At 42.8% G+C, this 576,716-nt stretch overlaps 7 protein-coding genes and 3 long non-coding RNA genes across 32 annotated transcripts in view; 4 read left to right on the forward strand and 6 right to left on the reverse strand.

The window, feature by feature from the left end:
- Positions 1–4,759: 4,759 nt before the first annotated feature.
- Positions 4,760–14,492, reverse strand: ZIC5 (Zic family member 5; the record flags this gene model as incomplete). Its single annotated transcript, XM_081908214.1, has 2 exons — positions 4,760–8,239; positions 13,073–14,492. The coding sequence occupies 2 exons, from the start codon at positions 14,490–14,492 to the stop codon at positions 7,788–7,790; spliced, it is 1,872 nt and encodes a 623-aa protein (XP_081764340.1). The 3' UTR covers positions 4,760–7,787.
- A 13,222-nt stretch (positions 14,493–27,714) lies between these two features.
- Positions 27,715–33,676, forward strand: ZIC2 (Zic family member 2). The gene is made up of 3 exons (XM_081907952.1): positions 27,715–28,930; positions 31,340–31,503; positions 31,934–33,676. Exons 1-3 carry the CDS (start codon positions 27,838–27,840, stop codon positions 32,282–32,284), a joined length of 1,608 nt encoding a protein of 535 aa, XP_081764078.1. The 5' UTR covers positions 27,715–27,837; the 3' UTR covers positions 32,285–33,676.
- A 34,058-nt stretch (positions 33,677–67,734) lies between these two features.
- PCCA (propionyl-CoA carboxylase subunit alpha) lies at positions 67,735–318,942 on the forward strand. 2 transcript variants are annotated; one of them, XM_081908204.1, is made up of 24 exons: positions 67,735–67,755; positions 93,410–93,493; positions 94,984–95,031; positions 95,131–95,199; positions 115,202–115,315; positions 117,571–117,624; positions 143,879–144,010; positions 149,392–149,428; positions 152,964–153,042; positions 160,447–160,549; positions 163,494–163,588; positions 168,060–168,210; positions 176,900–177,043; positions 178,389–178,463; positions 184,895–184,963; positions 186,479–186,554; positions 197,063–197,173; positions 204,556–204,658; positions 230,600–230,702; positions 249,447–249,545; positions 257,944–257,997; positions 298,723–298,863; positions 313,410–313,487; positions 318,573–318,942. In XM_081908204.1, exons 1-24 carry the CDS (start codon positions 67,750–67,752, stop codon positions 318,639–318,641), a joined length of 2,094 nt encoding a protein of 697 aa, XP_081764330.1. In that variant the 5' UTR covers positions 67,735–67,749; the 3' UTR covers positions 318,642–318,942. The 2 variants fall into 2 exon arrangements, with proteins under 2 accessions (XP_081764330.1, XP_081764329.1); XM_081908203.1 differs by lacking the exon at positions 67,735–67,755 and adding an exon at positions 83,517–83,679.
- On the reverse strand, positions 284,629–340,718 carry GGACT (gamma-glutamylamine cyclotransferase). Of its 9 annotated transcripts, none has more exons than XR_014167688.1 (4): positions 340,590–340,718; positions 321,306–321,805; positions 319,915–319,987; positions 284,629–284,987 (listed from the first exon to the last, which is right to left on the reverse strand). XR_014167688.1 is itself a non-coding variant. In XM_081908314.1 (3 exons), exon 2 carries the CDS (start codon positions 321,786–321,788, stop codon positions 321,315–321,317), a length of 474 nt encoding a protein of 157 aa, XP_081764440.1. In that variant the 5' UTR covers positions 321,789–321,805; positions 340,590–340,718; the 3' UTR covers positions 319,565–319,987; positions 321,306–321,314. The 9 variants fall into 9 exon arrangements, 5 of the variants coding, with proteins under 5 accessions (XP_081764440.1, XP_081764438.1, XP_081764442.1 ...); XR_014167689.1 differs by having other exon boundaries at positions 284,635–284,987; positions 319,915–320,043; XR_014167690.1 differs by lacking the exon at positions 284,629–284,987 and adding an exon at positions 306,977–308,050.
- Positions 340,719–342,713: 1,995 nt separating this feature from the next.
- TMTC4 (transmembrane O-mannosyltransferase targeting cadherins 4) lies at positions 342,714–395,774 on the reverse strand. 2 transcript variants are annotated; one of them, XM_081908199.1, is made up of 19 exons: positions 395,637–395,774; positions 394,964–395,031; positions 388,572–388,787; positions 379,009–379,124; positions 376,891–377,107; positions 374,530–374,617; positions 367,366–367,463; positions 365,036–365,128; positions 361,118–361,279; positions 358,715–358,917; positions 355,445–355,616; positions 355,220–355,351; positions 351,469–351,548; positions 349,845–349,952; positions 349,602–349,743; positions 348,859–348,973; positions 348,618–348,730; positions 346,927–346,996; positions 342,714–346,411 (listed from the first exon to the last, which is right to left on the reverse strand). In XM_081908199.1, the coding sequence occupies exons 2-19, from the start codon at positions 394,985–394,987 to the stop codon at positions 346,260–346,262; spliced, it is 2,301 nt and encodes a 766-aa protein (XP_081764325.1). In that variant the 5' UTR covers positions 394,988–395,031; positions 395,637–395,774; the 3' UTR covers positions 342,714–346,259. The 2 variants fall into 2 exon arrangements, with proteins under 2 accessions (XP_081764325.1, XP_081764326.1); XM_081908200.1 differs by lacking the exons at positions 394,964–395,031; positions 395,637–395,774 and adding an exon at positions 391,545–391,693.
- A 2,298-nt stretch (positions 395,775–398,072) lies between these two features.
- On the reverse strand, positions 398,073–416,432 carry LOC309368354. Of its 3 annotated transcripts, XR_014167721.1 has the most exons (6): positions 415,309–416,432; positions 411,659–411,866; positions 408,676–408,738; positions 406,008–406,212; positions 401,637–401,790; positions 398,073–398,499 (listed from the first exon to the last, which is right to left on the reverse strand). It is a non-coding gene; the product is annotated as an uncharacterized lncRNA (long non-coding RNA). The 3 variants fall into 3 exon arrangements; XR_014167722.1 differs by lacking the exons at positions 411,659–411,866; positions 415,309–416,432 and having other exon boundaries at positions 398,073–398,148; positions 398,288–398,499; positions 408,676–409,184; XR_014167723.1 differs by lacking the exons at positions 411,659–411,866; positions 415,309–416,432 and having other exon boundaries at positions 408,676–409,184.
- An 11,213-nt stretch (positions 416,433–427,645) lies between these two features.
- Positions 427,646–453,647, reverse strand: LOC309368509 (maestro heat-like repeat-containing protein family member 6). Of its 4 annotated transcripts, none has more exons than XM_081908617.1 (16): positions 453,528–453,647; positions 451,882–452,233; positions 449,130–449,282; positions 446,397–446,551; positions 444,609–444,774; positions 442,796–442,965; positions 441,866–442,000; positions 441,664–441,778; positions 439,657–439,800; positions 437,860–438,033; positions 436,649–436,804; positions 434,087–434,179; positions 433,292–433,394; positions 432,037–432,102; positions 430,409–430,520; positions 427,646–427,713 (listed from the first exon to the last, which is right to left on the reverse strand). In XM_081908617.1, exons 2-16 carry the CDS (start codon positions 452,224–452,226, stop codon positions 427,701–427,703), a joined length of 2,100 nt encoding a protein of 699 aa, XP_081764743.1. In that variant the 5' UTR covers positions 452,227–452,233; positions 453,528–453,647; the 3' UTR covers positions 427,646–427,700. The 4 variants fall into 4 exon arrangements, with proteins under 4 accessions (XP_081764743.1, XP_081764741.1, XP_081764742.1 ...); XM_081908615.1 differs by having other exon boundaries at positions 437,860–438,036; positions 453,528–453,646; XM_081908616.1 differs by having other exon boundaries at positions 437,860–438,036; positions 453,442–453,567.
- A 52-nt stretch (positions 453,648–453,699) lies between these two features.
- LOC309368510 lies at positions 453,700–454,748 on the forward strand. The gene is made up of 2 exons (XR_014167804.1): positions 453,700–453,894; positions 454,055–454,748. It is a non-coding gene; the product is annotated as an uncharacterized lncRNA (long non-coding RNA).
- A 23,081-nt stretch (positions 454,749–477,829) lies between these two features.
- Positions 477,830–484,066, forward strand: LOC309368366. Its single transcript, XR_014167738.1, has 4 exons — positions 477,830–477,962; positions 480,918–481,007; positions 481,773–481,974; positions 483,383–484,066. It is a non-coding gene; the product is annotated as an uncharacterized lncRNA (long non-coding RNA).
- A 24,548-nt stretch (positions 484,067–508,614) lies between these two features.
- The window catches only part of NALCN (sodium leak channel, non-selective), a 197,577-nt gene continuing 129,475 nt past the window's right edge, over positions 508,615–576,716 (reverse strand). For 5 of the 8 annotated variants that reach the window (XM_081908122.1, XM_081908123.1, XM_081908128.1 and 2 more), the window contains 31 exons: positions 575,101–575,175; positions 550,523–550,659; positions 549,266–549,407; positions 547,971–548,057; positions 545,317–545,390; positions 539,682–539,783; positions 539,228–539,297; positions 538,670–538,761; positions 537,594–537,716; positions 536,281–536,337; positions 535,896–536,016; positions 535,673–535,804; positions 532,530–532,697; positions 531,184–531,288; positions 529,910–530,016; positions 528,073–528,193; positions 527,876–527,974; positions 526,299–526,392; positions 525,870–525,976; positions 524,934–525,008; positions 524,419–524,538; positions 523,631–523,699; positions 522,378–522,526; positions 521,840–521,933; positions 520,252–520,384; positions 518,902–519,017; positions 517,816–517,973; positions 516,602–516,752; positions 514,638–514,787; positions 513,899–514,016; positions 508,615–512,494 (listed from right to left, as the gene is read on the reverse strand). In XM_081908122.1, coding sequence (XP_081764248.1) covers positions 512,301–512,494; positions 513,899–514,016; positions 514,638–514,787; positions 516,602–516,752; positions 517,816–517,973; positions 518,902–519,017; positions 520,252–520,384; positions 521,840–521,933; positions 522,378–522,526; positions 523,631–523,699; positions 524,419–524,538; positions 524,934–525,008; positions 525,870–525,976; positions 526,299–526,392; positions 527,876–527,974; positions 528,073–528,193; positions 529,910–530,016; positions 531,184–531,288; positions 532,530–532,697; positions 535,673–535,804; positions 535,896–536,016; positions 536,281–536,337; positions 537,594–537,716; positions 538,670–538,761; positions 539,228–539,297; positions 539,682–539,783; positions 545,317–545,390; positions 547,971–548,057; positions 549,266–549,407; positions 550,523–550,659; positions 575,101–575,175 — 3,540 coding nt within the window. In that variant the 3' untranslated portion in view covers positions 508,615–512,300. Of the gene's footprint in view, positions 512,495–513,898; positions 514,017–514,637; positions 514,788–516,601; positions 516,753–517,815; positions 517,974–518,900; positions 519,018–520,251; positions 520,385–521,839; positions 521,934–522,377; positions 522,527–523,630; positions 523,700–524,418; positions 524,539–524,933; positions 525,009–525,869; positions 525,977–526,298; positions 526,393–527,875; positions 527,975–528,072; positions 528,194–529,909; positions 530,017–531,183; positions 531,289–532,529; positions 532,698–535,672; positions 535,805–535,895; positions 536,017–536,280; positions 536,338–537,593; positions 537,717–538,669; positions 538,762–539,227; positions 539,298–539,681; positions 539,784–545,316; positions 545,391–547,970; positions 548,058–549,265; positions 549,408–550,522; positions 550,660–575,100; positions 575,176–576,716 lie in introns of those variants that run through there. The other 3 variants (XM_081908125.1, XM_081908124.1, XM_081908129.1) reach the window with 2 other exon arrangements.

The following is a 576,716-nucleotide window of genomic DNA, read 5'->3' on the forward strand; positions in this document are numbered from 1 at the left end:
ATAAACAAAGGACAATCGCTCGCCAATAAAAGTGCCAAGGTTGGTGGAGTGGGGTGGGGGGTGGGAAATGGTGGAGGGGTGGGCGCGGAGAGAGATCGGGGAAGAGGGGTGTTTTGGAAAGTGGCAGTGGATCCTCTCTTATTTTCGTTATTCTTTTTTATTCGGGGGAAGAAGGGGTGTTTTAGGGGGTATCCAAAAGAGTAGGAGAAGGCGCACTGGAGATCGACGAGTCCCCTTATTTTTCTTGATGATTCCCCCCCCCCATATATATATCCCAGATATATAAGTTTGGGAAAGTGCCCCCCCCCGTTCCCTCTGGGCGCGCCCCCTCGGCGAGCTTGTGACGAAGCGCCAATTGACGTAGCTAACAGGCCATGAAACGCGAGGTCAGCGCAACTGTATCTTAATGGGGTGTCGCGAATCGGCGCTTCGTCGGAGCGCGGCGAGCGCTTTCCACGCCGGACGAGCCTGCCTTTGAACTTCCCCCGGCCGCCAGAGGCTCCGGCACCCGAGGCGGAGGCGGAGGCGACGCGGGCAGAAGAGAAGGAGGAGGGTACTTCGCGCGCGGGAAGGATCGCGGTGCGCACAGTCGAGAGTCGCCTGGGGGTCCACAGCGGGGAAGCATCAGCAGGGGAATCGCTGCTCTGGCCGAGGGAGACGCAGAGGCTGCTGGAGTCCTATTGCGGGGTGTGTGTGTATGTGTAAGTAAATAAGTAAGTGTAAGTGGTGGAAAAGAATCAGGGCCCCTGAACAGGATGGATGATTAAGTTAGTAAGTAAGTATACCGCCCTATACCCGCAGGTGTCAGGGAGGTTGTTGCCACATAAAATCACAATATAAAAACACAAAATATATAACAAAAATCAAAAAATAACAACCCAATAACCTACCCACCCCACTCCCCAACACATTTTTAAAGCGCCTTGGATGTTGCAGAAGGATATACACAGGTTTCCAGAAAGACAGGAGCACTCTGCGACAATCTGTGTCACCTCCGTGCGCCTAGAATGGATGGATCGATGGATGGATGGACGACACGCGCAAATTTGCACAGATGCGTCGGTCCAGCAAGCTGGAGATCCGCCGCTCTGTGCTTGCAGCATAGTGACACAGAAACGGGAGCAAGCGAGCGCGCAGACACAACGTTAAAGTGCAGGAGCCATCACGCACACCTCTCATCCCGGGGCAACAGGTCTATATTGCCCCATGTCTGAATCCTTTTCTCCATCCAAGTCCCTTAAGTGTGACTGTAATTCTGAACATACCTACTGGCAGATTTGTTTCGAATTGCAGTGGAGTAGATTCAGTTTGGTACCGTCAAGAGCCGGATTAGGGGGCAGATGTTCGGGGCCCCACTCAAGAGAATGGATAGGATGGTCCCCCAACGCAACAGTGCTGGCTTATTAAATAATAGGCACCGCCATCTCAAGATCCACCACCACCATTAAACCAGAGTCTACAATGATCTAATTCAGGGTTTCCCAAACTTGGGTCTCCAACTGTTTTTGGACTACATTTCGCATCTTCCCTAGCTAGCAGGACCGGTGGTCAGGGATGATGGGAGTTGTAGTCCCAAAACAGCCGGAGACCCAAGTTTGGGAAACCCTGATCTAACTAAACCACTGGGTGGAGGTAGGAGCGCAGAGAGAGAAAGCGTTTTCCCTGTCTCCTCTTTAACACACACACACGTTATTCCTGCTTGTTTGCAATAGCCTTTGTTCCTTGTAAGGTTGTGTGCACGCTGCACATCTTTTATATTTAATGACCAGGACATCGTGGTCAATGCAGGCCAGTGCCTGGCCAGGAGACACCCAGAAGCGCAGAGAAAACTCACCCTATATTCGATCGCTCAAATGCCATGCCTGGGTAGACACGTGTGAACACCGTACACGTGGCAGAGGGACTCCCTGTTATTTCGTGCATGAGCTAGTGCATTGTGCCCGTAAAACTATATAGCTCCTCGTTTGCTCTTGGGGATTCCCTCGCACGTATACAGTTCAATATATCAACCCTCGTCCCATTTTTCAGTCAAATGTACACCTCTAGCTGTCTGTACACTCCAAGTCTATTGTTCTCCCCTTCTTCTGTAGCGTGTGTGTCACCTCTTTTCTTTTGAGTTCATCGCCTGGACAACAGCGAGACACTGTGATGTAAGCCCAGGGATGGGCAGAGTTCAGGTTTGTCAGATCTACTTTGCTCCCCCCCCCCCCACTTCTTATAGGAGCCCAAGATCTACCAATGCAGAGTCACAGACTATAAGGAAAGTGAGCATATTCTGAGCCCAGGGATTTGTTTTCGGTCCCAAGATCTCAGCTCACGGTTCTTTCACACAAAAGCCCCCTCCTGGTTCCTTCATTTCCGCAACCTACTTTCAGGTAGGAAAAGCCGTTTTGTTCTTGCTGTTGTTGAGCAATCGGGAGTTAAAAGCCTTCGCCCAAATACTGCAAATCACCGAGAGATCGACCAGCCGACGCTGGTGTACCTCCTCCTACCGACCCCTGAGGCAGGCATTCAGAGTAAATAATTCTTAAAAGGAAACAAACCCACAGGTAGAGGTTTCATATTACCTACATCACAATTATTTGCCGTGGAGTCCCTTCAGACATTCAGCGGTCAGTCAACAAGTATGGAGAAATAGCGTTGTGAACCTGTCCTCCCTAATACCTAGGTGCGTAAAGTGTCTCTGATGTGGACGTGGAAAAGGTTACCTAAATTCAGGGCTGCTTCCTGAAGGATGAGTTTTTCTGCATCCGAAAGAACACACTCGGTTTAAAAACATTGCATGCCGGTAGGTAGGAAATTAATGTGGTGGTAAAACTGCGACAGAGTGTTCACACGTGCAAGGCTGTTGTTGCTGCAGTTACCCTGCGGTAAAAATGAACGTGTGAAGCTGGGCAGCTAAATGTCAGTCGGCTTCACTGACAAATTCTGCCTTGAAGGTGCTGTAAGACGCGACGGCTCTTTCTCTCACGCTGTATCTTTTCATGGCCCCCTTCACACGTGCAAGTAATCAAGCAAGCAACCAGCTCGTGTCAAGAAACCCTTCATCTGAATGGCACAAGTCTACACGTGTGCATCTTTATTCGCCTGCCTTATAGCCATATTGAGAAATCACAAATCCCATAGAAGTCAATGGGATTCATTTCAAGTAAAAGAGCTTAGCCGAGTTGGGGCGTTACTTGGAAGTAAGCGAGATCAATGGAGCTTAAGTAAATAAACGCGCTCAAGTCAGCGTGGGTGAAATGCAAAACCGCCAATTTACTCCAGCTCCAATAACTTTTTTCCTCCTATGGGCGTGGTTTGTCGGTCGTTGCTACTTTAAAAATAAAATTTGGCAAGAAGATGAAGAATGAGCTGGGGGTTTAAAAAAAAAGCCCAAAACAAATCAACTCAAAATGAATTCAGACTCCGGAGATCATAACCTTCGAGCGCGATGCTTCCCTCCCCCTTTCCACCCCCACCGGTAACTAAGACAAAAGTGGATCACGGCTGATTTAAAGCCTTGTTTGTGTGAGAGCACATTTTCCCCCTGCTTAGAAGAGATGAAGTCTTTGAAGATGGCCAACTTCGTGTCAATAAGTGCCTTTTCTTTGAGCCATATTCAGATGGGAAAAGTCTTGCTTGCCAATTGCCATAGAAATCTTAACGCACCATGAAGATTGCCCAAGCGCCGAGCCTTCCGTTCTGGCGCAAATTACTTTGAAGTGGCGCAAGACGTGCAGTGGTCAATTTCAGCTCTATAGACCGAGGGGAGAGGGAGAGATGGGGCGTTGGAAGGCAGAAAACAAGAAGGGGAAAACTTGTTTTAGGCTCCTCATTGTCAGATATCTTTTATCTCTGATATATTTCCCATGAATGATTCATGCCTTGGAGTAGGGTGCGGGGTGGGCTTTGTGTGCTTTTCACCAGAAACTCAGTTAGTCCACCCTTTCCCCAATCCGAAAGGTCCTCATTCTTCATGGAGTCTAAGCAACTCTTTGCAACCGGTTGCACCTTCGCCACCTGAGGCCAAAATCAACCATGTTGGCTGTGGGAAATCGTATTGAGGAACTCAACACGTGAACAGTAATGTGGACACGGTTAAGATACAAACTTAAAGGATAGTTGTATTAAGGTTCAGCAGAACTTCATTCCTGTTCACTCCTTGTCTAGCATTTTGCAGCTCCCACATGCTATCTTGTCCCATCTACATTACTTTGATTTCATCAGCACTATCTCCAATTGGTTTTGATAGCACTTTTGTTGAGAGTGGCACACTGTCCACTGTTTGAACGTTTAGATTTAAGGTAAGTACGTAGGCCACATTGACGAAGTGTCCACAGTGCTTAAGAGACACCTCAGTAATACTAACTTCCCTCTTCTATTGTGTGTCAATATTTAAGACAGAAGCCTGTTCTCCATCCACCCAAACTGTTATGATCTCTATTAAAATCCAAAGCTTTCCCCCCCCCAACTTCCTGCACCTCTTAGGTGGACGCCATTTTCATTCTAAAAGAACAAGGGTTCATGGCAAGTCCCAGCACCATTTTTTCTAGAACAAGAGCACTGTTTAAATCCATATACAAATATATCAATTCACATGAATGAACTTTGCCACATCCTCATGTATGTGGTTTAACCATGTCCTTTAATTTATCAATGAGATTGGCCTTCAGATTCTGGTGGATTTCTTTAGACTGCTTACAAACAAGACCAACTTCCACTAAACATGATTTGGATGAGCCAAACCATTTGTACCAAATTTCTCATGGCAATGTATAAGCACACCTATAAAATAAGTGAGAAGGTTGTTTTGTACTTAATGATTTCCCTTGCAATTATTTTTCTTTCAAGGATGGGACAATCACTGAATTCCTAACTTGAGTACTCTGTAAGCCACTCTGTTATCATAATTTGTCCCCCAACAATAAAGCACAAGTAAAAAATAAGATTTTTTTTAAAATTTTACTTTTAACCATTCTTGCTTTCTTATGACCAGGTTTACAGATATGAAGGAGGTATTGCATGTTTTAAAAATATGAGGAAAAGCAGTGGCACAGCAGACAAACAGTATGTTGCTCCTGGTACCCCCAAATGAAAATCCCATTTACATGGAAGTAAGTCTATTGAAACCAAATACTTACTTCCCAGCAAATGTATTTCCGTGAAGGCATTAATTTCACATTAAACAAAACACGAAGGTGTAGTAATGGATAGTGCAATCTATTTGGTAGGAGGGAAACAAAGTGTATAAATTAAACATTTTTTTTAATTCAGGAAATTTTCTAAAAAAGCTCACCAAAACATAAATTATCCTTTAAAAGTCCATGTCTTACTTCATGATAGTTTTTCCTTATTATTCAAATGGGTTTTGAAGGAGAAAAGGAATGCAATTCAAATAAACAATTTTAAGAAGTGGTTTGTATTCAAGTTCTCATTTATATATTTATAGATATAGATATTAAAATGAATGTCCTTTTTCTGTTCATGTAACAATATGATCAGGACATTTAAAGGCTTCCAGATGGACAGCACCATGCACTGTACTAAGAAACAAATATCTCTATAAACTATATTGAATCACCAACACACTGCACAGGAGACATGCAGGAAGGACCTGTTTTCACATTACATTGTTCATTCAAGTAACTTGAAAAATATAAGGACTTTCCCCCGCCCCCCAGAAAAACAACCACAGAATCATAGACAACCTATCACCAAAATTAATAATATTCTTCTTTGGTGTGCTCTGTACTCTTTAAAAAGAAATAAGAAAGAAGTTGATATCTAAAAATAAAAAAATAAATTAATTCCGCTGTACAAAATAGATCACTTCCACATACAAGTTATAACAATGACAAGACTACGTATCACAGCACACAAGACACAAAAAAATCCCCACACATTTCTACAAGCCCTGGTAATGGGTTGGTGACTGGTTACTTATTCAGTGGTCTCAGAGGATAAATTAGTGCTCTTTAGATTATCTGTAGGGTGTTTATGATGAACCAGCATTTTACACGTGAAATATGTCGTACCAACTGCATCAGAATTTGTCAGCATTCCATGACCTCACTCTATAATAGCTTGGCAGCTAGGCCAAAGGTAATCTACTCAGCATCCCCCTCCCTCCATTTTTACATTTATGACAGTTTGCTTTCCCCAGTGCACTTTGGTCAATGGCACACCGCAAAAGAAACAGGATCGCAGATGCTGAAAAAAATAGAGCTAGAAGTAATTTATGAAACCTTTTGTGCATGCAAGGGTGTTAAGCTGGATCAGTAAAATATAGTATCTTCCAGAAAGTCATGTGTCACTCTTAGCATCATAACTCTTTCAACAGGGAGACTTTGACATAGTAACAGCTGTGAAGTTCACAGCACTTTTGACCTAACATTATAGGCTGGGCTTCATTCCCAAATATGCTTACTCATAAATCCAATTTACTCTGATTCAATGTGACTGGCTTGCAAGGAAGCGTGTTTAGACTCATGGCCTCTGCTATATCACATATAAAGATAGATCTCATTTAGCGACACTCCCATGACAAGGAAAAACCATTAAGCAGTCCTGCTAAGACACGTACTAATGAGTAACACTGAAACCAGTGGGACAAATGTCTTTAGAGCACAATTCGTTGAATGTGTTAAACAACAATAATCATAGCAACTGATTTAATTCCCTCCCCTTTCAGGGTTAGAGCTTAGAAAGACATTAAAAAAAAAGGAAAGGAAAGGAAAGGAAAATTAAAATAACTGAGACATTAACAGTGCAATCATGTGGAGGTCTACTCAGAAGTAAGTCCTATTGAATTCAATGGGACTTACAGTCACACCAGTGTGTATAAGGTACTGCCTAACAGTACTGTTCTTAAGTATTCTTATTGGAAGTAAGCCCCTTCAGTGCAACTTTCTTCCGAGTAAGCATGTTTAGGATCAGATGGCTAAAGAAATAAAATGAAACAAAACCCAACCCCCCCTTGCTCAATAGCGTTTGTGAAATCCTACACAACTAGGATTGTGACTGCTCTCCCTCCCTCCCACCCAGCATATTTACTTGGAAGCGAGTTCCATTTAAAACAATGGACTGATCTTCCATATAAGCAAATTTAGCACTGTTCTATAAAGGTGCCACCTTGAATCTTGTGGTGGTGAATTTCAACATTGGTTTTAGTGCGATGCAAACTGCAACCCAAGGTCTACGTTTCAGCATTCCGTTTTGAGATTTTGAGGACTTAAGATTTCAGAGGCAGTGAACTGTACCTATACATTATCGTACACGTACATATACAGTACTTGGATGCAAGAAACCAGTTGGCAGTTTCACAGGTGATGGCTGTGGGATAGAGGCCTAGATGGAAGAACGTGCCTTTTCAAAAATAGGTGGACAAGCTTAAGGAATCCACTCCTAGCACAGAGAAAGCCCATTAGCTTCCCAGTTACATTCATAAGCCACATTCCTCCTGCTTTTATTTTGGGAAAACTATCACACCGAATTGTCAACCTGGCAGTGCACACACTGAAGTTCAAGCAACACAAAGGTGAACTCCTCTGACGTCTTCCATAAACATAGGGTAGGGTAGGGAAGATGCACAATGGATTACTGTTACAGTCCGGCTTGGTGGTTTGCTTTTTAAAAAAAGATTATTCTTTTTAATTAGAAAAGAGAGAGACACACAAGTCCAATGTCTTAATTAAATTAGTTACATGTTACAAACACCATAGGGTTTCATAATACTGAATAAATAGCCCAAATTAACCAAGATGGCATGATCGTGCCATCTTCAAAGTTCTGCCTCCCTCCCAGTTCTAATGAATAGTTCTTGTCTCAGAGTTCCTATAAATTTCTTCCTCGTTCTCTTCCTCCTCAGAAGATGTGGCATTACTGGATGGCGTATGGAGGTGGTTCGGGGCCCCAGTGGCTTGGCACACATACCATTCATTGAGATTGGTGACCTGAGGAGAAAGGTTGACAGGGCGGCCCCTGCCAGAGTCCTGGAGAGGGGACAGAGGGGCACCCAGTGGTGTCCCCGTGGGTTGGTAGCCATGAGATCCTGGGGTAGGAGAAGGCGGCGGGGATTTGCAATGGATCTTCATGTGCTTGCGCAAGGAGCTCGGATGTGTGTAAGACTTGTCACAGCCTCTGACTTTGCAGAAATATGGCTTGTCACTGGTGTGGACATGAGAGTGTTTCTTTCTGTCACTGCTATTGGCAAACTTCCTGTCGCAGCCATCAAATTCACATTTAAAAGGCTTCTCTCCTGAAAGAGAAAAACATCCATAATGGACCTCTTTGTGAAAGGAAAGAAAGAAATCCCCAAACTTTGAATTTACATGTCAAACCAAACACAGGAACAGGGGAGACAGAGACTAGAGAGGATTGCAAAACAAAGAATCAGCAGATAAAATTGACTCCAGTCTTTACCATCCCTCCAATAGCTTAACTTTTCAATCATTATTATTATTATTATTATTATTACTACACAGAGAGAGTGAGCAGGTTTACATTTGCTCAAAAATGTAGTCCACAATGTTAAAGAATATTTTCTAAACTGTGATCATGACATTCAGATAAACATATCCAGGACAATGGGAATGTCTCTCCTTATTCCATGCCCATATTTCTCTTGTAAATGAAAAATTTAAATGATGGATTAAAGTAGGGGCTTACACATCCATACACGGATATGGCTTTATCTCCAGACAAACCCATATTGTCCTAATCCCTTCCCTTGTGGTTTGCAAGAGGAGATTCTCCTTTTTCTAAAATAAAAGTAGCACCTGTTTAAACACATTGCTCTCCCTCTTTTCCTTTTTTTTAAACCATTGTCAACAGATCAGGCTCTCAAAGAGGGGCACCCTCTCTTCCCCTCCCTTCTCTGACATTCTTAGCTTTTTACAGCTTGCTCATTATTGAGAAAGCTACCCACTCCATGAGCAGTGAGCTGGCCAAGATCTCTTTACCTAGGACTAGTTTATGCTTCGAAATAAGATGGTGAATCTGTTTAAATAGGTTTAATGTGCACCTTGAGGGTGATTGTGAAAGCCACCCTCAGGGCCTTTACTTCTGGCATCTCACTGGCTCCAAGGTGCAATGCAATTCTACAATTATTTTCCAAGGTTCTGGAAGCAAAAAGGCAGGAATAATTTCTGCTGCCACAAGTGGACATGGGTTTAGCATTACTTTATTTCAAAAAGGGATTTTTTAAAAAAATTAATCCCATCCATACATGGAGGCAAAAATATGGTAAAATATGAATTTTATTTATAGACACCCAAATAAGACATCAGGATTGCACCCCAATATTAATACACGTTTCCTAGTCAACAAGGTAATTCAGTATTTTCATCCAACTCAATCTTGAGCATGTTTACTCAGAAATATTACATAGTTCCACTTGGCTTCCAGGAAAGCACATGTAGGATTGCGACCTTTGTTGTTTTACTGGTGAAAACAGCATCTATCTACTCCTTTTTGGGAAAGGCAGAAGGTTTAATTTATGGCATTCCTTTTCCTGTGTAAATACAGGCAGATCCCAACTTACCAATTCTACTTCAATCACAAATGCATTATTTCAACCAGAAAACGTCTCCTGGTGATATGTGGCAATTGAACAGAAATTATACAGCCTTTCAGAAGTCTCAAAAGTATTTCCAACGAAATGTCGTTGCTATAAAATGGGATAAAGATTCTACATGAAAAAGTTAAAAGATCCAAACCTCAGCGCCAAGCCTATTCACTTGGCAGCAAGTAAGGCCACTGAGCTCAGTTACTTCCAAGTAACTGTGTTTCGGATCATTCTGGTCAACATAGCCTAGTGTTGTCCTTTCAGCTGAAATATCCTGAGACAGAAGGTTGGTGTTTTGCTATTTATTTAAGGAAAGCATTTTAGGGTTACTATATGTCCTTTTTTTCCAGGACACATTCTCTTTCTAAAAATGATAGTGGCCATAGGTGTCCATAGTTAAATGTAGAAGCCAAAAAATGTGTCTTATTTCTTGCTCTTCAAAATATGGCATAATTGGGTTTACATGTGCGTTTGTCTGTCTAGAACCTGTTTCAGCAATCGCTAATCAGATTTGTCTGCTTTTAACTTCGGTCAACTCTATTTTTTAATATATATATTTAATTAAGGCCAGCAGCACTAGGTTTTGGGAAGAGGACCGACTTTCAAGGGATGCCCTGGTTGCTATGCTCATACATCCCGAAGCGAGATGCCCATGCCATCCTGATGTTTATTTTGGTCTTGTCTCTGACGAAAGGTTCACGTCAGAGTTTAACCATTTGCAGATTATCTCGGTTTTAAGGCGAGAGATGCGCAGTCGAAAAGCAACGGTTCTCGCTGAGGAAAAGGCTGCTCGCTCCCTTTTGCGCGCCGAGAAAGGAAACTTCACCGCCTACTAATTCGAAGCGAGGTCGGAGGCCCGTTTCCACAAACCGCGCGAGCGGTTCAGGGCTCAGGGAGGCAACAACTAGCGGCATCGATCAAGAGACAAGCCGCCGGCTATCTTTAAAAACAAAACCAACCACACGAAAGCCAAGCGCAGGGCGATTTCCCCCCACCACCATTGGGAGCTCAACTCGTTCTCAACCAAACAGAACAAAAAAAAAAGGGGGGGGGAGGAAAACTCATTTGCTGCTTAAACCCAAACATACGATCCTTGATCTTGAAACTCAAATTTCTTACGTTAACACGAACCTATTCTGGTCTTAGGGGAGAAGCCTGTAGGAGAGCGAGAAGAAACCAAGAAGGGCGCGAAATTGCAAAATTACGCACAGAAATGCCGAGGTTGCTCCGGACAATCTTACAACTCCCGTTTGGCTGCGTCAAATGAAGCGGGAGGCGGAGCATTTTGACTCCCGGGCCTGGGAATCAGGGACCCCTCGGTTGGGCAGGAGGAACCTCCTGGAGAGAAGGGGAAAGGGCGCCTGAAGCCGCTCTCCTCGGCTTCCGGGGAGTCGTTTTGCCCTCGCCCGCAAGAGGAGAAAGTGGAGCTGTTAACGGGCAATAGAGCTGCTTATGCTACAGTCAACTCGAGCTCCCTGGCCAGGGCTTCCGTGCCAGCACGTGGCCGTGGAAAGAGTTCCCTGCCAGCACCGGATCTTGCAAACCGTGCAGAAGCGTTTTGCAACCGTGTGCCCCTGCAACACTGTTGCAGAAAAAACACCGAGCAGCTTTCTGCGGCGCTCCTCGGCCCCTCCGGATCTTCAGTCGTGGGTCTTTTGTCTGCAACAGGCGGTGGGGATCGGGCCGGCTTCGGATCCCCACCCAACCCTACCCGACCGATGGGCACCGGTCAGGAGGAGCGGCGGGGCTCCAGCTATTCCCCCACCTGCAGGAGCCTCGGCCCGAAGGAACCAGACTCGGATCTTCTTCCCAGCGGCAGTAGCAAGGGCACTGTGTGGGCAGCCTCAAGCGGGCGAGGGCGAGATGAGCCGAACATCGGAGTTCTCCAGCTGGAAAAGGAGCTGTGTGAATGGAAGGACGAGCTGGAAAGCCCTCGCGAGGCTTTCCTCCTGCCCCTCCTCCCAGAGCACCAGCAGGGTTTTCCCCGGGCGAGAGCCCTACGATTACTGCGCAGAAACCAGCCCTTGCAAGTTGCAAGCATCTTCTTTAGGAGAGTCTGCAAAACTCCCAGTAAGGCCCTTCCGGAGCAGACTCGGCCTCCAAGGCCTAAAGGCACCGCGCTCCTCTTCGCTTGCAGGACAGATCCACACCCCCCCACTCCCCGCTCCATGGGGCTGCGTGGGAGGGGGGTCTCAGGGCTCGCACAGATGGGCTCAACCCTGCGGATTCACCATCTAAAAATCGATAGCTTTTGCCGCCAGGGGCTATTTGCATGGGAGTTTGAACAGCGCGTTGCACCTTGTCCGCCTCGCCACCCCCCTTTCCTTTTCCTTTTTTTTTTTTTTTTGCAACAACACACAATAAATCATGAAAACAATTAGGTGGAGCCCCCTCCGGCCTTTGCCCCCCCTTCCCTATAAGCAGCCTCCGGTGGATAATATCTGTCTACACGCAACTATAAATCCCAACCGCCTTTTAAGTGAAGCCAAAAGGCCAGGGGCAAATCAAAACCAAGCTGTAAAAGATACAGCGCCATAAACGGAACTTCATTGAAATGGCTAGTCTGGCGGAGACACGCACAAAGGCACACCCGCGTCGCCTTCCCTTCCCATTTGTTCTCAAAAGCACTATTCCGAATCGCTATAGCAGCGCTCCCTCCATTGAAACACACCTTTAAACCAACAACATATCTTTTAAAAGCCCCTGCCTATCACTTCCCCAAAAACAACTAAGGGAGAAAAACTCCCCCCGGGAAAGTAAAATATTGGTGGTCTCATTTGAAAAGTACCCCCTCTTGAGAGGCAACATGATCAAATCCCCTGACTCTCTCCTTCATATATAAAAAAGAAAACAAAACCCAAACAAATAAAAGCATAGGAGAAACTTTTTGAAAAGTGAATTGACCAGAATAAAGTTTGGGGTTTGCCCTTTCTTTCCACTATCTAAGAGGAGTACTGGACACCATAGGTGCCGGCTCCCTGGGCCCCTGGTGCCCGAGGACCCACAAAATTCACCATGAAGGGACCTGGCCTGGCACCCACAAATTTCGTCGCCAGGACCATGTACGCTGCATAGCACCCACAGCCCCGGGCACCCACGGTCGCGGGGCCAAACAGGCACTCCTGCTGGGCACACCGCAGGCCTTCGTGGGACTCCTCCGTTCTTCCCACTTTCGTGGGAGCTCCTAGCTATCCACAGCGCTCTTAGTTTGCCTGCTGAGGAATTCTGTGGCGCCGGGAAGCCTTCCTCGCTCTCACCAAAACCGCAGCGGGCACAACGCAGAAGACCCGCGAGCCATTCCCAAACCACGCATACACAGACAACGCAGACATATCAAGGAAGACTCACTCTCCCACTGCAGCCCCAAAGAGCTGGTGAAATTACTTATTCATGACAAACGTCACACGTCTGAGGGTACGTAGGAGATAGAGGAAGGAGGGAGGAGGGGGTAGAGAAAAGAAGCCAGCACCGCGCGCCGGAGAGACGCGGCCGGAGAAAGGCGCGCGCTCCGGTCGTGCCACCCACCTGTGTGCGTCCTTTTGTGGATCTTGAGGTTCTCGGAGCGCGCGAAGACCTTCCCGCAGCCGGGGAAGGGGCACGGGAAGGGCTTCTCGCCCGTGTGCACGCGGATGTGGTTGATGAGCTTGTACTTGGCCTTGAAGGGCTTCCCTTCGCGGGGACACTCCTCCCAGAAGCACACGTGGCTGCTCTGCTCGGGCCCGCCGACGTGCTCCACCGTGACGTGATTGACCAGCTCGTGCATGGTGCTGTAGGTCTGCGAGCAGGGCGGCGCGGCCGCCTCGGCCTCGATCCACTTGCAGATCAGCTCTTGCTTGATGGGCTGCCGCATGTAGCGCAGGAAGGCGGCGGCGGCGGCAGCGGAGGAGGCGCCCGCAGGGTGGTGATGGTGTGGAGGCGCGTGGTGCGCATGTGCGGGAGGCGCTGGCGCCTGTTGCAGGACGGCCGCCGCCAAGTTGACCGGGTAGCCTTGCGGCGCGGCGCCGTAGGACGCTTCGGAGGCGGCGGCGGCGGCCGCCACGGACGACGGGCGGAAGGGCTCCACGCGCCCGTAAAACTCGGCAGCCGCCGCGGCAGCCGCAGCCACGGCCAGCCCCAGCCGCATCTGCCCGTTGAGCGGGTGGTGGCCTCCGGACGGGCCCGCCGGGTGGTCGTGCAGCCCCGGGAAGGCGGCGGCGTGAGGCTGCTCGCCGCCGGCGCCGTAGGTGCCCGCCGACGAGATGAACATGGGCGAGCTGGCCGGGTGTTGCTGCAGAGGCCGCTCGGCCCGCCGCGGCGCCGCGTACGAGGGGCTGCCGGCCGCGCCGTTGGCGCCCGCCTGCGACGACGAGGCGAAGGCGGCCTCGGCGCCGGCCGGGCTCAACTTGAGCGCCCCCGACGCCACGTGCTCCGGCCCGAAGGGGGCCGCGGCAGCCGGGTCCGAGGAGCCCAGGTCCCCCGGGTGCAAGGGCTGGAAGCCGCCACCGCTGGTGGCGCTGCTGCCTCCTCCGACGCCGACGCCATGCAATGCGGCCAGGTCGGCCAAGCGCAGGCTGGGGCTCCTCTTGCAACTCAGCGCGGGCTCCATGGCGCCGCAGCCCCGGGGCCCATCCAGGCGCGAGGGGGTCGCCTGGGCCGGCCCCGAGGGGGCGGTGGCCTTCCTCCCCCTGCCTGCCGCCGCCGCCGAGGCTGTTGCTGCCGCCGTGGCCAGCGCCGCCGCCTTGCCAAACATGGAGCGATTAAGCGGCTCTTTAACTTCTTTTGTCTGCTCCGTTTCCCAACTCGGCTGCTGCTGCCATCCTCTCCCCGCTCTGGCCTCCAGCGATTGGCAGAGCGCTCGGCACATTTGAGCGGCGCGGTTGGGAACCAGAGTTTGGAAATGTGCGCGGGTGGGATTGGAGGGAGGCCGGTGATTGGCAGAGGCCAGGCCAGCGCGATTGGCTCCCATTCAGGCCGGGCGCTCAGCGGGGAACCGCCCTCGCGCTCTTGTCTGCTTTCGCGCTCTCGCTCGCTCTCCCCACCCCCCGACGCCCCTTTTCTCGCTCTCGCGCGCGTTTCTCCCTCCCCCCCCCAAAAAAAGTTGCACTTGCTGAAAGGAAGGAAGAAGGGGAAAAAGTTAGCGCCCGGCCGCAGAGGGAGTGCCAAGCGAGCGGCGTGCCAGGGGGAAACACGCGGCGGCACGCTTGCTTGGAAACTGTCAGGGAAGGCAGCCCGGATCTCTCTCCAGGCGCGCAAAGGAGAGTTGCTGCTTCCCAGTTACCTGGGATAGAATTGTAGAGTTGGGAGGGACCCCCAGGGTCATGTAGTCCAACCCCCCTGAAACGCAGGAATCTTTCGCCCAGCGTGGGAATCGAACTCACGACCCTGATATGAGCTGTTCAGTGAGGAGCCGCCGCAACTTTTTGCCCAGCCTGAAACCACTGCCTACTGCGACTCGGCATAATGTTCTTGCGGGCACATCAGCTGCAAGTTTTAAAGAGTGTTTGTGCCCGAACTTAAAAACACACCGGGAGGGCATTTGCTCGTGTGAAAAAGGATCCTTGGTACAACAACCCATGATAATTGGTAATGACATACTTTACACCTTGGTGAGAACGACATAAGGCACTTGGGAGGGTTTGAAGCAGAGGTTGGATGACCATCTGCCATGTATAATGGAGTTGACATTCCTGTGTTGCCAAGGGTTGGGCTAGATGACCCTGGGGTTCCTTCCAACGGTATGATTCTATGTGTCTATTTTTAGGACTTGGAGCCTAGGGCTGCGATGGCACCCACCAGACTGTAAGCTTCTTTGTAACTATTTATAGGTAGACTCAGTATGCAAGGCGAGCGTCCTAAACGCCCTAAAATAAATGCGCCCTAAATGAATTGTATGGATGTAAATCGCACAAATAAATACAAACTCAACAAGTGGATGGGGAGCTGTGTAATTCATATACAAGCGCATATGAAAGTCCCGTTGCTTTCATTGACTTCCTCTCCAGCACATGTGCTTAGGACCGAAGCGTCGATTGGAAGGAGATATTTTGGTGCAGTTACAATTATTACTGGCTTCAGAATAGAAGTGAATATAAGCTGTTGCCTTAAACGCCGAGACACGACTGCGGTAGTCAAGATACGCAACAAATGCTTCATGAGAGTTTCTTCGTGACTGTGTGGAAAGAACTACAACGATTCATTTCCCTAAGTAATGGAAATAACTGCTCCCATAAGCTGGTGTAAAAAGAATTAGTTCTTAGGGCGGGGTAGGGGGGTTCATCTCAAACGGCTGAGTCTCGCAGGAGACGTCAGATCCGCTTCTCCATCTCAATGAAGCCTAAAAATAGATCAGTCAGGTCTTGCTCTTTTTAAAAAACGTGGCTGATAGAATGAATCGTCAGGATGCGCCATCCTTACTTTTGTACGATTCTTCTCTCTCCTTCCAACACTCCCGCCTCCACCGTTTCCCTGAAATTTCCGTCCTGTTTACACAGGAAAACCCTAAATCCCCGTGTACGCTCCTGCACGCCAGCGCTCTGGGAGGAAAGCCTGCCTTTGAGCTGCTGGGACTTATTTGAGGAACAGGTGTACAGTCCTCGGGGGAAATTTCGCGTGGACGTTTCCTGCGAGGATGCTGGTGGGGTCCGTAGGATGCTGAGAAATGTACGCCTGCGGATCGAACCGGAGCAGGGGTAGAGGTTGGCGCCCCGATCCGAATCCGTGCGTTTTCCCCACCCCTCCTCATTTGGTACAAGTCCATTAATTTAAATAGATGTGTGGATTCTGTTGGAAACTTGGGAGACCTATTACAAATTAACTGAATTTACGAATGGAGCGGCAAACACCTGCACATTTCCTTAAAAAAAAATTCAAATGCACCAGAAAAGTGGGGTGTGGGTGGGACTGAGCTTTCAGCTCTGAAAATAAAGGAGGAGGGACGTCGCCTTCCTTCTTTTCGCGACCGGCAAAGCTGAACAAAACTTAGTCGCCGCAGCGGGAGCAAGTCCTGGAACAGAAATAGGCAGTAGTATTTCCATAATGCAAAGTAGCAGCGCCTGAAATAGCACCGAAAAGCTCTTGGGGCGGCGCTAGCACTTGGTTCAACACGCCGCACTGCATGGTAAAGGCTGACTTTTTGGCAACACGTCTTTCCAGTAGTTCTGCGCCTAATTTGAAACAGGCGGAGACGAGGTGAGCCAATTTCAGTCCTCGGAGTACATGCAGTCAGACGCATTCCCCATTTTTAAGTTAAAAGAGAGAGAGATGGAGAATATGAGAGAGGGAGAAAATCTTTCTGTTAGGGACCACGTGAAAATCGCCAACAGCTCTCCAACTAGCCCTTAGGTCGCCGAGCTAGCGCATCGCGCAGGCGGCCAGGCGTTTGATACATTCATTTCAGGGGTTTCCATAAAGAGATCTTGCAACCCAACTATTAACATGCGGGCTTCACGTCCTCTTTTCGCCTTGTGCAACCTCGCGCCTGTTTTCTCTGAAGTAAGACCCACTGCCTCCAATGGGTCTTATTCCCTAGTGTGTTTAGGATTGCAGCTTTACAGACACCGTACAAAGTTAAAAGACACACACATAAGCATACCGGTGTGATGAAACTCACTATTATTATTATTATTTTGCCCCCAAAGCCGGCTCCGCAGGGCATCAACGTGTTTCCAAATTCATTTTGAAGCTTGATTGCTGATCAATTTTGATTTTTTTTTGGGGGGGAGTCTACAGTATGGGGGTCTTTTAAAAAAGAGGGGGCTGGGTTGCCTGATAGATAGTTTTCGAATGAAATGAAAGCTTCTTTCGAAACAGGAATTTCTTGTTTTTTTAAGTATGAAAAATATATTGAGTTATACTTGAATTTCCGATATGTAATGGTTTAAACGGGGCGCGGGGAGGGGGAGTTCCAAACCTGAATAATAGTTTGGAAGTTATGTCCTGGCCTCCGTGTACAACTCTTGTTAAACGCAGCGTGATATGGATCTGTCATCGATTTAGTGCGTCTTAATTCAAATATATGTCGCTGATCAATTCCCTTGTTTGTGGGGACTATAAACAGCGGAGAGATGGCTGGGTGGACAGACAAACATGGATGGCAGGTAGCGAATAAGGCTTTTTAATCGTGAAAGTTGTAGTGGACTTGCAGGCAGATTAATTCAAACCTATGATTTTCCCCAGCTGCTATCAGTGAAAGGGTTATCTTTGCGATAAGACAACTTTTGAAGAAGCATGCTGTTTCTTGCATTAAATTTGCATACTGTCAGCTGCACTGCGAGGGCACGCACGGGAGAAACCGTGCACGTTACAAACAAGAGGCACGGTCCAGCAAAACTCAAGCACTTTGTTCAGCAATCTTCCCATTGAAGCCAATGGGGCTTATGAGCAATTCGCGCTGGCTGGGTGGTGCCGCAAATGTTCCATACAGATAGAAAGGGCACTGTGGACCATTCTAGCCTCTGAATAAGGGACACGGCCTTATACCGAGCCAGGCCATTGGTCTATCTATCTCAGTATTGCCTACACTGACTGGCAGGCTCTCCAGGATTTCAGACAGGGGTCTCTCCTGGCCCTTCCTGGAGATGCCAGGGATTTTAAGATTGCTGTAAGTCTCTTCCTGGTCAAGGCAGAGATGTGCACCGTAATTCCGAAATGTATGTTATTCCAAGTAAGCGAACAAACACACTATTTGATTCTAAACCGTCAATCTATTAAATATGGAATCTCTTCTCCTCCTCACGTTTTTTTGCTGTCCCCCCTTCCTCCCCCGCTTCTTTACTTCCCCTCTTTTCTTTTCTTTTCTTTTCTTTTCTTTTCTTTTCTTTTCTTTTCTTTTCTTTTCTTTCTTTATTAATTTCAGTCCACGGCACGTTTAGCAAATCAGCTCTCCAGAGTTCGTGTTTTTGTTTGCTTGCTGCTTACGGCATTTGTTTGACGGCGGCATTATGCAAATATATGCTAATGATCACGAAGCCCATTTGCAAGTAGTTGTCTTTAGTGCACACATGTTATTGATATTTAGCGGGAGGGGGGGACGATATTCCAGAAGAGAGAAAATGCCTTCTGGGGAACAATTAAAACGAGAGAGCAATTAACAGCTCTTCTCAAGAAGATCTTTTTTAAAAAAAAAAAAAGAAAATGAAAAAACAGCCGTGCAGGCAGTAGAGGCACGGGATTCTTCAGGCAGACAAAACAAACAGACACACACACCCTTGAAAAATCCTGCGCGCACACTTGCACGGGAGTAAGTCCTGTTGTATAGCTTTGGACTTAACTTCCGCGCAAACCTGCTAAGCTGTTCTGATGAAGGCGCGGATTCTCCTCGGGACGCGCGCCTTGGATTCCTACCCACGAGACGACGCAGAGGTCAGCTCTGCGTTGTACTTACTTAGACGTAGCGTTCACGGAAGCCAGCACAGCTTTGTTTAGGAAAGGCAGGTCTCGTCGAGGGTAGCTGGAGGGGAGGGCGCCACCCATTTTCCTCCCCCGCCAGCACCCTCGGAGTCTGCTGGCTGCGCTTGGATCCTCTCTCGTCTTATCCGCCACCCCCCGCCCCGTCCTTGATGGTGCTGCGCGTAAAGGAAAAGCTGGACACCCCTCGCCCCAACCAGCTACCCAACATCCCTAAATGAAACCAGTAATACACTCAGGGAGCTGAGTCACGGACTCTTCGTGGCTTGTCTAACCACTCTGGTTGTTCGGTTCTTCTGTTCCCCTGAACGCAGGCTCCCTCTCTCTCTCCCTCTCTCCACCTCTGCCACTTAACATGACCCGACCTGTCAGGTGAGCCTGGTGGCTGCCAAGCTGGCTTTCGGCGACAGGCCCAAGCACTTGCACAAAGCGCTCTGGAGAAGGGCAGCAGGAGGAGGTGGAATAGAGCGCACCATTGGAGAGGAGGCAGGAACGGGTTAAAAGTGTTCCTTCTTCCGTAGGGCTCTTGCCTCGTCAAGGGACTAGTTCAAGGCTTCCTACAGGGCCCGCGGGCCCTTCTGCCTTGCTCAGAAGTGGGGTCTCGGGGGGCGCAGCCTGAGACGCGAGTGGGTTTTTCTCAGAAGTGATTTCCACGGGAAAGTGGGTAATAAGCAACTTGCCAAGGGAATGCGTTTTTCCATATGAAAATTTACTGGCGCACGGAAGCAAAACTGCCCAAATATGTTGTTTAATTCCTAGATCGATTAAACTACCTTGGAAACAAATCCTTTTTAAAGGGTGGGGGAGAGCGGTTTCCTTTCAATGAACCCTCTCTCTCCTGTGACATATTAAGGGGTTTGCTTACAACACCCACACACCCCTTCACCCCCTCCACACATACACAATTGCTGTCTGTGCCTCTTACCATTGCATATTTGTGCCTAGCCTGGCAAAACATAGCTGGTTGTTTCAGTGCCAGAGGTGACTTGTTCTGCCTTGCTAAAGAGGGGCTCCACAGGTCCAGTGGCACTCCTCTTCCTTCGCCAGTGCACAGATCCACACCAAACAAATGACTCTAACTCATGTCTTTTATCGACAATTTTAATGTTCCTTTTTATTTTTGGAAACCGCTTAGAGGTCCTGTTACAACCAAGCGGTGTGAATTTTGTTAAATAAAAACAAAGCAACATCACCAGCAAGAGTGCAAGCCTGTACATGTCCACAACTCTGCTCAGAAGGACGTGCTATTCCGTTCAATGGGGCTTACTCCCAGGTAAGTGGGTGTAGGATTGCATACTAAAATGACCCATGTATGTTGTGGGGAATGTCCTGCTTTAGTCTGGCGGGCATACGCAGCCAAGTTTCAAGATCAAGGCTGCAATCCTGCATGCACTTACTTAGAAGTAAGCCCCATTTAAACCCGCGAGACTTCCAAGTAAACATGCATAGGCTTGTGATCTTCCATACATACTTGGGAAGTGGGATGACATAAAGGAGGGCATATAATAAGTATTTCTGATGGTTGGTATAGGTATATATAAAATGTCCTATGACAGATATCAACCATCTGGATGATTTACCCGTGGGGAACGTCATCCCGCTCCTTTCCTTTTGTCCCCCAACATTGCCTCCGAATGCTGACGTGGAACCAGAGATCTGAGGACATTTTATGGAGTATAGAAATGCGAAGGCTTTTAGAGAAATCACAAGCGCACCAACTTAAACAGAAGAAGTTGCCTTACACAGGGTCAGATAATCGGTTCATGTAACTCGATATTGCCTAAAACACGAACCAGCAGGTGCTCTCCAGGGTTTCAGATAGGGAGTCTTTCGGAGCCCTGTCATGGCGAGATGTTGGAGGCTGGACTATGGACTTTTGGCCCTTCCTGCAGGTCCCGAGTACTTTAGTGGTTTTCTGTTTCTATGTTATTTGATTAATAACGATTTTTCCTTTGGCTGGGGAAATTACAACACTGAGACTGCAAACGTTTGTAAACATACCATAACTTCCACTGAACCCGATGGAATTTAATTCTGTGTAAATGTGCCTGGAAGCTTGCTCGGTTTGGAAACTATTTTAGAAGATCCTCGGGCAGCTCAACTCCTATGCACGTTTGCCTGGAAGTAAGTTGCACTGGCATGGTGGACTTACCCAGTTAACAGTCCTACACAGCCTCTACTCACGACGGGTGGAATGGAGTTCAACGGGGCTTACTCTCAGGTAAAGGGAGATAAAGTGGGAGACTAAAAGCTGAGATTCCTTAAACTGCATCTTCCAAAATTAGCAGCCAAACTGCAGTGCCATCATTCTCAGCTACTGGAAGGAACTGCGCCATATTGATCAGCTTTTAATCACTTTTTTTTAAAAGTGCATTATAAAGCTGATGCGATCATAGAGCAACAACTGCTTGATCTACTACTTCACGTTTACTGAGAAATAATTCCCCCTCTATTCAGTGGGTCTTGCTCATCATCGGCAAGTGTCTAAAGGACTGCAGCCTTAGAGAACCGAAACAAAGCTGTCACGCTCAAGGGGGTACAGGAGGGCCATTGATGAGTTGATAATGCTATTTCTGATAGTCTCGCTATCCCATAATTCCTCCCCCCCTTTTAAAATAATGCGTAGTGTGCACATCTACTTTCAGGAGGGAAAACGAGGGAGAAATTCAATGCGTGTGTGCGGATACACATGTGTATCTATAAGCCTATATAGGCGCATCCTTCCGGTTCCCTCTATTTTCCCCCCCACGGTCAACGATTGGAAGAAGCTGTTCCGATAAATCAAACGGTGACACTTTGACGGCTGGCCTTGTATAAGCAATATGGTTCCCATATGGCCCCGTTATTTATGAATGACAGCAGAAAGTGTATTACATATTCGCTCGAGAGCGGGAAAGGAGAGCGCTTTACTTACGGACAACTTGCCCTGCTTCCCCTAACCCGCAGCGGCAGCCTCCCATTGAAAGGGAGAGGAGCCGAAAAAGGATAGGGCAAGGTAAATGGAGCAAAGTCCTCAGGGAAGCGTCCTTTTTAAAAAAATGAAAATAATAAATCCAAAACTAGCGACCAAAAGACAAGCAAACAAAAACAAGCAAACCAAAAACAAAGAACTCCCTAAGATCGATTTTGCAAAAATGGAGCATTCATTCCACATGTCTTCTATTTCAAAGGCGGAGTTCAGCACTGATTCAACTCTCTCCCATTGAAATGAATGGTTCCTTTTGCCGGGATCGTGGCCCGCGGTTAAAACACACACGCACCAGGCAGAGAGGTTTGTCTTGCGGATTATGCGCGTCTTAGCAAAACCAACACAAAGCAGGCCTTATCTTCCTTGAGACTCCTCTCTCCCCAAAACCCACCGCTGCTGCATAACACTGAAACCGCTGGCCAAGGCGGAGAATAATAAATTTTAATAGTGGGAGGGCATTTCGCTGTATTTCTCTGTGGACACCCTAGGCGTTGTAGTGAGCCTGGCCTTTTTTAAAAAAAAAAACCAAAACCAAAAAAAACTCAGGCATTTAAAAGTTACAACTTTGGCTGAGACTTTCATTGACTTCCCACTTTGCTTGTATATTTGGCTTCTTGTAGACTAAAACCTGACAAAGCGTTTACAAAAAAAGAAAAGAAAAAAGAAAACTTATTCCAACATGTCCTTTTACAGAAGGAGGCTCTCTGCCCCCTGCTCTTCCCGCTCCAGCAGCACATGCCGTCTTCAGAGGTCAGAGGTCGAATGGCCTAGAAGTGGCTGAGCGAGGGGATATCAAAGGTGACCTGCAACTTAATATCCTGTTGATGAGCCTGTTGAATTTACAAGTGTCTGTGATACAGACAACAATCGTGGGCAAGTGAGGAGCCACTGAAGAGAGCTTGTCCACCTCCCAGTCTTTTCGGGTGAAGCAGAGGAGGCTGGGCCTCGACAGGATTTCTCAAATCAGGATTTGGATTTTACAGGAGAAATCAGACACCTCTTCTGCACACATTTCTGTCTTGTACAATTTAACAACAACAGCAACAACAACACCAGAAGCCAGCACCATATTTGCTAGGAAACAAATCTAATTGATTTCAGTAAGAAGTAAAGGAAGCATAGAAACCTAACAACCTATTGGATCAGATCCAGCCAAAGTTTGATTTCAATAGGGGTGAAAAACCATTCATAGCTTGAAATCAAGGGACGGAACAACCTGACCCTATGCATACTTACTCGGGAGTAAGATGCTAAATCACTTGCATATTAACTCCTAAGTCAGGGTGCATGCAGTTTCAGAACTCATTGCGCTTGGCTGGCTTCTGCCTGTTTGCTTGGGAGTAAATCCCATTGACTTCGCGCGAAAGTATTTTCGACTCAGGCTGAATCAGAGGTGCATAATTTTGCCAGTAAATTTGATTGAGCACAGTGGGACCTCTGAAATAAACGTGCATAGGATCGGGCTACACGGGGAGGCTGGATTCCAGACGCTTTTTGGGTGGGGGAGCTGAAGTCAATGGGATTTGTTTGGAAGCAAGCTTTCCTTTGCAAATATAATTCTTATACAGTCACCTACACAGAGACAGCCCTGTCCTCGGGTCAAAGGAAAGCCAAGCCACAGCTAAATAAGCTCCATCACGGGGACCCAGCAAAGGCGCAGCCCTAGAGATAAACGGATACCGTTGAGTTCCCCACCCCACACACCCCCAGATGCCAGTTGCAGGGGAACGGTAGCTCAGAAGCGGCAGATCATTGCAAAATAACGAAGACAGCGAGAGACACTGAGCGAAGCTGCCTTTCCTTCGTTCTAGCCTTGGAGAAAGCAAAAAGCAAAAAGCAGAAGCGTGGAAGGAAACTTACAGACCAGGGGGGGCATGTTTCCCCAAGAGCTGGTGGCGATGGTGACAGACCGGTCACGTATCTAGCAGGCTGTAGGCCGGGCCCCCCAAGAAAGCTACTCTGGCTGAGGAGGAATCCGATCCCTTCTCTCCTTCCCTTCGCCCTGCTAACCCACTTCCCGAAGGGATTTTGACTGCTGGCCGCTTTCTTCCCTCGCAAAGAATGAGCTTTAAAGGCTGTACTCCGGCCAATGGCCCATGAAAGGGACGGCAGGTTTCTTTCTTGGCTCCTCTTCTCCCCCCACTCCCTTCCTTTCCTTCTCACCCCCGTGACATTGGTTGGGGGGGGGAGAAAAAGGAGGTGTTTTTTTTTTGGCTGTTTGGAGAGAAATAAAGCACTTCTGGGGAGGGGGTGGAAGGACGGCGATCTAGCTTTGAACTTGGATCAGCTCCTCTGTTTCCTACCGGGAGGGGAGAAATGGGAAAGTTTGAAAGAAAAGCGGCGTCCAGCCTGCGGGGGACTCCGGCCGGAATTTACGAATTTACCTCCCAAAAGTGTCCTGAACAAGCCGCCGAGGCCGTTAGACAGCGGGGGAGGGATCTGAGAGAAAGGAAAGGAGAGAGAAAGAAACGTGTGGGTGGGTGGATGTGTGAATGAGACTTGAGGCTACATTCAAAAACTGTTTTAGCCATGGATTTTGTGTGTGTGTGTGTGTGTGTGTGTGTGTGTGTGAGAGAGAGAGAGAGAGAGAGAGAGAGAGAGAGAGAGAGAGAGAGAGAGAGAGAGAGATTTCCCCCTTCTGTCGAAAAATATTCTAGGAGCCTTGTCACAGTTCCTTGAAAGTGTTCCACTATAAAGCGGATGGGATTTACCTACAGGCGGACGCGCCTTAGACCAGGGCCTAAAGGAACTGCGCGCAAGGCTCCGTGGTGTTTGTCTTGCTCCTCCAAGGTCTCTGGATGTCGGAAGGTGCGGGGGGACCTTTTTAGCTCTGCTTCTCTTTGCCAGCGCTCAAACCCTGGAGAGAAATAGGTAGGTGGGTGTGTGGGTGTGTTGGGAAGTCAGGCCCAGATAAACGCAGGCTGGTTGGGTCCATAGAAGGGCGGGGGGGGGGGGGAGAGAGAAGCGCCCCACCACCTCCATCCTGCAAGCTGGCAAGGGGCACTGAGGGAGCTGGCCGAGGGCTGCGGACAAGGAAGGGATGGAGGCAGTTTGCGATTTGGAGGAAGGAAGAGCCACGCGGCCGTGAGGTGTGCAAGGCTCACGCTCGTTCTGAGAACAGCGAAAAACGGCTCTTTCAGCGCCTAGATCCACGCCTAAAGCTATACCAGGCAGCTGGAAAGAACAGAGTCCGTTCATGCAGCGTTTCCAATGGACTAAAATGCATCTTCGTGCCCAAATAAAAATGTAATTTAATCAAGGAAGGAAATCATGGATGATGTACTATTTATATGTGCGCATTATGTATGTGCGTGGTACATCTAAATAGCTCTCTCTACCTGTATCTCCTTCCTTCTCCCTACAAGGACTCAAAATCGGTTTGGAAATGGGCCTGTGCAGGTGCAAAAGAATACAGCAGAAAGCGTAAAAAGGTTTTGTCTTATGCTAATATGGCCTAAGGGGGGGGAATAGAACACCCCCCCAACCCAGGAGCAACCCCATTTCCTTTTCTAGTTTCCATTCTCATAAGACCACAGAGCTCATTTGTATTCCTAAATGGGAAAAAGAAAGGCCGCCGTTATTTTTCCTAAAAAGACGGGGAAATATTTCTGGATACTGCCCTTTTTATTTCCTCAGCAAATTTGCTTTGGATTGCAGGTTTGGGTGGTTTTTTAATTTTTTTAATCTAAACAAGCTCATTCAGGAAACAGATCTGTCCTGGCAGGAGTGTGTAATGTGTATTTTCAGTTAGCAATCTTAGAATCTAGTTTGCAAATTTCCGTTCGTGAGGCTTTGCGATGTGATTTGTTACAAACACACACAAACGCAGCGGCAAAAGGTTGCAATCACGGGTTGTGGCTTTTTTCAACACCCCTTCCCCGCTATGCAGCTCGCTCCCATGCCGCCTCCTGACAACCGCCCACTAACCCGCTCTTTTCTTTTACACTACTCCGAGACATCTCTATTTACACCCGTGTCAGCAGCCTCCCAGCGAAGTCCATATCCTGTTGGAATCGATGGGAGGGAAACTCCCGTCGGTTTTTAGCGGATCTGAATGGCACCTTCGCTCGGAATCTTTCACAAAACGCACACGCAGATATTCTCCATCCCAGATATTCTCATCTGCTGTGGTTCCCTCTCCTTTGACACCCCCTCGCCCAATCTCTCTCTTAAAAAACAAAACAAAAAAACATGCCTTGCTCTCTCTCTCTCGCCACCCCAAAGGGTCCTTTTGGTCCGGTTTCCCCGCGAGAAACGCACCCGAGAGGTAAACTGGATCTCGTTGGGAACCGATCCCGCCCCCCTCCCCACCGCGCCCCCCTCCCCCAACCCACCCTCTGGCTGCCCTATGATCCGAGCGCTGCCCCTCTCTCGCCTCTGCCCGGGGCGGGAGCGGAGGGGAGGGGGAGCGGAGGGGAGGCGGGTCGGACCAGGGGACGCGCGAGTGGCTATTAGCCCGCCTTGGGGGGAAGGCTTGGATTGATGGGGCCGGGCCGACCAATGAGACGGCGCCAGGAGATCGGCCTGGCTGCTGTTAAAGGGGGCGGTGGGAGAGGAGCTGCCAGTCCAGCCTAGGAACTAGCGGGAGAGGCTGGGAGGAGGAGGAGGAGGAGAAGGGGGTGGCGAGGAGGGGGGGATAAAAAGCAGCCACAGCAGCGGCGCCCACCGCAACCAGCAGACGGAGGCGAGAGGCGAGCAGAGGGAGAAGCCGGCCAGCGCCCCGGGAGGAGGACCGACCCGCCCCCCCCCCCCGCCAAAAAAGAGGAGGAGGAGGAAGGACCGCATCTCACGGCTGGAGCATCTCCATGGCGGGCGCTGGCGGCGGTGCCTGAGTGGGACCCGCGCCCGGGCTGAGGGACGGACCTTGGGCGCTCCACTCCCCCCTCCGCCCCTCCGCCTGTGTTATTGTTCTGGGCTGCCTCTCTCTCTTTTTTTCTTTTACAAATCCGCATCTCTCCCCCTCCCCTCCCCCCCCTCAATCTCGTCCCCTCCTCCTCCTCCTCCTCCCCAACTTAAAGCGAGCGAGGTTGTGGCGAGGGAAGAGGCGCCCGATTCCTCCCTCTCGTGAGGAGAACAGCGGCGGCGGCGGCGGCGGCGGCAACTTTGGAGCCCGTGAGGCGGAACCGAATGGCGGGCAGAGCGGGAGGCGGAGGAGGTGGCGGCAGCGGCAGCGGAGGAGAAGAAGAAGAACGGGAATAATATATCTATATACACACACATATGTGTGATATATATATATATATAAAAAACAACAAGGGGTGGTTAGAAGAGTGGGTGGGGGACCCGAATATTTCAGAGGAGGGGCTGGAGAAGGCGGGGAGGGGGGCACCGGGGCGGGGTAGCAGCGCAGCGGAGAACCGTGTGTTTGTTTTCTGAGCGGAGAGTGTGCGTAGCGCGCGAGCGGAGAGCCGGCCACTCGCGCGCGCCCCGGCGTGTGCGTGAGCGCGCGCGCGCGAGGGAGTGTGCCTATATATCTCCTCGCCTGTTTGTGTGAGAGAGAGAGGGGCTGTCGGTGTGGCTGTGGCGGTGTGACATCTCTTCGCCAGAGGGCTTGTGTGTGTGGTACTGTTGTTGTTGTTGTTGTTGTGGGTAGCTCTTTCCCCCCATTTCTCCCCCCTCCTTCTCAGGGAAAGGCGAGTCCCCTCTGCGTCCCTCCCTCTCCCCCCACCGCCCCTCTCCTCTTCCCTCCCTCCTCGGCTCCCTCTCTCTCCCTCCCCTCCGCCCGCTCCCCTCTCTGTGCCTTCTTCCCTCAGAGCTGCCCGCCCGCCCTCGCCTCAGCTGCTTTAATACCCTTCGGCTGGCCGCCTGCGCCTGAACTCTCGTCGTCGGCGCGCGGCTCTTTCTCCCGCTCGCGCAGCAGAAGAAGAAGAGGAGGAAGAAGAAGAAGAGGAAGACAGAGAGCCCCTCGCTCGGACCCTCGCCGGGGCTCCTGGGCGGCATGCTTCTGGATGCGGGGCCGCAGTTCCCGGCGCTGGGCGTGGGCTCGTTCGCCCGGCACCCTCCTCCTCCGTCGGCGGCCGAGATGCAGGAGCGCGAGCTGAGCCTGCAGAACAGCTTCGTGGACTCGGCGGCGGCGGCGGCGGCGGCGCACCTGGGCGCCTTCAAGCTCAACGCGGCGGCGGCGGCGGCGGCGGCGGCGCACGAGCTGTCTCCGGGCCAGGGCTCGGCCTTCAGCTCGCAGGCGCCCGCTTACCCGCACGCGGCGCATGTGGGCTCCTACTCCGCGCCGCCCTTCAACTCCCCCAGGGACTTCTTGTTTCGGAGCCGGGGCTTCGGCGACGCGGCGGCGGCGGCCGGCGGCGGCCAGCACGGGCTCTTCGGGGCCGCGGCGGCGGCGGCGGCGGCCACGGGCAGCCTGCACCACCCGCACGCCGAGGCGCAGAGCCACCTGCTGTTCCCGGGCATCGGCGAGCAGCACGGCGCGCCCGGCTCGCCCAACGTGCTCAACGGGCAGATGCGGCTGGGCTTGCCCGGGGAAGTCTTCGGCCGCTCGGACCAGTACCGCCAGGTGTCCAGCCCGCGCGCGGACCCTTACTCGGCGGCGCAGCTGCACGGCCAGTACGGGCCCATGAACATGAACATGGGCATGAACATGGCGGCGCACCACGCGCACCACCCGCACCATGCCCACCCGCACCATGCCCACCCGCACCACCACCATCACCACCACCACCCGGGGGCCTTCTTCCGCTACATGCGCCAGCAGTGCATCAAGCAGGAGCTCATCTGCAAGTGGATCGACCCCGAGCAGCTGAGCAGCCCCAAGAAGAGCTGCAACAAAACTTTCAGCACCATGCACGAGCTGGTCACTCACGTCTCCGTGGAGCACGTCGGCGGGCCCGAGCAGAGCAATCACATCTGCTTCTGGGAGGAGTGTCCCCGCGAAGGGAAGCCCTTCAAGGCCAAGTACAAGCTGGTCAACCACATCCGCGTGCACACGGGCGAGAAGCCCTTCCCGTGCCCCTTCCCCGGCTGCGGGAAGGTCTTCGCGCGCTCCGAGAACCTCAAGATCCACAAAAGGACGCACACAGGTCAGTCCACGAGGGATTTCACGCTCTTTGCCGGGTCGGAAAGGGTGGTTGGTGGGTGTGAGACTGTGGGGAAGGGAAGGGGGCATTGCGACACAAATGCACAGCAGGAGAATCCTTTTCCCCTAAACCTCCCCGTGCATGCTCCCGCACATGAATCTGCTTACTCGGAAAGGTGTTTAATTTTGTCCAAACCCTTTAAAGGAAGTGATGCTTTATTTGATCGTAAAAAATAAACACGTAAGAAGTAAAATAAAATTGCTTCCAAATGTCTTCCTTCTCTTAAGGCTGCCTGAACTGGGCCGGGCTCCTCGGGATACTTAGGGGAGATGCAGTGGGATCAGATACTTAGGGAAAAGTAAGATACACTGGCATCAGTCAGTTGCCAAGGGAGTCTCTCCTTCAGAGTGGGACGGCTCCCTTCAAAGAAGCAAAAACCGCCCGAGCAGATAACTGGAAATATACGAAGGGACCTTACAGGTTAATTCTGTAGAGAAGCGAGTGTTGTTCCTGTCGGTATGGTCTACTTTTAAGGAAATCCGTAAAGCTGAGCAGCTGACTAGGAAATCTCTTCCTTTGAAATCCACCGGCTTCATTTCCAAATATATTCAGCTCAGAGGTGTTCCTGCAATGAACGCCGCGTTTCCAGAAAATGGGTAAATAAGTGGGTAGTTTAAAAAGGCATAGTTGTGCCGTTTTATAAATGTGATGGTAGGAATCTAAAACAGAGCTGAATTTTACATTTTGTATTTTAGACCTATATTCTAGAAAAACTACCCTTAAGAGGGAGGGGGGAGCTCTTTTCCTTTCTCCGCCCCCCTGGTCATTTCACCGCGCTTTTCAGGGACTGCTTTCCATTAAATTGAAATGGAGTGAGGCGGGACCATAAAATTTTCTCATTTGCAAAAGTGTTTTGAAAGTCTGACTTGGGGCGCCGGAAGGCGGTTTTCCACTAATTTATTATTTTTGTTAAAGCAACATGTAATAAACAACAGAGGATTTAAGGTTGATAAACTTCCGGGGGTAGGATTCCACCCCTTCCTAACGCTGCCACCCCAAAATGAGGACTAATGGGTGAGAAAGGAGGCCGCGTTTCTGGGTGATAGAAATCGTGTGAGTCCAGGTAGTGGAATCAAACAACTGCGTTTCCCAGGCTCCTAGATAATTCTTACTTCAGCCGGCCAGATTTCTACTGGAGCATTTTTATTTTTATTTTTGGGGTCCGCACCCTACCCCGCCCCGGGGGAAAAAGAAGACCAGCAAATATTTGAGCAATTTCCGGGCATCAGTGTTGACTGAGAGAAAGGAGCAAAAACTCTGTGAGCCTTTCTGGTTGTGTTGCTGAAGTGCTAAGAACGGGTTTAGGTGCGAGACGGGCTTTAACAAGGTTTAGCAAATCCGAGACGTTGATTTGCATGGAGATGGCCGCGTTTTGCGGGGGGGGGGGGCGGCGGCTCTGAGCGGATGTCTTTAAGGAACAATTTAGGTGCTAATGGAATTTCGCGTTAAATTGCGCGTCTCTCCCACCTCCGGTTTCAAGGGCGGGGGAAGGATCCGGCGGTGGCTGTGTTTGAGTTCTCACACCTACAAATTGCTCGGAAATCTGGCGAAGGGGCGAAGAAGCTCTAGGAAAATTCCAAGGGAGGGTTGTGCATGTGTTTTTTGCTTCGGTTTCTCTCGCCCTCTTCGCCCCCCATCATCCCCAGCGGATATTTTGAGAACTGACTTCCAATGTCCTTGCATGAAAGGGGTGAAAAATACTGCAGCAGCCTGCTCAGATCTGGAGTCGTTTGCGGCTTGACGCGGTTTAAACAGGGGGTGGGGGTTGGTTCTGGTCCGGTGGCTGTTTTTAAATGCACGAACTGGGAAAGGCTCCTTGGCCTGGCTTTTAAATGCAACACCAGTTGGAATGAAAACAAAAGAAATACGTATCCCGAAAGAGACACGCAAATCTCTTTATTGGGTTCCTTGGGGAATCGCGCTTTTAAAAACAATGACCACAGACCTGAGGACTTTCTTGAATTCCCCCGTTTTCCTTGTATTAGCTGGGACCCTGGCCCGGTATTTCTTTCCGAAGCTGCATAATCCCCTGCACAACTCACCCAACTCATTTCCCTCACATCCTAAATTCGACTGAGCTCCTGCGGAATTCTCAGACGAACATTTAAAGATCAGATGCCAATGAAAAGAGGCACATACGAAAAGGAGGTCGTTTTCCTTTAGCTGACCAAAAAAAACCCCGAGGATGTTCAAGTTTCTTCCAAGATCTCACAGCCACTAAATGTTTGTTTTATGGTTCTTGGTAAAAGATCGCTTTTTAGCTGCTAAGTGGATTGGAACAGAAGCCAGCCGGGCGACTCGTTCGCACGCGCTTACGCCGAATTGGCCTTTCCCCCTTCTCCTCCTTTGCAGGCGAGAAGCCGTTCCAGTGCGAATTCGAGGGCTGCGACCGACGCTTCGCCAACAGCAGCGACCGAAAGAAGCACATGCACGTCCACACTTCGGACAAGCCCTATCTCTGCAAGATGTGCGACAAATCCTACACCCACCCCAGCTCCCTGCGGAAACACATGAAGGTAAGCCGGAGAAGCGCGACAGGGCCTGGGAAGGGGGTGCCGAGGACGGGGCCACACACGGGACGGCGGGGGAGGGTTTCACTGCTCCTGTAGCCCAAGGCTGCGGAGTTATTGGGAAGCAAGTCCCGCTCAAACCGGAGTGGTTTCCCAATAAACCTGCTTCAAACCAAATTCCAAAGAAAATGTTGTGTATAGCCGGAAGAGAGGGACCTTTTGGGCTCCAACCCAGCTTCCTGATCTGTTACTAACTCAGGGGGATTTATGCAACCTTACTAAATGTAGGATTTCAGCACTGGGGAAGGGTCGGCGGCGGTGCTGAGCCTATTGAGCGTCTTGAAGCAAAGGAAAGGGGTGGGAGAGATCTGGGAGCCTTTTCTGTGTCCTTTCAACGCAAGTTGCTTAGTTTGCTTTCTCGCTGTTGGCCTGGCAGGTCCACGAATCCTCCCCGCAAGGCTCCGAGTCGTCGCCCGCGGCCAGCTCCGGCTACGAGTCGTCCACTCCGCCGGGCTTGGTGTCCCCCAGCGCAGAGACCCAAAGCACAGCCGCCAGCAACCTGTCCTCTGCAGCGGCCGCCGCGGCTGCTGCTGCTGCCGCCGCCGCTGCGGCCGCAGTCTCGGCGGTGCACCGGAGCAGCAACGGCGGAGCGGGAGGAGGCGGCGGCGGCGGGGGGAGCTCGGGCGGCGGCGGAGGGGGCAGCGGCGGCGGCGGAGGAGCGGGCAGCGGCGGAGCCAGCGCCAGCCACGGCGGCCTCACGTCCAACTTCAACGAGTGGTACGTCTGAAGAGGCCTCCTGGCCCTGCCGCCGCCGCCGCCGCCGCTCCAGCCAGATGCTTCGAAAATGAAGGAAGGAAAGCAGGAAGGAAGGAAGGAAGCCGCCGTCGAAGTCGCTCTCCGCCTTCCCTCTCTCTCTTTCTCCACCCCGCCGCCCCCTTTTGTTTGGACTGGGACATCTTGAAGCAGCAGAAGGGAGAGAAAGAGAGAGAGAAAATAAAATCTTTAGAAAGAAAGAAAGAAAGAAAGAAAGAAAGAAAGAAAGAAAGAAAGAAAGAAAGAAAGAAAGAAAGAAAGAAAGAAAAGGAAGGATTAAAAGCAGCCCATGCGGTTCTACCCGCCACGGGACACCCGCTGCCTCCTGAGCCTTGCGGACATTCAGTTCTGCCGGCGAGGGGGGCCCCTGCCGCCCCTCCTGCCTCCAGCGCCTTGGGAACAAAAGATCAGACACAAGGAGGGAGGACCCGTCGGTCCTGGGACCAGCCGGCCCCCAACCACCGCCTCCATCCCCCTCGGACTCTCTGTGTACATAGAGAAGTCTTCGCTCCTTCCGCCAAGGAGGTGGTAATCATAAAGTTTTCTCGGTGTATAGAAATTGGTCCACTTTGTGAACTATGGATTTGGTTCTTCCCTCCCGCCCCGCGCTTTCTCTCTCTCTCTCCCAGAAGTGATGCTCTCTCTCATTCTCTGCCTCCTGTCCTCTCTCTCTTGTTAGCTCCCCCCACCTTCTCTTTCTCTTTCCTTCTCTCTTTTTTTAAATTCACCCATTTTTAAAGGGAAAGGGGGGGAAGTAAAGTGGAAGCAAAATGGTTTCTTTTGTAATTGTGGTATTGAATATTGTGTTCCTTTTTTTAAAAAAAAAGAGGCAACTTTGATTGTAAACTTCATTCAGCTATAGACTGGAAAGATTTTAAAACAAACAAACAAAAAAACACACGTGCCAAAGTCTCCATGCCGTTCTTCGAAACAAACCCAGATTGATTCCTCCTCCTCTTCCAATGCTTGTGAATGTATTTTCTGTTAGCTGGATTTACATGTGATGTTTTAGTGCATTTTGCAAGTTCTATTTGTTAGTTCCTGTTTGGAAGTTTGTGGGGAGGGGGAAATAAACGTAGTGCCGTTAGGGATTTTTTTCCGTAATAACACCCTTCCTTGTGTAAATAGCTGTTGCCATATTTATCCATTTGTAATTAAATTATGGTATTAACTTGCTACAGAGGAAACAGTATTTATAAAGAATGTTTCTTAACTATAAATATGTACAATTGTGAGCATAAACTGTTTCAGAATTTTTTTATTTGAAGGTTCATGTGGTTTCATCATTTCTTGTGATATGTTTTTTTTTTTTTGAGAGTAATGCATACAGAAATATAATAAAATGTGTTGAAACTGCAGTGACTGACATTCCCCTCCCTCTTTCTTTCCTTTCCTTTCTTTCTTGGTATGTCAAAGGTTTTCTTATGTTGATTAGAGTGTGCCTTAAAGAAAGGCCAAATTTGCTATACGCTGCAAAATGTTTTAGATATGTGATTGAAATCACATGAGGGCACAACTTATACAAAAACTAAGTTTTATTAGTTTAACTAAGTATTTAAAACAAATCTACATCCTGTCTTAATATACTGGATTTACGAAGCCAATATCATACCAAGAATGATACTCCTAGGCTGCACTCCTGTGCATTTTTACCTTGGAGTAAATTTAATTGAAGACATTACTGGGTAAATATGTGTGGAATTTAACTACACAGGGCTTTGCAACTCTAGTGCTGGATCTAGTCAAAGATTAGTAGTTTTAAGGGCCATTTCAGTGGAAGAATTAAGCATGTGTTTCACCTTTTTCCCTGTGAAAATCAAAAGTCTTCCAAGTTCTGCCAGTCTCCTATATTTCAAGTCAATTTTATACCCTTATAGACTGTCAGAACCTTTATTGCTTGTAGTTTGCCCTTATCTCCTTTTTTACTTTTATGAAAGGTCCCATTTTTAATCTGGATTTTTTTGTACTCATGTTAAGTTTATTTTTTAAGCACTGTTCACATGCTTTACAATTTATTTGTTTTTAAATCTAGGAGTAGATCCCAAATCCTTCTCCATAAAATCTGGATTCCTTAAAAGTTGGAAACACTTCTTCCCTTGTTTAGAATAGTTCTTATGCTTTTTATTTTGCACATTTATCTGTACTAATATATTTTCCCTCCACCAAAGATGAGGAAAAAAGAGATGAATTAGATAGGCTTTAAAAAAGCAGTACCCCCCCCCCTTTTCTTTGTAGTGCTGGGGAACAGTACAACCATGACTTTGGTGTGACAGTATGTGTTAAAGATGCAATGGCTAAGAAAACAAAAATTTTAGGGGCTGTGTAATTTGGTGGATATGGCTTTAACAAAATTATTCTCCCCACCACAAATTTACCAGTGTGTGTGTGTGTTTGTTTGTTTGTGTATGTGTGTATAATTTAAAATAATATTCTACATGAGTAAATAGGTATATAATTAAGAATGATGACCTAAATTAACTTTTGCTTGTCTGCAAGATTGTAGATTCTCCTCTATCCTCTTGACTTCAACCCAGAATCAGTGCTTTGGACATGCTTTGATTTTATGAGCCACTTTCTAGTAACCAGGACGTGGAATTGAACTGTGAAGCCTTCAAAAAAACCTTCGAAAGCCTGGCATTTGCCCAAAATCCAGTGCCAGCCACCTGGGCACCCAAAAGAGGCACGCATCCTTCCCCCCTTTTTCCAAGCCCTGTGCAAGTGTGCTCCTGGCACTCCTCTCACAAAACTCCGCAGCGCCAGCCAAAAACCGCTCAAACGATACATTTGCCTCTCCAGCCCAGTCGCTTGTTTTCATTGCATTCCATCCAAACCCCCCACCCTGTTTGGAATTTATGTTAGCAACACTATCCCTCTTTGGCAGGGAAGAGAAGAGCCTTGGACTGTAGTCCTAGGCCCACCTCCTCGAGAGCAAGTCCCGCTAAGCACAGTAGGACCTATTTCCGAGTAAAATTTCATTTTGGGGGCAAGCTTTCCGCCTGATGTTTGGTGCGGGGGAAACAGGGGCGATAGATTCGCGCTTGGGCCTGGAAGAGGATGCCCTTGAGGGAGCAATTTAAAAAAAAAATTTTTTTTTTTGCTGCGGTCCAAAAAACACAACCTGGCACGCTTCCTTTACTCCCCAACTTGGAGCGGTCTCTTCCTTCGTAGTCATTCATTCATTCAGTCATTCTCCGCTGCATAATGTAAAAGCCCCGAAGTAATCAAATGGCTGTTAAAATCTCATTTTCCTCCCTTAATAATATTAGGCGAGAGAGAGAGAGAGAGAAACCCAACCCAATTTTATTAAAGGAATTAGCATATGGCGCTGATCTCTGGGAGAGAGAGAGATCTCGCTGGCTGGGAAACTACAGCAGGGCACCGTCGGAAGAATGGCAAGAGAGGCCCCAAAAAGCGTTGGATTGAAATTGGCTCTGTGTGTGTGTGTGTGTGTGTGTGAGAGAGAGAGAGAGAGAGAGAGAGAGAGAGGAATCCGTTGTTCAGCGTCCGCTCCCTCCCGCCATTCAATGGCCTCCACCAGATTAAGTCTGATTTAAAGTTGAACGCAGGGGAAAGACTGGGAACGTCTCTGCTCTCTCCTTTTCTGTTTCTGACCACGGCTTTGTTCCTGGTTTTTTGTGTCTCCCAGAACCTGGAGGAAGGGGGACTCCTGGATCCCCGGCTGAAGGGTCAGCGAGAAAGATCCCTTCGATCCCTCCGGAAGAGGCTCGGGCGAGAGACGGCGGTGCTGCTGGCCTTGGGCTTGTGGGTTCCTCGGCTCTCCTTTCGCCAGAGGAAGCAAGCGCCGTCCGTCCGAGTCGCCCTCCATTACGGCCAGCCCACACCAACAAATGACACGCCGCAGCTTTGTGGTCCTCGCTCGTTCCCCAGCCTCCCCGATGTCCCTCGGGTCCCACCGCGGCACCCACCCACACCTGCAGGCGATGCTGGGTTGAAAAAACAGAGAAGCCTCGGGCGCGCCCGGGCACTGAGCTCTCCACCAAGTGGTCCGGGTCCCTGCCTGACATCAGCAGCCTTCTCTTCCTTTCAGGCCCCTGGGCAGGGCAGGGAGAGGGACTCTTCTCTACCCACCCCCACCCCTTCCCCTAGGCTAGCCTTGAACTTGAACTTGAGCTGGCCTTGGCTGCCACCATCGCCCTAGTCTTGCCAGCCAGCACCCACAAAGACTCGGCATCTTGGACGGGGAGGGAATCCAGGCAGCTTTAGAAACGGATGGCGAGGCGAAATAGAGACCTGCCCAGGAGATGGAGGTTTACAGATACAGATACATGGCGAACGCCCGTCTGAATCAGAAGAAAGTGGGCTCCAATACTCATCTCTCCTGTATAATGCATGAGAGAACATACGTCTAGGATGTATGTAATAGAACGCACTATAAATAATACAAAGCAGCTGCGTAAAAAAGCTGGTGGAGGGAGAGAGGCAGCCCCCACTCCACCGTGTCCGGCTCGAAACCCCGAAAGTTGCTCATCCCTTCAGACTCTGCGAACTGGTCTCCTTGGATTCAACGAGACTTACTTTCGAGTATACATCGGTAGAGATCAGGGCTAAAGCCTTGCAAAAATTGCAGACCCAGAGTAGTCAAACGGATATGCATATCCAGAAATGACTAAAAAACTAGAATACGCTATTATTATTATTATTATTATTATTATTATTATTATTATTATTATTATTATTATTATTACATTTTCCCCTTTTCCCCTTCTGTTCCAGCTCTCCCCAATCGCTCAGGTTTGAGTCTGTCTTTCAGCTTTGATTCTGCAAATATTTCCCCCGCCTTTGGTTTCGTTTATGTTTCCTAATTATGATTTGTGATGATTGCAGCAACATTTAACTAGACTAGCAGCCGCCGTGTTCTATTACCGAGCAGTGCTATAACTAGTACGATGTGCTCTTGGGTGCTAGGAGTAAATATGCGGCAGTGTCAAACTGCGTAAGTTGTAAGTATGCAATACCAACTTAAGTAGTTGAATGGGGACTAGTAGTGGCACTTTGCGCTCTCATCTGTAAAAGGGAACCTGAAGAACCGACGCGCGCGTTACCGATGCAGTGGCAACCGGTTGCTAAACCACAGCAGCCCCAAAGAACTGTGTGTGGAAAGGTAGCTCGATTAAAAACAGTGAGGGGTGTGTGGTTTGTGTGTGTGAACTTCCCAGGAAGGTACGAAGGACAGAGGACTTTACCCACCCTGCCAGACCTGAACTGGCGAGCAGGCACAGTGATAACTTGAACTGGCGAGCAGGCACAGTGATAACTTAAACCGATTTGGGGAATCCCAGTTTTAAATGGCCTGATCTGAAACAATCTAGTTTAACATTTTCTCTTCCAGCGCAATCCCGCGTGCGTTTCCCCGGGAGAGAGTGTTTTTGTGTCCATCGGGGACCGTTCCCTCACCAGCAAGTGTGTAGAGGGTGGCAAGCTTCGAAAATCTTAAAGACAAACTCGTCGAAGGGGGTCCAAGCCAGCCTCCTTTTCAATAAGGCGGAAGGAGAATTTATCAGTTGCGGGAAATCCATTTCTGCTATTGAGTACACTGACTTGGGAAGGTGGATTTCGGTGGGACCGAGTTCCACCAAAGAAGCACCCTCGACCTCTCTCCTTTCAAGCCAGTCGAAGAAAACCTCCTCTTGCTTTTTGGAGGCGAAATGCTGTTTGTGACTGCTCGCTTGGGCGTTCCTGGGCTGTCCTGCTCAGCTGCGCTGCCGACACAGAAGCTTTCCCTCTCGAAGTTGGGCACGATCCAGCCGAAAATCGGGACACTTTGCAACACGCGCCTCACTGTTACCAATGGGACTTGAAAGTGCTTAGCTTTGTATGAACGGGGCCCAGCTGGGGACACCTTACTTAATGGTCGGTTCCCCGCTGATGCTCGGGACGGAGGTTGCCCCCAGCCCAGCCACGGAGAGGCGAAGGATAAATGGAGGTCAAGGTCAGCCAGAGTAGACAGCAACCCTATCCTCAGCACTGAAAGGGGTCGGTTCCCAAGTAAGTGGACGTCGGCGAACAGCTTTAACGCAGCTTCTCTCTTAAGGCTTCCTTCGCTCGGTTAAAGACTGCAATCGTCGGCACGCCTACCTGCGAGCAAATCCCACTGATATTAAACACTGAAGGAGATAGGGTGCATAGGATCGGGCTGTTACTCGGTGGTTCTTTGGAGGAAAGTGCTTTCCTTCCTACTACAACGTCAAGGCACGAAAACCCGCTCCAGCCACTTTTCCCAGCGGGACTTGCTTCCGAGGAGACGCGCCTCGAATCGCGCTGCCCAGGCATTGCTCCAGAGAGCGAACCCTGCAGGACGTTCTCCTCCGCAAGCCCCTCTGGAAAGACTCGCAAGGGCTTGCGCACAAGACGGTCGGAGAGGAGGCTGAACTGGAAGATAGTTGCCAAGGGATTTCCAAAAACTCCGCTTCATTAAAAGTATACTTCAGCCTGCAACCTGAGACTTAACTGGAAAGAAAACTCCCCTGGAAACCAGAGGGGCTTTTTAGCAAGTGGGTTGCAAAGGAACCGCCCCCCCCCCCAGGTATGGAGGGAGGGAGGGAGCTTAGCCATGGTGCTGCACAAACGGAAGATGCGACAAATCTGGTGGGCAGGGGAGAGGGGACTTTGGCTTTGCAAGGCTGGGCCAGTGGGATATGGAGGGCCAGTGGGAGAGGGAAGACAGTGGAGCAACTTGCTCCGTTTCGATTCTAGGGCGGCAGTTCTACCCGCACTTGGGAGTCGGTCTTCTTTAAAATAATAGCATTTGCTTCTCAGTAAATATGCTTTTAACGCTTCATACGCAAGCCGAAGGCTATATCCCAAAAGACAGGGTCGGTTTCCCCCGCCCACAGCAGGAAAGGGCTGGAGAAGGAAGACAGGGGTGTGTGTGTGTGTGTGTGTGTGTGTGTGTGTTTGTGTGTGTGTGTGTGTGTGAGAGAGAGAGAGAGAGAGAGAGAGAGTCACTTCAAAGGCCTCACAAGTCTAGAGAGGAAAAGCCAAAACAAAACGCCTTGGCCCCGTTTACTTCCTTTGGAGGTGCTCCTGCCTGGGAACCGGGCCGACTCCGATTCTCTCTGCCACCACTACTCCAAGCAGAAAACTTGTGACTGGCGAGACCTTTCTCCATCACCGACTGAGTGCATTGGTAGCATTGGTAGCAATGACAATTTATGGCTCTCAGAAGCGACAAGGAATCGGTCTCATGCGCACACATGAGCACACAGGAGATAAGTAAATAATAATTTTATAAACTATATAGGGTGATCTGTTCATCCGTCTACAGTGAGATAAGATAAGAATACTGTATATAGTTTCCTGGGTTGAAGATTAGGGGAGGTGTCTTTCGGTTACCAGGGTACGGTGGGCATATTTAAAATGTGCAGTGTTTGATCAGGGAGTCGAATTTCAATCCGCCACCCATGGTAAGACACCGGGGTCCATTACCAACCCGATCCTAAACACGCGACCTCCTATAAGCCAAGACATTGAGGTTGGCGCTGTCCCCGCTTCGACGACGTCTTGCAAAATGGTCTATAATTATAAACTCCATAATTAAATGGAGCTGGGTGTTCCAAGGCAGCAAAACGCCGATAGATGTGAGGGAACAGGAGTCGAGGCAGCTCGAAGTCGTGTGTTCAAAGTAAGCTGTTTCGGTACGTATACAAGATTCTACCCTCCCCCCAAGTAAGTCAGGACAGCGTACAGTAGGAGTGCCCCCCCCCCACAACAACCCTGTGAGGAACTACTGGCTTATGAGGTCATCCAAAGAACAACCGCCAACTCGGCTAGGATAGCCCCCTGCATTTTTCAGAGCGCTACAACTATAATTCAGCAACATAATTCTCTCTCTCTCCATGGCTCCTCTTCCCACAAGGAATCTCCTCCGCTTTCTCCTGCCGGCTCTTGGGGGAAAGCCGCCTCCCTCCAACCCAGACATCTTGTCCTGGGGTGCAAAACTCCACCTGCCCCGTGGGAAATGGGGGTTTCCAGCAGCACCCAGGGCACCCTGGCAAGAGAAGCAAGGGCCTTGGGGAGGTGGCTTGCCTTGTGGGCCTAGGCGGTTCCCTTTCAGATCCCAAGGGAATTCGCCCCTTCGGAGCGCACGTGCTCGGGATCTGGGCGTGCCAGATGGCTGCTGCGTGCGGGGTGGTTTGTGGGCGCTCTGGCAAGGATGACACCTGCTCAGAGCTGTTCTTCCTTTGCACCTCCTTCCTCTCTCGCTTGATTTTGTTGCCCATTCCCTTCTCCACCCAAGAAGTCGTGGGGCTGAAGCGGGGTTGTGGCGGTGGTGGGGAGATGAGGACCCCAGAGGAGATGGCACTGGGGCCAGCTGGGCGACAGGAGGGCGAGAGGGAAAGGTCACCCCCAGGCGACACCCCCCCATTTATGCTGCGGGGGTATTGATCCGCCCAGAAAGATCAACGTGAAAGCCGGTGTGTCATGCATACTAATCAGAGCCGTTTGCAGAATTTAATTAGCCTTGACTTTCCTCCACTTCGTTCTCCTTCTCCTCCTCTCGGCGATATTTTACGCGTCTTGCCCAGGCGAGACTGCCTGCTGGCCGCGTGGCGACGCCTCCTGCCAAAGAGGATCGGCCTGACTTGCTACTACTCCGGGCCAGGAGCGGACGAGCACCAAGGAAACAGGCGTCCTTCCAGGCCCCGCCCTCTTCTGAAAACAAATAAATAGGGTCGAGGGTTCGAGTCCCACGTTGGGCAAAAGAGTCAGGAGGTTGGACTAGATGACCCTAGGGATCCCTTCCAACTCTACCGTTCTATGATCATACGAAACAACAAACCTTTCCTTGGACAATAGATGCCTTCCGCATTTCGACTTTTAGGCCCAAATTGCAGTCAGAGAGGAAAGGAGTACCAGTGGGAGGCTTCACGGCTTACTTCCGTTGTTTACTTCGGAGTAAGCCCGCTTCGGGTTCAGGTACACAAGCCCGCAGTGGTGATAAGCAGTTTGCTTGCCCCGATCCAAAGAAAGAAAAGCGAAGCCCGCTTACTCATAAACTGCGCTGCAAGCAATAGGCTTTACTTCTAGTGGGGACTTCCGCATCTGTTATTTACGGCAGGAGATCTCACTTGCTCAGGGCGGCTTATTCCCCAGATAAAGGAAGCACGAGATCGCAGCTTTCCCTAGAAGTCTGTCTACATCTGAGCTTAAATGGGTCTACTCGAAATTAAGGCCCGTGAATAGAACTTTATTTCAGGTAAGTGCGACTGGACTCGCAGCCTCTGGAGAACCCGATCCTCCAGACACGGTATTAAGGCTGTAATCCTGTGCATTGTCCCCTGGGGGAAAAGCCCCATCGACTAGAGTGGCACTTCCTCCTCAGTAAACATGCTCTTGTAAAGCTACCATCTTCAATCCCATTCAACTAATCCAGATTTACTCCTAAATAAACATTTAGTAGACTGCCAGCTTAATTGATTTAGCCGCTACACTCACTTCCATCTACACGCGTCTAGGCTCGCTCTGGATCCTCAAAGTATTCACAGCGCCCATTGCAGCGACGGAAAAAAAAAATTTACTCAAGGGAGAAGCCCCCACTGGCACGTGATTAACTTCTGGGGTTGCAGCAGCTAAACTGTCCCAAGACACCTTCCTTCCAAGTACGCATTGCCACTCTCCCAGCCGCCAGCTGTTCCGTTTCCTTGCCTCTGGTCCACGGAGCTCTTTACGCGTTTAGGTTGCAGGGTTGCTCTGTGGAGGGTGGAGAGGAAGGGTGGTACCATGGGGCAGAATTTGATGGACGGATGTTCAGGGGCCCCTCTTAGGGCTCCTCGATGCAGCAGGGCGCGCTTACCATGTATTGGAGTAAGTGTGGCAATTCACACGGCCATCATTCTAAACGGCGGGGGTGGGTGAGTGGGGAGTAATAAAACCATTGTCCCGGGTCTAAAATTACCATAGTGCACCACTGGGGGTCGGGGGGGTAGAAGAAAACGAAAGTAAGTCCTCGCCTGCCTTTTTCTCCCTCTGCCCATTTCTGCCTGGCATAGATGGGAGCGAGCGGGGAGGCGAGCCAGGACTTTCCCATTCTCCCAGCTGCTGTCGCCTAGCCTCGTGCAGCGACGCACCATTCTCGCTCCAAACCCATTTCCAACAACTTCTTTGTTAATCCGGAATCCTCGAGAAAGGCGATGGCTGGGAGAGGGAGGGGGGAGCCGTCTGGGAGTAGAAAACACACACACACACACACACACACACACACACACAGAAACTCCACATCCACGTGGTTCTCAGCAGGTCTCCAGCCCCGAGTCTTTGCGCTCGCTCGCCATTTGCGCACTGATTTATGATGGAAGTAATTTAAACGGGGAGAGTTTACGGCTGGAGTTATTAGACGGAACACCTCCGCCTGACACCGCCGCTCTTCCTTCTCTCTCTCTCTCTCCCCACCGCGCAACCCGTTTCCCAAGCCTGCAGCTGCGAGGCACGGCTAGCGCCAAGTTCAGGCCGAGCCGCCGCCGCCGCCGCCGCCGCACATTCCTCCACCGCGCGCGCTTCCTTCTCCTCCGGGATCAAAGGCGCAGCGAGGAAGCGCGACGGATTTGAGAAGGCGGGGACGTGTCCACTCATACTAGACCTTGAAAGGAGGGGGGGAGGGAGGGAGGGAGCACAACACCCCAAACAAACACGGAACCTAACCCAACGAAGCTGTCGCTTCGTGCCCCCCTCATCTCCAGCCATTAAACAAAAATTAACCCGGCACTTTTGGGGCGTCTCCAGTAAACAAAATTGAAATAACCAGCTATGATGGCGGCAAAATGACCGACTATGATGGCGGCGGCAAAATCAGAGACTGTTTAGTCTGGCATCTCTTCTCCCAAGCCGACTCCCTGGAAACTGAAGTCAGGCATGGGGGAGGGCGAGGGAGATCTTTTTTAAAAAACGGAAGGGGGGAGAGAAAAGAAATGTTCAGGGAAGTGTGTGAGAGAGACAGAGAGAGAAAGAATCCTGTACAATTAAATAGAATACAGCGTGTGAACTGTGAAAGGAGACACACACGCAGAGAGAGAGTATATACATTAGGCTAGAAAATGCACAAAGTGTTTGATGGAATGAAACAGCTTAGGATATATACCATAAAACAACTGGCACAACAGGTTCGATCCAGGGCAAGTGAAGCACGTTTGTAGAGTTTATGTCCTTGCGAAAGAGGGCAACAGCAGATTTCAGCGGGAAGCTGTGTCCGGGCGGTGCCCAATGTAATAAAAAAACAGGGAAACTGGGAGGCAGGCCGCAAAAAAATAAAGAACGAAAGGAAGAAAGTATGTTATTTTAAGTCGGGCTCATTACAGAAATAAGGAACAAGAATGCATCTCTAGAAGGCCCCTACAGGACTCTTTTCAATAGAGAGGTCTCAGCAGGTGAGATGTTTTGTTCCTTGCTGGTGCCAGAGCCTATTCCATAGGTGAAACCCCTTCAGGTCCTCAGTGGATCAAACCTTTTGGAATATCAAGGGCTGTTGAGGAATATCCAAGGTGTTGACCACACTTTCAGCTCTTAATCCCGCAAAGTTTTGCGGTATCAAAACACTAACACATCACTTTTACCAGGGAGGCAAAGTAACTGTCCCGCAATTTCAGGAGAAACCAGGAGTTCTGGTTTCAATAAAAGTATGAATCCACGCGGGTCCCTCCGTCGCAACCCCACCCTGATTTCATATGCCCTGAAGTGCTTCATTCCCCTTTCCACCCATTCTTATTCGATCGTAGCTTTATAGAAGCATGATACTTAAGTAATCCGGAACAGAACAGTTCTTTAACTTATTAACCTTTTCTGCCCCTTCAAGTTGAAGAGGAAGGCGAGAAGGGGGGGAGGGGAGGAGGAGATAAATTCCCTTAGAAAGAGGTTTCAAATATTTGAGTTCTGGGGAGCAGAGCAGTCACCGAACTGGGAACTGGAGCGAGCTGAATACAACTTAATTTTAGAACACCATTCCAGGGTTTTTATTTCTCTAGATAAATGCTGGGGAGGGTTTATGGTCTTGTAAACTGGATACCCGGAGTTGCTATAAATGGCTGACTGTAGACTCCTGCGATCCGTATTTGGAAAAATTGAACTAATTTTTTTCATTCCAAAGACCAGCTTCTAAGGACTCTTTCCCTGTCTTATTCGTTGTTGAGAATTCTACTATCAAGTGCGTATATTTGGGGTATATGAAGGCTCCCAGACCAGTCTGCCTTTTGGAACGGTTTCGAATTCCCCCTAAACCTCCCCCCAAAAACCATAGCGAGGCGTGGATTTCTATTTATGACAGGTGGGTCCGCCTTAAGAATTCGTGGTTATTCTGGCAGGTTTGACGTCCTTAAATACAAACAGTTAGATTTCCAGGCAATCCATTTCCAAGCAACTAAATGTGTTTACCTGCTAGTAAGTCCCTCTTTTTAAAGGGACTGTATCTCAGTCAACCAGGGGCCTCGTCTGGCTTCTAGCATTTTGTGTTGCCAAGGAGGCCTGAAGACATGAACCAGAGCGGAGTTGCCAGAACGGAAATACAGGAAGTCGAAGATGCTTACTTAATTGTGCCAAGAATTAACAACACACAGTGAAACTATATAAAATTGCAAACACGTATCTAGTCCTTATCAGTTATTCCTTTTCACTCATTGTCTAAAATACCGGAAGGCTAGAAATGTACCTCTGACCAACGAGGTACAATACTGTCTACAGACTTCCCTTACATCCCCGCAAGAAAAAGGGATAGAGAACTAAAAAAAACAAAAGTAAAGAGTGGGGAGGAGATCTTAAAGAAAGGAGAAATAAAGCACAGCTCTGAACTCAGGGAAGCAGGAGATCGGCCTTGCTGATTCCAGACAACACGCGATTATTCCTGAGAAGCACCTAAGTCTCTCCAGCCAACTAACTGACCGAACTACATATTATTATAAAAACTTGAAATGAATGTATGCCTTGAAGACACATTTGCTTGATAAAGGATGACAATTTAGCCTGTGTGTTCGTTTTTAATTCCATGTTATGGTTATTATGAGGCATAAAAAACGATCACAGCAAAAGACCGAGGCGCTGTTTGTGAGTATTGGAACAATTAGACAGATTCGTACAATTACATGCAAATAGATGCAGTACACGCGTGTTCTCAGTTAGTGCTTATGCCGGTGGTATGTCTATCGCTGTCTGTCCATCTCTAAATTCATTTCACTGACCTTTTCATTTCCTTTATTTTAATTCTGAAGTGAAATGAAAAGTTTTGCAGTAATCCTTGCTGGCCGCTGCTGACCTGCCCTTTGCCCATTCCCATCTTTGCTGACATCTCAAAGGGTGCTTTCTGGTCATTCCCTCCAAATAATATACACATTGATACATATTGAAACTCTCTCTCTCCTTCCCCGCCCACAAATTATTTCCAAAGCCCTCCATTTCCTACTTGATAAAGAAGATTTGGAATGGAAAACTGGGGTTTAACGAAAGTGACGCCTCAGATTCCTGGTGGAATGCGCCTAGGCAGTTTTCCTTAGATGTAGAGAAATATTCAGTGTTTCCTTCTCTTAGTGTCACTACACTGAACGTGACCTACGCACCCAGTAAGGTTGCAGCCCTATTCCCACTTATCTGGGAGGACAAGGCCCATTTCATTCAATGGGACTTACTTCTGAGTAGACTTGTATAGGATGGCGCTGTAAGTGTGCTTAGGGCTGCAACCGTAGAGACAAGTCGAGAGATGTCCCTTTCTAGGCAACATAGAATCACCGTTTATTTGACCCGAGCGCCGCTTTCCCACGTTTTAAAAGCAGGTCAGTGCAGGGTTAGGGCTTATTATAGTTCGCCCTGCTGTGTCTCTTTCCTCCCTCCCGGCTTTGACTCAGGATCGAGGCTCTGTGCGGCTGAAATCGACGTTACACTCCACTTGCTCCAGACGCTTATCCTTGGAAGTGGGTAGTCGAATTGACTCAGGATCAAAAAGTGGGCACGTGGTAAAAATTACGACCTCGACGTCTGGCACACGTTAAAGAGGCGTCAAGAAACTTTAGACAAAGTGCATTCATCATACTTCGGGAGGAAAAGCGATACCCTGAACTCAACGAGAAAGTAAATACGCTTCCAAGTCAAGGGAGCTGGTTTACTCACGCCTAAACGCCTCATTTGGAAGCGATCGTCGCTGAAACTAATAGCGCTGGCTTGCAAGTACATAGATTTCAGACCCCTGTGGCAATGTGCTTATTTTCTGCCTATGGTATGGCCCTCCATCCTTCACATGGGAGTATAGATAGACCCCATATTCTAGTGATTTTTATCTGGAGGTATGTCTCCGTTTCTTTCAGTGGCGTTTACTTCCAGGTTAAGCGTGTCACTTCGAAATAGTACGAACGCCGCAGATCGTCGGCTTTTGTCCTGCGAAACATCAACACCTGCCGATTGTTATATTTTATTTTTCAGCCCGCCTTCTCAGGCCAGATAATGCCACCCGGATCATCAACTCGGAGGTGAACTGAAGCTCATCTGAGATCAAGCTGCAAATGATCCCGTTTAGGACTGGAGCGGAGAGGCGAGACTTTAAAGCACGCCTGTTTGGAAGTCGAGACCACTCAAAGTAATGGTGAAACAGACCACTTCCGAGCAAGAAGAAAGATCTAGGCAGAGAGAGACCCACTGTCCTCAGCAGGCCCAACAAGCATTCACAAGAGGACTTGGCATCATCCGTTTAGCCCACAAGCTGCAATGCTACCCGGGTTGTGTAAAAACCCGGTGATGCACTTCGAAGTAAGCATCTAGGGGGTCGCAGTCTCACACCAGCAGAGAACTGCTCACCTGGAGCAGGGCTTGTTTCACTTTTAGGTGAAACAACCCTGTGCAAACTTTCCCACGAGCAAGCCTTCTTGTAGACAGAGGGCCTTGCTTCCCAGTACCTGTAATGGGATCGCGCCAAGACTCTTTTAGTTGAATTCAGTGACCATACGCTGTAAAGTCTAGATCCGGAGCGACGGTGGAGAAATGTACTTAAGTAATTTACAGCACCATTCCACACGAAAAGACCCTTCTTATGGATTATAGAAACGCCCTCCCATCAGATGTCAAGGAGATAAGTAACTATACAACCTTTAGAAGACATCTGAAGGCAGAAGTATTTGATGTTTTGTTGCATTTTTTATATGTTGGAAGTGGCTGGGGCAGCCCAGTCAGATGGGCGACACACTACCATCATCATCATCATCATCATCCACTAAGTTCCACTCAGAGTTGACCCACTGAATTGGGTTTATTAACTGCAATGGGTCTACTCTGAGCAGGACTAGCATTGGCTATGTCTGCTAAACATACGTCTCGACTCAAAAAATAAAAGGAAGAAAGTCGCTTGGCATCAGTGAGACATCTTGCCATGTGGATTGTGTTGAGGGCAAACGCGAAAAGCCGGGGCTGGTACTAATAATGCTTCGATGAGAGGCAGAAACGGTTTCCACTGGCTGCGATTTGGACGGCTCAGAGTCCGGTTAAGTTGGCCAGTATCCTTCCATCATTTTTTTTTTTTAATTATTGACAGAGGTTTCCTGGCAGAAATATTCTTCTAGCGTTCCGCCCCACCTACAGAGAGACGTTTCTTTTCCTTTTAAAATTTTGTGCAACTGACCTGACTCCAGCCAAAAGGGGATGTGGCCACCGGGAGTGAGGCAACGCGGGCAATAAATTAGCCTTCTCTCGGTAGCTCTGAGGTCTCTCCAAGGGTCCCTGGACTGTTGATCTAATTCATTCAAGCGGCGGCCTCTTGGCCGCGCTTTCCATTCCGATCCTAAACCATTGTCCTCTTACTGACTCCAAGGGCGCGGCGGCTTCTAGCTAAACGCAGTTAGGATCGCGTGTTGCTCGGGAGAGAATCCTGTGGAAATCTAGGTATAGATAGTACCCTCCCCGTAAAAAAAAATACCCGGCAGAGATAGCGGTGCTACCTGGGACCTTTGTGGCGAGTTCGAATCCGTCTGTTAGTGTTGGATATCCACGTATGTACGTGTGTGTGTGTGTGTGTAGGGGTGGAATGGGTGGAAAAGGCAAAGCGATATTCGAGGCATGGAATTTGGACATCATCTTTTCCAAGGGAAAGTACAGAGAACGGAACTCAAGCAAGACCAAACCCGGGAAAGATTTAACTGCGTAAAATGAGCGGCGCCTTCAGAAACCGGATTCCAGCGCTGCATCGGAGGCTTTTCGATTTAACTGGGGAAGCAAGCAGCGCATGCAAATATTTGCACTTCTGGTGCCGCACTCCCGGCCCGTTTTCCTCTCCTGCCTTAAATTTCTTTCTAAAACTTATATTCTCCAGAAGTTAAGATTCAGATTAAAAAACAACAGGAACCACGGTCACCTCCCGCTTTCGTTTGTCCCCATTAACAACATTCACATGTGAAGGCGCGCATCTCATAGTCACTTGTGAAAACCGCCCCTATATTGGTTTATCAAATGCGACCCGCGCCTCGATCCTACATGGCCAGGAAAGGTCACTTTTTCCCGGATCTTGTACGATTTTCTTCTCTAGTTAGAAATGAAGTTTATGATATTGTATGGTGTTTTTCGCGATTAATACTATCAATAACATGAATTATTAGGACGATAGTGCCATTTATGCTTTTTGTACCTCATTTGAGAAACATCCTCGCTGAAATTAAGACCCGGCGTTTAAATTTATTACCTAGGAAGTTACACGACTTGGAACTTATTTTCAGAGAAGCTGTCCCCCTTTTCACCCCGCAGCCCTATACATTTTTACTAGGACGCAAGTTCTATAGCGTTCAGTAAGGCTTACTCCCAATAAAACGCCCCCAGGTTGCACCCAAACAGATCTCTGTGTCTATATGCCTATTCAGAAGCCAGCCCCATTAAGTTTATCGCATCTGTGGAAGTGGAAAGCTTATTTCGTAATAAATGCAGCACGCCACGGAGAGCTGGAAAGGCTCATTGAGTTTTGGCACTTTCTGCTTGGGATCGAGGTGCGTCTAAGGCGTGGGGCCAGGATCCAAAGCTTCACTTTACTTGGCAGGGCTTTTTCCAGGGGACTCCTTTGCGGAGGAAGCGCGCTGGAGAGCTGCCGCCTCCCTTGGAAGTCAGTTCCCCCTGGAAAACAAAGAAACTTCCTCCCCAAGTTTCTGGGCTTGGGAGGCTGCGCGCGGGTCGCTCCATCTCGGAGGATGGCGAAGGACGTCCCCTCTCCCCTCGCAGCCCGCCTCTCCTCTTTCCCCTGCAGCGCCTTTGGCCACGGGCCCCACGGCTCCCTCGGCCGCCCTGCGCTCGGCTTGTTTCCTTTCCAAGGTGCCTTCATTGTCCCGACAGGTCTATTAAGGCTGCGTGGAGCTATTTCTCGGGCCGCTCTTGAACAGTCCGTTGCTCAAACACAACAGCCAACAAGCGCCAGCTGCCAGGACAACTAAAAAAAAAGAACAAGAAGAAGAGAGAGGGAGAGAGAACCAAACCTATTATGGGGATATTTTCTGAGCAGAAAAGGGGGAGAGCTGTGTTTAATTAAAAACATTCAGGATCCCCCGAAACAATGGAGTCTCAAGTTCAAGTGGTGTCCCGTTGAAGGAAGACTTTGGCGAGGGGAGGAGAGAGAGGCGACTCCGTGTAGCCCCCCACCCTATCTGGAGGGAGGAGGGGGCTTAATTAGCTAAAGGAAAAGCTGTTTTGATTAGGAAATGCACCCCCTCCCTCTCTCCGTTTTAGCCGCTGGGTTTTTCTTCGCCTGCAGAAGCCTCTTGCGGCAAGTTGCAAAGGGAACTTGCATGGCTGCTTTTTAAAAGGCTTTGTTGCCTTGTCAAGGCAAGTTAGTGGGGGCGCATGCCCGGAATACTAAAGGGCCTTTTCACACGTGACGCCCCGAAGCGTCTTTGACCCACTGTCTCGCGTTCTTTTTTTGTACACGCGTGTGAATCCTGTCCGCGAGGCCAGGGTGGGGGAGAGAAATATTTGAAAATGGAATGCGCATCCGGGACAATGGGCATTTTATTCGCGCCCTCATTAGGACCCCCTGAAGCAAGAAACCGCATTCAGCTGCACGTGTGAAAGCGCGCCGCTGATTTTCCAAAGAAGGCGACTCCGGAGTCGTTTCCAAGCTGCACGTCGATCTAAAAACCATTTTGTTCGAAAGAATCTTGAACGACGATTGGAATGGGAAGTGGTTACACTTACAAAAAAAAACCATTCTTCCAGTCCTAGAAGCTAACGGGGAAAAGTGAATGGTGTGTCGTGAGAACGCTCCCGCCACAACTTGAACTGGTTTAATACCTCGGTTTGGAGGGATTGTCAGTTTACAACCCGATTCCAAGCACCTTTACGCGGAAGGTTCGCCACATTAATTTAAAAAGAATCTTATTTCGAAGGAATACATGTTAGCTTGCCAAAAATAAATATCATATTAACGGACACGTGGACACGGGCAATTTAAGTTCGCAAGTCTTGTCTCAAGCCTGAACGTGTTTAGGAGACGGGGGTGACAGTGGGCTCTAATCTAAAGATTCAGGTTTAACAGGCTTGTGGACCGAGCAGTTGAAAAGGCTTGGGGTAGTTCTGTACTAATACATTTTTAAAGCCCGGCACTCCGATCCTAAGCAGTTTGGGAGCAATTCAGACCCACTTCGGATCAGGAATATTTCCGCCCTTCGAACTTAAAGGGGTCTAAATGCCCCTCCCCGCCGTATTTAAAACTGCCCCGCTGAAATTCAAACCTTCTATGGACAGGGGGACGCGAAATAAGCGCGTTGCGTCCAGAACACATTTTTTGTTCGTTTATTCTCTTGCAAGCAGCAAATTATTATTATTATTTTTAATCAGCACAACCAGTTTAGAAGCATAGCTGGAGCAGCGCGCGAGTATGCGCGGGCGCGGAGTTAAGGACAGTTTGCAGAAAGCTCGCTGCCTCCCAGGTTTGGGATTTGCCGTTGGCCTTCTTAGGGGAAAGTGTGTTCTTTGCGCCTTACCTTGGAAAGACGCCAATAAGCCAGGAAAGACTTTATTCACAAGCATCGGAAAGGATATAGAACGAGCAGCCACTCACCCTGTGATCACTTTCTGGGCTCTGGGCTCTACAGGTGCTAGAGTCTTAGGTCCCTCCCCCCCCATGGTCATGGGATGTGGGGTGGCATGGAAGTAGAGCCAAAATAATTATTTTTTACCTTGCCCCCACCCCATGGTAGTTTGGCACACATAGTGCCCTTTTGTGCCCTTAGGAAAGGATATCCCTAGTTCCTCCCAGGTTGCATCGTTCCTGCCACCAACCAGCATGTATGCACCTTGACTGTGCGAGGCACAGTTCCATTTGTCTTCAGAAATGCACACTCTCATCATGTGCTCCGTTTAAAAATGCCAATTTCAGATTATATTTTCAAATAATTTGCTCATTTAGTGGAGAGAGACAATTGACTTCACCGACAGAGAAGGTTCAATTAGTGGGACTGGGGATTAAGGGTGCAGGTTTATTTTTCCTAATTATGGGGTGTTATTGTAATAGAGGCACATTTCCACAAAAGCAGTGATTGGCAGCTTTTGTTGAATTACATTGTGAGTTGCCTTACACAACTGTCTCAGAAAGGCATATATGTGTTGAGGTTTTGGTATTGTGCAAATCAGCATTTATGTATTAATGAACTGATAATCTATAACAGGAGCAATTTTATGCGCAAGAAGCAAGCCAGTGTTGTTAAGCTGGTGTAAAGTCACACCAGATCCAAACTCTGTTCAGGAGTGGGGCTTCTGAGCCAGGCTAAGCCTGGCAGAGGGAAAACAAGCCACTGAAATAGTGTTTGAGTTACACCATCCTTTTTTGCTGGCTTAATTTATACCAGGTTAGGATCCAGTCTGTCTCCCCTCTCTGATCCTGCCCCAACCACAAACAGGAATGTCCCCTTGATCATCCCTTTTTCAGGGTTTACACCATTTTACACCAACTGGGCTTGGTGGAGATATGCTACTGTAGCTCGGGTTGAGCTGAGGAGGAGGAAGTTAACCTACTGGATCAGCTGGAGATCCACTAGATCCTAACCTACTCATCCCAGCAGATTTTACTGGAGGGTTGTTCCCTAAGGATGCCATCCTGTATCTACTTTCCTAGGAGTACACAATGTGCACATAATTCTGAGTAGACACTTGCATAAAATTGCAGTACACGAAGGAAACAATCAATAAAACATCCATTGACAACCCTAGTTATTTTGTTTTCCTGTCCATTTCCTTTTCTTTGGATTATATTGTTTAAGCTGTAGGTAAACATTAATGAATTAACCAATAAATAGTAGGGATATATATCCAGCTTCTCATATATTCTTGTAACTTCACATCCATGTTCCTAAAAACCACATTGAACTACTACTACTAACATTAGTAGGGCATGTCCGTGAGAAGGGGAGAGTTCATTCATGTGACATCCCCTTCAATAAGTAGGAATCACCTTATGGCTGGGTACACACTACTGTATACGTAAATTGGGTTCCCCAAAAGAATCCTGAGAACTGTAGTTTGTTAAGGGTATTGGGGATTGTAGCTCTGTAAGAGTAAACGATAGGGGACACGGGTGGTGCTGTGGGTTAAACCACAGAGCCTAAGGCTTGCCAATCAGAAGGTCGGCAGTTCGAATCCCCGCAACGGGGTGAGCTCCCATTGCTTGGTCCCTGCTCCTGCCAACCTAGCACATCAAAGTGCAAGTAGATAAATAGGTACCGCTCTGGCAGGAAGTTAAACGGCGTCCGTGCGCTGCTCTTGTTCGCCAGAAATGGCTTAGTCATGCTGGCCACATGACCTGGAAGCTGTACGCTGGCTCCCTTGGCCAATAAAGCGAGATGAGCGCTACAACCCCAGGGTCGTCCGCAACTGGACCTAATGGTCAGGGGTCCCTTTACCTTTAAGAGTAAATGATAGCTCCCAGGACTCTTGGTGGGTGAATGTGCTTTAAAGGTATGGTGTGTGTGCAGCCTAAGTCAGACCATAATAATTTGGTGAAAGGTGTGTTATAAATACCATAGAGATAGATATAGATAGATAGATAGATAGATAGATAGATAGATAGATGATAGATAGATATAGATAGATAGATACGAACTTAATAACAGGCTGCTATATCAGACCAAATGTGAGCAGATAATTCTGTTTTCAGATTAATGCCTGTGGGAAACCCTTAAACAGAGCCACAACCCTCCCCGAGTACCTCCTGCATTTTATGTTAACTCTCCATTGGTCCCACTGCCTTAAGATCAGAGCAGCCTGAGGAATCAACCCCAGAAAGACAAGTGCTATTTACAAATCATAGTTGATGCAGAACTCAAGCTACATAATTCAGAATGTTTCCAATGGTTCCAAGTCACTGGCATTGTTTTGGAGCATGCGGCTTTGCAGCTACATTCTGTCCCACCAGACCTAAACCCAATAGCTATACTCAGGTCCACATGACTAACTGGTCATACCAGCTTCAATGTTCTTTGCTGCTAGGACTGAAAAGGGGAAATATCACTTGTGAAACAAATGGATCCAAAGTTTAAACTTGGGAGTGCCCAGATGCACTGTGGAGATTCTTAACCTCCAAGAGGGACATGTGAGAAAATATTGCAGCATAGAGTGATTTTGTTCAGGGTTCCAGTCAGCTCTCCCTATTCCAAACAGCTCTGCCAATTCCAAACTACTCAGTTTCATTCCCCTTCCTCAATAGGCAGTCAGCATTATGTGGCTACACAGCATGCTGAGTCCTCCTCATGGGGGTATTTTGGGTTCTCTTCTCTTTAGGCTTCCCCCCTCCAAATATCTGTTGTACTTCTGCAAACCTTGTCCCCAATCCTGATGATGAGCACCTTTTCTGTAGGGTGGCCACATGTCCTGATTTACAGAGGACATTCCTCATTCCTCTGTTTGAAGGGCTATTTTATGTCTGGTTTATACATAAAGAGCCATCACCAGAAGCAAGAATGGGGGCCTTGAAGTTGCCCATTTAAACAGTAAGTACCTGGACAGGAGAATAAGCAGGCACACAGATTACTTTGATCTCAGGTCTTCCCCAGTATGGTGTAAAGTACTGTATTTCTAATTAAATTTATAGAATAGTCTTAAATTTGCATCATATGTATAAATTAGCACATGCAAATATCACACAAATCTGTGTATCCCCCTGCTTTTGGATGTGATGCTTCCATTTTGACTCCAGAAGGATCCCCACTCAGAGAACGAGTTCACTAGGAACTGTCATTTGAATTCTTTTCATGCTTTTTCTCTTTGAGCATCACAATGATTTCTGTGCTTCCTTTTCAGGAAAGCTGTCTCACTAAACTTTGCTGTGGTACTGGAGGAATAAGAGGATGCCAAATGCTGAGGTGATGGCCAAGCACAGGGGAGGGACACCACTTTCACACCCTGCTTCTAAGCTGCCAGTGACACCTGGGTGGCTGCTGCTGGATACCAAATGCTGGACCAGATGGGCCTTAAGAGTGATCTAGCAAGGCTATTATTGGGTTTGGACCTCCTGGATGTTAAATAATGGAGGAGGGTGGGGAAGAAGTCTCAACATCTCCTGGTGTACTCAAACCAATGCAGAACAATGACTTAATGTCAGGACTGACTCAAGACATTTTCCTGTGTGAGTAATGGATAAGTTGGTGGCCTCCACTCCATTACACATAAAGAATCTGATTTGACTGGCACTATCAAGAAGATGGAAATGGATCATGGAAAGTAGCTGTGGGGAATGGCTGCATCTCCAGCAGCTGCCTCATTCTGCCTAATGGTAGGGTCAGACCTGCTTGATTGGTGGTCAGATAAAAAACAATACAGGGCTTCTGCACCTTGAATAGCTGTGCGGAAAAGGTCACCCAGGCTCTAATATGCATACATCTTGTTTTGCTTATTCACTTGTTTTTATCCTGTATTTTATTCTGTGAACCGCCCTGAGGTCTTATGATGAAGGGCAGTATAGAAATCTGATAAACAAACAAACAAACAAAATAAAGATTCTTATATGGCTGTCAGGGACAGGAACAGCCACTGGTTTTGCTGCATTGTGCTTACGGCACAACAAAGGAAGCTGCCTTAAACAAGTATTTGTCCATCTAAGGCTGCATACGGACTATACTTTAAAACACATTCTATGCTCATTTCCCTCCTCGGTACTGTAATTTGTAAAGGGTTGCTGGGAATGGTAACTTTTAAGAAGCAGAGAAATAATGTGTTTCCAATGTGCTTTAAAGGTATAGTGTCTATAGTGTATATGCCAACTAGGCTACTGTTTGCTCTGGCAAGGGATCTCCAGGGCTTCAGACAGAGGTCTATCCCACCACCTAGTCTGGGAGTGGGGAATTCTAGCCCTTACCCTTGGCCCTCCAGATGTTGCTGAACTACAGCTCCCATTATCCCTGGCCACTGGCCATGCTTGCCGGGGCTGATGGGAATTGTAGTTCAGCAACATCTGGAGGACCAAAGTTTTCCCATGCCTGGTTTATGGCTTCAGCTTCCACCGCATATGCCTTATTCTATGCACTACCGGGCCTGCACAGCAGATCCTGGAATCAGATCATTAGTCCCATTGACTTAAGCAATATTATACTGGTTTGTACTCTATTACATAGTATGACTGGTTTGTAGATCAAGCTGGTTGTTAGTTCCCATGGGAACTTCCCATTTTCCACTTGCAAGTTGATTTTGTTTCAATGACTGGGAAAGTTGGCCTTGATTTGACAAAAAAAGAAAAGGGGGGAAAACAAGAAAAGGTAAACAAGCAAATAATAGTAGTATCCTTGTTCCAATGTTTATGTTCAACCTCCAGGGCTTAGTAATATTAAGGAGTCCTCATACTTCAATTTTCTTTAATTTTTGTTTACCCGGATTATGTTTTCTAAGGCACTGGGAAAACTCCCACACAGGAAACAGCCCTTAGAAGAGTAAATATCTCTGCTGAGTGTTCCACAAAGACGCTGTTGTATAGTCTCTCTGCGAAGCCAATGATACTAACAACAGTAATAAAAACATTCTTTTTCAAAGAATTGGCGTCCAGTACACCCAGCTATGCATGTACTAAAATATTGTATTTGAACCAATACCTGTGGAAGGATTAAGCTTGCTGGCTAAATACCTGTGTAGAATGAAGTATAATATCACCAAAGGGGTAGCTATGTGAGTCTGCTGCTGCAAAAACAACACTTCTTGTGGCGAAGAGACTAACAGACTGATTTATTATAGCAAGAACATTTGAGCGACTTCATCAGATCCATGAAACATTATTCTCACTCGGCAGATACCTATGAAGCCTATCACCCCAGGCCAAGTTGTAGATCAGCAACATCTGAGGTGGCGGTTGGGGTGGGGTAGGATGTGGAGAATGGTTCTCGACTCTTGATAAATATGTATATGTACTTATTCACACAGGCATTTGATTCCCTGACAATAAGAAATACGTGAAGAGACTGGGAAGAATACATGGGCCAACCCCATTCTCAGCTGCCAATGCATATATCAAGCATGTTCCCCAATCACTGTATGTTCAGTATCAGTTTGTAGAGAGATGCATGCACATGTATAAGCTTTCCTCCATGGGGATGGAAACCCTGATTGAGCAGGATTCCCATTCTCACGGAAGAAGCCCTATGCATGTGAACACATGGCTACCTTTAAACTGACGTTGAACACAGGTTTTCATTAACCCCTTCATGTGTTTGGTGCCCACAGATATTGGACACCTGAACAGAGCTACATACACCTGGTACAGAGACAGTTCTACCTATGGACCAACTGCTCAATTCTGCTTGGAAAGATTCCAAAACTCTGATTAAATCTGAATTAATCAACCAGCAATGCCAACACGATTTCCTGGGCCCAATATACTGATGGATTGAGCCCTCTACATAGACCCACCCACAATCTATTGGCAAGATCTAGCTTTACCTCAGGAAAGGCTGAACCTAGGAACCTGGTGCAATTTTCATACTTGTTTCTGGTAGTTAAATAAAGTTATCCTAGCCTACCTCACAGGGCTGTTGCAAATATAAAAGGGGGAGGGGCATTTAAGATGCACAATTTTGAGCTCCTGGATGGCAGGATACAAATCTACTATATCACAAATCACGTGAAGAAAAATAGACATGCAAAAGCCAGAAAAGCAGCTCCACCTTGCTTTTATCGCAATGTTTCATAGTCAAATTTACTACAAAATACCCCCCCCCCAAGTCTGTCAACTCTGATGAACAAGCAAGCAAACAAACAAAACTCTAAGTATGTGCACATTTACAACTTTGGCATCAGAAATACCAACGATCAGCCTAGTCTACATCACTGGGCTGTTGTGAAGATAAAAAGCAGGAAGGGGAAGGCAACATACACAGCTTTGAGATTTTGCGGAGCGGGGGCAGCAAAATATAATTATACAACAACAGGTGATAAATACCAATGATAGCAAAACACCTTAGCAAAACACAAACGCACAACCAGTGGCGTAGCGTGGGTTGTCAGCACCCGGGGCAAGGCAAGTAATTTGCACCCCCTAACCCGTGGATTTGCGCCCCCTAACCCTACCCCCCAGATGTTGCGCCCGGTGCGGCTGGCCCCCCCTGCACCCCCACGCTACGCCACTGCGCACAACATTTTGCTCTCTTTGTTGAATAAAAAAGCATCACTGCTTTAAAGTTGGCTTATGGGGCACTTATGGTAACTTGTTGCAGTAGCAAGGTGCTTTTTAATTTTTTTGGCTGTACTTGCTTATTCATTTTGCATTTTATATTTTTGCTTTACTGTATATTAATAAATAACAGCCTGGTGATGACAAGCAAATAAGTAGTGAGGGGGGTGGGACATGGAAAATTGGAGCGGGGCGGCGGCGGCGCGGAACAGGTCATTGAAATGTCACCATTTTTTCTCAGTAGGAAGGAAGCACCATTCATTTCAAGGAAGTTACTTCCAAGTAAAGCATACCAAGCAGCACATTTGGGGAGTGAATGAAATAATGTGGACAAGGTGGAAAGTGCTTAAGCAAACATACCGCAAGGCAGACTCTCCTCCATCCAGCATCATGCTAGCAGCAACAAGATTCTCTGGTTTCTTCCTGCTTCTCTAAGAGGCCTCCCTTCCGAGGGGTGGTCAGCATTCCTTCCTCTGATTGCTTAGCAACACTGATTAAGCATCCTTAGCAACAGCAGCTTCTCCGTATCTGCCATCTTGGAACTGTGCTTCCATGTTTTGTTTTCTAATTTTCTTTAGAAATGCTCGATTTACCTTCATTTTTTTTTTTTAATGAAAGCTCTGAGTCTGGGGGCCCTGCTTGCTTGGGGCCTAGTACTTGTGTACCCCATTGGAATCTCTGCGAATAATTCAAAAATGAATTCTGCTTCAGCCGTTTCACTCTGGAGCTCCTATCTGAAGCCTTTTTTTTATTGAAGGACAATGTCTCTGAGATCATCAGCGGAATATCCTGGGAGACTAAAATGTTCTCCCACTGGCTTCTGAATGTGGTCATTATTGTTAGATTTCTGTCCATTTACTGTCTTGCTTGGAGACTGACCGGTTTCTTGCTTGCAGATGGCAGAAGGTCATTACTGGCCTTCGATGGCAAACAGAATATTTCATGATGAGGAAGTTAATGAGTCCCCAGTGTTATCAAGGCCACAGTCTTTAACCTGGAAATAAGCTCTGTGGAACTCCAAGAGACTACTTTCTGAGCAGACATGCAGAAGACGGTGCTGCCGAGTCCTGTAACAGTGTTGCCGATGGAGATCTAGGAAAATAATGGTTTCATTTTAGGGCCTAGCCCTTGAGTTCGGCCCTCTCCTAGATAAGCCTTTGTAGCTTTGTGAGAGCCATTTTATAAAAAGAAACTGACTGTGAGGATGGGCCTACTGTCCAAGGTGTTTTCAAAGGCCTTGACTTGCCATTTCTGTCTCTCCTTCTGTTCTCTTTCCTCTTGGTTATTAAAATTTTGTAACAATATCGGGTGGTAGAACCTTGGAAAAATCTTCAGTTATTGAAAGCAGACTTAAAACAAACATCCAGGCCTCCTCCAAACTCCTGTGAAGAAGGCCCTCTTCCTCCTCTTCCAGACTGACTTCTGGAATTTTCCTAGAGGCACAGGCTACTGAGCATGTGGTGTTAGTAAGGAAGAGGGGTTCAGTCAAGATGCCTTTGTTTGTTTTGCAATGTATTCTCCTGCTCCTAATAACGCTAACAGCATGGGTTACATACATGTGCAAGCTTAGAATAAACCCTAGGTCTCGTCCATCCATTTTGTAGTTTTAAGAAACACACATTATGGAATTCCTTCCGGTAGGAACCCCCACTCAAGGGAACGGAACAAATGTATTTGCATTGAAAGGCTTTTGGCTGTAAAATATAGATCTCAGATGTATTCTGAGAGGAACCTTGAAGCATGTAGATCAGTGGTTCCCAATGTTTTTTTGGCCATGCCCCACCTAAGCATCTCTAAAATCCTGATGCCCCCCCATGACATACAATTCTTATTATTCAAAAAGTGAACTCCTGTTCACATGGAGGAAGCCTAAAAGGTCATTAACTTGATTTAAACGAGCTTCCAAATTGCCCCCCTTAAAAATCAAAATGTCCCCTGTGGGGCATGTGCCCCATGTTGATAACCATGGGTGTAGATATATGTGACAGTCAGCAGTGCCGAATTCAACCTTGTGGAAGGCCCATGGCAGTTTAAATCTTGGGGAGTGGGGAGAGGCTCGCAAGTTATCTCCTAATAAGTTTTTGTAATTTTCTTTCAAAATCAAATCAATATTATTTTGATCTGTTGATGTGGGGCCCCTAAAGGCTCATAGGCCGATGCCTAGACTATTTGATAAATCCAGTTTCTGGAGTGAAGCGGTGTGAAGTCTGTTGCCCAGCTGTGCCACGTAGATGGCGAGTGAATCTGTTTTGGGGACTGGTCTCGCCTCTGATTGTTGCTGTTTTTAACGTTTTGTTAAAAACGTTTTAATGGGGTTTTCCACAGACCTCCTTTCCTGTGGGTCCTGATGATGACAGTGCAATTTGTGTCTCTCAGATAAAGGGAGGGGGAAGGCTTTAGGTACCAGAACTGCTGAAGCGTTATCTTATCAGTCATGTTCACTGTGGCTTTCCTACACACTGTGAGGCCCTGAAATATATCCCTGGCAAGGCAACTGAGCTGAAGAGTCAATGGGTCTCCAAATCTGCAATAACTGTGGGTGATAAAGGATCCCCGTCCTGACAAAGAAGCCAAAGGTCGGGGGAAAGGCACAAGACCAGCCACTGCTGAGCCTCTTCGGCTTCTACAGCCCAGCAAACCCCAAAGTTGTCCTGGCAATAGTAAGAGCATCTCAGCCAGAAGCAGCTGGGCAGGGATGCAGGGAGGAAAGGCGAAGGGGATACTACAGGCCTTGCTGCCTCATGGAAGTTATGAGGTGGGTGAGGCCTTTGCTGTTTCTGTGAAGAGGCAATTAAACACAGAGCAGGGAAAAGGCTATGAGAGTTGTGTGGTATTTTTCTAGTGCCCATAGAGAATGAGAACTAGTGTGGTATTGCACAGAATTATAGGTAAAGAACCTCCTTTGTCTGAGGTGGAGTGAATACTGGCCAGAGGGGGTGAAGGCCTTGACCTGCTGCCACGTCTATCAGGATGAATTCTTCCTCAGTATCTAGTTAGGTTATTTGGTTTATACTTTACTTTGCCCTGGAAAAGGTAAAGAAGCATCCATTTGATTAGAGTATGGCGACTGTAGTATATTATAATGACTGTCTATCCTGCAGTTATTAAAGTAGTGAATGTATATAGACCAAGAAAATTTTATTAAAAGAATAAGTTAAGACAATTTGGAGTATGCAGGAAAGGACGAAAAGAAATGTACAGAACCGCAGAAAGAGGGGGAAGGGAGTCGAAGTTGAAAATGTTAAAATTATGGTTAAATAATTGTAGATGTAGATAAATGAAATAATAATAATAATAATAATGATGATGATGTAGCTGCCCTCTCCAGTGTATAACTATAAAAATATGTAATGGTTTTAACAAAAGCAAAAGCATGGTCTGATGTGTGGACTGAAAATAATACATAGGAAACTGGTATAGCTTGCAGGCTAAGAGTGTTTTAAGAAGTCCCTAGTTTCTGTACATACTTATTTAGAAGAAGGAAATCCTTGAATTCAGTGGGGCTTTGTTCCATGTGGGTAATTCTGGGATTGCAACCTTTTTAGTCAGACCATTACATCTCGGATTCTACCTCTATCTATAATATAGCTTATTTTACACAGCATTAGTTTGTTAATGTTTGTGAAGTGGCTGGAACATCTGAAGTACATTACTGTATCTAAAATCTGAAAATAAATTCAGTCCATTCTGAAACAGCAAATATGTCACTATTTATTGAATTCTGTATCTTCATGCTGTCAGAGAAATGTAATGCTTTCCAGTTGCATCTACAGTAACAATTGAGACAGCAAAAATTCTCATGCTGCTCATATATAATTGAGGGTGCTTGGTGACACATAAAGTTCAGTCCTGATGTGACACTCCCAGCCACCCCTAAAAAAATCTGTCTGCTTTGGAGCAGGGCAAACAAAATGAACACCCATAATACAAAATGGACACCCATAATACAAAATGGACACCCATAATACAAAATGGACACCCATAATCTAGTTAAGCAGCAGCAAAATTCCAATAGCTCTGTTTTTACTTTTAAAATATAATGTAATCATTTACCGTATTTTTTGTCCCATAGGACGCTCCGTCCCATAGGACGCACCTAGTTTTTTTTGGGGGGGAAATAAAGAAAAAAATGTTTTCCTTTATTTCTCCCCCAAAACCAGGTCGGGGAACAACGGGATGGCAACGCTGCGCGTCCCCGCTGTCCCCCGAGCTTGTAGGGCTGGCCGATGTCTGCCTGACGCGAGGGGCGCTCTGCTTCAGGGTGTGTTGTGCGCCGGGCGGCAGGTTGCTATCCGCAGCGTGGGGAGCCCTGCGGGAACTCCTGCAAGGCTGCCTAGGCTGTGGATGTGTTCCCGAAGCGCCGGGTGCTCTGCTTTCAGGGTGCCCGGCGCTCCAGGAAGCAGGCTGCTATCCGCAGCCTAGACAGCCCTGCGGGAACTGTCTTCCTGAAGCCTGGAGAGCGAAAGGGGTCGGTGCGCACCCAGATTTCCCCTTCATTTTTGGAGGGGAAAAAGTGCGTCCTATGGGGCGAAAAATACGGTATATTAATTTAAGCAACTATGTAAGTATAGTTCTATAGAACGTATGCTCACTTGTGGATCAGTGGTTATGGAAGTGCTAGCAGTGCTAGCAGTGATCCACTTCACCCTTTCAGTACTCAACCCTTTCACACAGCTTCACACATTGCATTTGGGTTACACATAGGCATCTGGTTGGCTACCATGAGAACAGGATGCTGGACTAGATAGGCCAACAGGATCTTGTTACATCTTTCTTGAGATGACCTGCTGTGCTTGCTCATGGCTCAAATCCTTCTTCAGAAAAGAATGGGGGTGCGTAACATCAGTCCCTATGTTTGGCTGGCAGTATGAAGCCTTTGCACTGGCCAACATACTGAAATATTTGCCTTCTGTCCAGGGCCAACCCATGACATTTTGCTGCCTGAGACAAAGTACAAGATGGCGTTCTCCCCTCCCACAGCTCTACCAATGTACAGAAACTGACTGGACTGGCAGCTGAATTTGGTGATGGTAAGGCTGCCCCTGCTTTTCTCTTTGCTTTTTTAATGAAATAGTACATCCCTACTTCAGCCATTTCACTTGGGAGATCCTGTACTAAAGAACATCCCCTCTGTTAAAGACATATGTTTAATATGCATAAAGTATTATGCGTGTACGCATTGAAGTTAAAATGCTATGCAGAGAGGTTTACATTAGGCAAGAGAGGTTTGTCAATGAAAGGCTTGGTGTTTCTGTTTCAGTCTTTAGGTTAATCAATGATTGCAGGGGAAACCTAAGGGATCTCTCACAGCAGGAAGGTGAAACTTGAGAACTTAGCGTTTTAGTTCGTCCTTACAGCCAGCGGCAGTAGAAGCTCAGCTCAGTGATCCTGAGCAAGCAAGATGCTTGGATAGGATCTCTCTCTCTGAGACCAGAGAGAGGACAGTTTTGAGACTGTAATAAGGACTAAAATGAAGTCTGGGCCACATTGCTAGTTTGTTAAATTGCAATGTATTACTTTGTATTTTTGCAATGCTTTATTTTGTAACTAGCCTAAGACAGTTCTGCAGTAAAACTTTTGAAACTCATTCATTTCTACTCTGCATAAGGTACAGAGCAGTCATTCCACTTGCAACAACTTTTAACACCCTTTAAAATAGATTCAGTTATGGTTGCCCTCAATCCCGGAGTGCAAGATTGCAGTTTTGAGGTGGATGGATGGGAAAAACACACTCTGGGTTTTTATGGAGCAAATGTCACTCCCCCCATTTTCATTATACGGCACAAATATTTAATAAGGTATTTGCTCTGATTAAACTTATAAGGCAGAGCACAGCACATTGGTTTCTGATTCCCTTTCCTAATTGTTATTCAAGAGTGTATGGACATATGTCTTGGCTGACCCTTCTTGATTCTGCCTGTAGGCATCCCAGAACGCTGTGTTTCTACATTCTCCAGGGTCATTTCTTTCACTTCTTTGGAACATCATTTCTGGAGCAGATTGGGGAATAGAGATCTATTAAGTTTCTGGCAGTTCTTTCACCTGGTTGGAACAGCCTGCTTGACTACACACTAAAGGATAAAAAGCCTGATGGCCATAAGGTCAAACTTTCAGAGAGAATAAAGCAGGCTTGTGGTATAAGCTGAATATTAATGTCTAGACTGCTGCCTATATTGCAAGCAGAATGCTACAGATACTTAACTAACAGGGGCTGCTTGAAGTCCCACTGCTGAAATTACCCTTGAAAAATGGCAAGGAATATCAGAGTGTAAAGGATTCATTTGCATTCCTTGCCCTACTGTTTTGTTCTTAATATCATTGTTTTTTTGTTTTATACTTAATATTGAATATTGCTGTTTATTTTTATATCACCTTTTAGCTCCAAGGAGCCCCAAGTATTCCTCCAAACAGGTTTTTAAAAAACCTTGCTGAGAATTTCCCTTCCACAACCATACCATCATCTGAAAAGGTACTTCTGATCACAAGCTCTGGGCAGAAGGACCTCCCTTTTCTCTAATTGTGTGACTTTTAAATGGACCAAAACCCAGTTTTCTAGGAAACACCTTTATGCCACAGATAATCACCATAACACAGCATTTTTCAGAGAGGTAGCTGTGTTAATCTGATGCACCAAAAACAAAGAAGAATCTTGTGGTACCAATGTAGACTAACCAATTTTATTACAACATAAGGTTTTGTGGACTAGAGCTCACTTCATTGTATGCCTTTTATTTCAGAACCACCACAGTTCCACAGATGTTGGTGAAAGATGTCATCAATCCCCAGAGCCCTTGTTTTTCTGAAAAAATGATAATAGTAATCTCTCATCCTCTGTAACACAAGAAGTTTAAGGGAAGTGTGAGGACCATAGCAGGAGGCTGCTGTCTCATATTTCTTACCTGTTGCAATACATTTGTTTTTTTCCCCACCAGATTGTGTACCAGCAGACATGAAAATCGATAAGGCTACCATCTGGTGTGCAATGCAATGTAAAACATGCTTACCTGACGAACTTTGACCACCTGCACCCACTAGAAAATATTTCTATTCATTAGTGTTTAATATTTTTCAGTTCTTCACAAATATAGATCAGCGACACTGATGTTTGCAAATCTACAGCAGTCTTTTTAAAGTTTCAGTTCACTTATAGAGCATTTTGTGCTGGTGCTTGCAGAAGTGGGGAACATATTAAGGGGTTGTTGTGTGTGAATGAAGAAAACATGGTACAAAATTGACCTGAAATTCGAGAAAGAACAAACAGGATGTTTTTGATTTGGTCTTTTTATTTATACACATAGTATAATCTGAGTGAAAACGTGTATGCTAGAGTAAGTATATATTTTTTTCTTTGGCAGATTCATAATGCTGCTTTAGTATCCCGCAGAGGGATTTGACTAGCTTTATTAGTTTTTAATTTTTTAAAGCTGAGAAAGAGATTGGAATACTTCAGAGATGCCATGTGGCTTTGTAAAAATCCCACTAAAATTTGAAATGCATGAACCAAGACAGCAGAACATCACACCCTGTTAGTGTAATATTTCTGTTGTAAAGAATATAATTTTGATTTAATTGTAACTCGTGGAACTCCTGAAGCATTGTGAAGGGGGCAGTCATTTGTGAGTTGAATTGCAAGTCTGCATTGCAGACAATAGTGCAAAAAAAAAAAAAAAACCACAACCCAAAATCAGCTCTAGAAGTATATAGCAGACATTCTCTGTGGTGCTATTAAGAGTATATGTGCAATTAGCAATGCACCTATGAAAAGAGATGCATAGCTAGGGGCTAGGGAGGCCAATCAATGCCAGTTGATTGGTGCCTCACCTACTCCTCTTTAATGTCACTTTCGAACCTACTCTTCCTAATAGGGAAGGGGTGGAGGCAGTCCAGTGTATGCCTTAACATCTTTGACTCAGGACAAGTGAACTACATTGGAGGTCTGTTTTCCCCTGTAGTACAATGGAGGTCAGGAAGGAGTCAGGTCATGACCCAGTTTAAAGAGCATCTGTGGCTGAGTGGACAGAGACAAGAGTGCTCCAATGTGAACTTGAGACTGTTTAGACAAGAGTCAGCTATGGTTGGAATAGGAAAATGAAAGAAGGACGCCTTAGTTCCATCCCTATATTTCAGAGCCGTAACCTTTTGCTAGAGTGCCAGTTCTCTAAAACGTCGAGAATACTAATTTAGACAAGTAGCTATATACGCCTGTAAGAACAGAAAACTCAAGTGGCACCGCAGAGGGAAGCAGGTTTATTTGGTTTGAGCTGGAAAATGGCAACATCCTGCTATACAAGATGCTTGGAGTTGAGTGTGATTTGAAAGGGTATGTTCCCAGAGGTGCACTAGACAGGGGATAAGCACAAGTTCAGATACATTTGCTGGAGCGTTATTATTAACAAGAGCTTATAATTAATTAAATAATATTACACAATTAATGTGATTTTTACTAATTAATCAAGCTATAAATTGAGCCATGGGCCTACACAGCTAAGAAGAGGGGGATCTAACAATGTAACTGATTAATTATAACTGATTAATCAACTACAGTTGTACAGTGGTACCTCGGGTTATAGACGCTTCAGGTTGCAGACTCTGCTAACCCAGAAATAGTACCTCGGGTTAAGAACTTTGCTTCAGGATGAGAACAAAAATCGGGTGGTGGCGGCGTGGCAGCAGCTGGAGGCCCCATTAGCTAAAGTGGTACCTCAGGTTAAGAACAGTTTTAGCTTAAGAACGGACCTCCAGAACGAATTAAGTTCTTAATCTGAGGTACCACTGTGGCTGATTAATCTGCCAGTCAAAAGCTGTAACCCTTATGTTTGCAATTACTGAAGCACTAGGTAAAATACAAAAAATGGCAAACACAAGCAATGACAGGAAGGGCAGACAGACATCTTTTATGCCAACAGTTGAACGAAGAAGACTCCTTTTGTGCATTGGGGGAGAATATGTATGTATGGTGTTTCTGTCCTGCCATGTTGTATTTTTATTCTTACTTTTGTCATTGGGTATTACTGTTGTGCCCAACTTTCAAAGTGGATTGAACAGGCTAACCTTTTCAGTTGCTTGTCCCCAGGCAAAACTTTGAGGCCTATGAGATGTGGATGCTCAACAAATAACTTAATTTTGCAGGGCTAGATGTAGCTATCTGTGTGGTAGTTGTTTACATTTAACCACCAGGAGGAATACACACAGAGACATGGTTAAGCTTGGCATTATAATAGCGACCATGGTCACTACTAATCAGTGAAACCCTTATAGCCAGAATTTCAAACCAACGTATGAAGTGTGCATACAAACCCTGGGAAGATGGGGATTTGAATAGTATTAACTATGCTTAGCACCGATACACTTGTGATGGGGGGGGGCGGTCTTACAAGAGAATTTTCATTGAGGGAAAGAGGGAAGGGGAGGTAGCGAATGATTCTGAGTTTGACTTGGAACCAGAATTAAAGTCTACACTGGACTAATGTGCCTGCAAATTTGGTGTTAAAAGTATAGTCACCTATGGAGAATTTAGCTTTTATTGGTATGCTTTCATTATCAGGCTTCTTAATATGCCTGCATCATAATTCTGCCACCTATAACAGGTACCTTTCCTTTCATTCATCTCACACACGTGTTTCAGTCTGGTCCCTAAGGTACTGGGTTTGAGACATGTTTTATTAACATTCTAGAGTTGTTCTCTCCTGACTAACCGACCATTAGCTGGCTCACTGATCCTTAACTGCAGATCACTCTCTTATTTAGGCTACATTTCCCTTAGGTTCCAAAATAATTAGTCTCACGGCTATGGATGGGATTTCCTGTCAAGTGATGTGAATATAGATGGAGTACCTCATTCAATGCTGGTAAGCAACTTTATTCATGTTGTATATTCCTTTTATTTTTAGAATTGCAGACTCCCATAATTCCGATTCAACTTTCATACTTAAAAAACACAAAACAAACCAACCCCCAAAGCAGAGAAGTGGGTTTATATTTGCCTCCCAGCACAATTTCCGGTAAAGTAAAGCAATAATTACATATAGCTAAATGCTTTGAGGAATACTTTCAAAATTAACTGGAATTTGTCTATTGAATATTGCAAAGACAGTTTAAGTTGTTAAAATATTAAATGTTTTTTATTGTTTTGAATTTGAAAATGTGTCATTGTATAAGGCTTTATTATGAATACCGGGCTATGAAAATATGTTTTAGAAGCATAAAAACAGTAATAATAATATCAGATGCTATATCACCCATAATTGTTAACATATTTACTCTCTCTCCCCCCACCTTTGCACACCCTTTTTCCAGCAAGCAAATACAGTGCTGGCCATTGAATCAGGAATTGGTCAACTTTACATTTCCTTGCTTTTTTTTGTTTTTAGTTCCTAACCTACAGCCCTGATATAGTAGACATAAGAATCAATATAATTTATTTGTGGTTTTGATACAATTGGCACATAAGTATACTATAGTTACACTTTGAGGTGTACTCTTCGCACTCTCCAGTACCCCTTTCATAATTCTGATTTCCTTCCTACTTTTTTGCCCTTACCACTTTCATTACTTTTCACTACCAGGAAACCTTCTTTCATGCTGTCCTCTGAATGGTCTGCAAACGACTGCTGATCAGCTATACAATCCCTGTTCACTGCAGAGGATTCTGGGGCAGCTTGGCCTATTGACTCTAGTTACACCTCTCTGCAATCTGTTTTCTACTTCATACTTACATGGCAGAAGCAATTGCTGTGGGTCAGTCATTCCTTGATGCATCTTCCCAAGATACAGGTATGTCATCTAAAACACGTCTTCCATAGGAAGTGATGTTGATGTCTATTCGCTGCTTAGAGTGTGGAGCCAACCCTGAGAACGTCTCTGCCTCTATGAAACACCCAGTGCTTCCAATGAGAGCTCCATGTATGTATGTATGTATTTATTTATGATTACATTTATGTCACCCATTCCTCCCAGGTGGTGCTCCTTGATCCATAACATCCCTGTGAGGTAGGTTACTGAGAGACAATGAGTGGCTCAGGGTCACACTGTGAACTTAATGTCTGAGTGGGGATTTGAACCCTGCTCTTTCAGGCCCTTGTTTGGCACTCTAATGCTGTGCTGGTTCTTATGCCGTAAGAGAAGAGCAAGAAGACTTGCTCTATTGCAGCTCTTACTTCACTTCTATCTTAATGGTTCCTCCACCTCCATGCAAATCTGTAGGAAGTGGGTTCGTACTAGGTTTCCTGGCCAGCTTTACAGATCCCAGTTGGAGCCCCTAACAGTGTATTGGAAGGCAACTCCACCATTTCTTTTAAGGATCTACAGTGGGCCACTTACTAGTTCTTCCTTCTTCCTTTACACATCCCTACTTGGAAAAGCTTTCTCTGCCATTTTTCTCCTTTTTAGTGAGTTTCCACTTGGCTGCATAGAATGTCTGTTTAGCAATTGCAAATGCATTTTTCTGACAACAAGATCAGTTTCAAATTAACCTTTTCATTATACATGGCAGTTAAGTTCTACTGGCAGTAACACTTTCCACAACATTTCTACTTCTCTGTCGCTCTGATAGTCTAGATCAGGGTTTCCCAAACTTGGCTCTCCATCTGTTTTTGGACTCCACATGCAGCTGCTGGGTGACCTTGGGCTAGTCACACTTCTCTCTGAGCCTCACTCACTTCACAGAGTGTTTGTTGTGGAGGAGGAAGGGAAAGGAGATTGTTAGCCGCTTTGGGACTGTTTAGTGGAGTGATAAAGTGGGATATCAAATCCAAACTCCTCCTCCTCTTCTTCTTCTTCAACTCCCATAACCCCTAGCTAGCAGGACCAGTGGTCAGGGGTGATGTCGGGGGGGGGGGAGTTGTAGTCAAAAAACAGATGGAGACCCAAGTTTGGCAAACCCTGGCCTGGATGCTGCAACTGGCACGGGCAACAGAAGCTTTTGGTACTGACTCTGATTAAGGTGGGACGCGGGTGGCCCTGTGGGTTAAACCACAGAGCCTAGGACTTGCCGATCAGAAGGTCGGCGGTTCGAATCCCCGCGACGGGGTGAGCTCCTGTTGTTCGGTCCCGGCTCCTGCCAACCTAGCAGTTCGAAAGCATGCCAAAGTGCAAGTAGATAAATAGGTACCGCTCCGTCGGGAAGGTAAACGCCAGAAGCGACTTAGTCATGCTGGCCCCATGACCCGGAAGCTGTATGCTGGCTCCCTCGGCCAATAAAGCATGATAAGTGCCGCAATCCCAGAGTCGGCCACGACTGGACCTAATGGTCAGGGGTCCCTTTACCTTTACCTGATTAAGGTGTATAGCCAATAAGCCGGGTCTACACTCTTGCCTGCTTCTCCAGTTCTGCACTTTGGACCACTCTGTCTCAGTTAAGTAGACTTCAAACCATTCCCCCAAGGCATGGTTGCCTGCCTATGTATGGCCATGTGCACTGGAGCAAGCAGCTCTTTGCCACCCTTTGAATTTAAATAGTGGCACACTTCCCAAAAAGGTTGGCCACCACTGATCTAAAAAGTGTTCAAACATGGCATTTGCAGGATCCAAAACAAATGCGCCACCTCACTTCTACCACTTAGCAGCATTGTTACTGAACAACACATGCCTTTTCAGCTTCCACCCCTCCCAGATTTTCTTCGGTATGATTGCTTATTTCCTAACATTTGATTTTCAGTTCTTCTTTGATATATAGTACTACAGTCTCTTTAGTTCATCCTACTCCATCTTTTTTGAAGGTTTTTGTATACAGACCTGACAGTATCCTATTGATTTCCATTGTTCCAGCAGGTGTCTGATATGTTTATATCTACATTCTCTTTTAATACTAGGCATTCTAATCCACCCTTCTTGGCTCTAGGCTGCTAGCATTTGCATATAAACACTGTATATCCTGTCACCCTTTGAATGTCCTTTTTGTGTGTGTCTTTCATCTGACACTTTAATTGCTTATATTGCTTTTCACTGGTTTTATGTGTATGTTGTCAGATTCTAGCAAATTCTTGTTTTGAGTGCCTGAGATTTAAAAAAAAAGGGATTGAAGCAGCCTAACTATGCTCAGGATTGCAGCCTTTGTGTTTATGTCATCTTCTGTAATGAACGAATCATCCCAAAGTGGAAGCTCCGTTGAACCAATCAACTTTCCCCCAAATATTTGTTTAAAATACATTTTGCAACCTTTCAAATCTGATGCACATGTAGCTGGGAGCAACTCCCACTGAACTCAGTCAGACATGCACAGGATCAACCTGTTAGTGACTCTATGTGGTGAAGTGGTTATACTAGGACCTGTGAGACTAGGGTGTAAATCCCCACTCAGCCATACATTTGGGTCCATATATTTACAGTGGTACCTCTGGTTACGTACTTAATTCGTTCCGGAGGTCCGTTCTTAACCTGAAACTGTTCTTAACCTGAAGCACCACTTTAGCTAATGGGGCCTCCAGCTGCTGCCGCGCCGCCACTGCGTGCGTGATTTCTGTTCTCATCCTGAAGCAAAGTTCTTAACCCGAGGTACTATTTCTGGGTTAGCGGAGCCTGTAACCTGAAGCGTATGTAACCCGAGGTACCACTGTAATTCCCCACATACTATTGACACCTGAAATAAGTTAGAAAAAGAGCGCACAGATACAATGCATAGAGTGCAGCTAAGTTTATCATGGAGTTTGAGCCTCATTCAGTTGCAAGCAAACAAGTATAGAATAACCGAGCTAAATACATGCATGTGTGAACTTGCTCTGGGTTAAAAAGAAAAGAAGAGACCCAACACTTGGCTGTTTTTTTCCCGTTTGTTTTTTGTGGGACCGGGAATGTTTTCAAGTGCATTTTGATGAAGTTAGTGATATTTTTATGTCCACGATTGTTATTTGGTGGGTGTGTTTGGAGCCTGTTGAAAACGTGTTTCAGTAGTGCTTTTGGGTAGTTTTAGGCTGCAATCGAAGGATTTGGCTGGATGTTTTGTTACCACATGTCTAGAAGCATATTAGATGAAAGAAAACTGCTCTCTTGTCTCTGTCCCTTTCAGGGTACATATCCCCAGCCTAACCACCCTGTTTCTTTTTCTTGGTGTAGAGGGGGAATATGTAGCAAAAAGAGTCTTTTCATCTCTCTAGGTGGGTAGGTGAGGGGAAGCCGAAACCATTTTCATATTTACTTTTTATTAAACTGCATCCACCTTGATAATTTGTTATAAATATGCCAGTTTCAAATATGTGCTTTGATCTGGTTCCTTGGCAATTAAATTGCTTTCCTTTTAAATTTCCCTCATTTAAAATAATCCTTATTAAAAACAATTTTGCCCTTAAACTTCAAATATTGATTTAAAAATTATCTAGTGAGAGGAAAATAATTTACAATTCTGAACATATTTGCTTAAATACAGCCTGGTTATTCCAGGAAATTGATTTTCTTGCCTTTCAAATTAACTGACAGTTTAATGCAGGACTTATTTATTTATTTAGTTTAGAATCCAACATGAATAGATTTAACTTAACATATAGGCTCATTAAATTAATCTGGCCATTCCCAGACATTTCTAATTGTGGGACTTGGCTAAACTGGTTCACTTCATCTTATTCTTACAGTTAAGGCAGGCATCCCCAAACTCTGCCCTCCAGCAGTTTTGGGACTACAGTTCCCATCATCCCTGACCATTGGTCCTGTTAGCTAGGGATGATGGGAGTTGTAGTCCCAAAACAGCTGGAGGGCTGAGTTTGGGGGTGCCTGAGTTAAGGCATACTTGGCAGTTTAGGCTGTACTGGCCTTTGATGGACCACTAGGCTGAGAAGGAATTCTATCATCTATCTATCATCTATCTATCTATCTATCTATCTATCTATCTATCTATCTCACATTTTAACCTCAAGGAGCTCAGAGAGGAGTAGATGATTCTTCTGTCTATCTTACCCTAACAACTTGTGGAGTTTGGAGTTAACATGCAACTTGGAAATTTAACTGAACACTGAATTCTGTGGCTGTATTTAAGCAAATACGTTGGAAGAACACATTTTACTCTGCATACAATCACACTGAGACTCTGAGTTTGGAAAATAAGAAAGCTTAGTTTATTAAAGGAAATATATGCTTGATGGGGAAAAAATCCTCGTTCTATATAAGGGGGAGATATTAAGAGCCATGCATGGTCTTTGTCTTCAACGGGAGGGGCACAAAAATATGTCTCCTCTCTCCCAAGGTACAGATGAAGGAACAAAGTAGGAAAATAAGATCAGGTCCTTCTTATAATAAAAAGGGGGGGTGGAGATCAGGAAACCTGAAGAATCAGCCTAACACTGAAAGAAGATCAATAGGACAACACAAGGAGGACAGTCTAGGAAAGTTGGAGATTCCTGTCCAGTTATGTGAGCCTACAGTGCAAGCTGAGTTGCATCTGAACAACCACCCTGACAGATAGGTTAGGCTGAGAGACTAGCCCAAGATCACTCACTGAAGAATTTGATCTTGGGTCTCTCTGCTCTTAGTCTACCCTCTAATCACCTGATTATTATTGGCTTTATTCAGCTGCCTACTTTGGATGTCATACCAAGCCAAATTGTGGTTTAGTGTGAATGAGCTAGTTTCCAAAGAAATATCATGGCTGCAGTGCTCTTCCCACAGTCCTGCTGTGTTACCAAGGGCTAGGTTATGGTTTGGCTTAGGATAATGTCTAAACTAAGGTTACCAAACATTCCTGTTTCCCGGGGACATTCCCCAGATTTACAAATCAGTCCCCTGACAAAATCCATCCATTCCAACTGAAGTTGAAAAGGGTCCCCGGATTCATTGAAAAAAATCTGGTAACCTTAGTCTAAACCCAGTCTAATGGTTTGTCTTGCTCCAGACAAACCCAAATCTGTAACCAAGGTTGTTCTTGGTTTACAGCTTGTGGTTTGTTTGTAGTGAGACAAACCATGATTCGGAGTTCAGACATTATGCTAAGCCAACCCATAGCTTAGCCCCAGGTAGCAGAGCAGCAGCAGGACTGGGGAAGGAGCACTGCAGCTGCAATCTTTGCTTCAGGAACCCACATGGTTCCTTATTCATGTCTGAACAGAATCAGTGAGTGCAGGGCATTCTATTGGGGCAAGCACCTGCTCTTTCCCAGGACGCTTCACACACTTCTAGTGTCACATTGCTTTTTTCAGATGGTAGCCTGGGAACCTACAGCCCAGGTATGCTCAGAAGCAATTAAGCTTGCCATTTGTGGCTCAGGAATTTCAAATCCAGATGACCCCACAGTACCCAACTTACTTTCAGAAGAGAGTCCAAGCTTAACATTAATGTTGGCTGGAAGCTGCCGTCATAATTTCAGGGGGCTCTCAGTGCAAAATTGCAATTATAGCAGTTCAGATTCAAACAAAAATAGCTACCACAATGTTATGGAACATGCTGATGTTCCATAGAGGTCTTTGGAACTGTTCCATGAACGCAGGAGCACTTTTCATGTTATTTGTTTCCAAACAGAAAACATCCAATTTAGGAAGCTGTGGGATTCCTTTGTGTTTGTCACTATGCTTACGCATACGAAGGACATATGAACATGCTGGGAAGGGCCGTAGCTGTGTGGTAGAGCATCTGCTTTGCATGAAGAAGTTCCCAGTTTCAATCTCTGGCATCTCCAGGTGGGACTGGGAATGTTGTTGCCAGTCAGTGTAGACAATACCAAGCTAGATGGACCAGTGGTCTGACTCTGTTGAAGACAGCCCATTCCTTCACATCAGAGCTGATACGATGTTGTGGAGACCTGCCTTAGTGCAGCAGCTTATTTCAATGTTCAAATCTCAGCTGAGCCAGAAGCTTTGTGGGTGGCCTCAGTCAAGCCAGTCCCTCTCAGCTCCACCCATTAGGGTAGTTCATAACACAGACCACCTTACAGGACTGCTGTCAGAACTAGATGTGTGTTGAATGCATTCTTGCAGGTTAACGTTTTCTACCTGGGGATGATTCCAATAGTACAGAATTTCTAAGTGACTAATGAATTGCGGTAATACACACCATCTATCACAAGAAATGGGGCACTTCAATTTCAGTGTGGGTCTCACTGAAGCCCCTGAGTGAGCCCCACTGAAAATGGGTGCCTATTTCTATGGCAGCTTTGCACAGAGGCTTTTAGGTATAAACTACACTAAAGGAAATAACTGGATGGGATCTGCAGCTGCAAACCTGAAGGCAAAAGCACAGAGAGTAGTAGTAATTTCCTAGTGCAAAAGCTTTGGCATGCAGAAAGCCAAGTAATATCTAAATAATATTTTTCTTAAGTAGAAGTCTTTTATTTGCAGCAAAGCGTGCATATAGCTTGTGCATCTGCATGTCCAACTCCAGTAGTGACGCTCTCTCCACTCCAACCCCCCCCCCGGCTGCCCCACGCCTTTGGCTTGCAGCCCTCTAGATTGTGGTCCAAAGCTCTTTGATGTAATGCAATATAAAGAGCTTTCTGCATTTTATTACACATTACACAACTGACACTTTAAAATGTCAATTCCTGCCTATACTCGTGTACACATTTGCATCTGTGTTAATTGTTTAAATGATGAAGGGTCTTTTTAAGGAAGAAAACCCCCTTACTTTACCATACAATTAAAAAACGACAGATTAACAGGCTTTTTGATGAGATGGAAATATGGAAAATACCATGTTGTTTAAGTGGGATTTTATATTCGTCTACTGAAGTGATGAAGGAGCTTTTGTAAAGAAAGCCTTTCATCTTAAACATGCAGTGCTCCATCACAACATAATTACCCTAATTTGTATTCCGCTGTAGAAATAGGCTTTTTCTGCTTAAACAAATTAAGTAACGATCACTAAGCCTACATGCCCAGCATTTTTTCCAGGTATACTATTATCTGTCTAGTGACAGTCTACTTATTCTTTAAAAACTTGTTTTCCATATTTTTATCTGGTTAGGCTGACTCTGGGAAACAAGATATATAATCAGATATAATTTAATTAATTGCTTTGGATTCTTTGCTCTAAATATTTTTGTATGATGTACATTTTGCCTGCTTCCATAAAAGCATTTACATTCTGCCTTCCATTAAAATGAATGTTCAAAGCAACTTCCAATCTAAACGATGTTAAAATTGACAATAAAATATTTTCTTTTACTTCTAGAGTTAGATTCATCAATGTTTTGATGGCTCTAATGCGGCAAGAACAGACCACGTAGAACAGGGGTAGCCAACATTGTGTCCTCCAGATGATGAACTACAAGTCCCATCATCCCTATCAGCCATGCTGGGTGGAGCTGATGGGAGCTGGAGCCCAATGACATCTGGAGGGTGCCATGTTGCTAGAACAATGCACATTGATTTTCCATGCTCAAACAACATGGGCTTCCACCAGGTTCAGTAGTTCAGCATAGGCCCTCGCAAAGCAGTGCATGGTAAATTTTGCAACTTTTTTGCTAAGTTATCCCACAGGGAAGATTGCTTATTTACTTGTTCTCTTGGCTCCAGAGTATAAACATTCCTATTAGAGCATGACCTTAGCATTTGTTGAGCAAGCAAATAAATGTTTAGAACTGAGCACATTGACTGGGAAATCAGTGCAACCCATGACCTGTGGCACTGTGAGCTGACGCAAGATTTACCATGTTCAGAGACATGGAATGCAATACAACTCTGCTCATAGTTTCTAAAGCCCATAGAAGTCACCATGTCTTTCCAGGTACACAAGCTTTAGAATATGCAATCTGTTGCTGCAGGTGTTCTCGATGTCTTCTCTCAGAACAATGGTTCTGTTTCAGAATGGCGGCCTTTCCAAAGCAATAAAGCAAATACTTTGGCCCATGGCTGGAGCTACATTTCATTCATAAAAACTGTGTGGACTGTGGCTCTTCAAGTCAAGCAGAAACCTATTGGATAGTGTCTGTGTCTTCACTGATAGCATGTAACAAACTTTTCCCTCACTATGCTACCACCATTTTGTGTTCATTTCAGATTTATTGTATTAACTGACAAATATTTAGAAGCTAGATTATTCAAGTCCTTTAGATGAAAGAAAAAGTAGTTAGAGTAAGCGAATATGTATCTTATGTCTGTAGAAATGTCTCATCATTTCAGGTACAATTTTTCTTTCTTTCTTTTTTAAACATTTTAAAGGCTGTGTACTACATTCACCCAGTAAAACAGTATACATCTTCCCTAAATGTAAAAGCAAACAAACATGTTAAAATCCTGGTGAATGTTGATGATATTATACAAACAAAACCCTTGCTGCTTTTGAGATGGCAAATGCTCCCTTGACACTGCCCTAATCATGCCATATAACACAACATTATTTCCTTTGGCTGCAAGCTTCCTTAAATCCTATTGATTTCAATGGCATTTAGGGGCCCGTAACTGGGAACCGGATTGTGCCCTATAGTTGTATGGGAAGGCTGGGGTGTAATATCTTTCCCTCCTTGTCCCTCCAGCCTTAATGAACTCCTTCCATGCGTAAAGTGTCTCTGTTCCTTTGCAAGGAAGGAAACATGAGTTGGGTCAGGCAGTTTCCGTCTGCATCAAGCTCTTTACTCTCCCATCCAGCTGGTTGCAGACATTCTGCTTGCAGCCTTCTCTCTCTGTCTCTGTAATCCTAGTCAGTTTCCCGTGGCTGCAGTGGGGTGCTTCCTTTGATGTCTCCCTGCAGGTGGTTGCCTATGTATGAAATGGGGCCTGCAAACAGAAACCCTTCTGCGGAGCAAATGAAAACACAGCAATAATGCCATTGTGCCTCTGTGTCTTATATACATGGGAAGGACTGACGTCAACGCCTAAGGATTTTGTTGTGTAATGTAATAACCCTGTACAAAGGGGGCAAAGATGTATCATTCGGATGCTATTCTTTCTTCTCTGCCAACAGTTAGGCTATATCAATGTTTAGCAGGAAGTGGAAAGGTTGGAGGCAGAATATGTGTGGGATTCATCAGCTGATTGGTTTTGACGTGAATGAATTACAGTACGAGCTGCCTTTGGAGGATAAATATTTCCTTTGGCTTGAGTTACCCTTACAGGCACAGGCTCCTGCAGTTGGGACATTATTGGGTTCTTTTTTAAAAAAAAAAACTCATGAAATTGAGAAAAAACGTAATTTTCAGCCACGTAAAATAAAAATGGACCACAAAAATATCTGTAGCTGGCCCTTGAAATTTAGGCAGCGAATTAGACTTTGAGGTTTTTCAGACCTCTAAGCCATCATGTCAAGCACTCCCATCTGACTGCATTTACCCACAAACCTAGCATAAATATGCATACACATAGGCAGAGATGAAGGTGCATTGCATGTGTTAGTCAAATTCCTATTACGTTTTACCATAATTATAACCTCGGTGTTGAATATGGATGATTGCCAATCCTTTAAACTTCTTAGTACTTTAAGCTGTCCACTTCACTGAAATACCTAGAAGGTAGACCATATTGTGGCCTTTGCTCCTCTTAAGATCCATTTTAGACTAACCCTGGAATTTATAGGTATATTGGAGAATAGTAGAGGTAGCTTGTCCCTGGTACACACTAATGGTGACAAAGCTCTAAGCAGGATGTGTTCCACATAGCAGGGGGGAAATGTTCATTTTGCTGCCCAGTCTTCTTCCAGCAAGCCATAACCTGGCCCTTAAACAACTCTCAGCACATGATAATATTTCCCATTATGCCAAGAGCCCTGTAAACTATTTAACATCCAGGGCTAGCCATATGGCCTTTTTCAAATGCATCTGCTCAAGCCAAGTGGAACTGCAGTTTAGAGAGAGCATTTGTGACTTTGTGGGAAATGATTGCCTACAGTTGAAACTCATTTATAGTAGGGATTTTGGTCTCTCTGTATTTATTTTAAACCAACTATACCAAGGAAAACCATTTGACATTTTCAAATGCCCTAAATTTCCATTTTTATTTATTTTTATTTTTATTTTAGCAATAGTCGTGCCTCGGATTAACCTCATTGGCCACGATACTGCCACTGCGCAAAGCTTTTTTCTTTCTCTGAATTTCCATTTTAAGGAATTCCAAGTGTGTCCACAAATTACAAAGAGATCTTAAGGTTGTTGTGCTATGCAGAATGCAAAATTAAGGCAAATTAGGACAAATTGTATTTTTATATTTTGTTGGAAGCCGCCCAGAGTGGCTTGGGAAATCCAGCCAAATGGGCGGGGTATAAAATAATAATAATAATAATAATAATAATAATAATAATAATAGTATAATACAGTATACTACATTTATATGCCCCCTTTCCTCCATGATAGAACTTAGGGTAGTACATATAGATTTTCCAGGCTGTAGCCATACCCTCACTTCATGTACCTTCAGATCATATCTGGGGACCAAACCATCCCCCACCCCCAGCAAAATGAACTGAATGACTAGCAATTGCTTTAAAGGATCACAGGGCAGTTTACAGTATAAAAACACAACCATACCATAGTAACAAACTTACCCTCCCACACACTCACAGTTTAATAGGCCATAGATTGTTTAGTTAGCCAAAGGTGTGGGAGTATTTGTATGGCGCCTAAAGATATGCAACGAAGGTGTTAGACAAGGCTTCCTGGGGAGAGCATTCCACAAGTGGGGATCCACTGCAGAAAAGGCCCGTTATTGTTCTGCTGCCCTCTGGCTCTTCTGAGCAGAAGGCACACAAATAAACGCCTCAGATGATGTTCGCAGGGTTCATACAGGAGAGGCTGTCCTTAAGGAGTATAATATAGAATAGTGTAGAATGCTGCTGCAAGATAGTATTCTTGGAGCACCTGCATGAAGTCATATATAACATATTTTGCAGAAACCGTGCTGGCTGCCCATGTGTTACTGGGTCTAGTAGCTACTATGAACTTTTAAAGCTGCCTACAGTCTGGGACCCAGTTCCTTGTCAAAGCACCTTCTTCCACATTAATCACTCTAGACCCTGTGGTCCATAGAGGGGCCTTCTTTGTCCTCCTACTATTGGGCTTGGCATAATGTGCAGTGAGGCAACCGAGATAAAAGTTTCCTTTATTGTTGTGGGCCCCTAACTGCCTTCTCATGAAGGTATGGATGGTAGAAACTGATGAGATCAGTTCCACCACCAAGTGAGAACATTTAAAATATTATCTCTGACATTCAGGATAAATGGGTGATAAGTGCTGATGTTTATATTTTCTTGTGCTGCTGTGTTAGATTTTTTTAAAAAAATGTATATTTCATTTGATTGTAAATTTTGTAATTTATTAGGAAATGCCCTGGAATCACTATCTGAAGGGCTGTCTACAACTTAGATAAATCAAATAAAAATACATCAGTGTTTCTCTATTTCAGTCACTCTATTCTATTCCCCTCGGTCAGGTTGTATAGTTTCCCCCTACTCCAGTATCTCAATATTCTGTGCCATCAAGCTATTATGAGACTGTTTGGGGGGGGTTATTTTCCTAAGTTCCCACCCCCTTTTGTACATGTACATACCTTGGGGTTACCACAAGTCTGCTGGTACTTCTGTCTTGTGCATGGGTGGTGTGGTTTGGCTAAGAACAAGCATAGGAAGACACAAATCTGTATTAATATAGAATTTCTGTTGGCTGAATGATAGCTCAAAGCGTGCCACTTTGACCCAATTGTCCTCATTAGTCACATCTGAAAGGTGAATGAAATCAAGAACATTCTTCTTTTAGATTCTCCCCCCCCTTCAGTCTTTCATCCACCTTCCTATTGGTTTGTCCTTGATTTCCCTGATAGCAGGCGAGCTGGCCTATAGTTACACAGGGACAGTCTGTTTGCCCTTTTAAAAATATTGACACAACATCAGCTCAGGATACCACGTGCTGAGAAAGTGGCTTACCGCTTGAATGCTGTTTGCATGGCAGGCATTAACCTTTAAGGAGTGAGTGAGTCTGAAACCTATTTACTATGGAAAAAGCACTTTGCTTTCACTGTAAATTAAAGATCAGAGCTTGTGCAGACATAAATTATTTTCTTTGTTATTTCTCCTTAGTAGTTGACCCACTGCTTTCCCATTTAGTACACAGATATTCAGATGAAGGCATGACGGTTAAAAAACTAGTCTGGCAGGTGGTGAAATTCCATCAACAGCAACCACAAGTTCTCTAGAAGATCTAGCTTTTCCTTGTGGTTTATTATTATTATCACCATTGGTTTTTAATAGGGCAGCCACTAAATGCATTGCCAGATAAAGAGGCCAAAAGGTGTGTGAATCACAATCAAATAATTTCATTTTGCATTGCAGGTTTTATAATTTTAAGGATGCATAAACAGTTTGACATTCTTTTCCACGCAAGTTTTACTTTGAGACTAAAGATGGTTTGGCCTCCTTCTCCCACCCCACCCTACTGAAATGCATGTTGTCCTTTCTTTCCCCCCAAATATTTTTTTCTGGTGCCATCACTGATATAATGGAAGCCAAGAAAGAGGAAGCAAAGCTGGAAAATACAGGAAGAAAATCAAGTATCTGTAAAATAAGGATTGGTGAGGTATCTATCAACAAGTCATGTCACTATTACATCGGCCAGATATGTTGGTCAGAGTGAACACTCTCCAGTAGAATTTATTTGCAATAATGTCAGAGTTGCAGCTGAGCCATAGTCTTGCATGCAAATTTAGTTCTTAAGACACCTACCATGCAGGGTTGCTCTGAGGATGAAAGAGATATGTGTTGCTAGAAACCTAAATAAATAATATATTGACAGGGTTAGGGTATCTGTAGACTGGCTGCCTCTAGGTTATGCAACGGCTGGTTTTACCAACCAGCAACTGATTCAGATAATAATATGCTTCTCTATTTATGGGTTGGGGTCACAAATGTCAGAGCCAGAGGGCCATCCTCTGCTGAGCACTTCCATTATACGCATTGGGTGGTGGTCAACTAGGTTTTACTTAGAGTAGACACTAAGTTAGGTCCATTAATTTCAATGGATCTGCAATGAATAAAATATAGTTGAATACCATCCATTACCAAAGAGCCCTGTGAGACCAGCCAGCAGTATTGACAAGGACTAGGTAGTCCAGTCTAGATGTCCTGTTGTGTGGTGGAAAAGAAGGGTGGGGAGAGGAACACATAGGCCTTCTCCTCTCTGTCTTCCATGTATGAATGCTGGATACTGTCACTGACTGTATAGCCACTGTTCCAGTGAACTTTTGAAGCAAACAGAAAGCTGGTAAGGAAAACCTACACTGCCACCTTTTAGTATTCTGGCTGAGAACTGCCCTATGACTTTCCCCCTCTGTTCACATTGCAAGTGAGGTGATTGTCCTGCAGGGTTAATCTTTAATTTCTGGGGGATTTCAGAGCAATCTTGGCTGCCAATGCATGTTGGCTGGGAAGGAAAAACCTTATCTGAACTGGAATCATACCGGACAAGAGGTGTTCTCTTTCATTGTTAGATGTTTGGAGGATGCAGGGAACGTCTATGGCTGTAAGCTACCCAAAAGGGCATATTTGTAATGTACTTACTTTTCAATAAGCTTTAGTAGGTCATTTGTGGAAACACTCTGGAGCAGGTGTGAGTAATCTAGATTTCAGATATTCAACCTAAATGTACAGTGGTACCTCAGGTTACATACGCTTCAGGTTACAGACTCCGGTAACCCAAAAATAGTACCTCAGGTTAAGAAATTTGCTTCAGGATGAGAACAGAAATCATGCTCTGGTGGTGCGGCGGCAGCGGGAGGCCATTAGCTAAAGTGGTGCTTCAGGTTAAGAACAGTTTCAGGTTAAGAACAGACCTCCGGAACAAATTAAGTTCATAACCCAAGGTACCACTGTATTGGGCGTAGGGTCATTAGAATCATAAGGTCATCTAGTCCAAACTCCTGCAATGCTTCCTGCTATTTGAACCTCTCTGCATTATAGGAATTATGGGATAGCACTCCTGATGCGTGATACCATAAAAAAAAGAAGTGAGCTACTCTGGTTGAGAACTGCAGGCAAGTTTCTCTGCAATTGGACGTAAGGCTCTGTGATCCTTGACTATGGTATAGCCGGGATGGCAAATAAGGACAGGAGTCATGGGCATAGCCAGGATTTATGGGGGGGGGGAGGGAAGGCAGGACGGACATCCTCCTGTCATCATCCTTTGTCTGTCTCTGCCTAGCAGATTCGGAATGAAATGTGTCAACAACAGCTGCTTTAAATTAACTTTCGTTTGACCCCAGGTGCTCAGAAAAACCTGTCAAAACAATCTCCACTTTTAGTTAAGGATTTTTATTTATTTACTTGATTTAGGGGGAGACAGCTGCGCCCCCATGGGTGTAGCAAATCAATACAAATCAATAAAAATACATAGCTAACCGAGGTTCTGCTCCCCCCCCAACAAAAGGCCCGTTCCCTCAACAAAAATCCTGGCTACGCCCATGGCTTGAGATGGTGGGGGTGCGTTGGCGAAGCGCGAGAAAGCAGATTGCGCGGGCCTGACCACCCAAGTATACAGGTGCTGCTGCTGCTGCTGCGTCCAAACGAGTTCTCCTCTCCAGCTACTGCGCTTATTCGCTCCTCCGTCGCGTTCTGTCTGCGGCGCGGGCCCCGCCCCCCGCCGCCGCGCACCCCTCCCCTCCCTCTCCGCTGGGAAGCGGTCGCCCCGCCTCATTGGAGGAGAGGCGCGCGAGCCGAGGCAGGACGGGAGGAGGCGTGTGCCTTTTCGCTCGCCGGAGCGGCTCCTGATTGGTTGAGACGCGCCGAGGTGAAAGGGCGGCCCGTAGGCCGCTTGAGGTAGAGCTCCGGAGGCTGAGCCGACAGTGATGGCGGCGGCGGTGGCCTCTCTGCGCCGGGTGGGCGCTTGGCAGCAGCGGCAACAGCAGCAGCGCGGAGCTCTGGAGCGGCTGTTCGGGGCGCGAGCGGTGAGGCGCCCGAGCGGGACCCCCTCAGGCGGGCGGTGGGAGGGACGGGCGAGTCCGCAGCTGCAGCCAACCTGAGGGGGCGAGGCGTTCGTCCCCTCGAACCGGCTCCAGCGTCCCTGCCCGAGGAGGGCTCCCCCTGCCCCGGCATGCGCTGGCTGAAGCGCCCACGAACTGGGCCTGGGACGTTTGCGCGCTCGCGGAGGGTTAAGTGCAACGGCGCAGCTCTCCCTCCGGGTTAGCGAGCGTGTCTCTCTCGTCAGCATGGAGGTTGCGGGCGCCGCGCAAGTGCCCGTGTCACGCCTGCCTTGTCATGTTGCAGCTGCGCACTTATTGGCTTGAAATGCGCGGCTGGGTCTCAGGTGCCTGCGGGTAAAGGGGTTTGCAAGCGAGGGCGCTGGACGTCGTCTCCTCCCCACCTACCCGCGTTTGGGAAGCTCCTTCGCTAAGAGCACGGCGAAAGAGGGTCCTTTGTGATGCTCCTGTGTGGTGATGCGTGTCAAACGCGGAGACAATCCTGTGCAAGAGGCAGCGCGTGGAGTAGCATAGGCGTCCTTGTGAATGGTGTCACCTTCCTCCGAGAGGATGTTTGCCTTACCTTATGGCTTGACTGCATATGTTTAAGAGCATATGAACTAATACTTAGGCTGAGGAATGTTATAATATGGTTCCAAAAGTTATTGTAGGTTCCAGTGTCAGGCATCACACCCTTGAAGGCTAATATACTAATTTCTCTTTTGCTCTGGCTAACTGTGTTGTGCAGAGGTAGTGAAGGGCACAGCACATATTGCAGTCAGGTAGGCAGACACTGCAATTTGTGACCTGAATTTTGAATTTGTCATAATCACTTGCACCTTTGGCTACTCTGAAGTCCATATAATCAACAAAGACCTGTATTGTATTGAAGCCCTATCCTAAGGAATTTTTGACTAACATAGGTGGAAAGTGATACTGAAATGAACAAAGTACTATAGCATCATGCTTGCCCTAAATGACTTTTTGTTTGCTCAGAGAAAATTCAAGAGTGAAGGATCCAGAGGCACTTGTTGCACCATCCTATGGAAGGTGGACTTAAAAAAAAAGACAGGATATTCATAATTTAGTATCCCTGTAATTGCTTTTTATAGAGAGAGCACAAAACCCATATTCATCCATACACTGAAAGTTTGTTCTGGCATGACACTTCTTTAGTTCAGGTGTTACATCATACTTTGAGTTTTCATGCTTTCTACAAGTGTTTGTATGTCCCATTCTAACAGTACTATCCAAATACATTTTAATGAGAATTATAAAGCAGGTGCAGGAATAATACTGAGGGCCAATTATTGAAAAATTATTCACATCTTTGTACTTGTATGCACAGAATTTCTCTTAACAATCATTAGTCTGTATTCATGTATACTATAATATGTGTGGTATATACAGTTTTCAGCTGTTCTTTAAAGAGTAAGAACAACCCTCAATCTTTAATGCAGTGTCTGATCTGGAGGAGGAGAATGAGATGGCCATTACTTCTTTTGCTAGTAAGCTTATGCAGTGATGTGATGATGTCACATGGATATGTGGACAATACTGCAACTAGTTTGCCACCATTGCCATTTCAGTATGGCTGAGATATATATGTTTTTGTTGACTAAGTACTTCATAACTTAGCATAGTAATTAGATTCTTAAAATATCCAAGTTGCTATGGAGAGTTAAAAAACAATGACTACCTGACTGTTCTAATAGAAAGGGCAGTCCTCTTTGTCTCTCTCCTCCAAACACAGGTGTGACATGCCTTGTAATTGAGTCTGTTAACTTGTTTGCCTTAAATGGTCTCAAGAAGGTCTGCCACAATAGCTAACATGCTTATGAAGTGTTTTGGAAGCCTGTCTTCTGTTAAAATTAAACCTTAAATTACAGGTTAGGTAGGTAAATGTTTAATTTCAGTTAGAGTTAAAAATTAAAGTTCACATTGAAGCAGTTGAAAGGGTGCATTTATCCCCATAAATCTCAAATTGTCTGCTTTGCATAAATCTGAATTAAACTACCACTGTCACCTAACATAACTAGCTGTAAATGTTTTGTAGTGGAAGTTCACTTAGAGGCTTATCAGAGGCCAGTACAACACTGACTGTACAATATAAAACACAGTAAGCATTAACGACCCATTTAACCTGTAGCAGTTTGGTAGTTGCAAGCAAGTTAAGGCTAGTAACTTTGAAAAGGTAATGTATAAAACTACAGGGATGTGATAGGCCTGCTTAGCCCAGCCCTGTTCTTATAGGTTTGTGCTGCCACACCATACCTGTAGGGGCCAAACTGGACAAGAAGCTGTAAGATCTGTGACTGAATTTTGCTTTGGTCCAAAACAATCATGGGGGTATAAGCCCATACTGAGTGCCCTACCTTGCACCTTTTTCATGGTCTAATGCAGGATTTACCAAACTTGGGTCTCCAGCTGTTTTTGGACTACAATTCCCATTATTCTTAGCTAGCAGAACCAGTGGTCAGGGGTGATGGGAATTGTAGTCTAAAAAACCCCAAGTTTGGTAAACCCTGGTCTAATGGGTTCCACTGTTGCAGTTATTTTTGCTGTGTGGAAAACATACCTTTGTCTGTGTATTTTCCACTGCAGCATCTTGGGAGATCCTCAGTTCTCCTTTCTCAGTCTGATTTGCTGATCTGCCCCTACTTTGGACACTCCCTTAATGAGTTCTGTTATGGCAAAAATCTGGGTGCGAGGCTGCTCTGCCACCCAGCTCATCGGACTAAGTCCGTGGGTCCCTGCGGAGGAAAAATGCTCACTCATGTTGGTCTCATGTACTGTACTTGCCAAGTTAGGAGCTGCTGAGATGCAGTATTATGTTCCTATCACTAGCCTAGTGAGTGGTCTGGGAGCACCCAGTGATTTTGTATTGTTGAAGATGTGATTGGGAGACTATCTAGAGCCTCTGTAAGCTGGTCTAATCTTTACAAGGAAGAATATTACTGTGCAGTGTTTATGGCAAAATGACAGTTCCTGTCCCCAAATCCTAACTACATTGTGTAGCATAATGGTGTCATTGTATGTGCCTGTGGATTGACAAGAAAACAGGTTCTGTATGCTCTGATCATTTAGTTAAGGAACAAGTCATGTACCAAGTCTCTCTGGTAGTTAGCCACTTTTACTTGTGAAAAGCAGCAGGGACGGACTTGGGTAATATGGCTCCCTGAGCAAGGACAAAATTTGGTGCTCCCCCAGATACCCCCTTCGTCTTCTGTCATGCACATGCCTCAAGTACACTCTGTAATAGTTGCAACAACTCAATCGCCCATCTGACCAGGGCCTAACTTTGAGTAGCTACCCGTATAAATATAGGTTTTATATTACTATTACTACTACTAATACCACTATTATCACTACTACTACTATTATTTTTTATGCCCTCAGCTCACTTCCCTGTGCAGGGGAACCGCCCACACCACACTAAATTTGGTGCTGGTTGCAAACTGTGTTTTCTGCAGTTGATGAATGTATAGACATGTTAAGTTTGGAAAAATACAGCTGTTTGTCAATATTATAATGTGTGATGCAGATTGGATTCCTGGGCAAGAAATAAGTAATCTCCATTTTTGATGTTCATGTGAGTGAGCCACACTTAGCTAGCTAATATGGCACCATCCATTCACAATAGAGAGGTTTTGGCAGGTTTGCATAAGTACAGATATTCTGCAGAAATACAAAACAATCTTAGGGAACCTCTCCTCAATTTGTCCCCCTTTCTAAGAGCCCAGTAAATACAGAGTGTGCTTAGCAAGTATGTAATGGTGGTTGACTGTTGTAGTGTGAGGGTGGTGGAATGCAAAACTGGGGGAGAGGAGGAATGGAGTATAATGGACAGTGTTTGAAATTCCCCAGGTATCAGGTCAGTTTTGTGACTGCAAATGGTCCACTTGCAACCAAATGCAGATGTCCTGTCACTGGCTTGGTGACCGACATCACCATCTGACTGGTGTGCAGCAAAGTTTTCTGCTGCTATGCCACCAGTGTGGCAGCAAAATTCATGAGAGGATTACTTTTCACGGTGGTGCATCCCTCCTGGGGTTAGCGCTAACGCTAACTGGCTTTGATAAGACTTTGGGCCTAGGTATGGCTCTGCTGTGATGGCCAATTTTTCTTCTTTTCTGCCAAGGGGAGGGAGTTCAGGTTGAATGCTTAAATCTCAGTGGAATGAGGCCAATGAACCAACTCCAGTTATGAAGTAGCAGCATGAGAAATTAGCCAGGTGCCAAGTGCATTTTGCAACTGGGGATTGTCAGAATGCAAGCACTTTGAGAAGTCTTGTCACCATGTATGGCGACTGAGACTCAGGAATAAAATTTCCGCCACTGGCGTTGAGGGCACGGGAGGAGAAATACTTCCTCCACTGTAGCGCAAGTCCATCAGGCTGGAGCTGAGGGCGCAGGAGGAGAAATGCCTCCCTGCCCATCTCCAAAGTATGATCGCTGCTGTGGAGCGAACTACCGCTTCCCCTACCACAGCATGGCTCATCTTTGTAAAAAGGACAAAATGGCGACCCAACCTTCTGTTTTTGCGCTCATAATCAAGGTTCCATGAGCCAAGTGGCAGATAGTTTTTCTTTCCTAGCACTGGGAAGTAGGATGCAAAATTGCTCACATTTCAAGGGTCCAGACCAGAGCTTTCCAAACTGTGTGTCGCGACACATTAATGTGTTGGCTGCAGTGTGTAGGTATGTCATACAAATGCTCCCTGTGCTCCTCCCAGGACTGGAAAGGGGTTAGTTTAACCTCTGATTTACTAGTAAAACTGAATTACTGTCATGAAATGATGCATGCCTAAAAAGGGTGTCACCAACATGAGAAGTTTGGAAAGCTTTGATCCAGACCCTCATCCACCTTCGCTGTTTCATTGGATGTTTTAATGTGTTGTAAACTGCTTTAAATTTTTTCCCATTAAAATATAAAGTGGTATAGAAAAGAAATTAATAACAGCAGTAGTAGTAGTAATCCACTGGAAAAAAATATGACCAGACAGTCTGTTGAGGTGACAGCAACCTAGGTTTAAGGTACCATTTGGCAATTAGCTTATATATCCGAGTTTCTAGCACTGAAATTCATGGAGGAAGGCAAGGTTGACTGACTAGAACAGTGAATAGGAACACTCCACATTGCAACATTTTGTTGCAAGCACCACTGCTTTAGAAGATTTTTAAAAAGTATTTTTGTTTAATTTCCCCTATGTAAACCAAATGAACTGGAATTTCTTGACACACATAAAAACTAAATCAAGCCAAGGCTGGCATGGGATGTCACATTCACAAGAAGAAGTTGTAAAGCATGTTATCTGGATATTTGCAATAAGATACAGACAGGCAAGTCTGTTGTAAGAAATGAGAGAACATTTATTGAGATGGCTCATCAACTGTTGGGCTTATCTGTATTATCCATTTAGGTAACAATTACAACTTGACTGATGGTAGGTTTGCTAGTGTCTTGAACAAATCAAGCTTAAAAATGCATTATCCCCGTGAGACTACAGTCATATGTGCCAGGAGATTTCTGATAACATGCTGTGAGGTTGCTTTCTGTGTTGGAAATGAACGGTTCATATGTGTACTTGTATTTTTTGGAAATTTGAAGACTGTAGTGAAAATTAATGTACAAATCTATCATTATTCTTTAGTTTCTTACATTGATAGAATAGATACTGCCTTGGTATTTCTTCTTGAAATAAGACCTGGTATATAAATTATTTTAATAATATATACATAAAAAAATCAAGGGGAAGACAAGAGAACCAACATGGGAAACTGGCTGAGAAGATTTTCAGAATTGCTTTGGTAATTTGAGCTGTTTATACTACAGTCCAGAGAAGTCTGTGCAGGGTTATTAGAATGTTAACAAGATTCTTGCACAGACATCCATACTTTCTGGAAGAAAAAGCTGCTCAAATTACCAAATATTAAGCTTTTAAATTTGACCCAGATTCTGCACAGATGTATGTGCCTGCTAATATAAACAACTGCCGTAATTTGAGAATGAAATACTTTTAAATTTTATAAACTAGGGATTGCTAATCTGTGGCTGCCTAAATGTTTTTGTACTGCAAGTCTCTTCATCCTTGACCGTTGGCAGTCCTGGCTGGGGATAATGGGAGTTGGAGTACAGTAACATCTGGAGAGCCACAGGTTAGACACACCTATTATAAGCCAAGCAGCTTGCATCAAGTCCCACATGTATTAAGGTTGCACTTCTCTTCTGATTCTTGAATATATATATATATTTATATTTAGAAAGGGAAGTTGCCATGGGTGAAAAACATCTCTGGAGTCAATTATATATATTTTTTCCTGGAGAAAAAAAAAGCAAGCAAGCAAAGTAAAACTACTTAAAAATGAAACATGTGACTTCTGATATCAATGTAAACTTAACTGTAGATTTGGTACTTTTCCTTTCCTGGTTGTAAGGCCAGAAGGTCATTGTTATACCAATATTATCTTCATAAATCTCTGCATTTGGTTGCCAATATCCATTCATTACGATTCCCCAGGACTGCAGATGTTACAGGAGCAGAAATATTTGTTCAACACTGAGGCTGCTATGACATACACCTTTAAAAATTTTCTCTACAGCAGCTGGTTGGGTTTGAGACAATCTGTGTACCACTTTGGCTCTGCTATTTAATTTCCTCTTTTCCAGTTCCATTCAGGCTGAATGCAAGAATGGAGTCAGATCTGGATCAGAGTTTCCTGGGAAGAAGGTAGTTTCCTGTTAAACAACTCTGGGAATTGGAGCTCTCTGCGGGGAATAGGAGATTCCTAACAACTCTCAGCAGCCTTAAACTAAAGTTCCCAGGATTCTTTGGGGGAAGCAGTGACTGTTTAAAGTGGCATGATGCAGCTTTTAATGTACTGTATAGTGTAGATGGGGGCATGAGGCTGGGTTCATATCCCCACCTGGCCATGAAGCTCACTGGCTTACCTTTGGCCAGTCACTATCTCTCAGCCTAAACTACCTTACAGGTTTGTTAGGATAAAATGGAAGGAGCAGACAGAACAAGACAAATAGTAGGTCCCAGTGGCCCAGTGTCCTGAACCCCGGTATACGCGATGGCAAGTCTTGCTGGTGTAAACAGTCACTCTAAGTGACATCTTGCTTTCACCACATTATTTATCTACTTAATTGATATAGCTGCCCCAAATAGAAATACACTAGGAAGTCAGTGTGGTGTAGTGTTAGAGTGTTAGACTAGGACCTGAAGATCAGAGTTCAAATCCCTGCTCAGTCATGAAGCTCCCTGAATGACCTTGAGCCAATCCCAGCCTCTTAACCTACCTCACAGGGTTGTTGTAAGGATTACCTGAAGAGGGGTGTGAACCATGTATTTCTTGGACAAAAAGGTGGGATATAAATGCAACAAAAAGCTTACCTTCTGTTTACCTGCCTAAGAAAGCTGGAGGGACCAACCAGATGGAGATGTCAGTCGCCTACCTGGCAACCAAAGATCTCTATGTGCTCGCAATTGGATCTTGTACCAGTAGCAAAATATGCCTGGCGCCTAGCTAATTTCTAACACTGGCAAGAATGCAGCAAGAGTCTGCATAATGCAAATTTGAATAGCGGTACTTACAGCCAGGACGATAATGGTTTTAAAATAAAACATTTTCTGTTTAGTTGGTTAGCATTTCATTCTTTAAAACTGATGGGGAACCTAGGGCCCTCTAGGTGTTATTGTAGCTATAGACTACAATCTGCATAATTCCTGATTGTGGCTGCTACTTGCAACTGATGGGAGCAGAGTCCAACAACTGAAGGGCTATAGGTTTCTCACCCCTGCTTAAAAAATAGTTTATCCTGAGGCATGTTGTTCATTCACATTAGTTGCACTGTTTTTTTCAGTGTTGGCTTGAATAATTGCTTTTGTGTTAAAGTCACACACTCTCTGTCTGAATGTTGCCTGGCTGATACTCTGTTATATGAATGTATAAAATGATCTTAACAAATTAGAGAACTGGTATAAACCCAAATATATCACAATAAGAATATGATCAGATTAAGATGATATAAATGGAACAACTGGCTAATCTTTAGACATGGTCTTGGAATGGTGAAAATAATTGGTGGTTTATCATAGTAGTTTTCAACCTGAATAATAAACTTTTTGTCTGCCTTTTTCTGTAACCAAATTAAAATAGGAATTTATACAGCCTCTGTGTCTTGTGCTGCTAGCCCTCATATCTAGTGGAAGAAAGACTTTCCTACAGTGGCTTGTGCTTTAACTTCTGCCATCAAAGAAGCTTATTTCCTTTCATTCTTTCTGCTCTCCTGTGTCTTTCAAAGGATAACACTTTTTTTACCTGTTTGTGTAAACCATCCTTTGGTCTTATTATTTAATCATGTGGTAAATGCATTGTAACCTTTTCTCTGGGAAGGGTATGCAAGCTTCCTCACAGGCCTGGTGAGAAATGGTTTTATATTTTCTCTGAAGAATTTTAGAGTAGGTGAAACATTGGAGTTCGGAAAGAGTGCAAGGGGAATGCCTAATAGGGTTCTCTCTGTGTGTGCCATTTTATCTTTACCCATTGTTCTTGCTGGCTAAGTGACAAAAATGCCGGCCTTTAATTTGTCTTGTTTCTTGGTCTTAAAGTAGCAGAACTGTTAGAAGTGACGTTCGGTAGTTATCTAGGGAAACCATCCCACTAGATGTGTTGCCCTCCGGATGTTGTGGACTAGGGCTACCATCAGCCCCAGCCAGCATATCACTGGTCAGGAATTACAGATGTCATCCACAACATCTGAAAGGCATCACATTGGCTACCCCTGATCTAGAAGGATGGTTTCCCTGACTGCTTGCACAGCAAGAAATTTAGAACCTTGAATTGATAAATGCAGCACAGAACATAGGTTAAAGAGTACAGTGGTACCTCGGTTTAAGAACAGTTCGGTTTACGAACGATTTGGTTTACAAACTCTGCAAAACCGGAAATAGTGTCTTGGTTTGAGAACTTTACTTTGGTCTAAGAATGGAATCCGAACGGTGGAAGGGCACCGGTGGCGGGAGGCCTCATTAGGGAAAGCACGCCTCAGTTTAAGAACAGTTTTGGTTTTAGAATGGACTTCCGGAACGGATTAAGTTCTTAAGCTGAGGTGCCACTGTACTTGACAAGGAACACCATAATAAAGATGCTTGCTGCATTGCTAATACTGTTTCGAAAGCCTTATTGGAACTGCAACTGTTGGCATCTGTCTGTCTGTCTGTGGCACTGAAATGACCTCCCTGGGCAGTGTGTATAGAGCTCCTGGGCCGCCCTGATGATAAAGACCCCTCCTCCTCCTCCTCAACCTCTCTGATGTGGTCCAAAGGAAAGCAGAGAATATATCATTTGTATTTCAGGGCTTCTTTCTCATTACTTTTCTCTTTTGCCAGACCTAGTTTGCTACTGCTATAAATGTGGCTAGTAGCGTTCAGGATGCTTACATGTCAGTGGCCACTATGGCTTAGATCTGGATTTCCATGAATGGAATGGAATTATCCCACTCCTGCAGCCCCTGCGTCCCCCTGGAAAACTACTACTGATGGCTTGAGAAACCTCTGGAATGGCATGGGATTTGGTATGGGAAGCTGCAGTGGGAATTGCTGAAAACCCAAATGGATGCCATGTTGTTGTTTTCTTTCATTGTTGTATTATGCTGGTAATTTGCTTTAAATGTCTTAATCACCTATACTTGTCGTCTTTCTTATTTTACAGTGTATTGCACAACTTTCAAAATGGAGATGGTACCTTATCACTTCTCGTGGGTTGCACTCAGCATCGTATGATCCAAATGAAAAGGTAAGTATTGAAAGTCCTTAGTATCACCTGTAGCAAAGCTTGAGCATGCTTGATTCGACAATATGCCGGTAGTTGTGGATGATACTATTTTGTGCTTTTTCTCCACTGTCATCTTGGGACTAAGCTGTCTTTTGTGTTTGCTACTGGCAAGCTGTCCACTTCCCTCCCCCACCCCCAAAAATGATAGCTTGTACAGTGGGATTATCTCGTATTTTACTGAGTCAGTATCTCCACCTATTTAAAGTGCCTAAAATTCAAAACCTTTTTATGGCTGCAGACTGTGAACTGATGCCTTCCAGCGAACATTATCAACACGGTGGCTTATTTTGAACGTGTGCCTGAAACTCACCAGGTTCTCTCTAGCCATAATTTGTTTGGTGGCAATGAGTCAGGATCATAAATAATAGTTAGGAGTTGATTTGTGATCTGTGCTTGCCGTCATTTTGATTTGCCATTGCACAGGGGTGCCATCTCTGTGGGGCTTTGGGTGCTGAGGACCCCCCCCCCCAATTTTCAATGAAGCAGCTGGGCCCCCTCAATATTCTGTAGGCCATATGGCAGGAGGAGGCCTGACAGGGCCCGTCATTCCCTCCAAAAGGTTGCCAGTTTTACACACAGCTTAATTCCAATATATCAAAATTATTTGCATATACTGAATTACTTGGAGTGAACTTCTTGAGGAATCCATAACATATTTTTGCAGGAAACGAAAAAGCTTAAAAGTGAACACAATTCAGAAGTCAGGTGCTTCGGTTGCTTGTGTTAAGTAGTGTAACTTCAGCCTTCTTCTTTTACAGCTTGATTGTGTGTACACAAATAAAGAGGCAGCAAAGAGCACCAATATAACTTTCAGCAAAGAAAAATGTAGCAAAACTGGCTGGACTGTAGTGCCACTGTTTTACTGCTAGCTGGGAACCAGTGCATGCATAATGAGGCTGAAACCTTGATAGTATTTAAGAGCTCAAAAGAAGATAATGGGATAATGTGCACGTTCTTCCTACCAGCGGTGAATTCCCTATGACAGTTTTACAGTGCAATCCTAGACATGTCTACTCAGAGGTAAACTCCCTTTAGTGCAACAAGCCTTACTCCAAGTAAATGTGTATAGGTTTGTAACTTCGATTGTTGCTAAATGATGCATCTGCAACAACATTCACCTTGGACATTGCTAATTGGGGTTTTAAGATAAATAAGATAAATGTTGGTGCCAGTGTATTTCTTAACTAAGGTTAAGGTAGGAGAGGCTGCTGGAAGGGGACACATGAGCACATAACCTACTCCTAAGTAACAGCTAAGAGATTCGTCCTGTTACATATGCCTAGGCAATTTGAATGTATGTGAAGAAGCAGCAAATCAAATAAAAGCCATTTTAATTTGATTAGCAACTCCATTGTTAAGCACTTCATTTCCTCAAGGGAAGCTAAATGTACAGAATGTGCAAATGCTGATATAGTCATAGGACTTAGCTGTATCTTTTCTCCCTCCTTCAGACATTTGAGAAGCTTCTTATTGCCAACAGAGGAGAAATTGCCTGTAGAGTAAGTATAACTTCCAAAATTGCAATTATTCTATTTTATGACTTTAGTTATCCGTTTAGTTTTAAAACAGCTTTGTCTCTTTCCTCCTCCCATGTCTAGGTAATTAAGACATGCAAGAAGATGGGTATTAAAACGGTTGCTATACACAGTGATGTTGATTCCAGTGCGGTAAGTACTTGTCATGCAAATTATTTTGCTGGATTTCCATTGCTGGCTCCTCAAATGCAAATACCAAAGTAAAAAGGTTTCCACCATTATATTAGGGTACAGTTTAATAACGTGTCACTAAGTGACACCCAAAATGTAACTTGGTGGCACTTTTTAATAAAATCAAATAGCAGTCCCAGGCATTGTGGCCAGTAGTCAGGGGTAGTGGGAACTGTACTGTAGTTCATCGGTGGGCAACCTCCAACCCCTGGTCCCATCCACCTGTCATAATTGGCCTGGCAGATGCTTGGGAGGTAGGTAAGAATCCAGCCTACTGCCTGTATCCAATTCCCCACTCCTCCTGCAGTCCAGTGACATCTGGAAGGCACCACATTGGCTGTTCCTATCATCAAGTGTCCCTGGTCACAGTGCATCCTAAGCACATGCACAATATGCTGTGTTCCTTTTATAAACTAATAACTTGACAACAGGGGTGGTGTATTGGCTGTAAGCTGGAAGTTGTTGCTGGAAGTCTTGTTTCTGTCATAACTTTATTTGGGTGCCTGGGGGGAAAGCTCTCTCAGCTTCATTCTCCATCTGCAAAAATATTACGTTGACCTACCTTATAGCATAGGTCGACGTAATAGATCAACGCGTAGGTCAACGTAATAGGTCAACACATAGGTCAATGTGGGTGGCGCTGTGGGTAAAACCTCAGCGCCTAGGACTTGCCGATCCCATGGTCGGCGGTTCGAATCCCCGCGGCGGGGTGCGCTCCCGTTGTTCGGTCCCAGTTCCTGCCAACCTAGCAGTTTGAAAGCACCCTTAAGTGCAAGTAGATAAATAGGGACCGCTTACCAGCGGGAAGGTAAACGGCGTTCCGTGTGCTGTGCTGGCTCGCCAGATGCATCTTGTCACGCTGGCCACGTGACCTGGAAGTGTCTGCGGACAGCGCTGGCTCCTGGCTTCTAGAGTGAGATGAGTGCACAACCCTAGAGTCTGTCAAGACTGGCCCGTATGGGCAGGGGTACCTTTACCTTTACCTTATAGCATTGTTATAAGAATTGCTGAGATAATATATGTGAAAGATGGAGAGATGGATAAAAATGTTAAGTGTGAGAAGAAGTCGTTAAGGAATGTTAATGTCTTCATTAGCAATGGTTCAAATTCCTTTTTTTTTTGCTATTCTGCAACTGAAGGTTAATTTGACTATAAAAATAAAAGTATTTAAAGCTTCGTAAAGTATTTGTATAGTGCTCTTCATCAGAAAAGATTGCAAGTTGTCATGCTTGAATAATTTAATGTAGGCAATGCATTTTCTGCTTTTTTTGTAGACTGTGGAAGGGTAGGCACTTCAGTCTGAAGTTTTGCGTTCCATTAAAAACAGTGTCTTTGGGATGAAAGTTCTTCCTCTGCCATGAGTATGGTGTTGGTGGTATTACTATGTACAATAGACCTCTAGCATTTCTTTTATGTTTTACATACGTGTAGTTAAATTTTTTATGATACATAAAGAACAGGGTAACACTAATTGGATGGGAAGAAAAGAAGTTATAGCATAAAGCAGTGAATGAGGGATAATTTTATTTGGCATTTTTAACACAGCAGGGACTCCGTATCCTTAAAATGTAATAAACTATAAATGACTTGAAAATCCCATGGGAAAGTAATTACAGGAATTTCGGTTGAGTAAAAGATTATTAGTGTTTACTTCAGTGAAGGTTGATTTTAGCCTCGTAGGTCATCTTAGTGAGGACTTCAGGTACTACAGAATTTTTAAAAATCCAAATACGTTTAGGATTGCAGATTATGTCATCTTGATGAAACAATTATCCCCATCACACAGTAAGATTGTTTAGCCTTTTCTCATTGAAATCTGTGGGACTTAAGGTTTTTAACTTTGGCTGGAAAATAAACACGTGTATGGAGTATTGTGTAAATGGTGAGCAGCAGAATAGATGGAATAGGTCTTCTCCATATCTGGGAGTAGTTGCGTAACTCAATAGAAATCCAGTGCAGAATTGAAAATATGTGTTTTAAATACACATGAAACCAGTTGTCCTCAAATGCAGATAGAAGCATAATCAGATGTGATTATTCCTTCCCCGCTCTCCTTTTATTTTGTGAGTGGGGGTGGGAGAGTAATTGTGTAATTTGGTGTGAGTGTTTGCTTAGGAAAAATTAGGAGTGATCACCTAGAATTAATGGTGTATAGAAGCTTCTGTTTATTAAGTGGAAATGACAGTTGTATCGTTCAGACGTCATCCCAGTAAGTTTGATTTTAAGTAGGGTAGTACCTTCTATATTGTTCCTATGTCTTCATAGGTTCTTTGTTGTTTAAAATAAAAAACAGTCCCCTGTAGACCCCCCCCCCCATAGGTCCTGGGATAATAGGTGCCTGCCATCAATCTTCCTCACCCATGCATAGTAGCATAGCAGCATTCCTTGGATGTTATGCTTGATTTGGAGAAACCCTATTTGACGCCTGTTCAGTCCATTCAATTCATTACCTTTGTTTATTTCCAAGCCCAGGATCCAGGAGAGCAGCTCACAGCTATTTGCTCCTCCCTGGTCCTTCTTATTACCACACTGCATTGAGTGAAGCCAAGTTTTGACTTACGTGTGGTTCAGCTCTTTCCTCTCTAAACACATGGCCAAGGTTTGTTAAGTTTCTTTGAGGATTGGCAAATATGATACTTCATCACTTGCTGTATAGTCCCCAATGAGATGTTTATTGTATTTGCTTCACTGATAGAGAAAAAACTTTTTGAGTCTCTAATCTCTGTTATACAAAGTCATTCTTCTAGTGGTCTTCATTTCAGCCTATTGTGTCAATGAATTAATGGTTCACATGGACCAGCCTGATTTACAGTTCTTGAAGGATCAGGTTGTTCTGTTACCATGTTCTCATTGGAAATATAAAGCTGTGTCATTAATTCCAGGCTTCTCAAAGCAGGTGGTCTTGGCCATGTAGTTTTCCTTTACTTCCTGAACTGGCATATAACTTTTTGGACCTTTTTAATTGTGCACTGGCCATCAGTGTGAACATAATTCAATCTTTTTTGAAAATAACTTCTCTTTTATTGCTTATGATTGATCGCCTTATGAAGGGAAATTCAATATTACTCTTATTGGCTTATGAAGATGATTTATCAGCGTTGAGATGTGAGGTACTGTCTCTGTAGATGCAGTCTTCTCATATTCCACCACCTCTATGACCGCTTCTGCTGTATTTGTCAGATGAGCTACCTAGTTGATGCCTTTCATGTTTCTTGAGCACATCTTGGACATATAAATAAGATGTGAAGTCAGCAGCAACAGAGTGGTCTTAATATGCTTTTCCATCTATTTCCTCCATATGTGTGTCCCCAGACTTTAAATCTCTGCTTTGCCATAAAGCTCACTAGAGGACAGTGGGTCACTCACCATCTCTCGGCCTAATTCTACCACAGAGGATTGTTGTGAAGATAAAACGGGACAAGCTCCATGTACACCATTATCCTCCTTGAAGGAAAAATGTATAAATAAAATCAACTTGGGTTTTCTTCAGTTTAGCAGTGTTTTGGATTATTCATGCTTATCAACTTGTCCTTCATAGCAGCTGCTGGTGGAAACTCTTTTAGTTCCTTCCAAGTCCTATTTGTTGGCTTCTGGTGCAGTTTTAAAAAGGGAAGCTTAAATAGCTAATGTTTTGACAACGAGCTCTGGCAAGAGCTAGAATGTTGAAGTGGAAGCAGAATGTACTGTCTGGACTAGACTGAGGCATGCAATCTTATTTACAAATTTCTCTGAAACGGAGGCCTTTTTTCATCTTCATGTGTCCAGTTTTTATTTATGTCAGGGGAAAGAGAAAATAAATATTTTTTATATATCTGAAATTATCATATCAATATGATGGCAAGCCCCACTTTACCTCTTCATTATATTTTAATATAAAATATTTTTCTATAAAAATACTCTTCTTCTTCACAATATTTTTATTTAAACAGCCATAGTAATTCCTTTTGTAGCACAAATGTATATTCCTTGACAAGCTCTTACTCTAGCTGTAACTCTATCATTAATTTGTCCTAAATAGTGTGACTAGCTGTCATAGACTAGAAGTTTATAGCTCTTAAAATGATCACTAGATAATACAACACTTTGGGCTTATTCAGGTTCTGTTTCTTTTTGCTCACTGGTGTCCTTAGGGAAAGTTAAGGAACTAGCTTGCATTGACTTCTGCATAAGACAATATTATCAGACAGGGTATTTTGCTCTCTAACGCTACCTAAGTTATTCTGATTTTAATCTCTGCCATCTGAGACACCTTGGATTTAACTTTTAATTTCTAGGTTTTGTTAGATACTTGATTTACAATTTGCCATGGAGTGCGGCTTTGAAACCACACAGCTATCATGGAGAAGCCTTTAGTGGTGGTGCTCCAGTTATGGAATGCTCTTCCCAGAGAGGTCCACATAGTGCCTACTTTGTTGTTCTTGTGGCTCCAGGCAAAGGAGGATAAATTTTATCAGTCTTTTAGATAAAATTGTTGTCAAGTTGTTTGATTTTTATATGGCTTTAAAGACCTTGCTGCTTTTATTTATGATTAGCTTTCCTTACGTTTTAAAAAATTCCGTTACCTTGGGATTTTTTGCTGAAGTGGTAGAAAAATATCTTAAAGATTTAATATTTGTCTGTGTCAGGAGCTAGAAATGAAATTCCAACTACTTCTCTTTTTAAAAGGGACAGACTGTATTGAGGTCGGCTCACAAAATGAGTGTGTATATTTTGCCTGTTATTAGTGTTGCGACCCCTGTTGTGTAATGTCAATGTTGAAAATGATTACCATACTTTTCATTTTTGATGGGTAACATGTTTCACTATTGTAGAAGGATATCAGAGCAAACAGTTCAGGAAGCAGTGAAGGTTGCCACTAACTTCTTACATAATATATTAGGATATTTTGAAGAGAGTGTAGTGTTGGGATACTGCCGGGGAGATGGGGGCATCAGACAGGACCCCAGCTGGCTCCAGCCACCGGCCGGCAGCTGGGCGATCACCAGTCTCCCTTGGAACAGCATCAAACAGCGACACGAGCCTCAGATACGTTTAGAGACTCGGCACGCTCTATCAGCAGAGTGAATAAAGAGGCGGACAGAGCCATGTGTAAGCAGTATTTACAGCATTTTATTCAGCATAATTCAGGAACAAAGGAAAACATGTCTGCTTCCCTTTGACTCCAGCAAAAACAGCAGCAAAGCAAAAGCAATATATAAACGGAAGTTCCCAGCAGACTGTGCTGGAAGTAAACAGGCATGTGACACACAACAGTCATGCCTGTACCCTTTTAAGGTGGAATGGAAGGAACTATATCCTAACATCCTCCCCCTTTCCGTGTAACCTGTAGTATCTGTGGTTCAACCCAATTGCAACCTCCGTACATAAACCTTAAGTTGTTCTCTGTTAACAACCTTAGACAACAGAATTTTGCAGGAATTTTGTTTCCTGGCATGTAGGACCCCGGAATGAGTCCTTTCTGAATACACTCTCTTGCACGATGTAACTTAATCTGCAAGTATTTGGTACTTTGCTTGCAACTCTCTGAGTTCAGCAAAGCCAAACAGGATCTATTGTCTTGATACACCTGTATAGGACATTTCACAGAAACCTTGATGTCCTGAAACAGTTGCATCAACCATTCACACTCCATGAGTGAAAATGACAGGGCATTGAGTTCTGCCTCACAGGAACTTAGGCTTACTGTCGTCTGCTTTTTGCACAGCCAGTCAAACAGACAATGATTGTACATGTAGCACACTCCAGAAGTGCTGGAACCATCCCTGGTGTCACTTCTGAAACTAGCATCTGCAAAGATTTCAAGACCTACAGTGACTGGTGAACCTCAGCCTGTAGTGGCAAAGTCCCCTTCAAATAGTGGGCTATGCGCTTCAGCGCTTTCCAATCCTGAACAGTAGGATTGTTGGCATGTCTGCTAAGCAGGTTAGTGCTTACAGCTATGTCAGGTCTTGAACATCTAGCAATGAAATTCAGCTTGCCTGGAATGTATCTGTACAGTGTGGTGTCAGAAAATGCTTCAGCAGTACTATCTACCTGGTAACCTGTTACCATCGGTGTGTCTGCTGGGTTTGCAGAAATGTACCAGAAATGGCAATGAAAGAAGCAATTTTTTTCTTAATTCCCACCAATTTTTGGGGTGTGTGTGCGTTTGTGAGAAAAAGGTACATATGACACATCACCAGCCCAATGACCTGATGCAATTTACCCCTTTCTTGATAATCAGATCTGTCAATTGTTGATGGTTGGCCCACTGTGAAAATGGCTCTCAGACAAAAAAGATTAGCCATCCCTGCTTAGACTGTTGGTTCAGTGAGAATATTTTATGCAACGGCTTGGTTATGGGTCATTTTAACGACGAATTAAAAAATGTTGCAATAAGGCATAACACATTCTTGGCTCAAAGAAGCTAAGGGATACACTCTGTATGGGTTCTACTTTTTAAATCGTGACTTGGGGAATAAATATGGAGTGTAATTATGCAACAACACGGCCTCTGGCTGTTCTCCTCCTTTTAAAAATAGATACCTAACAATCTAGGTCAAGGTCAGTGGCTTTCCAACCGTTCTCCAGGGAACCTTGTCAGGGGTTCCTCAATGGAAAGATGACTAATAATGGGTAGGCATTCATGAAAGACAGCTTGCCCACCTCTATTAATCATCCCCTATAATGTACAGGCACTATAAAGTATCCAGTATGTTCTAAGTCACATTCTTAGTCCATGTGGGCAAGCCAAAAGCTCTGGTGAAGCCCAATGGGCCTCACCAGTGTCGCAAACAAACTGTCCATGCCCCATAACCTGTGTGGGGTTCCTTGGTAGATGAGTTAAGTGGAAATGGTTCTTCAAAGGCAGAAAGTATGGAAACTGTTCAGTTTGTGTCTGTCCTGAGTTTTTATTTTCTGGATGTTCAGGAAGGAGACCTCTAGCTATGACAGCACTAAGTCTTGATGCTTGCCTTTCAAAATTGTATTTTTATTTAAAAAAACGTAAGCTTTGTTGTAATTCGAAGTGATGCTTTTGTACTTCTTTTCTTTTCTTTTTAAAAGAAGAATATTATGTGCATATTTTCCCAAGGAATAATCAGTAGCTTTAACCATGCACTTTCGCCTTTCGTGTCTGCATAGTACTTAGCAGCAGAAGTATTTGACAGTTATGTTAAAACAAAAAGCCAATGGGAATTTATCAACCATCTACTGAGTTGCATCTTATCATGGTGGCCTGCTGTTTGAAATATGACTCCTGGTGTGTATTGTCTTCCTAGCCCTAGGATACAGTAATGAGATTGAGTGGTATCATGTGTGAGCCCTCATGGATGATTGACAAAAGAGGTGATGTGACTCATCATTTATCAAGATATTATCATGGCTACCCTTTATAATTTATCCCTGCTGTCTGGGGAGATGGTGAGGACAGCTCTGACTTTGTGATGTCAAAGTAATTAGTGTTTGTTTTTGGTTTCCAGCTGAACAAACTGGAAGCTAATGATCAGGTAAATTAAGACGGGAATGCATCAGTGTAGACAAAGGTGAGAGGACCTCTGGGAAGAGCTTATCAAAATTTCATCTCCTTAAAAAAATCATTGTGTTTTCTAATTGTTCTCTTTTACTCATTTGCCATTAATAGATAGACTGTAAGGTTAGCTTTGCTATGCACGTTTATTCAGTAAATAGTGAGACCATGTATCATTAGCTACTTTCTGACACTTGTATTTAGCTAAACTGTTAGAACTATCAAATTACAAACACATTCTAAGACTCAAAAATTGTATACTGGTTGCATATGTGGCATATTTATGATTTTAGATAAATGTGTGTGTTACAAGTTGGGTCTCCATATTTGGTTCATGCTGTTTTCAGGAGAAGGGGATAGAATACCTTCCCCGGAAGCATTATGGTGGAAAAATTGTGTCCACCAGGCAACCCTGCTTACATAGCTAACTTTAATTGGGTTATCTAACATTGTTCTTACTTTAAGGTGTGCTTTAACGCCACACTAGCGTATAATTCCATGCAAGTGGGAATGGCAAATAAAACCTTGTGGTGTACCCTTGCCTCCTTATATGAGTGCTCTTGTTTAGGCTTCCTCAAGCAGGTAAGATCCTCTGTTTTCCCCCCTCACTGGCAGTCCTCACTGTTGTGGTTTTTTTGGTTTGTAATTGGATTTGCCCCCTTTGGTTTAAACTTTTCTTTTCTGTACTTCTGGAGACCTCACAGCTCTTGTGAATAATACTGATACCCACTTCTTGTTTCTTAGAGGCTTCCTTTTTGCCCTGGTCCCATGGACACTTGTGATCTGAGTTTGCTAATATAGTAGACAGAATGATATAGATGCCCTTATTTTAGAAAACTATTGCTTATCTTGCCTAGACAGCAAGGGATGTGCAAGGAGCGCCCCCCCATTTTTCAATAGAAAATGACTAAATCCTACTTTGTCTATAGCTCTGGTTAGTGGTTATAGAAGTTTCAGTGTGATAAGTTCTTGAATGTAGAGAATTGAGCATTGGTTAGTGAGTGATTACCTATACTGGATGGATGGATTGGAGGTTGCCCCCATCAGATGGAGTGGGTACACATCTTGGGGGTCCTTTTGGATCCATTGCTGACTCCTGATGCTCATGTAGTTTCAGTGGTTTGGAGTGTCTTCTTCCATCAGCTTCAGCCGTGCCCCTATCTGGCTAGGAATAGCCTGACTTCTGTTGTCCAGGCTTTGGTAACCACTTGGGTAGATGACTGCAACACATTATATATGACACCGTCTCTGAAGATGTTTGGAAACTTCAGCTAGTGCAGAATTCAGTGGCCATGTTGCTAACAGGGGCAAGATAGTTTGGTTATATAGTGCTAGTCCTGGCTTGAAGGCACTGGCTGCCAGTTAATTTCCAGGCCCAATTCAAAGTGCTGGTTTTGACCTATATAAAGCCTTAAATGGCTCAGTACCGCAATACCTCAAGGACCATCCCTCTCCATATGAGCCAACCTGGACCTTGCTCTCATCATCTGAGATGAGATGTGCCTACTCTGCAAGAGGTCTGGAGGGTGGCAACACGAGAATGGGCATTTTCGGTGGGGTCTCCCTTCTTGAGGAATGCTCTCCCTAGGGAGGCTTGCCTGGCGCTTTCACTATATATATATGCTTAGGTGCCAGGAAAAAACATTTACTCTATAACTAGGCCTTTTAACTACCTGTAGCTTTTTAGAAGTTGGTGGGATGTTTTTAATGTGTCCCCCACCTCCATGGTTTTAATGTATATCTGTAGGATTTGTTTGTTTGGTTTTAAGTTGCTTTGGGTTGCCCTGGGCAAGGTAAAGTGATGGGCAAATTTAATAAAATAATAAAATAAATTGGTAATTATAATGTAACTAATTAAAACAATGCTTAGTGGTTGGACTTTGTCATGTTGTCAAAAAACCTTGTTACTTAATGTTTTCTATAAAGAAGGTTAAGAAGTCTGTATGGTCAATGTAGTAAACAGAGAGAACATGTTAAGTGGTTGCTGAATCAGCATTGCTCCAAAATGGTTTACAGTGTAATTCTTTATATGTCTGCTTGGAAATAAGGACCAGATAGTTCAGTGGGACTTACTTCCAAGTAAGTTTGAATAGGATTGCAGCCCTACTTCTGTAGAAGGTTTTGATAATGATGAGGAAAAGAACAAAAAGAAGAGGTGTTCTCTGGCTAGGAGTATACCGGTAGTTACTGTTTTTGCTTGGCCATTGATTTCTTCACTCGGGTTTCTTTTAAAATATGTACTTAAGCCTATCTATCTATCTATCTATCTATCTATCTATCTATCTATCTATCTATCTTTACACCCCCCCCCCCAAGGAAGCACAATAATTAGATTATTTGACTTGGAGGAGGTTTTTTTTGCATGAGATGAATCACTGGAAAAGTGTGTTGTGTTATGAGTCCAGTCATTTTATATCTGCGCTGGTTTAGTGTGCTAAACCAACTAATAGCAATTAAACTTGGTGTTTTTAGTTGATGAGGCTTTATCAACAGCAAATTTATAAATAAACGTGGCAATTTGAACAGAACTTGAAAATTGTTTTTAAGAAGAAGAGAGCTTTATTTCTTCCAATGTCATGTTATCATTATTTAGTATCAGTGCCAAATCCTTATACTGACTTTGATTTTAAATAAACCACCTTATTGTGGTTTTTTTTCTTTTCTTACTGTTACCTTCCATGGTCTCCCCCCCCCTTTCTTGGGGGGTGGTGGGAGTGGAGGCTTTGCTGAAAATAAGTAGAGTAGAATCCTTGGCAGAAATTTGTCTGGACTAATATGGCTAATCAGCGACATTATGTTTAATTGGGAGCCTGAGGTATAGTAGCTGGAGACTGAAGGGAGTTATTTAGCATTAGCAGTAGCTCGTCTGGGAGTTGTGTACTAATCAAGGAGCTTGTGTGCTAGCTGTGGGGATGATGGGAATTATGACGATTATGACATGTTAGTACATGTCTGTGGGAGAAGTGGACAGGCAACGAGTTAATCAAGAAGTATATTAAATAGCTCCCATGCTGGTTTCTTACTACCCTCTGTACTGCCTATCAAGGTTTAAGATTGTAAGGAAAAAATACCTTCCCTATTTCTGAGTGTATCTTTGCAGGTAAAGTACTTAGCCAAAAGGAATGTAATTTTTTTTAGTACGTACATTCTCTGAAAGTACACCATCCAAGGAAAAATGTGACAATTTGAGGCTTGCTTTAAAATCAAGTCTGCCAACTAAACGTAACAAATGGCTGTCTTTCAAATACATGAATTAGTTATTTAAAATAGAAAGTAGTAGTTTGGGTTCTGTTCTTGCGTTTCTGCAAAGCTCTTTAATATTAAACACTTGGCATCTGAAGTCAAGTTGAAGCATTAATCTCATGCACCTTGCAGGAAAAAAAAATTCTTCCCCTCTGTGGTGGAAGGTGGTCTATTTTGTGCACCAGGTAAACCCATTCTGCACCCAGCATGGCAGAATCATACATTTCATATCTGTCACGAAACTTTCTGTTAGAAATGTGCATATTTCTAGGAAGCAGAAGTAATAGTTTACTTTTTAAAAGGAATTGAAGCATTCCATAAATCCACAAGCAGATCGGATTATATCTGTAGGTAAACTTATCTTGGAGTTACTGTACAGATGAGCCACACATTTTTTTTTATTATTGTAAGCGCTGCCAAATTTATTAAAAACTTCCTTCCAAACTGCGACCTTCATGTATTAACTTAATTAAAGCAGTATCATGGATGCTACTCAAAAGTGTTAACCTGTAGGAGGTTGTTATTGAAATCCATTATCTATGGAGTCAGTATTAGTGGTCAGCAGCATCAGAAAGTAAAACTGCAAGTAAGGCCCTCCCATGGGTGCTGTGAGCCCAGCAGGTTAAACTGTCAAAGCTTCTTAAAGGGACTGATAGCTAAACCCCCTGGAGTTGTAGGTAAACCAATCATTTGCCATCAGCAGGGAATATGACTTTATTTAGCAGGCAGGGAAAAAAATTAATTGCTAACAGGAAAGAGGATTTAGCTAGAACCATCATGTGTGCGGTACTAAAAATATGTTCATATCTATAACACACACACATACCTTTCTGTGTTCATACCTTTGTAAGTCTCCCCCTCAGATTTTATGCTTTTTGGAGGGCTTGTTTTCTGGGAAATGAGGTTTCCACAAGGAAGACATGTGCAGTCCCATAAGCATGCTTATGCTTGCATGGGTGACAGCATGTGAATGGGGCAGCCTGATTTGGATGGCAGCAATTTCTGCCAGTGCAGTGGCTGAAAAAGTGTTTCTGTGATTGCAGTAAATGCCTCTTGGATGTACAGTATTCATGATTTTTTTGGGGTCACATTTTTACCCACATGAGCACCATCCAAGAACTATGGGACTACTCACCCTTGAAGGAAACTACTAGTATGAACATGCCCTGAACAAAGAGAGAATGAACTAGAGTAAATTGTTTGCTTTGTAGATGGTATGCCTCTGCACACTTGCTAAGGGGGAATAACTCTGCACATCATATGCGAAACTGCAGTGAAAATGCCATTTTTATTAACCAGCACACAAGTTTCATCAGTCCAAATAAATCATGTCAAAGATGACCCTGCGGCTCTCACTTCTAAATATATGGGAACCTGGCAACTGCAGACAAGGCAACCAAAGGTGACCCATAATATAAAAGTTTCTAAAGGCTTAGAAGACCCAGAACATTTTAATACTGTATGTTGGGACTTTATCATTTATACCAATACAACTACTTCCAGGACTCCTTGGCAGAGCCAGTTCAGGAAATAGGGATATCTTCATGCTTCTACTAACAGGTATTTCCTGACATCTTCTGATGTTGTTAACAAATTACCGTACTTTTCGCTCTATAAGACGGACCAGGCCACAAGACGCACCTAGTTTTTGGAGGAGGAAAACAAGAAAAAAAATATTCTGAATCTCAGAAGCCAGAACAACAAGCGGGATGGCTGTGCAATGAAAGCAGCAATCCCTCTTGCTGTTCTGGCTTCTGGGATAGCTGCACATCCTGCATTCACTCCATAAGACGCACACACATTTCCCCTTACTTTTTAGGAGGGGAAAAGTGAGTCTTATAGAGCCAAAAATACGGTAATATACAGTGGATACATTTGTTGTTTTAATTTGTGCTTATATTCAATAAAAAGGACAAACTTAAAAAGATGACTAAAATATTATATATGTGTACTTACTGGTTTCTATTGGCTACAGTTAAGTTTAAAACTGACACACATCTGACATTGAAATTGAAGAGAACATGACTAATAGGATAGAAACACTTGGCAGGGGAAGATGCAGAAGTACTGAACTTATGCCTGGATTCAGTAATAGACTGGATGAGAGCAATAAAGTGAAGCTTAATCCTGGTAACATGGAGCTCCTGCATGTAGATGGCTCTGTGGTTCAGGGAAATGGTGTTTAGCCAGTTATTGGTCAAGTCCTACTTCCTCTGAAGGAACAGGTTTGCAACTTTGGGGATACTTCTTGATCCAGTCATTTTTTGTCTGTCTCCTGCTGAGGTTCATAATGTCAGACATGAGTATAAGTAGCACCCTATAGGATCAAGCCAAAGGCCTATCTAGTTCAGCATCCTGTACTCAGTGGCGTATGGGAAGCCTATATGTCCTGTACGCATTCACACTCTTAACAATCTGAGAATCCCATCAACTGGTATTCTGTGGCACACTGTTTCTGATAGTAGAGGGTAGAACATAGCTGTTAGGATTGGGCAACAGGCTACATGCTGCTTCAGCTATGGGCACACCTTAAACCCAGTGCTGCCACTCTCTCAGCTGACATATTTGTTTAGGTCACAGTGGCCTAGCTTTTCATGCCAAGTGGGCCGCAAGAGTACTCTGACATGGAAGCCAAGGGCCACAAACTGTCTTGTCACACGTTAAAGTGGGGAGGGGGAAAGCAAGGCCAAAATCTGAGCACCGCCCGCCTCCCCAGACTTTGTGCTGCCTTCCCAAAGATGGTAAGGTAAGGTAATGGGTTTTGGAAAGGAGGCACAAGGCTCTGGCAGGTGTCCTAGATTCCTCCCACCTCATTCCCAAAGCTGGAAGGACTTTAGGGCCCTATCAAAGCCCTCACACCTCCTTCCCAAAGCCCAGGGTCTCTCTTATCAGGCTTTGGGAGGGCTGGGGTGTTTATCAGATGCTGCCAGGGCCGTTCCTTGGACCACCCTGGTCTAGTTATTTTGATTTCAAACTTCTACAGTGCTGTGCACTTTATGCCTAAATATATTTTGATTTCGATCTGTCTGCCTCTGCAAAGCTTGGCAATCATACCTCCTTCCTTGGTTAACAGCTGAAACAGTGGATTCAAAGATAATTTGCATTCAATTGATTTTTAATTCAGGACTTTGTTATGCCTTTGTATGTGAGAGAGTGAGAAGCAACATTACAAAGGATTTACTCATTACCCTCATTTTATGGGACAAGCTAATTGTGGTTTGTCTTGCTGAGACGTATTATGCTGTTTGGGTCAATTGAGTGAATCCACTTTACACTGCAACATCATTCCTTGCTCTGTAATATTGATTTGAGATGGGGGAAAAACCCAGAGGATTACTAGTTTGATGAGGTTTCTTTGTGTAAATTCTTAAAATCCCAGCTAATGTTCAAAACAGGCTGACTGTATAATTCATAAAGCACTGATGCACTTGATTTTTGGAGGGTGAAGGTGCCTTAAGACCTCAAGATACAAAAGGTTGATGTACTCTGCATAACTGGGACAGTGGGTGATCTTAGGCACTCTTGAGGGATTTGTGAGCTGTGTTGTGTGTTTACTTTTAATTAGGCATTTGCATTTAAGTTAGTGGTAACTGCAGAATGGAAAGCATCTTCAGCTGTTTACAGTTATAGAAAGGACTATATGAAAACAGAGCAAGTGGGTGGCTCTGCGAGGGTGAAGAATGCAGCTGATAAGATTTATTTCTTCTGCAGCAAGAAGGTAAGTAGAAGTATGCATGTGAATGCAGGGGTAATAAAAAGGCATACCCAGTTCTGTAAACATGTTGATGCTGACCTGAATTGACAGTCCTGAGTGCCAGTGGTTGTCCTGGTTTCCTTATGCTATGACTAACATAGGATTTGCATGGTTTTGTGGCCTTTCTGGGCACTATGATACTCATGGACTTGCTTATGAGTATCATGTTTTCCCACACATTAAAAGGTAAAGGGACCCCTGACCATTGGGTCCAGTCGTGACCGACTCTGGGGTTGTGACGCTCATCTTTCTTTATTGGCCGAGGGAGCTGACATACAGCTTCCGGGTCATGTGGCCAGCATGACTAAGCCGCTTCTGGTGAACCAGAGCAGCACACGGAAACGCCGTTTACCTTCCCGCTAGAGTGGTACCTATTTATCTACTTGCACTTTGACGTGCTTTCGAACTGCTAGGTTGGCAGGAGCAGGGACCAAGCAACGGGAGCTCACCTGTCGCGGGGATTCAAACCGCTGACCTTCTGATCGGCAAGTCCTAGGCTCTGTGGTTTAACCCACAGCGCCACCCATGTCCCTTCCCACACATTAGGGCAGCCTTAATTGTCTGACTTTCTGGGTTTATTTGCTGTTGCTCTTTGCTGTGTTGGATGAGGGTGGATATTTTTGTGATTAAGAGACAGATGCCAACCACCGCCAAATGACTCTTAATGTACACTCTTTAGCATTTTGATATTGTCTCGGTGGATCTGTGGTACTAAATTGTATTTTAGTGTTCTATCTTTTCTACAAGCTACTTTGGGATTTCCTTTGCTTTAGGAAGCAATGCAAAATCAAATTAACTAAAGTTCACTGGCTACCTTACAGCACCAAAATGCTGCCTGCTCAGAGGGAAGACCATTTCAAGGGAGCTACATGTGAACTGTAGCACACACCACTAGATTGGCCTTGGCTTCTGTTTTGATTTGGCAAGTGTGCCAAATGGGAAAAAGTGCCTTATTCTTTTCACTTTCCTTTTCCAAGCGTAGGTTTTTAAAATTAAGCTCATTACTTGGTTCCATTCCAGTTTGGTTTCTGATCTGACTATGAGACTGAGCCTGCCTTGGTCACTTTGTGCTAGTGGAGGGCGTGTAGATTCCAATTGAAACAATCAGCCATGGTACTTCTGGCCAACTTGTTGGGGATGGATAGTTGAGTGACTGCTTACAGTGGCTCTGATCAGTGGAGAGCAGCTCCTAGAAGGTGGTGCTGGAATTTCCTGATCTGTGACCTTTGACTGATGGGTTCTGAAGAGTCTGCTTTGTCCCCTATATGCTCTTTAATAGCTACATAAAACTGCTGAGTGAGGTTATCTGGATATTTTGGCATATGTTACCAAACTCTGTTTCTCGTTCCCTTCATCGAAACCCAGAAAGGCAGCAGGTAGCTGTTTTGGAATATGCAGCTGTCCCATACAGGTATTGAATCTGCAACCTTGGCATTATCAGCACCACTCTCTAACCAACTGAGCTATCCAGGCTGATTCTTGATATACATGTGACCGGGAGTTCTTTCAACCAACTTCATTTAGTACACTAATTGTATTTTTCTTGGGAGTAGTAGAACCAGTCATTTCTAGATTGGCTTACTGTAATGAGTTCAATGTGGGGCTTCCTTGGAAGATGTTCTGGAAACTTCAGTTGATTCAGAATGCTGTGTCCCCAGCTGTTGTCTGAGTTTACTAAGACAGGGCATAGGTCATATTGTGCCAGTTTCGTACCAGCTCTGCTGGCTGCCAATTTGTTCCTGGGTTCAATTCAAGGTGCTGGTTTTGGACTTTCAGTCCCTAAATGATTTAAAGCTGGAATAGTCCAGGATATGCTTCTTCCCACATGAACTTGCTTGCATATCACTCAGCTTCTTGCTGTACCTCCACCTATAGAAATTCAGTTGGTGGAGATGGGACACAGCTTCTCTTTAAATTACGGCACTCAGATTATAGAATGACTTACAGTCTAGTGTGTCTTACCCCTTCATTGCTTACTTTTAAGTGTGTCCTGGAAGTCAGTTTTATTCAGCGGGCTTTTTAAAAAATGAAATCCATTTGACTGGTTTGTGCTTTTGCTGTTTGTGTTTTACTGCTGCTTTTATTGTTCTTATTAATGGTATCTGATTTTGTCCATATTATAGTGTTAAGTTGTTGTAATTTTCCTTCATTGTATAGAATGATGGAATGTTAACATAAATAAAATAATAAATGAAACTATTTGGTATAAATGCTATTTTGCTTTTTGTCTGATGTATGGAAGGAACAAACTGGCCAAAGATGTTCATACAAATGGAGTAGATGGGAAGAATGCTACTCTGAAAACTGTTGATGAGAGAGAGTTTGGTGGGGAGTCCAAGGCTTATGTTCACACTCCTGCTTACTGTGTACTCACTGTGTTTTCAGTGCTGCATTTTTTATCTCTGTTTTCACAATGTTATCCAAGATGCATAAGTATCCTGTACTTTGTTAATAAAATTCTGCTGTTTGGTGCATTCTTTCTCAAACCAGAAGCTTCAGCTGGTTCCTTTCTAGCCAAGGTGTGAACACCTTTGTACAGGGCAAAAACATTACCACCCATCATTGCCCCCTGGTGTGTATAGAAACAGAATTGAATCTGATGCTAATGAAGCTGTGCTGATGTGAACAGTTGTGTTAGTGGAGGTGGGGAAGAGCTGTGAAACATACCAGGGGAAAAAATTCACTGCACTTTCAAGTTGATAAGTGAACATCTCTTAAGTATTCAGGAAAATCGCCTCAAAACAGTCATGGAAGCAAACAGACATCTGCGGTGTCTGTTAAAAATGTGACTGATATAGCAGAGTTATAGCAAAGTTGACTTAATGTTGATAGTGCTTGCAGGAATCCATCACTGCTTAGTTTGCTTTTACATTTGTACATTGGCTTTTTTGATGACAACATCTTCAGTAGGACTAGTTTATAGAGCTAGTTCATAAGTTATCTTTGTATAATTGAGGAAGTGAAAATAGTATACCTTTTTGGGCTGCTTATGTTTTGCTTAAAACAGTGTACGTATTACCCAAATTCCTCAAATACTACTTCTGCAATTAGCTAACTAGTGGTGGTGGTGGTGTGTGTGTGTGTGTGTGTGTGTGTGTGTGTGTGTGTGAGAGAGAGAGAGAGAGAGAGAGAGAGAGAGAGAGAGATTGAATTGGTTTAGAAGCTATGAATGCAACTTCAGGAGCGTCTTAGTTAAAATGACATTTCAGCACCTTTTGAATTCCAGATGAGAGGGAAATTATAGAAACATCATTTGAATTTAGGTATGCCTCTGGGTGTAAAATAATCATAATATTTACAAAACAAAAAAAATTCCTTCCAGTAGCACCTTAAAGACCAACTAAGTCAGTTCTTGGTATGAGCTTTCGTGTGCATGCACTTCTTCAGCTTTCGTGCATGCACACGAAAGCTCATACCAAGAACTGACTTAGTTGGTCTTTAAGGTGCTACTGGAAGGAATTTTGTTTTGTTTTGACTATGGCAGACCAACATGGCTACCTATCTGTAACATAATATTTACAGTAAGCCTGCAACTTACATGGGGGTTATGTTCCAGGGATTGCACCTAAAGCCCAATTGTGTAAAGTCGGAACACTGGGTTCAGTGATGAGTGGGATTGCCAAAGTCCTTTTCCTCCAGACACCCTCCTGCATTCTGCCCTCTTTTAAAGTTTATTTACTGATTTATTTTAACAAGCACATAAATCTGAATGCGTTTAACTTAAATGTGTGTAAGCTGCAGGCTTACTGTAGATACCCTCAAAGCACATTACCTGCTTAGCTGTCACTCATTTTCAGGGGAGTCAAGAAATATCACCTTGTGGCATGTTTCATGTTCCATGTATCTCCAATTAAAACTGCAACATTGTAATTAATCTTGGTATGCATGTTCAGGACAATGTTCTGCACCTGAGGTTTGGAAATCAGATTGACTTGTACATCCATTTTTTCCTAAACTCCGGAGGCACAATAGATTCTATTGTGGCATCTGAAATGAGGCCTCTTGAACACTGTTCTCGAGTGTATTTGGATTTAATGAGAGTAGTTTGGTATACATGATAATTTTCCAACTAAGCCATGGGGTCAGTTCATTGAAATCAGTGGGCATGGGAAATGCGTCTATTCTGACTAAAATTGATGTACTTCAATGTGTTAGGGTTTTAGAATTGTTTCATATGCACAGTATTTTGAGTGTGCTTAATACATATCTAAAATCAGAATGGATAGATGTATTGCATTCTACCATCTAAATTCTCTGGCTATGTTTCTTCCTAATTTTAAAGGTCTGAGCATATTACTTCAGAAGTATTTAAGTCTTCTGGCCCCCCCTTGAATTCCTTCTTGATCTTTCAGAATTGATCCTATTTCTACCTGAGACTCACAATTATTTTTAGTCTTATCAAAAGAACATGCTGTTAAATGTCATCTTAACTTCTTCATTAGTAGTTTGTTCCTCTAGTCTGTCTCAGAGAACTGCTATAGCTATGATGCAGATGCCTGATTGTATATAACCGTATAAATATTATTAAATACTATGCATTTAATAAAATAAATAGAATACCAGCCCCCCTTTCATTGCTAATAATTAAAAATGGCAGATGCTTCCTGAGCAATTTTTTTGTCCTTTTAAAAGATTAGCTAAGTATCCTTAAACTATGTCAAAGTCTAACTCTTTGAGATACTTCCTCTAGATCATGTACTCTCCAAAAATAATTCTAAATTGTAGGCAAACTTTTTTTGGCCATTAGCTGTCGCCCCCACCTTTTACAGAACATCTGTTTGACAATTGTTCCTGTGAATAAGATAAGAATGAATTAGGGAATCTAAGCCTGCTTAAATAATTCTCAAGATTTTCTGGTTCACGTGTAGTGATATTGAACTCTTTAGTCATAGGCTTTAATTTGTTCATGGTGCTGACCTGATGCTGTGCAGGGACACTCACTGCATCCCTTCATTCAATTCAGTCTAATTATCACCAACTTCCTGGGGAGCCTGCTTAGATGGAACTGGCCGTGAATGTTTGTTGTTAAGTAGTACGATATTAAGCTACCCTGGTTACATTTAACAAAGTAGTTTTAGGCTTTGAATTTACATATAGATTATCAGCGTAGCCACATTCAGGTTTGCATTTCTTTGTATTATTTGTCAAAAGCCAAACCACACTTGGCATAAAATGAAATTTAACTTCATGAGCCCTTGAATGTACCAACGAGCCCTTGTGTTCATTATACAGTATATATCCTCCTTCCCCTCCCTTTTCTCTTTTGTTGTGTGTGTGTGTGTGTGTGTGTGTGTGTGTGTATGTGCCTGTGTTTTATACTGTGTGCGATATATTTGAGCATACCTGTCTGCACGATGTGAATTATCTTTTTCATTTCCTAAAACAATAGCTAAAGGAGGCGGTAGTAAATGTATTTGCTGGCGCATATGTGTTAAAATGTGGACATTTTGTCTTTCCAGGTCCATGTGAAAATGGCGGATGAAGCAGTCTGTGTTGGCCCAGCTCCCACTAGTAAAAGCTACCTCAACATGGATGCTATCATGGAAGCCATTAAAAAAACCCGGGCCCAAGCTGTGAGTCTGAATGAGTCTCTCCTCTGCAGCTGTTTCATATATAGAAAGCAGAGAAGCTAGAGTTTGTATTTAAAGATAAAAAAAAAGAAGCGAGGGGGAGAATGATTGAATATGCTATTCCAGTTTAGTTCATGTCACATGAGTTAAATGTGGCCGAAATCGCTACTGGAAATCAAAGGCTTTTGTAGCATCTGGCAGTGCCGGTTGCTGATCCTGCAGGTGGCTGCTGGATTCAGCTTTCACACCAGGGAGCAGCTTCAGTTCATTTCCAAATTTGCTGGGGGTGGGGGTGGGAATCCCAATTAGTTTAGAGCACTAACCCTTTCTGTGCCATAGCCTCTCTTTCTGGATGTCTTTTTTTTATAAGACAGCAGTAATCTTGTTTAGTTTTATTTTATTATTTGGCCTGTGTGAGAATTTTTATCCACATGGCGAATATGATAAATGGTGCACTAAGTAATTATTTTTCAGTGTTTCATTTTGCTGACAAAACATGATCGACTAGGTGTGCAGCCTGTTTTCTTCTCTTCCCTCTGCCCCTCTGTCCTTCAATAAGGTCAAAGAGTCAAAGTTTAACAAGAATGGTTGGCATTTTAAAAAAATGATGACAATAATACTTTTTCCTTGTTGCATCAGTGAATGCAAATGTGGTCTTCAGAACTGCTGAATGTGAAAGCATCTTTAAATAAAATTTGCTGGATGGGAGTCGGACAACACCAGCAATTACCCTGGAGTGTCTCAATTAGCATTATCATTTCTTTTGAAATGAATGTTTCAGTATGGTGCATTTGGAAAGGGGGAGGGAGGAGAAAAATGGCAAACAACATTAATTAGCTAACAGACACTGCAGATGTTTACATTGTTAGTTAAGAAGATTTAATAGAGATAGAAATAGTTCAGGCTTTCATCTTTAGCCTGCCACCTAGATTTCCTTAGCTACGAATTCACGTAAGATTACAAATTATGAAACTGAAGGTTTTCCCACTTTAATGTGTTCTGAAATTACTCTATGTACCATGTGGTTGCATTATTTTGATACTGAGGCATTTTGTAAAAATTGTTTTTACAACTCATTTGTGTTCTACTGGTTGTTATTTTTTTTTAAAAAATACTATATTCTGTTTGAAGTAGGATTTGTAGCAGAGCTGCTAACATTGAATACTGGCACTGTGGTTAACTTGAAGGCCAGAAAAATGTTTTTGAGAGAAGAGTTTGGAAGGTTAGAGAAATGTGAAAGGGTATGGAGAGAGGCGCTTACACAGAGAGAAATGTAATAAGGAAGAGCTTCTAGAATCATCTGACCGTATCTGTGTTTCTCACCCAGGTTGACGACTGTTAGATACTTTGGAAGGTGGTGCAAATATACCATGTTTTTAGCACTTGCATGTGAAATGTTAGCATGCCAGAAAATTGTGGCCTGGGAGCATATGATACTCGCCCGGTAACATTGCAGCCACCAGTGATCTAGTTTATATGTGATTGTGAACATAGGGAACCCTGAATTGATAAACCATTATTTTTTCTTTGTCTTGTTTAAAGACAAATATGCTGTACATTTAAATTAGGATTGAGAGTTGAGGAGTGCATGAAGTGGCTTATGCTGCTGTTTAGAGTAAGCTATTGATTTCCACAGGGGACACGGGTGGCGCTGTGGGTAAAAGCCTCAGTGCCTAGGACTTGCCAGTCGAAAGGTCGGCGGTTCGAATCCCCGCGGCGGGGTGCGCTCCCGTCGCTCGGTCCCAGCGCCTGCCAACCTAGCAGTTCGAAAGCACCCCCGGGTGCAAGTAGATAAATAGGGACCGCTTACTAGCGGGAAGGTAAACGGCGTTCCATGTGCTGTGCTGGCTCGCCAGATGCAGCTTTGTCATGCTGGCCACGTGACCCGGAAGTGTCTCCGGACAGCGCTGGCTCCCGGCCTCTAGAGTGAGATGAGCGCACAACCCTAGAGTCTGGCAAGACTGGCCCGTACGGGCAGGGGTACCTTTACTTTTACTATTAATTTCTACAGAGTTTGTCATATGATGGAGAATGGACGGAAAGCTTATTCTAGCTCAAAAACTTTATTTCCTCACTAGCAAAACTGGTTCCAACAAAATGACTGCCATAAGGGGTGTTTTCTGCTGTATCTACTCATCTAGTATAAAGTACAAGCAAACTTGCTGCTTTAAATTGTAATTACTGATGAGATGCTGTCAGCATCAAGCTTTTGATTGTCTAGTGCAATGAAACCTACTCTTGGCTTTTATTTTTAAAAGGTCCATCCAGGATATGGATTCCTATCTGAAAACAAAGAATTTTCTGGCCGTCTGGTAAGTTTTTTAATGATGCTTCTCTCTGAGCATGATGTGGTGTATTGCTGTATATTGCTGCAGCCTTTGAAATTATTAATCAGTGTGGTTAATGTATTAAAGTTTTAATCACAGATTAAAATTAAAGCCATCAATGAAAACTCCCTTTCCCCATCTTGAAGACCCTGCTCCTTTGTAGGTTACCATCTCTGCCTTCCATTTTCCTTATTTGAGAGAAAGAAGCTTAGATTTTTTCCTTGCGGTGTATCTGAAACTGTGCTTGGATAACTTGACATTTGGGATTAAACATTTGTAGCATACTCTTTAACAATGAAAACCAATGGAAACATGCATCAGTTAATCCTTTTAACCTTTTCATTCAGTACTCATGGGCTGGTCTTGTTTGTTTATTTGAAGCCACTTTGTCCCTTGTGGGTACTGCATATTTCTGTAAGGCAACTGTTCTGAAATGTAAGCTATGAAATATAGACATCAGTGAATGACATTTATTCATTCACTTTGTTTCCTATTTGAAAAAGTGAAGAGAGTGCTTCCCTTAAAGAGCCCCATGGTAATACCCTCTATGGGCTTCTGGCTTCTGTTGTGTCTTAAATTTTATCACTTGCCTGTGTATTAATTGTGATTTTCAGTTATTCCCATTTGCCTTGAAGAATTTTGTTCAGAAGCAACCCACAAATATTAAATGAATCTTGTACTTTGTACACATTGAATATTGTACACATTGATAGATTACTTAAGAGCCGTAAATGACTTAATTTTTCAGCAGGCAATCCTTTTAGGAACCCGTTTTTTTAAAAAATCATCATCGTTGTGGCATGTATTGTATTAAATCACACTGTAATATCTGCAGATTACCAAAGATGTGTAATGTCTGCAAGTAGATCAAATTATCAAAATCCCACTGGTCTCACTAATTATGCTGAGAATCCAATAGGCCTTTTTTTGGTTTCCCTTCTCACTGTAGCACCTTCTCACCTATCACCTCTTTCCTCAACTGCACTTGAAGGAAGGTCTTGGAGTGGGATTTGATGATCCACTAAGGACCACAGTTGACAAGTTGAGTCCTGTCAGGGGGAAAAAGTGGGATATAAATATATAATAAGAGTAAGTGAAAATTACTACCCCTCACTCCATATGCAGAAGAGTTTTCTGCTTGCATGGAGGAACTATTTGAATTCCAGCTGGTAACTGATGTGTGGAGATGTTGTAACGTGGAAATGGCTGGAAGATACTTGTACCGTGGTACCTCAGGTTTCATATGCTTCAGGTTACAGACTCCGCTAACCTAGAAATAGTGCTTCAGGTTAAGAACTTTGCTTCAGGATGAGAACAGAAATTGTGCTCCGGCAGCGCAGTGGCAGCAGGAGGTCCCATTAGCTAAAGTGGTGCTTCAGGTTAAGAACAGTTTCAGGTTAAGAACTCACCTCCAGAATGAATTAAGTACTTAACCCGAGGTACCACTGTATCCAAATGAAAAGACACATAGCCCATTTTGGAAGCATTGATTTTAAATCAGGTTTCCACTTTCGCAATTCATGCTTTTCTTGTACAAGTGTGCCTACTAGTCAGTTGTTCTAACAAGGAAAGCATATTTGTTTGTAACTAAATAAAGCATTTACAGCATTATTATTTGGGACTGTAATTCAAAACCTCTTGTTGTGAAGCCCACATGCCTTCTGTAGTTTACAGTCGCTTACCCTTGTCTCTAAGGGATAACAGAATAGCAACAACAACAAAATAAGCTAAGCACTGGTAAGTTCATGCACACACCCTCCATGCCCCCGTCACTCATAATTTTTTACTCTAATTCAGTTCATTCAAATGCACATAAAATACACATCGTGTCTGTTGTTAAGCCAGCACAGCCAGATGCTGCACTGGTTGCGGTCCATGGTGGAGACGGTGGGGCTCTCAGGCCTACCGCCAGTGATATGTTCACTGCTGACTCTAGGTAGGCTGCCCAAGTGCCGTTGATGAGGAACTTGCCCATGTCACTCTTGATGATCAAGAGGTCCATTTCCACTTGAGGAAGCCTGAGATCAGCCTGGCCCTCTGGAGTGGCGAGTCGTGACTGCACTTGGTGTAGAGGCCGAGCAGGCGTTCCAGCAGTACCGCCACATGCAGGCCTCTCTCACTGCGGCGGTTCGGCTAAAAGCAGCTGCTCCAGGTTCTTCAACTGCACTTTGGCTGGCATGGTGGCAGAGGAGGACAAGTGGGGTGGCTAGTTGAGTCCACCAGGAAGAAGGGAGAGGCCATGATAAAGATGGTGAGGGAGCAGAATCCCAGCAGGCCTGGATGACTTGGAGCTACACCTCTCGGCATGCAGGCCATTGCCAATGTGTGAAGCATCAGTAGAAAGTCAAATAGAATTTCATTAGGTTCTATAAAGGTAGGTCCAGTCGTGGCTGACTTTGGGGTTGCGGCGCTCATCTCGCTTTATTGGCCAAGGGAGCTGGCGTACAGCTTCCGGGTCATGTGGCCAGCATGACTAAGCCGCTTCTGGCGAACCAGAGCAGCACACGGAAATGCTGTTTACCTTCCCGCCGGAGCGGTACCTATTTACTTGCACTTTGATGTGCTTTCGAACTGCTAGGTTGGCAGGAGCAGGGACCGAGCAACGGGAGCTCACCCCGTTGTGGGGATTCGAACTGCCAACCTCCTGATTGGCAAGTCCTAGGCTCTGTGGTTTAACCCACAGCGCCACCCATGCCCCTATTAGGTTCTATAGGGGCATATATATTATAAATGATAAATTTTTAAAATATCAGTGTCATTTTAACATGCCTGTCATGTTGAAATGGGAGGTGCCATGTACTGAGTATGATTATTTCTTTCTGTGTTGTGGCACTCTCTTAGGCATGTTTCTCTCTCTCTCTCTCTCTCTCTCTCTCTCTCTCTCACACACACACACAGAGAGAGAGAGAGAGAGAGAGAGAGAGAGAGAGAGAAAGAAAGAAAGAAAGAAAGAGAGAGAGACACTTTTGCTGTGTCATGTGACATTCAGTGCAGAGGCATTTTGCAGTAGCTCTGCTTGTACTTGCTGGGAGAATAATTGTTCATTTCCTAGTGACAAAATGCTGTGTTTCTGGTAACTGGGAAAATGCAGTATCTTTACAACAGCAGCACCAGCCTGTGAGAAGGTATCTGAATCCTGTGCAAGACAGAAAGAGAGAACTGCACATCTATTGTGTGGAAAGGATGTAAAATAGATTTTTTAAAAAATGTTGTGCAAAGGTAGCTGTAAAAAAAATGTATGGTTAGACCCAGCTTATGTGTTAGCATGTATGATTAGCTATACTGAGCTGTTACCTGTTGACTTCAGGCTTTTCAGGGCACAGCTGGTGAAGGGTATGACACTAGATGTAGATTTTCCAGCCTAAAAAATCCCCAAAACATTTGTGTGTCTTTATTATCTTTTGTCCTGTCCTGTAGTATTGTACTGTTTTTGCTTTCTTTTCAAAACCTTTCTGTTCCCTTGATCTTACAGTTTTCTTGCCACTTCCCTCTCCTGTCCTAGGTTCCAGTATTTCCCTCCTGTTTTCCTGTTCCACTGATCTCAATATTTATCTCCCATGCTCCACTTCTATTTCTTTCATCTGAGCCTGCCTTGATGTGACTTCATCTTGGGGGCGTTCTTTCCATCTCTTTACAAAGGTTACCTCCAACTCCAGTTTGTGGTTTTGCTCTAATTTCCAAGTTATCCTGCCCATTTCTTTCAGCAAGATGGCTGTGAAAGTTGAGGGGGGAATTCCAGATGGCAGACAAGCTGCTTACCCCACCTATCCCTCACTGAAGAGGACCACAACACTCTGTTGTGGCCTCACTTCATAGTCTTTTGAAAGTCCACGCAATAGTACTTTGCAAATTATGAATAATAAAAAGGTAAAGGTAAAGGACTCCTGGATGATTAAGTCCAGTCAAAGATGACTGGGGTTGCAAAATTTATTGTTGTACGTATGTTTATATCGCTATTGAATTATATTCCCAGTGTGTGTTGTAAAAAAGGAATTAAAAAAATTAAACTGTAAATACACACAGCAATCTAAAAGCCTCTGAATAATAAAAGCAGTCAGCAGAAGTGAAATTTATTTTGGAAACTGGAGAAAATAAAGTATTTGCCTAATATATAAAGGCATGTTTGTCTTTTGAGACAGACGGATGCTAACAACTGAGTAAATTTGGACCCAAGTACCAAGTACCTGTTTATGGAGATCCATCCTGAGTGAAATCTCTCCTAGGTGAACCCCAGCTGTCCCCCACACTACTATAGTGTTGAGGTCCAATCTGATTATTTGCTCAGGATTCTGGCATATAGGGTGTATAATCACTATTATGCTGTTCTGTGTTCACAATGTGGATAGCATGTTAAAAAATGTTTTATGGTTGAATTCATGTTTTACAATGTTAGCTCACCTTCTGGTGGAAAGGCAGGCTATACAGCTATTGAAATAAATGTGCCTATACAACAATAAAGTAGGCATCCAATGAACCTCTTTGAGGAGACCATTCCATAACTGGCTAGCCATGCACCTCACCTCAGATGGTAAGTATGACTTCCAATGAATATGTTAATTTATGGGTGGGTACGGATGGAGCTGGTTGTTCTTTTAAGTTTCCGGATTGTAAGATGTGAAGGGCTTTAATAATGAAAGCCGGCACTTTGTGTTGGGCCCAGAAATGGATTGGAAGCCAGTGCAGTATGCATACTATCATTGCATACTAACTACTGATTTTACTGACTGCAATTTCCAGTCTTCAAAAACATTCCCATGTGTAGTGCATTAGAGGAGCCTAACCTGGAGGTTACTAGAACATGGATGACCTAAGGCAGACTATCTGGAAACATAAATTCACTGTCTCTACCACCCTTTGCTTACACTTCTGGTGTGCATGTGCTCCCAAAATACAGGAGGGTGCATTGTGTCAGAGGCAGAATATTAAGGAATAAAAAACTCTGGTTACCTTGGATATTAGCTGTAAAGTGCTGTTTAAACTGGCACAACTTGGGGCCTGATATGTAAAGGCTTTCATATTGGTACCTGTGATTAGTTTGGGAGGACATTATAGAGAACTTGCAAATCATTAAGAGAGCTTGAATTGCCTTACAGATGCCTAATATTGGACCATCCAGGTGGCTTAAAGATAATTTTGCTGCACATGAGCAGCTGCTTTAGTCTGAAGGCTTCACCTGCCACAGTAATACTTGAGGTTGGGAGAGCAGAGAGTAGACAATATTCTAGTCCAGCAAATGACCATGCTGTGCTGCTTACGTGAGTAGAGGTCCAGTGTACCTCTTAGCAAGGCTAATTTTGTCATGTGATCAGTCCAGCGTAGGGCCTTTGGATCTATGTTTCATAACGTGAAATGGCTAAGAGACTGAAATTGCTATTTAAAAGTAGGCTTTTAAAAGTGAAAATGCTGCAGAAAAATGAGGAAGTAACACGTCAGCACATATTCTTGCACTTAATGTGTTGGTAAATCATGCTCCAGATCACATTTATTGTTTGAAAATGTGTTCCAGGCAAGCTAAAGTTACTTGATAATAGGCTGTGTTTTTCCTTCTCTGCTGGTTTGCTGCATTTGAAAATGGACCATATTTTGGGTTCGTTGTTGGTTCGTTGTTGATATTGTTAGTTATTGAACTTTGTATCACCTGCACCAAAGTTTCTATGTTTTCTTACAGCATACAAAATAGGAAACCCAATTAAAAATCCCTAAGTGCAATTGCATGAGAATGCCAATAGCCTACTCTTCCATTATGCATATGAAAAAAGAAACATACCCATCCAAATTAACAAAAATGAAAACCCCAATAAACAGCTGTTGTCAAGAGGAAGAAGTTAACTCTAAACCTCTAAAAACTATGCCACTGCTAAAATGTACAAAACAAAGCCTGGGAAGAAAGAATATATTTTTCTTTCTGTTGCTGAAAAGATTGCACAAAAGACACCAGGCAAGCTTCCCTCGGGGGGACCGTTTCATAGGCTGGAGGCCAGATATAGTCAGGTTTTGCTGCTTCAAAACATAATTTCAAAATAGATTTCTTTCTTGGGACTTATGTTGGCAAAACAGATATAATGAACATATTTGAAGAAAGAGTGACAATTTCTCAGGGTGCACTTGGTTGGATTCACCTATCTGTTCAGGATTCTGGAAGGTAATGTGCAGAAGTTGTGTACTGGTTTGCTTACCTGTCTTTGTTAGTTCAGCCCTTATTAACTCATCGCTAATGTCAGTTTTTCATTTAAAAAGAAAATTCTGCTTGCTAATGAAATAAGAAAAGTTATTTATGTAGGGTGCAACTTAACCAAATGATAACCTCATTTTAATGGGTCTATCGTTGCATGATGCTGAGTTTTTTTTCTTTCTAAAGTTAGTGGGAAATTGGAAAAGATACACCCAGTTGCCTTTTAGCAGAGTTTGCCATTTGAAAGAATTTTCTGACGATGAAAACAACAACAACAACTTGTTTGACTTACTAGTCACTTACTACAAAAAATATCTTCAGCGACATACAAAAAACAACAACTTGTTTGACTTACTAGTCACTTACTACAAAAAATATCTTCAGCGACATACAAAAAGCTTCCAAGCCCAAATAAGTAAATTAGAATAAAAAAGTGAATCTCCTTTCTTAATGGAAAAAAGGAGGTGTGAAGTTGAATGCTTTGATCTTTAACAGAAGATAGATTTTACTCCCAAGCAAATGGTTTTCCCACTAGGCTGTCCCAGAGCTGGTATTAGCTGGCAATTTCCCTAAATATAAAACAATGAAACAAAAGCATTTGTTCATGTTGTCGTGAAGCTATTATGTTGCGGTTTGGCTGCCAAACTTGGCAATTTTGCAATCATTATTCCACTCTGGGCTCACTTCCTAGCAATCTGGTGGGTTTTCGGGCTTTGGATTACAAGATTGGTGACAATATCCATGGCCAAATTTATTGTAATGCAGACGGGATTAGTTTTATTCTTGGATATTCATTTGTATGTCGTAAGGTGAATATTGTGTCAAGTAACGTTATATGTTAGTAAGATTTTTAATTTCTGTAGGAAAAAATGACAGCTTTCATGTGTTTACTTTTTAGCTTTAAGTATTAGGACTATGTAAGATGAATTTCTTGCATGCAAATCACTTTTCTGTGGGGGCCAAATGTGTAAATTGTATGTCAAGAACACACAAACATGTTTGTTTCCCTGTTTTGTGTATCTAATTGAAACCTAATTTGGAACAGATGCAGAGGGCACAAATGGGAACTCATGTGCCTTTTAAACTGTACATTGGCAAAGTAGATAAGGTCTTATATTTTTAAATGGTGAAGTTCATGCGTGTTGCTTCTTCACTTCCGATTGAAATAACTGTAAAGAATGGTTATATATCACATAGCTGGATTTTCCTTGCTCTTTTTCATTATAATCCTGAACCTTATGTGGCTTTTATGATTCACAACTTTGTCTTATGCATGTGGTTTAGAAGGTGTATTGCTAGATCCAAGAGGAGGGAGCAGAAATAAATAATTCAGAATGTTCTTTACTAATTGATCTCAATAGATGAGCATTGTAAAGTTGAAAGCAAAGCTTAGTTTAATGCAGAGAGGGTAAGTTCATGTGAATGATACACACATAAACATGTCACTTTTTCATTATTAAATGATTCATAGAACAACACATTCTGGAAACAGTTGCTAATTTTACTAATTTTAGTAACCACTAATGTTCTGATCAATTTAAAAATATTGAACTATTGCAGGGCGGAAAATGTCAGTATAGCTGAGCTGGCTGCCCCTCCCCCCAAAACACTTTTCACTCCATTGAAGCTTTGTAAATTAAAGTTTACACCTAAAAAAGTGACTGAAGGCTATGTTGATATATCCAGTGAGGTTTGTCTCGGTTTATCCAGTTATCTCAGAGGACGAAATTGAAATACTTTCCTTTTGTTTGTTTGCTTTCTAACTGGAAATGTGCTTTGGTTCCTTGGTACACAGGAGCACTGAAAAAGGCCTGTGTGTCCTTGGGCTGAACAAGAGATGGGGAGGTGATATGTATTTATTTTCTCTTTCTCTTCAGGAATATTGCCTCTTTTGTACATCATATATCCCCGCCTGACATTTTCAGTGGGCTGTACAGAGAGCCCTTGACAGTTGACACTTTTTAAAACTGACTTTTAAAAATCCCATATTTTTACCTCATGTGGGCTTGTAGTCTTGCCCCTATGCCTCTGGTCTACTTTTCACCCTCAGATCTGCTCAGCTTCTAATCAGTAGCCTTCAACGCTCACACGGCGAAAGCTACAGTGCTTTGGCTACCAATAGGAGCCATCATGACTAGTCATTCACAAACTACTGAAAGTATCACTGTGTTAGCTCTCCTTCTCTGCTTATCTGATACAGAGTCCCGTCCCCCCCAAAAGTTCCAAAATAACAAAATGTTGCTGTTTTCAGGGGGTATCTCTGTTAAGGAAGGAATCCCCGCTCTTTATCTATTTCAGTGGTTCACAAACATTCTTCCCGCCATGGACCACGATTGTCTTGTAGCAGTTGTAATGTGCTGCGCTCGAGGTAGTATGATTTTTTAATTGTATTTTTATTCCTTCTTTTATTCCTTATACTGCATTTTGTTGTTTTATAATCTACATTCCGTAGAATTCAAATTGTATTCCAGTAAAATATCTTATATGAAATAAAAGAAGCAGTAAAAATATAATTTTAAAATGAATATGAATATTTAATGTGGACATGCTTCAGGCCACCTAAATGAAGCTCACATACCGCTGGTGGTCCATAGACCACTGTTTGGGAACCCCTGGGCTATCTGAATTCTTAGTACAGTGGTGCCCCGCTAGACGAATGCCTCGCAAGACGAAAAACCCGCAAGACGAAAGGGTTTTTCGGTTTTTGCGACGCTTCGCTAGACGATTTTCCCTATGGGCTTGCATCGCAAGACGAAAGCCCATAGGGAAATCTCGGGGACCTTTTTTTAAATGCTGGCGGTGGGGAGCAAAGCCTTCCCCCCCCTCCGGACTTCAGAAGAGGTCCAGGAAGGCCGGCGGGGGCGAAAGGCTTTGCTCCCCACCGCCAGCATTTTAAAAGCGGTCCGGGATAGCAGGGAAGCGCTTCCCGCTATCCCGGACGGCTTTTGAAGGCAGTCAGGGGGGGCAAAGACTTTTGCCCCCCCTGCCTGCCTAACCGGGGGCTTTTAAATCGCCCCGGGACTGTCCGGGGCGATTTAAAAGCCCCCGGACGGCTTTTGAAGCCTCCCCCCCCGCCCGGCTTCGGGGCATCATCCCGATGCCGGGCGGTGGGGCAGGAACGCCTCCCCCAGCCGCCCGGCTTCGGGGCATCGTCCCGATGCCGGGCGGTGGGGCAGGAACGCCTCCCCCAGCCGCCCGGCATCGGGGCATCGTCCCGATGCCGGGCGGTGGGGCAGGAACGCCTCCCCCAGCCGCCCGGCTTCGGGGCATCGTCCCGATGCCGGGCGGTGGGGCAGGAAAGCCTCCCCCAGCCGCCCGGCATCGGAACGATGTCCCGAAGCCGGGCGGCCGGGCGGGAAAGCCTCCCCCCCCGCCCGGCTTCGGGGCATCATCCCGATGCCGGGCGGTGGGGCAGGAACGCCTCCCCCAGCCGCCCGGCTTCGGGGCATCGTCCCGATGCCGGGCGGTGGGGCAGGAAAGCCTCCCCCAGCCGCCCGGCATCGGAACGATGTCCCGAAGCCGGGCGGCCGGGCGGGAAAGCCTCCCCCCCCCGCCCGGCTTCGGGGCATCATCCCGATGCCGGGCGGTGGGGCAGGAACGCCTCCCCCAGCCGCCCGGCTTCGGGGCATCGTCCCGATGCCGGGCGGTGGGGCAGGAAAGCCTCCCCCAGCCGCCCGGCATCGGAACGTTGTCCCGAAGCCGGGCGGCCGGGCGGGAAAGCCTCCCCCCCCCGCCCGGCTTCGGGGCATCGTCCCGATGCCGGGCGGTGGGGCAGGAACGCCTCCCCCCCCGCCTGGCTTCGGGGCATCGTCCCGATGCCGGGCGGTGGGGCAGGAACGCCTCCCCCAGCCGCCCGGCTTCGGGGCATCGTCCCATGCCGGGCGGTGGGGCAGGAACGCCTCCCCCAGCCGCCCGGCTTCGGGGCATCGTCCCGATGCCGGGCGGTGGGGCAGGAAAGCCTCCCCCAGCCGCCCGGCATCGGAACGATGTCCCGAAGCCGGGCGGCCGGGCGGGAAAGCCTCCCCCCCCCGCCCGGCTTCGGGGCATCGTCCCGATGCCGGGCGGTGGGGCAGGAAAGCCTCCCCCAGCCGCCCGGCATGGGGCATCGTCCCGATGCCGGGCGGTGGGGCAGGAACGCCTCCCCCAGCCGCCCGGCATCGGGGCATCGTCCCGATGCCGGGCGGTGGGGCAGGAAAGCCTCCCCCAGCCGCCCGGCATCGGAACGATGTCCCGAAGCCGGGCGGCCGGGCGGGAAAGCCTTTGTCCCCCCTGCCTGCCTTCCCAGGGGCTTTTAAATCGCCCCGGACAGCGGAGAAGTCCTCCGCTGTCCCGGGCGATTTTAAAATGCCGCCCGCCAGAAGAGGTCGGGGGAAGGCTTTTTCCATAGGAACGCATTAATTGATTTTCAATGCATTCCTATGGAAAACCGTGCATCGCAAGACGAAAAACTCGCAAGACGAAGAGACTTGCGGAACGAATTAATTTCGTCTTGCGAGGCACCACTGTACTCATTCCTTCTCTTTCTTTCCAGCACTGTAGTGTATGTCACTTTCAAGAAAATATGTGGCTCAATCCAAAGTATAAAATTTTTAAAGCCAGTGCTCCTTCAGCTGAGAAAGCGTAGCTGCCCATGAAGTAAATGCTGTGTCATCAGTTGTTTTGAAACTTCTGTATATTTTCTGAAGTATTTTTCTTTGTAGCATGGAGGAGGGCTCTTAAATTGTTAGCTTTGTTCATTGTGACCTTTGAATAGAAATTTTAAACTAAAAAAAAAAGGTATATGGAAATAAGCACAGAACATACTATAAACTGGACAATGCCGTAAACATTGGGCAAATGTTATTTCAGGTTCTGAGAAGCATTCCTAGGTGTAATAGTCATAGTTTATACAGCCAGGTGATAATCTGGTGCTGCTATTAAATGCTGCTGAGTTGCTCAGCCATCTTAATAACTCCTCTGTTATATTTTACCTGTTTTGGCTTTTTAAAATGTAGACATTTCTATAGAAAAAAATAGTTAAACATAAGATATGGAATTATTAGTTAATGGAGATTAGTGACAGAAACATGAGTACAATGTATTCATTAATATAAATGTCATAAAATCAAGAAGATGTGGCCATATGGCCATAAAACAGATTAGAGGAACGGCTGGATATTTCCATTATTCCTTACTAGTAAAATTCTTTGCTTGCATGTAAAAAAGGGTGTTGTCTATCCTTTATTGAAAGATAGTGTGCTGAGTTAGATGGACAGTTGACATGACCTAGCATGGCTGGTCTTAAATAGAAGCTCTCTTAAAACTTAATTATGTGGTTTAACTGAGAAGTGTCATTGGATCTGAACCTCCACTTTAATCAGTACCCAACAGTTCTCTTATGCTTTTTAGGTTAACCTTGAGCTTGACGAAAAGCTGCTGTGTAGCACTTCTATTATGCAGGCTCTTTGATATGGTGCTGAATTGTGGCTTTCAGTACACACAGGGTTAAGTGAAAAGGTTATAGTAATCTAGTGTGCGCTTTCCCTTTTTTTAAATGTGCTCATTAGCAGTGACAAGTCCAAGTTTTAGCCCATGTCAGTAATTTACATTTCATTGCTAAGTGACTGCTCTTGTTCAAGGGCTCTTTCTAAGGCTGTTGAACATACTTGTATTGGGAATAAACAGAGTAGAAGAATTGAAAGCCAAATATCCTGCCAGGCTTTTCAGTAGGTTCTGAAGTTTCCAGTAGATCACTGATTAGCAGTGCGTGGAGCCATACGAAAATAAAAAGATAATGCCTATAAAAATTATCACAGGTAGGCTGTCATATTTTAAAACTCCTTTTGTTGCTACCTTTACTGTCATCCTCCCTAAATTCCTCTCTCCTGCCAGGCCTTCTCTCAATGTGAAACTACAGCATATTTGAGACAAAGCAAGAGAACAATGCCCTGTGCACCAGGCTCCTTGGTTTCGCTCTCTCTCTTTCTCTTTCTTTCTCTCTCTCATACACCTCCCCAACTATTAAGCAAAGTCTGATTGTTATGAGGACTGAGGAAACAAAGGATTTGATGGGTTTTGCAGTGCTCTGGGATCAAATTATAAAGCTTTGAGATCCTGTGAATTCCTGCCTTGGGACTCATGTTTCAGCTTGTGGCAGCATTCTTAAATTGAAGGGATGCACGCGATGGAGAAGACAAATGGCGGGACTAGAGGGGCAACATGGTGTAGTAATGGTGCTCTGAGCATGTCAGTTGCCAATCTCTATATAGACATTGCCATCTGTGGCAGATATTCACACAGTTTTGTCTGATAAGGGCTGCTGTCAAGCTGAACAACAGAGAAAGTGTGTGTGTGTGTGTGTGTGTGTGTGTGTGTGTGTGTGTGTAAAATTATCATCATTCTAATATAGACATGCCTTTCTCCTCAGTTCAGATATTAATGTAAGCCAGTTAAATTTCCTTTCTTGCAAAAACAGGATCCAGGCTATTGCTACTACAGTGGTACCTCGTGTTAACTACCTATTTCGTTCCGGAGGTCCGTACTTAACCTGAAACCGTTCTTAACCTGAAGCACCACTTTAGCTAATGGGACCTCCTGTTGCCGCCATGCCGCCAGAGCACGATTTCTGTTCTCATCCTGAAGCAAAGTTCTTAGCCTGAAGCACTATTTATGGGTTAGCGGAGTCTGTAACCTGAAACGTATGTAACCTGAAGCGTATGTAACCCGAGGTACCACTGTATAGTATATTGTCTGAACATGGAAAATTTTCAAAGAGGAAAACAAGATTTAAGTGTAAAGAGAGCCAAGCAGGGATACTTCCACATCTTGAAGTTGGGCACCAAAAATGTATGGCAACTTTGTATGGCAAATGTATGGCAAGGAGATTGAGCCTCCTCTTTGGGCAAAATATATACATCAAAAGGTCAGTGAGGTGACAGCAATGAATTGTTTCATTTCAGGTGGTTGTTAAAAGAACCATCACTTTAAGAACTGGTGCATGAACTTACTTTTTTCCTCATCCCTCCCCACTCCTTTTTCCTTCTGTCATGTTTTTAAGATTGTAAATTATCAGGGGCTATCTTACTACTAATCTCTGTAAGCTGGGACCTTTTCAGCTAAAAAACAAGGTGACATACTTTAAACAAACTGATTTGTGTGTGTGTTAATCTAATTAAAAATTATGATCATGATCGTTTTCATTGCATAAATTACAGCATTTGACATAGGTACTAATTTGCTGGCTTATTCCCAATAATAGATAATATACAAAGTAAGGCAGGCAAATTTTTTTGACCCATTTTTTTTGGGGGGGGTAGAAATATTTTAGCTTTCAAGTTGTACAGAGTGTTGCTTCTGCCTAAGGCTGAGTTCAGTTTAGTTTGAATCCAAGTGGTTACTTTACCTGCTTTACTGAAAGTTGCAAATCCTCTTCTGAAATGAGTGGGAACAGGAATGAAAACACTTATTATTAACTTTGTTACTGGCAGCTACACATTCCTCATATGACATTTAGGAACTAAACTTCCTGGCAAGACAGGAATTTGAACTTGGATCTACCAGTTGCAAAACCAGTGTTTTAACCATTTCAAGCACATAAATTAGCAGTTAGAAAGTCTGGTATAAAGTGTTGTTTCAGAAGTTGATATTTATCCTCCTGGCAGCAGATCACCAAGGTCTCAAGACAGAGGTCTTTGCTAGCTGATCTGTTTTAACTGGAGATGCCTGAGACTGAGCCAGGGGGGACCTTCTCCATTCATCCTCCTGCTATTCATGTGGTTAATCTTGCCACTCTCAGACTTCGATTTGGTCTGTCTTCAGAACCATGATCTAGACCATCTTTTGCTAGGAACAAGTAGATGCCTTGTTGAATTCTGAGCGCCATACAGTGGTACCTCAGGTTACATAGGCTTCAGGTTACATAGGCTTCAGGTTACAGACTCCGCTAACCCAAAAATAGTACCTCGGGTTAAGAACTTTGCTTCAGGATGAGAACAGAAATCGTGCTCCGGTGGCGCGGCAGCAGCAGGAGGCCCCATTAGCTAAAGTGGTGCTTCAGGTTAAGAACAGTTTCAGGTTAAGAATGGACCTCCGGAACGAATTAAGTACTTAAGCCGAGGTACCACTGTAATTAGAAGTGTATCCTGAGCACAAGGTAATTCATGTGTATCAAACGGCATGTGAGAATCATATGGATCCTTTCACATGTGAATTGATGCCAAAATAAATTGGATGGTTTTTAAAATAGGAACATAGGAAACTCAGTATTGTCTTTAGTGACTGGAAGTGGTTCACCAGGATTTCAGACAGGGATCTTTCCCAGCCCTACGAAAAGAGGCGGGATTGAATCTTGGGGCCTTTTGAATATAAAGTACACGCTCTCCTACTCAGTTACGGCCTCTTTTCCCATTGTGTTAGCTTTGAAATTGTTAAACTTGAAGCACAAAAAAACTCAAGACTTTCTCTTAGAAAAGGATATTGAGTTTTAAGACATAATAATGTTAACTTTTTACATTCATGAGGATATTTAGTTCGTTATAATCTTTCACCATCGCTTGTGGCTGCAGCTGCAGGTGTGCAACATATTTTAAATTTGCAAACAAAATGTTGTTCAGAACAGGTTCCTTTACTGTGGTAGTACTCTGCTTTCGGCCACTGGCCAGCCACATGCTTTCAGAAGTTCACAAGCTTGGGCATGAAGAAGGTGGCCTCAGAAGGGAGGCATGTCTTTCTCACTCAAAGGACCAAGCCGTAAAACGTGAACCATAGCTAACAGCTGTTAATAGATATGTTGTCTTCTGTTTTTGCCTAGCTGTCATGCACTTTGTAAATGTATGTCTGGCCAATACCACTTCAGACTGCAGCTCATATGACTGAATGATTCTCCAAACAAAAATCTCATACATACAGTATATACAGTGGTACCTCGGGTTAAGTATACAGTATACAGTGGTACCTCGGGTTAAGTACTTAATTCGTTCTGGAGGTCCGTTCTTAACTTGAAACTTTTTTAACCTGAAGCACCACTTTAGCTAATGGGGCCTCCTGCTGCCGCTGCGCCGCCGGAGCACAATTTCTGTTCTCATCCTCGAGCAAAGTTCTTAACCCGAGGTACTATTTCCGGGTTAGCGGAGTCTGTAACCTGAAGCGTATGTAACCTGAAGCGTATGTAACCCAAGATACCACTGTATTTGAAAAGAACAAACTGTTACATGGAGACATCGAATCCTTAGTTAGCCTTCTCCTTTGCATTCTTGTTTGTTATGTCAAGGGCCCCCCCTTTCCCTGTATGGAACAGCATTGTGATGTGAGCCCCACTCACTGGTGGTCTGGAGTGATGCAGCCCAGACACTGCTTTACTTCTTCTGTGAGAACTATATCTTGGTTCAGTCCCCCCTTCTTTTTAAAAACAAGTCAGCGACCGTGACTTATTTTTGAAAAGAACAAGTAATATACAAGTCACACATGTATATTAGGATCCATCTGTATATTGAGGCAAAATCCACCAAGCAATAGATTTACAAATGTTACGTTGCTCTGATTTGAAGAGCAGAAAATAATTTCTTTGAAACTTAACATGGTACAAAGCATGAAGTTGGTTTGGATTTTCCTACCTTCCTCTCTCTTTCCTTCTCCTGCCATTGGCCTTGCCTGACATAAGAAGTTAAATGTTTACCTGGAGTTATTTACCACCACGTTGGTGTCTTTATTTTATATTCCTTTATTTTTAGTATTCTTAATCTGTGGTGCTGTACTTTTTGGTGAGGTGGGAATGTATATAAGCAGCAGTGAAGCAGAAAACTGTTACAGAGGTAGTTACCTACAATGTTGGCAGACAAGGGTGTAATTCAATTGAATAAAGCAGGACCTGCTGCCAAGTAAACATTCATAGGACCAAGGTTGAAAACTCTAAACATAAACTGAGGTAAAATTATGAATTAATTAATTGTGATATGCAGTCAACTTTTGCTATTAATTTAGTGGCATCTCACAGAATATGTTTAGTTATTGTGTTTTGTAAACAGCTGAGCTTTGATAATAGTACACGCAATACCTGCATTAGTAAATGATAATTCCTGATATGAATTGAGGCAAACAAATGTTCTTGGCAACTAGTGAATTGTAGGTTTTACTGAGGCTTACATGCTAAATTTCAAATTCTAGTGTTGAAATTTAGGCAGTTGGTTATGACTGTTCATCTTCAGACTGGCATCATTTTGGCTTTATTTTGTTACTTAGAGCTAGACAAAACACTTCTTAATAGTCATTTCAGTGCTTGATAAACTTCAAGGTTCATTGCTTCTGTACATTTTTCAAATTATTAGCTTCTTAATGCATATGGCTTTAATTTACCCCCTACTGATATTCTTAAATGGGTTTTCAAGAATTTTGAAAGTGGACTACTATAGTTATGCGTCCACTCTTGGCCCTGATTGCTGACACAGAATTTCTTAAGTAGTCTCCACAATTAACAGGATGGAAGTTCAAACAGTTCTACTGCAAAAGCTCAAGATTCCCTTGAAAACAGATTTGTATTTGGTTTCCTGTAGTGTGTTTGCTCCATTTATTTCTAATGAGTTGCCAGAAGCTTCTGAGAGTGCTTCCTCTTCTGCAAAAAGACATTTAAGTGTGATTATCTACTAATGTCACAACATTTCCCCCCTGTTCTTAAAAGATGAATTCTGTATAAAATGTGGGAAATGTGTGTTATTTGAAAGGGGATTTATAGTTTAAAAATCTATTTCTATGATACAAGCAGCACAAGACTTTCTCCCCACCCCCTCCATTGAAAAACAAACAAACCACAGTGCATTTTTAACAATCTTTTGCCAGTGTTTGTCAGAGATATTCCTTGTTTTACATGCCCTGGAAATTTAAAGGAAACCCTTTTCAATTATGAGCAGTTTTGCATATGTAATATGTAGATCCACAGCTGATTGAGCAACTTTATCCAATGAGTGCCCATTAACCTTGAGGGAGGTCCCCAATGAAGTACCACAAGACGGTCTTGCGCCCTCTACTGTTTAGCATCTTTATAAACGTCTTGGATGGAGGAGAGGGGGTGCTTATCAGATGTGCAGATGAAGCTGCAAGGAGTAGCTTACACTATGAAAGGCAGAATGAGGAATGAAAATGAACTTGACTTGTTGGAAATACTGACTTGGCAGTATTGAAACTACAAGACAAAATTCAATTCAGATAAATGTGCAAAATCCTGCATTTAGGTATCCATAACCAAAGGATACCTTCCCGCTCCAGCGGGAAGGTAAACGGCATTTCCGTGCGCTGCTCTGGTTTCACCAGAAGCAGCTTAGTCATGCTGGCCACATGACCCAGAAGAACTGTCTGCGGACAAACACGGGCTCCCTTGGCCAGTAAAGCAAGATGAGCGTCGCAACCCCAGAGTCGTTCACGACTGGACTTAACTGTCAGGGGTCCTTTACCTTTTTTTAACCAAAGGACACAAATGTGGAAGACCAGGTTTGGCAGAAGCACTGAGAATAGGATATATTTGTCTTAGCTGATTATAAGCTGAACATGAGCTAGCAGTCTAATGTTGCTGCTACCCCCCACCCCCCGCAATCCACATTTTAAGGAGAGCAACAGGGGAGATATGTATTCAGGGAGTGGCAACCAGGATGGTGAAAGGTCTGAAAATCACCATGGAAGTCCCATGAATAACAGGGGTGTGTTTAGCTTGGAGAAGAGAGTATTAAAGGAGAGACAGCAAGTGATACTCAAATTTCAGAAGGGGTGTCATATGGAATAGGCTTGTACTTTATTGCTCCAGAAGGCAAAGCCCCAGTGGGTAGAAATCTCAAGGAAGAAGATTTCAGCTAAACATTAGGACAGATGTGCCAATGGTAAGACTTGTTTGATGGTGGAGCAAACAGGTCATAGGAGGTATTTAAGTAGAAATGTTGTAGCTTCGTCATTCATTGCAGATCATGCCCTGAGCATGGGTTGAATGGAATGATCTTAACGGTGCCTCCCAACCCTATAATGTGGTGGCTCTATATTGTGGAAATAACCATTTTTGTGAAAACATCCATTCTAAAAGCCCTGCTGGAACAGGCCAATGGCCCATCTAGTCCAACATCCTGTTCTCACGGTGGCCAACCAGAGGCCTGTGGCAAACCAGCAAGCAGGATTTGAGCACAAGAGCACTCTCTCCCCTCCTGTGGTTTCTAGCAACTGGTACAGTGGTGCCCCGCAAGACGAATGCCTCGCTAAACGAAAAACCCGCAAGACGAAAGGGTTTTCCGATTTTTAGCGGCTTCGCAAGACGAAAGCCCATAGGGAAATCTCCGGGGACAGCGGGGAAGCGCAGCGCGCCTTCTCCTCTGTTCCCGGACCTGTCCTAAGGCTTGCGGTGGGAGGTCCGGGAACAGAGGACAAGGCGCGAAGGCTTCTCCTCTGTTCCCGGGGCTTGCGGTGGGAGGAGGGTTTTTCCTCCCCACCGCCAACATTCAGAACAGCATTCTGAATGTTGGCGGTGGGGAGGAAAGCCCTCCTCCCACTGCAAGCCTTCAGGACAGGTCCGGGAACAGAGGGGAAGGTGCGCCAGCATTTTAAGATCGCCCTGGACAGCGGAGAAGTCCTCTGCTGTCCCGGGGTTTTTAAAATGCTGGCGGGCGGCAGCGAAGGCTTAAGAAGTCTCCGCTGTCCCGGGAAGGCAGGCGGGGGGGAAGCAAAGACTTTCACCCCCCGCCGGCCTTCAGAAGAGGTCGGGGGACAAGACTGCCCCCGGACCTGGTCTGAAGGCGGTTTCCATAGGAACGCATTGATTGATTTTTAATGCATTCCTATGGGAAACCGTGCTTCGCAAGACGAAAAACTCGCAAGACGAAAAGACTTGCGGAACGAATTAATTTCGTCTTGCGAGGCACCACTGTATTCAGAAGCCAATTCCTGAGCCACAAGAGGACCTCTGCTCAGGCTCCAGTCACCTGTCTGTGAACTTTGCGAGAGAATCTCAAGTGTTCAAGTGGTGTTGCTGCTCTAGGGATGCCTTTTCTGGACAGTGACCAATGTGAGAAAGCGCCTGTGATTCCCTCCTGCAGAAAGATGCAAGTGATGCACCAGGGAATGCCAGTTGATTGAACATGGCATCCATCAAGAGTGCCTGTGTACATGTTTTTTCTCCTAGGTTTCCTTGACCTGTTACTTGAACTACTGACCAGCTGTTCACCCACATCTTTTTCACTTACCAGAGGTTCATTGTCTTTAAAACCTTGTCATTTTTCTCTTCTTCTTCTGACATTTTATTAATGATGACCCTTATTAGTAGCTTCTTGTACTGTTTATGCCCCAAAGTATTATTATTATTATTATTATTATTATTATTATTATTACTGAATTAATCAATTGCATTTATTTTCTGCCAAGGAGCTCATTGGAAGTAATCACTTCCAAAATATCACTGAGCAAAATACTAAATCAAATTTCAAATGAAAGTTCTACTTCATAGAGCTAAGGGAACACGTCCCAGAATCACCAGAAAAGTTTTCTTCCTGTACCTCCCATTACACTTTTGATAGAAGCTTAACAGCAAGTTGACAAAGATTTATTTGCAATTTTTTATCTGAAGCATATGGGCGAAGCTTCTGAAGAGGAGATTGCAGGGCAGTCTCCATATATCTTTGCCAGGGCTTTTCTCAAGGTTGACATGTCATCTTCTGATGCTTGAGCTAATGAAGTATTCACTGGGCTGTGTTCTTACAAGCTCATTTTTCTTTCTTTCTAATTATTTTCTCTTGGTTGTCCTTGAGTTGGGTGCCTTCTACTTCACACAATTTAGCTCCCAGACCAGCAGATTAGGTGCTCTCTGCCTCACTGCCACTCTACCCACTGCTTTCACTTTTCGTATGAGATGACTAAGGGTTGCCCTCTGTCACTCCTTGTCCTCTCCTCTCCTCACCCACCTACTTAATGCAACATTGATTTTGCTACTAATCTCTGCCCCTCACTCTGAGGAAAGGGGTTCTTCCTTAGAGTAAGGTTGCCTAGGTACTGCCACTGGTTTGCCACCTCGGTGTGTCATGCATTTTACATATGAGTATTTGTGTATTCCTAGGCTAAGTGTGATAGAAGCCATTTTTGCCTGTGACTCACAGTACAGCTTTTTCCTGAAGATGCAATGGTCAACTTGACTGGGATGCTTTCATTGGACTGTTGGAGTTGTTCTCTCTCTCCTCCCCCAATTAAAAACGGGGGGTTGCTACGTTTTTAAGATAATGCACTTGTTCAATGGAAGAATTGTTGTTATCTGTCTATCTCAAGAGACTATGGAGTGCACCTCTGGGGGTGAAGTCAAACTGCTGCATTAGTAGCACCAAAGTGACCTGCCCAGGGCACAAACCTGGGCAGTGTGTATGGAGGTATTGGGCTGCCCAGATGACAATACCTCTTTCTTGGCCTTGCGGATGTGGTCCAAAAGAAAGCAGAGCAATACATTTGGCACTAGCTTGACTGCAGGAGTTGCCAAAAGGAGGTGTACAAGATGCCATCCAACTCTCTTATGGACTCTACTCCGGATTTGTGTAGGGTTTACTCCTTAGCCTTTTCTCCTCCTGAATATATCCTGCAAGGTAGCAGAGGTTTCAGATCCAAGTTTTTCACCTCTTAGGTGGGCTACCTTCCTTGGTGGACGAGCCCCATCTGCCCCTCACTTCCCTCTACAACACGTGCCTTCTTGACAATTGGACCCACTTTTGGCCTTGTTCGCTCAATCCGCCAGAGCCTGTCTTCACATGCAGGGCAAGCCTTTGAAACCCATCAGCTGCCGCCTTCTGGTTTAGCCAGCCAGTCAAAGCCATTACCAGGGTGTGGCCGCTGTTGCATGCTGATGGGTTTATGGGGTATTATGGGATGGGTAGTACCTCTGGGGGGCATGTGGTGCTCCTTCTGGGGTAGTTTGTCAACCTTTGGTCCCCGCCTTGCGCTTAGCTCTCAGTAGAAGAATAGCTTCTTATGAAATGGGAAAAGCCAGTTGCTCTGCAGAAAAGAATTGTATTTGGCTTAATTATAGCCTTTTTCTTGAGATGTACCAACAAAAATGTTCAGGAAGGGCTATGTCATGGGCACCACCATTGCAGCAGAAAGTAATGATCTGAGCCAGACCTCAGAACTGAATCACTTGAGGTAGCTATATTGTCACAAAATGAAAACTGAATGTAGAGTATCTGGCTTTAGCCATTCATAATGGAATTCCAATGACAAACAGCATAGCAGGACAAAGTCATTAACCAAATGTCACCCCAGTAGTTACTGATGTAGAAGCTGCTTTGTGTGCATTTGTACCTGCTGCTATCTTTGCAGTCAGGATCCAAGTTCCCTGAAGTTTTATGGAACGTACAATTTTTTGTACAAGTATTATAATATCAAACAATATTATCTACCACTGTGAATATTGTAAAAGAAGTCTGATCTAACCTTGCCTTAGTTTTTCACCCACAGAAATGAAAGTTGACTGCTCAAGAATAGAAGGAGAAAAATCTGGAAGATGGCATTGGTTAATATTTCCCATTTCCTTGGCGCATACCTGATTTCTTCTTTTTGTTCCTGTAATCAGGAGCTGTATCCATTTATTGAATACAATAGGACATTATGAAGAAGGAGATCAGAGCAGTTAAGCCTCTGCATTCTTGTCTCTTTCTACTGATCAGTGGCCCTAAAAAGAGATGAGTTAACATAAACCTGAGTGGACTGTTTAACCTTTCTCTTTCTCAACCCCCCTCTTTCTGGAAATGTAGATTCAATAACATTTACAGCTGAAAAGGTTCATTCTCAGTTTCTAATGTTTAAGGATGCAAATGAAGCATTTTGTCTCCTCTGTCGCCTGGAGGTGTTATGCACAGAAAACAGAAAGAGGTTTCTAGGATTAGTTCCACAGATTTCTTTTATCATGTAAAAGCTTTGACTGATTTCAGTGCCAGGAACTGTAAGAAATGGTATATGGAAAACATCTATAGCAAATTCTTTACATGTTTCACTTTGTTTCTACCTAAACCACTAAGAAACCTATCACTTAACGAGTACTTCTGAGGTCTGTAGTTTTTCCATACTAATTTAGAAAGGACTCATGTCTTGCATTTTTAAATCTGTCCTGGGAAAGAACAGTGCTCAGAGTGACGCATGCAACGTACTGTATTTTTTAATCTCTCTTTTTGTTTCATGTTTTCATATCCTTTGTGGCTGCTTGTATATTCCACAGTCTGGAAAACTGCACAGCGGTATTTTTTTACACTGCAAAATATTTACCTGCTGACTCTCGTAACCCAGGAACCTCTCCAGAGTTTCAGACAGTAGTCCTCCCCGGCCCTATCTGCAGCCACCAAGGCTTGAAGCTGGGATCTTTTACTTGTTTGCTTGTTTATTTTATATATTTGCTGTACTCTACCTTTTCGGTTAACTTCTTACAAGGTGGCGTTCAAAAATTTAAAACAAATAGGCAGTACCACTGCTCCTGCTTCGGTTTTATGGTATTCATAGGTGAAGTTGCCCTAGATGTATAAAGGTAAATGGACCCCTAACCATTAGGTCCAGTTGTGGCCGACTCTGGGGTTGTGGCGCTCATCTCACTTTATTGGCTGAGGGAGCCGGCATACAGCTGGTCACGTGGCCAGCATGACTAAGCTGCTTCTGGCGAACCAGAGCAGCGCATGGAAATGCCGTTTACCTTACCGCTTGAGCAGTACCTATTTATCTACTTGCACTTTGACGTGCTTTCGAACTGCTAGGTTGGCAGGAGCAGGGACCGAGCAACGGGAGCTCACCCCATTACGGGGATTTGAACCGCCGACCTTCTGATCGGCAAGTCCTAGGCTCTGTGGTTTAACCCACAGCGCCACCAGACGTCCTTCACCATAGATGTATATTTAAGCATATTCTTTTCTACTAGTGAGGCAAACCTGGTTCCCACCCCTCTTTGGGTATGGAAGCTTTATTATCTGTCTGTACACAGTGTTTATTGGCTGGCAATTGCAGTAATTCCTCCCTCCTTTTTTGCCTAAACAGTTTTACAAATAGATAGTTTTCTCTCTCTGTGTGTTTAATGTCACCTTTATTTTCTATGTTTATCCAGTCACTTGGCATCTTATTTGTTTTAAAATCACTATGTTATAACAGCAGTTTTAGAATGCAGGGGAGGAAAGACTACAGGTTGGCAAAATGTCTGCGTACGTATGTTTGCTGAGAGTTATGAAGCTGCACATATTTGTTGCTGTTGTAGATTTGTATCCAGGAGCTCAAAGCTATGTATATTGTATTCCCCTTTCCTTTATATCTACACAACAGCCCTTGGAGGTAGCATCTTCCCCTCTTTTGGTTCCAAGCAACTAGTACAGTGGAACCTTGGTTCTCAGATGCCTTGGTACTCAAACATTTCGGCTCCCAAACACTGAAAACCTGGAAGTATGTGTTCCAGTCTTCAAACGTTTTTTGGAACTCAAATGTCCGATGTGGTTGTTGGTTATTGTTTCCGGGGCGCTTGGTTTTTGAACGTTTCGGAAGTCAAATGGACTCCCGGAACGGATTACATTCGAGAACCAAGGTTCCGCTGTATTCAGACGCATATTGCCTTCAACTTTGGAGACACAACATAACTATAGTGGTTAGCAGCTGTTGAGAGCCTTATCCTCCAAGATTTTTTTTCTAATTCTCTTTTATAACCATCCAAGTTGGTGGTGGTCATTGCTTCCTGTGGGAGTGTATTTCATAGTTGAACTGTCTGCTGTGTGGCATATATTTGTATCTTGCTTTTCCACAAAGGAGCTCAAAGTTGTGTATGTTTTCCTCTCCTCACCTGCGTTTATATTTGCAGCAGCCCTCTGAGGTAGGCTAGGTTAAGTTGCTATATGTAGCAGGTCTTGTTAACAGATTGGGCGGCGAGGGGTACAGAAGGCCCAATCAACACCCAGTGTACCAGGCCCAGGAAATCGCATTTGCATCCCTGTCCTAAAACATTTCCCAGAAACTTGCCTTGGCGTACATGCTGGTGCAGAAAGCTAGAAGGATTGGAAACATATACTGTATGTAGGATTACGGTTTTGATAGATCTCTATCAAAAGGGGTTTACAATATAAAGACACACAAAGAGACAACTGAGGGTGGTGGAGGAATTGACACCTCGTTAAACAGGGGAAGAATATGTAATTATTAAAGTCACACAAAATTTGGTATTGTTACAGTATAAGGTGGATTCCAAACCAGGGGTGGCATACATTTTGACCATGTGGGTTATATCTTTATCATCCCCCCTACCCTTCAGGCCAACTTTGACAGGTGGGCAGGAGGGGCCACATAGGAAAACCTGCTGGCAAAGCCGCAGACAACAGGATTGAAATCTCTGCTTACCAGCAGATGAGCAGAGAGTTCAATCCTTCTCTTGACACGATTCTCTCTTGTCTCCATCGCCACCATTTGAAAAGATCCCCATTTCTGGATTGGGGTTTTGTGTGCACCTTACATATTTTCATCATTCTTCTACAAGTTCCTTTGTTGTTTAGTCGATTACTCATGTCTGACTCTTTGTGACCCCATGGACCAGAGCACGCCAGGCACTCCTGTCTTCCACTGCCTCCTGGAGTTTCGTCAGATTCATGTTGGTCGCTTCTATAACACCATCTCAACCTCTGTTGTCCCCTTCTCCTTGTGCCATCAATCTTACCCAACATCAGAGTTTTTTCACAAGTTCCTTACCTGTGGCTAGTTCAGCATCCAATATAAGAAACCCATTTCATGTATGTTTTGCCTGCCCTACCCCCACCATCATGGAAGGGGGGCTAAAGTTTTGTATGAACATTCACATTCATTGCTGGATGGAAGGCTTCAGTATCAAGCATATCCCACTTTTCTTTCATCATGGAATCCAGGTGGCTCCCAGGTGGCTCCCAGTTCAGAAACTGACCATACCCAGGCCTGCTTAGCTTCGATGAGTTTGTGGCCTCATGCACTTTTAGACCATACTCTAGAACCTTGTTTTAGATGTGTGAGAATGAGCTATCATTTGAGTGAACCTTATATAACTTCAGATGCAGTGCTTCTCAGCATTTCATTTCACACATTCAGCCCTGAGTAATCAAGTTAAGGGATACAATGAGTTAAGACCAAGGAATATGCATGAATTTGTGAAATGCCCAAAAGTCATGAATGTTGTGACTCCTGGCAGCTTTCATATGCTTGCCTGTGGATGTTCTGTCTGGGACAGAGCAGATCAATAAACAGGATGTTGTTAATGTGGTCAGTGATTTTACTGTCTAACTAGTCAGCTGATTTTTGTTTTTTAAAAAGCTGCACAATTGATAAAAGAGCCTGACTGACATTATCTCACACAAACTATCCAACTCATAAGGTCTTGAATATATATATATATATATTAGCAGTGCTTTTCAAGCACAAACTCATGTTGTCTGGAAGAAGAGAAAAGTGTGTGCTGGAGAGAGACTAAAAACAAATACAACAAAAGAGTGTTATGAGAAATGATAGTTTATAATACTGGGTTAATCTGTACATAAAGAATACCTCACTTTAAGACATTAGGCTGTTCTGAAGTGCAGTCTGTATAAGTACGTTATTGTGATTGCCTAGCCTACAAAGATAATATCCATTTATGGCTTTTATTACACATGCAGTACCTAAATATTTTAAATGTCCATCCTGTGCGTCGTGAACACTTACAAAGAGTAAATTCATTTCCGTTTTGTGTGAGGCTTATGTTTTAAAGAATGCAGAATGAAATCCTGAAGTTAGTATACATTATTGAACATATCTTTGTAAGCCACTTGTGGCTCCTTGACTCATGAGTTAACTGTTTTTTCTTACTCAGGGGATCTTGCAAATGTTCAGGCTGGAATACTTTATGGCTCTCCGCTATTTTTCTTTGGTCTGGCTTTGATTTATGCAAACAGTAATTATAGGAGCTTTGTGCCTGTGTTCCATATAGGCTTAACAAGCTCATACACATTTTAATGTACTGATTCAAGCTAGGTTGCTTACATAAATTTAGGGTTTTCCCTAAACAAAATCTCAGCATAGTAAATATATATATATATGCGAGTAAAAAACCCTTTCCTTTCCTTCTCTCTTCAGGCATCAGAAGGTGTTGCTTTCATTGGACCAGACATGCATGCTATTCAAGCAATGGGGGACAAGATAGAAAGCAAACTCTTAGCCAAGAATGCAAAGGTCAACACTATACCTGGTTTTGATGGGGTGGTCAAGGTAAGAAACATTTCAAAGATGTTTTTCATTTTAAAAGTATGCTTTCTGAGGCTTATTATAAAAGAGCAAAATCACCATCAATATCAGTGATTGCTGGGTGTGCAGTGCCATTTTGGTTCATCATCATCATCATCATCATCATAATTTATTATTTATACCCCGCCCATCTGGCTGGGTTTCTCCAGCCACTCTGGGCGGCTTCCAACAAAACACTAAAATACAATAATGTATTAAACATTAAAAGCTTCCCTAAACAGGGCTGCCTTTAGATGTCTTCTAAAAGTTTGGTAGATATTTTTCTGTTTGACATCTGGTGGGAGGGTGTTCCACAAGGCGGGTGCCACTACCGAGAAGGCCCTCTGCCTGGTTCCCTGTAACTTGGCTTCTCGCAGTGAGGGAACCTCCAGAAGGCCTTCGGCGCTGGACCTCAGTGTCCGGGCAGAACGATGGAGGTGGAGACGCTCCTTCAGATATACTGGACCGAGGCCGTTTAGGGCTTTAAAGGTCAGCACCAACACTTTGAATTGTGCTCGGAAATGTACTTATAGCATTCTTATAGCACCCTGATGTGTTGTTAAGTCACTCAGTCAATGACGGGCAGTTTTTGCCTTTGCCTCAACTCTGTGTCCCTAAGTGTAGTGGTTTGTTTCTCCTTCATGTAAATGGCTGCCATTCCCTAATATAAGAGAAAGTAACAGAGGCAGTCAGAACGCCACTAGGCCAGACTAGAGGAGTTAAAACTTCTCCTTGCCCTTAAGAATTTAGCCTTCCCTATCTGAGTCTCACTGCCTTTGGTTCTGTTTCTTGCTTGGCTAACATGTGGTGGGTTGTTGGAAGACTCATACGCAGGCCTGGCACAGGAGTCTTGTTAGAATAAAGTTATAAACTCAAACTAAAGAGCAGGTGGTCCCTGGCGCCACACCCTTCCCTCAGCCAGTTTAGTCCTCTGAGGCCTGGGGCAAGTGTACACGGCTGCCCACCACTCTGCACGGGCCTGCTCAGATGGACTGCCTGTGCGTTGATCCAGGAATCAAAACGTATTGCCCAGGCTTGTGTAATAATATCCTCTTCACCATAAAGTTGCTCCAAACTGAAAGCCGTCTACCGTTTCCTTCTCAGGAGCTGGATTTTGGCAAAGGAAAAAAAATGTTTCCAAGGCTATCTGTACTATTTTCAAGTATATCATTGCAGTAATGAATAGACCACTGCTGCTGAAGAGGCTTTTTATATTTCTTGGGAGATAATCAAATAGATCATGAGCACCTTTCCTTTTATTTGGTGCAATATTGGTTTTCCATGTTCTGATGACAATATGTGTCTCATTCCCCAATGTCTTGACTCAAAATGCCTTTGGGTATGTTGGGGAATGTGACCTGTTCCTAAGATATGTAGGTGTGATTTTTCTGGCCTTGGGTCTGTCACCGTCTCTCAGCTTAACCCACCTTTATAGAATTGTGAGAATAAAATGAGGTCATTTGTTGGATATGGTCCAGAGCTGCTTTGAAGAATGCAGTAAATATGTGGTTTAAACTGTTGCAAGCAAAGCCTTAATGGCTTTTTGGATCATAGACACATGCTCAAATATAATATAATTTTTTAATTTTACAAAATCAGAACAATGTTTGGTTTTAAGAGTAATATGCTAGTTATTTGTACTTTTCACGCATGAGTACCAGATTTGGTTTACCAAATTATTGAAATGTCAGTGAATACATACTTGGGCTAGGATCCAAAGAGCCACACAACTTTGGGCTTCTTTTTCCTGGAACCACAGTTATCTATGCTGCATATCAAACCAGTCTTTGAATGTGAAGTTTCTTAAACAGCATATACTTAACTACATGGGGGCAGTATTTGAGGAGTGGGGGGCATGGGAAGTTGATCATTCCACTAGTGGAATGCAAGTCTTTGAGTCTGCATCTTGAATCCCAGTTGAAGTTGAATATTTTATGGAAGGTTTATGCTTAATTGTTTTAGCATTCTGAGTAGGTGCTTGAAAACTTTTAAGGGTCAGAAATATACTGGGGGAAATGCAAAGTTTTTTTATTGCTACCTCCCCAATATACACATATTCTGTTTTAATGAATATACGGATAACTTGGAACTAAAATAAACAAAATTGGTGACTTACAGCACAGTCGTGCACATGGTTACTGAGAAGTAAGCCCCACTGACTTCAATGGGACGTACTCACAAGTAATAATAATAATAATTTATTATTTGTACCCTATCCATCTGGCTGGGTTTCCCCAGCCACTCTGGCGGCTTCCACAAAGACCAAAAATACACTAAGATGTCACACATTAAAAACTTCCCAGAACAGGGCTGCCTTAAGATGTCTTCTGAATGTCAGGTAGTTGTTTATCTCTTTGACATCTGATGGGAGGGCATTCCACAGGGTGGGTGCCACTACCGAGAAGGCCCTCTGCCTGGTTCCCTGTAACTTGGCTTCTCGCAATGAGGGAACCACCAGAAGGCCCTCGGCGCTGGACCTCAGTGTCCGGGCAGAACGATGGGGGTGGAGACGCTCCTTCGTGCAAAAGAAAATGTTATGCTCTTTCTACCTGTGCTGCTTTCTCACCCTGGTGGAGTGTGGCTAGTCATTGAAACAGCATCCTAAAAAGACTTCTTATGGTCAAAATAGGCAGTGGTACCGCTTGGTGACATGTGCTTTTGGACAAGGAGAGTTAGAGTATTTGTTACTATTCTATAAAAGTGTGTATGGCCTAAATACAGTGGTACCTCAGGTTACAGACGCTTCAGGTTACATATGCTTCAGGTTACAGACTCTGCTAACCCAGAAATAGTACCTTGGGTTAAGAACTTTGCTTCAGGATGAGAACAGAAATTGTGCTCCAGCGGCATAGCGGCAGCAGGAGGCCCCATTACAAATTAAGTTCTTAACCCGAGGTACCACTGTACAGTAAAAGGGTTTGCTTAGTAGCTCCCCCTTTGCTTTGATGTTTTTGAAGGCAGCAAAATTGTAGGTCCTATGTTCTTTAAAAGTATTGTGACTTGGGAGGTGGGGAAGGAGGGGTTGCATCTAACATAGTTGTGTCAGTTGTCCTGGGATAATTTGCAGATTGCCTTCTTATGGGCCTGTAGCATGTACCAGTTACCCACTTGTTTGCAGGTAACTAAATGGGGGGGAGAAATGACCTGCTTTTGTTACTTTTATTTTAAAATTCTGTTTAGCAAATATGTGCCTGAATTTGCAAGAGAAAAGAAATGTAAAAGTTTCCTCCTTGGCTCTAATCGAGGCACTTCATCAGTCATCACTCTTCTTGCATTTTATTCAAGAGGCTCTAATTGTCTGCATTTGGCAGGTTTAACACTTCCTGACAGAGAGACTATTAAGGGGAAGTATTCTCACATAACTGTCACAGACAGGAACAAAGAACCTTCTGACTCAATGTGTGGAAACCACTAACATTCTTAAATGACCCTTTTCATACATTTTTTTATCCCTCTAAGCTAAAACTTGGAGCGTGTGGAGGTTGCAGGGTTGTGGAAAACAACAAGGTGTAATAAAACACTAAACGTTAATTTTATTCCTTTTTTTTGGTATGTGGACTTATCTTTGGCTTAAAAACAATTGTTTGGAAAATCTCATTAACAGATGTGCCTGCTTGAAGTAAAAAAAAAAAGACTTAAAACTGATGTTGCTTTCAGGGCCGCTTTGAACTTAACAAGCACCGATTTGTGGAGCAGACTAGCTAATGAAAGGAAATTAAATTTTCTGACAACTTCCTGTACCAGCTTCCTTATTCTTCATTGGGCTCTTAGTAGGTACTATGAAGATTTTTGTTTTATTGTTTGGCAAAAAATGAGCCAGGTACGAACCCTCCAAAGCAATTTCTTTCCCCTTTTTGGGAGAGGGAGCTCTTGTCTAGTATTTTTCTTTAAAAAAAGAAAAAGGGGGGGGAGAGGCTTTGAATGCTTTAAAATATCAGTTTTCATTTTAATGTTCAGAGGTTAGCCCCCATGGATTCAGCCTCACACAGCAGCTGGGGGTTTCCAGACATACAATCTACTTAAACCTTTTAAATGTATGTTACAGAGGAGTGCAAATATTAGCAAATTTGAATGGACTTTGAATTCCTGTAACAACTTCCAATGCTTAACATGTCATATAGTAATGCATAATGGAAAGACATTATTTGGGTGATGGGAAAGTTTACCAAATATATGGCATTCATTTTCTGAATGTATTTTCTTTACTTGCTGTTGAGAAACTGAACTGTAACTGAGGATGTTTTTCACTTATCCCTTATCTGGCTGCTTAAAAGAAGATAACATTGCATATCCCAAAGAGTGTGTGTTTGTGTGTATATGCATACACACGCACACACGCTACTGTGGTAGGTAGCGTATCTCTGAGGTCTGAATCAGCGGCTTTTTCTAGCCTTGCTATGTGATTCTTATTTTTTAAACTGGAAATGTCAGGGATTAGGAAGTTCCACATGAAAAATATGTTATGTGTCTATTCAACGAATTAACCAGTGAGTGATTTCAAAGAAATGTGCCATCCCAACAGCATAAGATGCTTTTGCTTATTCCATTTATGTGTTCACATTTATATACCACTATATCATAGATATCGCTGTTTATTCTTCATCATTATTTAGGCCATGCACACTGTTTGTATTGATACATAATACTCACCATCCACATGTCAAAATCCAGTGTTTGAATAATTGTAAAGTATAATTTTAAAGTTAGCAGAAAAAACTTTTGAGTTTCTATCACTTAAAAATGCAAAATTTATTGGCCTCTGTAATGAGGTGATTGTGTGTTTGAAGTGCTCTTCTGGAGTCTTAATATATGTTAAAAAATTCCACTTCTGAAATTTTAAAAAAGTGTGGGAACTCACAAACACCTGTGTATACTGTGCTTTATTTGAATATTTTCGTGAATTTTTAGAAGACTTGTGTTTGACTGTGAAGCTTAGCCAAACAATAGAGAATCAACTCCCCCTGCTGACTGTATCCAGGAAAACATGACACACGTGTACCTGAAAAGACAGGAATAAGCTGACAGATGATATGTTACAATGCTATGATATTGACTTCTCTGTGGAACCACCTAAATTCTATAATTTAAATTCTGGCAACTTGAGAAATCCTTCTGTAGTCCTGCTGACTTTTCCTGTCAGCTGATTCTTCGCTACTTAGAGCCTGAGTATTATGCAGCGATGAGGTAAAATTTACATTCCACTTATGGTATTAATTTTGCATTCCTCTGAATGAAGCGGGTCAGAAGGTTGTAAAATCAAACATTAAATGAATCGGAGGAGACAGTAGTGCAATATACGACTGCCCTAGAGACACAGTGCAGTAGCTGATGGGATTAATGTTGGGTCTAATTTCCTGCTTTTACAGGATGCAGATGAAGCTGTCAGAATTGCAAGGGAAATTGGTAAGTTCTTAAATTGGCTATGGTGAGATTTGTATGCCTTTCAGAAGATGCTGTTGACTAAATTAACTGTGTAATAAGTAGTCCCTGTGGGAAAAAAATGATTTAAGTTTTAAAATTCTCAGTTGCCTTCAGGAATGGAAGAATCTGAGCATTAATGGTCTCTTTAATTCTTAATATTTTTGTGATACAGGCAGCATTTTAGAGGCTTAAATTGCAGACAGGATGCAAGCTTTCGTAATCATAAATCTGATTAAATGAAGGGTAGCATTTTGTGAGTTTATATGAAGGGGAAAGAGTAACTTTGTGCATAAGGTGCTAAGACATGGCTAATCTTTTATCAGGAGACTGATAGAATTGTGTTTATGCAGTTTGTTTTTGTAAATTAGGCTATGACCAGCAACCAATGAACCAGTGAAACATTGTAGTTTCACTCCCCAAACAGTAGAAGACCCCTCTGCCTCATATTATGCCCCTTCCAATCTTATTTGAGAAACTACTTTTGAAACCAGGACATTTTAAAAATGGTGCAGTTATAGGTGCAGCTCTTCAAGAGGAGTGAAATATTTCACTTTGGAGTTCCTGAAGTAGTTCTTTGGATTATAGCCTATAATTTGGGAAATTTAATAACTTACGCACATTTTATTTTGTGAAATTGTAAGGTGGCCTGCGGAGTATGAACCTAATCAAACTTTGTCTTACTCTTGGCCAGTGTTTTGTGTGGTGGACAGTGTGCTGGAAAGTAGACCAGGGAGGTTGGGTGAAAGTGATCTTTCAGTTTGGAAGCTTGTTTGAGCCTTATGTGGTTAAGGATGAATGGTCAGTATTTAAAAGAATGTATTTTTGGACTGGAGTGTAATATAGGCCCGATTCAAACAAGTGACTGTCATGTGAAGGCTTGTTTCAAATAGCAAATAATCCATACCATTCTAGCAAAGAACTACAACACCCTATGCCATTGCATCCCACCCCCTTCGTCTGCTACTATAAGACTCAATATAATGTCCTGAAATTGCTGCAGCCCTTATATGGTTGCATTTCATATAGCCAACCATGTAAGAGATGCAAATCAAGCCAGTGCTTTTTGGAGAAGGAAATAATGTGAGAGTGAATTGAATATAGTGGACTGCTTCCCTTTTTCATATGCAGCAAGTTGTACCTTTCTCCCTTTTGTGTCTAGAAAAATCCATTTCCGAGGGTTGCATTCTGACAAAGGACAAGAGCTTGAAAGTCAGCCAAGTTACCTTTTGTTAAGTTTATTTATATTCCACTTTTCCTGAAACAGCTCACAATCAACTTTAGCATCATCAAAATACATAAGTTTTTAAAAATGTTAAAAATTATATCAATAAAGGCAAATAAGAGAAAGCCAACAATTCAGTAAACATAGGATAAATTCAACATGATAGTTTAATAATCTAGACAGGGTTGTATCAAAAGCTAGACATACTCAGAGTAAGCCCGTTGAAATTAATAGTCTATTAATTGGGTCCATTAATTTTGACGAGTCTAAGTTAAACTTAGCTGGAAGCAACCCTTAAAAATAGAAATTTGATTTACCTCTGTACTTTATAACAGGCAAAACAATAATACCATCACAGGTATTAGTCTTGCTGTACTCCAAGAAGCCACAGCTTAAAAGCAATTGAGAGATGCAAGGTATTCTTAGCAGGCTAGGTTCAAAGATGGCTCCCCCATTTCTCCTTCGGAGGAGACTTAAAGCAGCAGAAAGGAAATCGTAAGTCTTCTTGCCTCCCACCTCCAAGGTGTGCCTCTTCATAGAATCATAGTTACAAGGGACCCCAAGACTCCTCTGTTCCAACCCCCTGCTATGCAGGAATCATCACAGCTTAAGAATCCTTGACAGATGGCTATCTTACCTCTGTTTAGAAACTTTCAAAGAAGTAGAGAGAGACATACCATATATTTGATTGGCATACAACATGGGGGAAATGACCATTGATAGGTATATAAGGTTGTAATCGTAACCAACTGACATGGGAGCATGGGCCTAGCCAGGATTTATGTTTTGAGGGGCAGAATTGAGCTATCTGTGATGCAATTGGTCAGTCAGTTAAGCATTTTTATGTATTTACTGGGGGGGGTAGCTGCCCCCCCGCTACATCCATGCATGGGACTAAGCACCACTGAATTCAAGTAGGACTTACTTATGAGTAGATATGGTTAGGGTTGTGCTGTAGGACATTACCTCTAGAGTCTTATCTCAGGAGTGGGAAGAAGGTAGATGAGTCTCTGGGTGGTTGTGGTAGATCACAAGGATTTATGACTCCCTGTTCTATGAAAAATGGCAGTAACCAAATGACTATCCCCCACTCATGCACACAAGTTATGATGCTGAAAATTAAGATAGCTGGGGAGAGGGTAGCCAAGAGTTAATTTCGTGTGTGGAAGAACTAGTTCAGGTACTCAAAATAAATTCCTATGCAAATAGCACTTTAAGTGTGTATCTTTTGTACCTGGTTCTGGTTGCTGGATCTTGACAGCCAAATAAAAAAATCAAATGGATCCTTCAAGCCTGAAGTACATCCCTCTTCCATTGAATTCCAGTTCGTTTTGGGGCTCCAGTTCAAAGTTCTGGACTCAGTCTCTAAGGCCCTAAAATGTCACTGGAACCACAGTATTTTTAAAGCCTACTTTACAGTACAAAGCTTCCTTCTCCTCTTCCCCATTTTTTAAAAAACCATAATCCTAAATAATTATTAGTAGTATTGTTAAGCTGTCTTCCTGCCACCTTTTTAGGATTACAAAGCATTCCAAGGTGGTTTACAAGTAAAAATAAAATAAAATAAATGAAACCACACTAAAACACTATCAAAACCTAAGCCTACAAGATCTTTCCCACACTGCTGCTGCTGGTCAGCTCTGTGGTTGAAGCAGAGGGGACAGCCGTGCCAAAGCAGGCTCTGAGGTCTTCTGTGTGATCTACTGAGCAACTAAAGTCTCTTTGATCTGTCTTTTCACCATCTGGGCTTTGGATCTTGGGGATTTGGGACAAGACTTTCCTAGGTATAGCTATGGAACATCATTCCCAAGGAGGCCTGCCTGACTAGTTCACCAATTGCTTTTTGACGAGGAGCAAAGGTGTGGCTTTTGGATTAAGTTAGTTGAAACAGTGCTACTGATTCTTTTCTTGGCTAGTTGCCCCTGTCATGTTCAGCTGTTCATTACATTTTTGATTGTTTTGAGATTGTGGGGAAACAAAATCCCCCCCAAATATAGCTTTCTTTAGGGCTTTTTGACTGGAAGGCGACATATCCATACATTAAAGAATGTGTAGTATTACCATTGTAGCTTTGATTTGCTGCTTATATCCACTTTTATTAATTTAATTTGATATACTGAAATTCAGAAGCTAGTTACCGTTAATGATAGTGTACTGGCAGTACCCTTCCCAACTAAGAGCTTTTTAATAAACCTATTGTTTTCTTCCCTGTTATTGGACATGTGGTCAGTTGTCATGTCTGTATGACTTACTGATCAAAGTCTGAACTCCTTTCTAATTGTTCCCCGCTGCTAGGCTACCCCGTCATGATCAAGGCTTCAGCAGGCGGCGGTGGGAAAGGCATGAGAATTGCGTGGGATGATGAAGAGACCAGGTGAGATGCTGTCCAAAATCTAGTTTTGATGAATACTGCTGTTTCTAAAACCCCATTAAACCACTGTGAGCTGACAGTCAAACAGATATCAAACAGCAGATTGAAATGCAACAGTTTCTGCTCTTGTCCCCTGGCATGTCTTAGCAGTTTTTTTAAACATTGGGGTTATACATCATTTTGAATGTAAGTTGAATTAAAATAATGTCTTATAAGAAAAAAAGAGCCCAGTGATTTGTCTGATTTCTGATTGCTAATATTTGAAGCCTGTTCTCTCTCCCACTGTCCCATTCATACCCTGAAAATCTGCTCCAGAGACCTGGGGCCCCTCTGTAGCAGATTTGGGGGAGGGTATGTGGGGAAAGGAATGGGATGTTTGGTTGTGTGAGCAGGATGATGATGATGATGATGATGATGATGATAATAATAATAATAATAATAATAATAATAATAATAATAATAATAATTTTTATTTATACCCCGCTCTCCCCAGCCAAGGCCGGTCTCAGGGCGGCTGACAAGCAATAATAAAAACAAGTTGAATGAATACAACTTAAAAACAAGATTAAAATACAACAACTAAAATATTGAAATATTAAAATATTAAAATGCAGCCTCATCACAGGAGGAGAAAGGAAAAAGAAAGAGGGGAAGGGAATCAAATTGGCTCCAAGCCAAAGGCCAGGCGGAACAACTCTGTCTTACAGGCCCTGCGGAAAGAAATCAGATCTTGCAGGGCCCTGGTCTCATGAGGCAGAGCATTCCACCAGGCCGGAGCCAGTGTTGAAAAGGCCCTGGCTCTGGTTGAAGCTAATCTAACTTCCTTAGGGCCCGGGACCACTAGGGTGTTGCTATTTATGGACGTTGAGGCTCTCCGTGGGGCATACTGGGAGAGGCGGTCCCGTAGGTACGAGGGTCCTAGGCCGTGAAGGGCTTTAAAGGTCAAAACCAGCACCTTAAATCTGACCCTGTACTCCACCGGGAGCCAGTGCAGCTGGAAAAGCACTGAGTGAATATGCTCCCATGGCAGAGACCCCTTGCGGAGCCTCGCTGTGGATCCCCTGGAGTTTCTGGGACAGCTTCAAGGGCAGCCCCGTGTAGAGCGAATTACAGTAGCCAAGCCTGGAGGTGACCATCGCATGGATCACTGTGGCCAGGTTGGGGTGGGAAAAGGTAAGGGTGCTTCTTGTTCAGTGTTGGATATACAACCCTTAGCCTTTAGCAGCTTCAATGTAAAAAAGTGTATTTAACATTTTTTTTAAGAGAAAGGGAGAGACATATAAATAGTGATAATCACATCTTGTGATTGTGAATGCTGTAAATCAGTTATTCATAGGTGTGATGTGATCCAGGTGCTCAGTGGTGCTTCTGAGTCCTGTCCTTCCCAAAGCTTCATGGCCCCCCAAAACAAGATTAGTCTGCAAAGTTTCTTATACAGCACACCAGGATAAACAATACTTTAAAAAGTTCCGTGCACATGTTTGCATGCCCATGCTTGCCGTTGGAGTTGCTGTCTGGCTTGCAAGCATGGCTTTAACATTCATGGGGTAAAGAACTCTAAGTCAGCAGGGCAATATTTAAATACAGTGGTACCTCTGGTTAAGTACTTAATTCGTTCCGGAGGTCTGTTCTTAACCTGAAGCACCACTTTAGCTAATGGGGCCTCCTGCTGCCGCAGCACCACTGGAGCACGATTTCTGTTCTCATCCTGAAGCAAAGTTCTTAACGTGAAGCACTGTTTCTGGGTTAGCGGAGTCTGTAACCTGAAGCATATGTAACCTGAGGTACCACTGTACTTTAGTTACCCATTGTTGAGCATGATCCCCAATAACTTCAGAAGGCTAGAAAAGGCTAATCCTTCATCCTATGGCCTTGCCTGCATGCCACAGTAAACCTTAAGCCATGTTTTATTGTGAATTTACCTCAAATTTGTTGTGGCTTCTTCCCCTGTACAGTGTCAGTGCAGCTGAAACAAACCATAGTGTAGCTTGTTGTGTTGTATGAACCTGAACTGTGGTTTGCTTGTTTGTTTCACCAACCCCTGAGACTGAGATTAACCACTTCACCACATTGACACTTTGTTCTTGGTTTAAGTGCTGGACTGTGACCTGGGAGATGAGAGTTCAAATTCCCAATCAGCCATGAAGCTCACTAGGTGTTGATATGAGTGTAACATACTGGTAATACTTTTACATGACCAAAGTTATTAAGTGGCTTTAAAATGCTGGGGGAAGGGGACAGTGGATTGGGAATTCTCCAAATAAAGAGTACTGTAAACCAGGGTCAACAAATTTTAATTACACATGCTAATTTTCGTTGACTGAAAGGCTCAGACACGCCCAAGATCAACAGCTAGGGATTTTTGCCTTGTTTGTAGAAAGCCCCGGAGTTCCTATTCACTGTTTATCTCTGTTTTGTGCCAGATGTTCATCTCACTGGTGCTTTAGTGGCTTTGCATTTGCATCATTTCCTCACTCGGCAGACCACACAGCACAGTAGGACAGAGCAATTTGGCATCTCAAGAAGGAAAAAGGGAGCCACTTTTAAATTGGTTCCTAAATAATTTAGTGGGATCTCCTCATTTTACGTATTCACAGGTTGTTGTTTTTTTAAAAAATTAATTTTATTTTGACAAAGTAATAATCATAAATAAATAAGAATAAAAATGTGTACCCCACCACCGAGACCATTCCATTGTAACTAATCCAGCCTCCCAAAATTTCAACACCTACCTCTTGTAATGGTTTGACAAATTCTACAAACACCCTCCATATCTCCTCAAAATCATTTCTCCTGCATATTCCCCGTCTTACCTTAATGACACATGTTAATTTAGCATTACTAGCTATATCTCACACCACTTTATACCATTCTTCCATTTTATATTCTGTTGCCCCTTCCAATTCCTAGTTTATAATAATCCAAGCAGCTGTCAATAAATTTGTGAGCAAGTCCTTCATAGCCTGTGAACCTTCCACCCCAATGCTACCTCAGGACTACATATTCATAGTTTTTGATGGTGTGCAGAAGCTTAAGTGTGTGTGTGTTGTGTTTTATCTGCTTGGCTTGTTACCTTTTTAATTACAGTGGTATTCGGGTTACAAACACTTTGGGTTACAGACTCCGCTAACCTGGAAGTAGTACCTCGGGTTAAGAACTTTACCTCAGGATGAGAACAGAAATCGCGTGCCAGCAGCATGGCGGCAGTGGGAGGCCCCATTAGCTAAAGTGGTACCTCAGGTCAAGAATGGTTTCAGGTTAAGAACAGACCTCCGGAACGAATTAAGTTCGTAACCAGAGGTACCACTGTATGTTGTAATGTAAGCCATGTTGGACTTCAAAAACGATGAAGTAAAAATATTTTCAATAAAGGTGTGGGATTTGTGATGGCGAGCTGTGTTCTGACGGAGAGCCCGGCTTTGCCCAAGTGAGTGGAAAAACTTACCACTGGCAGTAGCAAGTAGCAGAAAGCCCCCAAACAGGGATTTTGAGGTGGGGCTAAACAAAATCTGTTTTGGATTAACACTGCCCCTTAACACAGTTTATGCTTGAAGAGTTGCCATATTGGGTGGTTTGCGCAGAGGTGCTGGGGCACATTCGCAGTCCCTGTCCCCAATGTCTTCATGCCTGTGTGTTGGTCTCAGTCATTGGTGCTGGGGTTCTTAAGAAAAGGGTGTTTCTTCATCCTGGTTTTTTTTTTAAATTACCATTTTTATTTTTGCCTGGCTTTAGATAAGATGCCTATCAGTTTCCTCTCAAGATTAGTGTGATTCATAAATTAATTTACTTGGTAGCCACATGGATCTAACAAAAATCAATTTTCATCATTATACAAACATGGCACTGTAACGTAGGCAAGAATACGAGCATTTAGTTGCACATATTTCTATTTTTCAGAGTGTTAATCACATCCATTTAAACCTTTTGAGGAAAACTGCCGTAAGGTGTCAGAGTAGGCATAAGGCAAGCTACTTTCTCAATGCTACTATTCTTACTTGTTGTAGTGCTCTGCCAAAATGGAAAATATTTGTAGATCATTTTTCAGCCATCCATTCTTTTTTGCTTCCCAAGGGCATGGTGCAGTTGTCTCTTAACCTTTTCAAATTATAGGCCTAACTTTAGCACCAACAGGCAACAATAGGATCCATTTATTATTTTTTCTTAACATACGTGCACATCTCTGTCTTTCTTCCTCTCTTCTTCTCCCCCCTCCAAAAAAAAAACTTTTTGGCTTCTGTTCTCTCGTATTTTCATCTTCTCTTAAAATGTAAACAATGAGGAAGGTGGTGATGCAGCTGTTGCAACCCCTATATAGTACAAGACATGACCCTGATTTGGGTCATGCCACACTACTTGTAGACCAGTGCCTTAATGGAAATGTTAAACATCTTGATCCCATTGAGCAGCCATAACTGCCCCTTGCCTTAGCTTACAGAAGCATCCTGTGCTCAGCAAGGCAGATGGAGTCATCTGGTTATTCTATTTGTACTTGCATCCTTCCCTCCACCCCAAAAGCAGAGCTGGGCCAGTTTAAGACTTTCTGAGGACATAGAATGATGGAAAAATCACTGTGGGGCTGTTGCAAGCTGTATTCCCTCCCTTCCCTTGACAAGTGCAGGCCAAGTTTAAAGAGGCAAATGGAGACAAACACAACTGAAAATAAGTATTAAGACTTAGTTTTGGTTAAGCGCATACATCTAGGCTTCAAAGATTTATGGATTATATAATTAAGCATATTGATTTTAACAAAACAACAAACAAAGCACTGTAATCAATAGTTTTAATTAACTCATGCATCAATTAACTAAAGTCAGTTATACATGTTATCTAACAAAATGCTTATATAGAAGAAAGCCAAAGAATTAAACCACTTTCATTCTCACAGTTTAAGTAGCACTGGATCTAATGATGCCAAATGTTTGTAAATAGGTATGATAAAGAGTTTTAACAATTAAGTAACAGATAATTGGGTGATTGCCTCAGATGTTCCTAAATTGAAAATAAACTAAAGTACAAGAATTGCCTCTAACATGCTGATAAATTTTAAAATAAAAAAGTCATCTGAAATGTTGCTTTGTTACATACTTTCTTTTTAAAAAAATCTTTGTTATAGATTGGTAGGTTTCCAAAAACCTTTCTGTCACAGGATGTTGCCTGCGTCACTAAACCATGAGCTACTGCTATGTATATGAACTAGAATGAGCCCAAATGATGCTTTGGGCTTGTATCTTGTTCCCGTTTTCCTACATAGCTGGGAAAAGGACTTTAGCAAAGAGTTTAGTTTCACTTTCCTCTAATGCTGAATTGTCTTTACATACAAACGAGAGATCATGATTTAAAACAATCATGGTTTCTTGTTGTCAAATGAGCCTCCAGAACTCTGGGAATGACCAGTGACAAGCAAACTGAGATATAATGGTTCAGGTGATCTCTGAGGTAGCCTGGAGTGGTAGTATAAGGTTAGTATAAACATGTTGGAGCAAAAGCAGATCAGATCTCTACTCCAGCAAATTCGGATAGGTCTCGTAATCTGGGGAACCGGGTTCGCATCTCCGCTCCTCCACATGCAGCTGCTAGGTGACCTTGGGCTAGTCACACTTCTTTGAAGTCTCTTAGCCTCACTCACCTCACAGAGTGTTTGTTGTGGGGGAGGAAGGGAAAGGAGAATGTTAGCCGCTTTGAGACTCCTGAAGGGGAGTGAAAGGTGGGATATCAAATCCAAACTACTACTACTACTACTTCTTCTTCTTCTTCTTCTTCTTCTTCTTCTTCTTCTTCTTCTTCTTCTTCTTCTTCTTCTTCTTCTTCTATGACCAGAAAGAGATTTGGGGATTGTAGACAAGCTATGCAAAACCAGCTTGGTGTGAAGACAACAGGCTTAGGCAAATTTATGTTATGGGCACATTTGGAAAACAGTTCTAGTTTCCTGGCCTCAAAAAAAGAAAAGAAAAAGAAAAAAGGCGCAGAGCTGAAAAAGGTGCAAAAGAGAGTGCAATTTGATCAAGGGGTTGGTGTGCCTTCCCTCTGAGGAAAGGTTATGAAATTTGTCAGGTTTTGGAAGAAAATGGATGTGCAGAAGATTCAGAATGGACAAAGTGCATCTTCACACAATGCAATTAATTTAATGGAATTGGTTGTCACAGGATGTGGTGATAGCCACTAGTTTAAATTACTTCAAAAGCGAATTCTGTAAGGAAGAGTGAACAATGGCTATTGGGCATGATAGCTAAATGGGCTCTCCATAGATACTTCTGAATACCACCTTCAAAGGCAGAGGGAAAGAGACCCTTATACCCTTCATTTTTGCTTCTGGGAAGCATGTGGCTGCATGTGCCTAGAACAGGACTCTAGAGTAGATGGACCTTTGGTCTTATCTCATAGAACACTAGGCATGCCTACCAGGTATGCCTGTTGAACTTCTAAGACCTCCAGATATACACATATAGGTACAAAATTTGCATAAGATGGTGCAAACATAAGACCAAATTGTACTGTTAGTCATTATTTGGGATATTGATCATGACATGTCATTTTACAAGCATTTAATTGAATGTGTGTACATTCCAACACTATACTCACATTATAACTGTCTGGAGATCTTACAGGTTGGGTAAGCATGGCTGAATGAAAGAACGAAAGCCATTTAGATATTATTTTAGAGAGTGTCTCCAACTGTATGCCTTCTCGGAGTTTTATCTTTGTGAGAGGCCAGACTAACACAAGGAGCACAGCCTTCTCTGTAGTGGCACCTCCACTGTGGTACTTACTATCGGTTTTATTTTTAGTAGCAAGTTAAAAAACCACACTTCTTTTAACTGCCCTTTGAGGGAAGGTCAGGAAATGTTGATTCCGTAAGCTGGCATAGATTCCTTTCCCCCATCCTCCAGTCTGCTGGACCTGTTTTCTTTTTCTGCACCCGTTTTTGTTTTTAAACTGGTATTTATTATGTTATGTTGTTAGTTGCCGTGCATGCTCAGTGGCGCCATATTTGATAGGATACAGATCCTAAAACAAACTGTACAATAACCATTGGTAACCTTGGTACAATATGTCAGAAACTTTCTTCACACCATAAGGGCAAGGAGAAAAGCTAATTACCCACTTCCCTTCAGACACACAAACTGATTTTTGTAATTGGTATTGCACAGGGAGAGATGCAGAAGATAGTGCTGTTCATTTTTCCTGTTTTACTTGCTGTAAATATTTCATGTGCAGCTTCAAATTCTGTGTCAGAGGCTACTGCTATGTTTTCCCTGATTTTGGGTGGGGTGGATACTTGTTGGACAATACAGAAGACTACCTTTGAAAACCTGCTGGATATGCAGTGCTCCTCATGCAGACTAAGCATTTGACTAACAATAAAACGAATAAATTTGTTTTTGTATTTTGTTTTTGTTTGCATTAAAGGGAAGGTTTTAGATTTTCATCCCAAGAAGCTGCTTCAAGTTTTGGTGATGATCGATTGTTAATAGAAAAGTTTATTGATAATCCACGTCACATAGAAATTCAGGTTTGTACCTCCTTTGAATTAAGGTGATTTGAAATTTGTGTTTCCTCTTGTATTTTTCTCTCTTACTAATTCAGTTGACATGATTTTGTATGATAAGAGACAAAGATTTAGCTGAAGAACTAACATTTGGTTTTGTCTCTACAAGCCTCAATATGTGAAACTTAATCTGTGGTCAGTAATGAATTAATCTTCTCTGACGAGAAATCTATAATATGTGCCAATCTCCTAAAAGTTCTGTTTCCCCCCAGTCTAAAATACAGAGTCTGTACAATTTCTGTCATATGAATTTTGTTTTGATGCTTGGAATATAATTTGACAGTAGTTCAATAATTTCAAATAACAAAAAAAACCCACCCTGTAGTATATATTGGCAGCTTAAAATAGATTAGAAACAAATAGGTGAACCCACTCAGTGCTGACAAATACTACCATCGTAAGACAAAACCCAAACGTTATTAGAACTGGGATATTACTGTGTTCTGCTGCTATGCCCAGAATCCAAAGAACTGGGCAACACACAGCTAGTGGGTCTTTCCTTTAATAACAGGTGTTCATGGAACAATTTGTCCAGTTATAAAACAGTGTTCTATAAAACATGAGAAAAAGCTAAATACATTCATAGGAATGGGAAAAATAGAATTTTCATTTTTCTGACCCTTTTCTGAACTAAAATTGTTTTCATTGATTGGTTAGTTTTATTTGGAGGGGTTACGGATGTGTGTTTTAGCAGCCCCTCTCCCCTGATAACTTGACTATATAGGGTTGAAGGACCTCTCAGAGCATGGCATGTGTGTGTCTTTATGTCTGAGAAAGAATAAATAGGTGACTTCTTTCCTTTTGCTTGTGCAGTGGGATATTCTGTAGAAAGGAAAGTGGGTTGCTTGGCTAATTTTGGCTTTTTAAATATATATGTTCAACAACCTTTTTAGGGTGAAAATGCTGGATGTAGCTATAATTTTACTAGCGATGTGAATCTTGCATAACTTTTTCTTGTTAGTAGTCATAGGATGCCCCAAGTGGAACAAGGTTGTAATGTTAGCACACCTTCTTTTAAAAATGTTTTGATCTGTTTGGTCAGAATTGCTCAAAAGTAAATGCGCATTAGATCAGGATACCAGGATAACTGGATTTATATGGTATTTATTACTTCTTTGTACTTTATCTTCAGTGTGGATTTTAAAATATTTTCAAACCAGATTCACCCCCCCCCCCAAATCTTTAGAAACTCCCAATAATTTGTTTTGTTTTGTTTAGTGTTCTGAGTGCTGTGAACCTGATCCAGCAACAATAGGGGTCATTTTCAGACGATATATTTGGGAAATAACTCTTAAATCCAGGATGAGCCCTAGAACGTTGTTTTCATCCGCTCTAATTTTCCTCCAATTTAGAGAAAATGAGTGAACTGGGCTATGCCACATTTCCTTTGACTACCTGGTTGAAATCTCTAGTCTAGTCTTTCTCAAACTTGGGTCTCCAGCCAATGTTGAACCACAACTCCCATCATCCCTTACCACTGGCCCTGCTAGCTAGGGATTCTAACTAGGGATGATGGGAGTTGTAGTCCAAAAAGATCTGGGGACCCAAGTTTGAGAAACACTGCAATCTTTCAGTAGAGAGATCAAGGATGAGCAACACAATGACAGCATTTTCATATAATACTAAATAATAGTTTAGTGCAATGTGCATGAGCTGAAAGGAGTCTGTACAAAGCACAGTGCCGTTCATGTCCCCTTGCCCCACCCTCATCTTTTCCTGTGTTGCTGGGAGGAAGAATAAAGCAGGATTCAGTTTGGCTTTTTGTCTATTTTTGGCTTGTACAACCAGTAATTGTGGTATAACATGTAAACTCTAGTCAGTTGTATCTGCTAAAGTGAAATTGAATTCTGACTTATTCCTTTTCCTGGTCATGAGGATGGTGTGCCTAACACTATACTCTGGCTCACAGAAGCTTGTGCACGTAGCCTCACCGTGTAGTATTATGTGCAAACACACTCAGTGTGTTATGACAAATGCAGTGTGCCCCGATTCCCGTATTTTTCGCACCATAGGACGCACTTTTTCCCCTCGAAAAATGAAGGGGAAATGTGTGTGCGTCCTATGGTGCAAATGCAGGCTTTCGCTGAAGCCTGGAGAGTGAGAGGGGTCGGTGCGCACCAACCCCTCATGCTCTCCAGGCTTCGCACACCTCTCCGCAAGCAGCAGGAGCCCAGCGCTGGGCTCCCGCTGCTTGCGGAGAGGTGCCTGCATGCCGAAGCCTGGGCGCGCTGAGCTCAGCGCGTCCAGGCTTCGCGGACCTCTCCGCAAGCAGCGGGAGCGTTCCCGCTGCTTGCGGAGAGGTGCCTGCATGCCGAAGCCTGGGCGCGCTGAGCTCAGCGCGTCCAGGCTTCGCGGACCTCTCCGCAAGCAGCGGGAGCGTTCCCGCTGCTTGCGGAGAGGTGCCTGCATGCCAAAGCCTGGGCGCGCTGAGCTCAGCGCGTCCAGGCTTCGCGGACCTCTCCGCAAGCAGCGGGAGCGCTCCCGCTGCTTGTGGAGAGCTGCCTGTTTGAGGGCTGGGGTCGGGGGAAGCTCTAGCTTCCCCCGCCCCAGCCCCGCACCTGGGGGGGAAATAATTTTTTCCCCTTTATTTCCCCCCCCAAAAACTGGGTGCGCCCTATGGTCCGGTGCGCCCTATGGTGCGAAAAATACGGTAATTTGCTATGTGGTTTCTGAGGAGCCCAAGGCTTGTACAGATTTCTTCCTGGAACGCAGCAATGGAACAGAGTGTGAGAAGCTCTGAATAATGTGTGTTTATTACTGATCTTTTGTTTAAAACATCTTTTCTATAATTTTATGAGTGCAATGAATTATTTCCATTGATTATTTCCATTGAATTATTTCCATTGGTGGCATTGGGATGGAGAGAGAAAAGCAATGCATTTATTTATTAACAGTGACCTTCTACTAGGTATTGGCTGATAAACATGGCAACGCATTGTGGCTGAATGAAAGAGAGTGTTCTATTCAGAGGAGAAATCAGAAAGTTATTGAAGAAGCTCCAAGGTAAGTGTGCACACTCCTTAGGAGCATAAATTCTTTTATTTAATTCACAGAAGTATTTCTACGTTACCCTGTAGCAGAACATCAGGGTGGTATAGAACAACAACAACAAATTTACAGGAGTACAAAGCAATTATTACAACGACTAGCTACTCAGATAACTGTATAAAATGTCAGCATAAAGAAGTCTTCAAGAGATACCTGGATGTAAAAAGTGAGAATCTCTGCTGGAAGAGTCTTGCACAACATGGACCAGTGACACTAAATGTCTGACCTCTTGTGTAGGCCTCTGTAAGATGCAAGACAACTAGCAATGCTCCTTCAGGTGATCTTGGTGATTGGGCTGTGATAAAAGGACAGCTTAAGGTATCTTGGACCTAAGTTGTCCAGGCTTTGTATACTGACACAAGAACTTGGATATGGGCAGCCAGTGCAAGTGTTTCAACAGAGGTGTCACATGTTGTTAGCTTTCTGCCCCATTCAGCAGTCTAGCAGCGACATTCTGCATCAGCTGGAGCTTCCATACCAGCCCAAAGGGCCATCTCACATAGTGTGTTACAGTAATCCAGTCTTGAAGTTGCCAGTGCGTGGTCTACAGTGGCAAAGTATTCCCATGCCTGGCATACCAATCAAAGCTGATCAAAGACTGCCTTCTAATTACAAAGATGTATCTAGGAGTAGCCTCAAGCTACATACCTTTAGAGGGAGTGTAGCCCCATCCAAAACAGGCAACCAATCTATCTACTAGACACAGGAACCACCTGCCTACAGAGCCTCCGTCTTCCCAAGATTCAAACTCACTTTACTGGCTCTCATCCAGTCCACCACTGCATTTAGACACTGGTTCAGAGCTTGCACAGTCTCTCCTGGCTCAGATGAAGTAGAGCTGTGTGCCATCAGTCTACTGATGGCACTGTGTTCTAAAACACAGTAGCCACACAAGTGGCTTCATATAGATGTTAAAAAGCGTTGGAGACAAAATAGTGACCTGTGGAACCCCATAGCACAGTTCCCAGCGATTTGAAGGGGACTTTTCCCAAAGAGGATACAGTGGTCACTGGCATCAAAAGTCACTGTGAGATTGAATATTACTAGCACGGTTGCACTTACCTGTTCCTTCCAATATGGGTCATCCATCAGGGCTACCAAGACCAGTTCAGCTCCAAAACCAGGCTCGACCTAGATTGAAATGGATCAGTGTTGTACAAGAACACTTACACTTGCTCTGCCAACTTTATGCAGCATTAGTTTTTCATTGTTTAAAATATTGCTTACTGCAGAAGTAGAAGGGAAAAAATATCTGTGTATTAACTACTAGTTTGGGATTCTTTCCTATTTCTCACCACAGAGACTATTAAACAGTAATTTCTAATTTGTTGCAATATTAATTTGGAATGACTCTTCGTTCCATGCAAACTTCTCTGCTGTGATTTCTGAAATCTGTTTCATTCAGATTAAAAGGATTCTGGTGTGGCATTTCAAATTTTGAAATGCTGGTCTGTCTTCAGAAAATTAGAAGAAAGTTAATAGTATGTACAGAATGACTCCAAGCCAATAACAGTACATAATATCTGTGCCATAGCCTTATGCACATTCTGTATTTTGTAAATAAATAAAATTGCTGGTTCAGATTTGATAATTCCCTAGAAATATATGAGAATTCAGATTTCAAGCAGACAGTGAACTGGACGTTCAAGGAGACCCCCCCCTTTCTTAGTGAGCACTTTGTGTCCTAGTTCAAGCATAATTTTGTACTGCTTGGATCCAGAGAAGCAAAAAGTTTATTATCCTCAGCCCTAAACTTTACTTTCCAGCAACCTCAAACATCAGGGGTCCTGTGAGATACAAGGAGGAGCTGATGGACGGCAAAATTGGCTGACCCTTATTGCACGTGCCTCTGTGTAGTGATAGAGAAGGAGATTTGTGCATTAGAGGTCCATTCCATATGTCACCACAAGCCACAGTTATGAGAGCCTAACAAGTTTACTATAAAAGTTTTTTTGTTTTTGATTAGCGAGGGCTTCAGTGGGACAAAGGTATTGTGAAAACTGCAGATCCTCTTAAAATGTGTTCCGCTTCCTTATCCCACTGCTGTCTTCCTCCACTCATTCTCCCTCCACCTTCCCTAGTGTGTCTTATTTTCTTAGATGGTGAATTGGCACGCTGGTTTTATTTATCATTATTCCTGTACAGCACCCAGCTCCTTGTAGGAGCTTAATAATCACAGATTTTCATTACATTTTAAGCACAGGAAATGCCTTCTGTTGCACAGCTCTCTTCTTATTCTCTGGCTCCCTTGCCATTGAGATTATTACATTTCTTTGATTTACCACTCTAATATAAGAAGTATAATAAAATACTTGTGGTGTTTGCTTCAAAGTGGACTGGATGAGAATAGATGAAGGGGAAAAAGTAAGAGATGTTGGCTTGGTAGGAAAACCTTCATTTTGTGCCCAAAAAATGACACCAACAGAAATACACCGGGCGATTTATTTTTTGAGAAGTATTCTTAATATCTGATAAAATAGTTGTTTTTCAGTACTATGTTGATGCTTCTTTTGCTTCTTGGAGATGAGAATGGAGACAGGTTTCAGTTCCTCTAATTACAATTTTCACCACATTTGCAGTTTTTCAAATTAACAATTTTGCCATATTTTACTTTTTCAAAATTCTGTATGCTCTTGTGTGCTTGGATTACTTCACAGAGTGAAGGTGGGAGTAACCTATGTCATGCTTTGATAGGTAAAAGTAGTAAAAGCTAATATAAACTTTTACAGTTGAAATACCTAAACAGTACGAAGAAGCACTGCTAGAATATATATATTTTTCTGAATTGGCAAGCCTCTGGAAGATGATATATTTAGTACCCTGTAGTGAGGAAACTTGCTGGTTGGGGGAACAGTCTTAAGAGGGAATCCCAAGAGGGTTCGACAACTGCACTCGAGGGCAGAAGAAACAGCTGTGTCCACGAAGGGGAGGGAAGAGAGGCCTGCTGTGTGGAACAGATGAATCAAAGTAAGAAAAACAGAAAATTAAAACTTTCAGCTTTAGGGTAAAGTTGAGAGAATAATTTAAGATGCAAGCTGTTACTGTCATTGTATGTCATATTCAGAGTAACAGGCTAAAGTTGAAACGTTAGCACAGTTCAGTTTGGAACGGCAAGGTTCTCATTTCAAGGTTTTCAGTCATCTATCCATCCAGCCCTCTGTCTATTGCCTCAGTTCTCTGAGAAAACACACATGTTGTGAACAAATAGATAACACCACTGCAATTTGGAGATGGTGTAGAATTGCATTAAAAAGTCGAATTCTTGTAATGGTATTGCTTCTCTACACACACACAAAACTTGAGGACCTTAGCAACTGTCCTTGCTGGCAAATCAGGGACTGGAGCTCTTTGTCTGAAATAGAACTGGAAGCAAGCCCCTCATCTATCCAAAAAGTTGGCATTTAGAGTGTGAAAGAATAATTGCTGCCTGGCCTCAAGGGAATGCTCTGCGTGTATCTCCTCTGAGCACCTGAAATTCTCAGCAGTTCAAATCACACCAAATGCAGAGAAATAGCAGAATTAACTGTCCCCAGTGGACATTGACAGGAAGGAGACAAGGCCAGAGCAGTGAATTGTAGAGATGCAGCGGACAGCCCCCCTCTGGGCAGCATGTGGAATGTGGGAATGGCAGTCTGAGAGAGGGCTTTCTCTGTGGCAGCCCCTAAATGGTGGAATTCCCCTGTAGACATGTCTCAACACCACCATTGTATAATTATTTTAATACTGTACTTTTATATTGTTGTAACCTGTCTTTATAATAAAGGATGAGGAAGAAATAATAATAATAATAATAATAATAATAATAATAATAATAATAATAATAATAGTAGTAGTAGTAGTAGTAGTAGTAGTAGAAATGAAGTACTCATGTAAAAGTCCATATTTCTCCTATACAGCATCACATTCTTTGATCTTAAGTTTGGGAACTTTTTGAGCCTCTCTGTATCAGGCCCAGTGAATTATATCTGTGAAGTTATTAGATATAGTCAGTGTCAGGGCTGCAACCATGCATATTGGTTAAGTAGACCAAAAAACCTAATATTTTCGTGATTGGTAGAAGTGTTCCATATTTTCTAAATGACCTTGAGAAATGTGGCTTATGTAAGGGGTATTCTTTCAATATTTCAAAATAAGGGACAGCTGTGATCAGCTAGTGTTTAAATTACATTACCCACTTGGACACAGATTTTGAAATATGTGAACTTAGAATGTTTAATTTTAGCATTAATTTTGTTAGTTGATTATTAAAATTCAGGGTTTTTAAAAACGTAATTCCCAAGCATGTAGTTACCAGTGTTTAATGGTTTGCTTTGGGCGACAGTTACTTCACATTACATTTCCTCTTGATATTTGGGTGTCTTAAAGTATCAAAAATTCCTTTTGCTGAATTTAACCCCTCCAACACATTTTCTCTCTGCTCGTGTAGCACTTTCCTGGATCCTGAGACACGCAGAGCTATGGGAGAACAAGCAGTGGCTCTTGCAAAAGCTGTAAAATACTCATCTGCTGGAACAGTGGAATTCCTTATAGACTCAAAAAAGAATTTCTTCTTCTTGGAAATGAACACTAGACTTCAGGTACTGAGGGAGTGAGAAGGAGGGGAGGTACACTATTTTTAGAATATGGGTGGATGAAAAATTTTACTTCTTTTTTGCTAAAAACTTTTCAAGTTTCTTCAAAACCCCATAGCAGAGCAACACTAAGATAACATTTTATTCCCAGTGCTGATTTCCTCCCTTGAGTTTGTGATTGTGATATGTTGTGCTGGACAGTGGTGATTTTGAGTTAGACCTTAAACAGAGAAGTTTACTTGATCTGGTGAATGTGCACTATAAACTCATCATACTGTTTATAGGGAAACAAGGCATGTAGTTTGACCTTGGCACCCCAGAAAACAAGGGATATATTTCAGCTAAAACCTTAAAACTCTTTGAACACGTAAAATGTGGACCGGAGTGGTGTTGCAGCAGAAATGTTATGTAAGAAGTTACATTGACTGAAGTGATGGTTGGGGGGATCATACACTAGCAAATCTACCCATGAAAATAATTTCCATTGCCTCCAAATATCTGCAGCCTGCATAATGTAGAAACAACATAGCAGCACAGAACTCTACATTGCTTCTGGAAAACATTCAGAATACAGTGGTACCTCGGGTTACAGATGCTTTAGGTTACGTGATTTTGGGTTGCGCACCGCGCTGAGCCCAGAAGTACCAGAACAGATTGCTTCCGGGTTTCGGCGCTTGTGCATGCACATAAGCGCTAAATCGCGCTTTGCGCAGACGCACGAAATCGTGACCCACACAGCGCTGTGGGTTGCAAATACTGCGGGTTGCGAACGTGCCTCCCGCACGGATCACGTTCGCAACCCGAGGTTCCACTGTAATTCTTACAAGATAGTATCAGCTCTTGTGATAAGAGAGCAGGATGCAAGACTGGGCACATGGATGCAGATGCTGGCTCACAGTTGCTCATTCATTCTTTTGTGCCAGGCAGAGTATGGCTCCTATGGAAGACCTTTTTGTGTTGTGCCTTTGGAATTTCTCATCTCTCCCCCCCCCCCCCCGCAGCTAAATGGTCTTAGCGTTTTGTGATCATGAAAACAGTGCAATCAAGGTAGCAAATGAGTAATGGAGAGACGCATAGAATAAAATATTGTCCTCTGAAGAGTGCCATGAGCTGAGCTGCTATTAAATAAAAAACTTTAAGATAGTCTAAAGTAGGTTTTCGAAAGGAGCCTCTAAATGCGGTCAAATACAGCCTTTCAAAACTCAGTTTGGTGGATGCAGATATTTCCAGGTATAGTGCAAAAGCAGCAAATGAATGAGCTGTCTAGCTATCTTAAGCTTCCCAGAACATGGATGTTAGAGAAGGCAGCAGCAGCAGCAGCAGCAGCAGCGTGTCATTTAAAAATGGACTGTAAACACAAACACATCTGCAGATTCTCCTGGCTCTAGAGTTAAATTTGGGGGGGGAAAGGCTTTATGAGAATTACTAAGTTTGGCTCTTAATTAAAAAGGGAGAAAAGCTTAGATGGCTAGTTACAAGTCTGCTAATAGGCATCAAAGTTTGAGGGTTGGGGAAAAGTGACAGATCAATTGGGAAAACTGTAGATGAGGCCAATAAAATTACTACTCACCAGCTTCAAACTGAAACACTAATTAGAGACAATACACAGCCAAGATAGAGGAATTAGAGAAATGCACCTAACAAACATTTTAATTAAAGCTTAGTGCATTTCCGATAAAGTTGGAAAGAACAGATCTGACTGAACAGTGTTTAAACAGGCTTTCTAAAGTTTCCAACGACAGGGTTTCTCCATCTGGAAAGTTTTTGCAGCACCCTCGGTGATTGCACATGAAAAACACAAATTGTAAGCAAGACACTGAGCTGAATATATCAGAGGACTCTGGTTGCATTTGCACAATGCGCTAAGCCAAACATTGGCTTATCAAGACCCGAAGAGGAGCTCTCGGACACTTTACTCTTCCCTGATCTGTTTTCCTTCTGCTCTGCACTGAGCTCTGTATGTAAGACAGGGACACTGCAGTACAGTGGTACCTTGGGTTACATACGCTTCAGGTTACAGACTCCGCTAACCCAGAAATATTACCTCGGGTTAAGAACTTTGCTTCAGGATGAGAACAGAAATTGTTCTCCGGCGACGCGGCAACAGCAGGAGGCCCCATTAGCTAAAGTGGTGCTTCAGGTTAAGAACAGTTTCAGGTTAAGAACGGACCTCCGGAACGAATTAAGTGCTTAACCTGAGGTACCACTGTACAGGACTTTGAGCAGTGGGATTGGTGGGGGCAGGAGGAACACAGTTGAACGTGAACACTATCATCATGAAGTAAATGAAGTAATTTATAGCTTTACATACTCTGAAGAAATGGTTGAAGAGAGTGGTCTTGCATCTCTTGCTTGCATTTCTCTGGCTACCAGGGAGACTTGTTCCACACTTTTGCATTCAGTCATACAATAAATAAAATGTAGAATAGGTCAGCTGTAGAAATAATCATGCTGAATGCAGGAAGAACTTGTTGAACTTCAACTCCAGCATAAATATCGCAATAGATCCAAGCACAATTTCATACTTTGCGTTGCAAGTTTGTGTGTCCTATGTACACCATTATATTCAACCTGATTCCCCACTATTACAAATTTTCAAATACTGAATTTCAGATCTTTTTCTCTAAAGTGCTCCCACATATGCACAAAGCCAACATCATTTAACCAATCTTTCTAAAACTTTCTCTGTTCCTATAAGGATTGAAGGTACAGATTGAGATGCTGTCTCTGGCTTCTTGGGGCTTAAATGGCTAGCCAAAGGGATTGAGATACAGTGGTACCTCGGGTTAAGTACTTAATTTGTTCCGGAGGTCCATTCTTAACCTGAAACTATTCTTAACCTGAAGCACCACTTTAGCTAATGGGGCCTCCTGCTGCCGCTGCGCCGCCGGAGCACAATTTCTGTTCTCATCCTGAAGCAAAGTTCTTAACCTGAGGTAATATTTCTGGGTTAGTGGAGTCTGTAACCTGAAGCGTATGTAACCTGAGGTACCACTGTAGAGCCTAACTAGCTGATTAGAATGCTGTGGTATTTTCCTACCAAAGAATCACAGTAACATGCTCTTATGACATTAGCTTCCACATTCTGACTGTTTTAGGGGACAGAAAATAAAATAGCCCAGTCGGGAAACACAAGAGAGTGCTATGGTGGCTATGTTATACCAGGCTGTGTGTTTGTGTTTCTGGCTCCACCTTCAAATCACAAATAGCCAAGGAAGGAAGGAAAGAGGAGGAGAATGGAGAATGGAAAGAAGGATGTCGAAGTTATACACACAGCCTGAAGTCCAAACATTGTTACTCAGCCAGACAGCCACTTAGTGGGGGGATAGGGAAAAAAGTGATGAAACTGAAATAAAGGAAAATGTGCCAGAAATAAATTGCAGAAAGGGCAACGTAGAATTGTTAATGCTGCCTGCTGCTGGTTAAATTAAAGGGAAATCTCAAACTCTCAACCATCTTCAACATTATTATTATTTATTAGTTGTTTTGCTCATGGAAATGACTTAAAGCAACTTACAGACACAATAGAAATACTAAAACCAGTTAAAATAAATACAGTCAGCAAAAACCTAACGCCTTACCCCCATCTATACAAATAAAAGATAGGTCCTGCAGATTCTGCTCCACTAAAAGAGTCAACAAGTACTTGAAAACCCTTCAAATTAATGGTCAGAAGCCCAGGTAAAAAGGAAAGTATTTGCCTGATGCCTGAAAAAAGGCTGCACCCTCCTAGCAAATGGGAAACCACCACTTAAAAAAGCCTGTTCTCATGTACCCACCCTCTGAATCTTCCATGAAGGAGGCGCTTAGAGAAGGGCCTCAGATGATGATTACAGGCTCTGGGCTGGTTCATGCGGGGAGAGGTGGTCCTTGAGCTCTTGCGGTCTTGAACTACATTAGGCTTTATAGGTCAAAACCCACACTTTGAACTGAGCTCAGAAACTGATTGGTGGCCAGGCCAGTCATGCCAGAAGTGTTGTTATATGTTTAGGCTGTCCTGTCCTGGTCATCAGTCTGGCTGCTAAATTCCGTAACAGCTGCGATTTCTGTACCAACTTCAAAGGCTGTCCTGTGTATAGTGGACACTCGGGTTGCAAACCCGCAGCGTGATTCGCAACCCGCAGCGTTCACAACCCGCCACGCTGCGTCTGAGCATGCGTGGGTCATGATTCGGCGCTTCTGTGCATGCGCAAAGCGCAACTTAGCGCTTCTGCGCATGTGCAAGCACCGAAACCCAGAAGTCACCCTTTCCAGTACTTCCGGGTTTGGCGCGGTGCGCAACCTGAAATTGCACAATCCAAATCATCTGTAACCCGAGTTATGACTGTATAGCATATTGCAATAATCCAACCAAGAGGTTATCAGAAGATAGACAACAGAAGCTAGACACAGATGGGGTGCACCTGAGTCATCAGTTGAAGCTGATAGAAAGCATTTGAAGCAAACCGAGGTCACTTGAGCTTCAAGCGACAGTATTAGATCTAGCAGTACCACCAAGCTACATACCTTGTCTTTCAGAGGGCGTGTAACCTGATCCAGTGCTAGCTCATATCCCATCAATCTGGTCTAGAGAACCACCCACTAACAGTTCTTTAGTCTTGTCTGCATTAAGGTTCAGATTACTGGTTCTCATCAAGCACGCATTACCAAGACAAAACATTGCTCTAGCCCAGGCATCCCCAAACTCGGCCCTCCAGATGTTTTGGGACTACAACTCCCATCATCCCTAGCTAACAGGTCCAGTTGGTCAGGGATGGTGGGAGTTGTAGTCCCAAAACATCTGAGGGCCAAGTTTGGGGATGCCTGCTCTAGCCCATCCAGTGTAGATGTAAATGAGAAGTGGAGCATGTGTTTCATCAGGATACTGTTGACAACGTACTCCAAAACCCTGGACAACCCCATTCAGTGGTTTCATGTAGATGTTGAACAGCATGGGGGATGAAATCGTATCCTGTGGAATCCCACATTGAAGGCTCTACATGGCCAAACTACATTTCCCAAGTACCACTCTCTGAAAAAACCACCCAAGTATGACTGGAACCACCACAGCACTATGCCACCCAACCCCAACTTAGACAGTCGCTCTAGAACAATACCATGGCCAATATTATCAGAAACTGATGAGAAATCAAGGAGAATTAGCAGTGATTCACTCCCTCTGTGTCTTGCCCAACAAAGGTAATCATAAACCTCAACCAAAGCCGTTTTTGTGCCCATACTATGCCTAACTCCAGATTGAAAAGGATCTTGAAAATTGCCCGCTCCTCCTATATGATATATAATTAGATTGCATGCAATTGTTTTGTCATTTACTAAAGAAGGAGGGTCATACTGGTATTGCACGGAGAACACGTTTTGAGAACACTTGATATGTGCAAAGTCAGGAGTTCCATTTTTCATTTTCTGTTAAAAGTCTATGTTTCTATATCTCTACTACGTAAACGTGAATCCTAGCTGAAGTAGGTTGGAGTTCAGTAATTTTCTCCAGTAAAGGTGTTCTGTCAGTATTGTAATAAAAACCGGACACATCAATAGGAACTAGTTGGCAAAGAACTTGAAGTTTGAAAGGCTTGTTTGGATAATAGAGTTTTTAGATTATGCCAACAAAGTAGCAGGGATGGTTCTTCCTAAACATCTGTTGGCATGGAGTTCCACAGAACAGTACCTGCAACATTAAAGGCTCAGTCTCTAGTAATGACCAGCTTAACCACAGGGGCATGTGGGACCACCAAAGGTGACCACCAGAAGGTGACCATCAGAAGACCCAGTGCTTTTTTGTGTGGGGGTACTAAATGGTACACAGTACCAGCACCTCTAGTTTTTTGTTGTTTAAAAGTATGGCAATTACTGTGACAACTTCATGGTAACAGCACCTTTTTTCTAGAAATAAAGTACTGAGACGACCTCAGCAGTCGAGGTAGAGCATCTAACTGCAATTTGCCCCTTTCCACTTGAGTTTCTCGTTGGATTAATGCTATGTTTTAGGTAGGCTTTATCTCCATAATGGACAGAGTTTCCTTGAGCAGGCCTCACATCAGTCACACTTTCAGATATTTTTGAGTGTCTTCTAAGTAGCTGTGGCTTTCTGACAGTTAAAAAGGTAAAGGGACCCCTGACCATTAGGTCCAGTCGTGGCCGACTCTGGGGTTGTGGCGCTCATCTCGCTTTATTAGCCGAGGGAGCTGGCGTACATCTTCCGGGTCGTGTGGCCAGCATGACTAAGCTGCTTCTGGTGAACCAGAGCAGCGCACGGAAACGCCGTTTACCTTCCCGCCGGAGTGGTACCTATTTATCTACTTGCATTTTGACGTGCTTTTGAACTGCTAGGTTGGCAGGAGCAGGGACCGAGCAACGGGAGCTCACCCTGTCGCAGGGATTCGAACCGCCAACCTTCTGATCGGCAAGTCCTAGGCTCTGTGGTTTAACCCACAGTGCCACCAGCATCTGACAGTTAGTCTGTCTTAAAGGACTCCAAACTGCTTCCAACATCCTGTTGAATATAGCAGTACCTTCTCAAATAACTGCTTCTCTTTTGATGTTGCTGCTGTTGCCCAATGACTGCTAATCTGCCAAGGCTACTAACTTTCTCAGCCAGCATCCTTCTGACGGGGCCTGGTTTTCTGTTTGTCATTTCTGCGTATACTTGTTTTTCAAGTAGAGATGTAAAAGAAAAACACATAAAATAAATATATAAATTTGATTACGTTCTTGTAGAACAACAAGAGTGCTTAAATAGTTTCAGCGAAATGAATATGCCCAACTTTTTCCCATTCCCTGTCCCCTTCTCTCCCCTGCCCCCCCAGCTTTGTACAAAGGAAGTATATTGACGCAATAGACAATAATGTTTATAGAGACAAAGATGTCTTTTGAAGAATTGATTAAATAAATGTTTGTAAGTGTTTTGAGAATAAACTACACACATACTTTGCTTTCCGGAGAAGTTCCATCCTAGTTTGATCGTTAACAATGAAGCTTTACAATGGGTCTGTTTCATTTCACATTGGGATGATGATTCAAGGGAAAAGGAAGATAAAATTAAACAGTTAAAATGCCTTTACAAAGAATTCAGTTATTTTCCAAAACATGGTTTTGAGGATGTAGTTATCTCAAAGACACTTTTTAAAAAACCTGAGAAAATAAACTATATCCGCCCCAAAATGTTGATAATTTGTGAAGTTTTAATAGAACATGAATGGCGTCAGTTGAACACTATCGGCAGGGAAGGTACAGAATTCTTTTGGGAGTCTCTTCAAGTACCATTACGTTTGACATACCTGAGGAGTATCACGTGTTTGCCAAAAGTTTTAAGAATCTCAGTGGTAGCTTCCTAAGCTGCACATTCAAATTCCCGTTTCAGTCCAACTTCTCTTCTTTTTTTAAAAAAATATAAGGTACTTATTTCAGTGATGTCATTAAAGTTGTCAGGCTGTCTTAAAATATGGTGCTGTAAACAAACTCAAAATGCACAGAGGACTAATTATGGGTGCCATCTGTTTATTTTACTATCTTTTTTTTTTTTTGCAAGACCCACTGCAAGGATATTACAATAGACAAAATGTTCTCCTTCAATTAATGTACTTGAAGGGGAAATACCTAGTTTGTTCAGTGACCTTTTCCTGTGTCACAAAATACATGTGGTATGACATCTCTGGATAGAGAAACACTTGTAAAATAGGGTGTCTTAAAGATACATGACTTGATCTACAAAAAAGCATTTTACACTAAAAATGGCAGATCAGTTCATCCATCTCTCTCTCAAACCAATGTGGCAAGTGCACTTATTAATTTTATAGAATTTGGCTACCAAGTTACTTAACTTGCTCCCTTTGCATGTGGCTGTTTTATAATTCTTCCATGCCGATTAAGTTACATTTGGTAAGTTAAATACACATGTACGTAAATCCGTCTCAACAACAAGAGCGACTTGTGTACTGGCTCTCCTGCTTGGTTTCACTGTGAATGAGGGGTATTCCCATGACAGCATCATCCTGAGCCGTTAGCAGCTATTTGCTGAGAGCACACAGTGATTCTACTGGTCCAGCTCAGCTATTGTGTATGCTAAGCACTACACAGATAAGTCTGGAGGGGAAAAAAAAAACCTGAAGGATCCATCTGCTCACTTCTGCTACACTGCACTGATGTAAGATTACGCTAATCTGGTTGCTTGTCAGGACAGGTTAGTGAAAGCAGGCGTGTGGGTGAGACTTAGGCTAGTCTGGTTCTATGGAAGATTGTAGGCTGCTCCTGTACATGCCATGTTAAGTGTAGCAGAATGGGTTGATTATCAGCCAGCTACTTTGAGCTTTCAGTCAAAATACTTTGTGTGTTTCTAGATTATTTTTTTTAAAAAAGAGACCAACTTCGAAAGTCCCATCTCTAAATGCTTCAAAAACAACTTCAGTCTTCATCATTAAATATCAAGGTGGTGTGTTTTTTTTTTAAAAAACTATATATATGAAAATTTCCCCCATTGCCTGCAATTTTGTTTTGCTTTGCTTAGCTGTATTGCTCCTGTCTGATTTCTGCAATACATCTTGAATGCAGGGCTTGCTCTCCTGAGTAGCTATATGACAAGAAGAATGGCCGTTATTGTAAATTACCCCCTTTTGAGTTTTCAGTATTTTTTGTTTTATTGGGTGGTGGGGAGAATTTAGTTGTTTTGTTATGTACTGACTGACAGTTCTTGACCTTGCAGGTTGAACATCCCATCACAGAATGCATTACCGGTCTGGACCTAGTCCAAGAAATGATCCGTGTTGCCAAGGGTTACCCTCTGAGGCACAAACAGGCTGATATTCCTATCAACGGCTGGGCGGTTGAATGTCGAGTATATGCTGAGGTAAAATAACTGTTAACGTCTGGGAGGGTGAACGGCTGTGTAAGAAGCTGTTAGTGCCAGGTGTAGCAAACCACCCAAGACTTTGTCTTTCAGCTTGATCCGTTTCATGTGACGTAATTGATTTAAGGTTTTTGAGTAGCGTTTCTTTTTTCTTTTTTTTGCTTTCTTTATGCAAAGATAGGGGGCGGGGGAGGGAATTATATACCACATTTGGAAGAAGAGTATTCTGCAGTCATGCCATGTTTTAGCAGTTTCATACAATATTTCAACACGGGATATTTCAACATGAGCTTTCTTATGAACTCATGCTAGCTTTGCTATTTTTCAAGTGGATCCTCTGGAAAGGTCAAGTGGCTGCCCCACATGTTCAGTATGACTAGATAGTATAGTGGCTGCCAATTACTTTTTTAAAAAACCCCACACAAAAACGATCCTCTTTATTTAGAACTAACCAACCAAACTTTTGCACACCAATCTGCTGAGATTTGAAACCAAGACTTTGCCTGAAATATTCTCAACTTTAGTTTCCTAATATGAATGTGAATGCTTAGGGCAGTTATCTTCACTTTCTATAATGTGTGTGTGTTTTCATTCATTTCTTTACAGCCTTTCCCTTGTTTGAACAGTGTTGTATGTCCCTCCCTGGCATTTAGGGGTGGGGGTGGTTGATTCTTTTTCTTAACGTTCACAACACATTACCTTGTGTGAATCCCAAAGTACAACTTGTTTACAAAGCGGTTAAAAATATTAATATTGAAATAACACAAGGTGATATTAATATTACTAGTGGTTTTGGTACTGCCATTAATTGATTCTGTGTCCAGTCTCTGTGTGTTCATCAAATAAAGACAAGCTGGGATTTTGAACAGAGAATTTAACACGGTAATGGTGGACAGAAACTTTCCAACTCTCACACTGACCACCGCAGAATCATGCATTTATGCACTATGTTGTTCCTATAATATATTAAGTGTTAGTGAATTATTTGGGTTGTGATCCTGAAAACATTGAAGCTTGAATGCTCGTCTGTGTTTTTTTCGGATTTTCTTTTTGTGTTACGTGTTTTTGTTCTCTGTCTGTGCCCCTACTATTGTGCCTTCTCTTAGAAAGATTGCCCTTGGCTTAATAAAGGCACAGCAGGAAGGTTTTTAGCTTTAACAAACCTTCCATGACTTGAATGGAAGAAGCAAATTCATATCCCCCCAAAATAAGTCATTTTGAAAACAAAATATAGTTGGTTGAAAATTAAAGTGGAGGAAACCGTTGGCTTCCCAGTGACTTAACCTTGTTTCCTGTGCTTTGTCTTACAAAGTTAATACCTCCCTGTGTTTGAATTTCATTTTAGGATCCCTACAAATCTTTTGGTCTGCCATCTATTGGTAGATTGTCTCAGTACAAAGAGCCGCTGCATATGCCCAATGTAAGTAATTCTTATGTTTCCTTGTTTCTCATTTTCACAGGCACTAAGAAACCACAGATCTCATTGAATTCACTAGAAGTCGTTCATGTTCAGTGCTGCTTAAAACAAGCTACCTTAAACTCGTTTATTAACTAAGGGAGACGGAGTTAGAGTCTGTTAGCTTGTAGTAATTAGAAATACGATACAGTCAAAAAGAAATAAGATTTGGCTTTTAAAAAGGGAGCTATTCTACCAACCCATTATTTATACTTTTGCGATATCTGTCCTATAATCCTGGTTTTTAGAGCAGCAGTAACTATAACTAGAAGATCAAGCTGCAAAATAAAATGTTCAATTGCCTGTCCCTGCAAAGTGCTAAATGCCCCAAAGAGGAGTGGTCCTATTTGTTTAGCTTTCAAGCTTTAGAGACCAAACGCAATTTACTACAGTTGATGAAAAGTGATTATTACACATTTCAGTGTTGTAGACTGTCTGTTTAGAGTGGTTGTTTAACAACCAGCACAAAAAAGACAAGGGCATCTCTTCTGTTCTGTATAATCAAGGTAGTCAAAGTAATAAGTGTGTATATATGGCATGGTGTCGGCTTTGTGAAATGACAAGCCGATACCATCTGTGAATATGATGATTTACCATGATTACTTGCATGGAAAAAATGGCATAAGATTACAGGCCGGATCCTAAATTTGGTGATGTTATTGGATATAGGATTTATTTCACTTCTTAAATTGTTTTTGCCCATATGCTTCCTAGAGAGGACCTGACCCTTTCTTGGGCTTTAAGGCTCCATGCTGTGTTCAAAGCTTAAAAGGAGAAATACAAATTGTCAAGGTTTAGCAGGCACTATGTGATGTTGAATGGAAGATAAAAAAACCCCCAGCTATTACAGAGGGAATGTATCTTAAGCATATTTAATGAAACCCAAATGAACTAAGAAATAATTTTCAGTAATTACTCTGGGGGCAGGTTGAGGTTTTTCACCATGTTGTAATAGCTAACAGGATGTCAAATATTTTGCCCTTGCAAGTTTTTGCAATTTGCAATTTTCTAAACATGAGACCTGTTGAAAGTACAAGTGATAATGGACAAACTGTACCCCCTACAGTCTTTGTCCCACCAAATCTTTCTTCAATTAATGCTGCAGCAGGAGTTTTATGTAATAACATTTGCACTTGTGAGCCATCCAGAGAAAGAAAAAAAAACAATTAAAATGCCTTAAATGTTCTGCTTACTGCTGTTATTTGCTTGTGCGAATGTTGCATGTCAGCTAAATGGACCACGGAATAGACAAAGTGATTGGGTGCAAGAGAGTGCATACTAAGCTTTGTCTATCATTATTGCTGGGAGCAATCAAATTGATGCCAGCAGGACAGTAGATGCGTTGACAGCTGTAATTATGTATCTCCATGGTGATCACTTTTGGCCTGTCATGGAGGCCCATGAGTCCTCTCCTTTGCAAGCATTTAATCAGATTGGGCTGTCACTTGTCAGGTAGACATGGCGGGTTGGGATTTGTGCTTAGGGGGAGAGGTGAATTGAAAATGAAGGGTGGGAGATGCCTGATAGATTCACGTGGCCCAACGTGGTACTGAGGGAAGAAATTTTAATTATCCTGGAAGCCTAAGAGTAATGGTTTTGAGGATCTCATACAGCGTGGCTGGGCCTTTCCCTTTCTCTTTCTGTGTAGTGCCACCATTTTGTTAAAAACAGAGCAGTGATTCCCCCCCCCCCCCCGTTTGCAAACTGTTTGCTTGTCTTTTTTTATGCTGAAAGAGAACTTTCGAAATGAAGACATTAATCTGACAACTGTGGGAAGCTATTTGATTCAGAAAGTTGAATTATATGGCAAAAGCCATAGCATTTTCTTTCTAATACACAATAATTCACTCTTATTTTTAATGTTCAGAAGTAAGTGTGGATCTTTATGTGACCAAAACGACACCATCCACACACAAGAGGAGGTATCAGCTGGTCTGCGGGAACCTCAAGTGTTACAGAATAATAATTGAAATAAAATAAAATACAAGCCCTGAGTTGGGGATGGCGTCCCCAAAACTCCCCAACTTGAACTGAGTATGCCCTACAGCTATGGAGTGCTGATTGTTTATTGTGGACAGGGATGGCAAGGCTGGCGGGAGGGAATAAGAAAGGAGTAGTGAGGAGGACTGAATGACTGTAACACTGAGCACGCGCTCCATGCGGCAACATTTTATTGTAAGCCCAGCTTCTCAGAGGAAGGTTTTGGGTGCGTGTATTGCTCTGTGAGTTTACCTTTGGCATAGGAGCATTGACTATCTTTGACATGGGATGTTTGTTTATGCTTTAAATTGAAGGTGTAGACTAGTGTTTCCCAAACTTGGGTCTCCGGCTGTTTTTGGACTACAACTCCCATCATCCCTAGCTAGCAGGACCAGTGGTCAGGGATGATGGGAATTGTAGTCCGAAAACACCTGGAGACCCAAGTTTGAGAAACACTGATGTAGACAGTGCATGATGAAAGGAAGGCATGGAATAAGACACTACATTATGCCTTAACGTTGAATTCCATTATTGGCCATTCCTATAAATGATAGCTGTCATAACTTGTGCTCCTAGATATTTTTACTTAAGGAGGGTCTAAAGTAGCTTGTTTACTGCTGGATCTCAGCCCTGGCACACATGAAGTAATAAGAATGGGGAAGCGGAAGAGGGGCGGCATGTACAAATTAGTTGAAATAGTTTTGGCTTACAATTTGACTACCAGCATTTCATTCCTACACATCTGGTATGAAACAGAGAACTTGAGTCCTGATGTGGTGTCATTGCTTGTGTGTGCATGATGCAAAACTCATCTATCTATCCATTTCTGTGGTGGTGTTGTAACCATCTCCATTATGTATATTCCTACCTTGCCTCACACCTCATACTGTAGCTGTGGAGAGGCCAGCCCATCTGCTTTTATTTTAGTCGTATTGTTGATCTTAATGCATTTGTGTTTTAAGTTCCTTGCCCCAAAGCATACAGAAACACACATTCCTTTTATCATTCTAACTTAATAACTTCATAGGCAGTGGCTGCTTTTAGAACTCAAAATAGCCAGATTTACAAGTGCAACAAAAGGAGCTGTTTTTTGTGAATAGAGCATACTACAGTGAACATGTTTGCCTGCAATTTGGACATAATTAATTGCTTTCTGGTGGTGTGCTGATATAACTGTCACCTTGCTCCATCATAAACGTGCATTTGTTTCCCCAATATGATTTTAAGCAGAATGCTCTAGATTTCTATCATCCTAATTGTGGACAGTTCCTGTATTGAACAGACACCTAGGCATCCATATGGGACAGAATGAATTCAGTTTTGGCTTGAGCTACATAAGAGGAATATTCTACACTGAGAATTAGGTAACACAGTGAAACACTGTTGTCAGATTGTGCATGGAGGCTGTGCGCAGTCAGTTTGTTAACTGGCTTATTATTTCTTTTTAGTTATTGTCAGTTTTGACCCTCTCTAACCATTTATTTCCACATCTTGTGGCTAAAGAAAAGAAGCTACTGCTGTTGTGGGTCAGAAGAATTTAGAGGTTTTTAATTTTTTTTCAAGGCTGGGGAGAGATGTCACCAGAAATTTCATCTTGTTCTCTGTATATAAAGAACAACTAAATGACTAAAAGTATGTTGTACTAGTTTGTAACTTGTGTTAGCATAGTAGACAGCATAGATAGCATGGGAACCTAAAAAGATTGTGAATGTACAAACATGATATGCCATATTTGGTGTTTCTGAAGGACTTAACTGACAATCTTGTTTATGAATAATGTATTCATGTTTATGAATAAGTTCTGATATGTTAAGCCTGAACAATAATTTTGCATTTTTGGAGCCCCAAACTCATGTAGATACCGAACTGTGGCCACTATTTTGCTGCAAGGCTTTTGAGTCTTAAATATAATGAGAAGTTAATTCTGTATTTCTTGTGGAATTATGCCTTCTTCTCTCTGCAGTTTCTTGACCTGTTTCTGATAGTTCCTATTGTGGATATTTGAGGGAGAGAAGGTTGATGATTGCAAACATTACATTGCTGGTGATGGAAGGCTGAACTTTTTCCAACCTTAGCTTGTTTTGGTTAGGTTTCTATTTAGGTGATAATTTTTTTAAATTGACGATGATACAAAACATCCCACATAATCAGTTTCCTTCTCTACAACGATGCTCATGACCTTTCAATACTTCCTGTTTTTCTTTTCCTCCATGGCATGGGGATAGCTAAAACCATCATGCTGATTACTGAGTATCTTTGAGATATTTTGAGATTTTTCTGATGAAAGTGCTTGACAACTGCCATTACAGTTCTGCGGCCTGCATTAATGAAGATGTACTCTTACTATGATAAAGGCACTGTTTATCTTTTTTTTTCTACCAGGAAAAAAATGTGATGCAGTTTTCATTGCAGAGAATAAAGCCTATTAGGACATGTCATTTGGATAATAAAGTCATCAGTGTGACCTCATGTGGATACTGTAGACAAGAGGTTCTACATCTGGCCCCTTGATAATTGCCTAAATTAAAATCTAAAAGCCTAACAGCCGTTGGGTTGACCTCTTTCTGCCTTGCTGCAGACAGATGAGCTGCTGTTTTATTACAAGGGTTTCTTCCCCCAGGTGAAGATTGAAGGGAGTTTCTAAGCCCCATTTCCCCCTCCCTGCCAAACCCAAGCAGAGTATTTCATATTAAACCTCTTCCACTCCAGCAAGTCTCATTTGGTGTTTCTTTTTAAGATTACCAGAATTGTCTTGAATTATCCTGTTGGTGTTGTGAGTAGTGTGCTATCCAGATTTCAAAAGCAACAATCTTAACAAATATTTATTCAGGAATTAGTCATTTTGAAACTTTTCTATGGATAACCTCAGTGCCACTCTTGCAGAAATCAAACCAAGAGAAGAAAACAAAGATCAACAGTAATACTGAATTTTGTTGGCTGACTAACAGCTATCAGGTTCTTCAAAGACATATCTTGTCTCTCTGTGTGTGTTTTTTCCCTCCTCCCTCCACAAGAGTTGCAGAATCAGAACTTTAATTGCAGCTGTATCCTTATAAAGCAAAGCCATGGAAAAAGCTGTGTAAACATTAAATCCTCAGGGGAATGCTATCATCAGAAGAAAAATATGCTACAGATGAGAGTGAGGAAGAAAAAGAAAGTGTTGCAGACATGAAAGCTAGAGTATTGGTATTTCTATAGAGCTGATAAGCAGAACTTTAAAGTTTCTGCAGCAGCCCTTCTGGGGTGAGGCCCAGATGACGCATTTACGTAAAGTTTTGATGCAATATATCAGTTACATGGGCATTTTGGTGGGGCACTAGTTAAATTGGACAAGGAAAATTCTAGATCTGAGAATTGCAAAACCCGGTCCTCTGTAAATGTCTTATTTTTAAAGTTGGACTTTGAGGAGAAAGAAGAGTGTCAGCATATAAATACTTCTAGGAAGGTTTGTAAACTGACATAATGTTGACCGATGGACTGCTAACAAAGATAACTTGCCCATGACTGTGGGGTTTTGTGGAACATTCCCCCCCTCACTTCTTCTTTACTTGTTGAATCTGTCTTATACAGCTCTCTCTCCCCATCAGAGCTCTGTCTCCTTGACCCCTACACCACTCTGTTCTTGTCTTTGCTCACACTCTTACGTTCTATAGTCTTCCTCCAATCACTTTATTTATAAACACACACACTTACTACATCCACGTTAAGTCTCCATTTTACCCACTCAATGGGAAGGACACTTAAAGGAGTTCACAGCAGAAACTGTTTTGTACTCCTTTTAGCCCCGTTGATGATTAAAAATCCACAGGAGAGTTATGGCGTTGCTTTTTCCAGAAGTTCCTCCCAGCAGAAATGTGACCTTGCTGTCTCTCAGAGTTCTCTGAAACACACTTCATTTTCCTCTTGGAAGAGATATTTTGGGGCCATCATGATGTTTGGAGGCCAAGCCCTCCCTTTGGCTTCTTGGAGCATGAAGGATTCTTCCAAACTAGGAGATGTATGATTGCATGGACCTCTGGGGGCAGGCATCCATTTCCCCGTTTAAGAGATGCCAAGAAGGAGCTTTGCAGTAATTAACTTGTATTTCAAGGAGTACATTATTGTGCCCCTTTCTCCCAAGGCCCAACAAGAAACAAGATGTTTGCCCTAGAGGCTCAGCAATTGTTACAGGGGCTTTTGAGGCGGTCTCTCATATCTTAGTGGGAGTGTGCTTAGAGGAGGCAGCAGAGTGTGAATTTGTGTGCATACTCTTTGCTGCAACTGGACACCTCTCCCATTGTGAAACAGGAAACTGGACCATCGTCTGAAGTCAGCAGCCAGTCTGTGGGCCCTGAGCTGTTGCCGTACTATGCCGACGCTTGGCACTGGCTCTTCTTTTGCCTGTGGTAATATTCTTTTGTCTCACTCTTTTGTAGGTACGTGTTGATAGTGGCATACAGCAAGGAAGTGAAATCAGCATTTATTATGATCCTATGATTTCAAAAGTGAGTTAACTACTTTTCCCTAGTTAAAAAAAGAAATTATATATAATGTTTGGTGACATTATACTGTTTCAGGCAAAAATATGTGACAGGTGTTTGGGTTAAAATAGCTTCAGGGATTTCAGTAGTAAAAGTGGTTTTAATAACAAAAAAACCTTTTCTCTAATCAAGGTAAACATCCCAAAATGAAAGTGTATCTACCCCCTTAAACAGTTAAAAGATGGAAATTTTTAAATTCTTTGTCAAACTGTGAAATCCAGGGAAAACATTGGCTGTGTCCAGGGGATCATTTCTCCATTTAATAGGGCAAGATATAAACAAGGCAAGATATAAACAAAACTTTCGCCAGTGCATTGAGCCATTGCTTTGAGCCACAATTAAACCAGAAACAAATTAACCATAGTTTCCTGATCCCCGTGTTTCCTGGTTTTTGTAGTGTAGGAGGAGAGCTGAATAAAATTTCACATCCGACAAACAATTCACCCATTGATTTCACATGGGTGGATGAGTAAAAAAGCCTGGGACACAAATTTACACAGCCCTCCAGCAGCTATGGTGGCTCATTTACCAGAAGTAATGTATTTAGTGTTAACTCTGGAAGTGTATACTCAGTCTGACCAAACTAAGCCTATTTGAGCACAATATACAACTAGGAGGCTTAGTTTGGGCAGGGGTTAAGAATACTGGTGGCAGGCTGAAGCCCTTAAAGCCCATATCCATAGGCCACATCAGCTGAAACCAGTTGCAGGAACTAAGACTAGAAGAGGAACTGTACCAATATTGGCATCAAGGTCTGAACCAATAACAATTACTTGGGTTTTAATATCCAAGGGTTGTAGGGTCTTGCTGAAATCTTGTTACCACCTAGAAGGGCTTTGCTGGACAGCTTTTTTTTATGCTAGAGGACGATTTCACTGCCATCACACAAATGGGTTCCTACTTTTGTTTTGTTGTACAGTGGTACCTCAGGTTAAGTACTTAATTTGTTCCGGAGGTCCGTACTTAACCTGAAACTATTCTTAACCTGAAGCACCACTTTAGCTAATGGAGCCTCCTGCTGCTGCCACGCCGCCGGAGCACGATTTCTGTTCTCATCCTGAAGCAAATTTCTTAACCTAAGGTAATATTTCTGGGTTAGCGGAGTCTGTAACCTGAAGCGTATGTAACCTGAAGCGTATGTAACCCGAGGTACCACTGTATACACTTCAACACCTGTGTTCAAGTCAACTCCCTACTGGCTTCATTGTCTGGTGATTTTGTGGCATCTTGCTTACCTTTAAAGAAAGCATTGGATAGTCTCAAGATATTTATTTGCTAAATTTATATGTTGGCCTTCTTCCCAAAGGTGCCTAGGATGGCCAACAAGAGATAAAACAATTACAATGTTAAAAGCATTTTAAAATCACATTAAAAACTGAAAATTATAAACATCAAATTGAGACCTAAAAACCTCTACCACCAAATAATATTTTGATGGTCCTAAATTTTTATATATCATTTTGTGTATGCGTGCTTTAGCTGATCACCTATGGATCCAACAGAGCTGAAGCTTTGCGAAGAATGGAAGAGGCCTTGGATAGTTACGTTATTAGAGGTAAATTCAGTAATATGGGATTCTAATGCAATTGTCTGTGAAAAAGCTTTTGAAATGTTAGTTTGACAAATTCAAGGAAAATTGAGTTAAATTAAGAAAAAAATATTTGGTTTGTTTGTTTTGCGGCACATCAGGCTGCTTTAATTTATGTATTTTACTATTTTGCATTCTTAAAATTTTAATACCACACAAAGTGACACAGTTTTCTTACCAGATAAATAACTGTATATGTAAAATAGCTACACTAGATTATACCAGTGCCAGAAAGCTGACTCTTTTCAATGCCTTCTCCAAAACATTTTATCCAGGTGAGCTTATTCAGACATGCAGGTGTGGATGTGTTTGAATCTTTCTATTGTCAATTTTACTTATTTTTTTAAGTTTTAAATAATTTAAATGTTTTTGTTAAGCTGTATAGAGATTTTAGCACAATTAAACGATATATATGTTTTGCTAAATAAAAATAAAAGTAATTAGACCTCCTATTTCCCTATATCTGGCAGTTCTGATTATTTGCCCCACAGTTTCTTAGCTCCCAGAGTTCTGTTCCTCATTCTGTCCTGTTTGAGCAGCTGCATGTAGCCTTTGTTGTATTGTAGTAAGCAATATGAAAAGTTTCCCCTCGCCTACTATTTTTATTAGCTTGCCTTTTCCTTCAGCTTCGATTTATTTTTGACGTTGATGTTATCAAACTGCCACTAGGAAATGGTCACATGTGGAAAGAGCTATTGCTTCAAAGTTGGCATTGTAGCTGTAACCTGTAAGTTTGGAAGGTGTACTTTCTGATAAAAAATGTTTATGGAATGCAGGCCAGGGTATAACATGACATTTGTAGTCACATGCAAATAATGTATATTCTTTCCTTCTCCCAATTCTTTTTATGTGTATTTATTAGTGTTTGCCTACCAGTCAGTAAAGACGGTGATGTGATAATATTTAGAAACAGGATTTCGGGGGAGGAGTGTCGTTTTCCTCATCTCTCAAAGCAAGTTGTCTCCTTCTGAGGTTTACTTTTCTCCATTAGAGATAACCGTGTAAATCCAACACTGCAGGATTTCCAGTTGCTTGATGTCTTTCCACATAACCCCCATTGCTAAACTCCAATAAATCAGTGCATTAAAAGAAAGAAATATAGAAAGCCCGCTCCCCTTTCCCACTTCTCCACTGCTTATGTGACCTTTTCACAGAAAGAAGAGACCAGTAACCTGAGAGCTTCAACAAGTCTCTTTCTGTCTTTAATGAAATCCATCCAACTGCTGAAAAATCCTGGCAAAATTGTACTTCTTACCTTTTCTTGTTTTTCTAACGTGGTTCTTAGGTGTACAGCATTTTTTTTGTCTGCTGTAAAAATGCGGCTCAATTGGACAGTTGTCATCTGAATCCCAAAGATTCTCAGTTCCGTACACAATCAGAACGCAGCATCTGGCCAAAGGCGCAAGCATAGCCAAAATAATATCTAGCTTTATTTTTAGTGCTAATATAAAACATACTTGCCCTGACCCTCATGCACATGGGAGCTAAGGTTTTTTGGCACATGTTGAGTTCCTAAATCACTACAATGTTGGTGTCAACTGCAGGTTGGTGTCTGATGTTGGAGTGAAAGGGAAGCCCATGGTTGCTTGGAACTCAGTGCACATTTTAGAGCACGTTTGGAGCCTGGGATCAAACTTGTGTTCCCAAAAGTGCCTTAAGAATTTCCCTAATGGAAGAATATTCCATTGGAAGTATAAACTCTAAAATAGGATTGTATGTTTATATTGCGTTAAAATTTAAAAAGAGTGATTTGTTTGTTTTAAACAAAACTGAACCAAAGTAAAGCTACGTGTTCTGTTGACTGTTCCAGTTTGCAAAACATATTTCCGATTTTTCTAACTCTGATTGGCTTGATTGGTATTGGTTGGAATCCTGAATTCTGCAACAGCCCAAAGGCTCTGTTAAAGATACCAAATTTTTGAAATGCTGATAGATTTGTGTTACAGAGCATACCGTGCCAGTGATATTATTTTAAATATAAGAGGTTAAAGGATATAATGTTGGATGAAGGGGAGAATGCTGTACATTGTAGTTTGCTAAATTTGACTAAAGGGTAAAGGGACCCCTGACCATTAGGTCCAGTCGTGGCTGACTCTAGGGTTGCGGCTTTCATCTCGCTTTATTGGCCGAGGGAGCTGGCTTACAGCTTCCGGGTCATGTAGCCAGCATGACTAAGCTGCTTCTGGTAAACCAGAGCAGCGCACAGAAACGGAGCGGTACCTATTTGTCTACATGCACTTTGACGTGCTTTCGAACTGCTAGGTTGGCAGGAGCAGGGACCGAACAACGGGAGCTCACCCCGTTGCGGGGATTTGAACCGCCGACCTTCTGATCGGCAAGTCCTAGGCCCACAGTGCCACCTGCGTCCCTTCTAAATTTGACTAAAAAGAAGCAACTTGCCTAGAGCAAAAAGTAAAGCAAAAATATTCAGGATAAGAATAGGATCTGCTTTTTACCAAAATAGATTTTACTATGGGTAGTATCCAACTATGTCACATTCACAACAGATCCATTGGGTTTTATTCAGCTAAGTCCCATTCAGAGTAGACCCATTAAAGTTAATGAATCTAAGTTATGTCCAGTAACTTCAGTGGGTCTGCTCTGAGTTGGACTAATGTTAAATGCCATTCATTGAAATAAATGGTGTTTGGCATGACTAGCCTGTCCATTTATTTCACTGGGCCTACTTTGCAGATGACGTAGATGCAATACCTGTGCTTTTTTTTTTAATTAAAAAGTGCAAATCTTTGAATTTGATGATATTTTATAGTACATGTCCATTCTGGATCAAATAACCAAAATATTTTAATAGTCAAGGAGAACCAAGTGCATGGGGGAAAGGGTTTGCATTCTTGAATCGATGTAGCCTGTGTGGAAGGAATGCATCATGAATTAACATGAAAAGAGCCTGCTGGATCAAGCCAGTGGCCCATCTAGTACAGCATTCTGTTCTCGCAGTGGCCACCCAGATGCCTGTGGGGAAACCAGCAAGCAGGATTCGAGCATAGGAGCACTCTCCCCGCCTGTGACTTCCAGCAACTGGTATTCAGATGCATTATTGCTTTCAAATTCAGAGGACAAGTTTCTTTTACATTGCCTTACATTGTTTTATTTAGGGTAATTAAAAATCTTCAAAGTGTTCAAGCCTGTGTAGTTTTTTTAATTGGCAACAGAAAAGCATACCCTTTACTGAAGGTAAGTTATTCAGATGAACAGAATAGCACAATTTTGATTAGTCAGCATGAGTGTTACCGTTTCGCATGCTTTATTCTGAACATGACACTTTACTGAATTTGTAGAAGATTTCACACACAGCGACAGGAGTGATGAGTAGGGCTTAATGTGTCCTGTAATCTTTACTTCATCCATAAATGAGTTGTGATTTTTTTCTTTAAAATCCTCACTGATATGGGACATAATAGACTTTGTTCTTGTTCAGGAAAAAATGTGGATGGAACAGTCTGAGATCATTGTATCATTATGCATCAAAGACAGAATCCCCACCCTTCCTTTCTTTGGCGTATAACATAGAAGTGCCAAATGTTGAAAACCAAAAATGCTCCTGTGGAAAATTCTGGATTTCTGGGCAAGGAATTCTGGGAGGTGCGCCAACTAGAGTCAGGTTTTCCTTAGCTAATCCCTTGGCTAGTGACACACTAGAACCCTGCTAATATGGTGATAATTTTGCAACCAGTGTCTGGCCTAGGTTTTGTGCTGCTGGGGGACTTGTGTTTGCTGCTGTTACCGTAAAGACTCAAAAGCCCATAGTAGCTCATACCTGCTCTCGATGAATGACATCAATGTAATGAAATCCTCCCAAATATATTTGTAGCTCTTGTAGAAAAGATCACTGATTCCCCCCCCCCCAATCATGGCCAAATATCGAGTCATGTTTCTCCTGCCAGTTATTCAAATTCCCCAGGATACAGTTTAGAATGTCTGACAGGAACATGGGGGAAAACCAGGCTTGATTTACTGTAATTTATCTTGTATTTATATTGTAATTTTAAGTTGTGAACCGCCCTGCGGTCTGCGAATGCAGGGCAGTAAACGAATGTAATAAATAATTATAATTATAATTTACCCCCCAAATGGCCCATCTTGGCTTTATCCAAGTCTGGTTTCATGTCATAACAAATACCAGTATTCCAGAAAATGAAGAGCATTTTATATTGTTAAGTACAAATACTATTATTTGTACTTAATCTATGCCAGAATACAAGTCTAGCTTTTAAGATTTTCGTAAGATGGCTAACTTTGCCATCTTCATGTTTGGTTTCTAAAGTGTATGGCTTTTCCTTAAACTGTCAAAAGCAAGTAGCTTTTTTATGTACACTTGTTAGAGATCTGGATAGCCAGTTGACTTAGATCTAATTGATGTCTACATTGCAGTTAAGACTTTCCATGTATGGGACTGTTTGACTGATAAGTAAAGTATCCATTATTCAGGATTTTTCCTCCCCTGCATAGAATTAGGCCAAGGGTTGAGGACCATTATGCAAGTTAATCTATTAATTTCAAATAATAATAATAATAATAATAATAATAATAATAATAATAATAATAATGATGAATGGAAGCTATTTCAAGAACTCAGACTCTGGCGGTGGTTCTTGTTCAATGCTCCACACACCTCTCCTTTCAGCAAACTCCCATCAAATATACTGTGGCACACATGCACATAGTTACTGTGGCACATAGGTACACTGATGCAATTATGCGCATACAGCATTTGAGATAAAATAATTGAAAACAGAAGCCTGCCCTTCTGAGATGATGAAGTGCATATGTAAGGAAACCTCGAGAATATTTGTACCAGGATAGTTAATAGACAGGGGTGGGGGGAGGAAAGGAAAGTAAATTCTGTGACAGATACCACTGTAGACACAATTTGGTAACAGCCTGTAGTAAGAACATGACAAGTTACCATTGACCTTGAGTGCCTTTCCAAAGCGTATAGTCCCATGGTATTGCACTTGTTGCTGGGAATGTAGCCTCAATTTCAGGCCATTTATACTTGGTTGTTTTAAAAGGGGTAGGGCATGTTCATAGTTTCCACACCCATGACCCCTGCTCTGCACAGACATATATCTTCATTAAATCCGTTGGAATACAGACCCGGGGTAAATCAAAGCAAGCTTTCTTTCGTTGGTTGCAAATCATAGAATGGAAGCTGCGCTGAAAACAATTGGGGTGCAGATCAGGAATTATTACTACAGGGCACAGTGAAGAAAAGAACAAGAGAAGACAAAAACAGAAATTTCAAAGAACAGAAGCTTTGGGGGCAGGAGAGGTTAACAGTAGGGAGAAAGAAAAGGAGATATGAAATAAGGCTGAACCTGACCCAGAGTAGATTAAATAGAAATAAAGTGTAGCTGTGGTAGTGGGAACAGTGTGGAAAGTATAAGAAAATAGTCTGGGGGGAAATGCCAGGAAAAGGAATTGAAGAAGAATTTATTTTGAGTACTTTGCTTCTTGCCTTTGCACAAATTTCATGCTTCTTGTTTATGAAATAGTCTAAACTCTTCCTGGCAGTGGGTTGTAGCCAGCCAAAGCCCTCTTAGCTCCACAAGGCAGAAATCACAAATACACTTACTGGAGCATAAGCTCCTGTATTGAAAACTGGGGTTACTTGTAATAAACATGCTTAGGATTGCACTGCATGTCCAGCTTCTGAAAAAGCAATTTTGTTAGCCATATTGATATATATGTATATTGATGTATATGCAGAGGTACCATCATTTTATTTGTACTAGCTGAGTTAGCTTTTGATCTAGAGGGCTCAGTGGTGAACCCTACTTGTGCAGCAAGGCTTCTGACTTTTTCAGGAAACAAATCCTCCAATAACCTTACAAAGAAAAAAGTTTCTATAGAGGACAATGGGAACATTAAGAGCTGCAGCAAAGACAGGGAGAATGATGGTGGGGGAGTTCCACAAGCTTTTGCATGTACCTAATAAACTTTTCCATTGTGGTACATCTCTTTATAATTATTAAGGGCCACTGTAGATGCTGAATGTGTTAATCCATGGGTAGGCAAACTAGGGGCCGGATCTGGCCCAATCGCCTTCTAAATCCGGCCCACGGACGGTCTGGGAATCAGCATGTTTTTACATGAGTAGAATGTGTTCTTTTATTTAAAATGCATCTCTGGGTTATTTGTGGGGCATAGGAATTCCTTCTTTTCCTCACCCAAAATATAGTCCTGCCCCCCGCAAGGTGTGAGGGACAGTGGACCAGCCCCCTGCTGAAAAAGTTTGCTGACCCCTGGTTAATCCATTTCTGACTACTTGTGCATATGCTAGTACTAAAAGCAACTATTATCAAGAGCAGCACCTTGGCTTGTGTAGGGGAAAGGGGAGCACTGTGTGTTGGAAGGGGTTAATCCTTCTCCCATTGCTGATACCCCAATGCAAATCCCCCCCCAAAGGGCTGATCCCTCTCCTGCCTGTTCAAGCACTCCCGTAGCACTGCATGCTAAGGAGCTGTTGCTAAAAGCCGTAGAATTTTGTGGGATGGAGTTAATCTTTAGCACATAGTACTGTGGCAGCCAGGGACTCGAGTGGCGCTGTGGGTTAAACCACAGAGCCTAGGGCTTGCCGATCAGAAGGTCAGCGGTTTGAATCCCTGCGATGGTGTGAGCTCCCGTTGCTCGGTCCCTGCTCCTGCCAACCTAGCAGTTCAAAACTACGTCAAAGTGCAAGTAGATAAATAGGTGGCGCTCCGGCGGGAAGGTAAACGGCATTTCCGTGTGCTGCTCTGGTTCCCCAGAAGTGGCTTAGTCATGCTGGCCACATGATCCGGAAGCTGTACGCCGGCTCCCTCGGCCAATAAAGCGAGATGAGCGCCACAACCCCAGAGTCAGCCACGACTGGACCTAATGGTCAGGGTGTCCCTTTACCTTTACCTTAACCTTTACTGTTGCAGCCTTGAGAGTTAAGTATAAGTTGTATTGAAATTTTAAAAGGATGTCAACCTGAATATAATTACAAAATCAAATGCATCTTCCATAAGCTTATTTGATATAGGTCCAAATGATATGGGCTGTATGTTTGTATTTGACAACTGGCACATTGATTCAAGGATGACATTTTTGCAGCGAACATGGATTTACATTGTTGGCACTGAATGTTGTTTTTCCTTCACTTATTTTTCATAATGATTTTCAAGAGGCTGAATGCAACAGATCTTAATTCTCTTGTCTTTTTCCCTTTAGTACTATTTGAATAAAATGGAATATCTATTAAATGCCAACATGTACAGTGCATTTCTAAGATAGTCTTTCAAAGCAGCAAAGCTCAATTATCATTATGCAATTTAAATCTCTCATAAAAATGAATTTAATGCTTTTGCAACTAATAACTATGCAAATAAAGTTCTTTCCATTCCACTTAACACAATTAAAATTCTCAGCAAGTTAAATATATTGAATTGTTTATCTATGGAGAGACATGTAGGACACCAATTAAGTTTACATGGATAAATGCAGATTTGTGTTTTGTGAATGTCAAGTTGACAGAAGCTTAATATTGTAAAAAGGGCTAATCAACACAGAATATGTTTAGTGTCAGTAAATATTTACACTGAAGAATGTTTCCCATGAATGATGAGGTACAACAGTCAGCTTATTCTGAGTTTTACTAATTAAATTCTATGACTTGTAGATCACCACATTCATACAATTTATGTATAATTTTTTACAATGTGTATGATTCCATGATAAATATAAAGACTGCGGTGATAAAGGACATATGGGCAAATTTCTTCATTCCTCCCCCTCTTTCCCCCATTATTTAAAGTTGCTGATAAATTGTTGCTTCAGTTCTGTTTTGGAGATAGGAGATAAAATGTTTTGGTATTTCGTACTGGCAGTTCGCGCCAACAGCCTTCATTGTTGCAAGGTCTGGTGCAGGATCGGCCGGTATGTGGCCCTTGAGGCCTTTTTTTGGCAGCCCTCTGCAACATTTGGTGCCCCCCATAGCCCTTGTGCTGCCTTCCTCAAGCTGGGTGAGGTGCTGGGCCTTGGGAAGAAGGTGTGAGGGCTCTGACAGGGTCCTTGAATCCTCCCACCTCCGTCCCAAAGCCTAGTTAGTGTTTTCCCAGCTTTGGGAAGGAGGTGCCAGAGCCTCAGGCATCCTTCCCCAAGCCCAGTGCCTTGCTTAGCTGGGTTTGGGAAGGCAGCATGACCAAACAGTGTGCTGCCCGCGGGTTCAGTGTTGAAATATTCTTGTGGCCCACTTGGTATGAAAAATTGGGGCGCCCTGGTCTAGTGCATTAGAAGTGATAGGGACTAGGGAAGTAGGGAGGCCCTACTCAAATCTTGTATTAGTGGTTACCAGCCATGGCCACAGAACAGCTAGCGGGAAAATGCGTATTACATTTTTGAAAGATGGTGTCTACCTGGTCCCCTCACCAACACTCCTTCTCCAACTAATCTATTCTCTTGGGAATTTGTCGGATTGGGTGTGGGGTTTTTTGCTCTTTTGTTAAGGTTGTTTTACAGGTTATTGTGTGTCTCCTGTTGTAATGCATTGTTCTTTTGTACTGAATTTATGCCATGCTTCATGATTTTAAACCTTGTAAGTGCTTGGAGACTGTCAAATGACTAATAAATTGAATAAAAGAGAGAGAGAGAGAGAGAGAGAGAGAGAGAGAGAGAGATCTTATTATACTGTGTGGAATAAAATAAAGAAGGGAATGTTTACCATGCAAATCCAAGCTTTTGTGTCCATCATCCCCATTACCTAGGCAAATCTTACCATTTGTGTGTGCCCCATATGCTTCTTGGGACATAGAACAAATCTGCAACATCATTCTTATTTTCTGTGTGCCCCCCCCCCCCGGTTTTTTGGCATTGTGACTGAACAGTACAGAAGTTACAGATTTCATTATGTTTCCAGTTTTTGTGGCTTTGGTCTCAGCTGCTTGGATTACCAAATGTGGTACAGAAGGAAATATCATTGCACGATGGATGTAATATATAGTTCAGTGCGCATGGAGACTGGCCTCTGTTTGATCCTGTGAGAATGTGGGGTTAATGTCTGGCTGGTGTTTTGGAAGCAGCAGGTAGCCAAGAGTAAACTCCTATAGGGGTCCAGATTTCTGTAGCCTCATAGTTATTCACACAGATGGGGGATACCTTGTGAACTTTCACTGAGGTCAAGCTAAACTGCAAATCATACTTTGAAATTTCTGAAGTCTTAGGAACGTTGTGATTGAGGCTAGAGCACCACGGCTTTCAAGTTGTTTGGTGGAGTAGGTTTGCTTAAGCCTCCCAAATTTGGTGTTAGAAATAGCTGAAGATAGACTTGTGAGCTTTTATGGAAAGGGAAAATTGCATGTTAAAGTGCTTATTTGCATTTTTATGATACTAGGTCCTATGGATTGCAGGAGTTTCTGATTTCTCTCCACATAGTTTGGCATGAATAAAAATAATATTTGATTTTTAGTTCTTGGGGCAATCAATAGAAAAAGAGATCCCTGTCACCAGTCATCAGCTATCATATCACCAGGGATCTTATAGCAGTTTGGTCAAGAAATAAAAAAGTAGATTGTGTTTTTTAGCATTTACTTAGTCTGGGAACGTGTGGCATTATGTGCATAACTGCTGAATTTGCACTCAGGAAACAAATATGTATTGCAGTATTTTCATCGGTGGCTTTTCGTATTTACAAGTTGAATATCTATATATTACTTCCTTAATCTTACATGTTTGTCTGGGAATTTTTGTTACCCTGAATGTGGATTATGTTTGATTCAATGGTATTATAAGTTATCTTGACTGCAGAGTCCAGTTACAAATATTTTACTGCAGTTGACATGGGAATGTGAGTTTCAAAGTTAACAGGTGGTTCATAGACTGACTTAGCTGAATCATATCCCCAGCATCTTACAATATAACAAGTTTTGAAGTGTTCATTGTTTAAGAATTGGTTCTTAAGCTGTATCAGTAAGATGTATAGGCTGTGTCTCAGTGTTTAAGGGGGAAGAACAACATAAAATAACAATAACAATAACAATAATATCACAATATAGGAGAAAATGGCTTAGAAATGTTTCAGCCCACAGTGAACACAGAAAGACTGTTCATAGTCCTCAAGTAGAGGAACAGTAAGCCTAAATATCCTTTTCTGTTCTGACCTGTAGAATTCTGTCTAGTGATACTGTTTCTGTTGCAGAAAAAGCATAGGCAGATTTAAGAGTTGTGCAACTTGGCTATGTGCACCACTTTAATATTTGTTGTGTGCAACTGTAAGTTCCAAGCTGAATGACAGTGCAATACTGTAAAATAACATTTATCCATACATTTTGCATCTGGATCTTTCATTACTGTTAGGGTGCTCTGAGTTGCCCACCTACTCCAAACACCAGCACTCTAAATATCTCTGCAGAGCATGTCCATTCTATTCCAGGTACCCTTTGTTATTTCAGCATTCATTAATAATCTAAGATGTCTAAATATTGCTGTGCTTCCAGGTGTGGCCCACAATATTGCATTACTACGGGAAGTGATCATCCATCCACGCTTTGTCCAGGGAGACATCAACACAAAATTTCTTCCAGACGTGTATCCTGATGGCTTTAAAGGTTGGTCCTTAATGGAAATGTTAAGTATTTGGCTGGGAGCAGGGATGGCTGGGGGTGGGGTCATGTTTGAAAATTTCCTCTGAAATGGTTTTCTAATTATTCTTTGAACTTGGTTTTTTGGTCTCCCTAATTTTACTTTTAAAAATAATAGTGCGTTTGAAAATTAAAGCAATTGTTTCCTTCAACTTCCAGGGAGATTAAAATTCAAGTTGGGTTTTTGGAACCCAGTCGATGTTGCTTTGAAGTGAAACTTTTTTTTCCCATAGCAAGATCTGTTGATTTAAAAGAGTTTCGAACCCATCCTCAGCTAGTAAAGTCTGGCATGCTGTTAATAAATGTTGGTATTCTGTGAAAGCATTGACTACATTGTGTTCCAGAAATCTATTTCTCATTGGAAGTCTGCATGATGGCAAGTTGGGTACTTATTCAGTCCCAAGGATTTACCAAGAGCTGGAAGAGCACTCCTAATTTATTTCATTTACACTAATAAAACTAATAAAACATTTAATTAGTAAAATATTGATCGAAAGTAGACTCAGGACATGGCTTTTGGAGAGACTTTGACTAAGAGTTAGAAGAATATAGACAAGTAAGAAAAGGTCTTCTGAAAGAGAGAATTTACCCTGGCTGGGTTCCAAAAGATGTTAAATCTTGTAAGCAAGGAGAGATTTTATAAGATTCCCATATATTCTTCACTTTTGTTACTGTAGTGATAACTAAATAGTAAAAGTGAATATTTGTTTCACAGTTCAGCTGTTGAGGCAGACAATATATTTTTCTCTTCTTAAATAGTGATTGACTATTAGGGTGGCCATGTAGCCTACTTTATAGTCCTCTATTTGAAGGGATGTCAGAAAGAGAGCAGTCCTCTATTGAAGTCTTCCTCTGTTTGAGGGGCTGTCTAGTCTAGTTTAACAATACTGAACCATAAGAAGGGAGAGTAGAGGTCTTGAAGTTGCCCATAAACAGCACCTGTACAGCAGACAGGTCACAGTTTTCCCCAATATGGTGGGATGTATTGTAATTCTATTTAAATGATAGCAATTATTTCTACATTTTCCTCTAAACGCATTTGCAGGTCCCCCCCCCCCCCCATTTGTATACTGTGTTTTGGTGATGCATTTTCTATATTTTGGCAATGTGTGAGTGCTGCACAGCTTGGGCTGTGTAACCGAAGCTTTTTACCAAGTCATGTGTTGTGAAGGAATGCATCTGTTCAACCATTTTGTTCTTAGCTTTTAAATGGCTGCTTTATGTTTAAATGCTGTTTTTGCCATGGTGTTTAAGAGGTCACAGGAAGTTCAGAAGGGCAGCTCAGGGAAGTGAAACTTAAAAGGCGGTGGGGGGAGAAAATTATGGGAACTAGAAACTTAAAACAAACTACCAGTATTCTGATTGACTAACAGTTGTGGACAAGGGAGCAGTCGTGTATCTAAGTAAAGTGGGCAAGAGCAATGTTAGTGTTGGCAAGTTGGGAAACTCGAGAGAGAGGGAAAAACCAGAAATCCGAAGAAGTCAGGACTGAGAAGACTCAGATAAGAAGGACGAAAGCCAAAAACAAGAAGACTGGATGCTGCACTGCTAACGCGTTGAGGTTTTATTACAATCAAGCGGTATACAAATTTTGTTAAATAAATAAAATTAAAAATTAATAATGAGTTATAATGAGCTGAAATTGGGAACATAGCTAATGTAGGGAAAGCCTAGACCAGGGCTACATACATACCATACGTTTAAAGCAAAGAATCCTGGGAGTTGTAATTTAGCCCTCCCAGATCTGCAGTTCCAATTTCTTCTGCTTTTTAAAACCCTTAGTAAAATCTCAATTTGTTACTGGTTCAACCTATATCTGATGCCTTCCTCTTTTCTCCCATTCCCAGCTTCTTTACCATACTACCCACAGTACAGTAAGTTAACTGGTTCAGTAAGTAATGGGGCTGTGCAGGGATTGCCCGATTCACCCTGTGGTCCCAAATTGTTACCCCCAGATCAGGTTGATCCGGGCCTCCTTTGTCCCCATGACACAGATGCACCCCCAAAGTAATTTAGGGTGTGTGTTAAGGATTTTTAAAACTCTATTTTAAAATAGGGTTGGGAGGGGATGGGCGCAGCAGCAGAACTTTCTGCTTATCAGGAGGGTCTGATCCTGTGTGGTGCTTTTTCTTTACAAGTGGTTTCTTCTTTGCAGTTTCTCTGCCTTCTTCCCTCTCCTGCCTAACAGTCAATCCGCTGACAACCCTGGATGACTCTGGGCTGCTCAACCTGACCTGTTACAATCTGGATCTGTCTCATAGAATTGTAGAGTAGGAAGGGATCTTCATGGCCATCTAGCCCTAACCCCCAACAATACAGGAATCTCAACTAAAGCATCCGTGACAGATGGCCACCTCAACCCGAATAAGGCCCAGATCCAGTGAAAGCACACTCTGGAAGAAGAGGAAATGGGAGCATGTGCACAGCCAAAGTTTCAGAGGTTATAGGGCTATTTAGTTGAGACAGCCAGAGAATAAATACCGTATTTTTTGCTCTATAAGACTCACTTTTTCCCTCCTAAAAAGTAAGGGGAAATGTGTGTGTGTCTTATGGAGCGAATGCAGGCTGCGCAGCTATCCCAGAAGCCAGAACAGCAAGAGGGATTGCTGCTTTCACTGTGCAGCGATCCCTCTTGCTGTTCTGGCTTTTGAGATTCAGAATATTTTTTTCCTTGTTTTCCTCCTCCAAAAACTAGGCACATCTTGTGGTCTGATGCGTCTTATAGAGCGAAAAATATGGTACTTCCACTTGTTAGGCAAAAGTGAGTACTACAGATGGGGCTATGTTAGCTGGTTTCCTCAACTATCCCTCTCATGGTGAAGGCTACAGCCTATGGCATCATAAATAGCAGATCATAACATTTTGTAGAACAACAAATTATGATGATCTTCTCTTAACTTCCCAAATATATTGTTTCTATTTTCTCCCATGAGATAGGGTCCTATTCTTAACCCAATAATGTTCCCCTCATGAATTTGTAGAGTACTAATTACCAGTTTACTCATTCTGCTCTTTGTATCAACAGATTTGGTAGCAATTAGTTTAGTAAATTGAAGGTATTGGGTGACCCATTTTCATAGTGCTTTTAATGAAATGGAAGAAGCTTCCAAAATTATGACTTAGAAGCCACTAATTTTGAATCACGGGTGTTGTTTTTTAGGTTATTGGGTTTATAGTTTTGAGGTCTACATTATGTAAGGCTGCATAACATCTTTAGGAAAACCTTCGATTGCACTATAGCATAAGCCCAAAAGGTGTATAAACTTTAAAGAGAGTTCCTCTCTCAAAACTGATTTATATAATATTTACTAAGTACTGAATAACACCTAGGTGCTGTAGAGTACATTGCATTAATTAAAGATAAAGGTCTAGTTTATCACTGTGTTTGTCTTCAGGCAAAAATATACATATAACTGGTGTAAACTGGTGGTGAAAGAATGTCGTGATTTCTGTGATTACTACAGTAATATTTAGTGCCATTAGACTTGTGGAAATCACTATAAAAGTAGGTGTACTTCTACTCCTCATGGTATTGTCTGCATGTGATTCAGTATAAAGTGAGGTCAAGTAGAGAAAAGCCACCTGATAATGGACCCATGAAATTGGAGTGGAAATCCTTCAAATATTAGCAATACTACCGAATGAAATAGGAAAATAGGGTGGACGGAGATGGGGGGGGGAGTAGCAGGGTACTGCATCCTCCCAGTTCTGGGTGTGTGAAATCCTGTACCCATTTGTATAAATGGAGCTGTCAGTTTCAGGAATACATTTCTACTGTGCCTTGTTTCTCACTGAGATCAGCCATTCCTTTTATGTTCAAAAATATGGTGTCTGATTATGATGCTTTTACTAATAGGCTTGTATAACGCAAAGTACCCATGTGTTAGAAAAAGCCCCCAAGATTTTTTAAAATTCAAGGATCAATAAAATAAACATATTTTTTTTTACAACTTCTTTTAATTCTATGAAATATCTTGACAGCTTTCCTATTAACCTCAGCTGGCAACTTTTAATTAAATTTTTACTTGGAGTGGAGTACTTGACACATGTTCAGGCTAATTTTCAAGTGTATATGTTCCTCATGTGTCAGCTTTCATCAACACAAAGCAGCTTTTTAAGAAAGGCATTATTTCTTTTGCTTTGCATGCTGCAGTGACGGATTTTTGATAGGCTTCTATATAATAAAGTACTGCAAATTCAGTAACTAGTAAGATCCCAAACTTTAAATAGGTGAAGGTTAGAATGTTTCTACTTTACTCCTCTCCATTCAAACAAAATATGATCGCAACCTTTTGGTTTGGAAGAGGATCCAAAAAGATAATAGTATATTATGAAACAAGTGTTCTATTAGCTATTAATGAAACCCCCTCCCCACAGTTTACACAGAGGGTATTTCATACAGGGTCTTCCATGTACACATCTGTATCTTCAAAGCCCAGGACATTTTGCGGCAAGCAGCTGCCATAGCTCTAAAGAGGAGCTCTTGGTGGGCATTTTTCTCAAGCAGGGATGCTCAGGTGGCAGAATCATTCTCACCAGATTCCTTTACTCCCTCCTATAGTCCTTTTTCATGTATCTTCTAGGCAGGAGAAGAGGCCAAGATCTCACAGGCAGCAAACAGATTTTTCTTACCAGTGGGTTTCACACTTTCTTTTCCATGGACCACTTGAAAATAGCTGAGAGTCTTGTTGGGCCACTTTATGAATTTTCTACCTGTTGTAGGAATTGTAATGGGTTAAGCTAGATGTTGGGACGCAGGTGGCACTGTGGTTTAAACCACAGAGCCTAGGACTTGCCGATCAGAAAGCTGGCGGTTCGAATCCCCGTGACGGGGTGAGCTCCCGTTGCTCGGTCCCTGCTCCTGCCAACCTAGCAGTTCAAAAGCACGTCAAAGTGCAAGTAGAGAAATAGATACCGCTCCGGCGGGAAGGTAAACGGCATTTCCGTGTGCTGCTCTGGTTCGCCAGATGAGATGAAAAACGAGATGAGCGCCGCAACCCCAGAGTCGGCCACGACTAGACCTAATGGTCAGGGGTCCCTTTAGCTTTACCTTTAAGCTATATGTTGTATGGATTTTAATGCCATTTTCATTGCTTCTTTTATTTCTTGTACCATGCTTTAGTATGTTACAGCACCCAGAGTAAGTTTGCTCAAGGGCGGATGCCCTTGGTAACCATGGCAAAAGCAACACAAGAGCAACTTGGATGCTGCTTACGACCTGGCTCATACTTCTCTCTGATTAACACCCAGAAGCTCCGTAACAGCACAGATGCCTCTTTACATTTTCTACAATCCTGTGATTAGGCCCTGAGACATGTGGCTTCCTACTAGGAACTGTCTTTGCTTTATCAAGTCTTTGCTTTATCAAGTAAAGAACTGAAACCTTTGCTGCTTCAAGAGGTTTAGATACCCACCCAAATTTATTATCAGCTGCAGAATTGAGTCGCAGTATGCTTTGCAATGCTGTAGTTGCAATCCAGTTCTTCCATTGTAGGAATGTGCTTGACAGTCCTTCAATGGCTGCGCTCGTTTCTCTCTGGTCGGGGACAGAGGGTGGCACTTGGGGGGGAATTGTCATCGCGCCACTCCTTGGTGTGTGGAGTGCCTCAGGGTGCGATTCTCTCCCCGATGCTTTTTAACATCTTTATGCGCCCCCTCGCCCAGCTTGTCCGGAGTTTTGGGCTGGGTTGCCATCAGTATGCCGATGACACCCAACTCTATCTGTTGATGGACGGCCATCCTGACTCGGCCCCAGATACACTGACCAGATGTCTGGAAGCTGTGGCTGGATGGTTACGTGGGAGCCGGTTGAAGTTAAATCCTTCTAAGACAGAGGTCCTCTGGCTGGGACGGAGCGATATGGGACTGAGGGGGCAACTCCCATCTCTTGCGGGGGTGCAATTAGTGCCAACATCGTCCGTTAAGAGTTTGGGTGTAATCTTCGATAACTCCCTCTCTATGGAGGCGCAGATTACAGCTATAACAAAGGCGGCATTTTTCCATCTCCGCCAAGCTAAGCAGTTGGCTCCTTATCTCTCTCGCCCTGACCTAGCCACTGTGATCCATGCGACGGTCACCTCCAGACTGGATTACTGTAACTCGCTCTACGTGGGGCTGCCCTTGAGACTGACCCAGAAACTCCAGCGGGTGCAGAATGCCGCGGCGAGACTCCTTACGGGGTCTTCGCTGCAAGATCATATCCATCCGGTATTATACCAGCTGCACTGGCTCCCGGTGGAGTACAGGATCAGGTTTAAGGTGCTGGTTCTCACCTTTAAAGCCCTATACGGCCTAGGACCCTCGTACCTACGGGACCGCCTCTCCTGGTATGTCCCACAGAGAAATTTACGGTCTGCAAATAAAAACATCCTAAAGATCCCAGGCCACAGAGAGGTTAGGCTGGCCTCAACCAGAGCCAGGGCCTTCTCGGCCGCGGCTCCAATCTGGTGGAACGCTCTGTCACAAGAGACTAGGGCCCTGCGGGACCTGACATCTTTCCGCAGGGCCTGCAAGACAGAGCTGTTCCACCAGGCCTTCAGTCAGGGCGCAGCCTGACCCCCCTCCTCTGGCAATCGGCAATCTACACAGAATTTGCTTGATGGTTGCCATTAATTTGATTTTAATTTGATTTACTTAATTTTTATAATGAATGTTTTTAGAATGTCGGATTATTTGATTGTTAGCCGCCCTGAGCCCAGCTCCGGCTGGGGAGGGCGGGATATAAATAAAATTTATTATTATTATTATTATTATTATTATTATTATTATTATTATTGGTATTGGTTCAGTAAAGGTAAAGGATTGGTTCATTAGTAAAGTGCTGGAATTTGGTGCTGAAAATGCTTTGTTGCAGAGTCCTTCTGAATTTGGATCAAATGTAGATGGTGTTTCTGCTGGGAATGTCCACTGGGCTAATGGGGGAAATTTCTAAGTGGGGCATGAGAGTAAGGAGACCCAGATATCTAAAAGACTGCCTAATCCTAATCAAACCTGCTTGACAGATGAAGACCTACTTAGATGTACATTTTGAGGTCTCCTGCCTTCTGAGGTGAGGTGGGTAATCACCATGGACATAGACCTCTTAGTGGTAGAACCCAACATTTGGAATTCTCTCCTCAGGGATGAATGCCAAGTGTCAGGCAAATATCTCTCTTTTTTTTAGGCTTCTAAAACATTTAAATCTGATTGCTACTGGTTTTTACACCTTTTTATCATTGCCGTAATTTATGTTTTATTCATTTTTTAAGCTGCCCTGAGAATTCTTGCTGAACTGAAGGGCAGGGTATGAAATCTTGTAAAAATGGTTCTGATGCACATTACAGTTTTGAAAATTGATTTTGAAATCTTAGGACACACGTTGAAGGACTCTGAGAAAAGGGAGCTACTCGTAACAGCGGCGTCTTTGTATGTGTTTGAACGACTTAGATCACAGAGATTTCTGGGAACTCCAAGGTAAGTTTGTTTGTAGAAAGCCATGTATACTGACTCACTTTATTAATGGTTCAGGTAGGTAGCTGTGTTGGTCTGACGCAGTCGAAATAAATAAAAAAAATAATTGTCCAGTAGCGCCTTAGAGACCAACTAAGTTTGTTCTGGGTATATTTCAAGCTTTTGTGTGCATGCACACTTCTTCAGATTTACATTTATTAATGGTGCTTTTGCATAGACAGAGGAACTGATCAGAATTTGCAAGATTTCATGATTCCCGCCCCCCTGAATTCTACTGATGCAATAAGACTTTTTTCTTTCCTTTTTTAAAATAAAAAGTGTACCTAACCCTGTACCACCAGTTACCAAATTATTTTAAATGGGTGACCATTTCCTGCTTGAAATGATTTTGGCGTTAAAGGTAGCATAGATGTAGACCAGGATACAGAAGAACATGCAACTGGTTCCACTTGTCCAACAAGCTTCCCAGACAGCAGTCATCTCTGACAATCTGCTGCTGAAATTCAAAATTTCAGGGACAGTTTGTGATGATGAAATGTGAGCCTGCTTTTCAAAGAAAAACGTTTTGAGATTTTACAAGATGTGTGCAAAACCTTGAAGGTGTGTAAAATAACTGTTTCATAGTGACATGGTGAGTTGTGCTTGTGAAAAGATCCCTTTGGTTAGTGGGAAATGAAAAATTCACCTGAAAATTCCCTTTATTCATGGAAAGAAAGGTTAGTGACCATGCCATAGGTCATACTGACATATAATGCTAAGCCGTAGTTTATGGAGAAGTCTGAATGAATGTGAGTAAAGCTTTGGGCTCACACGCCTCCCCTCCTGTCTCCTTATCTAGCATGGCGGAGCTTAGTTTCATTTTTGTAGAAACCTGGCCTGGTTTTACATTTGAACCAAAGACCCTGGTTTAAAACCAAATCTGATTCCATTAACCGTCGGTCATGAAGCTGGCTTGTTAAACAAAGCAGCTTTGTTTTTGTTTTTAAAATAACAGCATCCCTAATTCAAACACAGCACTTGTGATTTAACAGAATAGCTTATAAAGGGGAAACCTCCCCACCCAAATTCCAAAATACAAGTATTGCTATATAATAAATGCACAGTGTTTTGTAATGCAAACTCTCTAGGCATATAGGAAAATATAGCCCCCCTTATTATCTTATTTCAGTTATTATTTCCTGTGTGAAGAAAGCATGACCTCTCTAGCTATAGGAGTATTAGCCACCTCTGTTGGACATCATGAAAGGGTTTGCTTAAGTCGATATTGTGTCAGATACGCTTATCTTCTTCACCTTGCTCTCTTAGTTGTGCTTCGCAACTTTTGTCTTGAGTCAAGTGCGATAAGTATTGGAGAACTGGCAGTTCTTGTTTGTGTTCCAGGCCAAATATCAAGCTTTTCCGATATAGTGAATTTTGAACGATTTGTTTACTTTTTTTTGAGCAAGCTATGCTCTCAGTTTGCTTTGTTGATAATAGCTATAACATTTCCTAATGAAAGCAGACTAGCAGACAAAACCTTAGGATTGCCAGGCCTATCATTTGGACTCATCTGTCAGGAAGAAAATCCACTTACATTCAAGTTGTTTGTGTTGCATGCACAACAGGAAAAAAAAATCCAGTGATGGAGATCTCTGACCCCCTTTTTGTGATTATATTCCATTGTCTGCCTCCTCTTATGTCAGAAAATCTTGTTGATAATGAACCTAAACCTATCTCTCTGCAATTTAAACCCATTTACCTTTCGGTCTGTCCTCAGTGATTATGACAACTAATAACGTTTTCCTGTTTTTTTACTAAAAGGGTTCTTAATAAATACTGACTGCAGTAAAAAATAAATTGCAGATAAATGGCTGCAACTTTCTGCAGAAAAAGAAAATAGTTAGAAAAAGAAAATCTGCTATGGTATACTTCATCAACCCTTAACATGTGCTTGTACTAGGTTACATATCTGATTCTGCACTGGAGAAGGTGTCTGTTTGTCTAACCAATGGAGGACTAAAGGGCATAGTTAGCATTAGTTACTGTAAATCTGCTTTGCACAGAGGGGTTGTGCTTCAGAATACCAGTTGCTGGAAACTGCACTCGGGTCCTGCTAGTGGGCTTCTCCTAAGCATCTAATTAGCCATTGTGAGAACAAGATGCTGCACTTAATGGACCACTTTCTGATCAGACAGGATCTTCTTCTGTCCTTATGAATGATTTATAATGTGTATTGCTTTTATAACCATTTCTGTGTATGTAAAACTTGGGGAACTGTAACAATAACCCAATTGCAGAATCTGACTTGGACAGTGAAGCTGATTTATCAACAAAAACAATACACAATTGATTTTCTCAGAAAAGTAAGTGGAGTTAAAAACAACATCAGGCTTTATAACTGCTGCTGACTTTTGCTCTACCTGATCGTTGTTGGCTTGTGGGGCATTGTGCACTGTGATTTGGGTGACTCATTGGAATGCCATAGGGGCGATTGTCCCTTTCTTGTTTTTAACTACCGGTACTTCTCTGCTACCTCACATTCTTTTATTACCTCCACCCCTTGGCCCAACCGTACAGTAACATCAGTGGTGGAGCTGGGAAGGGTCAGCAGAGGACCATGCTGGATGTGCAGTTGATTGGGGTGAGGGCAGTATGTAAAAGTGGCTCTGGCCTCAACTACAGTTCTTTCGTATTTTGTGGGGGAAATCTGGTTGCATGCTTAAAATAGGTATTTACCGTCATTAGGGTGTCTGTTGCAATTATAGCAAGAGAAGTGTGTATTTTTCTTCCTATTAATTCAGTTCAGAACTTTTTAAAAAATATATATATTTTTATTTGATCAGTTTTAAAGGTAGCTTTTCAAGCATTCATTTTCTTCGGAAAAATTGCAGCAGATTTCTCTTTTCTAAGTAATTATCTAAATGCTTGATAACACGTGGGTCAATGTGATAATAGGCTTCTTGGATAACAGGGGCACAGATTTCTTACAGGAAGTAGCTGGGGATATATTTTGCACTGTTTTGAACCATTATACCTAGCATTTACCGTATTTTTTCAATAGGTTGGTTTATTGTCAAGTGGGTGCCACCCATTGCTTCAAGTCATTTTTACATTAGGCGATAAAACAACAATCCTGCGGTTATCATGATGTCAAATTATGATACAGTTTCCATTGGACATAGTTTGGCTTGAGAGAATCTAGCGTGTTTAGTGTAGCCAAGATCTCTCAAATGAAAAGTGATGTTCAACTAATGGGAGTCTTTATTTTCATAAGCCACTTGGACAGGGGAATAGGAGAGCAAGTGCTCCAGGTGTGGTCCTCTCTTGGGTCTACTAATGTAATGTTTACACTTCTAAAGCCGATTGCCTACAGCACTTCCTATGTGTTGCTTGTGTTGGCTGCAAAGCTTATTTTCCTAATTTCTCTATTGGTTTTGGCCTCCCATCATTCATAGCTTGGAAAAATCCACGGTTTGCTGCATGCCTGTATTACCCGATGTAGCATGCTTGAGGAAAAATTGGCTCTGTGTTTAAAACGAGGACATTTTAAACCTTTGTCCTTTTAAAGACAAAGGAACTTGCCATTGAGAGGTCTCGCCTGCGTTGTCTGCTCCCACACCCCTCTGGCATGCTTTGTAATGTTGGATTTATTTATTTTTGAATTGTAAAATGGAGCTAATAGATGCCTCTCTTAAAGTATCTTCGGAATATATTTTTTAAAGATTGTAAATTGCATTCAGCACTTCAAACAGAGATCACTGAAATGAAAAATATTAAATGTAAATACATAATGTATTTGAAATAGCCACAGTTATATTGTTATCCCCATGAGCATCTGCATTTCTGCGCCCATAACACTTTCACAATAGTTTATCTGAATATTTTTAGGTTCATCATTACCATAATGTGAACAGTTGTGATACGGTTTCAAATTAGCTTTAAGTGAAAGGTGATTATAATATATATTTATTGGGGCAAAAAGAGAATGGGAAGGAACACAATTTTTTGGAATGTGATTTTAATAGAATAAAAATAGGCTAACAGAACAAATGGTGCAAAATTCAGGAAGTGTCATTTAATAATAATATATTAGGATTTATGTACAAAGACTTCACGCCATCACAGTAATTTTTTCGTAACATTCCTGTGTGGTTGGGTGGCTGTGGTGGAGACATAAGAGTATAGGTTGTTACGTTTATTGAAATATCATGCAAGCCTGTTCTTAGTCTCTATCTCTATTGGCCAACCTGCCTGCATCTCTAAGCAGTGGTGGAGTGAGCCAATCGGGCACCTGGGGCGGCACACGTGCCCTGCACCCAGGGGTGGGGCCAGCCGCCCACGGGGTGAGGCCAGCCGGGGCAGGACGCTCTGTGGGACATCCGAGGAGTCTGCCTACCTCCTCCCACTCAGCTGCCCTACAGCTGAAGGGGAAGCGGTGGGTGGACCATTTGGGGCAGCGTGGAGCATGAAGACACTCAAGTCACCGTGTCACTCCCAGGAGAGACGTGTGGCTTGGGCGCACTACAGGCCCCGTGGTGAGTGCCGCCTGGCATTTTGTCACCCCCCTCAGTGGTAATACCCAGGGTGGCCCACACCCACCGCACCCCCTTTCCTCTGCCCCTGTCTCTAAGGATATGGTTGCAAGCAGTTATCATTTCTGGTCTGCTCATTCCACCCAAGACTCCAAATATGCATTGGCCAGTACAAACCTAGAGTTGTTCTGCCCTTAATCCTTTGAACTGTTCCTAAACAAGGATATGCCATTTTATTTCTCAACAAGATCAAATATTAGAAGCTAGAAGGGGTAAGGACTGTCCAAAGGAACCAGATATTTCTCAGGAAGGTCAAAAGTGTGACTCACCTAGGGTATTCTATTTGGTTTATGGATGAAGTGAGATGTTAATCAGAGATTTCCCACTTACACTTTTATACTACTATAGTTAATAAGCTTTGTGTTGCATTTGATAATTAGTGTATTCAAAGCAGAGGTCTGTAAATTTTTATTCAAGTTAGAGAAAATGCACAGGACACTAGGCTCTCAAGCTGTACCTGGTAGTTCCTCTTCTTTGCATGTTACTAAGGTATGGTTTAATCCAGGGGTGGGCATCCAGTGACTATTATGATGCTGGATTTCTGCTTCTATCATTTGGAGCCATCATGAGAAATAGTCAGGGAAGACAGGAGTTGCAGTCTAGCAACATCTGAAGGAACACAATTTCCCATTCTCTAATTTAAGGGGTCCTAAGATTTGGGCCTGGTACCTCTACAACCCTTGTCTCTATGGCCCAAGATTTATCTTTCATGAATTTTTTTGCTACTGTTAAACTGAAAACTCTATAAACACATTGCTAATGCAATGGCTGTCTTGCATGCAACATTTTTTATGGTGCTATCACTAGCTGCGATGTTTACATTATGGTTTTCTTGGGATGAGAGAAAGGTGAGTCTTGAGCTCTAGTCTTTGCCACGAGTATGACTAAATGTTCCATTCTTCATCAGTTCCACTGATGGCTTACATCTTATCACTCTATAAAACCATACAATAAAATGTTAATTAACTAAAACATCACCCAAACTACAGCAAAAAAAAATATAATATTGAGAATACAGCAGACCGCCACTAGCTGAGCATTTACTCAGCTGTTCACATGTTCAGTGGTTGAGCATTTTTTACTGCAGAGCCTCTTGAATCTTGAAACACATCAGAGATAAGGACCAGTTATCTCATCACACGCTGTCGCCTAAAGAGGCCATTTTGTGTTGGGTTGGGAGAAATAGTTGGCTCCTCATAATCTCTAGGTGCACATACTGTTTTCAGATCTCTAGGATGTTTGCTTCATTTGGCCAGGATACTTTTCTTGCCCGAGGACTGAAGCATAGGTAAAGGATTTTTTTTTAAAACCTTTTGTTTGGTCTGGACAGTTGACCCCATGTGATGTCATACTGTAAAGTGTTTTTGAAGCTTTCGAAAATGTGGCGTCTGGTTTGAAAGAAAGGGAAGTCTTAAGAGTCCTTTGGCTCATGAAACTAGTTCTGTGGCATTTTGGATCCTGGTTGCTAAGGAAGTGAGTTTTGTATACGAGTTTTCATATGCATATTTGTAGGTGGGGGGTTGCAATTCTGAAGATGAATCTTTCCTTTGATTCTGCTGCAGGAGCTGGATGGGACATTATTGTTAGAGTACTCCTCTGCTCCCTGCAACGATTCCTAAAGCTCTTGCACACTTCATCAGTATTATTGTAGTTCTTTGGCTGCAGGATATTTGGCAGCTGTTGCACCCCACTGGCAAATCCTATTCATACTTCTTTTCTATTCACCATTGCCATTGGAGAATTGATTTCTCCCTCCCCTGCTCTAACCTTTCCCAATTCATTTTGGATTGTTCAATGTGAAACATTTTAATTTCATATCATACAGCCATTCAGCTTGCAGTCTTTTTCCTTTTTTTTTTAACTTGTCACTAGGGTAACAGCATAGCATGCTTCCTAAGCAATCAAGTTTTTATTTCACATGCTTAATGTTGCATTAAGCGTTTGCATTTTTGTTTAACCCCCTTAAATACTTTAAACGGTGGGTATGTTTTGCAAACTAATGTAATTTCAGTACCACGACTTTTCAAAAATGTTACCTTTTAAAATGTCAGAAGGTGAAGAGATTCATCAGCAAAATCAGAAATCGTCGGCATAAATAATAGTCTTCCAGTAAAATAAACAACAATTTCTAGATAGTGTATTTTACATTTTGTGTTTAAAATTAACAGTGCAATCCTATACATGTCTGCTCATACGCAAGCACCACTAGTGGACTTACTCACAAGTAAATGTGTATAGAAATGTAGCCTAATTTTGTTTAGATGAGCCACATAGCCATCAGTGCAGACTACTGTTGAATATGTAGCTTGGAAATCTGAAACAAAAAATATTATACATCAGCTCATTAGTGGATATCTTATATGTAAATATGTCATCCGTTCACATTTATTATATTTGTAAAAATAAGTTTTATAATTCACAGATGTTCAACTTCTTCCTTCCACTTTACCACAATCACCCCTAGTTTCCCTTAAAAATACATATTTCAAAATGGTCTTTTTGTGTAAAAATGTTAAAGTTACTGCTTTATGTCTTGCAGGCAAGACTATAATATTTCTTTTTTGCTTATCTGGGTAAAATAATGTTGCTACAATGCAAGAAAACTATAGTGTCATTCACAAAGTTTAAACTTGTAACATTGTTAAACTAATTCTTTTGAAAAAAACCTTCTGCCATGAAAAATGATATATCTGATATTGCAGTGCTAGTTTGCTTTAAATACTTGCTCTTTTTCTGTATTAATTTAAGAGAACAATTGTCTTTCGATGATCCAGTTGCTTTAGTGATACAGCTGAATGCATTTACTGGTTTTGTTTAAATAATTTTCTACACACTATTCTGTCAATAATAGGCTTTAAAAGCCGTTTCTTCTGTTAATTTCCAAGCTCTCTTTCATTTGCTCCTAGTTTAAGTTAGAGTGAAAGCTACTTTAGGTGACTGTCTGCCAAAATGTGGTTTGGCAAGGGTTTATGACTGAATTTGGCCCAGAAGAGTCAAACATATGGTAACAGTTAATTTACTGGTACTCCTATCCTCCTGAGAACTCCTCCCGAGAGCATACTACATTTTTATCTAACCTGTTCTAACTGAACAAGCTATTGGTCTGAAAAGTGATACGCCAGTATAGAAAGAGACCTTTAGGTAAAACTTATGTTCAGGACATGGGACGCAGGTGGCGCTGTGGGTTAAAGCCTCAGTGCCTAGGACTTGCCGATCGAAAGGTCGGCGGTTCGAATCCCCGCGGCGGGGTGCGCTCCCGCTGCTCAGTCCCAGCGCCTGCCAACCTAGCAGTTCGAAAGCACCTCCGGGTGCAAGTAGATAAATAGGGACCGCTTACCAGCGGGAAGGTAAACGGCGTTTCCGTGTGCGGCTCTGGCTCGCCAGATGCAGCTTTGTCACGCTGGCCACGTGACCCGGAAGTGTCTCCGGACAGCGCTGGCCCCTGGCCTCTTGAGTGAGATGGGCGCACAACCCCAGAGTCTGTCAAGACTGGCCCGTACGGGCAGGGGTACCTTTACCTTTACCTTTATGTTCAGGACAGTCCTCCATATTAATTAAAGAGGCACATGACTAAATCCATGCATACCCCTTAAAAACAAACAAACCAAGGCAGGTCATCCCGGTGTTATTACCTATCGCTTGGAGACTTTGCAAACTTAATTTCAGCTTGAAGCATAAAGCTAAATACAGAACTAAGCAAGCGCCCATCTTTATGTGTGTTTGTCTGTAAATGCTTACACACACAGATTCTTTCTGTCAAGGATGATCTCAAGTCAGCTGTTGTTCTGCCAGTTACTTTCCTCAGGTGCCCGTGGTCACATATACTGCTTTTCACACGGAAACTGTCTCCTGAAGCAGTTCAGCTCACTTACAGTTTTGTATGTGGCAGGTACTTTCCGCGTATGAAAGTAAGACCCAAGCTTTCCAACGAAAAGAAAGACAAGTCACATAAGGGAAGGGGAGTGGAGGGGGGAGATAAATTTGAAAATACCAGAATGGAGTGCTGAGTTTTTAACAAGAACTTGCATCCAGTTTGGGATGTGCTGATCTTGTTGGTGTTCCTTGGTTTTCCTTGTTGAGAATGCATCTCAAAATGATTTCAGAAGCTCTCTTTCTAGAACTGATACTACTGAGCATGCATCTGATAGTATGGCAAGGCTAAGTGTGATAAAATGGGGTGTAATTAGTGATCCAGTCCCTCCTCATTAAGGTAATGGTAGGGATAGCCCTTGTTTCTTTTTGTCTTCTTTATTTGTGTATCAGTCCAAGCTAAGCTTGTGTGTGTTTGAAGGGGATGCAGTCCTGACTTTTTGATCCATAATCTTTAAATCACATTTTAGCCTCATCCAGATGCATTGAAAATGTCCTCTGCACCACAATGCCTCTTATTAATCAATCTCTGGCATCCTGCTTTTTCTCCTGCTCATTGGTTTCTTGTCTATTTTACAAAAAGTAATGTTTATTTCTGTCAGCCATTTTTAAATATATATATATATATACATATACATACATACATACATACATATATATATATATATATATATATATATATATATATATATATATATTCATTCATTCTTGTCCCAGCACAAAGCCAAAACGGACCCTCAGGGTGGTTCGCAAAATTAAATAATAACAAAACAATTAAAATCAAATTTAAAGCAGTTTCATAATATTAATAAATCCTTAGCAATTAATTTAAAATACTAACTTGATCCCGGACTGCCATTGAGGAAGTCATTCATCAGTGCAAGCCTGGGCTCTTTTGGAGGGGCTTAAATGGGTCTAATTACACATGCTGAGTATAGCTAATGTTGTATTGGGGTGTTCATTTTTTTTTAAAAAAAAAACAACAACCAAAAAACTACCAATTTTCCCCTCTGAGAATATAATCTACTGTGAGAGAAGACAGGGCTCCAGCAGCCTCCCCAATTACTCAGAGTGACTTGATGGGATGTAGATTTGTTACAAACAATTAACCCCAGTGCAAAGCTTTTCTTTATCTGAAAAAAAGATGAATGCCCCCCCTCTTTATTTCACATGAATGTTCACTTATGCAGTTCATTAATATTTGCTCTATTAGAAGATTTTGAAAATTGCTCTTTTGTCTAAAGCAGTAATTTCCAAACTTCTACCTTGGAGTAACATACACTCTCCATCAACATGCCTGTGGAAGGAACACCCATAGAACTCTCCCATCATCACTCTCCATTAGCTGAGGGTTGGCCCTAGAATACGCTCAACTCCTCCTCCTGACTGCATAATGCAGGGCAACATGCCATCTCGTGAAAAAAGATTGTCCCTGCTGCTGCTCTTCTCCTGAAGGAAATTCAGGTTCCCTCAGAAAGCAGTTTGAGGAAAAAGATCTTCCCCTTCTCTGTCCAGTCCTGAGCATTGGGGGCCAAGGAAATTTGAGGTAAACGAGGCAGAGTACAGGGAAGTAGATAGAGCTTGAACAATGCCAGAGACCTTGGAGCAAAATAGCAGGCAATGCTACAGAACTGGAACTTCCTACTTGAGAATTGCATGTGCTTCCTTCATCTCATCTATATGGCTTAGGACAGTGGTGTTCAAACTTTTTTCAAAGAGGGCCAGATTTGATGAAGTGAAAGGCCGTGAGGGCCAACCAAAGTTGTTGAGCTTCTTTTAGGATTGAAGTTGTTGAGGTTTTTTAAGGATTTTATCCCAGGAAATAAACCGCAACAGGCGCCGGATAAAACTGACCGGCAGGCCGGATTAGGCTCCCGAAACAGATTTTGCCTGGCTTAGGGAGTAGGGAATGCCTGATTTAAGCCCTGTGGCACTCTATATCAGTTAAACGTGCTTGTGTGCGACCAGTGTTACTTACGGGTACTATATATGTTTTAAATATAATACAGTGGTACCCCGGGTTACATACGCTTCAGACTCAACTAACCCAGAAATAGTACCTCGGGTTAAGAACTTCTCTTCAGGATGAGAACAGAAATTGTGCTCCAGCGGCACGGGAGCAATGGGAGGCCCCATTAGCTAAAGTGGTGCTTCAGGTTAAGAACGGACCTCCGAAACGAATTACGTTCTTAACCCGAGGTACCACTTTAATACAATTGATGCTGAGATTTCATTATACAAAATGCCTACATTTAATAATGTATAAATTGTATAAATTTATAATACAGTGGTACCTTGGGTTAAGAACTTAATTCGTTCTGGAGGTCCAGAAACTGTTCTTAACCTGAAGCACCAGTTTAGCTAATGGGGCCTCCCGCTGCTGCCACGCCACTGCTGCACGATTTCTGTCCTCATCCTGAAACAAAGTTCTTAACCCAAGGTACTATTTCTGGGTTAGCGGAGTCTGTAACCTGAAGCGTCTGGAACCCGAGGTACCACTTTGATTGTATCTCATGATACACCAGTGGGCTTCTGCTGGTGAAATGGGGCTTTTGTTTCCTCTTCTCTGTACCAAAAAATCTTGGTACAGATATCTGTTCCAGAGGGTCCCTCAACCCTCCAAAACTTGATTGTGCAGGAAGCTGGAAGGGACTGGGCAGGAAGTTCTGTTGGACGTATGGAAATTAAGTTTAATGATGCAGTTGTGTGCAGGCTAAGGATTTGATCCAAAGCACTTTGAAATTCAGCATATAATATGAAATATTTCAGTATATCTTTGGTATGAACTACTGAAACTTATTCCAGTAGAACAGAGCCTCCAAGCCCTACAGTGTTTACTTTATCCTGAAAAAAAATATATTTTTTCTAACTTTGTGCAAATGGAAAAAAAGGAAAATAGTTTCAAACATGCTTATTTTTAAGACTGTATAGACTTTCACTTATGACCCAAGGCATAGGTTTTTTACATCTTTGTAAATTCAGATAGACTTGGCTGAAGCAAGCAAGTCATTGTTCGTATTCCCCATTAATATCAATAATTTCCTGTTCTTCACCCCATCCTATCTTCCCTTTGTCCTTCTATTTCTTTTTAAAATCTAGCTCGAAAGCTTCTTGAAACAAGGACTATCTTTTCCAAAACTTAATTCCTTTGTGAAGCACACAGATTGGACCCTGACTCCCACTTCTGTGAATGGAATACTTCTTTCCGTTTATGTAAGCAACCGAGATCCAGCAGAGACCTCCTTCTGGAGCAGACCCCTCTACCACTTCTCATGGCTCTGCACCCCTCCGAAGGGGGTTTCCCGGGAGCTACAGGGAAAAGGAGGAATTGGCAAAATCCCCCTTTGTTTTTTCCTGCTCTTCTGAGCATAAGTCTGAATACAACCATTTATGTACAGTGGTACCTTGAACGGCTTAACTCCCAAACGCTGCAAACCTGGAAGTGAGTGTTCCTGTTTGTGAATGTTTTTCAGAAGCCGAACATCCGACACAGCTTCTGATTGAGTGCAGGAAGCTCCAATTGGAAGCTGCGCCTTGGTTTTCGAATGATTCCAGGAGTAGAATAGACTCCTGGAATGGATTAAGTTCGACAGCCAAGGTACCACTGTATTGACATGGTCATTATGTAAATAATGGCATATTTCTCCATAGAGCAATGGCCATAACTGTTTATTAGTTGTTGTAAACCATAGTTAGCACAAATTGTTGCTTGCAAACCAACCTCAAATGGGCACTGACACAGATTTGGACATTAAATATATATATATATTGACCTGGAATCAATATATATATATATATATATATATATATATATATATATATATATATATATATATGCAGGTTTTGGTGTCCTCGGGTGTCTTCCCGTGTAAAAGTTGGGGTGTCTAGGCGACGTTTCGACGAGGTCTCACTCGTCATCTTCAGGCTGGTGCTTTCGGCTTCTTGTTACTGGAACAGAGCAGGATCTCAGTGTTTGAGTTCCTATAAATACTGTTGAGGGGGTGTGGTGTATAGCCTCCAATGTTCTGGGCAGAGAGGAAGTTCCCAGGCTAGTGTGCCTTTTCTTCTTTTGTTCCTTAATTACTTGAGGGATATCTTGAGTGATTTCTTGAGTGATATCCTGAGTACCACTTAGGTGGGTCATTAGGTGTGGATTAGTTGCTAAAGTCTTTGTGTCTTGACCTCTTGAACTTTGTGAAGAGTTTTTCTGAGAAGATGGCTGTACTGCACTTAGTTGTGCTCTGGCTTGGCTTCGTGTATAGGGGCGAGCTGTGGTTTTGTGGCCTGTGTCAGCCAGATCTGTGTAGGGATTGCAGGGGGGTGCAGCATCCGGAGGTGCCACCATGGTTTGGCTACTGGATGGTGTCTGTAATTTATCTGTGGAGAGGGTCTGGGTTTGGGTCTGGTGTGGTTGATTGGTGATGGCGTTCTGTGTGCCTCTGGATCTGGTGTCAGTTTTTGTGGGGAGGGCTAATTTCCAGATGTCTGGCAAGCGGGATGTGTCGTCACGCTTGTTCATGTTGTGAGGGTGTTTCTCTATCTCGATGGCTTCCATGATTATTCTCTTGTGGTGATGTTCCATGTTAAAGAGCAATTTGGAATCTGCAAAATTAATTTCGTGTCCTGTTTCTTTCATGTGTTGGAAAAGAAAGGAAGTTTTTTCTTCTTTTTTGACGGCATTCTTGTGTTCTGCGATACGTGCATTTATTCGTCTGTTTGTTTGTCCAATGTACGTGGCTGGGCAGACTTTGCAGGGTATTTCATAGACCCCTTGGTTTTCCAACTGGATTTTATCCTTGGGGTTTCTGAGGATATTGGCTATTTTTTGGTTGGTGCAAAAGGCTGTTTTGATATTGTGTTTATGGAGGATTTTGCTAATTTTATCTGTAGTGCCCTTGATATAAGGAAGGAGGGCCATGCCATTGTTTTCTTCTGTGTCTTGGTTTTTGGGGGGTGTTTCTTTTTGGATTAGCTTCGTAACCCTGTTTTGCTGGTATCCATTGGCAATTAACACATTTGAGAGATTCTGTAACTCAGTTGTCAAGTGGTCTTTGTCAGCCAGGCGTTTGGTTCTGGAGATGAGAGTCTTGGCTACGGAGTTTATTTGTGCAGGGTGGTGGTGTGATTGTGCATGTAAGTAGCGGTTGGTGTGTGTTTTTTTCCGGTAGATAGTGTGTCCTAGGGAGCCATCAGGTTTTTTGTAGATTAGGACGTCAAGGAAGGGAAGTTGGTTGTTGGCTTCTATTTCCATAGTGAATTGTATTTTGGGGTGTAGGGTGTTGAGATGTGTGAGGAAGCTATCCAGTTTTTCCTTCCCGTGTGGCCAAATTACAAAGGTGTCGTCAACATATCTGAGCCAAAGTTTGGGTTTGTGTTCTGACTTGTCTAAAGCATTGGTTTCAAAGTGTTTCAAATTACAGACACCATCCAGTAGCCAAACCATGGTGGCACCTCCGGATGCTGCACCCCCCTGCAATCCCTACACAGATCTGGCTGACACAGGCCACAAAACCACAGCTCGCTCCTATACACGAAGCCAAGCCAGAGCACAACTAAGTGCAGTACAGCCATCTTCTCAGAAAAACTCTTCACAAAGTTCAAGAGGTCAAGACACAAAGACTTTAGCAACTAATCCACACCTAATGACCCACCTAAGTGGTACTCAGGATATCACTCAAGAAATCACTCAAGATATCCCTCAAGTAATTAAGGAACAAAAGAAGAAAAGGCACACTAGCCTGGGAACTTCCTCTCTGCCCAGAACATTGGAGGCTATACACCACACCCCCTCAACAGTATTTATAGGAACTCAAACACTGAGATCCTGCTCTGTTCCAGTAACAAGAAGCCGAAAGCACCAGCCTGAAGATGACGAGTGAGACCTCGTCGAAACGTCGCCTAGACACCCCAACTTTTACACGGGAAGACACCCGAGGACACCAAAACCTGCATTCCTGTACCCGTGAAAATCTACGAAAGCAAATATATATATATATATATATATATTTTGACCTTTGAATGGAATCAAAGGTGCACACTTCTTGTGGTAAATGCAGATTCATTTATGTCACATGAATGTTCGGCGTGAAGGAATTTGCATTTCCTACAGAAGTGTGCACCATTCCGTATTATTAAGTCAATTTCTGGACAGTTGTTATTTGGCCATGTTCTTCCAGTTTTAGTGCCCCTTACTATCCTGAGGAGGGTTTGGCTTTCTTGCATTTAGGTTTAAAGAGAGAGAAAAAACAGTGAGAAATCAGCCCCCTGCCCTCCATGAATAGCTGTTGGTGTGGGATAGCTACTGTTCCCATTGACTTCTGCATCAAAAAATCAAAGACTATCTTTTATACGGGCAGAAATTTAGCTAGTTTTATATAAAAGCATCTTTAAAAACTCATTCTGCAAATACTGTTGAGTAGTGGCTTTGTAAAGGTAATCTGAGGTAGCAAACCGTGGATGGTGTGCCCCATGGTTTAGTCAATTAAATATGTTGCAATCTAATTTTCTTTTTTAATGTACAGATATACTTAGTGTATTTTCTATAAGAGTGAGGAGCATATTGGGTGTGCCTGCATGTATTTATATATGATAAATAAGGGAGTAGAATATTTTCCATATTTTAGTTCTCAAAAATATGAAAGCCCTGCTTTTATCTTTTTTGTGTGCTGTTGAGAATCTTTATGCTGGAAAATCTTGAAAGCACTGGAGTAGTAAAAGCTACGATTTTTGTTTTGTTTGGCAGTCGGCTTCTGTTTAAAATTCCTTTAATCTATCTATTGCATGCTTTTATATTCCTCTTGATAACCGAAGGCACGATGAAGGATCCTTCTTTATATGAACTCATTCAACAAACAATGCTGAAAAATGCTTTGTCTTTTTATGCCATAAAATGGACTGTTGTGTGAACTGTTAAATTTCTATTTGCCTTTCTTGATTTCCTCCCCCTCCCCACCCCACCCCTCCTTCCTTTTGGAAGAAAACCACAATTTCTATGCTAGATCTAAAGTTTCATTAAAATTGCTTATGCCCTGTCCCAGGCATTTTAAGTGGGCCATCTGTCTAAACATCTCTCTATTTTTTTCTGATCATTTCCTCGACTTATTCATGAGCCATGGGAGGGCTTCTTTGTAGTCTCCATGTAGCTGGTTCAGCCTACCCCCACTGAATACATCTATGTGCTTGCATAACATATCTTTTCACAGTGCTGGAAATTCTCTGAACTTGGTTCAGATGAATGGCCCACTTTCTGAAGGGTTTTTTTCTTCCCCCCACTTCTGCTATAAAGATTTGTATGCAGGAATTGACCTCAGTGCCTAAAGAATACAGCACATTATTCTTGATCGTTTATAGGCCTCCCGCTGAGAAAGTTATGATGAAGGATTTCTTAATTATTCTTTGACCATTAATATTGTTTTAAGTCAATATATCACTTTTATTTAGCTGCTGAAATACATAATTGTGCAACAGGAAAAAATAGCCGCATGTATTTGCGGTGTGTCATGTAACATAGTTTTGCAATGTTGGGGTTGCTCAGATTCTTACCTGAGAGTCTGAAGACAAACTGCACTTTAATGTAGGTTCCCCCACCTTAAGCTGCATACACCTGATAGCTTGAATTTTATTAAATAAATCTATACTTTTATTTTCATAACCCTTTGTGACATTAATTCATATCCCATTACATCATCTGCAGCAGTTGCAAATAGTGGTGGTGGGGGGTACCCCTTTGTAGCAAACGATATTGAGCCTCTACATGCTGATTGGCCGCTGACAATCTAAGCCCGAGAAGAGCAGCTATTTATTCTAGATTATATGAATGAAACTTTACATTGCTGCTTTTGGTTTTTATATAGTTTAGTTTAACTACGGGTGATGTCCATCTCTTTTTTAGGCATCCTGTTTTTCTGATGTTCTGCAGGTTCTCTAGCTGAGAATCCATTGCAGCAAGGAAAATACAAGCTGTGAACGCTGATGCTTCATACAGAAACAACCTAACCATTTGGCAGGGAGGCAAGAATGGAAGTAGCAGCATATTGTAGTTCTTTGTGCCTATAAGTTCCAAGCTATGCCTATTCCAGCTAATATTTTGCATGGTTTCCCCCCGCCTTTGATAAATCCCAGTGGTGTCTTGCTCAGTTTGCACCTAAAGCTGTGTCTACACCTGACTTTTGCTCCACTTCTGGATTTTAAGTGATGAACTTAGTGTTTCAGAAAATGGACGTTATCTCACTGTCAGGATGACCTTTTTCTTTTAATAGCAGTAGTATTGGAAAATATTTTACAGCTCCTTTGATCAAAGCCAACACCTTCCTACCATTTTCCATTTTATGCTATAACTGCAGCTGTCCCTTTTTGTCTCACAAGGTGAATGAGTGCACCATCAGACCAACATTTCCACTGTAAGCCCAGATTCTGTCAAACTACTGTATTTGTCCTAAAATTGAAGACTCTCAATTCTTCCTCCCACCACTATTAGAATATTCTGACTTTTACTGTCACCTGTTACACAGGGCACTGGGTTCTGGTTTAAAACCCTGTAAGTAGTTGACAGGGATTTTTTTTTACGTTGTTGTGTGTGATATTTATGATATTTTAGTTTTAATTGTAGTTATTCTTCTGATTTCGGAATCCACTATGAAAGAAAATATTTTTTAAAAGCGGATGCAAATAAGTAAAAAAAAGCCAACACCCAACAATTTGACTCTGCATATTTTCTTTCTTTAGCAGTGTTGTGCTAGCTATCAAAATTTTTAGGGGGTTCTGTTAGTGATAGGCATAAATGGTAAGCAGGTGAGAAAACCGGCTTATATCTACCCAAAATTCATTCAGGAATCATTTGTGAAAGTTCTATTGACAATGAAAATGAATCAGTAATCAGAAAATTAGTGATGATTTTAAATGAGATCATAAGTATATGGCTTCTCCAAACTAAACCAACTCCAGAAGCTATCAGCGAAACGTGGATTTTGATGCTACCATGGTAGCTCTATCTAGGTGAGCAAGAGTTGCAAATGCTTTGAATGCGCAACTGACTGATTTCATTGTCGTGTCCATGTTGTTGCTCCTTGTTGCTCAGCTCTATTGCCTGATTAACAGTTCACAATGATTTGGCAAGTTGTTATATGAATCATTCAACATCTGCCATGTGACGTAGTAGCTATGGCTGGGGTTGTGTCTTTTTCCAACAGCGGAATGGTTGTTCTTCTAATACTGCACATATTGTAGTAAGTGTAGTGAACCAGAACTCTGGTAATAAGAAAATGAAAAATGCAACTGTCATAAACTAATGCTAGAATTGTAAAAACACACAAAGCACTGGAAGCATGAGAGGCTGGTAGCAGACCCAATACAAAATGTATACCTAGTGAACTGTGCTTCATAAAAAATAAGGATGCAGATTAATCTGTTGATGTCAGCACTAAGTTGCACAAAACACTCTTTGAGCAGATGCTATTTCAGTGTGCTAGTAAATAAGAGTGGAAGCGAAAAAAGTTGCATAAACTTTGGTCTGAGTAGACATTCCTTCAAGCTATCGCCGTTTGAACAAAAGGTGGTTGAGGGTGAAGAAAAGCATTCTTTTGTTGTCTCATAATCTAATAGTGCTAAAGAACCCAGTCTTTGTGAAATAATAATAAATATTTGATCGATGGATTGTAGAAGCTCAAAATTGCTAGTCCTTCCCTCCATCTCAGTATTATTAATTTGCATCAGAATTCATGCAACGGAAGAGAACACAGTCGAAAAGTAAATAAATATGTTATTGACTAGGCAACACTGCCATGGCTCTTAAAATGCATTCTACTCTCTCTGTTGGTCAAATACACACACTTTTTTCATAAGCTTGCTGTGATAAACATTGGGGAATCTTCAAAAAGACACAGGAGTCTTCACAAATAACCCCTTCTCACCCAATATTACCTGCTCTGGTGAGTAGTGGCCCTCCAAAGACTCATTCCTGCCACCTGACATAAGCTGGAGATCACGTGACTTGAACCTGGAAATGCCTACACACAGAGCTTGAAATGTATCACTGAGCTATAGGCTCTATCTTAACTGCTGTATTTCCCAAAAGGTAGATTCTACATGCTTTAATTTTAGAATGGCCTTTTGTACATATGATTTGGTATTTCAGAGGAGATCACAAACGGATCATTCTGGTCCATTCTGGTCTTGGTAAGATATCACTCATAAGGTGCTCAACCTGCCATTTAACTCGTGTGAGATAGTTGTGGGCAGGTTTATCCTGATACCATTTTTTGCTTGTTACCTAAGAATCCTGAGAATAACTTTCTTCCTTTTTTCTACAAAAGTAATTAAGAATTGTAGTGTACTCTCTAGGATTATTTGAAGTATATGTCGAGAGCAGGAAACCAATAGGCTTCTGTCATAATCAAATCACTAAGCATATGTTGAGTGATAACAGGGGCATACAATCACAGGGGAAGAACTCAAGGAGAAAAGTGGCCCAATTATGGTAATGAACAGGTAGCCAAATGAAAAGGATGGGAGAGAGCACAGGGTAACAATGTGAAATTATGATTAGCGCAGTAAGCAGCTGGCACAGCCTAACTATTGTTGTCAAATGTCTGGAACATCACGGCAGAATGCAGCTTAAGGACAGTGTGAAAGGACAAACTGCTTAGTCTGTGCATTTCTACAGGGAGTTCTTGAAATGTGTAAAGGTTGCTTTGGGAGACCAGCAACTGTCTAAAACTTTCTCTTTGACAGCTTGGCGATATTCCTGATTTGTATTGTGGGCTGCACCTCACTAGTTGGCTTCATCTTACTTGGTGTTGTATGCTCTAAGAATTTATTCAGAGTTCGATTCTGTCCCCTGAAGTCTGCAGTTTAATTTACTCTCAAAGCCATTTCCCCCATCAGATATAGTTAGTGGGGCTGGATATGTTACAAACCTGAAACAAATAAATACACAAGAAACAAAGGCATTTGGAAGTGGTTTCCCACCTCCTTACCTGGTAAAACTGGAATTCCACTTTATCTTAAAACTAGTGTTTTCATACAAATCCTCAGTCAGTTTAAGATTTTTATTATTTTAAATAAACCCATCCTAATGCTAAAATAGGCCAAAGGCCCATTTAGTCCAGCATTCTGTTCTCACAGTGGCCAGCCAAAGGTCTATGGGAAGTCCACAAGCAGGAACTATTACTCAATATTTTCGTAATTAGCATGTTTATTTATTAGATCCCTTTCCATGGGTATGCTCAACAGCTAACAAGATTAAAACATACCGAAAGTATCTACAGCAGGTCAGTACAAAATCATCTTTCATATGATGATTCTTAAACTTTCATTGAGAGCTTCATTTGTCTTTTTATGCTGTCAGTTAAGTCTTCTCGTGATGGCATCAGTGATGAATAAAGAAGGGCTGTTTTTTTAAATAATGTCCTTCCTTGACTGTTAAAACACCTTCAAGATCTGAGCAGAGATCTTGCTACCTGCAATACTTTAAACTGGTGATCTAGTATTATTGTGGATGCAAAGCATGTGCTCTATCACTTATGCCTTTCCTTATGATGTTCTTGCAGCTAAGGCTGCATGTGGCTATAAATCAAATTTTCATCATACTTCAGCTACATGACTCCCTCCAAAGTTGTAACCTGAAATGTCATGGTTCTACATTTGTAAAAGGCTGTTACTAAATTGTCAGGGAACTGACATCTAAAGCGCCGGAGGCGCAAAGGCTCACTGAGGGTGAGAGAGCAGTAGCAGCGGAAGAGGGAACCAGTAGAGGGCGAGCAAGAACTCCAAGGGAAAGTGAGTCGGAGGGATGGCTCAGAGACGCTTCAAGCGAAACCAGTGGGGAGGTCTCAGGACCTCCTATAGGGACACCCACACCTCGACGGAAACTGTCACGCCGAGAGGCCAGACGACGTGTTTCCGTTAAGGAGCTTTTATGTTGGAAACGTTTCCGAAAGCAGCCACTTTCGGATTCTACTAGTGATTGACGCAGCCATGCTGGAGGGGCTCCGTCACAGGCAGAGGTTTGAAAGCCTGATCAAACTCTGAGGGACTTGCATTTTACGCACAAGCAGCTCATCGTCCCATCACAGCAATCCGAAAGTCTCCGAAAGCCAGCTTGTGCAGGGAGAAGCATCATGAGCAATCCAGCCGGAACCGGGGGAGCAGGAGCAGCTGGAGGAGGTCCAAGCCTGGAAGAAAGGTACAGGGCGTTGGAGATCCAGTTGGCGCTGCAAACGGCGAGGCTTGAGGAGAGGAGGGCTCAGGATGCAGAAAAGGGAAAGGAGAAAACCACCCCGCTCGCCAGAAAGGTGCCAGGATTGGTGCAGAAATTCGGGGGGGATCCCAGGAACTATCATGCCTTTAGAACAGAGATGCAATACGCTCTAAACTTGCAGTTTGATGACTTCCCCGATGAGGAATCGCGAGTGGCGTATGTGATTGGCCATCTCGAATCCGGGGCGAAAGATTGGGTTAGACCCCTGATGGCAGCGAATAATGAGATCTTAAAGGACACGAGGAAGTTTTTTCGTGCCATGGACCTGATGTTTTCCAGCGATATTGAGCAGGGGGTGGTGCGAAGGCAGTTAATGGCTTGCCAGCAAGGAAGCAGATCTGTCCGTGAGTACTGGACTGAATTTACCATGTTGATTCACAAATTGGGGTGGGACCTATCGGCGGAGCCCATCCAAATGCTTTTCGAAGAGGGGCTTTCTTCAACCGTCAAAGATGAGCTTTCCCGGGGCCCCAGGGCGGAGTCTATGGACCAGTTAACCAAATCTGCGCTGGCCATAGGAGCGCGCCAGGAGGCGAGGGCTATGGAAAAGCGGGAAGGGAAAGGAGACCGTTGGAGGGAGTTCCGCATTCCAGACATTCCAGAGCCACCTTTCCCGCCGGCAGAGCCGATGGAAGTTGGAACAGCGCGGGCGCGCGCAGTTTCAAATCCCAGTGAAGGGCGGAAAAAGGAGGGAAAGAGCGCCAAGAGATGTTATCTCTGCCAACAGCCAGGGCACTTTGCCAGAGTTTGCCCACAAAGAAAGGAATGGCAAGGGATGGCAGGAGCTGTTGGGGGAAAGGAAGAGGAAGGCAAGGAGCAAGTAAAAGCCAACGCCTGGCTGCCACCGTTGGGGCACAGCAGCCAGGCCAAAGAGCAATGAAAGTGCCCATGCCAGAACCCCCCAGACCCGCTTTAGTGATAGAGGTGTTACTAGAACTGCCAAACGGACACCCACTAAAGGTCAAGGCGCTTTTGGATTCAGGCAGCTCCTGTAATTTCATGAGTAAGGAGTTTGCAGCTGAGCACCAGATACAGACTATCCCTTTAAGTAACCCCTTGCAGGTGACTACGATTGACGGCAGAGAGCTGTTGGGGGGAGAAGTTAGCCAACAGACTGTCCCGATGATAATGAGAGTGGCAAGGCACACCGAACAGATAGCGTTTAATGTGGCCATCCTGGGAGGAGCGCCCATCATTTTGGGGATGAGCTGGCTGGCGCTACACGATCCGCTAGTGGGCTGGCATCAGAGGGTGGTCTCCTTTGGGTCAGCGCATTGCCTAGAACACTGCAAGGAGGGGAAGGTTTCGGGAGGAGACAGAGTCACCCTAGCGGGGATGGAAGTGATGGACAAAGGGAAGGTGCCCCCGCAATACGCAGATCTGAGCAACGTATTCAGCGAAAGGGAAGCAGACAAACTGCCACCGCATAGACCCTTTGACTGTCAAATCAACCTACTCCCAGGGGCCCAACTCCCAGTAGGCAAGCTGTACGCCATGTCAGACAGGGAGATGCAGGAGCTGAGGGAGTTCATTGACAAAAACTTGAAGCGAGGTTTCATCAGAGAGTCCCGAGCGGTGGGGGGCAGCCCAGTGTTCTTTGTGGACAAAAAGAACACAGACAAACCGAGACTGGTGTGTGACTTCAGGGCCCTCAATGCAGTGTCGGAGCCCCTGGCTTTCCCTATGCCCCGAATTGATGACATTTTGACCAGAGTAAGGAAGGGAAAGATTTTTACAAAACTGGACCTGCGGGGGGCGTACAATCTGATACGCATAAGGAAGGGAGATGAATGGAAGACCACCATGTTTACCCCGTTGGGAGCCTTTGAATACCTCGTTATGCCCTTCGGTCTACAAGGGGGCTCCGCGTGTTTTCAAGCTTTTATAAACCACGTTCTGGGACCTTTGCTCTACAAGAATTGTGTGGCCTTTTTAGACGACGTGTTGGTGTATTCGGAAAATGAGGAACAGCATGTGAGGGACGTTCGAGAAGTGTTGGGCAGGCTGCAAGCCAACCAGCTGTGGGTGAAACTGGAGAAGTGCCAGTTTCATACCAAGGAGGTGGAATTCCTGGGGTACCGCTTGTCAGACAAGGGATTGGCCATGGATCCAGGCAAGGTCCAAGCGGTACTGGAATGGAAGACACCGAAGACCAAGAAGGACGTGCAAAGATTCTTGGGATTTGGGAACTTTTATCGGAAGTTCATCAAGAACTTTGCCCACTTGACGGCGCCCATCACCGACTGTCTCAGCAGCAAGAAGAAATTTGTTTGGACGGCAGAGGCGGATCGAGCCTTTGAAGAACTGAAAAGGGCTTTCGCCTCGGAAGAACAACTTCTGCATGTGGATTTACGAAAACCCATGAGAGTGGAAACAGATGCATCCGACCGGGCGGTAGGGGCGGTCCTTCTTCAACCGGGGAGGAGTGCGTCGGAGTGGAGACCGTGTGCCTTCTTCTCGCGGAAGCTGAATAAGTCCGAGAGGAATTACACGGTGTATGACAGGGAACTACTTGCCATTCACGAAGCATTCCGGAGGTGGAGACATTTATTAATTGGGGCACAACACAAGGTGCAAGTGTGCACCGACCACAAAAATTTAGAGTATTGGAGAACAGCTCGAGTGCTCAACCAACGACAAGTGAGATGGGCACAGGAATTCTCCAAATTTAACTTTGAGATTTGTTATGTGCCAGGCCCAGAAAACGTCAGGGCGGACGCGCTCTCACGCAAACCAGAATATTGGGAAGGGGAGGGGGTGATCGAAGAGAGACATGTCATCCCGGAGGACCGCTGGGTGTGTGGGGCGGCGATGGTGGGGCAACGAGAACTGGTGGAGGAAACGGAAAATGATGAATATGCCCAGGATAAGCTCAGAGGTCTCAGGGGGGAGGGCGAGAGCCCCGGAGGTTTTGAGGAAATAAATGGGGCATTGTATTACAAAGGGGCACTGTATATACCCGAAGGTGAATTGAGGGGGAGAGTACTCAAGCAGTTGCATGATAGCCCCACGGCGGGACATTTTGGGCAACACAAGACCATGTGGTTGGTTACCAGGGAATTTTGGTGGCCTAAGGTGAGGGAAGATGTAAGGGAGTATGTAAGAGGGTGTGACCAATGTCAGCGAGCCAAAGGGGAAAGAAGGGCGCCGGCAGGGTTATTAGAACCTTTACCCACACCAGAACGGCCTTGGGAAGCGATATCAATAGATTTTATGACGGATCTGCCAAGGTCCAAGGGGAAAACAGCCATCATGGTAGTAGTAGACCTGTTAACTAAGATGTGCCACTTTGTAGCATGCTCACATGCAGTCACAGCGGAAGAAACGGCGAAGTTGTTTGTGGAACATATCTTTAGGTTGCACGGGGCTCCCTCGAGGGTGATCTCAGATCGAGGCAAACAATTTACTTCCAGGTTCTGGAGGAAGCTCATGAGCTTGTTACACGTGGAAGTCAATTTTTCAACTGCCCGGCACCCTGAAACCAACGGGCAGGCGGAAAGGGCAAATGGCATTCTTCAACAATATCTTAGGTGTTATGTCAATGAAAGAGAGAACGATTGGGTCGAAAAGTTGGCGTTGGCAGAATTTGCCTACAATAATGCGGAGAATGTGTCCACAGGGATGAGTCCCTTTTTGGCTAATTACGGGTGTCACCCCAGGGCATTTCCAGGGGAAGGAGGGGAGAGATGGAGCGTCCCAGCGGCTGAACATTTTGTAGAAGAGATGGAAGCCATCCATCAGCAGCTCCAGCTCAACTTAGAAAGGGCTAAGGCACAATATAAGAAGCAGGCAGACAAGAACAGAAGGGAAGGTGAAACCATAAGGGTGGGGGATCAAGTGTGGTTGTCAACCCAAGGGTTGCCGTTCAAAGGGGGTTGTAAGAAACTGAGGCCCAGAAGATTGGGACCCTTTGAGGTGATTCAGCAGGTCAACCCGGTAGCTTTCAAACTCCGATTACCCAATCACATGAAATTGCACCCAGTGTTCCACAGGTCGTTACTGTCACCATACAGGGGAGGAGGTGAAGGGGAGCACGTCAGGGGACCAGCCTTGGAAGAGAGGGAACGCCGCAACCATGTAGCGGAAATCCTCGATTCCAGGTGGAAGGGAAATCAGGTGGAGTATTTAGTGGCGTGGGAAGGGGAACCGGAGTCAGAAAACACCTGGGTAAGTGCGCAGGAAGTCAATGACGAGGTTTTAACAGAAACGTTCCATCAAAGGTTCCCGAGGAAACCTCAGCCGATAGCAAGGTTTAGGAGGGAGTATTTCGGCACCACCGATGAGGAAGAGGAAATGGAAGGGTTCGCGGAGTCGGAGTTGGAAGAGGGAGTGGACTCTGATGACGAAGAGTACCTAGAGAGTAGGAACAGCAACAAGTGGAAGGAAGTGTTCGCGACGTCGGAAGATGAGGGAGGTTCTTTCAAGGGTTTTACCTCCTCACCGCCAGTAGGAGAGGAGACGGGAGGGGGTGAAGGGGGCCCTGGAGGGGAGGTGGATGTCAGGGAACTGACATCTAAAGCGCCGGAGGCGCAAAGGCTCACTGAGGGTGAGAGAGCAGTAGCAGCGGAAGAGGGAACCAGTAGAGGGCGAGCAAGAACTCCAAGGGAAAGTGAGTCGGAGGGATGGCTCAGAGACGCTTCAAGCGAAACCAGTGGGGAGGTCTCAGGACCTCCTATAGGGACACCCACACCTCGACGGAAACTGTCACGCCGAGAGGCCAGACGACGTGTTTCCGTTAAGGAGCTTTTATGTTGGAAACGTTTCCGAAAGCAGCCACTTTCGGATTCTACTAGTGATTGACGCAGCCATGCTGGAGGGGCTCCGTCACAGGCAGAGGTTTGAAAGCCTGATCAAACTCTGAGGGACTTGCATTTTACGCACAAGCAGCTCATCGTCCCATCACATAAATGCAAGTGATATTGCCAGGAAGCCATGTGTAGAGTGCAGAGACCTGCCTGCTTCAGGAAAATAACATGTTTGGAAGCCAGTTGCAAAAATTTTGGGGGTTGTTTTGTGTCTATGGGATATTTTTACAATATTGTTTTGCTAGGTGTTGTAAGCTGCCTTATTGGAGAGGCGGAATAAATAAACCATGGCATCTGAAAAATTTATATGCATATAGTATATGATCCAAGTCATAGTTATCATTTTTTTAAAATCTTGTGATAAAAACCATGGAGAGAGCCAGTGATCAAACATGGGTTGAGGATGTTTAAAGTACTCTTATTCATCTTTCTGTTGCTTTAGGGTTTCTGTTGTTCCACCTGATGCTAACAACTGGGAGCTATCAATCCAGCTGGGGGAAACAACTCACTCAGTTATAGCTTCATGTCAAGGGTCTACATTCTTGGTAAGCCATTGTTCTCTTTTCACAAGCAGTCAAGATTTTATTGTTATGTGGTATTGACTTTTGGCCCAAAACTAGAAGCTGAAATCCTTATTTATTTGCACACACTTCATAATGATGATGAGATGATTCTTAGCAATATGATGGTAATAAAAACGGGAAATTACTATCAGAACTGTCTAAAAATTATTACTGAATTATTGCCACGTAATAAAAGCGGCCCATACACCAAGTTATTTTGTTTCAAACACTGGAATCCTTGCTGTTTGGTGAAGACCAGTGGCTAAAGGCACATACCTGATGTAAGGTCTGATGTTAGATTTGGTAACATTGCAGTAGCATTTTTTTTAAAGAAGATTTTGAAACTGACGTCATGAAAACAAGGTAAGTATGCACTCCAAGAAAGATGCACAAGTGGTCAGTCTCTGAGCTGTGTGCTAACACTGCATATTATTCAACAGGCTTAAGGCTACAATATGGCACAATGGAGAAAGTGTGTGTTTGTGTGTTTTTTTGCCTGGAAATGTCTGAGAACTGAAACTTGCTGCTGATGAATTTTCACAGCCCGTTTGGGTGACCTTTCTATTCTAACTAGCTATTTTATGTAAGGGCAGGTCAGATTTTTATGCTGTTCTTTTATACTGTATGTTGTGGTAAAAGCCCATTTTGAATGCAACACTAAGCCAAACTAGCATAAACAAGCAAATTTGTGGGTTCCCAGAGACAAGATTTTGATCACTTTGCTTTTACACCAGTCTTCCTGCTGCCACGTTGCTGATGGTTTGGCTCATCATTACATCTGAACCCAGGCTCATAGCTTATCTCCCCCAGAAAGACCATGAGCAGCAAGACATAGAACAAACCTTGGCTACCAGTTTTGTGTGGAGAAAGATAAATCATGAGCCCAGTTTGAACATAATGCTGAAGCAAACCATGGCTTTGCTTGCTGCAGCATTGCAGTAGGAGGGGAGGCTGAGGAAAGTGAACGCGATCTCCCTGCGAAGCTGCACATTTGCACCTTCATGCTAAGTCATGGCTTGTTTTCGCATTATGTATGAACCAGGTCATAGTTTCAGGAGGGCCTTCCTCTGGACCAAGAGGCAGGGCCTAATCTTTGCTGGGTTTTTTTTAAGACACTAGACTCTTCATGCCTTCAGATCAGTCCTTCCCAGCATGCAATAGATAAGGCTTAAGCAAAAAGCTTGGGGCAAGGCAAGCTGGCTTCTTCCTTCTCTCCTTTTCCTGCAGCAGTCCCATTTGGTCTCCCCTCCCCTTCTCTTTTCTTCTCTTGGCCACGTACAGTATTGTACTGGTTTCAATATACAAAAGAAGAAAAGAGAAATTACAAAAGGACTCGGCTGTAAATCCCCTAGTGTTGGCGCTGACCTTTAAAGCCCTAAACGGCCTCGGTCCAGTATAACTGAAGGAGCGTCTCTACCCCCATTGTTCTACCCGGACACTGAGGTCCAGTGCCAAGGGCCTTCTGGCGGTTCCCTCGCTATGAGAAGCCAAGTTACAGGGAACCAGACAGAGGACCTTCTCGGTAGTGGCACCCGCCCTGTGGAACGCCCTCCCACCAGATGTCAAAGAGAAAAATAACTATCAAACTTTTAGAAGACATCTAAAGGCAGCCCTGTTTAGGGAAACTTTTAATGTTTAATAGGTTATTGTATTTTAGTGTTTTGTTGGAAGCCGCCCAGAGTGGCTGGAGAAACCCAGCCAGATGGGTGGGGTATAAATAAATTATTATTATTATTATTATTATTATTATTATTATTATTATTATTATTATTATTCCTCTTGACGTGGAAGGGCACTTAACTGCTCCATATGGGGAGGGGCTCCACCCTGTTGCTTCTAAGCTGCAAGTGGTTGGTTTTTTTTACCCACTCTAATGTTTCTGGAGATAACCTTGCAGAGAACAATGGAACTCATGTTGTCTAGACACCTTGAAAGAATAACAGTACCATAAAGATCTTAGCAGTGACCATATTTCTCCATGGTGGAATGCTTTTGTGGAGCAAAATAATGTTAAATTTATTGTAAAGCTAATAGGTAGAGGCTAGAAGAATTTAGAAGTATAAACAATGGCGAATCTACATACAATAGCCCAGTATTGTAAAACGTTGAATCTATCTAATTCACCGCTCTATAATTTTCCTGCCACCGAGAGGAGGAATGTTCAGCGAGGAATAAAGGAGTAAAAGATAATTGTGCTATCTTTCCATAGATTCATCCTTTTCACTTTCTCAGTATTTATTTGGTTTACTTCTCTCTCTGCTGTGAATGTCTCAATTGGGAAACTGGAAAGCATGCTCGTTTTGGTATCCTCCTGATATTTAACGTCTTGGGGATAAAGGGTTAGAGATGGCTAGCTCCACGCATCCTGTTTCCAGCCACTTGAATGTCAAGTATTCTTAACTCAGGCTACTTCTTTTAAACTGGGGCCGTTGCCTTTCTCAAAGCTGGCAAACACACCAGATGTGTTCTGGAATGGAATTAAGAACGAGTTCTCCAATGAGTTCACTTCTACAAAAGCTTACTTTTACAAAATAAACTTGAAAAATAAACACTAATAAACATTAGAAAATAATTCCATGGGCTTTCTTGCATGTTAACAATTCTCTGTATATTTTAATGAACACTTAAAAGTTGTTAATGATGTCTTCAAATAGTTTTGTAATTAAGCTGAACACCTCTTCCTTACTTGGCACCTGTATTTTCCCTATTTACATAAGTGTGTTCATGGCTCCAGCAATACTCAGTGCTTTGCAGAATTTGCTTTGCATAAATATTTATAGTGTTGTGGAATATTTTCTATTTAATCAACTTCCTGTCCCTTCTCATCTTTCATGCTTACCATTTTGTTTTGGAATCTTATGTCCTCTTGTGTTGGGGTGATGACCTTTTTTGACCAGTATACATTCCAGCCATATTCTTGGCCCCCTCCCCCTACTCTCCCGCTGTCCTTTTAAAAATGAATGGAAACCTAACCTCTTTGATCTAGGTCTCCCTGTTCACATTAAGGAGACACATGGATGCAAGAAGCAGATTCCACTGAGCTGTGTAGAAAGCTAAGGCTATAGGTGGAGCCAACCCTGTCTGTATGGAAAGCTTTGTATTTTCAGCAGCCGCTATCCTTGAGAATCCTTCCCAGTATTGCCGCCGCCTCAATCTTTCCTGTGTTACCTGAATGGACACACACAAAAAAGTGGAAGAGGAGAAGCATTTGGTGTAGGAAGCTGCTATATATTATACAACAGATGATTGGCATTGCACAGGAATGCTATATTTGGAATACTGTGTACTGCTCTGGTTGCCCCATCTCGTAAATGAATACTGTAGAGCTAGAAAAGATGCAGGAAATGGAAATTAGAACCATGAAAGGACCGGGGCACAATGTCTACAGTAAAAGAATAAAGCATTGGGGGATTTTAAGGTTTGGTGGAGGGAAGGTAAATTAGTGGGGCATGGCAGAGGTTTTCATAGTTACAAATGTTTTGGATAAAGCAATTAGAGACTTGCTTCCCTCTCTTTAGACCTTCTAAGCCTGGGATAGTATGGGATCATTGCCTTAAAGAAGGAGTGGGTAACCTGTGGCCCTTGAGTTTTTGCTGATAGGAGTCCAGCAACATCTGGAGAGTGGCAGTGATTGCCCACCCCAAAGAGTCTAGCTTCAGCCTACCCAAAAGACTGCCCACTTACGTAAGGAACCCACCTGGTAGCTGAGATGAAAGCCCTTCTCCAGGTGTATTGCCAGCACAGAGCAGGGAGATAGTGATGGCAGAACATTCTTCTATGGTTAATTCCCAACTATGGAGCTCCCCAAGGAAGATTAACCCTGACACCTTTGCTGTTACCTTTTATGTGTCAAGCAAAATCTTCCCTATTCATTCAGAACTTGAATAAATTAACCACCCCACTTTATTTTCTTTGGATCCCCACACCTCAAATATATATATTTAACTGTTTCCACATGAGGTATTTTCCTGCTCCTTCTGGCTGTAAAATTGTTTACCTGCCCTGTAAGAGGTCCCGCGTATTTCAGTCGATCAATGTTTCTCCGAGATACGCTAACATAGCTTGAAATTTGGATGTGTACACTTTTATATTAATGGCAGATAAAATAACATTCAAAATACATTTCCACAAATTAAAGTCATCTTTCAAATGAAACATGCATTTTCATCATGCATGATGATATCAGCATAGACAGATAATGGCCATTGCGCACCTGATACATCAAACATTGCATGTAGAGCTGAAGTTATCCCTAACTCAGTGCTTTTCAGTTGAGGCTTTAGACATTCAGCAACAAATGAGTGATAAATCATAATGGGACAAGACTGCATGAGGAACATGTTTGGGTCAGGTTTTAGAAATCAACACCCCCCCCTTCATTTTCAGCCGTACCAATGTTTCAGCTAACTTGGGAATTTGGTCAAATGACCAATTATACAAATGAACCCATTTCTTTCTTGCTGGAGCCACTCATGCTGGCCTTCTGTTCATAGCTTTGAAACTACATGTGGGTGCAAGTGAGTGAGTATGTGTGGCCACATTGTGTTGTTGTTTTTGTGGTACAGGGATCTGCTTTCAAGTTACTGAACAGCAACAGTGTCAGAGTGTGTGTGTGTGTGTGTGTGTGTGTGAGAGAGAGAGAGAGAGAGAGAGAGAGAGAGAGAGAGAGAGAGAAATCAATATTGTGTGATCTCCGTAATTGGGATCAGCAAGACATATGTAGTTGACTTCCTTTGGTTGTCTGGAAGTGAGATGGCAGAGGGCAGCAATGGCTAATATGCTTTCTCTAATTTTGTGTTATTCCATACTCCTATAGCAGCCATTTTGTGACTGGTGCCCACAGTACTTTCTCAAAACATGTCTGCTGGTCAAAAAAGGAATGTTTTGTGCTAGCTTCTGACTACAATATGATTTATAATAATCCCATAGCATGCTGCTACAAAGGCTTCTTCTTTCCTCTTCTGCATGCAGTCCTTGAACACCACCTGACGGTGGAGAACAGGGAATAATGCAGGTACCTATTATGCAAAGCGACATTAAGGTCCTGTTTGCACATCATATAAAGGAGAATCATTTGTGTTTGAACCAAGGATTGTGATTTGATTTGTTCCACCCCAAATAAGCTATGATCTGTAACCTAGGTTTGTTTTTGGTTTAATGATCGTGGTTGGTTTGAATAAAAGAAGCCAGAGTCCCCACTTTGGATGTAATGCCAGACTAGGCGCATAGTTTGTTTCTTTGGCACACTAGCAGGGAGGAACAAAGCGGCCAAGATCAACAGGTTTACCAAAAATCCATTAACTATTGTTTACCATGACTTGTGAACTGGGTCGCTGTCTGATGAATAGAAAGAATTGCAGTTGCCGGGGCGTGGCTGGGGGCGGCGGTGAGTGGAGGCTGGGATACAAAATGAACGCTCTAGGCACAATCCATTTAGAAAACATTCTGCACAAGCTTTGCTGAAATTAATGGGAGCAGTACATAGGCGTATGAGGTGGATTGCGACCATTTATTTTTAAGACCGACAAGATAACTGTGAGCTCCTTTTGCTGGCATAGCAGCAGTAGTTATCTTTATCAGCATGTTGAGTGCTGTATGGAGAGGCTAGACATGAATCAACAGAAATAGTAGTTAGCTCTGTGTGTCCTGGTTGCTGCCACTTCATTTTAAGCTGATTTATTTGATTTGAGCACATGCGATGTGCTGGATTACTTCCTTTTGCATCAGCACCTCTGAAATTCAGGCTTAGTGGGGAGATTTCTAGGAGCAATGCTGCCCAGGCTTGCTTTCTTCCCTCCAAATTTCATTGCCTTTCTCAGGGCAAGGCAGGCTTATTAACATGACTTTAATATGGCTCTTAATGCTCTATAAGAAAAAAGAAAAGAAAATAACGCCGCTGTAGTGGCTAGATGTGACTAACTGTTTTGATGTAGTCTTTTCAAAAGACTAGACCAGAGCTTCCCTTTTTGAAATGTGTAAAGCAGTATAGACACAGCTTCTCAGATGGATCTAATTAGTCCTTCATAGGGGCTGGATGTCCGTTTGTTGCAGCTGAATTCTCATTTCACTCACCCATAACTAGAAACACCTCGCTTCAAACACATTTCTTCAAAGAAAGAAGGGTTTAGGGTTCCATGTTTTACTGCTTTTTGATGTCTGTTTCCCTTTAACAGAGAAGACCTTATGTTTATACAACTGTTGTTATTAAGGAAACATAGCTTTGTTCAGAAGAATTCATTTTGTATCCGTATTTGACTGTTTGTAAGAGTGGAAGATCTTGCTACTCTAGACTGTGCGGGTAAGCTTACATGTCCCTCATACAATAAGCTCATTTACTAGAAAGACAAGTCTTCGTACAGTATCTGGATGAGAAGAAAGATTAAACAGTGCAGATTTTAGGGCTTATAAAACTTGAAGAACAGTATTTTTAAATGTAATTTTAGTATCTCTAGTCATTATAGGTGAGGTCTCTACCCAGTAGGCAATATGAACATTTGAAACTAACTTGTGCCTAGTCTGATCTAATCTAATACTATAGCTGCAGATCTCTAGAGCTTCTAACAGAAGTCTTTCCCACCCTGTCTCGTAGAAGTCACTGAGGATTGTACCTGGGACCTTCTGAATACTAAGCATGTGCTCTCACACTATGATCTATAGCCCCCTTTCTCATAGTTCTAAGTTTTGTGTTGGTGGAGCTTTTAAGATCCAAAATGTATGTGATGGTGGCAGACTGGTGTTGTTGAACATCGATCTACCTTGTTCATGGGCAAAGGAAGGTGAGGTGGGGTGGAATGTAAAGGAAAGGAGAAGAGGGTCCATGGCCTGGAGGTACTGAAACTTCCCACCTCTCAACTTCCGTGGACTATCTCCCAATGTCTTCTGACCTCAGCTGGGCAGGTGCAAACATGGGGGAAGGGTCAGATTCCCTGTCCCTTGTGGTTCCTCAGTTGCTCCTCGCTCACCAACACTTTCCGTGCAAGTGTAGAAGATTTGCATTTAAAGTTTTTCTGGTCTAGTACCATAGCATAGTTTTGGCTTGAATGTCAGGATGTGTATTAAGATTTGTGTCCATTTTTATCCCTTAGTTTCCCAGCAGAAGCTCGCCCGTTTTGCCACTACAGTGGTACCTCGTCTTAAGTACTTAATTCGTTCTGGAGGTCCGTTCTTAACCTGAAACTGTTCTTAACCTGAAGCACCACTTTAGCTAACGGGGCCTCCTGCTGCTGCCGCGCCGCCGGAGCACGATTTGTGTTCTCATCCTGAAGCAAAGTTCTTAACCTGAGGTACTATTTCCGGGGTAGCGGAGTCTGTAACCTGAAGCGTATGTAACCTGAAGCATACCACATGGTACCACTGTAATTGAAGTCTAATGCTTCTGGGTGCTAAACGTAAGAAGAAGAAAAATCCTGAAAATGACAGAAAATCTGGTATTCCATAATACAATCTAATTTTTGGTATGACACTGTCCCTCCTTGTTTTTCATCAGGCACAGTGTAAAATAAAGTGAAATGATTTTACAGGAGCATTTCTGAAATTCTCTTTTTAGTCTTTTTCAATACTAGAAACATCACTTTTCTTTGGGACATCAAAGCTCATTCTCTTAAAATAATATCCGCTTCATAAGTAGAACACCTTATGGTTCACACAAAGAACTGCAAAGCTAAAATAAAGTCACATGTCCACAATTTGTTTTAAAAGAAGCCTTCCTTTAGCAGAAGCATTCTTCAACCTTGCTAACACATATAGCTAATGTGAGAGAACAGGAAATGGTGCAGCAACCGCCTTCACTTGATGAATATAAAGGAGCATAAGGAGAGCCCTTGGAAGAGCTCTACTGGATCCGATTAATGGTGCATCTAATCTTCAACATGACCTCGTCGGCCAGATGTTTCCAGGAACACAATGAAGACACCCCCATTGTTTCCCCCCAGCAACCAGTAATTTTCAAGCATCTCTCTAATAATTTTATTCATGTTTTTGTACACAGCCCTGGACTCTTCTGAGAAACGTTTTAAATAAAATAAGAACGATGCATCAATTTGAAAGGCGAACTAGTTCATTAGGACTGAAGAGTTGGTCTTGCCTTCTTTCTGCCTCATCCAAGGAGAAAGAATGGCGCTTTGTGGATGTTATAAGAGTTGTCAGTTTTCTGTTTTGGAGAAGAAAACAAACTCGAATCGTGTTAAGAGCAGAAGAAGAGCGCTGCTAGATTATGCCAACGGCCCAACTAGACCTGCATCCTGTCCTCACAATAGCCAACAGGTTGCCCATGTGAAGCCTGTAAACAGGAGCTGAGTGCAACTGCACACTTTTTGCTTCTGATTCCTAGCAACTGGCGTTTAGAGGCATAGTGCTTCTGACAGTGGAGAGAGAACATAACCATCATGCCTAATAGCCACTGATTGCATATCTGATGGCCAGCTTTCTTGGAGTTCCAGGGTTTCCACTTCCACAGTGATTAATTGGATGAGTGATTGGATTAGTTTGGCTTATTAGTACCAGGGTCATTTCCCACCAAAAGACATTACAATTCATTCCTCGAGGAGTTCTGCTGCTTCCACAGCTTTAGGACAAGCAGTTCTCTGAAGATCTGCGCATACATTCATTAGCACCATTGTCTTCTCTAATGCAGCCTTTGGTTAATGTGTTTTCCAAAAAGTAAAGACCACACCGGGCTGGAATCACTGGGAAAAGGAAATTGAACTTAACATAGCATTTTAATTCTGAAGGACTGTGAGTGGGGAAAGTCTTTCCATCTCACTCATACACACAGGGCACATACACAGAACAGATAGCAGCTACACACCCAAAGACACACACACTTAAACCCACATGCCTGCCCCCTGCACACGGACACATGGGTTGCAGATAATGAACAAGGGAAGGGACAGCTATCCTGGTACTAGGATACAGGTTCTCACTCTTCCCACGCATAAATCATCACCTGGTGAGCCGCGCAAGGGAGTGCTCTGTACCCTGATCTTGGCACCGGGATGGGCAGAGAGGCTTCAACATTGCGGCCCCACCCCAGTGATAAAGATGATCTGATGAGTGGGCGTAAGCAGCAGTCTCTGTCCCAATCCTGTATGTGTCCGTTCCCCCCTCCCGGAAGTTAATGCCAAGCACTGTAAAAGTGCTCCCACAGTGAGGAAGCAGCATTGAATAGTATTGGTAAAAGGTTAAACTTGCCACTGCCAAATTGCCAAGGGGGTGGGGTCTTGAATAGGTTACGAAAATGTCTTGAAGGGCTAAATATGTCCCACAGGTCAGATACCCCAGACTTATACCATTGGGGTTTTTTTTTGTATTTTATTTATACTTCTTTTAAAGCTAGGGAGCTTTCTTCCAGGCTGTAATTGGGGTGCCTTTTTGCCTTGTTACAAACTAATCTGTTTACTCTGATTAATCATGTCATGTAAAAGATGTATCCTTATTTGATTTTTGATTATGTTCTGCCCAGCTGTATGTCACATACAGAGTGGCCAAGTTTCTTAGCTGCACAGAAGCTTAAGAAGGCACATGGATGAAAATGGGGCAAACTGTAAAGTGATTTATGTGAATTAATTATTGCAGTATTACAGCTTCCCTTTATGTAGTTATTCAGCAAATAGCAGTTGTGAGTTATTTCATGATAGCTTTGTATGTTTGCTACTGATTGCACAGTAAAACTTGATTTTCTGTGAAACAAGTGAATGTGTGGAACCTAGCTATACTATGCGTGTTAAAGTCAGTCTGTGATAACTGTGGAGTTTAGGAAGGGGGCCTGAACCCAGAAACCTGCTATTGCTGATATAAGCACATACTCTTACCTGAGTAAAAGTTTTATGTATTCACTTTTTAAGAGCAGCATGTGTACTGTGCCAAATTTGTGCTGCACCCATGGTCTTCTGCATCTTAGGCAATATTTTTTAGGAGTGTCAACCTTAGTGAAAATTGCAAGTGAGCATTGCCAATCAGATCTAGCACTCAAAGCAATTCCATCCAGTCCCAGCATATGTAGCAGAGTTTTCTTTAAGGTATGGTCAGTCAAATAAATTGCTTTTAATGTTATTTCTCTCTGGGATTTTGTATGTAATGGCCCAGCTGTTTCATAAATGTAAAGTCCTTAAATGTGATGGGCAACATGTCTATAACAGAGTATAACAATCCATGAGCAATTTGGTCGTGTGGCAGAAATGTTCTTTTAGCCCTCAGACTATTGTTGGAACAATAGAATAACTTCTAGAGCTACAAGAGTTGTCCGCCCTTGATCTATATTGGTCTCAAATGTCATTTGGCAATGAGAAACTTGATCAGTTCTTCGTGAGCAAAATGAATGTTTCACTTTTTTCTACAAATCACCAGCAAGTTCAGTGCAGTGTTCCATTTAAAAAGAAGAAATAATTAGTGAAAATAGCATACCCTTAACTTACTGGAGAGCATTACTATTACAAAGAAAATAATAATGAGTTGTCAGTAGCCAGTGTGACTGCATTTGCTGTTTTGGAGAAATATTAAATGAGAAGTATTACCTACAAATGAAGCATTTTAAGAGAGCTTCAGGTACATCAATGTAGAAACAAAACGAAAACAGGATATAGTTTGTAGATGGTTTCACCCTGTGATATAGCCTGAATATTCATCATTATCCAGAAGTAGGTAGGAAGAGAGTAGTGAGTCAATAAAATATTGCTCTGAAACATTAAATATAACATTATAGCAGGCAATTCTTTATCGGGATGAATTGATAGCAAAAAAGTAACTAATAGGCTAGATCAAAAGAAGTGTCAGGAATTAATGTAGAGAAGAAGAAAGCAAAAGAGACAAATAATAGAGTAGGTGGTAAGTGGAGGATTAGCATAAGTATAAGGAATAATTTTTTCTGGGTCAGATGAAAAGAAATAGGGAATAAGTGTTATACGAGGTGTAGGGAGTAGCTTCAGGATTAAAATGACACCTATTTAAGGGTCATACAAAATCCAGGAGATGGGCATGATTTGTGTTATCTGTCATTATCCGAAGACCTTCTTAATAGTTCTACTGAAATAGTAGCACTAAAATTTGCCTAATGGACTCTTAAAACATATTTCAGCACTGTTTGTTAGGAATGATTCAACTTCTTTTTCTTGTGGTAACCCTGTAAAGTTTCCTGTAATTTCCATTTTACCAATGGAGGCTTAAGAATCACATTGACCAATGTCACCAAGAGTATGGCAGACATTTGAACTGGAGTGTCCTGTGTTCGTATTCTTCATTTTGTGTGCATAATGCTTTCTGTGTACTTACTGGAATTAAATGCATTGTGCCTATTGACTCTGTTTGGTTGCAAGTATCCTTGGTGAAGAGGGGAAATTCTAAACTGAAAGTACATTAAAAGCAGAGGAACACTTCTCATTTAGTAACTAGCTTCATCTGGAAACATTAACCTATAAGCAAAAAGCAGCATTTGGTTTAGAGCTGTGACATATGGTTTAGAAAACGTAAAGTAGCAAAACCCAAGAAATGCAAGTGAGCAATTCCTGGGATCTGTTGCCAGAACAGTAGTCTTATTTTTGTGCTTCCACATGATGCACTGAAAGGAACTGAGACTTTTGCAAAAGTGAGAGGGCACCAGCCTAGAAACATGGAAATAAAGCAGATGTGCTTATTTTGAAGTTCTGGAAATGGGATCCTACAAAATTATTGCTACACTTTATATCAGAGGATTGCTCTGTGATAGGGATTGTCTGGAAGTGCTACATTTGCCACTGTCAGTTACTTGGGTAAAAGAGTGGTATATAAGTATGAATATGACTGAGATCCAAAGAGCTTCTTGGGATATATAAAGGCTTTTAAAGTCTAGTGAAGTTTTTGACTTCTGGCAGTGAGTGTGGGAGGGCGAGCGGGTAGGTGCTGTTGGCTGAGAAAAATCAGAATAAAACCTCCTTGGACTCATGGGCTGTCCCCCTCTTCTCTTCAGCTACTCGTCAACTTTAATCATTAATTAGACCTCTTAACGAGTCACTGCCAATGCCCGTGTTGGGAGCAGAAATTACTTTTGTTACTTGGCTACTTTTTCCATTTAATTTGCAGTATTTGTAGAATTTTAAATACATGGAACAGACTGTATCATTTCTTTCTGCACTATCCAAACAGTCTTTCCTACTATTGTTTCAGGGATTATGTTCCAAAAACTCTGGGTAGAGGCATCAAAAAATGACCCATCACCTCCCTACTTCCTATATCAAAGCTTTTTGAAATGAATATGAACAAGACATGAATACAATAGTATCAGCTTATTTCTGTGTCACTTAGTTTTAGTACTGTAGTGTGTTTTGTGAACCTTCTCATTATCACTTTCAATATTTGACCCGTATAATAGTCCCAAACCACAAGTTCCAATTTGCAATTGAGCATCTGCAATTTATTACCTGAAATTCCTAGTTGATGCCATGATGATTTTCTGAATTTCAGAGTTCTGGAGTTCTGTCAGTTCCAAATTAAGGACTGATCTGTCAGTTGTTTCTTGCGTAAACTATCTTGAGGCTATAGTCCTTTGCATACTTTTATTCTTAAATAAAAATCTTCACCTTTGTATACGGCTATGGGCAGAAACAGGAATGACTTAGCATGGGATGATTCAGCATCTTGCCTAAACTTTCTTGCAAACACTCCAGAAACTCAGATCCTTTTTCTTTCTCTAGGAGACGGTACAGACTGTGATACCTGTTTTTGGATGCCAAAGTGGCTATCCCTTAAACATACGCCATGGGAACAAGTAGCTACTGCTGAGTTTCCAAGCTGTCAGCCGAATCCTTATTTATTCTGTCTTCTCCCTATGAAATGGTAACCAAGAATAGTTTACAGGAAGGAACAACAGGATATACAGGAAGAAAGTTCAGAAGTCACAATACAATCGACTTGTCAATCAGAACACCTACATTGCAGGAAACAGATCAAACCTGAAATTCCTCTTATATATGTCACATTTAATCTATCTGTACACATGCATGTTTTATTTATTCTAAAGGTCTGATCTGGGCTCTTTATAGCCATAGTTGGAGTGAACATTTCACAGCCAGGTACTACTACTGGGAAAGACTTGCTGTTTGCAATGGAAAATTCTAACTTAAGCAGAGAGCAAGCAACACACTTCTCCTTAGATCTTAATGGGTGAGAGCAGGAATATGAAACCTGTTGCTCTCCAGATGTTGTTAGAATACAACTCCCACCATCCCGGCTGGGACTAATAGGAGTTGGAGTTCAGCAGCATCCTGGAAAGCCACAGGTTCCCCACCTATGGGTTCAGTACTTTTCACAGCGCTAGACTGTGTCATCGGATCCACGACAGACTCCTACGCATCAGGTTTGTAGCTAGCCTTGTGCCATGTTTGAAGCATTTTGCCTGAGTCTTCTTAATAACCGTTTTGCCCTGGCATCTAGTACATACTAAAGACTGAGCCACATGAGATACCCTTGTGTCAGTTCAGCTTGATGCTTACTTTGGCATTAAAAAGACCATTTCACAGTTCATAAAAGTAGCATTCACTTTGTTTTAGCACCTTGATGCAGAACCTTCTTCCCCTGTGTAAAGCATATCTCTTTCTCTGTCTCCCTCTCTCCCTCTTGCCTATCCTCCCCTCTTCTCTCTCTTTTTTTAGTAATACATTGTGTGTGGAATGTTTTGTAATGAATAGATGACCCTTAGTCAGCTTCTTTCATGTCTTCAACAATGAAAGATTAACTAGATTTTAGTCATTTGCCATTGATGTTTTGCCCTTTCATATCAGATAAAACCAGTCAGCAATGAATAGTTTTTATAAAATATTTTCCCCCACATTGATTCATGCTAGGTACTTTGATGTGTTTAACCTTCAATAGATTTAATTATATTAGTAGCAGATAAAGCGCTAATGTGGAAATATTTTCATAAGCTCTTTGGAACATTGAGTTTTCCTACTTACGTAAATGCAGAGGAAAAGGTGTGTACACCCTGGAAGTGTTTGGCACCAGAGTAGGATTACCTACTTCCTTTCCCATTAAGCAAATACAGTTTCCTAATTGGGACCACGTTGATGATATCCCTGTGATGACATTGCTTACTATGAAACTGCTGTTGGCACCTGTTTAAAGACCTTAAAAAATAGTCAGCCCAAAATATTCAAAATTCTTTCACTAACAAGACAATAGTCATCATGAACTTTGACACCCTTAATAAACCCTGCAGAATAGCGTGCATCAGTTTGGATCCAGACTTCCCTCGTATTGGTGGGAGAATTCCTGGAGCAGAGTTCCATGGAGATGATGGGATGCTCCTGCCAGCAGAAGGGGGAGAGATAACATTTGCCAATTTCCACTCCCCCCTGCAGTCCCCCTCACCACCTCCCACAGTGTTGCAGAAGGCTCCCATACATTCAGAAAGGAGGACATTGGGCCTGCAGGGGGAGAGGGTAATTGTCATGGCTCAGCCAGAGGATTCCTTATCAGTAGATGGCTAAGCCCCCACTACTTAGCAGAGTCCAGGACCCAACTAGATCCGGGAATTCTTGGGATTCTCAGACAAGATGGCCAGGGGATTATCTGTGCAGCAGGAGAGCTCATCTTCAGAAGCTGAGGTGCAACAGGCCCTGGGTCCATGTGAGCAATGGTGCCTTAAATGGCAGATAGAAACACCACCCCATAACATGAACATTTTAAACAGTCAGCAAGAAGAGCACGGGAAGAATTGTATCACTTGTCTTAAAATCAAGATGGCCAACTTAATTCTCAGACAAAGTAGTCTTGTTGGCATTGATGTGCTGTTCTAAAACTCTAATACATTTGCAGCTGATTGGAATCCAAATAACAGCTACAATTTTGATTCAGCTAAATAAGAGACTAGCTGAATCCAAAAGTAACAGTAGGTATTAGCTTTATTTGGACCAACAAAAACATGACAGAGTAAGCAAGCTGACTACTTCAGGGGTCTTCTTTGAATGGATGAACAAGACCATCTACATTTTTTGACTTTGAATGTGCGCTTTGAATGTTTGAAGGTGAAATATTCATGTTTTGATTTCAGTTCTGCTGAACAGATGATATTATTTCCCCTTTCTAACATTAGGAAATATTAGAGTTATGCAGAACCACTGCAGATATTTGCATGCATCTCTGTCACATAAAGAAACTGCAATGATGATAATGTGAACGTCTGCTTTATGTATACTATCATTGTTATTGGCTGCCTATTCTGTACTTGCAAAAAGCTTTCAAAAAATTGAAAGCGATGCTGGTACGGCGTATAGTGTTATGTATATGAAAAAAGCGCATTTGAAGCAGGTCTAGCAATTCAAAACATCTTCTGGTTTCATTCATGGCAGGTAAAAGGCTGCCTTGATGACACTTGGAGCAAATGAGTTCCTCTCCTACAGTCATGTACTGAATAAAGCACTTGATCTAGTTTGGTAGAAAAGGGCAAGATCTATAAATAGGTAACCGAGCTTTCCTCAGGATATGTAATTCATGGACTGGGTCTCACTCTTGGGGTCTTTTTTTAGAAGTAAGTGCAAATATGAACAAAAGGAAAGTTTTCAAAAAAAAAGAGAAAAAGAATGATCTTTTAATGAGATTGAAACCCCAGGTACTTGAACTTCCTTTTGAGGTTGTACCAATAATCGCTTTCAAGCTATTTAAAACTGACCTTACATTTATCTGCAAGAGAGAAATGTGTGACCTTTTTTCGTGAAAGTGGTACCATTTTTCTGTCAACAAATGAAAGCAAATAATGCATTTTGCCATTGTAGCTAGGTTTGATATCAATATTCCCTTCATATAAACTTTTATCATTTCCAGCTTGGCAGGCTCAACTTGCAGTCCTTTCTTCCTTTTTATTGCCTTTGCCATTCTATTCTAGTGTAACCCAGCATGCTACTGCTTCAGACTTTTTCTCTTTCCCAACTTCTAATGCACCATTTATACTTCTCCAGTAATGCAAATTGATGTCAGGCATACCGTAGTCAGCGTTACATTGAGAAGGACACTCCAAATGCATGCATGCATGCATACATGCATGCATACATACATACATACATACATACATAGAACTGGAACTGGATTGGGTCACCTGGCTGGACCGTGGGCTATTTTAGAATCATAGAATTGTAGAGTTGGAAGAGACCTTGAGGGTCATCTAGTCCAATGAAGGAATCTTAGCTAAAGCATGTATGGCAGATGGCCATTAAACTTCTGCTTAGAAACCTCCAAGAAAGGAGAGTCCGCTACTTCCTGAGGGAGTCTGTTCCACTGTCGAACAGCTGTCAGAATGTTTTCCTGATGTTTAGTTGGAACCTTCTTTTTGTTACTTGAAGTCATTGGTTTGTGTCCGACCCTCCAGAGCAGGAGAAAACAGGCTGGTCCCGTCTTCCATGCGACACCCCTTGAGATATTTGAAGGTGGCTATCATATCTCCTCTCAGTCTCCTCTTTTCCAGCCTAAACATACCCAGCTCCTTCAACTGTTTCTCATAAGGCTTGGTTTCCAGACTCTTTTTCTTAAAAGGAAGATTTTGGTTTTATGGTATTACACTGAGATTTGCTGCTTCACAACTGGAATGCCTAATTCAATTACTGCATCAAATAAATTTCACAAGAGCCTGCAGAAGCAGGTCAATGGCTTAGTAGTCCAGCATCCTATGGCCAGCCAGATGCCTGTGGGAAGGCAGGAAATGAGGACAACCACATACAACTGGTATTCAGAGGCATAATGCCTCTGACCATGGAGGTAGAACATAGTCATTGTGGCTAGTGGCTGTTGATAGCCTATTCCCCCAAGATTTGTCTGATACTCTTTTAAAGCCACCCAGGTGTCTTGGTATTTATATTTAGTATTTAAGATCACACTCTCAAGTAGCAAACTCAGTGCATCTATGCCAACAGAATTAGGAACACTGAGAAAGAAGCTGATCCATGCAGATCTTGTATGAGGCCCAGGGTGGGAGTCTTGTTAGAATAAAGTTATAAACTGAAAAATAAAATTTAAAAACTTAGCCCTCCGGGACCTAGGGCAAGTGTACCTGGCTGCCCCTTTGTCCCGCATAGTCCTGCAAGGAAGGGAGGTATTGGCGTATTCAGGTGAGCTCTTAAGTTTTATGAATCATATCTGTCTATCTGATTATGATGCAGCCTATATAGAAAACAACCACCATTGTTTGTTGGATGAATAAAAAAAGAGGAAACACTGTGGATGAGCAGGATACATTCTAGTAGGCTATTGACGGTCCACTAAGAAGTATTTGATAAGATCCAAAGCTTTGGACCCAGTTATTGAGGCTTCATTGGTAACATTAAGTAAATGGTCCAAAGTGCTTAATCCGGCTTTATCATTGTTGACTCCCCCCCCCCCCATTTTTAATGATTATTTCACATTTGGAGGAGATTGTAGAAAGCAGATCAGGCCTAGTATAGCTTTTTTCAAATATGTGATAAGAGATGGGAGGTGCTTAACTTTTAGGGAGAATCCCCCTATCATTAGGAGGAGATGAACTTCACTTATTTCATTTTTATCATTCTGAATTTAAGGATAGGTGCTATGCCTACTAAATTTCCATAGCTGGAAAAATTGGTATACAAGGGGAAAGTATTGAAAGTATTTCTGCTTTAAGTAATACCTCATACTATATCTCAAATGAATTTAATGATAAATTGAGGTGCTGTCTTTCTTCATGAATGATAGTTCCCAGTTGGCACCCATGTGTCTGCCCCGAACTGCTTATGGAGCTGCAGCATTGAAGTTTGCAAATTTTTATTTCATTAGTTTTGTCCAGTAAGTGCTTTTCTTAATCTGAATTTTTAAAAATAAGTATTTCCAGATCATACAGGCTGGGGGAAGAAATGGATGGATCCCGGTTTTAAAAAAGAGAGGTTTTTTGAGTTGAATCTTAGAAAACTAAATGGATTTTCCATTTGCTTTGAATTTATAGTGAAAGGAAATATTGCTGAAGTTTAACACTTGTACCCTGTGCTGTATAAAATAACAGCTTGTTCAAACACAAATCATAATTTAAATTGCAGTGATATTTTAATTCTGTGGTCCTATATTTTTTGTATGTCCAGTAGTTAAAAATATGAGTTTCTTGGGTGGGTGGAGGAGAGAATGGGGCACTGACAGTCTTCCAGTTTTTTTGCAGTGAGTTTGCTTTCTATATAAAAGTTATTTCTTTGCATGTTATTAAAGAAATAGCTTTGTGAGTCTTTTCATAGGAACGTATATGATTCTGCAGGTAAGTAGTTACTAAAGGAGGAACACAACAGAAATATAAAAGTTTGAATGGACGTTGAGATAAGTACTGGCTTATTTTAAGAAAACCATGTGAAAGGCCTTCATTAAAATGTAGAAAAAAAAGTTCTTGTTTGGTCCTTGGAGAGCATATTATATGCAAGGCCTCTCATGTGGGTTGCCAAGTGTCAGTAGAATTCATACGCGTTGCTTGTCTAATTACTGTAAATGTAGCATGTCCAGATACGGTTTAAAAGTTGGATGGGCGTTTGCTACTTCGTGAAAATTACTTACAGCCCTCCACAGGCAGCTGTTCACAGGTCCTTCACCTCTTCCCCAGAGATGCCAAGAAGACTCTGTTGTTAGACCTTGTCTTTTGTGGCAGGAGCAGTAAACATGACAGGTTGCTTGGGAGCCATCTGTTTTAATATGGTTGCTCCTTTGTATGCAGTAATGAACTTGAGATCTGTTTCTTGTCTGGCTTTATCGTAACAGTTTTCTTTGGTGTCACAACAGGTGGACGTCGACGGGATAAAACTTAGTGTGACTGGGGAGTGGAACTTGGCTTCAGCCCTGCTGTCTGTCAATGTAAATGGTGTTCAGAGGACTATACAGGTAAACATTCTTCTGCTACTGCTTTTTAAATACCTTTTGTAGATCTGGAAATTTGGCTGCGTTCCAGAATATATTTGCACATTCTTAACTTGCATTGAAGGCAGTGTGGGGAATCTTGCACTGTTGCTATTTAGTTTGTATTTGCTGAGATCCATATGCACGTAGGAGGAGTATTTCCATGCACCATGTCACATTTTGTCTGATGGTTAAATCTTTTTGGATAATTTTTGAAGTCCTGGTAATTTATAAATTGAAATCCTGAGAATCTTATGATGGTAGACTTATGATTCACCTTTTAGGAAGCAGCTATCTTTCCCCAGAGGACTGACTCACACCCACACTCTCTTCAGACTCAGTACATGTTCTGCCCACCTAATTAATGCTCCATTAAGCAATAATTAAGAAAGATCTCCCATGATGGATTGTTATTGTTAGGCTTTCCTACCCACCATAGTGATGGGTGAGATCTCCTCAGTTCATTTTCAGATAGGGTCTACAATTACTGGTGTCATTGGAGAATCCTTGTCCTGGAGGCGGGAGGACTTCTTTGGGACTAAAATGTTAAACTGACTCACTGTTATATCCTAATGTTAAATAGTGGCAATTGGGGTAATCCAAGTTACAGGGCACAAGTTTACACTATTAGCAGCAGTATGGCTTAAAATTGTCCATATTTATATGAATTCATGTAATTGATATGTATGTCTGTCATCACTAAATATGCAAAGGAGAGTTATTGCCATAAGAACCAATCTACCATATCTACCATATTCACTTTATTAAAATATCTTGGTCTAATAGGTAAAATGTGTAAGCAGTTTAAGATGCTTCTCATTGCCCTCTTGGCCTGAAGATGCTTCCCTGTAGTGAATATTCTGGTTCTAATAGTGAGAGAGCAAGGACTGATTTATATGCTGGAAATAACCAATAGTCCGATGAGAACAAACGCTGTGGAACCCTACTAAAGCACCTCTTAGCTGTCCCTTATTTTTATTTTGTTGTGTTAGTTATTGCATATTATTATGATCTTTTTTGCACATGGAGATATCCCTATACAGTGGTACCTCAGGTTAAGTACTTAATTCGTTCCAGAGGTCTGTACTTAACCTGAAACTGTTCTTAACCTGAAGCACCACTTTAGCTAATGTGGCCTCCTGCTGCTGCTGCACTGCCAAAGCACAATTTCTGTTCTCATCCTGAAGCAACGTTCTTAACCTGAAGCACTATTTCTGGGTTAGCGGAGTCTGTAACCTGAAGCGTATGTAACCTGAGGTACCACTGTAGAATTTGACAAAACTGTGCTCCCATCTTCAGTGTGGTGCTGTGTGCACCCAACAGTACAGCTGGATGCGAGAGAATGAGAGTACTATGTGCATATCTCCATATTCCCCATCCGTCGCTTCTACTCTACCCAGGCAAGCTATATGAGCTCCACGGTTTGCCTGATTTTCCTGAGTAGAGAGGAAGAGCTGTCTGAGAATATAGGAGGAGTGCCAGGGTGGGCATCTTTTGTGCCCACTGGGGAATTTGACAGAGCTCTCTTCAAACTTTAGGGACGTTCTTGCACGTGGGCACTGTGCCTGCTTGGGGAAGGGCCAGGCCAAAGTTTGAGAGAGTCCTGGACAAAGTGATCTCTGGCGATACCCCCTCCTCTGTTTTGGGACTCTCTCCTTGTTTGTAACCACCAAGTAAGCCAAACACTCTAAGCTCCATGTATAAGAACCAGCAAGTGACTGAGTCTAGCTGCAATTTAATTTCCCATAGTATTGTGGAGTGATGCTGCATCAAGGGCATTGTGGGAATATGGTAGCTAGACCCAGCTGTCCAATTCTGCTCAGGCTTTTTTTAATGGGGGCCCTGGGCAGACCTCAGCTGTGGGCCCTGCTGGGACACGTGGTTCCTGACAGCTGCCCAAGGATGCCAGGTGCTGGTTCTTGCCCTGTCGGGCCTAATCAGTTTTAGTAATATACATGGGTTTTTTTAGGCACTGGAAAAAATGTTGGGCATAACCCTGCCAAAGTTAATCACTTCTGCAAAGTTAATACTTAAAAAATCCTTGGCTGAATTGTGCTCATTGTTTGAATCAAAAACATTTGCAACATTGTTAGTCACTGTCACTCTCATCTGACTGCCCCGAAATAATGTTTTCATTGTTCTCTTCAGCTGTAAAAATATGATCATATCCTAGTCATCTGGGTATTCCCATTCCTCATTCTAGGTAATTACCAGGCTGATTATTACTGCCTACTTTCCAGCTCCGATGAGATGTAGAAATGCCCATTGACTGAGTCTTTGGGTCATATTTCCACATCAGTGTAATGTAGTTATTCCTCTTTTAAATGACGCGTCTGTAATTTGCTGCTGCATTCTTCAGAGGAGTGGGATTTGAAAATAGTTTTTTTCAGAAGAGAATGATAGGACAATTCATTCTTGCATAGGTCAAGAATCAAGTTCAAGTGTTTCTTGTTGAGGCTCTCTAAATCTAGAAGAAATTGGTTCGAATTTCAGTGAAAACCTATGAGAACAAGCACTGCAACAAGGGTTTGCATCTAACCATTTAACCTCACTTGTATATCAATTAAAGAAAACCTGCAGTGGGGTATAAGTTTACTAAATCAAATTTTATGTTCATTGTATTCTTTAGCATAATTGTTGCATGGTTTCATGCCTGTCTCCATAAAAGTCAATCATTCATCTATAACAGTTATGCCAGCAGCTCTTCTGGTTGTGAAACAACATAAATTTCCAATATAATTACGAATGAACATATTTCTGCTTTCAGTTTCCTTAGGCTGTCAGTGTCAGTTCTGTGCCTTTTGAAATTGGGGCAGCATCTTCGTATCTACTTGCCCATCCAGACATATCCTAGCAGAATCATCTGAAATCACTGTGTGCAGCTGGGCCACAAGATAATAAATTAAGGCCCAGTAGAAGAGGTGCAGGGACGTGGGTGGCGCTGTGGGTTAAACCACAGAGCCTAGGGCTTGCCAATCAGGTCGGCGGTTTGAATCCCTGCGACGGCTGAGCTCCCGTTGCTCGGTCCCTGCTCCTGCCAACCTAGCAGTTTGAAAGCATGTCAAAGTGCAAGTAGATAAATAGGTATCGCTCCGGCAGGAAGGTAAACGGCGTTTCCGTGTGCTGCTCTGGTTTGCCAGAAGCGGCTTAGTCAGGCTGGCCACATGATCCAGAAGCTGTATGCCAGCTCCCTTGGCCAATAAAGCGAGATGAGCGCCGCAACCCCAGAGTCGGCCACGACTGGACCTAATGGTCAGGGGTCCCTTTACCTAGAAGAGGTGCATCCCATGCTGTCCTGTGGAAGACAGTAATACTGCTACAACACTCCTCCTTCTGTTACCACCAAAGCAAACTTTCCCTCTCTCAGGTTCTCACCCTGAGTGTCATAGGTCTTCCTTCCTTCCTTCCTTCCTTCCTTCCTTCCTTCCTTCCTTCCTTCCTTCCTGCCTTCCTGCCTTCCTGCCTTCCTGCCTTCCTGCCTTCCTGCCTTCCTGCCTTCCTGCCTTCCTGCCTTCCTGCCCTACTGTACAAATTTGGATGCTGTGTCGCAAATTATTCTAAACAAAATTTACCAAGAGCAAAGATGGAAAGGTCAACATTGCTTGTATAGCAAGAGCTGCCAAATAATTGGCACTTTGCAGCTGCTCCATAATCAGCATTTCTTGTATGCTCATTAAGTACATCATACTTTTCCATTCACACCTTGAAGTGTTCTGATTTTTGCATTTCAGATAATGTGTGTTGATTAGGGCACTCAACAAGTTTAGAGGAGTCATAAATCCTGTTGAAATAGGCCTATGCTAGCTGTTACAAATATCTGGATTCTTTTCAACAACTGCAGTGTTTTCCAGACAAGAATCTATTAGTGGAATCTGATGCCAAGGTTTCTAAGCCACACAATGTAGCCTCAGCTCCAGAAGAGCCTTAAAAACATTGAATGAATTAAAGTATGCAATCTGAATGTGAAACTGCCCCTGAAATCAAAAGCATTGTTCCTGGGTAGGCTTCTTTGGGCGCTTGCCAAAGGCCACAACCTGCAGGGGCCCTGCTGTCAATCTCCAGAGCATTCTGGTCCTGCTGCAACCCCTCCTTATTGTCCCTGCCTATTCATAGAATCATAGAGTTGGAAGGGATCTTGGAAGGGAATTCATAGAGTTGGAAGGGATCTTGAGGATCTTCTGATCCAGCCCCCTGCAATGCAGGAATATGCAGGTGGCCCATATGCAAATATGCAACCGTGGCATTATTAGCACCATGCTCTAACCAACTGAACTAACCATTAATGCACTTTCTCTCTCGCTCTATTTTTAATAATAATATTTTTAATTGTCCAAACAACACTAACAGCAGCAGCAACAAAATAACATATGATAAAAGCAGGGGGTGGGTTGGTGGTAGGCAGTTTTAAAAAACAAACACACACAAAACACTGTGTACCACAATACATTGAAATTTATCTTCAGTTACAGGTAGTAAGCGCTAAAGTCCTGACATGGTCTTCCAGGTGATTTGGAGGATGTTTCTGCCTCCTGTTCAGTGTTAGAAACTCCCATTGTTCTAGGCGCATTTTGCAACAGGGAATCTCATTAGTGCGAGCTCTGGGCGCAGTACTAAGATTTCAGATTAAAACTGCAGAGTGGAAGGAAAGGAGGATCTTTCTCTGCCTCCCCCACTTCCAGCCACTCTCGGATGACCAGAGAAGAGACCCTCTTAAGAATATTAGGGGGGTGGGCAGGGGAAGGACTAGACCATGTGAAAAATGAGCATAATAATTTAGCTGCAGTCCAATCCTTTTCAGCTTTGTATTCTTGTTATTAAAAAAAGTTCGCCTAGACATTCTGTTGTTGCGCCCATAACCTAGGTTTAAGGTGCCATGTAGCTCCTAGATTTCATATCTCAGTTTCTAACACTGTTCCTGTTCACTCACCCTCTCTGAGTATGCAAGCGGTAAAAAGGGCAAGGAGATGGAGCCAGCATTGTATGAACTGGTGCATCAGGGGACCATATTTGCAATGCAGGGTCTCAGGTTTGCATGGGAGACATCTGCTTATTGGGTTCTACCCCTTTCGAGCACCCAGGGCAGGGATATGTGGCTGGTTGACTTGCATGTCTCTTCTCTCTCCTTCATCCTTCAGTTTAGTCCCTGCCTCCACTAAAGCACATATCGTTTTCCTCTTTGTTTTTCTTTCTCTCCTTCCTTAGCTTCTTATATTTCTCTTTTCCCCACCTCTCATTTATTCATTTTTTAAATAACAAGGACCTGTTGCCTTATCTTCTTCTTTTTCCCCCTCTTCTTTCTCCTATTCCCAACCAACCCTGACTGGAAAATGGCTCCTACTAGTAAGTAGTTCGCAAAACCAGGAAAAAAACCCCTAGTCAGTCTAGTTTGCAAAACCTGGGGTGGTGGTGGTGAAATCAATGACAAGATGTTTAATGTGGGAGAAGGTTATTCCATTAAAAAAATTAGATTCAATTTTGACAGCTTATCAAGTATTCTTTACCTGTTTGTTTTGGCATACGGTTGCTTCATTGTAAGCAGCTGGTACTTTGTTCTCCTTTGCTGTTTCCAAAACTTGATTGTGTTTCTCCCAGTCTGTGGGGAAAAGTGTATATTCCTGTTTCCCTTATAAACACAAATGTCAGGATTTTTGTATGAAATTTTGTTTCCCATATTTTCCACTCCATTAATCATTTTAGTTGAAATATGTCAAGACTTGGCACATTCTCCTATGTTTCCTGTGGCTGTAAAGATTGGAGTGCCATTAAATGACCCATCAGCTGAGAAAAAGAAATTTCGAAGAAGGTGTTGCTTCATAAAGTGTTGCTATAGATCATGGATAGGCAAACTAAGACCCGGGGGCCAGATCTGGCCCAATCACCTTCTAAATCTGGCCCGCAGACTGTCCAGGAATCAGCATGTTTTTACAGAATGTGCCCTTTTATTTAAAATACATCTCTGGGTTATTTGTGGGGCCTGCCTGGTGTTTTTACATGACTAGAATGTGTGTTTTTATTTAAAATGCATCTCTGGGTTATTTGTGGGGCATAGGAGTTGGTTCTTTTTTCAAAATATAGTCTGGCCCCACACAAGGTTTGAGGGACAGTGGACCGGCCCCCTGCTGAAAAGGTTTGCTGACCCCTGCTATAGAGGATGTCTAGAATGAAGACTTGCTGCCAGTAGACATTGCTTTGTACAGAGCAGATGGTCTGTGCTGCAGATCTTTAAAATATTTTAGATAACATACATAGCTTTGCAATTATTCTATTTTCCTGTGTGTTTAGAACTTCATAGATGTAACAGATACCTGTTCCTCCACCTAACTTTATCTAAATAGCTTTAAGCACCTGTGCTTTTCAAATTTTTCACTGCTACCAATTCACAGATTGTTTTTGAGAGCTCCTTGTATCTCGTGATGTAGGCTTAGACATGAGATGGACCCCGAGTAGAGTCAGTATTTGCTATTATGTATATAAGGGAACACTGCTATTTTACACTGGGATCTTGAAGGTGCTCGTTGACAATTTGTGGAGACTCAAGAGACACTGGCACTGACAGCAGTTTCTAAGTGGCGCTTTTTTTTTTACCTGAGGCCAAATTCCTTAAATCTCCACCCCAGCCAAATTCTCCCACATCCCAGTCCAGCGGCTAGGGACAAACTGCTTCTGTTGTCCTTCCGGCTGCTTGGTTGATTTGGCTAACTTAAAAACCCCACTTGTCTAAACTTCCTCTGCTAAGACTTTTCAGAGGCAGCTTCTCAGACTAACACCAGCTTCCATCTTACGATCTTCACCAGACAAGTATTAATATGACACTGGGTATTAATATTCTCTGGGGAGTTTTCTACACACCCTTCATCAACTCCTTTTATTACCACTCCTCTGCTGACCAATGTCAACTGTGTTCCTCACCATCAGTTAACTCCCAACTGAGTAGAGCCTCCAGCCAGTCTGCTGTCACCCAGACCTATTAGACTGAATCTGCCTGTTCCAGATAATAAATTGCCAAAGTGATGGTCTCTTTCTCCACTCTGAACTTTTCACCAAGCAGTTATGGCCAGTGGTATAGTAGGCCTCAGACATGGACAAACACACAGGTCACATACTGTTTTTCCCTTCTAACGTGAACATAAACAGACATCTATATAATATTTCCCTACAAGGCTTTATGCTTTTTCAGGTTAATTTCAGAAAGTGATGTTCCTGTAGTTTTAAGTATTGATATTTGGCATGGGGGAATTCAGGTTCAAATCCTTGGAAAGTTGTGAAACTTGTTGCTATCTCTCTGCATAATCTACCTTGCGGGGTTATGGTGCGACTAAAATACCATGTGGAAAATAAGGAACTAACAATTAAAATACCATATGTCAAAGCTTCTCAAAGAACATTTGCCGTTCATGACTTTTGCAGTCCAATTTACTGTTAATATATTCTACGCTAGTCTCTGCCCTCTTAATGGTTTGTTGTGTGAAAACAGAAGGATCAGGCTTCTTGCTTTGAATATGAGCGATTTTTCATCTTTGTTTCAAAGTGGAGGTGAACCTACTTTTTAATAAGAATGTTAATCTTGTAGGGGAAGTGTAAATGAGGATCTTCAGAATTACTGCTGCTACTGCACCTCCCTGCTCAGGTGTGCTGGCTTGCCCCCCTCCCAACTGAGCGGGCTGGTGCGTGCATCCTTGAAAATTGGGGGGCCCCTCGGCCCCTCTTAGATGGCACCCCCTCCCCCTCCCCCAAGTAGTTCAGGTGGCATGCATAGTTGCCCCCTGCCCCTATCCTTGCATCAGCCCTGAGCCTTATGCCTGATTGAAGATTTGGACTTGCATCTCTTCAGTTTTAATACTCTAACTGCTAATCTGTATTGGCTCAAGTAGAGTCTTGGGTAAGTTTGCACATAAGGCTAAGCCAAACCTAGAGCCACTTCCCTCTTTGCTGCTGTCCTGCAACCCATTACAGTCAAACCTGAGCTTATGGTTTGCCTTGCTCCAGAGATAATCATGAGCTGTAGCCAAGGTTTGTTCTATGACTTTCTGCTCCTAGTTTGTCTGCAAAATGCAAACCACAAGCCTGGGTGCGGACACAGCACTAAGCCAAGTTGTGGCTTAACTGGTTAGCACGACAGTAGCAGGACCAGATGAGGAGCAAAATGGCTGCAGTTTTTAGCATGAATACCATCACACTTACCTGTTCATGTTAAGCCATGAACAGGCTTAGCATAGTTAGGCTTAGCATTGCATGCAAACTCAGCCTATTTCTGAAGTAAATAACTTTGTGTATATGTATCCTTGTCTCACAAAATGTAACTTTGCTAGCACTCTGGAATGGGGGCAACTATTGCTTCGGTTTATAGAACATAATGTAATTGCTGTTCATTGGTTTCTTCTAGTGCCTTTCCCGTGATGCCGGTGGAAATCTTAGCATTCAGTTCCTTGGCACAGTGGTGAGTACTAATATCTGCTCTCTCTCTGTGTGTGTTTGTATGTGGACTTTTTGTAATCAGTTTTATGCTTGTGAAGTGCTTAGAACCCAACTTGGCAATTCAGCAGCATATAAATTAAGAAATAACAGCAACACTAGGTTATTCTGAACCACCATGAGACCTGTGGGTATAGGGCAGTATAATAATAATAATAAAATAATAATAATAATAATAATATGCATTTCTGAACCAATTAATGTTTTAAATATCTCTAAGCAGTATACACTATGTACAGTATAAAAACAATATCCATTATAACGAAAATCCAACCTAAATTCAACCTTGTCATTCTGTGAATAAAATAGAAATTTACATTTAATGTTACACACACACACACACACACACACACACACACACAAACCCATTGTGTGTTGGGCTTCCCTAACACAGCCCAACTGTTTATGCAGCTTGTTTGTTTTGAAACTGGATCCAACATGCTCAAAACATTATATCTGCAGAGTTGCATATTACATGCAAATGTATGTAACGAAATCCTGAAGGATGCTTCTGTGGAAAAGCAACTTTGGAAAGAGGAAGCTCAGAGCCAGAGTTGAGGAGGATCCACTTTAGTGGGGATTGAAGTTCAAGGAAAGAAAATATTAGATTATATTAAGAAACCTGTTAAAGAGGATGAAACTTGATATGTGGGAACTTTAAAATGCAGTTGTTTGTAATTACATTTATAAACATTGAGGATGAGTGAGTGGGAAGTCATTAGTATTTTAAACAGGATTATAATTATTTAGTATTAAGATGTCATTTTGAATCTTGAAACCAAATAAAATATTAATATCAAAGCTTTAGGCTTTACTCACCTGCTACTTTCCCCCTACTGCCCTCCTCAAGGAAAACTTGAAGGTTGTTTGATGGGGAACATCTGGAATTACGCTGGAAGAAAATCAACTTTAGGGCAGATTCAGAGGGAAAGCAGCATGCAGGGAAAATATTAACCTCCCCTTTCCTTTTTCTCTGCACCCACATGATTGATTGTTGCTAAACTAACCATACACTTGTAAGTGTAGATGTGCAACACAACTTTGTTGTATACACATTACAAAAACATACAAGTGCAGCTGCACATAATAAAACGAGCTTGCACTATAATACTGTCAAAGTGCAGAAGCAAATATTCATATGGAGTCGAGAATACTTGGAAATGCTCTGTTCACAGCACAAATTTGCAAGTTGTTCAGAATTGTGTGTGCATTGATCATGACATATTTATCTTGTTAAGGATTAAGTAAAACACATAGTAGTCAGGTCTTCTTCTGGACTGCTGGGCATGCATAGTCGCCCTCTACCCCTATCCTTGCATCAGCCCTGAACCTTATGCCTGATTGGAGATTTGGACTTGCATCTGTTCAGTTTTAGTCCTCTTCTGGACTGCTGGGCCCTGGTAATTTGTACTAGCTTCCCCCCACCCTTGTTGGCCCGGCAGCTATTCTCTAGTTGTAGCCATCAGATGATGGCTCACATATTCACACATTCATATATAGTTCTGCCCAAAGGCAGATTGGTTGGGAAGGAATTAAAAACATATCGTATGTTTTTAAAACTGTTGCGTTCTGCCATACTTAGGCGTGTGGTATAATTTGAACCTCTCCAGACAGTGGAGGAGAAATGAATACCCCTGCCTCTTTTAAACAGGATTGTCACCACTGCAGCTTGACTTGTAGAAGAATATTCCTTTATATGGTTCTGAAGCTTAACCAGGGAGCTTAATGAAACAAAATAAAAATGAAATAGATAAACCTAATTTAAATCTCACAAAGTACATTTTAAATTAAGTTTTTATTGATAATAAATATACTTCATTTCTCATTATTCTTTTAAGCTTCAGTGATATCAGTAAAATAAACATGTTTTTACAAAGCTTTAGCATGAAGAATGCTATTAATATGACCCTTGGCACACCACCACAATTAGATTTCAAAGCAAGCATTTAAGATGTAACAGCGATTAATGACAACCATCGAAAACAATTTTGAACTCCATCAGTTTAACTCAGGAGGGTAAACTTAATATGATAATTTATCTAGTTGAATTGTATCAGCTTAGCAGGAAAGTATGCAAATGTGTGACCCTTACCTAGCATCTAAATGGCTGCTGTGATGGTAAATTTATCAGTTCCATTAATGAACTTTGGGGAACTTTGGAATTTTCAGCATTTGTACCCTTGGAGGCTGAAAACCAAACCTGATCTCATACTGGGACCATTCTGGTCTGCATATTTCCATAATTTGCTGCTGCTACTAATATGACAGCAAGACGCAAATAACTGTTTCTAATAATATCAGATGGAGTTGTAGAGGACAGCATTTTAATGTAGTAAAAGACCTCCCTGTGGGGTTGTTATTGCCACTATAGAACAGCAGTTACACAGTTGCAACAATAGTCTCTTAATTGATTCGTTTAATTAGCAAGAGATGAAGCTTGTGCTGCATCGTCATCTGAGATCATGGGGGATGATACACAAAGACTGTTTTTGACACACGGTTCTGTACGCTTCCCATGTATAGTGAATGAAAAGTTCCTAGCCCAATAGAGCAGTTGCATTAAGATGTGCATAAGACCGTACAAAGTGTTCACCCTGGATAAATTGTCATTAAGACTATTAGACATCTTCAAAATCCTTGATAGAAATTCCAAATGGATCTGGTATTTATCTTAAATATGCAAATCTAAGATCTGTAGGGTTTGTGGATTATTTTGAAGCATCAGTGCATTTAGCAGTTCTCTTGATCTGGTCTTGGACAAATAAGGTCAGATTAATAAAACTGGCCATCTGCCTTGTGACTCTGTTCTAGTCGCCTTGCTTCCTTCTCCCCCCTCCTTTCCTCCCTCTGGATATGAAATGCGTTTGACCACATTGTCCAGTGTGTGGCATGGGCCTACTCAGAGATTGCTTTTGTACTTGGGTTTCCCTAGGGGCTCCTTATGAAGTTAGTGATATAGGATGTTTGCAACTGTAAAAGGAAGTAGATTTTGGCATGTAGAAAATATATGCCACTTTCATATTACTCCGCTTTTATTGTTTAAGATTGAAGCCCTTATTTTTAGGATAGACCAATGTTGCTAAATGCACACTACCCTCTCAAATTATACCCGGTTCTGTTTTTATTTTTTAAATTTTTGCGAAGTGCCACTAATTATTCCTATTGCATCTGAAATGCCATTTTATTTTGGGAGACATTTTATTTCTATTTTTTTCGGAAATGCTTTTACACATATGGTTGGAGTGTGGAATATTTTTTATTCTGGAAACTTAGCATTTGTAAAAATGTGATCTCTGTGGTTCGTTTCACCTGAACTGTGATGGTGATAGGAAGGAAGATAGGTCAGACCCATCTCTTTGCTGAATACTGCTCAGTGAAATTAGTAAAATTGGGTGTAATGATTCATTCCGGAAGTAATGGAAAGGTAATTTCAGTAGTATTTTGACTATTTTTCTGAACTATGCAGTGCATACATATTTCCCCCTCTGTTTGTGTTTGAAATGGCCCTAAGACCATTAGCTGAATGCCAATTAAGTTTACCAGTTCAGTACTATGGTGAAGGAAATTTCAAGAAACAGACCATAATTATGGTTGAAGGGAAGGAATGGTCACTTTTGCCCACTTATTTTCTAAGTAAATGAAGCAGCAGGCGGGGAATATTACAGAGCAGCAGATACTGAATTTCCTTTACCATAGCAATGAAAGGGTAACTTTGATTAGCATTTAGCAAAGGCCAATTTATGAGGTTTTAATAGAGAGCCAAGAGGCAGTTAAAATATGTTAAGTAAATTAAAAATAAGATTATTCATCTCTTCAGCTTGGCCAAGTTTATCCTTGCCATTTTATATTTATTGAGTATCATGTAGCGCTATCCAGTGTCCCCCCCCCCCAAAGGAAGTAACGAAGCAGAGCTTTTGTGGTAGGTCTTGATTAGCATAGGAAATATCATGCACATGTGGTCCATCTCCTGAATATCAGTCCAAAGCTCAGTAAACATTAGCATAGCAAATTGTAATGTGAGCAGCACATTCATACAGGTTCCTTCCTGTGTCTCTTGCTTATCTGGGGGGGAAAAGGCTAAGAAGCGGTAATGGGGATGTAACAAAGAAATTCAGTAATAACAAAGTTGGAATACAAGTAGTGCCCTATAACTGGAGTATATAAGGACATTGTGCAGGAGCAAATTTCAGCAAAATTCTTAACCCCTTCTAGTGATTGTTCCTATATTATAACTTACGGTAAGTCCCTTTATGATACACACGAGGAGACAAAAATTGCTAGTAATACTTTAAACACCTCTGTTCAAAATGTGTGATCTCTGTGTGTTTTTTAAGCACATACACATTTGGAGACAATGCAAGACAAAATATAAAGTGAATTTTGGTGTAAGTATTTATACGGATCACCTTGACTAGTATTAAACAGAGGCACAGGAATATTGGATGATTCTTTTTCTAAGCACTTCGAACTGTCAATCCTGAATTTAAGGAAGGAATGGAATTACTGGTTCTTCTCTGAGAAGGGATGGAATAAAACTGCACACACTGTTCAGAATGAAGAGTTGTGACAGGCTGATACTTCTTAACCTGTCAAAATCCAGCTGGAAGGGGGTGGAAGCTGTAGAGAAGGTTAAGCACAGATTAGCATCAGACATGAGTGGATTCTGTTGTGTATGTATTTTATCGGCTTTTCCTAAAGAAATAAGGAACTGTAGAGCCAAGGGACTGATTAAATAGGATCCATATCCCAAATGTCAAGCATGTTTTCCCAAGCACCAATTTGGAATCTTGGCCTCCTTGACCCTTAGGGTCAGGTGATCTTCCAGTTGGGTGATAGTATAATTTCAGAAAATAAATGAAGAGATGCCTGCCAGGCTCCCAGCCTCTCCCACATACAGGTGAAACTCAGAAAATTAGAATATCGTGGAAAAGTTCATTTATTTCAGTAGTTCAACTTAAAAGGTGAAACTAATAAATGAGATAGACTCATGACATGTAAAGTGAGATATGTCAAGCCTTTATTTGTTGTAATTGTGATGATCATGGCGTACGGCTGATGAAAACCCCAAATTAACAATATCAGAAAATTAGAATATTAAATGAAATCAGCACAACAAGGACTGCAAATAGAGCAATATTGGACCTCTGAGAAATAGAAGCATTCATATGTACTCAGTGCTTGGTTTGGGCCCCTTTTGCTTCAATTACTGCCTCAATGTGGCGTGGCATGGATGCTATCAGCCTCTGGCACTGCTGAGGTGTTATGGAAGACCAGGATGCTTCAATAGCAGCCTTCAGCTCTTCTGCATTGCTCAGTCTTGTGTCTTTCATCTTTCTCTTGGCAATGCCCCATAGATTCTCAATGGGGTTCAGGTCAGGCGAGTTTGCTGGCCAATCAAGCACACTAATCCCATGGGCTTTGAACCAGGTTTTGGTACTTTTGGCAGTGTGGGCAGGTGCCAAAGTCCTGCTGGAAAATGAAGTCAACATTCCCATAAAGCTCATCTGCAGAAGGAAGCATGAAGTGCTCCAAAATCTCCTGGTAGACAGCTGTGTTGACCCTGGACTTAATGAAGCACAGTGGACCAACACCAGCTGATAACATAGCTCCCCAAATCTCTTTTCTGATGAGAGCAGCTTTTACATCTCATTTGGAAACCAAGAACCCAGAGTCTGGAGGAAGAATGGGGAGCCACACCATGCCAGATGCTTGAAGTCCAGTGTGAAGTTTCCACAGTCTGTGTTGATTTGGGGAGCCATCCCCCCTTTTTGTGACCCCCCTTTTTAATTAGTCTCTGTGCACACAGGTTCTCTGTGTGACTATTAAAATAGAACATTGTTACTGTCACTTTACTACGTCATTAGCTTACAAAAAAGTCTACTCTTTAATATTTTCATTAGCCTAACAACACAATCTTATACATGCTTACTCTGAAGTAGGTTCCACTGTGTTCAGTGCAGTAGTATAACAGAGAAAAGTCCATAATTGCCTTTCCTGTTACCTTACTGCAAAAGTTTTATTCTAATTTTATTTTTCTCTGGACATGCTCGTGTGTTGACTATTCAAAGTTTACCAACATCCATGCGCATTTTCGGATACTGAGCATTCGTGAAAACCACAATGGCCCTAAATAGAAATCCAAACAGCTTACTGTCATTGAAATTATTTGAAATTAAACGAGTGTAGAGTCATGTACATATACACTGGTACTACTAATTTTTCTCTCCCCCGCCCCCCAAGAACTGCTGGTATATTTGTTCATGCACTTACACTGCTGTGCTTGCAAAAACCATTGAGCATGCAAGATTGTAAATCCACTATGTCATCATTTAGAACATGGTTCATTCACATTAAAACCTATGATTTTGCAGGGGCAACAAACTGTTTCCGGCAACTTTTCTGGTGCAAGATGTTTCTTTGTAGTTACGAGAAGCAGTTGTCCATCATCCTCTCTTTGGATCTAATTCACTATCTCCAAATGTTCTCCACCTCACGCCTTGGGAATGTGTCCCCCACAAATGGTAATTTGCTGCCTTGACTTCTGGAGGTAGACGTGGAAGGTCAAGCTCCTTTTTTGCAGCAGAGATTTTTCTCATACGTTTCATATCTTGGACTATCAAGGTCTAGATTTTTTTCATTCCCTTTATTTACGGATGGTAGTATTTTACACCCAACTTCTGTCAGTTGCTTTTCAGTGAAGTGTTATTTTTACCAAAGTCACCTATTTTTGTTTCTCAGAAGGAGATGGCATATTAACATTTTAATCTTCCCAAAAATGGGGCTAATTTTATTGCAATCACTTGAAGCAATGAGCAAAGGGGAGAATTTTGCAACCCTGCTGCATTTTGAATACCACTAGTGTCATTTATTTTTCCATCCTGTGCTGCTGACTGCTTCACTAGGTTCCCTTTTCTATGGTGTAAAAGTAAGGCTTGTGCGCCTGTAGCATTAGCAGTGATTGTCACATGTCCACTTTCTGCTAATTGTGATGCTATTTGCATAATGAGTACAGCAGCAACTTCTTCAGCATAGATCTCAGTGTAACTGTTGTTTTTCAGGTATCTCCCAGCTTTTCCTTGTGACGTTACCATAGTGCCACTTAATGTAGGTTCCATGCTGACCGAGCATGTTTTTGTATGTTCCTTCCTTTTGCCCATGGAATAAGGTAGAGGAGTCCTACCTTATCAACAACACACATTGTTCCCTCAGGTGCAGTCCATGTACTTGTAGCCTGAGTACAATTGGCAGCCAAGACTTCTGGAGTTTTCTCTAGAGTGGACTTACCACTCTTCCTCATAAGCTGTGCTTCTGAATGAAGCAAGACTGGTGGCAACATCCACAACCCACACTAAGTATTCTTTCAATCCCTACAACTGTCTGTCTTTTGAGAAAACTAAGTGTGTTCTCTATGAAAGCAAGTGTGTGCTCACTGGTGAGTTTTATTTGCACTGACAGCACCTTTCTTTGACATATGCACTGCATTATAAAGGGACCGCTGACCATTAAGTCCAGTCGTGGCCGACTCTGGGGTTGCGGCGCTCATCTCACTTTATTGGCCGAGGGAGCCGGCGTACAGCTTCCGGGTCATGTGGCCAGCATGACTAAGCCACTTCTGGCGAACCAGAGCAGCGCACAGAAACGCTGTTTACCTTCCCGCCGGAATGGTACCTATTTATCTACTTGCACCTTGACGTGCTTTCAAACTGCTAGGATGGCAGGAGCAGGGACCGAGCAACGGGAGCTCACCCCGTCACAGGGATTCGAACCGCCGACCTTCTCATCGACAAGTCCTAGGCTCTGTGGTTTAACCCACAGCGCCACCCATGTCCCATTGCATATGCATTCCAATAGGTTGCTGCAATTTCTTCATTGTCACACTGTTTGGGGGGGGGGAGTGTACTAGTTGTCATATAGTGTCTTCCCTATAACCTCTGCTTTTTCAACTTTCATCCTCTCTCCTCACTATTCATTATCCTGCCAGAGATATTTACCCAGCCTTTCTGGCTGGGGTCCAGGAATGGGGAGGAAGACGACAGTCAGTGATGCTTATTGTGAGGCTCTGTGGGTGTCTATGAGTGTACCTGTTGTCTGCTGTGAAGTGTAGGAAGGAGACGTATGTACCTTTTGGAGCTAAGAAAGCTAATGCAGTCCTTCAGCATCTCGTCACAAGAAGCATGGAACTGTGTATATTTGTGTCTTGCCTGCCAGGTTAGAATGCCTCAGTAGATTCAGTGGCAAAAGCTACTGTTTTCACCAGTGTGGGTGAACAGGATCGAAGTGCCAAGTTTATTTTGGGATTAATATTTCCAACCCATTACCTAGATTCTAGTTCGCTACAGCAAGTGCTGAGTAATACAAGAACAGCAAGTGTGTCATAAATCTTGAAGAAAACGTAATGAGAGAATTCAAAGGAACTTAGTATTGGCAACTTGAGCTTTCCACAGGAACATGACTAGATAATATTTATCCGCATCTAGAGGAAATGCCTTTTACTCTTAAGGAACACTAATAACAAACTGATTACAAAAGACCTTGGCTTGTACAGTGGTGCCCCGCAAGACGAACGCCTCGCAAGACGAAAAACCCGCTAGACGAAAGGGTTTTCTGTTTTGGAGGCGCTTCGCAAAACGAATTTCCCTATGGGGTTGCTTCACAAGACGAAAAAATCTTGCGTCCCCCGGCGGTTTTTTTTTTTTTTGCTTTTTTTGCCCTTTTCCTAAGCCACTAAGCCGCTTATCAGCTGTTCCGCTGATAAGCCGCTTAACAGCTGATCGCTGGAAGCCGCTTGACAGCTCTAGCACTAATCCGCTAAGCTGTCAATGGGCTTGCTTCGCAAGACGAAAAAACCGCTAGACGAAGAGAATCGCGGAACGGATTAAGTTCGTATTGCGAGGCACCACTGTATTCAACATAGCACTAAGGCTACAGTTCCATCAGCACAAGGATTTTTGTTGCAGGCTGGAACCATCTCCTCTCTTCTCTACACCCCCTAAATCTGTTCTGGGAGTTTCCTCAACCATCCAGACTGAATAGGGTGAACTGTGAGGAGCACATGTGGACAGAATTCCCATTGTGCCAAAGGGAATCCTTGGGTTGGCTTCCACTAGCAGAATGGGGTACTGGAATGCATCCCCTAAAGTTTAATGTTCCTCCTTTGCAATGCAAGTTTGTTATGGAATATAGTTTAAGTGATCTGCATTTGCTTCAAGACCCTTTGTTTTGCTTACTGCAGTTTTCTAATAATTGAATCTTCGAAGATTGGAGGATCAGGTACAATTGAAAGCAGCAGAAGAGTGAAGGTCGGGTGGGGACCTCCTCCGTAGTATTTGTCCTCATGTGTTCTAAGTAAAGGACCCCTGACCATTAGGTCCAGTCGTGGCCGACTCTGGGGTTGCGGCGCTCATCTCGCTTACTGGCCGAGGGAGCCGGCATACAGCTTCCAGGTCATGTGGCCAGCATGACTAAGCCGCTTCTGGCAAACCAGAGCAGCGCACGGAAACGCCGCTTACCTTTCCGCAGGAGCGGTACCTATTTATCTACTTGCACGTTGAGGTGCTTTTGAACTGCTAGGTGGGCAGGAGCAGGGACCGAGTAACGGGAGCTCACCCTATTGCGGGGATTCGAACCGCCGACCTTCTGATTGGCAAGTCCTAGTCTCTGTGGTTTAACCCACAGTGCCACCCGCATCCCTCATGTGTTCTACTGAGTTGTAATTGTTAACCTCTGTGTTCATCAGCCAAATTACCCAGTAAAGGGAAGGATCACACTCAAGTTCCTTTCTATGCATGTCGGCGAAGTGAGAGAGTTAGAGGGAGACCGTAGGTTGTAGTGCTGGCTTGCATAGTTGAGACCCACAGAATGGAAAGCTGAGCACCCACTGTGTAATGTGCAGATTGCCCAGTGCTGGACACCTTCAGAGTTATTGTAGGCTCATAGACACCGCAGAACTAGCAGGGTTGGTGGCAGCCATGCACGGCTGATGGATAGTTTAACTCAGTGTACAGTGGTGCCCCGCAAGACGAATGCCTCGCAAGACGAAAAACCCGCAAGACGAAAGGGTTTTTCGGTTTTTGCCTCGCTTCGCTAGACGATTTTCCCTATGGGCTTGCTTCGCAAGACGAAAGCCCATAGGGAAATCTCTTTTAAATGCTGGTGGTGGGGAGCAAAGCCTTCCCCCCCCCTCCGGACTTCAGAAGAGGTCCAGGAAGGCCGGCGGGGACGAAAGGCTTTGCTCCCCACTGCCAACATTTTAAAAGCGGTCCGGGATAGCAGGGAAGCGCTTCCCGCTATCCTGGATGGCTTTTCAAGGCAGGCGGGGGGGGCAAAGACTTTCGCCCCTGCCGGCCTTCAGAAGAGGTCCTGGACCTCTTCTGAAGGCCGGCGGGGGCGAAAGTCTTTGCTCCCCCCTGCCTGACCTTCCCGGGAGAGCAGAAAAACGCGCTACGATTCTCCGCTCTCCCCGACGGCTTTTGAAGGCAGGCGGGGGGGAGCAAAGACTTTTGCCTCCCGCAGGCCTTCAGAAGAGATCCAGGACCTCTTCTGAAGGCTGGCGGGGGGCGAAAGTCTTTGTCCCCCCTGCCTGCCTTCCCGGGAGAGCGTTTTAAAAGCGGTCCGGGATAGCAGGGAAGCGCTTCCCGCTATCCCGGACGGCTTTTGAAGGCAGGCGGGGGGGAGCAGGACCTCTTCCGAAGGCGGGCGGGGGGCAAAAGTCTTTGTCCCCCCTGCCTGCCTTCCTGGGGGCTTTTAAATCGCCCCAGGACTGTCCGGGGCGATTTAAAAGCCCCCGGACGGCTTTTGAAGGCAGGCGCGGGGGGGGGAGTCCTGGACCTCTCCTGAAGGCTGGCGGGGGGCAAAAGTCTTTGCTCCCCCCTGCCTGCCTTCCCGGGAGAGCGGGAAGGCAGCGCTGCTTCTCTGCTCTCCCGGGAAGGCAGGCGGGGGGGAAGCAAAGAATTTCGCCCCCCGCCGGCCTTCAGAAGAGGTCGGGGGACAGACTGTCCCCGGACCTGGTCTGAAGGCGGTTTCCATAGGAACGCATTAATTGATTTTTAATGCATTCCTATGGGAAACCGTGCTTCGCAAGACGAAAAACTCGCAAGACGAAAAGACTTGCGGAACGAATTAATTTCGTCTTGCGAGGCACCACTGTATCAGAAATTGTACAGGTGCTTTTTAAGGAGGGTCTTCTATAATAAAAGATACACATGCTTCTCACCGCAGATTTGAACTATGTAATGGTGTGCCATTTCCTACAATTTGGTTTGATGGACTTTTACACCGGATCACCGAGCTGCTGTTTAGTTTGGCAGATCTCATAGCCTTGTTAGCTGAGCAAACAGGTAGTGGGAAAGCCAATGTATTGTTTGTTTTGAGTTGGCGTGAAACCAGGAAAACATAGAAAAGCTGTATGGCATGGTTCCTGGACTAATTTTCTGATGTCACACAATTAGTGTTGCAGTTTCAGAGCTTTTCTATAGCCAATTACCTAGGGGGGTAGAATGTATTGTACGCTGCGCAAGAACGACACCTTTCAACTCCAACAAAACTGCAGGAGTTGATCAGCAGTGTTAAATATCTGATTTTACACTTGTATGGAAATTGAACCAGTATGTTAATTTCTGTAGCTTTAAATACAGTAGAATGGACTCATTAGTAAGCTAAGGGCATTTCCCCCTTTCTTTAATTGCTCTTATTGCTCCCTGATTTTTTTTAAGGGCTTCGGAGCAAAATATTTGTGAATCTGTGCATGCACACTCTGTTCTCATTTATGAAGTATTAAACTTGGAAGGGTTAGCTCAGAACTGGTTTTGTTTGGCGAGGTGTGGAGATTTTCTCTTGTGATGTGTATAAAATTCTGAATTTCAAGCAATTTTTGGTTTAGAAGTGGTCCTCTTCCCTACCCCCCCCCCAACTTCTTATTTTATAGTGAGTTAAGGGCTCCATAGCAGCTCAGGACTGACACAGATGGTAAACATTTTTACTGCAGAACACCAGCGGTGAGCAGCATATCACAGAGTTAGAGCTCTCAGCACTGTGCTTGCTCAGCTGTGCATAATCACGCTTGTTCCCTTCTCTCGGGTTTCTAGCCAACTCAGAGAAACTCAGCTAAGCGATTCAATCCAGTCCTACCGACATCACAAAGCTGTCGTTTAGTTCCCATAGATGCTGGAGCTAGAAGCTCTGTTGCTAGAGTTACAGAGAACATAGATGATTTTTACAGCATTGTGTGACTGCTTGAAAAATACTTCCTCGCCCTCTCTGTAGCCCACTCAGAAAGTCAAAGGCCTTCACAGATTTGTAGAGTTGGAAGGGACCACAGGGGTTATCCAACCCCTGCAATGTAGGAATCTTTCACCCAGCATGGGACTCAAAGCCACAACCCTGAGATTAAGAGTCACATGCATGACCCATGCATGCAGCTACCCTTTGAGAGGAAGAGCAGGATATAAATCTAATTAATAATTTAATTAATTACTAAGTCTGCAGCATTAATATCTGGAACTTCTGGCATGTGAATGAATAATAGAAGTGTCACCATGTCTGTCTATCCACAAAATAAGATGACCAGTGACTGAACTAGAGAAATGATGAAGCCACATCTTTTGGGGCTGAAATTAAGTACCCTTAATGCCTTTGTCCTGGGCCTGTGATTTCCCCATGTTCTTAATAGATTAGTTTTCTGTGGAGCAAGTAGTGAAGGTTTTGAACACCTTTAAGTCTTCCCAGAAATTTCCTATTGCCATCATACGGTTACCAGGTTGGGTTTTATGGTTCCACCTGGTGGATGAGGGCAGAAGTAGACTTTTGGGACATAGGTGTCTCCCTACTCAGTTTTGCTTCTGCCTCCCACGAAGCAGTCACACAAGCACCCACTTTTCTTTGTTTTGGGCTTGTTAAAATTTCCTTTATACTCTGTTCTTTACCCTCTCTCACTTCCCTCTTTAGCGGTCGCCTTCCTCTAACCCTTTCCCACCCTTCACAGATCCTTCTGACTTTTCTATTCCTCTTCCTTAACTCAGTCTTTAAAAAAACCTTCAAACATACGAACTTTTAAAAGTCTTCCCTCTTTCCTTCTCCTTTCCCTCTCCCTATTGACACTTCAGGAAGGAGGTGCTTGAATTGACGCAGCCCACCTGTGGTCACATGGACCGTGTCTGAGCGCTTCTGTGACTAATTGAGCCCCTGGCTTGTGGCCTTCGATAAGGCCTGCCCTCCCATGTGCCCCTTGGTAGCTTGCAAGGCCCTGTGGAAGAGAAAGCGCCTGAAGCAAGTCACTCCACATCCCCACATTTGCACTGCCCCTTCTCCTGCATAGCAAGCCTAGCCCAGGGATCCAAGTGCACCTCTCCTCACAACTGATCAGATTTGGGGGTGGGGTGAGGACCCTGCCTCTCAGATCCCTGTAGTCTTAATTCTTCAGTATCTTCTGAAGAATTTATGGGGGCTCCCCTCCCACTTTGTCTCATCCACCAGTGCTCCATACCCTTTGCGGTGATGCCTGCCCTGGGGGGCTTCCAACTAACAGAGGACATCCTGAGACAGGAGGCCTTCCTGGGCTCCATTTCCTTAGAAGCAGCCTGATTCACAGCAGGATAGAATACAACAGGTGCAGTAGGCCACATAGGCCTACTTCATATAGCCAGAAGAAACTATGCTCTCTTAATCCTTTCATATTGGCTATCATTGATCCTGGGGACCTGGGCAGCTCTCAGGCCTTACCTTTACCAGGGACTGACCCCTTTTCCATTCCTGAACTGGATGCAGGGGAATGGAGCCATGGATCTGTGGCAGAGCAGCAACCATCCCATCAACTCCTCCTGGGTGACCACTTTTTGCCATTACTGCCTTGCTCTGTAGTCTCCCTAACGGTGAATACTGCCCCATCAGAAACCGCTCCAGCACCATTTAAGGGGGCAGCGGTGCTCCCAGAACCGCAGACCTCCAGCAAATTCATACCAACTCCAGGCTGAATGAACCAACCCTATGCAATATAAGAAACTGCTAGTCCTGGTTAATAAATACTACACCCTGCATGCAGCATTTCTGAATCTTTTGAAGGACACCCGTTTCTATACCAGTTTTGAGATCTCTCCTGCCTAAGGATGGGGATGGCTAGCTAAACAACACCATAGAAAGGCACCAGGATTTCACTGTGCGATGAGTACACGAGACATTTGCCCTTGCCATCTGTGCAGCATGAACAGCTTCTGTCTTTACCAGGGAATCTCTTACTTGAATCAAGAGGTCCTAGTCACACACTGTGAAAAGAAGCGTTGCTGCAGATGATACCAACAGAACCAGTCATTTCAGAACTGTGGCCCTCAAGGCAGGTACCACAACTACCACCCAAACAAATATGGAACAAACCTCGTTATCTCTCCCACCCGCCCAATCCAACACACACAACAGCAGCAGGGCAACAAATGCTCCATAGCCGAACCAATGACACCAGAAAGTGGGGGTAGGCTTCAGTCCTTTCTCAGCACCTGGCAGGGATGGCAACAGACCTCTGGATCCTCAAAACAATATTAGAGGTCAGCTGTTGGCCACATGAGCATCGCCTAACTCCTATAATATGCCTTCTCATATTTTGTTGCAGCATTTGGCTGGAGGGTCATTCAATAGGTTCTCCTGTGTTACCTCTGACAGTTGCAGTTGGGATGTCCCAATTCAGTCACCCTATGGTACTCACCTGCAGGGTGGATTTCTCTTGCCATCATAGGGTCATTGGGGCCTCACTCTAATTTGGACTGCAATGCTTCAGTAGGTTGTATTGTTGGTTTTTTCCTTACATATTGTGTTGAGACTCTGTGGACTGTTTGAGCTTGGCAAGTCCACAAAACTGAGTGGGGAGACGGCTGTGTCCCAAAAGCCTACTTTTGCCTTCATTCACCAGGTGGAACCATACAGGCCAACTCAATAAGTACAAGAGAAATCTACCCTTCAGGTGAGTACCAGTTGTGTTTTGTAGTGTGTTTAGAATCATAGAATAATAGAGTTGGTGTCCAACCTCCTGCCAAGCAGGAAACACCTAGTTTTAGTTAGTGGGTGTTTGTTAACTTCTTGAAACAGTGTTATATACCTGCTGTTATGGTGGAAGCTGCTGTTACATTTGATACAGAAGATGGGATTTCTAACCCACCTTTCATTGCAACATTAGTCAAGCTATGAATTAAGAATGTTTCTGTTTTCATTAACTTAAATAAGGCTTTTCTTTCAATAAACATTTTGATGCAAGTAGTAAGCTAAGGGGATTTCCATTTTAATACAAGCCTGTGACAACAGCAATAACATTCAGTTGTGTCATCAATCTCATTCTGATAGATTATTATAGTCAACTGAATGTAAGTTAGAATCCTGAGTCACATCCCCCCTTTAATAAAATGCAGCCCTTTCTTCTGGCACAATTAATTTTGCCATCTGCCTGGTGATAATCTATGTTCTACCATTTTCTGTTTTGGCTTACAATGCTGCTCAGGCTTTGTCTTAATGTCTCATTGCAGTTCTTGTGCAAAAGTACTGAAGTGCTTTCCCCCCTTTTTGTAACATGGAGAAGATCAAAAAATGTCATGCAGTTCCAACCTTATACTGTCAAATGTTTTCTGGGCTAACATTCTTACATTCTCTGTAAGGTATAACTAAAGCCTGGCCGGGTTTATTTGAACAATGTAAAGTCAAAGAATCAGCAGCAAAAACAAATACTTCTAATTCATGTACCTTTTCTTTGGTGTTTACCTTGGAGTTGGTGTCTTCCTTAGATAAAACAGTTTGATATTAAACAGTTCCTCTAATTTTACAGGGCTCTGTTTCTTTTTATGGCAACACACACTGTGCAGGAAGGTCATTATGCCGAGGGTAGGAGAAGAAAAGCTGTCAGCATAAAAGAGAAAGTTAACATTGCACATGTTGTCTTTGTTTATGGGGTTCCTGGAATGTGTTGAGATTCATTCCAAATGGGGGTATGAAATAATTTGTTGCAAAGTGCTGGACAGCTACCTCACAGATTCCTTTACTATGAAAAGGCATTTCGCTTTGAAAGTATGGCTAGTATACATATTTGCCAAAAGGGTGTAGAATATTGATCTCTCTCTCTCTTTTTTTTAAGGAAAAAGTACTTCACAATTGCATCTGTTTATGTTTGTTCAACTGACTTGTTTCATACAGTTTAAGGGATATAGTAGTATTACATGTAACAAGGCCCAGCTGTAAAAACACAGGGTGTGAGAGGAAGATTCCAGGCCACTAATTCCTACCCTGTGAGGTTAGTTCTGTAAAAAGTGTTGCAAGGTAATGCTCCGGTCTGTGCACAATGTACTGATAATTTTTCTTATTTCCTGTTGGAACCTGTGACTGTTCTACAACTGGAGGTTGAGCTGATTTTCATTATGGGGTGGGGTGGTGATAGCCAAGCCTCCAGACATTTGTTGGGTGACATTTCACCTACCAAAACGTAAACATGTGGAACTAATTGAACATTGATGGATCCTAAGTATTCTTACCAGAATGTTTCTGCACAGGGACAAGGTGTTGGACTTAATGAGTTCAGCGTTTGGCAATTAAAAGGTAAATGGCAAGTAGAAGGAAGGTGACTAGCCAGGAAGTATTAGCCCGAGCCATGAAAAACAGATTCTTCAAACAACTGAAGCACCTGTTTGAGTCTATAACTGGGATGGGGAAATTTTGGCCCTCCAGCTGTTGTTGAACTCTGACACCCATCAGCCCCTGCCAGCATGTCCAATGATCGGGAATGATGGGAGTTGTAGTCCTGCAACATCTGGAGGGCCACAGGTTCCCCATTCCTGATCTATTGGATGTTTTCATGTGTGTGAATCTGGAAATGGTTCCACCTTAGTGGCAGAGAATGCCTGTTTGAAAGTAGACAACCTTCAAGGAATCTTCAGCTGTTTCTGACTGAGGTGGAACATGATTTGCAATTTAATGTAGTGTACAATGAGCAAGACAGTCTTACATTCCTGCCATATCAGAAGCCAGCTCACATGGCCTTAAAGTCAGCACATCTTTGGGTTGTATGTGCTCTTGAGCATGAAAAGGAAATGAAAGAAGTACAAACACCAAAGACTATACAGTGGTACCTCGGGATGCGAACGGGATCCGTTCCGGAGCCCTGTTTGCATCCTGAACAGAACATAAGACGCAACAGCACGGGTCGCGTTTCGCCGTTTCCACACATGCGCATGATGTCATTTTGACCGTCTGCGCATCCATGAGCGGTGAAACCCGGAAGTAACGTGCTCTGTTACTTCCGGGTCACCACAGAGTGCAACCCGAAAGCGCTCAACCTGAAACGTATTTATCCCGAGGTATGACTGTATCTAGCAACCCAGCTTCTGTTCCTCCAGCATCCAAGGTAACATAACCAACTCCTTGGCATGGGTAGAACCAATCCAGGCAGGCAGGCTACATTGATGTTGTGCATTGCACTGAACCTGGAGTGCAGCCTATAGAGAGACGAGAAACAGAGGGACAGGAATGAGTAATATTTGGCAGCGGCAGAACAAGCTCTGACCTTGGGTATTTGAGAGCAAATAACTGAGTGAGGGTGTTACTAGCAAGGCACTCTTCAGCTGCCCTTGCTTTATTGGAGGGAAGCATACAACAAATGAGTAAATACTTACAATCCCCAGGTATATTTCTGTATGATGTTCCATGTGGCCAGGCTGGGATTCTGCAAGACAAGGCAATTCCTTATGAGTTTATTGATGAGGATTGTTATACTGATAGGTGGGTGAAGAAGGGTGATTTTATGCAAGAGACAAGGGGGGGGGGTGGGAAGAGAAAAGAAGAGAGAAATGTTTTTAATCAGCAGAATAAACAAATAAAATGTGACTACTAGTAAATTAAAGGTGTTAATAGTCACTTTTTAATTAAAATATGAAAAATGAAGTCATATTGAAATGATCTCACTGTGCTGTTATGTTATAGATGCTACCTTTTCAATGAAGGCAATATTTATTTATTGCAGTTATATCCCAGTTGCTGGAAAAGCAGCACAATTGCTATTGTCGCTATGCTTCTGAAAAAGTTAAACCTGTCACACACAAACACACACACACACACACACACACACACAGAGAGAGAGAGCTAGAGAGAGCGCTTGGATCGATTATTCTTGTTAACATCAGAAGGAGCAGCTCACACAAGTTGCTCAGGAAAATAATTTGGGTGTCAGTGTCACAAATGAAAAAAACCCAAAAAGGAAAAGGAAGCAATTCTCTCACAACGGGACGTGGTGTAGAGAAGGATAACCTGCCTTCAAAGATTTTGTTTCGACTATTATGATGTTTAATAAATTGTTTGCTTCAAAGGCCTTTGCTACAACAAAATAAGCAGCCTTCCTGCTATTCTTGTTCACTGGTTGCTATAAGTAGCTCATATCCTGTCCTCTCTGGTCTCAGGTGGCTTGCTTTTGTTTGTAAAACTGAAGCTGCTGTTTTAAAGAGCCCTTCCATGTCTTTAAATTATTAGCAAGTTCACAATGTGTTTCAAGAATCAATTGAACTTCTCATATAGAGGCTTGACATTTTGACTCATTATAAGGAACGGTGAACAGGATCTGCCCAGCAAATAGGGCCATCTCATCTAATCTAAAAATGGGGGGAGGGGGGGAAGAATGATTGATTTTCCTGTAATATAAATGAGTTCCTCTTTCTGAGGGATTGTGAGCATGTGATAATAGAGGACACAAATGTAAGCCAGTAGTTTTCAGTATGCTTTCAGACACCGCATCATGTTTAGAAAGTTAAAAACCCAGTTGGTTGGATCCAGACAGAGTAGTCACATTAATGTCCCATAGAAATCACTTCACACATAAGTTGAATCCCGTTATCCATTATAGCATCCATTCACCCAGATTGGCAAGATCCTTCTTGAGCTACTCACAATTCCATTCTCTTCTTATCACTCTGAACAGTTTGGTGTCAATGGTAAATTGTATCACCCCACTGCTTACCCCTAACTCTAGGTCATTTATAGGAAGTTAAAAATAAAGGCTCAAGGACTGATATTTGTTGGAGAAGCCCTCCAAACTCTAGGTTCTTCCTGTTGCCTTGTGCCCTCTGGTTCTGGCTGCTGTCTCAACCCAGCTCTCACCATTCTCTGAATAGGTGTAGAGCCAAGTTTATATTTACCTGATGTGGGGGAGCCTATTTTTTAAAAAGCAGGAGTGCTTGGTGTGTCTGTGTAGGAGTGCCTTTATATTGACATGAAGGCCACTTGAAATATTTTCCTTGAACTTGAACTTGTTTTATTCTGGATTGTTTTATTTGATGTTTTAATGTGTTGTAAACCACTTGGATATTTTTTCTTTAAAATATAAAGTAGTGTAGAAATGAAATATAGTAATACTAATTAAAAAATTCATTGGGGGGCAAATCGCGCCTCGACCTTCTAGTGTGGTGACCACAACCTAGGTTTAAGGTGCCATTCGGCAATTAGCTTATATAGCTGAGTTTCTAACACTGGAGGAAACACGATCCAAAACCATCCCTCAGCATGAGGAATTATTTTCTGTGGTTTGGTTCCCAATGAGTGTGATTATGCAAATCTTCGTCATAACTAGATAAAAATATTCATTTATATAGTAGTATCCTGATACATTCAATAAATGATCAGTGGCATAGGATTACAAACCGTTGACAATAACATTTTTGTTAATTCTCAACTATTGCTCTTTGACTTCACATGGATACAACCCTATAAACATTCCTATATACTATTGTTAAATTTTGTGTAAACTTAGGAGTTGGAAAATCTATGGTCATCCATATGTTACTGAACTACAACTCCCATCATCCCTGAGCATTGCCCGTTCTTGCTGAGGCTGATGGGACTTGGAGTTGAACAACTTTGTGAGCATATAAACAAACACTAATAGGCTTTCTGATCCTGTTGTCTTGTGATTATGTTTGGTGTGACAAAAGGCTGCAAGTGTGTTGGGGTTTTCTTGTGCTTCACCGCCTGTATAGTGGTACCTCGGGTTACAGACGCTTCAGGTTACAGACTCCGCTAACCCAGAAATAGTACTTGGGTTAAGAACTTTGCTTCAGGATGAGAACAGAAATCGTGCGGCGGCAGCGCAGCAGCAGCAGCAGCAGGAGGCCCCATTAGCTAAAGTGGTCTTCAGGTTAAGAACAGTTTCAGGTTAAGAACGGACCTCCAGAACGAATTAAGTTCTTAACCCGAGGTACCACTGTACTAGAATACTTCCAGCAGAACCAGATTGTTCCCCACCCCAGAACGATGTGTAGCAGGCATATAGACAAGAAGGTATCACTGTAATCCTATTATCTTTAGCAGAAATGCTGCAATGCAAAGGGTCAATGAACTTCATAGAAGGAGATTTTTGAGTGAAACTCAGTACTCACTTCAGTAACTATTCCTATTCTGCAAAGCATGTGTTTTTTGAATATTGATTGTGTTCATTTTCTGCTGCAAAATACATTAATTGATAACTACCTGCTGGTGTTGAATCAATCTTGTGTGAAGCCTGGAGACAGGTTTGTCAGGTAGGGTAAATAATATTGATCCCATCTTTAAACTAAGTGGAGCAGAGGATAAATTAATTGAGTTTGAGTAGTTATTTAATTATACGCTACTGATTATTTAAACGTCAGGAATTATTTGATATCATGAGGCAAGTTCAATCCACAAACAAAGTGTTTCAAGTTAGCTTTTTAAAACTCAGAGTAAACTTACTCTTTCTTGATAAGAGCAATTTGCCACATCCGATAGGATTTTGTGGCATTGCCAGCGCTGCTCCTGAGAGATACAGTTCCTATGTAGGTCTCCTCTCTTGAAGTAGAGGACTCTTAAGAGGTAATTAAAGTGCTGCTTTGTCTTTTTAGGATTTTAGTGTACTATATGGTACTATTGTGTTTTAGTGTTGTTATATGGATATGGCAGGAATGGTTATCTTTTGTAAATCACTTAAAATTATTCTGGTATTACGTGGTATATAAATGTAGGAAATAAATAAGCAAAATATTCCTTGCATGCACATAGTCTATAATGATATATCGGGTTGTCATGACTTGCTCAAAGATCCTCTCCTAAACTGTGCAAGTAGCATGTGTTCATATAATAATAACTCCTAGCCTGCTCAACACTAAGATGATGGGTGTCAGGTCTCAAATTGTTATTGCTTCCTAGACTTATCAGTCAGCTGAACTGTGAAGGATGTGAAAATTGATAGCATTTCATTTATGTAAAATATTAAAAAATATGCAGACAAATACATGTTAAAATGCCATACAGTAAAACAAATAATAAATGCATTAGAAAAGCATTAATGCATAAATCAGAACTGATTCTTGGCCTTATATTTTTGTTTGTTGGTTCAGAATACATAAACATATCTCATATTCAATTAAATACTGAAATGCCAGCCTTTTGCTTACTGCCCAACCTCCCAGACGTTTCCAGTTTTGGTTGACCAAATCAATATCAGATGATCAGATGTAATTTTCTAATTACCTGGAGCAAGGAGGGGAAGATGACTCCCTGAAAATAGGTTGCCGCTCTGTGCACTGTGTTTGTAGCTGTGTTATACACTAAAATTAAGTCTAATTGGAAAACAAAAACAAAAATCTGACTCACTTCAAACAACAGCTGCAAAATATTGCCCTGAGGATGGAGGTTAACTCACTTGTGAAATAACGGCCAAAGCTCACACTCTTAATAACTGTTTTCTTTAGCCCTTGAGAAAACTCCATAATTTAATGTGAAATGCTTGGCAGAAAGAGCTTCAATTTAGAGACTGGCTCAGCAGGAAAGAAAAGAGTTGAAAACTCTCTTGTTACAAATGCACTTATATTTGCAACTTTATGTAATCTTCCCCCAAAAGTAAAAAAATTAAATGTTTGAGTTTGGTTTATAAATAATTGTGTATATATGAACATATACTGTATTTTTCGCTCCATAAGATGCACTTTTTTCCTCCAAAAAAGTACGGGGAAATGTCTGTGCGTCTTATGAAGCGAATGCTGCGTGGAGGAGGGACGGACGGGAGCCATGGTTCCCATCCGTCCCTCCGTGGCTCACTTTAAAGTAGCAAAGCGGGAAAGGAGCCGCTTACACGGGTGTAAAGCAAGCACAGCAGGAGCTGTGTAATCCCTCCGCCCCCGCGCTTGGCCACCCCATTGGGATGGGCGCTCGCACAGCCCCCTTGGGGCGAGGCTCGTGTGGGCGAAGGGATTCTACATTCTACATACAAGGATGATAAAGCAGAAAAGACTAGCATATAAGATTCCTTTTAAACTAGAGGTACTGTAGTAAAATATGCTAAGGAGCATGGAAACGGAGCAGCGGAGAGACATTTTGGGCCACCTTCAACTGGAAAAAAATGGTGAGAGTGGAAGAAACAGGAGAATCAGCTGCAAAAAGCAGATAAAAGTAAGCACACTTTTCGTAGAAATGCTGCAAAGTGGCCGCAGCTGGACGTGGCCATGAAAGAATGGATCACAAACCACTGGAATAATGGCTTCTCAGTCTTTACTAAAATGATAATATATGAAGCCAAACGTGTTACTGTAGAGAAAGGCATTCATTATTTTACTGGATCACCATCATGGTGCTACAGGTTTATGAGGCGATGTGGCCTTGCTATGCGCACCAAAACTAGAATTGCACACAAAAATGCCGGAATAATATGAATCTAAGATTCTGTCTTTTCATAAATTTCTAATTGATGTTAGGAAGAGAAATGGGTTTGAAATTGGCCAGATTGGGAATATGGATGAAGTTCCTTTGATGTGCCATCTAATAAGACTGTTGATCTGCAAGGTGCCAAAACTGTCGCCGTGAAAACCTCCGGACATGAGAAAACCCATTACACGGTTGTGTTGTCTTGCTGTGCAGACAGCACCAAATTGCCACCCATGTTAATTTTCAAAAGGAAAACATTTCCAAAAGAAGTGATTCCAAGAGGAGTTGTACATGTTCATGAGAAAGGATGGAAGGAAGAAAATGGAATGAGAGTATGGGTTGAAAAAGTGTGGTCCTGGAGGGTTTTTGAAAAAAACATGCCTTATTAGTACTTGACCAGTTTAGAGCACATATTAACGAAACTACAAAAAAGTGCTTTAAAGAAGTGAAGACTCATCTAGCTGTAATTCCTGGAGGTCTTACCAGTCAGTTGCAACCTCTAGATGTTTCCATCAATAAGCCATTTAAGATCTTTTTTGCGAGAAGAGTAAAACAAATGGATGGCTGCTGGTAATCATGATCTGACACCTACTGGACGAATGAAGAGGCCCACTATCGCTCAAGTTTGTGAATGGGGGAAAACATCATGGCACTCGGTGAAGGAGGAAATTGTTGTACAGTCATTCAAAAAATGTGGCATTTTGCTTTGGATGGAAAAAACGATGGTATCTTGAAGGTATCTTCAAAAACGATGGTATCTTCGCTATATGAAGATAGCGAAGAAAGTGATGTCAGTGATTGTGAGCAACTGAGCTTCATAAATTCTGACTCTAGCACTGATGAGTTCTTGGGGTTCACAGAAGACTAGAAGAGAACTCGAACCTTAAAGTCTCTCTTCATTTGTTATTGACAGTGATGATGGTTCTTAATGCTACTGTTGACTGCTGTTCACTTTACATGGTTGAAATATTATTCTGATATGCCGGTAGTTTATTAAATAGTTCAGTACAACATTTGATTCAGAATATTTTTTTTATTGTTTTCCTCCTCTAAAAACTAGGTGCGTCTTATGGTCAGGTGCGTCTTATGGAGCAAAAAATACGGTAGATTAAGCAAGAAACAGAAATTTCAACAGAAATTTCTCCCATGTTGCATATGCATTTTTGATGATCCAACTATGAAAGCTTTGCCTATTCTTAATAAGAGAGTTCAGGTTCACTGGTTCATTTCAAGCAAAACATCTGAATTCTCTAATATACTCCTGTGTAATTGGCTATTATTGCTATTGCTTCATGTAAAACCATTGTGCAGCAATGATATTGAAAAGTATATAGCAAATTTTCACTTTTTTGATGATAATTAGAAATGGAAGCATCTTGCTGCTAAAGTTCTAAAGAGAATGCTAACCAGATTCAAGCTGAGACTCAAATTTTGCCTGTACATTTTGTCTTTATTGGCAGGGTGCAGCCTATTTTACTGTGCTACATAAAGGCTCGGCACACTGAACTCTCATCTGACCTACCCCGTGCATCATTTTTTGTAATGTCATTTCAAATCTGCCAAAGTGTTTTACAGTCTTTTATCAACTTTTATCCAGTGTCTCATAGTACATTTTATATTTCATAGCCAAGTGATTTGTACAGTACATTTTTTGTGTTGTTGGGTTTTTTTTTTTTTCAGCATTGAGTCTGTATTATCTGGTCATAGCCAATTCACATGATCTTGGACATAAGGTTTGTTGGAGGTGGTGCATTAACATATCGCCATGAGTTATCTGAGGCAAATTCATTATATCTGTTCACTTGCGCATGCCATGGCAGCTAGTCTTCGTCCTCCTTCCAGAGGCGTATGGTGTCCCGCCCTTCCCCAACCAGGAATTACTGCAAGGGCAGACTTTAGTGTTTCAAATTCCAGTGGTGCCCTATGCGAGGCCAAAATTTGGTGCCCATCCCGCCTCTCGCCTTCCATTCCGCTCAATTCACACGTCATAGCTGCGATGCCCTGTGGTGCCCCCTATGCTCGGAGTCGCAATGCCCTAAATCCGCCTCTGATTCTTGGCATCTGACAGCTAGTTTAGAACAGCCCTGGTATATTTGTATATGCACTGTACTATATGCCTTCCTTGCACAATTCATCATGAAAAGGGGGTGAGTGGCTCACACAAGCTGGGCCTGCACAATTTGCATTGGAAGGTGGTGTTGCCCGGGGTGTGTGTGGGAGGAGTGAAGGATGTACAGGCCTCCGGGTCACCCTCTTGTGCCCCCCAGTGTGTGTAACCTGTGTCAGGGTCCTGCATGATTCAGTCCTTCCGAATTTGCCCTCCGATTAACTAATATATTTAGAATAAAACCTGTTAGAAGTTGGAATGTCTAATATTACTAATTACATTGGCAGGCTTATTTCGTGAAAAAGTTGTCCTCGTTGACATTTTCTTTTATCAAACTAGAAAGAGAAACCCAGGTGTTTCATTCACAACCACTCTCCTCCATACATAGGCCCAGGAGCGATTAAAGTGATGAATTGTGTCAGCATAACATATTGACACTATCAATTGGATGTTATCAAACAGCTTAAACTAATGGAATGATTTACTTCATGTTTAACTGCCTTTTTCAATTAAAGGTAGCAAATGCTGTGGGACTTGAGCCTAAGTGAACAAACCATATATTTTCTCCTGTTAACACCAGCATCGCTGACATGCAAGTGATGGGAGTGTTACCCTATTGCTGCAGGCTGTAATGGGCTAGTTTAAATGGTCATGAGGGAAAAAAAGTGATTAATGATTAGGAACAGGGCTGTTACACAGCTTCACAGCTCTTTTTCCTCCATGCATTTCCATTCGTGTCAACTAGCTGCACACTTGGGAGGTGTTATTTCCAAGTAGTCAACATAGTTCATTTCTGCTGCTATTTGTTTCCATTTCATGAGTCCCTTTGGTTGTGCAGCTATAGCTTACGTTTCTTTGGAGTCGTCAGCTTTGCTAATGATAAAAACGGATTATGTACCACTCTTTATTAGCATGGTGAACAAAACCTTAACCATTGCACTTGAGTGTCATGGTAGACACAGGAGGATTCCTTCCTTTATTGCATGTCGACCCTGGGACAGTGGGATACGTCTGGGAGGAGCTACTGAAATTAGTTGGGTATTAAACTGGTGTCTTGCAATAACAATAATTGCTACGCATCAAGAAATTGCAGGTTCAGCATGTACAGCAATGCCCATTAGTGCTCTTTTGTTAATAAACTTCATATCTCTATCCTTCATTGGGCTGCTTCTAGACCTTTTAAAATTCTTGGAGGGTGCAAATAACATGGTAGACTGTGGTGATCTGACAGACACAAATTACAGTTTCCAAAAATGCTTCCAGCTAAATCCTTCACCAAAGACAAACAATGAAACTTAACTATGGTAAAAAATCAAGTCCTTTAATGGCTTGGTAACTAATTACAGAATAAGAAGCAGAGCACTGAAGCAAATACACACTTTTCACAATGGAGAAAACATAGGAACCTGCTTCATCCCAGGTCAGAGCCTTGATCCAGTCTGTTTTGTGTATAGAGTGGCTGTAGTTTTAGGCATGAGTCTGTCCTAGTCCTACCTGGAGATACTGGGAATCACACTTGGGTCATTGTATATACAAAATGCGTGCCATACCGCTGAGCAACAGGTCTCCTAAGTATTTTAGAATCAGTGCTGTTGAAACCTAGAGACAAAGAGGTGGCCACATTTTCTGATGATAGCACGTTATTTAAGGTGGTGGAAACTGAAGCAGAGAGCAAAACTCTCCAAAAGATTTCTCTAAACTGAATGAATAGTCAACAGATGGGCAAATGAGATTCGGTGAAACTAAGTGCTACACTATTCACTTTTTTAAAAAAATAAATAAATCCTAAGTGTACAACTTCAATCCTGAAGTTAGCTTGATGTGCAAGAAAATGAAACCACCAGTACCGTAAAGTTTGTATAAATTGTATAACTCTGTGGCAGGGTCATATTTGGAACACTTAGTATGGTCATTCTAACTCAAAATAGAGCTAGAAAAGTGCAGAGAAGATAGAGATACGATCTAGAAGTTGGAGCATGCTCTCCATAAGTAAAAGACCAGGTCTTTGTGATCTGTATGGGAGATCCTTCTTATGGTTCTGCAGATGGGTGTGGCCCCTCCTGCAGTGACTCAAGTTAGGGTCTTCTCTGTGGTGTCATCTTGTTTGTGGAACTTCCTCTTCGGAGTTGCATCAGTCAGTCTTTCTTCATCAGGTCAAGACATACCTGTTCATTCAGGCCTTTGTGATCCTATGTGAATAAAGCAAATCATTTGTGACTTTTTAGTTTAGACAAAAGATAACAAAGTAAACATGATACAGGTATAAAAACGGATGGATGATGTGGGAAAAGTAGAGGGGGAGAAATTTCAGTACCAAGGGAAGGTATTCTAATTAAATTAATTGGTAGTCGATTCAGCCCAAACGCAACCACACATAAACCCCCTTGACAGAATGTATTATTTATTTGTGGAATTCACTGCCGTAAGATGTGATGGTTGCCCTTGGGAGCAAACAAAGGAGAGATGTTGCTTGTGCGCCATACTTTAGGGATTCCCTGAAATATTTGGCTGGTCCCTATTGCAAACAAGAGGCTGTGGTTGATGGGTACTTGATCTGAAGTCGCAGGGCTCTTTTTATGTGGTACAAAAGGCACATTGTGTAGGAATTTTCCAATATTTTCATCAAGTTTTTCACTATCTCTGTGTTCATAAGACATAAGGGAGGAAAACAGTGTCGCCATGATGTCATAATCCATGTAATGTACCTTTGAGAGGAAGGGTGTTGCTGCCTAAAAAAACACATTCACTTTTCCCTTCTAAAGCTAACTGAAATCGGATGCTGGAGGCTATTTGGGTTAGAAAATACGCCTGACAGATGAAGTAGTCTATTCTTGTGACCACAGTATTGAATTTGCTCTTTTGAAGTATTGTACAGCAATGCTCTTGTTTGCTCAGTGTGCTTCCCTGTAGTGGGGGCCAGAAATCTTATTGTGCAACTCTAGGCACATCATTTAAAACAGTGGCTTTCCATTGTTCCAGATGTGGGCCCCTTGCTTTACCCTCAGTCTACAGCATGAGGTTCAGTTAATTTGTTTAATACCTTATCTTCAGTTGCTTTTTTTTTCTAAGTTGAATGTCAGATGTGTGACAACCCACCCCCCATTTTCATTTTTACAACCCCACACAGCCAGCAGAACTAGAAGATTGCAGAGTGGCTTGGGCAACCCAGCCAGATGTGCAGGCTATAAAAATAATAATTGTTGTTATTGTTGTTGTTGTTGTTAGTAGTTGTAGTACCCCTAGACACATAGCTAGCAGACTCCATTTACTTTACAGTAGTACCTCAGGTTATATACGCTTCAGGTTACATATGCTTCAGGTTACAGACTCCGCTAACCCAGAAATAGTGCTTCAGGTTAAGAACTTTGCTTCAGGTTGAGAACAGAAATCGTGCTCCGGCGGCGCAGCAGCAGCAGGAGGCCCCATTAGCTAAAGTGGTGCTTCAGGTTAAGAACAGTTTCAGATTAAGTATGGACCTCCGGAACGAATTAAGTACTTAACCCGAGGTACCACTATACTAGGTTACTAGTTGGTCAGGCCTGATCTGGAATGCTCCTCTTGTTCTCTTTCTTCAGCCATACTTAGGCTACAAATGGCCATGCCTGAGTTTCAGCCAAAGATCCTTGGAACTGTAGTTGAATGAAAAGACTCTTAATCTCTTTCAAACTCAGACCTGCCGAAAACGACAATTTCTTGGGAATTTTCTTGATAGCTACAGTGGTTTTAAATCGCTTTACACAAATAGTGTGTTCTCTGCTCCCCTTTGCAGTGCTGACAGTACTTGTGTGGCCCAACCTAGGTCAGGTGTTCACCTGGCTGGCTACGCCATGCTGAAGACCAAGGGTTAACATTTGCAGCTATGATATCATTATGTACTTGGTTCACATATGCTGTTTCTGCTACTTTATTATTAAGCAACATAACATAATGCATTTAACAATGAAGCGAATCCTATCTCTTCTTTAGACCAAAATATGGATTTGAAGTTGGAGAAAGAATCAAGGAATTTATTTTAGATGTCCAAATGCTATCACATGATTAAGCTCAACATTTCATTTAGTTTTACATGTATTTCCCCTCTCTTTACATGTACCCCCCCTACAGTCTTGAAGTAGGAAAATTTTGTTTGGCTAATGTTGTAAAGTCGTGTGTGTGTTCTACTACAAACATAAAGATTGGGCAGGCAAAATAGATGAGGAAACACCCCTCCCCTCAGACATTATGATAATCATGCATTCTTCTACAGTCAATCTGTAGGTGATAGGCCTTTCTGAGATGTGGTATACCAAAGTCCTGGTGTATTGCTTCCCCTTAATCTCCCCACACTACATTATCCTATTTTCAAATAATATTTTTGCTTTGAGCTGTTAGTATTTTATTTTATTTTTATAATAATTTTTATTAGTTTTATTAACATACAAAAGACAATACAGAACAAAACACATATATCAAAAACATACAACAGAATTTGACTTCCCCATACCTCCCTTTCACCGCATCCTTATTTTACCATTTTCTTTTTTAACAACCCTTCAGTCAATTTTTTAATCAAGTCTCTTTTAGATTTACTTAAGATTAACATTTACAGCTGTAATTCTTTGTTTCTTTCCCCTTAGCATCTTATCAGTCCACGATTTTACAATAATTTTTAAGATATATTTTAAATTTTCTCCAATCCTCCTCCACTGTCTCTTTCCTCTGGTCACGGATTCTGCCGGTCATCTCTGCCAGTCCCATATATTCAGTCACCTTCGTCTGCCATTCTTCCAGAGTAGGTAGTTCTTGCATCTTCCAATACTTTGCCAACAGGATTCTTGCTGCTGTAGTTGCATACATAAAGAATGTCCTATCTTTCTTTAGTACCAATTGGCCGACCATGCCCAAGAGAAAAGCCTCCGGTTTCTTTACAAATGTCCACTTAAGGATTTTCTTAATTTCATTATAGATCATTTCCCAGTAGGCCTTAATCTTTGGGCAGGTCCACCAAAGATGGTAAAAAGTGCCTTCAGTCTCATTACACTTCCAACATTTATTATTGGGCAAATGGTAGATCTTTGCAAGCTTGACTGGGGTCATGTACCACCTATAGATCATTTTCATTATGTTCTCTTTCAAGGCACTACATGCCGTAAATTTAATACCGGTGGTCCATAACTGTTCCCAGTCCGCAAACATAATATCATGACCAATATCCTGTGCCCATTTAATCATAGCTGATTTCACCGTTTCATCCTGTGTATTCCATTTCAGCAGCAAATTATACATTCTAGATAGATTCTTAGTATTGGGTTCTAGCAATTCTGTTTCTAACTTTGACCTCTCCTTCTGAAAACCAAGTTTCCTGTCTTGCTTAAATGTCTCATTTATCTGACGATAATGTAACCAATCTCGAACTTTATGCTTTAGCTTCTCAAAACTTTGAAGCTTCAACTTTTCACCATCTTGTTCTAAAATTTCACAATATTTAGGCCAGTTAGATTCCATGTTGAGTTTTTTCACTGCCTTAGCTTCCATTGGTGACAACCACCTGGGGGTTTTGCTTTCCAATAGATCTTTGTATCTAATCCAAACATTAGACAGTGCTTTCCTGACAATATGGTTTTTAAAGCTTTTGTACACCTTTACCTTGTCATACCACAAATATGCATGCCAACCAAAACTATTGTCATATCCTTCCAGATCCAAAATGTCTGTATCCTCCAGAAGTAGCCATTGCTTCAACCAGCAAAATGCTGCTGATTCATAATAAAGTCTTAAGTCTGGCAGGGCGAAGCCCCCTCTATCTTTCGCATCGGTTAAAATCTTAAATTTTATTCTGGGCTTTTTGCCCTGCCAGACAAATTTAGATATATCTTTCTGCCACTTCTTGAAACAGTCCATTTTGTCTAGGATCTGCAATGTCTGAAACAAAAACAGCATTCTCGGCAATACATTCATCTTGATAACAGCAATTCGGCCTAACAAGGAAAGTTTCAGCCTAGACCATATATCTAGATCCTTCTTTACTTCTAACCAACATTTTTCATAGTTATCTTTAAATAAGTTCACATTTTTAGATGTTAAATTTACCCCCAGGTACTTGACCTTTTTTGCTATTTCCAACCCAGTTTCACTCTGAAACCTATCTTTTTCTTCCTTTGTTAAATTTTTCCCCAACACCTTTGTTTTTTGTTTGTTTAATTTAAATCCTGCTACCTGACCAAATATCTCAATTAGTTCTAAAACTCTTTTGGTGCTAGCTTCTGGCTGTTGCAAGGTTAGCACTAAGTCATCTGCAAATGCCCTTAATTTATATTGTTTAGCTCCGACCTGTATTCCTTTAACCATCTGGTCCTTTCTAATCATATTTAACAAAACCTCCAGGACAGATATGAAAAGTAGAGGGGATATAGGGCATCCCTGTCGTGTGCCTTTTTCTATTGGTATTTCGTCCATTACCACACTGTTCACAATTAGTTTAGCTCTTTGTTCAGAATATACTGCACCTATACCATTTTCAAACCCTTGGCCTACCCCCATCCCCTGGAGATTCTTCTTCATAAAATTCCAAGAAATGTCAAAGGCTTTCTCCGCGTCCACAAAGATCAAAACTGCCTTTCTGTTAATGTCCACCTCCAGCAACTCCAAAATATCTATAATGTTCCTCACATTGTCTGACATGTGTCTCCCTGGGAGAAAGCCTGTTTGATTTTTATGAATCTCCTCTACCAATACTTTCTTAAATCTCTTTGCTAAAATGTCTGCAAATATTTTGTAATCCACATTTAATAATGATAACAGCCCGAGCTGTTAGTATTTTAACAGTCCGGTTTGTTTCTGCACAGGTTGAGAGTTTTGTAGATGTTGGGATATCCTTAATTCTAGTCAACACAGGAATTTGTATTTCTGTTTGGGGGAGCACTTGCATTTCTTAACTTTGTGAGCATTGCTTTAAAGTTTAGCTATTACATTTATTTTTATTTTTTTATTTCCTAACCCAAGCTCAGTTTTGCCTACAATATTCTATCCGCGGTGGCTTAAAGAAAAACCATTTTTCGTAGGCAGCAGCCTTCTTTGCGCACCTGATAAAGTGGGCTATAGTCCATGAAAGCTTATACCACAATAAAACCATTAGCCTTTAATGTGCCACAGGATTCTTTGTTGGTTTTGCTACAACAGACTAGCACGTCCACTCTGCCAGAAATCATTGAACACATGTCTTAATTTAGTTCTCTGTGGAAGTCCACCCCCTCCCTTTAAAGATACTGCTTCTAAGCCATGAGGTAAACTCTTTCTCAACACATCAGTGTGGCACTTTTTTGTAGTTTTTCAAGAAGTCTTCAGTTCATGAGCAGGTTTCAAAGGAACCTCATCTCCATGTAGTTTTGCCGGATAATCCTTTATTCACCATCTTCAGCTCTCATTCCCTTGATTTCTTGCCTGTGGCTACGTTTCTATCTCTGCATCAATTAGCCCAGTGATTTATACAACAAGCAAGCAGTTTAGAGGTAAATGGTACACAATTAACATCTCATTCCACCATAAAGGGTATGCTAAATACCCCAGTCACTGCTTTCTCTGCCTGGAATTGAAATAAGTGTTTGTCCTAATTCATATGCTATCTGATGTGAAGTGGGCCTGCTTTGTGCTGTACTACACCATTAATCTAATTATAGATAGCTGCAAATGAAGTGCTGTCTGAGCACAGAGGCTGAAGAAAAATAGAGCTTTTGTCATTTAGCATGACTCTGTGAAGCAAGATCACACTTTGCATGGCAGCCTGGCAAAGTGGAGATCCAAATAATATTGCTGCCTGTTGCATGCTTTCTAATTACGAGAGCCTTGTAAACAGAAGTAGACGCCCGGTGTAAATAGAGCTGTAGTTACGCTGTCATGTGGTTTATAGGAGGAAAATCCTCCGAGTGCGGTTGTATTAAATGATGCATCCTGATTGACAGCTACCTTGAGACTGCGCTGATGGAGTTGTCAAAGCATTATGCTAACAGGCTGCTCCAGTGACTGCAGATGTACAGAGCTCTGCTATTCAGACAGCTTTCTAACTGTTATCTGTTCATTTTACCTTGTCCGGCTGTGTTGTAACTCCACACAAGGAGGACAGCTACAAGCTTTATTTCTGTATGCTTTTGACTCTGACTGCTCAACCTTAACCTAAAGTGGAAGGAATCTGTTTTGTGAGGCTTTAATCTTTATTGGGAAGTTTTTTTCCCCCACTAGAGTGTTATATATTACATGGTGGATTTAAAGGTGGGAAGTGTAAGCAACATTAATTGCTATTTTAATTAAGTTTGTGTTGCTAGGACCTGTACTAGAGAAGTGGTGACATTCTCCTTTCTATCCCGCATCCATTAAATATTCAGTTTTTAGGAATCCCTTTTGTATTGCCACGGGGTGTTTTTTTTATTACATAAGGGATTTGTTTCTCCCACTTAAACCAGGGATTATTGTGGCACAACTGCACTACAACTCATTTGTCTACCAGAGACATGCTAATAATGTAGGAACTGGGAACTCCATTATAAAAGTCAAACTCGAATTTGTTGACTAAGCAGTACATTTTTTAAACTGCCATGATCACAGAAATTTCCCCCAAAAAACGTTTCCAGAGTCCATAATGCTGAGGGATGGGAGACAATTGACTGTTTTTAACCCAATATATGAGGAGAATTTTGATGTATAAAGAGATCTCATGCTCTATGAGAATTTAAACTTTAGACCTAAGCAAGCACCCTTATTAAAGATGCACTTAGTAAGTTGCACTGAATTTAGAGGAACTTCTGAGTAATGATGATGAAGATTACAGAGTAAATGCACTAATTTCAGTGCCCAGGTGGCAGCGAATCAATACATTTATGATGCCTATGAGTATTTTGAGCCAGTAAGAATGGGTGTCACTTGGAATGATATGGCTTTCCTGAAAGTTTTGAATTGGAATTTTTTCCTTTGCAAATTAGGATCCTTTGCATAGGGATAATTTTCAGTTTTCACCTAGAGCAGGGGTAGCTAGCATGGTGCTATTCATGTTTTCTTGGACTCCTCTCCCATCAGCCCCAGCTAGCATAGACATCAGGACAGCACCATGTTGTTTGCTTCTGCCCAAGTGAATGATCTAATTTGTAATGCTTCTTTTGCATGTTGTTAGTAAACAAAACAAAAAAAAACTCATGCTTGCCTTAATGTACTTGCAATTGTCATCCATTTGTTGTTACTTAAAGAGCTTATGAAATAGAAAAATAAATAAATCTATGGATCCACAAAAGATCTTCCACTTTATACTGCAAGATGAATGCAACTTGGGACTTTAAACACTGACCACTCAAAAAAACTTGTTTTTAAAAAATTATCAAGGTGGAGTTTATCTCTGGACTTACATTGCTTAAACAGTTGTAACACAAATAATCTTGTTACACATTAAAAACATTGTGGGCTAACATATTCATTGGTGCACAACATTTTATGGACTAGATACATTTATTGTTATCCTCAGGTCACAGGTAAAGGAATTTCAAAAAGAGACGCAAGCCTGGAGCAGCTGCGTTGGAACTAATAAAGAAGTTCTACTCTGTTGCTTTAGCTTTAAGAGGAACATGAATCTCTTGAAGAAGACTCTTGCCTATGAAAGATTATGCTGCAATGAAATACGTTAGGGCTGTATCCAACAAAGCCATTGCACAGGTGGGACAAGTTCTGCTCATGCAACAGAATGACCCCTTTCATCTCTTCCTCTTTCACCTCCAAATCTGTTCTGAAGGTTTTCCCAGCCTTCCAGAACAGACTGGGGAGCCACAGATCATTCCACATGTACAGTCACTTCATTGGATTCAGCCCTTATGCCAGGCATAGGCAAACTCAGCCCTCCAGCTGTTTTGGGACAACAGTTCCCATCATCCCTGACCACTGGTCCTGTTAGCTAGGGATGATGGGAGTTGTAGTCCCAAAACATCTGGAGGGCTGCGTTTGCCTATGCCTGCCTTATGCTAACCCTAATCCCAACCCTTAGTCTTAATGTGCTAGTTGACTTTTTAAAATTATTCTTATTTTTAGTGCAACAAATACAACTACAGCAAGAAGCATAGGCAATAGTTTTAGCAGGAAGCTGCTAAAACTACTGTCTGTGGTGTTATGCATATAATGTATAATTGTGATATAGAGCAGATAGTTTTCTTACAAAAGGTTTCTGATACAGTCCCTGGCACCCAAAGTTGGGCTGGAAAATATTTTTGTTTAAAACCATGAGGACCTGTGAGTCTCAGATCCAATTTTTTTTTATCAAGTGGATTGTGATTGGCAAATTTGGCCTCTGCAATATTATAGGATGTGCTTCATTTAAGGTTTTGAGAGGTAGTCTGCTTTTGGCAGACCTTACTGGTCTTACCTTCTGCAATTGCTTTGATAGCTCAGTTGGTTAGAGTGTGGTGCTGATAACAGCGAGGTTGCAGGTTCACTCCCCATATTCCTTCATTGCAAGGGGGTGGACTAGATGATCCTCAGGGTCCCGTCTAACTCTGTGATTCCTTACACAGCCACTCACCTTCACAAAGAAAAAAGCCTCCATTTTATTTATGTAAAGCTTTGTCACTTTCCAGTTATAGTAAAAACGGAATGATGGCAATTTGGATCACCAGTCAAGCAAGCTTCCAGTCATCTTTGTTTCAGAGCCAGGCATTGTTCAGTTGTTTTGCTCTTCCAAAGTGCTTTACGCTTCTCATCAAACCAGTCCACATGTTAACATCCTTGGTGTGTGTTCTGCAGCTCTCAGGCACCCCTTGGTCAGGCTGTTTCTCAACATTGAGAAACTATTTTACAAAGGAATGTTTTTTTGGAGGGGGGAAGCTTCCATCAGAACTTATAAAAAGGGATCCCTTTTCTGTATTACTTTGCCATCCTATGTTCACAGGGGTCATTTGTTCTCAACTGTGCTCCCAAAGGACCTTTCCGGAGAAGTTTGCTTTTTTAAAAAAACTTTTTGATTACAATAGCTCAGTTCTCTCCCCCCCCTCCAAACAGACTAAAGAACAATAAACAAATACAAAAGGAAAGGGAACAGCTCATCAATAACAAAGGCCTGCATTTGAAAGCATTTGGCTTACTGACTCTCACATCTAGTTCCAAGCAAAGCAGGAGTCCTGCAGAGAAAGGAATCTAGAAGATAGGAAAATATTAAAATAGTAAAAGTGGAATGCTTGGAACGGCCTGTGATGGGTGATGAAGAGAAGAACGCTTTTATTGCACAACAATTGGGACAGTTTACTCGCTAATTCTACCTCTACCTGTAGAGCCTCCTCTTGATTGTAGATTAATTTGGAAAACTTGAACTATTCACAGGGCCACAAGCTTGACTGTTTAGAAAAGACATAAAATTTGATTCTGAACCTGGGCAATGTAAAAACATAAATCTCTCTGAATCCAAGCAGAAGCTAATTGTACCATTCACAATACATAGCAAAAAAAATGGAATATCTATTGTCAATCTGGAGAAGGACCGCTATTTTTTCCTCCTAAGATTCAAGTTTTTATTTAATTTTATTTTCAAAAGTATGTGTAGAAGGTATTTGCTATGAATACTGAAACTGTGCAATTTGATGTAATTATATTCCCCCATAGGTTTAATTAAGGACTTTTAACTACAATTTATCTTTTGATAAATAGACCCTCTGCACAGAATGTTTATTAGATTGACAGCAGAATGTATACCCAGATAGCTTTTTCTGCCTTGCCATGTGACTCAGACGAATTTTAATAGGAGCAAAAGCTTTTATTTGCCCTGTAATTTCACTGAAGGATCATATCCTTTAAAAACCAGCAGACACTTGTACGTTTTGATGGCAGAATACACAGACAAGGGCAAAGAAACATGCAAAAGATGTTGCTATTTGGCCTGTCACTGGTTATAGCAATTCTTCTGGCAACATTTGCCATCAAAACACATCAAACTCCTTAGTTGCAAACATATAACAAGGCTGTTGTTTTTTGTCTGAAAGAAAGATTCCAGAGTGTAGCCATTTGGGCCATTTGTAATAGGAACCCAATAACCCTTCTTTTTGAAGAAAAGAAAAGAAAATGTAAACCACAGCTTACAGAACAATGTCTGTTGTGAGCCTGAAGATCGAAATAGTTAAAATACCATTGGAAAACAATATGGTGGGCTACTTGAGCCGAATTTTGATAGCAGTCTACGTAGTTCAGGCCCCTTTGGTTTTCAGTAGTACTGCACACACCCAAAATAGGTTTCTGGGTGCTAGGGTGTTTATTGTAGGATCCTCATGCATTCAAGTTTTTTTGCAGCATCAACACAACATTGAAGGTATCAAAATGCCCACCCATATCCCCATCACAACCTTATCTGCATTTACTCTTTCCAGGGAAAACCCAACCAGCTTTGAAAAAGAAAAGAAAACTTGCTGCTTACATTCAGCTCCCACCTGGAAGCACCTTAGCTGTCTGCCTTGGGAGAGCCTAGTGTACAACTTTTTCAAAGCTACCTTGGGGCAGGAAAGGAGGAATCACTGCACTAATTTTAAACTAGCCCAACCACTAGTTGTTTGGTTTGGTGTGTGGAGGGGGTGAGCGAAATCTTTCTTTCCCTGCAGGTCAGTGATCATTTGACAACGTTCAAACAGTGTTAATAAATTTTCATGCAGGCTCTAGCAGTGACCATCTCCTTTTCCAAATGACAGCAATCGTATATGAGGAAAGCACATATTGACACTTAATTATGATGTATGATGTGGTATCAGTAAACTCTGTTGGAAAGGCTTTGTCCATTTCTTTGGATCATCATCATCATAATTTATTATTTATACCCTGCCCATCTGGCTGGGTTTCCCCAGCCACTCTGGGCAGCTCCCAACAAAATATTAAAAACATGATAAAACATCAGACCCAACACGCTTGCAGCCACCTGGTTGCTCAGCTTAGTGTATTCACATATTATTTCTGTGTAATGCTATTGTTGCTTGGCTTTATACCCAGAAGAACCTATACTAGGGGTGTCCAAACTTTTTTCAAAGAGGGCCAGGTTTGATGAAGTGAACATACATGAGGGCCGACCAAAGTTGTTGCCCTTTTAGGATTGAAGCTGCTGAGCTTTTGGGGGGGATTGAAGTTGTTGAGCTTTATCTCCCCCTGGATTTTACCACAGGAAATAACCTGCCACAGGGGGCGGATTAAACCGACTGGTGGGCCAGATTAGGCCCCCGAAACAGACTTTGGACACGCCTGGCCTATACTGTGGGGTATATATCAACATTGCACTATTACAAATGTTCCATCTGCACAACCACACTACCTTGCCTGATGGAATGTTCTCTCCTCCCTTCCCCTGCATGCCATGGGGGGGGGTGTTGTCTCCTGACCCACAGAGGAAATTTGGGGAGAACAAAGGGAGGGGAGGAGGAAAAGCTCCATTGCGCAAGTGAAAGTCCTTGTGCAGTGCTTCCGCTGATGGGGTTTGTTAGGTGTATCTTGTTCTACATTCTCTGTAAGAAGCTATATTTTCTGGATTGGTTCTAGAGCCTTGCAGCCCCGGGTGTTAACTTTTTCTCTCTCCTTGTGAATGCAATATATAGCCTTGATCAGATTAGAAAAGCAGTGTATCACTGATTTAGGAAGATGTGTAGAAGCTCCGCTGAAATGAACAGGAACCAATTGGTAGCATGGATCTACAGCTACCATTTAATTTAAGTAGGTCTGATTCCAGGCCAAGTTCCTGGTTGATTGTGTTCAAAATGGCTAGGATACTTGACCTCTCATTATTAGCTCCCATTTACCTTCACACTGGATATTCTAATATTTAGGCAATCAAAAAGTGAATGAGACTTCAGTCCATTCAGTTGAAGAACAAAAGGCAGTTTGTTTATATTGCCTTCTTGTTCACCATAACTTGGTGGTTGTTTTTTAACTAAACTCTTCAGAACCCCGGTGTTCTACATTGAGTAAATTGGGGGAAAGATGGACATGTTGTCTTAAAGATGGTTTGCCCCTTTCCCCTCTTGTATCATAGAATTATAGCGTTGGAAAGTACCCAAGTACCCAAGGGTTATCTAGTCCAGCCCCCTGCAACACAGGAACCGCAACTTGTACTTGATGATTGTGCAGCTTCTAAGGTGTTTACACTGCTAGGCTTTAGTATTTGAAAGAGGCAGTATCTTAAAGTCAGGCAGAAAAATGCACATGATAGTTACACATATTGATATACTTACACATGTACAAAAAGTCAGTTTGATTTGCTTTGATCATGTGCACTAAAGCCCATCGCCAGCGTGCAGGAATTCCACAGCAGATGGATCAGTGTAGAAAACTCCCTGAAGCTCCTATGTTTAAACTACACTGCCATAGGTTACCAAAGCTGGTAACATGATTTGACAGTATTTGCACGATAAGCTGCAAAGTGCTAAGAATTCTGCTTTAATAGTGAAAGTTCAATTTTAAAAAGATCCAAAAGCTGACATACTGCTGCTGGCTGATCTGGATGCAAATTAGATTATCATAAGTGCAATTCTAACTGTAACATTTATTATCAACACAGCTGGTTAAACTAGTGATAGGAGCACGTTTGTTCCTCTTTTGTCCATTGATGGTCAAAGAGGAACAAATTTCTCACAGAGACCTGCTGCCATCTGCTGGATTTCCGAGTGCAGTGTCTCTGCTCTTGGGTAAGCCTTATGCCAAACCAAAGAAAACTGATGTGGCTGCAGAGCATGAACAATATTTTCTGATTAAAACAAAACCAAAGAAACCTGATGTGAAAAAGCTTTTGTTGATATGCTGAGTAAAAATAGCTTCTAAAAGCTAATAATAATTTTAATCACCCCCCTCCACTTTTAAAATAGTGTTTTTCTGGTAGTTTGGGGGTAAATTAGCAAAACAACAACAACCCAGAAACAAACAACTTTGCAAATTACACTGGATTCTCTCCCCCCCCCCGCCCCCCCGACTGTTACTTATTCAAGATAGTGTCTACTTTTGCTATTTTTCGGTGCATCTTTTTAAAATGGAAGCTTGGATTCTCAGAATCCTGTGGACTTCATAGAAAAATCCTGGACTGGAAAGTGGGGGAGGGGGACTGTGTGGCCCTTCTGTTGTTGTTGCCACTCATGTGTAGAGAAAGATCAAACCCATAATTCATTGTGTTTAATGTTTTCAAGTGCGGCTATTTACCTGGTTGAGTTTTGTTCTCTTACTGCGGTATTTATTTGGAATTGATTCCATCAATTTATCCCCACGTTTTACATCGCTATAGTTTCAAAGCATGATAGGCAGCAGGTGGAGAGATTTGTTTCCAAGCCGCTTTCAAAAAGTCAGCCACATAACTGGTATTATTAAAATCTCACATCTATTTTAGATAGTAACTTATGCATTGTAGAGGGAGGAGGGTGTGGGTAGGTAGAGAAATTACAAAATATTTCCAGTTGGTGAACATCTGTAAAAATATAGTTTGCGATGTGCCAATTCAAGGCTAGGATGCAAGCAAATGCTGGATTGTACTTCGTAAGATCTTTAATAAAATATAAATATTAAAGCATAAGGATTTAAACAAAGTGTTCTCCTTTTAGATGTGTAAGCCTTATTTTTCATCTTACAGATAGCACACCAGTGCTTTTAACTGATTTTTTTTCTTTTTACAAAATAGGTTAATTTCCTCCACACATATTGTTTTCAATATGTAGGAAAAAGAAAGTCCTGTCCATTTCCAAACCACATATACAGCATATGCTAGATAGAAACATGTCCCTATAAATGACTATATATTTTTGTACCTCTTTGATTAGTTAATAAATTTACGGTTTGACACTTGTTTGATACTACCTTGTGAACCGCCCTGATATCTTTTGATGAAGGGTGGTATATAAATCTAATAAATAAAATAAAATAAAAATTATTTGCTTTTGTGACATTTATCTTCATTCTGTTCTCTCCTGCCCCAAGTACAAGTTACGTATCCTGACCAAGCTTGCTGCGGAACTCAGCAAGCACATGCCAGAGAAAGTGGTGGAGGATACCTCCAGCATCCTGAGATCGCCCATGCCTGGAGCAGTGGTGGCAGTTTCTGTAAAGCCTGGAGACATGGTAAGATCATTCCTTGCCCTTTGTATCTGTTCCAGTTAAGAATATTCCTCACTGGAGAATCAGGGACAAATTGCACACTTCTTTTTTGGTCTTGCCTGAAGATGTTTTGGTATGTGCACTTGTGAATGTGGCAAGTACATGTTTACAAACATGAGTATCCTACATCTATACTCGTACGGGAGCCACGCTGGTTTTGGTTTCCTGTCATGTGGCTCCTCGTTTGCAAACTTAGCTTGCTGCAATGTAATATATCAAGTTTCCCACGCTCTGGTTACTCTTGAAAAAACAGGTCAACTTACTTTAGGGATACTGCTGTATATAGGGAATGTGCATCGAACTTGATTTGGATGTGGGGGAACTCAGCTGAAATCACTACAGGGACGAAGGCAAGCTTTATGATCAATTCATTCCAAAGGCATATTGTCCTAGATATTGACAAGGGGGAAAAATTACATTCATCGTGATAAACACTTTCTCCCCCTGTCTGACCTGACTCCGAGCCTTTCAGTTGCTAGCTGTTGCTAGGCATAATAAAAACACATACATCCTCTTGACTTTAACTTTAATATTATGCTATAATTTTATGTTAGCACAAGAAAGGTCATCTTTAATTATTCATTCAGTTTTATAGAAATGCACCAGAACCAAAAGAGTTGAAATAAAAATGAAGGTGTGCTGCTTAATTCTCAGTTGCACTGATTACAGTTGGCCCCTGCTTGCGTAGTCAGTGAAGTAAAAATTAGAGCCTTAATATTTACATCTGTGGGCAGAAAGAGTAAGTAAATTTGCTGGAGAAAGACTGGAGAAAGGTGCATTGAGGTAGGTCTGTATAATACTTGTCAGATGATGGATCTGTTTCTTAATATCCAAAGGATCAATATGATACCTATGAACTGAGAGATGATTTTATATGCTCTATGCATCATGGATGTCATGCTTAATATTATCTTTCTAATTTAATATTCTATTTCCACATTCCATGTTTTTGCTGTGTTTTAAGAAAAACTACTTTGTGTCTGTGTGTATACATACGTACATATTTATGTATGCATTTAGAAAACATGGACAGTTCTTTTTGAGCTATTTAAAAATGGGATAAATTATGAATAGATAATAAATGCTGTTTAGCATTGAACTAATTCCGATTCTCCAAAAATGTAGCCAGTAAATTACCTTGGCCTCTTTTTGAGATGTACTCTCTGCTGTAGTTTTTTTTAAAAAAAAAATTAAAAAAGAGAAAAGCTTCCACTGGGATGCCATTTTAAACATATTTTACATTTAAACAGAAGACGAAGCTGAGCTTACTAAAAACAAGCAAACATAAATTGCACTCAAGACTGGAAGATGTTTACCTTGAAATTGCAAACCCATCAACATTGTTAAGTGTTAGAAAAACTACTTCTGAAAGGGGGGAGGACAGGATTTTTTACTCATGAGCTTAGCTGAGTGAGTCATCTGTGAAACATTTTGCCTGTTTAAATCTTTAGATGCCCTTTCTCATGCTATGTGGAAGAGTTTTATAAGAAGTGTCATATCAAACAACATAGTCAATCACATACAACAACCGGGTATGGTCACTGACAATTCCTGATTTTCAGATCGACTGAGTGGCAGGTTAGAAAACTGTCTGCTTACTGCCATTTTCTTCTTGTCACAAGGAGTGTGAATTCTGTCATACCTCCGTGCAGTACAATGGAAAAGAGTGACGCTGTGTGTGTGTGTTTGCGTGTGGTGGCAGGATATTTTTCAGGACAAAATCTCCCATCCATTTTTATCCAAAATGCCTTGTTCTGCTGACATTAAAGTGAATCGGGGAAAAATAGGATGCTATGAAGTATCCTTTTATGTATCTATCTTGTGTATATTTTGTGTACATGAAGAAGCAAAACCATGAGAGGATGGGCCTCCAGCCAGGAAATTGAAATGGGGAAAACATTCTTCCCATACAATCAAACATTCCCAAAGAAGTGCGGTGCAATACCAAACAAGTTGTTAAATAATGAGGCGAGATTTCTTGCTTGCTTCTCCCTCCCCTTTCCCTGCCGCCCCTTCTCCCTGCCTGTGGGTTTTTGCAGGAGGCGCCGAGAGGCAGAGCATTTGAACAGCACAGGCCTTATGTTCTGCCGACTTGGACTTGTCAATGGTAATTGGGCAGCTTTAATTGCAAAAACACGTTTGTGGCGCTGAAAGGGAGTTTAGCGTAAATCCTTCCTTTCCAGGACTGGTGTCAAAAAGTTTTTTTGAAAGGAGATGAGGTTGTATCAGCTATCCAGACTGAATAAGCGGCGAGATGGCGCGATTCAGCTTACATGTTTTGGCTGTCCATCAGGACAAGGATCATTCATTGTAGCTGTTCAAAGCCTTGGAGAACAACGGATGGGAACTCTTATATACTAGTCTTTTTTGTTCCACTGTTTGAATGTGTCCTGAATTTGTGTTTTCCCCCCTCTACTTTTCAGACAGACTAAGGAGTACTTAAGTACCCTTTTTATATTCTAGAGTATTTACCAGCTAATAATATAATGAGGCGTGAAACAATATTACTGGGAAAGGACAAAAAAAGTTTTCAGCTGAATGTTATGCTAAAACTAATGAGTAGCTCTTCCATAAATTTTATGTTTGTGACCATTGCTAAATGTTATTTCATGGTAATATTTTGGGAGTTAGCGCATTACTATAGAGTGTCTTACAAGGAGGCTTCTGTTTTCCAAAATGCACTAAAATAATGAAACACTGCCATTATAAGATGATACCAGGGTAGGGATGCAAAGGTTGAGTAGTCATTTTTGCTTGAATCCATCCTGGTTTTTAGGCCGTTGGGAGGTATAGTGTGCTTGCATTTGCTTTCTGATGGCTTGCATTTTTTTATTGCCTTTTGTGGTGTTGGTCTGAAATGTGCATGAGAATTGTTCTTTATTTTGCCAAATTCTGTCTATATGCTTTTGTTATTATTTTCTTCATTTTTCCAAGTTCCATTTTGGGAAAGGGGGTTCTTCAAGTTTATTTCTGAGAAATTTGGGGGCCATACATGGGGGCCGCTAGCATGATAAATTTGTTTATTTGAAGGACCATAATTCTGCCCAAAACTAAACATGGGTAGGTCTTACTGAAATCATTTCAACTTAGGTACCCAGTTTACAGACAGCATGTAGACATTACATACATTTTACTGAAAAAAGTGGAATTTACTGCCACATAAAGATTGGGATCAATAAAGCTACTTTGGGTGCACTCAGAAGAATGTTTAAATTTCGCTCCCTTCACATATGAATCAGGAGGCATTATGTGATTACCAAAGAGTGAGACCACATTGCTGACTGCCCCTTGCCACCCACACATCTATTTATTTCATTTTTATTTTTTCATTGAATTTGTATGCCACCTTTTAGGGCAGTTCACAACATATTCATACATTCACATGGACTATCTACAGCAGGGATGGGCAACATGTGGTCCTCCAGATGTTGCTGGATTGTAAATTTCATTATCCCTGACCATTGGTCATGTTGGCTGTGGCTAGTGGGATTTCTAGTACAACAATACCCAGAGGTCACATGCTTCTGAACTGCTCTCCCCAGGGAGGTTTGGCTGGTACCTTCATTATACACCCTGCGGTGCCAGGTGAAAACATTCCTCTTCAACCAGACCTTGGGCTGACTGACATCCAGTGCCCTCTTAAATGTGTTGTTGGAGGGGGGGGATTATTGGTTTGTTGTTGTTCTTATTTTTACTATGTTTTTTTGTGGTTTTTGCATTGTGATTTTATGTTGTGAACCGCCCTGAGATCTGTGGGTGAAGGGCGTTATACAGATTTAATGAAGTTAATGAATGAATGAGCAGCTACTGGAGAATAGGCTTCTTCACTGAAGTTATGCAAAGGATGGGTGGCTAAGCAGCGTGGACCCAATTCCAGGAGTCACAGGATGTCCTCTTCTGGCGTCACCTCAATGCTGCCCCCCCCAACCCCACTGAATTTCAAAGTTTTTTAACCTCCCCTTCCAATATGGTTTGCAAAAAAGCATTCAAAAGATTCCTTGATACCTAGTTCTTTGAATCCTGGCTATTGCATTTAGGATTGTAGTGTTGGAATAAATTTATAAACTTAATTACTATTTCAGAGTAGCAGGTTACAATATTACAGCTATATTCAGTCCAAGCTTATGGCAAGGTGCGTCTGCACTGGGCTTCCCCCAGCCTTGAGGCCTTCCCTCTTCATTGCAGGTGGCTTTGAAAATATTCTCGAGTTTCAAAAGCTGCTTTGTAATATGTCATGGCGGCAGGGAGGGGCGAAAGCTAAAGGTCAGGCAAAAAGCCCCTTTGCACATGTGCAAATAGAATGCTTGGGAGCACTGAATGAAATATCAGGAGTGAAACGGAAGTGCGGATTGCGTGAAGGGATCTCTTTAGCTGCTTTCCACCTAATTCTGCTTTATTTCTTTGTATATTTCAATAAAGCATCTCAATGGCTTTCTGGAAATATAGCTGGGTTTTTCTGGATCAAAATTTGCTTTTCTTCAGTAAGCAAACTGTAATCGATAATTGCACAGTGTTAGTAATTTTGCAGAACTACTGTAAAAATAAATGAAATCCAAAACTTTTTTAACTGAGTTGATTATCCAAATGTATTTTTATATATGTGCTAGAAAAATAATTTATAATGTGATAATGTGAACTTGAAAGAACTCTTGAATGTAGTGTTTTTATTTTATTTTATTCTAATTTGCATTTGAAAAGTCTGCCTCTGTGCACTTATTTATTTAAACGTGTATGAAAATACTTCAGTATTATCGAGAGGGTGTGATATACGACATGAGGTTTCAAAATAAGAATTGCACTATTTCACAGATAAATTTTAATTGCGAAAAGGCTTGAATAAAGTGTTTAGCAAGCTTGAACAGTGTGTAGTAGCAGCCTCTTATACAAAATAGGACATGGAAATTTGTTCTGTTACGTCAAAGAAGAAATGAAATACTTTACTCGTCAAATAGTAGGTTTATGGTTTCAGACATATTTAATTTTAGACCAACAAGATTCTGCTCCATAACACTCAATTTAAAAAGACTAGGAAAAATGTCTTGCTGAGATTACAGATAATGTCCAGCCATTGTTTTGTCTTTCAAAATGCTCAGACGCAGCAAACCGAAAAACACCTTACAATCCTCTCTTTTTCCCTCACTTCACTAAGCACACCACAGGCGACTGATTTCTTGTAAAATGTAAGGTTATATTTTTAATATACTACTTGTTGCTTGTAACCTCCTCCATTTTCTTTTAATGCCTTGCTGGCTGTTCAGCTCTTAAAAGTCTGAAATAAATTCTCGTGGCCTTTGGTAATTAGCAGTGCTTTGTAAAACAATGAAAGCAAGGGAAGGCATAGGAATGGAACGGTTAATTAAGCTGCACTTTAAAAAAAAATGCCTTATACATAGTTTTATGATATAATTTAATGGACACCAAATATTGATTAGAGGCACTTGTCATTTTCATGTAAGTAACCCAGAGGTTTCTCTTTTACTCTGATGTAGTTTTATGCTCTGGAAGAGCTAGCAATTCAAATGAAATTCTAGTCAGCTGGTGTTAACTTTATGCAGAACTAAAAAAAACCAAAACCAACTAAACTCCTGGCCACCCTGACACTTAACAAAAAAAAAGGTGGGGAGTGATGCCTATGTGAAGAAATTGGAATGAGGAACTGCTTATTTTGATACCTATTGGGGGGTCATTTATATTAGACTTCAGACAGTTTTTCTACTTCGTTTGCTGGAGTTAACATTTATTTATGCTTTTTTATCCATAGCTGAGATGTGTGGTGGTGAAATAAATATTATCATTATAAATTATTATTAGTAGTAGTAGCAGCATTTAATATAACTTATATCTGAATACATAGGGCGTAGTTTGATACAAGTAGGTCTTCGCTACCCCCACAAAGCTTATCAACATTCCTCAGTAGTCAGTGATGACTCGCAATATTCCTAAAACTGGACTGTCAAGCTAGTCCATCACTGTAAAGGGAAATCTAGACATTTCTAGAACCTCTGGGAGCACTTGTGTTTTGGATAAGTGGGGGTACAATGATTGGTTCTTATTGCTGTCAGGGGAACGTCACTGACCTTTGATTAATCAAGGGTCAGAAAATCTAGGATGCGCTCTACCGAAATTCATTCTTTGAAGGAGTGTGGCGTAAAAAGTTTAATAATCGTCTGTCAAGCACTGTTAATTGCTGCTAATTATATTTTCAACTCTGTAGCTCCTGTTTCAGAATTTAATTTGGATGGAAGGGGGAAATGGCACTAATTATTTTACACAGATTTGGACAATGTCAAGGAATTCAGTCACAGCTGAATCCTCTTGATTTTGTTTTCTACATAGGTGTCTGATGCCAACAAGTCAGAGAGATAGGGAGAACCTTGAAGGACGCCAGTAAGACAAAACAGCTGAGCTGCTTGGAGGGAGGATGGGGATATAAATGTATAAAATGCACAATGCTTAACGCATGGGGTTGAGACTTTTAAAATTTGTGTTATCTTCAACCCCCACCCTCTTTTCCTTGTCTAGCTCAGGATGTCTCGTGTGGGCATGTTTGACACAGTTGGAATGACCTTGTCTGTCTTAATTTTTGCAAGAATTATGCCTTATCAGTAGTTGAGTATTGACAGTCTATTGTCACCGCTTGCAACACAACCAAGTACAAGTGTATATGGATATTGGGGACTTTCCTTTCGGTGCACTTTCCTTTGAGTTCAAAAAGAGGGTGGTGCTAAAATAAGATTCTAACTGTGCTGTTGACTGGCTCAGAGATGCAAGGTCTCGTCCAATTGTTGCCCCAATTGTTTTGGCTCCCCCCCCCCCATAAAGTTGTGTGTGATACTTCTCCCTCGCCTTCATCTCTGTGAGTCTTTCAAATATATCCTTTTCAAGCACCTGTGTTCGAAAATAAAGGTCTCTTTAAAAAAATGTAATGGAAGGGTTTTCACTTTTGCAGACGAGTCAGCAGGGCTGATATTGATCCAGCTTTTTAGGGAGCCCCAGTGCACCAGAAGGTGATACAGTAGAGGGCCTTGCAAGTCCTGGGAGCCTTCTGTCTAATTTGGCAGAAAAACACAATGTAGGGCAACAAAAGAAGGATCCTATACCGTAAGAAATCTCCATGCTCCCCCTTCCTCCTCCTCCCCCCGCCATAAAAAGAGGCTTAATTTTTTCAGCTGCACACAATGATTTGATGCTCACTCTTGCATTGAAACAGTTGCTGTCGGAACAGGCAGGAAACAGTTTTCTTTTAATTGCTGAAATCATTCGGAAGTGCTTCGTGCGCTGCTTCTGTGCAGCAGATGCTGTGCATTAATTGGCCTGTGTAGGACTGACCCAGGGTTCCTTGCAGCGGGCCCAATGTTAGGCACGGGGTTTAAATAGCTTATTTATTATTTTGGATAAGCTGGCAAACATGGTATGTTCTTGCACGTGCTGTATTTCATGGTCTGCCGTTCCAATGTCATGTGGGTTTCCAGCCCTGGTAATGTATTAGCAGCAGGTAAGCTCTAAATAACATCCATCAGGAGCTAATTTTTTATTTTTTTTTACCCAGATACGCCAATGACTGATGAACCTGTCTTTTGTATGAATGTTTAGCACAGTAGAAAGCCATATGCCACTGGCACAGTTTCCTGTGCATTCTTTATAGTGGCTAGAGAGTAGTAGGGGGAAAATTTCTCTTGCATTTGCATCCTGTCATTTATGAACAGTTTGCACTTTCTAAAATAGCTCCAGGTTTTTTGTTTTGTGTGTGTGTGTGTGTCTTGGAAGGAACAAAATGTAGGGTTTAGGGTTTCTTAAAGGCAATGTGACTATTGCTCTTGCGTTCTTTATCCAGGGATATTAGAGCTCATCCTTAATAGGGAACCTTGTTTTGTAACTCCCCGTCTGTTCAAAACAGACCTTACCCCATTAGAAGGTCTTCCCTTGTGTGGGAGGACCACAGCTGTTACCGTAAATCTCATCCAGTAACTGTATAACCCCCCATTTTGTGGTTCTGAAGGATGAAATTGAGAAATGGAATACGGTGCACTCATCCTTTACCTCTCCAATTTTAGGCCCTTGCACATCATTTTCATGCTTTTATTCCAAATCAAACAACATTAGTGAGCAACACCACCCTCTGCTAAATGTCTAGCATCAAAGGCCCCTTTTCACAAGGCCGGCAGTTTATTTCTTTTCTAAGGAGTGGGTGAATCAATCTCCTTCTCTCAAAATCTTGGCCATTTCTTCAAGGTTGTTGCAGGAAAGATGCAGCATTTGGAAATGGAGTTTCCACAAAGCAAACAAGGTCCCAACTTAAAAAGAAAGGAGGTGGGGGGAAAGCAAATGACCTTAAGAGGTTTCTGTTTCTTTAAATCTTTGTGAAAGAAGTGGTTCTAACTTCTTATGGTGGGATATTGAGGGCTTTAACAGAAATAAGAAGTGGTTGAAATCATTAGCACAACAAAGCAAACTATAAGCTTGAAGATAAAAGTCCCTGGGGGAAAAGTCCTCTGAAAATAAATGGGACTTGATAGATTTCCATATCATTTATAACTTCCCTTAATTACACTTGGAAGACTTGCCAGTAAAACTGGAAAATTGGCAGCCTATATCCATTATAGTAATTTTGCCGACCATGGCAAGCAGCTGGCTTTACTGGATTTTATTTCCCATCACTCACAATTAATCATCAGCTGGAGATGTCTGAAACTCTTCAGAACGTAGCAATACTGTGTGACATTTGGGCCTCCTTAAAATGCTAAAATCTGCTGAGTAAATGGGCCGAGCTTTCTTTTCCTTCAAGCAAACTCATTTTGGTGCAAGGCAGGCTGCTTGCTTAATGACTGCCACTTTGATAATCGGATGCGAATGTGAACCTTGACCCGGTGTCAAAGGAGAGGACGCAGCAAGCTGGGTGAAAGATATGAGACTCAGATCTGCAAACTTTACACCAATTAGACAGAGTGGAGAAATACATCAGTGCCTATTGGGTTTATCAGAAAGACTTGCAGGGCTTGTGACTGTTTTGTAAGCCTAACATTGAAGACATCCTGTCACAATCATTAAGTCTTTATCAGTTGATTCACAAAAGTCTTAAGGGAGTGGACTGGACTCACAAAGATCTCTTCTTAGGCCCTGCCCTCAGATTGGAGCTCTCTTCATTGTACCTCTCAATATAACCAGGCGAACAATTAATATTCCTGTTACTTTCTTGTGCATAGTGAATTTAAAAGTTCCTCCATTTTGCCAAGGAGCCCTGACATGACATTCATTATTACATTGCCTATAACTTTCAAGACTGTACAAGTTCTAAAGTTTGTTATCTAAACAGATGGTTACCACCAACTCCAATTTTTGTTCTCTAATTCCTATTTTTCTTTAAACAGGTAGATAAACAGTTGAAATTATTTTCAAATGGAAATCTTGAGAATTTTGATGCAGGAAGCCATTGTATACTTGGTGTGTTACACTTTGTTTTTGGAATGAAATGCAGTTTCGTTCCTAGTCAATGAACAATGAAATTAAATATTATTTATTTTCATATTAATTTTAATCCCAGCAGTTTCAATTTTCTTTCTTCTGAAAAGCCGTTTTAATGAACCTCTGCATTTTGTTTTGTGTTTTTAGAGAATTTAACGATGAAATCGATTACAATGGCCTCAGATGAGTAAGAATTCTGTGGATTTTATTTGATTTTCCCCTGCCCCCATTTGAGGTCACCACTGAAGTCATAATTAAAAGTATAAAGAGAATGTTAAATAATAACTATTTTTGATTACTGCAAACTGTCCTATACAATGTGATTTTTCTGCTTTTTTCCAGGTCAGTATCTTTAGAAGTGTAGAAAAGTTATTGAAATTTTTTAAAAAGCCTAACTTAATCCTTAAATGAGGAAAGAGGATATTTTAGAGATCTCGAAGATATTCATTTTCCGGCTTAAATAATACAGGCAGGCAAAAAGATACACACAATTATGCAGTGAAAGAAACTGAACAAAGCCCAAGAGAATGAATAAAAGAGGAAAGGGAGATATATTGGCGACTAATTTTAGGATTTGCTGTTTTGCAACACAGTGGGGGAGGAGACATTAAGGATTGACATAAAGAACAATTATTAATGTGGGTGCTTAAGTGACACTTTCTCCTAAAGCCGTTTTAAATAAATTGGCTATTATTAGACATAATGCCACAGTATTTAAACATTGAGTATCTATGGAAATAAACGTTTTCACCTAAGACAGAGAACTAGCATAAGTTAGTTTTCTTGTAAGGGTTTGTTGGGTAAGTCTTCGCTAAAGAATACTATTCCCAGTTATCTTTGGGGAGTACGTGTTTGGATAGAGAAGGGGTACATAGGGAACGAAGTTCGAGGTTCATAGAAGGAACCCATCAGACAACCCTCTGTGTAATTTTTTTTAAAATGTGGGGTTGTTGAATCTTTAGGAAATTGTTGCTGTGGGTGGGAGCAGGAGGTTGAGTATATGTTTTTAACAGGCCCAGAAAATTATGTTGTTGGCCCCCTTTATATGTAAAATGTATTACGTTTGCATCAAGCATGCACATAGTTTGCAGTTTAGAACATGCTGATAGATTTGAAGCACTTAACATAGATGGTTTAGAATTTGGCAGCTGGAGGCTTTTCTCATTTAGGAAACCTTCAACAATGACGAGATAAATCAAACTCATCTTGCAAAGCCCACTTCTAGAGCACGGAATATTTCTGAGAGTGGGAGGCAAAGGGAGACCTCTGACAGCAAAGGCTGGGAAGGATGTAAGGTGGATAGGGAGATCCCTTTGGTCCAGTGTTTTGAAGCTTTCGGAGAACTTAGGGGAACTCCTGAGCTTTTGGACAGTTCTCTGAGAAAGTTTGGGAACAGTAGGCCTACTCCAAATAATGAAAGGGCAGTATTTGCACATTAATGGAATTTTTATGCCGGAATGCTTCTCTTGTTCATCAGTTAACCTAGTATCACTAATGCTATGTGCACAAGTCATGTATCAGTGCAGTGTTAAGCCTGATACGACACATTCGCTCTAATGTACTTGCACGTATCTCTTGTTTTGTAGCTCAGGATGGAAATAAGCTACAGTGGTACCTCGGGTTACAGAAGCTTCAAGTTACATACGCTTCAGGTTACAGACTCTGCTAACCCAGAAATAGTACTTCGGGTTAAGAACTTTGCTTCAGGATGAGAACAGAAATTGCGTTCTGGCAGCGCGGCGGCAGCGGGAGGCCCCATTAGCTAAAGTGGTATCTCAGGTTAAGAACTGTTTCAGGTTAAGAACGGACCTCCAGAACAAATTAAGTTCTTAACCCAAGGTACCACTATACTCAAATCGTAGCTCCCTTTTGTAATGGAGGAAATTCACTTCCCTGTGATTGATCCTGACATGTTTTTGTCATCTGAGCTGTGTGGCATCCCCTTAAGGAAAAAAGTACAGTGGTGCCTCGCAAGACGAAATTAATCCCTTCCGTGAGGCTCTTCGTATAGCGGTTTTTTCGTCTTGCGAAGCAAGACCATTGACAGCTTAGCGGATTAGCGCTATTAGCAGTTTAGCGGCTTTTAGCGATCAGCTGTTAAGCGGCTTATCAGCGGATCAGCTGATAAGTGGCTTAGTGGCTTAGGAACAGGGGGGAGGGGAAAACCCCCGCAGGAACTCGCAAGACATTATCGTCTTGCGAAGCAAGCCCATAAAGAAATTCGTTTTGCGAAGCGCCTCCAAAACGGAAAACCCTTTCGTCTAGCGGGTTTTCCGTCTTGCGAGGCGTTCGTCTTGCGGGGCACCACTGTACCTATGTTACCATAGGAGATGGGAACAGTGATGTGCTTTCATATTGTGCCTGGGTTAAGTCAACATGTTAAATAGGACTATTCTATGGTCTCTCCTTTTTGCGCGGCAAATTTCGTACTCAACATTTAGGACTGTCTCTCATAACATGCCATGAACTTCTTTATGCAGCACATGGTGATGGCCACCAACTTGGGTGGCTTTGATAGATTATTGGACGACAGCCACTAGCCACAATGGCTACGTTCTGCCTCCACAGTCAGAGGCATAATGCCTCTGAACACCAGTTGTGGGGAATCACAGGTGTGCGATGACTGCTGTTGTGCTCATGTTCATCTTGCCAGCTTCCCACAGGTACCTAGTCCTGTGAAAACAGGATGCTGAACTAGATAGGTCCTTGGCCTGATCCAGCAAGTTCCTCTTAGGTTCCTATGAAGACAAGGAGGCGAAAAGTGTGTGGTGCTTCCTATTTAATGTATATGCGATGAAAAAACTGGTAGTGGTGTGTGTGCACCAATCACACGTGACTGCATAGCTGACTTGAGGAGGCCAGGGGCAGCATGAGATTAACTGCAGTTTTATTTGGGGTTTGAGATGTGGGCTAAGATGTGCAGCCAAAAGCTGCACAAAGAAAATGGGCTTTGAGGAATGAGTTTCAGCCATCAGTATTCTGCGAGGGTGCCCAGACATAGGGGAAAGCAAGTGAGGATGTAAAATAGGAGACTTGAGTGGTTGAGGGTGCTGGAATTGGGATGTGACAAGGGTCACAGGCATGAATATATAGGAAGCGTGTGTGGAAATCTGTTGTATGTGAAGAGGCCACTTCTCTCTTACAGTGTCCCAGTTAAGTCCCAACAGCTGAGGGTGGTTCATTCCAGGTCAACAAAGAAGCAATGTGATTCAGTCTATTGTTCTCTTGCTGATGTGGAACAAGCACTTTTGAGCAACAGCCTTGAGAAACAAGCTGTGTTCCTTTATATAACTTTACATCTTACTTTTCAATAAAATTGCAGTGTGTGTTTTCCATAGGAAGGCTGTGGATTGTGGCTCCTCTCTGCACAGTTTATTTCATGTACACACAGTGCAATGCATGGGTTGCCAGTGTGGCACCTTTGCCCACAGAGAGACCTTCCCTGGTGCCCACAGGGTCCCATCCCCTTGCTCAGATTAGGCTTAAAAGAAGCCTTCTTTAGCCTATAGAAGCTCATTTTTTCAAACCTAATCAGGGCCTGGGTGTTACCCCATGGGGAGTGGAGAGCTACCACACACATGTGATGCCCACCACAGTCTCTCTCTTTTGAAATCGTGACCTTGCCCTAACAAGGTTGTTGACTCCTGATGTAATTGATGCTTATTACATGGAGGTGGTAATGTACGTAGGTATCAAGACAGGATGAAAGAAATGAGGTTCTTTTGGAGGGGCAACATAGAACAAGTACTTGAACATTTAGCAGATGTTTTATGGGAGATATGAAGTCTGATGGTGGTAAGAATTAGTGTGACAAATACACTTATGCATGCAGTAGATCTGTTCAACTTTTGTTATTTAATATGGTGTTTCCAGTGACAAAATGGCATATGTGGGTGGTAGAAACTTGAAAGTATTAGTTCATGTAATGAGTATTTCAGACCATGTATAGGAAGAATCTCAAACTGCTCCCATCGCTGGTTTGGAAATAGTATAGTCTCTAGTGGAAATGATCTTTCATTGCGGGCTCTGAAGCATGTTACTTCAGATATGAAGTAAGGAAAGTCACACTTAAATTGTGATGTTTGAGGGAAAAATGACCCAAGGACAGAGAGCTACTTCATGCAATGCAAACTGGCTAGATTTTTTGGTTGTAAGTTGTTCTTGAGTTGCCTTGGGCAAGATAAAGCAACTAATAAATGTAATAAATAATAATAATTTCCCAACTTCCTGTAAAGCTGTGTATTTATCAGACAGAGGTAGCTTGCCTAATTGGCATAGGATGTGCTTATCTCACATGATCAACTTTTTTGGGCTTAAAAAAATAATCCATGGAGGTACACAATGGATCCACTGGTTACCTTGAGCATGTGAACAGTTTGTTAAGAGTTCAACTAGGCAGAAACAGAAAGTGAGAGTGCCACTCTGAATGAATATGAGACTGGGTGGTGGTATTTTGATTCCATAAGACTTGCATCTGGTCTGCAAATGTCTGCTTTTCTTAATAATGAAGAGACAAGGAATCCCACAGGGCTCTTTGAGGACTAGTAATCCAAGTGAACACTTCTCTTACTTTGGAAATTTCACCAGGCCTTGTGCATGCAATTGCTGATCCTTTCTTTACAAGGACTAAAACATGTATTTTGTTTTGCTTTGCTTTGACTTGTAAGCTGAGATTCTTGGGAAGGTGAATTCTCTAGCCAGCCTCAAAAAATGCATATTTTTCCTGTGTTTGCAGTTTTCTGTACTGCATGCATAGCCTTGTTGAGTCAGAATCCATATTCTTTATGCAGTGGGAATTAGATGATGGTTAAAGCCTCTTCAAGAATTGAGTATCTGTAGGATCTGAACTCAAGTTTCTATCAGACCAGAGTACATCATATGGTGCATATCAGCATTAGAGTCTGAAGGTGACTTAAGAAAGGATCTACACATGGGATAAGAATTGTCTTTTTTCTTTGTTTAAAGACGTTTCTGTGTTAATTTTCCTGTTGACTTTAAGGTTATAATAACATTACCATTTTAATGTCATCTTTTTTTGCTTTTACCAGGTTGCAGAAGGTCAGGAGGTCTGTGTGATTGAAGCTATGAAAATGCAGAACAGTTTGGTTGCTGCTAAAACTGGCAAGGTATGTCCAGACTACTAGATGTTTTAAGTAACTTGTCAAGTTGAGCACAAGCTTTATTTTTGAAAATAGATTTTATTATTGGCATCAATCTTGAACCTTATTGCACTGTTCTGTAACTGTGTGGTGATGCACACACTTTGAATTCACAAATGTTTATCAAATGTTCAGAATTATTTGTCTTGGCTGCAGCCTTTCTGTTCAGATTTGGCCTAGGCTACAATCCAATAGAGTTACAGTAGATGCACTTTGGGTCCAGTGTGCTTGTGCTGGATTGTGGCCCTGGAAATCAGAATCTGTGCCTTTGTAATTTCACTACCGTATTTTTTGCACCATAGGACGCACCTTGTTTTAGAGGGGGGAGAACAAGTGAAAAAAATTCTTCCGCTCTCTGCCCAACGCCCCTTCAGCGAAGCGGCAGGAAGCGCTGCGCAGAGAGTGGGAGAATTTTCCTCCTTGTTTTCCCGCTCTAAAACAAGGTGCGTTCAGGCGGCTACCTTGGAAGCCTGGAGAGTGAGAGGGGTCGGTGCGCACCGACCCCTCTCGCTCTCCAGGCTTCAGGTTCCTTTCTACCTGCTCTTTGGGGCTGGCGGAGGGAAGCCCACCACCAGCCCCAAAGAGCAGGTCAGGGAGCAGCGGAAAGGCGCAGCGGAGAGGCTGCTGTCATAGTCATGCGTCACTTCTCCAGCCGGGAGAGAGTAAGCCGGGCTTCTTTAGCCCCCTGCGCGCTCTCCCGGCTGGAGAGGTGATGCGCGGCTATGGAGGCTCCTGCCATAGCCGCGCGTCACCTCTCCAGCCGGGAGAGGGTCGGGGGGGGGGCTGCTTTAGCTCCGTGTGCGCTCTCCCGGCTGGAGAGGTGATGCGCGGCTATGGAGGCTCCTGCCATAGCCGCACATTATCTCTCCAGCCGGGAGAGGGCCGCGGGGCTATGGTGTCTTCGCTCCATAGGACGCACACACATTTCCCCTTCATTTTTGAAGGGGAAAAAGTGCGTCCTATAGAGCGAAAAATACGGTAATTGTTCAGCTAGGCCAGAGGTAGGCAACCTAAGGTCCGGGGGCCAGAAGTGGCCCAATCACCTTCTCAATCTGGCCTGCGGACGGTCTGGGAATCAGCGTGTTTTTACATGAGTAGAATGTGTCCTTTTATTTAAAATGCATCTCTGGGTTATGAACTGGCATAGAAATTTTTTCATATTTCCCCCCAAAATATAGTCCGGCCACCACATGGTCTGAGGGATGGTGGACCCTGAGCTAGGCAGTCCCAAAACATGTCATGCACAAATAGACTTTAGGACCACAATGCAGAGCATATGGCCAAAACTTTACACACAAGCAGTGCTTCTTTTTAAAACAAACAGTTCACTGCCCCTTCACGTGCCAAGCTTTTAAAAGTGCTTCATCCCAGTGGGTATGTGGAGGTAGTCACAAGGTTCTTTAGGTTGTTAGGATATTGCAAAATACTTAGGAGGTGTCATCTCTGCTTTTGCTTTTTCTAAATTACCAGGCACAGTGCAAGTCCCATTTTTAAGCCGTATTGAGGCATTCAGTGTCTATTTGTAATCAGGATTCTAAACAACACAAGGAGCCTCCCTAAGTACAGGAGGCAGCCCACTCCAGCACTTGATTCTTCAACTCATGAAGGAATGAAAAAAAGCAGATGAGGATGTGCCAGAAGGAATAGGGCTTGGCAGTGTGCCCCTGCTGTTCCTCACATGACTATGATTGTGCATAGACACTGAATACTCAGACAGGGCGATACTCACGTATAGATAAATGTCAGTAGTTCTTGTTTACAGAACATTTGTGAAAATACATTATTGGGTACAAAACAGTTCCTGGTAGGCAATTTATAAGAGGCCTGGTTTTGTCTAGTGTGTGTATTAGCGCTGGGCGATACCAGCTTTTCAACATTGTGGTATATCGCCATTAAAACCTCGTGGTTTGGTGATATACCGTGATGCTGAAAAAACAAGCTGCACTGGTGCCCATGAGGCACCGGCTGAAACCGCCCCAGCTCTCACCATGAGAGCTGAGGTGGTTTCACCCAGGTGCTTGTGGGCTGGGATAATGTAGCTTGTTTGCGCAGCTCAGCTGGGGATCAGGAAGGCTCCCCCTCCCCAACCGAGACAGCCCCGGTGCAAGCAGGCAGAGCGTTGGGGCTCCTTTAACTGCTTGCTGTGGGAACGGCACCCGCACTCCCCACAGCTGCACAGTTTCATGGAGCCACCAGCTCACAAGAGCCAGTGCGGGGCTGGGTGCTCCTTTAACTGCTTGGCTGAGGCAAGGGCAACAGTCCAGCAGTTTAAAGATGCAGAGAGAACAAGAAACTGCATCAGCGCCTCACCGATACAGCTTGTTTCTTCCTCTGTGCCGTATGAGGGCAGAGTTTGAATGGTGGCTTCACTCAGCGGTAGGTACCGTATTTTTCGCACCATAGGACGCACTTTTTCCCCTCCAAAAATGAAGGGGGAAAGTGTGTGCGTCCTATGGTGCGAATACAGGCTTTCGCTGAAGCCTGGAGAGCGAGAGGGGTCGGTGCGCACCAACCCCTCTCGCTCTCCAGGCTTCAGGAAAGCCCCACCGCCAGCCCCACAAGCTCGGGGGACAGCAGAGAGGCGCAGCGCGCCGTCCTGCTGTCCCCCGACTTGGCTAAAAGGCTGGCGGGGGGGGGAGAAGCCGGCTCCTCCCCGTCGCCAGCCCCGCAAACTCGGGGGACAGGGGAGAGGCGCAGCGCGCCATCCCGCTGTCCCCCGACTTGGCTAGAAGGCTGGCGGGGGGGAGAAGCCTGCTCCCCCCCGTTGCCAGCCCCACAAACTCGGGAGACAGCGGGAGAGGCGCAGCGCGCCATGCCGCTGTCCCCCGACTTGGCTAGAAGGCTGGCGGGGGTCCTCCCCGTCGCCAGCCCCGCAAACTCGGGGGACAGAGCTGGGCTCCCGCTGCTTGCGGAGAGTTGCCTGCATGCTGAAGCCTGCGCGCGCTGAGCTCAGCGCGTCCAGGCTTCGCGGACCTCTCCGCAAGCAGCGGGAGCGCTCCCACGGCTTGTGGAGACTTGCCTGTTTGGGGGCTGGGGTCGGGGGAAGCTCGAGCTTCCCCCATCCCAGCGCCGCGCCTGGGGGGGAAAATAATTTTTCCCCCTTTATTTCCCCCCCCCAAAAAAAAACTGGGTGCGCCCTATGGTGCGAAAAATACGGGTATATCGCTGGTGAAACCACCTCCGCTCCTGAGTCCCTCTTCTAGCAGCACCCGCTGGAGGAAGGCACTCTTTACTCCCTCCAGCAGACGGACCTGGTGGCAGTCTGCTCCTCATACTGGTCCTGGGCAATTTATCGCCCAGGTCTAGTGTGTATTTGAATTTTAAAGCCCATTTCTACAGAAATGGTTATACAGTGGTGCCTCGCAAGACGAAATTAATTCGTTCCGCAAGTCTCTTCGTCTTGCGAGTTTTTCGTCTTGCGATGCACGGTTTTCCATAGGAATGCATTGAAAATCAATTAATGCGTTCCTATGGAAACCGCCTTCCCCCGACCTCTTCTGGCGGGCGGCATTTTAAAATCGCCCGGGACAGCGGAGGACTTCTCCGCCGTCCGGGGCGATTTAAAAGCCCCTGGGAAGGCAGGCAGGGGGGACAAAGGCTTTCTCGCCCCGCCGCTCGGCTTCGGGACATCGTTCTGAAGCCGGGCGGCGGGGGGAGGCTTTCCCGCCCGGCCGCCCGGCTTCGGGACATCGTTCCGATGCCGGGCAGCGGGGGGAGGCGTTCCTGCCCCACCGCCCGGCATCGGAACGATGCCCCGAAGCCGGGCGGCTGGGGGAGGCGTTCCTGCCCCACCGCCCGGCATCGGGACGATGCCCCGAAGCCGGGCGGCTGGGGGAGGCGTTCCTGCCCCACCGCCCGGCATCGGGACGATGCCCCGAAGCCGGGCGGCTGGGGGAGGCGTTCCTGCCCCACCGCCCGGCATCGGGACGATGCCCCGAAGCCGGGCGGCTGGGGGAGGCGTTCCTGCCCCACCGCCCGGCATCGGGACGATGCCCCGAAGCCGGGCGGCGGGGGGAGGCGTTCCTGCCCCACCGCCCGGCATCGGGACGATGCCCCGAAGCCGGGCGGCTGGGGGAGGCGTTCCTGCCCCGTCGCCGGGCTTCGGGACATCGTTCCGATGCCGGGCGGCGGGGGAGGCTTTCCTGCCCTGCCGCCGGGCTTCGGGACATCGTTCCGATGCCGGGCGGCGGGGGGAGGCTTCAAAAGCCTTCCGGGGGCTTTTAAATCGCCCCGGACAGTCCCGGGGCGATTTAAAAGCCCCCGGTTAGGCAGGCTTCAAAAGCCGTCCGGGATAGTGGGAAGCGCTTCCCTGCTATCCCGGACCGCTTTTAAAATGCTGGCGGTGGGGAGCAAAGCCTTTCGCCCCCGCCGGCCTTCCTGGACCTCTTCTGAAGTCCGGAGGGGGGGAAAAGGCTTTGCTCCCCACCGCCAGCATTTAAAAAAAGGTCCCCGAGATTTCCCTATGGGCTTTTGTCTTGCGATGCAAGCCCATAGGGAAAATCGTCTAGCGAAGCGTCGCAAAAACCGAAAAACCCTTTCGTCTTGCGGGTTTTTCGTCTTGCGAGGCATTCGTCTTGCGGGGCACCACTGTATGACATTTACAGTTGGGGGTGGGGGGGACCAACCAAACCTCTTGCATAGTTTGTAGATTTACTTTGGCACAAGCACCAAAGGTGATTGACAATAAAAATGCTAAACAATTGCAGCAATGAAAAGCAACAAACAAAACCAGCATCAAGCACAGCGCTATTTTAAAATAGTGTAAAAATTGTCTGATATTTACCAAAATCACCTTTAAAAAATCCAGATGTTAAAACACACAGAGAAAAACAAACTTCTTAAGTGTTTTGGATAAAATGAAGCACAATTAAAAACTTGGGCAATGTGTTTGATTATGTTCCAGGACATGCTTTTTAGATTTCTGTTTCATGTTGTATAAGGTCTTTAAAATGGAAATCTACCACTTATTTTCTTTGCACAGCCAACTGCAATTAAAAAAAGATTCTTGGCCTTGTTTTCAGAATCAAATTTTTTTCTTCCTTTGCGCTGCAGGTGAAAGCTGTACATTGCAAAGCTGGTGAAACTGTCGGGGAAGGAGATGAGCTTGTGGAACTGGAGTGAAACTATTTATTTCATATGTTGCCACAATTGACTAGCACCTTCTATGTTCCTCCACAAATTTAAATGAACATTAAGGTAGCAAGCAAATTATGTAAACTAAAACAATGCTATGGTATTTTTTTAAACTATCTTAAACAAGAGGCAAGGGTCCATATGGTTTACCTTGCTGAGACTGAACTTAAAATTGCCTCTGGATCTCAAATCACTCCTTTTATAAATACCTGTACATAAGGGATTTGTAATTCTCTTCTGCAGTTCTACTGCTATCAAAGAAATTAATAAAAGCATTTTTGCATATAAACTGTGTCATTTAAAGCCTTCACAACTTTGGTACTTTAACCTAAAACTGGGTCTCCACATGTAACAACAGAAATAATTTTGTACTGACTCCCCTACCTGTATACCAGTTTTATAAAAAATAAGCAAAGGGTGAGTTTTAATTGGCCAGTAGGCATGGGGAACCTCTAGCTCATGGGCTAAACTAAACCTGACAATGATCCTGACATTATATATGACCTCAGGCGTGGGGCAGGAAAAGATCTGACTGCAAAGCAACAATCAGGAGTCTTAAGGAAGTTCCCAGTTCTTCCTTGGCAAGTGACACTTGTATTCAGTACCGTTTAAATCTGGTGTGAAATGCAAGCCCAACGGGGATTGGTTTTACTCAGGAGCCTCCAACTGGGAACTCCTGAGTGCAGCTGCTCCCTACTGAAAGTAGGGCTGAAAGCTCATCATGAGAACAAACAGACCCTAGCCTGATCCTGTTTATCACCCCACACCAGGTGCATGCACTGTCATAACTCTTGTGACTGTAGTAGTGTCCTACACAGCAAGTCCCCACATCTAGATTTAATTTACTATATTAATGACAAATGTTTTAAGTAAATCATACTAAGTGTTTTTTTAAGTAATACAAATGTACACAATTTTAAAAATATCTATTACAAATTTTCTCATTATTTACAGTCAAAGGTTTATAAACTGAATTTTGTCAAAATTTATACCACTATCACTCTACAATTAAAACAATCTGCCATCACCTTGTTTTTACTTGGAAGCCTAACAAAAGCAAAAGAATGAATGGGCTGTATAAGAGAGAAAGCTGAAACTAAGACATGAACATAAGTGAGCAATTGTATGTGTACAGCCTTAAATAGTAGGATAATTAATACAACAGTAAGAGTAGCATTGTGTGTCTAATTAATATCAGGAACTGCTCTGCCCTTCAGTTGTACAGCAAGGTCACATTGGGTACTTAAGGAATATAACCAACCTTAAAAACTGCTTTCTTGCAGTTTTCTTGAGAATCTGCCTTCTTCCCTGCTGGCATATTTCAAAATACTGAGCTATAAATGAAAAGAGGTTGTTGATTCTGTTCAGTAGTCTGTGGTCATTTATGGAGCTGAAACAGGCAGGAAGAGAATGTAAATATACTAAAACCTAATGAATAGAACTCCTGCCAACCTAGCAGTTCAAAAGCACGTCAAAGTGCAAGTAGATAAATAGGTACCGCTCAGGCAGGAAGGTAACCGGCGTTTCCGTGCGCTGCTCTGGTTCGCCAGAAGCGGCTTAGTCATGCTGGCCACATGACCCGGAAGCTGTATGCCGGCTCCCTCGGCCAATAAAGCGAGATGAGCGCTGCAACCCCAGAGTAAGCCACAACTGGACCTAATGGTCAGGCGTCCCTTTACCTTTTTAATGAATAGAAACTATTATGTCCAGAAAGGTGGACAAATAAATGAAGAAGCAGAGGACTCCACATCACTTGGACTTCACTTTGTGAGTCTTAGTTCTTAGTTCCTTCCAATTTCTGAACCATAACTTTCTCTGGAGCTCTTAAGGCCCATTTGACAAATCTGGCTCCTAGCAGCACTATGATGTCAACTCATTTCAATTCACGGATTTCGTAGTCATGCTAGTGATATACTGCCTGCAGGATCAGAGGTAACATGCCTCTAATATCACTTGCTGGGAACTGCAGCAAGAGAGGTACATGGCCTTTCTGATCTGCTTGTAGGTCTCACATAGGCATCTGGCTGGCCCGTGTGAAAAAAAGGATGCTGGCCTAAGTAGGCCTTCTGTCTCATCCAGCAGGGCTGTTCTTAACTTTTTAACTTGTTCTTCCAGAGCAATGCCACTCCAGAACAATGCCACATATCATGAGAGCCTGATGCTCTCATCATTTTTGCCCTCCATGCCCACTTAGAGCACCTGAAAGCCAGAGGACTGGACTTTGAGGGCATCAGCAAAGAGAATTCCCTTAGCGAACTCATTTGTCTCATAGTGCTTGATTAATGGATCTCTTACAAGGGCCATTTCCTTGCTTATGTGAAAGTTGTACAGTAATGCAAAAAAGCTTGTTGTAAGCTGGAGGTTCTTTATCCCCCGGTTCATTGCTAGAAATACTGCAGTATTTTATCTTTGCTTTGCAAAACAGTATTCCCCCCTCCACCTCTTGATCAAGTTTTAAACAGAGAACTACAGAATTAAAGACATCCATGCATCTTGCATGACTAGGCAAGTTTAGTCTGAAAACCTGACTGGACCCCAAAATATTGGCTTGAAGGCAACTATATTATGGTCTGAAACATTAGTGCTTACTTTCTGTAAAAATGCTAGAGATTTTACTCAACCTCTTGATAATACGTCCATATCAGCTTTTACCTTCCAGTTTCAATCTCTGTTTTCCCTTAGTTCATATGGAAGCCCGTGTTTCCCAAAGGAATCATAGTTGTCATAGTAAGGGAGATGTATCCATTCTGGCTGATAAGTGGTAGTGCTATACACATAGCATTCCAGGATGCTGTTAACAGCTGGCGTCCCTTCAGGTGGACTACTTTCATCTTCCTGCTCAACAACTTCAATTCTCACTGGGGTTCGCTGATACATGTCTGGACAACTTTCAAACTCATCAAGGAATTGCAACATCTGGTCATTGACAGCATAAATCTCTCCAGTGACACGGTGTCCCGTTCCTGGGATATTCAGCAAATAAGGAACGTTGTATTTCCCGGCAATCACTAGGGGGTATTTCTCCACTGTGAGCCCCCTGCCCTGGAATCTGGCTGTCCCATTAGCACCATTTATCATGTATGGGTAGTTGGGCTGGCCTTTCTTAAGGGTCCCGTAGACAAAGACACGAACCATTCCTCTGACGAAAGGAACTGAAATAAACAAAAATAAGCCTTGATACATTATCGCACTTTGCGTAAACATTGTTCCTTAAAAGCTTGTTATTACGGCAATATTTAGCAAATACGGTTGTTTCAAAACAATCCAAGGAATACAAGCTGGCTATTTTTCTAACTCCAGTTATAATTTACAATACAAGTGACAAAAGGAAGAAAGCAAAGATCATAGCAAAAATAAGAAACAGTTGCTTGTTGTTTGACAGCAAGCACTCCAGTTATCAGTTCACACTGTCCAATTCCTTCATGTAATAGTGTATGGGGTCACAAGATTCGTTATGAACAGGGCCATCTAATCTAAGCAACCATTTTCAGGATCCCATTGTTTTCAGCATGTATGTACAACCCAACTCCTTCTGCAAGTGAGCATGTATGTGGTTGGTTTGGTTACTGTATATCAATTCCAGTTGACATACTCATTACCAAAAGTTATGACAGGCCTTCATGTACATGATGTAGCCATTATGTACAGTACCTGCCCTGCAATGTGTATTAAATATGTCTCAGAAGCAATCTATTTTTAAAAAAATAAAAAGTCATTTTTTAAATAAAGTCTATAAATGATCAATAATTCTAAAACACAATTATTACAATCCCTGTGAATGCAAAGGTGGTAGGATATTTTAACAATGCTACCTCCTTGGGTCCAACAGATATTAAAACAAATTCACAGGAGGGATGTGTGCAAGTTTGGAATATTCAGCAAAATACTGGACCAGCTCTGGAAATCCATAAACCACCAAAAGATTGTGTGTGAAATACACCACCACTTTTGAAGGTAGAGAAAAGGATACAAAGTCAGAGTCACTTAAATATTACTCCCACCCCCCATTGGGGTTAGTGCATTTAACTATTATTATTTCCATTTATAGACCACTTACAGTCTGAAAGAGACAGACACAGAAACACACAAAACATTTTTCATTGCTCTTAGTTCCAAGGTATACCAAAGAGTAGAAGAGGCTCCACAATGCCAACCAGAGCACTCGGGGGCGACAGTGTCAAGAGCTCTACACACACTCTGAGAGGGCCAGCTTTTAGTCAATTTCAACCTTCAGGTCAGTGGCATCAATATCACCATGTAAGGGGGACTGGGTTTTTCTACCCCAACCCAGCTAGGAGCTGATGCAAGAGGTTGAAAAAAGCCTCATTCCAAGGGCAGCCATTTTCTCCGCTCTTGGTCAGACAAGCCCCTAATCCTTACTCCTGCTTTAAAGCAGAGGTTGAATTTCAGCTTCCTCAAAAGTCAAATTTGCAAGGCTTACACAATGGTCACTGCTCATATCCTGCCAAAGACCTAGCTTTCATTGCATTACACCATTTCCAAAAATGTTTGATGTTTCTCACCAGGAGATTTCTGTCACAGATTGTGACTCTAGCTTTTGGCATGAGTGTGGCGCTAGTGTTTTGCAATACACCTGGCTGACTAGTTTGATGTTCTATTTTGGGAACAGCTTTCCCAGTGTAGGGCAAAAGAGCCTCCAATTTACTAAAGTAATGAAAAGGTTTCCATTTTATTCCTTGGCTACTGTTCAAAGTATTCTGCCTCCCAGATGAACCTTTCTCCCTCCCTTCATGATGTTTCTGTCCAACTAAAGCCCAGAACATCTGATGCTTCCCCAAATTTTGCTATCAGTCATGATCTGCTAGGAGAGACAGTCTCTCCCCCCCTCCAACACAGCAGTTTGGTCTTTAATTGCCAGATGCAGAAAATCTTCAGAAGGTGAGCAGGACACCTGGCCCTCACTTTACACAGAGGGTCATTATGAGGCATATTCAATTTTTTCCTATTCTTTCATAACAGTTCATTTATTTATTAAGGGAGGATGTAGTGCCTATTTTTCTGAATAAAAAGCAGAGCAACATTTCATCATTGTGGTTCAAGAGGTTTACTTTCAGAGAATGTTAAGATTAAGAGAGCCAGGGTGATAGAATAGAGAAGAGACTGTGCTTCCAGTCTAATCATTTCATGGGGAATGGCCATGCTCCACTCGCTCCTTAATTACAGGGGATTCACAAAATACTATCCGAGAAGACATCCAATTATTGTGTTCCTGTATTTCCCCTGCAATTTTTCTGTCTTCTTGGACCGTCTTTTCTCATGCCCACTCTCTCAAAATTCAGAAGAACAGAAGGGTTGCTCAGCCTCCCCCAGTGCAGATGTCTTTAGCGCTATTCTTGTTAAAAGGGTGTGGCTTTGATGTGGGCCATGACCTGTCGGGAAAGTGAACCTATCGCCACTTAGCACATATTGTGATGGGTGTCACTTAATGACCCAATTTGGGTTCTCCCCCCCCCCTTAGTCAGTTGACGAAAAGCATGATTATAACACCATAATGCTATCATGCTCTGATTATGGTGTTGTAACATCATAAATATCTCACTTTTATGTAATAAAAAACTGGGAAATTATTTTAGCTGTAATTAAAAGCTCAATTTAAAAAGTTAGAATGGGCTCATAAAACAGTAACTCCCGCAAGAGGTAGCAGTGAATATGTGCTGGGCAGCACGTGGCCCAACCCACAGCAATGATGTCACATGCACTGGTGTGGATACAGCATAGATGTAGAAACAAAAAAGTGCACTACTCCCAACAGTGTGCAAAGTCAATTAAAATTCAATTCAAACATTATAAACAGAAGACCTGGCTAGCACAAGGAGCTCTGCCTGGAAGCAACCTAAGACTAAAAAAATTAAGATGGCTTCTCCAAAGGTACGTCCTGATTTCCTTACCTTTTTAAAATTTCTCAGATAGTGTCTACAAGCATGTTGGCAGGGGTGAGCCAGTAGGCATTATATACTTGTGAAACCTGCATACCCTCCAACATTTCTCCAATGAAAATAGAGATGTCCTATTTCTTCATAATAATCATAATCCAAGATATATATAAAAAAATTAAAATCCCAATATAGGGCTGTCTTCAGATGTCTTCTAAAGGTTGTATAATTACTTATCTCCTTGGGTTGGGGTCACATAACTCCATACCTTCCAACATTTATCTTATGGAAAGAGGGACATCCTAAGGAAAAGGAGGACACTCCAGGATCAAATCTGAAACCAGGACGGCTTCTGTAAATCTGGGACTGTCCCTGGAAAATAGGGACACTTGAAGGGTATGAACCTGCCGAGTCCCAGCAACTGCCTCTACCAGGGAGTACGTAGGCCTCACAAAAGCCTTTAACAATTCATTTCACATGCATTTCACAAGCCATTCTCTCTTGACACACAATCTGGAAATTACCAGTGTAGCACCTACAAACATGACCCTAGCAGTCCTTGGTTCCATTCCCATCTCCCTAGTTGAGAGTCAGTGTGGACTCATGATCAGAGTTTTAGTCTATAGCTAGGGAGGCATATTCAAATTCTCCATTAGCTAACCAAGGGAATTTTGGGCCAGTTTCTGGCTCCACTGGCAGAGGAAGAGGAGTGTGGGGGGAGCGCACTGCTCCCAGCAGCGCGATCCCGGCAGGGTGCCATTGTGGCTGCCCCCCCCCGCCGTGCCCTCGCAGGTGGCACGCCCCGCCCCCCAGGACATGTGCCAGCCCTGCCCCCACCTGCTCTCTGCCCCCCCCCCAGTGCTGGAGCATGAAGCTATGCCACTGGCTGGCTGGCTCTAGCCTAGCCCACTTCACAGGTTGTTGGGAGGATAACAAGGGGGAGAAGAGTACCATATATACTGCCTTCAGCTTCCTGGAGGAACAGAGATAGAAATAAAACACAGTAAAATAAGGTTGGCAGGGAAAATTTATCAGGCTCAGCTCCTCATACACTATGGAAATTGACAGTGTTTCTGTGAAAACCTTTACACACTCAAAAAGCACTCCTGAAAAATTCCCAGAGTAAAATTAAGCTCACTGGGTCAAAGGGCTGCCTTTTAAAAAAATACATCCCCTTTGACCACCAGGACTTAACATTGTTCTTATACACCTCAGTGCTGTGGAAATGAATACTATTTTACGAAAACACAAGGCTCTTCTCTCAAAACCACGGTGCTGTCTTTCCAAAATGCCACCCTGTTTTGCCCTGATATTTCATCCACTTTCAGCATTGTATGTTTACCCTTCATGACATCAAATGGGTTAAGAGGCTACAGCTTGTTCTCCTACAAAGGAAAGAACATTAATATTGGGTTGCTCCAGTTTCTCTTTGGGAGGAAAAAAAAATCATTATCTTTTAGATTGTGTTTTGAATAACAAACACAGACCCTTTAGGAAGAAACTTGTCCCAGTGGGAATTGAGAGAGGATCAGAGTTAAGCACTGAAACATGCAATTAATTCCCATTAGGGGATTAGGGCACTCATGTTCACTTTGAATCAGAAAAAGTGAATTGTGAATTAAATTGTTCACAACCAAGAGGTTACTTGTCAGAGTTAATAAGTTAAAATATAAAAAGGGGAAATGAAAATGCACATTAAAATCTCCATAGTAAGTACAGCATCTGCCCACAAAAGATATGCTTCATTTACATTAAGCAATTTCTTTACTGTGCATATGAAGCTATACTTTTTGTGGGGGGAGGGATAAGTTTCTTAAAGGGAGAGTTTTCATGACTGAAATCAGAAACAGTTCCTTGCATCTGCAAAGGCTCTTATTTTGTTATTTTGTTCTACGTCTTGGATTCTATTCTTATTTGTCTCTTGTAGGTCAGTGTTAGTCTGTCGCAAAATCATGGCAAAATTGGATTGGCATTCCTTCATATATACAGCAAACAGGTTCCACTTTGCATAGTAGGCCATCACCTTTGCCAACTTTATGTTAAATGTCAGTTTCATTGCCTGGTTCTTTGCCATAGCCTTTACAACCAGGCACCTAATGTGAAACGTTTTCCAATTTTTAATCAATTCCATCCATGCTGCAACTAACATGAAACATATCTAGGGCTTATGCAGGGTATTTTTGTTCTTTCCATCCCAAATATTTAGGAGCATCATCAATGGGCATAATGTCACCTCCTGTTTGTTTGTTTGTTTATTTATTTATTTATTACACCCCTACAGGTCATATCATAGTAGGTCACTACTTTCAGACAATCTCACCACATATAGAGATGAGAACCTCTCTGACCATATTTTCTCCAGCAGTTACAACCAGTGTTAGAAACTTTTCATCAAATGGAACCTTAAACCCAGATTAAAGTTGCCACAATGGAATGTCTAGACACCTTTTTTTGCAGTGAAATCTGTTTTAATTTTTTGTTGCTGTTGTTGATACCAAACAACAAAGGGATCTAACAAAAAAACTGGTAAGTGCAATAACATCATAAAAACTAACACTCTTTTACACGTAAGGAAAAAAGGTAAATGACCCCTGTACAATTAAGTCCAGTCAAAGGTACCTATGGGGTGCGGCACTCATCGCACTTCAGGTCGAGGGAGCTGGCGTTTGTGCATAGATAGCTTTCCGGGTCATGCAGTCAGCATGACTAAACCGCTTCTGGCATAATGGGACACTGTGATGAGTGCCAGAGCACATAGAAACACTGTTTATCTTCCCGCCGCAGCACCTATTTATCTATTTGCACAGGTATGCTTTCGAACTGCTAGGTTGGCAACAGCTGGAACAAAGCAATGTTGGTGGATTCAAACCGCCGACCTTTCGATCAGCAAGTTTAGACCACACCGCCACCCATGTCCCACTTTTTCACGTACCCTGTGTCCACACCCAGATTGTCAGTTTATCACACCCCAACCTCCTTTTAACATTCACTTCTTCCTCCTAGAACATCTTCCCTCTCTATTCCTAAATCATTATTACTTTTGGAGTTGCTGGCACATCCGTCCAACCAAAAACCTACTGCATGGCCATGGGATGGACGGCAGTTCAGAGACCCACTGGTGATCCCCAACCCAGTTCGAGAAAAGCTGTGCAGGGAACATAAAAACTTGCTAACTGTTTTGTGCTATTTTAGGTGGTCCTAACAACAGAGCCTAGGGCTTGCCAATCAGAAGGTCGGCGGTTCGAATCCCCGCAACGGGGTGAGCTCCCGTTGTTCGGTCCCAGCTCCTGCCAACCTAGCAGTTTGAAAGCATGTCAAAGTGCAAGTAGATAAATAGGTACCGCTTTGGTGGGAATGTAAATGGCGATTCCGTGCGCTGCTCTGGTTCACCAGAAGCGGCTTAGTCACGCTGGCCACATGACCGGGAAAAAGTGTCTGTGGGAAAACGTCGGCTCCCTCGGCCTATAGAGCAAGATGAGCGCCACAACCCCATAGTCGTGAACGACTGGACCTAACGGTCAGGGGTACCTTTACCTTTATCTTAACAACAGTGCAGCTTTTGGGATTTTTTGCTAATGGCTATGCAAATATTTCATATGCTATTCAAAAGTAATAGACTGATTCCAAAGAAATCAGACTACCGTATTTTTCGCACCATAGGACGCACTTTTTCCCCTCCAAAAATGAAGGGGAAATGTGTGTGCGTCCTATGGTGCGAATGCAGGCTTTCGCTGAAGCTGGAGAGCGAGAGGGGTCGGTGCGCACCGACCCCTCTCGCTCTCCAGGCTTCAGGAGAGCCCCACCGCTAGCCCCACAAGCTCGGGGGACAGCGGGGAGGCGGAACGCCGCCATCCCGCTGTCCCCCGACTTGGTTAGAAGGCTGGCAGGGGGAGAAGCCTGCTCCTCCCCGTCGCCAGCTCCGCAAACTCGGGAGACAGCGGGAGAGGCGTAGCGCGCCCTTCCCGCTGTCCCCCGACTTGGCTAGAAGGCTGGCGGGGGGGAGAAGCCTGCTCCTCCCCATCGCCAGCCCCGCAAACTCGGGAGACAGCGGGAGAGGCGTAGCGCGCCCTTCCCGCTGTCCCCCGACTTGGCTAGAAGGCTGGCGGGGGGGAGAAGCCTGCTCCTCCCCATCGCCAGCCCTGCAAACTCGGGAGACAGCGGGAGAGGCGCAGCGCGCCCTCCCGCTGTCTCCCGACATGGTTTGGAGGCTGGCGGAGGGCTTCCTCCTCCCCCAGCCCCGCAAGCTAAAGCAGTCCCCCGCGACCCTCTCCCGGCTGGAGAGGTGACGCGCGCCTATGGCAGGAGCCTCCATAGGCGCGCGTCACCTCTCCAGCTGGGAGAGCACACACGGGGCTAAAGCAGCCCCCCGCGACCCTCTCCCGGCTGGAGAGGTGACGCGCGCCTATGGCAGGAGCCTCCATAGGCGCGCGTCACCTCTCCAGCCGGGAGAGCACGCACGGGGCTAAAGCAGCCCCCCGCGACCCTCTCCCGGCTGGAGAGGTGACGTGCGCCTATGGCAGGAGCCTCCATAGGCGCGCGTCACCTCTCCAGCCGGGAGAGCACGCACGGGGCTAAAGCAGCCCCCCGCGACCCTCTCCCGGCTGGAGAGGTGACGCGCGCCTATGGCAGGAGCCTCCATAGGCGCGCGTCACCTCTCCAGCCGGAAGAGCACGCATGGGGCTAAAGCAGCCCCCCGCGACCCTCTCCCGGCTGGAGAGGTGATGCGCCCCAAAGATGCAGGTCGAAAGGAACCTGAAGCCTGGAGAGTGAGAAGGGTCGGTGCACACCGACCCCTCTCGCTCTCCAGGCTTCCAAGGTAGCCGCCTGAATGCACCTTAAATGGCACCTTGTTTTAGAGGGGAAAACAAAAGGGGGAAAATTCTCCCACTCTCTGCGCAGCGCTTCCTGCCGCTTCGCTGAAGGGGCGCTGGGCAGAGAGCAGAAGAATTTTTTTCCCTTGTTCTCCCCCCTCTAAAACAAGGTGCGTCCTATTGTCCGGTGCGTCCTATGGTGCGAAAAATACGGTAACTTTGAAACCTTCGTTTTATGCAGTCATTTGTATAAAACAACCCTTTCACCAGCATTCGAAGGTTATTTAGCCACCTTGTGGCAAAAATAAAGAATAGTATTTAATACTGAGTTTCATATGAGCTGTCAAAAAACAAAACCACTCTCCACCCCCCAATATCAGGCTTCATAATGGCTGAAATAAAATGTGCTTTTCCTTGTAATCAAAGATCGAAAGTTGATGTTCCAACACTTCACCAATTTCGCCTAGAGAGAAATCAGGCTTTATAATGTACAATATCCTCCAGGACAAAACAACCTATTCAAAAAGATACTGTCATGAAATATTCATAGTGCAGTCATTAAAGTTTAATATCCTGGGAAAATGAGTGAAATCTGTATGTCATCTCTTCAAGCGATTTCTTTTAACTACGACTGACAGCCTATCCAATTGTTGGTACAGCTGATTTGCTTAGGACTATATTTTTAAAAGGGGATGCAAAAAATGAGAGAACGTAAAGGCATATTGTGCAACTTGAGAACACCCTTGGCAAACACAACAAGAATCCCCCAGCCAGGCCAACTGTACATTTCAGTCTGTACATTTATTTTAACTAGATAGTTTAATCGTTAATTTCTACTAGTGATTTCTTTTTGGAGGGGCTGGCTAAATATATATATATGTAATATGAGAGGTGGTATAGTACCCAAGACTGCACAGTGTGAAGACTGTTTCAGTCTAACCTGTCACAACCTCTTAGGCAGCTTTAAGCAAACCACTACCTTCAAGCCCCACCTGCCACAATAAATGATAATAAAAGCTTATTACCTTACAGGGTTGTTGTTAAGATTTACATTTACAGAACTAGTGGGAGTGTAATCCTATGAACACATATTATCAAGTAAATGTAATGAAAAGTGGGATTTACATACATACCTACATACATACATACATACATACATATATGATTTTGTTTTAAAAACACTAATTTGAATGCGCTTTACTTATTTTTCAGTTAGCAAGGGCCAGCAGTATATGTGGAAGAAAATGTCTATATACAGTCCTGTACATGTGGCACCGACTCACATACACTGGAGAAAATACAGTGGTGCCTCGCAAGACAAAATTAATTCGTTCCGCAAGTCTTTTCGTCTTGCGAGTTTTTTGTCTTGCGAAGCACGGTTTCCCATAGGAATGCATTAAAAATCAATTAATGCGTTCCTATGGAAACCGCCTTCAGACCAGGTCCAGGGACAGTCTGTCCCCCGACCTCTTCTGAAGGCCGGCGGGGGGCGAAAGTCTTTGCTTCCCCCCGCCTGCCTTCCCGGGAGAGCGGAGAAGCAGCGCTGCCTTCCCGCTCTCCCGGGAAGGCAGGCAGGGGGGAGCAAAGACTTTTGCCCCCCGCCAGCCTTCAGAAGAGGTCCAGGACCTCTTCCGAAGGCAGGCGGGGGGCAAAAGTCTTTGTCCCCCCTGCCTGCCTAACCGGGGGCTTTTAAATCGCCCCGGGACTGTCCGGGGCGATTTAAAAGCCCCCGGACGGCTTTTGAAGGCAGGCAGGGGGGAGCAAAGACTTTTGCCCCCCGCCAGCCTTCAGAAGAGGTCCAGGACCTCTTCCGAAGGCTGGCGGGGGGCAAAGGTCTTTGCTCCCCCCTGCCTGCCTTCCCGGGAGAGCGGAAAACACAGCGCTGCCTTCCCGCTCTCCCGGGAAGGCAGGCAGGGGGGACAAAGACTTTTGCCCCCCGCCCGCCTTCGGAAGAGGTCCTGGACCTCTTCTGAAGGCTGGCGGGGGGCAAAAGTCTTTGCTCCCCCCCCGCCTGCCTTCAAAAGCCGTCCGGGATAGCGGGAAGCGCTTCCCTGCTATCCCGGACCGCTTTTAAAATGCTGGCGGTGGGGAGCAAAGCCTTTCGCCCCCGCCGGCCTTCCTGGACCTCTTCTGAAGTCCGGAGGGGGGGGGAAAGGCTTTGCTCCCCACCGCCAGCATTTAAAAGAGGTCCCCGGAGATTTCCCTATGGGCTTTCGTCTTGCGAAGCAAGCCCATAGGGAAAATCGTCTAGCGAAGCGTCGCAAAAACCGAAAAACCCTTTCGTCTTGCGGGTTTTTCGTCTTGCGAGGCATTCGTCTTGCGGGGCACCACTGTAAATGGCTGCACTCCACTGGTGCCAGATCCCTGTGTCTTCAGAAAAGTAGATTCTCTCTCTTTGTTCCAGTTTAGTATATTTATACTGTCCCATAGAGCTGAATACTGTCCCATAGAGCTCAGTGGCAGAACATCTGCTTTGCATGCAGAAGGTCCCAGGTACTATTCCTGGCATCTGGCAGGACTGGAAATATACTGTCTGAAACCCTGAAGAATCACTGCCAGCCAGTGTGGACAATATTGACCTGGATGGACCTGTGGTTTGCCTTGGTTTAAGATAGATTACTGTGTTCTTATGTTCCAAACTTAAAGAGCGCCACTGACATACAAGCCAGCTCTCCATTGCCTAGCTCTGCCTTGGGTTTCCATTTTGTGGCCCTCATGTACAGTACACTCGCAACGTATGTGCATTTAACTTGCACACATTCAGCTTTATGTACTTGGCATAAAATAAAAGGGGGTAGATGTCCAGGGGGTGGGGTGGGACTTGCAAAAAGTTGCAGCCTTACTGTACACTAAAACACTGAGAAGTGGCTGATACAGATGAGCCAGCAAAAGTGGAGTGCAAACCAAGAAAGTGTTTATATGTTGCAAAGACCCTTGTGGAGTGCAGTGTGGCTGTGGCACCCTCTACACAGCATCACACACCCCACAGGAGCTCTCACTCAATAAGCCCAGACCACTCACTGTGCGGAGAGAGAAGATTTTGCCTTAATCTGTCCCCAAATGCAATTCTTTACTACTCCTAGAGAAGTGAACAGCAACATTTGCTTAGGGGGAGAGGATCTAACCAGAGACATCCCTGGGGTGGACACTGAATATGCCTCTGTCTGTCTAGTTAGCATCATCCTGAATTCTGTTCTAGAATACCAAGAACAGATATGGAGACTGGGCCAGGATTTTTGTTAGAGGATTAGGAGGCTTTTGTGGGGGGGGGGGGAGGCCCTCATATTTGTATTAATTTGTATTGGTTTTGATTGATTGGAGGACAGCTGCCCCCCACCAGGTTACACCCATGGATGCCTTCATTTTGGCCTAGTCACATTAAATGTCTCAAAAGGATAGTATTACATTGTACTCAAAATCATTTGACAAATCATTCCAATTCATGTAGATCCTATGTACATTATTCTGGTGGTTCCAGACATGTTAGAATTGAAAGGTTCGTACAATACAATATAGCATCGTATTTTCCCTTGGCAAAAAAAAAAAAGAGTCCTCACTGTTGGCTCAGGGACCAGATATAGTTACACATTAATTCTTCAGAAGTTTCTGAAAACTGTAGGAAACAGGTGAAAAAACAAAATGTCTTGAACTTTAAACCTGAGCTTAGTCTGTTTGAATAAAGTGAGTTTTAAGGTCACTCTTCACTCAGTACTAACTTTCAAGGAGGACCCACATGCCAGAAGAGACTCCTGGGACTGCATCCTGTTGGTTCTTTGATGCTTTCATTTTGTAACTTGCTATTTTCTTTACAGGGCAGACAACGGGCTTCCTGCTTGGGCCGACCTCTCTCCAACCTCACCAAATACCTCAGAACCGTTTATGGCAAAACACCTTTCTTACATTAGCCAGGGAGGCACCAGTGGAAGCCACGGCCCCTTTGAAATCAAGAGGTTAGAGTCTCCTCTCAGCGGTCGTCCACTCCAAAACGATGAAGTTCTGGTTTGTGAAAACAAACAGCATTGCAACTACTGGGGTGATAACACTGGGCAATACCTATAAGACTGGCCTAAATTGTACTTAACAGGCTGGTTAACAACCCCTACCCCTGCAACTGTCCAACATCAGATGGCTTATTTGATGCATTGAATCTGAAACAGGATAATTGCTTACTTCATTTCTACCTTGCCTTATGGGTAAAGGAACCCACAAGGGCCTAACAGTATCAAATCATTTCTGAAGACATGCATATCAATAACAGTAAGGTATATTTAAAATGTGATGTGTACAAAATCCTAAAGGCAACTTCATTACATCTCCATTACCCCTGAGACCCCATATTTGCACAAAAAAATCCCATGCTATGTCCAGTCTTCCAAGAACTAGAAGTGAAATCTGTTCGAACAGATACCGGTACATGTTCCTCCCTAGTGTGCAACTCAAATATAGGGATTCTGTTGTAAAGTCTTTCTGAAGTTCAATTCACCACAAGATTTCTGTTGGTTTTATATCAACTAGTAAGGTCTTTAAATAATGTAATCTGGGTTAAATAAAATAATTTGGATTAGAGCACCTGCCTTTTGGGGGACTTCCTCTCAAATCAATGTGATACACTCTAATCTCTTTACAAATGAGAACATTATCTCATTACTATCAATGCATCATGTCTGAACATCAAGTACAGAGGTCTTTTCAGTGGCTACCTATCAGCTGTGAACTTCCTTGTAGTTCTCTAGAGTCTATACTTCAGCAGTATTCTGATGCCATGACATACATTTCTGTTGAGACTAGCATTTGATAGCTGACAGTTAACCTAAAGGAGAGCTTATTTTAAGCAACTATGTTTTATATCTCTTTCAAAAAAGATGTATCCGCATCCAGATGCTGAGATACAAAGCTTTAAACAAACAAGCCATGCACTCATGGCTGTGGAAGCAAATACAGGGGTACCTCGGGTTACATATGCTTCAGGTTACATACGCTTCAGGTTACAGACTCCACTAACCCTGAAATAGTACCTTGGGGTTAAGAACTTTGCTTCAGGTTGAGAACAGAAATCGTGCTCCGGCAGCGCAAGGTCCCATTAGCTAAAGTGGTGCTTCAGGTTAAGAACAGTTTCAGGTTAAAAACGGACCTTCGGAACAAATTAAGTACTTAACCCGAGGTACCACCATATAGTGCTGTTTGGAAAAAGAGTCTTTATTCAAGAGTGTCTTCCTCTGGGCAAAATGAATTCACTGCTAAAGGGCACAGCAGTCATAGCCCTGCAAGATCACCACAAATACAGTGGTGCCCCGCAAGACGGAAAACCCACAAGACGAAAGGGTTTTCCGTTTGCGAGTTGCTTCGCAAGACGAATTTCCCTATGGGCTTGCTTCGCAAGAAGAAAGCCCATAGGGAAATCTCCGGGGACCTCTTTTAAATGCTGGCGGTGGGGAGCAAAGCCTTCCCCCCCCCCGGCCTTCAAAAGAAGTCCAGGAAGGCCGGCGGGGGGCGAAAGTCTTTGCTCCCCCCCGCCAGCATTTTAAAAGCGGTCCGGGATAGCTGGGAAGCGCTTCCCGCTATCCCGGACGGCTTTTGAAGGCAGGCGGGGGGGAGCAATAACTTTTGCCCCCCGCCGGCCTTCAGAAGAGGTCCTGGACCTTTTCTGAAGGCCGGCGGGGGGCAAAAGTCTTTGCTCCCCCCTGCCTGCCTTCCCGGGAGAGCGGATAAACGCAGCGCGTTTCTCCGCTATCCCGGAGGGCTTTTGGAGGCAGGCGGGGGGGGAGCAAAGACCTTCGCCCCCCGCCGGCCTTCAGAAGAGGTCCAGGACCTCTTCTGAAGGCCGGCGGGGGGCAAAAGTCTTTGCTCCCCCCTGCCTGCCTTCCCGGGGGCTTTAAAATCGCCCCGGGACAGTGGATAAGTCCTCCGCTGTCCCGGGGCGATTTTAAAATGCTGGCGGGTGGCAGCGAAGCCTTCGCTGCCGCCCGCCAGCATTTTAAAAAACCCCTGGACAGCGGAGAAGTCCTCTGCTGTCCCAGGGTTTTTTAAAATGCTGGGGGTGGGAAGAAAAGCCCTTGTCCCCCCCCCCAGCCTTCAGAAGAGGTCGGGGGACAGACTGTCCCCGGACCTGGTCTGAAGGCGGTTTCCATAGGAACGCATTGATTGATTTTCAATGCATTCCTATGGGAAACCGTGCTTCGCAAGACGAAAAACTTGCAAGACGAAAAAACTTGCGGAACGAATTAATTTCGTCTTGCGAGGCACCACTGTAATGTATTTTGCTTCATCACTATGTTATGTCCTGTCTCAGAACTACAGAAAATTTCTCAAAACTCAAGTTTTAGGTTTCTTATTCTGTTTCATGGACTCTTCTATCACAAGCTCACTGCATCAATAATCCTGTTTACCAAGCCCAAATACTGGACTTTGCCCAGTGGCAGCTGAAATCGCTTGCAACTCTAGGCTATTTCTTTCCTTCCTCTGTTAGCTAGTCACCTTAATAATTCTGAATCTCCCATATTTTCCCTTATCTTCATGTCTGGACCTAACAAGATGGTTTTAGCCCAATTTCTTCTTTGAAACATAGTTCACATAAATAATGTAATGTTCAGTTAACATTCTACTTCTTCCATGGCTTCCCCATTATGTTTGGCCGACTGCAAGTCTTTGGGATAAGTGTCCGGCTTGCTCCCACCCCCACCACATTTTTGTCCACTGCTTGCTGTGAGATGCGGGGGCAGGTCAAACCACAACTCCAAAGAAAATAAAATATCTATCCCATGATTTTCCTACCAAATGGATTAAGATGGTACAGTGCCATCTTATAAAACAACTGCTCCCTATTATCACAACTTCTTATTACGACAGAGAGGTTAGTAACAATTAATTCATTACTAACTTTTAAACAAAAGTGGATGTTCAAGTTTATTTCTTTACAAAACCATATTTTATACTAATCTGTTCCTGTATAGTTCAACTTTGCACCATAATCCAGTAGCTACCTTGCAGTACAGTATTTCAGTTTTATTCTCAATACCACTAAACAACTGCTTATGCTTGCTTGGAGATAGAAATTTAAGATTATTAAAGGTTTATATGCTTCTTTATATAGTTAGTGTCAAATGTAGAACAAACTGAATAAAAGCCTTTCTTTTTAATCCATTCACCCTTTGGGGTACAAGGGAATTGCATCTTACACAAGGGTTAGGTTCCAAGGTTTATGAAGTAGGCTTGTTTCAAATGTAAAAATTAAGCACAATTTAATCTGTGGTTAATCTGAAAAGAACACTTCTGATGGTCTTCCTGTGTATGCCAAAGAGAAAGGATGTGTGCGTGTGCATATAGAAGCCTGTGGTTCACTCTCAGAACACTAAACAATGGTTAGCATTACATCCAAATACAGCCTTTGTGAAGGATATCAGTGTCCAGCAACCATAAAAAGAAGTATGAAAAATTAAACAGACTAGCTACAGAATAAGGACAAGATATATAGCCAAACAGCTGAATAAGCTCTCAGTCACCAATGTAATCTTGTTAGACCTGTCAGGGCACATACACTTGTTAATATACAGTTGCAACAGCAATGTGATGGGTTGCTGCCAGAAAAATACTTCAATATCCAAGAATGTGGAAGAGAACCATAGCTCAGTATTACAGTAACTGCTTGCCAAGCAGAAGGCCACAGCTTCAATCCCCAGCATCTCCCAGTAGGACTAGGAAAAACTCCTATCTGAAACCCTGGAGAGCAGCTGCCACTAGTATATAGCAATACTGAGCTAGATGGACCAGTCTGACTGGACATGATACAAGTTCTCATGTTCCTAGCGATATGGCTATGCATGTCACACACCTATGCCTTTAAGATAACCTTGCAGTTAGGTTAGTCACTTGCCAAGGACGAAACAGGTATTCCTGCTAGACAAGTTGCTTCCAGATGCTCAAGCTGCCCTGTGACATACAGGTATACAGACTCCATATAAACATACACACACAAAAATTGTCCTTCTCTGCAAGGCTATCCCAAGAACACAATTCATTCACAGAAATTATGTATTTAAAAAACCTCAAAAGTGCAGGGAGTAATGGGTGCAAGAAGTTTGAAGTACTGCATAGGCTTCTGTGCAGTACACCCTTGATGATCCCCAAGGAATGCTAAGGGATTAGCAAGAGGCACATCAGAATTCTCTAAAAGATATAATACAGACAAGGTCTTGAGATATGCAATATTACAATTTGCATGCCAATACATGCCTGAAACCAGATGTATTACCAATGTGGTGCCCTCCAGATGCTGCTGGACTGCAATTCCTATAGTCTCTGACCATCAGCCATGTTGTCTGGGGCTAGGAGCTGTAGGCCAACCATAGGTTTAGGATTTTTGTTAGGGGGGCAGGCCTTTTGTTAGGGGAGGTAGAACCTCAGTTATTTATATTGATTTAGGAGGACAGCTGCCTCTCCCTGCCCTGCCCCCCAGCTATGCTCTTGAGTCCAGCAACACCTGGAGGGTACCACACGGCATTATCCTACAAGGCAAGTGGCAACACATCACACTCATCATTTAATTAACTGTCCAGAGCACCCCACTGAGAATGTAGGTTCTCTACCACATATTAGAAAAGGCAATAGGCCATCTTACTCCACAAATTGGTATCCAATCACCAAAAGACCAAATACCAGATTCAGTAGTCTGCCATACCTTGGTTTTAAGGTCTGTTAAAAGCTAAACAGAGAAAGAAGGCCCAACTAAAGGAGGATGATCAAATCCAAACCAGATACAAATATAAAATTTCTGCAATAAATACACAAACCATATAACACTGCTAGGATCAAAAACACAAATCTATGGATGTGATTCCCAGGGGAAAGAATTGCAATAATGAAAAAAAAAATTCAGACAACTTGAAACAATAAATTCAAGTAAACTCTGTTCCAACTGTGGTTGTGGCTGGCAGTTATACAAAAGACAAAAAACAGTTACTGTTGTGAAATAAACCAATCAGGTTCACAGCTGAAAGTGCTTGCTTATGTTACAACTACCTGAGTTGATCTTGAAGTTTGTATTACAAGACTAATGCTGACAGATGGAGCCATAAATATTGTGCTTACTGCAAATGTTCAGTCACTACAACTCCCTAAACATTCCCCTCTCTGTTTGTTGTCAAAATATAAAAATAAGATATTTTAGAAAATAACTCTGCATCCCTACCCACAACTTGCCATTTGATTCTGAGCCATATTTTTCATTGTCTCTGTAAGGGCTAATAACTTTTTAAAACAACATCTAGAATTAAACTTTGCACAATGTAATGTTAGCTTTCTCCTGAAAATATATACAGTGGTACCTTGGGTTACAGAAACTTCAGGTTACAGATGCTTCAGGTTACAGACTCCGCTAACCCAGAAATAGTACCTCAGGTTAAGAACTTTGCTTCAGGATGAGAACAGAAATCTTGCTCCAGCGACGCGAAGGCAGCAGGAGGCCCCATTAGCTAAAGTGGTGCTTCAGGTTAAGAACAGTTTCAGGTAAAGAACGGACTTCCAGAACGAATTAAGTTCTTAACCTGAGGTACCACTGTAGCACTACAAGTCCCTTTGTTGTGTAGCGATGGCAATTATGGCAAACTATTAGTGATGTATGGAAGTGAGAGCTGGACCATAAAGAAGGCTGATCGCCAAAGAATTGATGCTTTTGAATTATGGTGCTGGAGGAGACTCTTGAGAGTCCCATGGACTGCAAGAAGACCAAACCAAACCTATCCATTCTGAAGGAAATCAGCCCTGAGTGCTCACTGGAAGGACAGATCCTGAAGCTGAGGCTCCACTACTTTGGCCACCTCATGAGAAGAGAAGACTCCCTGGAAAAGACCCTGCTGTTGGGAAAGATGGAGGGCACAAGGAGAAGGGGACGACAGAGGACGAGATGGTTGGACAGTGTTCTCGAAGCTACCAGCACGAGTTTGACCAAACTGCGGGAGGCAGTGGAAGACAGAAGTGCCTGGCGTGCTCTGGTCCATGGGGTCACAAAGAGTCGGACACGACTAAATGACAACAAGCAGCACAAGTCCTGCTGCCTTTTACGTTTTCGGCCTGACTAAAGTGTAAGGTTGGAGAGGAACCTTCCCTTTTGGGTGGGGTGTGTGTGTGTGTGTTTGACATTCTGTTCAACACTCAGTTGACGTTACCTGCTAAAAATCTAGCTATAAGGCACTACATGGTCTCATTAAACCAGGGGTCAGCAACCTTTCTCAGCCGTGGGCACCACTGTCCCTCAGACTGGTGGGCCGAACTATATTTTGGAAAAAAATATGAACAAATTCCTATGCCCCACAAATAACCCAGAGATACATTTTAAATAAAAGAACACATTCTACTCATGTAAAAAACTGCTGATTCCTGGACTGTCTACGGGCCGGATTGAGAAGGCAATTGGGCTGCATCCGGCCCCCGGGGTTTAGGTTGCCTTAATCTTTCACTGGAGAAAATGAAGCGCGTTTTAACCCCCCCCCAAAAAAAAAAACAACAACAACACAGCTATAGAAAAACAAAACCCTTGCATATAATTCAGTGGTTTTATATATTCATAGTCAAAAGCCAAGGTACCTAAAGCAGCAGAAAGATAATATCATAGGGAATAGGAAAAAAACACACGTGTGCCAGTCGTAACGCCCTTGCAGCAGTGAAGGAGCGTGCAGAAAGAAGGCCTTGACACGCATCCAATTACATCGCGAATAACACAGTTTTAACAGGAAACTGCGCATGCAAAGCAGGTCGATATCGTAACTCGGGCGCTTCTAAATGCAGCGGAACGTATGCGGGTGTATCCGCGTCTAAAACGATGGGATCTGCTCTGCGCAGCTGCGAGCCGGTTGAGGCAAACAAGCGACTCTCTATCTTCTACAACCCTCGAGAGAATCCCACGACAGGTTCCATGAGGCGCCAACCAATCTGGCTTTCCTCCTCCTCTCACGTGATCCCCCACCCCACCCCCGCGCCCCAGCTGGCGCGCGCCGATTTAAAAGCCAACGCCTGAAAGAAAACGGTTGACTAAAAGAGTTAGGCGGCGGGGCGGGGGGGAAAGAGTGAGGAGAGAGAAACTGCGCGCGCCTTCCTTCCTTTCCTATCCCGAAGCCAACATCACATGATCTCGCTTTTAACCAATAACCTTTTACAATAACCTATAAGGGTCTCCCACTTCTTCCCTCGCGCTCGCATGTTTAAAAAAGGCGGCAAGCCGTTTGAAGAAAGAAGCTCACCCGCCAGTTTGAACAGCCGTGTTTAGAGCCCGGGTCCTAGCGCGCTTGCCAATCGCACAAACTTGCCCCGGCCGCTTCCGGAGTGCGCCGTTGCCCTTTAGAACCTGAGGGAGTGGGCGGGGCTGCTCGGCGTTCTCCACAGAGAGTTAGTTTAGAGTTGCCATTTCACGTGCTGAAGACGGGGTCGATGCTCATTCTGTGAGGGGTGGGAAACGGTCTTTTGACTTTTTAAACCTTTAGAAAACTGGAGCGCCAACACGCCACTATCTTCCCAACATTTCACGAGGAGGAAAGGAAGCCGAAGCCGAGGGAGGATTGATTTATGACACTCCTGTTTGTGACAGTAGGAGCTGTCACCCCAAGTCCCAATGATCTCAACGGAGCTGAGACTGCGCCATCTAGCGCTGGAAATTAGGGCTAAATCGAGCCGGAAGCTGGGAAGTTGGTTATCACTCTTCAACTGTCCAGCTCTGTGGGCGCCTTCGGCGAGCTCTTACTCCCGCCTTTTCCAAGAGGTGATTGACGTCACGTTTCTTCAACGTGACAGAATTAGCGGAAGGAGGAACGACCGGAGGAAAGAAGGCGGCGAGGAAAGCCGCCGTAGTCTAGGCAACCGCGCGCCTGCGCAGTGCGGCAGGGAAAGCAGGCGAAGGAAAGGCCGAACGGCTCGATAACTTTCTTCAGTGAAGGGCAGCGGGCAGGAGCCGGTCGTTTCACCCAATATATGTGGCAACCCTCTACCTATGTCTGCTCACTTGGGAGGTAAGTTCACTGACTTTTGTGAAGCTTGCATGTTACGTGTTAAGATTTTTTATGAATTAAAAATATATATATAAACCGCTTTAAAAAAAAATCTCTTAAGCTACTCACTAAGTGGTTTTCCACAGGAGTTATTGCATTGCTGCCAGAAATGCTTACTCAGAAACTCCACAATCGCTATGTTGGAAAGGCTGCTGTGCCTGTTGGATTTCCGCCTGCTGTGCACCTTCTTACAGACTTGCCACTTTTCCTTCTGACCAGGGACCCTCTGGCTTTAATTCTCGTAGGACTGGAGACTTCCAAACTACAGTCCACCGTGGAGATGCAGGGCTGAGCAACTAACTACACCTGTTGAATTTCTTCACATTACAAGAAGAAGGTGGAAACCACAGCTTTCTAGTTAGTGCTAGCCTTAGGAAGAGAGGGTTGGGAGGCTAGGACTGAGCAGGGTGGAATTGCCACTTTATAACTAATTTTGCACTTGGGGTTGCAGTATCAATATCTTAAAACAAAAAAACAACCTACCTTAAAACAAAACAGAACAACAGTCTGGAACAGCAGGTTTTTCAAGATTCTCACCAACCAAATGCACGCTTGAGATACTGGGGTGAAAATAGTATCTTTCCGCAGATTTTGAGATACTCTCTCTCCCTGTAGGATGTTCAACAGACACTTAGAAACTATAGTAACATATAGAGGGCCTTGATCCTTCCTAAGTTTTATGAAGTGTAGATCTCAAATCTCTTATCAAAAACTATTGTATGTACAAGCTAATTTAAGCTTCATGCCAAAGTGATTTTCATCCTTGTCAAGATTGTGAAAAAAATTCTAAGTTTGAGTAGTGGCAATCTGACAAGTTTTCTCCCAGACTTATTTTATCCAAATATTCATCACCTGAACTACCTAACATCAGCTGGAGGGCACAGGCTCTGGCCTACCCCAATCTTTTTTATGTGTAGACATCACGAGAGCCATAGGGCAGGCCAGATACAGAGTTGCTATTACACTAAAAAGCAGACCATAAACAAGTATTGTGCTAGAGAGGATCAAACTAAGTGAGGGGACAATATATATACCCCCCACTTGGTGTAGGAAAGCAGCTGCAGAGGAGAAGCCAAATTTGAGCACCAAAACTTCATGTGGATAAAGATTTTAGCATACGCCCCGACCCCCCAGCTCTGCTCAAAGCAGGTGCTCCCAGTTGTATTAATGTTTCAAAGTTAAACAACAAAACAACCACAGCTATTTAGAAAAAAAGTGCTTTCCCCCTTTTCCATTTGATGCATTGCCACTGCCCTTTCTGAAACATTACTTTTATTGTTATTGAGCAGGTTTTATTTTTACTCTTATAAAATCCACAACAGCCAAAGAACAGATGAGGTTTTATTACAAATGTTGTCTTATAAAAGAAACTGGAATGTATTCATTAAAATTCAATGTCATTATCAAGAACTAAAACATCAGTTGCTACCCACTGTCTTCAAAGTCCTCACTTTTTATTATTATCCAGCCATACAGTTTAATAGGCCCCGAAGAAATTTATACATCAGAGGCTGACATTCATTGGACATATCACCAAATTGGCTACAAATCTTTTGTTGAGTTCTAAAACAATTATTTCAGTATAAAGCCCATACTTGTTTGTGCTTACAAAAGTGTAGATGCTTATGACAAACCTTGTATCACAGAAATGAAACAATCTTCTGTACACTCCGCTTTTTAGTAAGTAGATTTAGTAGGCAGCAGTCACTGCTTATTCACTATTTTCAAAAGTTTTAACCTGAGAATTTGCACTACAATTTCAAAAGATCCGGTTCCAGCTTTCCAAACAAACAGCCCCATTCTATATCTGTTTACTCAGAAGGAAGTTCCACTTGGCTTACTCCTAGGCAAGTATGTCTAGGATTGCCACCTTACATGTAATCCTAAGTACTGTGGTGACATGCAGTTGAGTTGAATTGAACTGGGATGCAGAGGATCAAACTATGTTGGATATATCAGCCCAGCAGCCTAAAACAGCACACAGCTCACTTTTGCCTTCATGGCTTTTGAATGTTAAGAGACATGTATGCCTTTGCTAAGCGTATAGCAGGGGTGGTAGGAAGAGACTGAAATTTTCTTCTTCTTATGGGTGGTATCTGACTAAGTTAGAATAGTACCATTAAAATCAATGGATTTGTAGTCATAACTAACTAACCACCTTGATTACAGTGGGTTTACTCTTTGTGTGACTTAGCCATTTACTACTGTATATTTTTTAAAGCCGTATTACTGTATATTTTTAAAGCCTTTTTATAATGTTTCTAAATTTAAAATAAATTTCTAAAACTGAATTATAGCAATCTGTCTGACATTTAATGATCATTTTCAAAAGTAGGATCACTTCACACATCACCATTCTGCCCTCCCAAAAATACATAGACACACAATATGCCATAAGCATACACGGAAAAATGCCACATATGAATGTAACAACATACTATATTTGTCAGAGTTGGCTGCAGCTCCATGTCAAGTTTAGGCTTGGTTGTATAGCTAAGGTTGCCTCTGCATAATATGTGAAGTAGCCTTTAGGACACTATTCAAAAAGTTTGCCTAGGCAATGTTTTGTAGTTACATTCACATGACAGAGCTGACAGCTAGGAGACACGTTAATTTCAAGTATTATTATACCAACAAAAGTCTAGAAAATGCTGATCTACTTTACATATGCTTTCAAATCAGGAGATCCAAACATTTTCAGGCTGTTAAGAAAAAAAGTAAATTTAAAGAAATGTTTCATGCTCTACATAAAATATTAACTCACTATGTTCATACCAAACAAATAGTGCAGGCCAACAGGGATAAGCATCATATGTAAACTGCAGGCAATAGTAAAGAATCAGACAATTAATTACATCAGACATCAACAATATTCAAACATTGAACTATTATTAAAATCTTATCCCATCTGAGAAAATGGTCTGTAAGCACTGTTTGTTAGAGGAAATGGCTGAATCATTAAAAAACAAAACATAAAACAACCAGTGGAAATGATTTCTATTTATAGTTTGTACACTTTTTTCTTGTGTATGTATAAATACATCAACACCATGTTCTTATTGGGGTCATTCACATTATTTTATAATATTCCATATAGCAAGACTGTCAGCATCCTGTGTATTACAACAGTTAAAACTATTTTATTCAAGGGACTGATACATTTAGAACATATTGGGAGCAGTTGCAAATCCTAATCAATTCAGGATGTGCATGCTGTCCAGTGGTTGGATCTTTGTCTCCAGCTCTAAGGGCTAGATTGGGTCCATGTGCATCCGTGTTTTAAGGGTGGTACTGAATCCATAACAAGATAGCTGCCAAAGCTAAGTGCACCAACTGGTACATATATTGTATGAAGAGTTTTCTTTTTTGAAACTCAATTCTGATCTTTCCATTCTGAGAAATATGCTCTGTATGGGAAGGATTCTAACGCAGCAATATCTGTCTTGCACAATATACGTAGCAGGACAAAAAAGGACAACATTTGATTTTGACTTTGCTCCTGGAAAATCCAATCTGCAGCAAGAATAAATTGAAGTATGGAAGAACAGATCTTTTTCTGATATGCTATCATTGATTTTTAGGTGAACTGTACCTGTCTGTTAGTGGTCTTTAGGCAATCCCTAAAGCTGGAAAACAGTAGTTTATCTGGGACTGTCAAGATTACACAGGTGGATATCTCAACATTGCATCTAGGGTGCAATGTTGACATAAATCCTTTCTTTGCCAATAAAGATGTCGCAACCACATCTCTTTACTACTTTAGGCTCCAATGGCCCAGATCAGACATTTCTTCCTGCACTTGGCTGCACCCTTAGGGATGTTCCATGTGAAGGATTTTAGAACATGTTAACTGGGCTGCCACTTCTTTAAGGAACAGAGAAAAATTAAGTCTGCTATCATCCCCAGAGAAGACTGAAGAGCCCTTCATATGCCACTTGGATTTCAGCTACTGATACCCTAATGAAAGCTGCTACCAACAAGACAGCAGATTAAAACCTAATCAAACATGTAAAAATGTAATAACCACTGCCCAGCTGAAGCATTACAAGATTCTGGGCAAACTACCAAACATGAAAGGCTTTACAGTTCAAAGTACTCTTGACGGTTACTTTGGGATGCTTGACCATTCAAGTCACTACCTTTAAGCTGTACAACAGCAACTAAGGATAGATTCTGAATCTAAAAACAATTTGAATTAAACTTCAATCCTCAATTCACCATAATTTGTTGAAAATGGTTCATTCTATCCTGTTCTTACCAAGTGTATTAGTGTATTGCGCAAATCCTGCTAGAAGAACAAACACCCTTCCCCATGTTTCTGAAGCATGGCCTCTCCAAAGATTAATGAACCAACATTTGTGCTCTCGGTAATTCACTGGGCCACTTTTCATACCAACGCTGCATCAGAATTCCTGCATCAGTAAGATGTATGCAAGGGCAAAATAAATTATATTTCTTTTCCACATAATTGTACTGTGGTACATTCACACTCCACTGCTACATGCATTTTGAATATGTCCTTTTTATTTGAGTAAGTTGCCCCTACCAGCACAAGTGCTCTGAGTATAAGAATGTAAATATTCAACAGGTTTTGAAATTGGGTCAAAAAGCTGAAAGCATAAATACAAACCTTTCAGTTTTCCAAATGAAAATTTCAAAACCAGCGTTGCTTTTTATTTTTTGTAAAGAAATTTACTTCTGCCACTAGACTTCATGAAACATTTTGAGTATTTGTTGCTGGTGCTATAATTATTGGGTTATTGTTGTGGTTTTTTAAATGACAGTATGACTGAATGCTTCTCTCCCTGATTAGTAGCCATGTTGCCAATAAATGGTATGCAGTACGCATTCAAAGCCTGAGAAGAAACCTCAGACATCGCCTTTTTTCCCCAGTTGGTCCAGTTTCCTTTTTAAAAGACTATAGTTTTCCCTGGTCCCAGCTGCTGTGGGGTCAAGCTTCAGAGAGATTTCATAGTGTTTCTTGGCTAAGTCAAGATTTCCCCAGCGATGGTACAGCACAGCTGAAACAGCAAAGAGGAGTTTTTGTTAGCAACATCGTTGAAGGACAGACAATCTTGCCAATTACTTAGAAAACATTAAAACATTTGGTTGGCTGCCGGCATGGTGGCAGCCTGCTCTGTTGCCAGCTGGAGGGGACACGTTTGGGAGCTAAGCAGGCCAGGGAATGACAAGAGTGGATTGTGCTAGAGCCATAAATTGCTGTTTTTATCAGGAGAGCTCATGGCGGTTTGCAAGCATGGCACAAAAGAGCCAATTTGCCACCACTGACATGCAGCCACCTCTGGGCTGTAGTGTGCTGCCTGGTTGGTCTATTATACAATGCATTGAGCTTTGCATTTTTGGAACTCCTTTCTCTAGCTGGCAATTTGTTTAGCAAGTAGGCAGAAAAGAAATCTCGGCAGCAGAATAATGCCTTAAAAACAGTAGTTTTTAAGACAATTAACATGAAAAGAAGTACAAGCAGTGTGTCTGATTTTTTAAAAGTTTGCACTAGGGGAGCTGTAAAATGTCTTACCCAAATTACCATGGTAACTGGCTGCAGTTGGATTGGCTTTAATTGCCTTGTGGAACAAAGCTTCAGATTCCTGAATAATTCAGAAAAAGAGATCAACAGGACAAGCTATTTCTGTAGTGCATACAATGTCAAGTACAACCAAACACTACCAATTACCTCATGCTCTGTGGTCTATTAATGTGATTATGTCACCATATTTTTTTCATGTGCATTCACACTTCTACTTCTCTCTAATGGATATACATACAATATAATTCACAGCCTGATCCAGCTGTTGTCTGGTAGTTGCTGTCAATTAAACAGTAATTACTTCTGTGCTAGTAAGAACACAAAAACACTTGCAGACTGCATTATAACCGGATGCTCACACAAATCACCACTTAAAACCTGCATATTTGTGTTAAAATGAAGTTAATCCCAATAAAATCAATGAGATGAATCTACTTTTATTACAGCCAACAATTTTTAAAAGCTTATCTGCTTTGTTTTGGAGACAATACTTCTAGAAAGAAAAAATGCTCCACAAAAGACTTTTCACTTGGTTTTCTAATTGACTTGCTTCAAAGATTCAGACCACTAAATATTTTCATTATTCATTTTCAGTTTTGCTAGGCTCACACATCCCTCTTGCATGACATCATTCAACTCTGAACAACGCATACAAAATTTCTACAATTACTCAAGAAAAACAATTATTTAAAGATAAGAGATTAAAAATACTTTTAAAGATGTTCCTATGCAGTGGATGCAGACATAATTACAGGGCTACTTAACACAGCTTTATGTCTGTTTATAATCCAAGGGTAAGTGCTGGTTCTAATTTAAATGTTTTTTTCAGGAAAACCCTGGCTTATTTCTATATTTATCAATTTGAGTGATGATTTTTAGATGTGCTGCATATAAGATAAAAAATATTTTTATGTGGTTTCTGAACTGTTCTGCAAAACACGCTTGCTTGCCTGTCTCCCTAAACCAAACTCATGAACTTGTTCACAGTAAGGAACCTAGTGTTTTCTGTATAGGCACGAATGAGTAAAAGTCAGCTGAATAATACCCAGAGTGTGTGTTCCTATCTCATGTGATTGTGGGGACCACTGTGAACCTCAGCTAGGGATGTATCAAGTAAATTAGTTTAGCACCCAGGAGTTGATCAGACCAGGGCCCTAAAGGCTACCTTACTTCTTAGGACATAGCTGAAAAAGGAGGATTTGGCCTATAAAAACTTCAGATTACTGGGGAATCCATGTTCAACTGAACCTTTCTTTTCTATAGCTACTTTTCTTTGATGTTTTACCTATTTCTCTCTGAATTATCAATGAAATTATTCTCCTACGTTCATGAAATCTAGGGCTGGTAACTCTGCAGGTTCAGAAAACCCAGCCACATGCCCAGCTCTTTGACAACATTACTGTGTGTCTACAGATGAAGGCAGTATATTTTATTCAACACAGGTGACCTTGAATAAAAGGTGGTAAACCCCATACAAGAGTAGTTTGCCATGACAACATGTACATGCCACCACATTAGAAATGTGCACGTCTATTTTGCCACATGTACCTACAGAACAACACGTCAACTTGTCTCTAATGTGAGTTGTAAATTTTTTGAGAATCTATTCAGTCTATGAACAATGGAGAAACAATTAAGATAATTATTTCATTCAAAAGTTATGATTGGAAATATTTTACTACCTTATATTTCTGTGATTTCCCCAATACATTTGCCAGTGAAAACATAAGAGAATGATCATTGGGTATTAACTCCAAAGCCTCTCTTCCAACAGCTTCAGCTTGTGCTAAGTTACCTAGGAACGTAAGAAAAGAGAGGAAAGGGTCTGAATAGCACACTAGTTTTTATTCCACAAAACCATAAGCAGGGCAAAAACTGCATAAATGCATCACTTATTTAAACGCTGGGTAATTCTTACTGTACCTGTATTATCAAGCAATATAATCATGTTGTTCCAAGCCAAACTGTGTTGTGGTTTCAGAACAGTGGCATTCCTCCATGCATTCAATGCATCTATGTGGCGATTGAGGTCAGCATACTGAAACACGGACGACAATATGACAGCAAATACAGTAACGGTAGTCCTGAATAAATTAGATCAATGCTCAAGTTCCTCTCCTGTCTAGTCCCACTCCTGCTTATATTACTTTATGCAAAAAATCAACCATGTATATATGAAAAAAACCAATAGTGAGTAGTGCTATATTTTGGGGACAAGCTCTTGAAAACAATTTATAATGGTCAAAGCCACGAAAGCCAATCTGCAGTGAAAGTTCTCGCCCACTGATACTGTGAGAACAACACACAGGAACATAGGAAACTGCCTTATACTGAGTTGGTCCATCTTGCTCAGTATTGCACACACTGACCGGCAGAGGCTTTCAGGGTTGCAAGCAGGAGTCTCTCCCACCCCGACTTGGGGATTGAACCTGGGACCTTTTGCATGCAAAGCAGATGGTCTGCTATGGGCTGGAGTGCTGGGCTGAGGATGTGCTCTTCACCTACTGCACTCTGAATATTATTAGGAAGCTACATGAAACATGCCAAAGTACTGCTGTTTTACCACACTGTTAACATCTAGGAAGTATGCTTAAGTTCGCCACCGAGGCGACATTTTATCTTAGTCTCTTGCTGTCATTAGCACACATGTAATGCAATACACTTACCAAACGTCCTAAATTATAGTAACAATCTGGGTATTTTTTTCGGTGTCTAATTGCAGTCCAGTAGCTTTGCTCTGCTTCTCCATACCTTCTTAAGCTATTCTGCACTATTCCCAGATTCATCCATGCCGCTGCAAAATCAGGCCTAGGCAGAATTGTTGGATACATTTAGTATATAGGACAGGACACAGCACTCCTTTTATATGCTCTGTAACAACAACTGGAATTGTGTATTTAAAAACGTACTGTATTTGTACAGCTAGTGACAGCAGCTCTTCAGCTTCATGGAGTTCATTCCTTTCTTTCAAGATATTTCCCAGGTTGTTCATAGCGTGCACATATTTAGGATTCAATCTGGGCATGTAAAAGGGGGGAAATAATTACTCATTGGAAAAAGGCAGCCTGATTCATTTTCTTTCATTTACACTACAGTAAATGAAATCTGCTGGATTGATTGCTTCTGTCGACAGGTGTCTTTTGTACAGGTACTGTAACGAGCTGGGATTACAGGTAAGACCTCTCCCTTACAGCAGACGCTTCTAATCTCAGCTTGATACATACAGTGAAGATACCAGGTAGCCTGACATCTGGCTGGTTGATAGGGGATCAAATACTTATTTCACTCATTATAATGCACACCAATCTCTGACTTTTGTCTTCTGGGTTTCTGGGGCTTTTCCTGTTGTTATTCTGTCTTTCACAGCTACAATAAACCTACCATTAAAATTATGGACTGGTCATTTCTTCGTCAGAGGGCAAACACGCAAATTTAGCAGGCGATCAAATACTTTCCCCCCTCACTGTATATAGCCACCAACTTGTGAGACCACCTATTATTAGAATCTCAACCTGACCAAACATAGGAAATTTACCCCTTAATCATATATTAAATCATCATCACCAATCTTATCTAGACTACAGTGATTTATTTAAAAGGAGAGACAGGAAATGGTGCCCTCTCTAGAACGTGATGCAGAAAGAAACAACTATAATGTAGCTTCATTGCTAGGATGGCTTTGCTATCAGTGGTGCTTGTCTGCAGAACATGTTGAGCACATACAGAGGATAGTGCTTTTACCCAGGCAGCATTATCTTGCTTTAAATTTAAAAACAACAACAACAGGAATACAGGTCTCCTTTATTCATTTTTCTACAAACACATGTCATTCCTTTTATTGCCTTCATTCATGTGCTCATACTTAATTTTATTAGGTTTGTACTACCTAATTTTCTTTTGGCTTGATAATTCTGGAATTTCACATGACTTCCAATACACAGTAGTCATACTTGCCACTATGATCGGATTGCACCCCTTAATCTGTGTATTTAGGATACGAGATATATGAGTGTGTCTGTGTGCACACGCTAGTATCTATCTCCTAACAACAAAAATATTGGATTGAAATTTAATTATCGTATTTTCTACTTTTTCAGCAACTACCCAAATCTGGATTGGGATGGGACCACCTCACAATTTTTCCCTGTGTTTCATCGCCAACATTTTTACTCACACTGCGCACATTTTCCTAACCATAGTGTTCTAAGCTACTTTCATTCCCTGCCCCCCATGGATTAAATTCTCTTTTGAATAATTCTAATAAAATTAATTTATTTTAAACAGTACATTGAGATGTCATGTCTTCCAGGCTCTTTTTATAGGCCAATAAATGCAATATTCTGAATATTTTTTCCTGTTCCTCTTTTAAATCAGTTTTTATTAAAGATTTTCTTGTGTAACAAACAAATTTAAAAAAAGGAAAAGTGCATATAGTGTCTCCACTTTCAGTTCATGGAGTCTTTTTCACAGTTTGTTTGCATTCATTATGGGACACTTCCCTGTTCCCCTTTTAAACAGTAAACTGGCACATACCTGACAGCTTCCCTGTAATAGTTGATTGCAGCTGTTTGGTTGCCTTTATCAGCCAGGTTTTTGCCAACATTATAATGAACCTGAAAGTAAAGGCCAGAAATGTATTAATTGTTCCAGACATTTATTACTCTTAGATACTAATATTGCAGCATTTATCTCTGCAATTTTGAAAATAGATTTATGGTTTAACAAAGCATCTTACTTTTGTTTATAAATATATATACCACAGGTCAAGGTAAGTGCAACCTTCTTTGAATAATATGCATAATTTACAGTGATGTGTCAAGCTTCAAGAAGGGGATGGCTTGAAATAAAAACAACATTTGTGCTTTGACCCCTTTTTCCAAAGCTGATGCTGAGTCAAGCCTCTGAAGTTCAGGGCCAGGCTCAACATTGTTTGTATGGGCCCACAATGTTATCTCTTTCCTTACACAGTGATAGTATGAGGTAGGATATATAGCAGGGACTCCATTGGGCTTTTAACACAGTCATGGTATGTTCAAATAGCATCAACAGTTGCCAGGAAAAATAAAAAATGTAGCTGAAGGGAATGTGACACAAGAATTAGAGGGAAGAAAATAATCAGAGAACAAACATCCCAGTGAAAATGCAATAATTTTTTTAATTTCCAACACAAATATTTACAGAAAGTTGTAGGTCAGTGAAGAACATATTTGAACTACTCGATCTTCGGCTGACTCTGCAAATTTCAGCCCTGCAGGTTTCTGGAAGAACTCTTTTAGATGGGGGGGGGGCATGCAATTGAGTCCACAGCAGGCCCAAAATGGACGTAGAAACCTGCCTCTCCTTATATTGGGCCTAGGCCTACTTCAGCATCATAGGTTAATGGTATTAACCAGTGTTGGTGCCTATGCCTTCGCTTAGCATGCTGGTATTGGCCACAGAAGAGGGAAGGAGTATACATTGTTGGTTGTGGCAGCAGCATCCCGAGCCAACTAGTCCAGGCATCCCAACATGTTTGTATACCAGCTAAGGCCCGATCACTCTATTTTTACTTACCAGCAAATAACATTCCCACTGCCAAACAAGTGTAACAAAGCAATTGGTTAAACGATGGCAACTAATGAATCACTTTTCCCTGCCAAGAGCACCTTGAAACACAATGTGAAAGAAGGGTACTGTATACTTTTATTTTATTTGTATACCGCCCTCCATCTGTTTATCTCAGAGCAGTTCACAACATAAAAATATAAAATTAAAAAACAAAACGCATAATAATAGAACAAAAACAAACCAATAATAAATTCAATAAGTAAATAAGCTGCTGATCTCCTCCCACAACATGTTTGAAAGGGTATCAGATGTAACAAGCTGAAGGCCTGGTTGAAGAAAAATGTTTTTGCTTGGTGTCTAAAGGTGTATAATGAAGGCACCTACTGAACCTCCCAGGGACATCATTCCACAAACAGGAAATCCTACGTGCACACCATACAGTACAGTGGTACCTCGGGTTACATACGCTTCAGGTTACATATGCTTCAGGTTACAGACTCCGCTAACCCAGAAATATTACCTCAGGTTAAGAACTTTGCTTCAGGATGAGAACAGAAATCGTGCTCCGGCAACAGCAGGAGGCCCCATTAGCTAAAGTGGTGCTTCAGGTTAAGAACAGTTTTAGGTTAAAAACGGACCTCCGGAACGAATTAAGTACTTAACCTGAGGTACCACTGTACATCCAACTCCAAACAGACCTTATGTTTTCAGAATTAAAACAAAAAGGAAACTGCCATATTCACAATTGAGGAAACAGAAGCCAGAGGCTACATCTTTTACAAGCATTCTACAATAAGGAAGTGTGAAACACTGTGTACCACAAGAGTGTGGAAGAGGTATAGCTGCATTTTGTTGTGTGACAAAAAGGAACGGTTCAACCATGGGGTGGAGCTGCAGCAGTGCTGTTCTGTCTGCATGGGCAGTGACAGAGCCAATACAGTGCTCCTGTCTGCATGCCCTTATTCCTCCTGAATAAGTGGGCTAAACAGCTCCTGCCCGCTCCCAAAACAATCAGGGACAATGTGTTCCCTAGATCCACAAAGATTACCGCTCCTGAAAAACAAATGCTATACACAACAGCCATATATTGAACTATTATAGTTCCTCCGTTCCGTCTCCCTAAGGAACCCTAGGGAAATCAGTTTATAAGAGAGATGGAAATCTGTAGCATGCAATTCTTTGTAAGTGCCCTACAGGTTTTTCAAAATTGGCTGCAAATACTGGTGATACTGAACATTTTGTTTGCTTTGGGTCTTGGAACTTCAGATTTTGTGTACTTTTTTTGGCTTACCAAACACAGTAAATGGTCTTTTGCTATCTTTCAGTAGGAAATGTGGGACATAAATTCAATGAATCATCGCCACCACCTTTTAGAATAAAGCATAGGCTAGAAAATTTCTAGTTCAGGTGTTTTAACTTTTCTGCATAAGCTAAGCCCTGAGAAACAGATACGGACTGAGAAAAGGATATGGATTGCCAAGCTCATTCATGAACCAATTCAACTTTGATGCTAGGCAAATGTGATACACTGTTGCTTTTTTATATCCCACAACTGCTTTTAATAATGCATAAAAGCAGGGATTGACCTGATTTCCAGAGCAGCATTATGCATGCAAAGAACAATACAGATCTTGAATTGTCTGTGATCCTCTTATGCTCATTCCTGCCATTAAACGCCACAGTAAAAGAAATCCTCTGCGCGGGATAACTTTTAAGGTTGCATCTTTACTGGGACTGATAGTTTTGCTTAGGAGTTAAGCAAAGCAGTCTGATTTCTTCAATTGCCATTCCTATAAGCCCAGCTTGGAAACCTGGGCTGCAAACCAGCATATGACCACTTAAATTAAGACCAGGTAACCTGGCACTCAACATTGAATCAGGGATCTGAATCAGTGGCGGAGGAAGCCGCTCAGACACCTGGGGTAGTGCGCCCATAGGGGCGAGCCACCCATTGGGGCAGGGCAAGGGCAGGGCACACCGTGGGGCTCCTGAATCTGCCTGCCTCCTCCCACTCAGCCACCCTATAGGTGGGGTGGGGAGGCAGCCTGCCTATGTAGCTCGGACATACTGCAGGCCCCGCGGTGAGTTCTGCCTGGCATTTTGTCACCTCCCTCAGTGGTAACACCCGGGGCGGTCTACACCGAATGCACCCCCTTCCTCCTCCCCTGATCTGAATTAGTATTCACCAGCCTTTTCGGACCCAGGACCCACCTTTAACTAAAGATTGTTTGGGGACCTGTTTCTCTTTCTTTCTTATGTTTGTATGGCGGTAGTGCTGTGGCTGCAACCAACCTTGCATCAGGCTGCAACCTGGTAGTAGCTCCCAACACACCAGTTGAAGACCAGTGCTCTAAAGCAGTGTTTCCCAACCTTGTGCATCCAGCTGTTTTTGAACTACAACTCCCATCATCCCTGACTAGCAAGACCAGTGGCAAGGGATGATGGGAATTGTAGTCCAAAAACAGCTGGAGGCACAAGGTTGGGAAACACTGCTCTAAAGGATGGGAAAGGCACATAGGAATGTACCACAGGGATGTAAGCTGCATTTCAGATCCAAATGACAAAGGAACCAAAAATACTTTTTGAACTTACTTGGTGGTGTGGGGAATGACTTAAAAAGAAAACACTTTCAGATTTTTAATTTCCTTTACATTTGTTCAAAGTTTTACTTCAAAATAGGGATTTGCCTTTACAGAGTGCAATGCATATGGCTAATGCGTATTACTCCAAAACTTACTTTTGCATTCAGTGGACACACAGACAAAGCACTCCTAAAAAGTTGTTCTTCAGATCTCCACTGGTTACTGCGGATAACACAACGCCACACATTTACCAACAAGAGGCCCAGCAGAGCAGCAACAAGAAATTTCTTGGAGAGAAGAAACACATGTTAGGAACCACAGTTTAAAGCTGTGTGTGTATGTATACCTGTTGTCAGTTATATGGATCCTTTTGTCAGTACCTTTTTTTTAGCTTGTCTGCTCAATAGACTGAATCCGTATGTAATCAGCATGCAATAGCCAATACTCGGGAGGTAGGTTACTCTTTCTGCAACAACAAATCCAACTCGAAAGAACAGATTACTTGCAGGAAGGAAAGGGATGATGAGAAATCCCAAACCCAATGTCAGGATTCTGGAAGGCAGAAAGTAAGTTACAGGATGAACAACGCAAGCATGACTTCTTATGATATTTTTATGCTACAACTTAGTATCTGCATGTAAAAAGCTGGGATTCCAAAGAATCTGTTTGAATTCTGTCTTTTTTAGCATGGAATCTTTAGAATCCATGCTAAATTCCATTCAGCGACATCAGAAATACGGTATCATATGGGAAAAATTCATGCCATGGCTCTTTTCTATACTAATATCTTCCCAGGAATGGCAATGCTGTTGCATGAAGGAACTGCTGCATGGGCTCCTCTGTGGGGAAACCTGGAGATTTCTAAGCAGGGTGAGAAGGAACTACTCAGTGGAAGATCTCGTATCACTAAAGGTCATGTTGGAAAAGACTCTAAGCAATTCAGGAGTTGTGTTAATGATGTCCATGTGCTTGCCATGTAATAGTTTGGTGATCCAAAGTTTAACATAACGTACTCAATCTAAACATTCTAAATATGCATGGGAAGCCCTGGTTTTGAAGCGTTTACCTAAAAGGGGGAGGATTTAGTAGGGGTGTATAGCAGTGTATAGCAGTTTGCTGGGGCTCAATAATGAGGTGAACTGAGGTGATTTCACCACTCCCTGAGCTGGACCACAGGGTCACCAAAGCACCCAGTCACTCCCCCCATAAGACCTCATGTTGCTCTGCTGCTCTATAGTTTTTGTACTCTACTTTGTGTAAACTATATTTCTATGTTTCCCCCCATGCCCATATGTTTCCCTAGGTCCATAGGCTTTGCTATCTGTGAAGCACTAAAGTGCTCTGGGTGATTTTGTTGTTGTTGGAAGCAGATCAGCTGAAGATTTTTTTTTTTTAAAGTAAGATGCTTCATTTATCTCCCCCCCCCCCAAAAAAAAGACCACTGTGTTGCTTGGGTGGGGTGGGAATCCTCTCGAGTGCTTCAGCACTCCACAGGCACTATTCTGAACACTTGCGCTTTGTAATGTCTATCTATAGGAGGACACAAGTACAAGAACGTTAAGCCAACCGCTATGAAGCTGCTAATAAAAGTTATTTTAAGGTAATCAAGAGAGGCAACCCCCCACTCCCTCCTCAAAATTATGAAGCTAATATGGATGTGCTGGTTTCAGTCCATTTCTGGAAGAAAATGAAAGTGTTATTGACCTTTTCTTTGTTTAAAATGTCACATTTTAAAAAGTTGTCTTGCACAAGACCCCCTGGAACTGCCCACCTGTGATTTGGTAAGTTTAATTCACTGTGGAGAAGCCCCCATGCCTGTAGATTTAATCCCCACTTCAGTCATAAGGGCAACAAGTTATAACTGCTTTTTAGATTCTCCTGATATTTAGTATGTATAATGAGAAACACTAACAGACACAAAGTATTTCCTTGTGGCATCAGGGTCTAATTTTTAACAAAATGTCTCTACAGTATAATTTACTGTTTTACCACTGGTATCACTGGGCACAAGAGTTCTTCCTACTTTATGGTTTACCACAGATCATGTGTATCTGCTTTGCTTTCTCCCCACTATAGGTAAAGGTAAAGGGACCCCTGACCATTAAGTCCAGTCGTGGCTGACTCTGGGGTTGCGGTGCTCATCTTGCTTTACTGGCCAAGGGAGCCGGCATACAGCTTCCGGGTCATGTGGCCAGCATGACTAAGCCGCTTCTGGCGAACCAGAGCAGCGCACGGAAACGCTGTTTACCTTCCCGCCGGAGCAGTACCTATTTATCTACTTGCACTTTGACGTGCTTTTGAACTGCTAGGTTGGCAGGAGCAGGGACCGAGCAACAGGAGCTCACCCCATCACGGGGATTCAAACCGCCGACCTTCTGATCGGCAAGTCCTAGGCTCTGTGGTTTAACCCACAGCACCACCCGCATCCCCTTCCCCCGACTATACCCAAGCACAAATGATTAACTGCAAAAATCCATGTTTATGTCAGGTCTCCTTTCTGTGATTCCAGGATACTGTTGTGTTTGTGCATTCTGGATATCATCCAGGAACACATGTATGGAAGAAAATATTTTGATAGCTTATCATCCAAATATTAGCATACAAACAAAAAGAAACTTTTAAGGATCTGCCAAGGAAAATGAGGGGGCAGGGCATCCAAGGTATCTTAAGTGAAAAATTCCTGAAGCAAAAATGCAAAATGTAATCACATCTATGTGTTGTACACAAACCAAAAAGATGGCAACCAGCACAGGGGTTAAGAGTGCAAGCTGTGACACTGCAGGTTCAAAGCTCACACCTTAGGCAAGCCACTATTTCGCAGGAATAAATACTACCTTGCAGGACTGTTGTAAAAATATGGAAATAATGCACATGAACTGCTATTAAGACTCAGAAGCACTATTAGGTCTTGTTTTTATTTATTTTTAAAGGGAAAAGCTGGATCAAGATTAGCAAGCATCCTTGTGGAGGAATAAAAGGCCAATTTGAACAAGGTGCACTTTTGCCAATTAAAAGGATTAAATGTTTGGTTCAAGAACACCAGAACAACACCTGTAATATCTTCTCAAAAAATATTGTTTCATCCTCTTAAAGCAACTTTCATTTCTGTAAAACGACAGGGGTTCCCCTAGCCCACCCCATATTATTTTCTCTCTGACTGTTTACTGATGAAGAGTAATCACTCTGGGACAGCATTTTATTTTTTTAATCAACAGCCAGAACCATTTTTTTTCTAAAAGTTTTTTTCTTAAGGGTTTTATTATTATTATTATTAACAAAAGAAACATTGTGGAAAGAGGCGAAGGAAAACAACATACTTCAATTACACTTTATTCTGACCACAAATTACTTTTTACCCCCTACAGAGTTAAGGATCTGAAAATGCCATTTCAGAAAGAACATAAAGCAGCCATCCGTACCTCCCTTTTACAAGTTTGCCTCCCCATAGTCAGTGTAAAAAAATGATGGAGCCAAATTGGGAAGAGAATGCAAGTTGGAGCTATAAATATTTATTTGAACTGGGTTTGCCAAGGTATATTGATTCCACTGATTTGTTGTTATTTTTTTTAAAAAAGGAAGAGGAGGAAGATGAAGAGTGCTGGAAATAAGAAAACCCAATTAGAAATTTAAAATTCAATAATGTCGTTTACCTTCTCTTCTGGCTGTCTTCTGAGCACAAGGCTTGGCACATCAGAGCAATTAGGCAGAACCAAAGAACTGCTAGTGCAATTATTCTCCAGTCACTGACTGATTTAATAAGGGGCACGCAGCCCATTGACCAATCAAAACACAGCCACCAGGGACACAGCAGCAACCATGCATTCAACGAATAGTAGTAATTATAGTTTATAGCCTGTCAGTCAAAGGAAAAACAAACATTTACTTCATACTGAACTTTAAGAGGCTGTTAGGAAGGGGGGAAGGGGGTAAAATCACTACTACTTTTTCAGATCGCCTAGTTTTTATTTAAGCCTCCTCTTTAACAAAACTGTTTATCAGATAAAACACCTATTGGCTCCAAGACTCTAGCCTAATCAAATGTAAGTTAATTAACGTTATCTCAGTGTAATTGCATGTTCTGCTGTCCCCTGCTCCACACCATACAAATTTGGCTGCCCAAAAGAATATTCCTTTCTAGGAAAGCTTGTATGGTTACAATCCAGTGTGTGCCACTGGCAATATCCCACTTCTGGCTTTTGCTCAAAGTTCTTTTGCTTCAGCACCTAACAGTGGGCTCTGCCTTATTCAGCTCCAGAGGTCAAAGCATAGAGAACATATGTGACTGAAAAACTATGGCTACTCAGATCAAGACAGTTCTGTATCATTAATCTAACCAGACTGAGGTAGATCCAGCAGAACCATTCACTTTGAAGTAGACATTTCCAAAACAAAAAAAAAATCCCCTGATCCATAGGTGAGCATTAATTTTTTTTAAAAAAAATGTGTGGGGAGACCTTGGTAATATGCCCCCCTTGTGGTGCTGGCTTAAACTGGGCTTTGGGCAAGAGGCAGGGTCTCACAGCCCTCCTACCTCCTTCTTGAAGCCCAGTAAACACTTGTCTGGCTTGGGAAGGAGGCAGGAGGACTCTAGGACCAGTGGCGTGCAGCCAGTGGCCCCCGGGGACTAGGCTAGTCCCTTAAATGTTCCCCTGGCACCTCCTTCCCAAAGCCCAGGAAGCTTCTGCCTGGCTTAGGCAGGGAGGAACGATGCTCACAGCACAACGTCGTGACACACAACACACAATCACCTTCGCAAGCTGGTGCCTCTGGTCCTAACATTTCCCCTATGAAAAAATTCACCACACGTCACTATCTAGGACCCTGTCACACCTTCCCGAAGCCAGGTTAGCACTCACTGGGTTTTGAGAAGGTGCCCTCCTCGCCTGTGTGCCCAGTGTGACCACATTACTTGCACTACCCAAAATCTGCCTCTGACACCAGAGAGGGAGTGACACCCTCCTTGGGTGCTTTTGCCTTGCTGGAATGAGAGCACCTTGAACTGTGATAATGCTTCATGTGCTTGGAAGGGAGATGGACGTGGCCACCGGGACCACATAACACCGGTCCTGAGAGATCTGCATTGGCTCCTAGTACGTTTCTGAGCACAATTCACAGTGTTGGTGCTGACCTTTAAAGCCCTAAACGGCCTCGGTCCTGTATACCTTAAGGAGCATCTCCACCCCCATCGTTCAGCCCGGACACTGAGATCCAGCGCCGAGGGCCTTCTGGCGGTTCCCTCATTGTGAGAAATGAGGTTACAGGAACCAGGCAGAGGGCCTTCTCGGTAGTGGCGCCCGCCCTGTGGAACGCCCTCCCTTCAGATATGAAGGAAATAAGTAGCTATGTTATCTTTAAAAGACATCTGAAGGCAGCTCTGTTTAGGGAAGTTTTTAATATTTAACGCTGTATTGTTTTTAACACTTGATTGGAAGCCACCCAGAGTGACTGGGGAAACTCAGCCAGATGGGTGGGGTATAAATAAATTATTATTATTATTATTATTATTATTATTATTATTATTATTATTATTGGTGTGTGTGTGTGTAAACTTCTGGCTTTTGCATGGCTGGAATGTAACCCACTGTACAAGGTCAAGAGTCTTGTTCGTTCCTCTACCCCTTTCTGCCCCCAGCTCTGTCCACAACTGGTGTGTGGCTGTCAGAAGTTGCCCATAAGCAATGTGGACATTGGACTGAATAAGGTTCCACACCCGATTTAAAAGATTCATATTCTAAAAGCATCATTCATTCAGCACCCTCAAGGAATGACGCTTTTACCACTTTGATGGTTCAACTCTTGTAAGCTATGTATGAACACACAAAGCTGCCTGATGCCCAGACTGCTGGCTCATCTAGTCCAGTACTGTCTACTCTGACTGGTAGCAGTCCACAAAAGCTTTTTTGCAAGTCTACCCTTGGGAGTTGCCAGAAACTGAATGGGAGAACTTGCTACGTACAAAGCAGTTGTTCTGGAAATGACACATGGCCCCTCCGCTTTTTTAAAATAGTTCTTAATTTGTTAGCTCACTGAAAAGCAACGTCTTTGCCACTTACCCTCACAAATATACTGTCTGCAAATGAAGCTGGGTTATCCACTTCAGTAAATGCCGGTGGTCCTGTGCCCATAATCCGCCAGCGCACATACAGCATGGTGGCTCCTCCAGATAACAGAAGAGTCATCCTGAACAGAAGTCCTTTTCTAAACACCACTAGACTCTAGAGAGGAAGAGAGCAGAAGAAAAGGGAAAGCTCAGGTCATCACAATTTTTTCCTTTTAAAAACAGCAAATTTAGACAGATGGGTGTAACAGAAAATGTGTAGTGGGGGAGAGGGGAGGTAGTACTAATGCTTCTCTAACTGTGCCTTCTACTGTCCCAATTAATGATAATGATGATAGTAATAATAAGGGCTCCTGCGCTTGTAACAGACACATGGTAGAAAAAGTTTGGTTGCTGTATTGTACCATGGTGATTTAATGGTGAGCGAAGCCATCATCATTAAAGACATCAGATCCCTATACAGGCGAGGCAGAATACAGACAATACAACGCTGCCAACGAAGACTCTGCCAAGCATGGAGTAAATTGTGCAAGCAGCCCTGTGCTGCATTTATATTCCATTTTCCACAGAAGTGCAGAAAAGGCACAGCAGTCAGTGTGGTGTGGTGGTTCAGCGTGTTGGACGCAAGTTCAAAGACCTATGCTGCCCTGAAGCTCACTGGGTCACCACCTCAGGCCAGTCTCTTAGTCTAACTTACCTCATAAAGTGGTTTTGGGGTGTGTGGAGAAAACCACATGCAGCTCCTTGCAAGAAAGGTGGGATATACAGTACATGGACTTAGGTGCTGCCTGGTGGCGCTTAATGGGGTAGAAGCAGGAGGAGACAAATTGATGCAGTAGCCTGGAGCTGGTGTAATAATCAAGCCCAATTCCGCCACCGCCCCTCTATTCTCTTTTATGAGGCTGCTGCTAATGGGGATCCCACCAGTTACATTTCTGCCTACTGGCACATTCAGTGAGTAGAACATGGGAACTTTTGTGCCACCAGAAAAGACACTGGTGTCACTTGGCATGCAGAGGCTAGAGGGCTGGGTGGAGAGGTACCTCCATCCAATCCACGACCCCATCCCATCTGGTTCAAAGGGTTTTAGTAAGTATCCTGGTTTTTAAAGATAAAGTAAATCTTGAGTCCCTCTTGCTGCGAAAGAAGGGTAAAACCAATGTGGACAATCTCAGAAGCCAGCTTTCCCCTGTTGCCATTCTGCCGCCCTTACCCAGTGGACTAAGATGTAAGACTTTGATGCGCCTATCCAGGATCGTGAGAAGACAGACAGTTTATGCAAGCAGTGGAAATAGATGCACCAAGAAGAAAAACAACATTCCGTGCCCAAGTAATCCAGGATTTCTGAAGAAAATTGATAGGTCTCAAAGCCTCTCCTCAGCTTCATATTTATTTTTTTCATGTTTGGAAAACTGCAGGAAGATGCCTGCATATGAGAATCAATGGTGGTCCCATTTGAATCCTGGCCCAAATTAAGTTCAACAACTGTGAGCCACATGATAGCGACATAAAAGTTTGTGAGGCAACTGTCGTTATAGCAACACTGCCAGTTACTAGTGTAGGGTACAGATATGAAATTCTTCAGCATATCCTCATATTATTAGTATCCTACCTTGCAGTATTACAGACACAACAGGGAACTGCAAGAACATGAAAGTCTAATAAATAAACTTGCTGTTTGCTCTGGTTCATCTACACCATCAAGATTTACAATAAAACATAGGCTCCAATCTTCAGCATACTGACTTGGAAATGTGCCCCACTGAAATCAATGGGGTTTGCTTCCAAGTAGGCACGTTTGCAGTTGGTTGCAAAGGGAAAGAAGATGCATAGTATTATCAAAGCTTTTGATCAGGCATGCGAAACAGCAAGTTTCTAAGAAGAATCTGTATATATTTTATTTGTTACATCAGGCACAAGAGTACTCTCACTGCTTTAACCACCCTGAATTTATAAAATTTAGAATTTATCATGGTGGCAGTAGTTATTTAAAGTATGGAATAGCCACCATGACATAGCATTTCTTACTCAACAACCACATGTAGCATTTCACTGTATTTGACAGAAGACATGCCACACTTTAAAACATTCGACTAACAAATAAATAACCGACACCCTGTTTTATTTTGTACAGTGGATACGCAATGTAATATGAGATTTGGCAGCAGCTCACAGCAGTTGACAATTGCTAAACACCAAAAACAATCAAAGGAGACTGCTAACACTAGAGTTTCAAATTCTGCGGTAAAATGTCAAATGAACGCTTTAATTTTCAGCAAAGTTTTTTTTATATATATATAAAACCATTTAGCTTAATGGGCTACATTGCAGGGGGTTAGACTAGATGACCCATGGGGTCCCTTCCAACTCTACGATTCTATGAGTCTATGATTGTATGAAATCCTGAAGAGCCACCAGCAGTCATTGTAGACAATATTAAGCTGTAGACTATGTCCTTGAAGCTCTCATGTTTCTAGGCTCACCATGTAAGGAAGAAGAAAGCTCTCAACAACAGATTCTAGCTTCTCTGAGGGAAATAAGAGGTCACTTTGGCTGGAGAAAGCTCTCACAGAAGCCATTAGAGAGAAAGAGCTACATTAGGAGGCTGAGGTCTGGAAATTTGAATAGTCACTTAGCCAAAAGTCTAAGCCCCACCCCCAAAAAAGGAGGGAGGGAGGGAAGAAAAAAGGAGAGAAGACAGGAGTGATGCTAATGAGAATGGGCACCAGGAAGAAAAATCTAAGGGGCTTAAAGAGATGCGTGTTGTAGCCTGGAAGAGGTTTAGGAAGAGAGAAGCAAGTGTTGGTCTGTCAACTTGTGGCCAGTCAAAAGCAGGATAAAATGGAATGAAAAGTATGGACTTACAAGAACAGAAGACAGTAAAGATATGAAGCTAAACAAAGGAGACCATAGGAGCCAACTCAGCTTCCCCAATAAAGTATTTGAGGGGACTGGGGGCCCCAAAATTGATGGGCATTACCATTCAAATGATGTGAATGCACTGTTTCTTATGCGGGGGTGGGGTTAAGGTAAGCTTAACCCCCCCCCCGGCCAATATTTTATTCAAGTTTGGACCCCTGAAAGTAAGCCTGGAACAAAGGTTCCCACAAGGCAGGCGTAGGCAAACTCGGCCCTCCAGATGTTTTGGGACTACAACTCCCATCATCCCTGACCACTGGTCCTGCTAGCTAGGGATGATGGGAGTTGTAGTCCCAAAACAACTGGATGGTCGAGTCTGCCTATGCCTGCCATAAGGCCTGAACTACATAGGGTGAGGACTGGGGAAATTCTGTACGCTACTGCTGCAGGAAGGAAGTGAGCAAGCCAGGGGACTTTAAAAGTTCAGGAAGGCGATTTTTAAAAAAGATATATTTGCATTATATTTTTTTTTAAAACCTACACACAAAACAGGGACGCAAATCTACAAATCACCTCCTCCACCTACTCATCTTAAGGTGGCACAAAGCACAATGTATATTCATTGTTAAAAAAAAAAATCCAAAACAAAAAACAGAATTGTGATTGGAAGACAAGAGTTGCTATGTCTGCCCTATTGGAAAATGAAATTTTAAAGGATGTAATTTTGTTATTCTAAGAAGAGGTCATCTGATCCACATGATTAACTAGTTTTAGTAGCATTCCCTCTGATATTCAGAGCAGTGCTCCACAGAACAGTTGCAGTAAGTCATGTTAAAGGATCTGCAATATTGAGGCTTATTGGAGCTGAGATCATGAACACTCACATTTTGAAGGCAATGTTCTGTCATAGTATTTGACCTCCAAATAATCTCACTTACTAGATCAAAGAACAGCTTGATCTTTCATGCTGCTGTAGATGTATTGACGCTAACACTTAAATGCTAACTGTATGAAGTTAAAGCGGCAGCTCTTTTAAATATATAAATGGAATCACCTCCAGCGACTTGTCCTTGCGCAGTATCTTCAAAAGAACTTCCAAAATATTGAGCTTGTTAATCATCACAGCGTCAAAAAGAGCGTTCAAACCCTAAGAAGACAGGGATGAAAACAAAACAGGGAGAAGGTGAAAGAAGGTTAAGAAAGAAAAAGGAGAGATTTCTCTCGTTTAAATTTTGGTATGTATTTACACTATCTCCACTGCCTTGCGGGATATCGGCAAGAAGTCCCTAAGACGGTTGGATGAAACCTTGTATGCCTCCTTCTGGCAACTCCTGCAGCCAAGCTGGTGCCAAATGTATTGCTCTGCTTTCCTATGGGCCGTATCAGTGAGCTCGAAAGGACGGACTTGTTGTCTGGGCAGCCCAGGACCTCCATACATACTGCCCAGGATTGTGCCCTGCGAAGGTCTCTTCCTAATGCAGCAGTTTCCCTTCACCCCCAGAGGCACAATCCACTGTCTCTTGAGAAAGATGGATACCAACAAGAGTTACACCATGCAGTTCAATAATTACTCTGGATCTCTTAAGCCTCAGTTCAATCGCTTAAAACAAGCCTTTCCCAGCCTGTTTTGGACTACAACCCAGCAGGAGCCATGCTGGCTGGGTTGATGGAAGTTGTGGTCCAAAATGTGTGGAGAGCATCAGATTGGAGAAGGCCGGCCTAATCCACTTCATTTAACTATTTATTTGTTTAAACAGAATTTCTATAACTGACATGAAAGTTTTTTTTTGTTGTTTTAAAATCAGTATATACATTTTATGAAATAAATAAATAAATATATACATTTTATGAAATAAATAAAAACAGCTGCCTAATTTCTGAAAACCTCTAAGCGGTTTACCATAGGTCATCCTGAATGAACTGTGCAAGAGAAGCAGGGGAAAAACTTTGGAACAAAGCTCAGATCAATGTTAATATGCAAAAACACCTGAGAATCAAACCAGGAAGTTAATCCAGAGTATTGACATCTCGGTTTATTTAAACTAACTTTGGAACTTTGGTTAAAATAAGCCAGTGTCCCCAAGTTTTTAATGTGGCCCCAAGTGAAACTGTGGTTTATTCTAAAATATTTATTGAAGTTTAACAATTACAAAGAAAGAAAAACAAACAGTAATAATAATAGAAAAGATTACAATGCTTCAAAAATACAGGAAAATACAATACTAAAAAAGAAAGAAAGAGGGGGGGGGAAAGGAAAAGGAAAAAAGAGAAAACCCAAAAACAATACAGCTAAGCAATAACATTTAAAAACAATAACATCCAGTATTTTCATATCTTTCATATCTTTATCTTTCATTTACTTATTTCCATGACTTCCTCACACCTCCCTTTTTGTATTCTTAATTCATAATTGTTTCAGCAAGTCCTTTCCCTCTTTCTGAAATTTTATTTCTGTGGTTTATTCTACAATGAAAGGGGAAGACTTATCTCTCCTTATTTTGTCTGAAAAGGAGGACGGAGCAGTGCCTCAGCCTTCAGTTCACTGCAACTCATTCATGAGGGCCTTCTTGGTAGTGGCGCCCGCCCTGTGGAACGCCCTCCCATCAGATGTCAAGGAAATAAGCGACTACTTAATTTTAGAAGACATCTGAAGGCAGCCCTGTTTAAGGAAATTTTTAATGTTTGATATTTTACTGTGTTTAAAATATTCTGTTGGGAGCCGCCCAGAGTGGCTGGGGAAACCCAGCCAGATGGGCAGGGTATAAATAATAAATTATTAATTATTATTTATTAGGAGTTTTTTTTAGGAGTTGATGGAGCTGGACTAAAGCTTGAGTGACTTCTATGTAACCAATAACTTCCTACTGTCATTATGTGAATGGTTGTATAGCATTGCTATGAAAAGTCTTCCACACTATGCCTTCCTTGCATGTGGTGAAGAGTTGAGTCTCACACCAAGAGTCCTAAATTATCAATCTCATAGAAAGAAATGGGAGCAACGAGGCTGCAATACGCTCTTGCAAGTCTTAACCAAGTATAATACAGACAGACTTGGGAGACTATTCATGGAACCATTGGTGTACATTCTTCAGTAACACCAACAATAACTCATGTAGTGAAATCAGCACTCAGCACACCTTCAGACTTGGCGAACACCAAATCTGAAAGCATTTGCAATAGAAATCAGAGAACAAAAACAGGAAAAGAGGAAAGATTGTTACTATTGTTGTTGCTGAATTTACCACATATTTTCTGTAAGAAAGCCTAAGCGATGCACAAACCATAAGGGACACATAGTTTGCCATATAAAGAGAGTTTATTTAACAGTGAGCTGCTTTTGGCTGATAAGAAACGTCAATGTTTAACTGTTAAGAGAAGACTTACCAGTATTGTGATTCCTTGTTCTTTACACAGCATGGCTAGAGCTCCTAGGAGGACACTCAGTAAGACCCAGGCAGTAGAAAATGGGGCTCCTTCTTTACCTATCAGTTTAAAAACAGGGCATAAAGAAAAGAAACTGATAACATATAGAAGCATTGACATTGGCCATAGGTGGAAAGCTGTTTTGGAATAAGTTCTGTCATTCAAGGTTATGCTCTTTGTCAATTACTGTATTTTTCACCCTATAGGACGCACTTTCCCCCCTCCAAAAATGAAGGGGAAATGTGTGTGCGTCCTATGGGGCAAATGCAGGCTTTCGCTGAAGTCTGGAGAGCGAGAGGGGTCGATGTGCACCGACCCCTCTCGCTCTCCAGGCTTCAGGAAGCTATCCGCAAGCCTTGGGAGCCCGGTGCGACTTCCCGCCAGGCTCCCAAGGCTTGCGGACAGCAGCCTGAAGCCCGAAACCCGGGGAGCGCAGCGGGGCGCACCCCGGGCTTCGGGCAGCTCTCCACAAGCCTTCCTGCCGGGCTCCCAAGGCTTGCAGATAGCATCCTGTTCTGGGGGGGGGATAATATTTTTTTCTTTATTCCCCCCCAAAAAACACTAGGTGCACCCTATAGGCCGGTGCACCCTATAGGGCATAAAATACGGTACTTTAAAAACGTTTAAGATAAGAGAAAATGTGGTCTGCTTTTCATGGTTGAAATTTTCAGTAAGACAGATAGAATGTAGACACACATGTTCATTCCATTAGCAAGTTACTGCCTGACATTAATATACAATAAATTCTGTTAGCAAATTTTAGGCTTCTGCTACAGATTAAGGGTACAGCACAAGCTTTTTAAAAAGCAATAATATGCACATAGATCTACCAAGCAAGTCAAAAATATCCCTCTGAACAAAAATACTGTGATTAAAATTGGCTGCTTTCCCAATACCAAATGGGAATTTTCTGAAGCCTTTCCACAAAATGTTATTTCGCACACCCTTCCCCCCACAGCAGTGACTTCAGAAAACCCTTCCATTTGCCAACTCCATAATGCTACTGATTTCAAAGTCACAAAGAGAGGACCTGTTCTCACTCCGCATTCTGTGCTCCAATATGGATACCCACCTAAAGTGCAAAATAAATGTCTCTTGGTTCGTCAGAAAGGAACATTAATAATTAATTAATTAACGTTACTTATAATTCAACAGTCAGGGTCAAATGAGACAAAATAATGGAGATCAATGAGTGGGCCTCATTTCTTTTTTCATTTATTTTCAAAGCAGTCTTGGAGTTCTGAACGGGATGAGGATCACTGCATTGGATGATGGGATTTAAACCTTCCCCCTGCACCATTCACTTGGTCTGAACACATACTCCCCACAATCTGCTGGTTGTCCTGTTTACCTGTATGTTTGTACACCTGTATGTTTTCCTGAATGAGGAAAGTAGTGCTTACATTATAGGGGCTGGTTTTGACCTTTAAAGCCCTTCACGGCCTAGGACCCTCGTGCCTACAGGACCGCCTCTCCCGCTAAGCCCCATGGAGAGCCTCAAGGTCCATAAATAGCAATATCCTAGTGGTCCCAGGCCCTAAGGAAGTTAGATTAGCTTCAACCAGAGCCAGGGCCTTTTCAACTCTGGCTCTTGCCTGGTGGAACGCTCTGTCTCATGAGACCAGGGCCCTGCAGGATCTGATTTCTTTCCGCAGGGCCTGTAAGACAGAGTTGTTCTGCCTGGCCTTTGGCTTGGAGCCAATTTGATTCCCTTCCCCTTTCTTTTTTTTTCTTTTCCTTTCTCCTCCTGCAATGAGGCTACATTTTAATATTTTAATGTTTCAATATTTTAATGTTGTATTTTAATTTTGTTTTTAAGTTGTAGTCATTCAACTTATTTTTATTATTGCTTGTTAGCCGCCCTGAGCCTGGCTTTGGCTGGGGAGGGCAGGGTATAAATAAATGCTCCCAAACAAGATTTGTGGTAAGGCTCAATACATGTATGAGAGTCAAAATACTGGACTAGGACAACTCAACTTCCAATCCCCATTCAGCCATGAAACTCACTGGATGACCTTGGGCCAGTCACGCTGTCCCAGCCTAACCTACTTCACAGGGATGTTGAGGATAAGATGGGGAAGGGGGTAGCTGTGTGTATGTGCCACACTGACCTTCTTGAAGGAAAAGTGAGATATAAATGTAATCATAAAATAAATAATAATAAATGCATGCAGATCCCTATACTACATATGGCAAAAGCAACATCTAGACCAGTTCACTATGGGAATCTTTTCAACTCATCCTAAACCTTTAGAACAGTGTTTCCCAACCGGTGTTCCGTGGCACACTACTGTGCCGTCAGACATTGGCTGGTGTGCCGTGGGAGGGAGGCGGGCGAGTCGGGCGGTGAGAGGCGGCGGCGGCGAGGATCCGCGTCGAGCCGGGGGTGGCTCCGCGGTGGTGGTGCCGAGCGGCGGGGCAGCGCGTGCAAAAGGGAGGAGCGCGAGACAGCGGAGGAGGAGGAGGCCGGCATGTCCGGGCAGCAGCAGCAACAACAGCAGCAGCAACTCCCGGCGACGGCTCCTCAAGCCCCGCCGCCGCCCCCTCCTCCGCCCGCTATCGCCGCCACCACCACAACAGCCGCCGCCGCCTCAGTTGCCGCCGTCCCTCAGTCCCTCGCTCTGCTGCCTCCTCCCACCCCCAAAGCTTGGAGGTTCCTCGGCAAGGGGGAGGGAAAAAACTTTCACTTTCGTGCGTCCCTCCCGGCGTGACGCTGCGCGCTGACGTCACGGGGCGGGGCTTTAATGGTGGTGTGCCGTGAGATTTTTTTTCAGTAAACAGGTGTGCCGTTGCCCAAAAAAGTTTGGGAAACACTGCTTTAGAAAGTGATGTGCAAAAAGTACCGGTAAATACATTTCATTTCTAAGATTCTTGGGCCAGCATCAATCTTCGCTCTAAATGGGAATACAGATCTATGCTAAAAAAGCACACTGATGTTCAAGGTTTGAAAATTGTACACATTTGTATATACATTTTTTGGTATATGCACATTCTTCATTCTCATCCCCAAAGTGGGCATCATACAAACTTATTAAAAAAACTTATAAAAAACCCCAGAATATAAAGTCCAACAGATCCAAATAGTCAATTTAACTTTTGATTCTCAATCAATAGCACCGAAAATGTAAAGCAATGAACAAGTGCCAGCTATTACTCTGGTCGCACACATGCCAAGTGTGCTAATCAGCTTAACGAAGCACACTCCCTACAACAATGCTGCTTTCTCCCACCACGATCTCCTTTCAGAGAATGGAACTCATTCCTGGTTGGCACCTGAACCGAGTTTAAACTGGTGCACCATATTGTGAGAAGGCACTCTGCCACCCTCACCAGATGGCCACAAGTGTAATCTGTGCCAAAGATTTGCGGAAAGCATTTGATTCCTGTTCCAGAAAGCTAAATGCCCACAAGTGTTTCTGTCATTTTATATAAGAGAATCTAGTTTACAGAAATAGATTAAATTCATACTGCGAGGCCATGCAACTTGTACATTCATTTTATGCTCCAATGAAGTCATTGTGGGACTGAGGTCTATTTGGGTCGAAGGCTTGGCTGAACGTTTACATCTAAAGCCTGGGTTCTCCCTCTAGCAATTAATAGGCAGCTTTGATTCCAAAGGTTAATGTGTAAGAGCAGAGACGGCTCTTGATTTGTACCATAGCACTACCCAGTATCTGACACAAATCATATGAACTGATGAAGCAGTGACCATACATAAACAAAAATGCGACTTGACATAAAATGTTGCAGTGTATCCCTGGGAGGGGAAACTGAGGGCCACATTGCCTTATAGGAAAACATCTGGGGGCCACATGCCAGTGGTAGTTGCGAACCACAGGAGAAAGAAGGCAAAGCAATGGACTTTGTTACAGTAGGTTACATTCCAGCGATACAAAAGTTAAGAGGATTCTAGATATACACCACACAAATATCTCCATCCTTTATTCCGGCAGGAAGCATTATCACAGTTCAATGACACTTTCCATTCAGGCTAAAGTGCACAGGGGAGTTGCCTGGAGCAGGGCTGGAGAGAGGTCCACGGGCCTGAGATTCTCCTCACCTCACAAGTATTCACTGAGGAGAGGCAGGTAGAAAGGAAAAGGCCTTTCCCTATGGGGCTGTATGGTGTTAGAGAGCTCAGGTTTGAGACTGTCTCCTAGTCTTCAACCAGGAAATTTTACAGAGCAGGCTTTCCCTTTCCCCCCTCCTTATTAAACATCCCCATATAGCACAGGGAGAATTATTTTTAAACCTTTCCTATAAGCTGTTTGGAGCCTGAGCAAGCCAGGGTCCTCCTGCCCCCGACCTCCATTTTTCTTTTTCTCTTCTCAAGTGCCACCCGAACATTCTACATCTCAAATCCTCTCAACCACTGGCTAAATTCATAGAATGAAATGAGCCCCCTCAGGGTGTTTTCAGGTCCCATGTTGCTGAAGATGGCAGCAAGCAGTGGAGCTACGTAAAAAGTGGGTAAGGTTAAAAAAAAAAGGGGAAATGTAAATGACCCCTGGACGGTTAGGTCCAGTCAAAGGTGACTATGGGGTGCAGTGCTCATCTTGCTTCATGTCGAGGGAGCTGGCGTTTGTCCAGACAGCTTTCCGGGTCATGTGGCCAGCATGACTAAACTGCTTCTGGCACAATGGAACACCGTGACGGAAGACAGAGTGCACGGAAACACCATTTACCTTCCCGCTATAGCGGTTCCTATTTACCGTATTTTTTGCTCTGCAAGACTCACTTTTCCCCTCCTAAAAAGTAAGGGTAAATGTGTGTGCCTCTTATGGAGTGAATGCAGGCTGCGCAGCTATCCCAGAAGCCAGAACAGAAAGAGGGATTGCTGCTTTCACTGCGCAGCGATCCCTCCTGCTGTTCTGGCTTCTGAGATTCAGAATATTTTTTTTCTTGTTTTCCTCCTCCAAAAACTATGTGCGTCTTGTGGTCTGGTATGTCTTATAGAGCTAAAAATACAGTGACTACTTGCACTGGTATGTTTTCAAATTGCTAGGTTGGCAGAAGCTAGGACAGAGCAATGGGAGCTCACCCCATCGCATGGACTCGAACCACTGACCTTCTGATCAGCAAGCCCAAGAGGCTCAGTGGTTTAGACCACAGCGCTACCCACGTCCCCTACTATGCCAGGTAATACCACCCTCAAATGTTGCACGCTCCGATCCAGCTCTTTCTGCTTCCCACCCCAATATCCCCACATACACAAAGTGTTCTAAGGGATTTGTAATGCTGAGGGAGCTAATAATATCTAAAGGGGGCCTACAGTCTGCCCTATTCTGGATCCCTTAGACTGTTTCCCCCACCTCCATGATTTTGGGGGAGCTATGATTTGTCAGCAGCGTACACCCCCCTTCTTTCAAAACAGGGAGAAGCAATGGTGGGAGGTCCTGTCTTTGGAATTCAATGTGAATCTACAAGTTTTCTCTCTCTAGACAATGAGATGTGTTAGCATTTTCTTATCTCTCTGCCACTAACTGTAAAAACTCACACAACCAGAAAACCCTACATGGGGCTTAAGTATTGCTGAGAAGAGTAGAGGTCATTAAAATACAGCATAGCAGAGGTATACATAAAATATATACCACAGATCAGACAAGCACAAAGACAAATCCAAATGATGGCATATAAATATTTAAAGAATTAAGGAGGTTTCCCTTAAAAAGCAGAAGCTAGCCCAAGTGAGTTAATATTTAAAAACAATGTAACTGTATAATGAAGCAAAAGAATAATAATATTGATAAGTAAATTGGCAAAGTCATAATAAATCATTGTTCTGATTAACGGCACAAATGTTAAGATGAAAAAAGCATGAAATAAGCACAAGGAAGGTTCTGCAAGGAAACTGAGGAAGATTTTATAGCCATCGGGCTGCGCTTCAATATGGTGGTTGGGTACTTGGGTCTGAAACATTTTGTTTGAACAGTGCATCTGAAGAAGTGTGTGAAACAGAGGTAACAAAGGAGACACAGTAAGCCTGCAACTTAATGTGCATTTAACTTGTGCACATTCAGCTTTACACGCATGGCAAAAAATAAAAATAGGCTGGAAAGGGGGCAGGATGGGATCCTGGGGAAAAATGACTTTGTTTTGACTATATATGATTTTGGCTTTAGGCACGATGCCTGGAACGCAATCAGTGCTTTTTTCTAAGAAAAAGGGTGCTGGTACTCACAATTAAGTTACATTAAGTGCCACACTTTTAACATTTTGGGGCGGGGGTGCCAGTACTGTGTACCCTTGAGTGCCCCCAGAGAAAAAGCACGGACCATAATCCTGACACAATCCTCTTTCCATCCCGGTACCAGTCTATCAATTGCTAGCCTCCATGTGGTTTTTCAGTCAAGTGTGTATCATCTGGAAAGGTTTCTTCTCATTCATAATTCTTCTAACCATATATCACATCTCTTTTAGGCTGCTTCATATATGTAGAAGTATTTTATGTGAAGTAGGACTTGCATAGAGAGCTATACACACATGTATCTTACTTATAAGCTGACCAATTCATGAAGTATAAGGGTAACAGTGACCATTAATCATTATGGCTGCACACTTCCTCTAGGATCAGCAGCAACGTGACTCTGATTATCAGCTGTTGGAAAACAAAAATATCCTGCTAGGAGGCTTCCCCTGAGGCAACTGGTTCATCCCTGTAGGAAAGAGTCTGCTGGACTGGATGGGTCTTTGATCTCATCTATCAGGGCTCTTTTTAGGATGCTGGCCATCATGCACTTAGGCCATCAAAAATATCCATTAAAATTCTGTCCTGTGTTTCAACCCACACAGAGGTCCCTAAGGAGGCTGGCAACAAAATGCAATTAAAAACACATGTGTATAGTCCATAAATTTCACATATATGTGCACTATACGCTTTCCCTCTTCAATTCCAATGATTCTTCCAGTTACAGAAAAGGTCATGGGCAGATATACGTGCAAGCACTTAATTCGTACACTACTTCCTACATGCAACATTAGAGAGATGGGGGACTGGTGACACAAACTGGGAGCACTTTGATCTCTCAGCACCATATATTAATTAGATACTAATTTTCATTGTTTTGGTGGTGCTCTAGCAGACTGATCTGCTCAGAAACCGATGGTGTGTGTTCAAGTACTTACTTTCTCTAAACGCCTTGCAGTAGCCAAGGAAAGACAATAAAAAGAACAGGGCGCACAGCAGGTCTGCTCTGCCAACAATCCCAGCGATCTTGAAAAAGAGAAGAAAGGGGATTTAATTACCAAAATAGAAGTTTCCCCTCTAGTGAAGTAGTGTGGAAGGCTAATTGCTTTTTTTAAAAACCGTTGCATCAACGCCACCAGGGATTTGTGAACAGTGGCCACAATACAGCCCAAGTGAAGCATGTTGAAGTCCCCTTGATCTCAATATGAGAGAATTAACCAAAGGCATCATCAGCTCTTGTTGGAATCAATGAGCCTTTAAGAGCAGTTAACTTTAGCTGGGTTGAACCCATTCTCATTAAGTGGTAGCCCTTTCCCATGCTGGAAGTCAAAATAAAGAGTTCCTGCACGTATAAAGAGCCCTTGGATAAGACGCTTACACACTACGCAAATTCTAGATATGTGAATTTGAATGGGGGCATGTAAGATAGGAGACGGCACTTACGGAACCCCCCTACTCTGGCAGGAAAATGCCAGGGAGGTCAAAACAATCCCCCCCCATCCTTGTTCAAATATGTTCAAAACCGGCTTCATCAATCAATGGCACAGGTCCCTTCTCAAGGCTAATGTTTTCATGCTAGTCCCTGCAGATACTGCTGGTGGAACAAAGAAGTCAACTGTGCTGGCTGACTGTGCTCAGTCTAAACAAGAGTCTACAAAACTCTTTCAACAGTCACCTTTGGATAAAAGGATAGCTATCATCCTTTTATCTCCAGGGAGCAGGTAGAACGAAGGGGGCTCAAAGAAGAAGTGGATTCTTCTTTGGGCTGTACGGCATTCCCTCTCTGAGCCCAAATCCTCTCTACACTGCCATTGGACACCTGAGCCTTCTCCTCTCTCCTAAGTGACCTTTGAGGACCACTAAGATCCATATCCCAACACTCACCATAGGGACAAAGAGAGGCTTGACAAAGAGGGGCGGGGCAGGAAACAATGGCTGTAGACAAGGATGGAGGGGAATGTGCAAAATACTGGAAATAAGGGGTTCTTGTGGAATTTTTTGTGCTCTCCAAAGCAACAGCTTTTGCAATAAAAATAAAACCTCACAAAAATAGTTTCTACAGCTTCAACCCATTGCTTAGTGAATGGGTATTTTGGGGCGGTATCTCCTTAGCCCAAGCCAAATATATTACCTATTGAACCAAACCCAAGACTCACTGAGAAGTGAAAACCCTATGAAGAACAAGTGTTTCTACAATCATTTTATATATGAAAAGCCTTAAGATTCCTTCCATTTATATCCACCAGCACAAAAGAAACTAGACTACTCCACTGGAAACAGATTCTAATAATAATTTGTCAAAATATGTCATTTATGTGGAAAATCAATACAGTTGCTATTTCAAAAACATCTGGCTTTTCATCATCTCCATATTTTGCATGTTTTTACACTCTGATATTATTGTACCACGATACCTGCCATTAAATGCATCAGGTGTTTTTAAAAAAACCCAACCTATCAGCTTCTGCAAAATTAATAATTCTCAACAGAAATTCACTTTCATTTAGCAAAGACCTACAATGTGAAAAGTGAGGTGCATGAACTTATGAAGTAGCAGCAAAGTTAACTATTAAAAGAGCAGGTATCCAATGAGTAGTCTGAGCACCAGATTCGAAAATCCAGGGGAAGTCAATGTGATGCAATTGAGACGTTGCTGGACTCCAATTCATTCTCACTCCAGCCAACATGACCAATGGTCATAGATGTAGGGAGATGTAGTCCAGCAAAATCTGGAGGACATCACATTGGCAATCCCTGTTATAACCTTTCTGAAACTAAGCAGGTGCTTATATGGGGGGAGATGGGAGACTATTGGAAACTCCATATAAGAGCAGGAGATATATTAATATAAATCTAAAAAACAAAACTAAAAACCAGACCCACAAAACATAAGAGAGTTGCCAGATTGAACTATCTCCCCTCTCATTCCCCCACGTGCTGCTATGAGGTTTCTCCCATCTCTCTGGAGCAGATCTAGGGAGGGTGCACAGGGACATGGGGGGGAGAGTTCCATTGCACTAGCAGAAATCCTAGCACTAGCTTCTCCTAGGACAAGTTAGGATTAGTCATGTGCAAAAAACAACAACCCCAAGAGAACAAAAAAGCACAGTCGCATCAATACAAAGCACATGCAAATGTACACAATGTGTGTGTGTGTGTGTGTGTGTGTGTGTACATTCACACCCACCCCACACCTATGGATTGCATAATACATTTATTTGAAAGGATAAGGAAGATTAAATATTGTTAATGGACTCTGGGTTTTTGAGCTTTTAATACTTAAATCGTGAAGTACTTACACATTCAGTGTGCACTGGATGTACAGCAAACAGCAAAGCCGCAAGCAGGGATGATTTGGGGACAAAGTTTAGCCGTCTTCCTTTACTGGTGTACTGCAGCCCACCCAATAATATTGAGAAGACATCAACAATTAAGACAGAGATAGCACAATGGAGTATTATATTGACGACATGAAAGCCCAATGGGTAGAAGCCTCCAGCTAAAAGGTAATTAATCCTACACAAGGGGGGAAAACATCGATGTTAGAAATTACAACAAATGAATGGATTAAAATGCACAAATACTTTTTAAAAAATAAATTCTGAATAAATCTGGATGTATTCATAAAGACGACAGTGTCAAACTACTTACTATCGATGCACAGTGGAAACAAATTATGAAGAGAGCAGGAGCAGCTCTTACATTGGGGTGGAGCCACAAGGCAAGGGAGTCATCGTTGCTTACCAGGAGAGAGGGGAGAGAAGGCAAAAGTCGGCACACCAGTGAGAGCATTTGATTGGTTCCACTGGTGCCCCTGCATTCTGCTGACTTTCCTGTTGCCTTGTCCACCTCTACCAGTAAGCAGCTGTGGAGCACCGGCTGGGAAGGTATCATTTGGCTCTGCTTCTGGAAGAGGGGCACACACAGGTAGGAACCTTAACATTGGGCCTAACAACAAGGACATGTTGCCTCCTAAATGTGCTCTTCTCCATTCAGTCATTCCTTTTCAGTTCATTTTCTTTCCCTCTTGCTCAACTCCTCCTTTTTTTTAATGCACTCATTTTTCCCTTCTCTGCAATATCTCAAAAGGAGCGCTGGTTTTGAGCCAGAGCTTTCAAGGTCACAGGGTGGTATTCAACTATGTTTTACTCCAGAGCAGACCCACTGAAATTAATGAGGAAGTTAGGTATGTTAATTTCAATAGGTCTACTCCCAAGTAAAACTTAGTTGAATACCACCTGCAGTTCCAGAACTTCTTCCAGTGCTAGAGCAATGTGTGAATAGTAGGAAGATGTCTTTCAATGTTCCCAGCAATTAAGTACTCCTTGATAAGAAGACTGTGGGCGAGAGGAGGAGAAGATTGAATGCACTAGTGCAAACAGGGACTCTCCTTTCAATGGCACACAGATTTTCCTGGCTAAGGTACCCCTTAGAAAATACATTTCTAAATCCAGTTTTCCACTCTTCCCCGTCAGCAACTCCAGATGCTCAGTGCTGTGTTTCATATGCAAGATTGAGTCAGAGAGGGATAAAGAAAGGTGTCTGCGTGATGCTTTTTAATTTTTTTAGGAGGCGGGGAAGAGAAGAATTGGATACACCTTTGCAACACACCTGCTCCCAGTCAGACACACATGCTTTGGGGTTGTTCTGTGCTGGTCTTCCATCTGTTGACACAGGAGACTGGAATAATAGATGGGCCTGTGCAAAAAGTGTATGCAGTTCTGCCGACCACGATTCCTGCTTTTTCTCTCCCCACCTCTAGGGCATTCTGCCATTCATTCATAAAGAAAGTTATACGCTAAAGGAAAGAAGAGTAGAAAACGCGTGCCAAAGCAGTAAGGGTGTTGTGTTTGAAAACCACTCACTAGAGTTTGCTTCTTCAGCACAACGTATCATTTATTATATTATGTGTGATGGCAAGTATCTTTCCTCAATCATCACACTCTCATCATATGACTTCCCATTTCACTTAAGTGGTTATACATTTTCAGAGGACCTACAAAGTTGTGTCAATTAAAAAAAAACCTTCATTAAAAATATTTGAAAATATACATGGTGACGTGTGGGTGTGTCGAGATGTGTGACGTTTGGTTGTTAAGAACTAGCTTGATGCACCTCCATGGTCCTCTGTAACCAAGAAGTAACCTTTGACGTCTATGTGATACTCCTCCTGTCCCTACCAGGAAGAAAAAGCATGGATGGATATTTTCTTTTCGAGAGATTTGGGACTGCTACTGATCCTAAATAGTTATAAGAGTTTGGTTACAGGAAGCTGGCTTCATGGGTAGAGTAGCAGCACATAAGAGCTCAAATGAAACTTTCCTCCATGTTAAAGGTAGCATCTCAGTACATTCTGCTTCCTTTTAATGCCCCCCCCCCCATTTAAATGTCTTAAGTGGAGCCTGACAGCATCTCACCTGAAGGTTAATACAGTAAGCGGTCGATAAGATTTATGGCTGGTATTGCTACTGAGTTTGCTCCCCCAAAAGTCATGATGCCACAGTTCACCAAGTGGGGTTTCTGCCCTGAGGTCCTGAAACAACACAAGTTTATAACATTGTCAAAATCTTAATCTTTAACAGAGGCAAACCAAGAACAGTTCTGCATTGAGTATACCCAGACATTTGTCTACTTGCATTGGCATGCCACATTTCCCCTCAAGGAACTCAAAGCAACTTACAAGGTTGCCTACCCATTCATTTTGCCCTCACACCAACCCAATGAGATACCTGGTATCTGAAGAAGTGTGCATGCACATGAAAGCTCATACCAAGAACTAACTTAGTTGGTCTTTAAGGTGCTACTGGAAGGATTTTTTTTTTTTGGACTATGGCAGACCAACACGGCTACCTATCTGTAACTGGACCAATGAGGTAGGTAACCTGGATTTCCTAGAACCACTCTATCAAGCCAGAGATATTATTTTTAAAGAAGTTATTGTCCTTTTGAAAAATGTTTACAATTTAAAGCAGCATTTCCCAAACTTGGGTCTCCAGCTGTTTTTGGACTACAACTCCCATCATCCCTAGCTAGCCAGGCCAGTAACATGTGGCGGGCCACAGGCCATCGGTCACCCAGACCAGTGTTTCCCAAACTTGGGTCTCCAGCCGCTTTTGGACTACAACTCCCATCATCCCTAGCTAGCCAGGCCAGTGGCCAGAGATCATGGGAATTGTAGTCCGAAAAACAGCTGGAGACCCAAGTTTGGAAAACACTGTTCTGCAGCATAGAGATAAAATGGAAATTGTTCCATTTTATCGTTCTAACCATCATTCTGACTAGTAAACCACAGTAGCTTTTAAGCTCTTATGCTCCATGCTGAAAATGGGTGGGAGGAGTTATTTGTTTAAAATTTTTAAATTTTATAGCACACCATTTCCATCTCAAAAAAGTGACCAATGTTTTGTATTATGTTTATTATAACCCAGCCAACCTATTAAACGGAATTCATAACATTCAGCCAACTTTAATGAGCGGATAGCTGTCTTGAGCATTGCAATACATCATATACTGGAAGTTAGCCTACAGTTCTTGATTCAGTGCCATTTTTACTTTGTGCTCTGTCTTGAATATCAGGGCCGTGTGCTGCACAACTCCATATCCTCCATTCTCGTCACCAGCAAACCACGACAGAAAGCACAATGCAAACACTACAGATGGCAAGTAGTGTTCAACTGCTATTTGAATACCCTGCTGAGATGCTTTCTTAATTTTCACACAACACTACTAAACTATCATTCTTCATTTTATTTCTGACACATCAAAACTTATAGGTCAGCCCAATTGTGGCACACTCATGAATAAGAAAAATTGATGGGGCACAAGGGAAAAATCATTATGCACCATCATGATGGAAGGGAGGGCATTTGTTGCCAAGACTGAGGATGAAAATTAGAAACCGAGATGGCTGTTGAGAATGTGCACAATGTTTTCAGGAGTGCATCTGTGCATGGCTCTTTCTGAGTTCAGATGTGATAACTCAGCAGATCACAACCCCGCAGCCCACATGCTTGGGGATCTTCCACCTGCACTGATATCCTGGCCATCTGTAGACCAGATGCAGACGAGAGCCTGTGCTGTGTGCTGACTATGGTGTCAGGCATATAGATCTCAGTATCCCAGATATTGTTTTGGATATGAATTTCATTGGGTGTCCTTGGGTAAATGCACCCAGAAACCGCAGCAACACAGTGGCCACTGAAAAACTGCTCCCGTTGTACACATTATACAGAGCCAATGTGATCACTTTGTTTCTTTCCATGCTAGAATGGCCCCTGTAGACACTGGTGGGAGAGGCAATACAGTGGTACCTTGGGTTACATACGCTTCAGGTTACATACGCTTCAGGTTAAGAACTTTGCTTCAGGATGAGAACAGAAATCATGCTCCGGCAGCACGGCAGCAGCAGGAGGCCCCATTAGTTAAAGTGGTGCTTCAGGTTAAGAATAGTTTCAGGTTAAGTACGGACCTCCAGAACGAATTAAGTACTTAACCCGGGCAACCCCGGGCAATCCCGGGCAATCCAAGATTTCATCCACTACTGTGGTCATGAGAAATCACACTGCGAGAACAGCAATGCTTGCAGTTTCCTCTGCAGTAACATAAAAACTAGATTTCTATTGAACCTTCGCTCACAGGCTTGTGAGAATACAATGTCACTCTGTGCTGCTTGGAGGAAGAGTTATAGGGCTAACAATAAATCGACGTTGGGATTTGCTTGGGCTGCCTGAAATTTCACCACCACACTGGGAGACTGTAGCTGCTCTGTGCATGAGAAAGGAGGCATCATGAACTGGGCAGATGGAAGCACCTGAAACTGCATCACAATTTCAGCTAAGATGCTTTCAGGGTTGGTGGAGCTGGAAAGGCCAGCTGGTGGACAGAGTCCTGCCACCCCTCCAAATTCTGCATTCACTCCAGCAGGCGACAGCCTCCCTGCATTGCTCCCACCTGCAGGACTTGGGAAATGAGAGCAAAGTCCAAGCTTTGGCTCAGGCACCATCAGAACTGCCCCTTGCTGAAGCATAGAAGCCCAGCACAGGATTTTGCATTTAGCAACAAACTATTCTGCTAGCCGCCTTTGGGTTTCCCCACAAGTCAACAGCTCAAAGCTCATTCGAGGGAAAGAATGAGATCCTACCTGTCATCTACCATGCAGTCCATGCTTGACTAGTCAGTAGCTAGGTAAAGGTAAAGGGACCCCTGATCATTAGGTCCAGTTGTGGCCAACTCTGGGGTTGCGGCGCTCATCTCGCTTTATTGGCCGAGGGAGCCGGCGTACAGCTTCCGGGTCATGTGGCCAGCAGGACTAAGCTGCTTCTGGCGAACCAGAGCAGCGCACGGAAACATATTTTACCTTCCCGCCAGAGTGGTACCTATTTATCTACTTGCACTTTGACGTGCTTTCAAACTGCTAGGTTGGCAGGAGCAGGGACCGAGCAATGGGAGCTCACCCCGTCATGGGGATTCGAACCACCGTCCTTCAGATCGGCAAGTCCTAGGCTCTGTAGTTTAACCCACAGCGCCACCCGCGTCCCTAGTCAGTAGCTACCATGGGGTAATTAGGTATCCATCATTTGTTGTGCCCAAGAGTCACCCTCACAGTAGGAAGTGGACACACAAAAATTCCCCACCACAAATCTTATACCTTAGATCAGAGGTGGGGAAACTATGGTCCTACAGATGTTGTTGAGCTACAGTTCACATCATCCTTGGCCAGTGGCCATGCTGCCTAGGGCTGATGGGAATTGGAGTCCAACCACATACATCTGGAAGGTCAGAAGTTCCCCATCCCTGACTTAAATATTACAAAGAAAAACAGTGAAATAAATTTATTGGGGGCCACACTTCCTATATTTCACAAAGCCTGGGACTGAGTAGTTATATAGCTTGATCCTATGCATATTTGCTCAAAAGAACGTCCCACTCTGTTCAACAGGGTTTCTTGAGAGGTAAATGTACACAGCATTGTAGATTTAAGGATTCTTTCTTCCCACCAAATTCCTCTGCAAGAGTAGGAGTAAATCAATATATTTGTTCTCCCTAATAGAAATTTTAGCCATGATGGAAAACTGCAGGCAGCCTCATTACAATCACAAAACAGAATGCAAATAATAAAAAAATTCATACACGGTGCCTCAAGTATTATAACAGAGAAATAATTTGCACAGCTTAGATCCACAGCCTTAAAAAAAACTTCAGCAAATAAAAAATAAAGCAAAGCAAACAGAAGGTTCAAAAACACTTGGAAATTAAATTCTAGCCTCTTGGCAGCTAGCACTGCATCTTTTATTTGTTTAAATAACTCAGCAATTCTATGATTCTATGAAATGGAGGAAGGATTTGCCCTGGACAAATGAGCCAATGACCACCTAGGCTAACAACATTCCACTGAGCTGAACAGATGTCAATGGAGCTAAGTCAGCAAATGCAGTCCCCAAATCAGCCTATTTGAATCCACCCTCTTTACACAGTACCTAAATAAGAGCGAACTCTCCCGAAGTCCTGTGTTAGCTTAAAAGACTGACAACATTAATTGTAGTGTAAGCGTTCATGGGCTGGAACCAACTCCTGACAGCACAATACTATGTGTGTTTATTCCAAAGTAAGTCCCACTGTATACAATGAGACTTACACCCTAGTAGTGTAAGCCTGGTGGTAGGAGGAGGCCCCAGGGCAGAACATCTCAGAAACAAGCATTCTAGAGCAGCAGGAGGGTGGGTGCAGGAGAGGGTCATGAAAATGGGGTGTACTTCTCTGCAGTCTGTGCATGAGCCACAAAAGCTGTACTGGGAGTCTGGGAGAGATGCTTTGCTGCGTAGCCCAAGCACTAGCAGAAGGAAGAGGAGGTAGGAAAGCAGGGCTTTAAAAGTAGAACACTTTGCAGCACACGTGACAGCCCAGACCATTGTTCACCCTCGCAAGCCAACCCCACAACATGGAACTATATGCTGCTTGCTTGTTTGGCACAGGACAAAAGTGGGTGGGAGGCTGTGGGAAAGTTGCCTAGGGCTTGCCTACGTCTCTTAGTTGTTGTGTCTGTAATACATTTGCTGAATCCTTCTTCTTATTGTTGCAGTGGAGTTGGATTTTACAATTGGGGGGGGGGCAAAAACCCAATAAAACAAGCCCAGCCACCATTTGTGGACTGTAGCTGCCACTGTACTTGCTTCTGGGTGGGTATGCCCCAGATCAGATTGTTAGAAGCCTTTGCAGTGATGTAGTAAATCGGCATATGGTCCACTGTGAACCACTGAGATGACAGCTTCATCACCTCCTCATTCAATCTGGGCTGACAATTTTTTATATATAATCGCAACAGTTGGAACATATGCCCTGGGAACAGTTGTGTGAATCAGCCCTAACTAAAAGCAAACAAGTCACAACGGCCTGCGCAGGAGGCTAGGGATATGAGGGAAGCGTCTTTTGAAAAATAGACTTTTATTATAGGGCTGTAGTAAGGAAAGGGGGAGGCGGGGAGAAAATATTGATTCTGCTTCCCTCTCAACTCTAAGAAGCATACATTGATTTGAAAAGTCAGGTGCATTCTCCTCTGGCAGCTCTGAAAACATTTGATTTTAAATAGCCCTCTTTGCTTCGTGGGTGTCACATTTTATGCAAGAACCATTGTTCTAATGAATGCTTGTAACGAAGACGCAATCCGCCTCAAATGCTTTATTTGTTCAAATGTTTACCTTCCTATACACACAGAAGGCAGACTGCTGCAGTACACAGGTTTTCTTTCATTTCTTTTTTCTTTTTGCAAAGCACAGAGCTGCTTACAATGGCAAGAAAGCATCTGGAGAAGATTCTTGAACACCAGTAAAATCCAATAACAGACTGCTCCATGCCAGGGTAGGCATGGGGCCAACTGGAAGAGGATCTTTCATTGGAACCAGAAAGGGGAGAAAAGAGCACAGGAAGTTCACAAAAGGATCACAGTGTGGTATCCAATGCTGGCTTAGCCGTAATCGATAGATCTACAAAATGGTTTTAGCTGTTGGAGCTCCCAGCGAAAGCGAATCAAATACGTTACGATGTTGAATAAAGTGAACATTTGTTCTATATCAGCTCCTTCCCTTGCAAGCTGGCAGCCAACCAATCCTACATTTTCCGCAAAAGAAGTTACTCTAATATGGGTGAGAGAAATGCTGTTTAGTTTAAAGAGGAATGTGAACACCCAAAGTCTTCTTCCATGTAGAGCCACTGAAATTAGTCATGTCCATTAATTTCTATGGATGTGCTCTGAGTAAGACTAGCATTCGCTAAAGCCCCATCTCTCTCTATATGATAAAAATGTAAGAATGTCATCACGCAGCCCCCACTGCAGAACTTCGAGTGCCACATCACAATCCTGGGTTTGCATGATAGCTGCATGCAACCTTCAGGTTTAGAGGCCACTTGTACAGGTTGCTAAGGAGCAAAAACATGCTGTCTTCCTGTTCTGCTTATAGTCTTCCCAGAAACAGGATGATGGGACAGATCCTTGATCTGATCCAGCAGGGCTTTTCTTATGTCCCTTATAATAGTTTAGCTTTCAATTTATTAACCATTAAGGTGTTTTGGAGGTGGTAGTAGCTAAGCAAAAAATATTATGAAATACTAAAACGAGTATCCTGTGCTGCTATGGAATGTTATTCAAATGGACTACATTTAACATTGAGGAAGGGGTGTGGCTCAGTGTTAGAGCGTAAACTTTGCTTTCAAATGGTTCTAGGCTCAATCCTGCACATTTACAAACTGCTTTGTACCAGGTCAGCTGGTCTGACCTGGTACAAAGCAGCTTTCTGTCATCTTTCCTTTTGAAAAGGCAATGATTGCTTGTTCTTTTCCCCCCTCAAAAGCATTCCAGGTAATTAGAAGTGCATTAAGAAGATTGTTAGCTGATTTTCCCTCTCAGTCCCATCCCCAGCTTCGAGAATATAATTGAGTTACTCAGGTAACTGCTAAAAGAAGATTAAGTGAAGTGTCTGAGATCACAGTGCATGTCAACCTCAAGACTGCTCTATAGTCAAACTGCACATTTACCATTGCATGAACATGAAGCAGGATGTCTAGTCAATAAGGTACATCTATGAAATATCTTTCTGGCGAGCTCTGAAACTCTACAAGCAGAGACTCAAACCTCTACAAATTTGTTGGGTTCAACTCTAGCTCAGGGTTATCACTTTTTCTTTCTTTTCCCTTCTTTAGATAATAACGTGATGAACAAACTTATTCCTCTCATTTCAAAGAGTTTTCTCTTTGTTCAGAAAGTGTGGTTTCTCTTTTTTGTTAAAAAGTCCCCCCCCCCAAAAAAAGCCATCATATCAATATGCTTTCCTTGTTAGTGGTCAGATTTTACTCAAAATGTATAAATTGGGACTAAATACAGAGTTATATTTTCAGGGCTTGGTACTCTGTTACCATCATGGCTAGTATTTAAAAAAGAATGCTAATTTTGGGAATGCATTTTGTGAATATTCTAACACCGTTTCCTTGCCCTTTAGAGCGACAGTGTTCAGTTAATTAATGAGTTAAATTAACTGAATAAAAATGTTTTGATCAACTAAAGAGGTGACCCAGCACTGGTTTACTTATTCGTTTAAGGAAATCATTTTAATAGTTAGAATGTGGGAAAATCTGTGTGTAGCTGTGCCATATTTGAAGAGGCATCCCACTTCACCCTCACACAGTAGGAAATGCCTATACATAAGCTGAGAACTAACAGCCTGGTTTGCACATCACATTAAACCACAGATTAAAATAAACTATTGTTTAATGTGATCAAGCAGAATGTTGGTGGATGATGCTCAAAAGTTCCCGCAGCGCTTTTCCTCCTCGCCCTCCTGCTGCTGTTGCGTTGTGGATGAAGCAAGTCAGATTTGGGTTTGTCATGCTGTTGAAACCCAAGTGTGCGGTTTGTTTCCCCCAAACAAACCACAAGCAGGGACCAAGGTTTGCTCTTGGCTCACCACCTGTCACTTGTTCTTGGGGAAAGAAACTGCACCAGCTCAGATTCATACAACATGACAAGCCAGACTCTGGCTTGTATTGTCTGTGGCTCAGTAGCAGCAAGGACTCAGGCAAGAGTGCCATGAGAACTTCTGAACAGTGTGAAGCAACGCGCTCCTCCTTCGTATTAAAATCTAGTTTGTTTTATAATACAGTTTAATGTGATGTGCAAACTGGGCTAATATATGCTGTTTTTCTTCAGAAGTATTGTTTTATTCATATGCCTTCTGTTCCAATTGTAGCAATTCATTAATCAAGTGACTGGTTAAAATCCACATGATTAGTTAAATGTGACTGAGCGGTCTTTAGTGCAGTGACTGCCCTATAGAAGACCACTGCTCACAGAATGTCCTTTCCTTGCAAATATAAGGTGGAGAACAGCAATTAATCTTTTTTTTCTTCTTTACTAAATTATAGCTAATCAATTAAAGCTTTAAAACAGTGTACAACTTCCTAAGTCCACAAGTCTTAGAAACACACAAAGAGTTGTATTAATTTACCTCACTATGGGTTTTGTAGGAAATACACAAACACACAATTGTCACACTTAAAAAGGTAAAGGGACCCCTGACCATTAGGTCCAGTCGTGACCGACTCTGGGGTTGCGGCGCTCATCTCGCTTTATTGACCAAGGGAGCCGGCATACAGCTTCCGGGTCATGTGGCCAGCATGACTAAGTTGCTTCTGACAAACCAGAGCAGTGCACAGAAACGCTGTTTACCTTCCCACCAGAGCGGTACCTATTTATCTACTTGCACTTTGACGTGCTTTCGAACTGCTAGGTGGACAGGAGCAGGGACCAAACAACGGGAGCTCACACTGTCCCGGGGATTCGAACCGCTGACCTTCTGATCGGCAAGCCCAAGGCTCTGTGGTTTAACCCACAGCGCCACCCGCGTCCCACTCACCTGGGTGTTAAGTCTTGTTTAACTCAATGGGCCTTATTTCTGAGTAGACATGCACAGGGTAAAGCTTTAACATGGGTTGTGGACACATTGGAGTCTGAAGTGGATTTGATGCATCCCATATGTGCATGATTTATATATCGTTCATGCGATGTTGTCCTCATCCAATTAAATTTGAATTTCCCCATTCTGCAGATAATGCAGATGTACTGAAGTGCAATGTGTGGGTGAGGTTTTTTCACAAGCATGGTGAAGTTTTTCTGGGCGCATCTATCCTATTGCCATTGGGGGAACGTATCTCAGTGGGTTGCTGGTGGGTCGAGGTGTCACAGATGGGATTTTTTTGGTTTTGAACTTGCTGTTTTGTGCAAGTCTGATAATTCAAGTTTTTTTTTTAAAAAAGGATAACATGTGCACAAATAAACAAACACCTGTGCACATGCCCAAAATGGACCTCAGATTTACGGGACATGGGGAAGGCTGGGAAGTGCAAATTGAACAAAAAGCACAAACACCACCCAGGGCTAACGCTTCCCATTAAGCTCCAACCACCTGTGTGTATGGGAAACTCTGAGATACTGTTCAATTGAAAATGCTCGCGTGCAAAATCTACAAAAGTGGATGGGGAGGAAAAATCAGATCTGTGTGACCTATGTGTGCCTCAACACTCTGCTGTGTACACAGTCACCATATATATTATTTGGTCCACAGAGATTACTATTCCACAAAGAGTTTTACTAGCCTACCTCCCCATGTGTTTTGTGGCCAAAACAACAACAAACTTTCCTGTAATCCCTAGAAGTTAGGGCTGCCAAGCATTTTTTAAAAAGCTGATTAACTAAATCAGTTTTAATTGACCACACCTGCATAAATCACAAGAAAAAGAATACTTCTTGGCTTTTTTGGACTGTGCATATATACATATCAAAGCAGGGGAGACAGCTTTTTGAGGCTGGTGCTTGCCACCAGTAGCTAGCAACCCTAGTAAAACTTTCCCTACCTCTTTGCTGGAGGAGATTGCTAGGTGAATGGCTATTTACAAGCCCTGATCTTGTAAGGCCCACAACTGGTAAAACACCAACCTTATTATTGATTATAGCTTCGGAGTCATCAAAGACAAAGTCCCCATTGAAGCTGTTTGCAAAGCAGATGAAGGAAAGGAGTCCCACAACACTTTTGGCCCAGTGTGCTGGAAGGGGCAGTAGTGGTATGTCATGGTCCAGGTTACTGTCTGCCTGTGCCATTCTGTACGATACTTGTCCAAAAATTGGAGTGCCAACATTATGCTGGTTGCAAATCTGAAAGAAATAGGATGCATATTTTTATAAACAGCTGGCGCAGCCTTTTTTTAAAAAAAAACCCACACCGTTTGTAGCCTGCCTACACCTAGGGGTGGGTGTTATTTATGGTGAACTAGTAGCCTGGGGAGGAGCGGGAGGAGAAGTGAACTTTCTTTCAGCATTCAAAGCAGCCATTCCAAAGCTGGTGCCCTACAGGTGTTTGGAACTACAACTTTCAGCCAGGATTGTCAATGCTCAGGGTTGATGGAAACTGGGACTCTCAAGTCCCATCCCCAGGAGGAGGCAGGTTGGGAAAATCTGACCCCAAGGCTTCCCTGCTGGCTACGGATGTGTTGTTTTTATATCATTGCTTGGTAGGACCATGCCATTACATGCGTTCTGTGGTTATGTTACCACTTGGCAAATGACTGCTCATATCCACTCAGGTTATGGAATATCTGGATCCAAAAGACATGCTGGAGATTAGTCTATTTATTCTAGAGTGGATTTGGAAGTATGGGTCTACCCACCCCTAATTAAGACGACGAGCAAAGCAAAACTAAATATGTTCAAAGCACTTCAACATGGTTCTCAGGCAGCATCTTCCAATGGCAGCATCCAGAAACTGTTACCCACAAGATACCTGTGCATATCATGTCCAGTCTCCTGCAATGTCAAGTTCATTGAGAAATGGGTGTGCCAAAGCCGTTGAGAGTGGGGAAGCCCACAGTGCAAGAAGCTATTGTTACGTTAGGATTTCTACATCTTACAGTTGTAAAATCACTTGGACTTGTGCTTTCTCAACACGGGACAAGTGGAAGACTGGAAGAGCCTTTAGCCTGACTGCAGTATATTTTCTAAGGTTCACCTTCCTTCCTGTATCTCCATTACCCTCTGGTCTAGCATCTCCAAAACCAACAAGTTTAACCAGATCTACCCCCCCCAACTTTGAAATTTTAGGGTGCAGAATTTAGACCCTCTATCCTCACCTCCCTGTTTATCATACTACATAAGAGGTTTGTTTTCCTCTTCTTTTTTATCTTTGAAGTCATTATGCGCCATAATGTGGTGTTGTTTTTCGTATTTTGTTTTCCAGCATGGAAATTTTTTTTTATGTTGCTCACTACTGGACTTGCAAAAGATGCCCACTAAAAACAAAGTGCTTGCTGGAAAGACCAACTGGACCTACTTGTTGTGCGCAGCTATTAATGCAGTCCAGAGCTGAGCCCTTGTTACTATAGCAATGTCCCCTACAGAAGTACCTATAAAAAATACATGAAGTGGCATACAATAGCTAACAGCAACCTTCCTCCCAGTATGCTAATATTCCAATTCCCTGGGCTTTTAAACCAACCTATTGGCTCCAAAAATAAATAGCTAGATGTGTTGTGGGAAAGGGGAGGCTGTTAAAACAGAATTGTAGTTCTTTTAAAGGAAGAAAGAAAGCAGTTTCCAACATTGCTATAATGGACCTGGTTGCAGAAGCTGTTTTTGTGTCCCGTCCCCACCACCACTGGCACTAAGTGAGTATAATCTCTTCTGAAAACAAGGGCGAGAAACCTATTTATACATAAGTATATAGTGCATCTTGCCCTCTTTCCTTGCTGAGTTCTGAAGGTCTCCAGAGTGGAACACACACACCATCAGTGTGGTAAATTTGTTGGAACAAATTATGACACTGTGCCCAACACAGGTGTGCAATCCTATGGCTGCTGTTTCCTCAGAAGCAAGTCCTACCAAATTCTAGGTGACTTATTCCCAAGTAAGCATACACAGGGTTGCACGCTTCAGCCTGTCTGCTGGTTTCTGTTGTCTTTGTTCTGTAGCTCTTGCAGGGCATGGGGTAATGCGTGGCATGTCATCAAAAACTCTAAAACGATCATGTAAATGTTCTTTCCTCCCCTTTCCACAATTTGGGAAGAATGATGGAAGGCCCACAGTAAAGACTCTGCCAGTCAGCAGTTTCCACTTAAATGGCAGTGTTTCAAAATAATAATAATCCACAACTAGGCTGAACAGCAGACCTTAATAAACACAGGCCATTCTTTAAAATAAAAACCCATGGAACTTGTGCTTTCCCCAAGGAAGAATCCAAACTCGTGTGTTTAAAAAAGAGCCAAGCACTGTGACTGCAGACAAAAGACGAGGTGAAGATCCCAGTTCCCCCTCTGGATCTGTTATCGAAAGTGGTTCCGCACAGTGCTGCGAAGAACATCATTGTCTAATAGCAATCTTGTGGAAAGGAAACGTGCAGCTGATCCGATACGCGCCTACTCAGAAGCCAGTCCCGCTAAGTTTAATAGGGCTGCTTTTCCTCGCAAGATGTTTTAAGGACTGCATTTCCCCAAACCCACAGTGTAGCAAAGGCAGGTAACGCGCTCCTCGGAACCGAGATGGGGCTGGAACGACCCCAGAGGATCGGGGGAGGGGGAGAGGTGCTGGCGAGGAGGCGATCCTAACAACTCTAGCAAGAGAGAAAGGAAAGAGCGAGGGAGTTGTGGCTGTTATGAGGAAGTGCCTGAAAAGTGACCTTGGTGGGATCCGTCCCTCGCCAGAGAACCACCTTTTGTTTGCGTCTCGTGTGCTTCCTTTTGTCTTGGGAGAGCGCTCTCGAGGTGGGTGCGGAACCGGGCGCTTCCCCTGTCGCATAGAGCGCCTAGGGGCGCTTCCCAGGCAGAGGGACCCCTTCCCATCTGCCGCCAGCCCTTGCGCCCGCCTCGGGGCCCCTCCAGACCCAGACGCGCGCGCATGCTCCCCGCCCCGCCCTGGCTTTACCTGCAGCTAGAAGGAGCCCGAGCGGCATCTCCCACCCGAGCGCGCAACTCTGATCCGCGCTCTCCTGCTGAAGCCGCGGGGCCGCGGGATGGGCCGGGCCGGGGGAGGAGCCGCCGTGCCTCTCCGCTCCCGAAAGATCCCTCCGAGCCCATTGGCTCTCCGGACTTCCTCCTCCTCCCAGCCCCGCTGTAGTAGCAGCACTCGCTCATTGGCGAGGCGAGGTTGACGTCTGCAAGGCGGAGCGCAGCGAGCACCCGGGTGGGGCGCAGGGGAGGCGAAGCGAAGGGGAGCGGAGCTTGAGCGTGGGAATCTCGCTTGCCCGAGGTCTGAACTGGAGGTGTGAAGGCGGCGGGTGGAGATGTCCACGCAGGCACTGAACATGGAACTGTCCTTCCCGCGCGCTGTATAAATCTATAGTGCGTTTTTGGAGTGCCGCGTACAGAGTTCTGGGCGCCTCGCGTCAAAAAGGATGTTGAAGAGTTGGGAAAGCGATCAAGGTGGATGGAACGACTCCCCGATGAAGAAAGGTTGCAGCATTTGGGTCTTTTAGTTTGGAGGGGGGGGGGAGGCGAAGAAGTGGCGGCATGATAGAAGTTTATAAAATTATGCACTGCGTGGAGTAAGCTGCTAAAGAAAAGTGTTTCTTCCTCTCTCATTTGTTGTTTAGTCGTTTAGTCGTGTCCGACTCTTCGTGACTCCATGGACCAGAGCACCCCAGGCACTCCTGTCTTCCACTGCCTCCCGCAGTTTAGTCAAACTCATGCTGGTAGCTTCAAGAACAGTATCCAACCATCTCGTCCTCTGTTGTCCCCTTCTCCTTTCTCTCTTTCCCAACATCAGGGTCTTTTCCAGGGAGTCTTCTCTTCTCATGAGGTGGCCAAAGTATAGGAGCCTCAGCTTCAGGGTCTGTCCTTCCAGTGAGTACTCAGGGCTGATTTCCTTAAGAATGGATAGGTTTGATCTTCTTGCAGTCCATGGGACTCTCAAGAGTCTCCCCCAGCACCATAATTCAAAAGCATCAATTCTTCGGTGATCAGCCTTCTTTATGGTCCAGCTCTCACTTCCATACATCACTACTGGGAAAACCATAGCACTATAGAAATCATGGGAAATCGGACGAAGCTGGATGTTGGAAGGTTTAGGCCACATTTAATGTGCAGCACATAGTCAAAACTATGGGAACTTGCTCCCTCAGGAGGCGGTGATAGCAACAAGCTTGGATGGCTTTAGAGGACGATTGGACAAAATCATGGAGGAAAGAGCTAACGGGGTCTACTGGCCATGACGACTGTGCTCTACCTCTACAGCTGGAGGCAGCAATGCTTCTGAATAGCAGGTGCTTGAACCATAGGAGGGGAGAGAGTGTTCTTGTGCTCATGTTTTGTACCCCGGTTTCGGCCCCAGGCATGCGGTTGACCACTGCAGGAACATGATGCTGGACTAAGCAGGCCATTGACCTGATCCAGCAGACTACTCTTAGGTTCTTACCTTCTTAGAAAATATTTCTGGGTTGCAGAAAGGCACAGTCTTTGCAACCCTATTTACAAGGGGCAGGGGCACATGTATTTATTTAATAAAATTTATATTTGATTGTAGAAGAAAACCTCACCGCGGTTTACAAAAAGATAAAACAACAGAGCAATCGCTTAAAAACAAAACCTACAACCATAATTTATGGCCCACATAATTTTTTTCTGTGGCTTCGGATCCCAGGATCTGTAGTATTTCTGGTAGTACAGTGGTACCTCAGGTTACATACGCTTCAGGTTACAGACTCCGCTAACCCAGAAATTGTGCTTCAGGTTAAGAACTTTGCTTCAGGATAAGAACAGAAATCATGCTCCGGTGGCACGGCAGCAGAAGGCCCCATTAGCTAAAGTGGTGCTTCAGGTTAAGAACGGACCTCCAGAACAAATTAAATACTTAACCCGAGGTACCACTTTATTTCTATCTGTTTTGTTCTGGCAAGGGGCCCCCGAGCCCCCTGAGGGAGTGCTGGTGACTGTATGCCAAGCCTAAGTCATAATCAGAACTTACAAAGAGTCCTGTAGCACCCTGAAGGACAACCTTTATTAGGGTATAAACTTTAGTGGACTATACCTCATTTTATCCAGTAATGTGAACTGTTATCTTAAGTCCGCAGATATATATATGGGGAAGGTGTGAGATGTAAAACCATGAGATGAGGAGGAAAGAAAATGCAAATATATATCCATACATCTAAAATCAGAATTCCCTTCTGACTTAACATGGCATGCCAGTGCTGGGAATGACTATAGCCTGAAGCTTTATTTTGGCACAGAGTGCTCTCAAACATTTGCTTCCTTGGGTAACTCACCTATGAGTTATTTATTTAGGATGCACACACATTATTTTCAGAGTATGGCATAACTGCTCAAAAGCAACATTGAATGGTTTTATTTACAGCACATAAATGAATGTGAAATTCAAGATCTACTCATTCATTCTGGCAAACCGGAAGAAGTCATTAAAATTCAGATTGTGTGATCCTCTATTATTACATCCTAATCTGCATGGCGCTTTCCCTAGGCTCTTTTAACCGCAGGTCAAATATGTAAGAAAACACCCGCTTTTAAAAACCTAACCCAAACTGATTAAGGTAACTAGGGAACCCAAAGCAGTAATGCTTTCTTCTTCTTCTGGGCCCCTAGAATACAATTATCTTCCTAACTTTGCAACATAGGGGTCAATAACTGTGTTCTGATTTCAGTTAAAATATCCTTTCAGTGGCCATTCATTTTGCATTGCAGTCTCCATACTGCTGTCATTAGGACCAATGATCCAGATATAGCAGGGTATTCACGACATATTAACCAGTGGCCTTTATAGCTGTGTTAAAAATGAAATACAGTAAAGTTACTACAGTGCAGTATAATGTCTTTATTTGAAGTGGAACTATTGCTTTCTCTAACTCTTCTGCCATTAGCACTCTGGTCTATAGAACAGTAACCCTGAGAGGTTTATGGGAAATAGAGATCATGGGTTTGTAGGGTGATATTCAACTAAGTTTTACTCTTAAGTAGCTGCCCAGAGTAGGGTGATATTCAATTAAGTTTTACTCTTAAGTAGCTGCCCAGAGTGGATTGGGAAACCTAGTCAGATGGGTGGAGTACAAATCATAAATTATTATTATTATTATTATTACTCAGAGTAGACTCATTGAAATAAATGTAGCCCCAATTTAGGCATGTTCATTAACTGCAAGGGGTCTACTCTGTGTAAAACATAATTGAGTACCACTTGTAGTGTTTGGTTAATCTCTAGTCCTGCAAACTAAACAGTCTGAACTCTTCCCTTCCCCACAGTTAACCTCAATGCTCTTTCCAGAGAGAAAATTGATTCATGTATAACAATGGATCATTGTTGTAAATCAAATATTTAAGCATAAATTAACTTACCTGAACTTGAGTAGTTGTAACCATCTATGGTTGCCATCAAAAAACTCTTTCTTATGTGGGATTGTATTCTATCAGACAAAACGGGGTGGGGGTAGGGAGAGACTGATCAGAGGATTTAGTGAAATATGGAATACAGGAATCATTTTTCAAAAATGTAGGTTTTCTTCCGAACTTGCATCCAGCAATAAATAAGATATTTATCAGAGATAAGAATGGATTCAACTTGCATTAGATACAGCTACAAGTCTCCTACCGTCTTCAGTGGGGGCTGGAGAGAAGTCCCAAGATGCCCAGTGTATAAAATATATTCCAGCACATTCTACATCTCTCAAACATTATTTTGGAAATGTTTCCTATGAAGACTATTTAAGGGTAATAAAACTGCCATAGTATGTTACTTTTATTCCATTAGTCTCTCTGAAGATGTGGTTTTAAGACTACTCTGTTGTAATACTTTAGATAGATGGAAATGTAAGCTCAGAGGAGCAGAGCAAATGATATTCCACCAAGTGTTTGGTGGAATATGTACTCCATAGTACATATGGAGCAAGAGATAGCAAGTTGACCCCCTGCTCAGGATGTTATGGCTGTTGGGTGGATGGTCTGTATATTTTATGAAGGGCAAGGAAAGCAATCTCGAAGCAAGTGGGAGATACTACCACAAGAAACTTACCCTTACTTGGTCCTATAGGCAGACCATGGCTTTTGAGGCCTAAGATCCATGTGGCTCCTCCACACCTGGGATTAGGGACCAGGCCTTGCAACAATTCTGCCATTTTCTTGAAAAAGGGAGACAACAGTGACTTAAGAGAAGCAAGAGGAAAGCAGGGCCCATATAAAAGGATTCTGTTTAGTGATGACAATTACCTGAGGAAACTGTCATCTGTGGCCTCCACCCACATTTATTTATTTGTTTGCTTGTTCCTTATTTACTGAATAATTAGGCTCCGTAGTTATCGCTTGTCTGGACATTGCACAAAGAAGAAGAAGAAGAATCCAAACCGCAGCCAACAACCAATATGGAAACTGCATTAGACAACGACGAAAGGGTACTAAAAAATAAATAAATTTCAAACCACAATGCCAGCCATTAAATAAAAAGAAAGTAGAAAGACATCGGGTGCTGTACACACTCCACCTTTAAAGCACATCCAAAGCGCATTTGTTCCCTCAAATAATCCTTCTTCATTGCTTGTAGGGGGCAGTTATATTTGTTTCCTTCAGACACGGCCTACTGTCTCGCCACCAATTTATCTTGACTAGACGTCTCAGTATCACACACATGGCCTTGTGCTCAGTTTCCCCCTGGAGTAATTTCTCTCAGCAACTTCACAGGCCTCTGTAAACACCACACACACACAAAAGATTCACTGCCACAGGGAGGAATATCCAGGAACTGGGCAGCAGCAAATATTACTTTTCTTCACAAAGATCAGCTCTACTCCCAACTCTCTTGTCAGAATCAATTGTCATCCCCAAAGGCACTAAAATAAATTTGGTGCTTGTACAGGCATTTGCCGGAGGGGAGGAAGGAACACAGTGCTGCTTCCCTTTCCACTTCAGGAGTGTTATCCCTGAACCTGCATTGGCAGATGTGATGGGGAAGGCAAGGGTGGGGGGAAGCAGCCCCCATACATGCTAGCTTGCTGTTCTCCACACCTAGTATTTTTTAAAGTGTCTTTCAGAAATCTAACATTTGGAACAAAGCTTTTCCCTGAAATGCATTCTTGCCTATTGTGTGCACATTCGTGTGTTTTTTCTCCATTTCCTGCCACTGTAACCTGACAATAGTAGCATGTGCAAATACATGAGGGAAGGGCAACAAAGCTTTGCTGTAGCAAGAGCAGCCTTAGCAGCACATAGCTGTCAAGCGTCCCTTATTTGGCAGGACAGTTCCTTATCCCAGCGCCATGTCCCACTGCTGTCCCTTATTGATGATGTCCCTTAAATAAGCTACTGAAGGTAATGGGGTCCTTTCTATCTCCAGCTGTCCTTTGTCAACAACAAATTGTTGCTGTTTTTTGTGTTGAATATATGCTATATGGTAATTTATGGACCTAATAGGTATCTAAAGCCATTTGCACACAACAAAATATGTATTTTATCAAAGTAATTGTTGATCCCTTATTTTGGCTGCTGATCCCTTATTTTCGAGGCTGCTGGCCCCTTATTTTCAAATCTGTAAGTTGACAGCTATGGCAGCAAGCGAAAAATGTGTTCGCTTTAACTGAAACAAACGACATATCCAGGCAGGTGCTAGCATGTATGTGTCGATTGTCTCAAGTTACAGGCAGGGCAGAGAATTCTTTGTTATTGGCCCTACTTTTATTTCTATATTGCGTTTCTATCCTGCCTTTTTCTCCAAGGACCTCAAGGTGGCATACATGGTTCTCCCCTTTCTCATTTAATCCCCACAACAACTCTGTGAGGTAGGTTAGATGAAGAGGCAGTCACTGGCCCAAGGTCACCCAGCAAGCTTCATGGCTGAGTGGTGGTTCAAACCCTTGTCCCCCAGGTTCTAGTCCAACCCTTTAACCAACTGGCTCTCACTAGTATTCACACATGTTACATACACTGTGCACAAGTAGATGACTCCTATGAGCAAGCAATGCTGAGCTGGTGAGATCTGCACTGGTAGCTACTGGTCTACTTCAAAAGCATGGGAGCATAAAATTGTTTTTACTTGTTGGCAAGTTCCACTGCCCAGACTTCCTGGGGAAGGGAACTCCAGAATCAGGAGTAAAAGCCTTTCACATGGGCCAAATCCCCGGAAGGGACGACAAGAAGAGTCCCCACCTCCTCTGGGTTTACCACAAGATCAGGGACAAATTATATTTGACAAGGTGTGTTGCAGAGGCGCCATCTTCTCTGTTGAGGGGCCCTGGATTCCTCAGAAAAAAATATTGGGGGCTGGTGCGAAAGTGCCTTGGCTCCTAGGAGCTGGTGTGTATGGTATGTTGATAAATACCTGAGTCCCAGGCTGTGAAGGGGTTTAGATATTAATACTAAAACCTTAAAGTGGGGCCAGTAGGTTATAGGCAGCCAGGACTAGGGTGGCATCACCCCCTTTTGTATGCGTATATATATGTATATAGCCATTTCATCTGTAAGTGTGGAAATCCTCAGTTGTAGACATAGTCTGCAGGAGGCAAGAAGGCACACAAAGACATGCTGCCTTTTCCTTACTTGAAGAAAAGAGAATGGCAGTAATTAGATGATACAAATCCTACACCGCTAAGTCTACTCCTGTAAAAATATACATTGTGCTGTGTCAGGGGGAGAGACGCATTAATTAAAGCCTGCGAGTGAAACCACCATGACTACCTGAAGAATTTTCAAGTCTGTCCGCATAATGTATTTTCGTCCTCAATTTCTCTTCCCGGCTCTTGATTTCCTGTGGTATGCCACAATATGCTTTTGTTGTTTCTGCACCAACAATGCAACACAGCAACGTTTCTGGAATTGAATATCTAGTGTATTTTCGTCCAAGATTGCAAACCTTCTGATTCCTCACTGTTCTGCTTCACTGATATATTCTTCAGCAATGATAGAACAGAAACACCCCTCAGTTTTCCCCGTTTCACTGAGAAAAACAGGTGTTCTGATTTCTATGAAGTGAGCTAGGAACACATTAGGGAACGAGGCAAATAAGTGAGCTTCCATGGGATTTGGACACAGGCCCTTGCAAAGAACTTAATTAAATAATGCAAAGAACTTTAAAGAAAATAACGAATTTCTATGCAAACAGAACATACCTTTTTTGCATTCCAATGTCACGCAATACCCAACACACAGTATGGTATTCCCACCCCCCACCCAGTTACTAATATTTCCAGGGCCACCCCAATACCTTTTTCTGTCTGAAGGCAAAGGACAAGGCACACACACTCAATTCCACGTACAGAACTTGATTGGGCTGTCAGTTGAATCTTATTACAACACCAAAAAGGAGACAGCAACCTCTGATGCACCTGAGGGCAGAAGACTGGTTTACTGGGTGCATGAGATGCACATACAGTCCTGATGTGGCACACACAGTTCTGTTTCCCAGCAGATGGGAATGGCCAAGGGGCTCAGGAGGAATTGCCTCACTTTGCCTAATGGTAGGGCCGTCCCTGTCTACTTCCGGCTCCAGTTTTGTCTTTTTACTATGCACCCCTATTCTCTGCTCAAGTGCTTACTGTAAAGACTGCTTAAGTCACTGCAAATCCTTTGTTTGCATTTAGTAGGCTCTGTGTTGTTTTTCTGTACAAGGAGTCAAACCCAGGAAGAAAATATTTTGCTAATTTACCATTATGTTTTAAACAATTTCTCTCTCTCTTTCTCTTTTTTCCTGTGGGGAGCAGATAAAAGGCTACTTCCGTCAGTAATAAAAACAATTTCAAAATATCTCATAAGCCAGGTTGCTGTTAGCAGCTGCAGCCCGCATTGATACATTATGCATGATTCGCGACGCTCGGAGGCAAAGAGGAGGGGAGAAAACCACCCTCTGCAGGGTCTTCCATCAGTGAATTCCAGTGCTAGGTGAAGTTCCATCATTTCCTATAATTATGGTAACACAGAGCTGTTTACATATTCAAAATGTGTGTTGTTAATAACGGCACAATGTTCTCGTAATATACACATTTCAAAATTAATTTTAATGCAGCAAGAGAGATTGTTTCCTCCCGCATCTGTTGACAAATAGGTTGCGTGTTTTTAAGCAGTAAAGTCACAAGGCATAAATTGCAGACTGTTCGGCGGCCACATTTCGCTAAATAATTTTACAACCTTCTCTCCCCTTTCCGTAGGTGATATGAACACTGTGTTTTACTCAGCCTACATGCACTTTTTATGTGCAATAGGTTTTCACTCCAATAAGCAGCTCAGATTTTCATAGCAAGCTTGAGGAAATGATGCAAGGATGTTGGGGTTATAATGTGACATGTCCACCATTCTGACCTTTCCCTTTCCCCCATTGCATGGTGTGGATCTGACCTTACTTGCAAGTTCTGTTGAAGTGACTGGGCTTTGCATCCAAATAAATGTGTTTTGGTCCAACCTACCAATATGCAATTGAAGCTTTCTTCGCGTTATAAAAGAGCAGATGTGGTGGAGGGATTCCAACTGGGACCATAGATGGAGAAAGGGAAGAAGCTTCCTCCCTTGCATGAGACAATCTTCACCCAGCTTGCCCCCAACACACTATTTGTTAAAGAAAAATCAACCACGCAAGGGCAAAGTAACAAACATCATGTCTAGTTTGGGCCTTTGTTGGCAAATCGCGGGTGGCCACATGGTAGGAAATCTCTGGCCCATGGGTTGAATGTGGCCCCCTAGGAGAGCCAGCGTGGTGTAGTGGTTAAGAGCGGTGGACTCGTAATCTGGGGAGCCGGGTTCGCATCTCCGCTCCTCCACATGCAGCTGCTGGGTGACCTTGGGCTAGTCACACTTCTCTGAAGTCTCTCAGCCCCACTCACCTCACAGAGTGTTTGTTGTGGGGGAGGAAGGGAAAGGAGAATGTTAGCCGCTTTGAGACTCCTTCGGATAGTGATAAAGCAGGATATCAAATCCAAACTCCTCTTGTGTGTGTGTGTGTGTCCATGGAAACTTTGGGCTTTTGTGTGTCTGGAATGCAACCTGTTGTACAAAGCTAAAAGTCACTTCCATTGCTCCTTTCAGCTTTTGTCTCTGATTCAGCACCCCATAAAGGCAAATGAGATGATGCCCTCAACCAGCTTCCACTTGCCTGCCTTCTAAATGGCAACCAGTCCAGTGGGTGTCCCGGCTGTCAAATTCCTCCTCCTTAAACTCAGCTTTGCTCTTGTAGAACACAGCAGGGAGGAAGATGGGGGCAAAACTAGAGCGAATGACCTCCCCCTGTCATTGGCTCTGGCTCCACCAACCATTGGACGTCCTGCTTTCTGCCCTTCCAGTCCCAATGTGCAGACGCCACCACAGCCCTGGTTCCACCCGTTACTGGCATGTGGCTCCTTGAAGGTTTCCCATGAGGGAATGTGGCCCTCAGGTGGGGGCGGGGAACTTCTCTACACTGTGTCTATGGTAGGGTTATATTTCTGATTGCCAGTAGACTAGTGACTTTTATGAAATACTGAACTGCATTGGGATTCTTCTTCCCCCTCTTACTCCTGCAGCTCTCTCAATTTGTTTCTGTCCTTTCTTTGCTGTGCAGTAGTACCTCGGGTTACATACTCTTCAGGTTACATACGCTTCAGGTTACAGACTCTGCTAACCCAGAAATATTACCTCAGGTTAAGAACTTTGCTTCAGGATGAGAACAGAAATCATGCTTCGGCGGTGCAGCAGCAGCAGGAAGCCCCATTAGCTAAAGTGGTGCTTCATGTTAAGAACAGTTTCAGATTAAGAACGGACCTCCTGAACGAATTAAGTACTTAACCCAAGGTACCACTGTATTGTGAATTGCAGTCCTAGAAATGTGTTCTATCTCCTTTTCCATTGTTTCTCCCTTTCCTCTGCTAAATTACCAATCAAAAAGAGCTTAATATCGTTTTTACAACTCATGTCACATACTTCACTGGGCTCATATGTCCTGTAACTGTTTTGCAGTCTTGGAAGCTTTCCAGGAAAATGGACGGAGGTTTGGAGGAGGTCAGGCCAACACAATTTTTCATTTTACTTTTGCTACACTGACTAGATTTGCTGTGCCCTTTACCTTCTCCTGCTCGGCCTCATGTCTGGACTTCAAGCTGCTGTAGAGAGCTGAACTTTTCCAGAAGGTGAAGGCAAGAGCGATCTGATGCTGTTATCACATTGAGGCCCAGGTATGCGCTGTCTCTGGCCTTGCACAGCAGATGCTTGTGATGAGACTGCCAAAAGGATACAATAATACATATGTTGTGTGCATGTGCCACCGGGCATCAGAGAATGAAAGAAAACCAATAGGTTGTCCGCTTCCTCACTTAACAAAGTGACATACAGCGAAGTGAAATATGGGCATGCGCGTCCCAGACCCATACAGGGAACGCAGATATGAAAGTGTCCTCTGAGATATATCACTATGACAGACTTGGCTGAGACACATGTAAACGCCTCCACAACAAAAACGTTCTTAAGAAGCAACACCGTGCACTTTATTCAAAACAGAAGTAGCCAGTCTTCTTGTCATGTACTATTCAATAGTGAATGGTTGTGACTTCCTGAGTCATTACATACCCTCCAACAATTCTCCAATGAAAATACGGATGCCCTATTTAATAATAATACTAGTAGTAGTAATAATAATAATAATAATAATAATAATACAGTGGTACCTCGGGTTACATACGCTTCAGGTTACAGACTCCACTAACCCAGAAATATTGCTTCAGGTTAAGAACTTTGCTTCAGGATGAGAACAGAAATTGTGCTCTGGTGGCACAGCAGCAGCAAGAGGCCCCATTAGCTAAAGTGGTGCTTCAGGTTAAGAACAGTTTCAGGTTAAGTACGGACCTCCGGAACAAATTAAGTACTTAACCTGAGGTACCACTGTATACTATTTATACCCTACCCATCTGAATGGGTTGCCCCAGTCACTCTGGGCGGCTTCCAACATACGGTATATCAAAACATAATAAAACACTAAACAAAAACCTTCCCTATGGCCTTCAGATGGTTTGGGGGTCCTTACCCTCCAGCAGTCCTCCAATGAAAATAGGGACATCCTGGTGGTTTCCAAAAGAGCTCAGGCAGAGGGGCTAGTAAGTACAAGTTCTGCTACTCGGCTTTCCCAAAGGTGTCTCCAAGCAGCGGCTATCACTCCTGTTCTTGTTCCCCTCCAGTAGACTTACATCTGACACCTGGCAAATCTATGCCCAGCTGAAACCAGAAATGACTGTGGAAACATACTTTTGGACGTAGAGCAAATGTCTCAGGAAAACAATGCCGCCACACACAAAGCTCCTCTCTAAACGGCTGCTGGTTGGTTGGAAGAAACACTCAGGCCAGATGCTATGCAGAGCAGCAAGGGACACCCTGCTATGAGTCTTGGCTGCCCTCACCAAAAGTTGATCTAAATTTAAAATGGCTTAAAATGGTTTAATCTTTGTGGGCTGCTGTAATGAGCAACCATTACATTGGCAGAGACAACAGGGAGAGGAAAATGGCTTTAGTTTCCCCCCATTACGTTTTTAGTACTGCAAACACTTTGTGTTCACCTTTTGATGTGCAATGTAGCAAGAGGGATAGTTTCCTCCCCATTATCCTACGCACTGAGGGCTGGCGGCAACACCTATGCATCAACTATCACTCGGATTTCTTCCTTGTGATCAAATTCAGGCATTAAAACTGCTTGCTTTGGAAGTGCCTGCTAGATAAATGCCTTCCACTGGGTTAGTTGGCAGTACTTAGAATTTCTTTTCTCTCAGTCGTTATTGATTTCCTGCCATATTCATCTTCTAGTGTGCTGGAAACAGGACCAGACCACAAAGCCTTTGTAGAAAAGAAGCACTGATTCTCATGACACACAGATGCCATCTTTTACTGGGTAGAGTGGGTTGGATTCTGGCAACTGATTTCCATAAGGCAAACTCACACCATCAACTTGATGTGAAACCTCAATGAGTTGCCATTTCCTAATGGGAACTCACATTGAGACTGTGGTTGATCATCAGGCTCTGTGTATTGCAAGTGAAAAACTTCGATTCTGCACTGAATTATGCAAGATCATAAATTATGCAAATCAAACCTACTTTGCTTAAATTATTCTACTTCAGATGGGGGCAGGAGAAGGAACTAGGGCACAGAAACGACACCCCTTAAGTGCTAGAACCCAGGTGCCCCTTTGCCTTGTGGCATTGCATTCTGACTCTCGTATTTATCCTGGCAGCCTTAAGGACTAGAAACCTGCTGATTATATTCAAACAGAAGAAACTCTGCTGAGAACTTAGCTGCCTTTGGCTGTTCATTTTCATCACCTCTCACCTAGCAGCAGGGCTGAACCTATAATTTGGCAGAGTGAGGTGAGTTCTCCATATTTCCACATCAGCTTGTATTTTATTTTCTTAAAAAAGTCCTCATGAAAATTCATCATAATTTTAGCATGAATTTCTCCTGATATACACATTTCTGTATGCAAATGTACCTATTATACACATTTTTGCAAAGCAATTTCACCCAGTAGAACACAATATATATGCGTATATTATGGATATATGCATTTTTATGCATGCTTTCTCCATGCATATGCATGTTTGCATATATCATTTGACTGGCAAAATGAATTTCTAAATTTGGAGAGGTTGGAAATTTTGAAGAATGGCTGTGTTTTCACTTCGAAAAGTGCAAGTTGGGTAAGTCCGCCTTTAAACTGAATCAAATTTCTCCCTCACCCTTAGATTTACATACACATACATATGCCCCATTCTCCTCATTAGGAAGCTTTTAAAAAATATTTAATAAAAATCATTTTTTAAAAAAATAAATCTCAATTTTCAGCAATTTTAAAGTCTACAAATTCAACAGCAACAAACAATAAATAAACATACATCACTTCATTCCAGAACTCAAAAGATGAAGTTCACTAACACAGGCAAAGATGAGAACCTTAAAGGTAAAGGTAAAGGTACCCCTGCCCGTACGGGCCAGTCTTGACAGACTCTGGGGTTGTGCGCCCATCTCACTTAAGAGGCCAGGGGCCAGCGCTGTCCGGAGACACTTCCGGGTCACGTGGCCAGCGTGACAAAGCTGCATCTGGCGAGCCAGAGCCGCACACGGAAACGCCGTTTACCTTCCCGCTGGTAAGCGGTCCCTATTTATCTACTTGCACCCGGAGGTGCTTTCGAACTGCTAGGTTGGCAGGCCTTACCCTTCTATTAATGAGAACCTTACCCTTCTATTAATGAGATTCATTTAAACAGAGGATCCACTAAGGAAATTTAGCATGTGGGAGAGTTGTTGGGGTAGGTAGGTTTTTGGTTGTTATTTCTTTGGTTACCCAACTGATGTCTTGGCAGGGGTTTGTGGGTCAAAATAAGGCTGTATCAGAGACCTACCAATTATGCTCCTGACAATGTAGCCTAGTATCTTCACTAATCTAGTCTCATATAGAAAGGATGTAATTATTTCAGGCAGCAAAGGATAAACAATATTTGGGGGCATGACACATATTGAGGCCAGTAGGGCACCTCACACATTGTTTTCAGACCAGTAGGCAAGTCAAAACAGAGACATCATGTTAGCATGATCCCCCAACCCTACCCTGGGAAATTAAATAGGCATGAAGTAGTCAAGTACTATGCAACCTGCTTCCAATAATCATAAGGGAAGAAACAGAGGGAGGGTAGTAAACCGAGGCCAGTTTGATCTTCCTGTCTACCTCTTTGACAATATTCCATTTAGTTAATGCTGGGTGCATGCAAACAGATTCTATTTTTTTGCTGTTTTTTATTTTGTGCATTCTGCATGTTCTGCTGCCATTTTAAAATTGTTCTCCTTTTATTAGCATTTTATGGTCCATTAAAATTGGGTTTGCTGAAATATAGGACGTTGGGTGTCGCACAGAATCGTGCCCTGCAAATGCGTACCAAATTGCATCACAATATTTCCAAGAATTACAGCAATTATACAGCATTATCAGGAAACTTGCAAACAGGATGTGAAAGCAAGGGTGTCCCTTTGCTCAGTCAATAAGTATTAATAGATTTGGACCCAGTTTTCATGGACTCTGTGTGTGGCTTTTGTCCAGCCGTTCTCATGTGAATTCATGTGATCTCTTGCCACCCCCAAAAAGTAACCTGTTACACTAGTGCTACATGTATGCAGCCTTATGCACAAGGAGATTGGTGTCTGAGAAAGACAATTCTAAGTTTTCATAAACCTGCCTTTTCAGGTTAAGGGGACCTACAGAGAGTGCTGTGCTCATGCAGTCTCCAAATCAGCATTTCCAACCCCTTGTTGTGTGTTGTGATACTAGTGTATAATCTCTTGGGGCTGGTTTCTGGGCTACAGTGACCTGATGATGGCCTCACTTGCTAAATCTTTGGAGCTGGATATGTCAGCTGCCTGGCCTGGATATGCTTCCAGTCTATTTGATTGTACAGCAACTTACCTGGCAAACCGAAGACTAGAGTCTGAGCTTGACTGTCTTGAACCATTTTCATCTTTCCTCTCCTTTTGGCCTCGATGCATTTGGGCTACAAGTTAGCAGCAGAAAAGGATGGCCTTAATAGCTTGTGAGGTGGTAAATCCCGGAGTCCTCTACAATATTTTCAACGCATCAGCTCCTTCTGATCTAGAACTGGTCTCCTGAGATTCTGGAAGAAATGCAATGCAACTTAATTCAAGGGATGCTGAACTCACTGTGCTATAGAGATCCCGGTTTGCCACAAATAGATAATTGTAGTTTGCTTCCTTAGTAATTTGACTGCAACGCTGAAGAGTTTGTCTCAGCCTCAGACACCTGTTTGAGTCTTTTAATCTTTTTGTCTCCTTAAATATCAATGCAGTATTGCTAGGGAAGAATGATTAACAGGCGGCAATGCATACCATCTTGTTCTTCTATGGCTCATATTTATCTGGTGATCTACATAAAGAGGTTGTTAGTGCTGCTCCAGTTATTAAATTTTCACAGAACAAAGCATACGGCTCCTTTCACAGTTCTTGGCATTTCCCCTCGCTTAAAATATGTGAGATGCGTATGATTGATTTTCCCATTAGAACACATCACAGAACTCAAGCGCTGAAACAACTTCTCTGCACCATTTTACTAAAAAAAAGTGAAGCACGGTTTCTATGCAGATTATTTATTTCTGCCCAGGAGAGGCATATTTTCTGTGCCTTTTGTTTATGCCGCTCTGATCCATGTTTTTCTGGATGTGTCATATGAGAACAGATGGTGGATTAAGGTCTGAGGTAGAGATAAAAAGGAAACACAGGGAATCATTAAAATCTGGAATCAGGGTGGTAGTGAGTCTTGGTGGCATCAAAGAAAATGACTTAAGCAGCCTGGGCTGCCCTACATCATAATGTGGATGTAGTGTTTTAGCAAGACATTGGATAAGGGCCGGTCCTACTATGAGAGAGACTGAAGTAGCTGTTTCAGGTGGCAAGCATGGGGCATTGTTTAAAAAACAAAAACAAATTGACTTCTGTTTATTTATTTATTTTTATTATAGGAGCATGAGGTCTCATTCATCTGGATTTTTTAAAATTCATGCCAAAATCTTCGGGGGGGGGGGCTGAGGAGGGAGGGGCATACTGAACCAATCACCAACATCTCTTTATATAGCAAATAAAAGACAAAGTAATATCCTCCAACAAAATCCAGTTTTAGTAATGAAACTTCAATGATTTCGGAGGCTGAAGACCTGCAAGCAACCGAGGCCTCACAACACCCTGTACTAATTTGATGAATGAGGAAACAAACTGCATAGACAGCACTGCAGTTTTGTGACTTGCCAGTGTGCCACGGGACACCTTCTTGAGTAGGGAGAGCAACAAAGGAGGAACCTTCATTCAGATGGATCTTCTACATGGGTTTTTCGTGGCGTTGCCTTCTAATATTGCAGTGGAAGGATCAGTATGTCCTGTTCCAAATATGTTCTTGCTGGCAGAGCAAGAATTTGGAAAGAAAGGGAGGGAGGGAGGGGAGCCCACTGTAAGCAGCTCATGGCAGCACTTTCCCTTCCCATCCTGCTCCTCCCAAGGTGACCCATTCAGGCTCTGATGTGGATTCCTGCAAGGGCTGACTTCCACATCTTGGCTCGGTCACTGTGCCTCTTGTGCCCTCTAATGGCTTAGACTGTCATCACAGCATGACGAAAGACCAGTGCATATATTGTATAGCAAGAAATATGTATTTTTAAAATCCAGGCTCCGCCCACACCAGCCAGTATCTAACCCCCCCCCCCCCCGAATATGAGGCAGATGCATCTCTCAGGGTGAAGAGTTTGTAGCCTTCCACATGCTGCTGGAATCTAATTCCCATCAGTCCCGGTCAGAATGGCAAATGGTCAGGCATAGTGGGAGCTATAGTTTAGCAACATCTGGAGAGCTGCAGTTTCTTTACTCCTCATCTATATGCATATGAATGATCTCTAAGGCACTGTCATTTTACATGGGTCATGTGGTGAGGCTACTTTGGAACACCAGTGGACTGCTTGTCCTGCCCACCCCAATAACCACCTATTATATAAATCTGTAGCTATTATATAAATCTGTAGCTATTATATAAATCTCTAAGTCATTTATGGGATTAAAGATTCTACTGCATTTTCCTTAAGTTTAAGAAAAGGAAATGGTCAGTTTACTTATAAAACCTTCTTCATCCATCTATTGTGGATTAAATGAATGGACCTTTTTAAAAGAATGTCCCCGTTTTCATCTCTGTATTGTTGGAAGGTATGCATTTTAATAAGAATCATATGAATATTTTAATCTAATAATATCCCTTGGGGGCAGGGACCTGTTCTTTTGTACTATATAAAGCACCGTAGCTACAGAGGGCAGCTGTTAATTAATATATTTTAACATGACTAAAGAAATAATTAGAAGCAGTGCAACCTCACTGAAATAAGTGCTTTTATGTGATACCATATCATTGTAGCAATTTGGAGAGGAGTAGCTGTGCAGAATATACAACAAAGAGTCTTGTGGCACTCATATTATTCCGTGAACTTTTTTTTTAATGTCCTGGGGAATTATTCAGACCATTGCATTATAATGCATATTTCTCATTTTGCAGTGTTACCAGAAGAAAGAGAATAAGCAAAACTCACCCCTGCTTTGCATGGACCCAATCTCATGAAGCTGACCTCTGGTAGACCTCTGATGCTGCACACCTGGTAGGAAGATGCAGTGTAAACGTCCCACATCTTGATTCTGTTTTGCCATGCACCAACTCCTGCCCCTCACTCATCTCACTATAGGGTGCAAAACTGTGCATCTTGGGCACTCCTAGCAAGCGTAAAATAGATGACACTTCAGTGTCCCTGTTTTTTCTGGGAGCATGCCACAAACGATCATTCAGCCCCAATAAGTTAAATATCCTTTTCTGTTATGTATAGAAGAGGCTTCTCTGCTTCAGCCCTTGAGAAGCACTGAAGTGTAATATGAAAGCCATGTTTTTGATAGCCTTGTTTTGTGTTAGCATTTGGCATGGTGACTCCAAAGACAAGGCTATGGAATGTAGATGTGAATTGTGTAACTGTACCCAGGACAGTGCTGTGCTCTTTGCTCCAGGCTCCCTGCCACAAAAACATGAATGACTCCACTGTCCTATACTCTGGGCAAGAGTGTGATCATCTTTAAATTTCTTGACAATGGTGGAATGCAGCTGCGGTTTTCTCACTACTGACTACTTGCCCCAAACTTGGATCTTGGCATCCAGGAATTGTCCTTTTGTACCTGTCCCCTCCCCCTTGACATCAACAGATTGGTGATTATGTGTCAGGAGCTGGTCTGGATTTGAAGATTGGGGAATGCAATTACAGCAAGATCAGTTCCTTACAGAAGAGGACGGGGAATATTCGCCCTGTTTCCAACGTTTCCAGAAGCAGGGAGACAGGCAGACACAGAAGCTGCACAGTTGAGAGAGGAGCTACCCAGCTCTGAGATAGTAGCTAAGCAACCAGAAGGGAGGGAGCAGCTGAGTGATATATCAATCGAGAGTGGGAGGGAACCCCCTCCCTCCCCCTGAACTCAGAGGTCCGAGTGCATCAGAAAATAATGGAGACGTAGGGGGGAAGGAACTTTCCATTCACACGCTTCTTGCTGCGGAAGTGTGGTAGACTCAGAGTAGGCAACTGAGATCCTTGTGGAATGTTGCCTGTTCGTGCTTGTAAGAGAATGCGGTAATAAATTCTCATTAATTCTTATTGTTGAGCCACCGGAAGGGAGCGGGGAACTCCTGTACTTGACAGCATGTGAACAATAATATATATAGCGCAAGATTTATATCCTATAAGAAATGCCGCACATGCATTAACTTATATTATATTAATTATTATATTATACTATATTATATTATATTATATTATATTATATTATATGGACGTGGTTGGCGTTGTGGGTTAAACCACAGAGCCTAGGACTTGCTGATCAGAAGGTTGGCTGTTCGAATCCCCGCAACGGGGTGAGCTCCCGTTGCTCAGTCCCTGCTCCTGCCAACCTAGCAGTTCAAAAGCATGTCAAAGTGCAAGTAGATAAATAGGTACTGCTCTGGCAAGAAGGTAAATGGCATTTCCGTGCGCTGCTCTGGTTCGCCAGAAGCGGCTTAGTCATGCTGGCCACATGACCCGGAAGCTGTACGCTGGCTCCCTCGGCCAATAAAGCGAGATGAGCGCTGCAACCCCAGAGTCAGTCACGACTGGACCTAATGGTCAGGGGTCCCTTTACCTATTATATTATATATTATATTATATTACATTACATTACATCACATCATTACATTACATTACAACAACCTGCAGAGTAGATCTGTATAATTATCCCCATATTGCAGATGGAATAGGTAAAGGTTGAGGCTAAGAGAGAATGGCTTGCTTAAGGAAATTCATATGGCAGAAGCAAGACTGAATGGTACTGGGAATTGGGCCATCTAGAAAATATGAATGGCCCATAGCAGATACAGTGGTACTTCGGTTTACGAACTTAATCCATTCTGGAAGTCTGTTCTTAAACCAAAACAGTTCTTAAACCGAGGTGTGCTTTCCCTAATGAGGCCTCCCACCGCCGGTGCCCTTCCACTGTTCGGATTCCGTTCTTAGATCAAGGTAAAGTTCTCAAACCAAGACACTATTTCCGGTTTTGCAGAGTTTGTAAACCAAATCGTTCTTAAACCGGACTGTTCTTAAACCGAGGTACCACTGTAATAATATATGCTTTAAATACTCAGGTTCAAGTGCAAAGGACTCTACCAAATCATACATGATGGTGTGCTCTGCTGAAATTTTTACTTGCAGATGGATTTTCATGCTCATTAGTTGTCTGTCTCAAACCATGCTATAGTAGCAGTAGCAGTAGCAGTAGCAGTAGCAGCAGCAAACAATGTAAAATTTAAAATCACAATTCAAGGGAGTATTTAACAGGTTCCTTAGCTGAATCCAAGAAATTAATAAAGGGAAACCAATGTTGCATATAGGTCACAGAAGAAAAGATATAAGGACTTGCATAATGATACTATAACATTTTATAAGGTACCAAATATTTGCATGACAATACTTGGATAGAAGACCATTTCGATTTCTACTGCATGGCAATTTGGGACTTTGCTGCAAAGAGAACAATGCTAATGAGGTCCCTGCGCAATTTGAAGATACTGAAGTGTTAAAAATGAATTAATAACAAATGGATCATGTGGGGCTACAGAACCTGTAATGTTGAAAAGTCTTGATCAAAAGCCCTGAATATTATGACAGGGTCCCCATTAGGGGGGGTGGGGGGAGGGAGTGAAGACTAGATTTTTTTCTAGCAAAAGTGTGAACAAAACTTTGTCATCTGCTTGAGCCTTAAAGTCTTAACAGTGCCAAATGCTCAGTAACTTAAATGTTTGTTCATGTATCATACAGGTGCATTTTGCTAGGGAACTGTGAGTGGCTGCTATTATGTTCCCCACTGAGTGATTGGCTGTTATTTGGTTCCCTATTGAGTGTACAGCCATTGGCATAATCCACTGAGTGTGTATCCACTGGCAAAGTTCTGCATGGCTACTTTGCATGTTTTTGGGCCTGCCAGGTAGCAACCCGGATAACAAGCGTTTACCTTCGAATGCAACAATCATCAAGCAGGAGACGAAGTAATTACAGCGACTTCCATCTATTCCTCTTGCTGATGTAGGGAAAACACTCATTCCTGATGGTGTCAGATGAAGGGTCTAGACAACAGGCCAGAAAGGGATGGGTGGGGATTTGCCCCCCTGCTTGATGTGCATTTTAAAAGTCCTCTTCATAAATCCTTATCATTGTGGAACCTCAGGGTGAAGGGTACATAATAAATTAAAATAGTCATCATCAGCATCATGAAATCATGGAAGGAGCAAAGTCACACCTAATTCACCTTTTTCATCATCTGCATAAAAGCATTTAGTTGTGTGGAAGACCAGTGCATGTACAGCTGGTGGCTCCCAGTGCACACCTTTCACCTATCAAGGGGTACCAAGTTTGGGATGATGCACAGAGGTTAGGGGATGATGACAGAGCTGGCAGAGACAGCAATTTGGGGAAGTGGGTGTGAGCCTTGTGAGGTATTTAAAGTGCAGTCAAACCAACGATGCATATTTGCTAGATAGGCACATCATAGGAGCTGAAGCTCATGGAGTTTTCCTGTAAGTTTGCTAGAGTGAACTCTGAGAGCCACTCCCACTATAGCTATCTATAACCTCCTCACCTAACTGGGCACTTCCTCTTTGCTCTTCATCTCATCACCAAGCCAGAAATGCAAGAATATATGCTAAGTCCACTGTTCAGACACCATCTTAAGCTAGGCTTAAGCATGTCTTTGCTATTTTAAGCCTGCCTGAACAAAGTGGCTGTATCTTCAGCTAGTATTCTGAGTGAGCAAATGTTACCTTTATCTTTTACAAGACTGCTTGTGTGATTATTATTTTAAGGGGAAGAAAAGTCTGTCTTAAAGCATCCTGGATTACTTAAAACTAAAAAGCTAAAACTAGCCTGTCTAAGCTTCCCTTTTAAGCTGCAAAGGGATGCACTCTGCTGAACATACAGAAGGATATTTAACGGATATATCCTCTCCTAGCATCTACTGTATTTTTCCGTGCATAAGACGCCCCCATGTATAAGACACGCCCTATTTTGGGGGACCCCAAAACACCTCTCAGCACTACTTGTGTATAAGACGAGCCCCAATTTTAAACCAATTTTATTTGGTAAAAAAACCCTAGTCTTATACACGGAAAAATACGGTATTCACATCCCTACAATCCTGACTAGATTGCCAGGATTCCTTTGCTTTATAAACCTTCACAAAATGAGGCTGTTTAGGATATACTTGGCAGCAGTTTGAAGGGGCAGCGTATATCTAGCCATAAGATCAAATTGGTTTGTGGCTGTCTGAAATCTGTTTGGGAAAATTACACATGCTCAGTTCAGAAAAGGCACATCTGCACAGGGAACAAGAATTGCTTTCTCCCTTCTCACACTCCTTTGTGAAGGAGAGCTGCAGTGTGCCAAACCACAACACTGTTGAGGAAGTGAATCAATAGCATTAGTATTCCTTTTCCTAATGAGAAGATGTGGAGAAGGTCATGACTCTCTCCAGTACAGCTATTAAAGCTGGAAGTGTTGATATGTGCGTCTGCTGTCTATCCACTACAAAGCGTGGCATTTCCTTACAAAATTTTGTGTACTTTATAAATGGGCTTGCCAGTAACCTCACGAGCTGAACCTCAAACATAAGGGGCCTCTTTGATTATTAAGTACTCCTTTCTAACCCTCAGGCCAATTATAACATCCCATAAACAGCAGCAAATGTTGTTAGTCTCTGTTCAGTAGCCTTTTTGCTAGAATGCTTTGAACCTGATGTGTCTTAATAAAAGGTAATTTGGAGTGTGCTATGACTTATCAGCAATATATACAGTATTACTTGAGCAAACATTGCTCATAAACCTTGAGAATCCAATTAAAGTCGTCCTACTAGGGATGCAAGAAGGCATCATTTTCCGTTCCAAGGTGTATTTGCCATATGTTTCCGTTCTGCTGCAGTTCATCTTCCACCAAAAACTACATTATTCATATTGCTGTCCACCATGGCAAAATTATGGTGCCATTATGTTATTTCATCCCATTCATGTCAATGCACAGGTAACACAAGGCAAGGTGAGGGGGGGCGGACATAATCAACTGCATATTGCTTGCTGACTGAAAGCAGTAACAGCAGCGAATCGCAGCTGGAGGAGGAGGTAAGGACAGAGAGTGAAGAGCTGTGAGTGATGGTGGTGGGACCGTTTCCCCATCCTCTGGACCCCCTGGGAAACTCAACAGCTAGGTATGGAGGGTGCAGCTGAATGGGACACAGCTGTGGACAGAATGAGCAAGTACCATCTACCATGGGCTTGCCCCAAATAACCAAGTCTAGAGTGACAGACTAGGGTGATGTCTGCTGTTTCCAGGAACTCTTCTCATTGTGAGATTTTTGTGCATGAGCAGAGTTTGTTGGACCCTGGGTCAGAACTCAGAGACTGAGAGGGAGGGTGTGTCAGAAGGAAAACAATTTGTTATTGCTTTATATATATTAGTAACCTTGTATTAATGGAACATTTTTATCTGTAACACTGTATTTTTGTAATATTTTGTTGTTGCTTCAGGTTTTTTTCTGTCCTGGGCATGAATAAGCAGAGGCAGGCAATTTCCTCTCCCGTTTTAATTTCTATCAATTCTTGGACTTCTCTGTTCCAAACTCTCCCTTAGCACTCAGCTGTCTAGCCCTGAGGGATGAGAGCAGGTAAACCAAGTACAAGGCTTATGTCTCCTGTTTGCAACCCCTCTGGGATTTAGGAGGGGATTAAATCACTTAACGGATGACATTAAAGCCTCATGGGTTGATATTGACTAGTTATAGGTATGGTAAAGGTTATAATTTGTTTTATTAGTGAAAAATGTTGAATTGTACAAAGTTGCCTTATCCAACTGAAGCTGAAAGGAGGGAGAAAGGAAGCTGTATGCAAGATCCTTCTAACCCTTGGATCCTGCAACTGTTAAAAGTATAAACCAAGTGTCCTGTGTTGAGCCGATAGTCTGGGTGATGCGCCATTAAGGGAAACAAAGGAAAGGGACTCTGTGTGAGATGGCAATGGGTGGGGCCCTCTACCCCAGCTTGTGGTTAGTTAGAAGGATGAAGCCAGAGTTTGGTATGGATGTAGCCCAGAAGAAAAAGCAGCAGCTGGAGAAAAGGTTTGAGCAATATTTCTGCTTGAATCCAAGGCAGCGACTATAGGAGAAAAAAGACACTTTTGGAGTGTTAATGCTGCAAACCCCTCCATCGTAGGCTCAGGTTGTATATACAGTAAATGCAAATAAACCATATATCCTAAAGACACCACAGTCTCCACTGTGCCTCATTCCAAAAGGAAACACGACCTCTGGGCAAGCGACTGGAACCCCTGGAATCTTGCACGGCAGTATATTGGTGCAGTACCGTATATTGTTGCACTCTCCTCCTAGAAGGGAATATCGAGTTGCAACCGATTATTTGAGGGCTGCTAACATGGAAGCACATTCTACAGAGTGGTCAAGTTCACTGTGATGAGAGACAAGCTAAGCTGTGTGTTTGAGAAAATTGGATATTGATTTATGCACTGGACTGACATTTTTAATTTTTTTTAGTGTTGTTATTATATTCAACCCAGTGGTGCTAATTCTAGGTTTCACACATTCTTGGAAGATTACAGCACTTACCACCACATTACTGAAGTTCAGAACACCAGATGTGTGATCCTTGGGATTCTATCCTTCGGATAATGGTGTGAAAACTGTGATTAAGCAAAGCAAAATGGTTTCCCCCCCAAACTGTATTTTGTTCTCATCCCCCACCATGTCATTCCCTATTCCACTGGACCGTCTTACCTACTTCATACTGCATTTCATAGTACCAAATTAGAATACTGTTTTATAAAATCATGTGTTAAATTGTTATTTATGTAAGTACTTTAAATGCAATTATTTCCTCCTCCCTAGGTAAAAAGGTAAAGGACCCCTGGATGGTAAAGTCCAGTCAAAGGCGACTATGGGGCTGCGGCGCTCATCTCGCTTTCAGGCTGAGGGAGCCGGCGTTTGTCCACAGACAGCTTTCCGGCCAGCATGACTAACCCACTTCTGGCACAACAGAACCAGAGCACATGGAAATGCCATTTACCTTCCCGCCGCAGAGGTACCTATTTATCTACTTGTACTGGTGTGTTTCAAACTGCTAGGTTGGCAGGAGCTGGGACAGAGCAACGGGAGCTCACTCCGTCACGGGGATTCGAACTGCCGACCTTCCAATCGGCAAGCCCAAGAGGCTCAGTAGTTTAGACCACAGCGCGACCCGTGTCCCATACTCCCCCCAATCAACATTTCAAAAAGTACAGGATAATCTTATGGGCAAAACAAGGAAATTTTGTTTCATACCACACCATCTGTTTCTTTTACATATGACTAAAAAGAAAACGCTTCCATAACAATTATTGGATCCCCACCCCCTTTTGTTCAAATAAACAATCAACATGGGCATCTATGTACAAAATATTTGCAAACAGCTACACATGATGTGACTTTGCAGGCAGCAAAAGCATTTATCAAATAAGGGAGAAGAAAAATATCTCTCAGGATATTGGTGTGTGCCACCCCAATATCTGACTGGGGTTCCAGGCACTTACCCAGGGTTCATTTTTGGTTTATTTAAAACAGAAGCTCAGACAAATATGGTTCAATGGATAACTTATTAAAGCTACAATCCTTTACACATTTACATAGAAGAAAGCTCAATTGGACACAGTGGGACATACTTCTGAATTGATATGCATATTATTACACTGTAAATGAATGGTATTAAAATTAATACTTATATATGACTGCTTATAAAAAAACAAATGATTATGGCACAGTTGGAAGGCTGTGCGGTACATTGTCATGACCGAGGCATGGACTTCGGAAAAACCAAAGGAGGGGGGCTGTGTGTATATGTGAACAAATGCTGGTCCAATAATTCTAAGACTGTGGGCAGTCACTGTTCACTGGATTTGGAATATGTGGCTGTTAAATGTAGACCAGCCTATCTCCCTAGGGAGTTCACAGCTGTTATGCTAACTGGTGTGTACGTGCCACCAGATGCCAATGCCAACTTGGCTTTGGGATGCCTGCAGAGCCTTATCAGCAGCCAGCAAGACAAGTATCCTGAAGCTGTGCACATCATTGCGGGAGACTTCAACCATGTTGAACTTAAAACAGTGCTCCCAACGCTCTATCAGCATGTGAAATGTCCCACAAGAGGGGACAAGACACTGGATAAAGTTTATTCGAATGTAAATCACGGCTATAGGGCTTTACAGCTGCCACATTTGGGCCAGTCCGACCATATGTCTCTGTTCCTGGTACCAGCATATATCCCACTCAGGAAACGGGCTCCCACAATATCAAGGACTGTTAAAATCTGGCCTGAAGGTGCTATTCACCAGCTGCAGGACTGTTTTGAGAGAACCAATTGGGATATTTTCGATCGTTCAGACCTGGAGGAGCACACGGCGGCAGTTCTGTGCTATATCAATCACTGCACAGACACTGTCACAGTAAATAAATCCATCCGGTTTTACCCCAATCAGAAACCCTGGATGAATAGAGAGGTCCAGTGCCTGTTGCGGGAAAGGAACAGGGCTTTCAGGTCGGGCGAGGTGCAGCTTTACAGTGTGGCAAGAGCAAACTTGAAGAGGGGTATTCGACGGGCAAAACTGGATTATAGGCAGAGGATTGAGGATAATTTAAGGAGCAACAACACAAGACAGATGTGGCAGGGGATTCAGCATATTACCAACTACAAACCTAACCTTGGTGCTGTCGACGGTGACCCTTTGCTGGCGGAGGAGCTTAACCTCTTCTTTGCTCGCTTCGAGAAGGAGCCACCTGAGACGCCGGTATTACAGCCACCAGCCCATAGGGGCCCCTCATTCACTGTAGAGGAGCATGAGGTGAGACAGGTATTGAGGATGGTGAATCCGAGGAAGGCTGCTGGACCTGATGGCATCACTGGAAAGGTGTTGAAGGGCTGTGCGGATCAGCTGGCGAGGGTCTTTACTAAGATCTTCAACAAGTCCTTACACCAGTCTATTGTCCCACCCTGCCTGAAGTCGTCAACTATTGTTCCTCTGCCAAAAAAATCCACAATCAGTAGTTTGAATGACTACAGACCAGTTGCACTGACTCCAATCATCATGAAGTGTTTTGAGAAACTGGTGCGCCGTCACATTATTTCCTGTCTTCCATCAACTTTTGACAACTACCAGTTTGCATACAGGGCAAATAGATCCACAGAAGACGCTATCACCACCACTCTCCATGCTGCTCTGTCCCATCTGGAGCTGCCGGGGAGTTATGTGAGGCTGCTGTTTGTGGATTTTAGCTCTGCTTTTAACACTATCCTCCCCCATAGACTGGTGTCCAAGCTAGAGGCGATTGGACTCTCCAACTCCACCTGTCTCTGGGTTTTGGATTTTTTGTCAGAACGTTCTCAGAGGGTTAGAGTAGGGTCACATATGTCCACAGCCCTTAGCCTTAACACCGGCTCACCACAGGGTTGTGTGTTGAGTCCCCTGCTCTATACTCTCTATACGTATGACTGTACAGCCATCTATTCCAGCAACAAAATCATCAAGTTTGCTGATGACACTACGGTGGTGGGGCTCATTTCAGGAGGGGATGAGTCCGCCTATCGGGACGAGGTGGAGCGGCTCTGTGTTTGGTGTGGAGAGAACAATCTGGCTCTTAATACGGCTAAGACCAAGGAATTGGTGGTGGATTACAGGAAAAAAAAGGCGGACATTCAGCCCTTGTATATCAACGGGGAACGGGTGGAGAGGGTGGCGGAATTCAGGTTTTTGGGAGTGACTATCGATCAGGGCATGACTTGGAGCGCAAATACCACTGCTCTGGTGAAGAAGGCCCAGCAGAGAATTTATTTCCTCAGACTTTTAAAGAAGAACAATCTGAGTGAGAGACTGCTGGTGTCCTTCTACCGAGGCTCCATAGAGAGCATTCTCACATACTGTATTTGTGCTTGGTTCTCCAGTTGTACAGCTAGGGAGAGGAAGGTGCTCCAGAAGGTCATAACCACAGCCCAAAGGATTATTGGTCATCCTCTCCCATCTTTGGAAGAACTGTACGGTTCCCGTTGTCTTAGGAAAGCAAACAATATCCTGCAGGATTCATCTCACCCGGGATACAGTCTGTTTGCACTACTGCCTTCTGGCAGGAGATATAGAAACATCAAGTCAAGGACAAATAGACTGAAAAATAGTTTCTATCCAAGAGCTGTGGCCTTTTTGAATGCTGTAACTCGATAGTGTGACCTGGGAGTTTGATGGGTGTGGGTGTGGCTGGAATGTGGTTTGTTTGGTTGTTGTTGTTGTTTTGCTTTTGTTGTTTTTAAGGGATGGCATCCAATTTCGTTGCACTTGTGCAATGTTGCACTTGTGTAATGACAATAAAGAATCTATCTATCTAAAATCAATCGTGAGCTAACACTATTTTTTTATAAGGACATAACCATGCCTTACATTAATTTCATGGATTGCAGCCATGGCAGGGGATTTAAAAAACTTACTCCTAGATCCAGGGCTCTCCAATTTCCAAGGTGTATGAAGAAGGGAGATTTAACCCAAGCTTTCCCCTACCCATAAGACTGGACCCTGTTATTACTGAATTCCTGTTTTTCTCTGTTTATCTAATAACGTTTTAATGGTTTTAGCATTGTGTTTTCATTTTTGTGATACTACATTTATGTTGCATTATTATGTTGCATTTCTGTACACTTAAGAGATTTTTAAATATTAAGTGGTTTTGGAATGCATATAACACTAGTCTTGAAAGACCTACACTGGCTCCCAGTACATTTCCGAGCACAATTCAAAGTGTTGGTGCTGACCTTTAAAGCCCTAAACGGCCTCGGCCCAGTATACCTGAAGGAGCGTCTCCACCCCCATCGTTCAGCCCGGACACTGAGGTCCAGCTCTGAGGGCCTTCTTGCGGTTCCCTCACTGCGAGAAGTAAGGTTGCAGGGAACCAGGCAGAGGGCCTTCTTGGTAGTGGCGCCCATCCTGTGGAACGCCCTCCCATCAGATTTCAAGGAAATAAACAACTATCCGACTTTTAGAAGACACTTGAAGGCAACCCTGTTTAAGGAAGCTTTTAATGTTTGATGTTTCATTGTGTTTTTAATATTGTGTTAGGAGCAGCTCAGAGTGGCTGGGGAAACCCAACCAGATGGGCGGGGTAGAAATATTATTATTATTATTATTATTATTATTATTATTATTATTATTATTTAAACAAATAAATCCTTCCCTCCCCATCCATAATCCTGATAAAAATCATACCCTGGTGACTGGGGGAGAACAAAAATATCCCATTGGCATCAATGGAAGTCTTCCCATTGGTATGTCAAGTTCAGAGGAATGGGATCTGTCAGAATCAAAGCTGGGGAGGGTTGAGTTAAACCTTCCTTCCCTATGTGCTGCAGTCCTGATGGAAGTCCACATGCACACATACACAAAATAAACACTTTTTTAAAAACCCACTGGCATAACTACAAGCCATGTAATTTTAACACAATGTGCAGATTAGCTTTTCAGAAAGAAATGGGTGATGTAACCCAATAGTTTGAAAACATCAGAACACACACACACACACACACACACACACACACACACACACACTGTTGCTGAAATAGTTTGCTTTAACAAAACACACAATGTGTAGTTAGTTTCAAAGCCTGGGTTGTAATGGGATGTTACAGGTATCTGCCATACCATCTCACCTGCAAGTGTGTTAATAAGTGTTAAAGGAGATTTAGCAGGTTAGGAGTCCTCATCAGTTGTTTGCTGGTGGCACAGTGGAGGCAGAACCTGTTCCAGAAACCAAGGTTCATACTGTAATTACCTTGATTTTAAGGCAAGAGTAGTCTAGCTTCTACCTCTGTAACGTGCCAGCATCTGTTTGGTGTCATTTATTGACTGAAAACAGATGTTCCTGCCTGCGGACTCTGACAGGTTTTCCTCTTTTGCTGCTGTCACAAAGAGTGTAATGAAATATTCTTGATCAGGCCTACAAAGGCCTACCATTTTATTTTCATGTAGAAGTAACTTTTTTTTTTGCTTAGTTTTTCACAAGGGCCACAAATAAGTTTACTTATGTGCTCTGGGGCATGCTTCAGTTCTAAATTTCCAAATTCCACTAATTTTAGTGGGTTTACTGTAAGCATGATTAAATCTGAATCCAGTTAGAAGGGGGCTTGTAAGACCATTGCTGCTCTAGCCAGGAAATTGACAACAGGTGGGGGTATCTCTAACCGAGGCATCATGACTAGCTGTGTGCTGTTCACTCATCTGACTCCCATCACTATTCTTGGGCTTCCAAACCTGCCGCACCTCTTGACCAAAGGCAACAAGACAAAATAAACAAGAGTTTATGCTGCGGGCAATGATGGGTTTATCAGGCTGTTATTAAGAAATACTGTGTATCTCAAAATTATGTGCATGTTTTGGAACAGGGATAACTACGTCAGGACAAAGTAGTAGTAAGACTGTTCTGTGTGCTACTACTTGCCCTGAAATTCAGCATAAAGGAGTGGGGTGATCTGTTCATTCACCCTGAAAATGGACCGATGGTTTATGTCATATCGAGTTGTTAAGTTACAATGAAATTAGCTGTCTTGAAAACAAGCCCTGCTAAATGCTGCAGGAAACCTCAGAGTGTGCTCCTGTCTGAGTCGTGGTGGTAATATTTTATCTTTTTTAAAAAATAAGGGAGCAATATTGAAGGTGATTTGTTTTATTGGTTGTTGTTTTTTTAAGGAATGCATTATGTATAAACAAAACACCACAAGGCATACTGGAAATCTTTTTTGCATTGGCAAAATTTCAGCATCAAGCCTCCCAGTATAATTGATTGTCCAACATCTCTCGAACACATCATTCAGCAGCTACAGAGGCATAGACATTCAAGATGCCTGTTAATTAATTCCCTTGCTACCTAGCGCGCTCTCTCTCCCTCTCCCTAGCACACACTCTGCCTGAAAGCAATTACTATAAGAGAGCAATGGAGAAAAGGGGGGGGGGGAATGCTGAGGCTCAGAAGAGGGAAAGGAAGGAAAAAAGAAGAATACTTTAAAGCAGTTTCACCAACCTGTTGTCTTCCAGATGTTTTGGACTATAACTTTCATCAGCTCCAGTCACTTTAAATTGCACGTGGTGAAAATGTGTGCTAGCATGTTTAAAGCACTGGTGACAAAAGCAAATGTATTTATAACAAGAAACACAAGGCGTGTTTACTTCCACTCATGTATGCTTATACAGAGAAATCTGATCCAGATTGCATTAAAGGAGAATTTACCGCATCTGCACCTTTCGAAACAATCCCTGAATCGAAACATAGCTATTCTTCAAAATTCACACTTCTCCAAATTCTGGTAATACAGTTCTTCGGCCAAGTAATATGTATAAAAATGCATCTACTAGAGCAGTGTGCATAAAGATGCATATACTGTATTGGAGAAAATAAGATGCAGAAATGCATTATATTGGGGGGATGGCTTTGCAAAAATGTGCATACTGGCAGGAATTTACCCACAAAAATGTGTACTTCAGGAGAAGGTTGTACTAAAATGCTAATGAATCTTCACAAGGAATTTAAAAATGACAACAGCAAGCTGACGTGGAAATGTGGAGAACTGGTGATTGGAAAAACAGGAAACCGAAACTTTTTGCACTAGTGCAAGTATTAGTGTTAGCCCAAGAGAACTTCCCCTTCTCTTCCCCCTGCACTTTTCCCGAAACTGTCTCAGAGGCATAGCTGTCAACTTACAGATTTGAAAATAAGGGACCAGCAGCCTCGAAAATAAGGGATCAGCAGCCAAAATAAGGGATTTTCCGGGCACAGGTATGTTTAGCTTCTGAACCCCTCCGAGCCAAAGGCAGAAAGCCCAGCCAGCAGCCAAATGAAGCCTCATCAATAAGGGACAGCAGCGGGATATGGTGCTTGGATAAGGGACTGTCCCGCCAAATAAGGGACGCTTGACAGCTATGCTCAGAGGGTTGGTGAAACCCATAGAATAGATTTTAGGGGCATGTGGAGAGGAGAGGGGGAAGAATGTTCTTTTGCTCAAGGATAATGTTCAGCTTAGCTGCACAATGAATACAACCCCTGTATCTTGTTTTCAGACACACCATGTTTCTCATTTGACAGTCTTTGCTACATTTTGAACATTGTCTGCAACAGGAAACCACGTTAAATGTGCTCAATTATATACAGACTTCTGCTTTGATAAGGTCAACTGATGTCTCTCTGCACATTGTTTATGCTGTGCGGTTTGTTAGGATAGATTCCAAGCTGATTCTGCAGGCAAAGAAGCTCAAAGAGTTGCTGACATACACCCATTATTATGTTTGTGAAATGTAAGTGGATATCTGCCAGAGGGCAGAGAGGCTATAATTGACTTTGCTGGTGGACATTGGAGACTAAGACTAAGTTAATTTTGTCAATGGCTAAAATAAATATTTGCAAAGCCTTAATGCAAAAAGACTGTGCTATTCAGATCACGTACATACTACAAATTGCCACCCTGGTTGCTAAAAATGTAATCTGTTTATTACTTTGCCATTTCATATCCATTAAGCATGCTTCTTGAATACTGTTTCACATATAACGTTTAAACAAACTGTTACTATGGTGATTTATCTATTTATTTTATTTCTTTTAAAAAAACACCATAAAATATGCATGTTTCCATGGAGCGTACTTTGGTTAAATCCTGACAATTCTTTTTTAAAAACAATCCAAGCTTTTAAAATAAATAAATATTGAAAACAATCAATTTTTAAACATGAAATTTCAAAAGTGTTCTGTGACAATTTCATGGTTTATGATATTGTTGTTTGTGATAGACATAGCCAAAAAAGCAGACCATAGAAAGGTCATGTCTATTTCACAGCTTATGGTTTCTCTTGGCAGAAGCAACCCCAATCCACTGCTATACAGTGGTACCTGGGGTTACAGACACTTCAGGGTATAGACTCCTCTAACCCAGAAATAATGTCTCGGGTTAAGAACTTTGCTTCAGGATGAGAACAGAAATCACGCGGTGGCAGCACAGGAGGCCCCATTAGCTAAAGTGGCACCTCAGGTTAAGAACAGTTTCAGGTTAAGAACAGACCTCCAGAACGAATTAAGTTCTTAACCCGAGGTACCACTGTATTTGTATGTAAGGTAAAGGGACCCCTGACCATTAGGTCCAGTCGTGACCGACTCTGGGGTTGCGGCGCTCATCTCGCTTTATTGGCCGAGGGAGCCGGCGTACAGCTTCCGGGTCATGTGGCCAGCATGACTAATCCGCTTCTGGCGAACCAAAGCAGTGCACGGAAACGCCGTTTACCTTCCCGCCGGAGCGGTACCTATTTATCTACTTGCACTTTGATGTGCTTTCGAACTGCTAGGTTGGCAGGAGCAGGGACCGAGCAATGGGAGCTCACCCCGTTGTGGGGATTCGAACCGCCAACCTTCTGATTGGCAAGTCCTAGGCTCTGTGGTTTAACCCACAGCACCACCCACGCCCCGTACTTGTATGTAGCAGAAAGCAAAAGTGTTTACTTGGAAACACTTTGGAGATGGGTGTCTCATATCAGGATAGTAGAGTTTGCCCTTCCACTCATAAAGTGTTTCTATTAGGAGAAAGTCATACTATGATGATGAGTTTTTATGACTTTTTTTTTAACTGGCAAACTGATGTGGAAATGTGGAGAAATGAACTTAAGAACCGAACTGATCAACCAGTTAGTTCACTTTTTGTTGTTCATTCTTGGCCTACTACATGATGTATACATTTCTATGAAGCCTTATTGTTTCACACTGTTGTACACCACCGTGACACATTTTTTTTGAAAAGCAGTATAGAAATATTTAAATAAAACAAACACAAGTAAGAGTGGAAAAAAGAAACAAGAAACAGAAGCAGAAATGGACACAGTCACCCATTCCATCATTGGACTCTGTTGGCTGCTTTGCATATGGAAAAATAGGTTAAAGACAGATATTCATGCAAAATAAATACCATTTTGTCACTCTTTTACCTGTGTCTTTTTTCTCCCGCCATGTTGATCCTATCAAATAATGGCAAGTTCTGCAAAATATGCTTCAGACTAAGGCATGTAATATTTGCATGCAGAATGTGACATTTCTTGGAACAAAGTCAAGAAAAGTAAGTAACAGTCCATGCCATCTCTGGCAAATGGTTGCCAGGTTTCCCCCCCTGCATGTAGGTTGTAAATATATACTGCGATCAGTGGAGCATACTGGACCATTACTTTTGAAAATCATTCGGAGATTAAAGTACTGTGAATAATATTGCCTGCAAGATGACACACAGCAGCTTGACAACTTTGTATTTATGAGGCAAATGGAAAGCTTGTTAGGAAATGTTAGAAGCAGCAGTGCAAACTTTCTGTTCTGCCTTGTGCACTCTGGACAGCTAACAAATCAGTTAACAAGCAAAGTGAATATGCTAGTAACTTCCTCTCTGAATAGATCGGGCTCCATAATTATTGCAAGACATCAGTCATTTGTGTTGCTCCAGAGAACACATGCCGGGTGAATTGTTCCAGCAACTGTTAATTTCCTTTCCACTTCACAGATAAATATACCACTTGACACATTGTCCTTGTGATGTATAATGGCAAATCTGCCTCTGACCCTAAAGCTTCACTTAGTTTTCTTGTTTGTTCCCGAACAGATACTGCAAGCGGTTCATTCTGCTTATTAACAAGGTGCCAGGACAATCTAGAAATCTTTTTGATAGTTAACTGTTTCTTCTTCCGGAGAGCCAGTGCTTTCCAACGGAGTAAGGACTGGCAAACTGCATATTATACTAAAATGTAATGATGTGTAATGATGTTCTTAAAATAAATAAATAAATACATAAATAAATTAAAGCCTTGGAAAGCTGAGATAGGAAGGGGTGATCAATTCGCTCCATCCTAATAGTTTTTACATGCAATTACTACCCCCCCCCTTCTTTGCAGGATTTCAGATGCATACTTTGTAAATATGAGTTTGGAAATCTGCAAGGTGAGGGAGAAAGAAGCTGATTGTAATTGTGATCAGAAAAAAATACCACTGGAAATAAAGCTAAAGCATCTCAGCTCCACACGCACCCACCCACCCACACCCTGCAGTCCTAAGATATCCTACTGCCTGAGTTGAAGGCTAACATGGCGCTGCAGCCCTACAGATGAAGCCAACTGAACTGGCTGTTTGATCTTACTTTCAGGATAGCTTCTTCCACCTCACCAGAGGTCTGCCAGTTTGTTTAGGACAAAGGAGAGGAAACTTTTTCAACATGAGGACTGCATTTTATTGTGGGACACCTTCGGTGGTGGTGGTGGGGGACACACACATGGCAGTGGTGAGTGAGACCAAAGGCAAAAGTAGATGGAGCGATGATGATAAATGTTACCTTTGTACACACAATGGTGCAGAGGTGCTGGGTTCCGCCCAACTTTGGAGGGGCCCGACACACGTGTGTGCCATCACACACATGAGGTGCATGTCTGACATTACACATCGGGAGGAGGCCATGAGGCCTGCTGCAGGCCGCAGATTATTAAGAAGGCCTGGCCGCCTTTTTGAAACTTTGGCCTCTCGAGACAGCAGAAGAAGATTGGAAGAAATTTAAGGACTATCTCAAGAAATATTGTAAAATCAATTAATGTTAGAATGACGTTGGTTTAGAAATTGTGTGGTTTCCAGCCGGATTGGATAAGTAGTAAGAAAAGAAGGGTTAAAAACTAAACGAAATTAAGGGAAAGGATTTGCTGAATTAATAAAATAGAAATTGGAATACAGAGAGGGGAGGTATGGGGAAGTCGGGAAAGTAAGGTACAAGAAAAACGGGAATGAAATTATACTTGTTTTTTCTTTTGTCTTGTTTTCTTTGCCTATTTTTTATTACTGTTTTGTTTTGTTTTTATATAACTTTTGAAAAACTTAATAAAAATCTTTAAAAAAAGAATAATGAAACTTTGGCCTCTCCTAGATGGCACTCCTGCAATGGGGTGTATACACACACTCACACAGTCTTCTCTAGTCCTCATCCAGGCAAGCTAGAGGCCTTAACAGAATTCAAGGGCACTTTCAAGGCAGGTAAAGACATTCCAGGAAAGTCTGAAGCAGGGTATGGCTGGGAAGAGAGTGTGGTCTGGAGAATGTCCCAATGGCCTAAGAGAGAGACCTGGATGGCCACATCAAACCGCCCTGGGCCTGAGGTTCCCCATTCCTGGTTTAAGGGGCGCAGAACGCTTTGTATGGCACACACAATTCTGTCTGTGCACTTATAATATTAATAGTAGCAATAATTTTATAATTTGTACTCCACCTGGGTTGCCCCAGCCACTCTGGGTGGTTTCCAGCATATACAGAAACATAATAAAACATCAGACCCCACTGCTGTTTCCTGCCCCTTCATCATCTGCCTAATGGTAGGGCTGGTTCTGGGCATGTTTGCACACCCACCCCTCCGTTCAAAATTAAAAGCTCCAAAGTCTGCTTCACATTTTAAAATGCTAAGGCTGCATAATGGTCATATGACATTTCCCCTTTGAATAAGAGATCTTTCCAGAGGTCCATGAACATTCAAAACTCAGTTGTGAGCTCTCTCCCCCTCTCCCTGCCACATTTTGTTAAGCCTATTATGTTGCCCCTTAAACATTCCTAGTAATGGCTGCTTCATATTTTTGAACTGAATGAGCAGATACTTGAATCAATGGGAGTGCAGGCAGCTGTGGGCAGCAAGCAAGCTGCTGGAAGGAGGTTTCATACACTTGCATCTTAAGGAGGGTTTTGATTATTGCCTAGAAGACACTCTGCATTTACATTATGGTAATGCCAAAGGAAGGACATTGAATGATCCACCTCTCCTTAAGAAAGCTACTTTCCTATCCAATTCTAGCAGCAAAAGCTACCTAACCTCAGAGAGGAACGCCACAATAAGCCTTCACCGTGAAATTTCATACAGTGCTCTTTATTCAGATGGATATTAACTTCAGATACAGGCGTCAAATACAAGATCTGTAAAGCAGAAAGGTCAGCAAGAAAAGGAATCATCATTAACATTTCAGTAGGTGATGCAGTACACACCTTTCGACCTCATAACTATTGGCCCAGGTGGGATTCTCTGAGATAGGCATGGCCAAACTTGGCCCTCCAACTGTTTTGGAACTACAACTCCCATCATCCCTAGCTAACAGGACCAGTGGTCAGGGATGATGGGAATTGTAGTCCCAAAACAGCTGGAGTGCCAAGTTTGGTCATGCCTGCGTGAGACCAAAGTGCATAATGACAAAACAAAATAAAACTACTAGTCTTGACACGGGGGCAGGGGAGGTTATATGTGTCTGCCCCATTTAATGTGGGATGGGGGCTGACAAGAGTCTACCATGAGGCACAGTGAGGAGTCTGTGCTGATTTGGGGTGTCATTAAATGGGAGTAGATATTTATCATCTCATATTTTTACTGCTGGGGGCAAGGAGAGACATTTGTGGATTTTTTTTGCCACATATACCAAAATAGTATGGATGGCCTTAGGTACAACATGATGGGATGGGATGAGAAGAGGCATTGAGAGCCTTTCATACTTTGTCTTAGATCAGTCCTGCTTACTTCACCTTAGTGGACCAGTCCTGCTTATTTTCCTACTAAAAGGAGTGCACAGAACTCTCCTCCTCCTATATGTTGCAATATAATAATTGGGTCTGCCAGTCACTTTTCCATGTTCCTGCTTCTCATCTTGGGGGAAATAAGGCATGGGGCGGGGAGGTTTTGGGGATCAGTGTGCTTTTTTATGCATCCCCCCCTGGCTGCAGGACAGATTCTACCTCACCTTTCGGGATAGCCAAGAAGAGTACTTCCTTATACAGCACATAGTTAAATTGTGGAATCTGCTACCATAAGAGGTATCATTATTATTATTTATTAAATTTGTATACCTGCCCTTCATCTGTAGATCTCAGGGCGGTTCACAACATAAAATTGCAATATAAAAGTCATAAAAAACAAGAACAGGAACAAACCAAAATCCCACCATGATTCAAAGGCAAAGGTAGGGATGGCCACAAACTTGAATGGCTTTGAAAGAGGATTAGAGAAATTCACAGAGGCTGAGACTATTATGGGTTACTAGCCATGGGTTACTAGTTCCTTCACTGCCACACTGTAGGGTGCAGTTAATTATTTCGTAGGGGAACAGTTAGGGCTAGAGCCGCCAGCTTGCAAGGAGGATGGAGGGACAGGACGGTGCACACTTGACATCACGATTTCCCGACATTGCATGTGTGAGCACCACGCCTTCCTCCCTAAGCTGGGCAGAAGCTTCCCGGGCTTTGGGAAAGAGGCACCAAGCCTCTGAAAGGATGCCGGAGCCCTCCTGCCTCCTTCCCAAAGCCAGGTGGGCTTGAGGAAGGTGGTGGAAGGACTCTTGGACCCTGTTGAGAGCATCGTGCCTCCTTCCCCAAGCCAGGCAGAAACTTCCCAGGCTTTGGGAAGGTAGCACCAGGGGGCATTTAGGGGACGGTATGCCACTATTGCCAGAGGACTGTATGCCACTGAATACCAGTTGGTGGAAATTGCAGGTGGGAAAGAGTGGCGTTGCACCCAGGTCCTGCTTGTGGACTTCCTATAGGCATCTGTTTGACCACTGAGGTCACACCCACACCAAACATTAGAGGAACGTCTAAAGCACAACTCTCCCCTGAAATAATACTGGGAGCTGTAGTTTTGTTGTTGTTGTTTAGTCGTTTAGTCGTGTCCGACTCTTCGTGACCCCGTGGACCAGAGCACGGCAGGCACCCCGTCCACCGCCTCCCGCAGCTTGGTCAAACTCGTGTTGGTAGCCTCGAGAACACCGTCCAACCATCTTGTCCTCTGTCGTCCCCTTCTCCTTGTGCCCTCCATCTTTCCCAACATCAGGGTCTTTTCCAGGGAGTCTTCTCATGAGGTGGTCAAAGTATTGAAGCCTCAACTTCAGGATCTGTCCTTCCAGTGAGCACTCAGGGCTGATTTCCTTCAGAATGGAGAGGTTTGATCTTCTTGCAGTCCACGGGACTCTCAAGAGTCTCCTCCAGCACCATAATTCAAAAGCATCAATTCTTCGGCGATCAGCCTTCTTTATGATCCTCTTCATGGATCACTGCCTTGCTGTGGCGAAGGGGCTTGAATAACTCAGAGAAGTTATGAGCTCTGCTATGCAGGGCCACCCAAGATGGACAGGTCATAGTGGAGAGTTTTGACCAAACATGATCCACCTGGAGCAGGAACTGGCAAGCCACTCCAGTATCCCTGCCAAGAAAACTCCATGGACAAAGACAACAGGGAACTGTAGTTTACCCCTCACAAAGCTGTGATTCCCAGCACCTTGAACAAATGACAGTTCTCAGGATTCTTTGGGGGACGCCATGTTCATTAAATGTATGGTGTGGATGTGACTTTTGAGAATAGGATGCTGGGCGAGATGTTGGCCTAATTCAGGAGGGCTCTTCTTAAGGCATGTTATGCTCTTCTATACAAACAGGGTGGATGTGTGAAAAGACATCGCCACCATGTCTACAGTCATCCTTAGTAGCAAAAAAATGCTCTGCAGCCTATTTTCACCCCCACTGCTTAGGAATATTTAGCCCTCTTGTTTTCATTCTTGTCCTGTAATCATGGTAGCTTTTAAAAAATCTATTAATGCTTAATTTTGATCGTACAACCTGAAAGAGAACGTACCTTGGGAAATAGCGGGAACATCTGAACAGGTCTGCGCAGTACCTGCGTACTTTTTCTGGTTCTGGAACAACCGGGACAGGGCGCTGTGCTTCTGATGGGAAAGAGCTGAAAGCTGAGACAAAGAGGAAGGGGCAGATCAACAACTTGACATGGGAATGACCCAGTTCTCCTCCCTGTCAAATATACCAGCTGCTTTGGGCAAGGGTGGGTTAACAAAGAAGCATTCTATGTCTTAGCATACCGTGGAGTAGAGAAAGAAGAGATACTGTAAGGCTAAACAGTGTGTGTCGTACACATGAGCGAGTGAGAGGGATTGTTTTGTTTGTGCATCTGTGAAAGCTTTTCATGACAAAGGTGGGAATGAAAAGCGGCGAAATTAATTTTGCAATGAATGAAGAGACACAAGAGAGCTGGTGGGTAGTAGTGATTAGAGGGTTAGAGGCTAGGAGCCAGGAGAAGCTTCCAGATTGTCACTGTTTTGTGGGTGGGATACAATTATATACAGGTCATTTCCGGTTGCACAATTGAAGTGGATTTTGCACTCTTGCACCCACCCCCACAACGCCAAACTTTGTTCAGGAAAGGGAAGTGATAGGAAAATGTGTGCTAGAAAGTGTAGGATACCAAATCGCTTGATGTGGTGCACAACTTTTGTGCAAACAAATCAGAATGAATACTCAGTAAACAGCAGACATTGCATAACCTCTGTACGCACTCTGTGAAAACAAATCAGGATGAATGCTCGCTAGACAAGCCTCCTGGATGAGTCGCAGTGTTCAAATCTCCACTCAGCCATGAAGTCCCCTTGGTAGCTTTGGACTAATCACTATTTCTTAATCTAACCTGTCTCAAAGGGTTGTTTGGAGGATAAAACCTGGGAGAATGTATGTATGCCTCCCTGATCTAACTATACTAAACAAGTCCCACAAACTCTCTGATATGAAAGAGAGTGTATGACCTTGACCAGGAGGCAGGGGTGGGGAAGATATTCAGTTCAGTTTGCATTTATAGGCAGGTTTGCATGTTCCAAAACATTATGCAAACCTAAACAGAGCTTGTCATTGGAAATCTGCACGTCTCTGAATTTTGCATTGCACCCCTCTAGCCAGGTGTGCAAAAATGCATATTCCAAGGTGAAGTATGCACAAAATGCACATTTTAGTGGAAATTACGAATCTACATCCTACTGGAGACAATGCGCTTTGCAGAAAAGTGAATATTAGGAGAAATTCATACTAAATTGCTGATGGATTTTCATAAGAAAATGTTCTTTTAAAAGAAAATTTTCAAAGCAATGTGGAAATAGGGAGAACTGAATTTAAGATTGGGAAAAGGACAGATTTGCTAGTCCCTACAAGGAAATAGGTATGTGATATCTATCTATCTATCTATCTATCTATCTATCTATCTATCTATCTATCTATCTATCTATTTTTCTGTTCATGAATGACAAAGAGTGCTGTGCTTAACAACAAGAAAGATGTACAGAAAGGGTACAGATACAGTTTCCTCTACAGGTATGCATATTTTATTTCTGTTATTAGTGCAGACAGCAATAAGCAGCTGAATCTAGTAGCAATACAAGAAAATGCAGACATCTTACTATTGGATGATATTATGATATTTACCTTGCCTCAGGAAGTCCACTTCTGACTTTTGTAGAGGACTGGAATCTAAGTGCTCCAAGATAGAATCTAGAGATACACCATACTCAGTGTAAATAAAAAGGGCTATTTACTTTACTTTCAGTTATATTCTCTGTAGACGAAGGGTGGCATTTGCCACCGACTTCTTCAATAACACAGATTACTATCTGCAGATAGAGCCCGAACTATATTGCTTTCATTTGTTTTTAAAATATCTGCCACACAGGTCAGTTGATCCCTTAAGGTGGCTCTCTCAAAAAATAGCATTCAAATCAACAGCAGAAATATAAACAAAGCGAAACAGAAGAGTATATAAACATGCACATACACAAAAATCAACCTGGTTAAGAAAAGAACAGACTGATAAAAGCCATCCCTAGGTTAAACACCCACTCACAACACACCAGGACAACTGCCATCACTGAATGCCTCGCAGAATATGAACATCTTTATAATCATTCAATGTAGAGACTGGACAGGCATATCTGTAGTGTATGGAGTTTCAAAGTTTGGGTCTCACCACTGAAAATCTGGGGCTTGGAACAGATTCCTAGGCATCACAGCGGTAGAAAGTAAGATTTCCTTGTGGGAAAGTCTAGAGCAGAAGCTTTCAGAATTACCCTCAGGAAACCTTTTCTGCATAGATTTTTTTGTCAAAAAACATCTATTTGTTTGCAGCGGTTTACACAGAACATCAGCTAGGCTGGTCTGGCTTGCTATTGGCCAACTGAAATGAGAGGACCTCCTGCATTCCTAGCACTTTCCCTACAAGTATACATTGCAGGGGAAGATTGGTGATGATGGACATTGGTCAGGCTCCCTCCTCAGAGAAGCTTCTCTCCTCCTGATAAGCTTTCAATGAATTTCATGGCTTCTTGGAAACACCATTTGACAAGCCACTGACCTAGAGGGAGAAAAATGAACACCAGGGAGAGACAGACCACATGCCTGTCATGTTTTATTAAGTTGTTTATGAATGCAGGCCCAGATAACAGTGAAATTCTGCATGAGTTTACTTGGAAGTAAGCAAGGCACATTAAATTGAGTGGGACCTCCTAGGTAAATGTGCACAGAACTGTAAATCGAGCCTGAAATCTTATACATATTTTCCTGGGAGTAAATCCCCACTGAACTCAGATAAGTATTCAACTAAGTTTCTCCTCCTAAGCAGAATAGTCTTACGAGCTGTGATAGAACTGGGATGGCAAATAAAGATGAAAGCATTCTGTTTATATACCTATAAACATGGTGGCTGCATTTCTTGTATACATTTGTGGGCTTTGAGTATAGTCTTGCGCCTGGTCCAGAAAGTTCCGTAGTTTCCCTGGATGTTCCTTAACCTAGAAAATGAACACTTTGATAAACACACCATGATGGCTGCACAGACAGGGTATATTTGCCAGTTAAGAATTGATCTTTTAGAAACAGAAGTGAAACTTGTAGAGTCATGGGGCCGGATTGGCCAATACTGCTCCCCCTCCAAGATCCAGCCTATCACATGGACTGCTGTCCCTGCCTCTAGCATCCCTGGCCATCCACGTGGGAATGGCACATTCAAGTACACCCTGTGCAAGTAAAATCCAATGCATGGAGGCCAAAATTATGGAATCACTTTCCTTTGGGGGGGGGGGGGAATCCAGTAACGGCTATGTGATCGTTGGACGACATGCATCAGGTTTTCTTGTTTTGGGGGTATTTTAATGCAGAGTTCCCCAAACTCGGGTCCCTAGCTGTCGTTGGACTACAACTCCCATCATCCCTAGCTAGCAGGACCAGTGGTCAGGGATGATGGGAGTTGTAGTCCAAAAACAGCTGGAGACCCAAGTTTGGGAAACTGTTCTAATGCAACATTTCCGCAGGATTGGCCAGGGATTATCAAAATACATATGGTAGGGGCATATATATTCCATCAGTGTGCCTGAAGGAAGCCTATTTCTCTGCCACATACACTTTCGCTGGTTCATTTGAAATCAACAGATATGAAGTCTACGGATAATATTGAAAAGATCCCAGTGTGCACAAAGGGCCTCACAAGGTGCTTGCAAATCATGCTCCAAGAGTCCTGGTTGTCATTTGCAGTCCATCCCAAGAAGACTTTGCACTCTTTTAAGCTGTCTCTACGACTCTGTAAAACAAGAGAGACAAGAAGCCTTCCCCAGAATTAGTGAAAAAAAAGAGATTATTTGGGGGAAAAAAGTCAAATAAAGTCAAATAAATTATATAAGGGCCATATGCAATTGCCTCAATAATCTAAAAAAAATTCTGTGCAATCTGCTTCCTGTTAAGCCCTTTTGTGTAGTTTGCTGGATCTTTTAAGAATTATTATTAGGATCAGGACTTTTATTTAGAGAAGGAAGTTTCTAGCTCTCTTGAGTGCAGAGCTAAATGAAATAATGATGAAAGCCACCAAAACCCAATGTATAAAGAAACCTTAATATATCATTATGGCTTTCGAAGCTCACAATTTCTTCTAAACCAGTATTTCCCAAACTTGGGTTTCCAGCTGTTTTCAGACTACAATTCCCACCATCCCTGACCACTGGTTCTGCTAGCTAGGGATGATGGGAGTTGTAGTCCCAAAACATCTGGAGGGCCGAGTTTGGGAAACACTGCCCTAAACCCATCAACAAGCCCAAGTTTCCACCCATCCCCAGTTTGGTTCTGACAATTCTGGAACGTTCTGCTCCTTATTCATTAATGAATTCATATCTGTTGATTTCAAACTGTTGTTCTTGAAAAACCAGCATCCAATTAATTTAAGCGCAGTATACTGAAAAAGAAAAATGAGGTGTATATCAGCTGCTATTCTGCCTGTGCTTCCAGTTTGGTCCTTGGAGGTCTACCAATTAATAATTTCCTCATAGGAATTCTTCACACCACCTATTTCCCAAGCTTTTAGGAATTGCTTCCTTGGGGACTGAGCTATGTCTTCAAAGGATGGTTCACTCAGTAGAGGCTGGGCTGTTAGTGTGAATGGACCACTGTAACACCAACCTCAATCTGTTTTCAGTCGCCACCTGCCTACCTTCTTTCTTAAAACCAGTTGGCTTGGGCTCCAACTATAGTTGGTCTCCCTGCCTTCTACCCCACTAGTTGAAATGGGCACCAGCCACCACTGCTTACACTTGTAATATCATGAGTCCTGGAAGGGTGGTCAACATTATCGTTATCGCATTATATTGCAGACAGGGAGTAGGGGCTGAAATTTGGAGACTGTAGTTTGCTTAAGCGGCCCAAGAATGTCATGGCTAAGGTGAGATTTGAACTCAGGACTGGAAACCCCACATTCTAGGAGCCTGTTCTCAAATATCACCTTTATCCCCAGCTCTTTTGTGTCACTGCAACAAAATATGCAGGTGCTGCCTTGTCTTCTGATCCAACGTAATTATATTTTGAGCACTGCATTTATTTGGACTTTGCTATTTTATTGGCCAGCCTCAAAAACTGAACTGTCGGTATTTGCATTTTAAAGTCGCACACTGTTCTGGATACTTCAATTATAAAAGCGGTGAGCAAGTGCAATAAATCATTAGAACAAATCCATGCAAAGATAAATAGGTGTGCTCTGGTGCAAAACAGAGGATTGCTCTTCTGCTGTTCAAGCAACTTTCTGCTTTTGGAAACATGAGCAGTGCATCTTGCCAGTAGAGGCCCTTCAAGACTTGGACTACAGAGCTGCACTGTTTAGCTGTGGCCATTGTCACAGGTGGAAGGGTGCTCTGAGAAGCACCCATTGGCCTCACCAGAACTGGTGCCACCGTGTGGCATCTTTGGGCAGCTTCTAGGGTTCCGGCACTTTAGCCAGGCGGACTGCTGATGCTTCCTAGGCCTGTGAGCTTCCACTTAAATTTCCCAAAATGCCCTCAGCCTAGAAATTTAACTGGTTGTTTCCAGCTGCCCAGCACTGATTGAAAGGTCTGTTATGGGTGCCTCTTGCTGTTGCCAGCACTGCCAGGTAAATACACAACATCCCATCGGTGTAGGAAGAGGCCAACCAGAGAGAACATGGATGACGTCTCCCTCAGGCATAGCTGTCAAGTTACAGATTTGAAAATAAGGGACCAGCAGCCTTGAAAATAAGGGATCAGCAGCCAAAATAAGGGATTTTCAAGGCACAGGTATGTTCAACTTCTGAGCCCCTCCGAGCCAAAGGCAGAAAGCCAGCAGCCAAACAAAGCCTCAAGAGGTGGTTCCCACAGTGCAGCAACCCGGCAAAGGGGATGCAGCAAGGGAAACCACCATCACCTCTCCGCCGGGAAGCGCTGAGCAAAGGCGAGTCCCCAGGCAACACGGCCGATTTGTTCGGCACAAGGCACATAAGCTCCACCCCCCAGTCGTTCTTAGACTCCTTACTGGGTGATCAACGTAGCCAAGCAACACAGTTGGAGCCTCCCTCCTCCCTGACTGGCAGGGAGGGAGGGAGAGGAACTGCTTCCTTTGAAACCCGGGAAATTTAAGGGACATCATCAATAAGGGACAGCAGCGGGACACGGCGCTGGGATAAGGGACTTTCCCGCCAAATAAGGGACGGTTGACAGCTATGTCCTCAGGGCGTCCTTATCAAGGCTTTGCAAAAAGGCACAATATCATTTACCTTAGCCGCAGTCAGATGTGGATCTTGGAGGTTCAGTAGCAAAGTGACAATACTGTTGAGAACCTGGTCCTGCAAAGCGGCTTTTTCTTTCACGTCCAGGTTCTTAATCATGTCTTGAAACAGCCTGTTTGCCGCACAGGTTATTTTGGGTCTCCCCTGGGAATGAAAGAGAAAGGAAAAAGTTTGACAATAACCTTCCTGAGAGACTTTGAGATAGATAGATACTCCTGTTTACACTGCATCCAGGGCACTCTCACCACTGGTTTCAGAAGAGGTGTTTGCACAATGTTAGCCACAATCCCTATTATCTATCCTGTATCTATCCTGCTACGGGACACGGGTGGCGCTGTGGGTTAAACCACAGAGCCTAGGACTTGCTGATCAGAAGGTTGGATGTTCAAATCCCTGCGACGGGGTGAGCTCCCGTTGCTCGATCCCTGCTCCTGCCAACCTAGCAGTTCGAAAGCACGTCAAAGTACAAGTAGATAAATAGCTCCCGCTCCAGCGGGAAGGTAAACAGTGTTTCTGTGCGCTGCTCTGGTTCGCCAGAAGCGGCTCAATCATGCTGGCCACATGACCCGGAAGCTGTATGCCAGCTCCATCGGCCAATAAAGTGAGATGAGCACCGCAACTCCAGAGTTGGTCACGACTGGACCTAATGGTCAGGGGTCCCTTTACCTTTACCTATCTATCCTGTTGTTTATTGAGAAACATTGCCTTTTGATGCATTTCCCTCAAACCAGCTTCAATCCGAGTTGTGAGAAAGAACAACCTGGCTTACATTTTAAGCCTTAGATACCATGGGCTGATTCCGTGCCTGGAGAATGAACTGCAGGTATTTTTCTAAGATCTGTGCACCTCCCCTTCCCAAATAAATGCACTATAGCCCAAATATGTTTAAGACTGCAATCCTAAACATAATTGTTCACTGCCGGCTCTAGGGTTTTTGGTTTTTTTGGAGGGGGCACTTGGGCAAGACATTCTCAATGGCTGCAGCCACTGCCACTTGAAAAGAGCATACAAGAGACATATCCAGGGCTTTATTTCAGCCTGAACTCGTCGGAACTCAGTTCTGGCACTTCTCAGGTGGGTGCCATTGCCATTGTAAGAGAACAAGGGAGGCGTTCATGGTGAGTTCTGGCTCCTCTTTTTCTTCCCTTACACCTGGAAAAGCCCGCCTCACATAGATGAACAATTCCTCTGAAACTTACGTCGGCCAAGAAAGGCTGAAGCTGTTTGACGATCTTCACAAATATGTTCATGTTTATATTGTTTTTGTGGAGTGTTACGATCTTGTTTGTGACCTCCATAGCTGTCAAAATCACCTTCTCATCAGTGTCGTTAAAACTTGGAAGTATACCCAGGAGCAGGTTGGAGAGCTCTTTCTTCTGAAAGGACACCAAAATCCTTTTACTGTTAGACTACAGTAGCAATTTCACATTATGTGGCTGGGATCCTTAGTTTAGTCTTGCTGTTGTCTCCTGACCAGAGTTGTGCACACATGGTACTCCCACCAGTGGAAAGGAGTGGGGGAACACTTCCCATACTCTTCCTCCCTGGAGAACTTTGTGCCCTCCTAAAAATCTGCTCTGGAGGGTTGGGGGAACCTACCAGAACAATATGAGAGGTGATTTAAGCGGGAAGGAGGGAATCAGGAGAAATAGCCTCCCCTCCATTCCACTAGTGGGATCCTCCACTGGATCTCAGTCTCATCCGTGAAGGAAAGGAACCCAAATGTTCAGAGTTGCACAAAACTGTATCTGAGCTGGTCAGCAATATCACTAGCTGCAGATAAGCTTCACTCCATTCCTAAGATGAAAGGTGTGAGGCTTAAGCCTTACCTGGGAGCCATACCTACTAGCCTAGAAACTGTTCCCCCAATGCAGGGCGTTCATACATAAAACCTGAACACATACCCTGGTGCTTTAGAAGCAGAGGAGTAGCAGGGAAACTTAACAGAGCAGGGGGTGATAACATCCTCTGCCAGAGAGCTTGAGCTCAGGGTGAGCTGAAGCTCTCTGGGTGAGGCCCTGTGATGTAGGCTAGATCCTGTGAGGTAAGCTAGGCTCAGACGATGGTTCACACACTGAACGCCATGACTAGCCCCTCCAATACAGCATTTACCACCAGGAATCTCCAGTGTGACAAATTATTTAACCATTTCCAGACTCAGGATGCCCATTTATGTACCACAACTGTTTCATTCATTGATGCTATTGAAACATATCATGGATGCAGACATAAGCCCAATTAAGAAGTAATAATCTCAGTCCAGCAAACCAGATTTATTGGACTGAGAACAAGTACTGTGTTCACAACCCCCTCTCCTCCCATTTCTCATTTACTGTAATGCAAAGCATTGTTTTGGTGGTCGCATACTGCCACATCACCAGGAAATGTATCGCCTCGTGACACAGATTTGCATAAAATGTACATATGCTAATTTATAACTATAGATGCACATTTAGAAATTATTACTATACACTTCCACCATTGTAAGTAAGTCTGTGCCCAGTGACCAGGGTATCTGTTGGTCTGCTTTCCTAGGTTAACTTCAAGGCCCCTATTTTCCCTTCATATTGTTATGAATTGGGAGTGGGGGAAAGACTCTCTATTACCCTAAGTGGGGCACATAGATGGGACACATTTGTTGAATACTGCCCAATAGTTCTAGCCCCTGAGCACTCACTCAGTTGAAAATATAATCTATTTATCCCGCTTCTGTCATAGTCTCGCCACGTTCACATCTAGCTGTGATTATTAAGTGGTGAGAAAAGGTACTCTGCACATGTCCTTATTATTCACATATTCCCATGCCTGGGCCCTGGCATCTGACACAGGTTCTGGAGCTCTGCCCCCAGATCAGTTCCTTAAAGATACTCCCCCCAACTTCTTCTTTCAGTAGAGCATGTTTCGCTTCAGTACAGAGCACCAGTTCAACACCTCCACCTCATCCTTAGCTAGAGTTTCCTTTAAGCAACCACAACAACAAAAATTAAATCACTCACGTTTTGCAGGTGACGCGCCACATTGCCCATTCCATGGAGACTGAGCCAGCGGTAGGTTGGGCATGAATCAGCCTGCCAGTTCTTCAACAGGCCCAGGATGTAATGTTTTTGTAGCACCGTGTAGGTGGATTCAGACGAGAGAAGCTGAACAACACAAACCAGTAAATATGTGGCAGCTAATTCAGAGAACTTTCCCTATACGTTGCCAGCTATCGAAAGGTAATGCTAGAATACTGGAGTCACTCTCAGCTGTTGCTAGTGTTTCAGTTAATGGATAAGGGTTTCCCCTCAAGCCCAAAGACTGTTATTTTTTTATATAAAAAAATATTGGTAAAGTGGCAGGATTTGGCTGGAATAGTATTGCTTTGCTTTTTGTGTTGCAGTCACGGTCTGTTTCAGACGTCTCTAGCGTATTTTTTGCTCCATAAGACGCACTTTTTTCTTCCTAAAAAGTAAAGGGAAATGTCTGTGCGTCTTATGGAATGAATGTGTGGTCCCTGGAGCCGAATTGCCCAGGGGCAAAAAGAAGATCATGCTTTTTTTTTTGAAAGAGAGAAGTGGGTGATGAAACAAAGCCATTGATCAGCAAGCGATCAGGAGCAAGATAAGGGACGCTAGAGATAAAAGAGGCTGCTTGGGAGGGGGGAGGTAAAGACAGCAAACTTGCAAAGGGGAAAACAGGAAGACTAAAGCAATAAGGAGAGAAATTAGAAGAAGAGGAGGAGCAAAAAACTGCTCCAGCTAAGGAAAAGACAGTAAGGCAAACAAGAGGGAAGGCAGTGTTGAAAGGAAACAGCTGATCGGTGGGATCAGAAGAGAGATAAGGGACACTAGCGGAGGCTGCCTGGGAGGGGGGAGGTAAAAGCCCATGGATCCTCAGGATTTTTGCATTGGGTCACCCCAAATTCACCATCAGATCACGTGTCTGTGGCCACAGCATGAACCACAAAAATCCACTGTTTCGTTCAGAATATTTTTTCCCCTTGTTTTCCTCCTCTAAAAACTAGGTGCGTCTTATGGTCAGGTGCGCCTTATGGAGCGAAAAATACAGTGACTTTTCTGCTGGCTACAAATTCTGTTGGCAGGCTGTGTTATCTGCACTTCTTGAGTTGTTTTTTTCACCGCATACCTATACTTATGATGCAATGCACCAGAAATTATTTACCCACATCATACGTGGCTGCAGGAGAGAGGGGGAGAAGAATGTGTACAGAAAACCTGCCATAAAGACAGGCTGGAATTGAGTGAATACACAAGGGCCCAGCCTAACATTTGTTTTCCATTCCTAAGTGACTGGGGAAGGGCTTCTAGCTCAGTGACTAGAAAGCATCTGCTTTCCATGCAAAACTCCCTAGGTTCAATTCCCTGGCATCTCCAGGCAAGGCTGTGAGAGATCTCCTCCCTGAAACCTCAAGCCACTGCCACTCAGTGTACACCAGGGAGCCTTTTTTGTCCTGAGGGTCTCTCCAACCTTCCAAGGGCTGCATGCCAACAGTGGCCTTAGTCATATTCCTCACACTAGGGAGACGTTTAATCTCAGGGTTGTGGGTTCGAACCCAACGTTGGGCAAAAGATTCCTGTGTTGCAGGGGGTTGGACTAGATGACACGCAGTGGTCCCTTCTAACTCTACAATTCTAATTATTCTAAGTAGCTCATAAGCATTTATGCAAATATAAACACATGCATATATGCAAATACATTCACATATACTCTTCAGCTTTTTCTGCTTGGCCCACCGAAAGCTTCCAAGCAACATTGTCGTAGGCTGTGTAGTGGAGGGGTGAAAAAAATTAAGAGCTAGGAGGTTTCTCAGTAGATATAAAGTACTGGTACAGCAATGGAATGTTTCCTCTTAACCACTGCCTGTTCCTCATGGTGTCTGAAGGCAAAATAAGAGGATGCAAAAACAAACACATTTACAGTTTTGTGTTCTGCTAGGACCACACTTAATGGCTATGTAATGTCATATTTCTCAAGATGCTACTCAAACAAGAAAATAGACATACTGCAGTGAAAAAGGCCATTGCCGTCAGCTTCTGCTGGTCATCCCCATGATGGAGAAGAGGAATCACCTTGGTAAATACCGCATAGTCAAGCCCATGATGATGTTTGACAAGGGCTCTGTAAGGATATAAACAATATTTTATTTTTGAATATGCAGAAGGCACACTGAAGAACACAATAATCAGCCTCAAATTCACTACTTGCCTGGCCAGAAGGAGAACTCCTTCCAGGTAGTTCTCTGGGGAAGCCAAAAGGTCCCAGCTTCCTGTTAGACTCGTAAAACACGCCTGAGGAGCCTTCTGCCTTTTCACCAAGGCCTTTAAAGCATCCATGGCGCAGCTGAATTCAGGGAAAGAAAAAGCATGTGGCAGGGACAATTACCTTACTTAGAGCCCTATGGCACACACACCCCTTCATGAGTTTTGTTAGATGACATTATTAAATCCTTTATAAATGATTGTGGTTTAGTTTACTAGGAGCTTGCATCTTGAAGGTTATGAAATGCATTATTACTGTAATTGGAACCTGAAACAATAAGGAAGGAAGTGGTGTAGACAGCTCAGTTCATTAGAACAAGCCGAGTTTGGAAAGGAACACAGCATGCATGTTTATTATTATTAATTATTATTTATATGATGATGATGAAATTTCTTTTTGAATTTTTATTTTGATGAAAATATTTGCGTACATTTTGGGAAGGTATGGTCCAGGGCATCGTAATCCCATGAATGCTCATGGAATCTTGTTCCGTGTTCCCTCGTTTTGATGAGGGCATGAAATAGCAAAGTGGTCAGAGGCAGAGACAACGTGGGTGGAGCGGAAACAAAACTGGGCAAATCAACTGACTCTTACCTCTGCAAAGCAGGCAATATCCTAACCACATAAAAGCCAATGGGACTTTACTGATAAAGCAAAATAAATTTCTCAGTAAAGCCATTTTGGAATGGACAATCTTTTTCAGATTAGAAAGCCTTTTTCTGCTAAGACATTTTAATGACGATAGCTCCCCTGCTGCAATGCAGGAAAGAGTATGACCTCCAGGGCCTTTCCTTACAAGCCAAAGAAGAGAGAATTATGTTCTTATCAGACACTGATATTTACATGGTTAGTAGTACTCCATTAGCTGCCTGTTACCTAATGTAGTTTGATGTTCTGATAATGTCCTCCTGTCCAGGTTCAGAATCTGTACAGTTCATCAAGTAGTGCAGCTGAATAACTAGGAAGATGATCACAGATACGTAATAGCTGTTCATAGGGATTTTGCACTTTTTATCCCTAAATATTATGCATAGGGCCTTTGTTGCCTGAAACAGAATAAAAAACAACAAAAAACCAGACCTTAATTCTAGGAAGTTTGGTTGTTCTCCCACAAGCTGATATCACTCGTTATGTTTGTTCTCGGATCACTGCAGTTTTACTCTAAGACTGTGAGTTAAGGTTACTTTATGGGCAGAGGTAGCACCCTCTAGATGTTGTGGGACTACAACTCCCATCATCTCACACCATTGGCCCCATTGGCTGGGGCTGATGGGAGCTGGAGTCTAACAACCTCTGAGGACTCGTTGGCCACCCCTGTTGTATGGCTACAATGAGAGATTCTAGCAAAACCTGCAGACAAGCAAGGTAGAATATTTTTCATGTCCTTTTTGTTCCCTTCCCAGTTTTGTCCCCTGTCCCCATAAAGCCCGACATCTTCTGTAACTGGTCCATTTATGAACTAGCTAAGCAATATTGCCAGATTGCATATCCAAGCATAGAGATGGTCCAGTACTGGGGCATCAGAATACTATTAATTAATTAAATTTGTATATCGCCCTTCTGTAGATCGTGGGCAGTTCACAACATCAAAATACAAGCTTAAAAAGCAAAATACATAATAAAAACAAGAACCAAAACACACACACAAACCAATAACAGCCCTCCCTCAAATCCATTAAAAATGTTATAGGGTCTTAATCAGCCTGGTTGAAGAGCAATATTTTCGCCTGCTGCCTAAAGGCGCCAGTTGAACTTTCGTGGGGAGAGCATTCCACAAATGGGGAGGCGCCAGCTGAACTTTCGTGGGGAGAGCATTCCACAAATGGGGAGCCACTGCAGAAAATGTGAAAGCATGAGCCTGGTCATATCTTGGCCTAGTTCCACAGGTTCCAGAACATTCTATTGCTTGAAATGAATGATAAGATGGTACCCTTCGATTGAACGTTACTTAAAGACTGGGAATGAGAGAGAATCTGCCATAGCACAGAAGGGCAGCCAGCTAGCATGGGAGGTGAAACAGGGCAGGCCTTGTGACATACAGAGTTCTACCCTCCAACACTTCATTTGCTCCTGTGTTTAGCACCTGTTTGCAGCAGGGCATGAGCTGAGCAACTTATGCACATGTCTAACTCCTTCCAGAGTACATGGCCTGGGCTGGTTGCCTCTCTGCTTGCTTGCTTGCTTGCTTGCTTGCTTGCTTGTTCAGTCAGTCAGGGAAGAGGCCTCTCCCAATGGCACTGTTGGTGATGTGCTGGGGGGAAGGCAACCAGTCCATGCCAAGAACAAGAAAGCATCCTCATCACCAGAGTGCGGGCCCCAGGAAGACTAAAAAGAAGAGAGGTGGGCTCAGAAGGTATAGCCAGGAGGGTCTGCTCCACCTGCACTCCAAGGATCAGCTGCCTGAGGCAACCACCTCACTCTGCCCAATAACAGGGTCTGCCATGTTTTGTGCACTCTCTATTTCAGGGTTTCCCAAACTTGGGTCTTCAGGGTTTTTTTGGACTACAAATCCCATCATCCCTAGCTAGCAGGACCAGTGGTCACGGATGATGAGTACTGTTGTCCAAAAACAGTTCCCAAACTTTGCTCTATTGGGTGGTGGCCTCCAAGTTGTTGTGCATCTTTCTAGATCCCTAGCACAGCACAGCTTGTTACAATTGGAGGTAAAGGAATAGCATATTTCTCTCACGGCTAGAGGTAGAAGGGAGGAGTTGTCTGTGAACTTTCCATCTGATCCCGGGCGTTCGCCGCTAAGGCAAGGTTTCCTTTTCAGCACTTCGAGAAGCTTGGCAAGAACCTGGAGTCTTACAGGTTGTTTAGCTTGGCCCAAGGCTTCCCAGATTTGAGTGATATGCCTAAAATTAAAACAAACAAATTTATATCAGTGTCTACACCTACACACACACACACACACCACTGCTGATCTCAATCTCTCTCACATTTCTAGTGTTGTTTAAAGTGGAGTTATATATATATAGAGTGGTACCTCGGGTTACAAACTTAATTTGTTCCAGAGGTCCCTTCTTAACCTGAAACTATTCTTAACCTGAGGCGCGCTTTCGCTAATGGAGCCTCCCACTGCCACTGGTGAATGATTTCCGTTCTCATCCTGGGGCAAAGTTCCCAAACTGAGGTACTACTTCCAGGTTAGCGGAGTTTGTAACCCGAAGCGTTTGTAACCCGAGGTACCACTGTACATGAATTAAGATGGATAAAGGAGCCCAACAGAACTGAAAGCCTGTTTGCTGCAAATAATAATTGTTTGTTTACTACTAGAGGGCTAAAAGCATTTTATAGGATTTGATATTTTCATCAGTCTAGCCAGTGTTATGAAAAAGAGGTGCCGGAACTCACCATGAACACCTCCTTCTTTTAGAATGGCAATGGAGCCCACCTGAGAGGTGCCGGAACTGAGTTCTGGTGAGCTCCAGCTAAAATAAAAAGACCTGAGTCTAGCAATGACCCCCAGAACAGACAGTGTAAGAAGAGAGAGCCCTGCTGGCTATCAGTCCAATGGCCCATCTAGTCCTCCATACTGTTCTCACAGTGGTCCACCAGAATTCTTGTGGGAAACCAGCAAGCATCATTTCCTCACATTTTAAACAGTTTTTTTTTTGGTATGATTAGGTTTTTTTTGGAAATGCATGTGCAGGTATAAACAATAAACAAATTCAAAAATGCATTTTTCATGTGGTGTGGTATAATTTCTAAATAAGAGCTATGGAGTCAGTTTTGAATGAAAAGGATGCTTGTTCTCTGTTACATGGAATTTCTTATCTTGTCCATGGATATGCAGAGAATAATTGATATGTTGCTTTTTTAGACACACTTGCCTAAAAACTGCAAAATGTCACCAGCTGGAACTGCTCTGTCCCAACACACCACTGGAATACAGCTCCCAAGTTGGCTGCTCATGAGACAAAGGTTCCTTGCCCCCAGTGTACACAATACTGAGCTAGTTGGATAAATATTCTGACTTGCTATAAGGCAGCATCTTATGATATTCCTTGGTTTACCCTTAGATTTTAACTCATTGTTCACATGAATAAAATGAAGTGAATGCTGTCACCTTGGGATAATTGGTGACTATCGTCACACACTTTAGGTGCGGTCTCAAGACAGCTGTTCAGACCTTTTGCTAGCTCAGTGTAATTGAATCACCAAGAATATTTACATTGGTTAAATAAGTGACAAAGGTCACCTACAATATTCTGGTATAAGTTCTGAATATTTGAGTAGGTGGAGCGAGCAATGTCGATGCCAGTTTAGCCCATAGACTTTTCCATCAGAGGCAACCAGGGGAACTCACACAGGTGAATCAATGTTATTTCCCTGTGTGGCATGGCAGCTGGAGCGCAGAACCTGGGAGACCAGGGTTCAAATTCTGACTCAGCCATGAAGCTCACCTGGTGGCCTTGGGCAAGTCAAAGCCTAACTTACTTCACAGGGAATCATGGAGGACAACTCAGTTCCTCACCTGTCACAAAGCAATGAGAGTTTCAGAAGGCTTGAAACAGTTTCTTCTGTGTGTTTTTCAGCCAGGAGGCACACAGCCCCTATGGCAACTTCTCTTGCACTGGGTTCCTGGATAGCTCGCAGGTGGAAATAAATAATATCAATGATTTCTGGCACCTGGGATAAAAAAAAACAAGGGTTTACACTGATGATTCTTTCACAGTTTCTGTTGTTTTTATCTTGCATTTTTGCTCCTCAGATATGAATGCTGTAGCACTTCTTAGTGTCTAGGTGAGAATGGCTTGCAGTGCGACAGAAAAGATAGCAGTTTGGGTAAATAGCCGTGCTCTTGTCATAAAGCGGTTAGAATGAACTCAACAAATTGCATCACTGCACTACAATGGTTATATATGCAGCCCCTCCAACCAATAGACCCTTGCTGTTCAGATACTGCTCTGATCTGAGAATAATTTGGATGTTTAGAACATGTCTAAATATGATTGCCTCTAGGCTGACTTGAAGTGACTGAATCAGTTGAGAGTTTTTGAAACAGGCATTACAGATAGTGATAGGGTTGAATTCAGAATTGGGGGAGTACGTACAGTAATATGAACTCTTATAGCTTAGAAAGCTTCACCGATATATATATATATATATATGCATGCATATACAGCAGAGAGGGCTTGCTAGACAGAGATAAGAGAGGCCCACTATCCTTTACTAGGCACGGACAAAATGCTCTTAATGTTCATGTTCCTTGCATATGAGTTCCATTCCATTCTGTGCGGATTTGTTTGGCAAAATCCTTTAAATATTCTGCATGCTTTAAAAATGCATTTATCACCGATAAAGAACTTTCAAGGTAGCCTGAGGGCTTCCCTGAACATCTCCTCCTCTTCTCTCTCTTTTTTCCTTCTTAAAAAACATTTCTAGTTGCTCAGAGCAGTTAGAAAGTGCAGCGCTTGCCACAGCCATGGAAAACTTTTGATTAAAAAATGCATGGAAGAAGTATGGTGTGCCATCCCTGTCAGGTGATTTTTGGGAGAAAAAGATGGCTGAGCTCCAGCACCTTTTCTAGAAAAATAGCACAGTGTATACACTTTACTGTATTTGCATTCAGTCATTTTGTTCAAGTGTCAACCAACTAGATACCTGTCAGCAATTCAGAGTTTGATTTAATTTGCTGGAATCTGACCTACATATGGATGTTCATAACAAGCAGACTGATCAGATACAGCAGCACAGTTGCTTTGCTTCTAGAGAACTACAGATAGCTCATCCTGTCTTTGTTTTGGTATAGGAACAAAGGAAGCTGACTTATACTGAATCAGACCATTGGCCCAACAGCTCAATTTTAACTACACTGACCACTGATGGCTGTTCCAGTCTCTGCCCACTGGACAGGTATAGGCAGGGCTGAATAGTGTTACAAAAGGTTAATTCCTGTTATGCTCATCAGTGTGGCAATGCCAGGATATAGCAGGTGCAATACTGATGTCATTGATCACTTAGCAAGGTCACCTTGCAGCGTGAATAACCTTTAAATGACCTTTAAAGCCCTAAACGGCCTCGGTCCTGTATACCTGAAGGAGCGTCTCCACCCCCATTTGTTCAGCCCAGACACTGAGATCCAGCGCTGAGGGCCTTCTGGCAGTTCCCTCATTGCGAGAAGTGAGGTTACAGGGAACCAGACAGAGGGCCTTCTCGGTAGTGGCGCCCACCCTGTGGAACACCCTCCCTTCAGATGTGAAGGAAATAAGCAGTTATCCTATCTTTAAAAGACATCTGAAGGCAGCCTTGTTCAGGGAAGCTTTTAATATTTAATGCTGTACTGTTTTTAACATCTGATTGGGAGCCGCCCAGAGTGGCTGGGGAGACTCAGCTGGATGGGCGGGGTATAAATAATAAATTATTATTATTATATTATTATTATTTTCAATTCCCTCTCTATACCATAGCTCAGTACAGTATTGCAGACAATCTCAGGTTCAAACCTTGCCTTCTCCAGGGAGGGCTGGGAGTTCCCCGGTCTGAAACCCATCTGCAAGCCCTGACGAGGGGAGGAAGGAGTTTACTAAGCAAAACTCAAAGGGATTAATCAATTAGTAATAGTTATCCGGACTAGCTCGTGGATGTGAGCGAGGGCAATCTGCCTGTGACATCTGTCACCCCACTGATTGCTAGAGATGATCCGGCAGATCACTAACTGGATTTTCTCTGTCTCTCATACCCAGCTGAAGTTCTCCTTGCCTCTCGCATTTGCGTGTACATCTTAGGCGGGTGTGCAGTTTGCCTAATGGTTGACCATCCCTGGAGGTACTGCTGCTCTTGTGGAGCCCCAAAAGTTCCTGGCTGTGATACAGTTCTAAGATCAGGAAATGGGGATGTGAAAAGAGCCAATGAACATCCAAGAAAATGGAGCTGAGTGAGTGAAGCTGTGGGCTGTGGCTCTCGTTTGTCTGGAAAATGCGGAGCAGCAAAACACCTAAAGGGCAGGTAGCAAGGGGGGAGAGAACTGAGGTGGCTGTCACAACATTGCTCTTGGGAAGAAACTACTTGACAGGCTAAACCTATACCTGGGCTAGCAGATCCCTTTCCTGGATCAGAAGAATGCAAGCAGGCAACCAAATAAGCTGGCATACAAACAACTAGTTGCTTCAGTACTTTTGTCTGTCTCTAGAATTCATTGCTAGAACCCACAAGGCACAACCACCTCAATTTTCTGAAACCCATAAGCATCTCTCTCTCTTTTTACCTTTCCCCTCAGTTTGTTCCTCTCTTTTTTCAAGATTGAATTTAGCATAGCTGAAGCTGCCTGGATGCTATTTTTTTCTGTGTCCCTCAGGCTAGCAATGGCTAAAAGTATCTGACCCGTCACGGTGGACTCTGCATCAGGTCTTTCAGGTATCTGAAACAAAACAGAGAAGAGGCAGTTGTGGGGGATACATCGGCAAAGGCATCCATTATCCAAAAGATGAACACCCACAATAGACAAGCTAAAAGTATTGCTGAACTGGAGAAGTTGGATTTAATGGTTGGAGTGCTCGAGTCAGACTAGGGAGACCCAGAACCAACTCCTCACCCTGCCTGAAATTCACTGGGTTGAACGTGGGCCAGTCACTATCTCTCAGCCTAACTCAGTGATCTTTCAGAGGCTTTGTGAGGATAAAAAGGGGCACAGCTACATATGCTGCCTTGAGCTCCTTGGAGGAGAGGCAAGAAAAAAACAAAATGAGCTGATTTCTAACATACATTCCAACATCACAATTATTCAAATGTAAAGCAGGGACAAAAATACTCTGAAAGGTTTCCAAGATTATATGAGATGTCCAGGCAGAAAGAAGACTTAGGTCAGGGGTAGGGAACCTCTGGCCTTCCAGATGTTGCTCCCATCATCCCTGCCCATGGTCTTGGTGCCCAGTAACATGTGGCGGGCCACAGGCCATCTGTCACCCAGACCAGTGTTTCCCAAAGTTGGGTCTCCAGCCGCTTTTGGACTACAACTCCCATCATCCCTAGCTAGCAGGACCAGTGGTCAGGAATTATGGGAATTGTAGTCCGAAAACAGCTGGAGTTTGGGAAACACTGGCCTAGACCATCAAGGCAAGCGTGTGGAAACAGAGGTCTTCTCCCATAACAAGAGGGAGATGTAAAGATATAACTTCTAAATTTGAAAATGAGCGAGGTGTAAAGTGGCGCTGGTTTGTAATACAAATGTATATAAAACTCACACTGGCACAATGCTCGTTCACTTTACAAATGTCTGCATTAGAGGGTGTGTCTTCAATATCATGTGAGGAAAGCATCTGGGTGTTTTAATCTCATGCGTAAAACCATATTGTCAGAAAAGCAGTGTTTAATGTCTGGACAAAATACAAAGACTTACTGGAAAATAAAACTCCAAGGTGGCTTTCACCATTGGAAGCTAAGGCCCGAAAAAGACTCAATATGGAGGCCAATTGGCCAAAGTATTGGGAAATACTAGAAAAGGATGGAGACAATTGGAAATTGCAGAGTATGGAGAAAATGAGAGATAAAGTGCGAGATTGGTTACATTATGCTCAGATTAAGGAAGTTTTTAAACTTGATAAAAAGTTAGGGTTTCAGGTGGAGAAATCGAAGTTGGAAACGGAATTGTTAGAGCCTAAGACTAAGGTACTTTCAAGAATGTATAACTTGCTGCTAAAATGGAACACACAAGACGAAACGGTCAAATCGGCTATGATAAAGTGGGCGCAGGATATTGGGTATAATATCATGCTTGAGGACTGGGAAAGGCTGTGGACTACCGGGCTGAACTTTACGGCTTGTAATGCTTTGAAAGAAAATGTAATGAAAATGATATACAGATGGTACATGACCCCAGTCAAACTTGCAAAAATATACCACTTGTCTGATAACAAATGCTGGAAATGTAAGGTAAATGAAGGAACGTTCTTTCACCTTTGGTGGACCTGCCCTAGAGTGAAGGCTTTCTGGGAAATGATATATAACGAATTGAAAAAGGTATTTAAGTATACCTTCTCTAAGAAACCAGAGGCCTTCCTTTTGGGTATCGTCGGCCAAGGGGTGGTAAAGAAGGACCGAACATTTTTTATGTACGCAACAACAGCAGCAAGGATACTTCTTGCAAAGCATTGGAAAACTCAAGATCTACCCACACTGGAAGAATGGCAGATGCAACTGATGGACTATATGGAACTGGCTGAGATGACCGGCAGAATCCGAGACTTGGGAGAGGAGACGGTAGAAGAAGATTGGAAAAAATTTAAGATTTACTTGCAAAAATATTGTAAACTGTATGAATGTTAATCAGGATGCTTGATTATAAACAACCGGGCACCATTAAAATAGATGAAGTGAATTAGGAAGATAAGTTAAAATGTAAGAAAAAAAAACAAATTTTTGGATAATTATTTGGTTAAATTTAATTTTTCAAGGAGTATAATTAAGGTATCTAAAATTTGAGATATAACATTGAAAATCAGACAGTAAGGATGGAAGTAAGGTGATAAATTGCTGGTTTTAATTTTACAACTTGGAAGGTAGGAGCGGGAGATGTGAGGAGGCCCAAAGGAGATAAGAAAATATGTTTATGCTATGTAGTAACTTTGTTTGTTTTTTATACTGTAACTTAAAAATCTCAATAAATATTATACAAAAAAAAAAAAATCTCATGCGTAAAAAAGTTTATGGCATGGAAAGAAGGAGAGTTTGGAGGCTGCAGGAGGAAGTGTAAAGAAGGAAGCATCTTCACCCCTGAGGAGGATGCAAAAATGTGAACACAGAAGTGATGGTCTGACAGAGTAGCCATAAAGGCTACAAACCTATAACTGCTTACCTGAGAGTAAGTCTCACTGAACTCCATTGGACCTACATCAGAGTAAACAGACATAGACTTGTGCTTTAAGGGGGTCTGTGTTGTATTGTTGTGGCCAATGATGTGCAAAAGGAGAAGGTGATAACTTGGAAAGAGAAATCCATCAATTCGTATAGAGTGATTGTACCTGATTAAGGTTTTCGTTTTCCGTCGGCGGCGAGATAACATGATGACCTTTCTTCTCTTTTTCCTTCACGAGAAAGTCCCCAGGCTCTGACCCTGGCTTGGCAGCAGAGACTTTCTCTTGAATTTGTGTTTCTGTTTTCAGCACACAGTATTTTTTCTTGCTCGGCACAAACATCTGGGCTGTATATGGATTTGTTGCCTTTTCCTGGGTCATACCATCTCTCGGGCTCTCAAAGTTGGTTTGTGTAGCCTTATCTTCACAGGTAAAGTCTGGTTCGCTGGCATATGCCGTGCTCATCCCAACATGTGGGCCATAGGTCTTTTTAATCTTTTCTTTTACAACCATGGTTGATCTAGAAGAAAACAACACACACACAGTCACAAGTCACAGTGTAACTTTATACATATCTTAAATTCTCCCAGGGAAGCGTGTATGAGATTGCAGCCTTATTCTTTTTTTATTAAAGGTCTTCAACCGAATATACCATAAAATCCAAACTAATAAAAACAATAATAAAAAACAATATATCAAACAGAAAAAAACCAAAGAGAAAAAGAAAGATACATTGATAATAATCCTCATATGATCCTCATAAAATAAAAAATAATAAATATATCTGTGTAGCCCTTGGTCACCATTTTACCTTAAACATAGAGTTTAATCCTCCCACCTGGGAGAGCTTCTCTTTCCTTGTCTCCCACCCTGAGAAAACCACTCTGACCTGCCTCTCATAGAGGCCCCTTCCTCTTCTCTCTGTCAGCTCCCTGTATGTATTTTGATTTATCACAAATATAATTCTTTAGCTGTTAAGACATACATCTAGTTAATATCACCAGAGAGCAACCAAAAATCAAAGATCACACAAGAAACCCAGACCAAAAGAAAAAGAAAAACACGGTTTATGGGGTTGTTGCTGTTTTCAGTATCAGAGACACAAGTTTGCTACAGTGTCTGGAGTTGCATGCATGCCATACACCTGAAGAACCATTCCTCCCCTTCCAATAATCTTGGGAACTATAGTTTGCTAAGGGTGTTGGGAATTGTAGCGCTCTCTGTGTAGGGTAAACTCCAGTTCCCACAATTTGTGGGGAGGGGGACATGCTTTAAATGTATGGTGTATATGCACTATAGGAGTGGTGATTAGATAGTTAAAATATAAAGCAGATTTCATTTCTTCCTGGGTTTTATTTCATAGTGCTTTTGAAACCTCAAATTGAGACAAGGTGAAGTTTATTCTAACTGCACCCAGGTATGTTTTAAAGAATCATTTCCCACCAGGACATAATTGAAGGGTCACTTCCAATTGACATGAATTTTAAGTTACCTACAGAATCCATTGGGATTTATCCTGCGTACAAAGAAACAAATCCCGACACACACAAAATACAAGCGCTCTTATTACTTAGCCATCAAACTAAACACAATGAAAACCCATGCTGAGATTCACAACGGCAAAAGCCAAGAAAGACTTCTGGAATGTTTTGACAGCCAAAATCTCTGGAAGGACTGAAGACCAGTCAGAACAATTTTTTTAAAATGCTGGTTGCAGAAGACAAATACCAGTGGCTATGTCTGGCACCAGCAAGTCTCTGGTGAGTTAATGGAGGCACAGAGAAGCAACAAACCATGTGGAGCCATCAACTTACAACCTGCATGGTTGGAACCAGTCATATATTTCCCGTTCTGCTGCAGCAGTTTCTGCCTCACTGGAATGTAGCAATGAAAGGATCAGTGCTCACCAGGGCCCGGGTCACAATGGATCTTATTGCGTCAGAGCTTTTGTGGCTACCACGGTAACAACATCACCAAGGGCGCCCAGTGTTCCAGTGGTTGTCAAGGGTATCGCCAGGGCTACCAACTCAGGCAGTTTTGTTTTGTTTTCCTTTTTCAGATGCAGGAACTCAAGAGTCCAAGTATTTTTATTATTGCTTTTCTATCCCACCTTTTCTCCAAAGAGCTCAAAGTGGCATATACAGTTCTCTCCCTCATTTAGTCCCACAACAACCCTGTGAGGTAATTTAGGCTGAGAGACTAACTTTAGGACACCCAGCGAGCTTCATGGCTGACTGGGAATTTGACTCCTGGTCTCCTAGGTCCTAATCCAACACTCTTAACTACTATGCCACACTAACAGGACTAGAATTCTTCTTCTGAATTCCTTTTTTCATTGCAGAGAAGAAACTAGAATGGTTTTGGCAAGCGTTCACCCAGTGATGAGTGGGGTCAAAAACACACATGTGTGCACATAGAGAGACACATCATAATAACAGTGACCTTTGGTGTGGTCCTGGCCATTGCAATGCTCTTCTTTCTACACTTGATCACATAGCCACCACATCCCAAAAAGCATCTCATCTCTGCACAGAGGCCACAGAGGAAAGATATGCATATCCTCCTTTTGATCTGCAGGTGGTTTCCAGGGCTGCTAAATGGAAAGGAGCTAGCCGACACCTGAACTTTGTGGCACCCCTTTGAATGTATGTGATTATCAATGCATGAGACAGTGTGGCTAACCACAGTCTTGAATTCCTGTCAACTTCCATCAGCAAAATAAAATAAATGAAATTGCACATTTCTGCCAACACCGATCAAGAGCTTCTGAGCAGCACTTCCCTGTCAGTCTTCATAAATACTGGAAAGGACATTCCTACTTGATTTCCTAACAAGAGACGAGGCAGCAACGAATTAACAACATGTCAATTGTGATATAAGCCCTGGTATGATTCCTCCCTCTCTTACAAAGCTCTGTATTAGGTACAAAACATTATATTGTTTCATTATTTACTGTGTCATATCTACTTATACTTGGTACTGCAGAATTGGGAATGAGAAGAAACACTATTAAAACAGGTTCATTCTGATGATTATTAGTTTTATGCGGTCCTTCACTAGAATTGGTTCTAGTTAGTTTGCACAACTGTTGATTGCATTCATTTTTTAATTGTTTAAATTCCTGGTTCTGTTTGTGCATGCTTTTGTGCTACTGCTTTATTGGTGTGGATCACTGACAGGTCACAAGTTGTCACTTCCTATTCCAATATTCACTTATATAAACATATATTGGTATAGCTGTTTATTCTAAACATCTTTCAGTACTCTTCATACTCAATGGTTGATGTGCATATCTACAAAAGTAAAGTATAAATGTGATAAACACGTAGTTCATACAGGAACACCATCAGGGAGCGGTGAGTCATTGAACTTTCTTGTTATGTGTAGGTTCAGGGGCAAACCTCACTTGACTCTGTATAAAATGGGCACAATGGCCCTGTCTAAGCATGAACAACTCTGACAGTCATTGAGATGTTTGGAACTTCTGTATCTTGGCAAAATTGCTTGAAATAATTACTTGAGCTGAAGAAGGGGCACAGAGAACACACATGGCATGACTGTCCTTAGTTGATCTCTACTTAATCACAGCTGGATCCCTTGAAGAAGACCTTTGGAGAACACAATCTTGTATGTTGCATCCTTTGTGAGGATATCTACCTATGACAGTAGGTCATAGGTAGATATCCTATGGATGGATATGGATGGGCCAGACAGATGATCCAACTGGAACTTAGAACAACGTAGCTTGTAGTTTTCAGGGTGTGAGGCAAAATCCCCACTCCCTGAAATCCCCCCCCAAGACTATTTATTAGATATACACTGTTTCTTTATACAATATTGTGTCCTCAATATTTCTGTCACCTGCCATAACTCTGGATAACTCTGCAATAATTAGCTGTCTTACTAGGCAAGTAACAAGACAAATACATGATCATCAAGCACTTTATGTTTTCTCTAGAGAAACCCCTGCTGCCACCTATCAGCGTTAGAAGTTGCATGTCAGCTACACATCTATAGCTGATTTTTGAGGACGATCCTTTAAGGCAGCTGGAGAAAAAAGTTTAGAACACTCTTTTTTTGCCATTCATTGATCTTTTATTTCTTCTTGTGTTTCTGGTTGTAATATCTTTCTTCTTTACTTATTCTAGGGGGATTGTTCTGAATACAAATGAGCTCATATTCGGTGCACTCGAGAGGTAATTAATACTAACAGCAAACGCCCAATTTACACTGCAGCTGATGTGTCCCAGTCTTGAGATTCCAAAAGGAGATCTGTTTACCACGCTGTGGGACCCCACAAACAACATGTCATTTTACGGCATAGTTTTAGCTTTGCTTTGTTCATTTCTGAAACATTTGTGGAACACAACTCTGCATATTTACTCCCAGCAAATCAGCATGTGATAATGACAGAACTGCTGGATCAGGCCAGTGGTCCATCTAGCCCCACATCCTGTTCTTACAGTGACCAACCAGATGTCCATGGGAAGCCTTCAAGCAGGACCTGAGCACAGGAGCATGCTCACCCTACCCAGCGGTTTTCAGCAGCTGGCACATAGAGGCATACCATCTCCATTGGTGAAGGCAGAACAGTAGCATCCCAGGTTTCTGATTTGATCCTGGAATGTCTCGCTTTTCCTTAGGACATCCCTATTTGCATTAGACAAATTTTGGAGGGTATGGAGTATAGTAAAAGATATGCTTTTCCCAGTAGTGATGTATGGAACTGAAAGCTGGACCATAAAGAAGGCTGATCGCCGAAGAATTGATGCTTTTGAATTATGGTGCTGGAGGAGACTCTTGAGAGTCCCATGGACTGCAAAAAGATCAAACCTATCCATTCTTAAGGAAATCAGCCCTGAGTGCTCACTGGAAGGACAGATCGTGAAGCTGAGGCTCCAATACTTTGGCTACCTCATGAGAAGAGAAGGCTCCCTGGAAAAGACCCCGATGTTGGGAAGGAGAAGGGGATGACAGAGGACGAGATGGTTGGATAGTGTTCTCGAAGCTACCAGCATGAGTTTGACCAAACTGCGGGAGGCAGTGGAAGACAGAAGTGCCTGGCATGCTCTGGTCCATGGGGTCACGAAGAGTCGGACACGACTAAACGACTAAACAACAACATGGAGTTAAGTGACTCCCAAGCCAAGCAGATAGTCACCTTTAGAAGACATCTGAAGGCAGCCCTGTACACAGAAGCTTTTTTAATGTTTAATGTTTTATTATGTTTTTTATATATGTTGGAAGCTACCCAGAGTGGCTGGGGCAACGCAGTCAGGTGGATGGGATATTATTATTATTATTATTAAATAGGGTGTCCCTATTTTCATTGGAGAAATGTTGAGAGGTATGAGGTCTTCCCTTAATTATGCTAGTATTCAGGTAGGTTCATGCTGAAGGAGATGATCCCTCAGATTTCCAAGTGTCTGTGAATGTTAATTCATAACAACAGAGCTTGAGTTTGTGTGAAAGAGGAAGGATAATATGAGTAATGTTCTTCCAATAATAAAAAAAGACACCAGCAGAAACAGCAGATGGATCAGGTACAAAATATATGCAAAACAGTATAACCACCACCACCACTAGAACAGCAGCTTCACATTTTAAAACCCAGACATCATTTGGCATAGTAATGCCAGTCTTGTGGAATAGACCGTCTCTTCCTGCACCTCCTCTTTTCCTTAATTTAATCACTCTGAAGTGCAAATGCAGGCAAACGTTAATATTATCTGGCATATTATAAGCTTGCATGTGCCTGGTTCCTCACCACTGAAAAGTAAAATGAGAGAAAACCGCCCTTGGAAGCGAGTGAAGACTCCAAGCTGACTGTGACAAGCTGTTACTCCAAAGGAATTTGTTTTCCTTCTTTTGGTGGGGTTTTCCCTCTTCTTCTCAAAACTAATGTAAAAACCCTACATAAGCCTCTTTTGGCAGGCGCCATAATTGTGTGCCTGATCTTTGCTGCAGCACTTCGTCCTACAATTTAAATCCAACATGGAGCAATTTCTGTTCATGTACAAGGAAACAAATGCATCTTCTGGCAGCCATTAACAGGAACCTCTTCAACCAGGCAGTGCAGGGCAGTATTTATTCCTGGACGCAGACGGGCTTAAGCTGCATCTCTCTTTACAGTCACCTATTAACTGGGCCATATACTATATCAATAAACCACAATTACACTTAGGAAATTTGAAAAGTGAAGCTCAATAAAACCACACAGGCATATTAGAACTGTGTGGAACACTGACATCCATCTGGTATTTTTCAGCGATTTCTAGTCAATTACTACATTTCATCATCTGTAATCTTCTTTTATCTTTGATTCCTGCTGCTACGGTAATTCTCACTCTGCTACATCTATGGCTTTACTGTGAATTTTTATCACCTATGAGTAAGTGGATTCACATTTTTGTTTGCTAGCATCTTTTTTTTAAAAAAAAACTTGTAGAAGCTAAAAAATAAAAAAGCTTAATTGCAGAGGGAAATGAAACATCTTCAAAGATGTTACGGTAAATACGTAAATCACATTGATAGCATTAAGAGAAGCAATAGAACATTGAAACAGCAATAAAATTAAACATCCAGTAAATTAGTATTAGCTAGGGAGGCAACCCCACCTTTTCTTTTTAAATAAAAAAGTCCTGTTCCCTTTCATAAGCATGTATGGAGCCAATTTAAATTTAGAAGATGCACGATAAAGCTTACATTAAATTATTTTTCTGGGACAAACACACACACACACACACACACACAAACACATTTTGGCAGCCATCTTATAAACACTTAACTGAGAGTAAATTTCATTGAACTCGGTAGGGCTTACTCCTGAGTATAGGATCATGTTATAAGAAATGTAGGCCAGGATCCAAAAAGCTATGCAACTAGTTCCATATTCCTAAGGGACTTTGGTTTTGTGTTTCTCCAGCAACACATTACCCATTTTACTGATTTTGTAATTGTTAATTACAGGATGTTTCATAGGAAGCAATTGATAAATGAAATGAGGTGTATATTGTAGGTGAAAGGTCAGAGGGAATATCTGCAATTTTGAAAAAGTGCCAAGGCTGGGGAAACCCTGCCAGATGGGCAGGGTATCATCATCATCATCATCAACAACAACAACAACATGGTTGCCAATGGAGTGTGCCATGTCACAAAAATGGCTGCCACATCTAACAGAGAAGAAAGAAATAGGACCACAAAATAGTGCAGTTGTGCCTGTCTATTGATGGGGGGAAATGCAACTAACACCAGCCACTGCCATGCTCATTCACAGAGAGAAGCTGGTCAAAACAGAAGGAGGGGTGCCATGCTCAATTTGGGGAGGCTGAGCCAGTGCAAACAGAGCAGGAAGAGCAAGCAGTCTCTTGTACATTGTGCATTTTTGAGGATATATTTACTGAGAATTTTGTGGGCACCCTAGGAGGTACTGGTGGTCACAGTAGCACATGTGACCACTGCAATGGAATAAACATACACATCACCCAAACTGTACTCCAGACGTTGTTTTGCATTTATTTAATATGCAATAAAATGGTGGGAAAGGGGGAGATAATGTGACTAGATCTTCTTCCACTGAACTGAAAGAGCAAGCTCTGCAGAAACATTGCAGGGGTGAATTCAAGAACACATCTCACCCCATAAAAAACATAGTGTAGACAAACCCTTGCATCTTGTTCCAGTGGGTCTCCTGCATAGCACTGACCAAAGTCTCCTGTAATGCCATGTTTTGGAACATTGCATTGGCATGAATGATGACATATGCCACTGTAAGCACCCACATGCTGGTAAGTAAAGCAATACTTTGACTGGACTTAACCGTCCAGGGGTCTTTTACCTTTTACCTTACCTTGGGCTGGATGCATCATTTCTGTTGAAGCAGCTCACTCCAACTCATTTGCCCTTTCCTCCCCCTTTTCCGTCATAATGCAGGACTATTATTAATAATTCCATCTAGAGCTATCATCTGCAAGGAAAGAAAGCACAGCAAATAACTTTAATGCTTCCTTTGAATCATTCCAGGATAATAAAACAAGAAAGAGAGGCAGCACAGGGATTTCTTAATGGGGGAATTATTTTAAAGCAGCAAAATGTCTGTCATTATGATGGGCAGGGTATACATGGAGGGAAGGTCTGTAGATGAACCTCTGAGTACATGCAGTGCGACTCCCTGCATTTCTTTGTTATGTTCCAAAAGAGATTATAGAAACACTGTTTAGAGAATGCACGCATTATCTTCTTCCTGTTTGCATTGTCACAGTTACAACAAATTGTTTCTTAAGACTGAGCCTGCACATGTTGACTAGAATGCCCAAGACCACCCTCTATTATGCGTAATATTCCCAGTTTGGGTTTTCATCACAGCAAGGAGACTATAGTGATGCTGTTTGCTTAGCATGTTTTCGCCTCATTTGTGTACAGAATTAAGGCATCAGTTCCAATGTCTGTCAAGAGAATGTACCGAGTGGAACAGGAACATCGGAAGCTGTCAGACCAATGGTCCCTCAATACTGTTTACATTTGCAAGGCCTGAGAGTGTTATGCAGGTCCACCCCTGGTCAGTGTTCTTCTTTCAGCAGTCTCGGCTAGCTGGAGAAAAGTCATTTTGTTTTTCCTGTTGTTAAACAATTGGATCAGAAACCCTCAACAATCTGTACCAAGAAAGCACAATCTATTTTCTGACCAGTGGCCATTGGTGAACTGGTCCTGGTGGGGCTGATAGGAAGGAGGTCACAGAGACAATTTGTTATGGTTTTCTCCCCGCTCTCAAAGATACTGTGGACACTTAATCATCACACCTAACTAAACTGAAAAATGTATTACTTTGGTTCAGAAGGGATCCCTGCGGTCCCAGTTGCTTCTCTGCTGGAAGAAATGTTGTGTGGCCTCCACCACCTATTCTAGTTCTCTCCCTATCCTCTTTTGCAAAGAAACAGCGGACACTTAAACATTTTTATAGGGTTGCCATATTTCAAAAAGTGTAGATACGGACACAAAATTGCAAAAAAACCAAATAAATTGAAGTTTTGGAGCTATTTTTAAGGATACTTGCCAAAATCTACACTTTCCTGGAAATTAAAGTGATTTCCACCCAGACACTGCCAAGTCCTGGCTATGTCCCGGGAAATTCTGGACACATGGCAACCCTAATGTATTTAGTGCTATTTCTCCAGAAAAAGAGGTACTGGAACTCACCATGAACTCACCTTGTTCTTTTATAATTGCAATGGCGCCCACCTGAGAGGCGCCGGCACTGAGTTCCGGCTGGAAAAAAGCCCTGGGTGTATTGACCCCATGTGTATTACTTGTTTTGTTGTCCCACATCTGCAACCATCCCAACACCTTTAAAACACAGCTATCAACTGTGCATGCACAACGACTTTCTCAAATGTACCCAACACTGCACAGTGAATGTGGTTTATGTTTTCAAAACCAGATGGAAGCCAATTTGAGGGTAAACACACTAAACAGCAGTATTTCTCAAGGAACTACAGGATACAGATGGATTTGGGCTAATGTCATGTGTATGTGGCTTCAAATACCTTGTGGCGGCGGGGGGGGGGGAGGACTGAAGCCAGAGTGAATGGTAATGTCTACACTAAGTGCTCATCTATCGGCACCCTGTTTTCAAAGGTAGTTAAAGAGGTGCCTTTGGGAAGCCATAAACAGCCCTCCTCCCACTGAGTGGCCAGAGTCTCTTATTCACAAGTATTCCCCTCTGAACGTTTAGGTTCATCAATTGCTATTAATGATGACCACTTTCTCAACACTTGATGATGACTTTTACTATTTTATAATTTAGTTATTGTTAATGTAAAACCACCTTTAACCCTGACAGATCCTAGGGTTGTGTCAGGAGTTTGTCCTACACTCGAGTAGGACCCTGGCAGAGACATATGCTCGACTGGCATGTTCTCTCTCTCCTGGTCAATCGTTCGGGAGCTTCATTAGCTTTCTTCAGCCCAAACATCACAGCGACCGATGCCGACAGACACCGGCACACTTAGGGATCCACAGAGTCTTTGCAGCTTGCGTAACAGACCTCAGCAACTCAGCATTTTGGCTAATCTACTTTATTTACATATAAACACATACAGAGCACTGCAACATGGCTCCCTCTCTCCCTAGCATCAGACAGCAAAGAGAAAGAACAAAGGACAACAGTCCCACTTCACAGAACACAGTAACACAAACATCCTGTCTCTATAACTTCCCACTCTGTGGAGTCAAAACATATACCATCATGTGATAGACAACAATCTCATGACCGCAATCATGCAGCAGGAATTCTAACAGGTTGCAGGCAAAGGCCATAATCGCTGAGTCATTCTAAAATAAAATACAAAATAAATAAGTAGGTTCCTAATCAAATCCCAGAATAACTAAAACAATAGGAAAGGTGGCAGCAATTAAAGTGCTCAGAATACACTGGTATATAAATAGGCTTTAAGTTGGCACCAAAAAGACTGCAGTGGTGGCAGCACCAGTCATACATCATACCTGAGAGGAAAGGTACAATCATGATCTCATAATCATAACCAGTGCTTTTTTCTGGGGGGATGCAAGGGTACGCATACCCCTAGACATTTTGTGAATCTATGTTTGGCCTCATTGAGAGGAAGTATTTTAATATGAGTAGGAAAATGAGAGTACCCCTAAACGTTTTTTTAAAGAAAAAAGAATAATAATAATAATAATAATAATAATAATAATAATAATAATAATAATAATAATAATAATAGGAATTAAGATAACATACCAGCTGCATCTTTTTGAAGGCACGGGCGTGTTGGTGTAGAGAGAGGTGTTCCTATAGGTACTTGGATCTCAAGCCATTTAGGGCTTTAGAGGTAAGCATTAGCACATTTAATTTTAAGGCAATCATGTTAAGGATCTGCTGCCCAGTTTGAAATGAATCACTAGTTTTTCTCTAAAATTTCTCAATCCAACTGCGCCTATCGTTGGGACTGTTGAGAAAACAAAAATATTTCATTCCTTTTGTAACCAGATTCGTGCTAGGAGAACTTGCTGGAAAAATCCACCCCTGCTCCCTCATTCATTTCAACAGTGCCATTTATCATATCTGAAGTTTTAAAAGGAACTTCTGTGGCATAAAATTAGCTTTCAGGCATAGTTCTTCTCGATTAAGCACTGGGTTTTCTGGGCATTCCTAGTGTTTAGGAGTTCAGATGTTCACACTGTGATATGTTCCCAACTCTAATCTTTACCCTAGCTCAATGTTCTTTTTGCTGTGCTCTTTTTTTATTTATGATGTACAACATGTATTTAAAATAAAGGCTTGTCACTGCTGAAATAGTCTAAAGCATACCCCCTGCATTCCAACTGATCTCCAGATTACTAGCAAAATTGCTGCCTTTGTATACTTATGGGCTGATGTGATAACTGAAAATAACTTCCATTAGCACTACAGAAGCTCCAGCTGATACCAAATGAATTTCATTTGATACCAGCAGAGAAAAATATTGGCTACTGAGATATTTTCCCTTCATGGTCATTTACAGTTAGCTGGGATCCATGTACCATTCAGGAAGTCTCCAGATGTTTTCTTTTCCTTAAGCTTCCCCACTCTCAGGTTGACTGGCAGTAATCACAAAGAGAACATTTTTATCTTATGTTCTGGAGGCTCCTTGGAGGTGGGCCATGAGAGGTGCTTGCAGATTGTTTGGAATCCTTGCTAAATCTTCGCCTTTTTGAATTGTCTCTGTTTTGGATACAAAGGGACCCCTGACCATTAGGTCCAGTCATTGACCGACTCTGGGGTTGCGGTGCTCATCTTGCTTTATTGGCAGAGGGAGCCGGCGTACAGCTTCCGGGTCATGTGGCCAGCATGACTAAGCCACTTCTGGCGAACCAGAGCAGGGCACGGAAATGCCATTTACCTTCCTGCCAGAGCGGTACCTATTTATCTACTTGCACTTTGGCGTGCTTTCGAACTGCTAGGTTGGCAGGAGCAGGGACCGAACAATGGGAGCTCACCTCGTCACGGGGATTTGAACTGCCGACCTTCTGATCGGCAAGTCCTAGGCTCTGTGGTTTAACCCACAGCGCCACCGGCCCGTTATCGTTTTCTTGACTATTCTTGAAAGAGGTAATGGTGACGACAGTACCATTTTCCTCCCACTATATAAAAGTCAAACAGGGTATTTCTTTGTGCACTAAAGCAGTGTTACCACCGTCAGCCTTAGCCCTGTCAGGCAGAATAGAATGGCACTCTGTCCCTACGCTTTGCCAAAATAAAGTCCCAGAGCAATTGATTTTCATTCTGCTTCTCAGCATGGAAGTACCATCATGGCTATTCTCCTCATCCTCCACAATTCTGCCTGATTACCAGGAGTTTAAAGTACACAAGGAGAGCCCTGGTGGACCAGTCCATCTAAGTCCAACGTCTTGTTCTCACAGTGATCAATAAGATTCCTGTGGGAAACCTGCAAGTAGGATTTGAGCACAGGAGCCTTCTCCCCTTTCGGCAACTGGTATTCAGAAGTGTTGCTGTCTCCAGTTGTGGAGGCAGACCATAGCCATCATGGTTAGAAGCCACTGAAAGCTTTATCCTCCATGAATTTGCCCACTCAGCTAGTGGTTATCACTAGCAGCAAGCAGTTTCCTTTATCATTATCATTTGTATATTTGCAATGTCCTACAGCTTTGAGCAACAAATATCTGTAGCATTTCAGAGGCAACTTAGATGTTGTATAAAGAAATCATTTATGACTATACTGTATTGCCAATCAACTCCACTCTAGTTTGATGAGACAGAGAAGAGCTCCTATCCATTCACTTTCTTCATACCATTAATAATTGTGTAAAACCTCTGTCATGTCCCACCACAGTCACTTCACCCACCTGGGAAAAAACAACAACCAACGAACCTAAACGCTTTGTGTGCATAGCATGTATTCTACTGCTGAGCTATGGCCACTCTCACTTTCCCTGTAAGGAAGATATTCCAAATCCATTTTGTTTGCCCTACAACACTAATAATAGTATTTTGCAACTCGCCTGAATCACGACATGAAAGATTGTTTTCCCTCTTACATGTTTTGAAGTGATGGATCTAAATCAAAAATTTGATCCTTTCTCAATATTTATTGATCTCTTGGGCGTCGAATGTAGCAGCTGAGCAATTAACCCTCAAATTCATCTAATGGGGATGTGTCACAGGTATGTGGTATGTTGCAATGACCCTGACGGAAATTCTTCTTTTACATGGGTTAAGCTGTGACCTCCCATGGCTTTGTTCTATAGATGTCCAAAATGCTTTGTTATCCCCTTAGTAATTTCTGGCAATATGAGCCCTTGTTAAGTTCAAAACGCTATTTTATTATATTTTTAAATTGTCAGATTTTGAGGAAGCTAAATGCGTCGGGATAAGCCCTTGTCCTCCTTAGTACAATTTTTGTAATGTCAGAGGTTTGGGGCTTAGGATTTTGCAATATTACAGGGCAAATTAATTAATGCAGGCTGAAAAGGGGCATTTGACTTTTCAAGTACTGAATACGACTAATTAACAAATGTTGATGTCAGAAGCAAAAATGATAATATGTAGCAGCAGGACGGTCTTCTTCCACTGCATTTTCCTACATGCTGGTTCCTTGGATATGCTTGTTCAAAAATTGGAAAATAACTAAATGTGTAGCAGATCCATCATTTTCAAGATCTTGTGCATACAAAACACCATCTTTGGCAACTGCACATTTGTTGTGATTCAAATTTACATTAAAACTATGCTTGGTCAGGGTTGGCGCACTCAGCAAACTGCTAATTCGGGCAAGTAAACTACGTATCTCACTTCATTACAGTTTTTCTATTTGCAACACACTTGAGCAAACCTGCTTCTTTTTCTTGCACAGATATTTGTTGCCATTTGCAACTGTAACTGTCTCTGATGAGTTTTCACTTAACTCTGACGTCATCCGATACACTCCAAAGCGCCTGCAAACGTCAGCATGAGTCCCACTGCAACATTTGGCGGTTAAAACAACACATTTCACAGCACCCCACAAAATGATCACCTCGGCGCCCTAATCTGCGTTGTGAGTATTTAACCAAAAAAGACATCATCCGATTCACACGAAAGCAGATCCAAACTACGGCACAAGCCCCCTCCAAGGTTTGTTCGTCAAAACTCCACATTTCACAGCGCCCCGCAAAATGTTCCCTCGGTGCCCTAACTCGTGGGGTCAAGGTTTCGCCGAAAACTTGACATTGCCCGATTCACTTCAAAGCGGCTCCAAATGTGGGGCAAGACCTCCTTTGATATTTGGCGTGGAGTTCCACAAAATGAGCCTTTGGCCTAATAATAATAATAATAATAATTTATTTGTACCCCGCCCATCTGGCTGGGTTTCCCCAGCCACTCTGGGCGGCTTCCAACAAAGATGAAAGATACACTAAAATGTCACATATTAAAAACTTCCCTGAACAGGGCTGCCTTCAGATGTCTTCTGAATGTCAGGTAGATGTTTATCGCTTTGACATCTGATGGGAGGGCGTTCCACAGAGCGGGCGCCACTACCGAGAAGGCCCTCTGCCTGGTTCCCTGTAACTTGGCCTCTCGCAGTGAGGGAACCACCAGAAGGCCCTCGGAGCTGGACCTGCGGGGTCAAGATTTCTCTGAAAACCCAACGTCATCCGTCGTGTGGGTCAGGGCACTGAGACCTCATTTTTTGGCATACCTGAAAACACGGTGTTTACACTGCCCAACGATGAGGGGGAATATGCAGGTGTTTGGTACCGTATTCAAGTGAATTGGACATCAGAATCTTGGCGAAAACAGGGACGTAGGCCTGGCCAGGACATCTTTCTGTTATACAATGTGGGCTTTACGAGCTTTATGAAGCATCTCACCCTCACCTGAGCCTACTCCAGCTGAGGCATCACACACCTGCTTCCCAAGCTACCAAGCCCCACCTGGGCTACTTCACTGTTCAGGTCTACTTTACAAAGTTTCATTTCCTTTCCTCTCACCAAACCCTTTTTTTTTGGCAGGTCTGCTATAATCCTGATTCCGGAGCAAGGCACACAACCCGCCCCACAACAGAATGCAAGTCTGTGTACTGCAATAGGCAAACCAGAGATTTGCATATTTGGATGCTGAATAGTTGTTGCCTAATCTCTTGAAGGATTATTGCAATCAACCAAAACCCAAGGAATACATTACTGTGGCTTTTGAGTGACTATCCTTTGTTTAGCTGACTGCTTGCTAAGAGTCAAAGCTGCTTAGCTGATATTTTGTCAGTGGGAGTTAATGCTTATGTAATTGTCCCCCCCCCCCCCGAATGAGCAATTTATCTGTAGGTTGAGGTCTGAGATCAGTGCACTGCAGGAGTTTGCAGTTTGCATTTAGAAACCGCTGAATCATAGAATCCTAGAGATTAAGGCACAAGCATTAATAACAGAAACACCTGTTGTCGCTGTGTCTTAATTGTACTTGGAGTAGCTCAGCCAATCTCATGACTCAGCTAAAGAGCTGCAAATAAAACATTTTAAATGTGTTGTAAAATTTTGCCTGGCTCTCGCAGGTCAGAACATATAACTCTGATCTTAGGCCTGTCCTATTAGCTTCCTACTTGCTTCCGAGCTTGTTTTGATGCTTCCATCCATTAAAGGTCTGAATGAGTTGTGACTGGGTCACTCTACATAGTGTCCAACTGTCCACAAAATGCTGGGACTGTCACAAAAACCCTTAAGCCACCATGGCTTCTCACTTTCTCCTGCGGAGTCATACAGTCATACCTCGGTTTGCGAATGCTGCGGGTTGCGCGTTTTTGGGTTGCAGACTACGCCGAACCCAGAAGTACTGGAATGGGTTACTTCCGGGTTTCGGCGCTCGCACATGCACAGAAGTGCAAAATGATGTCACGCGCATGCGCAGAAGCGCGTCACGCGGGTGTGCAGACGCAGTGCTGCAGGTTGCGAATGTGCCTCCCGCATGGATCACGTTCGCAACCCGAGGTATGACTGTACTTGCTAGTTTTAATGTATGATGCCTTTAGCTGCAGATGCTAAGTTGGTGAGTTTCACTTTTGAGTGTTGGTTGCATTTTGTTATTGCTTTTAGAAATCATTTGTTGTAGTTTCAGTTATATTGTTTATATTGTGTGATTTCAGGGTTATGTTGTATGCTGGGTACTTTCAGTATTACTACGGCTGTTGCTGTCATATTTCATACGGGTGATATTCAATTAAGTTTTACTTAGAGCAGACCCAGTGAAATTAATGAACATGACTATGTTAGGTTCCTAATTTGAATAGATATTTTCTGAGTAAAGCTTAGTTGAATACCACCCAGTATATGCATCTCTTAAGTATTAGAATTTATTTGCTAGTTCCATGCTGTCAGCACCACTAATGCAAACTGAATTTGGTGCAACCTGGAATATGGAAGTTCAAGAGTATTGCTTCTTCTAAAACCTCCATTGGAAAAACCAAAGGTCACTCAGAAATAATTATTGTAAAAAGCTCTTGGTCAGTCAAACAAGCCTACCCTTTTGTTGACTTTTTAAATTCTATCCCTGGTGTGATTAGCACAATGAGCAGTTAACCTCTATTTCACTTCTTTGTGCACTTCTTTGATATGATTACACAAAGGCCCTAGTTTAACAATGCATAAAGGACAGCTTACATTTTCTTGTGCGGTGGTATGGGCAGAGTCCCAGTTTATGCATGACACTGGCAGCAGGTAAATTGTATTAATGGCATGGTTATCACAACAAGCAGTTAACCTTTATTTCAGTTCTTTGATGAACCTACAAAAAGGTCTTCGTTAAATGGGGTATAAAATTCAGCTTATGCTTTCCTCTGCTATTTGCATAGACTGAGGCCCAGTTTATACATGAGATGGTCCACAGGTAATAGGCAAGACCTTACTTGTGCTCCCATCCTGCAATATTCAAACATACGACTTGCAGGCGTCCATACACTTGTAGCATTAGCGTAGCTGCAGAGTGTCTGTCTGAGCTGCCAACTGCTCACCTGAGCTGCCTGTTGCACTGCACATAGATGAGGTGAGCGGGTGTGGGAAGTATGACCTCTCAGGCCATACTTGCTGAACCCAAAGGGGCTTATGTGATGTGTGAACTGGGGTCTGAGAAATGCACATCTGGACTATGTGCATGATACCCTGCATGGATGCTTTAGAAATGCCTGTTTCTCCTATTACAGAAATTCCTTTTTTGTGTGTCAGTGCAGGTAACATATGGTGCTGCTTCATCAGCCTTACCAAATTATGCGTGGAGCGAAAGACAAAACAAATTGTAGCATACAGATTTTCCAGACCAGTCACTCACAGGAAAAGGCACATTGTTGAGCGAGATTCATGCCATGGCAGAGCACATTCAACATCTGCTATTTCTCCTACAACTGAGTATGTTCATAAAACAGCCAGGCTGTTTGCGTTTGGCATTTATGTGATACGGCACAAGGAATCCAAGCCTGGAGCTTAGTTTTTAACAGGAGATTTTATATATATATATATACACACACACACACACACACACATATATATGTGACATAACCCCGCCACCCCAATGCAGTAAACAAACAAAGCAGAATTCTAGAAGCTGGGTGATAGCTGTAATAACATCAGCAGCAACTTGTATATATTGAAAAACCATTACTATACACCCACATACTGATGCTGATTTGAGTCTTCCTACGCTTGAGCATATGTATCCAAAACTGCACCACCCAGAGAGAGAGAGAGAGAGAATGAGAACGGGGGGGGGGGGCATTGGCAGACTTGTGGTAACCCTTGTGGTTCTGCACAAGTACAAAAATTGGAGGAGAAAAAGCTAAGTGGGCAAACACCTCAAAAGAAACTCATAGGTTTGAGGGTGGAAAAAAGATTTGATTCACTTGTGGGTAATTAACAAAAGGGGACGTGGGTGGCGCTGTGGGCTAAACCACAGAGCCTAGGACTTGCCGATCAGAAGGTTGGCGGTTCAAATCCCTGCAACGGGGTGAGCTCCCGTTGCTTTCACCCAGCTCCTGCCAACCTAGCAGTTTGAAAGCACATCAATGTGCAAGTAGATAAATAGGTACCGCTCCGGCGGGAAGCTAAACGGCGTTTCCGTGAGCTGCTCTGGTTCGCCACAAGCAGCTTAGTCATGCTGGTCACATGGTTTACGCCGGCTCCCTCGGCCAATAAAGCGAGATGAGCACCGCAACCCCAGAGTGCCGCAACCCCAGAGTCAGTCACGACTGGACCTAATGGTCAGGGGTCACTTTACCTTTACCTTTACTAATTAACAAAAGAATCGGATGGACATCTAGATTCAAAATGTGGGTCTCCAGCAGGAGACAGCCTGCCCAGCAGAATTAAAAACACCCTCAGAGTTTACCAGTAGAATAGTGTGGAATATAGGTTGTAAAACCCATTTTGCATATCTGTTTAGTCTGCCTTAATGCTCTTGCCCTCTCTCTCCACACCTCTAGCAATGAACACTGTTAAGTAAGTTTAAAAGCTTCACTTACTAAATCCAAAGGCCAGATTCATGCATTGTCCCATGCCAGCAGCAAGGAGAACATAGGTGGAATATTCCTGGGTACAAAATACAGAATATAGTTTCAAACATGCAGTCTGAAATTGGAGCAAGTTCAAACATGTCCATTCTGGTTGGTTGCATGGTGCGAAGAGAGGTGAGGAATAGGAAAAAGAAGCAGCTTCACGTCATCCCTCATGGAGGTAAGGGGGCATGACCTAGCAGAGTCTAGGAACAGACCTCTCTGGTCTTAACTCCTTCAATAATAGCACAATTCCATAAAATATTTAGGGAGTAAAGCCCTGTTCGGGTTTTAAATTTCATCATGTGAAGTCAGTAATGCTAGGAAGAATGGGGTCCCTGTGTGCTGGCAAATCACCTTCTTTACAGTGGTTCTATGTGATTCAGAACTCCTGACAGGGGATCACAAATGGGAGAATGTTATGGCACTCATGTCCTGCTTGTGGGCTTGTCATAGATATCTGATGGGACACTGTGAGTACAGGATACTGGACTAGAAGGAGCTTTGGTCTGATCCAGCCTCTGAGGTGAGCATTATTATTATTTTTTGTAATGACTGTCATTTGTACCCCAGTACACCATAGAATGTGTCAATGTCGATGTCCAAAGCATTCTGGGGAAATAAAATGGCAGCCCCCCAAATCAGCACTCCTGCTGCTTGTGCCACAAGATGCAGGAAAAAAACAACAACAGGAGGAGGGAAAATGGGAAATGAATGTAACAAAACCAACATGAATTTAACAAATGAAGAAAGAAGCAAATGTGATTTTAGCAACTGAAGAGCAAAATACACGAGGTCTTAAATAGCAAAAATGAACACAATTATGAAATGACTTTTTTTCTTGCACATCCCTACTCCCAATCTGAGTTACATAAGATGCTGTTGTAGTTGCTCAGCAGTGAAGAAAGGAGACAGTGTGTGTGCTTTGTTCAGAAACACTGTCCTTGTTGTTATGCCACATATTCCATGTATCAGCCCTAGTTCAAATGACATAGGTAGCAGACTGAGGTGGTAGAATCACTGGCTATATAACTTTCATCGGCAAGTGCATTTGAATGAAAGAGCAAAAATAAAATCTCCACCATGTTAAAAATAGCATGTATGTAGTAAACCAGGAAAAAAGAGTACACTAAGCTCTCGTGCCACTATCAACTACCTCATACCACATAATGTGTGCAATATCTCTATTTCTTGAGTTACTCTCAGGTGTACCTAAAAACGAAAGGTGGGGTCCAACAAAAAGCGATTCACTTTTAAATAAAACAAAAAAAATTCCTTCCAGTAGCACCTTAAAGACCAACTAAGTTAGTTCTTGGTATGAGCTTTCGTGTGCATGCACACTTCTTCAGATACCTACACTTTTAAATGTCCTTGATCTCAGTTGGAGAAATGTAAGCAGTCGCCTCTCACAGGAATCACCTGAGTTTCAATTTTTTTTTCTGGATAATGCTTTAAAAGTTTTCATTCATATATAACCCACATGATTTATAGGAAGATGATCTCATGAGCCATGTCTATCCAGAATAAATTCTGAGGGGAAAAAATCTCGAGCATCAAGAGTCTACTTGAGTGATTGATTCATTGACTGATGGTTATGTCCTGCTTTTCCTCTGGGGAGTTCAAGGTCGCATACATAAGCTCCTACTGATTGAAGGGATGGAGGCCATAAATAACAAATTTAATAAATAATAATAATAATAAGGCCTGCTTCTGCAGGATTTCAGTCCATTTTTCTTCTTCGCCTTTTCATTTCTTAGCCTCACTTTCCCACATTGCCTCTTAATTCAATTGGCTGCAGAGATGATGCATAATTTTTTTTTGTTACATTCCATAACATCATTTCAGATGTAGGATTCTGACATCTTTAGCAGAATTACAGCCATAAGGATCAAATGGCCACATAGGGAAAACGAATCTAATGGTTGCAATGGCAAAGAACAGCAAGAGCATCAAAACCATGCATCTGCAGCAAACGTAAGCGAAAACTACAGAAAGTTAGAAGTGACAGACAGTTGCAAAAAGGGCGCAAAATGAGGTAGTCCTAACTACCAACAGTGGCGGGGGGGGGGGGGGAGAAATACCTTTATGGCCACTGGAGCTTTCTTTCCCCAAAGATGCCTTATCTTCCCTTTTTTGCTTTTAAGCCAAATGGTAATCTTGCAAAGTATCAACTGCAGGCGGCTGTGTTGTGTTTGATGATAGAAAGCACATAAACTCCAAGCTTCTAATTGTGCCAGACAGAGTTCATGATGGTAGATTATTATCCCAAGCAATGTGAGAGAAAAATTCCAGGAGTAATGGGGAGAAATGAGGTTCCAATAGCAAATTCTACTCCAAAACAATTTGGTGGTGTTGGTGGTGGGGGAGGCACATTTTTGAAAATAGTATATTGTTTAAAACAAACAAACAATCAAACAAATTTTGTTATCTTGAGATCTCTTTTCTAGAGACAGCTTATTTTAGTTTTGTTCTCCCCCACCTCCATAGGCATTAGGCACCCACAAAGGTGAAAGTCCCTTGATGAGTTACTAATGTTGTTTACAGAGGTATATTCCTATATTGCCAAGGAGACCAGACACCCTGTTAAGAAACATCTTAGCAACAGCAAAGCACTTTCATTTATGACATTCCTGCCTGAACATTTTCTGAAGGCATTCTCCGAAGCCATTTACAGGAAATGAGTCAATACTAGACATGGGTATTAGGCAGGAAAGTGGAATAAACTGCTATTTTGCTGTACCCTGACCTCAGAAATGATATCGGATTGACTATCGCACTGCAAATCATCCACAGTGCAAACATGGGTGATTTATTCTGGCACACGTGTCCATTGGGTTCCTACTGATAACTGTGGAATTATTGCTGTTTCATTACAGGAAAGTGTGTGTCTCCCTAACCTCAAAGAAATTGAGACCAGATGGGAGAGAGAAATAATTGAAAGAGGAAGGTAAAAGGGACTGGGGTGTATGTATTATGATCTTCAGTGCAGAAGAGCCTGTTCTAATCCCCTTAAAGGCACTGTTTATGGCTCTTCAGACAATGCCCGTGCCAGGATTTGAGAGGCACCCAAGTAAGCCTTACAGTGGAATCCTGTGCATAGGGTGGCGCTGTGGGTATAACCTCAGCGCCTAGGACTTGCCGATCGCATGGTCGGCGGTTCGAATCCCCGCAGTGGGGTGCGCTCCCGTCATTCGGTCCCAGCGCCTGCCAACCTAGCAGTTCGAAAGCACCCTTAAGTGCAAGTAGATATATAGGGACCGCTTACCAGCAGGAAGGTAAACAGCATTCCGTGTGCTGCACTGGCTTGCCAGATGCAGCTTGTCACGCTGGCCACGTGACCCAGAAGTGTCTGCGGACAGCACTGGCCCCCGACCTCTAGAGTGAGATGAGCGCACAACCCTAGAGTCTGGCAAGACTGGCCCGAACGGGTAGGGGTACCTTTACCTTTTTAAATGCACTATATAAAGAGGGGCTTACACCATGCAACCACCCTCTTCTACCTGGCTATGTGTGTTGGACTGAGTGGAACCCCGATTCAGTCTTGATTACTAGGTCACTTCTGCTGCCATGAGTGGTTGGGTGGTACTGTGCATGTGGCAGTCGCTCCCCAGCTCTGCCAAACTCAGTGGCAAGAGCATGTTGTTCAGATTGCTCAGTTAGCGTGTTTAGGATTGCAGTTGTACAGTGCAATCCAGGGGTGGTCCAAGACATTTTGCAGCCTGAGCCCAAGACAAGATGGCACCATCCCAGTCCATATATAGAACTAAAATGACAGCTGAATCTTACTTCCACATTGGCGACTGGCTAGCATCTTCCACTACTACACCTACAGGCAGCAGGCTAGTTTAGGAGGCACAGGACTCCTCACCAATCAGAGGCTGGGTCGTCACCTACCAAGGATGCAGTATAGTGGGCTTCCTAACTGGATGCACATGATATTTGGGGTAGACCCTTAAGCTAGCTTGCCCTGTGGGTTTGAGGCCATTTGAGACCAAGGTTTCTGAGCATCATTCATATGATGTTGTCCTCAACCAGAACCCATCCCATAGCTTTTGTTAAGTGAATACAGATATTCCAGAACCTGGGAAAATGAGAAAAGCTGTGGGCTGCTGCTGTTTGCATTCATTTATGCAATCTGAGGGAAATGGTGCTGGGGAGAATCTAGAGTTAGTTTGTTTACAGAGTGAAAGGAAAAGAAGGACTTTTTTTATGTTTCTTCATCTCTGGCCACTCACTGAAGACTAAAGAAATATATTACCGGCGGGGGGGGGGGGGGGGAATGACAGAGCTGAGGGTCATCCACATGTTGGTGACACCTCAGACCACATCCCAGGACCACCTTTTATGTAGATGTTAGAACAGCATGGAGGACCATTGGTTGTCCAAGAAAGAACAGAGTTGCTGTAACACGCAGGGGTTTTTTTCCATCTGGAACTCACCAGAACTCAGTTCCAGCACCTCTCAGGTGGGCACCATTGAGGGAGGTGTTCATGGTGAGTTCCGACACTTCTTTTTCTAGAAAAATAGTACTAGTAACATGGGTACCTTCAGCACCCAACTCAGACAGCTTATCCAGAAGGATATCGCAGTCCAGTGGTACCTCGGGTTACAGACTGCTTCAGGTTACAGACTCCGCTAACCCAGAAATAGTACCTTGGGTTAAGAACTTTACTTCAGAATGAGAACAGAAATCGCATAGTGGCGGTGCGGCGGCAGCAGGAGTCCCCATTAGCTAAAGTGGTACTTCAGGTTAAGAACAGTTTCTGGTTAAGAACGGACCTCCAGAACGAATTAAGTTCTTAATCCGAGGTACCACTGTAAATGGTTTTGAAATTTGCTGAGAAGTACCTGACTACTGACAGGATCACACTTTTCTTATCCGTCTCTTGGGAAAAGGTCCCACAGGGTGAACATCAAAGTTTCCATTACTAAATCAGGACTGAAGTGTAATTGAAGTGGATCTAGAAAGAGAGTTCAATCCAAAACCACTTGCTTGAGCACCTTGCCCAGGAGGGCACTGCTGCAGTGTTTGAAACTTCCATTGTTCTAGGCGCATTTTGTGACAGGGAATTTCATCAGCACGAGCAGTTTCTGAGCTCTGGGCCCAGTACTGCGCCTAAGATTTCAGATTAAAACTGCAGTGTGGTAGCAAAGGAGGACCTTTTTCTGCCTCCCCAACTTCCAGCCAGGCTGGAGACTGGAGAAGAGACCCTCTTAAGAATATTAGGAGGTAGGCAGGGGAAGGACTAGATCATGTGAAAAATGAACATCATATTTTAGCTGCAGTTCATTCATTTTGAGCTTTGTATTCTTGTTATAAAAAAAAGTGTGCCTAGACTTTCTGTTGTTGTGCCCATAACCTTGCTTTAAGGTGCCATTTAGCTCCTAGCTTTCATATCTCAGTTTGTAACACTGGGCTGCTGGCAACCAGCCTACAGTTGTTTACATCTTTCAGATCCAGGTTAAGTTTCTTCATGAGTGGCCTAATAACCACCCCCTTTTCCAAGGAGGAATTTACAACCTCCTGGACTTCCTCTTCTTGTTGGATGTGGAGGCAAAGGGTCAAGCAGACAGGTGGTTGACTATACATGGTCAGACACCTTGTTTATATCCTCAGGCCTCAGCAACTTAAAGTCACTCAGTAAAACTAGACCAGTCTGATTCTCTGGGTACCTCTACTGAGTTTAATGGGACTTACTTCCACATGAGTACAGTGGTACCTCGGGTTACATACGCTTCAGGTTACATACGTTTCAGGTTACAGGATCCGTCAACCCAGAAATAGTACCTCGGGTTAAGAACTTTGCTTCAGGATGAGAACAGAAATCATGCTCCGGTGGCACGGTGGCAGCAGGAGGCCCCATTAGCTAAAGTGGTGCTTCAGGTTAAGAACAGTTTCAGGTTAACAACGGACCTCCAGAACGAATTAAGTACTTAACCCGAGGTACCACTGTACAGGACTGTAGCCTAAGCTACATGGTTATTTTCTAGTTTCTCTCTTCTACATGACCTCAGTTATGAAATGCATTAGGGCAAAATGATCATGAAATCTAAGACTTCCTGGGACCTAAAGTTCTTTACTTTTGTTTTTACAACACAGTTGCTTCTTGGAATGTTCTTAATAGACAAGAAAACCAAAGCAGAATTAGGAGGGAAGGCAATTTGTATGAAACACGCTCCTTAATTTAATGGGACAGAAACCCTGTATCCTCAAAGATGCAATACATGCTTTCTAGTGAGCATTAAGAGCTAATCTGAGCCCCTCAATGCTGTAACGATGCAATCAAACAGCAGGTATCTTGTTTTATATTTTAAGAAGCAGTTTAAAGACTATTGCAAATTCTAATGTGTAGAGCCCCAAGCTACAACAACCACCTACAAAGTATGGAATCAATGATTCATAATTTGGAAATAGGGATTAGTTAGATAAGTGTTGCTTCTGTTTTTGGCTGCACTAACATTGTGGGGCAAGAGTTGCTAGCTTGTTTCTCATCAATCTATGGAAGTGCAAGACTGACAAATGAGATAGCAGGCACTGCAATCCTGCCCTTAAAACAAGGAGAGCAATAGAGCAAATGTTATCCACTGACTTAAACAGTACATATTCACAAGTAGGCATGGTTAGGACTGCAATGTTAAGGTGCTTCCAGGTGCTTCCTTTCCCCCAGTCACCACACATGAGCTGGTACACAACCACTGCACCACCCTGCGGCAGTGCTGCTGGCCACTGGGACTAAGGGGGCACAGGACAGAGTGGTGGTAAGGGCGGGTGAAGTACCATGCTTGCAGAGGTAAGCCTGAGTGGATGCACACCTGTACCTGTCACCACTGCAAACCTGGTGCTTCCCCAGCCCTCATCTCTGCTAGTCCCAGCACCCCATACGGCCACCTCAGTTCAGAGGGCAGTGCAGTGGCTGTATTCCGCCACAGCTGCTTGTGTAGCAAACAAGTCTTTGCACCGGCAAATAGGTTTTTCAGAAAACATTTTTAGGGAGTCCTTCTTCCTTCTTTGCCTTGTTCTCCTGTTTTGACTACTCTGCCGTTTGGCAAGGGGCCACCAAGTCCGATATTGTAATGGATGATGTTGTAATTACACATGCTCATTTAGGACTGGCTCATTTAGGATTTAGTCCATTTGGTTCACTTAATTCATTTAGGGCTAATTCACACACAATTTTATAACCATTTGGCAAAAGACAGCTAAACTATGTGAGCTATTCCTGCCTAGATGTTAATTCTGTGGCTCCCTTTCTCTTAAATAATTTTAGTTTGGTGTAGAGACAATTAGTTATCTTTATGGAGATCAGGGGTAGGGGACCTTTTAAAGTTTGAGGGCCACATTCTCTTCTGGGAAACTTTCCAGGGGCCATATGCCAGTGCTGGGTAGGTCAGAGGCAAAAGTGCACTTTTGTGTAGTAGACTAGTTTTTGCACACAGTCACACCCGTTTCTTTATCAGGATACATTCCAGTCAAGCAAAAACCCTCAAGGAGGGTCTAGAGGTGCAGTCTGAGGTATACAGCAATGACAGAGGAGGGTTTGTGACCTGGAGAGAGTCCTAAGACTCTATAGAAGTGATTCTATATACAGAGAGAGAACCTATAGGAAGACAGCTTAACACAAATAAACTGGGGCATTTGTATTGGGGAATCCATCAAAAAGCCACTTTGATCTCTTCAGGAGTGAGAATGCTAAAAAGGGAACTCCCAACCATCACACAGTACAGGTAATAATTAGCAATGTGAGTGAGACAGGCAAGTGTGTTAATGGCAATGCTCATTTGCCTAAGGTTTGAGTTTTATAGCAAAACATATGATTGCATGTGCCTCATGTATATGAGTGATATGGAAAAAAAGGAATAGCAAAACTGCCAGCCAGATTTTTTGTTGTTGTGAATAAACAACTGTATATGTGTTTGCTCTGTGTGTGTGTGTGTGTGTGTGTGTCCTGGGATGACAGGTAAAGTAATTCTGAGTCTGTGCATAGAGCTGAAATTCACAACAGGTTTGTTTTGCTGATATCATAGATTCAGGGTGGTGATGGGGAAAGAATTAGAATCTGATTTTCTAGTTTGCAGTTTCCTTTCTTATTCTTCAGTAAACAGATTACATAATTAGCAGTTGTGCTATCTGGAAACTGGGAATGGGCTTCTAATGGAAGAAAGCAAGTAGCAGTATTATTGCCTTTTAGCTGGTTATAGTTTTTCTTTTGTTTTTGCAACAACCTGCTGTGAATTTGCAGGTGTTCCATACTGTTCACAAATCAGAACAGAAAAACCACTACTGAGATATCATCACAAAGATTGGGATGGTCAACTGTGGTCACTACAGCTTTTATCCTGCACCTACATTTGTTCAAAAATCTGCAAGGAGCCAGCCAGAGCATAAGAACAGCACTGTGGAAAATCCCAATGTAACATGAATGCTTGCCCATTTGGATGGCGTGCTGATATAACTTTTTAAAGAATAACTTTTTTGGGAAGAACTGTAGCTCAATGGTAGAGTATCTGCCTTGCATGCAAAGGGTTTGAGTCTCAATCCTTGGCACCTCCAGGTAGGGCTGGGAAGAGACTCCTGGAACCTTGAAACCCTGGAGAGTCATTGCCCTCAGTGTAGATAATTCTGAGCTAGATGGACCAATGGTCTGATAAGGCCACTGGCTATGTTCCTCTAAGTTTGGAGTCAGTATAAGGTGTTTTCAATGTCTGTGTGAAGGATGCTGAAGGGCACCAGCTCCTCACCACTAGCATGTCCAGGGTCCACAACCATTTGTATATATAGTTTGCATGCATGCATGAGAATGGGCTCCATGCATGCATGCATGCATGCATGCATGCATAGTGTTCCACCACACAAGTAGGATCCTGGCTGTATTGCCAACACTTAGAAAGGTGGAAACCACTGAGCCTAGAATCTGATGTCTATGGAATTCAAATATACCACAAGATATTCAAAAGAAGAAATATTAAATATGGGAGGATAGCCAATTGAGACAATAAACAAACCCCAAACGTATCAGCTGTGTTGCAATGACAGAATTGTGCAGTATTTTCCCCACAGATGATAGAAATTTCAGAATGCCCTTTCCGCATATGTTCTCCTAAAATGGGTAAGTGACATATGCTATTTATCCCTGCGACAAGCAATCTCGCTTTACCAGTGCAGATTATCTGCTGGAAGAAAAGGTCACAAGAGTTCTGTTTTTGTGGCTCTGCAGTAATTTACTATAAATGGCTATTGTGCAAAGATATAAAATGAAGTGCTTATGATTATTTTCTTTAAATTACACATATCTGGTAGATACCGTTTTCTTATAAGGGTTGTGTATGGATAAGTGGATAACTTCAAGTTCATTCTCCAAACAAGAAATAAACACCTATACAATGAGGTTCCTTTCAGGATATAAATAAGTACTCAACAAATAAGTACTCAAAACTAAGTTTGAAATAATTAAGTTCCTTTCTATGGAATTACAATGGTGTTAAGTGCTCCTTGCTCTGGCTTCTCTTCACACTAGAGCTAAACTCAAACCATTCACTGAGTTTGGGTTTTTTTGGAAGTGTATTTCCCATTTCAATGATTTTCAGAACTTGCTGCAAAAATACTTGTGTTGTTCTTACTCTGATTTTTATTGCACTCTTCTTACTCTTTGCTCACATAAGGTTTTATGTTGAATTTGTACTCGGTGCATCAGGGTGTTCCAAAGTGGTTGTTACTGACCCCCTGAGGTCAATGGAACTGACCCTTCAGATGCTCCTGGACCTCTTGGTGGCTTTCAATATCATTGATCATAGTATTGTTGTAAGATTGGGTGTTTGGACAGCAGAAGGTTAACGAAGCCAGGAGGAGTACATAAACTTGGCCAGCTCTGCTGACCATATCTTACAATTTTCTTTTGTTAAGAAGATCACTGGCAAAACAGTCAGCGGATGCTTTCTAAATGGCTAGGAATTATCTGGTAGGTCACAGAAAGGTTGTTATGTGTACAGTGGTACCTCGGGTTACATACGCTTCAGGTTACAGACTCCGCTAACCCAGAAATAGTACCTCGGGTTAAGAACTTTGCTTCTGGATGAGAACAGAAATCGTGCTCCGGCGGCGCAGCAGCAGCAGGAGGCCCCATTTGCTAAAGTGGTGCTTCAGGTTAAGAACGGACCTCCAGAACAAATTAAGTACTTAACCCGAGGTACCGCTGTATACCTTTTCCACCTTTCAGCTGAAGAGGATGCGATCTAGATTTGTGTATCTGTGAAAAGCGACAGACTGCAGATTTTAGGAGCATAGGGTGTTCCTTTATACCAAATTACACCATTGGTCCATCTAGATTTTTCTAGGCAGCAGCTCTCCAAAGTTTCAAATGCGTCTTTCCCACTACCATCTGGGGATGGTAGGGATTGAACCAAAGACCTCATATAGATTAAACTACAGTCCTGCTGGTTAGGCTATGGCCCTCCTTGTTTTTGAGAGGCAGGGAGAATGAGCAAGGTGAGTTTACAGGGCTCTGTCAGCTACCAGCATCAGGAATGGAGGGTGTCTTCTGTGGAGGTATGATGTGGGGCAATGAATTTAGCTGGCTGTTTGGGGTGTTTAAGCCGTGTCTTCACCTGTGCTCAACTGAAGGTGTTTCTGGTAGCTGGGTGAGAAATGATATGTGTGTGTACTCTCTCTCTCTCTCTTTGCAGAGGCAGACTGAAGCATTTTTGGCACCTGAGGCAAAAATCCCTGCTGCCACCCCCTACTGTGGGTGGACAAACTCCCCACCACACTGTCAGGTAGGAGGAAAGATCTCCCCCTCCTGCCTAGTGGCAAAGCTGGGTGGTGGTACTCAGGAGGAGGGAGGCGTTCCACTCCATCTCTGCCCCTAGAGGCTGGGAGCAAAGCTAGGCCGTTGAATGGGGGTGCCTCCTCTGTCTGTCTCTCTTTGGAGTCTTCCTTTATCCCTGCCTCCATTAGATATCCTACTCCAGTGTTTCCATGTGGCTGAAACTATTTAAACTGTTAAACACTGCCAAGAGAAAGCTTGTACTTCTCTCAAGCGTGTTCTTGATATTCATTTTGCGCTGTTGCGATAGCAAAAAATCCCAAGCTAATTCTATTGGCAGTTAAACGGTTCGCTGATTCATAAAAAGCTTGTTTAAGAAAATGTTTGCTTGTGGCAATAATGGAAAAAAAGGGCAAGTGTTCCTTTGAAACACAGCCCTGGGCACAGAGAGGGATGTTCTGTCTAGGGATAGAGATTGCCACTGATAATTGCCCATCTGCTTGAGTAGCCCTGGGTACTCGAGTGCAGAGCAACACAGCTTATTGTAGTAACACATTCATGAACTGCTAGACTAGCATGGACCAGGTAATGATCCAAGATGCACTGAGCATAAGAAACAAATGAGGGAATAAGATATTAGAAGAGAGAACTAAAGGTTTCTCTGTGGGCAATCCGTTCAGTTCTTGCTTGGGCACCCTTATTAGAAGCTGGTCAGGGTTGGGGAGTGTTTTCCTTTTCACTGGCCAAGAACATTGTCTTTTTTCCCCCTATTTAGAAAGCTGCTCAATTCTCGAGTATGGAATAATGAAGGAACAAGCCACTGGAGACCTGGTGCATTTAAAATTTGCAATGCAGGCAGGGCACGGTGCCATTTTCCCTCCTCACTGGGATTCATTTGGAGAGTTCTTTCCCACAGAACTGTCAGCCTGACACGTTGCGTGGCACCTACTTGCCCGGGTGTTTGTATAGGAAAGGAGGTAGGAGGCATATGAATCAGTGCCGTGGCCTGCCAAGAACAACGAAGTAGGTACACAGCATTGGGCGGTGGGGGGGGGAGGGAGGAAACTGCGACAGGACATCTAATGACCGCAGCGAGACAGCATCACTGGGATTGTTAGAAGTGGGCACCCCGTGGCCACAAGTGACATCACTTCTGTGCCACGGTCTGCTTCAACAGAGAAAAGCTGCTTCTCACAGCGAGAGGGGAAGAGTGCGTTAACGCCAATTTGGCAAATGAAGATGGACGTGTGGGTGAGAAGTTTGGAAGATTTGAAATGCAGGCATCCAAAGCCTTGTTTGCAGCAGATGCGCACTAAAGCTTCTTAAAGAACACTATCCAAGAGAAGGCACTGGGGAAATAATGGCTGAGAGAATGCAGCTTAAATTTCCAAGCCATGTGCTGAAATCCTCCGTGGACTCACTGGGGGGTAGATTACTAGGCTGACTCTAGGCTAGTGAATGCCAGGAGTCCTTTATTTAAGAAGTGACGACTCCTATGCAGTAGACCAGTTTTGAGATTTAGCTGATCCGGTGTGGAGCCTTGGGGAGGTGCACTAGAGTTGCCCATGGCCTGGAGCTCATCACTTTTAAAATTAAAGGTAAAGGCACCCCTGACTGTTAGATCCAGTCACGGATGACTCTGGGTTTGCGGCGCTCATCTCGCTTTACTGGCCGAGGGAGCCGGCGTACAGCTTCCAGGTCATGTGGCCAGCATGACTTACCTAGCTTTCGAACTGCTAGGTTGGCAGGGGCAGGGACCGAGCAACGGGAGCCCTAGGCTCTGTGGTTTAAGCCACAACACCACCCGCGTCTTTGAAATTAAATAGAGCAAGCAAATAAAACCAGAAGCAGCTTGCAGTACACCATGAGTGGTCACTATTCAGGACACAAAACAAATTATTTTGATGAGGTGCACAAAATGGTTTGCATATCTGGACTGAGACAATGGCTTCCACAACATGATGGTATGTGAACAGTATGAACTCGATGGGAACCTTTATTTTGGATTGCAACATTCTCTTTGGTTTTCATGCGTGTTCTGTTCCACGCCATACTCTAATGGTCTTTCTGATTTACGAAGACTATTAGTGCCGCATATCCAGGCAGGTGACTGAATTTCATCCATTTCAGTTCCCATAGTCATCATGACGTACAGGATGTGCTTCAGCTGATTTTGGTCCTCCAGTGGTCACCAGAGTGAATTACAGCATCCAGCCAAGAAAAGTGCTATCTAAAAATGCCCAGCGAGGGTGTAGTTTTGTGACATTATGCAAATGTTTAGGAGTCGGACAAATTTTCTGGTTGCCAGCTGGGAAGGTGGTATAGATGGTACCATGCAGGTTGCTAATTCAGGTTATTCTTTCTGGTCTTATCTGATCCTCTCAGTTTCTTCTAGGCAGGCTTATTTGCCAGGCCTCAAATCTACTTGAAAAATGTGTCCTATGACCTTGGAGCTCTGTCTCCAATGAGTAACAGCTAGCAGCAATTAAGGAAGAAGGAAGTAATAAGAGGCAATAGGAAGATCATACACCCTGCAGAAGACACAGGAGGATAAACCTGCAACCTTGGTAACTGTTATAAGGACCAATTTTTAGAAGTCAGCGGCACCTTGATTTTTTTTTTACGTCTGTCTCTCAATAGTGGAGAATATGTTGTAGGTTTTATAGCTTGACTTAACAACCTTCCATTTAAAAACAAGTGCTCTAATAATCAATTGAGGAGGTAGCAGTCTGCCAGGAAGTTAGTTCCAAGCAGTTTGTGTGCATTGCACTTTGTACAGTCCAAATGGCACATCTAGTAACTGCACTATAGTTTCTGGCAAATGCCGGCAAATGCACCGTTATCTGGCCTTTCATACTTGAGACATGTATATTTAGGACTCACCCTATTTTGTGGTTGTAAGTTGTTTAAAATTGTTTTCAGTGTTGTATTAAAAACAGGGGGGAAGGTGCATAATAGATAAAAACAAAGCAAAACATTATGTTTGAAGGCAGGAACGTAGTCTTCCAATTCAACCTTCACTTGCCACCCCTCTCTGATGTGTGATACTAATGGTCATATTATGGGACTGGTGGACACCCCCTACACAATCTTCATTAGCTGTTTGAATATCAACCTTCCTGTGAATCTTGGCTAATTTTTTTCTGGATTTGTGTTATAACAGGAAAAAATACAAGGAGATAGAATATGGTGTAGTGATTAGATTATTTTAGGTGGCAAACCCATGTTCAAATCTCTGCTGGGTACTGATTAAGTTGGAGCAATCGTACTCTCACAACCTAACACATCTGAGGCACTTGTCAGGATCCTGAGAAGAAGTGGAGGGGAAATAGAAAAGAAAAGATGTGCCAATGGGGGAAAAAAGTTCCCCATTTCCTGTCTGTCCCCTTTAAGATAGCAAGTGGGGAAACGAGAAGTCCCGAAATCCAATAATCATATGAATGACAGCTTGTATTTTTTATATCCCACACTGCAAAAATAATTGAACTGACGTCATTACAAAAACAGAGTCCTAATAGCTACATGCCTTTAAAGTTAACGTATGGTTAATGGCTGGGCCATCTTACCTCCTTGTCCTATTTTGTAGGTAATCTTTTCCATCAGTAATTGGTTCGACTAGCTAAGATGAGGGTGGCATTTCCAAAATGCCATCCCATTTATAGTTCAGAGCAGCAATGAAAGCACCGAAAATGTAGAGCTCTTTTCCTCTTATATCTGTCCTGTGGATAGAAGAAAATAAAGGGCTAACAGAACAGCCGATCATTACATTATTTGGTACGCTTTTCTTTTTTTTAAAAAAAGTTATGTACAAAGTGTCTAGAAACACTTTTACTCATTTTACATGCATGGCACTCAATGAAATGCCAGGGGATTTGCATGAAAAATGATCTTGAGAGCCTGAAGTCAAGAGCACAGGTCTCAGTGTCGGCTCAGTGCAGCAACTTTTGATATGGTGACAGTTCTGGATGCCATTGCCAAGAGTTGCTTCTTGTCCCTGGTGCGATATCGCTTATATTAGACATATCATGCAAAACCAGCTGGAGGAATCAAGTTTTTCAGCTCCATGCTCTGATCTTGAGCAGCAGACTTTTTTTGTGGGAAATACAGCTGCCAATTGCAGATTTCAGTGGGCACTGCATCAGTCTGCTCAGGACTATCCATATTGCCAACTAAGTAAAGGGCTCAGGTGTTTTGTACACAGAACTACTGTATTTTTCGCTCTATAGGACGCACCCAACCATAGGACGCACCTTGTTTTAGAGGGGGAGAACAAGAAAAAAAAAATTTCCCCCTCTGTGCTCAGTGCCCCTTCAGTGAAGCGGCAGGAGAAACAGAGCCCCTTCCATTTCTCCTCCCGCTTGGCTGAAGGGGCGCTGCGCAGCTCGCCCTCTCTGGTGAAGCCAGGAGAGTCTTGCTCTCCCGGCTTCAGCAAAAGGAACCCGAAGCCTGCGGAATACAGCAGGAACTCGCGCTGCATTCTGAAGTCTTCAGGCGGCTATCCCTGAAGCCTGGAGAGCAAGAGGGATCGGTGCGCAACGACCCCTATCACTCTCCAGGCTTCAGCGAAAGCAACGCAAAGCCTCCCGAGCGTGGAGGGAGCGCTCCCTCTGCGCTTCGGAGGCTTCGTGTTGCTATCGCTGAAGCCAAGGAGCCTGCATTCGCTCCATAGGACGCACACACATTTCCCCTTAATTTTTGGAGGGGGAAAAAGTGTGTCCTATAGAGCGAAAAATAAGGTATATTTGCAAATTTGTATACACCCTAAAAAAATGAAAAACTGATTGAAATGGGGGATGTGGTAAGCACATTCCCATAGAAATAGAAACGATCAGTCCCTGGAAACTCAGAATGAACTTGCAAATATTCATGGCACAAGTTCTTTGAGAGATATTGTTGGCACTTGTCTGTCTCGGGAGGCAATGGAGTGTGCCTTTGGAGTCTCTGGGAGGACATGGCACAAAACGGATGCTTCAGATGTCCTGTGATATATGCTTCTAAAATATCCTAAGTTGCTTTTAGAAATCTTGATATGTGAAAAATGCAAAGGTACACAGAACGGTTATGTATCACTTTCGGTGCTGCATGCTTTACAGAGCTGAGACTGAAACCATTTGAACACTCTGGACCCATCCAAATTGTTAGGCCAATGTAACGAGGCAGTGTTGCAAGTGGCAAAAACTGGAGTGTGCAAGTCCTAGTTCAACAGAAATGCAATGCTACAGAAATATGTTTTAACAAAAGCCCTAGTGAAAAAAGTGAGCCAAAGTGAACAAGTGGGAATAATATATTTTGAAGTCATTAATACAGTATTTATTGAAATAAACAGGAGATTTTCTGAAAATGATGAAATAATCATTGCAGTGGCATCTGTTGATGATTTGGATTTTGAGGAAACAAACCCACTTAGTTCCCCAGGAATCCTACTTCTTAGAAAATAAGTGTTTTCTCTGGCCAAAAATGTCTTATAAAAACAAATGTTTCAAAAAATCTACAAGCAAAGAGTGGCATTTGCAGATACATATCAACTTCTGGCTACTGAAAAGCCTTTTGCCTGCAGCACGACCATCTGTGACTCACCATTTCCTTTAACCTAGACCAGCTGCAGAGACTTTTAGTGTTTAGCAAATAATAATAATAATAATAATAATAATAATAATAATAATAATAATAATAATTATTATTATTATTTATTATTTATACCCCGCCCATCTGGCTGGGCTTCCCCAGCCACTCTGAGTGACTTCCAGCAAAATATTAAAATACAGTAATGCATCAAACATTAAAAGATTCCCTAAATATGGTTTTTCTTCCATTTGTAAAAGGACAGCTAAACTGTTATTTTGACAAACTTACATTAATGTACTCCCTCCCCCTTTTTGAAAAAGTTTATTGTGAGCCTATTATCTAGAAAGGGTTCATTTGCATGTTTCTCAAGCATTTTTATGTTGATGAAAGTAGCCTGTGTTACCGTCAATATTTTACAATATTAAGGACATTAATCTTATGGACTTCAATAAAGTTATTGTCAGGGGTTCAGGAGCAGAGACACAGGAGAGGGAGCAAATGGAGAGCGAGGAGGAGGAATCCGAGGGGGGAGTAGGCAGTGACAGTGGTCAGAGAGATTCCACGAGTCTCACCAGCGAATCGGAAGACTCACAGAAGGGAGCGCCCATGGCCAGGGCGAGGGGGGTGCCAAAGGGGAAGCCCCAGAAGGAAGGGGCCAGCGGGGACTCCTTGAGCAGCAGCTGGAAATCAGGACCAGCTTCCCCACCAGAGCACAGTAGGGGAGAGGAGTCCCAGGAATCGGGAACAGTGTTCTCGCCACCAGCGAGAGGAGAGGAGTCAGGGTTGACCACGCCCACATCGGAGAGCGGGGGAACGGTCAGGAGGAAGGTTACCGGCTGGGCGCGCCGCCAAGTTCAAATGTACAGGCGAGCGGCACAGCAGGTAGCCCGGATGGGGAGCCAGGTCCTAAAGCCCGCCGGAAGGAAGGGCAAGACTCAGGAGGGTCAGCGTCAGAAGAGTCCAGAAGGGAGGAAACCCCAGGGGGCAGAAGGACCCAGAGGAGGAAAGAACAGCGGAGGAGGTGGAGCCGGGCCAGGATCTTAAACTGGTGCGGAAGGGGTAGTGATTCAGAGGGGACTTCGCCGATCTGAAGTCAAGACGTAGGGCTGCACGCTCTGGGGTTTGAAATGGAAACTAAACTTCAATAAAGACTTTTGTACATTAAATCAACTGGGCGTTGGTCCTCTGTGAGCTGGGACCTGGAGGCAGTCCTGACAGTTATGTATATTAGTCTCACAACCTCTCCCTTAAACCTTACCTTTGGTTGCATCCTTTAATGTGTTTTTATTCTTTACCTGTTGTTGTTTTGCCCTGGTGTTGTGCATTTTACAAGATTAAAACTGAATTTCTGAGAAAGCAGATCCCACTGTTCTATCACTTCCTAGTTATGCCATAAGTTATTTTGTTTTATTACAGTGTTCAGTATTTTGTTCAGTGTACTTAACACCCTTGTTTCTGATGAAGCATAAAGCATGCATCTCATTAATTCCTGATGTTCACAATGTATGTTCTGTTAACTCAGCTTTTATATAGAATCATAGAATCACAGAGTTGGAAGAGACCACAAGGGCCATCGAGTCCAACCCCCTGCCAAGCAGGAAACACCATCAGAGCACTCCTGACATATGGTTGTCAAGCCTCTGCTTAAAGACCTCCAAAGAAGGAGACTCCACCACACTCCTTGGCAGCAAATTCCACTGTCGAACAGCTCTTACTGTCAGGAAGTTCTTCCTAATGTTTAAGTGGAATCTTCTTTCTTGTAGTTTGGATCCATTGCTCTGTGTCCGCTTCTCTGGAGCAGCAGAAAAACAACCTTTCTCCCTCCTCTATGTGACATCCTTTTATATATTTGAACATGGCTATCATATCACCCCTTAACCTCCTCTTCTCCAGGCTAAACATGCCCAGCTCCCTTAGCTGTTCCTCCATAAGGCATCGTTTCCAGGCCTTTGACCATTTTGGTTGCCCTCTTCTGGACACGTTCCAGTTTGTCAGTGTCCTTCTTGAACTGTGGTGCCCAGAACTGGACACAGTACTCCAGGTGAGGTCTGACCAGAGCAGAATACAGTGGCACTATTACTTCCCTTGATCTAGATGCTATAGTCCTATTGATGCAGCCCAGAATTGCATTGGCTTTTTTAGCTGCCGCGTCACATCGTATATAACCCATTATGTAAGTTAATTCTCACTTTGCACAGAGTAATATTCTTCTTTGCCAGTCTGGAGACAGGGGATCTGCTGGCACCCTGCACCATAAAAAGAAACCTCACCAAGAAACGCTGCTTCCCAGCATGGCCACAGGGCTGCACTAATGCTTTCACGGTGAACATCAGCAAATTGAATAGAGCCTGGAAACAAACTTGCAGCCAGTTCAAATTGGGTAAAGTTGGTATGATGGAATCAAAGTGCCTGGCACCTGGCTGCAGGATTATTAATATACTAGTTATGATTTATGGAAGCTTTCAAGTACTGGGTCAGCAAACTGAAAGCTTCCTACTAGTTCTATTCCACTGTTTCCTCTCCTAGGTAAAATCTATGCAGCTTGCATTTTATGGGATTAAAAAATAATAAAGCAGTATACTTTGGGAAAGAAAAGGCGGTGATGGCCTGGGACTTGGGCTCGGACTCAGAACCAGAGGAGACTCAGTCTGCACTGGATCCTTTGCCTCAGGCATCATCTGAACCAAGTCTGGGGCCGGATCCTGAAGAGTCCCAGTCTGCACAGGTTCCCCTGCAACAAACACCAGTTGGGCCGAGTCAGGGGCCTGAGCTTACCCTGGCTCCAGATGCAGGGATTACCTCATTGCCTTCAGCTGGGCCATCACTTACAGCTGCTCCACTACTGGTTTGGTCAGGGGAGGCTGAGGGGGCCCCTGAGTTTAGTAACCCACCGACGTCTCCCAAGCTGCAGAGACTAAGGTCTGAGAGAAGGAGAGACCTGAGTACGCACAGGAGGAGTGCTCGCCTTTGGGTGAAGCAGGGAGGTGAGTCGCTGGGGGATCAGGATCGGCCGCTACCCCAACAAAAATAAAAGGCTGTCGGACCCCGTCCCAGGTTGCAGGAACAACATTGCTGTATGCTTGATCCTGCCTGAGATCCTGTTCCTGTCCTTGCCTGGTTTCCTGCCTCATGTCCTGCCTTGGCCCTGTCGGACTGACTCCTCGCGGAACCTTTGGATTCTGGACCAGTCCTGGACTGCGTTTCACAGGGTTACCCCTGGGCCCAGCACAAAGGCTTTAAGTCTTTTGTGTCTCGTATATGTGATGTCCAGGATCATGGGGATGGCTAAAAAGACATCTCTTTTAATAGATGAAATCTCTCTTTTAATAGATGAAATCATGGCTCTGGTTCAGCAAGGCTAATCTTAGCTCTTATTGCTTGAGTACTTTCAAATCATATCCTCCAGTAGTTCACGGGTGAAAACAGGGATAATCTTGTGTACTTACAGCAGTACTTACAGTTTGCTGACCCAGTACTTGAAAGCTTCCATAAATCATAACTAGTATATTAATAATCCTGCAGCCAGGTGCCAGGCACTTTGATTCCATCATACCAACTTTACCCAATTTGAACTGGCTGCAAGTTTGTTTCCAGGCTCTATTCAATTTGCTGATGTTCACCGTGAAAGCATTAGTGCAGCCCTGTGGCCATGCTGGGAAGCAGCGTTTCTTGGTGAGGTTTCTTTTTATGGTGCAGGGTGCCAGCAGATCCCCTGTCTCCAGACTGGCAAAGAAGAATATTACTCTGTGCAAAGTGAGAATTAACTTACATAATGGGTTATATACGATGTGACGCGGCAGCTAAAAAAGCCAATGCAATTCTGGGCTGCATCAATAGGACTATAGCATCTAGATCAAGGGAAGTAATAGTGCCACTGTATTCTGCTCTGGTCAGACCTCACCTGGAGTACTGTGTCCAGTTCTGGGCACCACAGTTCAAGAAGGACACTGACAAACTGGAACGTGTCCAGAAGAGGGCAACCAAAATGGTCAAAGGCCTGGAAACGATGCCTTATGGAGGAACAGCTAAGGGAGCTGGGATAATCTTGTGTACTTACAGCAGGCCTCATGTCCTGCCTTGGCCCTGTCGGACTGACTCCTCGCGGAACCTTTGGATTCTGGACCAGTCCTGGACTGCGTTTCACAGGGTTACCCCTGGGCCCAGCACAAAGGCTTTAAGTCTTTTGTGTCTCGTATATGTGATGTCCAGGATCATGGGGATGGCTAAAAAGACATCTCTTTTAATAGATGAAATCATGGCTCTGGTTCAGCAAGGCTAATCTTAGCTCTTATTGCTTGAGTACTTTCAAATCATATCCTCCAGTAGTTCACGGGTGAAAACAGGGATAATCTTGTGTACTTACAGCAGTGCCATTTTCACATCAAGGGCCAACTGCATATGTCTCCACTTCTCTCATTCTTAGGTGGAGAGCAGCTGCCTGCTATTTCTTTACTAAGGTCTGTACTTGTTTCTCATTCAGAAGAAGTTCATTAACTGTTTGTAACTTTTTATTTTATTTTTTAAAAGTATGATCCAATTTAATGTCATGGCAGGCCTGGTTATAGTTAGTTTCATCATCACAGCCAACCATATTATTTCTCAAAGATGACAATGATTCAATTTATGACAGAAACAGAGGCTTTACCAACCCTGCATAATAAGATACAGGACCACTCTCTCTGTAATTGTTAATATTATTATTAATTACTTTACTTTACTTTACTTAATTTAATTTAATTTAATTATATTCCATTCTTCATCCAGAAGGAGCTCAGGACAACAAACACAGGTAAAACAATTAAAACATCTAAAACCAATTTCAATGCAGATGCAAACTTGGGAAGGTCTATACCTAAAAGCTTTGTTGGCAGACGAAGGTCTTTTCACTAGACACTAAAAAGTCCTGTTATCATAGCACTTCAATAGAAAAGCAAATTTGGAGGGGGGGCACATGTGCATGACAATGGAGGCGGTGGCTTGAGACTGGTATCTCCATAAGCCTTTTTTTTAAAAAAATCACCCTCTGCAATTGTATATGGCTCAATTCTGCACCCAAACAGAGCACTTCAGAAGGCAGTGGTTCAGAGACAACTTTTAAGTTAAAAATTTTGCTCTCTGTGCAATATTAAAACTTGTTGTTGTTGTTGTTTAGTCGTTTAGTCGTGTCCGACTCTTCGTGACCCCATGGACCAGAGAACGCCAGGCACCTCTGTTCTCCACTGCCTCCCGCAGTTTGGTCAAACTCATGCTGGTAACCTCGAAAACACTATCCAACCATCTCGTCTTCTTTTGCCCCCTTCTCCTTGTGCCCTCCATCTTTCCCAACATCAGGGTCTTCTCCAGGGAGTCTTCTCTTCTCATGAGGTGGCCAAAGTACTGGAGCCTCAGCTTCACGATCTGTCCTTCCAGTGAGCACTCAGGGCTGATTTCCTTAGGAATGGATAGGTTTGATCTTCTTGCAGTCCATGGGACTCTCAAGAGTCTCCTCCAGCACCATAATTCAAAAGCATCAATTCTTCGGCGATCAGCCTTCTTTATGGTCTAGCTCTCACTTCCATACATCACTACTGGGAAAACCATAGCTTTAACTATACGAACCTTTGTGGGCAAGGTGATGTCTCTACTTCTCAAGATGCAGTCTAGGCCTGTCATTGCCCTTCGCCCAAGAAGCAGGCGTCTTTTAATTTCGTGGCTGCTGTCACCATCTGCAGTGATCATGGAGCCCAAGAAAGTAAAATCTCTCACTGCCTCCATTTCTTCCCCTTCTATTTGCCAGGAGGTGATGGGACCAGTGGCCATGATCTTCGTTTTTTTGATGTTGAGCTTCAGACCATATTTTGCACTCTCCTCTTTCACCCTCATTAATAGGTTCTTTAATTCCTCCTCACTTTCTGCCATCAAGGTTGTGTCATCTGCATATCTGAGGTTGTTGATATTTCTTCCGGCAATCCAGCCCAGCCTTTCGCATGATGAATTCTGCATATAAGTTAAATAAGCAGGGAGACAATATACAGCCTTGTCGTACTCCTTTCCCAATTTTGAACCAATCAGTTGTTCCATATCCAGTTCTAACTGTAGCTTCTTGTCCCACATAGAGATTTCTCAGGAGACAGATGAGGTGATCAGATGAGGAGACAGATGAGGTGATTAAAACTTACTTTGCCCCAAAGTTTGTGGGCCCTGGGGAAAGTGGGAAATGTGGAATGGTGCCTAATAGCAAGCCTAACTCCAGTGGAGGAGAAGCCTCAACATATCCAGCCCTCTCCCTAGACTGTATGGATCGAAAGCTTGCATGCAGAGCTTATTCAAAAATTGCAAGATGAGTTTTCTACCTTAGAACTGAAAATATAAAAATTAATAGATACCAGCAGTAAGAAGAAAAACAGCGGGAGAGGCCCTTGAGTTGATTCCGCACTCTCACAAGAGATATAGCTATTGCGTTTACTAATTCCTCCCAAAGAAGAAGAAGAAGAGAAGAGTTTGGATTTGATATCCTGCTTTATCACTACCCAAAGGAATCTCAAAGCGGCTAACATTCTCCTTTCCCTTCCTCCCCCACAACAAACACTCTGTGAGGTGAGTGGGGCTGAGAGACTTCAGAGAAGTGTTACTAGCCCAAGGTCACCCAGCAGCTGCATGTGGAGGAGCGGAGACGCAAACCCAGTTCACCGGATTACGAGTCTACTGCATAAAGCCACTGACATGACAGAACTGTTTCATAATATTATCTTTACTGAATCTCTCTCTCCTTTAGAATAATAATTGATTGAGGAAGATGCAGAAGATCTGCCTTTACATATGTACCTGGGATGAATGGCAAGCGGCAACCATCACAAAATCTCTAACACAGGATAAATAGACCAAAACCGCCGAAACTAAAAACGTCTGCATTATCAAGATTAATACATCCATACTATTACAGGAAATGCTGAAAAACATTTGCTGCACCACAGTTCAAGATTGGCATGATATGTTTCATTCTTTACTTATTGCAGTATTCCCTGATTTACTGGTTCAGTAAGATTTAGCATACCTTATTTAATCCCTTTAACTTTTCAAAGTATTACTGTTTATAGCTTGCAGGGTTGGGATGCAGAAATTGTACTCTTGGAGCCTATGTTACAGTCATGGCTGTAAAAGACATGCCTAGGCATTTGTTCTCCTCACAATTTGCAGGTCCATTGATGGTGGAATCCCCTTGTGGTATTTCTACAGAGCTGCTGATTTCTGGTTACTCCCGCAGTGAACTTGGAAAGGATAAGGGGGTTAGTGGAGGGAGGTTAGTGGGTTATGGTTCTCATTTTTGTTCTGTTTCTTGCTGCTGTGCTATGGGAGACTTATAGACGCTTGACACCTCTCGGTTCAGAGATGCTATCCAAAAAAATTTCCCCTTGAATCGATTAATCCATAGGCGATATTAAATTGCTCACATTAAATGTAAGGAGTCTGAGGGATGTTATAATAGTGGAGGGTCTCCAACTAGTTAAAGAGTTGGAGGTCCTCTTTCTTCAAAAAAAACCCCAAGATGTTAAACAAGATCCACAAGGCAGGTTTATTTTTGTTTCAGGCCAATGTGATGATAAACAGTTAACTCTGGCATCTATTTATGGTCCCAAATCAAACCAATATTCCTTTATGGCAAAGACCTTGAAAAAAACTTAATTCTTTCACTAAAGGGGAAATTATTGCAGCAGGAGATTTTACTATGGGCTATGATAATATGCTAGATAGTAGTTTAGCTTCTGCATCTAATAGTAGGTGAAAAGAAAATTCAGTAGCACTACCCAGGTAAGGAATGCAAATAATGTACTAAGTCCAATTTCTGGGAATGATGACAAGGAGGTGGCCCGTGGATGCCAGAAGTGGCAAAGTCAGTCTGTGTATAACCAAAGAATTTAATGGAACCATCCCAGCAGAAGAAACTTGGATACGCCGCATAACAGAGATGAAGGAGAATGAGAACCAGAGAGCAGTTGTTGAGGACAAGATAAGCAAAAGCTTTTCTTAGCTACAGACAGAGTCACAGTGGTAGCACATGGACCACAGCCATGCCAAATCTGTACTATCCATTGGTCTCCTGAAAAATGGCAACAGCAAACAAGACATAAACAATAGTAACAAATACGTGACCTTGATTCAGTCTTAGTAATATTCTGCACAGTGTACTGCAACAATCAAAAGTACAAGATTGTTGACAGCACAAATGGCTTTAATTTGGACAACATAGCTGTCAGGGTTTCTGGGAGAGAGGAGGAGATGACAGAGGAGACGGAGAGCGAGTGGGAGGAGGGGCAGAAGGATGAGGAAGAAGATGACGGAATTCTGAGGGAATCCACGAGTCTGAGCAGCGAGTCAGAGGATTCTCAAAAGGGGGTTACCTTAATCAAGCAAAAGGGAGGAGAAGGGAGAAGCGGAGAGGAGCCCAGTGGAAGACAGACGCAGCAAGAGGCGTCTCAGCCGGAACGGAGAAAAGGGGGTGGAGTCGTCAGCCTCTCGGAGGGAGCAGGATTAGGAGAGAACAGAGAAAGGGGGTTGGAGCAAGGTGTTCAGCCGGAAAGGGTGGAGAGCAGAACAAGGGGTGGTGTAGCGGTCGAAAGAAAGGTCAGCAGCAACGTACGCGCGCCAAGTTCAAACGTAGAGGCGCGCGGAAGTGGAGAGAGCTCAGGGGAGGAGCCCGGCCCTAAAGCCAGAAGGAGGGGGGAAGAGGCGGCAGAGGATTCAGCCTCAGGCGAGTCACGGAGAGAGGGAGCCCAGGGGGGCAGGAAGACCCTGCGGAAAAGAAAGGAGAGGAAGAGGTGGTCTAGAGCCAGGCTATTAAGTTGGTGTGGAAGAGGGGAGGAGTCAGAGGGGACTTCAGCGGTCTAACGTGACAGACGTACGGCCACGATGCTGAACTGTACGAGAAGCAGAAATCTTCAATAAACTTTTCCTGTAAATAAACTGCAACGGAGTGAGGTCTCTTGTGAGCTGGGACCCGTCCTGGGTGGCCGTGACAGTAAGTCCCCTCTCCTGGATGTCAGGGTTTCTGGGAGAGAGGAGGAGATGACAGAGGAGACGGAGAGCGAGAGGGAGGTCCTGCAGAGGCTGAAGGACCACAGGCTGTACGCCAAGTTGGAAAAATGCCAGTTTGATGTCAGAGAGGTTGATTTCCTTGGCTACAAGTTGTCCGACGAGGGACTGGCCATGGACAGGGCTAAGGTTCAAGCGCTGTTGGACTGGAAAAGCCCTCGAAATCGGAAAGAGGTCCAGAGGTTCATCGGCTTTGCCAATTTTTACCGCAAGTTTATTAAAGGTTTTGCGAACGCGACGGCGGCTATCACTGACACCCTCAGTTCCAAGAAGAAGAAGTTCGTCTGGACCGAACAAGCGGAGCGGTCCTTCCGGACGCTTAAAGGTCTTTTCGCCTCCGAAGAGCAGCTGCTCCACGTGAATCCCGGCAGACCCATGCGGGTAGAGACCCTTCTTTTTCTTCTTTTGCAAGAGGATTCGCAAGGCAACTGGAGACCGGGTGCGTTCTACTCCCGGAAGCTCAGCAAGACGAGAGCAAGCAATTATACCATATGGGACAGGGAGTTGTTGGCCATTCATGCAGCTTTCAAAGCGTGGCGACACTTCTTAATAGGAGCCAAGCACACGGTGCAAGTCCGCACGGATCACAAGAACTTAGAGTATTGGCGGACGGCTAAGTTACAGACCCAGCGACACATGCGCTGGGCGGAGTTCTTTGCGGATTTCGACTTCAAAATAGAATACATCCCAGGAGACTCCAATGTTATTGCAGACGCGCTGTCCCGAAAGCCGCAATACTTGGAGGAAGCAGCTCCAATCGCAGCAAAGCACATTTTCGCACCGCAGGCGTGGACGTGCGCTACCATCGCAGTCGACCTGGACGCGGTGCGACGCGCGTTGCAAAGGGATCAGTTTGCACAGTCCAAGATGGAGGAGCTACGCGGAGGGTCGCGAGACAACGATGAGTTCCAATTGCAAGATGGACTTTTGACTCGTAAGGGTGCCCTTTACGTGCCCACCGACGATCTTCGAGCCAAGGTTCTGCAACAATTGCATGACGCCCCTAGTGCAGGCCATTTCGGCAAAGAGAAGACGATGGAATTGGTGGCTAGAGACTTTTGGTGGCCCCAGATGAGAGGAGAGGTGGCGGACTACGTCGCCAGGTGTGATATCTGCCAGAGGTCCAAACCAGTGCACCAGAAGCAGGCGGGATTGCTAGAACCGCTGGAGACACCGCAGCAACCGTGGGAGAGGGTAGCGTTGGACTTTGTTACGGACCTGCCCAGCTCCAGAGGTAAGACGGCGGTGTTAGTGGTGGTGGACTTGTTCACCAAGATGGCGCATTTCATCCCTTGTGCCAAGGTGGCGACGGCAGAACAGACCGCAAAGCTCTTCATCGATCACGTCTTCAGAGTGCATGGACTTCCGCAGTCCGTCTTGTCCGACAGGGGGCGCCAGTTTGTTTCCACTTTCTGGCGAAAGCTTCTGGGCATATTGCACGTCAAAATCAACCTGACATCGGCGAGACATCCACAAACCAACGGTCAAGCGGAGAGGGTCAACGCGATCATGCAGCAGTACCTGCGGTGCTACGCCAACCAGCGACCTGCGGCGTGGGTGGACTATCTGCCGATGGCTGAATTCGCCTACAACAACACGAAACACGCATCCACCGGGGTGACGCCTTTCTTCGCGAACAATGGCCGTCATCCCAGAACCTTCCCGAGATTTGCGGCACCAGGAGGGGGGGGGCCTCAAGATGCCGACCAGTTTGCAGCGGAGTTGCAAGAGGTGCACGAGGAGCTGCGGAGACATTTGGAGCTGGCAAAACAGGCGTATAAGGTGCAGGCCGATAAGCACAGGAGGGCGGGAGAGGACATCCAGATTGGGGACTGGGTGTGGTTAGCAGCCCACGCGATGCCGGCCAGGTCATTGGCCAAGAAGAAGTTAGGACACAGGCAGCTAGGGCCATATCAAGTTGAGGCTAAGATCAATCCGGTGGCTTTTCGTCTAGCCCTTCCGGAGGGTTCCAGGGTGCACCCGGTCTTTCATAGGTCGGTGCTCACTCCCTACAAAACCCCACACAGGTTTCAAGAGTCAGGAGCACTCCCAGAGCCACGTAGGAGGGCGCCTGAGGGGGGGGAATCGCCAAGACCAGAACCTCTTAACGAGGTCACAGAGATACTGGACTCGAGATGGGGGGAGGAGGGAGTTGAATATTTTCTAGCCAGGGAAGGCACTCCGGCCTCTGCCAATAGCTGGGTGCCGGGTTACGCGTTGGACGAACCCCTGTTGAAGGAGGAGTTCCATGCACTTTTTCCGCACAAGCCCATGCCCGAGGAGTATTTTGATGATTGGCTTTTCACGCCCACTTTGTCAGACAGCACGTTCGAGGGTTTCTCCTCACCCGAGGGCCATACGCCCGAAACAAGCCCGACCAGGGATCCGAGACTGGGGGGGGAGGAGACAGGCCCTTGTTGGTGGGTGGATCAGCCAAGGGAGGCATGGAGTCAGAGATGGATGGTAGGTCCTTGGCAGGCAGCGCCAGGAGAAGCAGTGATGGAGGAAGAGACTGTGAGGTCTGTGGGTGGGGAACCCGAGTTCGAACACACATATACGGAGATGACAGAGGAGAACGTTGAGGTGGACAACTTGTATCCTGAACCGACCCAGGAAGTACCACGTTTTCCTCAACCTGCACCCGGCGAGCGGGAGGGGGGAAGGGGGGGCTTCGAGGGGGGGATGGATGTCAGGGTTTCTGGGAGAGAGGAGGAGATGACAGAGGAGACGGAGAGCGAGTGGGAGGAGGGGCAGAAGGATGAGGAAGAAGATGACGGAATTCTGAGGGAATCCACGAGTCTGAGCAGCGAGTCAGAGGATTCTCAAAAGGGGGTTACCTTAATCAAGCAAAAGGGAGGAGAAGGGAGAAGCGGAGAGGAGCCCAGTGGAAGACAGACGCAGCAAGAGGCGTCTCAGCCGGAACGGAGAAAAGGGGGTGGAGTCGTCAGCCTCTCGGAGGGAGCAGGATTAGGAGAGAACAGAGAAAGGGGGTTGGAGCAAGGTGTTCAGCCGGAAAGGGTGGAGAGCAGAACAAGGGGTGGTGTAGCGGTCGAAAGAAAGGTCAGCAGCAACGTACGCGCGCCAAGTTCAAACGTAGAGGCGCGCGGAAGTGGAGAGAGCTCAGGGGAGGAGCCCGGCCCTAAAGCCAGAAGGAGGGGGGAAGAGGCGGCAGAGGATTCAGCCTCAGGCGAGTCACGGAGAGAGGGAGCCCAGGGGGGCAGGAAGACCCTGCGGAAAAGAAAGGAGAGGAAGAGGTGGTCTAGAGCCAGGCTATTAAGTTGGTGTGGAAGAGGGGAGGAGTCAGAGGGGACTTCAGCGGTCTAACGTGACAGACGTACGGCCACGATGCTGAACTGTACGAGAAGCAGAAATCTTCAATAAACTTTTCCTGTAAATAAACTGCAACGGAGTGAGGTCTCTTGTGAGCTGGGACCCGTCCTGGGTGGCCGTGACAATAGCATTAGCCATAGTGAAGAAGAGTGTGTCTGCTCATATATGTAAAAGAGCAGGTGCTTTGTATTTGGCAAATATATTCCAAAATCAACCATTGCCAGGTGGTATTGTTAAAATCAGTTGTGAAATATTGGCTTGGTGCCACTATTGCTGCAAGGTTTTCCAAGTGCGAAAGAAAACAGCAAATGTTCAGAAGCTGATTGTTCAAAACCAGAAAACGGCAGAGTACAACAGAACAGTACTCACTGTGCAACTACCAAGACTTGAAGTGAAAGTCTAGTGATGTAACTGAAGTCACAAAGGAGAAACAGTTGCTGCAATCATAAGAAAGAAGTATATGGGAAGTGCTTCATGATATTGCAAAGGAGAATGAACCAGAAGTACACCTGTGAGAGGAACCCATCTGTGTGTAGGCAAGAATCTGCTTCAGTGTATTGTGCAATTTGGGAAGATACCAGTCCAGGTCAATACTGATGACATGACTGATATACTTAGAGGTGATGTTGGTTTCTTGGGGAGCCAATCTATCAGCATGAATGCCAGGGGAGACATCAACACCACAACATGGCAGAATAGCTTTTCTTTTAACATATAGATATATAGATATAGATATAAAGATATAGATATATATCAAAATTGATGAAACAAATCTATGAAGTCCAATCTATGAAACAAAGAAGTTATGTAATTATTTGACTTAACTATATATGTGTGTTTGTGTGTGTTTCAAAAGTTAACTTCAAATCAAACAATTACATAACTTGTTTCATAGATCTGACTTCCCAGCCCCAACCCCACAGTGTTTTTATTCGAATTCTTATATATCAAGCTCCTATTACAAAAATCCCTCTAATACAGTGGTACCTCGGGTTACAGACGCTTCAGTTTACAGACTCCGCTAACTCAGAAATAGTACCTCAGGTTAAGAACTTTGCTTCAGGATGAGAACAGAAATAGCGCAGCGGCAGCGTGAGTCCCCATTAGCTAAAGTGGTACCTCAGGTTAAGAACGGTTTCAGGTTAAGAACGGATCTCCGGAACGAATTACGTTCTTAACCCGAGGTGCCACTGTACAATTATCTTATCATTTTTCTTTTGCTGCTCGTATCTCGAATTCTGCCAGCAATTTCCTTTGATTATAATACTTTTTCAAATAGTCCACAAAAGACCTCCACTCTTCTATTTAAAAGTTCATCATTTTGGTTTCTTAATTTTGCTGTCAGCTTTGTCCTTTCCACATAGTCCATTACTTTTAAAAGCCATTCCTCCTTCATTGGAACCTCCTTTTCTTTCCATTTCTATGCCAATAGTATTCTAGCTGCTGTTGTCTCACACGTTTAAAATAGGTAACTCTAAATCTTTTTTAAAAATACTTACCGAAATAGCGAATTTTGTCAAGGCATGTTAAAGCGCAAAAGATTAGAATGAAATTGGGGGGTGAGGGAGGGGGCAGACTTCTTTTGTGAAGAGATTTACTGCAGCTGTCACGACTTCTAGGTCTCTTCAGAGATTGCTTGCCACGCGGGAAAGCAATTTGCTTAGGCCACTTTTAATGCAGTCTCAACATAAAGAAAAGGGCTGCTCTGTATGGGAAGGGTTTCAAAGAGATGTGGGGAAAGAGGAGCAATGAAGACGACCTTCACTGAGCTTTCTCAACTCAGATGGCTTCACAGAAACAGTCTGTGGTGGCAGTTTCAGGCCTCCACACTTGCCATTTCTGCCAAGGACAGCGCCTTCTGAGGTGAATTGTTTGCGCAAGAGTCGAGAAAAGGCGGCAAAGCAACAGGTGTTGGTTTTATGATGGAGCTGGTGTAAAGCTTGGGTCAGCCATAATGGAAGACTGCTGTCTATTTTTGATAATTCTCAAAATATTTTTTTTAAGAGTTAATACTTTTCTTTGTCCTATGGCAGCTAGATTAATAAAAGCAAGATTCTGCACATAGCTAAGTCTGAGGGCATTCTTCACCCTCAGAACATTATGGACTATAGTTGTCATAGATATAGAACCTACTTGTCATTGATTTAAAATCTGGTTGTCCCACACTTGTTTCTTTTGTTATTATAATTGTCTTGTTTGTTTTACATCTATGTACATTACACCTTGATGTTAAAAACTTAAAAGAAAACAATGAGTTCCATGGGGAATCAAATAGCACACTCTTGGAGCCGTAACGGCACATGGGAGAAATACAAAGATATAAGGAAGAATAAGTCATTATGCAATAAAAACAAACAAATCATTTGCCACCTGCTGATTTACAGTGTATAGAAACATACAAGTTTGGCAGTAAGCTTCCTGTATCCTTATGAACCTGGAATACAGAGATATTTTGGCAACTGAGCCAAGAAGTATATTCAACAGATGTTCCCAGTTAAAGCATGCTATCCTCATGGAGACTCAATCAAAAAGTGTGTTATGATTTCCCCAATGTATTCTGTTCTCATTCACAAGCAACTTTAGTTGCTGAAAATACTTTTTAAAATAACTGACCTGTGTATATGGATATATGCATTCATATGTTTACATGGATCCTTGTAGTCCTTATCAATTTTTAGAAGACTTTCACTATCACTTGTAGTAAAACTTCATAAACATTAGCATCTATGTTTGCATTTGCCAGTTGAATCCAACATCTTTTTTATATTCATGAGAGGCCCAAACTCAAGAAAATAACCCTGTAACCCTGCGTTGCCTGCTTCCAGAAACTGCTGGTACAATGGTTTGAGGTAGAATAACTGGGTCCATAAATCTAATCATCTTTAGCCATCTTTAAAAGGTTTCTGTTCCATGCCATGCCATGAACTGAGCAATCTAAGGCTGCTTTGTGTACAGCCTACCTTGTATTGAGATATGCACAAGCAGTAGGAACAAATTCCCTTCTAATAACGTATTTCCCAGTGGAGGCTATGAAAAAGACAACGATGGCAAAGATAGCAACCAAGTTGAGATACATGGTACATTATTACCACCATCGAGTTACTGCTTTTACAAACCAGTTTCCTGAGGCAATATTGTTCTACATGTATGATATAAGGCTTATTTCTGGTATATTGCTTCTCCTCTCCCCACGACAGAACATTCTGTTGTTATATATCTTATGGCAGCCACAAACAGGATTACAATTACTTACTTTTACACAACCAGCAGTACTTCCAGAACTATTTGTTCAATGTAGCATGGCTTCTTAGAAAAGTAAGAAAGCAAGCCACAACAGACATTTGGAATGTTACTTGCAAAACAGTCCTAATTAACCAGTCAATGTTACAATATCTCCAAAGCCTAATTAACCAGTCAATGTTACAATATCTTGATTTTTCAGGGGTTTTTAAATGCTAGTGGCAAGAAAATGAATTCCTCCAGGAATCATAAGGACACAGTTATTTTAGTATAGAAATGGATATTTTGCCTTATCACCTCCATATTGGAAGTGTCCAAAGCGCCTTTGTGATGGAATGAATGGGCTTTGGCCTGCACTGAGGGAGGACAATGAGGTTAAGCAAACCAACTAAACCTACCCTTCCGTCACCAGTGCCACCAGGGGGATATTTTCCACACTCTAAAATCTGGTTGCTCCTACAGTTTCATGACCTCTCGTAATAACAATAAAATATCAAGTTCTCCTCCTTCACAGCCTCTCATAATCATTTGCTTCTCTTTACCCTTCTTTATGGTTTTGTCTCCAAGTTCAGTGAGGGCAACTAAAAAACTAAAATAGACTAGACTAGAAGATTCTTTCAGGTAACTCTTGGTAACCTTCAGGTAACTCTTCAGGTAACCTGAGCTGCGATATACCAAAAGAAAAGCAAAAAGCTGTGGGAAATAATTGTGTGTTTTTTGTTTATAAAAGCCTTATACCTTTTTGCTGAAGGTACTGTATTTGGGAAGATATACAAAAAGTTCATGCTAAGGGCAAAGAGGTACCCCCAGCACGTAAAGGGTAAGGAGATGCTACAAGGAAACCATTCACTCATGCACAGGCCAGAAGTGTGAAAATATTTTCCTTCAAGCTGAACATAAATCAGTAATCAGGTATGGTATGCAGGTCAGAATAAGAATGAACTAGCCCAGACAAAATATAGGACACGACTGTATCTTAATGTTTGGCCTATCAGTATATATGTAGATAGGTAGCTACGAAAGACAAATTTGACAGAATCGGGGGACCTTTTATGTTTTCTGTAAATAGAGACAGACTTTGCCGCCATTGCCACAAATTGCTTTACGGAGAGGATATATGCACATTTTGGCTCCTTTTACAGATAGGTAGCCGTGTTGGTCTGCCATAGTCAAAACAAAAAAAATTCTTCCAGTAGCACCTTAAAGACCAACTAAGTTAGTTCTTGGTATGAGCTTTCGTGTGCGTGCACACTTATCTGAAGAAGTGTGCATGCACACGAAAGCTCATACCAAGAACTAACTTAGTTGGTCTTTAAGGTGCTACTGGAAGGATTTTTTTTGTTTTGATTTTGGCTCCTTGTTGACCTTTTTTAAAGGGCACACAAGTGATATAAGAATATGCATAACATGTTAGTATCTGTTGTAGATCTCTTTATTGTTTATGGATTCTATGTCCCCCACCCCACCCCGTACTCTAATGTTTCTTGTTTTGGTATAGCGTTCTATCCGTGTTTAAACAATTTCAATCAAACTATTTCAAAAATAAGAATGAACTAGCCCATTCACAATACCGGGATGCACATCAAACAAAAATGACTAGACAAAAAATAAAATTAATCCCCACCAGCCTAAAGTGGGGGGAAATGCATGATTGCTGTTTCACAACTTCCTCCTTGGTTCATTTTAGCCTTAAAAGCCGTCTCTCAGTTCACATAATGACTAGTAGCAGAGTTGCTTTCAAAATAAAGAAATAAATAAGCAAGCAAGCTTCCCTGAGGATTACAGTAAGTGCAGCAGAATTTCTATACAAAATACTAAGACGCATGGAAAACGTAGTCCATTTAATCAAGGTCTTTTCTTTTTTTGGTCACATTGATTATGTTCTTTGTCATGGAGCTTTTACTTCCTAAAGCCCTCTGTGCACCTGGCAGCATCACCAAGATCAGTGAGATCAATTTCTGGCAAAATATCTTACTGGTTATCGTTAGGGCTGAATGTACTCCTTTCTACACACAAAACAAGATTAGGCTTACCTTTTTTTGAGGTGGCATAAAGTAAACCTGTTTCCAGCAGCAGCAATCTACCTTCAGCCCTGAGTTGCCAATGCAAATAGTAAATTTCCTGAATCAAAAAATAGCTATTTGTACCGAAGTGCTGCCAATTTTTCAACCAGCCCCTGTAGCGCTACATCTAACGGGAGCTTAATTGGCAGGCATTTTGCAGGCACTGATATTTATGTCCACCCCATGAAAAATTCACCTGCTGATTTCTTCAAATCACACTATTGGCTAGTATATTCTGGTCAGTTGGCAACATTCAGAGAAACAGCTCCCTGTCGGAACTTCCAACCATACATGTTGCTTTAGGGTTGGGCTTAATCAGCAATGGTTGAAATGCACTATTATTACAATAAGAGCCAGCTTGAGTTTCAGGCATGTCAAAGTAAACAGGTAGCAGTACGGATGATGACAAGGGAATTGCAGGCTGGGGCTGATGGGAGATGTAGTCCAAAACAGAAGGACACCAGACTGGGGATGGCTGAGCAAGACCCATCGTTTCAAGTAAATGTCCTTCTAATGCTGCTTACATTCAGTCCAGGCTGAAAACGTGCTTTTGGCCTGGGTCCACTCTTGGTGTGGTGTGTGTGAAGCAAAAGCCTTCTTTTTCATGCTGTGACTCAATCCACAGCTGGGAGCAGTGGCGTAGCATGGGTTGTCAGCACCCGGGGCAAGGCAAGTAATTTGCGCCCCCTAACCCGTGGATTTGCGCCCCCTAACCCCCAGATGTTGCGCCCGGTGCGGCCGGCCCCCCCCCGCACCCCCCACGCTACGCTACTGGCTGGGAGGTTTTCCAAGCACATTTTGAAGCCAGTTTTCTGTTGCAAGCCTCTACTGTGTCTTTCAGGCCTGTGTACTGTGCAGAAGTTTAACAAACGAACATTTTCCAAACACGGGGATGAAATCAAACTTTCGCCACATAATAATTGAGTGGAACGGAGATGGTTGGCTTGCCACGCTATTTAAAATTCTCCCAAACAAAGCAAATGTTAAAAGATACAAAGCCGTGCATTCTATTATGTTCTCCCTAATCAAGATGCATTCTGGGAAGTGGCCAATGTTATTTTTGAGATATATGTGAGATATATGCTGCTTTGATTTAAAAAGCAGCAACCAGTAATAAGGAAATAATAGGACAATGATATACACCGCAGCTTCTAGGGTCTCACATGCTTCAGCATTTATGGCAGCAGAGCCTGGTCTTGTTCAGGAATGTGGGCTGCCCCTTCTCCTTTGCGCTGTCATCATATGGGAAGGAAAGAACCCAGCCGAGCCACATGATATCCTTTCTCAAATGGCTGCCTCTTCCTCCTTTTAACAGTTGGCTGTGCTGTCTGGGGCTGATGGGAGTTGGCATCCAGGAGGGTGCCATGCTAGCAAAGGCAGTTTTAATGACTTCCTTTGAGACTTAGGAGCCTGCAGGAGGAGTTTGGTAACGTGCAGCCTTTCATCATCTCTACCTTTGTCCAACTGCAGCCTATCCAGGCTGATTATTAGTTGGGCTACTCATAAATAGGGATGTGGGACGAGGAGGTGGGGAGCTGAATTTTGTTGTGGAGTTTTCCAACCCAAGTTTACAAAAAATGAATATTTTAGAGGGAAATGTGCATGGAAAACAAACAGGTTCATGAAAATAACAAACTTGCATTGTATCAGGAGAAAAATTGCCTGCATACAAAAGTGTGTCCATCAGAAGAAATTCATATGAAAACACCGACCCATTTTCACGAGGATTCCTTTTAAAAAGTATAAATCCATGAATTGCTTCAGAGAACTGAATTTAAGATTTAGAAAACTGTAAAACTGAGAGGACCGAAACGGACAGCTCCTTCCATCCCTACTCATGAGTAAGCAGCTATTTTGCACACTGTAAAAATATTAACCAGAGACAGAAAAACAGCAGCCAGCTCAAAAGCTTAAAATGGTGTAGAAATAAAATCATACCCTGGGTTAGGAGAGAGATCAACCTGTCAGATCAAAACCAAATTAGGTGTTTGAGCTGCTCCTTACAACTGGCTTTCTTATACTCCTCTAGCCAAAATATCCTAGAATTCCTTTGCAAATTCTGAAAGAACAATTGCAAGGTTAATTGCATGTCAACAAAAGAAAATGGGGATCCTCAAAGACAACCAATCAGAGAGGAGAGAGAAAATGTTCAGTTTGTGGTGATGGCAGGTAAGAAGAAAGGATGGTTGGGGGAAATGGATAAATATTGAAAATGCCTTAACCCATGCCCCAGAGAAGGATTGTGTTACATAAACATGGTTGAAATGTCCAGGGAAGCCCTAATCTTATTAGAACAAAGCTTTAAAAATGTTTTGCTATCATGAAGATAAAAGTTTTCTGCCTGTGTTTCTGCTTGCAGGAGTCCATTGTAAGGTAATGCTGGCCCTCTAGTGTTCAAAGGATGGAAATTTCCCATAGCAAAATTTAATTTTCACAAATTTTCATACATGTACATCCTTCAGTGAATGACTCACAGCTGAACATGCAAACCTATATTGATCCGGGTGGTGTTATAGAGGGCCTTTTTGGTAGCGGCACCCTTCCTGTGGAATGCCCTCCTGTCAGATGCCAAAGAGATAAACAATTACTGTATATGATCTTCTGTAGACATCTGAAGGCAGCCCTGTATTGGGAAGCTTTTAATGTCTTATGTATGTGTTTCTTTATATTCTGTTGGAAGTTGCCCAGAGTGGCCGAGGCAACCCAATCAGATGGGTGGGGAAGAAATAATAAATTATTATTATTATATAAATGCACTGGCTGTAGTATTTGGCCTGTTCAGTGTCACGCACATTCAAGCAACCACTTGACAAAGCAGTTATGAAGCAATGAATGCATGTGTGCTAACTCAACCACATATCAGCAGCAACTTGATCCTCAGCAGATCTACTCAGTAGAGATGCTACTGAACTCCCTGTTGTTGTTGTTTGGCTCAGAATGCAAAGAATGATGACTTATAATGCTTGCTTAAGACACAAGGCAAGCATTGCCAGCCCCTGAGTGCCTGAGATTTAAGGAAGCTCAGCTGAATCCTAGAAAAAGTCCCCCTTTGCTTTGCTAGACTTGAATAACGCAAGAGACAGCTTTACACATGGATATCCGTGGCATGGAATTACACCAGGAAAGGGGTTACCCAAATGGCTTATTATTAACTCTAAATCCTGGCGATACAGACAACATCTGGCTGAATGTAAATGACAGGTCAGCATGATTTTCTGACATAGGAGCTTGAAGGATTTGTGGAGAAGAATTAAAAGGCTTAGTGCATCGCCAGGCTGCCAACTCAGGAGCCAGCCAGGTGGGGGCCTCCAGCGCTTTGAATAGATGCTCAGCAGATGGCAGGTGCAGCTTTGTCCACAGAGGTGCAATCTCCTGTTTCCCCACCTCCAAACCTGCTGTAGCTTACATTATTCCAGCTCTGCACTGCAGCAGATGGGGCCGGATGGTTGCTGTATAGAGATGGAGATGGGCTGCAGTTTCAGCTGATGGACACATGGGAGAAAGTCAGCTATAGGCCAAGGAGCAAAGCACAAACCCAAAGAGTTGCCTAAGATGAGTTTGCTGGATTTAGGAATGATGCTGCATTGTGTTACTGTCAGGATCATAATCTGGTACTCCTCCTTTGCGACCATGCCAGCTGGTAGGTGCTGCAGCAGAACAATTAGGAGTACCTTGGGAACTATGGTGCAGTTTGATATTCTTGATTTATGTTCTTATGGGGCAGGGAGCTCCTCTTTAGATGGCAATGTGCCTAACTTCAAAATGTAGCAAATCTACCCATCTGTGTTTGCTTTGTGGGATTCAGAACATATTTATTTATCAAAATGTTTATATATATCATTAAAGCAGTTTACAATATCTATACGCGTCTATAAAAACCATGTAAAAATTGAAAATCGGACATTATCAACTAACCATTACGGAGAGATGATTTTTTAAAAAAATTACCTGCAATACTCTTGGTGGCATAGAAGTGTTTTCAGCAGGTGTTTAAAGGTTTAAACAGGAGGTGTCTGGTGAATCTCTGTCGGCCTAACATTCCATAGGACTGGGTGACTGTTGACTGAAAAAGGAAATTCCAAACGACTGGCAAACTGCACTAGCAAAATAAAATTGTGAAATATTGCCTTGAACCTGTGAATAATATGTAGCAAATGAATTAAGAATGAAAATGTGAGGGAAGGCGTCACTGGAAGCAACTCTCTTTTCTTGACACCGTATGGCAAAGGGCTAATGTTTGCCAGAGGCTGAAAAAGAACATTTGCCATAGAAACAACTCAGAAAGGTTCTGCAATTCAGCACGTTACTGAAAGTTCAAGAAAACATATTTTATAAACTCAACAACCCTCCTGCTGTCAGCTTAGGTTTTTATTTTTATTTTTTTGTACAGACCTTAAGTTCAAATAGACAAAAAAGAAAAAGACAAAATGTTGTCCTCAAAAATGACCCGAGTGACATTTTCTGTAGATCTTTGCTGCAGTCTAGTTTAAACATCAGAATGCACAGACTTAAGAAAACAACATCACAGGCTGGACTTCGACTTCTTCTTAATCTAAACAGTGAAATCTACACACAGATGAGTACATCATAATGTGCTAAAGACCATAGCGTTTAAAATAACATGTGGCCAAAGGGTAGACTGAGAATGGAAATCCTTCTATTGATTCAAATACATTTTGCATTAAAAGCAAAAGCAGGAATAAAACCCCAAACAACTCTTATCATTCATTGTTGCTGGGTTTTTTCTTCGTTTTTGTCCATAAAGCTACTAAAGAACATGGACAATTTCCAAGTTGTTAAAGTTCCTGTTTTATTCCTGAAATCTTATGTTTCTGGTGCGTTTTAGAAGATCCAGGCCAGGCCATGGTAGTGCAACATAATTTCCATAGGAAATAATGGTAGTGGCAAAGGTCCCATTCTCAAGGTAGCTTTGGTTGGGAAGCAGATATAAAATCCTAAAAGCACTGTTGTTTGTATGAAGGTGTCAGAACCCTGCCATTCCCCCCTGCTTCTCACAATACATTTAATTGTACTGCAGAAGTAATAAGATGGCTATTATTCATCACTGTTTGGTCGTGCTACCTGTATGACATGCAGCTATACTGGAGAAAGAAGTTCAGTGATTACTTTTAAGTGAAATCCAATGCTTGTGTGCTTGGAAGTATGACTCACTATATTGGGTGGGGCTTCTAGGAAAGTTAGCATACAATCGCAGCCTCACTAATGCCAGAAAATGGCATTTTCTTCTTTTATGATATTACAAAAATATACTAAACGAATTAAGAACATGACTGAAGTTTGAAATGTTAAAACAATTCTTATATGCTGCACACTTGTGCTCAGTATTTCTTGAGTAACATAGAAAGTGGTAAACAAAACATACAAGGGAGTATTCCACTCGCTGGTAGTATTAGCAAATTGATTTGATGTTTGCTCCAAAACATCTCACAAACTTTTATCTTGAAGTACCTATTATACTTATCTCAGTGCAAACGCAAGTCAATCCATTTTGTATTTATAAACCAGGCTATTTTAATTTCATATATGCATTTGTATGGAGGTTATATATGCAATTGTATGGAGGCTGGGTGAGTTGCCTTTCAGAAGTAGCCAAAATAGGTTCTTCATAAATTTGTTTGCAAATTAATTTTGCAAATACAGAACCAGAGCCACAAAAATGATTGATTTGTCTTTTTTTCCCTTTCCCCTGGATAGGTCATTTCCTCCTGTTGGTGGCTGGATCCTCATTACTGGGATTGCTCATTTTCTATTTAGCTATTATAGAAGATCAGTGGCCAGTTTCCCTCTGACTTATTTTAAAGGTTTTAACTCTCCCCTGGAGCTACTGTATCTTATGCATCTCTGTGTGGTATCTTGATGCATACTGAAATGTTATCTGCAAAAATTGTTTTATTTTTTTTTTAATTTAAAGGGATGGTTTTATTGTTTTTTGAGTTGTGCTTTATTCAGTTTTTAGCTTGTACACCACTTCAGTTGCTTCGTGCTATGAAGCAATTAATAAATTTGTTTATTTGTTTATTTAGTATTATTATTATTATTATTATTATTATTATTATTATTATTTGCTCCTGCATGTTCTGTTTGCTGCCACTCCACACACAGAGTATCTTTAATTCAACAGACTTCACATTTATCCAGGTAAACTGAATTTTAAAAACTGCCAAGTGTCTTGCTTCTCTAACATGTCGTCTGCATCCAACCCCTTATCAAACAAAGTTTGTATTATAGTTATAAAAATTAAAAATGACACTTTCAGTGTACACAAGGACAAGGAACTTGATAAATGGCATAATTTATATGTCAGCATTGCATGATTAAGATACTTAAAAAGTATAACAGTGATGTCCTTTACATAATGAATTGTCTAAACCAGGGATTCCCAACTGTGCTTTGTGGACCACCAGTGGCCCACAAGCTTTATTCCGGTGGTCCATGGCATGTCCACATTAACTTTTTATATTGATGCTTAATGGCATTTCAATTTCTTCTTTTATTTCTTATATTTTATTGTATTACAATAATAGAACAATATAAGAAACAAAAGAAGCAACAAGTGGTGCATGGGGGGGGCTTTAGGAACCACTGATCTAAACAATAAGGTTATTTAATAAATATTATTTACTTTATAAGCAAGAGTAATCAAGCACAAAACCAGACTTTTGTGAGTAGGCTGCTTTTCTGGATGTGCTTCAAGTGATGTATGGGTGCTGCATCCTACATCAAAACACCTAGGACTGCACATAGGAGAATACCAGCTTCTTCCTTAAACAGCCGGAGTCCTTAGTTCAGACAGCTATAAACACTTGTTTAGAAGGACCTACAGAGAGGTGACAATGAACCAAATCCAGGCTTTGACTGTCCTTGTCCCAATCTTAAGAAGTGATGGATGTTGATAGAGATTACAGTGCTCGGAACCTATTCAGCAGGAGTAAGGGCAGAACAGCTGTGCATTCATGTTCAGTTCTTCAAGGTAACAATTAAAAATGATTATAAAACCCAATTAGTCATTTTCTGATATGCTAAAAGAAACTATCCTACATCTTGCATATTTTAAAAAAGCTAGCTATCTGCAAGTCAAAATCTGTATATTGTAAAAATGCTTTCATTTAGAATGAATTCCCTGCTGATCTCTACAGGCTGTTCATCAATATTAATACTGGTTAGGCAGAAGGCTAGAAAAAAAGAGGAAAAAAAAAGACATCGTACCCTGTGTGATTATCAATTCCAGGCTAGGTTAAGTGTTGACTAGGGCAGAAGCAACACTTACACAAGTCCTCTGAATGCATACAGTGAAACTTCTCAAATATGAAACTCTGGCTGCAATCAGGTCTATTTCCTTAATTGTGTAGGATTGTATATGCCCTGTGAGGACTTGATTTCCCCTCAATGGCATCCTCCTTACAAACTATTTTGTTTATAGACAAAAGCAACACTCACAGTTAACAAAGAAAAATAAATCAACCAATTGGCATCCATAAACAAAAGCCCATAATAAACTATGGATAAATTATGTTTGCCTGTCTGTCTAAAACAAAAGTTCTCACACCATCGCCTATATTTTTGAATTGTAAAGAACTGTGGCAGAATTGCATGCCCATTTTTTCGACAACAGCTATTGGTTTATAATCCCTCCCAATTTGGACCAAGCAACATCAATCCAGTTTTAAAGACCCACCAAATCTAAAAACCAGCTTGGGATGTGACGTAGAGGGGCTGTTGAAAGACAGAAAGCCCTGCTGAGATCCGGGAATTAAACCAATGATTCTTGGGTCTGAGGGAAAAACGAAACAAAACTGTCTTTGCTTTTTATGAACACTACCTTTTTTTGCTGTTTTCTCTTACATTAATAATCACATAAGGATTAAAAAATAAGTAAGTCGTATATCTTGTCAAGTTGAAGGCTTCTCTTGATATAAATGGTCAGTCAATAGGAACTGCAATTTAAAAACCAAGAAAACGATTTAATTCCCAAGGAATGTTGCATAAGTGTGATTTGAAATGGCATCTTTTCCCAATCAGATATCAAGCAGGTCTTCACCACTCTCATCACTCTCCACAGTGAGTTGTCTTGTCCACCATTTCTTGACTTCTGATCCACAAGAAGCCACATCTGACATGGGATTCATCTTGCACACAACAGACTTCATGGTTGTACGGCCACCAAACCGTAAGTTGACTGAAGACACTGAATGGCTTATTGGCTTTGGAGCTAGGAAATTAAACAGAAGACAACTTAGTAGTGCAAATATGTATCTCGCTCTGTTATCTGGAGTAGTGGGGATGGTTCCACACAAACTAAGAGCTTTTCACATTAAAAATGCATTCAATATGCTCGAACACTACATTGTGTTGTAAATGCATTTACCTTGCATTCTACCTTGTTAATATACTGTAGTACAGAAGAGGAAAGAGAGCAATTTCTAAACCTTCAATTTATTTCAACTAGTTTAGGTTTCATGTACAAAAGCATTACAAATGTGAAAAAGCAACAACTAATACCAAGTGCAGGAAAATGTCCTAAGACTGAACTGATCTACTTAAAACAGCCCAGAATTGCAGCTTTGGCACACTTAAGAATCTTTATGCATCCAGCACAGCAATGAAGCTCATGCTTAGCTTAAGTTACTGTTGCTCTTAGAGGCAGTAGCTATGTATATGGTTAAGCCTATGCAGGTCCATATTGCTCTGATGTTTAAAGGACGAAAAATTGCATACACTTATTACTTTCCCTATGGACTTCCATTGTTAGGGATGCCATTGGAAGAGGTACTCCATAACTACTTTTCTTAAAATCTATTTTGTTGAATGATTTACTCTAGCATATTTTGACCCAGGAGCTTCAGTTGGCTCCAATAAGTTGTGGATTATTTTTTAACAAATAAAAAACCCTCTGTATGTGTAAATAAATTAAAAAATTGTCCAGTAGCACCTTAGAGACCAACTAAGTTTGTTCTGGGCATAAGCCTTTGTGTGCATGCACACTTCTTCAGATACACTGAAACAATGTGCATGCACACTTCTTCAGGTACACCTAAACAATGTATCTGAAGAAGTGTGCATGCACACGAAAGCTTATGCCCAGAACAAACTTAGTTGGTCTTTAAGGTGCCACTGGACAATTTTTTAATTTATTTCAACTACATCAGACCAACACGGCTACTTACCTGAATCTAGAACCTCTGTATGTGTGTGTTTCCTCAATGACATCAGGATCCTATGCAGCATAGAATTATACTAACAATAATTTTTTTCTGGAATAATAATGGTGGTTGGCTTTGGATCACATTTGTTGCCTTACTGATCATTGAATTTGGAGTTACAAAATAATTACATCCTTTTCTCTACTCCCAGCCACACCCTGGTCTTAAAGACCGTGATGATTTTCCTTTCTTCTCCTGTATCATGTGATTTGGCTAGCCTGTTTGAGAAATCTGGAATGACTGTTCTCTTCTGTTTCTAGTGTAGCTGTAGGCAGTCTGAAATCTACTTCTGCAGAATCCTCCAGTGAGGATGCACGGCCTCTTATGGCACTTTTCTGAGTTCTATCAGTAACTAGAGCTCCAGGTTCCATTTAGAATTCTTTTTGGTGTCATTCATGACAATCGTCACCTACCTGATGGCAAACGCCATTGTCCAAACTTCCGCTGAGGTTTACCACCATCAGTAGAGTCTTGCCGATATCCACCTCTGTCAGAGAGCGTTGGACTAAGGAGCTGTTGTTGACTACTCGTCTGAATAGAACAAAAGAGAACAGTGTTAAAGTGCATAGTATCTGAAGCTTTAAAGAACACAAGCAAGGCCTTTTTGTTTCTGATCTTTATTTTGTTGTTTCTGATTCACTAGAAAGGGTTATGCTCATGGTAGCTGGGAATATTTTAGGAAACTTTATTCCGGAGCACAATGAGTATCCACCTCAGTCACTATGACACTGTTTACGATAAGCTAATGAAGTAAAGGATGGCTGGATCTGATCCCAGTCATTTCATATTGTGAAGACTGTAGAACTGGGAAAATGCAAAACTGAAACCACAGGTGAGGAGGAGGAGGAGGTGGAGAAGAATAAGAATAAGAAGGAGGAGGAGGAGGAGGAGGAGGAGGAGGAGGAGGAGGACAACTACTATAGGCCTAGTTTCCTTAGCTCAGGATATCAAGACAATGTTCTTCACAAAGTGACTCTTCTTTAAGCTCGTGTCTGTATCCAGCCACCCTAAAAGCTCTAGAATATTCCAAAGATGCCATGCACAGGCACAGATTTCCCCATATTTGTGCCTGCACAGAGAACATGAGGAATCATGATTTATCTTAACCCACTGGTTTAGGCCAATACATTGAGGACCTGAGAATAACTGTACCTCAGGCTGTGTACTGTTATCCTGGTTATTAGCATTCATGTCTTCACTTGGTTGTGTTGTCTCAATGCTTGGTGGATTTAGGAAACGGCTAAGCTCCTGTTGTTGACTCTCTCGGAGACTATGGATAATGCTGCATGACTGCTGCTGTTTCTATAAAAAGATAATAAGTATAATTATCACTGGATCTTTTCAAACAAGTATTCTTCAAAAACTGAGATTTGCTCTTGTCTGCTCTACATTCCCTTTATATTATTCACAGTTACAGTGGACTTTTCCTTTGTAGTCATTTTCATAAAGCTGCTTACACCGTTTAATTTTATTTCAATCTGCTTTATGAGACTATGGAAAGAGACATTTAAAATAAAATGATCAGGGAGAAGAACTAAGCTTTTATAGAACTCATCTGGAGGCTTTTGAAGTTAACTGGTTTCAGTGATTTTTAAATTAGACACTAGATAAAATTAACAAAGTGATAATAGAAACTCCCTTAGATAACTACAAAGTGTGACTTTCGTGTTGTACCATTTTTATGTATCAATGACAATGTGTGCAAAAAAAGAGAGAAGCAGAATGGATATATCCATTATTGCGCTAACTGGAAAGATAAAGCTTTCTATGCTTGTTTGTGAGTTATAGGAAGAATTGGAACAAAATCCAAAATCCGAGAATTTTTTAGGATGGCATGTATTCCCCTTTTCCTTTACCAACTTAAAAGTGGAGTGTTTTCAGCGTTAATGAATACAAATCTGGAAAACAACTCTAATCCCTGCCCCCCAATGGAGGTATGTCTTTTTCCAGATTGGGAGAGAACATATTTTTAATGGTCCTCCACCAAATTTCAAATAAGAGAAAGCATTCTTTTTACAAGTATTTATTTGGGATCAGTGTTTTCAGCTATCATCATCGTCAACAACAACATAATACGCCCGAGAAGGAATTAAAAAACTTCATTTTCTGGAATTTCCAGACAAGGCATGTCAAGACACTGTCACTGTAGACAGAAACAATCAGCAGCTTTCCTTGCCTGAGTTGCAACTTGGTAAAGGGACAGGGGAGGTAGGGGATTCTAGGACAGATGGAGGGCTGCTACTAAGTCATTACAAAACAAGTCAAAACTTGGAGCAGTGTTTGGCTTGGTTCATAATAGTGTGCAGATTTTTAAACTGAGGGAGCCTGTATTTTGAAATCCCCATTTCCAAAATATGCTGCCATCACTAATTGCCATGGTGATGTTGCAGTGGTCCCTGACATGGGCCTGGGTGCATGGAAGTCATTAGGGTCAGTCACTCAGCTGTCCAAACTTTCCTTAATATTTCCCCAAGCAACCTGCTGCCTCCATTCACTGATTTATAGAGAGCAAGAGGATTCTTCATTTATCTACTTGACTGTGTAATTTACAAGATGCATGTGGGGGGCAAAATCTGATAAGCTACCATTACTCCGGACCAGAAAACATTTGTACTGTAATTTACTAATCTAACCTAGTATTCCTGACCATCCAAGCTCTGCACCAATGTACCAATGCCCCTCTCTTATCATATAGTCCTCATTTTTCACCTCACTCCTTTTAACTCTGACTTTCTCAACCAACTCCTGCCACCCATCATTTATATCTCCACGCAACATTCCACCACACTCTCCTGCTGTCACTCATGATCCTTCTGTTATAGTCATCTGCCTTTCCTTACTCTTTCTCCTCTGTTGTCCACATCTTAATTCTCAGCTCCTTGTGTCTTTTTTGATTATGTAAAGCACCAGTGACGCTGGTATAAATAAATAAATAAATAAATAAATAAATAAATAAATAAATAAATAAATAGCTAGCATCCCCGTATTTTAAGCACTGCATGACCGAGAAGGCTAAGAAGCTTAAATAATGTTTTCCAAATAATTGACAGCTCTCTAGTATGAAAATATAGGAAGGGTATGCTACATGCTTTCTGTTTTTTCCTAGTCAAACTTACTGCTCTAATGCGCTTCAAGCACTTCTTCAACCACATGCGGATAGTCTGTTTGGCTACTTCTTCCTCTATAGTGTATTCCAGTTGTTCCCTAGCAAGCAGTTCTTCCAGCTGAAGACTTTTTCTGATGTCAACAGATCTGTAGGAGAGCATGCTGGAAAAAAATTATAATAAACAATAATAATAATGAGGTTTTTTTTTTTTAAAAAAAATGTTATTTATAAAAGGAAAGTAATAGCAGATGTATCATATACTTCTTTTGAAAATAAGGTGTTTATTTTGCTCTTAATGACCTGGGAATACATGGATTTATGATACAGTGAAAAGTGGCGAAGACATTATACAGCCAACCCCATTACAGAGAAGTGCATGTGCAATGAAAACAGGTTTCTGCACACAAGTATTTTCAACTGTGCAAGCTGCCCAAATCCTGCACTGGAGATATGCATCAGCATTCTCTGCTCTGACAATACTGATTGGCTTTTTTGCGACTTCCTTCAAGTAGATAAATAGGTACCGCTTTATAGCGGGAAGGTAAACGGTGTTTCCGTGTGCTGCGCTGGAGCCGGCTCGCCAGAGCGGCTTCGTCACGCTGGCCACGTGACCCGGAAATGTCTCCGGACAGCGCTGGCCCCCGGCCTCTTAAGTGAGATGGGCGCACAACCCTAGAGTCGGACCCAACTGGCCCGTACGGGCAGGGGTACCTTTACCTTAAACTGGTATCAGCTCTTTATCATGATGCAGAAGTTCCCTGGATTGGGGTATTTTTAACAGGGAAAGTTCTTTCTTCCAAGGAAGTGGTCATTGTTATATGCTTCCTTGATAATAAAACACTCTTGATCCAATCAAGTTCACACAGCCAAAAAAGACAGCTGAAAGCTGCTGTTATTATGTGATGAATATAGTAGTTTGAATTGGACTTCTAGATACACATTAGAAAAATCAGCATTGAGTAAAATCTGATAAGCTTCTCAGTTAATATTTTCTATAAACCCTATAAACATGATTGTATTCAGGGCTTTTTTTCAGCTGGAACTCAGTTCCGGCATCTCTCAGGTGGGCACCATTGCCATTATAAGAGAACACGGGAGGCATTCATGGCAAGTTCCAGCACCTCTTTTTCTAAAAAATAGCACTGATATTGGTACTCTGTTTTATAGTTTACAGAAAATATCTGCAACTGAACTACAATTGATTTTGTGTGCCATCTAACATACCTCAGTACATCGTGGAATGTTACATCTCCCCCATTATGCAGCCTCTCCATTTCATAGCACATGTGCTTGAACAAGAGTTTGTCCTTGTCCAAATCCACCTCCAACCTTCCACGCAGCAACCTCAGCAAAAACTTGACTCGGAAGGTAGGAATCACTCCCTGCAAAGAAGGCAGAACTTCTCCATTATTGGTACTGGTCAAACCCTTCATGAGCTGTCACCAAAATAGCTAATGCTGCATGCATGGAATGCTGCTTGTGCAACAGAACTTCCATTTCCTCTTCCCATGTGTCCTTCAGATCTGTTTCCAGGGGGTTCTCCAACCCTCTGGAGCAGATTTTTGAGGGTGCACAGGGAGATGTACTGCGTAAGTGGGTGTCTGCTGTGGTATCGGGACACTAGTGTTGGATATGACCCATGAAGGAGTTCATATAGTGATCTATAGATCAAGGGTGTAAGCCAGGTGTAGACAACCTTTAGCCTCCCAGAAGCTGCTCAATTCCAAGGCCCATTTGCCTCAACCAGCATGCCCTGTGATCAGCAATAATGCGAATGTAGGCCATCAATATTTTGAAGGCCACATGTACCCTGACTCTGAAGTAAATCTGTTAAGTTGTGGGTGAACATATCAGATGACACAGCGATTCTTCAGACAGCTCTTGTTTATTCACAGGCCAGAACAGAACAGAACTGAAGGGTTCAGCCAACTTGCTTATAGACAGCTCAACTACAAAGCAACAGTAACAACTTTCTGTAACTATCCAATCACTGAACGTCACTTTCAATTCCTTATTTGCATATGCGGACCTGAGTGAAAACTATTTACAGTATTCCCCTGCTGGCCCAGGGTGAGAACTTCAGTACATAACAAAATCCATTCACAGTTCTGAAGCTCCACTGTGCTTGAGCACAAAGACTGAAAGGAACTGATGTTGGAAAGGACTCCTCTACTACCCCGTATAAAGTGAAATGGGAGCAGCTATTGCATTCCCTTTTGGAAAACTGCATTTACTTCTCCTTCCTAGCAATTAATTAACAGAGCAGCAACTAAATAAGACTCGTGGAATTATAGTGAATTAGGTTATTACCTCTCTTTTGTCATCAACCATGTTCCATATAATTTGGAAATGTCTAAGATCATTGTAACTTAAGAGCTGGTCTTCCTCCGTAGAATAAAACAGCGAGAAATTTTCCACAATTATAGCTACGGAAAACAGAAACATCTTTAAAATGACATGGGCATTAAACAAGGATATAATCTATGAAGGAGTTCATTTGTATTCATGATGTTGGCAAAAATGTACAAAATGCTATATTTATATTAATAGGCTTGCCTTTATTTAGACAAGTCAATCTAACAGTATTAGTTAGAATCTAATATGCTTCAACCTTAAATATGGAAGTGTTCTACTGGCTTCTGGGAACAATGAACAAACTCAATAAAGGCAAACTGAAAAGCCTTCTGCAGTGTTATTTTCATATGCACATACAAGGTAGGAATAATTTGTCTTCCAATAGACATCTTTTTACAAGTCAGCGTTCTTACTAAAACATACTGAAACATATTTGCTCCTACATTGCTAAACCAATAACTTTATACAAAAAGAAATGGCAGCTAGGTTTTTCAAATGTTAAACAAGACTTCATTGTTTTATTGAAAGATTTCAAAAATTGGGTATGCTGATCTTCTAAGTACCGTATTGGCCTGAATAGAAGTCTCACTTTCCCCCCAAATCCCGACTGTGAAAAGTTAAAGTGCAGCTTATATTTGCGACCTTATGGTATGCAGCCAGGAGCGTGGGGCAAACAGCGCCAGGAACGCAGCAAAGAGGTGCCTGCCTCGTGCGTAGTCCCCCGTCCTCCCCCAAGGCCGGAAAGAGAGAGAGCAAGGAAGGGGAAAGGCCGCCGGCAACGCAGTGCATCCCCCCCCCCCCAGTATGCAGCCAGGAGCAGTGAGGAATGGAGTGGCTTATATTCAGGTATTTTTTCTTTTTTTATCTCCCCCCCCCCCCAAATTTTAAAGGTGTAGCTTATATTCAGGTGCGGCTTATATTCGGGCAAATACGGTACTAATACTTAAAAAAGCATACTCCGTATGCTGAGGTGAGGTCTTCCAGTGATGACGCCTTTTTTATGGAATTTCATTTCCTAGAGAGGTCCACCAGGACAGTTGTTTAAAACAGATTCACATTCAGAAAGCTTCTGAAATACCTGTCAGGTCTTTGTGGGTTGTTTCATTGGTTTTGTTTTGCAGTCCCAAACTGATGCTACTTTTTAATTTTTCAGTTAGCTGATCGTTGCAGTCATGTTGCTAATTCAATTATTTTATTTATAGTTTTGTCCCCTCAGGGGGACCGAAGGGCAAATTACCGGTATATATATATTACATATAATAAGTATGTTTGAAACATATACAGTAATGGCTATTTGTGACTTACCCACAAGTAAATTTAGCATTATGTATGCAATGATGACATAAAATGAACAGAAATACATAAGAGCACCAGCATAGTTTCCACAATCTGTCTTCCAGTATGTTCTGTTATCTGGAGTACAAAAAGGAGGCTGAACCTTCAAAGGAAAATAATTAATTAATTCAATGGGATATACGATTGCTTCTTATTTTCTTTTCCTTTTCTTTTGCGACTAACCGACATATGCACAAGCATACACTTAAAACGTATGTATCACAATTAGAGAACAACGATGGCATTAACACAACGGCAAGAGCAGCAATAGTAACAACATTCTGAGGCGTATGTCAGGACAAGAGCGAGGGCCAAACTGGATGCAACTGCGGCACATCCGTTTGTTGTTTTTTTAATTTTAAAAAAAGATCTGCCCCTGTAATGTGGAAAGAGTGATGAAGGTCTCTATTTTTAACAGCAAAAGGGGTGCCCTGATGCAGGGTACATAACCCCCCTCCCCGCCCCCGTCCATTGCAAGCCTCCCTATCAAACCATAACCTATTTTTCTCACAGCCAACGGTGAAGAACCTATTTCATTTGTCTGACCTAAACTTCCTGCTATATCTCAATCTTTTCTATCTATATATTCACAGCTTTACTAAATAAACTGCCTCTGACCATATAAACCGTCCCGGACGCTGCGTTCATCATCTGAGGCCCTTCTTTGTGTGCCTCCTCCAACTGAGGTTCGGAGGGTGACAAGAGAATGGGGCCTTTTCTATGGTGGCTTCCCAACTGTGGAATGCTCTCCCTAGGGAAGTTCGCCTGGCGCCTTCATTATATATTTTTAGGCGGTGGGCTAATACATTCCTCTTCAACCTGACCTTTGGCTGATTAATATTCTATGGCCTTTTAAATGTCTCTGTGGTAAAGGGAAGTGGTTTATTGTTTTGCTGTTTCGTTTTCCTTATTTACTTGTTTTTATCCTCTATTTTATTCTGTGAACTGCCCAGAGATCTTATGAAGGGTGGTATATGAATCTAATAAATAATAAAAATATCTACCGTACCCTCCTTTAGCAGTCCTTTTACCAAAATAATAAGGCCCAAACACTTCAGCCTTTCACTGTAGACGTTACCAGCACCATGGCAGAAAGAGAACCTGTGTTCCAAGCCCCAAGACCTTAATCTATATATGATTTGCAGCTGTAAGAGCTGGTGGTTTGAAATGAAAGCAGCACCAATCCTGTGAATTAGCATTTACACACATCTGAGATGCAGGGGCAGATAAGACTGCAGAAAGAATTGAATGTAAAGGATAACAAATGTTTATCAGTTAGCAATATAGTCAACATATTCAGAAAGTCCCCCAGTTGCTAGCAATTAATACAAAGATGGTGATATTTAGAATGGCAAAATATATGCATACTTGTTGACATTATCCACGGACTTAAATGGTTATGCATTTATTCCTATAACTTGTCAAATAAATACACGAATGTTTGTGTGAATGATAGCTTTAAAAAAAAAGCACAGCACTGTTAAGTCACAAAGCTAGGCTGTTAGATATGCGGTGGTTCCAGTATTTATGTCTTATTTTATAATTGTGTTCAATTTACCATGCAGTCATGCATTATCTTGTTCCAGTCTTCCCCAGTGACTATTCTGAAGAGTACAGTAATGGCCTTACCAGCTGATGAAAAGTTGGCATGCCTGTTTTTAAACAAACAATAAATTTTGTTCAGTGTGTGACAAGTGAAATTCAGCATTAACAAACATTAGATGTTGCGATCTTTTCCTTCTTTCCCTTACTTAGCTAGTCCTAAGCATTTTCCATGGTGGCTATTAATTACAGTGAGAGCCTATATTGTGCCTGCTATATAGTAATCTACCTGATCTTCTCATTTCCAGAAGCCCAGCCTGCAAATTACTCCTACTACAGGAAATAACATGGGTACTTATACACAGAATGGGAGTAGCCTAGTACAGCTGTTCATGCATTTTGTGTGCCCAAAACTAGACTGCACAAGCATGGATTCTGAGACCTGACCCAGAATCAAATTTCCTGAGAATCTCAACAATTCAATGAGCATTCATGCTCAAACACAGCAATGCCACAATATCATTTACTTTCTGGTGGAGTAAAAAATGTCATACCTGTTGATGTTCTCTCCATATTTTACAGTGCCAAATAAAACTACTCCTGCGAAAGCATAGCAAAGTAACAGCAGGAACATCCCTACTATGATGAAAAAGCTCTTGTACATGCTGACAACCACTGTCAGAAGCAGCATCTTCAGGGTCACCTAAAAGATATAAGGAAAGCAATGGAAAAGAACGTTCAATAATAGAAATGGGGCATAACAGTGACACAGCTGAGTAGTATTAGAAACCTGTAGCCAATGAATTGGCTGGTTAGTTCCACTCATATGTGACATCCAGCCCCTGCCCTGCTTCCTGGCCCTCATTGTATCCCTAGGATTGCCTGGTCACAATGCTCCAGCAACAATACAATTATATTTCTGCTTTCATGCAGTGTTCAAAGCACAGCATCACCGTTAGGGTCTGGAACTGACACACAGCAACCCTTTGCTCTCTGACCCATGGTGATGAGCCCTCCTAAGGTACCTTCCTGCTTATCCTTCCTTTCCTCAGTCTCGACATCATTTGCTCCTCCTCCTCCTTGGCCCACTAACTACTCTGCATTCTTCCTTCATGCTCTTTACTCTTGGCTCCCTGCCCATAGGGGACGCAGGTGGCATAGTGGGTTAAACCACAGAGCCTAGGACTTGCCGATCAGAAGGTCGGTGGTTCGAATCCCTGTGACGGGGTGAGCTCCCGTTGCTCGGTCCTTGCTCCTGCCAACCTAGCAGTTCAAAAGCACGTCAAAGTGCAAGTAGATAAATAGGTACTTCTCCAGCGGGAAAGTAAACAGCGTTTCTGTGTGCTGCTCTGGTTCACCAGAAGCTACAGTACTTAGTCATGCTGGCCACATGACCCGGAAGCTGTACGCCGGCCCCCTCGGCCAATAAAGCGAGATGAGCGCCGCAACCCCAGAGTGGGTCACGACTGGACCTAATGGTCAGGGGCACATTTACCTATTACCCTGCTCCTAGCTTCCGGGACCTCTTTCCAGCCATCAGCCCCCCCCCAACAAACCTATTCCTGTCTAGACTACCCAAATTGAACTGCAAATTTCTGAACTGCGCTATTTGCAGGACTGGGATTGGGCAGTGACGCAACCCAGGGCGGGGTGAGGAGCAAGGGCAGTAGGCATGGGTGATGTGTACACCTGTCATCTCATCGTTTTCCCACCCTCAGTACCATACTGCTTTAATTTGTTCATTGCAACAATATATAACATACTGAAAAGAATAAAGCAGCCAAACAAGCAAGCCACTTTTACTCACATGTTTCCCACAGATCGAGAAGAACCTGAAGACAATTACGCATGCCCCCATCATGTATGTGTAGGCATTCTGGAATTCAAGCACAGAAGTTGTTTCTGCTTGGTACTACTTCTTAAATGGCAGCTTAAAATACTAAGGACTATTGGCAAAACCTATTGGTGTTTCGCAACTTTCTGACTAGTTGCAGGACTTTAGCCAGACCTAGCAGAGTAAACGCAGAGTTCACGAAAGCAATTGGCAACTCGGATGCAGACTGGATGGACGAAGCAGGAACCAGGAACTTGTAGTTACGTGTTTATTATATACAGTGGACTATTTACAGGAACAGAACAGAACATGGATCTTTGACTAGCTCTCTCATACACGACTCACAACTCCTACACTCAAACTTGTACTAACACACATTCCAGTTAGTAGGCCAATAATCATTATTCCCGTGAGAGAGCTTGACCAATCATGGAGCTGTCGACATACCTCTGTATCACCAGGCAGACTTACTCCTTCACACTGCCTTGGCTGTCGGCCAAACCCTAATTGACTCTGTGTGTGTAGCTGCACGTATGCAGATTCCCAACAAGGACTATTACTGTTTACATCTGATTGCATCTGATCTTTAGATTGGGGAAAAGGGAGCGCTGATCAGTTTGTATCCCCCCCCTCTTTTGAATAAATAGTAAATAATAATAATAATACCGAAGCAGCTCATGAATTACATTTCAGGTATGCAAACTATAAAAGTCCTATGTGATCAGTTCTGACAAAAATAAATGCAGTTTGCTGGAACTTACAGTTAGGGCAAAGTGGAGTATCACCCAAATGACTCCTAAAGATGTCACCAAGAGATCATAGCGATTTCTTCTGCTCTGCCAAAATCCAGCAGGTGACATAGCAATAATTTTCATGGTAACCTGTAAGAGAGGACTGTATATGTTATCACTTCTCTGTGGGGCATCATTCATTATGCTACCACACCCCCAAAATTCTGCCCTACAGGTAACTCAAAACTTATGCATGTGTAATGTGTGCATTTAGCTTTATATGTTTGGCAAAAACGTATTATTCCTCCCCCTGCCACCAAAGGAGGCAGAAAGGGGACAATCCCACCCTGTATGTGATTGCTATCCACAGAATGTAACCCCCCGCGTAAGCTGAGAGTCACCTGTACCCAAACTGGGGGGTTATTGGCAAATCAGTATGAATCTGAACAGATTGAAAAGTAAAGCTGTTGTATGATGCCCAAAAGCAAAACTGACAAAAGATGCAATACTGTAGAGTGGAGAAATTGTGAAATATATCACCTTACCTCAAGAACAAAAATGAAGGTGAAGACGACGGACATTGCTGCTAAAGGACCGGTAACGGGGTCTTGATCATCCCACTTATATAAAAGAAGAAACAGGGCTTTATAAAATATTTCTAAATTATTAAAAGAACATTAGTGCCTGCTGGATCAGGCCAGCAGCCTATCTAGTCCAGCATCCCGTTCTCACAACGGCCAACTGAATACCTATGGAAAATCTGCAAGCAGGAACTGAGCACAACAGCACTCTCCCTTGCTGCAGTTTCCCACAAGAACAGTCACCAGGGTTAGTAGACTTATCCTCACTGAATCTATCAAATTCTCTTTTAAAGCCATCCAAGTTGGTCATCACTGCCTCAGATGGGAGCAAATCCCACAGTCTAACTATGCACTGTGTGAAGAACCGATTTATTTTGTTTGACTCGGACATTCCACTGTTCAGCTTCACTGGATATTCCCCAAGTCCTAGTGTTATGTGAGAAGGAGAAAAACTTTACCCACTTTCTCATCCCGTCAATAATTTTATATACTTCTATCACAACGCCTCTAGCCTTTTCTCAAACTCAACAGCCCCAAATATTGTATGCTTTCCTCACAAGGGAGATGCTTTATACTCTTGATCATTATGCTTTGCTGTTTTCTGAACCTTTCCCAACTCTACAGTATATACAGTGGTATCTCAGGTTACATACGCTTCAGGTTATAGACTCCGCTAACCGAGAAATAGTGCTTCAGGTTAAGAACTTTGCTTCAGGATAAGAACAGAAATTGTGCTCCGGCGACGCGGCAACAACAGGAGGCCCCATTAGCTAAAGTGGTGCTTCAGGTTAAGAACAGTTTCAGGTTAAGTATGGACCTCCAGAATGAATTAAGTACTTAACCCGAAGTACCACTGTAATCTACTGCTTTGCAAGATGTCATAAGGAACAGAGCAAATACCTTAACAGATAACAACACAGACTGGGCCAAGACAAGCACAGCAATGGTCCTCTTGAAAAATGGATGTTGAGTTATATCATACATCTTGGCTCGAAATCCATCATTATCTGGGAAAAACAATTAAAAGTACACAGTTTAATAAAGTATATAATTCTTTTGTGTCACTCTCTATTTTCCTGAACTTTGTCTAGTTTGCATATGCACAATAATAAATCTCTTAGACCTTTAAATTTTGAACACTTTTTGTATTCAAATTCTGAACATCTGAAGCACATTTTGGGCTATAGTTAATGACCTTTTGCAAAATTTATAGACATAGAATATTTTCACTTTAATACACACAAACTCATAGGGGCCTCATGATTACAATTATAATGTGAAACCTACATTCCTGCGGAATTATGAATCCAAGTGAAATGGCTTTGATACCTGGGCGAGGTGGGAGATGAAGTGGCTGTGCTATCTTTAGTCTGCTCTTGAGATCCTCCCATCGCCTCTGATCAACTGTCAGCAAAGCTGTCCCCTAAATGAACAAGAATAACAAAATCAAGTCATGTACTTGTTTATCAAAAAGCTGGTGTGTGTGTGTGTGTAACTGTACACCAATTTTACTATCCTATCTTTGGCCACCAAGAAATGGTTTGAACAAAAGCTTCTCATATTGCTTCAAAAAGATACACCTGCCCTGGTATCATAGAATCATAGAGTTGGAAGAGACCACAAGGGCCATCGAGTCCAACCCCCAGCCAAGGTATTTAAAAGTTAATGGGGCCATAGTCCTGGCCCGACTCCTGAGCTTGGGTGGATCTCTGGCCCCACTTCTCAACATCCAGGCATTGAATATGGATGTCAAAGAAAGGGAAGCCTACATGAGAGCTGGATACCCCATCGTACATTAGGACTTCTTAGGGAAGGGAATTCCAAAGCTTGGATGCAATAGCTGAGAACATTTCCCCTGAAAATCCACTTGCCTATCCACAGAAGCAGGTCCTCAGTTAATAACAGGGGGAAGGTTCATATAGGAGAACATGGGCCAGAAGATAACAAAGCTTCAACCAGGCAGAGGGCCTTCTCAGTGGTGGTGCCCACCCTGTGGAACACCCTCCCATAAGATGTCAAGGAAATAAACAACTGTGAGTTCTAGAAGACATCTGAAGGCAGCCCTGTTTAGGGAAGTTTTTAATGTTTGATGTTTTGTCATATTTTTAATATTTTGTTGGGAGCCGCCCAGAGTGGCTGGGGAAACCTAGCCAGATGGGCGGGTATAAATAAATTATGATGATGATGATGATGATCTCTATGATTTTATAGGATTAACACCAGCATTCTCAATTGGGCACGGAAGTGAACAGGGAGCTAAAGCAATAGATATATACACTGTGCCACATTTTGTTCCAGCTGAAACTTGAGGATTCTACAGAGGTGTACCCAAGAAAAGTCCATTATAGTAGTCTCACCCTAGTGCATTAGAATGCACTATCGTAGTCTAACCCAGTCTATTTCCATTGCATGTCAATTTCACAAGTGTTCCAATTCCATTTTGCCTTGCTTTGTGATTTGTTTTATTTATTAAAAATCCGTATGAAAATTCCTTTTTACATGTGTTTTTAAACAAATATGTATTTAAATGTGTAATTCATTTCAATGCATTTCTAAACATCTTTTATCCCAAAATATATAATGCATTTCTTTTCAGACAATAACTGTACTGTAACTTTCCGAGAAGTGTGAAAAACGATATTCCACTGTGTACTCAGGAGGTACAAATTAGGTCAGTTCTCTTTAAAACATGGACTGAAACAAAATTCTCCTCCACCTTTAGCAAGTGATACAATGACTGTGGCCACTTAAATCACCCCAGGAATGGGTGCAGTTGGCAGATGAGCCCAAGTTGGTATCGTTTTATACCTGCAATGTTATCTGATAACTGCATGGCAGAACATGGGAGGTGCAAAGACAATATTAAAAAAATTATTTCATGAGAAATAGAAAGCCTGCATTATTACCTTATTTTCATTGAAATTAGCAATGACGACTCCAACGAAAAGAGTTAGCCCAATCATACAGCCAAGGAATACAAAGACATGGATGTAGATGCCATGGATCTGCATAAGTAATTTTTTTTAATAAAAAATGTTACTCATCTGTAGAAATTAAAGGAGGAATTAAAAGGTCTGACAAGCGCTGAGGTATATATACTCACGGGCCCCACGCGATGAATGATAACATCTCTGACTTCAACCCATCCCTTTAAGGAAAGGACTTCAAATAATGCCAACATTGCATTCCCAACGTTGTCAAAGTTAAAGTTCCGAGGGTTGGCCCTGTTAAAATATCACAGGGAAGGGTAGCAAAAATACATGCAGCCAAGGTCCTTAATTGTACTGAAAGAACTGACAAATCTCTTAGTAACACTAGTGAGTAGTTTAGAGCCGAACACACACACACAGTCATGGAGACAATCATACACGTTCCTGGGATATATATTTACATTTCTGATTCACTTATTTCCCTGAATTAAGTCGCTAACAAACAAAGAGGACAGTCAGGGATAAGAGTTCCATTTGACCCCTGAACATCTGGAAAAATAAACTAACAGTGCAATTTATGTACATCTGCTCCAAAGTAGACATGGTCAGTGTGTATAGGTTCCCAGAAGATTTAAAGATGTGGATCTCCAGTGTCATATTTTAACCTCACAGCACACTACTACTAAGTGCATCAATATGTGGTCCATGACCCTGGAATAAAACTGAGGACACCAATGTATCAGTGCAATAATATTATTTATTAATTGTTGAATGCAATTTAAGTCTATTGATTACAATGCATCCACTTTCAGTATGACTTAGTTGAATATCAGCCTCTGCACTCAAGTCTTCTGTCTGTGCACTTTTCCTCATGGTAAATACATTTTCTTACACTGGCAAAATTGGTTCCTCACATTATTAGTGCTGTTGCTTAAAGTCTTTAAATTGCTTACACTTAGAGACTTGGATTCTGAAAGTATATGATTCTGCAAATACCACAGCATCACCAGCTGTTCCCATCATAGAGCACCATTTCAATAGAATAGCATAGCACTTTCCCCTATCCACATACAGCTTTCCATGTTAAAATATTTGCAAAAATGAAACCTGCTTTAGAAACCCTGATTTCTAATATTAATGGAACAGAATGAAAGAAAATCTCCACATACTAGTACTGGAGGCTTCCTTGCAAGCCTCCTCACCAGGATAAATTTTACAATTGGATTTTGGAAAAGAATAGCAAAATGGCTACCTATGCTTACATTTGTAAAATAAGGAGCAATTTTTAAGGCAGCACAATGGATGCCCACACTGTATGTGGAAATGGCCATTACTTTCCAAGCCCCTTCAGACACAGACTCTTCTATTAAGAAGAATCTCCCCTCTTATATCATACGCCTTCAATTCATTGTGTGGGAATGGGGTCAACAGCGGGACAGAAATTCAAGCAGAAGGATCCAAGTATGATATAATCATCTATAAATTACTCTCTCCTTTCAAAATCAAAGGATCGGGTAACTTAACTTCCCTTGGTACATCTAACTCTTCTGACATTTAGGGATTTTGTCATAATATGGTTCTAAATCTATGTGGCTGCAGCTTAAAATCCTACTCCCGCAATGACAAGGCAGAACTAATATATCCGGCATCTCTATTGCAGTTTTTATAGCCCTTGAAAATTGCATTGTCTGCTTCAAATCTTTTTTTATGTGCCTAGGCTACATATACTCAGTTCCATCTTTTTCTAAGCGTAGATAAACTGCTTAAAAACTTTGATGCTCTTAAACAACCAGTACCATTATTTCCATTGTTTTTGCCATAATATTACTAAAATTATGTCCACATGCTCTCCTGGTCGTGTGATTTACCACTAAAATCGAAGTGTAGGAAGGAGTACTTGACTTGCATAAGTTAACTATCATGTAGCTGAGTCTTACAGTGTCCACTGCATATCTTAGATTACTAACTGAATCTTCAGAATAAATGCACAGGCCATAATATGCCACTTACCAGACTCGAGGCACCCAAAATCCAGGCTTCTTTTCGCCGGGTCTTAATTTCAGATTTAGATTTTTGGAAACACTTACATTTATTCGGAATATGCCATGGCAGTCTTCCTATAATAAACATAAAATAATGCTCATAAAAAGCTGCAAACAAACCAAAAAATATCCCGTATGACAAACACCAGGAAATTATGTCATAAAGTGAGCATAAGTATTGCTTTTGATTTAACTCAAGGAGTCAAATCCCTCATTAACCAGCATCCCACGCTAGGCCAGCAAAGATGATACATTCATAGAAAGGGTATTGCTTATGATGAGAGAGAAAGAGAAACCTGTACATTTAACAGAGTTGTACTTCCTTGACCGAACATGCATGCACTTTGTTGGCAACATCTGTTCAACAATAGCAATTACTTTCTTGGTGAGGTAGAGGGAAGGAATCCATACTCCTGCTTTCCATCTCCACTCACTAACAGCTAAGCATGGGGTTATCTCATGTTTGATTCAGTATGCATTTTAAGCTGACTCTATCAAATTGAAACAATTATGAGAACCTTCAAAATTGCATTATTATCTGAATTTTTTGATGCAGTTCTCCAACCAGTGTTTTAAAAAAATGCATATATATGGGGAAAAACTTGCAAAAAGGTGTATATTTTTCAAAATCACATACAAAAATGTTTTATTAGAAGAAACTTGCACCTGAAAAAGTATGTGTGTATGTGTGTGTGAGACACAAACACATACACACACACACCACAAACTGCTGCACAAATGTGTACAGCTGAATTCAACATTGGAAAAATGAGAAAATGAGAGAACCATTCCGACTAACAGCCTTCTTGGCAAAGCTGAGTGCGTCCTCTGCTCACCAACCACAAATGTACACACTGCATTTGCAAGTATATTTCCTGATATATATATACTGATATACACACACTGCTGTGTGTGAGGGTTTCTAAATTGGGAACACAGAGCTGTTTCACAGTGGCAATACAGGTCTGCCATCTCTCACACATAATGTCTTATGTTGATCTCATGTGATGTATAGTCATGTTATCGGTAAAACTTCTGAGTGAACCATAAATTTCTGACACAATATAAAGCAGCTTCATATATACTTTTCCCTTTTTTGTACATTTTCTGTCATCCTTAAATGTCTCATAAACTTTCCCTACCCTACCCTGGAATGGAACCGCAGAAGCTAGTGGAATTTTGCCCATGTGCAAAGGAAGGAGATGCTCTGTACATGCTGAAGCAAGCAAAACCTGTTCTTACCCTTGCAATAATATGTGGATCGTTGCACTTAGCCAGTTTCCCAGCAAAAAGCTGAACTCCAAAGCTTGCAAAAACAAGCATCAATGTCAGCAAGAGAATGGAAACCTGTAGGAATAAATGAAAAGCAGTCCAACTTTATTGAAAACAGTCTTATATTCAATGTTCAAATCCTCTGTGGGTATCTTCTCTTAAGCCACCAGTCCGGACAACAGACTGGCACCAGTTGAACCCTGGACTGCGTCTTTAAGTCACATAAGGATAGTTTAGAGCAGGGGTAGGCAACCTAAGGCCTGGAGGCCGGATGCGGCCCAATCACCTTCTCAATCTGGCCCACGGACGGTCCGGGAATCAGTGTGTTTTTACATGAGTAAAATGTGTCCTTTTATTTAAAATGCATCTCTGGGTTTTTTGTGGGGCATAATAATTCATTCATCCCCCCCCCAAAAAAATAGTCCGGCCCACCACATGGTCTGAGGGACGGTGGACCGGCCCACGGCTGCAAAAGGTTGCTGACCCCTGATTTAGAGAGATATTGCTCTGCAGTATGGCATGGGGTTCCTGCAAGATCAATGTGCTGCCATCTTTTCCCATGCAGCTGACATTACTATTTCTTCCATAATAATACACAGGATGCAAACCCTTCATAAAATTGAAGGAAGGGAGGTTCTTGCCTGTAATAATGATGTGTCCTGAGGAAGGTGGCAGCAAGGTACTTCCTCCTATTCCTCATTCTTTTCGTTCACATATGTATTTTCACATCCTTTAACCCCAGTGACACGCCTCTTATTGCATTTAAATGCATTCCTCACTCCATTCAGGTAAATTTCATGACCTACATTTCATGCATGCAGGTAAACCTCTTTGCAATCAGAAACACAATCTTAAGACGAATCCTGCTTCACACATTGATCAGCTACATGTCTTTGGGAAACTCACAAGCAGGACATTCTTTTAAGTACACTTAGGTCGTCACAGAATGATAGAATACAAAGGTTTTTTTTGAAAGTGTTATGTACACTGCTTAGAAATGCCAGAGATAAAGCGGTATATAAATAGCTTAAATAAAACAAATAGGCAATTTTGATGCATTCTCCCCAGCCTTTAACCAAAACTTTGGAAGGGCCCAATTACAGTCTTTTTTATTCCCCCTATTCTACACAAGAGCTTATAACTAAATAGGTTTGGAGAGAGTTACCCAGTCTAAGAACAGATGGGATTTTAACCTGTTCTTATTAGGAAGTAGTGAAATGCATTGACCATAAATCTATTGAACAGATACTGGCGAATGTAATACATTTGACTTTTAAATCTTTTATCGGAAGATTAACAAAATAAACAGTGCTCACTAGAAAGATTTCCTTGAAGCCGCTGAATAGTTCTCGGACAACCTTTCTCATCTGGGGCACCAGCTTAAATATCCGAAGTGGCCGGAGACACCGTAGCACCATTAAGAGCTGAGCTCCAGACTTCGCAGGGACATTTTGCGGCATCCAGCAGAGAAATATCAAGCTTACCTTTTGAAAGATGGAAGACAACATAGCCCAGGTGTTTAAAAAAAACATTTCACATACTCATTTGCTAGCTTGGGCAGCTGAGGTTGAAAGTTAGTCTTAAAACCTTTTAAATAAAGTAAAATATCTCACACAGAACACCAGAATAAAATGCAATCCTAAGTATGCCATGAGTATGCCAAGTCTATAGTTTTACTGTGCTGGGGGCTGCCAAACCTGTGTTTGCACCAGCATAACACAGCTGCAATCCGGTAGGCAAAGCTGGAATCCTAAGATTAACACTACAAACAATAGTCGGCATAGTAATAATGACAGCAAGTCCCACAAAGGGAATGTCTTCTCCATAAGATCTAACCTAGGATCAATTTTAATGTGATTTCAGCACCAAGGAAATATCTCAGTATTTGCTAGGACATGTCATGCATGATTATAGTCTGTTCTACATTTCATTATTCTGTTTTATTCGTTTCTTTTTTCAGGTTCTTTTTTTGTTATAGTTTATTTGCGTTATTTTATTGTAAGCCACCCATGGAAACTTTACTGAAGGGCAACACAGAAAACTTCAGTTTTTTAAAAAATCCCTGAATAAAGACAATGATGCTCACCAATGACACCCTCACATTAGGTACCAATTAACAAAGGGTGGTGCTGTGGTCTAAACCACCGAGCCTCTTGGGCTTTCTGATCAGAAGGTTGGTGGTTTGAATCCCCACGATGGGGTAAGCTCCCGTTGCTCTGTCCCAGCTCCTGCCAACCTAGCAGTTCAAAAGCACGCCAGTGCAAGTAGATAAATAGGTACCACTGTGGCGGAAAGGCAAACGGTGTTTCCATGCGCTTTGGCACTTGTCATGGTGTTCCATTGTGCCAGAAGCAGTTTAGTCATGCTGGTCACATGACCGGGAAAGCTACACCAGTTCCCTTGGCCTGAAAGGCAAGATGAGCGCCACACCCTTGACTGGACTTAACCATCCAGGGGTCCTTTACCTTACCTTTACCTACCAACTAACACATGGCCATGACAGAAATGCCATGATGTTACATCAGCATGTGTTCAGCACACCAGCACAACAGTGTGCCCTGATGGCAAAAGGCGATTGAGCGGTAATCCTATCGCACTGATGTAAAGGTGCAAGAAAGTCTAAATGCCTATTTGTGTACATTTCCTGACTGGTTAGCCATCTTGACTGCCATTTGGGCCTCAACCATATCCCAAAGAATGGTCAAAGCCTGCAAACAGAGACGGGAAGGGGCATTATTCTGCTGTAATTATTATCTGGATTTGTTGACCTAGCTTTTGTGAAAAACCTTTCTTGTGAGTAAATAACATTTCATCAACACTTTCCATATTAAAATGATATTTTGAGGGGTTGGAAGACATGTAAAGGGACCCCTGACCGTTAGGTCCAGTCACGGACGACTCTGGGGTTGCGGCGTTCATCTCATAGGGAGTTTCAAAAAGACTTCAATCTTGTTTTCTTGCAAGTGTGACCCATTGATGTCAACAGAGTTTAGTTCCAAGATGTTCAAGAATTGGATATGTGTGTAGGTTTTTTAAAAATTATTATTTCATTTGGGATACATTGCTGTTACGTTCTGTGCTCCCAAATAATGGTGCAATGCGGAATAATACACGCTGAACTGAACTTTTTCTAAATGATAGAATTATTTAGAAATGGAGATTGAATGCAGTCTTTCTTCTTCTTCAAATAAAGTAGAAGAGGCGGAGAAGGATTTCTGAGAAAAGACGTCATTTTCTGACTGCAGACACGCAAGGCTTGAATACAAATTGATTGTGACAAATTATATTCATTATATCCGTGACACAGTCTAATATCTACAAGATTTAATCAAGCTCACAATGTTTTCACTTAGAAGTCTTGTTCAGATATAGTGCTATGATTGTTTTTTTTTAAAAAAAAACAGTCTTTTTTGATAATATGAACATTAAGTATTTATCTAATGCCATCTATACATAGTTAAATATTAAATATTTCTTTTATAAAAGAAATTATCATACTTTTCCGTCAATAAGACACCCCCATGTATAAGACGCTCCCTATTTCGGGGGACTGAAATTTCAGAAAATGGGGATAGATGGCAAAAAGGCGAAAATTGCTTGCCCCCACACACGTCGCTAGATCCGCCTCCCGTCTATCCCCTTGCCTCTTGCCTGCAGAAGCTGCCAATTGCCCACCCAACTGATGTGGCGTCGGCCAGTCAACACCACCCATTGACACAGCAACCAATAATACGCACAATAGCCGCTGACAGCCGCGGCAGCAACCAATCAAACATCCACCCTGGGCACTACCCATGTATGAGACAACCTCCACTTTTTAGCATGATTTTAAAGGAAAATAACCTAGTCTTATACATGAAAAAGTACGGTACTAAGTGACAAGGACTATGTTGCCATGAGGTAAGATAGATATGTATTCTAAAAGCTATTCTCAAAAGTACATCTTCCCCCATATCATGTACTCATGTGCTGGGATCTGCTTTGGAGGCTCTTCTTCATAATGCCCCTGCCAGCTGAGAAATATGAATGGCAACAAGGGAGATGAATTTCTCTGAGGGGACATCCTATTTATGGAACTCAGTCCTCTGGGAGGCTTGTCTGGCACCTACATTATCCTTTCAGGCCAAATGCATAAAGCTGAATGCACACAAGTTAATGTGCATAAGTTGTGAGTCTATTATACTAACAGTGCAACTGAATCACACATTTGCACATGCATTTCTTAAACATTTCCAGGTAAACAGGTATTTATGTACCTATGTACAACTGAAAGTACTTTGGAGTTTAGATGTAAACTGCAGACAAACAATATATACAAATTGTTTTTCATTTCTAGTGTGGATTTTCATTCTTATTAGATGAAATTATTTCCCCAAAGTTTGATTGTTTTTTAGTTAATCATGACTAGCACAGAATATTAGGCACGCTGGTGAAAAATGCCCGAAGAGCAAATACTTACAAGATATATAAATATATCCATGACACCCCCAAAGTCTCTTATGACTGCCGTTGGAGTAAAAAACAAGCCATCAGCCATAATCTTCAAATTAAGTTCAATGCTCATGAATATTACAAAAACATATTCAGCGATCTGAGAAGCAAAGGGAAAACCAAATATTAATTACCCCTGAACTTGAAAACAATGGGTTCTTTTGTACAACAAATTACTTCTATATAATTACCTGAAGTGTTGGTGCATGCATCACTCTTCGAAAAGGAGATTCAAACATCATTGAAATGCAAGAGCATATAGTGACAATGATCATTACCCAGTCCAGATATGTAACCAATCCCAGCAAATCACTGCAGAATAAAATGAAGCATTCAGAAGGAGTTTCCAATATTAATGGCAAATATCTATTCAACATATGGCATGGATGAGAAAGGTAAATGAAGATCATCTACTACAATTTTAACATTTTACAAATCCATAACAAAATCATTACAGTGACATATTAACAAACAGATATTTTCTAGAAAAAAATTAAGTTTAGAAATCATGCACACAGATATAGCAAATGTAACTGGACAAGTAGTAACATTTGTTTTTGATTTTGCTATGCTTACTAAAGTTGATGATATTTGGTATTTTTCACTGCTCCAGTAACAGGGTCTGTTTTAGAGCTGTAACAGAGGAAAGATGTCTTCAGAATTTGCAGTTCAAACTCTAAGAAGCCATGTAATTATGACACACATACGTCAGAAAACAGATTCCTGGAATTGTGTTTGAATTTAAAGCTTACTTAAGGTCATTTTGAATCAAGTTAGTACTTATGTTATTTCATCTATGGCATGCCAGGACTAAGAAAAAGTTCTTAGAAGTGCTTAATTCAATTACAGAAAGCTAACAGAAATCAGTATTAGTTTAGATCTTGGTTTAGTTTTGAGACAAGATGACAAAGGGATTGATGGATGTGATAGAAGTTAAAAAAATTAAGAATGAAGGGATTCCCCCCTCCCCCGTAACATGGTCATCACGCAATGAATGAAGCTGATTGATAGTAGGTCCTTGTCTGATAAAAAGGATTACCTCGTTAAAAATGGCTGCATTCACACATATTAGCCACAGCTTATTGTGCACGTGCCAGCCAAACCTGTTTTGTTTCTCCCTGTTAGAGCTGAAGAGAAATAAACCATGATCTCTGGCTTAGCACTTCACCCAAGCTAGGAATAGGCGCTTCAAGTCAAACAAACTGCGCAATAAGTCAAACATGGTTTGTTTCCTTCACGTGCTAACAAGGTAGCACAAAGTACCCCAGGCAGAGAGATAACTATGGTTTACTGTGACATGCAAACTGAACCAATATGGAACACATATGGAACTGTTTTATCGCAGCCATGGCAATAGCCACTTTCTTAGTTGGATTAAAAAAATCATTAGACTCATTCATGGAGGGTAGGCCTATTGATGGCTACTGGCTGTAATATCTAAATGGAACCTATATGCTCAGAAGCAACATGCCTCTGAATATCAGATGCCAGATTGCTGCAAATGAAGTAATTGCTGGGAACTTTAAGAAGTCTAGGCCCAGGTCTAGTGCTATCTTATGTACGCATGCCCCAACAGTACCACGGTGAGCTTCCATGCCCACACCATAGGTTTGCACTAACCATGTGCTGTGGTACCACAGTAAGGGCCTCTGTTGCCATGAAATGGCAGTGGAATAATTTGCAATGGGATGCTGCTGTGCTGTGTGGTGACTGCTTGCAGGTGTTATAGCATGGTTTTAAAGGTGTCAACACGAGGAAGTGGCTAGAATGAGGATAAACAAATAAAAAGTTACTCAGCCGAACCCTATTACTTGATGTATGAGCTTGTGAAGTAAAACACAGAGCCAAAGCGGTAACACAAAGCTGCCACAAAACACTCAGATACATACGCGTTGAAGCGAGCTCGCACAACCACTCTGCAGAAATTTCTGAATCTGTGTTCACGGCCAACGATGAACAGAGGCTTGTCAAAATAGGGGTGATTCTCTCGTAACTCTTCTTCCTGGACTTTCCTTTCAAGAATGGGGGAAAAGGGACTTGTAAGATATTCAATCACAGGCAAAGAAGCCAGCAGGAAGGCATATAAAGCATATATTTTGTTAACTTATAGTAACAAGACCATTGTGGTGCAGTAGAGAGAGGGTTGACTGTGAGCCTTAGGAACCTTCTGCTCATCTGTGGCAACCACAGGATGGCTTTGGGGAAGTCCCTATCTCTCAGCCCTAACTGGCTGTGATCAGGAAAGTATATACTCTCTACAAGTGTGTATCAAAACCGCAGACGGCAAGAATCTTCTTAAAAAAGGACATTCGTCCTTTTTTCACACATTAGAGGAATACATCTAATGCCAGCTGTGACTGTTGGGTGCATCATCTAAAAGCATTCTTCTTGTTTCTGAAATACTGCTTTTGGCCCTAAGCAAATTTGTTAATCAAATGGCAGAATAATCCAAATATCCGATCTGTCATGCAAAAGTCTGAATGGGGTGGATATGTCCTTCCACCCATCCCTGTTCAGCTCTGCCAAATGCCAGCATGGTGGGGGTGGGGGAAGCTCCACCAATAAGCAGTAACCTAATGTACCTGCTTAAAAGGTAGGGGGCAGATGTTATGGCTGAAATGGGGTGTTTCATGGGTGGGGCTGGGCCAGCATAAGAGCCAGTGGATCCTTTGCCAAATCTGCTACCAGCATCAGCTGGAAATGAGCCCAAAATTGGATTCTTCACCTCTGGGTGAAGCTGGTGTCTGGGAGCTGGTGTAATGAAGGGGCATTTCACTTCTCCTTCTGCCTTCTGGCCTGGCTGGTGCAAGTGCCCCTGGCTGTACCCCTCTATCACGCCTCACCACTACCAGCCAGGGGTTAGGATTATGACCTCAACCACTCAGATTATTAATTTATGAAGAAACTGGGGTACGGTCCTAGAAAATATTTAAGAAAGCGGTAGAAATTTAAATTCCCTAAGTACCTTTTCATTTCTGCCTGTTCCTTCTTTTCTTGGATCATTTTTATCTCGCTGTCTTCTCTCTGTGCATTTCTGTACCTCACTGTATTAGAATGCTAGAAAAAGAAGCATTTTAAAAAAACAAAACAGTTCTGTATTTTACCACACAAGAACAAAGCAAGGCAATGCGGGTAACTGCATGTAGCTTATATTTTATTTTCAAAAACTACGGTACTATGAGAAGAGTTTCTTATTCAGTTTTTGAGAAAATTCACAACTTGATTAGTAATTATGTAGATTCTCCACTATTATACATATTAACCAGAGCTTGTCCAGTCAAAATGAAGCATCTTTACATCCCATTGATTTCAATGGAAGTGGTAGGCATAAACCTCTACCATACATATCAATGGGGCTTGCAAGTGCTAGGCTTTATCAGTTCACAAATTAATGCACTAAAAAGGAACACTAATATTACAGTGTTACAAAATCGTTATTGTAGAATTTGTGATTTGTTATGACAATTGTTTTTCTCCAAGATATTTTAAATTCCTCTCCATTCTTAATTTTATTTTGACTTACATCTTGTGTTAGAGTTTCAAGCGATTTTCCTCTGCTGATTCGCTGACTGTTGGAGCCATGTCTTAGTGACCTGAAAAAATAACACTCTTTTGGGTGACAGATAACTGAGATCAAGTGCCAATCCTTACGTGATTACTATTATAGTGCATCAAGACAGTGTCCCTCGCAATCAATTTTTCTTTGGTTGCATCAAAAGCTTGTAAATTTTCAGCCTAGTCTAATCTACTATCAGCTACGGTACTTTTTTCTCTTGATTTTTAAAATGGATGATCTGAATGTCATGGAAGCTAACTATATTTGAAATAAAAAGCATTTTCTCCCCTTTGTACGTCACACTGATTTATCATTGTTACTGTCAAAGAAATATGGAGATTAGTTATTTATGGAGCTCGGTTTTCATTTTCATCTGTTTGATATAATCCACCATATTGTAAAATGCTACAATGGTATTTACCTGCGTTCTTGACGTATATGATGCTGGACACTAAGAATTGATCTTTCTTTCGCAGGCTGCCCCTCAAAGGATCCACTCAGCATGCGCTGGCGTGTACAGGCCCTAGGGAAATGAGCAGCACTATGGTAGGTAAAAATAAAATTGTACGGCAACTAAACAATTCAGTAGGTTTTTTTTTTTTAAGGACATAATTCATAGCCCTGCAGGAGGAGATTGGCAAAAAAACACAAAACCCTCAAAACATTCCTCTTCCACTCCTTTCTCTTTCTCAGCCATACATGCACAAGCCATTACTCAGAACAAGAAGTCGTATAGTATAGTTGTCATCTGCCCCTATCCTCTTCACGCCTAGAAGTTTGGCCTAAAAGCTCTTCCAGCTTCAGCCAGGGCTACAGGACCAGAGGGACAGAGAAATGGCTATTAGGCAGGAGAACACCAGCCTCCCAGTTTGATAAATGGCTTCATGGAGAGGTTGCCATGGAATCTGGTCTCAGTCCCCTCCTATGTTCGTGTCCGGAATTTGTTTTTCTTCATTTTCAATATGGATAAATTAAATATTTCAGAGATACCGTATTTTTCGCTCTATAGGACGCACTTTTTCCCCTCCAAAAATGAAGGGGAAATGTGTGTGCGTCCTATGGAGCGAATGCAGGCTCCCTGGCTTCAGCGATAGCAAGGCAAAGCCTCCGAAGCCTGCGCTACAGAGGCTTCGCGTTGCTTCCGCTGAAGCCAGGAGAGTCTGCTCTTTGAGGCTGGCGGTGGGGAAAGCAGCGCTTCCCCCATCGCCAGCCCCAGAGGATGGGGGGCAGCAGGAAGGCGCGCGACGCCTTCCCGCTACTCTCCAACCCGGCTTTGAGGCTGGCGGGGGGGAAAGCAGCGCTTCCCCCATCGCCAGCCCCAGAGGATGGGGGGCAGCAGGAAGGCGCGCGACGCCTTCCCGCTACTCTCCAACCCTCCTGTGGGCTTTTGCGGGAGATGGGGGAATTCCCCCACCTCCCGCAAAAGCAGGCAAAAGCCGTGCACTCTTTAAAGGTGCTGCACGGCTTTGCTGGCTTTTCTAGGAGGTGGGGGAATTCCCCCACCTCCTAGAAAAGCCCGCAGGAGCCGCGCACCCTTTAAAGAGCGCACGGCTCTTGGGGGCTTTTCCCCAAGGACGGAGAAGGGACTGACTGGCCGAGTCAGTCCCTTCTCCCTCCTGCGGGCTTTTGTGGGAGATGGGGGAATTCCCCCACCTCCCGCAAAAGCAGGCAAAAGCCGTGCGCACTTTAAAGGAGCTGCACGGCTTTGCTGGCTTTTCCAGGAGGTGGGGGAATTCCCCCACCTCGCAGAAAAGCCTGCAAGAGCTGCGCAGCCTTTAAAGAGCGCGCAGCTCTTGGGGGCTTTTCCCCAAGGAGGGAGAAGGGACTGACTGGCCGAGTCAGTCCCTTCTCCCTCCTTCGGGCTTTTGCAGGAGATGGGGGAATTCCCCCACCTCCCGCAAAAGCAGGCAAAAGCCGTGCGCTCTTTAAAGGTGCTGCACGGCTTTGCTGGCTTTTCCAGGAGGTGGGGGAATTCCCCCACCTCCTAGAAAAGCCCGCAGGAGCCGCGCACCCTTTAAAGAGCGCACGGCTCTTGGGGGCTTTTCCCCAAGGACGGAGAAGGGACTGACTGGCCGAGTCAGTCCCTTCTCCCTCCTCCGGGCTTTTGCGGGAGATGGGGGAATTCCCCCACCTCCCGCAAAAGCAGGCAAAAGCCGTGTGCTCTTTAAAGAGGTTCCGTGGCTTCTGCAGGCTTTTCTAGGAGGTGGGGGAATTCCCCCACCTCCTAGAAAAGCCCGCAGGAGCCGCGCACCCTTTAAAGAGCGCACGGCTCTTGGGGGCTTTTCTCCAAGGACGGAGAAGGGACTGACTGGCTGAGTCAGTCCCTTCTCCCTCCTGCGGGCTTTTGCGGGAGATGGGGGAATTCCCCCACCTCCCGCAAAAGCAGGCAAAAGCCGTGCGCTCTTTAAAGAGCGCGCAGCTCTTTGCGGCTTTTGCCCAAGGAGGGAGAAGGGACTGACTGGCCGTTTCAGTCCCTTCTCCCTCCTGGTCGAAAAGCCCGCGGGAGTCAAGCGGGGCTCCTGTGGGCTTTTGCGGGAGGTGGGGGAATTCCGCCACCTCCCGCAAAAGCAGGGAGAAGGTCTTGGAGTAGCGCACAGGCTGCGTGCAACCTGTCCACTGCTCCCAGAGCTGCGGGGGGGAAATCATATTTTTTCCTTGATTTCCCCCCCTGAAAACTAGGTGCGTCCTATGGTCCGGTGCGTCCAATCGTGCGAAAAATACGGTACCTCATGTTGGAACTCTTTGTCTAATCAACTCCTAAACAGTGTGCTTTCATCAGAGTGTTTAATACAGAACAATTACATGACCTCTTGTTCTCTCCTTGCCTTTCCATCCATCTCTCCTTGTTTCAACTTGCTCACTCCCCGATTCCCCTTCAAACTCTGGTGCTATTGCTTGTTTTACTTCTGAACGCCATACATATTGTTACAAGTGTTAGCTTTTGTTAAAATACTTAATTTTCAAAGAATTCTTTTCTATTAAGGAAACACTTTTAACTGAAGTTTTCCCCCCTCCCTAAATATTTTTGTAAGCAGAAAAGTGGTTTAGTAAGATTGTATTGTTAGAATCACTAGAAAACTACTAATACAGTGTACTTTAAGGCGGCAATCCTACCCCTCTGAACTCAATGGCTCCTATTTCTGAGTAGGTGTATCTTTGATAAGTTTTTAGCTATCTGTGTTTTATCCATGTTTGTTTTAATTTATGTGAGCTGCCACGAGTCCCAGTTGTGGGGAAAAGGTGGTATTTAAACAAATTAAAGAATAAAATAATAATCCTTTTGGCATCCATCTGTTTCGGGAGACAATGGAGAAATGGACCTTTGGGGATGAAGTCAAATTGTTGGAAGGTTGCAGAGCCTGCTGTGGTTGTAGAGACAGATATGGGAAAGACATGTTTAGTAACAGCTGGAGCAGATGAAGGTGTCTTGTTGTGCTGCTGCAGATGTACCATGGTGTTTCTTCTCTCTGTGCTCCTCCCAGCGGTCATTCCTCCTCTGGTCACTTGTACAGATGCACAACCTAACTGACAATCTCCCTGCACTGGATTCCCACACCGTGGGGTTGATGTTGCCAACCTTTATGTCACTTTTGCAGACATCTTTGTAACACAGAGTTGGTCTGCCAACTGGCCTGGTGCCGGAAGCCAACTCCCCTTGGGGATCCTGCCATCTTCCATTCTGTGGACATCACCAAGCCAGCGTGGGTGTCACTGAGATAGGAGTGTGAACGTGCTGGGAATGTGAGAGCTTGGGAGAGCACAACTTTGTTTGAGACTCTGTTTTGTTTTGTCATGTGATGCTCCAAATCTTCCTGACATGTGGAAGGCGTTGCCCATGACTCACTTCCATAAAGCAGTGTGTTCAATACCCAAGCCTGGTAGACCTTCATCTTGGCACTGAACGTTAGCATCACATTCTCCCATACCCTTTCAGAGAGGTGAGCTATTGCTGTAGCTGCCTTGCCAATACACTGGTCCAGCTCAGCATCAAAGGAGAAGTTGCTGGTTATGGTGGAACCCAGGTAGATAAAGTCATCTACCACCTCAAGAGTGTGGTCACCAATGGAAAACACAAGAACTACCAACTCTGGAAGAATGGCAGATGAAAATGATGGAATATATGGAGCTGGCTGACCTTACTGGAAGAATCCACGACCAAAAAGAAGAGGAAAACCAAGAAGAGTGGAAGAAATTTAAGGACTATTTGAATAAATACTGTGATATTAAAAATTAGAAATTACTTGAAAGTACCAGAATAGGCCTGAGATTAAATTAAGAGTTAATTAAATAAATAACATTTAGAACCTAAAGGAAAGTTAATAAATTTTATTTTAATTGGAATACTGTGTTTTTGTTATGAGGTTAGAAGTTTAATTAATTAATTAATTTCTGTTGTTTAGGTGTTTAGGTTATTTAGGTATTTAGGTGCCTTGTTTTTATTTTATTTTTTGTTTATATTTGTGATCTTGTCTTTTTTATTTTGTTTTTTTCTCTGTTTTTCTTTATGTGTTATATCTGTAAGAAACTTAATAAAAATTATTTTAAAAAATAAAAGAAAAGAGTGTGGTCACCAATGCTGATGTGTGGAGTGCTGATGATGTCCTGACCCAGGATGTTGGTCTTTGTCAGGCTGGTGGTAAGGCCAAACTCCACGCAGGCTTGGGCAAAATGGCTGATGAGTCTCTGTAGAGCTTCCTCGGAGTGCACTGTCAAGGCTGCATCAATTGCAAACAACATCTCTCAGATAAGGACCTGCCACACTTTTGTCTTGGTGTGGAGATGTGCCTGTTTGAGCAGACCCCCATGGCTCCTGAAGTACACACTGTCTTCAGCTGAAGGCATATGAGAGCAACAGGGAGAAGGATATGCCAAATATAGTTGGGGCAAGAACACAGCCCTGTTTCACACTGCTCTTTATAGAGAAGGTGTCCAAGGATGAGCTATCATACTAGATGGTGCCACACATGTTGTCAAGGAAGGACACAATCATCTTGTGAAGCTTAAGTGGGCATAGAAGCATTGTAGTACATTGTTTTTCATTGTAATGCACTTAACAATGCATTGGATTTCTGAATAACATTCTCTTATCTTTGACACAGTGAAACTATCTGGCTATAAGCTTGTCTGTTAAATATTTTCAAAGATACATTATCCCTTGGCTGTTAACATCCCGGCGAGCAGAAAAGGTCATTCAATTTCGAAGAATATTTATAGGACCAGCTGAGCAGCTGTTTCAAATACCAACAGACTGCCAAAACGGAATATATAATTCCAGCAAGGCAATAATGTTGTTTCCCAAACGTCATTGCAGACAGAACATAGGTGCTTCTATTTTTTTTAAAAAAAATCAGGTAATACTGAAAACAGAACTTGTGTGTAAGATGTGCAGTTCATGTTGAGCACAGTAAATTTTAAGAGGAGCGTTGTCTAGAACATATTGTGGCTTCTATGTATAGTGACAAATAAGTGAACAGGCACTTTATCTTTTACCTCTCTAATAGCTAGAAACTGTTACAGAATTATGATGATGTTGGTTTTCTTCTTAGCACTGTATTTTTCAGCAGACTTTGAAATTTGTAAGGGAAGGTATAAAAAATCTGGATCATTATCCCAATTTTTGTTCCTGGGCAAGCATGCCCTTTCCCAGGGGGAGTGGAGAGGGACAGTCCCTAGATGGAGAGATGTCTAAGGTCTTGGGTTGTTGTGCTATGATCTAGTGATTTGGGCATGCCTTCTTCAAGGTCTTTGTGGGTTAGATTTGGAGAAGGGGAAAGGCAGAACAGGCTCATGAAATGTGGGGAGGTTGCATCATACTCCTAATGACTGCTGGATGTCCAGAGATTAAATTCATCCAGTTGAATGATTCCAAATCAGATGTCTGGGTGGGGGTTTTAATTGCATCAAAGCTTTTAGGAAATACCAAACTTTTACTTGTTACATGCAGAGAGCCAGAAAAAAAAGAGAGAAAAGAATTGGACTGGGAAAACTATTCAAGATGATTCAAATAAATCTGCTACTTGCAAATCAAATTAAGGGAAGCATCAAATCATCATTACCTAAGAATTTTGTTGATTGCAGTCTCCTTTTCCAGAAGGTTTCTTGCTCTAATGCTGAAAACAGATTTGCGGAGCTGTGAAATGAAAGGAAAAGCAGCTTTACCAATTGTGTATCTTGTCATGGGCCAGAATACTGATCTATTGAGCAGTTCATTTTGTGGTGTCAAATGTGCACAGCCAAGTCGTGCTTTGGTGAACAAGGTACCTTTACTTATTTGGAATTTGCACCTCCTATGGAGTCCTACCTTATACTGTAATTTTGGACCAACCGTTTTAGGGATACAGTTATGTGAAAAATAAAGGTATATTGTGAATATCTATCACCCCTCACAGATTACCCAGATCATTTTACATTTCAACACTTGCCTTGCAAAAAGGACTCTACCAGCTTCGTATGCATTATCTGAAAACACAGTAGGCTTTTTAATTAAGACTTTGAATGACAAAATGCACCTGGATACATACATGCAAATATTTCTTAAGACTTGCATAAGAAAGTTTCATTCTACTTTAGATCGGAAGTTGCAAGGTCTGTTTCTATTTGGTGATATTAGAGCTCTCCTATTTTAGAAATTTGCAATGCACTAAACCCAATTCTGCGGCCACAGAATCTAACTACTACTACTAAAAAAAAAAAATGATAATGAAAGAAGATCTGCAAAAAATTACCAGGATCATAAAACTGCTTAAAGCAATGCAGATGGTTTTTAGTAAAAAGGAAAGGCAAAAACACATCTGCCATGTGGATGGCAAGCCAACTCATTTGACAACAACCCAGATGTTGCAGATGACAAAGACGTTTTCAGAAAATCTCTGTCTGAAAACATCACAATTGAAAGCTAGAATATAAGGATGAAGAATACAAGCTTACTTTAAAACAATGTGAAAAATGCAAACGCATCTGGAGAACATAGTAGTCCATTCAAATATCACTTGACATATTATGGTTTCTGTCCAGACTTGTGGTGTGCAAAGTTCCACGCATGTAATAATTCTCCACCAGAAGAAGAGGGGTGGCAATGTTTGCAGATCCTTCCTCTCTCTAAAGCTGCTCCAAAGGATTGGGAGAACAGCATAGGATTGGTGTGGGGGGCTAGAAAGGGAAGGGTGATATGGTGCTGTGCCCCCAATTTCCCAGTGGGAGCCCTTTTATTTGTATAGTGGCATGTCTGCATCTAGCCACATGCTTATATGCCATTTCCATCTACCCTTGCAGAGAGACATTTAAAATATAAATGTCAACACTATCAATACCAGTCTGTTGTTTAGTCATTCATGTCAATATGAGACTGCAGTTTGGTCTGCGCAAAGCTGTGGCTAATCACCAGTACACACAACCCAAGGATACAGCTGCTTATGTTGCATCCGGGCTGATATTTTTCTTACCTCAAGCTGGTAATTTAGATGGAATACCCCCAACGGGGTCCTGCAGAAAACCCAAACTGGGGCAGTATCACTCTGCCCCGACGAGGACTTCTCCCAAGTAGCACAGGAATTCACAATGGTGGCTGGCGTAGTGTTAAACTCATGCTTAGAACATGGTTAGTGGTTTGTGTGTTTGTACAGAGTAGCACATCACTGTATACGATTGGATGGCGTAAAGCAGCTCTCACTGGTGTCAGATGCTGTATACCTGAAGGAGCGTCTCCACCCCCATCGTTCGGCCCGGACACTGAGATCCAGTGCCAAGGTCCTTCTGGCGGTTCCCTCGTTGCGAGAAGTGAGGTTACAGGGAACCAGACAGAGGGCCTTCTTGGTAGTGGCGCCCACCCTGTGGAACACCCTCCCTTCAGATGTGAAGGAAATAAGCAGCTATCCTTTCTTTAAAAGACATCTGAAGACAGCCCTGTTCAGGGAAGTTTTTAATATTTAATGCTGTTCTGTTTTTAACACTTGATTGGGAGCCGCCCAGAGTGGCTGGGGAAACTCAGCCAGATGGGCGGGGTATAAATTATTGTTGTTGCTGTTGTTGTTGTTGTTGGAGTTGTTCAATAAGTTACTGGTGGATTTGTGAAAACCTTATCAGGGGCTTTTGCTTTTGTGTGGCATGGATCTAATTGTATTCATTCATATTAGACTGGTTCCACTCGCATGTGTGACAAACTATGCATTGTATTTGGCCAACAGCATCAATGCGCAAGAATGGCAGCCACAAATGGTGCACTGTGGTGTTTTTTCTTACTGGCAACTATTTTTCTCACCCTGCCCCCAAGAATGGAAAAATGTAATGTCCAGCACGTTTTCGCTAAAACCAATGGAAGCTGCTGCAACCATAGATAGCAGCTAAAGTAATGGTTAAGAAAACAAAATGGAAATAAATGGAAATAATGAAATTGATAGGGGAGGAATGAATGAATTACCGAGTGAGTGCAATTTTAGTGAATGAATAACAAAACAAAAGTAAGGATCATGAATGAAATTAAATGGAGTAATCAGCTGATTTCCCCCTGGCATGTACCATACTAATTCAGACATTATGTTGTACAGTAAGTCTTATATACCTATGTATTCATTACACTTATGCTTCTATTATCCATATAATATTACTGTTTTTAATGTAATCAGTCACAAAGTGAATGACTGAGTGAATGTTAGCTCCGCTTAACGGCTTAAAGCTATTGATGGCTATCTTAAATAAACAGGAGGTGAGCTACCTTCCAGCGGTCTTCCAGAAAGGACAACAGCATCCTGATAAGGCTGGAGATCCCTGTAATCATGATGTCAGCTTGCCTGTCATGCAACTTTGGACAGAGTAAAGAGAGAAAGAGGCTCGGCGGACTGAACTAGAGGGAAGAAAACTATGAGAACTTTGGATAAAGAGAAACTTTTGGGCAAAAACATCTGCAGCACCTCTGTGCATTCATTTTGGAGAAAATGAAAACTCGTGAGATGTTGGAATAAAGAAAGGGGGCATGATTTTCCAAAAGACCCTAGGGCCACCATAGTTAGAAACCTGCTTTGGCTCAACTCCTAAACAGCTCTCCTTTATTATTTTCTAGGTTCTCTGATTCGCGTTGGAGGAAATATAGATAGCATGCACAAAGGAAGCTACAGCTGTCAGGATAATTTTTGTGGTTGATTTCAGTGTTGTGTGTTTAATTAACATCTCCCATAGCTCATGCTTGTTTGTTCTACTGTGCACACAGTCAAATATTCAGGGTTTTTTTAAAAGTTATTATTTCAAATCTGTGTTAGAGGGGAGAGATTTTGGAGAATGTCGGTGCATTTAAACGGGAGGTTGCTATGGTAATGGTAACTATAGAAAGCCAGAATCAGTAGCAAAATGCAACCTAATGTTCTACCCACATGGGCAAATTTCTCACTGAGTATACGAAACCATCTTACACTGAGTCAGCCCACGCACTGCCCAACTTTGTCTGGCATTGAGCAAAAATCTCTCCCACATCTATCTGACTAGAGACTCAACCTATGCATGGGGAATCTGTGCGACTTAGCATAGTACTGCAATCACCTACCAGTGTTTCCCAACCTTGTGCCTCCAGCTGTTTTTGAACTACAACTCCCATCATCCCTGACTAGCAAGACCAGGGGCAAGGGATGATGGGAATTGTAGTCCAAAAACAGCTGGAGGCACAAGGTTGGGAAACACCTAGACAGCATTTGGCCAGATGTGCTATCCCCCCCCTGTTCTTCAGGTCCTGTATGAAATCAATGTATGGAGCATAACTATTTGCTTGCAAAATGTGTTGATGGGAGACTGCTGCATGGGTGGACACAACACCAGATACCCATCTCTTCCCTACACTGGGATGTCATCATGGAGTTGTTAATATTCAGAATCATAACAGAGCTTTAAAAGGAAACCTCAAATTAGCATCAATCAAAAGTCTAGGGTCATAATTACAAAATCTGTCTGTGACGTTGGACAATCAAGGTTCTATGTGCTTGTACCACTTTAGTTTATGATAGATATGGATATGCTGTTTACCTTCTGGTCAATGTATTTGTTGTCTTCAATTGCCAACCTTTTAGAATGGTCACATGAGGAGGAGGAAGCTGATGGAAGCCTTCTCAGTAAACAAGTTGTGTCTTGCTGCTGCCGATCAATAAATTGCTTCATAAAGCTTTCCCTTAAGAGTAAAAAAAAGGAGAGAGAAGGCTTTGAGGCAAAGCTCCTGATTCACTTTATTTATAATTTGATAGTATCTGAAAAAAATCCTGAATAGTCCATATGCTAGTACAAAAGTTAAAATGAAAACTCTACAAGGCATATTAAACATAATGGATTTTGATTTGATCACTGAAGTAACATTAAATTTGTACGTAGCTACACGACTGTCTAAAAAAACCTTATGTTCTTCTTTAACCGTGCTTTCCTTTAAATATTTATCATTTGTTTTGCACTTTACCTCTCTGTCTGATTCTGCTATGTGCTAAATTCCAAGTTTTAAAACTTCTGATATAATCCATAGAAAACATCCTTTCTCGAGGAAAAAAAAAGACATTTCAGCAGAAATTCAAAGAACACGTTTATAAAAAAGGGTTTTGTTAGACAATACTTTGCATCAGCCAGATTCTGGTTTTCCATTTGCTTGTTCTAATGGGACAGAATCATAGCTAACGCCCTCCATTTATTTATTTATTTCATAAAATTTATATGCCGCTTGACTGTGAAAAACAAATCCCAAAGCGGTTTACAAAAATATATTTCAATTACGTCTTTCCTAACATTCTAATCATATAAAGCAGAATGTTTAAGCCTGTCACAAAGCCATAGCTTTCTTGTGAATTGGAAGGCTCTTCACTCCTTCAGAAACAAAACAGATACCCTTTCTAGGTTGGTTCACAGTACAGATAATGCACTGGTAGTGGGCAAGCAAGCAAAAAGGGGAAAAGGAAGAAAATGAGTATAGGCAAAATATATGTGTATGTGCTTAGGAGAGAGAACTAAAGAAACAAGACGCATCAGTATGGTTAAAGGGACCAAAATGTGATGTCTGTGATTCAAGTATTAAGTGTTTTACAGCCATTTTGTACTCATTTTTGGTGAAGGGGGGCCCTGTTTGGGGAATTGGCCCCAAAGCACCTTAATTTGGCCTTGTGGAATGGGATCGATTTCGCATTCTTTTTTTTTAAATGAAAAAACCCACACATTGGAGAAGAGAATCTAAAGAAAACTTCAAACCTATCTTAAAACACTTTTCACATTGCCAAGCACTCAAAGATAGCTGAAAAGCGAAACTACCTTATTTTGGGGACTGTAAAATCCGAAGGGAGCTTGGAGATTTTTACCATTTGAGGTCTGTTAGGGAATTTTTCAAAGATCCGCAGGCGCAGTGGGAGCTTTTCCTTGGTATCTGCATTTGCCTCACTTTGCTTCAGCTAAATAAAAACACACACACATAAACAAGATTAAATAAACCAGGAACAACGTCTTGCTTTCCCCCCGCCCAAAAAGCAGCAAATGCAATCAACTGAAGAAACACAAGGTGGCAGTAAAGAACTACAGTTGAAACTTCTGTTTTGACATTAATTTCTTAGCGTTTCAGAACTACACGCACAGTTAAAACTGCAAAAAGTCCTTTTCTTGAAAGATTTAAAAATGCAAAGAGTGTTGCAGTAAATATTTGTATTTTCTTTGTGTAGTTTTTCACAGTTCTCTCACACTCTACAAGGAAAACATACTTCCCTCCCTCTTATTAGACCTGTCAGTTGTAGATGAGTGAAATGTTGTATATATCAGTGGTTCCCAATTCTTTTGGCACGGTGACCCACAACTCCAAACAGACTTCATACAGTGACCCACCATTACACTGTCAGGTGGATTTTGGACATTAGGTCTTTACCAGATGCATTTTAACCACAAGTTTGCCTATTTTATAACCATTACTTGAGACGCCCAAGCAAAAATTTGCTTAAAGCTTTATTAATGTGGATTTTGTTTAAATATTTATAGTACTTACAAGGTTATTCATAGTTTTATATATGGGAATGTAAGAACAGCTACCATCTGATGGCAGGATATTGCTTCCCAAGTTATAAAAACGTGGTTATGCAAGCAGTGTATAATAAACTATGAATATTTTTAAATTGCTTTATTCACAATAAAGTCCGTTCTGGCAAGTATCAGTGGAATGGCCAAGCTTGCATATTGCCAACAAAGTAGATCAATGCAGGGCTTGATGGCTGTCTGACATAATCTCAGATCATTATTAATACATAGGGGTAAATATATGATTTCTTATTTCACCCAAGTAAACTTCAACTCACCTTTGGCTTAACTATTCACTAATCCTGGTGGCAGATTTGGTGATGGTTTGCCACAAGGTGCCTTTGCCCTCTGCACATCAGGAGCGAGCTATAATAGTCTTTCAATTTCTTACATGAGCACCTTGTGGAGAACTGTCCACGGCCCACTTCTGACCCACAGGTTGAAAAACACTGGTATGTATCACATACTTAGCCAATGAGAAACGATATTGTCTGACTGCACAATACAGGTGCTCAGCAAACCATATTTTATTCTTCGTGTGCCTCCTCCGCAAGAGGTCTGAAGGGTGGCAATATAAGAACAGGTATTTTCTGTGGTAGTTCCCTGCTTGTGGAATGCCATACCCAGGGAAGCTTGCCTGGGTGCCTTTGTTACATATCTTTAGGCACCAGGAAAAAACATCCCTCTTCTCCAAGTCCTTTAGCTAATTAAACAATCAGTTCAATTTTAATTTTAAATTAAAAAAACAAAAAACTTTTAAACTGGAGGGTATTTTTTTTGTTTGTTTTTATGGGATGTCTTGTTGTGTTTTGATATTGCAAACTGCCCTGTGATCTTTTGGTGTAAGGCAGTTTAATAATAATAATAATAATAATAATAATAATAATAATAATAGGACTAGGTTTGTCTCCAAAGACAGTTCTCATGTAGAGAGAAGTCACTAAATTCTTAGCAGACCAAGCAATCTAGCGTTGGAATTCCTTGCTGATCCTTAGGGAAATGCCACTCCCTGATAATAAAATAGAAGACAATATAGGTGGCTCAGAATTTCAACTTCTGCCACTCAAGGACAAAGTAATTGGTATACCAGCTAATCCTGGAGTATATTTGGGGAAGAAAATGGGGTTGGAAGAAGGTAAAAGACAAAACAGCACATGCAGAAGAAGACTAGAAAAGAAGAGTGGGTCCTTTGCTATTAGATTAGGTAAAGGTAAAGGGACCCCTGATCATTAGGTCCAGTCGTGGATGACTGTGGGGTTGCAGAGCTCATCTCGCTTTATTGGCTGAGGGAGCCGGCGTACAGCTTCTGGGTCAAGTGGCCAGCATGACTAAGCCACTTCTGGCAAAAGCAGCACACAGAAATGCTTCCCACCGGAGCGGTACCTAATTATCTACTTGCACTTTGATGCGCTTTCGAACTGCTAGGTTGGCAGGAGCAGGGACCGAGCAACGGGCGCTCACCCCGTCGCGGGGATTCGAACCGCCGACCTTCTGATCGGCAAGCCCTAGGCTCTGTGGTTTAACCCACAGCAGTTAGTACACCACTAAGCACGTTCCCCAAGCAATCCTACTGAAATGCCTCTAAACAGGTCCCTAGACAATCGTGCTCAGAAGCCTAAAGAAAGGGTAACCCACCCAGGGGGTCCATGGCACCATTCACATAACAAAAATGACCACAGAAATATCTTTTTTCTTTTATTTTCAAAAGTAGGGGCTCTATGGCTTGACTTTTGAAAAACCGGGAGTCCGCAGTACTTAGTAAGTGGGAACCACTGCTCTATGGGCATTGACGGGAAAACTCCTTCTTAAACAGGCACTGATGGCTGGTGGCAACTAGCTAGAGACACACCCCATGTATTTGGCCATCAGTTGGAAAGAAACGGTTGGTTTGGCAGAATGTAGCTAATAAAGGAGAAGGAAGTCTTAGCACACCCCCAGGCCAAATGCAGAAGCTATCTTCTTTGGGGACGACAACTTGTTATTTAAAAACATAGCCCTTTATGGTAATGATTGCTCACTTCCCCACACTCACCATGCATATTTGTAAATAAAAACAGGTATCCCAGTGTTATAAGAATTTTAAGGTCTTATATACAGTGGTACCTCAGGTTAAGAACTTAATTCGTTCTGGAGGTCTGTTCTTAACCTGAAACCTGAGGTACCACTTTAGCTAATGGGGCCTCCCACTGCCGCCGTGCGATTTCTGTACTCATCCTGAAGCAAAGTTCTTAACCTGAGGTACTATTTCTCAGTTAGCAGAGTCTGTAACCTGAAGTGTCTTTAACGTGAAGCGTCTGTAACCCAAGGTACCACTGTATAGAAAATAGATGTTCATAAATGTACCCAGTAAACACATACAAATATGTAAACCACATGTCTGAAACCCACAGAAAAGTCCTGAAACCATTTTCTCTCTCGCAAAATGACCTCAAATATTTCTCTGCAAGGTCGAAGGAAATGGGAAATCTCTCCATTGTCTCTTTCACAAATCCTGTCTTAAGGGCACATTTAAGATATGAACAGGGTGTGAACCTGTGACCTGGATTCAGGAATTGAGTAGTTATCATAACAAAAGAGTGGCCAGGATACCTAGGTAATCCAATCAGGTAACCTGGCAGACAGGAAGAAATAACACACTCAGATTTCCGCCCCTTCTCTGACGTATTAAGGGGGTGGTCTTGGGCCACACCCCTTCTGTGATGTATGTATGATGTTTCTGGGGGTGGTCTTGGACTCCAGGGTGGGCAATTTAAAATGTCTATATAAGGGGTTGCGTGCGTGGCTCGGGGTCCCCCCCTCCTGTGTCTGCGGGGGGGGAGCACCCTGTTGCAACAGCTTTAATAAAGATCAGGCTTACTAGCTGCTTTGCTTCTCAATATTCTCTGGTTGGTCTCTGTTATTTTCTCCTACCGATGGAGAACCTACAAAAGGACTCTATATGGGCTCTTGGGTACCCCATAAGGGAAAAGGAGCAGTTTTTTTCCTCATAACACCAGAAATGCCCCAAGGTTCCAGCAACCCCACCTCAGAAGGAAACCTAACCTAGCTAAAGCCTGCCCCCTAAAACTTTCCATCACCTGGGAAAGTGGGGCAGCCACCAAACTATATACTGTAATTAGATTTCAGCACAATCACCAGGACATCTGATGGAGAACATCTAATCACAGATAAGGGCTTGAGGGTGTCTGAAGGGCAGGCACTTGCTCCCGCTCTCAGCCTCCCATGTGGAAGGATAATGACCTCCGAATAGCTATCACTGCTGCAAACAAAGGGCCCCATGCACCGAAAACACTTTTGAGTTTGAGTATAAACAAAGGGTGCAGATTAATGATAGTGTAGCGCGCTGAGGGAAAGGAGTCCTTTAAGGGCATTGCAAGGGCCACAATTATGTTCAACCTTATCTTCGCTAATGAATTCCGAGGGCGGAAGCAGCATAGTAATGAGAACGGCTTGGATAATAGATCGGGGGATGTTGCAAACACCTGCGAGAATCAAAACCAGAGCGGTGGTTTGAAGATCATAAAGCAGCAGCGGCGAAAAGGTTCTTTTAACCAAAAAAACTGCACAGTAGTATTTGGGTGGTGGGGGAAGGGAAGACATCTGGCATGCACTGAAGAAAGGAACATGACTTGAAAGGAGCTGGGAAAACCCGTACAGCAAACAGTTGAGGTGGAAGCATGGGGCAGGGAGATAGGCTTAACGAAAAGGTGTTACCAAAAGGAAAATACAAGATAAGTTTGCACCGTTTAACATTCATATCGTAGTAGCAGCCCAACAGCTCTGCGGCTCTTGGCAATGCAGGAGGACATAGAAACAATTTGCAATGGCGGCAGCTGGACCCAGGGAACCAAAATGGCTAGGAGCTCCACGTGCCAAAGGGAGCTTTGGACATTTTTCTGTCTTGAATAGGATTCTAGCACATTACACAGCAAGGCTGAGAAAAATGTGAAAAGCAGGTATTTGTAGTATGGCTGGTGAGGGCCGCTGCTCAAAGAGTCAAAAATCTTAGTGGACATACTGAAGCCCTTTGCGCATATAGATGAAGGAGCTGTTTGGACTGGGCCATCGACTTCTGAATGCCACTTTAAGGCACAGAAACATGGGATTAAGTGTACTGGGGAGTTAGGACTGTAAATCACGGACATACAAAGAATGAGACTGAGGGGAAAACAGAATATAGAATTGTGCATCATTAGAGTAGTGCAGAACTATGCAGACTGGATATATAGTTGAAGAGGGGCTTTTGAATGCTAATTTAAAGATGGCTCCTGAAAGAAGGTGAGAGTGAGAGATAGCTGCATGCTAAAATTTAAAAAGTCATGGCTAAACCTAGAATGGGGACGCGGGTGGCGCTGTGGGTTAAACCACAGAGCCTAGGACTTGCCGATCAGAAGGTCGGCGGTTCGAATCCCTGTGACGGGGTGAGCTCCTGTTGCTCTGTCCCAGCTCCTGCCAACCTAGCAGTTCGAAAGCACGAAGTGCAAGTAGATAAATAGGTATCACTCCAGCGGGAAGGTAAATGGCGTTTCCATGCACTGCTCTGGTTTGCCAGAAGTGGCTTAGTCATGCTGGCCACATGACCTGGAAGCTGTCCAATAAAGCTGGCCAATAAAGTGAGATGAGCGCCGCAACCCCAGTCGGCCACGACTGGACTTAATGGTCAGGGGTCCCTTTACCTTTAAACCTAGAATGAATGGCTCATTTTGGGGGGCTTTCTTCCCACTAGTTGATGATAATGATGAATCACACAGTCACTGTGGCAGCCTAAGAGATGGGGCAATCTTGTCCTTCATACAAATGTGATACCACAGGCATCCCAAACGACAGCATAATAGAAAGGTGTTGACGGATTTTCATATGAGCAAAAAAGAGAGAGAGAAAGAAATTAACATTTATTTTGGAGCCTTGTAGCTAAAGAGAGGAGAAGAGGCAAGGGGTTACATAAAGACATCTTGTGGAAAAGAACATAGTGATTAATAACATGTTAAAAAATATTCTAAACTCAAAGCCATTCTGCAGTACATCTCAACTTCCGCCGTGCTGAGATAATGCTACCTACTGGGCAAAGCAAGGCATTTAACTTCACTTAGTGACTCCAAACACGTTTTGGGGTAATATTTCCTCTGCATGACACACACCTTCTTCAACCTTCACATTGTTCCATTTATAGAAATTCTCAAACTGTTCTACTCTCCCAACCCACAATGGCACCTGAAGTCAAAACTGACCCCAATTATCTATCTATCTATCTATCTATCTATCTATCTATCTATCTATCTATCTATCTATCATCTATCTATCATCTATCTATCATCTATCTATCATCTATCTATCTATCTATCATCTATCTATCTATATCTATCTATCTATCTATCTATCTATCTATCTATCTATCTATCTATCTATCTATCATCTATCTATCTATCATCTATTTTCTATCAATCAATCAATCAATCAATCATCTATCTATCTATCATTATCTATCTATCTATCTATCTATCTATCTATCTATCTATCATCTATCTATCTATCTATCTATCTATCTATCTATCTATCTATCATCTATCTATCTATCATCTATCTATATCTATCTATCTATCTATCATCTATCTATCTATCTATCTATCTATCTATCTATCTATCTATCTATCATCTATCTATCTATCATCTATCTATCTATCATCTATCTATCATCTATCACTTCCCACCACCAATAATTTCTCCCTTTGAACTCCATGTATACTCTAAACGAGTTGACGTCTAGTGTTGCGATGCCCTTATGTATGTGTGTAATTTGAGGGAGTTCAGTTTAAAAACAACCCTGTATCTCAGGATATGCTTAACAAGGGGAAATAGCAACAAGTGCCTCAGGAACTTTGGCTAGTGGGAGAGGGATATGAATACCCTGAATCAGCGTGGTGAGCAACATTTGACACCCCCCCCTTTAGCCATTGTGCTGCCTTCCCAAATCTTGGTATGTGAGGTGCTGGACTTCTGACAGATTCCTCCCTCCTCCTTCCTAAAGCCTAGTTAGTGCTTTCCCAATTTTGGGAAGAAGATGGGAGGGTTCTAGGACCCTGCCAGAGCCTTTGCCTCCTTCCTAAAGCCCAGTGCCTCAGTTACCCGGCTTTGGGAAGGCAGTGTGAGGGCTGGGGGAGCTCTTAAATTTGGCGTCGCTTCCCCACCCGCTGGGTTCCAGGTTCAAGCACTCTTGCGGCCCCCTTGGTCTGAGAGATAATGACACCACAATTTAAGAAGGATGTTGACAATTTGGGATGTGTGCAGAGGAGGGTGACCAAGGTGATCAAGGGTCTGGAAACTAAGCCTTATGAGGAGCGCTTGAAGGAGCTGGGTTTGTTTAGCCTGGAAATGAGGAAGAAGAAGAAGAAGAGTTTGGGTTTGATATCCCACCTTTCACTCCCCTTCAGGAGTCTCAAAGTGCCTAACATTCTCCTTTCCCTTCCTCCCCCACAACAAACACTCTGTGAGGTGAGTGGGGCTGAGAGACTTCAAAGAAGTGTGACTAGCCCAAGGTCACCAGCAGCTGCATGTGGAGGAGAGGAGACGCGAACCCAGTTCCCCAGATTACAAGACTACCGCTCTTAACCACACTGGCTCTCAAAGCTCTCAGGAGACTGGCTCTCAGGAGACTGAGAGGAGTTATGATAGCCATCTTCAGATATCTTAAGGGCTATCACATGGAGGAGGGAATATGCCTCTTTTCTCCCTCTCTGGAGTGTAGATCTTGAACCAATGGCTTCAAGTTGTAAGAAAGGAGATTCCAACTAAACATTCAGAAAAACTTTCTGACAGTCAGAGCTGTTTGGCAGTGGAACAGACTCCCATGAGAGGTGGTGGACTCTCCTTCCTTGCAGGTTTCTAAGCAGAGGTTGGCTGGCCATCTGAGATTCCTGGTTTGCCAGGGGTTGGACTAGATGACCCTTGGGGTCCCTTCCAACTCTAAGTTTCTGTGATTCTATGATTCTAAGTACCTTTCGCCTTCTTTTCAGAATGTCCAAGTGGCTGCGAGAGGAAAGTGGTGATGGATTTTTTTCTTCACCTAACTTGTCTTGAGATCTAAATCTCTATGGAGGTTGAACAAGGAGAAATTTATGACTTAATAGCAAAATAACTACTTTATATTGACATAGCAATTTAAGTCTAACTATTCAGAACAAGGACTCAAATGGGGAAGTGCATGAGGAAGGCAGGTATTAATGCTAGACGGGGTCATTAAGAATCCCAGTGCTTGAGGCAATGCTTCCTAATATGATTTCATATTTTTTCTACATTAAATTTGAGTCACTGACAAATAAAGATCTTTGTTAAATTATGCTTTTACAGAAATTAAGGCTCTTTCTGTGCTGAGGGAGAGAGGGGGCAGAGGAGGGCTGGATAGCTGCAAGCTGAATTGAGCCAGGGACCTGCTTGTAATATAGAAATTTAATCAATTAATTATTGAATGAATGATGTCTGAGTTATGCTTGTTGCTATTTGAACAGAGCTATGGGGGATGCGGGTGGTGCTGTGGTCTAAACCACTGAGCCTCTTGGGCTTGCCGATCAGAAGGTTGGTGGTTCGAATCCCTGCAACAGGGTGAGCTCCCATTGCTTGGTCCCAGCTCCTGCCAACCTAGCAATTCAAAGGCACGTCAAAAGTGCAAGTAGATCAATAGGTACCGCTCCGGCGGGAAGGTAAATGCCGTTTCTGTGAGCTGCTCTGGTTTCGCCAGAAGCGGCTTAGTCATGCTGGCCACATGACCCGGAAAAACTGTCTGCGGACAAATGTTAGCTCCCTCGGCCTGTAAAATGAGATAACCCAGAGTCGTTCGCGACTGAAGTTAAACTGTCAGGGGTCCTTTACCTTTGCGCACCTATGCATGAAATACTCGCTGCAACCCTAGATACTCACTAGGGATTAAGAGATTGTTTCTGTAAAGTTTTGCAATCCTAAAAATTGCTACATACCTCACTGTCTATTTAACTAGTCTAAAGACCGTTACAATGGTGTGAATTTTGTAATCTTCATGCTACATAACCTGTATGAGAGAGGATTTTATGAGATTACTGCATTGTGTGTAGCTATATTTGAATTCACGGTGGCTTCCTTTTGCTAACTAAACTAAGCCTGATACCTATCAGTCTTGCCAGTTGTTAAAACACTCACACACATACACAATTCGCAAGGATCAAATATATAATGGAAAGTTGTCCCCCCCCCCTCCTTTGACACTTTCTTTTTTGGGTATTTCCTATTTGAAACTGCTTGAAGTATAGTCTCCAGATAGCCATGCTTGGTAGCAGCTATGTGATTATGTTTAAAAATACACCCACGGAACATACTCAGTGCTACAGAAGAAATATTATATAAAAAGATGGGGTTATCCCAAAGTCATTCACCTCAGGATACATTACAATGAATGAATTGCAACTGAGAATGAGATCCGTATGCAGCACAACCTCTGGACACTTCCTGCAAATGTACCTTGAGACTTCTGTAAAATCTCCAAGGATAAATAAACTTATTATTACCTAGTTTCGGGCATTTTAATGCTATATGCCGGTGAAAGAGAGCAATAGGAGAGGGAAAAAAAGGTGAAAAAGCAAACACACATTCCAAATTGCAGCACTGCAAGACCATTCTACTTTCTCAGTGCATAATCAGCTAACACACCCACTTTTGCTGTATCCTGTATAATGTGGCAAATGGGAATTTGAGCATCTCACCGTAGGGGCGACGCACAAGGACCAGATGTGTATAGAGTAAACTCCTACCACTTTGGGAGATATGAATACATTATCCCTCCCTTCCCACATTTCACAAGTTGTATGAAAAGAAGAAACAGGAGTCATTAGCATCTGCTTTGTTTACGCCTGTTTGTAACACCAGAAACCACCCCATATGTAGATACTGTGGGAGGAAGCCAATTGTGTTGCAGTAACCAGAAGAAATTTGACGCCCTAATGTTTCAGTTCAGCCTCTCCTCAGCAATTCAACATGATTGGTGGCAACAGATGAAAGTCTCCAGCTGATGTGTTAATAGATTAGCAAGTCAGATATACCAAAATGAGAATTAATTGAACAGATCTCTTGGCAAATTGGGAGGGGTGGTTATAAAGTGCCAGTGTGCTGATGGCAGACCCTGAAAAGTGCCTCTACCATGAAACAAAAGGGCATAAACAATTTCACACAAATATGTAGCCTTCACAGAAGCTCATCTCAGTGTGAGCAGAAGGCAGTGAGGATGGTCAGTAGCAGAGCAATCCTGCATGTAAAAAAATACATGTGGTAAGAGGTGGGAAAAAGTAGTCTGAACTTTTTCTTTTTAAAAAAATGCTTTGTAAGTCCAAAAGCATAGCCAATAAAAGGCTGATCTGACTTAAAGCAAGACAGTCGTTCTAAACTGTGGTGGGCATGGCTTTGAGGCGCATTTCCTGAATTCTGAGGCATTGCATTTGAGGGAAGACAAGATGCGTTGATAACACTTTTGTCTCACATTAGATTCTCTCTTGGTTCGTATATTGGCCGACAGTTGCCACTTGTGTTTGGAGGCTTAAGTCATGTGTTTGGGTTACCTAGAGCAAGCCTGTGGAATTATCAGACACATTACAGTATTCACATTTCTGGAGTTTGTTGTTGTTTCACTATAAGCTAGTAAAAGTTACATATAAAGCACATTACACTACCCCTGTCTGCCCACATAGAATTGTAGAGTTGGAATGCAGGATGTGGTAGTTGTTTCTCAGGCTCCCATAATGCATGAAATAATCCACCTTGCTATCCTCCTTCAAGCTCCCCTTCAGTTCTTCAAAAACCTGGAGGGATGTGAGCTACAGCTAAGCTATAATTTCTCAGAAGACATTGCTCTGATAAAATTTCCGAGACGTTTCTTTTTCATCATCCCTTTGAAAAGAAAGCTGCTTAATAGAATTTTCTCCAAATATTGTCCATATTTTTTCTGAGTTGGCCATCATTTCCATGTTCTGGAATGCATTCAACCAGGGACACTGAGGAGGGTGCAAAAGGATGGCCAGGATGCCAACACAGTTGTTGTTGCTGCTGCTGGCACTTACAGTTGTGTGGCAGGAAGGGGTAACTCAGTGAAAAAGATAGACATTGTGCTACTGCCAGTGCTAATAGTAAGACCCGCCTCAATAAACTATTGGGAGAATTTCACCTCCCCATGGAGAAAATCAATGTGGTGAAATTGTTTCCCCAATTTCTTTGCCCTCAAGTAGGATGGTGAATTTTGAGAAGCTGTTTGCACAAAGGTAGCGGTAAATGGTAAAGGACCCCTGGACGGTCCAGTTGAATTTGACAATGGGGTGCGGTGCTGGTGTTTGTCCGCAGACAGATTTCCGTTTTCTAGCGCAATGGGACACCGTGACGAAAACCAGAGTGCACACAAACGCTGTTTACCTTCCTGCAACAGCGGTACCTGTTTATCTATTTGCACTTCGTGCATTTGAACTGCTAGGTTGGGAGAAGGTGAGACAAAGCAACAGGAGCTCATCCCATTCTGCAGATTTGAACTGCTGACCTAATGATCTGAAAGCCCAAAAGTCTTGGTGGTTTAGACCACAGTACCACCTGCATCCCAAAGCTCTAATATGGACACTCAACTGGTTTGGGGTGCTAAGTCCATTTGGCTTATTTAGCTAGCCATAATGAAATAATACCAACTGGAGGTACTGTAAATCGGGTCCTCCCTTAAAGAGGCACGTATTGCGTTGAGACCTGAAAAACTGACACCCTGTGTTGTGGGTGGGTACGATTGGTCAGCCACAACACCCGATTGGTAGGTCCCTCGAAGCTGGGTACAATCTGGCCAATGGGACACAGTTCAAATGGTTCGAGGGATCCATTTATGCCCATGCACGTGACCCAGAGCTTCCTCTTTCGGCGCTTTCATTCGGAACACCCGCCCACCTCTCCCTACTTTTAGGGCTTGTTGTGCTCGACCTTGCTATGCCATCGTGTGTTGTCTGTCATTGGGACAGGGGCACGGCAGGGCTTTCCCCCACTTGGTTGATTGGCTGTTGCCATTTGGGTTTCACCTGCCACGTAGCAAATCTTCACAACTTGTAAGGTTGCAGATAGGCTCTGGTTCAGGTGAAAGGGATGGCAGAACGCTCTCGCCATCCCTATGTGAAGGGTATTCCGTTAAAGGAATCCAGGGACTTGATGGTTTGGTCAACCCCTGAGAGGAGGTTGTGCCCGTGCCTGAGTCCAGGGGGAGATTTGGGTGACGGAGTTAGCCCGTTCCCGGCTTTCCGCTTATCCAGGTGTTCACCCTTGGATGACCTATGCTGGAACCCTGGGTCAGCACTACCTGCATGGCAGGGGGCTAGTCAAACCAGAGCCTATGCAACCAGTCACTTTCTGTAAACAATAAAGATGTGGCCTAAATTCTGCCAAAAACCAAAACCAAAATTTTGAGTCAAGTGTGAATTTATTTAGGGGGGGGGGGTTTCTGGGTCTGAACATACAATGTCTAGTCTCTGTGGAAGCTAAGTATTATTCATGTGGCACTATCAGCATACACCACACTTTACTGAAAAACATTAAGTAAGCAACAGGCCCTTCCCTCAAGGAGTTTGCAGTCTCACACATTATTTAAAAGATTTTTTTTTTTTAAAAAAAGGGAAATAGAATAGAAGTAAGTCTGGGCTTAAAAGCAGACAAAATATCAACATAACATTTAAGAATTAATAAATGGAAAGCGTACAGCTGAAAAACATACAAGTCTAGTGGCTCGCAAAATGTCTCTGTTGCCCGTTCCCTTCTTATCAAATAACATCAGAATCAAGTTAGGAAGGAAAGGGGAAAAGTGAAGAGCTGCTTATGACATTTTGATTGGTGGTGTTTTGCCCTGAAATACACTGCTTATGCTACTAGCCTAGAGGGTATCTCGTTCTGCCAGGACTCACATGTTATTTTTAGAGCAAAATAGAATGTAGCACATTTCAGGAATTTTAAACTACCTTCAAGGCACTGGTTGAACTTTCGCAGACATCTTGTTTGTATTAGTGAAGAGAAACAAACTGTAAAATTACTTCCCTACGAAATACCGGTAGGTATGCATTGCGTATTTTAATTAGAAACAGCTTTTAGCACAACAATTTCCTCTTTGCTAAAGAGTCCAATGATTTTTTTTTAAGGATACATGTACTAGCAAATGCTGAAAGCTAGATATGAAATCGGAATTTGCTTTTGGCTTCTTAGCTGTTCTTCCTGGAGTAATGGAGAGAAGGAGGTCAGTGTGTGTGTTGGTGGGGAAGGGATAATGGAAGATAAATACTCCACCCATATATAATTATGAGGGTGTTTATCACGTAGTTATGTAAGGCAGTTTTCCATTTTAATATACTCAGTAGATTCGCCTAGTCTTTGTAAAAAAAGTTAAGTATCTGGGTGTAAACTTGCCGGAGAAAAACTTGAATTTATATAGATTTATATATAGTAGATTCATTTATATAGTAGATTCATTTTAGTACACAGTACTAGGACTAGGTGAGAGAGGGAAGCAAATCAGACGAGTTAGTAACCTCTCCTTTCTCTTTTCAACTTCAACTTCATTTTTCTCTTTTCAGCTGCAACACTACAAGTCAATGCCATAATTAAAATTACCTTTATTGACACCCAGTTCTTCCTACCACTAACAAAACACCTCTTCCAATTCAGGATTTTTACTATAAGGAAAGCTGTGTTGGCATTAGGCAGGATGTACTGAAGTTGCGGGGGTGGCAGGGCTTTTCTCAGTTCCCCTTTTCTCAATCTCTTATGGCTCCCAGCAAGTGCTTTTGACTGATATTCTTCAGAAAGTTCAGGATAATGTGCAGGTGTTCTCACATCAGTTGAACGGGAAATGCAGGAGCTACCTTATTCCATCTTAGACTATTTGTCTGCCTAACCCAGTATTGTTTACTCTGGCTAGCAGCAGCTCTCAAGGCACTTTCCTATCACCTTTTAACTAGAGGTATCAGGCATTGGCCCTAGGGACCTTCTGCATGTGAAGCACACCCTGTATCACTGAGCTACTGCCCTATCACACTGTCCTAATTCCCCACCCAGTTTATCTCCCATAAAGGCACAGAAAAGGATGAGATCTTTGAGCAGAGGACTGCAGCATGTTTTCTCACACCATTCTCTCCAAAATCGATCCCAGAAGCACCAGTAGATGCCACTACAATAGTGTTTGTGTCCATAACTGGCTGCAGAATAAGGTGGAGGGGAGATATTGTAAAAACGCCCTGGGGTGCCCCTGCAGCCCCCGAACTCCAAGCTTCCTCCAGTATGCGCAGTTCTGGAAAAGGCATCCCCCTTCTTCTCCAGTGCGCTTCAGCGATATATACCAACTGATTTATGCACACTAATCTGCTGGCGTAACACAGCAAGAAGAACAAGACATCGTAGAGCCAATCTACGTATTTATTTACACACTACATACAAAAAAATCATTGCATCCTTTCTCTCCAGCTCCGAGAGCACAGACAGGGCAAAAGCAAAACTACAGTGTAACAGTACACACAGCGGAAAAGATAAGACTGTCTTCCGTTCCCACACACTCTCCCAGACAGGCATGTCAATTACACCAATCACATCTGCAGCATCGGAGGCATGAAATACTAACAGAGCAGGCTGAGATCTTTGAGCAAAGGACTGCAGCGTGTTTTCTCACACCATTCTCTCCGAAATCAATCCCAGAAGCACCAGTAGATGCCACTATAGTAGTGTTATTTGTCCATAACTGGCTGCAGCATAAGGTGGAGGGGAGGGGGCAGGACAACTGCACAATGACAGTGAGAATGGATGAGGGTCTAGTGAATCCTGGGCTGGTTCAGGCCTTCTTTGCCTAGAGAATGAGCCATTTGGGGGGACTTTCAGTGGCTGCCATCAGTAGGCAGCCCACCAACCATATTCCCACCCACCTGTATGTTCATCAGGCAAAACGTAGAGGTCAGTGATGGAGTGATACCTGCATCACTCTGGCTTGGTTGGAGGCCAACTGGCTTAGCTGGGATAGCTGGGTGGAGGAGCCCCTCTGCCTAATCAAGTGCCCCCCCTGCCCCCCACCAGCCTGGCATAAGGGTGCTTTGGATTGCTCTGCCCTTACTGAATTTGCCATTTTTACCTTTAAGTGTGATCATGATTTGTTTCCAGTGCAAAAGCATCCTGGTGAACAAATTAAAGCCCAGAAAATTTAAATTTATGGCATATAGGATAGGATTAGCAAGAAAACGCTTAAAGAACAAGAAAATAGGAAGCTGTGATCTCACATAGTGTCTTCATTTACTCTGTATACAATCACATAAAAAATCCAGCAGCAGCAGCAGCAGGAATGTCTAGCAGCATTTATAAAAATAGCATGTTCTTTCACTAGCTTTTTAAAATATATATATAAAAAAGCAGTGTAAAAGAACATTTTTTATCTAACGCTATTATGGCTTTTTGCACTGCCATCAGAAACCACATACAACAACAATTGAGAGAGCAACAGCAAATCTCTTATACTGATCTCTGCACGTATTTTAACACCTGGAGAGTGTTTTAATGAAATGACAAAATGCCAAGGTTGAGGCCAGGAAGGGAAGAGAATATCATTATTATAAATGTCGAAATACTTAAGAGTTCATGTTCCATACTGTCAGCCTGACTTTTTTGGACACCTACAGTAGCAAAAGTAGGATATTTGGTACTTCCCAAGTATGTAATGAAAAGAAATTATTCTTTTGAAAAACATGTTGCGATTCTTCCCCCCCTCAATAAATCTGTATGTTTTGCTTTAATTTTGCAGCTTCTCTCCAGAAGAGCATTACTCGTGTGCACAAATTGATAGTTTATAGAGAAGTGCTCTTTAAACACTCATTTACATTTTGAGTTGGGCATAATAATTTTGTTTTGGAAGATTTGGTCATATATGGCTTAAACTCAGCATTTCTTGGGCAGCTTTGCTTCCCATAAATTATCATGCTCTTAGAACAATGGATGCAACTTGTATTATATGCCTTCTTTTAAGGGAGCGCTATTCAATGTTTGCCCACATTGTAGAAAAGCATCCTGGAAGAGGCACAACAGTAGCACCACAACTTATATTGTGAGAGGGAAGACCATAATGTTTCTAAAGCCATTCACACTGTGTTGAATGCCTCCAGGCTGCTTTCAAGGTTGAGCAAAGAATTGTAAGGCACTCCATGTCCTGAAAAGTGCTTAATTATCATGAATAATTATTAGCAAAAGCTTTCCCGTCCCTTACACCCAGGGGTAGCCAAGAAATGTGTAACTCTACCACTAAGATAAGAGGTAGGCTTGCCATGCATAAAATTATTTTCCATATCACTGAGTTCCAAAGCAACTCATTTGCTTCATTGACTTCATACACTGAGAATGTAATATTATACATGAATGAGCGTGAGTAATTCCCACTAAATTCTGTTTGGGCTTATTTCCTAGGTAGTAGGATACAGTGGTACCTCGGGTTAGGTACTGAATTCATTCCGGAGGTTTGTTCTTAACCTGAAACTTTTCTTAACCTGAAGCACCACTTTAGCTAATGGGGCCTCCTGCTGCTGCCGCGCCGCCAGAGCACGATTTCCGTTCTCATCCTGAAGCAAAGTTCTTAACCTGAGGTACTATTTCTGGGTTAGCGGAGTCTGTAACCTGAAGCACATGCAACCTGAAGCGTATGTAACCTGAGGTACCACTGTATAGGATTACAGCCTGAAGAGGAAATAGCATAGACCTCCATGAGATGACGGAGCACACTTCTAACTCTTTGGATGCGTTGTGATATGGATGGAAGTGAGCCTGTCTAATAGTTGCTTTTGTCTATATGTCTCTTCATCCTCTTTACCTTGATTCTCATGGAGGAGGAAAGAGGAATGGAGCAAAGGCCATCAGAGGAAGAAACACATATATACAAGCAGGGCTCTTTTCTTTTTCTACCGGAACTCCGTTCCGGCACCTCTCAGGTGGGCGCCATTGCCATTATAAGAGAACCAGGGAGGCGTTCAAGGTGAGTTTCGGCACCTCTTTTTCTAGAAAAATAGCACTGGATATAAGGCCCTCCCTATTTTTACCCTTCGTCTTTTTTATTCCTCACTTTCACTCTCAGCTACTTTCCTTTGTCTGCCTGTCTGCCATCTGAAAGCAGTGGGGCCTGTTTATTAAAGATTTTTGTAGTTCCGCAAACTTCAGGTCACCTCTGAGCATGTTTATATATTCCTTGTTTTCCCTCCGTGGCCCCCATTGGGCTGCCTGGTTGTTGGCATTCACGAAATGAGTTTGCTATTTAGAGGGAGTGAAATACCAAACGGGCATAGTTGGAAGGCACCTTATTATTGATGGCTGTGATGCGCTTTCACCTGCTGTGACATTGCACTGGTGAACAGAGCCTCATGCTCAATCCTACACAATGTTGGAGCACAGAATAATTACAAGCCAATTTTCAACATGGTACAATAATCAGGAAAGCAAAGAAAGCAATCATAAGACTTTAAAAGATAACAGCAGTAGTGGGGAAAGGCAGGTCTGTAGCATCTTATCTTTGTTTGAGGGTGAAAAAACCCCCAAATTTATTAGCCAAATGGGGCAAACTGTTCCCCGACGCACATGAACACAGAGAAAAATGACAGGTACACGAATTGGTGACAGGCAGAGCTTTTCATTCATTTCAAACAATACATTTGCAGCAAATATTCAAGTCCTCTGAGGAAACGTATGGTCATAGGTAGCATAGCACATCAGTTGCAAAATTGTTTTCAGTAATGAACATCTGCAGTCGAGTCATAAATATGCAGTGGGAAGAGAGAGATTGGCAGATGTGTGAAGTTGTGAGAGGGAACTGATCTCTCCCAAGAGAATATTCCTTTGAAAGCATAAACTGAACAGAATGTGAGATGCAGGAATCATAAAGGAACAGAAGAGCTAGCTTATGACTCAGGAGATCTGGGGAACCCTTCCCAGTTTTATTAAGGGTTTTCTATGGGACACAGGAATGATTTTCATGGTTTTTATCCATGCATTCCAAATGCTTAAGTCTGCTCAGAAAACCCCCACCCCACTCCAGCACCTACAGGTTAGGCTAGAGTGTCTATGTATGATGAGAGGTTTGGGGAAGGGTTAGTGTTTGTGAATTCTTTAGAGTAAACTGAGTAGGACAAAATGGTGACAGTAAGCGTCCCACTTACATTGCGATCACTTTATAACTAATAGTGCAATCCTATGTATGTTTGGACATTTCTCTAGTTTTGACCATGTTATGAAGGTAAAGGTAAAGGGACCCCTGACCATTAGGTCCAGTCGTGACCGACTCTGGGGTTGCGGTGCTCATTTCGCTTTATTGGCTGAGGGAGCCGGTGTACAGTTTCCGGGTCATGTGGCCAGCATGACTAAGCTGCTTCTGGCAAACCAGAGCAGTGCACGGAAACGCCATTTATCTTCCCGCTGGAGCGATACCTATTTATCTACTTGCACTTTGACGTGCTTTCGAACTGCTAGGTGGGCAGGAGCTGGGACTGAGCAATGGGAGCTCACCCCATCGCGGGGATTCAAACCGCCAACCTTCTGATCGGCAAGTCCTAGGCTCTGTGGTTTAACCCACTGCGCCACCCGCATCCCTGCATGTTATGAAGACAGACAGGCAAACTTTCTATGTGTGGTAGGAGTAAGTAAGATTTGCCATATATTTTCCGTCCAGAACACAATGTCCAGGAGCGGCCAGCATAATGGAGGAAAGACCCACCATTCCAATGGTGGTGTTGCTGCCATTTATGGGACACAGTGCAGGGGCGAGGTTGAGGCTGTGTAAAAATAATGGCAGAGCCAACCTGGCGATCCCGCAAGAGCGTTTCCTTCTTGCTACCCCTGAAACCATCTAGGTATGTGGCAGCAATGCTGCAGCTCGGAAGGTGGCTCTGTAGCAGCACCACACCATGCCACCCCCCAAATCCTGCAAACGTTTTGGCATACAGCAAGCGTATGTAGAAACCATGTCCACAAGTGGGCAGCCTGAAGATGGTTGGGCAGTGTCCCATTCTGCCCGATGGAGCAGCCTCCATTGAGGTCTACCACCTTTTAGTATCTGAGTTTCTTTACCCCACTATACAGAGTTTTCTCAATAACCCCCAACAGGGGTGCCAACTTGAATAAAATAATCTATCACACATGACATTTGAAGGGCAACTTGGGGAGGGGGGCTATCACCTTCAAGTATTTTATTGAGGGGATGAAGGGACCTCAGCCCCTAGGAGTTGACTCCTATGTCCCCCAACCCCTGTCAGTTCTGCCTTCTGCATTTCAGAGCTCTCTAGGACAAACCCCAATGTCTTGTAGACATCACTTTAGCTACTCTCTGACGCACATTGGGTACAAGATGCAGTATCTTTTCATCCGGCTCTATGGCTCTTTAAGAATACAGAATCTCTGCAAATGTTGACACTCATTATCATGCAATGTTTCCATTCCATTCCTATTACAGTCCTCTTGAGGCTTCCAGCCAAAATAAGGCCAGCTATAATATTAGCAACAGGCATGTTTTCTCTTTCAACTGACGAAGACTTCAGCTGAACTCTTTTAATTTTAATGAAATATTTTGTGTGCTTTTCTCTAAAAGGAAATGAGGTCCTAAAAAGTGAGTTAAAAAACAATAAGATACTGACAACAAACTCCTCTCCTGGGGATATAAACTCCAAAGTGTACAATTCTGTTCCTATTAAGTCAATGGGAATTTCTCCACTGATTTCAACAAAATAAAATTAAAAAATCACCATGAAACATCATTATTTGCTTTCCTGTTTGTAACAGATATTTAGAAAGCTTCTGCAATATAAGTTACTTGCATTTTTATAAGTCGAATGATATGGAGATATATAAATGTGATAAATAAAAAAGTAAATGGAAAAAAAAATCTTCCCACAGAGAATGAGATCAGATATATTGCTAATTTTGCCAGTAAACTGAAAGACTACAGTCATGATTATTGAATGAATTTCTTACATTTTTCATATCGGATTCATAAATACCACTATGCAATTGAAATCAACTTCCCAAGATTGTGAAATGAGCATTTGTGAAAGAAAAGTCTTCACCATTTATGGAGGATAAATGTCAGAACACACAGTATATATATATATATAGAGAGAGAGGGGGGGGAGATATTAGAAAATGGCTTACTTAAAAAAGCAAAGCAAAGCTGGATGCTGCAGAAATGGACTGTGACCACAGCTGCATTTTGCATTTTGTGAACTGTTTGTGCTAGGCTGAGGCTGAACTCCTCTACTTATGTGAAAATAAGCAGAGTTAAAATCAGTCAGACTTTCCAAATAACAATAGCTGGGATTGGGCTACAAAAGGGGAGTTCCTTCTGTAGGAGTTCATAAATAAATGTGCTATACAAAGAGATAGGTGGGCACAAGTCAACAAGGAAAACCTGGATGACACACTTAAAATGTAGAAACATTTCGGCCAAAATCAATTAAAGAAGGAGAGGGAGAATGTTTCATATAGCCAGTTGGAAGGAAATACCTTTAAAAACAGGGAATTGGTCACTGCAGTGACAATAGCAAGAGTCCACAACTCTATGTGTTTACTAACCACATCTGGATGAAGGGACATGGGACAGTATTGGGGTTACCTTCCCTCCTACTTCCTCTTAAATCACAGTTTTCCTGCTTCTTTCATCCTATAGGAAGAGTCTGACAAGCCAAGTTCCATTAGATAAAGTAGTCATTTATCCCAAACCAGAAAGCTCCTGTCAGCATCTCCCCTCCCCCCCAGTTCTCTGTTTAGTAGTAGCAGCACATGGTGCTTCTAACTTACTATCACAATATGTAGGCCACAGAGAACAGAACATATATTCAGAAGGTGTGTGTGCCAAGTAATTGTTAATACTTAATCTGAAGTATCTAACACAAGTCCTTACTTCCTGCTCTCTGCTAAACATTGTACTTGACCCTGGGCCACCACTTCATATTTTTTCAGTGACTGCTAAGCGCCCACAATGTTACTCAAACAGCAAGGGCTTTCAAGTAGGACTGCCATTTTTGTATGTTTTTCATTAGTGGGTAGTTGAACTTGGCTAATTCTGTGGTGCTCGACATCTCCTTCGGAGAACCACCACAGAACTGTAGTGCAGGTCATCTCCCTGGAAACAACGAATAGCAAATTTTTTTTGCTAATTAGAAGGCATTCCTTCCCAGCAGTCATTAATTCATGTAATTATAGAGTTGGAAGGGACCCTGAGAGTCATCTAGTCCAACCGCCACAATGCTTTTGCCTCAATCTTTGTGGCCACAGCAGATGGAAATGAAAACAAACAGACAAACTGCATTCTGTACAAGGTGGTGCAGCTTGAATTGGTATGCGCAAGGCACTTCTGAGGAATCAGCACACAGCAAATTAGCCGGCTATCTCCTGGAGTTCCATTTAGCTTTTTAATTACAGATGGGGAATAGTATTTTCCCCTACAATGATACAAAAGCCATTTCCATTAAGAAAATGGGCATGAAGGGAAAAGCAACAATAACACCACAGTGTTTCTCTTGTTCTTGTGGCCAACTTATAATGGAGAAGTCAAAAAGTCACCGAATTAAAAAACAAAACGAAACCACATCCCCTTCTTTCTGCTTTATCTACCATGATAAGAAAACCAATATTTCAGTAGAACAGTTCACAACTGCAATCAGCACAAAGCCAGGAATTCCATCATATTTACCTCAAGGGAAAACCTTTTCTCACTGTGTCACTTAATCGTCTGGACAATCTTCCATTTCAAAGTAGCAATTTCTTAACTTCTTTCTTTCTAAGCATGCCTTTTAATGGAAATTTCCAGATATGATGTTAATTACATTATGGGTGGAATGTAGAAAAAAGCCAGATTTGCAATACAACTGCTCCATTGGACAGAGACTAATAACTAAAAGGTTTGCACCAACTTGGGTCTCCAGCTGCTTTTGGATTACAGCTCCCATCATCCCTAGCTAGCAGGACCAGTGGTCAGGGTTGGTGGGAATCGTAGTCCAAAAAATAGAGACCCAAGTTTGGGAAACAGTGGTTTACAGCAGGAGTACGACAAGGCTGTATATTGTCTCCCTGCTCATCATGTGAAAGGCTGGGCTGGATGAATCCGAAGCCGGAATTAAGATTGCCGGAAGAAATATCAACAACCTCAGATATGCAGATGACACAACATTGATGGCAGAAAGAGAGGAGGAATTAAAGAACCTTTTAATGAGGGTGAAAGAGGAGAGCGCAAAATATGGTCTGAAGCTCAACATAAAAAAAAACAAAGATCATGGCCACTGGTCCCATCACCTCCTGGCAAATAGAAGGGGAAGAAATGGAGGCAGTGAAAGATTTTACTTCCTTGGGCTCCATGATCACTGCAGATGGTGACAGCAGTCACGAAATTAAAAGACACCTGCTTCTTGGAAGAAAAGCAATGACAAACCTAGACAGCATCTTAAAAAGCAGAGACATAACCTTGCCGACAAAGGTCCATATAGTTAAAGCTATGGTTTTCCCAGTAGTAATGTATGGAAGTGAGAGCTGGACCATAAAGAAGGCTGATTGCCGAAGAATTTATGCTTTTGAATTATGGTGCTGGAGGAGACTCTTGAGAGTCCCATGCACTGCAAGAAGATCAAACCTATCCATTCTGAAGGAAATCAGCCCTGAGTGCTCACTGGAAGGACAGATCCTGAAGCTGAGACTCCAATACTTTGGCCACCTCATGAGAAGAGAAGACTCCCTGGAAAAGACCCTGATGTTGGGAAAGATAGAGGGAACAAGGAGAAGGGGACGACAGAGGACGATATGATGGGATAGTGTTCTCGAAGGTACCAGCATGAGTTTGACTAAACTGCAGGAGGCAGTGGAAGACAGGAGTGCCTGGCGTGCTCTGGTCCATGGGGTCACGAAGAGTCGGACACGACTAAATGACTAAACAACAACAACCTAAAACTGCTAGTCAGCAGCAGCAGCATGCACAGGGGCCAGTTCCTGCAACAAACCTAGGTGTCTGCTCTGTCCCCATATCCACTCAGGCAAACCTATTGCAGTTACTAACAATGTGAGTTGCAACATCAAGGGCTCATTCACTTGTTCACCTTTTAATGTGTTTTATGCTATCAACCGCTAGCAACAACCTTCTGTGTTGTACATAGGACCAATAGGGCAGACCCTATACAAAAGAATGAATGCACACAAATCTGATACCATAAATGGCAACACACAGAAATAAGAAAACTTTCTAACCTACCAGGCCACTCTGTCACTGGCATTAAGACAGTCATTCTTGAACTGCATGACTTCAAAGATAGACTCCCGCATGAAATTGCAGCTTATCAGGAAGTTCAGTTCTATTCATTTGGGCCTCAATAAAGACAATGGGTGACAACCAACTCAGTCAGAGTAGACCCACTGAAATCAATTCATTTCATTGTTTTCAATAGGTCTAATCTGGTTATGACTAACACTGGATATCAGCCGTTTTCCCTGTCCTACTTGGTGTTTTAATTTACTCAGCAATGCTAAGATGATTGTGTTATCATCTAATACTGCCCTTGAGAAAAATAAAAAAAATTGTCCAGTAACACCACCAACATGGCTACCTACCTGAATCTGCCATTGAGAAGTCACTGTGCTTATTCTGCATACATTTTAATTGAATTCTCACAGGCTGTACAATTTCCATTCATTGCCATGTAACCTCAAACACAAACATGTATCAATATATCTATTCCCTTTACATGGCTGCTAAGGAGTATAGCATCAGATGCATTATTATTATTAGGAATTTTTTATATATATAAGGAAGATTGTATAAATCAAATTCCCCCAATACTATCAAGGTACTTATATTTCCACCTGATAGAATGGCTTAAATACCCTCAGACTTATGGATTTCCATGGGACACAGAATGAACAACAGAATAATATCATGTGTAAAGTTGCATAAAATGGATAACAAAACATATTAAAAGGAACTTATTTTATATAGAGAAAGAGAGGGACAATTTAAGTCACAGAACAAGATAGCATTGAATAGACACTTCTGAGCTATTTGCATAGTACTACTGAATTTGCAAGGAGGTTCACAATACGCTCTTTTACACACATTTTACACACCGCTGTAAACTAAGTGTAGTGCCATGACTGCTTTCATTGCTGGTATGGCAACAGAAGCATATTGATAAAAATATTAATGGTACGCAGCTTTGCATGTGCAACTTTCTGCATGGTGATGGTGTTGAGTAAAGAGTGCATCTGCTAAGTTCAGAAACAAGTTTCTAGATTTTACTTACAGATGATTAATAAAAATAAGGCATGAAACAGCCATGTTTTGTATCCTCCACACACATTCCAGCATGTATTGCTCTGTGTACAGGGAGTTCCAGCTTTATCATCCTAGTGCCATCCTTTGCTCAGTGGACATCTTCTTGATTGGGTCCATTGTTTTTACATTGCCTCTCCCAAATTACCATTCAGCGTGATGTCCTCTTTTGCGTCAAAATGGAGTGCATCAGGACCTAGGATGGGACTCAGCAAACCCAACACAAGGATTCCAGCTAGCGCAACAGGCCTTTCCCCCTTCCCCCTTCCCTGGCCCCCCCAGCTCCCCTAAATCTGCTCTGGAGAGTCAGGAAAACTCCCAAAACAGTACACAGGGGAGGGAAGGGGAGAGCATTCTGTCAGGCAAGCAGAAAGTAAACTATATAGGCATTTTAATTAGTTCACATTCTCGAAAAGGTGGTTGACATCTGCATTTTCCTAGAAAAATGAGGGCACAATATTGCTTTGTTGCAATTAATATCCAACATGAAAAAGCTTACTTGCTTAAGTTTCTTTAGATCTTCATCAAGTTCCAAGTTGTCCAAAATAACAGCAACAAACAAACTCAGCAGAATCTACAAAAGGATTTCAAAAAACAGAGCCCAATATTAGAAGCAGATAATGAAAGCCTCCCTCTACCAAATAGAAAAAATAACTTTGTCAGTGACAAAGTTCCTTTTCTCTTGGATCCTGGGTGTGTCAATCACAGAAGTAAGATTTATTTTATGTACATTACATTTTGCAGTGTTTGGTTTCACACTTTACCTCTAAGGTCTGTTTTGGGTTATGTTTTGTAAGGAAAGTCAACCAGTAAGTGCAAATATAATGATGATGATGATGATGATGATGATAATGATAATGGCCGAATCCTTACAAGGGCAAAGTACCTGTTTGGAGAGAGATCTGCATGGAGTTCAATATATAGGACATGGATGGTTTGCATGGACTTGTCAGTCCCCAAATGGCTCTGCTGTGATGCCTGCATGGGCTGAGGAGAAATGAGCTCTATGGAGATACCCCCAAGATGGAGATGGATTGTACTAATTAATTGGCTTATTAACCAGCACCATTTTCTGGAGTTGGCTCTTTACAAGGGACTGGAACCACCAAGTCACCATGCATCCAATTCACAATGTCTGCTCTAAAGGATATCATGGGCAACTAAAAAAAAAAGTATGCTAAAAGATGTGCATTTATGAAAAAATTGCTCTTCCTTGCCACCAAATGGTGCTCAAATTTAATAACAATAACAATTATCATCATCATCATCATCATCATTATACCTTACCCATCTGACTGGGTTTAATAATAGAAATGCTATTAAATACAATAAAATAGCAATTATGGAACATTTTGGACTGCATTTTTTTTTACAAAAATGTAAATATTTAGCTCAACTCTGTTTCAGACTGTGGCCCTAGCTAGAATTATATTGAAAAGCTGTGCCTGATATTATCAAGGAATTGTGCAGTAGCCATGAAATACACTGCAGTTTAATCTGTGGTTATTTCCAGTCTCTACAGCTGAGAATGATAGACACACAATGGAGATTTTTTTACCGAATGTCAAAAACAAATCTAGAACATTATCACAAAAGAACAGTTAAACCTCAGCTTATTATTTGTTTAACTTCTTCCATTCCCTTCTAGATTTTAATAATAGACTTCACTCTGAACACAGTTTTTGTTTTTCAAGCCTAAACTCCATTCCAGCTTCTGCTGTGAAAGCTATTCATTTCTCTCCAGCTCTCTACAGATCCAGCTCCAAGTGCATACAATTAGCACTTTTGAGCTTTAACCCGCCTTCTCATTCTCATTTACTGCAACATTTTCCTGCTCTTTTATCCACTTGTCATTGTGTCACCATATATTCTTAGGGCTTCACTCCCCTTCTTCCCCTCTTTTTTAAGCAGTGGAAATAAACTGAACCCCCCGTAGTAGTGTGGTGGGGTTGGTTCTGTTCCACTATACAAATGTAATAGAGAAGTGGCAAATCTCACTGCAATTGCATCGTCTTGCAGTGTGTGTGTGGGGGGGGTTTAGGGGGGGGAGGTGGACTATACTATGAAAACTCAATATGCATTCCAGATGTAGGGTCTGCACTATCTGAACGAGGG

Source organism: Podarcis melisellensis (assembly GCF_964234715.1).
Source record: "Podarcis melisellensis genome assembly, chromosome: 4".
Classification (NCBI taxonomy): domain Eukaryota; kingdom Metazoa; phylum Chordata; class Lepidosauria; order Squamata; family Lacertidae; genus Podarcis; species Podarcis melisellensis.

Excerpts from the sequence above, each read along its gene's own strand:
- ZIC2 (XM_081907952.1), top strand. The coding sequence starts at position 27,838 with ATGCTTCTGGATGCGGGGCCGCAGTTCCCGGCGCTGGGCGTGGGCTCG. Across the intron at positions 28,931-31,339 it reads CCACAAAAGGACGCACACAG|GCGAGAAGCCGTTCCAGTGC; the intron begins GTCAGTCCACGA and ends CCTCCTTTGCAG. Across the intron at positions 31,504-31,933 it reads CCCTGCGGAAACACATGAAG|GTCCACGAATCCTCCCCGCA; the intron begins GTAAGCCGGAGA and ends TTGGCCTGGCAG.
- LOC309368509 (XM_081908615.1), bottom strand. The coding sequence starts at position 452,226 with ATGGTTGTAAAAGAAAAGATTAAAAAGACCTATGGCCCACATGTTGGG. Across the intron at positions 434,180-436,648 it reads CACATCTGACTGCGGCTAAG|AGTCGTAGAGACAGCTTAAA; the intron begins GTAAATGATATT and ends CTTGTTTTACAG. Across the intron at positions 430,521-432,036 it reads AGTGGACTTCCTGAGGCAAG|CTTTCAGCTCTTTCCCATCA; the intron begins GTAAATATCATA and ends TCTTTGTCTCAG.
- TMTC4 (XM_081908199.1), bottom strand. The coding sequence starts at position 394,987 with ATGGTTACAACTACTCAAGTTCAG. Across the intron at positions 374,618-376,890 it reads ATCCAGTGCACACTGAATGT|ATCGCTGGGATTGTTGGCAG; the intron begins GTAAGTACTTCA and ends CTCTTTTTCAAG. Across the intron at positions 358,918-361,117 it reads CAGACAGTATATTTGTGAGG|GCTATAAACTATAATTACTA; the intron begins GTAAGTGGCAAA and ends TTTGACTGACAG.
- GGACT (XM_081908314.1), bottom strand. The coding sequence starts at position 321,788 with ATGGTTCGTGTCTTTGTCTACGGGACCCTTAAGAAAGGCCAGCCCAAC.
- PCCA (XM_081908203.1), top strand. The coding sequence starts at position 83,581 with ATGGCGGCGGCGGTGGCCTCTCTGCGCCGGGTGGGCGCTTGGCAGCAG. Across the intron at positions 153,043-160,446 it reads TGGGATGATGAAGAGACCAG|GGAAGGTTTTAGATTTTCAT; the intron begins GTGAGATGCTGT and ends TTTGCATTAAAG. Across the intron at positions 163,589-168,059 it reads GTTATTGAAGAAGCTCCAAG|CACTTTCCTGGATCCTGAGA; the intron begins GTAAGTGTGCAC and ends CTGCTCGTGTAG.